The following is a 487,587-nucleotide window of genomic DNA, read 5'->3' as shown; positions in this document are numbered from 1 at the left end:
CGAGGTGGAGGCAGCTGCTTTTGCTTCAGTGCTACTTTCCTGCCGCAGCAGCTTTTGCATGGTGCAAGGCTATGCTGCACGAGCCTTGTGAGTGCTGTGACTTCCCCCTTGAACCCAAATAGCATACCGCCTAACCCCACTGCCACGCAACAAACCACCAGCTGGACTCAGACACCCCCTCATAGCTATCATTCAGCAGCTGGTTCAGTTGTTTGCTACCTCATCCCCATGCAAAAGTAACCAGCTAGCTTAGACTAGTGACCAGATAGCAAATGTGAAAAAATCAGGACAGGGAGTGGAGGGTAATAGGTGCCTATATAAGAAAGTCCCCAATATTGGGACTATCCCAATAAAATAGGGACATCTAGTCACCCTAGCTTAGACTAGTGTGGGGCATCTAACCAAGCAGCCCCCGAACAATCCTGGGTGGAGCCCATGACTCTCACATGCCTGACCAACAGGCAGCCGGCGCAGAGCGCTCAGCTGAACTCTCTCTTTTGTATGGGTAGGAGGCGGGCTGGGCTCCGTCACGGCCTCTAACACAGGAGACTGTGAGTATCTGCGGCCTCAGCTTTCCCCCGAGGCCCTGCAGCGCGCCCGGAGCTCCAGGAGAGGGCGGCAGGAGTCGGCTCTGTAGGGGAGGGAGCGGGTCTGCCGTCCGGAGGGTCCGAGCCACGTTTGCCGAGTCACCGTGAGAGGCAAAGACTCGGCTCAGACCACGCCCGCCTCCGTGCCCCGCGGAACTGCGTGGTAGCTCAGCTGTCCCCTCAGCCGCGTTGCCTGGCATGAGCGGAGAGTCGGGGACGCTGGCTGCGGTTCCTCCATCGCCCTCCCGGCTCTGCAGTGGTGCGAGGAGGGGGTAAGTGGAGCAGGCAGGCGCTGGAGCCAGCCCTTGCTCTGCACGCCAGGGCTCCAGCGGGCGCTGGCCCGTGTCCTCGTTGTGCTTTCTTTGGCTCCCCCGAGGGATTGTGCTGGGTCCCGCAGTTCGGTTTCACATTGAATTCAGTGCTAGCCGAGCAGTGCCTTATACGATGTACTCTGCGGAGAAGTGGAAGGAAATGTTTTGTTTAAAAAAAAAAGTTTCCTCCAACTCCTAAAAGTGTGCGGACCCCGGACCCCTACATGCTGAATGGAGGTGCAGATCCCTTGGAAACTTTAGACATAGTCTGAGGCCCCCCAGGAGTCTGCAGAGCACTGGTTGAAAACCATTGACAGAGACAGGAAACAGGAAGTGCTCTTCTAGGACAGTGGTTCTGAACCAGGGGTCTGGAGCCCCCCCGGGGGGGGCACGAGCAGGTTTCAGGGGGTCCACCAAGCATTGCCTGTGCTAGACTTGCTAGGACCCAGGGCAGAAAGCCAAAGCCCTGCCGCAGAGGATTGCAGCCCTGGGACCCCCAAGCCCCACCACCCAGGGCTAAAGCCGAAGCTTGAGCAACTTAGCTTAGCAATGCCCACTGTGGCATAGGACCCTGCGCAATTGCTCTGCTTGCTACCCTCTAACGCCAGTTGTTGTGGCACTGCTGGGCCGTGGAGTTTTTATGTCATGTTGAGGGGGCCTCCGAAAGAAAAAGGTTGAGAACCCCTATTGTAGGAGATATTGGTACATTCAATTAAAATATTTTCTTACAAGCATATTATCCTTCTCAAAACAGATTTCTGTTGACAACAAATCTCTAGCATGTAGGGCCGATTCCCCTCTGCCTTTTCACAAGGTGCAGAGTGATCACTTTTTGGAGGAAGAATAAAACTTGTATCTCAAGCAAGTATTCCTGTTGCTTAAAATTTCGGTGATGCTGTTTCCACTGCATGTTCTTTGCTGCAGTCCTGTCAGCTATCTGGGGGGCAAGAGATGGTCTGTAAGAAGATGAGCTGTACAAGTGCCTGTTTCAAACTGTTCTGAAAGTTCGTCGTCAGACCATACATATTCTGGCTTCTGTTTTACTCATTGTTAGTACTTTGAGTACATGATTTGTCTCAGTGATTTCAATGGGACTATTTAAGCCTTTGCAGGATCAAGTCCTTATTTTTTACAGGTAAGGAGCTTTTGTGACACCCTTATTGTTTCCCTTGTTCTTAGTGTGGTGGGTGTTTTTTCCCGAAGAAGCAGCTCTGCTATCTAGGATGGGATCCAAGCTCTCAGTGGATGACTCAGTGCGTGTTGTGATCATTGGAGGAGGTTTCGGGGGAATCAAAGCTGCCAGACAACTGAAGTCCTGGGGAATCCCTTTTGTTCTTGTGGACATGAGAGATGCATTCCACCACAATGTGGGTGCTCTCCGGGCCTCTGTAGAGAGTGGTAACTTTGCTTTTTCCTAAAGTCTGTGGACCATCTCTGGTCCTTGAAATATGTTTACCCTACTGGGATATGTGGAGCTTCTTTCTGAAAGATGAACTGCGCAGGTTTAAAAAACTCTTGTAAGATTCCAAAATAGAAAAATATCTCTAGCTGTGGTTAAACTAAGTTATTTCTATATTCTGATAAAACTTGAGACTACTACTGCTTTCTGAGAAACCTGAGCTGCGGACTTGTGATTCACTTGCACAGTGACAGCACAAATGAAGTTGTTCCCACTAATGGTTATCTGCAAAGGCAAATTTGTAGAGTTATGCCAGCTGCGAGTTTGCACAGGCATTTGTGAAGATTTAAAGATACCATAAACAAGACCGTGAAAGATGACTGCTACTCTAAATTGCTATCTTAAGCCTCTTTGATACTTAGAATGTTACTCCAACAGCGGGGGCATGAGCCCTGTTGCTGAGATTCCTCAGGATCTTAGGGCTCATCTGCACTGGGGTTTTAGTGACATGGTTTTGCTGAGGGCCTTGCAATATTAGGCTTTTTCCTTTAGAGCCCCAGCTCCAGTAGTAATGGAATTACTTGAGAATCTCAGTTTAATTACATTGAGTTTTAGTCCTTAAGGTTGGAGAGAGGCGTGACAATGTGACACCGAAAGCTCAACATCCCGAAGGCAAATAAGAACTTTCAGCTTAACTTCTAAAAAAAGCAAATGATTTTAGAGCCATTCATCTTTAGTTGTTTTTTTGGTGGCGGGAGGAAGGACAGGGTAGGGTAGGGTAGGGTGTCAGCTGACTTATGTAGCTTTGTGTGAGTGAGTGTGAGAGAATGCTTGGGGCTGGCAATACTGGTGTAGCTATGCCAGTTCAATCACCCTACTGAAGACATGCTGTCTGGGTGTAAAATATGACTGGTAATGTACTGACTTTCTCTTCTCAATAGTGATCAGTTAGTTTAAAAAACAAAAATCCCTTCCTCTCAGCCTGCCTCAGTGTTCCAGTACATATCCTGGTCCTGGACTTAATGTAAAAAGTCATAAAAGAAATGCTGTCAAATAGCATGAGACCAAATGTAGATCTACAGTAAAATGGTATGCCTCCCAACAGCTAACGTCTTTGTCTAATACATTACTCTGCAGCTGAGACAGTTTAAGGAAAAATAGCTCCTGTTGTGGCCCATGATTACCCTGCAAGGAATAGCATGGTTGTTCTCCAACTCTTTCATTCTAAATTTGACTGCACACCTTGAGAGAGACTTTCAGGGGCCTACCTCCCCTCCAGCCCCATAACCCTCCAGTGGTCTGGTGTCAATATTCATTCTGTGGTTCACTGTATAGGGTTCTACTAGAGGTCCATGGACCATAGTAGGAAAATTGCTGAACTATCCCAAAAGTTAAGATGGCTTTGCCTTGTTGGCTTGAGTTGTGGTTTTCTTATGAAATACTTCTTCCCTCAGTCACTTGATTCCAAAGGAGATTTCTGGCTTGGCTACATGAGGACTTTCAGGAAAACTAATGCAAATTAAGTAAAGGTGTGAATTTGAAGTGGATTAGTTAAATAGCAGTAAACCTCTGTGTGAACATTGTCATTGAGGCTAGGTCTACACTACAGACCTATATCGATTATAAAATGGATGAAAAATCCACATCTGAGCAACATAGTTATACCGACTGAACTTCCCTGTATAGACAGCTTTATGTCAATGGGAGAGCTTCTCCTGTGAATGTAGCTACCGTCTCTTAGGGAGGTGGATTAACTATGGGAGAAGCTCTCCTGTCAGCAGGGGCATCTTCACATACAGAGTTACAGCTGAACCAGTGCAATTGCACCACTGTACATGAAAATAAGCCCTCTGAATTAAAGTGGTCTTAATTCCTTTTAGTTTAATTAACTTTCAAAGTGAATTAAACTAAATTAAAGGTACTTTAATAAAAGCATGCACACAGGGATTTAATGAAGTTTAACTAATCCACTTCAAATTCACACTTTACTTAATTTGATTAGTTTTCCAGGATGTCGCTGTGTAGAGACACCCTTAATTGTATGCCTGCCTTTTTCAGTTCTTGTCAACTGAAGCAAAAACTTTCTGGGTTCTACTGTGTGGCAGAGAGACTAGATGTCAGGACACTAGTGCCATGGAGCAGGCCTTTATTTTGTGTAACAAGAAAGCAAATTCTTATAACCAAAGGAGGGCCATTTGAATAGGACTTCTGGAAACATAGTGGAAAATGGGGTTTCTAGTCCCCCTACTTTCCTTTTTTCTTAACCAGTATATAGGTGGCATTATCCTCCTTTCATTGCAGGATTTGCCAAGAAAACCTTCATCTCTTACTCTGTGACCTTTGAGGAGAGCTTCCGACAAGCCAAGGTGGTTGGAATAGACCTACTGAGGCAGAAAGTCTTGCTGAATGATGATGAGGTGAGTGCATTGGGGACAGACTGACTAAATGACCTCCAATGAATAATTTTACTCTGCAAATGCAGCAGTGAGCAGATGATTTTCTTCTCACTCTCATGTTCAGATTTACTGTTTCTTTACAGGGTTTATCTCTTTGGACTGATTGCAAACTACTAGCTGAGGGAATACCACCTGAAATTCAAGTGGTGTTGAAGTTCCAACTCTTTTGAATTTCAGACGTATCACCTGGATAATTGGGGTTTGCCTATGTACCCATGTGTGGTGCAAATACTCACATAGGTGCTGACTTACCAAGTTGCCAGGGGTATGTGCTCAAACCCTGCTCCGCCCCAGGCCCTACCCCCGCTCCACCCCTTTTCCTCCAAGCCCCGCCCCTGCCTCTTCCCGCTCCGCCTGTGCTCCACCCCTTTTCCTCCAAGCCCCCACCCTGCCTCTTCCTGCCCTGCTGTGCCCCAAGCCTCACCCCTGCTCCACCCCTTTTCCTCCAAGCCCTCAAGCTCCGCCCACCCCTCCCAACCCCGGCTTGGTGTCCAGCCGCCTGACCACATCCCTCTCCTACTGGTGCTATGTGCTGCTGCCCTGGTCTTCGGCCCCAGCGCTAGCCCCGCTCCCACCTGCCCCCACGAGGCACACTCAATGCACCTGGGGCCGGAGACTGGGGCAGCAGCGCCAGCAGGAGAGGAATATAGCCAGGTGGATGGACACCAAGTCAGGGTCAGGAGTTACAGCCTGTGGATTCGGCAGGCTCCGGCCCCGATTTGGGTGGGCCTAGTTGGATGCTAAGTGGGTGGGCTGCGGCCCACTTGTGGTTATGCCCCCCCACCTCTTTCCACCCCCGCTGCTCCTCCTCTTCCCCAGTGCCTCCTACACGCTGCGGAACAGCTGTTCTGTGGCAGGTGGGAGTCGGGGGGAGGTGCTGACCTGTGGGGCTGCCAGTGGATGCTGAGCACCCACTGTTTGTTTTTTTTTCTATGGGTGCTCCAGCCCCAGAGCATCCATGGAGTCAGCGCCTATGAGTACTCAGATGTTCAAGCTAAAAACTCACTTTATGTGAGCCTCTGCAAATAACTCCCTTGTTGTACAAAGTGACTATACAAAAGAGGGCAGGGCATGACCCAAGCAAACTCACTTTAAAGCTCAAGCCAATGATTACAGAAGAGTTCAGAGTAGTTGCCCATCTTTAATTGTAGTGTTTCACCAGGGAGACATCTGCATCCCTTTGTTCCCAAAACACGCCTAATGTGGCAGCTTCCTACTTATCAAAGCGACAGGGTGTAAGGTTGAGCTGGGAAGCGGAGCACAGCAACTACGCAGTAAGTTTGGACCTGTGGTGCAGCATTCAATCCTGTCAGGCCCTCAGGCAAGCTGTTCCCTTCCTTGTTGCTGGTAAGAAATGCTGAATTAACAGCGCAGAAGTCTTTCAATCACAGGATAAACGTATGGACAGCATAAGTGTAAGCTTTGCAGGACTGCCCTGCCAAAGCATTTTAACCCTGTTCTGGAGGGACCACCCTTAAAAGGAGAGAGTAGCTATGTCTGCACCATTTCCATATGTCTGCACCATTTCCATTCAATGTCTAGACCAGGGGTCAGCAACCTTTCAGAAGTGGTGTGCCGAGTCTTCATTTATTCACTCTAATTTAAGGTTTTGTGTGCTAGTAATACATTTTAACGTTTTTAGAAGGTCTCTTTCTATAAGTCTATAATATATAACTAAACTATTGTTGTATGTAAAGTAAATAAGGTTTTTAAAATGTTTAAGAAGCTTCATTTAAAATTAAATGAAAATGCAGAGCCCCCCGGCCCAGTGGCCAGGACCCGGGCAGTGTGAGTGCCACTGAAAATCAGCTCGCGTGCCGTCTTCGGCACGCGTGCTATAGGTTGCCTATCCCTGGTCTAGACTCTGCAGAGATGGCCAGTAAGAGGGCCAGCTCTGCTGGTAACTTGTCATGTACATATTTGTCTGTCACAACTTGGACTGAAGCCACAATACCCATTTTGCATAGTGATTGCCCCTAGAAAAGAGGCTGTGATATCCCATTACAAACTCAGACTCACCCAGTCCCCATTAATATCCTCAGATTGAATACAGGTAAACAATTATATGAATCATTTAGTTCTGCAAAAGATGTTTGTTTTTGAACTGAGTGTTGCTATTTAGCCCCAGGGCAGGGGGAGGTGTCGGAGCACCACCTGCAAAGCGACTCCAGTGTTCGGTATCCTTTATCTTGGACTTATCAAAGTGATGTCTGATCCCACTCTCTCCCCTTGTAGGAGCTTTTCTACTCTCACCTCATCCTTGCTACAGGCAGTGATGGGCCTTTCCCTGGGAAGTTTAACCAGATCGTTGACATGGAAACTGCCATTCAGACTTATGAAGACACGGTCCAGGAGGTGAGATTGAAAACCATCAGTGGAAAAAGTGATGGGTGGCTCTGTCCCTTTTGAGAAAGATATAAGAAATTATAGTTATGGTCAGAGCTCTTATTGGTATTCAGATGAGGGAGGATGAAACTAATGAGTGCTGGCAACATCCAAATTTGGAGTTCAGGGGTGAGTGGGGTGTTATAATGCAGTGGTGCTTGGATCAGAGAGCGGGCTAGCAAAATGGATACATTTTATTTAAATCAGATTGAAGTTTTTTTTCTTTTTAAAAATGAAACTTTAATTATTATTTTAGACCTTAACACATTTTGTATTAATTTCAAAACTTTTAAATAAATACTGAATCCATGATCCTCCATCAAAAGTTGAGTTAAAAGCTGCTTTTTAGAGAGAACTAGGGGAAAAACATTCTACCTTTTGAGATCAAACTTTATAAATATGGCACAATGGTCCATGTAGTGTATTAAGGGATCGATCTTGTGAGGGACCCTGTGGCTGTGCTGATGGGTGTGAGAAACTGGTAAAGTCATCACAGGTGTTGGGACGTAGCCTCACTCACTCTCTCCAGGAGTCACCATCGTGTATCTCATCAGGATCATCCGTTGAGCCCACCTGGGTGATCTTCTACTCTTATTTATAGTGTCTCCCTACCTGAGTGCTGATAAGCTCCGATCTCAAATTAGGAATACGTATGACTCCACCCGCCATCAACACTTTCCAGCTCATGGAAAACATGGATCTGCCCAGTAACTACCAGCCCTTGCTTCTGGTTGGTTCTGGGCACTTCAAGTAAATGGCGTTGTCCAGTCTCCTTGCTTATATATGCAGACAGATATAAATCCATTAATTTCTCAACTGCCTTCTTCTGTCTCTAAACAAATAAAATATTGGAGTGCAAAAGAGATTTGGGTTACACAAGCAGAAGTCTTGGATTGTAAATATTTTTGGTTTGTGTGGGGATGGGGCCGGGGTGTAGCAGAATGCACCCCTGAATGCACACCCTACACACTATTGTAGTAACCTTTGTACAAAATATGCCTTCTGAGTATCATCTGAACTAACTCACTAAACTTCGGTAATATCATGATGAAAAGTGTGTAGTAACAAATCGAAATTAGATTTGAAATGTATTTATCAGACAAGTCTGGGTAAACCAGTTTCTCAAAGACAAAGGACAAGCTGATGCCTCTAGATGGGTGTCAAAGTTCATGTGCAATCTCGTGTCAAGTGGCCATTATATGGCAAGAAAGGGTAAAGCAGGAACAAACAGATCTGCATCTTAGAAAACATGAAACCTTTCACCACAAGACTCCATAACTCCAGCCTCACAGCAGTAATGAACTTTATCTAGGGGTAAACCTCAGGAAAATGCATTTTAGAGGGGGACAGGACTACAAAGTGAGGGGCAAAACACTCGAAGATACCTTTTCCTATAAATCTTTTTTTTACTTCAGATAACAAAAGGAACAGCCTTTGGGAGCAGATCCAGGCCTGAGAATTTGGTCAGCAATGTTACTGGGAACATGTGTAAGGGACTTCACCTTGAATCAAGCCTAGTTTAAGTTTTAGTACTAGGAAGTGTTTTACCTTATAACCATTTGAGTTTGATCCCTTATACTTGTATTTAAAACTTATCTCATTGTAGTTAAACTTGTTTTATTTTTTAATTAAACTAATCCAGTGTTGTCTAAACTGAATTGTGTGGGTAACACCATTTATGGTAGCAAATTGTTTAATATTGATCCCTTTAGGGGGGCAACAGATCTAGTATCTGGGCTGTTCAGGAGAGCACTAGACAGGGCAGAACATACATTTTAGAGAAAAATCCAGGACTGGGATTGTGCTGGGGTCACTCTGGAAGTGGGAACCACAGCTGGAGGAAGCCAGAGTGTGACTGGTGTGTGGCTGACAGGCTGCAACTACACACAGACACTTGGGGTGTAACCTGCATACTAGAAGGCTGTTTGTGAGTGGCTCAGGTGGGAGTGCTACAGCAGCAGAGCACTGTGAGGCATCCAGGTTTGCAGGGCAGGGGTGACACAGCCCCTCACTGGTCTGGAGTGTACCCTGGAATGTCATAAGGGGAGTCTATAACAAGGGAGCAGGAGCAGAGTGTGCAACCAGAAAGGAGCAACACTGGTGTCAAAACAGGATGGTGGGAGGAAGGGATAGCATTCTTCAGAGTGCAGTTTCTAGTGTTGATTTCAACACCTGAGAATTGTGGGGGTGGGGAGAATAGGGAAGGCCTGCCATGGTTGCGGATCATAAAGAGATCCCTATCTGGGAAAATTTTCAAGAAATTCCTGTACCTCTGAGTAAAAAGGAACATGTGCCAAATGTATACAGAGCTGCAAGGCCTGATTGTCAGAACAAGACACTGTGAAAAATGCTCTTCAGAAGACAGTGACTTTGTTTAGCATGTCTACATCAATCTGGATCAATTGGTTAGCAAACTTTATTTTTGCCCCAATTTTATGGACTGTCCACCATGTCTTACTATGCTAGTAAACAATTTAGATGGTCATAAGCTTACCTTTTGAATGGATTGCTTATGTATTTCAAAATGTTAGCATTCAAAATATAATTGGTATGCTAGTTTTTTGTGGGAATATATTAATTTCAATTTTACTGTTACTGCTGGACTTCTGAAATGATCTCTCATTGCTCAGTATAATCCAACATCCTAGTTTAACTATTCCTGTTTAAAGTTTTATTAGGCATTTATGAATTTAAACCTTTAAACTCAAGATGTTTTATGTTGCTAGGGTTAAGGGTTTAAATAGACAGATAATCCTTTATTTAATTTCCCTATAAAACTGGGTTTAGACTAAATCATCATTTAAACAGTGATACACACAGCTGCAGTAGGAGGGAATCTCAGGTTTTTTTAAAGCTGTGCATTGAGTAATACTCAGTGACTGACTTTGCCATTTTGTTTCAGGGCCTAGCTTAGATATACAGTAAGAGGTTATGAATTTCCATCATCTGCTGGTATCACTAGTAGTGCTGCAATTAAACATAAAGTCAGTTTCTTGTACCAGAGACTTTCTTCATCCAATAAACCCATGGTAATCAGGACCAGCAAATTCCAGCAAGACTATATAAGTGAAAAGATTACTTGATTCACTTATGCAACAAGTCTCCTTTTCATCTAGTTCAGAACAAACATGTCATTAGCCTGGTCCATAATGATTGAATCATGTCATTGTCCACCCAGCAAGCAGACGTTGCTAGAAGACTTCTGGATACAGTGTATGAGAAGGAAAACTGAACAGTGTGCAAAAAATTGACAGGAAGCTTGTTAATCTGAGTCTTGATGGGTGGAACGGTGTATACAATGGTCCAGTAATATTTGCTTGAGACAACCTTATTTTCTGTTGTCAAACTTACAGAAACAATTAGACACTGCCCATACAGCAGAATACTTACAAGTAGCAGTAAAAACAATAACAAACTGAACAAAAATTCAAGTGTCAAGTATATAGTTTTGTCACAGATAATACTGCAAATGTAACACAGATGAAAAGAAATCTAGAAGATAATGAAGGGACCCTGAAACTTATAACGTGTGCAGTACTCATTTGATGCACCTTTTAACCAAAGACTAAAGTACAACTCCAGGAATTAAGGAAAATTTTGAAATTGCAAAATACTTCCCATAATCACTTTGCTTCAGCTTCACTGAAGAGAGCAGGAAGATCCAAACTAATTCTTCAAAATGTACAATGGAATTCAGTGGTTGGCTGTTTTGAGCTACTTATTATGAACTGGCCTATTCTGATAACTTGTGAAGAATCATGGCAAAATAGATGGAGCCACAGTAGTCTACATTGGACTAAAGAGAAATGTAGAGGATATGCTGAATATACTGAAACTTCTTTTGATAACCTTGGACAAACTCTAAATATCAACCGTATCAGCAGTCTTTCTGTAAAGAATTTCAAGAGACATTGAAGAAATACCCAACAACAGTTAGATTGCCAGCAGTGAAGAAATGGGATGGATGGGATCAATCACTTACTCCACCTTGTTTTCAGGCCAACATTCTCTACCCAAAGAACCAGGGTAGATGCCTAACTGCAGAAGAAGATGGTGCTATGACATGGGTATCTTATCACCCATCAATCATATCCAACCAGAACAAATTTCAGGACTGGAGATGAACCATTCAAGCAATATGTTTGATCTTTTAAAAGTCGCAGCTGAACTGAAAGTCACTAGCTAAGCACCTGGAACCAGAACTGAATATGCAAAACTAGCTCTTGACAGCAGTAGCCTCTTCTGCAGGCACAGAGGATACTTTCTGAATTTGGACTAATTCATTTAAAGTTGAGAAATTGGGAGTTGAAAAAGCAGGAATACTTGTCTCTTCCGGTCTGTGAACAAAAATGAGGAAGACGTTGAGAGCTACTTATTGCAAAAGTTTGAAGGACAGCCTAAGTAACTGTCTCATTTTCAAAAGACTTAAGCAGTAAGGAACTTTCACTTAAGCATATTTGAATTTTTTTCCAGGCTGACTTGAAATCTGTTTAGTTCCATCACTATATAGTTAATGCCTTTTGTTTAATAAATCATTTAGTTGTAAATGTGAAATGTGTTTTGATCAAGTCTATATCTAAAACATTTAAGATGCCTTTTTTTACTAAACATTGTGCTGTTGCGTGATGGATTAAATTCCAGTTACCATCCTACTGCACCTTGACATAAAATGGTGAATGATATTGCTTATTTACTAGATAACCTTGTTTGTGCTCATCTGTTAGACTGAATGTACAATTAAGGATTTGAAATTATTAAGCTATATAATTGCTTAAATGTATATAGTTAATGCATCAAATCTCGAGTAAATGCTCTATTTAGTTGTAAATCAACCAGTAAAACATGTTTTAATCTCAATCACTGAGAGAGCGGTTTTCTTTAGAAAAGTACAAATGGAGAATCAGTTTAAATCAAGGCTTTCTACATGGTGATTAAATCAACAGTGGAGTCTGGACCAAGGGATGAGGGCTAATAGGGAATATTTCCAGTAGCATCCTGCATACCACAACTGAAGAATTGTGGGTTGGGACTCCGATGCCTGTATCAGTAGTGAAATAGGCCTCCTTGTAATATAGGCTATGGGTGGGGATGGTGACCATACAAAGCTATGGGCAGATTAGACCATTAGACCTTGTAACAGGGCAGCTGCCAACAGCACAGTCCCTCATGGCCAGTGGTCATGCTTCAGCACCATCCCTGTTTCCTTCTCTTCAGGGACCTCTTTAAGAACTGTACACACCGTCTGCCCTTCCAGGCCCTATGCCAGTTCAGTGTATTCTTCCATCCACCCCCTCTCCTCAGAGCTATTGAGTCACTACTCCCAGGCTTTACTTAGCTGGAGCTCAGCTTTCAGGCTCTGACTGCCAAACTCCCCTATCAGGGTCTCGCTCCTGCCTTAGCAGGACCCCTTAACCATAGTTGGTTGGCACCAGGCCTTCCAACGCTAATGGGCAAGCCACACTGCTAAACACCTCTTTGGTGATATCACAGTCAGGCATCAGCCCAGGCTGCACTGTTGGGATCTCATCCTGAAAGAAGAAAATTCTTCTACCCATTATATTAAAAAGGTGCGATGATTTTTAAAGCAGGACATGTAAAATGCTAGACCCACCGGATCCCATAGCAGCCATTTCCCTTTTGACTATTAATTGATCATCCTCCAAGTACTATTTTTCATAGTGGAAAGACATATTGCACAACGCTCCTGCACTCCTCCTTCCCCCTGCCCCCCAACTTATTTTTCTTTTTAGATCTAAATGAATGGGCCTTGCATTCTGATGGTAGTAAAACTGTGCATTAATAGGTGATCGGTGCACTTCTTAGTTAGATGAAGGCACATCATCTCATGCCTCATAACAGGCTGCAGTGCTGCCCTACTAATGACCATCTTGGAGTGGCTTATTGTTATAGTAAAAATTCACCTGAAATCTGGTAAACAAGCTGCATTTGATGGTTGCCAGCCCTTCCCTAGGACTCAGGTATCCTAATCAATGCTTCCTGTTGAAATACAAGATTTTTTTTTTTTTTTTTTTTTTTGAGGGCCAAAACTGCCAAGGGTGTTTCAAGGTTAGGATGGGATTTAGAAGGTGCTTTTGGTGGGACAACTCCACCTCTCGTTCCAGAGGGTAGAAGATAAAGGGTGTTCTATTGATAATTTCTGTGTGGACACCACTTTAATAAGAAGGTCTTCCTACATGTTGGGAAGGTGCACGGCTGGTGCTGCCAGAATGAGTGTTCTGGCTGAATGCCTCATTCTAGGTTACTTTATGTATGAAATAGTGCAACAAGGAGATATGATTTTGTTTGTTTTTTGTTTTTGCAAGCTCCAGAAATCTCCACGTATCGTGATAGTAGGCGGTGGTGCTGCTGGAGTGGAGATGGCTGCAGAGATCAAAACAGAATATCCAGCCAAAGAGGTACAAGAAACAACTTGCACAATAATTAATGCTCCACCAGCTGCTTCCTTCATCTGGTGACTTAAATGTGTTTTTCCACAATGCCCCTGCTAGAGCAGTTTGGGATTGCCGTAGCTAAACTCCCTCACAACCATTTTCCATAGAGCCTCATATTCAGCAAGGTTGGAAGTGGAGCAACTGTGAGCGCCCTCGCAGCCAGCATTCCTGCAGTGCGTCCTGGTGCTGGGGTTGGCTGGAAGCAGAATAGCTTAGTGTTCTTCCCGAGATCCTCCACTCACCCATCCACCCTACTCTGCTTTTCTTGCCAAGAAATGCATGCTGAAAGCCAGAAGCCTAAGCCTTGGCTATTGCTTTTGCCTGCTTGCTGGGACAGCAGTCAGACGCAATCCTGTTTAAATAATATTTGTTCCTGGCTGACTCGGATTTGTTTTTGTTTTCTTATATGTTTTTCCCCAGTTGGCTGTAGTTATTTTGCATTTGTCCGCAGGTCACCCTCATTCATTCAAAAATTGCACTGGCTGATGTGGAGCTTCTACCAAGTGTCCGGCAGATGGTGAAAGAGATTCTTCTCAAGAAAGAAGTGCGTCTCTTGTTAAGTATGTTCTTAACCAATTTCATTTAATATTTCTCTAACTCAGATTGAGTCTCTAAAAATCCTCAAAGCTTCCTCCCCTACTCCCCCATCTCTAACTACTTCTCCTGTAAGGAACCGTTGTCTCTGATGCTTGTTTTTGGTGAGGAAGACTGAACAGGGCTCTCATAGATTCATAGACTTTAAGGTCAGAAGGGACCATTATGATCATCTAGTCTGACCTCCTGCACAACGCAGGCCACAGAATCTCACCCACCCACTCCTGTAACAAATCCCTACCCTATATCTGAGTTATTGAAGTTCTCAAATTGTGGTTTAAAGACCTCAAGGTGCAGAGAATCCTCCAGCAAGTGACCCATGCCCCACGCTGCAGAGGAAGGCGAAAAACCTCCAGGGCCTCTGCCAATCTGCCCTGGAGGAAAATTCCTTCTCGACCCCAAATATGGTGATCAGCTAAACCCTGAGCATGTGGGCAAGACTCACCAGCCAGCACCCAGGAAAGAATTCTCTGTAGTAACTTAGATCCCACCCCATCTAACATCTCATCACAGGCCATTGGGCATATTTCCTGCTAATAATCAAAGATCAATTAATTGCCAAAATTAGGCTATCCCATCATCCCATCCCCTCCATAAACTTATCAAGCTTAGTCTTGACCCCACTACTCCCCTTGGAAGGCTGTTCCAGAACTTCACTCCTCTAATGGTTAGAAACCTTCATCTAATTTCAAGTCTAAACTTCCTAATGTCCAGTTTATATCCACTTGTTCTTATGTCCACATTGGTACTGAGCTTAAATAATTCCTCTCCCTCCCTGATATTTATCCTTCTGATATATTTATAAAGAGCATTCATATCTCCCCTCAGCCTTCTTTTGGTTAGGCTAAACAAGCCAAGCTCTTTGAGTCTCCTTTCATAAGACAGGAGATCCATTCTTCGGATCATCCTAGTAGCCCTTCTCTGTACCTGTTCCAGTTTGAATTCATCCTTCTTAAACATGGGAGACCAGAACTGCACACAATATTCCAGATGAGGTCTCACCAGTGCCTTGTACAGTATAATGGTACTAACACCTCCTCATCTTTACTGGAAATACCTCGCCTGATGCATCCCAAGACCGCATTAGCTTTTGTAACGGCCATATCACATTGGCGGCGCATAGTCATCCTGTGATCAACCAATATGCCGAGGTCCTTCTCCTCCTCTGTTAATGCCAACTGAAGCGTCCCCAATTTATAACAAAAATTCTTGTTATTAATCCCTAAATGCATGACCTTGCACTTTTCACTATTAAATTTTATCCTATTACTATTACTCCAGTTTATAAGGTCATCCAGATCTTCCTGTATGATATCCCGGTCCTTCTCTGTATTAACAATACCTCCCAGCTTTGTGTCATCCGCAAACTTTGTTAGCACATTCCCACTTTTTGTGCCAAGGTCAGTAATAAAAAGATTAAACAAGATTGGTCCCAAAATCGATCCCTGAGGAACTCCACTAGTAATCTCCTTCCAGCCTGACAGTTCACCTTTCAATATGACCCATTGTAGTCTCCCCTTTAACCAGTTCCTTATCCACCTTTCAATTTTCATATTGATCCCCATCTTTTCCAATTTAGCTAATTATTCCCCATGTGGAACCGTATCGAATGCCTTACTGAAATCGAGGTAAATTAGATCCACTGCGTTTCCTTTGTCTAAAAAATCTGTTACCTTCTCAAAGGTTGGTTTGGCACGATCTACCTTTTGTAAAACCATGTTGTATTTTGTTCCAATTACCATTGACCTCCATGTTCTTAACTACTTTCTCCTTCAAATTTTTTTCCAAGACCTTGCATACTACAGATGTCAAACTAACAGGCCTATAGCTACCCGGATCACTTTTTTTTCCTTTCTTAAAAATAGGAACTATGTTAGCAATTCTTCAGTCATACGGTACAACACCTGAGTTTACAGATTCATTAAAAATTCTTGTTAATGGGCTTGCAATTTCATGTGCCAGTTCCTTTTAATATTCTTGGATGAAGATTATCTGGGCCCCCCGATTTAGTTCCATTAAGCTGTTCGAATTTGGCTTCTACCTTGGATGTGGTAATATCTACCTCCATATCCTCATTCCCATTTGTCATCCTACCATTATCCCTAAGCTCCTCATTAAAGACTGAGGCTACGTATTTGTTTAGATATTGGGCCATGCCTAGGTTATCCTTAACCTCCACTCCATCCTCAGTGTTTAGCGGTCCCACTTCTTCTTTCTTTGTTTTCTTCTTATTTATATGGCTATAGAACCTTTTACTATTGGTTTTAATTCCCTCTGCAAGGTCCAATTCTACATGGCTTTTGGCCTTTCTCTCTTTATCTCTACATTTTCTGACCTCAATAAGGTAGCTTTCCTTGCTAATCCCCCCCATCTTCCACTCCTTGTAGGCTTTCTGCTTTTTCTTAATCATCTCTCTGAGATGCTTGCTCATCCAGCTTGGTCTACAACTCCTGCTTATGAATTTTTTCCCCTTTCTTGGGGTGCAAACTTCTGATAGTTTCTGCAACTTTGACACTAATTAATTCCAGGCCTCCTCCGCCTTTAGATCCATGAGTTCTTCAGTCCAATCCACTTCCCTAACTAATTTCCTTAATTCTTTAAAGTTAGCCCTTTTGAAATAAAAAACCCTAGTCACAGATCTATTTTTGTTTATCCTTCCATCTAGTTTGAACTGAATTTGCTCATGATCTCTTGAACCAAGGTTGTCCCCTACAACCATTTCTTCTATGAGGTCCTCACTACTCACCAAAACCAAATCTAAAATGGCATCCCCTCTTGTTGGTTCAGCAACTACTTGGTGAAGTAATCCATCAGCTATTGCATCCAGGAAATTCTGAGCCCTATTATTATTATTAGCACTTGTCCTCCAGTCTATATCTGGGAAGTTTAAAGTCTCCCATGATCACACAATTCCCATTAGTGTTTACTTCATTAAAAACATTAAAGAGGTCTCTATCCATATCCAGATCGGATCCCGGTGGTCTGTAGCATACCCCAAGCACTATCTCAGGGGAGGCTCTAGTAGCTTTCTTCCCCAATGTGATTTTTGCCCAGACACTCTGTCTTATCCATTTCCATCAGTTTGTATTTCTTTACAGTCTACCTCATCATTGATATACAATGCTACTCCACCACCTTTGCCTTTATTTCTGTCTTTCCTAAACAGCACATACCCTTCAGTACTCCAGTCATGACTACTATTCCACCACGTTTCTGTTATCCCTATAATATCTGGTTTCACTTCCTGCACCAGTAGCTCTAGTTCTTCCATTTTGTTACCTAGGCTTCTTGCATTAGTGTACAAGCATCATAATTTTTGCCGTTTGTCTTCACTGACATTCTTTACCCGATTAGGCACAGACATTCTACCACCAGTATCACCTATTAGACTGGTATCTACACTACCCTTTCTCCTTATGTCCATTCTCATACCCACGGCTGTATCCTTTCTTACTTCGTTTTCTTCCCTCTCAATGTTAAATTCCGGCGTGGAGATTACCTGGACATCTCCCCCAAATTCCTAGTTTAAAGCTTTCTTAATCAGTTGTGCCAGCCTCCATCCTAGAAGTCTGTTTCCCTCCTTACTTGGGTGAAATCCATCCTGAGAGAACAGTCCTCTGTCCATGAATGTGTCCCAGTGGCCATACATCCCAAAGCCCTCCTTATAGCATCACTGCCTGAGCCATCTGTTGATCGCTATAATCTTGTCACACCTTTGTTGCCCTTCTCTAGGAACAGGCAGAATCCCACTGAAGCCTGAGCCTAAGCTCATCTTATGCCAATTAACTCTCACCCTGTCCCTGCTTGCGCTTCTGCAGCCTTAGCACCTCTTTCTGAGCTCCAGGCCTATCATTTCAGTGTCTCCATCTCAACTGAGCTCGCTCTGCCAGACCAACTCAGTGCCTCCCTCTCACCCTAAACCTTGTTCCTGCTTGTGCCACATCAGCCCTGCCCTCTCACCCCACGTCCTAGTTCCACTTGTGCCACCTCAGCATCTCCCTGGCACTTTCCTTTATAAAGAAAATTAATATTAATATAATATTCAAATGAATAAGGAACTAAATCTGAATGGCTGGGACCAAATTTTGAGACTCTGTGATTTCTTGGGTCACCCCCACAGTGACCCAACCATGCAAATGTTATATGTTGTGAAGTAGATGTGACATGCTATTCTCTAACCCAAAGGTTTTATTTCTACATAATATGCTGCTACATACCACGTATCCCTCCACACCTTCTATTTTACAAAAAGCACTTGTTGGGTGTGTTTACACTTGGAGCTGAGGGTGTGATTTCTTGCTTGCTTAAACATAGTTGTACTAGCTATCTTTGAGCTAGCCCTCTACATATAGCAGTGTAGCTGCGGTAGCATGGGTAGCAGTGAGCAGCAGCGTAGGCTGTGCCAAGTACAAATCCACCTGAACCCCCTGGGCATGTAGTCAGCGTGCCTATCCCATCCTGCTGTTCACCAGGACTCTCACTACCCTGGCTACACTAATATTTTTTTAGTGCAGGGGTCGGCAGCCTTTCAGAAGTGGTGTGCTGAGTCTTGATTTATTCACTCTGATTTAAGGTTTCACGTGCCAGTAATACATTTTAACGTTTTAGAAGGTCTCTTTCTATAAGTCTATAATATATAACTAAACTATTGTTGTATGTAAAGTAAATAAGGTTTTTAAAATGTTTAAAATTAAATTAAAATGCAGAGCCCCCAGACTGGTGGCCAGGACCCGGGCAGTGTGAGTGCCACTGAAAATCAGCTCGTGTGCCGCAGGTTGCCTACCCCTGTTTTAGTGCACTAACTCGATGGGATTATTTAGTCTGCAGAAGAGAAAAATGAGGGGGGATTTGATAGCTGCTTTCAACTACCTGAAAGGGGGTTCCAAAGACGATGGAGCTCGGCTGTTCTCAGTGGTACCAGATGACAGAACAAGGAGCAGTGTGGGAGGTTTAGGTTGGATATTAGGAAAAACTTTTTCACTAGGAGGGTGGTGAAGCATTGGAATGGGTTACCTAGGGAGGTGGTGGAATCTCCTTCCTTAGAGGTTTTTAAAGTCAGGCTTGACAAAGCCCTGGCTGGGATGATTTAGTTGGGGATTGGCCCTGATTTGAGCAGGGGGTTGGACTAGATGACCTCCTGAGGTCCCTTCCAACCCTGACATTAAAAAACAAAAACAAAACAAGAAACAAAATGTAGAGATGAAGTGCATGTGCCTCAGCCTACAGTCTTGGGGGTGAGAAGCAGCTAAGGTGGGGATAAACCCCTCCAAAATACTGGAGAGATCTTATGTTGGAAAAAGGAGTTGTTGCCACAGGCAGTGCAGGAGAGAACCATTTTTGCATTGGCAGAGCTGGTCCTGTGAGCCATGCATGCCTTCGCCATTTCTCATCTCTCTGCATTCAAATCAGCTGCTTCCTCCTCCTTTTCCTTTCTGCCTGGGCTCTAGCAGAAGAATTGAGAGCACAGGAGGGACAGTCTCCTTGCTCAGTTTCCGTCTGGCACCACAGTATCCCATGACTGCTGGGAGGAGCAATTACAGGAGAGTCCTGCTCAGCCCCTAAAGGTTTGAAATGGAGCATGCCCAGAGCAGATGCATATGAGAATTTAGCTGACACACTCTTAAGGCTCTACTGAGTATATGCAAACTGAGTTTTTCAGAGGTTTATAAGCTGGATACATTTTGATGGCTGGTCACAGGAATGGCAAAAGGCATGTCTCTGACAAAAAGCCAGCCCTCCTGGCTAATTTCATGTCTTTGCTCCAAAGCATGGAGGGTCTAGAGTGTCTCAACAAAACAGAATGATGATTTTGTTTTTAACACTGACAAAACAATGTCGTCCCCCCCCCAACCCCCGAGTCTTATCTTCTGAAATTGTATGAACAATTTTAGCTGAAGCTTTGGGGAGGGGGGAAAAAAATCAGTTTGATGGAGGCACCCAGCATGGAAAATTTCAGCCTAATAGTTTGGCAAAGCTATATATAAGCAATTGAAAAGAGGGTCTTAAAACAGTGTCAGGCTACCAGCTCTGCCTATAATCGTATATATTGGCCAACGTTTTTAAATGTTAGGTCCTAAAGTTAGGTTCTGAAATTCACATTTCAACACCAAAGTGATTTTCAAAGTTGCTGAGCATTGGCAGCTTTCGTTGACTTCAATGGAAAGGAAGGGCACTCAGCATCACCCAAGATCCAGCATCACCCACAGGATCCGCGTGCTACAGGATCAGGCTTTTCTGGGTAATGGAAAAGTGACTGGACTATCTGCAGAGACCAGAGGCTTTGCCATTGGATGTGGAGGCATTTCACAGAAGATAAAAGGGACAGTGGGAATTCAGGATGAAAACGCGATAAACTCCAGGAAAGGAACAAATGGAGGAAACTAAATATGATTCTCTGAAATGAAACTTTGGGAGATATTTTAGTATGCCTTGCGTAGAACAGATATTGTAATCTGTGTTCTAAATGTACAATCTTTATAAAAGTATTTTTGTTAAAAATGGCACACTTTGGACTCCTTAGGCTTTGGTGCCCCAGGAAGCAGCTTACGCTGCTTAGAGCAGTGGTTCTCAACCAGGGGTACACATACCCCTTGGGTACGCAGAGGCCTTCCGAGGAGTACATCAACTTATCTAGATATTTGCCTAGTTTTACAACAAGCTACGTAAAAAGCACTAGCTAAGTCAGTACAAACTAAAATTTCATGCAGACAATGACTTGTTTATTCTGCTCTATATACTATACACTGAAATGTAAGTACAATATTTATATTCCAATTGATTTATAATTATATGGTAAAAATGAGACAGTAAGCAATTTTTCAGTAATAGTGTGCTGTGACACTTTTGTATTTATGTCTGATTTTGTAAGCAAGTAGTTTTTAAGTGAGGTGAAACTTGGGGATACACAAGACAAATCAGATTCCTGAAAGAAGTAAAAGGTTGAGTCACTGGTTTAGAGGGGTAGCAGCATCCCTGCTAATTATCACAAAGACCTATATGCTGCTTCTTATGACAGGTGACAGAGTCAGCAACCTGCATATGCTGACTTTAAACCGATTCCAAGAGAATATGGCAGTCAAGACAGAAAAGGGCACAGAGGTTGCTGCTGACATGGTGATTCTCTGCACTGGTATAAAGATCAATTCATCAGCATACAGCAGTGCATTTGGTAAGTTAAAACCATAGGACAGGGTGGGGCTAAGATTCTTCAGCACGGGTAATAAAATGTTTTAAACTTGATCTCAATTCCATATTTTAGAGACCGTATGCAAGTGGTATTGAAATTTAACTTGTTATAGTTAGAGTACATTTAATCTCTCTGGTTAAAGCTTACACTTCAAAAAAGAAAGTGGCCCTTTGGTGGAAGTTTGTGGAAGAGGATGTATATTTATGTACTAAGTGGTTTGTATTATTTCTTCACCTTCCCCAACCATTAACTTTAGCTAGACACCCAATATATCCTACTATTGTGGTCCTGGGTGAAATCCTGGCCTCACTGAAGTCAACGGCAAAACTCCCACTGACTTCAGTGAGGCCAGGGTTTCACTCCTGCTGCTAAACTCATCTGTCAGTGCACTACGGTCTTGAGCCCCACTACCCGTTGTTCCAGTCCTGGAGCTCTCCTGTATAGAGAATGCTAAATGTGCTAAATTGTGATTGGTAGCGTAAGAACAAATATTCTCCATGAGTGCAATGAATCCATCAATGTGCTGGTAATACTGTGCTCTAGAGACACAGCATTTGGCGGTGAATGGGGGAAATTAGGATGGAACTTTAGTAGCTGGTGCACTTAGCAGTGGGCCTATAACACTTGTAGGACTCTCCACCTAAATGTGAAGGGTTAACCCCTACTAAAATGCCTGGGTGCAGATCTTCAGCTGTTATAACACTGTCACTGAAGTCTGGAGCTATGACATTTTACGCCATTTAAGGATCTGTACCCTGGTGTTCAGCTAATCCTACTTGGTGAATTATTTAAAAACCCATGCAACAAAATATTTCCAAGGGTATTATGTTTCAATTAAAGTATTTTACATTTTAAAATTAAAAGCCAATTGTATTGTATTGTAAATATCACTCATCTGTCTTCCGTGTTTTCAAGGGGAAGACAAATAAAATGTGAGAATTAGTGTGAGTTAACAAGTGCACATCTAATTCAAATTTTAATGCCCTTAACCCACTCTTCCTTTAGACAGCATTAGAAAGGACGTAGGAATTTTATATTGTACCAGTTGCACATTCAAGTGTTCACCTTCTGATAGAAATGGTAAAGGGGATTTGAGGGGAGCAAATGCTGCCTATTGTGCAAGGAGGATCCAGAATAGTTTGGCTCAAACTGTATTACAGTTGTGTATCTGGAGAATTGTATCCTAGGTGGCCAAAATAGAAACCAGTGTTCTGTACACATACAATGAACAACTTTCAAAGGAAATTCTTTCAAGCAGCTGAAAGGCACTAGTCCTCAGAGGATGAAACCCATGCATTATCTACTGTTTTAAAGGGGTAATTGAGTCATCCATGTGGAAAAAAGTTCAGATGCTTTATTTTTTTTAAAAAACCAGTGAAAATCACCCTTTGTTCATGGAAAAGCTATTAAAATTTCCACTGAGAAAATTCATAAAAAAAATTTCAAGTCCGAAGTGTAACTTATCACCTAAAAAATATATAGGTGCCTGAAAATCGGAGCAGGGATATGTGTCTGTGTTAGAATTAATGTGCTATAATATAGATTTGAAATTCTGTAATTCTCACTAGAAAGACTTGTTATCATTTGGCAAAACTAGGAGTGTTGTTGTTCCTCAACAACCAAATTTATTCAGGCCACCCTTTGACTCTAGTCCTGAAAGTCAATTCAGAGAGCCTGATACTAAAGTTAGCATTTTCAGATCAGATTCTTGACTTGTGTAAATTTTCATAGCTCCACTGACTTCAATTGAGTTATGACTATTTACAGTAGCTGAAGACTTGGCCCATTCTTTTCCTGGTTTGCATACACTGTTGGCTCTCGGGTGATATTACCCGCTGAAGTATCAATTAAACATGATTTATCATGCATCATATAGGAGTGACTTCTTACATGGCGAGTGTCATTCTCTTGCTGTGGCAAATATAAGTTACACAACTACTTTACTGAATAGTTAATGATCTAGCTTTTGGTAGTGATTCACCTGTATGCGCTGTGTCACTGGATATGCATTGTTTTTCAACTCCTCAGGCCGTAAGGTGATGCACTTCTTTTTTTTTAAACAGGGGACAAGCTGGCGAGTAATGGTGCTTTAAAGGTCAACCAGTACCTCCAGGTGGAAGGGTATGATAACATCTATGCTATTGGTGATTGTGCTGATGTGAAGGAACCGAAGATGGCATACCATGCTGGGCTCCATGCCAATATTGTGGTGACAAACATCATCAACAGTCTGACACAGAAACCTCTTAAAACCTACCAGCCAGGTAAAACTGGGCTCTGCTCATAACAAGTCTTAGCTGATGAGATTCTTTCTTCATCTCTATATAGAATTACTTTGTAAGAAATCCATAACTTGCACAGGACTGTATTTAGAGTTGAAGGAAATCATTTGGATTTGAATATTATATCACTGATATTATTCTTACTTTCTTCCTCTTAAAAAATATTCTTGCCAACTCTTCAGCAATTCTTTTGACACAGAAACAAAACAAGCACACTGTTTGATTATTCTGTACTTTGAAATGTTCTTCCCCTTCGCTGCTGATTGATTACTGTTATATTGGTGGGAGGATATGGTGGTTACAGTTTATAAAGGAAACCATTATCTTAATGAGTTGTTTATCAAACTATGACATTAAGTCCTTGGAACAGCAAAATATCATGACTTAACTCTTATGACCCAAACCTGCAAAATCTTAATCACATGCGTAGTCTTTTATTATGCAATTAGTCCCATTTAAGTCAGTGGCATTTCTTGTGTAAATATTTACCAGTAGCCTTCCTTGCTAGTTGCTGTAGCAGTGGGATAATAGGACATCCAGAGTCCATTGCCCACTTGCCTTGATGCCCGTCTGTGTACATATTCTCTGGAATCGCTTTCCAGATCTTCTTCAATTACATTTCAGGGGCTTGGATGGACCCACTCTAATGCCAAGGCTTAGGACAAGAGGTGCATACATGTCACGATGCCATGTGCCTAATTTTCCTCTGATTTATATTACTCTAAATCATGAATAATTCCATTGAATTCATGGAGGTACAGCAGCGTAAAAGATAAGAAACAGTCCTCTATAAATGGAAACATCTGTTACCTGAAGGTTAACTCTGGTTTAGGAGAGAGGGAGAAAACAAGGTTCTCTTGTTTCATCTCCCACCCTTATTTCCAAATTATAAGAATAAAGGATATAGCTGTGCAAAAGCATCATCAGTGTCTTGTGTATTCTATGGTTCCTTGGCATTTGCAGCAGAATTTGCCCTTTGTTGGAGAACTAGGCTCCAGAATCTCAGCTTTCATAATAATAATAATTAAGAATTACTAATTACAATAAAAAAGGTGTCTACCCCTGTGGTTGCAAAAACATTAAAAATGTGAATCGAGTGCAACTGATGCCCATTTAAGTCTGAAAGGAGCCTGAGACTCTGATTGTGAGGTTGTGAATTGACCAATTTAGCTAGTGCAGGGCCCCATGGACTTTGTGATTCCACAGCTGTGGAATTTAGCATTTGTCCAAGATACTATAGAATTAATTCATTTTGCTGCAGCCTGGTACCAAACATTTTGTTTTCTCACTCGTGGCCGTGAAGGACCTGTGTGGAAGTCCTCCTTGCTCTGTACAAGGGGGAAGTAACTGGATAGCAGTGCATGCTTCCTTCATTGTTATGTAGAACCAGCCAGCGTGGGGTCTGGGAGCCAGAAGTGCTGGCTGGACAGCTAGACTACCTGGCGAACAGAGCAGTGGCTGAAGTCCATGGAGATGAGAAAATGAATTGTTGAAACTGACAAGCTTCCTACTTCCCTGGCATACAGGGAGGAGATTCTAAGCCAGGCTGCCCAGAAAACCCTATGACTGAATCCCCTAGAGCTGGGCATTCTAGAGAATCAGCAAAAAAAATCTTTTATTTCTTGCCATGTAATTTGGTTCTATTGTGCTATGAAGCACACGGGTGCTGATCATGCTGTTTGATCTCATTTTGCAACTTTTTGACGGCTAACTGTGTATGTTTCTCACTTCTAGGATCACTAACCTTCCTGCTCTCGATGGGCCGGAATGATGGGGTAGGCCAGATTAATGGATGCTACGTGGGACGTCTTTTGGTGACTATTGCCAAGAGCCGGGACCTTTTTGTTTCTAAGAGCTGGAAGACTATGGGACAGACTATGCCCTGCTAGATAGAAAGGACAATGATGAAGTAGCAAGAGAATACATGTGTCAACTGGCATGAACAAAGCTGGAAAAGAGTAAAAGGTGCATAATTACCAAAATGACACAAGCTATATGGCTATTTGACTGATATCAATACTGCACCAAAACATCATGTATTACGAATGCCATTCTTTAGCATGGTGCATAACAACAACACAAAGCCCTCTTTTTAAAGTGGCTCTCGGTTATGTTAAGTGGATCTGCACAGAAACTGTATTTCTTGCTGAAACTTTTTCAAAACACAATTCATGCTAAGATGGAGCTGAGAAAGGAATCCAGTTTAAATGTATTTTAAATTAAAATAAGTAGCAGAATAAGATGTTTTCAAAAGTCCATTCATTTTTGTCTACCAGTCCTCTCTTTGAGTGAAATGTGTGATATGTTGTCTCTGCAAGTCCACTACCCTCATTTGCTATTTTTGCTCAGTTTGGTTCAACAGCAAATCCTATCTCTTCACAACATAGAGAGCTGCTTTTGCAGAATTTATAGTCCAAGTGAAGGCCTTGGATTGCTTAAGTCTTCAAGACAATAATACTCTGAGTCTGGCCCTGAGACACACTCAGAACAGATGGCTGCCATTCTGAATTGATGCACAGCATTGCACCCATTACCTGGCAAAAATTCCACACAGGGTTTAATTCAGTGTCTTTTATATGGAAGTATTTTGTGGCCACAGATTTGGTACTATCTGTACACTAAGTATTCACATGTCAAATATTTCCACACACTGGAGGTATTGTTGACTTTCATTTTAAGGCAAAAGTGTCTGCAGTTAGGGTACGGTTTATAATAAATACTCTTGACACATATTTTCTTTTCTTTTTTCTTATAAAACAAAAAACAAGATGAAATATTCTCAGTAATTACAGAGATTATTATGGGGTAAAACAAAATAGAAGGTCCTAGTACATCTTTAAAATTCTCTCTCCAACATGGAATGTAGACAAAAAAAATTAACATTTTGCCATCCACCCTCAAAAAAAGAAAGGGGAGCAAAGAATTGTGTGTGTAAAATTCAAAGCTACAAATCTAAAATGAGTCCTAAACTAAAAAAGCAAGACACATTTAAACAAACTTTTGAAGAAAGCTGGCAAATTAACTACTCAAGATTTCTTTAAGGTGATATAAAATGGTAGGGGGTATCTATAGCAAGAATTAATCACAGACTAAACCCTCTCCTCCATAGCAAAGCTCTCCATTAAGTCACAAAACATCAAACTACTAACATATTCCCCCTCTTCACCACATTTTAAAAATAAAACCCACCTCTAATTCTTTAATGCTACTCAAATTTATGTTGAAAAATAAAGCTTCATTTGGCTGCCATAGCTACTTGGTGTCTAGCTTGGCCATTTCTTGCACGTAGATTCCGATGCTCTCACTGTCAAAGAGCAGAAAGTAAATGTTCTTCAAGGAGGAAGAACTAGTGTCATCAAAATGGGTGGAAATGGCTTTGAGAGTCACCTGGGCTGCGGTCTGTTTTGGGAAGCAGTTTCTATGCAGCAGAAGAAAAGGAAAAGAGGAAGTTAGTCTCAAAATCAGTCATTCTAATTGTGCATGGAAACACTGTACTCATGACACTGAAAAGAACAAAATGCATTTTCAAAATGAGTGTATATACTATTACATGAGAAATCCTGCATTAAGGCAACACTAATTGCAAGTATAAAACACAAAAGTCAAGAAATAAAACTCTAGTTTTTCATAGCAACATGAACTCAATGACACTGTATTATACTCACCAGCAGCAGTTACTATAAGGTTACAAAACAGTTTCAATTATCATTTGTTTTCACACATCTTTCTGAAATGTTCATTTTTAGGGTTGACCTTTTCCATCAATGGTCTATGCCTACATTTGCCCCCTTCCCCCCCAGGCATAGAAGTTCAAGCAACTTCCCACTCAAAGGGGAGTGGAAAAAATATTTTCTCGGTGTAAAACAAACCGCCCCCCCCCTTAAAAAAAAATACCAGCAAAAATCCCTAACATTCTTTTGAACAAAACTACAACAAAAATGTTTGAGATCTGAAACTTGGTATGGATATAATTCTCAGGACTAGTTCCTTTGCTTGTTTAGCAGGATGTATTCTCAAATTTTAAGTGTAAGTGAAAGTAAAAGTTACTTACCTTTTTCAGTAACTGAAGTTCATTTGAGATGGTTTGTCCATATATATTCCACTCTTGGTGTGCATGCTCCCTATGCAGGTGAGATTGGTGTCTTGGCCAGCAGTGTCTGTGGGGGCTGCGCCTGTGCCCTGCATGTTCTCATGCTCCCATACGGAGGACATAAAGGATGGTGTGGGCCCAATCGTCACTCAGATCCTTCGCCACTGAGTTCCTTCACCACTGCAGAATCCCAGTGCAATAGGACTCCATAGTAGTGGGAAAGGAGGGTGGGTCAGGCAATATACATATGAATAATACATCTTGAACTCCAGTTACCTGTAAAGGTAAGTAACTTTTCTTCTTCGAATGCTTGTCCATGTATATTCCATTCTTGTTGACTTCCAAGTAGTGATCTGATGCGTGGAGGTGGGTGCTCAGAGTCCATTTAAATAAAGATTGCAGCACAGCTCTGCCAAAGGAAGCATGAGACCTCAATGCTTCCACTATGAAGTAATGCTTGGTAAAATTATGCACTAAATCCCAAGTAGCTGCCTTAAAGATGTCCAAAGTGAGAATGCTTTACAAGGAAGCAACAGAGGCTGGCTGTGCCCTTGTAGAGTGAGCTCTAATATAACTGGGGGTTCTAAACTAATTAACTCATAACAAAGCTTAAAACACCCTGAAACCCATACACTGGCCTGAAATCACTTGACCTTTTCATTCTTTCAGCTAATTCTATAAATGATATTGGGAAAGCTCTGAAGGGCTTGGTCCTTTGAAAGCAAAACGCTGAGGCCATGCAAACGTGTAAAGTGTGCAACCTAGATCCTCCTTGATTAGAATGCCATTTGGGAAAGAATACTGGCAGACAGAACATTTGATTCAAATGGAAGTCTGAAACTACCTTGGGTGGGAACTCAGGAACTCTTTTCTCTTGGCACCAGGTGTATGAACCCTAAGACAGTGAAGTGTGATTTGGGAATCTTTCCACGTGTGGAGCATATTGGCAGTCTTAAAGCTAAGACGGTTTGAGCCCTCAGAAAGAAGATTCTCCACAGTTGTCTGCCAGAACTTTGGAGCCAGGGTGCCCATCCCATAATTTCTGGTGCTGTGGATTATAAAGCAGGGTCAGAAGCGCCTAGAGGTACCTGTAAGGATGTTCTAGCTAATAGGTCTCCTTTTGTAACTAAAGATTTAAATTCCTCTGTGCTTTTCTGAGGTAGTTTATCAGTAAAATCCAAAAATTTGTTTTAGTTCAAAAAACCATAACCAGCAATGCTTGATAATTCAAATTTCTGAATTGTAAGATGGTAGAGAAACACTCATGACCAAATAAGTCAAGGAATTTTGGGTCCTTTTCACTTGGAGCAATTCTTGGTTGACATTCGGTGCTCAAGTAACCTCTGATGCTCTAGTCTGAGTACCTGAGGCAGCTAACTTTGGGTTGCCATACAATACCAAAGTCTCACACCATTCTCCCTCTAAGCTCCCACTGTACCCAATTTGGGCCATGGAGCCTCTTCTGAATTGGAGCAGTACGTAGACTTAGACATCTTTTTAGAAGTTCCCGGAGAGGATCTATCTTTCACTTTAGCAAAGCAGCAATGCTCCTTTTCCTCTGAGGACTTAATAATCATCCTACTGGAATCTGAAGATGGAACCTCGAATCTAGTGGATCCATAATTCACTGGAGCACTTCTGGATTATGGTGGAACTTGTCCAGCTGTGCCCAGATCAGAGGCTGGTCCCATGGAGCAGTCTAATAAAAACATTTTTAGATTTGCCTCCCTAGATTTTAAAGTCCTTTTAGAAAAGGATTTGCACACCAAGCATTTAGTGGAGATATGGGATTCCCCAAATAAAAAAGAGAGAGACAGGAATTGTTGCCTCATGAACGAGGCAATATTTAAAATCATGTGCTTTAGGATGAGACATCCCTAGGTGCCACTAACAGGAAAAAGATCTCAGGGAGGAAAATAATAATGAAGGAACATAAAAACTTCCTAAACTACCAACAAAAGAAAGCCTATTCAGAATGTTCCAACAGGTAATTATCCAACTAACCCTACCTATCCTAATGAACACTAATAAATACCTTTTACTTTTAGAGATTATGAAAGAAGTGATACATTGAGAGGGAGACACAGGGGGCTCCATCTCACCGCCATGGATGGTGAGAAGTGGCAGTTGGGCCCTTCCGCCCCTTATGTCTTTAGGACAGAAGCACCAGGACAGTTGGCACATGTGCAGCCCCAATAGACACTACTGGCCAAAAACTCCAATCTCGAGTGCATGGGGTGCGGGTGCACCAAGCATGGAATATATATGAACAAGCACTCTAAAGAAGAGGGTCACAGTGGAGATTACACTAATTTGAAAACTAGAAATCAAATTTATTTTAAAAGCTACAATTTAATAATAAAAAGAGAGAACACTATTGACCTATCAAACCTGACTGACTAAAACACAGTCAAACCAAGGACGGAAACAGTGAATGAAACAACACATGCATTAAATTATACTCCATTTCCATTTACACTTATATCCGGATCCCTTAAAAATATGATCCTAGTTTGAAAAGTGATTATGTAAAAATAGCATATTACTTATCAGATCAGCTCTTTCTGTGCATTCAGCGACACCTGCTCATTTTAGGAGTAAAAATAAGGGTTTTTTTAACCTTTTTTATTCCTATTAACACAGTAGAGCCAACACCATGAGAAAGAGTAAGATAGCATCTACTCCTTCTTGTAAGTAACCAACAAAATCGTTTACTTTGGTCCAATCATTTAAATCTCTACAAACTCAAACATAAAAGATTGAGCAAGTGTAACTAAGAGCATCTGCTGCACCCAGCAGGGTTGCATAAATGTAAATGAAGGCTTAAATTGGCTTGCATAAGCTTTGTTACTGACAGAGTCCAAAGTGGGTTAGTGGGCAGGCAGTTAAAAAAATAGCAAAACAGTTTTTTACTTGTCAACCAAGCACATTTGATCTGCTAATTATTGGGAGACAAACCTGCAATCCCACAATGATTTTTACAGTTGCTTTTCAGAGCAGAATCACACTCTAAAAACAAAACAATTTTTATCTAAAAGAAAAGATTTTGAACAACTATCTTGTTTAATGGGTGTTCTTGGGAAAACCTATATAAACAAACCAAAATTTACCTTCTTCTATCAAACTGCTCAGGCATAGACTAGGCACTTGGTTCACTATTATTTATATCCAATTTTATGCTGGCATTGAAGCTAACAGAGTTTTATAGTGAGAAACATCATTGTGAGATTAGGTAGCATAAAACTGAAGTAACGCAGTCGTAAATTAGGCCCAGAGACTAAGAGAATTATTCACCAACAACACAAAACATAGTTGGTAGGCCCAATTTTTGATCTACCAGATTTGGATCTCCTTTTTATTAGATTATGTTCTACATAATTTATTATAAAGTTTTTTTTATTGATAACTTCATGCAAAAATGACACTTCATACCATTTTACTCGAGAAGAGCACTTTGTGCCTGAATCTGCACCACTGAAGTCAACTGGAGTTTTGCCATTGACTTCAATGGAAGTAGAATCTGGCCTCTATAATAATCCCCCTTCCTGCCACAGATGCCCCTTACAATAGTCAATTTGCAATAATATATCAGCCTCTTCTGGGTAAAGACTCATACCTGCCACTGGGGAGAGGTGGAAAAGCCACGGACTTCAACTTTTTGTCTTCTGCAGCTGTTAAGCAATTCTTAATAGTTTCCTCAAGTTGCTCTTCACATTTGTCTGAACCCCACTGTGGGATGTGACAATGGATCACAAACTTTGCTGCTAGTCCACTGGACTGGCTGAGGGCAGCTAATACATAAAGAAAAAGTGATGATTAGTTTCTAATATAATCATTTTACAATTACCACACCTTCCATCCCAAAGCACTTCACTCACAACACTAATTATTGTTCACTCCAGAAAACTGTTACAAGAACATTAAGGCTGCAAAATCAAGCACTCAAAAATTAGGGTATGTTCCAGAATTAAGGTTGCACTTGCAACTTTAATTGCCCCCCTTGTGCTATATGTTAAGATACAGTTGTTTAATTACATGATCAGATACTTGTCTTTATCCTCATGCAGTGTGAGGTCTCAGGCCTTATTTAACACACATCATGCAAACTCTGTATTGAATACAGTATTACTAATTTTCTGATGGGCATTTCTATGGTATTCTCTCAATTATATCTGAAAGCTTCATAGATTTTTAATGAATTTATCTTCACAGCACCCCTCTGAGATTAGATAGTCTCATTATTCCCATTTTACATATGGGAAATAGAGGCACAAAGAGATTAAGACCAAATTCTCCAAAAGTTTTGAATGTCCAGCTTGAGGCACCTAGGTGGTGATTTTTCAGAGTACTTAATATTTTGATAGCACTTTATATGTTGAAAGTACAGTTCCAATCAACCTCAGTTGCAGTTATGAGTGCGTAGCACTTCTTCAAATCTGTCACCAGATGTCTCACATTGGCCACCCAGAAAACGAGGAACATACAATTAGTGCCCAACTATGAAAAGTATGGTTTAAATGACCCGCCCACGATCACATAGGAACTTGGTGGCAGGGGCTGGAATAGAATCCAATTCTCCGGGGTCCCACTCAACTTCAAGGAAATGGATAAAGTTTGGCAAAGTTGTAAACAACTGAAAACAGGGTCTTATTTGTAGATTAGAAGGCCAGATGAAACCATTGTTATCATCTAGTCTGATCTTCTTTATAGCATAGGCTATAAAACTTTCGCAAAATAATTCCTTGACTATATTTTAGAAAAACATCCAATCTGGATTTAAAAATCGCCAGTAATGGAGAATCCACCAGGACCCTTGGTAAGATGTTCCAATGGTTAGTTACTCTCACTGTTAAAAATGTACACCTTATTTCCAGTCTGAATTTGTACAGCTTCAGCTTCAAGCCATTGAATTGTGTTATACCTTTCTCTGCTAGATTCGAGATCCCATTATTAAATATTTGTTCCCCATGCAGGTACTTATACACTGTAATCAAGTCACCCCCTAAGCTTCTCTAAATACATTGAGCTCCTTGGACGTATCAGTATAAGGCACATTTGCTAATCTTTTAATTATTCTCGTGGCTCTTCTCTAAACCCTCCAATTTATCAACATCCTTGAATTGCAGACACCAGAACTAGACACAGTATTCACAACAAAGCCAAAAACATAGTAAAATAACATCTCTACTCCTTACTCATATTATAATGGAAATTGTTAAGAAACCTTACCTATAAGTGGTGCTGCTTAAAAAATACACAAGAATTTTTTGCTCTATCACTTTAACATACAGTCAGTCACCTTTGGGACGGAGCACAGTATTTACAGGAGAGCTCCAGCCATTTAAAAAACTTTTAGTATCATACCTTAGCCTCTAAAATAATGAAAGTGGCAATTTTAAAAATACCGACATAGCATGTGACAACACAAATGGAAAATACATTCATTTCATTGGGGTTGTTATCTTCCCTGGCAACAGGTTACCTGAATGAAGACCATTTATTTGGGACTTTTAAAACTACGCTATTTATTTGGGGAATTTTTAAAATGAGACTATTTACGACATCCAGTCTCTGGTTTTGAGACACTAGATTGGACAATGTATTAGAAAATGTATTGTACGGAACATTGGATATAATCTTTTTTCCATCTTCAACCCCTATAAATCAGATAATTTTGTTCACAAGTAAGATGCAACCTCCACAAAGTAAGCTCAGAGCTATACATTGCCACAGATATTTTAAAATTTCCACAAGTATTTCTTTCATAATTATATTTTTGATAATATAGCTGTTGTGGAGAATAGCAATTTAAGGAAAAAGATAATCACAAGATTTACATCTATATTTATATTCAAACAATTAAAGTACAGTTAGGGAAAACTTCTGCTTTGATTATTAGTCCTAATAAAATTGGTTTAATACAAGGTAACTTATGAATACTGCTCTTTTTATACTGAATATATTATACTGTGAGCTAGATCCTGACCTATGGCTGAGGAACACAGAATGTGCAAGTCTGGGGGTGGAGGATAGGTCAAAGGTCATAAAGCTCACCTTTGCATTCCCCCAATCTTGGGGCTGCCATGGGCAGAAATGGTCCCCTGGTGTAAGCTAAGGCAGCCTAACTACTACCATGGGGCTAAAAAACAAAGCCATGTGATGGGCACAGAACAGGGGGATCCTAGTCCCCTCCGTGTCATCTAGGTATATCCCCTATAACAGCACCAGTTAGGAGGAAGGCACAAGAGCCTCTACATCACCAAAGAGATTTTTAAAAAAATATTTCCTAGTGTAGACAAAGCTCTAGATTAACCCAAGAACAGATCAGAGTGGCAGGAGAAAGGAATGAGTATTTGGGAGGAGGAAAAGCTGATATATTCAAAAAGATAATATAGCACCCTTTTTACCTTCAGCAACTTCCAAAGGTCCTTGTGATTTGCGGAGCTCCTTTACTGTTTCTAAAAATTCTTTCCCTCCAGCCTTTTCCAAGGCCTTGCCTGCAAGGAAACAAAGCAAAAGGCTTTTATTTGAAACAAACAAAACAAACTGTATTTCTTTTTAAAAGGAAATACAACTGCAAATTGTTTCAAGAACAAAAATTATACATGTATTATCTTGACCCACTCTTATTCACCAGGATTTATTTATCAATCCTAAACTGCCTGTTGTTATTAGTATTTATTTTTATTAACATTTATGCATTTTACAAGAGCCAAATGAATAAATGTTTAACATGTGTGAACTAAAAATGTACAAAATAAACATTGTATGTTTAAACCATGTGGAATGATCACGTATTCTTTACCTTGAACAAACAAAAAAATTCCCTCTTTCCTACTTCACTCAGCAAAAAGGTTAGTATATAAACAACCAAGAGGAAATAATGTTGTATTTAACTTTTTAAAAATGCATTTTTTTAAGTGAAGCCTGTTCAGTTCTCCGGATATATCGTAAAAATGAGATTCTGACATCACAAACAGAAAGCCACCTCTATTTTTTTTTCCTGATATTATGATAATGAAAAAGTGAGAGGATATACGTGAATGGGAAATTTAAAAGGTTTAAATGTGCTAAATTTTTCTAAATGCCAGTTACATTTGACCATCATTGTTCTTAATATGCATAATTAAATTAAGTCATCTCCCGATAATATGAGATACCAGCAGAATGACCTTATTGTTAAAAGCTTGAAGTTAAGGTATGCTTTTTTGTATTGTCCAACACGTCTGCTTATTATTTGAGTTCTTGAAAATAACACAGCATGTTTTTACTGGTTTTGGTACAGTGAGTTAGTATTTCATTATTTGAAGTACCTGAACTTTAGTTCTCTATAAAATATGCCACCTTTTTTGTAATAAAGGTTTAAAGAAAAGTGTATTGTAGGGTTTGCAGTACTTGCTCCTCAGATAGCTCTGAGAAGGATGAAAGCATGGGAACCAGATATCTCATACTAGAAACTGTCATAAATAAGATGTGCACAGTATATGAAAAAATTCTAATCAAAATACAAAATGTGCCTTGCAAGAATTTTCCAAGAATACCCCAAAACTGCTAACCTAAAAGCCAGGTTCAGCAATTTAGAAGATGATACAATGCTTATTGGCAGAGATATCGCTACTCTGCAACTTCACTTCAGTTCTCTGGTGGAGAAAGGGAACAATCGGGAGAATTGTGCCAGCAGAAATTGTATTTTATTGGACTTCCAGAATCAACTGAGGTAACGCATCCAATTGTTTTTCTGCAATCATTCATAAAATAAACAAACAGTTGAGATACCAGTGGGGATGAAATCCTTACTGAATGATTGTATAAAGCCCTGACCCTATGCCTATTTCTGGGATCCTGACTGCAACTGATCTTGGGCAAGTAACTTCACTGCCCTGTGCCTCGGATTCCCCACTTATTAAATGGGGATAATGGTACTTCCTTATCTCACAGGAGTGGTGTTAGGCTTACAACACTGATATTTACAAAGCATGTGAGATCTACAGCGAAAGACATGATAAAAGACGGTTACTCACTGTTGTAACTGTTGTTCTTCGAGATGTGTTGCTCATATCCATTCCATTAGGTGTGCGCGCGCCGCGTGCACGATCGTCGGAAAATTTTCTACCCTAGCAACACCGGCGGGTCGGCTGTGGAGCCCCCTAGAGTGGCGCCTTCATGGCGCTGAATATATACCCCAGCCGACCCGGCGCCCCCTCAGTTCCTTCTTGCCGGCTACTCCGACAGTGGGGACGGGGGGCGGGTTTGGAATGGATATGAGCAACACATCTCGAAGAACAACAGTTACAACGGTGAGTAACCGTCTTTTCTTCTTCGAGTGCTTGCTCATATCCATTCCATTAGGTGACTCCCAAGCCCAACTTAGGTGGTGGGGTCGGAGTGAGACATTGCTGTGTGCAAAACCGCTGATCCGAAAGCAGCATCGTCCCTGGACTGCTGCACTAGTGCATAGTGAGCTGTAAATGTGTGGACTGATGACCAAACCGCCGCTCTACAAATGTCCTGGATCGGAACTTGCGCCAGGAAAGCCGTCGAGGAAGCTTGGGCCCTCGTGGAGTGAGCGGTGAGGTGCGGTGCTGAGACACCTGCCAGGTCATAGCAAGTCCGGATGCAAGACGTAATCCAGGAGGATAGGCGTTGTGAGGAGACCGGTGAGCCTTTCATTCGGTCGGCCACTGCAACAAAGAGTTGCGTCGTCTTTCTAAAGTGCCTTGTGCGGTCAATATAGAAGGCCAGGGCCCTGCGTACGTCCAGAGAATGCAAACGTTGATCCTGGCGAGTGGCATGTGGTTTAGGATGAAAGACCGGGAGAAATATATCCTGGTTGATATGAAAAGGAGAAACCACCTTAGGGAGAAAGGCAGGATGTGGACGAAGCTGCACTTTATCCTTATGGAAAACTGTGTAAGGGGGCTCGGATGTAAGCGCCCTGAGTTCAGAAACGCGCCTTGCTGAGGTGATGGCTACGAGGAAGGCTGTCTTCCAGGATAGGTACAGAAGTGAACAGGTGGCCAGTGGCTCGAATGGAGGACCTGTGAGCTTGGAGAGAACCAGGTTGAGGTCCCACGTCGGAACGGGCTGACGTTGTTGTGGGTACATCCGGTCTAAGCCCTTGAGGAATCTAACGACCATCGGGTTAGAGAATACCGAAGACGCGAGTTCCCCTGGGTGAAAGGCCGATATAGCGGCCAGGTGAACTCTAATTGAAGATATCGCCAACCCTTGCTGTTTTAGGGAGAGGAGATATTCCAATATGAGAGGAATAGGTGCCTGTAACGGGGACGTGGCTCGTTGTTCGCACCAACAGGAGAACCGCTTCCACTTGGCCAAGTATGTGGTCCGTGTTGAGGGCTTCCTACTGCTCAGCAGAATCTGTTGGACAGAGTGCGAGCACTGCTGCTCTGCCTGGGTGAACCATGGAGCAGCCACGCCGTGAGGTGGAGTGATTGCAGGTCGGGGTGACGCAGGCGGCCGTGGTCCTGAGAGATGAGATCCGGGCATAATGGAAGTGGGATCGGTGTCTGAACCGAGAGCTCCAACAGCGTGGTGTACCAATGTTGTCTCGGCCACGCTGGGGCGATCAGAATCACCTGTGCCTGGTCTCTGCGCAATTTGAGCAGTACCTTGTGGACCAGAGGAAACGGAGGGAAGGCATAAAACAGGTGGTCTTTCCAGGGAAGGAGAAACGCATCCGAGAGGGAGCCCGGAGCTCGACCTTGCAGGGAGCAGAACACGTGGCACTTCCTGTTGTCTCGAGATGCAAACAGGTCTATCTGGGGAAACCCCCACTTCTGGAAAACGGAATGTATGATGTCCGGACGGGTAGACCACTCGTGCGTCTGAAAGGACCTGCTGAGTCTGTCCGCTAAAGTGTTCTGGACTCCAGGGAGGAACGATGCCGTGAGATGGATTGAGTGGGCGATGCAGAAGTCCCACAGGCGAATGGCCTCTTGGCATAGAATTGACGAGCGAGCTCCTCCTTGCTTGTTGATGTAAAACATGGCCGTGGTGTTGTCGATAAGAACTAACACACAGCGGCCACGTAGGGGGTTGAGAAATGCCTGGCACGCCAGGCGCACCGCCATCAGTTCCCGAACATTGATGTGCAGAGCTATCTGGGGTGCAGTCCACAGGCCCTGGGTATGGTGTTCGTTGAGATGGGCGCCCCAACCCAGAGATGAAGCGTCTGTGACCAGGTGCAGAGAGGGTTGTGGGGCGTGAAATGGCATCCCCTCGCAAACCACATTGCGATCTAGCCACCAGGTGAGGGAGGTCAGGACCGAGTTCGGGACCGTGACCACCATGTTCAGGCTGTCCCGATGTGGGCGGTATATTGATGACACCCAGGTTTGAAGTGGGCGAAGCCGAAGTCTGGCATGCCTGGTTACGTACGTGCAGGAAGCCATGTGACCCAGCAGGGTAAGGCACGACCTCACCGTGGTAGTTGGGAAGGCCTTGAGTCCTTGAATGAGGCTCGTGATGGTGCAAAAGCGGTTGTCTGGCAGGATGGCTTGTGCACGTCTGGAGTCTAGAACTGCGCCGATGAATTCTATTCTCTGGGTAGGTTCTAGAGTGGATTTGTCCTTGTTGAGTAGGATGCCCAACTTGTTGAATGTGTGCACTATTATGTGGACGTGAGCTCGAACTTGCTCTTTGGTGCGACCGCGTACCAGCCAGTCGTCTAGGTACGGGAACACCTGTATCCCTTGCCGACGAAGGTACGCTGCCACGACAGCCATACATTTCGTGAACACTCTTGGGGCCGAGGATAGGCCGAAGGGAAGGACTGCAAATTGGTAGTGCACCTTGCTTACCACGAACCGCAGGAAGCGTCTGTGAGGCGGGTAAATTGCGATGTGAAAGTATGCGTCTTTCATGTCGAGGGCGGCGAACCAGTCTCCAGGATCGAGGGAAGGGATAATGGTCCCCAAAGAGACCATGCGGAACTTCAACTTTACTACGAATTTGTTGAGTCCGCGCAAGTCCAAGATGGGTCGCAGACCTCCTTTGGACTTGGGAATGAGGAAGTAACGGGAATAGAATCCCCTGCCCCTTAACTCCACTGGAACCTCCTCTATGGCCCCCATAGCAAGGAGCGTGGAAACTTCCTGTATAAGAAGTTGCTTGTGAGAAGGGTCCCTGAAGAGGGACGGGGAAGGGGGGGAGGAGGGGGGGATTGAAGAAAACTGGATAGCGTATCCCCTGTCCACCGTGCGAAGGACCCAACGGTCCGAAGTTATAAGGGACCAGGCACAGTGGCGATCCCGAAAGGAGGGGGCTGGATCCTGGGGGATGACTGGGGCGCCGTCCTCGACCGCACCTTCAAAAGTTCTGCCTGGGGCCTGAAGGTGGTCTAGGTGGCCCCTGGTTCTGACCGGGTTGAGGGCCGGTCCACCTTCTTCTACCACCTCGCCCTCGCCTCCGGGCCGAGTCCTGTCTCTGATGAGGCGGGGGGGGGGGTAGAAGCGCTGAGGCTGCGGCCTAAATGGCCTGCGCTGAGGGCCCGCAACATGCATCCCCAGGGAACGCATGATTGTCCTGGAGTCCTTGAGGCTCTGCAGGCGAGAGTCCGTCTTTTCTGAAAACAACCCCTGTCCTTCGAAGGGCAGATCCTGCAGGGTTTGCTGCAGTTCCTGAGGCAAACCCGAAACCTGGAGCCAGGAGATCCTCCGCATAGCGATACCTGAGGCCAGGGTTCTCGCAGCAGAGTCCGCTATGTCTAAGGAGGCCTGTAAGGAGGTCCGAGCCACCTTCTTACCCTCCTCTACCAGGGCTCCAAACTCCTCCCTGGACTCTTGGGGAACCAACTCCTTGAACTTCCCCATAGAGTTCCAGGAGTTAAAGTTGTAGCGGCTCAAGAGCGCCTGCTGGTTAGCCGCTCTAAGTTGCAGCCCTCCGGCTGAGTAAACCTTACGGCCAAACAAATCGAGGCGCTTAGCCTCCTTCGATTTGGGCGCTGCGGCCTGCTGACCGTGGCGCTCCCTTGCGTTCACTGATGCCACCACCAGTGAACACGGCTGGGGGTGGGTATACAAGTACCCGTAGTCCTTGGACGGAACAAAGTATTTCCTTTCCACCCCTCTCGCTGTGGGTGGGATAGAGGCAGGAGTTTGCCATATCGTAGTTGCATTCGCTTGTATCGTGCGGATCAGGGGTAACGCCACCCTCGATGGGGCATCCGCTGCGAGGATATTCACGATGGGGTCCTGCACCTCCACTATCTCCTCCGCCTGCAGGTCCATGTTATGGGCCACCCTACGCAGGAGATCCTGGTGAGCCCGAAGATCTATTGGAGGTGGACCTGTGCACGATGTGCCCGCCACTGCCTCATCCGGAGAGGAAGAGGAAGATGCCTCCGGTGGTACCGGATCCAAGGGAGGGTCCTGGTCTCCCTGCTCCTGGGCCGGAGCATCACTTGCGCTTGGGTCCAGGGCGTCAGGTGGTGCGGACACGGAAGCCTCCATGCCCCCTGGCGGAGGCCGAGAGATGGTGGACTCCGGGGCCCTTCTAACGGAGTGACCCGAGCGAGAGGTCGAAGCTATTGGAGCCCCTTGCGCCTGATGGTACGCCCACGGGGTCCAGAACGACCAGTGAGATGGGCCATGAGATTGGTCCTCTGTTATCTCCTGCCAATGGCCCAAGTCCTGTTCCTCGGCTTGCCCCTGAGGGGGGTATGCCGATCTCGATAGGTCCTCAGAGGAGCGAGACACCGATCTCGATGGCCATGGTGGTGCCGAGAGCGTCGAGACGATTCCCGTGGGCTGCGGTGCCGCACGGTGCCGGTCCGGAGATGATCTATCTCTACGCGGTGCCGGCGATCGGTGCCGGGACCGCGACCGGTGCCGATGACCTCGTCGGTGCCGGGAGTCGGATCTGGACCTCGACGAGGACCTGGAGTATGCCCGGTGCCGGGAGCGGCCTCTCGACGTCGAGCGTCGACCGTAGCGGTGCCGACAACTACGTCTCGACGTTGATCGGTGCCGACGATCATAGCGGTGCCGAGACGTAGAGCGGTGCCGCGACGAAGATCTTGGCCGCGAGTACGACCGGTGCCGAGGTGATATTCGGCGCCGGGACTGCGAGCGGCGTGGGGACCTGCTTCGGGACCTGGACCGGTGCCGTGGTTCCAGCCCTTGCGATGGAGGGCGCATCAAGGCAGGTTTCCCCCTAGACTGGACCGGACGAGTCAACGGTGCCTGCGGTGCCGGTGGTTGCGGTGCCGGCTCCGTGAGAGCTATTAAGTCTCTCGCCGCCGCGAAGGTCTCTGGAGTCGACGGGAGGCACTGTATCACTGCCGGCCTCGGTGGAGACGCTATCTGCACCGGACTCAACGGCTTCGGCGCCGGAGTCGACGGTGCTGGAGGCACCTGTTTCCGGTGCTCCACAGGCGGACGCGGCTCTACCCCCGGCACTGGGGGAGCCGGCGTCTTCGGCACGGAGGTCCCCGTCTTATGGGCTTTTTTATGCCCCGGGGATAATGACCGGCGCCGAGGCACTTGTTGTGCTTGCGGTGCCGACGAGGTCCGGTGCCGGGGAGGCTTGTCCGACGCCACTCGCGTGGTCGGCATGGCCGGTGCCGCCGGGGCACTGCGCACCGAGGCGCTAGGTGCCGGGGCCTGACTCGTTGATGGAGCGTCCGGACTAAGTGCCGCCTCCATAAGGAGTTGCCGGAGCCGAAAGTCCCGCTCCTTCTTGGTCCTTGGTCTGAAGGCCTTACAGATCTTGCACTTATCTGTTTGATGGGACTCTCCCAGGCACTTCAGACAGGAGTCGTGCGGGTCGCTCGTGGGCATAGGCTTAGCGCAGGAGGCGCACTGCTTGAAGCCGGGAGCGTTGGGCATGAGCCCGGCCCCGCGGCCGGGGGAGAAAGGGGGAGACGACCCCCTTAATCCCCTGAACTACTATAACAACTAGAACAACTTTTAAAAACTATTTAACTATTTAACTATAAACAACTATAACTATAACTATAACTATAACTGTGAATAACTAACTAAGCTAGGGAGAGTGGAGAACAGCTATGCCGCGCTCCACAGTTCCAACGACCGTCAGGGGCGGTAAGAAGGAACTGAGGGGGCGCCGGGTCGGCTGGGGTATATATTCAGCGCCATGAAGGCGCCACTCTAGGGGGCTCCACAGCCGACCCGCCGGTGTTGCTAGGGTAGAAAATTTTCCGACGATCGTGCACGCGGCGCGCGCACACCTAATGGAATGGATATGAGCAAGCACTCGAAGAAGAAGTAGTATTATGAATACATTTCATTTCCTTCTGAGCTTTTTCAAATGCAAATACAAAATAATTGTAATACAGAAAGGGATATATGAAGAGATTACTCACTTTGTGCAGTAACTGCAGTTCTTCGAGATGTGTGTCCCTATGGGTGTTCCACTTCAGGTGCGCATGTGCCTCTCAAGCCCTTGATTGGAGATTTTTACTTAACAGCATCTGTTCAGCATGCATATGCACCCAATGCCTCCTCATGCTGAACACCAAGGCTATATAGGAGTTCAGGCAAACCACACTGAGTTCCTTCTCCACCCAAACATCCCTTAAGGAACAGTCTGAAGCCGAGGGGGAGGAGGGCAGTCAGTGGAGCATCCATAGGGGGACACATCTTCAAGAACCAGTTACTGCACAAGGTGGGTAACCTCTTCCTCAAGTAATGTCCCTATCGGTACTCCACTTCTGAGCAGTATCCCCAAATGGAGGAGGGAATTTCAGAATAGAATCCAGAACTGAAGACAGTACTGCAGAACCAAGTGCTATATGGAATCTAACAGCTTGGATCAGGGCCTAATGTTTCAAAATGTATGTATTGAAGCATGTGTAGTGGCTCTACATATTTCAGATATTTGTACATTCTTCAGTAGTGCCATAGAAGTTGCTTGTGATCTGGTTGAAAGTGCTATAACCCTCTGGGGGGATGAACACCTGCAACCTTATAACACAGCAATAATACATCCAGAAATCCACTTCAATAGTTCTTGACTAGAAATTGAGGATTCCTTGGATCTATCTCCAAAGGAAATGGTGACTTTCTAAATTGCTTGGTCCTATCTAAGTAAAACATCAATGCCCTTCTAACGTCCAGGTATGTAAGCAGGATTCCTATAGGGAACTATGTGGCTTCGGGAACTCCAGTAGAACTTCAGGCAAGAATATACAGACATTAAGAGACCTTGTCCTTAAAGAATGCCGTGAGATGGCAGGGGGCCTGCCATCAAAGCTCCAATCTCCCTGACCCTTCGGGCCAACGTGATGGCTACTAAGAAGACTGTCTTCATAGACAAATGCAAGAGCGAACAGGTTGCCATAGGTTCAAATGGAGATCTCATAAGGTATTTAAGCACCAGGTTGAGGTCCCACATTGGCATGGGGTCCCTAATCCGGGAATAGAAATTCCCCAGACCCTTACAAACCTAGATGACACAGTGTGAGCAAATATGGAGCATCTTTCTACTGGAGGTTAAAAAGCTGATATTAAGGCCAAATGGTCCTCAATTGAGCTAACTGATAACCCTGATTTCTTTAGATCCAACTGGTAATCCAGGATGACTGAAACTGACACAGATTCAAGCAGAAGGCAGCGACAACACAAATGGAAGAGTCTCTTCCATTTCTGCAGGTAAGTAGTACAGATTGATGTCTTTCTACTATTCAGTAATACCTGCTGTACTTCCGAAGAGCAGAAGGATTATAACCCTGTGAACCATTGAGGAACCACGCTCTGAGGCAGAGAACTGCTAGGTTGGGAAGAAGCATGCGACCCACATCCTGTGATAGGAGATGAGGAATGGTTGGGAGCTTGAATGATGGTTTGGCACATGGGTGAAGCAGGTAAGAGTACCAATCTTGTCTCAGCCAGGTCAGCACTGTAAGGATAACTCTGTTCAGATAACTGTCTGATCTTGTTCATCACCCTTAGTTTAAGTGGCATTGGAGGGAATGCATAGAACAGTCCCCTCCTCCAGGATAGAAGAAAAACATCTCCAAAGGAGTGGTGGCCTCATCCAGGGACAAGGATGAAATATATATTTGAGGGGTAACCTCTTTACTCACCTTAGCCTCTTGTTCCTCAATTGTCTCCTCCTGTGGGGGGGACAGGTTGGGGATGGGAGAGTTGAACAACTCTGGCCTCCCTATGAGATGGTACCAGTGGTCTGGCAAATTGCTTTTAATAGGCAGCCCAATATGCCCCATTGCGGGGCCCATATAGAAGTGGGTGTGGCACGCAGGATTGGTTCCACCACCCTTGATAGCAAGTGCGATCCTCCCTATATCTATCAGACAGAGGCTTCCTGGAGAGACATGTCTGAGAATCCTGAACAGAAATAGAAGAGACCAACTGAAAGTCTTCCTCATCTTCCTCCATCAAGTCCAATGGGGTAACACCCACAGAAAACGGTGGAAAGTCCTGCAGTACCAGAGGCGGTAATCCAGAGATCAGGGTCTCAGCACCTACAGATGGTCAGTACCCAAGAGGAGTGGGGATTCTTGCTCATCCGTTATTGAGAGGTCCCTTGTATACCTAAACTCCTGCGATCCTGAGTAAGAGATCAGTACCGATGCAGTAGCTGCATTGACAGAGTTGCTGATGGTACCACTGGTGGGCGTACAAAAGTTGATGCCAATAATACCTGGCACTGTTACATGCTTGGTGCCAAAGGTGCCAAATGCATAGGTACCGATGGCTGGGTAGAATACACAGGTAACAGCTGGGATGAACGCAAAGGTACCAATGGCTGGGCCAAACCCAATGGTTCCCATCCCAAGTGTCTATGCTCACCCTCCTTGCTCCAAGATGGTAATGAAGTTTTATCAGAGCAATGTCTCTGGGACTCCACGGACCCGCCGGTACCAGAGGAGGAGTCCTTCAAGTCATTGGTACTAAGCCAAGAAGTTGAGGCTTCAGAGACTGTAGATCTCTCCAGAGACCTGGTCATTTTTGGAGCTGGCTCCTTAAGGTGAGAGTCTGTGCTCCTGTTTTTGGAAGCTTTCCCTGACACTTCCAATGTCTCCCCTTTCTTAGGAGAAGGTTGTGTTAAGATAGAAGAGGTGCTGGATCTCTCCTGAGATAGATGAATGGGGGTGGGTGCAGAGGGAGAGGGGTTGGGAGTCTCCTGACCTGGCTCAGACGATGGTTGAAGGGAGCGTTCCAGGATTAATCTGATCTTAATCTCCCTGTTCTTCCTCGCCCTGGGTTTGAGGGCTAGATGGAAGTTGCACTTCTTGGTGATATAGGACTCCCCCAAGCAATGGAAGTATTTAGAGGGGCTGTCGCTCACCAGTATGGTCTCTAAGCAGGAAAGGCAGCGTTGAAGCCTGGAGAAGTCAGGCATGCCCTGCCAGGAGGAAACAAGTCCCCTAGACGGAAAGAAAGGAGAAATGATCCTCTCCCTACTTAACTGTACTAACTAACTATAACAACGCTGAAACTAACAACTAACTACACCAAGTATTCTAAGAAAGATAAAGTGAGGCATGCTCAAGGGGGACACATCAAGGCTCCGTCTCAGACCAAGGCAGTTGAGAAGGAACTGAGGGCAGTTCATCCGCACACTCCTTTATAGCCTCAGTGTCAACACAAGGAGGGATAGGGTGCGTGGACTAACAGGCACTGCTAACTGAAAATCTCTGATCCAGGGCTACAGAGGTGCATGCGCACCTGAAGTGGAGCACCCACAGGGAAAATACTTGAACAATTGATTATTTAACTGCGTTAGCACCCATGGATTCTAAAAAGATGAAAACTTTTAAAAGGCAGTAATAAAAGATCAACTAGGTCCACAATTAGGCTGTCTATACTACAGCCTATGTTGGCATAACTTATGTCGCTCAGGGGTGTAAATATTCCACCCCCTTAAGCGACATAAGTTACACCAGCATAAGCATTCATGTGCACAGCCCTATGCTGGTGGAAGAGCTTCTCCTGACAATGTAGCTTATATCACTCGCAGAGGTGGGTTTTTTATGCCAACGGTAGAGCTCTCTCCCGTCAGCATAGAGCGTCTTCACCAGATGCACTGCAGCAGCGCGGCTATATTGGTACAGCTGCGCCGCTGCAGCACTGTACGTATAGACATACCCTTAGTCTTAATACTATGGACCACAGAAGATTTAACAAGTCTTGACTTGGAAGGGAGAATGATAAGATATCAAACCTATCCTATTTTGATCATGGCATTTGTCATCTCATCTGTATGTTGGCTATTATTAGCAAGTCACTGATTAGCTGCAAATATCTGGAGCCTGCCATCCCTGCTCAATTCCAGCCTGGTTTTCCGGACAGAAATGAAAGAGTATTACATTTTAGCAGTCAGCCAGTAGACCAGATATCAGTCCAATGCTAGATTTGCCTTTGCTGCTTCCAACAGAGCCTTACCTATTTCCTCCTTGAGGTCTATTTCAGCAGTTGTTGGGTGAACAATGCCTTCTACTTTCATGGAGCCAATATGGCTGACGTCACTTTGTGTCAGAGAAAGCTGCAAGATGAGAATGAGAATGTAGAAAGAATTAAACTAATAATTTTAATTGTGAAACCATTTTCATACCAAATTACTACAAGAGAAGACAGATGGACCCCACTTTCATGGGTCATTCATTTTACTGTAGTCAAGTTGTCTGATTCCAACTTTTAAACTTTACTTTTACTACTCTTAGAGTAGACCAGACCTAATTCCCCACCCACACATCAATCACAGAACTGGAAACAACCAATAATTGAAGCCTTAATGAGAGTTCAAAAAGCTATTCTACAGACTCTACAGTCTCATTTCTCTCTTTGTTCAATCTCAACAACAACAAAAAGGACAGAAATATTGAGATTATCACACAAAAAATGACATCACAGCTCTATAAGCTTTGGAAACTCACCATTTGCACGTTAAGTAGAGTTTGCTGGAGATTTGCTCTTAAATTCTGTGAGTACTTCATTTGCAGTGAGCATGCTCCCTAACCTCACTGAGTCTACCTACTTCATTCTGAAGCAGAAATTCAGACCTGAACTTCTGGATGATACACAATTGAATCTTCTGCTGCTGAAAATGCCCTTTGGTCTGGAGAAGATATGTGGGGCTGGTAGCCAGAAAACAATGAGTTTTACCAATTCCACTGAGTGGAATTCTGTGCACTTCATTATTGAGCAAGGCCTAATAACTCTACTCTAGGAGTAGGGTAAATATCAGCCCTCCCCATTTTATAGAAGTAAATGGGAGGCTGCACAAAGTCACATCTGGTGGAATTGGGAACAGGACCCAAATCTCAAACAGAGCAGACCCAACACTCATCCACTTAGCTACACTATTGCTCCAAAAGAACCTGCCAGATTTATGTGCTGTGGTATGCAATCTGTAAATTGGGGCTACTCCTTCATATGCTAAAGCACTGGCTTAGCAGGGGCTGAAGAACCAGAAGGAGTGGGGGCCAACATGTCCAGTTTCTGGTGAATCAAACCAAATTCACACTGGAGTACTGAAACCTGGGAGAGGTGCTGTTGACTTGGTGCACAAGCCTACATGGTCCTTGTGCCTAAGGGACCCAGGCCAACAGCCGTGGGTGCTGATTTCAAATGGAGCCAGTGCCAAAGAGGGCCTGATAAAACATACATATGGCTCCAATTATTGAGTATTTTTAAAAGGTTCTGAGATTCATAAGGCAGGGCATGTATCAGAGGGGTAGCCGTGTTAGTCTGAATCTGTAAAAAGCAACAGAGGGTCCTGTGGCACCTTTGAGACTAACAGAAGTATTGGGAGCATAAGCTTTCGTGGGTAAGAACCTCACTTCTTCAGATGCACGGCAGGGCATGCAACTCCTACGGGGGGATTTTCAGAAGAAATTTCATGAAATATATTTTTCTTTGAAAGATCCTACCCTTTAAAATGAAAAAGCTTGAATGATATCTCCATAGTTAAGTCTGTAAGAAATTATGCAGTATCTTTCAAATAGAATGATAATAAGAGGTTAAGGAAGCTAAAAAAAATCCTGACCTCCATGCAAAAAAAAAAAAAGAGGAAGGAGAGAGTTTTGTTAAACAGTTTAGCTGGACAATGTGGAAATGGCAAAATCCTGTTAGAAACATTTTAGAATTCTGGCCAGCCAAACTGTTAGAAATCATTTTAGCTGGAAGATTAAAACGTGGTTTGTTAACATAACGAGAAACAGCATAGTTAGGCCTTAACTAAAACAGCCCCCTCCTCTCCTATAGCTATACTGGGAGACCCAAATCATCATTTCACTGTCACCAGGAAGAAATAATATCCAGTTTTGATCTTGTAAACCTTCAGTCTGCAGACAAATCTTATAAGGGCCTAATCCAAAACCGACTGACTTCAATGGGGTTTGGATCCATCTTTAAATCCCAAACAACTGAGCCAGAATGCTGGGGGAGAGCTTGTGTTCATGCATGATGGGAAATATTCTTTTGCTGATGTTAGACTCCGTGATGTGATCATATTTTACTATATAACATCTGTTCTCTGACATATATTACCTTCTGTCCTGGAACGAGGCTCTTAGAAGACAGGATGGTGAATCCATCCCCAGGTCCATCCTCAGATGTTGAATTTGAGGCTCCCTCTTTTTCATTCTCCTTCTGCTTGCTCTATTGGGGGAAAGAAAGCAAAATGAAGCAATAACAGTCAGGAAAAAGAAGTCTGTGATTATAATCTTTCAAAAGATAAAAGCAATAGCCTTTTCATCTAAACTTCATAGAATGACAACCAAACCACAGCTTTTTACTACCCCAAAGTTATGTATTAGAAGACTTTTCTACTATTTACTAAACATAGGAAAAGTAAAGATGGAGCACAGTGGAGGTTTCTGGTACTGTAAGATTTAGTAATACATACATATGTCTGCAGCTTATTGAGGATTTTTGTTTTTGTAATTTTACTTGTGCTGCATTAATTTATGAGTATTCAAACTAAATAACAGCCAAATGCTCTAATTTATAAGGAAAAACAAACTGGGAGCAGCCACTAGAACTTGAAAATAAATCATAATCCAGTGGCGCCTTTATCACATAATTACCCATCACACAACCACTCAGAAGACCTAGATAAAAAGTAACTCACCAGAAACTACAATGAGGAGTCCTTGTGGCACCTTGGAGACTAACACATTTATTTGGGCATAAGCTTTTGTGGGCTATAACCCACTTCATAAGGTGCATGGAGTGAAAAAAAGTAGGCAGGTATAAATATACAGCACATAACACATCTTTTCAGGTGCTGTATATTTGAACTTGCCTATTTTTTTTCACTCCATGCACCTTATGAAGTGGGTTATAGCCCACAAAAGCTTATGCCCAAATAAATTTGTTAGTCTCTTAGCCCTGGTCTACACTACGAGTTTAGGTCGAATTTAGCAGCATTAGATCGATTTAACCCTGCACCCGTAGCTTATACAGACGAACATGGCTACCCCTCTGAAACCTGTCACCAGTAACTGTAGTTTTTCAAGAGTGTTGCATCTGCAAATTCACACCTGTGGGATGCACCCCTTGGTGCAGCCTAGCTTAAAGGAGTCTTCTAGGAAAAAAAACATGCCCCTCACAGCTCTGAACATTCAGACCAAAGGATGTAAGAGGCCAAGTAGAGCAACACCTCAGCTCCTCCTGCTAAACCCCAGAATTTTGAGAACGTAGAATTCAGAATAAGAGGGGAAGATGGCTAGTGATGTGAATATGTAGAGGTATTATTCTCAGGGTACGTCTATACCCAGCCGCTAGTTCGGCGGCTGGCAATCGAACTTCTGGGTTCGACTTATCGCGTCTTGTCTGGACGCGATAAGTCGAACCCGGAAGTGCTCGCCGTCGACTGCGGTACTCCAGCTAGACGAGAGGAGTACCGCGGAGTCAACGGGGGAGCCTGCCTGCCGCGTGTGGACCGAGGTAAGATCGAACTAAGGTACTTTGAACTTCAGCTACGTTATTCACGTAGCTGAAGTTGCGTACCTTAGTTCGATTTGGGGGGTTAGTGTAGACCAAGCCTTAGATACCTACAGTTATTGTTAAGTAATTCTACTTTCTTTTTAGAGGTGGTCTCTGCATTTTCCCAGCTCTGGCAGAATGGCAAGCAGTGCAAACCCAGAAAGACAGGCTGAGCAACCCTAATTAGGCAACGATTGCAAAGTAAGTATTGTATCTAAGTGCCAAGTCAAGAACATAGTACTGCATAAAGGTGTAAATAGAGTAGTTTTCTATGATGAAAACATTATAGAAGGATGAACTGATACCACTGTAGCCTTTGTAGAGGGAGCCCTAAAGTGCTCAGGTACTCTAGCTAAGATGTAAGTGCATAATCTCATCCATTTCAATGGATGATGTACGGAAATGGCATTATCTTTACATTTATCCCCCAACGCTTCAAAAAATCTAGGTGATGACCTAAATGACTTAGTCCTATCCAAACAAAATCTCATAGACCTTTTAACATGCAGAGTATGTAGTCTCATTAGGTTTTGGAAAGAAAAACCAAATGAGACTACAAGAGTAATGTTTTGAGTTAGGTGGAACTCAGAACCTCCTTCAACTTCTAGCAATGGGGAAAAAAACACAATTAGATACGTGCTCCACTTGAGGGGTGATTGACTGATGGCCTCCTGCTAGACAGGGACAGAGGTAGGTGATGAGCCATTAGATACCTGGATCTTATAAGCAGACTAAGGAAGCTCAATAGGGAGAGACTGCAGAGAAGGCAGGACTCTCCAGCAGGACATACAGGGAGCAGGGTAGGCTCCTGTGGTGGAAAGCCTTAAACTAGGGCCTGCAAGTAGCAGGGGTGGCTCTATGTATTTTGCCACCTCAAGCACGGCAGTCAGGCAGCCTTCGGCGGCATGCCTGCGGGAGGTCCACCGGTCCCGTGCCTTCAGCGTATCCGCCGCCGAATTGTCGCCGAAGCCGCGGGACCGGTGGACCCCCCGCAGGCATGCCGCCGAAGGCTGCCTGACTCCTGCCCTCACGGCGACCGTCAGGCTGTCCCCCGCGGCTTGCTGCCCCAGGCACGCGCTTGGTGCGCTCGTGCCTGGAGCTGCCCCTGTCCCTAAGGGGAGCAACTAGAGTCCCCAGAGAGAGGAGTCAGTGAAGGGAAAAACTTGCTAGACAAGAAACAACAGAGAAAGAACTCTGCAGAAGCAGGTTAGGGTCCTGTGTGGAAGACCCTGAGATAGGTCCAGTAAAAGCACTTCAGTGGACCCTTAGGGGGCGGAAAAGTAATAAGTTTAAAGATTTACTTGGCCTTTGTTGCACCTTTTTGCTACCCTGGAATGGGTTTTAAACTTCTAAGTGACTTGACTAGAGGACTAAGCCAAAGAAGACCCTAGAGGTGACCAGTGTGCAAAGACTAGTGGTTTGCAAGGAGTGCTAGAGATAAGGATCTCTGGCAGCACTGCACTCTAACACAAGGGGGTACACTCACGGTGAGTATGTTTACTACTTTTGGTTAAAAACTTTGGGTGGGGACACAGGACAGCTTTGTCCCCATGGCCTAGAGAGTGAAGGAAAGTTTAGCAGTCAAAACCTCCCATTCATTCTTCTCACAGATGTAATTGCAATTAAAAATATATATATTTTAAAAGCATTGAAATCATGTCTCCAGCAAGAGACCAAAAGGTAAGAGGAGAAGATGGAGACTGATGTGAATATGCAGAGACATTACTCTGAGAGAATTACAAAAGGCTGATATAATGCATCCTTTTCAGCACCAAATATATATCCCATGCCAGGACAAGTTCTCTGACCACTGGAAATCTTAACCAGAAATCCTGTCATAGTAGTGTGGCTGAAAACTTTACAGTTGTTAGCTAGAAGGTGGTGATGGTCTGTTGCTTTGTTGTTGGACTTCTTGGGAAGGAGGGTGGAAAAAATAAGGGTGGGTGATGAGGAAGTGTGTTTTATATGCTAGAGCATCCTTTCCACAAAGATGTTGCAGGATCCTAGTGACAATATGGGTTTTCGTAAAGGTACCATAGAAGGTAATGTGAATGTACTTGAAAAGTATCCTCTAAACAGTGATTGCCACGATTCTGGAAGCTCATTACAGAAATAATCTGATGGCTCATTTCTCCACTACCTTCTACTATTTTGAGAGAAAATCCTGGACCATGTACTTCTCACTCATTATCAACCCCTACCTCCCACTTCCAGTTGTCACAAACACGATACCAATCAAATAATAAGCAATGGGAAGGCACCCATCTAATTTCTCCTATTCCCCTGTATCATTCTTCATTCAATCAGTCTCTCCCACTTCCCAAAACACCAAACCTAGTTTTTGCTTACCTTTTTGGGTGCCCGGGCTTTGGTAGCCTTTGCTTTCTTTCCACTCTTCTTGCTCACCAAGGATTTCCTCCCTCTCTTTTCAGGAGACGGGGAAAGGATAGTTTCAGATTTGCCTTTGGCACCTCGTTTTTTGGCAAGAAGCTCTGGTTGAATTCTGGGCAGGACCCCTCCACTTGCAATGGTCACTCCTTTTAGCAACTGCAGGGAGAGGCAGTGTAAAGAAGCATGACTTATCTGATTAAAATCCCTCATTCTTGACTAGAACTGTCCTCATAGACTACACTGCACTATACACAAGTAGGGTATACAATATTTAAAACACTCATTTTATTCTATTTGTGGCATTTGTACTGTAATGCTCATACAAAAGTAACAATGCACTTCACAATAATTATTTAATAGCAAAGGTAAACAGCTTGAAATTAAAGGATGCTGGCTAGGGATACAGAATTATAGACATAAAAGCAATTAAGGAATTCTCCATCTGCCAAGCCTAGTATAAAAAATAACTCAGCTATGGATCAGATTAATAAACTAGAGATAGAGTACTGCTGAAACTCTAAGTGACAATGATAGATTCTGGCATTATTTATGGGAGCACTGAAGGAATGGGGTCCTGATGTACACACAATAAAATCTCTCCCACAAAGTGAACTTACGCATTCATATATTACTGGCAAATCACTTGACAGAACATGCAGGTGGCCATTTAAGACATAAAGAACAAGGGATTACCTACAGTTTCCTTTTCCATTCCTTACACAAATAAGAGTCCATGGCATAAAAGTCGTTTTTGTTCTTATGTTGGCGGGCAGATTCTTGTTTCATTTTCTGTTGTGGGAACCATCTTGGACTCATCTGAATACCACACTGGACTGTTTCTAAACTTTAAGTATGGCATCTGTACTTGAGCAACAGTGTACAGACAACCATACACTAAATTTCTGAAAGCATACCTGGTTCAGTTCCTCATCATTGGCAACTGCCAGGAGGATGTGTCTGGGGGCAATTCTTCCCTTTTTGTTGTCTCTTGCTGCATTCCCTGCTAGCTCTAGTATTTCAGCTGCAAACACATTGGGGGCAAAAATCAGCAACAGAAAAGCAACAAATCTAACAAAATTGGAGTGCAGGCTTTCTTCAGGGAATAATCAAGCATCTTGTTCCCCACTCCAGAATCTGATGTGCAGTATCACAGCATCTTTCTGACCAACTTCTGTAAGGTATCATTTCCAGATGGGGGGGGGGTTGGCTTTAAAGGGACAATAGCAAATAACTGAAATCCCAGGTTTGATCTACTTAGAAATTATCCTATTTTGGTGGCAAATGTTCTCAAGATAAGAACAGCCTGACTTTCATTTACACTAATGCCACTTTATATCGCCAAAGCAGTGTAAAGTGGCTTTAGTGTAAAGGAAAATCAGGCTAAAAATCTTTTTATTACAAATCTACCACTCCTTACTGAAAAACATAGAAACAAAACAATAGTCAATGTTTATGTAAGATTACAAAAAATATTTTATGATCCTTTCCTACTTTTCTAAACAGACACTGTAAAAAGCTAGGGTGCTAAAAATTGGTTCGTGTAATTCTATATTGCTTTCTTCAAATCTCAAGTTAAAATGCTCTTTCAAAAAATGTCAGCAGCCCAAAATTCACAAGTAATCCTACAACAATAAAACAGTGTGAGCATCCAAGGGAAAAAACAAAAATCTAGTAGAGAGTCTTGATGGTGAGGATTCTTAGGACTAGACAAGTAAAAGTGCTGCTGGCAAGGAGTGAGGTGCATTGATAGAATTGTGGTGAAGGCCAGTAGAATAGAACAGAAAGGAAATGCTACAGGTCTAGATTGAGGGGCACTGACAAAGCTGTGTGAAGATTCATTTTACAGAAGGAAGAGTTTTGGTTTGGATGCAAGTAGGTAACTTGCTACCCAGATTCTGACTGCATGAACTGTTAGTTGTGATCCCTTCCAGAAATTTCAGGGATTGATGGTCATGCCATAGTTCATGTGAAAAGTAGTTTCTCTAGATTTGCAATAAGGTTTCAGCTGTGACCTACCACCTCAGTTACCTTTTTTGTGATTTATCTAGATGTAACACACAGGCCGATGTGATTTTTCTTTATTTGCTACATTTTTTTTTAAACGATGTTCAACTCTATCAGTGGAACTCATTAACTTCTCAAATTTAACCTTGTATATAGTGAAAAACAGGAAGAACCTGTTCCTTGGTTCCTTGTACCTCTACTAGTATATTAATGGGGGGCGGGGGTTGTTTGGTTGGGTATCATTTTGCATTAAGCAAGCATAAAAATAATATTGGAGCACTGATTCATTTTAAGAATGTCCAATGTCCCGTTCTTCTCTTGCTTTTTAAAATTTTGTTAACTGGGGTTCAAGTCACAATTGCATCAGTCCTTCATTGGTGATATTGTACTTTTTTCTCATAGAAAAAAAAAATAACTGCAAGAGGTATAAATACAAAAATCTCCAAGGAAAACTCACTGGAAATCTATAGAAAACTACTTGGCTTATCATCCAGGGACAACAGCAGAAAGCACAGATGCTGGAACTAGGGGTGCTGCCACACCTCCTGGCTTGAAGTAGTTTCCATCATATACTGGTTTACTATTTTGTTGAATGGCTCTCAGCACCCCACTATAAACATTATTCCAGTACCCCTAACAGGAGGTTTAACTCCACAGGAGGAAAAGAGGTCTTCAATACTGCAAACCTGTCCTCCCGTTTTTACTACTTCTTAGTGTACAAAATAAACCCTAAACAGCAAAATATGAATGTTAAAGCTGTAAAAGTTGTTTGGAATTATTAGTAATTAGTTATGTAAAAAACTATTAGCAGCTGTTTAATATATAAACTATTAAACACTACCTATGTTAAAAGAACATTATTAAAGTTGCAAAATCAAGCACTCAAGAATTAGATGCTAGAATTAAGACTGCCTGTGTGACCTTAATCTGACTCCCTTGTACATATACATTCATCCCAGTGCAGGTTCATCCTGTGCACTGAAGGAGGCAGGGGATCTGTGGAACATTTAGTTTGCACAGGCAACCTTCATTTTGGTGTTTCCTAAGTTCTGATTGCTTGATTTTGCAACTTTAATAATGTTCTTTTAAACATTGGCTGCCAGTCTTTCTCACCGGGCGCCTCATCCAATCCCAATCTCCCCCCTGGCTCCTTGTCCCAGTAGCTCTGCCCAGCCAGTCTTATCTTCCCCCCAATACTCCATCTCCTTGTCAGATCTGTCTCTCCCCCCTAGCTGTCCATTCTTCCTGATTAGTTCCTAGCCCCAGTCTCCTTGTCCAGCTAGTTCCAGTTTCTTCTGTCCAATCTCAATGCTCCTTCCTCCCCTGCCAAATGGCTCCTAGTCCCAAACTGCCTTCCATGACTTCCAGTTCATCTCCTAGCTCAAGCAGTCCAAACCTCCCTTCCCCCAACTTCCAATCCCAATCTTTTTGCCCAGCTATTCCCAGTCTGCCTTCACTCCCCCGGCTCCTAGTCTCCTATCCTAACCAGTCCCAATCTCTCCCCACCCCTCCAATCTCAATCTCACCAGATTGCTTGTCCCAATATACAGCAGAACCCGTTTATCTGACCTTCCATTATCCAGTTCTCCTTATTAATTGAACAACCAGCACACACAGGTCCAGAAGTGGGCGATCTCTCCTGTGGCTGGTAGTCAGTGCTGCAGCCTCGCACTTTCCCATTCTCTGGATTATCTGAATTTTTGATCTGGCTCTGGTACCAATTGGATCAGATAAACAGGGTTCTGCTGTACTTCTTCCCCCTCCTTCCTTCAGTCCAGCTTTTCTCCCTTCTGTATTCAGCTCAGATGACTTCCTCCTCCACACAGACTGGGTACCAGCAGAGGGATCATTGTGAGCACAGGAGAGACAGGCTCCTTGTTCTCAGTTCCAGTACCCAGCTTCACCCTAGTCCGGAGCAGTAATTACAGGGAAAGTCCTTCTGAGCCCCTGTAGCCCTGGGCAGTAGAAGGCTCAGGGCCAGTGTGGGCATGGTGAATGCATAGTGCAGTCACATGTAGGAGCTGTGAGGCTGGAGCACGCTACAAGGATTTTAACTGTTAAAAATCAAAGACCTTTCTACTGAGTATATACAAACTGCAGCTTTTTCAAAGGCTTACAACTTGGCCAAATTTGGACAGAAGTCCCAAGACAGCTGCTAGGAAGGGAGGAGAGATTGGAGGATCCATGTAACAATGGATCCTCTTGGCCTCACTCTTCCCAATCTCCCTCTCAGCTATGCAAGTATCCCCTTACAGCCGTGCTCCATGCCACAGAGGGCTAAGGACGCTCTGCAAGGTCTTCCCAAATCATGCCCCTGCCCTTGTATAGCATAACTTCACCATATCCTTCTAAGAGGGATTTTGGTGCCTACAATGGTCAGGGAAACAATGTTTCTTTAATATATAAAATAGGACTGTGTAAATATGGGTTTATTTACGTATGCACACTTGAGATTTTGGAACAAACAACTTAATTGATAATATATTAGAAAATGAAAGAGAGGAAGGCACAACCACCATTTCAGACTTTGAGTCTGTTTCTCTGGAGGTTGGATCTTTTTCCTGTGGCATTTCATTCTTAACTTATTTTTTGGATTTATTATTTCTTGCAGTTGGATGAGCTATAGGTGGACAGAAATGCTTTATTTAAACTTAACTGTATTTGTACCATATAAACAATATTTTTCTTTTTAACTTCAAAACCAGTGTTAGATAAAGGTGAATTCTGATTCCAGAATTGCTTTATGGCGAATATGAAAGTGTCACCAGCATTTTGCTCCCTCCTGTTAGACATAATCAAAAGCCTGAAAACTAGACTTGCTTATTTCTTCAATGTCTCAAAATAAGCCTTCTGTATTATGCATATGAAAAGGAAACTTATTCCTTATTATTTTTTTGACAAGGAGAGGAGTTATAACGGAGGCTGCATCAAATATGTGTAAAAGGGACTAGATAGCAATTGCTACAGACACATATGCTGTTACGTGGGCAGGCAGGCTCCATGCAAGTTTCCCCCATGCAGCTCTTGCAATGAACTGTAATTGTGAATTGCAGCACATTCAACTAGTCCAGGCCTCAAACTCCTCACAGTTCTCCTAATACACCTCAGTCTTCAACTGTGACATCCCTGTAATTCCAGCCTGAGCCTTCCCTCCAACAGGTACAATGACATTATGCTAAGGGGCTATTTTGTGATGTGGACAAATTTATATTATGGTGAAACTGAAGCTTAATTCTTCTAGATCTAAATAAGAATATGAACTTGAATGTCTTCATAGGGGAAAACCTAGTGCAGCAACAGCAACCTGTGTCACCTCCCCCACCCTCATCCTTGGTGCATTATGTTCAATTTCATGGCACCACATAAAGCTTAGGTATTTACTAAAGTTAAAACACATTCTCTAACATCATTAAAGGTAGGTGTGTGTGTGGGGCGGGGGGGGGAAGAGGGGGGTTGGGTTTTTGTTTGTTTTCTGGACATGTAAGCAAGCAGAAACGGTTTCATAACAAAGCTGAACCACAACCACATTTCACAGCCACTTTAACAAGTTTTGGTTTTTTTGTTTTGGGTTTTGTTTGTGGGCTTTTTTTTGGTAAGGGTAGATGCGGTTAAAGAGAATGTAGTTTAATTTAACTAGAACATGCTATTAGAGTAATGTGAATTCTCCTTTTTTCTCGTCTGTTATACTCATCCAACTCTCTCAAAGTCCTACATTGGTCTCTCTTTTGTGAAAAAAGTACTCAATGCAACACCCTTTATGGCCCATCACACTTTTAAATCAGGCAAAGAGATCATTGCAGAACAGTAACACGATCCTTCCACATAGAGATCAAGCATGCTGCCCCTGCTGCTCCAATATGTGAAGGAATCCACCTCAACCCATTAAATGCATTTTGGTATATTCTTTACTCTTTTAGAGCTTGTTCCCCCGCCCCCCCGCCAGTGTGCATAGCCCATGGACTTCACTTGGCTCTGTACATGATCAGCACTTCTAAAATGAGGCTCTTAATTTACCTGCTAGGTATTCTATGACAGCTGCCATGTAGACTGGCGCTCCAACACCTATCCGGTACTTGTATGTTCCTTTCCTCAAGTAGCGCATCATCCTCCCCACAGGGAAAATAACACCTGCCCTGCTTGAGCGTGACATTTTGGACATTTTCTTTTTCCCACTTCGGGCAGACATCTTGCTGCTATATTCCTTTCAATTTGCTGACAGAAAGTTTTTATTTACTTGCACCTACACAAAGCTGCAAGGGAAAAGAGATGGATTGATGGTGAGTATAGCATAGTTCTACAGAACAGTATCAATATAGACTTGCTTGTGCTTTCTCACAGAGACATTGATCTGGCCACAATAAATACAGATATTAAAGCAGAAGCATCACTTATCAAACAGCATACAATCTGAGCACTCAGAACACTATAATCTGTGTTCTTTTGCGTACTGTATATTAAGACAGAAATAGATCAGGAAGAGCAGTTTGGGGAATACAAGAAAATTGAATGCACATTAACTGATTATAATATAGAAAAAAACTGCTGCTATTCAATATATCTGTAAACATCTCTTTGTTGTGTATAGCAGTGATGATGCATCTGCAGTGGAAGGATTTAATTCTTGCTAAATGCCTTAAAATCAGTTTACAAAGTGAGGGGAATATTTTCAGCATACCATGGTGGGAGATAGGCATGTAGCACTCATCATTATTTAATGAAGTTTCATTTGGTTCTGTTTGTTACGGTAAATAAAACTACATAAAATAAACTACATTAAAAGAATGTTACGGTAAAACACTCAAAAATTAGGGAATACCAGAAGTGAGGTTGCCCATGCAACCTTAAGTCAGCTGCCTTATGTGGATGCATTCTTATGCAGTCTTGCATTAAATGGCCACATACTTTTATTTATTTTTTCCTTTAGGGCCCCGTCTCATTAGTACACAAAAAAAGGCAATGCTTATTGAATGGGTAGCTATTAATATTTCTTTTTATCCTCACCATTTAGTGTGTGGCTACATGCTTTAATTACTGTATACCATTCAAAACCTGTGTATGGGCTTTTTTATGGCACTCATCATTGCATCTGAGTGATTTACAAACATTAATGAATTTCTTTATAACACACATATCAGATGGGGTGGCATTATTACCATTGAATAGATGGGGAACTGAGAGATTAAGGCCTATGTTGTCAAATACGTCCACTAATTTTGCTGCCCAAATTTAGATGCTTAAAATCTGATTTTTCAGAGTAGTTGGTATTTTTATAGTACTTCAGATGTTCAAAGCATAGCTCGCATTAACTTCATTTGCAGTTGTGAGAGCTCAACATTTTTGCAAATGAGGCTCCCAATGTCTCAATCAAGCTGGGCACTCAGATAGGGAGGAACACACAAGTGGCCACCTGTGGAAAATTTTGATTTTAGTGACCTGCCCAGCATTCCATTGGAACTCTGGCAGATGCAGATAAAATCCAGTTCTCAAAAGTGGCATTCAACTATCTTAACCATGAAACCATCCTTCCTCCTCTTGCAATTCCATGCCTCATTTACTAAACACTTTCCCACTATAACAACAAATGTGGTCAGGGGTCCTACAGACAACAGCCTAATTCACTACTCAACCCTGATTCATTCCTTGAACTCCATCTACCTTGTGCACTAAACGAGGCAGGGTTTGGTCAAAGTTGGGTGGATTTTCAAAGGTCTCCTGGCACCATAGCGATCCTCCTGTCACACCTCAAATCATGGAGGAACTGGAGTTTCTCAATTAAAAGGCTGTAAGAATTTTTTTAACATGGGCAAAGCAACATATTTCTCCCCAACCTCATTCTCTAAAATGGCTGAACCATTTGTTAAAAACCCAGCCTGAGGGCTTGGCTACACTTGCAAGTTAGAGTGCATTAAAGCAGCCCTGGGCGCCCTAGCTCACTACCTGTCCACACTGGCAAGGCACGTAGAGCGCTCTGACTCCAGGGCTAGAGTGCTCCTGGTACTCCACCTCGGCGAGAAGATTAACACTTGGTGCACATTGGCTGAAACGCCCAGGCGTTGGTGTGAACAAGGTGTTGCATTACTGTGCTCTGATCAGCTTCCGGAAACATCCCATAATCCCCTTAAATCAAGTGGCCACTCTTGTCATTGTTTTGGAATCGCTGCAGGAATGTGGATATGCCCTTTGAAAGCTCCGTTTCTGACAGCCGGCATGCTTATCTGCTCCGAGACAAAGCAACCATTCACTGTGGAATGCTGTGTGTGAGAGAGAGAGGCGGGGGGGAGGAGGGGGTCTGTTGCTGTCTGAACTTACAAGACAGCATGCGGACATGCTCTCAGCCCCCCAAAAACCCACTCTCTCCTCCCACATACACACAACATACTCCTTGTCACACTCCACCCCACCCCCCTCATTTGAAAAGCACGTTGCAGCCACTTGCATGCTGGGATAGCTACCACAATGCACTGCTCTCTGTGGCTGTTTCAAGAGCTGCTAATGTGGCCAGGCCAGTGCGCTTGCAGCTGTCAGTGTGGACAGATTGCAGTGCTTTCCGTACTGCGCTCTACGAAGGCCAATTTAACTCAAAGCGCTCTACATCTGCAAGTGTAGCGATGCCCTGAGGTAGACACCAGCATGGAAAATTGCAGCCCCAATGATTAAGTTTGGCAGTTATAAGCAATCAAAAGCAGGGTGTTAGGGTGGAAGGCAAGCTAAACTACCTGTAGTTCACTGTCTGTTCACTGTTCACAGTAGTTCACTGTCGGTTCTGCGTATAATAACTACAGGGAGCTGGATCATCCCTTGTGAATGTGTACATAGTTAAATTTGGAAGGATTAGATGTTTATCGGTGAATGTTGGCAAACGTTGATTTCAACATACACACGCAAACCAATGAAAAATATTTCTATCCATAATTTACAGATAGGCAAAGTAAGAAATATGCTGCTGAGAACATAGTTTCATTTAAGGATATTTACCTTGTATATTTTGACATGTGATATTGACAATTTGTCTTTTAACAGTTATACAGCTATAACCTTTTGAATCTCAACGTCTACTGTCACTTCATAATTTTTATCTGACCCTCCCATAATTTCCAGCAATTGTGAAAATTTAAATTGATAAAAATAAGTTATAAATAAGCATCGATTTTTATCCACTGAAATTATATTTAAAAAAAAAACCCTCTAATTCTGCCAAGGCTATATTTAGCGTTCCTCCGTTCCATGTGGCAGAGAGTGAAAGCCACCTCTGTAATACTCCTTCTTGCTGTGTCTTATGTGAATGGAGGTCCATTAAGTTCAGGAGGTAGAACTGAGCTGAGATAGGGAGAAACAGGGAACAGGCTGTACTCCACAAAACCACCCCTCTTTGTTCTGCTCCTGCTTTTTCAGCTGGAACTCTGGGAGGCAAATTATATGGGTCAGAGGTGTATTAACACCCTCCTCTGGGTCGCCTTCACAGCTGCTACTGGGCAGCCACAGGAGCCAACCTCCATGGAGCTGGGAGGAGGTCCCTCATCTCTTGCCCTAAAGGGAATGATTACCAGTTTTTCTGCCCCTCTGGCTTCCTCCTGTAGAAGTTTTCCATGGGAAGAGACAATCTAGGCTAGGCTTAAGGAGCAAAGAAAATAAAATCTAGCTCCCTCCTTGCTTCTTCCTGTTTTGTGGAAACAATAAACAAGTTTCCCGGGTAAATGTTATGACGACTCTGGAATCAGCCATTTTACTTAAACAGTATAAAAGGCTTTTAGCTACAGATACAGCTTCAGCTATTAGTCAAGTAATTGCTACATTTTAATTTTGTAAAGATAGCTGTCCACCTTAATGCCTAATTCTGATCCCAGTTACTCCACAGTAAGTCCTTTGCCACTCTACTGAAGAATATGAAGAATTTGGCTGCAGCACCTGATGCTTCTGCTGATGAAGACATATGTATAGAATTTCTCTCATATGCATTCACAGCAAAGGAACAAGAAAAAAGGAAAAGGTTAAGTTGAAAAGGATTGTGGTGACATGAAGTGAGGCACTGTGGGAAATCTATTCTATGGCTGTAGATAAGGGCATTTCTGAGTTCCAGAGCATGATGAAGGCACAACACAGAACTCTCTTCCCACTCCATTCAAATCTTTTTATTTTTTAACACCCACATTTTTCAGCCTGCTTTCAGTTTTTATGCCCTAAAACGGGGGTTGCCACAGAGAACCTGATCTTTTCCAATTTTACATGTGTAATTTCAAGGTCCTACATTGTCACGACCAAACTTTCTGAAGGGGGCTGCATGTGAAACCTCTTGAATTGAGGCGAGGGCACTGCTTTGTGACATGTGTTGTTCACTCATTGCAGGCGCTAAGCTTGTTGCCTCAACAGCTCTTGCAATCCCTGATAGATTGGGAGTGAAGGACAAAACTATAACCGGGAATAACAACATAATATAGTGTGCTTCTGTGATCAGGATCTTAACAGCCTTTGATATTACTGCATCACAAAGACACATTCAAAATCCATTTGAGAACACTGAAATCCAGGTCTAGTTCTTCTGTTTATTCTAAGGGAGTGACTATATGAAAAGGCCCACCTGTCCAATACTAGTTTAGATGTTCTAAATTGCTCATCTTTAACAGCCATCAGGAAATCAAGGACACTTTCTTTGGGAATCTAAATTGAATTCTAGCTACACTTATGCCACATTTAAGAAAGAAAAACACCAGAGAGTCAACAGTGGTCTAAAATACCCCCGGTTTGTCCTTATCCACCATGCTGCTGATTTTCCTTTCTGAATGTGTTTATTAATAGGTATAGTAACGAAAACTAAGGGAGAATAAACTAATAACCTTGTAGACAGACATACTAAGAATTCAAGATACACGTGACCTCATTATGAATTCCTAAATAATTACCAATTTTGAATCAAGTGCTGTTATGTTATATTATGGGAACTAATAAAATTGCCATTTGATCTAAAATCTAATTACTGGATAAATATTTGCTCTAAAATGTCAATAGTGGGACTACTGAATGAAAAATAAAAAAATCCCACAACAATGCTATTTTATGATGTCATTAGCTGATCCCCCCTCCCCCCCCCCCCCTCTGCCCCCTTTTTAATTCTGTGGCTGATTTTAACACTCTGGCAGCAAAGGATGAATTGCATTAGGGATATCATGGTAATGGATGCAATACTGTGATAAACACTATGCCAGGCTTCAGGAAACAGCCATACACTGCCACACAACTGTGCCAATGCACCTCAATCCTGAACTTTAGCAGTGCTGCACAACGGTTTGCAATTTTATTTCACAACATTTTAACAGAATTTCCCCTTGGTAACTGTTCTGTGTTTTCAGGCCCAGTGACTGTTCAATAAACTTTTGCTTTTTACAAAATAATGATGAAAGCAAGTTCTCCGACAAGATGGATGGAGTATTACATAAACTACTTTACAAATTATGTTGACCAAAAGAGGACATGAGATAGCATACTGCAATAAAAACCAAAATGAAACTGCCAAATTTATTTAATTTGTCACAAGCCAGTCTTAAACTCAGCACTTTATCTTATAACATTGAATAATCTCACTAACACATCCTTTTTAGTTCTTATAATTGTCATTCAAATGGCTATCAAGTATCTATCTAGCTCAAACTCACACTAAATTAATCTCTCTTCCATTGTTTTTGAAGGACAAAATCCTGCTTCTTTCTAAGTCAATGACAAAACTACAATAGGAGGAGGATTTGGCCCATCAGAAATGTTGTGGTTGCATTCAGCATCTGTGTTAAAAAAATCAAAGCACATTGGTAGAGCTGTGGATATGAAAAAGTACTCAACTACAAAGTAATGAGAGAAATTATTACATTATATATGTTCTCTCATTGTGCAATTAAATCATTTTCCTGACTCCCTCGTCCCTCACTGTGTCTAATTTTCCATCCTCTCCCTTTACCTGATCATTATTTTTCCTAATAGTCCCACAACTGTCACACACTTCTGTGCAACTGTTCCTTGCACTTCTCCCCAACTGCTGTTTCCCAACTGTCAAGGAACCGTTGGATTACACACTCTTTCCTTCTTATTCTAAAGAATTTTTTTTATGAGCTTCAGGTCAGGGCTGAGATACCTTAACAGAACCTTGTGAGAACCTGAACATGCAAGTGGTGTTAGAATAGGTCAGGATTGAGGTGCATTGGCCAAATGGAGTAAAGAAAGCTTAAACATATGTACCATGTCTGGCTCTAGCTAATGATCTTACCCCTCAACAGCATGATCACTAAAACAAATCAACCTGATTTGCATGCGTATGCACATATGTTTGTGGGACCAAAGCTTCAGCTATGAAAGTAACAAGGAGTCCGGTGGCACCTTAAAGACTAACAGATTCATTTGGGCTTAAGCTTTCGTGGGTAAAAAACCCACTTCTTCAGATGCATGGAGTGAAAATTACAACATGCATCTGAAGAAGTGGGTTTTTTACCCACAAAAGCTTATGCCCAAATAAATCTGTTAGTCTTTAAGGTGCCACCGGACTCCTGGTTGTTTTTGTGGATACAGACTAATACGGCTACACCTCTGACACTTAGTAGTTATGAAATAGGACTTCCCTTTATTTCATCCAGTCCCAAAGTATGCTAATTTAAGTGAGCTCTGAGTTTCTGTTTCTCAAGCTGTTTTGCCAGCATGAGCTGAGTTTATAGGACTCTTACCCCTGACTGACATAAGTTTCACTGACCAAAGTGCCAGTGTGGACAGCGCTGTCAGTGGGAGACGCTCTCATGCCGACATAGCTACCGCCACTCGTTGGGGGTGGTTTAATTATGCCGACGAGAGAGCTCTCTCCTGTTGGCATGGAGTGGCTATATGAAAGACCTTTACAGTGGCGCAGCTGCAGTGGTACAGCTGTGCTGCTGTAACGTATGTAGTGTAGACATAGCCTTAGACTACACTGCAGTCTACAAAATTTGTGCTGAAACTCGTAGGCTTCTAAACTTGCACAGTATCTATATTTTTCAGGGTAAAAGTTCCCTTGACACCTAAGTTTCTGCTTTTGAGCATCCACAATGTTACCTCACTCTAGGCCTTTGGACTCCTATCTTCCACCTAAGCACCAGAGCAATCTACAGGCCCAGGGAAGATAGACATTCATCTGCCTAACTTACATGCAGGACTCAATTCGGTAGGTGTGTTCAGAAGCTGCCTGCCAGATTTGGTCCCATTTAAAATGTACTGGTAGTGGCTACTGCCACCGCCATTATAATTTTTATTCTAGTGGTTAAAGTGGGGAAGGGGACAAGTTCAAAATGTATCTTGAATGGCGGGGGTGGTGGTGTTTGCAGTGCATTCTACAACGGACAAGAAACCTGTTAAAATTTAACAGAAAGGGAAGATATTTTCCTTTTTATAGGCACCAGCAAGAAAAAAAAGTTGTTGCATGTACAGGAAGGGGGCTTGGAAAACTAGGACAACTAAAACCATTATTTGTCTGAAAAAATGTTTGCCTACTACTGCTTCACATAACATTAAGATTACCATGTCTAAAAGTGATTCAAAAATATTGTTTTCATTTTGCTTAATTTGTGTACTTGGTAATATATTGTTTGTGTTTATCCTATTACTGAATTATTTCCCCTTTTTGTTTAGGTATGCTTTTCACACAGCAACAACAGTGATAGAAACTTGTAAACAAATAAGATTATAAATCCACACAAATCAGCAGTGGTATACAGAGGCAGATATAGTAACTGCAATTATTTCTAACTCAATTTTTAAAACTAACTGGATTTCAAGTTGTGTGCCGTGTTTTAGCTGTATCAATCCCAGGATATTAGAGAGGAAAGGTGGGTAAGGTAATATCTTTTATTGGACCAACTTCTGTTGGTAAGACAAACAAGCTTCTAAGCATACACAGAGCAAAACTTCAGGTTTGGGAAACATACTCACTATCACAGCTAATACAAGATCTGAACAGATTGTTTAGCTTAAGTAGTTACTACACATTTCAAGGGACTATTCAGGGTGAATCACCTTGAACGGGACACTTCACCCTGAATAGTCCCTTGAAATATGTCCAGTTATGTGCAGTACATTTCACAGACCTGTGTATGATCAAAAGCTTGTCTCCGGCTGTCTACACTACAGACCTTGCAGTGGAGAGAGCTCTCCTGCCAGCATAATTAAACCACCCCCAATGAGCGATGTTAGCTATGTCAGCAGGAGAGCCTCTCTTGCCAACATAGAGCAGTTGACACCAGCACTTTTGGCGGTGAAAGTTATGTCCGTCAGGGGGTGGGGGGTGTTTTTATTGGACAGAAGTTCGTCCAGTAAAAGATATTACCTCACCCACCTTGTCTCTGGATTTAAAGTTAACAGTATCCCTTTAAACAGGCCCTAAAGGAAGGCCACTGGCCAAAAATGAGAATAATCATAAGAAAATATGGAGTTAGTAGGAGCTTCAGCACAAGAGTAACTGAGATAACTGTGAATGTTTGAGATGTTTTGAAGTTGGTGGCAGGCAAATTTCTGACCCCAATGATGGAGATGAAGTGAAATGTGGGAGTTGAGGAAGAGATATAGGAGTTGATGAATATGGCTGACCAGAGGGTAGATAATCAGCAGCCCCCTTTCCCCAGGTGAGTTTGTAGGAGGCTGGCAGCAGTGTGCAGCACCAGCGTGCCTAATGGCACGTGACATGCTAAAAAAGACATTAGACAAGAGAGAGCAGCCGCCGCAGCTCTGCCACAAAGGGAAACTGAGTCTGTACTAAGGGGACGGGGGTCATTTTCAGCCCACGCGGGCGCCTCACACGCTGCCCTGGTGGAAAGGGCAGCCCAGGGCGGGCGGGCGGCTCCGAACGTGCCTGGGCACAAGATATGTTTCCGTTGCTACCCCGCGCTCAGCCCCCGCAGGGTCCGAGCTCAGCGGAGGCTCAGTGGTGCGGGGCGGGCGGCGCTCTAGCCCAGCGAACGAGAACAGGCTCTGCCGTCTCCCCGCAGCAGTGTCGGGCTGCGATTGTTTTGTTTTCCCCGCGGTAGCCTCTGCGGCGCTTGTCTATTTAAGGGGCCGGGCTTCTAGTCCAACAGCAGCCTTTTGTCAAATCTGAACCCGCCTTTTTTTTCAAATGCAAACTGCCAAGGCCCCTTCCCCGGCACCTCCTGCGCGACTCGGCTGTCTGCGCTCTTCGCCAGACAACAGACCCGCCCCCCAACGCATGGTGCGCGCGCTCATTGGCCGAGCCAGAGATTAAAGCACCGGCGCGCACAGCGGGAGAACTAGGGGGGCGTGAAGTGATTGGCCGAAGGGCTGGATACTCGGACATGCGAAGGACATCTTCTCTGACGTGGGTGGTGAAAGTCGCGCGCCGACTAGGGCATAAGGGGGCCCTGGGTACGAGGCGCGCTCCGAACGGCTCGGGGCTATACGAGCGACTCACTGGGGCGCGCGCGCCAGAGGAGAGGGGGCTGTTAGAGGGCGTGCGCCCGCCGGAGGGAAGGGATCTTCCCGCGCAAACCCCAAAGATCGAGTCTCAGGTGCCGGTGGGCTGCCAGCCCCGCCCCCAGAGCACGGCTCCGGGGGGGCTGTAGGCTTAGCTCGATGGAGGCTGCCATTAACCGGGCTCCGACCGAAAGGGCGTCCCGGAAAGGGAAGCGGAGGGGGAGTGCCCTCGCCTCGCCCCACTCCCCCGGGGAGAGTCACACAGGGAGGGAGAGAGAGCGCACACCCCCTCCGGACCGGGCCGCTGGGAATCGCTGCTGGCGCCGCACAGCGCAGCCTACAGAGCACCGGCTCCGCATCCCCGGGGTCCGGTCACCACCCTGCGCCCAGACCTCCCACAGCTGGGGCCCGCCTCGGCCCTACGTGCCCCCGGCCAGGCCTTTCCCTGGGGTCAGCCCGCGCCTAGCGCCGGCCCGCCCCCATCCCTCGGAGGATTCTTTCACCCCGGGCTAGCGGGTTGGGGCAGCCGCCCTGCCTCAGCCGCGGGTGAAGAGCCTGGGCAGACAGAGCGTCCGATCTTCGCTTTCCTCGCCCGGCCCCCCCAATGCTCCGCACCCGCCGGGCCTCTCTCCTCACCTGCCCGGAGGTCGCCGCCGCCTTCCCCGCCTCGGGAGGCTCCTGCTGCCGCTGACTCCCCTGGGCTGCTCTCGCCTGCCGCTAGCTTTCTCTTGTATTGTATGTTTCAATGGCGGCGGCAGCTCTGGAGGGGGACGGAGAGGGGGGGCTCCTTCTTCTCCACATACCGCCTCTAGGAGGAGTCACTGCAGCTTGCCTGCAACAGCCCCTGCCGCCCGCACACAGCGCGCTGCCTCTCCCTGGCCAGGCCCGCTGGCTCCTGTCTTCCCAAACCGACCCGCTGACGATGAAAGGGCTCCCCGGCCTTGGCTGCGGGGGTGCCGTGGGTCAGTGCATAAATAAAAGCAGGCTTTCCTGAGTGCAGGGATAGTCTGGCCTGCCGGGGGGGGGGCAGATAGAGTTGGCGCCATTGTGAGGTTTAGGGGTCCTTTAAATGACATGGTTGATGGGACACTAAATAATATCCAGGGCTGGTTCATAGCGTCCAGGGTTTGGTGCCCCAATTGGTATTAAGGGAGCCACTCATCCCAAAATGTGGGGGGGAGTGATCTGCCAGCCAGTAGAATATTTTGGGCATTGCGTGAGGTCAGTATGCAGTATTGTCAACCCTAAATGTTCAAATATCACAAAATCGGCTTTAAAATCATGAGGGTTTTTAAAAATAACATATTTGGGGTTCTTTTTATTTGTCATATGGTGTTGGAAGTGTTTAGGAATTAGTATTTTCAAGCTTGTTGCCATAACCACAAAAGCTACAGACTTGCCTTTTTTCAAAATGAAAGCTGAGCTGTTCAGTCACACCAATTGAGGAGTTGGGGTTTTGAAAAAGCAACAAATATTGTGAGACCTGTGATGCAGTCACAAGAGTTGGCAACATTGCTTAACCATAATACAATACACACCTTTTGTAAATAAACAAGAAGGGTCATAAAATACTATTTTGAGACAAGAAAATAGGAAACGTTTTGAAATGTTGTTATAACTGCTCTAGATTAACATCAGGCAGGTTCTATGCAGTAACAATGGAAAAAAGGGGGGGAGAAACTGGAACAGAAAAATAAATCTAGGTCTCCTATGTAGCACCAAAAACTTCTGTCATTAGGCTGAGCCATTTTATTTGTATCAATAAATAATTTTCTCTACCTTATTTTGTTTATATACATATTTTTGTATTTTGGATTATGTACAAAATATAGATGCAGTGTATGCTATCACAAAATGCCATTCAAATGGATTATATAAAACAAATCGTGCTGGATTGCAGTTATAATTATTAGTGTTTGTCTTTGCATGAATATGGAGTCACCAAATACTTATAGTATTTCCATATATAAGTTTTAAAGGAGCATAATTGGGGATAATTGAACAAACTATTTTTGAGTTAAAGGGTTGTGGAAACTCAATACTTTTCTGACCTCAAGAAACTGCTTGTTCTGTCATGGCGTTCTTCATGAGAACAAGGGCACAGGGTTTTATTGAGTTTGAGAAATTGTCATTAAATTTTCAATTGCTTAATTAATGTTTGAACAGCAGTGTGAATATTTAAAGCATCATATAAGAAGTAATGGTGAAATTATGATCCTACTGAAGTAAATAACACTCCCATTAACTTCAGTAGGGCCAGAATTTCACCCAAAGAGTTATCTCCTATGTGTGAATTGGGGATAGCAGAGATTACAGTCTGTGTAAGGCATTTATGAATGTTACATATCTAGAAGCCGTTTCCAAGCTCCTCTGGCATCAACTAACAAATGTTACAGCAGAAACCTGGAATAAAATAATATAATATTTGCAATTGTCTTTTGAGAAGAGCTGGCAACCTCTATGGGAAGCCTGGTTCTGCCCTTTCTATAAGAAGGGATAATGCAAGCCCTAGCATAGTATAGGAATCTGGTGAGGGTATGAAATTGAAGAGCTTTACAGTGTGCTCCTGGTATTATTGAACTTGTCCTAGGTGTGGAAATCTTAATTGAGAATTCCTTGCCTTTTTAGTGTTTAAATTATCGACTACCACACTGTAGTAAGTTTAGATGTGTAGATAGAACACATTCTCATCCTTAAATGTGCATTAACAAAGTTACCGGTATTACATTTCTGGAAGGCATTCAGATATTACAGTGATGAGGGTGGTATAAAAACATGAATAGAATAGAGTGACGAGCAAAGTTATTAATGGATAAAGAATGTGTTTGCACTGAGTTAAAAGCAAACTGCATTTCATTATACATCAGCAATAGGAAAAATGACATTTGATGGCTTATTGGTATTATTTGGTGATGGATTGCTCTAGGCAATGATCCTGGAGTCTTGGCATATATTTTCACATTTGCTATTATGCAGAGTGTTATCAAGCATCCAGGGTTTTCATGACACAACAGCTATAGTACAAGGAAAAGAGGCAGACAAAAACACAACATTTGGCTCTCCACCCAAACAAATGTTCCTTGTCAGTTATCTCTATCTTAGGGAAAGATGGTATTACTGTTTAGCAATCTTTTAAGATTAAAATTTACAAATTTTGGATAATAGAAATGTATTCACACAAATGGAGTCTGTCCCTGTTTATTTCTACAAAGACCATCTGCCAGTTGACTTCCTAGTACAAAACAGATTTGTTTCTTTGTAAAAATAAGTAACATCTATTGAAGGGGGGTTTATGAATTGCTGATTGCCTAACTCCTAAGCTATTGGAGTCACAGTGTTTGTATATGGCACACTTACTGGTGAATAGAAATTGTTACTCCTAAAGAATTGTAATGACTATTTCATAACTTCAGAATCTTATTAACAGTATTAAAATTACTTCATTATTATGAGATGTTTTTTTCTTTTAAAATTCAATACATTTTTTTGTAGACTTTAAAATAGTAGTTGAAGATTTTTCAATTAAACTACAATTTTGACCATCACAGTGGATTTATGATAACTCGGTGCACTGTTATGCAGGAAATGCAAGTTGGGATCTGAATTTGGTGACTTAGGCCCAGATCCTCAAAGGTAGTTAAGTGCCTAACTCCCATTGAAATCAGTGGGAGTTAGGGGCTTAAATACCATTGAGGATCTGGATCTTTCTCCTTTATGTGGGAGGGAGCACCATACATGACTTGAATGACACTGTTGAGCTATTCCAAGGGTACTGTTAACGCTCTCCTGAGGGAATTCTCTTATAGCCTTTCTCAACCAAAAGGATAGGTGGATTTTATGCTTGACCTTATAAGGTAAAGAATAAAAGAGGCAAATGAAATATAGCTTACCAAAAAAAAATACTCCAATATATTCAGGCTAAAAATCAGACTACCTTGGAGATCTGACCTGAAGTTTTAATCTTTTTTTTTTTTTTCTCTTTAATTTGTGGCAATAATAGAAATAACAAAGGGAGGGCAGAATGGGGTAGTACATCTGTACCATACTTTGTGTGTACATCTGGTTTTTGTATTTTTCAGTATAATCAAATCTCTATCAGCACACATGAATGATCTAGATCCAGACATAATGTAGGCAAGTGCTGTGTTATTAATATATTCAACAAAAGTATAGTGCACTTAAGTTCTTGTCTCCTTTTCTTTTCCCAGGACTTTCCTGAGCACAGACTGCCAGCTTTTGGATGAGGCCCAGTTTTAGTTTTCTGTTGAGGCCAAAATACTAATTTTGTTCCCTGCTCTGATCAAGACAAGGAATTCAGAGGAGTCTTATCTTCCATCCTCCTATTCCTCATGGTCAGCTGGCTTTCCCACGTTCCTACTGTCTGCATCTGATATTGGGTTCATTTCTTGGGGAAGGTTGAGTTAACGGAGTGGTCAAGACAAGGGACTGTTTTCTTCCCAACTGCCTCTCATAAGTGGTCCTAACAACACATACTGCAGTCAGGGGCACCAGAACAGGGGAGACCAGGAGCCATAGCCCTCCCACTTCTTACAGGTTGTAAGGGTGAGTGACTGGGGCAGGGGTTGGAGAGGAGCAAGCAAGGGGCAGGGCCTCAGGGAAGAGGTGGCATGGGACTGGGGGGTGGGGCCACTGTTTGGGCAATTCTCCCCCCCCCCCCACACACACACTTTTCGGCTGCTTCCACCTCTCCTGACTGCAGTGACCTTACCTCAAAGCAACCTAAGACTCAAATGGTCTACTTAAAAAATAGAATTTATTAGGAATAGCACGTTCAGATTAAAACAAAATAAATGATTTGTATAAAATATCTAGTCCATAAACTATAAGAGCTCAACTAAATAGGTACAGGAGGGCTAGCTGAAGTAAAGAAACAAAAGCCTTATGTTTCTAGAGAATATATTCTCTTTCCCCCAGCTGGTTATAGGAAATCCCATATTGGATTTGGATTAGACCAGTGGTCCATCTAGTCCAGTTCTGTCTGTAACAGTGGCTAGTACCAGATAGTTCAGAGAAAGTTGTAAGAAACCCTGCAGTAGGCAGTAATTCCATAACTTTCCTGTGTTTCCTAACAACCAGTAGTTAGAGCCCTGAAGCATGAGTGGTTATATCTTTTCCAAAAGTTGTTAGTTTTTTGTTTTGTTTTTAGTATTATTCATGTACATATCTAATTTTTTGAATCCTACTAAGATACTGGCTACAATGATATATTGTGGCAATGAATTCCATAGGTTAATTATAGATTATGCAAAAAAGGTATTTCCTTTTATCAGTTTAAATTTTAATCCTTTTCTTCCCTGATTCTTTTTGCACTAAGCATATAAAAGACACACCTTTCAGTGTATCCCTCTACCCTCTGATCCAGCTTATAGCACTGTTATACTTTTCATGTTTCTTTGACGTTCCTAGCTTATTAATTTACCAGCATCCCCACGTGTTTTTGTAAAGGGCCGTACTAGTTTGCTTCACATGCTTTTATCAAAGTCATTCATCATTGTTTGTTAACATGAAAATTACAATGTAGGATCCTCTTTTTCTGTACAAATTCCATAACTGAAAATGTTCCTTGAAGGTACATAAGAGTTGTTTCCCAGTCCACCTTTGCATCTTTTTACCTTTTTCACCCCCTCCAAGGACTATCTGCACTTTGTCTCATTTTGCAAGTTTTGGTTTTGGTTGTAAATGTCAACGTGAAGCTGAGGCCTTACCTATGCTTGGGTCAGCGGCACCACAGCAAGTCATAGTTTACACTGGCATGGTGTGTTTATATGAGGGGTTTGCACTGGTGCACCTACATCAGTATAACTACATCTGTGCAACGCTTTCATCTGCCCACAGTGTTTACAAGGTCTGTTTGTTTTTAAAGATACAGTAATGGGTTTATATAATTCTGATGATTAATCTGAAGCACTTAGAGGAGAGGAAAGTGATCGGGAACAGTTAGCATGGATTCACCAAGGGCAAGTCATGCCTGACTAACCTAATTGCCTTCTATGACGAGATAACTGGCTCTATGGATGAGGGGAAAGCAGTGGACGTGTTATTCCTTGACTTTAGCAAAGCTTTTGATACGGTCTCCCACAGTGTTCTTGCCAGCAAGTTAAAGAAGTATAGGCTGGATGAATGGACTATAAGGTGGATAGAAAGCTGGCTAGATTGTCGGGCTCAACGGGTAGCGATCAATGGCTCCATGTCTAGTTGGCAGCCGGTATCAAGCGGAATGTCCCAAGAGTCAGTCCTGGGGTCGGTTTTGTTCAATATCTTCTGGAGGGTGCCGTGGACTGCACCCTCAGCAAGTTTGCAGATGACATTAAACTGGGAGGAGTGGTAGATACGCTGGAGGGTAGGGATACGATACAGAGGGACCTAGACAAATTAGAGGACTGAGCCAAAAGAAATCTGATGAGGTTCAACAAGGACAAGTGCAGAGTCCTGCACTTAGGACGGAAGAATCCCATGCACTGCTACAGACTAGGGACCGAATGGCTAGGCAGCAGTTCTGCAGAGAAGGACCTAGGGGTTACAGTGCATAAGAAGCTGGATATGAGTCGACAGTGTGCCCTTGTTGCCAAGAAGACTAATGGCATTTTGGGCTGTATAGGTAGGGGTATTGCCAGCAGATCAAGGGACGTGATCATTCCCCTCTATTCGACATTGGTGAGGACTCATCTGGAGTACTGTGTCCAGTTTTGGGCCCCACTCTACAAGAAGGATGTGGAAAAATTGGAAAGAGTCCAGAGGAGTGCAACAAAAATGATTAGGGGGCTGGAGCACATGACTTATGAGGAGAGGCTGAGGGAACTGGGATTGTTTAGTCTGCAGAAGAGAAGAATGAGGGGGGTTTGATAGCTGCTTTCAACTACCTGAAAGGGGGTTCCAAAGAGGATGGATCTAGACTGTTCTTAGTGGTATCCGATGACAGAACAAGGAGTAATGGTCTCAGTTGCAGTGGGGAAGGTTTAGGTTGGATATTAGGAAAAACTTTTTCACTAGGAGGGTGGTGAAGCACTGGAATGGATTACCTAGGGAGGTGGTGGAATCTCCTTCCTTAGAGGCTTTTAAGGTCAGGTTTGATAAAGCCCTGGCTGGGATGATTTAGTTGGGGATTGGTCCTGCTTTGAGCAGGGGGTTGGACTAGATGACCTCCTGAGGTCCAACCCTGATATTCTATGATTCTAAGTGATGCCATAATTGGTTCCTGTGGCTTGTTGCCCTATGCTGCTGCAAAAGGAGTTCCGAGTCTGCAATAAAAACATGATATAAATTGTGGATTAAAAAACTGAATAAAAAACCATGCATCCCTAATGGAAGGACAGGCTGGCTCAAGCAAAGTTAATTGGACAAAATGGCTAATTTGTGAGTGGTGCATGTGATCACACGGATTAGGTGAACAGCCATTGCCACTCAAAGAGGCAGAGGGCTAGATCTACAAAAGTACTTAGGTGCCTAAGTTTCAGGTTTAGACACTAAGTCCCAGTTTTGGCTCCACTGTGATCAACAAAACTCTCACTTGAACCAAAGTGATTGGAGCAGGGTGTTGGACCCAGGGTCTCCCATTTCCCAGGTGGTACCCTAACCGTTGGATACAGAGTCATATTCTTTCTTTCATTGGCCCAATGTCAGATCCACTGTGGATAAATACTTAAATAGTCACTGACACAGAATGACTAATCCAGTCCACCTGCTCCAACTACTCATTATTTATTCACCATGGAATGGCTTCAACAGGAAAGACTGAGGGAGCCCCACCTCAGAATGTCCCATATATCAGTGGTTCGAGCACTCTGGAGAGGATTTCATCAGCAGTCTCCCCTCTGTCAGAGATGGGGAATTGAACCTGTGTGTTCCACATCCCAGGTAAGAGAGCTAACCCCTGGGTTAAAAGGGGGTGGGCACTTCCTCCTTTTGGCCATTTTGTGTAGAATGAGACAGGCACCTAACTCATTCCTGCAAGAAATTACTTAGGTGCCTAAGCCACCTGACTCCAGGAGATGGGTTCCCATTCATGGATTGCTAAACAGAGTTAGGTGCCTTCTGTAGCCTGGTCGTAGGAGCATATCTACGAGAGGGGCAGGGCTTAGAACATAACCCTCTTGTTGGCATCTCCCATTAGCTAGCTTAGATGCCTCTGGACCGGCCATGCTGGCTTTGTGGATCATATTTGAAGGTTCCTGTTGTTCCCCATTCATTGTATAGGGACCTAGGTCTCTAACTCAAGTCTTTGTGGCTCATAGTGAGTTTGTGTGACTTTTCTAGTTGCTAAAAGTTAGGTGCAGTGACATGATATTCAGCATTTCAGCATCTACATCCCTGTGTGGAGCTGTGCCAAAGAATCCAACCAACCATTTCTCAACAAGGTAGCTGAGCCTGCCCTTCTGCTGGGCAACTCTAGGTGTTTTCAGTATAGATTGGAGAGCATATGGGGAGTGATGCAGAGTCCTGCACATCCAAACTATGTCTGGTCTAAACTAAAAAGTTAGACTCGTCTATGTCACTCAGGTGTGAAAAATCCACACCCCTGAGTGATGTAGTTAAGCAGACCTATGTCCCCATGTAGATAGCGCTAGGTTGATGGAAAAAATTCTTCCATCGACCTAGCTACTGCCTGTCAGGGAGGTGAATAACCTACACTTATCGGAGAACCCCTCCTGTTGGTGTAGGTAGTATCCACATTGAATCTCTACAGTGCCTTTGTAGCATTTCAAGTGTAGACGAGTCCATAGCATGAGTGGTACTGGTTGCACTCACTTCCTGTGAAGCTATATTTTAATTTTCTTGCATTTTTTTTCTTCTTGGTAAAGTCTGCATGGTGTTAAAATTATTTGACAGTTACTCTCTGTAGTTGCGCTGTTTGTTATATTCTGGTACTGCTGATGCAGTGATGTTTTTTCTCTCTGATGAAATTTACAGGCACATTATCTTGCCTGAAAGGAACAGTGTGCCATAAAGATTTCCTGCAGAGAAACTTTGCAGTATAATGTGTTGACCACTCTGATTTTCCAGCTATAATAATTACACCATCCCTGTGATACACAATTACTAATTAATCAAATAGCCTGTATTAAAATCCATGAAGGCTTTATTTCAGAGAAATAATTGTGATCTTTAAATAAATCAAGGAACAATCAGATAATGCATACTGCTGATCTCATTAATTTGTGGTAGCATCCACCGATGCTAGATGTTCGCCAAACACTTTTCCCTTTATGCCCAGTGCACAAATGCAAACATTTTTTGAGAATAGGGGAGATGCTCAGTTCTTGACAGATGTGTTTCTCCTCAATTGGAGAATAGATTGGATGTATGCTTTCCTACTTTTTCTGTTAATATTGAAGGCTGTAAAGAAAATCAGGCAGGACGCTGCCAAAAGTTGCTCCAGCATGGCACAGGCAGCAAGAGTACCCAGGACTTGCTTCTCTTCTCCAAGGGGAAATTCAAGCTGTGACTGAGGTCCCAGGGAGCCACACTGACATTACTTAATTAGGGCAAACTGCAAGGAATGGGGCAGACAATCCCCAAAGCTGGTGCTCATTCCAATACTTAGATCCACCAAGCTAGCCACAAAATAGCTTCTATAATACCTTACTGGTTACCCAGGAGCTAAAACACAGTTCCCTTAAAGCAGCCCAGCCTTGGGCTTCCACCCAGATAACCCAGTCAAATGTGACAAGGATTACTGAAAATCTTGTTCATCATATAAAAAACTCCTACCAATGCCAAAGGATTGGACACATTACCTCCCAGGTTAATGAATATTTCAGATCTTACCCGAATACACATTTCCAGCCAATTTTTATTAAACTGAAATTTATTACAAAAAAGAAAAGAGAATTGGTTAAAAGATGATTATACATACAGACATGAATACAGTTTGGAGGTCAGTTTCATAGTGGAGATGGTGAGCTTTCATGTTGCAAAGAGTTCTTGGATCAGAGTTGAAGCAGTGATGGCACAAACTGTTAACTGGTTAAGTCTCTGGTTGCTCCCAATTAATTGGAAGGTCCTCAGTCCCTTGGTTAGAATGCTCCTATTAATATAAGTTCATAGTCCAGAGATCAGAGCAGGAAAGAGGCAAAATGGAGATGTTTCCAGGGCCTTTTATAGCTTCTGTCCTGTGGAGGGAAACCCATTGTTCCAACCAAAGCCCTCAGCCCAGTTTATGGAATAATACAGGTAACAAGATGGAGTTTAGGGTCACATGTCCTTGCATGCTTTGTTAAGTTATAGCAGAGACCATTACCCATACTCTAGTTAAAACATTCACATGAAAGTCCATCAGATGTGGATAAGCCTCTTCTATAGTCCATTGTGAGTTAAGTGTTCTTTGATGAGCCGTTCAGATTGAATAGTCCCTTCACAATGTGCTGGCCAGACTGAATGCAAATTACCCTCGGGGTGATACCACAGGAGCAAACACATTTGAAATACAGGTACATAGCAATATTCATAACTTCAGATAAAAAACAATATATGCCTAAAAATAGGATAATCCTATTCAGCAGACCGTAACTTTTCCAGTGACACCTTACTTGACACGCTTTGTACAAGATTTTTTGTGATTATATAACTGGTACCAATAATGATCTACATGGTCATATTTTAATCATATAACATCACACAAGTGCTTACTTGTATCAACAGATCTACTATCATAACAAGGGGAATGAATGTATCATCCAGACTCTCATTCGCTGCACCTTATGGCATGAGCGGATGGACTCTCAGATTTTGAGAACTCTTTTTCTCTTGAAATGCAGCATGTATTGATTAATTCTATAAAACAATCTACTAGAAAATACTGATTAAAAATGGAGGCGATTTCTACTGTGGGTATCAGATAAGGGTTTTGATCCAGTATCCACTCCTATGCAAGTGTTTTTAGAGTACTTGCTGTTTCTAAAGAATAAGAGATTCTGTTTGATTCCTTACAGCACATATAGCTGCAAGGGAGGCTTTTCATAGTCCTGTGGAGGATGTCATGGGGTCCCATGAGAGTCTTTTCCAGCCTCTGTAACTGACCACCAAAACACCAGGTGTTCTTAACCACCACACTTTATTATATCACTTCAGGAGGCCACAGCTATTATTTACTGTCAGTATCCAGCTTTCCCCACATGTTTCTGGGGAAGGATACAGTAATAGAAGCCACCAGTCCTGTCAATTCTTCCCTTCCTTCAGGTTCCTTACTCTCCTCCCTAGCACTTCCTTCCTGTCTGCTTATATAATACCAGCTGCTGGGGGGTTACTTCTACTCAGTTAGCCCCTCACTTGTATCTCCATTCAGTTAATAGGCAACTTCTGCCCACTGCCTGTCTTTTAATCAGGTCCCAATTAATATATACTGGTGGGAATTTGAGTGACAAGGCCCCGAGTCAGCTCCTGACTCAGCAAACCCTATTCAAAGGGGAAATCTTTTTTCTCTCATTATATTGTAGAAAGGTTTTTAAGAGGTCTGTTGAACCGCTGCTTGTCCGTAAGGGACCCAGTTTCTCTGTGAGACTTAAACGTAGTATTAACACAACTCATGTCTCTGCCATTCAAACTTTTATTAACTAGCTCTTTATTTCATCCTTCTGTTAAAACAGCTTTTATTATAGCAATTACATCAGCTAGAAGGATTAGCAAACTGCATGCTTTACTGGCAGATCCTCCATTTATATTCTTTTATAAATACAAAATAGTGCTCTCGCTGCACCCTTAGTTTTTACCAATAGTAATTTCTGGTTTTCATGTTAATCAATGTACCAACTTAACCTTCCAATATTCTTTCCAAAACTTCATACTCAAGAGTGAATCAAAGCTACATTGTTTGGATACTAAAAGAGTTTTATCTTATTACTTAGATCAGGGGTCTCAAACTCAAATGACCACGAGGGCCACATGAGGACTAGTGCATTGGCCCGAGGGCCGCATCACTGACACACACACTCCTCACTGCCCCCGGCCCTGCCCCCACTCCACCCCTTCCATGAGCCCCCCCCGCCCCACCTCTTCTCCACCTCCTCCCCTGAGCGTGCGGCTCCCTGCTCTTCCTCCCTCCCTCCTGCAAAGTGCTAAGCGCCACCAACAGTAATGCACCTCACTCAAAGGACAAAACATGCACTTAGTTAGATTTACTTCTGTTAAAGCCCCCCACTGCACTGGGTGCACCACCACTCCACCCCTGCTCTGCCTCTTCCAGGGGTGTCAGGTTTGTAGAAATTTTGGTGGTGCCCAGAACCTGCCCCCCTCCCCAAACTCCACCCCCACCTGCCTAAGGCTCTGGGAGGGAATTTGGGTGGGGGAGGGAGTCTGGGGTGCAGACTCTGGGATGGAGTTTGGGTGCTGGGTGCAGGCTCCGGGCTGGGGCAGCGGGTGGGGGTGCAGGCTCTGGGATGGAGTTTGGGGATAGGAGGGGGTGCAGGTGTGAGGGCTGTGGGGCTGGGGAGCAGCGAGCAGGGAGCTTAACTGCCACATAAAATAACTCGGGGGTGGGGGGCGGGGAGCTTGGTGGACCCCAGGGAAGAGCTCCGCGGACCGCATGTGGCCCACGGGCCGTGTGTTTGAGACCCCTGACTTAGATCTGAAATATTCAAGACCTCACATGAACTGTTTGTTTCCTATGCAGATAATTGTAAGGAAAAGCTGTTTCTGCTCAGACTTTATCGGAGATGGGTCAGAGAGTGCATAGAAGAGAGAGATAAGAATGTTTCAAACAATCCTCCTCTTGCATTAAAACACATTCTACCAGGACAGTTGGGACTTCAGCAGCATGCTTTGGACATGTTCCATTAACTGAAATCTAAAACAACCACATGGAGCTCGATACATACAGGGCCATCCTTAGGATTTATGGGGCTCTACACAGTATTATTAAACTGGTGCCCCTATGCCCGGCTGGCTCTTAGCAACACAAACATAAGCTAACAGTATTGGAAAACTTGCCACATGCACTTTATTAAAAACAGTTTAATTGTGCCGCCTTCACCCCAACCTCTGCACAGTGCCGCCTTCACTCCTAACCCCTGTACTTCCCTCCCACCTGCGCCCCCACCCCAGCCCTGTGCTGCCAGAGTGCCCCACCACACTGCCCCCCCTACCCAGTGGCCCCTCACCCAGAGATCTCCACCACATCCCTATGCCCAGCGATCTCCCCCCCCACAGTCCCGCCCAGTGCCCCTCTCACAGCCCCCCCAACTGCCCAGCACCCCATATTCCTGAGAGAATTCAGCACCAAAAAAATAAATTCTGTGCCCAATATTTTAAAATTCTGCAAATTTTGTCAATAAATAAATGTGGAGGCCCCAGCATGGCAGTGGCAAGCATAGGCCACTGGCTGCATGGAGGTGGGAGATCACCCTGCAGCCTTCCCTTCCCCACCCCTCCCCTGCTAGGAGAGGGACTTGGCAGTCAGATATCTCTGTGTGCATGTCAAAAGGCCACAGGGAAGTGTTTTACATGATGGCTGGGATGTCAGCCATGACCCAAAATCCATTTAAATGACAAAAAGGAAATAGCTGCTACCAATGGCTGAGTCCAGCCCTCATCAGGGCCCTTGCCTGCCACCGCTCTGGGCCATCAACTCCCAAATAGCCTTTCATTCTCCCTGAAATAGAGCATTTCCCTCAAATCCTGAAAAGTAAAGGGGTGCTTGGGATGTGCAGTTTAATAAGAAAAGGAATTATATTCAGGCATCAGTCTTTTTTTCTGCCCTGATTTACGTTCCTGGTTGCCACACATGGCTCAGTGGGATTGAACTGGGTATAACTCAGCACGCAATTTCAACATTGGGGCTGGAGCCATAACCAGCCAAGTCTCATTTGAACAGTGGCTCTTGTTTTGGATTATTTAAGGCAGTTTTTAAAGGTCTTTCCCACAGGGGAGGAAGAAGGTGCTGCATTCTTGAAGGGACCTTTAAAATCCCACTCAACTCTGCACTGTTTAGAACTCTCCCAAAATCAAAATGGTACCAGCTCGAGAGACAGCCCTGGAGATACTTGGCTCCACAAGAAAAAAAATGACGTCCCTTTCCCCTAAATAAAAGTTTTCAGCTACTCCAGCCTTGTCAAGTGCGAGTCCATCTTCCTCCCCAGCTAAGAGGTCGCTCCCTCCCTTGCATTCTGCAGCCCTGATTGCTGCTTTTCTGCTCCTGGTACATCCCCCCTCCTCCTTTTGTTTTAGTGTCAGTTTCCTCCTGTTGAGACCAGGATATTGTGAATGCAAACGCCACCTTCTTTTAACTTTCCCTCCTCCCCAGCCAGGTTGTGTGCGTGCCTCTCCCTCCTCCCAGCCTGCATCTACTGCTGATCCTGGCTGGGGAAGGGAGGAGAGGAAAAGGTGACGGTCCAAAAGGGCTCCTCGGCATCTGGGCTTAAACTTCAGAGGAGAGGGCGGTGAAGTGAAAAGGAGAGTAGGGCCTGGTCTACACTTGGGGGGAGGGAGGGGATCAATCTAAGTTATGCAACTTCAGCTACGTGAATAATGTAGCTGAAGTCGACGTACTTAGATTGACTTACCATGGTGTCTTCACCATGGTGAGTCGACTGCTGCCACTCCCCCGTCGACTCCACCTGCGCCTTTTGCGGCGGTGGAGTACAGGAGTCGACGGGAGAGCGCTCGGCGGTCGATTTATCGCATCTAGACTAGATGCGATAAATTGACCTCCGCTGGATCGATCGCTGCCCACTGATCTGGCGGGTAGTGTAGACATACCTAGGAGAGATTGCAGGGCATTGCTGGCGGGGCAGAGCATGTGGGCAGAAGAGGGGAAAGGTGCAGGTACAGTGTGGGGCTGCTCGGAACAGCTGCTCTCCTGTGGGGCCACGATCCTGCTCCCCAGGAGGCCCTAGCATGTTTGCTGCTCGCTCACTGAGCCAGACAAATAACCCCCTCTTCTCTTTTCCCTTCCCAGCCCAGCTCCCCCAAGCCATTGCCAGCTCAGTTCCTCCTCTGTCCCCCCCCGCTCCCCAAAGTCCCGTGCCCAGTTCTACCCCCCGAGCTTGGCTCCTCCCCTCTCTTCCCAGCCTCCAGGTATCCTCCCGGCTCTGTTCTCAGCCTTGCCCGGCTCCCCCCTGCTCACTCACATGCAAATTTTCATTCCTGGCCCCGTGAGGCCCCGCCCGAGCTGGAGCCCTTAACCAGCCGCCTGAGGAGTGAGTGGGTGGAGGGGAGGGGTCAGGGCGTCTGGTCGGGGAGAAGCCTGCTGGCCCCGTGCGGGGGAGGGCCGGAGAGGAGAGGAGTCCGCACCACAGCCAGTGAGGATGGTGTCCCAAATTTTCGGGTGCCCTACACAGCTGTGTATGCTGCATATGCCTAAGGATGGCCCTGGATACATACTTTTACTAAAGATCATGCATTAGACACAGCTACTAGGTCTAATGCACAGTTTGGCAGGGCTGTTCTCCAGTATCTGTTTAATTACGGTACCATGTCAGTATATGGTTGACCAAACTATCGCAAGAGTGGAAATATGCAGAGGACACTCAAAGAAGAAGGTTACTTCGAGATTGACTCTGCATATTCACGCTCCCAACCTGCCTTCCCCACTTCTGCAGAGTCCTAATTAAGCAAGGCTCCGCATTAGTGGTGGAAGGAACTGAGGCGGTACTGACACACCCTCTGAATGTGCTGGAATGCTGAGGGGAGGGGCAGGAAGGGGCACTCGAGTACTAAGGCACTGCTTACAGCGCACTGCTTACAGCGGTTCCACCGTTCAGCTGCACCAGTCAGTACATATCCCAAGAGATTGAACATGCTCAGTCCATCTTGAAGAACCTCAGTTACAAGAAAGTAACCTTCATTTCACTCAGTTAGAATGCACCTCTCATCCCTTCATAGGTTCAACAAAATCATTTTCCTGATAGCAGTCCCAGGATGCTGACTCTCGCAATATATAAGCTGAGAAAAGAGGGCATGTCATTCTTTCTCCAAGCACAGACGGAAAGCAAGGAAAGCCCACATGAAGCTGTTCCTCCTCAGGAGACCAAGCAAGCCTCCTCTCATACAGACAGGAAGGCTGTAGCCAGGCCTCAACCCTCTGCTCAGTCTCTCTCTCTATTAGTGCGCCAGTGAGTCATGATTCCACCCCAAGCTTCTGAGGCACATTTATTCAAAGGCCCCATTTGCCTGCCACTACTGTAACCCTTCTGCCCATCTAAGTTGGCAGCAACAAGGGCCGGGTTCTGTATCTAGGGGTTCCGTTTCAATAACGCAATGCAAAACCAGCTCGAGCCCCCACCCAGCGACCTGGGACAATTACATACCACCCCCTGGGTGCCTCTAAGAAGCAATACTTCCCCTCTTGCAAGCACGGAGTCTGAGTGTAGCAGAAAATGTTTAATAACATGAGGTAAACGACATCAGCATTAAATTGGAAAAACACCACAAACAGGATTCATAACACAAACCATGAGCAAAAGACCCACCCCAGCAAATTGGGCTGTGTCCTTTCCCTTTGGTTCTTGAATCCAGCAACCCAAAAATCACCCAGAGTCCCCAAAGTCCAATACCCCCAAAGTTTCTTGAGTCCAGCAATCACCCAAAGTCCCAAAAGTCCAACAACCCCCAAAGTCTCTGTCCCTGGTCAGTGCAGCCCCAGAGTAAAAGGGGGGCACGCAGGGTGTTAAGGGGCACCTTACGTGATCCGAGGCCGGCCGGCCGTCTCTCTGTGGGGTTCTGCCGCAGCCTTTACCACGAGCCAGTCCACTTCCTGCCGTCCCACGAACTGCTCTGCTCTACGAGCTGCTCCGCTCCGCTCACCGACCTGTGAGCCACTCCAGCCGTCCCCGCAAACTGCTCCGCTCGCCGTTCCTTGGGCCGCTCCAACCGTCCCCGCAAGGCTCCGCGCCGCTCGCTGCTCCTCCAGTCATCCCCCCAAATTGCTCCGCCAGCTGCTTAGCAACATAGCTTCAGGCTCCCCCACTAGTTAACACAGCACTCAGTAATCTCAGCTCTTAATAACTTTAGCTCTTTTGTGACTTCAGCTCATAGTAGGGGAACCCTAGTGCTGGTGCACCATTGGCCCAAAGTGAATTCAGCTCAGCAGCCTTAACTAGACTCCTAATGGAACCAAAGTTAGCTCTGACATTTAACAATGGAGAGAGGAGATAGTGCAATTGGTGTTTCAAGCCCTTAAAGGGGGGGCTCATACTATCAGGTACAAATACCTGTTCCCATGCTCTTTCAATTTACTGGGTTTTGTAACCCATGCCCCTTGTCAAGCAAGTGCTACTTAGGTAATGGTGAGTCCTTCTGTCATACAACAGTTCCACTGGCCTTGATTCACAGAATCAGGGTAACAAAACTTTATTCTTCCTGCCCCAATAACAGAGAAACTGGGGATCCCACACCAGCCAAAGTAACCACTTTCAGTTGCTGTTGTTTCATGCCAGGCGGGTGGGGGTGCCTATGCAAACAAGATCAGCCCCTGGAGTTCTTTTCCACACTCGCCTTAATTCATCACCAGATGTCAGGGTAGAGCTCATCCTGACTCTGCTTACACTACATTGGTGCTGACTTCTTCTGACAGGGGCAGAAAGGCACACTTGGTGTAGTCCTAAACCTGAAGGTACCAGAACGCCACTGACTAAAAGGGGCAGAAAGCAGGGGATGAGGCTGGGGGCGGGGACAGAGAAGAAGGGGAGATTATACATCAGGGGCATAGAGAGTAAAGCGTGGGCCTGCCTAGGGCTCAGGCTACCAGAATCTGGTGCAGGGGGCTAAGGGCCAGGGCAGAGCTGGGAGGTGGGGAGCAGGTACAGTTAGTTCGGGCTGGTCCAGGTCATGTCTCCCCAGGGAGTTTACCCAGCGTGATTCAGAATCCTGGGGAAGTTTCTCCTGTTTGCCCCAGGGAAGTGCTGTCTCCAGCTCCTGGCTCCAATTTCAGCTGGTGTCCAGAGAGACTTCCCCTACATTCGGTTGGTAGAACAACTCAGCAAGCAGTTCTCAGACAACCACAAAATGGTCTGTCAAAGACCCGGTCCTACCCAGTCTATTGCAAGTAGGAATTCTCAGAAATAGATCTGTCATAGGCCAGAACAAGAAGTGTTGGACATGTTGCTCCAGAGGGTTTCCACTCAGACTTCCCGACAGATGTCTTTCTCCTTCCCTGGACACCAGGACTGATGTATGTCTTTCGACCAATTCCCATGATACTGAGGAAACTGAGTCAAGATGTAGGACTGGTAATTATCATAGCCCCAGCATGGGCCAGACAATTCTGATGGATCACTCAGCCCCCCCATCACCCTACTGACCCTGCCTGACATAGTCTGATCGAAAAATGGTCAGATTCAACACCCAGACCAAGCTTTGTTACATGTAACAGCCTGGATGATGTACACCAAACAAAGCTGTTCAGTTGAGGTTCAGACATTCCGTTCTAAAGCAGGAAATCTTTAGCCAGACTGACTTAAAAGGCTAAATTGAAGAGATTTCCTATTTGGGCATCTCAGCACCAACTTTCTCCCTGGTGTAAGCATGAATGGGGTGGGGGAGTGTCAATTATTATGCATTTGCTGAGGTGCCAGTTAGATTTTAAAGCTGAAATCTAACAAACTAGGTTTGCCAATTGAATAAGTGTTTATAGCCAATATAGAATGGAATCTAATAGGATAATCCCTTTTATTGAGTTCAGGGAGCATTGCTTACTAATTCTAACTCTGGGTTCTTTTCAGGTCAACTTTTATCTTGAACAGTATATCTCAAATCAGGACACTTTCTTATTCTTAACCAATCAACAATTTATGAATTCAGCCAGACCCACATTAGTATACAACAGGGGTTGTCAACCTATGGCACGCGTGCCAAAGACGGCACGCAAGCTGATTTTTAATGGCACGCTGCTGCCTGCTGGAGCAGCGTGCCATTAAAAATATGGCCTGGCCCCGGGTAGGGGGCAGAAGCATAGGCATGTGCACGGGGTGTGCCCAGGCACACCCTGATGCAGGGGTGGACAAATGGTCCCACTCTTCCGGCGCGGCAAGCCGTGGGGTCCGCGCTCCCAGGCCGGAGCGCCCAGCCGAGCGCAGCAAGCCACCTGCGCCTTCCCCTCTCCCCTGGAGCCATGCTGCCACGTGTGCAGCGCTCTGGGGGGCGGGGCAGTGTGTCTGGCTCTGTGTGGAGCAGAACATGCTGCTAGGAGCCTCATGGTAAGGGGGCCGGGGGGTTGGATAAGGGGTGGCGGCAGGCAGGGGGCAGGGAGCAGGGTGGGTTGGATAGGGGGTGGGATGCCGGGTGGGGTGGTTAGCGGCGGGGGGTCTCTGGAGGGGGCAGTCAGGGAGCCGGGGGGTTTGGATGGGGCATGGGAGTCCCGGGGTCTGCAGAGAAGAAGCGGGGGCAGGGCTTTGGGGAAGGGTGGGTGGAATAGGGGCACACACACCCCAACCCCCTGCCCTGACCCCCACACACACCCCAGCCCTCTGCTCTGAGCCCTGACCCCCCCTCACATACATCCAGCCCTCTGCCCTGAGCCCCACAGCCCCGCACACACACCCAGGCCTGTGCCCTGAGCCCTGTGCCCCGCACACACTCCAGGCCCCTGCCCTGAGGCCTGTACCCCCCTCATACACACCCAGCCTTCTGCTTGATTCCTTCACCCCCCCACAACAACAGCCCTGACTCTGGCACCCCCACACATACCCAGCCCCCCCAGCCCTGACACCTGCACCCCCCTCACATGCCCCCAGCCCACTGCCCTGACTCTGGCACCCCCCCCACATACCCTGTCCCCCTACACCTCATGCATTCCCTCACATCCTGATGCTTGCACCCCCCACTTCCCCACTCCCACCCTGAGCACCAAATGGGAGCTCCTGCACACACCCCCACATTCCCACCTGCACCCCTCGCACCAAATGGGAGCTGCCCAGGTAAGTGTCCCACACCCAAACCTCCTGCCCCAACCCGGAGCCCTCTCCCTCATTCTAGCTCCTGGTCAGACCCTTCACCCCAAGCCCTGTGCTCAGTGCACTCCCACCCTCAGCTCAGAGCAGAGAGAGGAAGAGAATGGGCCAGAACCAGGGAGAAGGTAGGTACCCACTGTATGTGGGCAGGGCCGGGACCCCAGAGCGGCAGCGGGCTGAGCGGGTCCGGCAGCCGGGATCCCGGCTGGCAGGAGCCGGCAGATGGAACCCCTGAGCGGCAGTGGGCTGAGCCACTCAGCCCGCTGCCGGTCTGGGGTCCCAGCCACCGGCCCCGCACAGCCTGCTGCTGGTCTGGGGTTCTGGCTGCTGGACCCTTGCCAGCCAGGGTCCCGGCCACAGGCCCCACTCAGCCCGCTGCCAGCCTAGGTGAACAGAAACCCAGACCAGCAGCTGGCTGAGCGGGCCGGCGGCATAAGATCGTTTTAATTTAATTTTAAATGAAACTTCTTAAACATTTTGAAAACCTTGTTTATTTTACAATACAACACTAGTTTAGTTATATAATACATAGACTTATAGAGAGAGACTGTCTAAAAAACATTAAATTGTATTACCGGCACGCAAAACCTTAAATTAAAGTGAATAAATGAAGACTCGACACACCACTTCTGAAAGGCTGCCGACCCCTGACCTATAGTTATTTGTATTAAAGAACAGAAGGGGAAATACAATATTTGAAATGAAATCTCACCACTCCTTATCCTCTTAACCCTGGGTTGGGGGAGAGTCCTTTCCACATGGATAGTCTGGGTGATGGTCACACTTAGGATTCTTGAGCTGGTTTCTGAATTCAGTCAGCTCTTAAGTTGCACGTGGTTATCTCAGTTTTATCTCAGGGCTTATTGCAGGGGACCGCTCTCTGATTTCTATAGGACGCTTGCCAAGTGACTGCTCACTTTTCAGCTCAGTTTCTCTGCTGCTTCCATTGGTATCCAGAAGATGGCGCTGGTGTATAACCAATTTCTTCAATCCTTTTCTTATCGGAGGCTTTTTATGTTTGATTCATTTCAAGGATTACATTTCATTATTGATCCCTACTAGCAAACTGGATCCCCCTTGCTAAGCAATTTCACTTATTCCAAAGTTATATGCTGGTTTATATCTTTCAATATTCCTTTTTTCTTGTGCCAGACACTTCCTATTATTTCCGGAGTGCAACAATTATTTACAATGAAAACCAACAAACTGACTTATATCTTTTAAATTTGGCAGACATATGCCATACAGTTTTTGATTGTACATAAGCATTTCACATTATTTGGGACTTACAATAGAACAAGAGACATTATCCATATATAGAAGGATGTAGAACTGACTCACAAGGCAAAGAAATGGCAGCTTCTCATTTGGGGTGAAAGACATATTATCCTTGGTATATTTGGTTTACACAAAAACAATATATAGTTAATAATTTGGGGGTGAAAACATGTGACTTGGATTTCTTGGGGTAGCAAGTACTTTGCCCAATTTGACCTTCAATTTTAAGCCAGTCATTTCAAGTTTGCTTAACTTGCCCACTCATCAGGAGCGGCGGAAGCTCCCCAAAACTAGAGGGGCCATTGGCACCCAAACCATGCCCCCCATACTGCCCCTTCTCCCCAAGCCCCCGCCTTTGCCCTGCCTCTTGTCCCCATGCCCCTGCCTTTGCACTGCCTCTTTCCCGCAAGACCCTACTCGCTCCTCTCCACCCCTTCTCCCCCATCGCTTGCCCTTATGGACAGTAAAAAGTGATTGGGCCATGGCCCTCTGCCTCTCCCCCCCCCATTTTGGTGTCCCTGCCACCCATCCCTCAATCCACTCAGAATGTGCAATGGGCCACTGTATAGGAAAGCAGGATGTCACCCTTGCTTGGTAACTTGGAGTTCTTTTTAGTTAAGTTGGGAGGGAAAAAGAGGTGTTATCTATATGCACATTCTGAGAGATTCTTGCCTAAGTGATTAACAATGCTCTCATTTAGCCATTTTAATTTTTATTCTTGGGGATAGGGACTCCAATCTTGGCTGATTTGTGGGTCCTTAGCATAGCTGCTGACTCCGTGGATACTCTGGGGCTGGAGCACCCCTGGAAAAAAAATAGTGGGTGCTCAGCACCTATCAGCAGCCCTGTGCATCAGCTCCTCCCTCTCCCTCCCCAGGGGACCCTGCCAAGCAGCTTCTCCCCCTCCTTCCCAGCACCTCCCGCCCACCACGATCAGCTGTTCAGCAGCATTCAGGAGGCGCTGGGAGAGGGGCACGCTCAGGGGAGGGGGCTTGGGGGAAAGGGTGGAGTGGGGGCAGGGCCTGGAGCGGGGGAGGGGGGGTCAAGGACCCCCTGGCAAATCACAAAGTCGGTGTCTCTGGTCCTTAGACAAAGTGTCTCACATGATGTGAATGTTTTCTTATTGTCTTTACTTCCTAGGTGTATCTTATTTTGGGATAAACAGACGTGGATAGCTTTTCTCATTGTGAGGGCCAGAAGGAATCACTAGTTATTAATCATTTTAAGGCATATCTCTTCTATATATCTCTTACACTTGTCATCATCACCAATTTCAGCAATACTGGAATATTTGCTAACCCTGAAAGAATCTAGGCTTTCCATCAATTCCATAAGGGTCAATTTAGCACTGATATCTGTGCAAAGCCATACTGTTTTTTCCCACTCTAGAGTGGCAAAATTCCTTTAGGGCCTCATTCTTGGGTCTTCCCTTGGTTCCAGAGCCCCTTCCCTTTGGAAACTCCATTGGGTTGATGGATCCTGCCTCTTTGAGCCCTTAGCAACCTGTACCCTATATCCTACCTTCTCCATACCACTGATCAGGGAAGTCTGCCTTTTTAATATCTATTACATCAGCTTGAAGGATAGGGGAGATTTAGGCCCTCATGGCAGGTCCCCCTTAAACAGTGTTTAATACGGAGAGGGTCACTCTCAGACCTCACCCCAAGTTTGTGCCCAAGGTTGTCTTAGAATTCTGTATAAATCAAAGCATTCACCTCCTGTTTTCTTTCCTAAGCCGTACTCAATCCTTCGGGAAGCTGAACTTCTCACACTTATTGCAGTAAGGTTACCATCTTTTTACATCAACAGGAAACAGTCATTCAAGAACATGCCCAGGCTATTTGTGGCCTTTGCGGACAGAGTTAAGGGGCAAGCCATATCCTCACAGAGGTTATCTAAGTGGGTCTCCAATTGTATAAGGACATATTATGAGTTAGTCAGGTTAGATTCACCTAGCCGCATTAGAGCTCATTCTACTAGAGCTCGGCCTCTGCGGCCCATTTAAAGAATGTCACTATACCTGAAATTTGTAGGGCAGTTATGTGGCGCTTTACAAGACACTATTCTTTAATAGAGGCTTCCAGACTGGGTGCCTGTTTTGGTAGGGCTGTCCTGCAGTCATTGTTTAAGTAGGGCTCCTTGTACCTGCCTCCAAGCAAATAGGCAACTGCAGAGTAGAGTGGAATCCATGTGGACAATCACTTGAAGAAAAGAGAATGGTCACTTACCCTGCAGTAACTGTTGTTCTGTGAGATGTGCTCACACGGATTCCATGACCCACCTTCCTTCTCTGTTACTACAGAGTTCTACCCTACTGGGGTTCTGTATTGATAAAGGAACTTGGGGACAGTTATGTCCCTTTGCCCTTTATACTGTCAGATATGGGGGACAGGAGGACAGTTAGGGCACAAGTGTGGCCAAAAGAACCGGATCTTGCATGCACAGGGAACATGTGCACCAAGAGTGGAATTCGTGTGGATAACACATCTCAAAGAACCACAGTTACTGTAGGGTAAGTAACTGGTCTTTATTTTACCTATTTGTTTTTAATGAAGTTGAAATTAAAATGGTCCTGTAAGAGGGCGTTATAGATCTTCTGTGGAGCCATGCAGGTATTGGAACTCTGTTGAGAGATACTAATCAAGTCCTGCTGATTCACTAGGGCATGTGTGGTTTGTTAAACTCCACCCTGGATATAACAGAGTTGGGAGTTGTCCTCTGGACAGAGGAATGTAGGGTCTGGAGCAGAGAAGTCAGAAGGGAGGAATCCTAGGAACACCCAAAGGGAGACAAAATTTATTTATTAAAGCCAGAGCCCAGGAAAAAGTGAGTTTTGACTCTGGACAATGTGTACTGCCTTTGTTTTGGAGCAGAATGGGAACATGATTTATGGCTTTTTGTTTTTTTTACTTGCTATTTCTGCATCAGCTTCCCCAATTATATAAGCACAACTTGGGCAAGTGTTAGTTACCTGAACTTCTGCGGATGAGACAGCAGTAGACAATCATGTGATTTATTTATTTGTTTCTTGCAAAATGGTTTATTTTAAAAAATTTCTTGGATTGTTGAATTTAATTTTTTTTTTAAACTTAGTTATTTACAAAATAGAGAGCATTTCCCACAATCTCATAACATTTGTAAGGCATGCCAGTGAAATTTGGGTCCTTAGCTACTTGAAAGTCCTTCTAAACAACATATAATAATTACATAATTTAAAAAGTAATTACAAAGAAAAACTTGTCCCAAAATTGAAACAAGACATGTAAATGGTTTTATGATTTATTAGTTAGATCAGCTGCTGTTTACAAATTATACGAAAAAATATAAGTAAACATTTACTTTACAAAAGGAAAAAGGAAAGTATTTACAACATATGTAACAAACAGAAATAGTACAGGAATACATACAGCACACTAATTGAAATGGAAATCCTCACTGCTGCTCTGACACTGAGGAGTAAAGTTTCAGCATGATGCATGGGAATTAATTGGACTTTTCCAGTTATGAAGTCATAGTCATGGCTCCATATTTAAGGCTGAGTCCAACAATCCATTCTAAGTCCTGTTTTTGACACCTTGTACTGAAAATTTTCAGAAAAATCTCCTTTGTCCTAGAAATTCTCATATTTATTCTTAAAATTAAGTGAAATGGCTAAGCCATTTATAATAATAATAATAATATATAGCTCTTATATAGTGCTTTTCATTCATAGCTCTCATAGCATCTTACAAGGAGGTAAGTACCATTATCCCCACTTCATGGATGGAAGTCCTTTGACTACATTTTTATTCCCCCATACATGCTGAATATTTAAACCTTTAGTCTCTAATTTTTACTATACATCATATAGTAGATATGGCACTGGATTGTGACTCTAGGTTCTTTTCCTGACTAGGTTACTGACTCTGTTAAATGTGAATCGGTAAAAAACGTATCTATTTATTAAAAAACAAACAAACCCTGTCTTACATATCGATACTTAAATATACTGGGAGATTTTAAAAATACAATATTTCAAATTCCATGGCCAAGGTCAACTCCTAGAGATGTAGTTCAGGGTCTACTCCTTCAAAATGTCATCTGTACCAGTCTAGAAAGCCCTCTTAAAAATGTTCAGACTGGCATAATAATAATTCTGAATAATGTTCTGAATCATTGAGATTAAAAGCAAAACATAAATCAGTGCTCTTACATCATCAAGAAGAAAAACAAAGGCTTGATTTGGCTGAAAAAGCATATAATAAGGTAGTAAAGGATATAGAAAAAAATAAACTTTTGCTCTCCTCCTACTAGCTATTATTTAAGTAAAGAATCGGTATTAAAGCTTAGACATTTCTAGCTATCTGAACTAATTCAAAAGGAGCGAAAATCACCTCTCTAAGTCCTCATAATTATAATAAAGATTATTATTAATAAAAAGTATATTACAGCACTTACAATGCCAGTGTATTCCAGCATCTAACATACAAGCTGAAAACTTCAGCGTACCAAATGTAAAAAGTATATAAAGATTTAAATGTCTTAGAAATCAATTGATGTCTACAAGAAATGTGTAGAAACAATGCCCCATCACAACATATCCATAATTCATCATTTTAATACAGGTACATTTAAATATTGTACATTCTATTAAAAAAAGGTGAAACATCTCTTGTAAGAGTCAAGAAAACTAGATATATAACAACAAATTGCTTCAATAAATAATTCTCCTGCACAGATTAATTCCATAATTAACATTTGACTGACATTAGTGGGTTGAAAAGGAAATCACTGGCTTTTAACTGCAAGAGACCCAAATTAGACGAATTTGGAGCCCAAAAGATGTAGAAATAATAAACTGCAGCAATGTAAATGATGTGACTATAATTTATACTACTGAAAAATATAATGATATTTTTTCTATTGCTTCTGGGACTGTAAAGACTAAAGTATGTCATTAGGTGGATGAGACCTTAAAAACCAAGGCCCTGTCCGTTCTGCATGGGCATTAAAGATTCCATGTCAGGTGGAACTTCCCCATTTTTCTTGGCCAAAATATCCCCTCCTTACACTATTGTGCAGAGTCTGGTCTACCCGTTGCCAATTTGGGGGTTTATCCTGCACCATTGAAGTCAATGAGAATTTTGCTGGGTTGGGCCACTGGTTCCTATTCTCCATCACAGAGGTGGCTGCATGATTTCTTTGTCTATAGGACAAAGATCTCTTAACTTACCCTGTTTAAACATGGCAATTTAAATTCAAAGTAAATGGTGGGACAAGATGAAATAACATCCTATTTGGCTAGACAAATGAGAAGGATGACAGAAAGAATCTGTCGTTCTGTAACACATGTTAATGAGGGCTCAATCCTGCAAGGTGTTGAGCACTCTGGGGCACTTTGGATCCAGTCCATAGTTATCTTTAAGCATGTGCTTAGTTCTTTGATGGAATGGGGCCAGAATGCTCAGCACCTTGAAGGACTGAGCTCCAAATGTTTCTCAAATTTTCATCTTCATTGATTTAGCATTGCTACATACTAGTTCCGAAGGTACATAATATTATGGCATGGATGTACTCCAAAAGGAGTCAAATGTGACTGAGAGACCAGGGGCGAAATTCTCACGCCCACTCCAGCACCTTTACACAGGATAAACTGGCCAGAGTGGCATAAAAGAGCTCTAAAAGCCCTGCAGTCTTCTGAGGACCCTCTCACAAGCCTTGGCATAGGGGTATGCCGGGGTCGGGCTGACGCAGGAGGGGGGAGGCTGTAGAGCTACAAGCTGGGCAAAAGGGTGCAAAGGTGGCCGAAAATCACCATAACCACTCCCCCCACAGGCCTCAAGTTCTGTGATGCACCTGTTAGACATGAAGCACAGACTCTTACCCTGTTATCAGTGACTGGGATAGCAGAAGTACATTCTATTTGTGGTCTCAGGATCATTGTCATAGTAAGACTAGTATCAGAGGGGAGCCGTGTTAGTCTGGATCTGTAAAAAGCAACTTTTTATAGTAAGACTAGACACTTGTCCCATACTGAAGATAGGGAGGCAATAGATAGTCTAGCAATTGCAGTAAGGGCTATGGATTTTAAGTAAAAATGTGCTTTGTTTTGAAAGTCTCATCACATGAGAAGGATACACTGCTCTGTTATTGCTCTGTCCATTATGTGTTACAGCAGGGAAAACATGAGCATTTGCAGGAGAGTGGAGGGGAGGATTTATTGAAGCAGTTGTTGAGATGTTACTGTGAGAAAACAATGGAATTATCACAAAATGGAATTCCACACTCCCCAGCATGCCCCAAGCCAGGGACACTGTATTTGCACACAGAGCCATGCAAAAGAAAGGAAAAATCCAATATAATTTCTAGAAGTTTCACCACCAAGTCGTCACACATACCACCACCATCTGACCTACTGAAATCTCAAAATGACATAAATTAAAAAATACAATGATCTGTGGTGAAAGTACTTTTCAAATGACATTTTAAATGATTCTAAGCAAGTCTGTTTCACAAAGAACCAAATTTGTACAATTATTTAATTGTGACCAACAACAATAAAAATCATAAACTAGTTGTAAAACTAAACTGGTCTTTGTTTTCTAGTATTTTAAACACTAAATAAAAAAACCCTATAAAAACTGTACCATCTTTATTGATGTTTTGGTTTGATACTTTCATCAGATCAAAATATCTGATTATAGAGAGGTAAAGGTTGGAAAACAATGTAGCAGAAAGGATAAGGTAATAAGGGGGGGGAAATAAAACAAGGAACAAGATGTTGCAAGAAGAGATGATATGAAAAATGAAATGGAAAGAAAGAAGCAAAGAAAGAAAATCACGAGAGACAAACAGAATGAAACAGTAAGGGACATTATAGGAAAATGATTCAGAAAACAAAGAAATAGAAAGGAGACAGAGTCCCCGATCCAGCAAAGCATGTAACCATGTGTTTGACTTTAAACACGTGAGTAGACCCACTGGATTAAAGTTAAGCATCAATTTATGTGCTTTGCTTTATTGGGGCCAGGGAGAACAAAGGGAGAAAACAGGATAATTTTAGAAGGTGACTACCAACATCCTACTGTTTTCAAGTCATAACTGAAAATTTGTTTCTTTTTAATCAGCATTTCAGATATTTCTAATGAGTCTGAGATTCCATAGAACACTAGCAAAAATAACACAGAGAAACTTTCAAGACCACCTTCTTTAAGATAGACCACCTGGTATGAGAGGAGACCACTTTTTGTCATCTGGTCCCTAATATATTCTTGTTTTTATTTTTGAAAATGTAAATACAGTGTTTTAGAGAGACCATTTGTATGAGAGGTCACTGTTACCTGGTCCCCATGGGTGGCCTGTGTGGATATATTTCTTTGCACTGAAAATTAACATGTCAGTAAAAAGCACCAGTTTGCTAATGAACTGGGGAAAAACAGGGCAAAAACGTCCTTAGGAACTTTGGGGTGGGGAGTATTTATAATCCTTATATTCCAAAGTCCCATGGAAAGAACTCCTAAAAGAAATCACAATGAAATAAAAAAGAGCAAATGTATTGCCATAATAATATTAATAACAGAAAGAAAAGTGATATTAACATTATCAAACTATAAATATAATTTTTTTCATTAAAAAACAAAAGGCACACCGCCTGCAGTTCTGGTCAGGTTCTTACACCCCAAAAAGTAAAAACTACAAATAAAAGAAATTAACCCCTTCATTAACCTGAAGATATTTCTCTCCTTTGCTAATACATTTATTGCATAATCTGTGTGACTGATATACTTCTTAAAGAAATTTTGCATCACATATTCTTTAAATGAAGATATTTCCTGTCCCCTTCATCCTTGAATTATTTTGGAAGTAGAATTGCTCTGAAAAGGTTCTGTATAAGGATGAGAAGAGGTGGATACTGTATAAGGTCTCATAGTCAATATGACCTATCATCTGTTTAAAACGTTTGCTGCCTGATAAAGGCTCTTCATCAGGGTGGGTTTAATGCACTGGGAGTGCCTAGAGGCAAATTAGAATAATCACAACTGTGCCTTTCCTGTGGGCATTCCAGTATTCCATACAATTTCCCCTACAATGACAAACTTTGACAGGTTTGTGTTTTCATTTGTTATTTCAGGGCCTGCTCTCTGTTCAGACTAATATTGCCATACTTGGTACATCCCTGTTTATGAAGCTATCCTGATACATAGCAGTTAGAGTTAGGACCAAAGTGGGAAGAGTCTTCTTCTGCCCTTCAAATTACAAGTAAGTCTTCTGTATTCCCCTTGTTGAAAAAGCACTGGAACGTTGCTTTCAAAATATCTTGGATCATTTAGTACAGGGGTTCTCAAACTGGGGGTTGAAACCCCTCAAGGGGTCACAAGGTCATTACATGAGGGGGTTGCGAGCTGTCAGTGTCCACCCCAAACCCCGCTTGCCCCCAGCATTTATAATGGTGTTAAATATATTAAACAGTGTATTTAATTTATTAAGGGGATCGCATTCAGAGGCTTGCGATGTGAAAGGGGTTGCCAGTAAAAACGTTGAGACCCACTGATTTAGAAACTTGAGTCTCAGCAACTCCAAAATGCTGTGCTGCCATGTTTGTAAAAATAGTGCCACTAGATCATTGGTTATAGAACTCTGAAGTGGGCTTTTTAACACTAATCATGATTCTTAAACCTGTGTAATGGGATCATTAATTTTCCTGGTGAGTTACCGTCCACCACATCTCTCAACTTCAGATCTTAGCAGCCAATCACAAGCTTGTTCATGGAGACAGATGATAACAAAAGGTGCTTTTTAGCTGAAAAGCAGTTAGTAAAACACTGATAAAAAACAAATAAACCCCAAAGTAGGCATGGTAGTGCCAGCTGAAGTGAGAGATGCTTGATATGGGTATATATAAAAGTATCTTATTTCTGGGATTTATTCTGATAAAAAATAAATCACATTGGATTTGATTTCTGAAGATAAACCCTCCTAGCTGAACTACAACATGAATTGCTAACCCATTAGCCAAATCAGCCTGATTTCTCTAGTGATTAAAATAATGTAATGCATTTAGCAAAGCACTTAAGAACATGCTTAACTTTAAGCATATGAGTAATCCCATTGACTTTAATTGGACTACTCATATGTAAATGCTTTACTGAATTGGGGCATTAGTGCACTCAATGCAATAGTTGTACTTATTTTATAAATTGTAGCTGCATTGTTTTATTGCAGGAACTCTATAGTAGAGATACTCAATACAAATATATATGATTAGAGTTTCTTTCACTCTCAGTAATAGGAATAAAATAGGGGATGCCGTATTTGTGTGTTACATGTTGTGAGGCAGTTGAGGTTCCGGTGTTGTACACTCAGAATTTCATATGAAGGGGGAAATGTACTATGTGACATTTAACTCCTTGCCTAATCTTTTCTTCCCTCTAGTAAATCTGTGTAAAGCCCCTTAATATCTTGTAACTGTTAGAAATTACACCACTGTGATCCTTCCTTTCAATCTTGGAATACTTCTGTTGGAATGTACCCACAGAAAAGTTTACTTAAGCACTTTATCAAGACATCAGAAACATTTCTGGAGATCTAAAGACATCATTAACATTATTTTGTTCTGGTGTGTAGTGCCAACTAATACTTCCAATTTGTATCATGAAAGACTGAAATTGAATGGAACTCCAGTATCCAAAGCAACTGCTAATGAAAACAGACTTTCATCAAACAGCAGAATTTTTGTCTATTATGTCAGGATATAATATGACTGTACAAACTGGATAGAAGTTTTGTTTGTGTATGTGCAAAAAATTCATTCATGTATAGCTTGTGGGGAGAATAAAAGGTTATGAAAGGATTAAAGATGGAATCATCAAAGGGAATAGATGGAAGTTTGTCATCTTGTAACCAGGAAAGGTAGCAAAGCTTTTACCATGTCCTCTTGGAGCTGCTCTCCAAAATGAATATACAAGTTTTTCTTTAAAGAGATGATTATTCAAGAGAGAGAGTTTCCTTCTTGTACTGAGAGAGTCCCACAGAATTATTGTCTGTATCTATGTTACACTTACTTTACATATTGGCTGCTGGAAAACAAACCTAATTCTTCATGCGAAGAGTCTGATGACAAAAATAGAATTTGGGAAAATGACCAAAAAAAAAAAAAAAGTAATTTTCTAGCTCTGCTGCTGGCCTCTGGAAGGAGGGGACAAAAAAACAAAGCAAAAACTGTTGGTATGCCCATCTCCAGTAGCCACACCACGCATGTTGGTCAAGGACAATACTCTGGTGTGCGTGACTGAAGAATTCCTTCAAACTCCTGGACGGTAATTTGCAAACATCTTCAGCAAATCTTCAGGAAGGATGTTCTTCTCCTTTCATTGTTGCAGTCATCCCCCAACCTTGTCTCACTTTTTGGCTATCAACCAAGGAGTTTGACCCTTAAAGTGGTAGACAAATGATTTAATATGAAAATGGCCTATCAAAGGTAATACCTAATACTAGCACTGCTTTTTATTGCTCTAGGTTTTAGTAGAAATAGACCAAAATCTGAACCTGGAATCCAAACCTTCAAATTTCAAGGTGGTTCAAATTTGATTCCACTGGTGACAAAATGCCTCTATGATCTGAGTTCTAGTTCTAATCCAAAACTGTAAGGGTCTGGAATCTTGTGAGAATAGCTGTTCAACCAAAATTTTAGACTAAAATGGTGGAAATATCATGTACTTGATATCTCATGCAGCACTAATAAAGCAGGACTAGATCGTGGCTGGCCCTGTGTTGGTGCACAAGGAGGGCACAGGAAGTGGACCACAATACCAGTTTCTGCAATTCCTGAATGCAAAAGCAGCAGGAGTGTTCGTGCTGCCAGCAATGTGAAGTACTCTGAACGGAGTTAGGCCATGCTCTGTGCCCTTCCATCAGCTGCTAGCCACCCAAGAGGAAGGAGGCCTAGGAACTGAGAGAAGGCATGTTCAGGAACTTCCAGTAGTGAAGTGTGGCCCTTTGAATCTTCCCCTCATCACCAGCATAGCTTTATTTTGTGAAGCCACAATAGAATTTTTAAGTTTCTGTTGACTGGCCAAAATTTTTCTAGGGTAACCAAAGGAGCAAATTCAATATTTTTACCTTCGCAGAAGTCAATTCCCCTTTTTACTTTGTGAATTGCCTGCTATCTAGGTATCATTGCCTCCTCCTCTTGAAAAGAACACTCACTTCTCACACTCTCAGATTTGTGTATACCTTGTAACACTCTTCTACTTTGCTTCTTTGTTGTTAACTCTGTCAGATTCTCAGGGACAGATTTTCAAAGGTGTTATGGTTCCTTAAAGAACCTAAGCGAGTTAGGTGCCAAACTTCCTTAAAATAAGTATTTAGTATTTAAGAGCCAAGTTTTCTTTTAAACTGAAGTCTACAGATCCCCTTTGCCTTGAAGTATTTGCTATTTTTCAGGTAAGGATAAAAATAAAACTAATTTGTAAAGTCGGTGGAATCTACTCAGAGCAAAACCAGGCCCGGTCTACACTACAGAATTACTTTGGTATAAATACATTGCTCAGGGGTGTGAAAAATCCCCACCCCGAGCAACGTAGTTATACCAACCTAAGCACCAATGTAGACAGCGTTGTGTCACCGGGAGAGCTTCTGTTGGCATAGAGCGTCTTCACTAAAGCACTACAGCGGTGCAGTTGCATTGGTGCAGCTGCACCAAAGAAGCATTTTAAGCGTAGACCTGCCCTCAGTCTTGAAAAATACATGCTTTTAGATTTAAAATGCTTGGGCCTGAACCTAAGCTTTCAGAGGGTGATTATGTGTTGCAGGGGGAATGTTGTGGGGAAGAAGGAACATTCGACTATACCAGGGAGTAGAGGACTGAACTAAGGAGTTCCTGATATGGAAGAGGAGCACACCAAGTTAATTTCCAACTGGGCAGGGAAGGAAGGTTAAAGGTGGTGCAGATCAGTAGAAAAAAACAGAAACCCCAAACCGCTCTCTGCATAGGGCTAGAGGCGTTACTAAACATAATCTTTTTTATTTATTTTTTATTTAGGGGGAGACTAATTGTTACTATTGGAAAATAATTATTTTGGGGGACCCCTTCAGTGCATGGGACCTGGATGTGCTGATCTCTTTGATATTTTACCCCATCACTGCCACTGAGGATGGGTGCGGGTCAAACTGCAACACAAAAACTGCAGTGACATTTTTAAAATGTGCAGTGACTTCTTTAGGAAACCACAGAGGGAATGTTAAACAAACCTGAAAGGCCTAAGATCTCATATCCAGACTCAGTAATTCACAGCCTAGTGATATCTTGGAAATTATTTAGAGAACAGGCCAACCCAAAGCTCTGAATGGAATTGTTGGAAGAAAAGCTGAACAAAGAAGTGGGGAGAGGAGCATGAGCTGACAGTTGCTGGGTGTGTGTACTTGCACATTGCTGACTAAAAGGAAGTGGGTTCGAGCTGCAGCAATTGGTCTTTGATTCGCCCTTCATTTACCCTGGTGTAAAGCAGTAACAACTCTACTGAAGCCACTGGAGTTACACTGGTGCAATAAAGGAGTAAGTGACAGGAACATCAAGCCCATGTTGTCTATTGCTCCCAAAACCTCTCTCTTTTTTCTGTAGGGTTGCCAGGTGTCCAGTTTTCGACCAGAACACCCAGTCAAAAAGGGACCCTGGCGGCTTCAGTCAGCACTGCTGATCAGGCCGTTAAAAGTCCGGTCGGTGGCGCAGCGGGGCTAAGGCAGGCTCCCTGCCTGCCATGGCTCTGCACGGCTCCCAGAAGCAGCAGCATGTTCCCCCTCCGGCTCCTATGCATGGGGCAGCCGGGGGGCTCCGCATGATGCTCCCGCCCCAAACCCCAGCTCTGCAGCTCCTATTGGTGGGGAACTACGGCCAATAGGAGCTGAGGGGGTGGTGCCTGCGGATGGGGCAGCACCTGCGGATGGGGCTTCCTCCGCATAGGATCCGGAGGGGGGACATGCTGCTGCTTCCGGGAGCTTCTTGAGGTAAGCGCTGCTTGGAGCCTGCACCCCTGACCTCCTGCCCCAGCCCTGATCCCCCTCCAAACTCCTCGATCCCAGCCTGGAGCACCCTCCTGCAACCCAAACCTCTCATTCCCAGCCCCGCCCCAGAGCCTGCACCCCCAGCCAGAGCCCTCACACCCCCAGTACCTCAACTACTGCCCCAACCCAGAGGCCCCTTCCACACTCTGAACCCTTCAGCCCCAGCCTGGAGCCCCCTTCTGCATCCTAAATCCCTCATTCCTGGCCCCACACCAGAGCCTGCACCCCCAGCCGGAGCCCTCACCCCCTTCCACACCCCAACCCCCTGCCTCAGCATGGAGCCCCCTCCTGCACCTCAACCCCTGAGCCAGCCCGGTGAAAATGACCTAGTGAATGAGGGCGGGGAAAGCGAGCAACAGGGAGAGAGGGGATGGAGTGAACGGGGGGCTGGGCCTTGGAGAAGGGGTAGGGTGGGGGTGGGGCCTCAGAGGAGTGGCCGGGCAGGGCAAGGGTGTTTTGGTTTTGTGCGAGTAGAAAGTTGGCAACCCTATTTTACTGTCATGATTTAGCAGCTTCCAAGAGCTCTGGCAATTTCATTTCAAGGTCCCTGATGCCTCAGACAATGGCTTCCTTCCCCATAAATTTATCAGCTGAAAAACACCCTGAGAAATAATAAACAAATATCATACTCCTCTGAGCGCATGAATTAACTTTCAGTTGCCATGTAAAACAATGTTACCGTTGTAAGTTTTGTTTTCTTGTAGATAAAAAAAAAATCTTGCCGTGACAAATTCATGCCATGCAACAAAGAAGAACACATTCAGAAAACAGGAAAGGGACAGACAAAAAGCAGACAGTTGTGAATTTTCTTAGGAGTTTGTCAATGCCAGCTGTTTAAGTACAGCCACCATTTTTAGAAAGGGTTGGAATGATTCATCTTGGTTGTTTCTTGGTACAAGGTTAGCAAAGGAATTCCTCTCTAACGCCGTAACAACCCCACAAGGACTCAGTAACAGGGTTACTATTAGGACAGGGTTTTATTTTGACTTTTGTACTGGCTGACTTTTTTGTGTCTGATCCAATTATAAGACTAGAATTGGGTAGTATCAGTTCGTGTTCAGATAACTGCTGCCCGTGCCAGCCACACTCCACAACCTTGTAACAGGTAGCTGGATTTGATATCAATGTTTTTATGAAAAAATAGTGCTATACAGTTGTTAGTTCTCATGCTATATCGTTTCAAATAAAGAGTCTTAACCCAGGGCAATGACAGTTCTGTTTATATTGTAGCAACAAAGACGAATCTGTTGGCTAAGATAACAAATTGGGAGTCCTCTGGATATGATACGTACTGTATACCGGGGCTTTTTTAACTTGCAGTTTCTCAAACCAGGTGTTCACCCTCCTTATACTGCATAGATAAGGGATTCTTTTTATGTAAGACTGATACATACAGTACTGCAGGTACTTTGGAGGGAATATATAGCAAAATTGTGAGAGACCTGCAGTATTGCATTAAACAGCTTGATTTCAACACCTCTGTTTAGTTCAATTGATGGAGTACACTTTGTTCATCTCCACTGTGATTTTTTTGACACTATTAGCTTCCCTTCTATCCCCCAATTGCAAACTTTATTCCTAGTGTTTCACCTTTCAGACCTGGGCTACAAAAGGTGCACAAGTTTTAGGAATTAAACATCATCCCTTTCGTTCCAATACATAACACACACAGTGGGCAAAATTCAACCAAGGCATAAATGGATTTATTTTAGTGGGAACTGCACTTATGTCATGACTGAATTCGGTCCGTTGTGTACAATGTGAAATGCACAAGCACGAATGGAGTTTCTATGTTATTAGAATCACAGTTTGGCTTGTGCATAATTATATCAAATTGAGATTTATGATTTAGCAATCTCTTTCAAGTGGTCTTTATATATGGAGGTCAGTTGCTACACTAGTGTGGCACCCATTGTGTTCTTTTACTGCTTCTGTAACATACACTGTGATGTTCTCTTTAACCTACTAACATAGTGTTATCTGAGTGGGCACCTTGGAATTGAGACATTAATATAGGTAAGCCAAGAAGAGTATTTAAGATGTGCATATGCAAATTACGATTATTTTCTTCTGCAAATGTGCATGAAACCCTATGATTGACACTAAATGTCCGGTGGCACCTTAAAGACTAACAGATTTATTTGGGCATAAGCTTTCGTGGGTAAAAAACCTCACTTCTTCGGATGCATCTGAAGAAGTGAGGTTTTTTACCCACGAAAGCTTATGCCCAAATAAATTTGTTAGTCTTTAAGGTACCACCGGACTCCTTGTTGTTTTTGTGGATACAGACTAACACAGCTACCCCCTGATACTTGACACTAAATGTGTATTTGTATGTACAGTAAGTATTCATTTAGGTCTCTATTCATCAAGGCATTCAAGCGACTACTTAATGTTAAGAATGTGCATAGTTCCATTGACTTTAAGGGGACTATTTGTGCTTAAAATTAGACAGGTACTTGAGTACCTTGCTGGACTGGTGCCATAATCACAAATGCTGGTGGCTAACTGGTAATGTGAGACATACCATCTTAACTAGTTACAAGAGTTTAAGACAGATTCTGTATGTTTGTACATGTTTTGCTGCCTAAACATCCTCACTGATGAATGGGCACCTTTGTTAAAATAGCACCAGTAGTGTCCTCTAGTGGTGGTTTGGTTGCACTAGGATATGGCAAACTGAGTAAGAAAGCCCTTATGCTCTAAATTGATGTAATAAATAGAAGATAGAAGTCCCTCATTTTAATAGCACTGCTGGCTGCCCCAGGCTTTCCCCAGCAACACCATAGTTTATTCACAAAAAGGTAACATTGTCATATTTCATTTTAATAATAAAATCCATAACACTTCAAATATTCTTTAATTCTCCCGATTTGGCAAGGGAAATGACCTTCAGATCTATATAGGGCAGTTCCTTTTGGCACCTGAATGCAATAATTTATTAAGTTCCAATACTTATCAAGTGTGCACAAATATCATGCAAATATTACAGCTGGACTCCACAACAATATAAGCATAATATAGACACAGAATTATATAAAGGATTGACAAACAGAAAAAGGGCAATTTAGTATTTTCTGTACAAAATATATGTAGCTTTTGATAATTTGTAAAATGTATAACTTCTTGGCATTTCAGAAAAGAACATTGTATAAAAATAAATATTCTATGTACAAAACACACACAGGCCAGTCCATGGTTAGAACCATCACTGCAAAAGAAAACATAAACCTGTGTTAGTTTCACAATTCAAACAGCTGCAAGGATTTCTTAATGGAGGGAAACACAGCTGAGGGGACCTTGTTATCTGAGCATGCTCCAGAACACACAGCAGTTGAGGAAGCAATCAAGAACCTCAGGAATGACCATTTTCATTTGTCTGGTTGGGAAGGAGGGGGTACAATGTTGGATGACTCTCCACCCGCCTCAGCCCCACCTTACCTATTGAAATTGCTGTTTGTGGAGCTGCTTTCTGCACTAATGTAAACAACAGGTAATACTAATAATAATGACCCAGAACCTGAAGAGTGGCACTGATGGATGCATAAGCCTGAAATGGCTATAGGGCATCAAGAACTCCTATGCAGCTGAACTGCAGAAAATGAAGGGAAAAGAAGGGACCTGAATAGGTTTCTATGCTGTCTTTCTTTAAAGAAAACATGTTATTACAAGGTTTGTGTAAGTGCATGTCTGAGAGTCGATCATTGATTGGAATCTTCAGGTCAGGGAGCCCCTATATTTCCATCTGATATTTCCATTTCGAAGATGTAAATTTCTTCTTGCATAGCTGTCAGCCTGCTTGGGGGAGAGGGGGTCATACCTATTCCTCTTGCATGGTCTCAGTGCCTCCTTTGATGTCCTCCTCAAGGACTTGGTTGGGGGGAGTATCCCTGGGATGGGATAGGTTTTGGGCAGCCTTGTAAGGGCTCTGAGTTGCCTCAGGTAGCGTGTCCTTTCAGAATTAGCACAAACTGTCATGACTGCAAAGCTCAGGCAGACCATAGAGTTTGAGCGCTTTCCATCCTGGATACACTCGGGCCAGGATTTGGCATAGTAATTCTATTTTTCACTTAAACAGCAACCTTTATCCAAAGAGCTCAAAGCACTTTACAAATCAGTTAATTAATTGATCTTCAAAGTGCCCTGTGAGGTAGATAATACACCCCCTTTTTTCATGAACACACTGAAGTTAAGACCTAAATGATCAGAAAAGGACTTAGAATCCTTCAATTGTGGATGTCTTAATTTAGAAACCAAGGGCCTAAATTTTAGTGGTGCCAAACACCTACAATTGCAAGTGAAATGCATGAGAGTTGCAGGTGCTCAGCAGCACTGAAAAATCAGGCCTGAGATGTCTAAAGTTGGGCACCCAAAGTTAGAGGCAGGTTTTGAATATTAGGTCCCATGTGACTTGTCCAAGGCTACAGAGTATTTCAGTTGAACATAGATCCATAGATTCCAAGGCTAGAAGGGACATTGTGATCATTTGGTCTGACCTCCTGTATAGCACAGGCCATAGAACTTCCCCAACATAATTCCTAGAGCAGATCCTTGAGAAAAACATCCAATCGTGATTTTAAAAGTTTCAGTGATGGAGAATCCACCACACCCCCTGGTAAATTGTACCAATGTTTAATTACTCTCACCGTTTAAAATGTATGCCTTGTTTCCAGTCTGAATTTGTCTAGCGTCAACTTCCAGCCACTGAATCATGTTACACCTTATACAGCCAGGACTAAAACCTGAAATTCCCAGTCAATATTATAAACAGCATTAGAGCTGATCACAGCACTAGAGCTTGAATTATCATTATATCTTTAGATTGGAATTTCCAAAGGGGACTAAGGGAGTTAAGTACCCAATTCCTACTGAAAGTCAATGGGAGTTATATGTCTGACTCCTTTAGGCTCTGTGAAAATCCCAGCTGTACTGTTCCCTTCAGAGCTTTTAAAACCTCCTCAGTTGTAAAACATAAAGTACTGTATGCTAATTATAACCCAGGCAGAAGGTTATTGGAAGGAAATTTGGAGCTTTAGTTTATTTGTCTTGTTTTTTATCTTAGCATGCTGGATTGGCTGTAATAACAATTTAAAACAACAACCCAACCACATATAAGAGATTTCTGTTTCAATTTACACCAGTAACTCCAGATTAACTCAGTTTACATCTACTAGATCTGCAGGTGTTTAGAACCTCTGAAAATCAGATCAATTACCTTTATTTGGGTGCCTAAAATGGATTCAGGTGCTTAATATTAGGCACTCCACTTTCAAAATGTTGGCTTTTTATGTGCCTCAGTTTCCCCCCAAATGGGGATAACTGTGCTTACCCATCTTTGCAAAGTACTTTGAGATCTATGGATAAAAGGATTATTTACTAATAATATATTGATATGTAGGAATATAACACAGCTAATGAGTTTTGATTCTGTGCCACTATAAGATATTTTTTAAGCCTGGAATATTCAGGGTTGCCAATAGAATTCCATCATTTTTAACCTATTTTATTTGTGTATTATTGGATAAATCAAATGGACAGTTTTGGTCCTTGCTTGCCATGAGCATTGGCACTGAAAATCCACTGCATGCTTTTCACATCTGTTTTGTTATTAGAAAGACTCACAGAAAAGCTTCTGCAAAATGCATCAACACCTTTAATTCAGCACAGTCATAGAAGTTCCAAGATTATTTTACCTTGTTCCAGCAGCCCTGAACTGGCAAGCCATCTTCCCCCTACAACAAAGAAGGAAACAAACACAGTTTAGGATCAGGAGACAAAGCCAAACGGAAGGAAGGAAAGGGTTAACTAATATAGCTGCAACAAACATTTTAAGTCTGAGTTGGGCTGAGATGAATGTCCTAATATATATAATTTCCCCCCTTCTGTTTTGGGTGACCCATTTTTCTGGCTGAAAGACCTGGTTAGGGTTCAATCCGAAACCAGAGATTCAAGAGGGAAATTTGTCTGTGTTGTGCAGGGAACACACACAGGCTTCCTGTTGATGGGTATTAGGCTGCAGGGTTATGAATATATGCTCTAGTTCTGCTCAGAAAATGTGTTTGGCCCTGTTTTCCTTGAAGAGGGAAACATAAAAGCTGCAATTCAGGAGTAAAACGTATCAGGATGTTGGCAGTGGGAGACATGAACTTGCTGGTTATGTTGTCATGCGTGATTCCATGTCATAATTTGTAGGTGACGTGCCATTCCTGACAACATACAGCAAAGCGGATCACAAACGCTGCACTAACATCTGGACTTGCAGGAATGTCTAGAAAATATTTTCATTTATCTGGGCTGGCTTTAGCATTGAGTGAAGAATGGTCACTTTGTCCACTTGAGCAAATTTCATTGGGAGTTACGCTTTCTTATGTCTTGGCTGTATGGTCCTTATTTCTAAATGTCAAGAAATCCCTTGTGTCAAATCTGCTGAGACATCAGAAATCTCTGTGTTGCACTGCTTGACACTTTTATTCTATTTGTAGATATTCTTCAATAGCAAGGAAGGAGATACAAATAGGGGCACTGGCAAACCCTATACAGCATATAGGGCACAAAGAAAAAGGTGTGGCAGTCGCAGATTTGTTAGAACACCAGTTCAGGATATGGTTTGGTACTTTAAACAATTTTGAAGATTCTAGATTGCAAGGTGTTCATAGTGGGGACTGCCTCTTTATCCGTGTTTGGGCATACTAGAGTGGGATGTTTGGGCACTACCATAATATAAATTTTATTACTATAATAACAGGACAGATACAGTAACTCCTCACTTAGTCGTCCCGGTTAACGTTGTTACGTTGCTGATCAATTAGGGAACATGCTCATTTAAAGTTTGTGCAATGCTCCCTTCTAACATCATTTGACAGCTGCCTGATTTGTCCACTGTTTGCAGGAAGTGCTATCAGGGTGTCCCTCTCCCCCCTGCTCCTGCACCCCGCTTACCCCATCTTCCATAGAGCAGGTGACACACACAACAGGGCTCAGGATGGAGGGAGCTTGCTGGCAGCAGCTGCAGTCTCAGCAAGCTGATCTAATTAACAAGGCAGCGTACTTAAGAGTAGGGTCAGCATACTTAAAGGGGAAATGCGCATCTCTCTCTCTCACACGGTGTCTCCCCTCCCTCCATTCCTGCTGCTTTGTAGAGTGTGAGAGTTAACCATTGAGGGCTCAGCCAATTGCTAGTTCATCATTTAGCAGTAAGGCATTCCGTGGGAAATATCCCACCCTCTGACTCCTCCACCTCAACCAAGCTTCACAATCATCATGACTGTAGCAGTATTAAATTGTTTGTTTAAAACTTATACTCTGTGTGTGTGTGTGTGTGTGTGTATATATATATACACACACACACACACATACACCGGTGAAAAAAATTTCCCTGGAACCTAACCCCCTCATTTACATTAATGCTTATGGGGAAATTGGATTCGCTTAACATCATTTCGCTTAAAGTCGCATTTTTCAGGAACATAACTACAATGTTAAGTGAGGAGTTACTGTACAGATAATCTTGGCCCAATTGGCCCATTTTTAAAGTGTTTTCACTCCCCACAAAAAGCACAGCGTAGTGTGGGATTGAGGCATTTTCAGTGCTGGTTTGAAATGGATGCAAAGTGTTTTTCTGGTGCGGCTGGCTAATCCCTTAGTGTTGGGGTGAAGCCCAGAATCAATGCCATCCAGATGGAGGCTCTGAGAATATATTAAAAGAAATTACTGCCTCCATTTTGCTCAATTTCTATAGTGGTGGCATGGGACACTGATTTGGGAGAATGGATTATAAAACTGATTTCACCCTGCTTTGAAAGCTTATTTCACTGTCACAACAGGAACTTAACTGTTTAATAATGAAGCAAAATATTTCATATCTAAATGCAAAAGTTTGTTTTTAATGTTAACTATAACATCTATAAATTTGATTGAAAATGTATTTGGTCTTTGACATCAGACTCCCTTACTTCTGCTGTCACTTTTCATCAAGATGGCTGCTGCCATGCTCAACCTAATTAAAATCCTAATTATTTTAAATGCTTACTACCAGGTGGTAGTTAGAGCTCTGGACTGAGGAAAATGGGTGCACTTTTCTTTAAAAGGGCTGTTTTCCACTATCTTTCTTTCTTACCTACCCCTAATCCTGGGTACAACCAGGACCAATTCAACCCCTGGGATAACCTAGAGCAGCCTCAGGTACTCTTAATTGTGCTGGCTGGCAATAGCTTACTTGGGGCCATTATGTTTGTAGGGATTGCTGGAATGCAGACCACTCCAGTCACATTCCTTCTGCCCCAACATGTTCCTACACTGAGAGAGTCTGGGAGGTGGAGTAGTAGAGTTGGCTTCACACCAGATAAGGATTCCTCTACCATGAAGGAATCTTTAGCTGCCCCTTTAAGACAGCTTTACAACCCCTTTGTGGCATCCTGAATAGCTGGCCATATAGGCATTTTGCCTCAACAAAATGGATGGGATTAGGCCTGTATTCTCACATGGCCCAAACCTTCAAGCCTTTCTTGTGCAGAATTCCTTTTGAAGTTGGCAGGATCCTGCACTAAAGGATTGCAGGATCAGACATCCCTATATAGGTTTAGAGCGTTTTTATTTTGAAAAAGTTTTGTATCCTGTAAACATTTGGATACTGAAAGTAAACAAACAGGGTGACCTTTGTCTTGGTAACTGGTAGATGAATTTTCGTGAATTGTTATCGTTAATTCTACTCAGATCAGCACTAACCAGCCTTGTTAAACAGGCAATAGAGGATGGTGGGGAGATATTACTGGGATAATAAACAGGTAAACAGCCTAACCTAACAAGTTAGGCCATTGATAGTTAGACAGTTCAATCAAATCCTTATAGAAGATGCCTACAACTGCTCTAACAGTTCAAGCTATTGGGTCATATACACTCCTGATGTAACTCTACTGCAGTCAGTGAAATTATACAAAGGATGAATTGGACCCATTTTCTTCAATCAAATTAGTTTATTCTTAGCTTCTTAACTATTGTAGGAGACGTTTCCACAGCTTACCATCTCATTTTTTAAAAAGAAAAGAAAAAACAAAGAGAAGAAAATGAACAAGGTTATAATGAGAGAGAAGCTAGTTAACTGAAGTACATGGATAAGCAACTTTGATGGATCAAATATCACTGGGTGATGACAGAAAGTCCTTTCTCTTAATGTAGCCTCCCAGCAATGCTCCCTCCCCCAGGCTGCAGGACTGTGGAAATAAATGATTATGGATCCTTTACTGGGGAAGAAGTGCATTCCCATTGGTAGGCTGGTGGTGGGGGGGAATGAATTGTGTAGTGGATTGCAGGAGGAAATGGAAAGTTAGGTGTGTAAAGGAACAGGAGGCTGGAGAGTTATGGTTTAGGGATCAAAGGAAGAACAGGGTCACAAGGAAGTGTTTGTTGCAGGCTAGTTTGCAGAGGGAGGGAGGTGGGACATGCTTATTAGTAATGAGTCATTAGATTCCCATATTTCAGATTTGCATTAGTTCAGACTCCATACATTTGTGCAGATCCTGCATGGAAGTAAGTTGTGTCAACAGAATGCCAGGCAGAAGTAAGTGTTAACAGTTTTGGGTCAACAAACATGCTTATTTAATGTCTCAAACAGGCTTGGATGCCAGAATACTGTATATTGTTGGCATTTTCATTTCACCAGATTTCCTGGCGTGTCTCCCATAACAAAAATAGTCATGAAATAGACATACATTATGTTGCTGCCCTGCAGTGCAATTTGCAGTTGGAAGGAGTAGTGCCAGAGAAGATAAACTAGTCTTCCAGGGTAGTGGAAGAATCCTTTTATTTAGAGATGCTCTCAGAGTGTTTTATACAATTTAGGAATGTTCAGTATAGAAGTGACTAGCAGTTGCAGGAGGTGAACTAGTTGACTGAACAGTTCTTTTGCATTTTAAGCTTCTGAGATCACATGTGTGAATGAGGGCAGAATTTGTTTATTTACCCAGTATTCACAGAATAGGAGTTTCCATTAAAATCTTTACAGTTTGGCCTTTGAAGATGGCTATTATTACAGAAGTATACAATTATTCACTATGCAAAGAAAATTGAAGTGCAAACTGCAGGGAATACTTGGAGTGACAGTAACATTAGCTACTTGCAAAGGCAAAATTGTAAAGATTTTAATGGCAACCACTGTATTTATCTACTCAGGAAAAACTCAGTTCAGATGCAGCAACTGTATCTCAGTAAAGTCCACCCCCCCCCTTTTTTTTTAAACATAATTTTCCATTAGTTTGTCTATGGTCCAAGAAGGTCAAATGAGCTGATTATGGTCATACCTTTTGCAAATGTGGTTGTGCATGTGTAACACCGAGTAGGACTTGGCGCTAACATTCTTGGGGTATTTCTAGCCTGCAACTAAAGGTGTGACTGAAGCATATGTAGCTGTGCTAGCTTTGGTCTAGCTAGCTTGAATAACAGCAGTAAAGCCAAGGCAACACAGGCTAGCTGCTCAAATCCATACCCTGGCTCCCAGGTGGGCTTGTACAACCCATGCTGTCACAGCTGTTCCCAGACTTGTCAAATTAGAAATGGAAACTAGGAGGATCATGAGTTTTAATCCACTGACTGTCCTTTAGTAAATCCTTAGACCTTACAGACTCTCAGTAGCTCTGCTTGAACTAGCAGGATAAAAACAGCAGTGTGGACATTGTGGCACAGGCAGTTGCTTGGGTGGCTTGGACTTAGGTGGCTAGCCTGAGCTGCCACCTGTGTGTCCACACTGCTGTTTTCAGCACACTAGCTCAGTTGGTGCTATTGTAACCCACACACCTCCTGGGTGTGGTGTTCTGTCCCATCTAGTGGCACTGAGACCACTTAGAGAGAGAGATTAATGAGTCTGCTTAACAGGCAGTTGGCTTTTAGCTCATGTGGTAGAGGCTCCTGCACTAAACTCCAGAGGTCCCTGGTTCAATCCCGCCTGCTGACAACTGGGTCGGTTGACGTTACACTATCATAAGCCCTACCCATGCTCCCAGACATACCCTAAGGAACAGATACTGCATTAGAGCTGAGTTTTTTTTTTTTTTTTTGAGTAAATGAATAAACTGATGCTTTTTAGTGTGATGGCAAGAACAGCTTTGTCATATTTGGGTTAGATACAGTATTTAGGAAGGGGCATTAAAATGATAATATCCCTTTAACAGCCAAGTAAGATGGATGTCAGGAAATGTACTAGGCAGCCTTCAAGTCAAGAGTAACCTTCTCTGAGACACTAAAGAACAACAGAAAGGAGAAATGTTGGGCCTGCTGCCAAAGCTGAGGCCAGAAGAGGAGTTTGAGCTGGCACTCCCTTATCACAAGAGAGAAGGAGCTGCTGGCACGGGATTCTCCATGAAGGTCCTTCAGTTCTGAAAGATTCTTCCATTAGAGCCCAAATTTGTTTACATTCTGAATGCACTGCAAAATCCATAATTTCCCTCCAGACATTTATGTTGCTCATAAGCGATTGAAAGATGACTTAGGTGAGGTCTTTTGTTAAGTCATGACATAAGAGTGGAGTGCTTCAGTCTTTTCGGGACACTCTTATAATTAGAAATTAGTTATTGGAAACTTGATGACTTGAAATACTGTACTGGTATGTTTCTCAGGGATTGTTTGAGAGTTATGTCTGCATTCTGATAGGTTGTTTTGAAATGTGGGAGGTGCATAGGCGGTGTGGAGGAGAGTCAGACTTTACTTTCAAGTATTCACACTTGGCCAGCAGAGTTAATGGAGGATTTAAGCATTTCAAATGATCAAATAGAGAGTTGAGGTATTGGAGGGTCAGCTTTCGAAGCATTGGTCCAGCAGGGGTTCTGAAGGAAATCTTACAGGAAGAAATGAAGCAGTTATGAACAATACTCTGTTAATACTCTGTAATGTGGTAGAACATCATTTCTCCCCACACTACAAAGGGATGGCTGTAGCAGCTGTGACTCACTGCAAAGGGTGTTATGGGTCATATTGTGAAGCAAGCCGTGTGAGGGAAGGTAGGATGGAGATTGGTAAGGATGGCACCACTGCTGTAGTTTTACAATTCATGCTACTATTTGGAAGTATCATAAAATAACAATCAAGAACGAAAAGCAAACAGAAGCATGCAGGAAAGGGAAGGTAACACCATACCAATGGGCAAGGGGCATCCAGCCCGTCCAGCCCAGGTAACCCCGGCTCACCCTTCTCGCCTTTAAAACCTCGGAGTCCCTGTTCATGAAATCAACCACTATAATTATTCCAGTCAATGCCATCCCCTCCATGCCATGGGAGGAGAGGCCCAGTCCCGCACTGGTATAATCAAAGGGCACTCAAGCTACATACCCAGTACATAAATAATCGGTGTTTGAATCTCTAGTACATAACCGGTAGGAAAGGTTGCCATGCCGGTTCTATATTCTGTGTGAGTCTGAAGATGCTTTTCTGATTTTGTTAAATCTGGGAGGATTCTATTGGTTGGGGGAGAGTGGGAAGAGGATCTCTGTTTTTAGAAATCCTCTTCAGTTGCTGTCCCCACTTTGAAACAAAAGAGAATAACTTCTGTGCAGGATCCGTCTGGGCATATACACTGCACTTATTACTGTGGTACACAAGTGACTCTTCAGCTTGAGCAAATAATATACCTGGGGGGTGAACTATAAAGATCAATGATAACATTTTAGACACACAGAGCTTCCTTAATAGCTAGGGTATGATTGATATATATAAAATAATCCTTGCTGCCATATATCATTATGTTTTTCCATTAGTATTTTAGAAAATAATTTGGATAATTCTTGCTACTTTTTAAATGTAAAGAGGCTTCCAATGAAGTGAGGTAATGTCATGTTGAATGACATGGCCATCTTGATCATTTTTTGTACCTCCCATCAGATTTCGCACCAATTTGTTTTCCCACTGGGTATCCTAACCTGGGTGCCCTGTGTCATTATCAAGGAGTGACTCCCTTACAAACACATCAGATGGACACTGCTCAGAGGCAAAAAAGAAGGCATTTTAGATTTCATCGCTGCTTAAGGGTGATGATATTAAACATTGCCAAAGAACAACAACCCGCAAGTGGGGGCATGGGAGTTCCAAGGTTCTCCTTTCATAGTAAAACCCCTTTGCTCTCAGCCTCCTGCCATTTCACCCATTCCTTTTTGAGCTCCTGAAAAGAAAGGGCCAAAGCCAAAGTCACTCTATAGCCCAATTGCTCTTTAAGGGTCTGTTCCTGCCTCACACTGAAGAAAACAGCTTTGCCATAGACTCCAGTTGGAGCAGCGCAGGACCTTATTTAAGCAATGTGACTTTTGTTATAGCAGGGTGCTCTTTATGTCCATCATTTACTTTAAGTTTTCCTTCTTTCTTCCTCATTGACAAATCTTAAAATAAAACATTTTATAAAACAGAACATACCAATGGACAGGGTGCATCTAATCCAGGCGCTCCTTGGTCTCCCTTATCCCCTTTAGGCCCTCTAGAGCCTTTCTTGCCCCTCTCCCCCTGTAAATAATAGTTTAGTCCAAGAAAAAAATACACAAAAGCTTTAGGATCATCCATTTCAAATAAATGTCAGAGAGTTAAAAAAATAAATAAATAAACGTCTACAAAAATATTGTAAAAAAGGAAATTCCTTCAGTTAAGTTGCTCTTATAGGAAAGCCTTTTGTGGATTTATTGATATTTTTTATTTGCATGTATTGCACTTCAGCAATTGTCTTGATAAGGATTCTGACCCCACCGTTGTATTAAATGAACTGTCACGCCCTGAACTTTGTAGATGGGATTGCACTGGGGAGTCCTCCAGCCAGGAGAGTGACACTTAATACCACTCCGCTAGGGTGACCAGACAGCTAGTGTGAAAAATCAGGACAGGGGGTGGGGGGTAATAGGAGCCCATAGAAGAAAAAGACCCAAAAATCGGGACTGTCCCTATAAAATCGGGACATCTGGTCACCCTACACTCCGCAGACTGGCTAGGACAGGGGTGGCCAACCTGTGACTCCGGAGCCACATGAGGCTCTTTAGAAGTTAATATGCGGCTCCTTGTATAGGCACCGACTCCAGGGCTGGAGCTACAGGTGCCAAATTTCCAATGTGCCGGGGGGAGCTCATTGCTCAAACCCCTGGCTCTGCCACAGGCCCTGCCCCCACTCCACCCCTTCCCGCCCCCTCCCCTGAGCCTGCTGTACCCTCGTTCCTCCTCCTTTGCCCCCAGAGCCTCCTGCATGCCAGGAAACAGCTGATCGAGAGGTACGGGGAGGGAGGAGGAGGCACTGATCGGCGGGGCTGCTGGTCACTGGGAGCGGCGGGGGTGGGGAGAGGGAGCTGATGGGGGGGCTGCTGATGTATTATTGTGGCTCTTTGGCAATGTACATTGGTAAATTCTGGCTCCTTCTCAGGCTCAGGTTGGCCCCCCCAGGCTAGGAGATGTTTGAACACTGAGTGGTCCTAAGCCTGGCTCAGGAGCCCAAGTGTGTCACTTCTTAGCTCCATTGATCCAAGGAACAAGATACTGGCCGCTTGATTCCAAATCTGGCTCTCCTGTTTTGTCACATCCTTGGACCTAATTACCAATTAATTAGTTTTACACTTGTTTTTCTTTATACTTCTCCTTGTCCTTCCCCCAAAAGTATTTCTGGTTTATAATAACATAACAAGTAATTTTCTAATGCATTCTCCTAAATGATTTTTAAAATACCATATGTTTTACGTAAGCATTTTCCACTGCTTTATTTAAATGCTGTACTTTTAAAAAAATCTCTCTTTCTTGATTAACAAAGGTAGGTCTGTATCGGTCACAGCTTTAATTTTAGCAAATGAATTAGCCTGATATTGCCGTTGTTTTGTGCAGAGAGGGTCTGAGTTTTCTCTGGTATAAAATTGGTTTAAGTCAGTGTCACTCCACTGACTTCAGTGGAGTTACTCCTGATTTACATTGGGGTCCGTGAGAAAAGAATCACACCCACAGAATGAAATGCATCCCTGTGCAGAGGGCCAGCATAAAGCCTGTGTAAAAACAGGGCATAAGTGGATCTTAAATAGTGAGCAGGTCTCCCGCTGGCCCTCTGCACAGGGTAAATTTCACCCTCAGTTCACACTGAATTAAATAAAAATTCTAAGCGCAGGTCAACATCAGGATAGGCCTTGATATTTACAAGAAAATATATTTACAAAATATCTTCATATTAATTATATTTTAAAAAGAGCAGAACTTTTCAAAGCTGCTGAGGATACAATGTAAGTGGGATGGCTGAAGAGGGAATTTTCTTTAGTGTCTAGATGGTAAGGATTAGAAGGGGCAATAAAATCAGGCAGCACAGGTATAGATTTAAAAAAAGAAAAGTAAAAGGTTTTAGACAAAATAAATTACAAGCTGACAAAAGAAATGGATGGGATAGAGGTAACTAGGAGAAATCACCCAGGATCAAACACTGGAACAGAGAGAGGATAATCCAGGAGAAAACGTGGAATGGGTTGTAGTGGAGGGAGGAGGAAGGACCCAGGAAAAAAGGCAGAAGAGGAGGAAGGGATAAAGGGGACAAAGGTGGACCTGTAGAAGCAAGGAATACATACGAACACACAGACAGGAGAAGGAAAAAAATAGATATTATAAAAAAAGTGAAGAATTTAGCTTTAATGCACACTTTCAGCATTTATACTTTTTCAGTTGGGTTATCCACAAGGCTGTCATGTTCCAGGAACATTTCAGTTGTTACATCGCACACTATTTTCATGACTGCACCGGATCTTGAAGGCTATTATTATACATCCTACAGTGACATAAGAACAAAGGGCTGTGCTCCACAGAAAAGATCCAGCGCATAAAAAGGCAGGGTTCTGTCTTTTGCAACTGAAAGGCCTGTGAAGGGGATTTTTGTCGAATTACTGCAGGGAATGGGGTGGGCACTTCAGAACCAATTTTCAATGTGTTAATCACAATGTATGGGTATACATCTTATTAATAGCCCATGGCTATTACTAGTACCTACTATTAAAAAGATTTTTAAATAACAGCTTCTCTTCCAGCAAGAAAATGTGTCAAACTCAAGGCAGGTGTTTGAATTCAGTTGTTAAAGCTCTCTGTTCCAGGTCTCCTGTCAGAGGGAGTCCATCTCAGAGGATCAAAATAAAAAACATTTGTGCCTGAAGAAGTCCATGTCCTTTCATTACTGTGGCATGTCTCCCATAAATGGGTATGAAAGTGCCATAGCCTATGGTCAAGCCTGGGCTATGGGAAAGGAGAGCAAACTTCTGGTGACTAAACAGTTTGGCTAATGAGAGAGACCATTTGGTGGCCTGACAATGAATTTGAGCACACAGAAGTCTCCAGATTTCTGTATAATGGAGCTTGTGAGATATCTGTAAGAATGTCAATTAGACTGGGGCATCGGACAAAGCCGTTTGCTATGGGAAGTTTAAAATTTTTAAGGTAAAATTGACTCTAATTCCTCAGTTACTCTAATAAGTGGCCCACTTAATAATTTGTTAAAAGGACTGTGGGCTGAGGAGGAGCCCTTAATTAAATTGTTAGTGATAAAATATGTATTTGGTGGATCAGACCTGAAAAGCTACAGTATTTGCCCATTCACAAACTCAGTTTACGCAAACATTTTTGTTTCAAAACATTTGTTGCATTTCAGCCAAATATTTATTTCAAGGGAACTGTGACATTCCCCTCTCATCATCTATGAAAGTTGCTGTTCTTCCCACTCGTCAGTTATTTTTATGTGAGGGAGAACAATGAAGCCACGTTAACCCAAACTGATTCCTACTGAGCCAACAAAAGACCCATCCTCTAAATACATTATCCAGATTTAAAGCCAACTGAAAAAGTCTAAATAAAGATCTTGTTAAGCTTATGTCTTATTCAGAAAAAAAAACCTTAATAAAATAAAGAGGAGGTTAAAGAGCAAAACCAGAAGTGGAATGATTAAAAGGTAGCAGCACCTTGGAGCTGCCATGAATTTCAAGAAATTTGGAATAGTCTCTCCTTGTTTAAGATGCTGACTGGCAGTGCATTTTTCAAAATTGTTAGTCTGTCCAACATAGAATCAGAGGAGCACTCCAGCTGATAAGGAAGGAGAGACAGCACTCGCCCGATGTTATCAGCAAATATATTTATCTCATACAATTACTGCTTTGGCACATATTCCATCACAGCTTTAGTCTATTTCTGAAATGCTTGCATATGGCATCAGAGCCTTATAAAGAGAATCTATATCTATCAAGTGAATAAACTATTCTCAACTGTGTATCTCTTTATTGTTTTTATCAAAGGATTCAGATCACTAATAATCCTAATATAAAAAAATCTTATAAATATGTACACTTTGGTATAGTTTATTTCTTTATAACACAGGCACATGATGTAAAAAAGATTGTCAGCAATTAACATAATCTATTGCTTTTCTTAGGACCTGGCTCTGCAGTCTTATACCAATTCAAGTCAAAGCCTGAGTATGGAGTCTAAGACTGCATGATTGGGTTCTTTAATATAGTCATATTTAATTTCTTCTCCAGATTTCCATGTTTGGTTGAAAAAATGATGTAATTCTGGAAATTTTGGAAAACATTTTGCTGCAATAAAGTGGCTGACATTCTTTTTCGCATCAAGGGGAATTTGAGTACCATGTGACAAGATTTAGCTATACCGCCGTTATTACCACTAGTGGGAATTGTCTGGTTTACATCCCTGCACATCTCACTAAGCATATTAAGGTAGGATTTTCAAAAGCACTCTGCATTGGCCTCATTCAATGAGAACAGAGAGAGGCCACCACTGAGCGCTTCTGAAAATACAGCGGGTATGCTTTAGTGTTTGAATGATGATGTCTTTGGTTATGGTGCATTGTATAAACTACAGCCATCACACTGTAAATTACACAACTGTAAGTTGCTTTATAAGGGTTTAACATGTAGGAATTCATCTGTTTTTTTTTTCCAGGTAATTCAGAAATTAACCATTCCACCACCACATAAAGACATTAGTAACCAAATGCAGGAAGTTTGGTTCCTGACTTACCCGGTTTCCTTTGTCACCAGATGGGCCTTGTAAACCCTAAAATAGATCAGTAAGAAGAAAAAAAATGTCAGCCAAACTGGTCCCTTTGTTTACTCAGTCAAAATAATTCTTCAGACAAAAACTCAGCAAATAAACTAACCTCTTCATTTCCATTTTCAAATAAAGATAGTGTGTGATCATCTAAAGCTACAGCTCCAATCCTACACCCGCTAAGCACATGAATAAACCCTGATCATGTGAATAGTCCCATTGAAGGGCTACTTGCGTGACTAGGGTTCCAAAACAGGGCCCCAATTCTGTCTTGTCAGCCTTTGGAAGGCTGGTGTTCAGTTCAGAAAAGTAAACACTTGGAATGGATATGTTCAGTAATAGCACCTTAGTATAACACATGAATAGTCTAAGCATGGCTTACTTTACCCAGTAAATTCAGGATCTACACTGTTACATATTTTATTCTTTATATTGTTCTGCTGGCTAGACTAATTATTTTTCTATTATTTGTTTTAAAGTATTTGAATTATTTAAATAATATCACTGAGGGCGCTGGGACTGGGACTCTTACTTTGAAAAATAAAACCAGGGTTTCCATGTACCATTATTTGTACAAATTCCTCAGCTACACTTTGGCATTAATATGTCAGTGAGAGAACATTTTCTCCCACTGCAGCAGAGTATGCTGCTGTTGGAAGGTGAAAGCTTCATGGATAGCAGACAATTTAGAGACTTCAATACTTACAGGAAGCCCAGCTAGCCCCATTGGTCCTGCATTTCCAGGGTCACCTTTACTGCCCTAAAATAGAGACGAAAGAGAAATTTTTTTCTATTTTTGTATACAGTATGGGGTACAAATACACTTTGATCTGGAGGTTCAACTCACAAGAGTGTAGCTGCAGTGGTACGAGCAGAAGGAGGTCCCAGCTGCCCAAGTATGTATATAGCATCTTGGAGGGTAAATGCTTGGAGTAGCTAGCCCCTCCTGCCACTTGTGCCACCATGGCTACACTCTACTTCTAGTGGCTAGCTCGATCAGAGCTAGCCTGGGTATGTCTCCCCATGTTGTAATCCATACTTCCAGCTTGAAGTATAGACATATCCATTAACAGGCTGGGCACAGATGGATAAATGAACACTTCTGAAAATAATGCAGAGGGCACCCATTTCAGGACCTCTAGTTGCCGTACAGAAAAAAGCCAAAATATAAAATGCTTAAAAGTCACAAAGAGCCAAGTCCCAACTTCTGGAAGGAGCTGCAATTACTGTACTTCAGAAACAGTAGCAGCTGGCACCGTCCATAAAACTTTGAAGAAGTTGGGGAGAGGGGTGTGTGTGTCTTTTAAAGCTAACTTACCCTTTCCCCTTTTGGTCCTGCTGGTCCTGGAGCTCCAATTGGTCCTGGAGTACCCTGCAATTTTAGAGAGAAAAACACATAAACCATTTTCTTCATGATCAGGCTTCTTCACAACTGAGAAACAGCATGGTCCTTGAGGAAAAAGCAGAGCTGAGAAGGAGATTCAATTATGTAAGGAGTCATTTGAATTACTACAGCTTTCAGGGTTGATGAGGACAGGTTCTCTTAACAACTCTCACATGCAATTATAGGACAATAGAAATTGCCATACAAGATCAGTATATTTTTACAAAGCCTTGTTTTTATTTGGGGGGTGGCTTTCTTGAAAAATAGCATTGACAGACACCCCTTTATTTGCTAGGTGACTGTAGTTTTACCCATGAGTTTGCATCCCCAGCAAAGCTGAAACCTGTAGTAGCAGAAAGGCGATGTAGACATTTTAAGCTTTTTTCCAAATGAGTTCAGTTGAGCAAAAATGAAATAGAATTTGCATTATTTTTTGGTAGGCAGATCATCATGCAGTTTGAAAGGTCACCATGCCGCATGGACTAATGCAGATGCACGCATACACAAAGGCAAACACGAGAGAGTACCCATTCAATCCTAAATCCTCTGTCCACCCTTTCACCATTTAGATCACTCCAACAAGTTCTAGGTCATGGTAAAGGAAAAATCCAGTCTCTGTGCTCAGTCTTTGGCCCAGAATCAATCTCCCTTTTTCATACCAACATTTTCAGCCACATTGAAGCTTGCTTGGACATTGGTAAGTTAATTAGTCAACCCAATCAATTCTTATCTTTTTGCATTAACAATACAGTAGGAGGCAATAGCCCTTTTGGCCATGAGAAATGGTATCATTCTTGAAGTCAACACAACTAAGTCAGATTTTCTGTGGAAATCCTTATGATTTACACTCATTTGAATCTGGATTCAGCCTTTTGTGGACTCCTATACCACATGTCATAACTAGGGTTGCCAATTTGGTTGGACATATTCCTGGAGGTTTCGCCGCATGACATAAGAATTAATCTTTAATTAAAGATTAATTCCTGGAGACTCCAGGAAAGTCCTGGAGGGTTGGCAACCTTAGGTCATATGAGTGTTCTCTGCCACAGTATCTAACATTCTCCAGGCTGCCATTTTAAAATCTAAGTAAAGGATTAGGAGATTTCAAAGCACTTTCTTAAACAGAACATATTTATGCATTTACCTTTTTAACTCTATGCCAAATCAGATCATATTATGTTGGACTAGTGAAAAACTAGCTATCCATCCAAGTTCCAATATTTTAATTCTTTCATGAACTGCTAGAAAGGAAAACAACCTCTGTCAGGAATGTAAAAGGGAGACCTTCTGGACCTTTTACAGTAGCTTATCCTTTTAATTGAAGGAAAAGGAAGTGGAAGTTTAATCATGAGAGGTTGGATCCTGCAATCCTTACTCACAACAGGAGTCCCACTGACTTCTGTAGGATGACTCGTGTGAGTAAGAAGGACTATTTGTACCTGTAAGAATTTGCAGGAACTGCCTGGAGAAGTAATTCATCATGACACACACACACCACTTCAGTGTAAAGGAGGGAAAAAAATCATTCCCTGGACTCATGCAGGGACCGTAAGTGCACCATGGGAATTTTAACTACCTATACATTTTCTCCATTTTAAATATACAATTTCTTGAAACAAATATGCAAATTAGAAGTTGTCATTCAATTTCTGTTTTGGGGGAGTTATGGGGCAATGAAATTACGGTAATTCCTGTTCCACTGAAAAAGGGGAAATCAAAGTACCTCTGAAAAAAGTCAAATCTGACTGTATTTGGAGGCTATATAGCATCCTATGAAGAAATAATAATACTTTGCCCTTAGTAATTTTCATCCAAGGATCAAAAGTGCTTTATAAAATTGGGTTAGCATCATTATTTTTGTTCTAATTTTACAACTTAGGAAAACTTAGGCACAGAGAGGTTATCTGACTTGCCCCAGGACTCACAGTGAGTTAATGACAGAGTGAGGGATAGAACCTAGCAGTCTTGGTTCTCAGCCTCCTGCTCAGCCACTAGACATCACTGCCTCCCAGATGAATAAAATTCAAGTTAAAACTTCCATCAATGGTTTTTGAGACTTGAGAAAAGCATTTATGAAGTTGCTGAAGCTCAGAAAATTGTGTGGTGTGTTGGTGCTCACAAAGGGGTGGCTCGTGCTGTTTTTCAGAAGGTTTCTCACATGCCTCTCCTCCTACTGGAGAGGTGCATTTAAGGTTATAATAAGAGCTGCGCATGCAACCCATTGCAATGCAGTCCTAAATGGTATGTGTGAAAACAGTACACAGTGAGGTGTTACTATGTCTAAGACAAGTCTGAGGAGATGCTGTTGCACAATGCTGTAAGCAAGGCTACCACGGGGAAAGACAAGACAGAGACAGTTCACAATATGAGGACAGAAGTACATGGCATAATGGGTTCATGCTGAGGCATCATTTAATATAATCCTGATAATAATAATAAATAATAAAGTAAAAAATGTTTAAAAGGATGTGATTAAGGCTAAAACCCCTAGTCCCAAATGGAATTACATTACTGAGAGTGACAAGAGGGCGATCTTTCACCTCTCAGTAACAATATCTAAATTTAGCATTTTGACATTCTCTCCATCTTCAGGGAGAAGAAAGCTACTCATAATGTAAATGAGGGCATAGTGCGATGGACAAGACACATCACAGTACCAGGGAAGAGGAATGTAGGGTAATGGAGAAATGGAACTCACCGGTGGTCCAGGCCTGCCGTCTAAACCTGAAGCACCCTGAACAGATGGGAAAGGGTTTACAAAAAAGGCAGGAAGGAGTGGGAGGTGAGGGGAGAAAAAGGAAAGGGGGAGGGAAGAGGTGAGTGAAGCAGTGACTCGAGACAAACATATGCTCGCAATAAACAAAAACAAAAAATAAGAACTCAAGGACAGGTGATGGTACTTACATGGAAACCAGTGAAAACATAGACACACTGAATGCACGTAATACTGGCTAGTGCCTTTAAGATACCTTTGAAAATGCAACATTCCCTCTTACTCTGTACCAAAGTACCACTCAGTGATCACCCTAGGGAGAAGCTGCTTTGTGCTGTTCTAGGCAAGGAGAAGGGCATTGTGACAGTGGAGCTGCAGACCCTTGTAATGACAGTGTCAGGCTGGCCATTGCAGCATTGAATTATCGGTGAAATGAAATACAGCACTGGTACTAGAGTGGAATCGAGGTGCCTGGAACCCACCCAGATATTGATAGGTTCTGGAGAGCCATCCACTGTTCAGGGAGTTCCCAGCTAGAAGTGTGTATCAGTTAAGTGGGGATGTGCGTTCCATTTTCAAAACTGCTCATGCCTCACATAGAGATAGCTGCATGGTCTACCAGTCAGATAAGGGAGTAAAGCCAGCTGTTGGGAGTGGCTGAAAATCAGATTTATATCGGGAATCTTGCTTTACCTTCAACTTTGGAAGGGTCACTGCTGATCCTTAATTTAAATGATAGCTTTCTCTGCCTGCCTCTTACACTGAAGTATACACCTGGGTTTATTACTTAGGTGTCCAGATACAATGGTGATGAGGATGGTCTAAATGCCTACATTGGTAGACAGTTGGGTTTATAGGATCACTGTGTAGTCATTGGTATTATTCTAACATATGTTTAATATTAGGTGGTCATTAAATTATCAGACAGGAACAGCGGGTTAATGATCAAGGAGAACTTTTGCACACACATATGATATCTTGTAATCAAAAGTGTAGGACATGTACATGATAGTGTGACACAATATTTCTCAATTTTGATCTCATTCACCTGATTGCAGTGTGAATGCTTTAATTTGTAATACTGTCTAGAGTAGCTGTTTTTTAAATATCTAAGGCCCAGTTCCATAAAGGTACTTAGGTGCCTTAGACCCATTTTTAGGCTCCACTGTGGTCTGCAAAACTTCTGCTTAGCTGCCACCTAAACTCACTTGGCGCCTATGTTTTTGTCTCTGGGTATGTGCACTGCTGTCTCAGTCTAGCTGGCTGAACACCTGTGTCCCACCCAAGCCCCCGTGCAATCCACAAAGCAGGGGAAGACAAGCAGAGGAGCCAATCTCACTCATGGGGCCCTATCCGGTGGGTATGCTCAGAGGCTGCCTACCAGATTGGGTCCCATTCAAAATTAGTATTATTAGTGGTGGTGACCTTACAATATTTAGCCAGTGGTCAGAGCACTGACCTGGGTTGTGAGAGATCCAGGTTCAATTGCCCTTTCTGCCTGAGTGGGAGAAATGGTTGGAGACCCCCGGTCAAATCCTAGGCGCCAACTTTCTCCGGCGCTGGTGGGTGCTCGCGCTGTCCCGCCCCCATTCCAACCCCTTCCCCAAAGTCCCCGCCCCAAGTCCGCCCCCTCCCTGCCCCTATTGGATCCCTTCCCCAAATCCCCGCCCCAGCCCTGCCTCTTCCCCCTGCGCACCACATTCCTCCTCCTCCCCCCCACCCCACGAAACAGCTGTTTCACGGCGCAAGTTCTGGGGGGGGGGGGGGGGGAGAAGCAGGACGCAGCTGTGCGCTCGCGGAGGAGGCAGGGGTGGGGGCGGAGGTGAGCTGGAGCAGGGGGGCAGGGCCACAGGGAGCTGCTGGTGGGTGCTCAGCACCCACTAATTTTTCTCTGTGGGTGCTCCAGCCCCGGAGCACCCACGGAGTCGGCACCTATTTCTCCAACCTCTCAGGAGAGTGTGCTAATCACTGAACTAAGGGATATTCTGATGCGGGACTCCTGCAGTCTCTCCTATTGAACCTGTTCCTCTGTGAATAAATAATTAAAGGGTCATTGGAACAAGGGGACTGGGCCCTCAGTGTTTCACCTCCCGAGTGGCTGCCCTAACCACAAGGCATTCTCACTCACTCTCTCTCTGGATCCCTTTGTGGGTCTGGGTCTAAATGTTTAGTCGGTGGGCCAAATTCTGGTCCAATTTTTTGCCCTTATTTGAGCTCGGTGGGATTGTGCTGCTTTAACAATTGATTTCTAACACATTATCTACAGTCTATCTCTGTCACGATAAATGCTAATTAGATGATTAATTATTTCAACCACATTTAGGGGTCTACATTCTGAAAACTTGCAGGATCAGGCCATTTATATCTTAACAAGAGAGTATTTATATGTCCTGACTATATAGCTTATTTCCTCTGAATATGGCAAATAAAATCCATCTACATCTCAATAAATATTTTGCTAATTGTCAATGGCTGCATAGCTCAATAATTAAGTTTTATGTGGTTCATTTACTAGCCAGTTATATTTTTGAGGGTGAATGTGATATTGGGAGGGTTTCTGCTTTCCAGCTTTCTTATAACTCCCCTGAGAGCAAGTTTGTTTCTTGATTTATTGCCACTTGCATTGCATTATAAGGAACTGTAGATGGGGGAGCCGACAAGGCAATGTGTGAGCCAGCCCATCTGTGCAACATGCTTCCCAACCAAGTTTCATATGTCATATCCTCATTTTTGAAGTCACTTAGCACATCACTGCTTTAAACATCTTGGCACCATTGTTATAAACAAAGACATGCAATTTTCAGCCAAAACTATCTGGACAAGGGAGCTGGGTGATAACACAAAGGCCAATAACAACAAATCACACAGGTGCGCACAACAAGCTCTTTGCAGTGAATGTTTCCAGGCAGTGTGAGGTTCAGCAAAGGTGTACTTTGGTGCTTTCACTTCAGTGCTTTTTTCTGAATAGGTAAAACTCTGTGCCTTTTCTTTACAAAATCCTTGGTTTTGATATAAAGCGATCACACTCTGATTCTTAACTCTACTGAAATGCATTAGCGCTTCCTTGATAACATGTAACTGAGCACCACAGTAACACTGGTTTAAACATGAATATGTTGAAATAGAATATCCTTACTACATATACAAGAAAAGAATGAAACTTAATTGGATATTTACTGCTTCTGGGAAGGCATCAAGTTTTATTGCAAAAATGACAGGGATAAATTAACTGGATTGGATAAATTAAAAAGACCCCAAAGCTTGAACAAAATCTTTTTTTCAGTTTAAAAACAGCTCAGCAAACTGTTTTCTTTTCATTTTTGCACATCTCAGCATTTCAAGGCCAGGACCAAAACCAGAAGTGCCAAAAGACCAGAAGAAAAGCTGTTCATACAGTATTTTCAGCCAGGAAAGCAGAAGGAACTTGAGGGAACCTGTTCTAATGAGATTCCTAGTCCAATTTTACAGATCCAAGGGATAAGCTTCTCCAGTTTCAGATGCTGATCCCAACCAACTGCCCAAAACAGTTGAGGCTTGTCCATCACTAAAACCCAATAGGCACGGCTGCTCATAGGCCAGCTTTTTGTCCCTAACTCTAATTTTAGATAATCAAATCTTTATCTGTCTCTCTTATTTTGGGATCTTTCTAAGACTGGACTATGTATGGCTTCCCAAGTTCTCCTTGCTTCCTGGAGACTTACGGGCAATCCCAGTGGACCTCGGTCTCCTTTCTCACCCTGGACACCCTTCTCTCCTTTCATTCCATCAATCCCTGCTTCCCCCTGAAGGAAGAATGGATCAGAAAATAAACCCATCATGGCACCACTTCTAAAACAAACATTTCTCCATTCCAAAGGCATAGCTGCACCAAAGATAGCGTAGTAGAGGCCAAAGAAACCTTGGACAGTGTGGACCTGGTTTTCCTCTCATACTGGAGAACAACACTGTAACTCAATTGACTTCAGTAGGGTTACTCCTGATTTACACCAGTGCAGGAAAGACAAGAATCACGGCCAATGTCTCATTACAGAATTTATAGGGAACAGAGCTCATATATTACCCTCCTTCTGGTGTTCAGAAATTAGTGAGAAAGTAGATCTATGACAAGCAGGTAGAAGGTAAGTGTATATAATAGAACTGGTCAGAAATTTTCTGGCAGACATGTTTCATGGAAATGTGTTGCCTTTGATGAAGATTCATCTTGAAATTAAAATTGAACTAAAGTGATATTCTACGTTGAACTTTTTGGAATGGAACATTTTGGCTTTCTGCTTCTAAATGATGGATCTTTTTTTAATTTCATACTATAAAATATCAAATGAAAGAAGTTGTAATCAGAATGAAATGTTTCAATGTTGTAAAAAAATGTTTTGATCAACCAGAAACAATTTTTAATGTGAATTTTGGTTCACAGGAAATTTTGCAATTTTTTTGTTTTCATTCCTTTCTGGACCGGAAGAAATTTCAAAATTGCAAAACTCTCATAGAAATGCAAATTCCAGTTCTTGCACAGCTCTAGTATGTATATATAACACATACTTGCCACCTTTCCCTTAATCATGAGAAAGCATTTCTTTTTTGGTAAAAATTGATATCATTGCCCATTCTCCCAGAAACAGATCTATTTGGCTTAGTGTATGTACTTGGAAGAGACTTCCTACCTCTAACATGTGCTTCCAAAGGGTAGCCAATTCTCTTCCCGGTTACTACAAACTTGCCATAGGACTGAAGGTGCTATAAGGAATCAGGGAGCTTAAGTGGATGGAATATAAGACTCCATACCTAATTTTTTCTGGACTTGTTTCTTTTGGGACCAGGCCAATAGGTATCAGAGCAATTTGAGGAGGGTCATGTGTGGTCCTTCCTCCCTCACCTCTAACCAAAACTTCAGGAATTTCTTTGGTCTGGGTCTTTTTGGTATATATCCACACAAACTTCCAGGCCTGGGTCTTTCAAAGGTTTTTCAGATAAGTGGTAGCAGTGGTTAGTGGTTTATTGAGCAACTGACATTTCTATATTTGTATGTGTACCCAAAACTTGGGGAAAATAGGAATGAACATCTCTAGTTTTTACAGAATGTACCAATTCTGAAAGCCAATTGGTATGCAATGTGAGGACATCTGTCCCAAAAGTGCTGTGTCCTGTAAAAGCGCCATTCCAATTGGCACCATGAATGTATTAGGACGGTAAGCTCAGGTAGCCAAACACCTGGACTACTCAGGAGAAGTGGGTACTTCCATGTTTAGATCAACATCTTACAACCTTCACTGAGAGGTCATTTAAACCACCTAACTGGATCAAAGCTAAAATGTAGAGCTGGGCAGAACATTTCTGATAAAATGTTTTTTAGTTGAAATATGCTGTCTTGTCAAAGCCAAAATGTCTTGCAGAGACATATTTAGTTTGGTGAAGTTTTCATCAGGAAGGTTTCTGCAGTCCAAGATTGCCTCTCAGGTCACAGAGTGAGACCTGAATTGAAAACTTGACCTTTTCAATCCTTAAATGGATGTTTCTGACACAATTCTATTTTGCAAAAATGTCTGAATGTTTTATCTTCATTCCAGTGCAGAACAAAAACAAATTTTTAAACCTCAAAATTTGTCGTTAAATGGAACTGTCATTCTCCAGCCAGCTCAAGTAAAATATCAATACTTAACAGCTTATAGCCTTACCTTCGGTCCTGGAAGACCTTGAAGACCCTACAGTTGAGATAAGAAATGGTAATATTTTGTTACTATGATTTTAAATCCCAGTATCCTGGTTTCAGGTGCAGTGTGATAACTTGCTTTTCTGACAAAGTGGATGAGGTAATATCTTTTATTGGACCAACTTCTGTTGGTGAGAGAGACAAGCTTTTGAGCTTACACAGAGCTGATCCAATAAAAGATATTACCTCACCCACCTTTTCTCTCTAATATCCTGGGACCAACATAGTTACAACAATACTGCATACAACCTTTCTCTTCTGGCATACTGAGCTCATATATACTTAATGTGACATTGTCAACTACATGCATACATAGTGTTTTGGAAGGTATCATTTTTTACACTAGGATATACTTCATGTACTCTGGTTTGGTAATGAAGAGAGTCTATCAAAAAACAATCCGGCAGTGGTGCATGCCAGCTGCTAAGATTTTCCTGGTTCATCACTCTGATTACATTTCTCTAGTGGTTCCCGGTTCACCTTTGCATCAAACACAAGCGCTTTCCTTTAACTTTAAGGCCCATCACAACATAGGGTATGGCTATCTTGCTAAATTAGTAACCTTCTGCTGTGTCAGTTCCTCTCTTTACGCTGCCGTTATTTCCAACCTTTACTGCCAACCTGTGAGCTTCACCCTCAGATACCTCTATCTCCCACACCACTTCTTATACACGAGAAAAGCTCCATCAAAAATCTATACAGCCATTACACTAGCTTCATTCAAATATTTCCTTAAGTCTCATCCCCCAAAGTAATCAATCAGAACTTACTGCAACACCTGGTGGGCCTTGGGGCCCGGGTGGCCCCGATACCTAAAACCAAGGTAAAAAAGTAATTGTCATAATAAATGCTTCTGCGAAAGTACAAGGCACAGTCTCCAGAAAACAAGGTATTTGAGAGCAGTGGAAGGCTGGTTATTAAATCACATGGAAAATGGCATTTGCCACTCCAAGAAGCTCATGAAGGCTATGAGAATGCTGTCGTGTCAGTGATAAGGTGGCTGGTGTGAGACCTGCAGAGTTTCAAGAAGCACTGGTGACAAGATGCAACTGTACATCTTCTGATAGTACAGAAAAAAGTGAAGAGAGACACTTACTGAGTCCCCTGGATCTCCTTTTTCCCCATCCTCACCAGGTTCTCCTTTCTCTCCCTGTAAACACAACAATATAACTATGTAAATAGATTTCAGAGTGGTAGCCGTGTTAGTCTGTATCAGCAAAAAGAACGAGGCATAATTGTGGCACCTTAGAGACTAACAAATGTATTTGAGCATAAGCTTTTGTGGGCTAAACCCCACTTCATCAGATGCATGCAGTGGAAAATACAGTGGGAAGCTATATATACACAGAGAACATGAAAAAATGGGTGTTGCCATACAACTCTAATGACACTAATTGATTAAGGTGGGCTATTAGCAGCAGCAGAAAAAAAACTTTTGTAGTGGTAATCAGGATGGCCCATTTCAAATAGTTGACAAGAAGGTGTGAGTAACAGTAGGGGGAAAATTAACATGGGGAAATAGTTTTTAGTTTACTAACACCTTCTTGTCAACTGTTTGAAATGGGCCATCCTGATTATCACTACAAAAGTTTTTTTTCTCCTGCTGATAATAGCCCACCGTAATCAATTACACCAATTTTTTCATGTTCTCTGTATGTATGTATGTATGTGTGTGTGTGTGTATGTATATGTGTATATATATACAATCTTCCTACTGTATTTCCCACTGCATGCATCTGATGAAGTGTGCTTTAGCCCACGAAAGCTTATACTCAAATAAATTTGTTAGTCTCTAAGGTGCCACAATTACTCCTTGTTCTTTTTATGTAAATGGAAGCACCAGTGAGAGTCTAGCTCCACCAACAGCCAGCTATGAAACAGCCACAAGTTTAGAAATAGCAATCCCTTCAAGGAGGAAAGAGAACTTAGCATTTATTTACAAACATGGTTCATCTGCATCCCTTTCTGCTTCCCTGAACACCTGTGCCAATATTATACAGCGTGTGAAGGTTCAGGTCCCTGAAAGTGGTGTCCCAGGATGGATTTTCAGTTTAGGGATTATTCCCTTAAATCCTAGAGTTGCGGTATGAAGAGTATAGCTAGGATCTACTATTATTTCACCAGTATGCAGGGTAAATTTTTCAAAAGTGCAAAGCAATTTAGGGGTAAAGTCCTATCAACTCTCATTGAGATTTAGGATCCTATATCCCTAAGTCACTTTTGAAAATGGATCTAAGGCTCCTAAATTATGTAAACCCTTTTGAACATGTTACCCTCAGAGTTTTGGTGCTTGCTCTGTCCTCTGCTTAACCCAACTTGAAAATTCATTCTTTCTTTTGCACTCTTACTGTCAATCCTGGAAGTCCAATTAGACCCGGTAATCCTGAAGGTCCTGGTATCCCTTGGTCACCTTGTTCTCCTTTCTCTCCAGTTGGGCCATCAAGACCCTACAGATCAAGAAAGACTTTTGTTTCTTGCAATAGTAAATCATGCAAATAAAAGATAGACATAACATTAAACTGAAATTTGAAAAATTCCTTGAGCAGCATGGGTGATGTTAATGTTCTCCACTTCACTCCACTTGAAATCAGAGAGTTACTTGTGCGTGAAAACATGCACATGTTTAAATGTTTTGCTGCCTGGTTTTGCAGTTGTGAAGTGCTTCATTGCTCCATGTGAAGTCCGTGGGAATACCCACATGCTTAAAGTTATGCTCATGCTTAGGTTGTTCCTGGATTAGTGCCAAAATCTCGTCCTAACAACTAATTCTTATGGGACTGAGAGCAATAGTCAATTATTAACAACCTTGTGGAAATACATAAGAGACACAGTGTCTTTTATTCTGTAAAGCGTGATTAATCCACTATTACTTTATTCAGAGAAACAATTAGGATGCGTCACTCAGAGAGCAGCCAGGGATTTCAACACTGAAAGACTGATGTGATTACTTCTACATGTACATGCACTGTACACTAAGGAGGGTCCCTGTTCCTAAAGTTCACTTTCAAGGCCCTCAGCATCTGGGAGTATTTGCACCCAGGCTTTTGGTTCATGTCCATCTTTGCCGTGACAGTTTGCAAACACAACTCACTGCTATGATGTGTGGTATTTACTCACCGGAGAGCCAGCTTCTCCTGCCTCCCCCTTTTCCCCCTTTGCTCCCGGGGTCCCGGTAAGTCCAGTCTCTCCCTTCACTCCTGGAGGTCCCTCCTTTCCTGGGGGCCCTTGGGGACCAGGAGGACCCACCTCTCCTGATTTACCTCGTGGCCCCTAAAAAGATATCCACACGATTTAAAAATAATACTTCTACAGTTAGGGAAAGAAATCAAAGTATGGGGCTTAGTTCACTCGAGTCTCTGGGCCTGACTCTCATTCACGACGCTCCGTTACACCGCTCAGGCAGTGTAACGGAGCCTTACAGTGAGTGTAAGCGAATGTAAATCACAGAGGAATATGGGGGCGGGAGGCTCAGTGTAGATGAGATTTAGTCCCTCTCGCTCTATTACAAGATACAGCATGGTGGTTTACATAGAGGTAGTGCTTAGCACATGAGTAGATGTCATTAGACAATATTCTCCTCTTGTCCATGGACAAGTAATGTGAAATTTGCAGTTTTCCTTTATCAACATTTTTGGGGTGAAAGAACATTGTATGAAGTAGTGAATAAAAGTCCAAAATTATAAGCAGTATCTTCAAATCTGCTGATTTTATTTTAATATTGGGTATTGCATGGTCTTCTTATAACCATCAGATGAATTTTGCTGTCACATTCCTGAATTTTTTTCTTTAAATTTTCGTTTTTGCAGAGTGAAAATGATTGTTGTTGTTGGTTTTTAGTGTAAACACTCAATCAATCACGGGGAAAACATCTACACATGGCATCCCTCATCTTACCTTCTCGCCATCGTGTCCAGGAGGACCCGGTAATCCAATTTCACCCTAAAGTGCAAAATCATCGTAGATCATTTTTTTAAATTGTTATTTTGCCTATTTTTACATGGGGCTTGTGCTATGGAAACAGTCAACAGCAATGATTCTCTCTGGGAGAGCTAGTTACTCATTACCAATAACCACAAAACGAAAGGCTGCAAATGCTTAAGAGACAGGGCTCAAAACAATGTCAGAATTTTAAGGGTGATTAACTCCACTATAGTTGTTCATGCTGATTGGCAGTTCATGGCCTGGACTACACTGTAACCATGCACTGAGATTAACTCTAATATGCAGTTGTTTGAAGGACAGTGGGAGTAAGAAAGCATTCTCCTTCCTTGAGCCAAGGTCATGCCTGGTCATTGTGGGAGGAATGCGAGATATGGAGAAGGCAAAGAAATGATAACAGAGCATGTGCAAAGTGAAAGGAGGAGGATTGCAGAATGTCATGGGTGATGCAGGTGGACAAAGAGCATAATAGCATCAGTATTCCAGCCTTTGATTCTCATGCATTTCCAGTTATCTTTTCATGAATGACAAAAGGAAAGTGATACCTTCTGGCCTGGTAGCCCTGGGGGCCCAGCTACTCCTGGAAGTCCAGGAGGTCCCTAAATAAGAAAAATACGCAAATGACTTTTTTTTTCAAAACCTCCTCATATTGGAGGGAACGCAGAATTGTATTTTCTTTACATTTTTGCACTGGCAATCCTGAAATATATTAACTTGGAAAATGAATAACTAACAGTGGGCTACTGAATAACCAACAGTAGCAATTCAAAGTCAAATATGACCATAGATTTATTTCTCCACTTGATGAACGAAAAATAATTACCATGAAAATGGCATTATTGATTATCTGCTTCTGATAATGAAGTGAATTTAAATAATTATTTGCTATTGATAATAAATACATTCTGCTTGTAGAAATCTGGTATCCAAATAGAGAACACAGATAGCAGGAAAATTCTATATTTCTGAGTTCTCCAGTGTAGGTTAAATTTAATTAAGTGACAAAGTATCACAAATTTAGCAATGGTAGAAATGATTTATTTACCTGTAATTTTCAAAACTGCCTCAATTTTCGGTACCCAGCTTAAGACATGCATGTTGTCATAAAGGTGGGCACTCAAAAATGGAAGCCCCCAAAATAAGAAGTCACTCTTGGAAACATTGGCTGATATGCAAGTTCCTAATGTGCACATCATCATAGTATCTGTTTGCTACATATTAAAGGTCACCGATATGTGTCTGATAATGGACCTAGTTCTTCATCCCATTTTAAATTGCTCCCTCAAGTGGGATTAATATTGATGGCTATCTCCCAGAGAAACAATGCTGGGCTATCATACATCGCTGGTATTAGGGAAGGACATGCTTAAGAGAGGAGACTTTCATTGGCCATGAAAACAGCACTACTTAGGCCCATCCTGACCTGCACTGGGCTTTCCTTACTTTGATCCTCTCTGCTGTCTGAGCGCCTGAACAGCAGCATAACCTTTAAAAAGCAGGTAAACAAATAGTACTAATAATATAAGAGCCTCAGGAGTATAACACAAGAAGTGTCCTTCTTTTAGCTGTCAATGCTGCTTTTTAGTGTCAGCACATAACTGTAAAGGTCAGGCATTCTTATGGCATGCAATTCAAAGTTTGTCAGTCTGTATCACTGCCTACTTTCCTCTAGCTGTTACTAAAATCCAGTTACTTCTTCAAAAAAAAAAAAAAATGCACAGCGAGAAGAGTAAGAACTCACCATCAGGGCCAAGGTTCGTATTTCCTAAAAATTAAAATAAATAAATAAATAAATACAAATAAAAGTCCCACTTGAAATTAAACTATTTCTGACCACAGTGTTTGTGGTTTTTTTTTTTCTCTTTTAACACTATACTGGTTAAGACGGGCAGGGAGTATATTACAGGCATGAAATTAAAATAAGCAGAAAAGAAGCCCCAGCTCCCTTTGTAATAGTATTCCAGAAATGTACTCCTCCTGTGCTGGGAGCACTGAGGGGCTGCCGGGAAGGCTGGATGGTAGAAGTTGTGGGTAATCTTCCACTGGTAGGTGCATGACTAGTCTAGAGTGAAAGACATTTCCCTGCATGGTTTATGGCCTTTTTCTAAACAATCTAATATGTATGTTCTGGGCTAGTCTTATGAGGTTGTTCAGATGAACTCTGGGTCTTTCTTTATTAAGAATGTGTCCTGTGTCATTGTAAAGGACTTGCACTGTGTAAGTAATAAGCATTATTCATTGCTATTAGTATGGAAGAAGAAGTATGTTGGGCTGGACTGACATGCTTAGTTTTATCCATCCAAAATGAAATGTGAGATCAACGTTCTTAAATTTTCTGTCTTTCCAAGGGGACATTCTCGTCCCCTGGCCCCACCCTTCTTCCATCACCTAGGCTACTAAAAGTGTAGTCCTGGGGATCTCTCTGTCACTACAAAGCAAAGGGAGAATGAACCAATCTGACTGAGAGAAAGCTTCACATGGAAAACAACCAAACAATCCACTCCAGAAGTCACTGAACATGGCTCCTGAGCCGTGTAGGCTAGTTTCTCACCTGTAGAGCTTCGTTGATGTTACCATCATAATCCACCATTTCATCCTTTCCTGGCTCCCCTTTGGGACCCTATAAAATGAACCAGATCTCCAGTCAGGACTTGGTGTTCCCATGCAAAATTGAGTTGTCTGAATTCTTCTAAGTTAAAACCATTCAAGGAGCGATTGATAAATACAGCTGTGGGGAAGTGCTTATGGTGGGAAGACTCCAGCATGTAGTACAAAGAGTGTTGCTAAACTGGTTGCTCTTAGGTTCTGTGGGTCAGATGCATCAGTATGCGCTAGCTGCTTTTCCCTGCTATGGCAATACAAACCAGCTATAAACCCAGTTAATCGTGCTAAAGGAGTTTGGTAAGACACTAGCAAAACAGTCTGGAAGCCATTTAAATGGGACAAGTAGTCTTCTGCTCTTTCTAAAATTTCTTATATTTTCATGAATGAAGCCCCTTTATTAGTCAGTGAAGTAGCACCTACCCTTGGACCAACAGGCCCCTGTTCTCCGGGTGCTCCAGGTTCTCCCTGTAACAATACATTGCATTATCAAAGGTCTGGAGTTTTTTGCTGCAACTTTGACATGATTTAGGGCTAGATTGTGCAATATACTGACCCTGTGTAAGGGGCAGTGCATAGCTGTGTCACCCCAGAATTACCCTGCAAAAGGATTTCTCTTTCCCTGCTCTTTCCTTGCCCCAGTGGGGGATAGTAATTTGCTACAGACCTGTACCAGTAGCAAATTACTGCCCCCACACCTCATGCTGGCCAGCGCATTCAAGAATGACAGAGCCGAATCTCTGCTCCCTCTCCACCTCTTCCTACCCACTTGCTTGAGGAGAGAGTAGCAGGTGCTCAGCTGCCACTTGCCTCTGAGCCCAAGGTCCAGGGCAGGCACTCAGACACGTGGGGATGGGGCACTCCTACTGCCACTTAGGCCCCTAGCCTAGGCCCCTAGCCTAGGCCCCAGTCTGCGTCTTAGTATATTGACTTTGACATTCCCTCTTCCATTGCTGATGGAATGTACTGCACAGACTAAAATGATAGTTCTGTGATCAGGAGTGCGGCTCTGAGACGTGACTATGTTCAGTCACAAAAAAAGAAGAGCAAAACGGGAAATTGATTATGGTTACCAGTACTCAGGGCACGTCTTCACTACCCGCCGGATCGGCGGGTAGCAATCGATCTATTGGGGATCGACTTATCGCGTCTAGTGAAGACGCGATAAAATCGATCCCTGATCTCTCTGCCGTCAACTCCGAAAATCCACCGCGGCAAGAGGCGGAAGTGGAGTCGACGGCGGCGCGGCAGCGGTCGACTCGCTGCTGTCCTCACAGCCAGGTAAGTCGACCTAAAATACGCAACTTTAGCTACGCTATTCATGTAGCTGAAGTTGCATAGCTTAGGTCGACACTCCCGCCCCCCCCCCCCCCCCCGGGTAGTGTAGACCTAGCCTCAGAATGGTCACAATACAGGGACCTTGGGTACAGCCTGTTGAGATGACAGGGGGAATGGTAAAACAATCTAATGTTCGGGGGCACTTGAAATCAGAATGTGAAAAACACACCAGGAGAGGTGGTTCAAGCAGGTAGTACACATTAATGAAAGCAAAGACTAGAAATGCCTTTATTGTTCAATAACATTACCAGGGATATTTGTCAGCTTTTCCTGTCTAACATATCTCCCACCACCAAATAGCAATCCAAACTAGCAGTGTTTAAAATTCTCTGTATTGAGAAGTTTGATACTAGACAAAGCTGATTGTTTCAGGTCAAGGAGATGAACATGGAGAGGCCAGCTAGTATTTTGTTGGTGATGAATAACACTAAAGTCTTTGATCCTCCTACAAATTTCATTCTTTATCCTTAGACATCCTATCCCATTGGAGCCCTGATTTACAGCCAGAGTGATGCTCTGTGCTTCAGCTGCCTTAACAGGATTTTCATGGACAATTCCCATTGTGTATGTGGCCTTTTGTAATATTCTTTTAAGAGAAGCATTCTTCAATACTATGACGTAGACACTACATACAAGTGCCTTGTACATGATAAGCTGACATCTTGTTTGAACTTCAAATGAGACTGTAAAGCTCACATTTCAGGAGCGACCATTAAACAGAGTCACAAGTGCTACATCATTATGTTAGGAGGTAAAGCAAACAAGGATTAACTGATTAATGAAGATACAGCTTTCCAATCGAAGAGACCCTTCTCGCCTCAATACGTATAACCCCCATTTCTTTTTCTTATTTCAGGATGTTCAGCCAAAAACACTTATTGTTGTAATTACAGCTGCTTTTTGTACTTGCAGTGTACAACCTGGAGTGACTTTAAAGAAGTAGTTACTATTTCAGCATACTAGAGGGATCTGGAAAAACATATTTTTGAGCTAAGTTTATGCCCTACTATCACCATTCCACAACACTGTCTAGCATATTCTTTATTCAGCACATTCCCCCAGAAGCTGCTTGTTTGAAAAGATTGTTCAAAGGACTAGGTCAGCCAAGGGAGACCCTATAAGCCTTAAAATGTTGTACATCTTCTCCTATTTTCCTAACCCTTTAGTCCCAGTTCTTGATACACCTCTTTTGAAAGAAGCACTTCCGCTGTGCTGCAGTGGTACTGAACAACATGTTCAAATGGATTTCAGGAAGCACCCTGCCCTCCTGCTAGTCCCATCAAGGTCCCCCCTGCTCTGACCCACTAGACCCCTCCCCTTTCCTCCCAGATCCCAGGAGCCCTGCCTTTCAGCCCTCCTTGTCTCACTAGCATAGTGGCCAACATTTTCAAACTACTTTCAGGGAGCATCCTGCCCCTCCACTCCCCTAGTCCCACCAAATACCCCCACTGCATCCTTCCACCCCCCCTCCACATCCCCCAAGCCTCACTGCCCCTGCTCCAGCCCCACCAACACCCGCACTGCCACGCTCTTGCTCCCCCACTCATACCTTCATTCATTCTCCCTGTCCCCCCGCCCAGAGCCTTGTACTCTGGAGCATACACAGTGAGGCAAACAGAATTACAGGACCCTGCCCTGGCCAGGCTATAATGAACTCAGCTGTAGCAGCCTTTGGGAAGACAGGCCCACAGTTACACCTGGGGAAGTGGAGACAAGACATTCACTCTTGTCAGGGTATTTGCAGCAGAACAGAACCATGCAGCCACCCCCCCCTCCCCGCTGTGCCCAGTCCTGGGTCTGGAAGGGGTGTTAGCCCTCCTCTTCCACCCAAAGGCCTGGGGAGAATGGGGCATGATCCCTTCCCCCCCACCTAAACTACAACCCCCCTGCTGTGCTGAGTCCCAGGTTGAGTGGGAATGTTCCCCTCTCTGAACCCCTCATTCACCCCCTCTCTGCTGCAGCCAAGGCCTTGGGAAAATGGGGCATGAACCCCTCCTTGATATAATGTCCAGCCACCACTTTGCACTGCTTCAGCTCTGCATCACCATCACACCAAATCTACCTCCCTGCCCTGCCATTGGCTGCCAAACCCAGCCAACCCCGCCCCTCTTGCACTCCCAGTGCCGGAAGCAGAGCAGAAGTCAGCCTTATTACCCAGAATCTTGTGCATCAGGTGCACATGTGCCTCAGCCTCTCTTGCTGACTCAGGGAGAGAAAGACTGATGTGTGTGTGTGGCTAACGCACAAGATTCTGGGCAATGTAGTTTTATGGGGGCGATAATGTTATTCAATCGAGAGTCGGGAGTTTTGGGTTCAAATGGGAGTCTCCCTGACATATTGGGAGAGTCAGTCAGTCTGGCTACAACCATTTCTTTTCCCAGAGCCTTCTCCTTTCTAGCTCCACACTTCCTATCCTGGGTTTGTTTCCTTCTCTCCATCCCACCAATCCACAGCTATGGATGACCAGCATGATGTCATTGCTCCTGTATTACATAACTGCAGTTGCTAGGTGTGGGCTGGTTGGCCAATCCTCAGAGTCTCCCTGCCTGCTCGGGCATTCCCACTGCAGCTTGTTTGCCTTCTTCCTGCAAATACGGTTGCACCTCAGACCCAGGCTTGTGTGGGCCTGTTGATTAATACTGCTCTGATTGCTTTGGATGTGCAGATCCTGCAGAAAATGTTGTGTGTACTTGAGAAAGTTATTGTTTCTTTTAATGACTGGCTGTGGCCATCAGGTATAGTTTAAGGGAGGTTTTTTGTATTGTGAAACAATTTTCCTATTGCCGCACTGTAACTGAGCTCCCTGGCCTGGAATCCTCTGCTAAGCTATAATTCCCTATTGTGCTTTCCTCCTCCTCTGTACCTTTTCCCCCTGCGGTCCTGCAATGCCACTCTGGCCAATGTCACCAGCTTCCCCCTAGGAAAAAAGAGAAAAGCAACAGATTCATATAAATGAGCAGAAAGGAGCGATTCTAGCAATTGCTGTGCTGGGATCAGCGGTTAGACCTGACAGCACTTCAGACAGGAAGCATTCCACTAGCTCAGGTAGACCTGTCATATCCAGATTTCTTTTAGGAGTTTCAGAGCACTGAGGTGACTTCCCATTTCTACACTACCCATGGGCTAAGGGGCTACAAAGTGAATGGGTGGTATGAACTGGGACCAATGGGTCATCTCTTAACTGCACTGTGAATGGAACTAGTCCTGAGTGTCCTAAACATCCTCTGTTATCAGGTATGGTTTGAGGGCTGCTAATTCTCTAGGCAGGAATACAACAGGAGAGGAGGTTCCAAGTCCTGATCACAATGTTCACCCTGTCCCAGCTGCCATCTATGGCACCAGATGCTGGCAGTGATTCTGAGGGACTGTTTGCTTACAGACCCTATAGGGAAATCATTTGAACACAGGTAGTTTTTTTTCCCCAGGAAATGCAGTTCATAAATTTTCTGACCTTCAGCATTTAAAATCACAAACTAAAGAACTCTGCAGGAGCTGGCTAGCTTATGAAATCTCCACAGTGCATAATTACAGCCAGTGCAGACAAATGCAAACTTCGACCCCTTCCTAAATACCCTGAGCTAGGTACATTCTCATGCAAAAAGGAAACACAGACTTCATTGGAGGAAAGAGACGCACCTTTGGTCCTGGAGGCCCAGGTAGTCCCGGGTGTCCGGGTTCCCCTTTACCTCCCCCGAGTGCATTGCCAGCATCTCCCTTCTCTCCCTGGTTCAAGGAGGAATAATCCACTGTCAGTTAAATCAATTTCTCATTCTGTAACTTCACGAGCCAGGTTGTGGTTTTGGGATCGGGGGAATCAGGACAAGGTTAATACTGAAGAACCTGGCTGCATTTTACTTAGTTGTTTACTGGTGAATTTTAAAGCTGAGAACTGGAGACTGATAAAGCTGGCTAGAGAGGGGTTCTCCCCATGCCACTGCATCTGGAGTTGTAGCCCCTCTTGTTACTGGACTTCTGTGCCTGTACACAGTTCTGCCAATGCAGTTCATGCCTGACTCCCCACGTGAGGAGACATACTCACACTGGCTCTCATCGATATAGAAGGTAGCCATGGAAGCATGAGCAGCGGGAGGAGCTAAGCTCCCTGAGTACCCACCTACTATCTGATGGGCACACACCCAGGGAGGCTAGCCCCTCCCAACACTTGTGATGCCAAGGCTACACTATGTGAGCTCGTGAAATCGGACCCCCAGCTCCAAGTGTAGACACACCCTCAGTCAGCAGCGTGTTGGCAACATTGAAACAAGGGGCTCCCTCAAAAATTCTCCACCTCAGTCAGTGACACATGTGACATGGCTTGAAAAACACCCCCAATCCTCCCATCATCATGCACAAAATCCATTCATTCCATACTCTTCCTCTGGCCCCAATCCATCAGTCCTTTCAGCCCCACCCCTTTTGACCTGCTGGCACCTCTCCATCAACTCATCTGACAGCTTTGGAGACTGAAATCCTTTCTGTAGTCACAAAACAGATACAGCATTGGCAGTACTAGCACAGGCTTCCCCACATTGCTCTGCCACTGTGTTTCTATAATGGCCATTCTAATAGTGCAATAGGTCGGCCCATTCAGTCCGTTGGCTCTCTGCTGAAGAGTTAGTGCCAGTTGTAATTGCATTTGGGGGCGTGTGTGTGACATGCACTGGGGGCTGTACAGAAACCACCCTCTTGTTTTATATACAGCATCAAATAGCCATTGGATGGTAAGGAGCATTTTATTCGTCACCGATCTGGACTCGATTTGTGATCCAGTATCCTAAAGATAAAAGGATTTGTATTCTCCTGTCAATCCCCTAAACCACTCATTCCTCCGTTTCTGTAGACCAAATTTATCACTGTCACAGGCAGCTGTGTCTCCAGTGCCATCAATGGAGTTGCACCCAGTTAGACCAGCAATATGTTTGACCCGAAATGTTTTATTTCCGGTTGGATCCCAGTGTTTTGTTTGGGTTGAAATAAATCAAATTTTCACGCTAGGTAGCTGGGTATTTTTTTAAAAAGCTACATAACAAAATGAAAATAACGCTATTAATCTAAATCAAATTGGATCCAGCTGCTCTTGGGACTGGCCTTGAAACTGCCAGCTTGCAGGGATTGAAGAGGGGGGTACCATAAAGGTAGGGTGAGAAATGTGCTGTGTTCTTCCTGTCGACATGGAACTGGCCATGGAATCAGGTTCATATTATCTGCAGAGCCTGCCCCTCTCTCATCTCTAGGATAGTATTCAGTGTATTTTTGTGTGTGTGCATATATCTGTGTAAGCGTGTATGCAAGCACATGTGCATACAGTTTAGGTAGTTGTGTACACGTGAGTGCAAGCTTCTTTGTTAGGGGAAGGAAAATGGGATGAAAAGTGTGGCAAAAGTCAGAGAACATTACAAACCTTCTGTCCTAGGAATCCAGGAAGTCCGGGATCACCAGCTCTTCCCTTCTCCCCCTGTTGGTGAAAGACAGAAATGGTCAGGGGGTGGCTTTAAGGGCTTCCATTACTTGTGGGATCAGTGAAAGTGCTACTGAATCCATAGAGCTCATCTGATACAATACAGCAAACATTCCTAAAACTCTTCTTTTCCCTCTGGGACACCCTTTTAAGAGGCAGCCAAGGTTTTCTCCCTGCCTTCAGTACCTGCTCAACTGTGTCATCATTTTCTCTTATCTCTGACATCTTTTCACCTTATGTTTTAGAAAGCCAGTACGTGCTACTGTCTGACCCTTTCTATGAAACTTTTAGCATTTAAAGGCCACTGTACAATGGTCCCCTACTAAGTTAAAGGTCATTTTGAACTTTAAAAACTGCACTTTGATTATGTATTGTCCTCCTTGTTCTAACAGCCAAAACTCAACAAACTCATTGCAGATGGGCAGTGCTTGGTGTTGTTAATTCACACATGCTCCTTCTGTAGAACACATGAGTTGTTGCTAGTCCCTTTCATGCAGCAAATGAATGTTTGAAAGTGAATGCAAGATACAAATGGTCGCATGGAATCAAGTAAGAGAGACATTTTCACACAAGATGCTATTGGGGTAACTCCGTGGCTGGTGTCAATTGTCAGAGGGAAAATTACAAGGTCAGAAGAGGACTAGACAGGCCATCCTTGTCGTGACCCCTAAGCTGTCAAGACCCCAGCAAGAGGAGTAGTCTGACTGAACTGAGTTGTGAGAGGTATAATCAGATTCTGGATAAATTCCACACTGAAATGAGTAAAGGACAGACACAGACCACCCCATGGCTGTTTTTGTGAAGTGACTTTGTTTAGCTTGCAGTCATATCTTTTGTGTGCCTGAAGCCACCGGTACAAGGCACATCTCTTTGAATTTTTGTGCCACAATTGGCTCACTTACTGCCTTTTAAGTTCTGATTAAGATCCTGTAATAATCTGTCCACAGGATGCAAACTGTAAACCAAACCCTTATCTCCAGCATTTCCATACGTGATGAGCTGCTTGTACAACAGGCGCTATTTAAACAGCTGACAGGGTTTTGGTTGCTGTAGTTTACAATCATTTTAGTCTCTAGAGAATGTCTCTAGTACAATAACACTTACCACTAAAGAAAAGGTATTTTCTTTCCAATTGTTAGTTCACCAAAGTTAGTAATTTTTATAGATGATGATGATGCCTATGATTTTTTTACTATGTTTTTTACTATGATTAGTCCCCATTTCCCTAACCTTTTCCCCCAATAGCATTGGATAATACTTGGTTTTAGATTTATTTAAACTCTTTAATTTGTCAAAGAGTAACTCACACACGAACAGTTACTTGACTGTATTTCTCAATAGCATACAGGTACATGGAATCTCTTTTAAGGTGGGTTAACTCAGAAGTTTGGTCTATAGACCCTTTCAAAGTATTTATACAGGACTTTAGCCTACAAGCATGGCTCTATTACAACAACAAAATCGAAAGAAAAATTAGAGATAAGGAATTTATTTTTCCTTGCATGCATGGCTGATATATTTTAATCTTATAGAAAGACAAGTATATGAATTTCAACAGAGTTCAAAGACTGACATCTAACATGCAAGGTACCTGCAAAAGTGTTCTGAGAAGGGGCATGCACTATATGGCTCTACAGGAATTAATTAAAAGAAAACTATCCTTGTTCTAGCCAACTCTGCATCCCACCTAAGACAGCACAGTTACCCATTTTACAAGACTCTCTGACCTCCGGCTTAGTATAAGTGCTCTGTAGCCTTTCATCCTTGTTAGAACATGTACCTTGCAACCACAAGCTAATGATTTTCTCCTTGGAAAAGCGAGAAGGGCCCAATGTGCTGGATTTTGTTTCCTAAGGAAAAGTTTAAATTATTGGCCATCTCTAGGATGTCAGAATATTATGATCTCCAGCCATGTCACTGTTCATATTAATCCACTGAGTCAAAGTGGAACACCCCAGTAAAAGGAAGCTGCTCTTATGGATGCAGACACATTATACCGTGTGGTGAAAAAGAACCTAAAGAGCAGACAACAGAAGTCAATAATTTAAAAAAACGGAATGCTCATTAGAAACAGCCATGGGTAACACCCCAATTCAAAGAGGAATGAACATACTCTCGGTCCCTTCCTATTTAAGGGACACATTTTCAATCCTTTTCATGGGCATGATTTGCACCTGCAAAATTTGTACTCCTAATTCAGTCGTGAGTGCAAATGGGGTACTTCCACTAATACTTACCAGACTGCAATCACAAAGCAGGTGTTTAGAAGTGCAGATGCTCTGATTTCTACCTGCAATTTATTTGGCATCTGTACAACAGAAGGTGAGCCTTGGTCCATCTGGATATATTCATTACCCACAAAATCAGGCAGTTGGTCTTGTTAAATAATTGCATTTGTTTGGGTAGCAAGGGGCTTTTATGCTTCTTTGGCAGAAGGAATACTAATTGGATGTAAGGATTTTATTTCCTTTTCAGGATTATCAAAATAACACTTTCTCCTGAATAATCCAGTGCCCAAGACTCCTCTGACTCCAGCACTCTGCTCCTGTTATGTGTTCAGCATATCTGCTTTTCATTGTACTCCAAGAATCAGAATCAGCATTCATGTGCTGTAGTGAGAGGAGGACCCAGACAGAGGAACTTACAGAGAACATTCTGAGGTGCATACATGTTCATTAAGACATCCTTCCTGATTCTGGGTATTCAGATTCCCCATCATTTATTATTGCTGTAATCAAAAGCTACAAAATCTTTCTCAAGAGAATGTTAATGCTCAGTACTTCATTCCCTTCCCAGAACGCCCTCATTCTCCCTTTGGGTTGGTCTTTCTATTTTTTGCAAGGAGGAACATACAAAGCACACTTCATCAATTAGATGAGAGCATCGGCAATGGTGTAAGATCATTCCACCACAAGCATGGAACTATACTGCAAAGCAGTCCCACTTTAGCCTTGGCTATAGGGGAGGAGCAGGCCAGTACAGCAGTGCTAAGAAATCACATCCAAACACACATTGTCCTACCCTCTGTCCCCTTTTCCCTGGCAAACCTGGGGGGCCCATCATCCCTGCAACTCCAGGTTCTCCCTTGTTGGTAAGAAAAGAGACAGAGAATACATCTGTTATATGGCTGGTGGTCTCCACACTCTACAATATAACACTACAAACCTAGTCAAAGCTAAAACAAGAGGAGCCAGCTGCTCAGTTGTCTGAATTTGCTGCCAAGTGAAAGAAATTCAGGGGTATTTTTGTACCATTTTTACTATTTTACACATATTGATAGGAGGGGGCATGAAACATCGGACCAATTTATACAGCATCTGCCAAAAGTGCAGGAGTGCGTCCCCAGCAGTTCCCTCTGCAGCACTAGCATGTCCCTGGAAGGAGGCACAAGTGCTGGTGGGGAGAGGCAGCCAAGGGGAACAGGGAGAGAATATACTCTCTAGGAATAGCAGGTTGTCATATAGCCTAAGAGCCAAAGAAGAAAAGAAAGAGAATAGCAGGGGAATATCCCCCCCAGACACGAGCACTGAGTGACTAGGGAGGGAAGGGGACAGAAGATAGTCTAATTACAATATGGAAATCTCTCTCAGACATGTCTCTCTTCTGTTAGGGAGAAATGCAACTCTGCTTTTCTGAAGCAGAGATGGCATTTTACAGAGGACACCAGGAAACTCCTTATAATTATAAGCTCCTGTAAACAAAATCCAGGAAATGCAGATTTCCAATTATTATTCCTTTAAAAGCAATATTTTTCTCGTGGATTTCCTGGCTTGCCCTGCATGGGGAAAAGATGGAAAAATACACAGTGAGAAAGAAAGAGAAGAGAGGGGGCAGCCAACCCACTTCTAGATTAAAAAAAGAGAAGGATCATTTAAGAAGGCATCAAGCCAAAGCTGTGCTTTAGTTTGATTTCAATTTGAATTTAGATTTGTGGAAATAAGGGTATAAGGTCAAATTTAAAGGCATACTACAGACTTGGTTTTTCTTTTCTCATGGTTATTCTTGTACATGGATATTGTTGTTTTTATCCTAATTTTGAAGACATATGGTACAGCCCATAGGCTGAAAATGCCATTAATAAAAGGGAGGTAAGTGACCATTTTGAATTGTTTCCTAAGGCTAGGTCTATACTACCCGCCTGAATCAGCGGGTAGAAATCGACCTCTCGGGGATCGATTTATCGCGTCCCGTTGGGACGCGACAATCGATCCCCGAATCGGCGCTCTAACTCCACCAGAGGAGGTGGTAGTAAGCGCCGCCGACAAAAAGCCGCAGAAGTCGATTTTGCCGCCGTCCTCACAACGGGGTAAGTCGGCTGCGATACGTCGAATTCAGCTACGCTATTCACGTAGCTGAATTTGCGTATCTTAAATCGACTCCCCCCTGTAGTGTAGATGTACCCTAAGAAATGGTTTCCCAGACCTGCCTGTTTAAAGGGTATGTCCCGGGGTCCTAGCAAGAAGTGTGGAATAGTCCCACCAGGTCTCTCACAATTTCAGAAAGCTTCTAGTGGTGAGTCACGTTGTTCCTGAGCTACAACTTGTACAGCTGTCATTGGCTCTAGGGGATTCTGCGGCTATTGTTATTACTAATTATTTGTATTACGGTAGCATCCAGAAGCACTAATCACAATTGGTGCCCTGTTGTGCTAGGCCTTGGACAGTCATGGAATCTTGGTGGTGACACAGTTATACCAGCCAAGGGGAGTGGGAGAGAGAGCCTTCACCAGCAGTCGAGGACAGTGCTTGTTGCTTCCAAGGTTTTTCATAGGCTGCTGAAGTTAGGCCCATGGATAGAGCATTCCATTGTTCCTTGGTATCGGTCAATGGGTTTTGGAACTCATCTGGGCTGTTTCAAGCCGGCTAATCTGGCTATACCTATCTTTCTAGGTTTTTATAAGGTTGCCTGTCACCGTGAAATCTGAGCACTGAGCATATATGCAGAAATATATCTGGTTCCAATGCAGTGGAGAAACAGAGATATTGGTTGAAAAGGTGGGATATAATAATAATAATAATAATTTTGTTTATTAGGAAATAAACGGAAGCTATGGAAATAGGGAGGTTCAAGTACTGTTAAGAATGGGGTTTGAGAGGAGCTGAAACCAAGAGAGGACCATTGTCTCACAGAAAGTGAACTGAGGGACTAAGAAAACCGAAATCTTCTTACAGTCTTAGGGTTGGAACAAGTATAGTTTAGCTGACCAGGGAAGGGATCAGTCATTCTCCCACTGGAGTTAGCATTTAGCTATAACATAGACAGGCCCTAGCCTCTCCCCGATAAAAGGGATAGCCATTTTCTATATCTGCTTTAGCTTGAGTTTTCCCCTTTCTGAATTGGCAGGAGAATGAATGTATGTCTCCATTTTCTTTTAATCCATGGCTTTCCTACCATGAACTAATGGCCATCAGTCTAAGGCTGGAGGTTTCATCTCCTCTCATGGCCCTTGTCCTCTTTATTATCCATGACCTGTCCTAAGAGGCTGCATTTTAATGTAAAACTGACCTTCATCCCTGCAACAGCCATTCCAGGAGCCCCCTATCAGAGAGAGAGGAAAGATGAGAACACTTGGTTTGAAATGAAGTAAATATAAATATATATTCTTTAAAACAAAATCATCCAAGTAGGAACTTTAAATAACCTATGTCTTTCCTTTTCCAAAGCTCAGAAGAGACATTGTAACACAGTAGCTACCACACACATCCATCCTGGTTCCCCAAGCTGGGAGCATCATTAAAATTACTTTCCCTATAGTAGTGCCTATGCTATCCAGAATAGCAAGGAGGCTGTGCCACCAAAGAAAGACATCACAGGCTCAACTCGCACAGAGGAAACAATGTATCCCTTCCCCCAGATTTAGGTGTGTTAATCTAGTGAAGTTGAACCCATGACCCCATAGGAGTAGTGTTGAGAAACTGATGAAGGAGACAATGTGAGGACCAAATACCTAGTTAAATGTTTGAATCCAGACTCTTATTAAAAAACAGTCCCCGAAAAAAATGTCCAATGACAACAGAAAGAGAAAATGTTCTTGGTCTTGTTAACCAGCATCATTCTGTTTTACCACAGAAGACATAAACTCGAGTATCAGATTTACAGAGGAAATCTGTGAAGCCAGCTATCACCGGCAAAAAGACTCTCAAGCACTCAGATTCTTGTGTCATTCTGCACGGCAGAGCAAAACACCACCAACAAATTATGGACTCTAATCCCACCCCGGAAACTGAGATGGTTGTTTATTGGACCTTTGGGGCAGGTGCTCCTGTGGGTACGATTATATTTCCCTCAGTGACAATGGTGCAAAAGCAAAACTTCGGCATCACTCCCTTGCTCAGACTAGATATTTTTGTATTCTAAGTGTTAGTGCTAGTTAGATCCTTGTGAAAATGTTCAGTTATGAAAGCAAACATGATGAGTAATGACAATCTAGGAAAGGAGGTGGGGGAGAATGAGATGAAGCAGGGTTAGAAAGTAGGGTTACCATATCTAATAAATAAAAAAAGAGGACCCTCCACGGGCCCTGGCCCCACCCATTTCCCCACCCCTAGTCCCGCCCTAACTCCGCCCCCTTCTCCCTCCCACTCCCAGCCACGGGGAAAGGGCTGCCCCAGCGCTACCGGCTTCAGGGTTTGCCAGACAGCCCCCAGACCCTGCGCCCCCAGCCGGCGCTTCCCCAGCGCAGCTGGAGCCCGGGAGGGGAAGCGCCCAGCCGGGGGCGCAGGGTCTGGAGGCTGCCCAGCAAACCGTGAAGCCGGTAGCGCTCGGGCTTTGGGCAGCCCCTATGTCTCCGGACCCTGCGCCCCCAGCCGGGCACTTCCCCTCCCGGGCTCCGGCGGCGCAGGGTCCGGAGGCATGGGGGCTGCCCGAAGCCGGTAGCGCTCGGGCAGCCCAGCTCTTAAACAGAGCCGAAGAGTCGGGGAGGAGCAGAGCCGCCATTTTCCCGGACATGTTCGGCTTTTTGGCAATTCCCCCTGGACGGGGGTTTGACTGCCGAAAAGCTGGACATGTCCGGGAAAAAGAGGACGTATGGTAACCCTATTAGAAAGTAGCTAACAGGAGGGTTTGGGGAACTTAATGTAGCAGATGAGAGGCAAAAAGAAGGAAGAGAATGAGTTCATAACTGGGAAGAGCTTGGAAAAATTCAAACAAGGAGAAGTGTGAAGCAGGGGAAGGGCAGGATCATACCTCTCAACTTTCTGAAACAGAAATCAGGGACAAAGCTAAAAAACACAAGGACAGAAGATGGAAATCAGGGATTCTATGTAATAAAAGGGGGAAAAGCATTCAGAAATGTATCAGAGGTGAGTAGTTTTTAGTAAATATGGGCCCGAGTCATGAAAGGGATCATGTACAGATCATGTTTTGGGGGTTAGATTTTACTGAATTGATGCGATTCCCATTCCTTATTTTTCTACTTTAAAATTGTAATGAATAAGTCTAGTGATCTTTTCCAATATTAATTTCAAACCTGTAACACATACACACACTGGCTCCGATTCACCACTGCATTCTCCATTTTTATATTGGTGTAACTTCACTGATTTCCATGGAATAACACATACCTAAAACTGGAGTTGGCAGGGGTAAATTGGGCCCACTAGATACATGTTCACAGTTTATAAAGTGGTGATATCTTACCAATACTAATTAGTGGTACTTCTCACTAGAATAAAGTATTACAGGTCTGATCCTGGGAGGTGCTGATCTCAGTGGAATAAAGGACATTCAGCATCTTGCAGGATTAGACCTCAAAATGGGAAGTAGCATTGGGAATAGGCATGTCATTTCTTCAGTAAAACTTTTCTCCCTTATTATCCCTTTGATAAATTAGGCCCTTTGCTTTGCATTTTAGAAGCGGAAAGAAAATGATAGAGAAAGTGAGAAAAATCATTGTAGAAACCAAATCGGGGCCATCCCTGAAAGTCAGGGACAGTTGAGAGGTATGGGCAGGGTCAGGTGGACAAGCTCACTCCATTCCTTGCAGGGTACCTTAGCTCCATGTTTTCCTGGCAGCCCTGGCATGCCCCTCTCCCCCTGGAAATGGAATGAGAAACAAAGTTGAGAGGGACAAGCATGAGATGAGTCTTCAGGAGGGTCTGTGTTAGTGATCTCTAAAGCAGTGGTGGACATTATATTTCACAAGATGTCAAGAAGTTCTTGTTAGGGAGGCCAGAACCCCCTTACCCCGACTCCTGCTTTTATTTTCAACAAGACAGTTTCTCTTAGTCAGAGCTTCTCTTGTTGGGTACCTCCTAGCACCTGGATGGAACCAGGAGGACTGCATTGCCATGTTCTGTCTCAAAATGTTACTCCTATTACGGTGGTAGGACAATGTGAGCCAAATTGTTTTGTTACATCAGTGATATAAATGAGAGCAGAACAATGAGAGCCTTATGTTTAAACCTTGCATCTGCTGCCCTGAAGAGCTTTCTAACACCCAGTGCCAGCTCCTGCGCAGTACATGGGTATGGAAACCATTTCTTTATTTCCATTGTAGGATCGGTACTGTGTACACATCACAATATCTTTGGGCAGAAAATTCAGAATGCGATATACACAATACACTGATCAGTATCCCTATAATTATATAGATTTACCCCAGGACAAAGATAAACCTAAAGCCTATAATCACCATGTCAGGCAAAAGCTGGGGCAGACAAAAATGCCTTAGCCATACCCAGTAGGTCAACAGACTTGGGCTTTGTCAGATCAAAATGCATTGATGGGTGCTTCTTTCTACTTTTGCAAGTGTGAATTTTTGCTCTTCATGTTGTCAACCCAGTACTAAAAATCCTAAAGTAAAGGAAGAGAGTATGTTCCTAGCTTTAGCTTTTTTAAAAAATAGGCAGCAGGTTTAAAACAAACAAAAGGAAGTATTTCTTCACACAGTGCACAGCCAACCTGTGGAACTCTTTGCCAGAGGATATTGTGAAGGTCAAGACTATAAAAGGGTTCAAAAAAGAACTAGATAAGTTCATGGAGAATAGGTCCATCAATGGCTATTAGCCAGGATGGGCAGGGATGGTGTCCCTAGTCTCTGTTTGCCAGAAGCTGGGAATGAGCGACGGGGAATGGATCACTTGATGATTACCTGTTCTGTTCATTCCCTCTGGGACACCTGGAATTGGCCACTGTCAGAAGACAGGTTACTGCGGTAGATGGACTTTTGGTCTGACCCAGTATGGCCGTTCTTATGTTCTTCTTCCTAACTCCTTAGTTTATCCTGCCAGTTTGCAGTGCTGAGTCTTGTAGATGCCTTTTTGTGGCCTAATGTGTCCATATTTAATTTACGTGGCTCTTTGTCAAATTAATTGCTGAGAGGTTAGAATTACATTGCATCGTGCCTGTGCAGGCAAAGCAATCAGGGGACTTCTTCAGGAGCTGCTGAGGTTGTAAATCTGTTTTTAAAAAGTGCAGGCTTGTCTACATGAACATTTAGGTTGCAGCAAGCTGGGGTGTGACTCTACCCCACACTACCCTGCCACAGACTAACTGCCCATGTGGACCCTGCTGATGCACATAAACACTTCATTAATGCACTTTGATCTAGTCCTTTTTGAATGGGACTAGATCAAAGCACATTAACGAATTGTTAATGTGGGTCAACATGGTCCACGGGGACAGTTATCTGTGGCATAGTCACACTCCCACTTGCCATTAACTAAATGTTCATGTAGACAAGTCCTGCATCTCAGTGCTAAACAGACAGAGCTGGCAAGTCTGCTCTGTCTGAGGTAGACTCTCTGGGATGTCAAGTAGTACAAGGTCCTCAGGCCCAGATTTTTAACGGTATTTATGTGCTCAGGCAGACTTATATTGGTATAACTGCATTGCTCAGGGGTGTGAAAAATTGCACACCCCTGAGCGACATAGTTATACTGACCTAACCCCTGGTGTAGACAGCACTGTATCAATAGGAAAGCTTCTCCCGTCGACATAGCTACCACCTTTCGGGGAGGTGAATTAACTATGCTGACGGGAGATGCTCTCCTGCAGTTGTAGTAGTGTCTTCACTAAAACACTACAGTAGCGCAGCTGCACCACTGTATGTGAAGACAGGCCCTCAGTGTTGCAAGATCTAAGTGACTTAGGAGCCTAAGGTCACGTCTACACTATCCTTTATGTTGGCAAAACGTATGTCACTCGGGTGTGAAAAAAACACCCTCCTGAGCAACATAAGTGTCGCTGGCATAAGTGGTAGTGTGCAAAGCACTATGTCAGCGGGAGAGCTTCTCCGGCCAACATAGCTACTGCCGCTTCTTAGAGGTGGTTTAATTATGTCGCTGGCAGAGCTCCCTCCTGTCGGCACAGAGCAGCTACACAAGCAATCTTACAGTGAAGCAGCTGCATCAGTACAGCTGTGCCGCTGTAAGGTCTCTAGTGTAGACATAACCATGGTCTCTTTTTCAAAAATGATGTAGGCACTTACAACCCTAAATGTCAACGACTTTCAATAAGACTTAGGCTCTTAAGAGCCAGATTATTAAAGGTATTTAGGCACCTAACTCCCACTGATTTCTAAGAGAATAAGGCACATATATACATTTAAAAATATGGCCCTTAAGAGCTTGTCACGTCTGAAAATGAGACCTAGGTTCCTAAGTCACTAAGGCCTTGCAGCACTGAGTGGAGCAATGCCTAAATGCCTTCAAAAATCTGGGCCTCAGCCTGACTTTCATGCTGCCACGTACATGCTAGCATTTTCACTGCCTTAAAGCGCCCTCTATCTAAAAAGATAAGAAAGACAAAGGGTGGGAGGGAAAATAGGCATGAAGGTAAAGTAACTTGCCCAAGGTCACCCAGCTGGTCATGGGGAGAGCCAGGAATAGTACCGACGACATCTCTTGAATTGTACCTCAGTGGTCTATCCATTAGCTCACACTGCCTCTTAACAGCCTGGGTGGGAATTGTGAAATTCAGCCCACACTTCTGCATCCCAGACATCAAGACAGTCTATGTAGCTTTAATGTTCACTACATAGCTGATATTGTTTGCGATACATGAGACACACACTGGCTATGGATATTAGCACTCCCACCCCCAAGACAAAAACTGGAAGAAAGTGAGTTTGCAATCACTGACACAGGATTCATGTATGGTCTATGGGTCACAAGTGACGTAGCAAGGTGTCCACAGCCAGCAGAAGGCTCATGAAATTAAAGCTTTAATTTAAACAATGCCATTTTCATATGCAACTAACAGTTAATACAGGAAAGGAAATGGCTTTCATGACATAAGCTTTTGGAATAGCATGCTGAGCAAAATGGAGGAGAGGCAGATTTGTTTCAAAGATAAATTTGGAAAAGTTACTGTTTCTTCAGATGTAATCTGGATTGGAAGAACTGCACTGACACCAGACTTCTCTTAACACCCCAGCAGAGGGCAGTGCAAGACCTCAGTCTAAGAACCAGAATTTCCAATAATGTGTTTTAGTCCCATCCACTAGCAATCCCTCCTCCTGCCCTCCTCACCCATCTTCAGGCCCCAAGTTGTATGGAGCTTCAATGTTTCTAACGGTGAAATCTGAAACCTCCCTCAGATCAGTAGCGGATCGGAAATCCCAGATTAGGAAGCTGCCTATTGCTGGTGTTTAATGAGCCGACCACATTCACAGACAGTGGTGAAGCTCTTATTTAACTCTCTCAGTATCTCCCTCAAAAGTACTATGTGATGTTTTATTCAGCAGAATGTTCAGTGTTGCATTAACTTATTGGTATAGCTGGAAATTTCCAGGTGGGCCCAAGCATTTATAATATACTGATCAGTATTAGTATTGCTTGCACCTATGGGTATGTCTACACTGCAATTAAAAACCCATGGGTGGCCAATACCAGCCAGAGGTGAAAGTGGGCCTGTATGGGCCAGTACAGTGTACTAGTAAGAAGTGGTCGCCGGTACGGGCCCATACATAGCCCACGTTAAAGCGCTGCTGCCCCTTAATGCGCTACCCCTTTTGCCCCCTCCAGGGCTGTCGGGGAGGGGGGCAAAAGGGGCAGCTGCCCCAGGGCCCAGCAATTTAAATGGACCAGGGGCTCCCAGCCGCTGCAGCAGTGGTGGCAATGGCTGGAGCTCTGGGCCCTTTGAATTGCCGCCTCACTCCCTTCTGGCGGAGGCCCTGCCCCTTCTGCCTGAGGCTCCGCCCCTTCCGGGGCCCCGGAGCCGGGCCCCCATACCGGTCAGACTTTTAAGTTACTTTCACCCCTTGGGCTCATGGGGCTCAGGCTAAGGGGCTGTTTAATTGTGGTGTAGATGTGAGGTGGGAGGGTCCCGGAGCTTGGGCTGCAGCCGGACCCCGAATGTCTACACTGCAGTTAAAGAGTCCCTTAGCCAAACCCCATGAGCCAGAGTCAGTTGGCATGGGTCAGCCATGAATGTCTAATTGCAATGTAGATACCCCCTATGTGTCAGCGCTGAATTGGCTGTACCCATTATCCAAATGGGCCTCTTTAAGTAGCTTGCATGCCATTCTTGAGCATATTAACCTCAAACTTCTGCATATTAACTCAAGGAGGGACTCTGGGGAACTGAAGACAGCTATAAAATCAAGGAAAGAGGAAATTCATAAAAGCAGAAAAATAATTTTTTTACCATCCTCTTTTCATTTCCTTACTGCTCATCTGTCATTTTAGTTTCCCGATTCAACACTTGATATTTAATTAAGCCACCACAAGAAACTAGTGTGATATGGGGCCAAGTTCCAGAAAAGTATAAAGCAGTGGGTGTTCAGTGTGAATAAAATACTCTGCTATAGACTAGACCCTCCACACCCACTCTTTTGAAACAGAGAGATCACAGTGGAAATAACTACCAACCCTCTAAAGTGCAATACACGTGAATGGTAATATATAACGATGCAAGAAACTTTACTGATGCAATAATAAGGATGCACAGTTAAATTAAAAATAGTCAGGATATGTAAACATTTAAGTTTCTTCAGCAACACTAACATGGTCACCTTGCTCATATAAATATTTTCTGTTCCTGTTTTTGTGGATAAATAAGACATTTAGTAATAACACTTAGCTCTTATGTAGTGCTTTTTATCCATAGAGCAGGGATCAGCAACCTTTGGCATGTGGCCCGCCTGCGTAAGCACCCTGGTGGGCTGGGCCAGTTTGTTTACCTGCCATGTCTGCAGGTTCGGCCGATCGCGGCTCCCACTGGCCGCGGTTCGCTGCTGCAGGCCAATGGGGGCTGCAGGAAGCGGCGCGGACCCAGAGATGTGCTGGCCACCCTTCCCGCAGCTCCCATTTGTCTGGAGCGGCAAACCGCGGCCAGTGGGAGCTGCGACTGGCCGAACCTGTGGACACGGCAGGTAAACAAACTGGCCCAGCCCGCCAGGGTGCTTACCCTGGTGAGCCATGTGCCAAAGGTTGCCGATCCCTGCCATAGAGCTCAAAGTACTTTACAAAGGAAGTAAGTTTCATTATCCCCACTTTGGGGATGAGGAAACTACAGCACAGAGAGATGAGGTGACTTGCCAAAGGTCACACAGCAGATAAGTGGCAGTGCTGGGAACAGAGAACAGGTCTCTTAATGCTAAATCTCATGCTCTGTCTACTGGGCAACAATGCCTCCCTGTATTTTTTATATCATACTGTATATCCTATAAAATAAACTGGATGTGCAATGTGGCAGCAAGAACCTTAACTTTTGCATTTCCTGAATTAAAAAAATGTTAACTATGTAATGTTAACATTGCACTAGCCTGTGCACATTTGTTCCCTTTGTGTATTCAGTCAGCTCTGCCAACTGATGTGGCAAAAATAAGATTCTTTCCTGCTGTCAGCCCTGCAAAACCAACCCAGCTCTGGGAGAGTGAACTGGATTCTTTTCTGGCTTGCTCATCACCAACAGAATTGTTAACTGAGCTCCAACTGCAGGGCTACCTGGGCAAACCCACCGTGTTCAAATTATGCCCTCACTTATACCTGAAGGCAATAGGGTCATGCAGGTATAACTAAGGGTTTAATTAAAGAGGAATGAAGTTATACAGGTGCGCCTAAGAGCAACATTGGCCTGCAGAATCTTTATGACTGGGAATGGTGCCCAGGTCAGAAATAACCCAGTTCACTTTCAGATCCCAGGTTTGCAAGGCTGGTAGTTAGAATTTTTATTTATTTATGTGTGTGTGTGTGTGTGTGTGTGTGTGTGTGTGTGTGTGCGCGTGTAAACTGAGCACACTTGATCTGGAAGCCACTGAAATGTGATAAATATGGAAGCCCACAATACCATTTTACAATTCCTCAAATGGCACTTGTCTCATATAAATGTGGCATTAGGTGCCATGAAAGACAGGACATTCTTCACAGCCAGAGTTTAAAGAAATGGATTGCAGCTTTTCTCATGGGCACAGAAAGTACTTGCCAGTTTCCCTCTTTTGGCAGCTCTACCCTTCCTTCCCTTGCCTTTCATGTTATCAGCCTAAACACACTGAGGGTATCCCTAATAACAGAGAGTGCCACATTCTGATTAGCTCTCTGGCAGTGTTGGGTTGTAATAATGAACCCCTAATTAAAACAAAGAAAACACTTCAAGCTTGGATCCTTGTTCAGGAGACAGAAAATTATGTGGTTATTGGCTTCCTTGCCTGTAGCCAGTTGCTTCCTACTCTTCCTATTCTCCTGCCTCTGGGAATGAGGAATAACCATTTAAAATAATTATAAGAAACTTCCTAAAATAGATTATTTAAGTTAAACAGAATTTGACAGGAAAATATATATGCAAAGGGCCAAATCCTGGTCTTATCAGTACCACTGATAAAACTTGTATTGACTTTCATGGGGCTAAGATTTAGTTCAATGCCATGGAGGCCCAAGGGGGAAGAAGCAAAGTGAGACACCCAGATTCTGCAACAAACATTGTAAGTTGTGGGAATGTAAAGTGAGAGAAGGTAAAATGTAATAAGGAACAAATGCTCAGTATGCAACCAGCTACAAAAAGGGAGCCTAAATGGTAATTTTAAAGAGTTGACGAATTAACAATATCCTGGGCAAATTCTGATAACTGGAGTCCAACTGTGACCCAAGCTACTTCTGCACAAACCTGTCACCATTAATGAGGTTGCACATGTTTAACTCAGAGCAGAATGGTTTGAAGGGGAAAACAGCAAGGGCCTTCCCAAGCCCCATATAATCTTCTTTTGTAAAGAAAATACCTAGAAAGAAGCTACTCCAGGAGAACAAACACATGCACTGTCTGAACATACATGCTGATTTACTGCTAGTTCGGGATCTCATGCTCTGCTGTTATTCTTATTCTTCTGAGTGGGGAAATAAGAGAACCCAGAACAAAGTGAGAATGGCAGTAACAAATGGAAGAGTCTTAATAAACAGGGATAAATTGCACTTGGGATGGGAAGGTGGCCCTTTAGAACATGTATTGATGATCCCATTCCAAAATGTGTTGCTGGAGGGTCGGGGGGTGGGGTGGGGTTTGCTCAAACCTCAGGAACCTGGGTTGAATAAGGATCATAAGAGCAAGGATACATTTCCTGGGTCACAATTATCCGTCGCTTTCCAATGTAAAATGTGGAGATTGCATCTGTGAATGTGTGTGTGAGTAACTGACTAAGAGAGATCACTGGAGAGGTTTGAAGAAGCTTTTCTTTTTATGGCACAAAAGAAGATAACATATTGGCTTGCTGAAATATGTAAATGACTAGAGAGAAAGGTTACCACATTTCTCTCTCCATTCCATGCAGTCTGCCTCAGACTAGCAGCTACCACTCCCAGTCCCCCTCCTTGTCTCTATTGCTGTCCGAGAGACATCAGGAAATGGGAAGGAGAGTTTGTGATAAGCTCCTAGGATCACAATACAAGACAGGCAAGCGATCAATGCAATTAAAGTTGACAAAGGGGATTAGAATGTTTGAGAGGCCGTCTCAGATTTGTCATCTGTTATTGAGGGGTTATTTTAGTCTGGAGTTGGGACCAGGCAATTTTGGTTTTGGTTCTAGAAACTGAATCAAAGGCCTATTAATCCATGTACTTAGAGTGCATGAGGAACAGGTGAGTGATAGCAGTGACACAAGTGAATAAAAACAGGCTTGGGACCTGAATTCTACTTATAGCATTTTTCCTCATTTAGGACCATATACTTCCCTCGGTCATCCACAACTCATTCTACCTATTAGTTTAAAGAGAAAGCATACAGTTGTTCAGAACCCAGTAATTTCATAGCTCTTAAAACCCATCTTCTATTGGTCTGATTCTGCTCTCATTTACATAAGTGCAAATCAGGACTAAGTCCATCAAAGTCAATGAAATTACACCAGTGTAAGAATGGATGTGTGGAAGGATCTTGGATTACATGCAGATGTTGTTTATGAGTAGGATCTGCATAAAGCAATGATTTAGGAGATCTATTTGGTGTTGCTCTAGTTGATCTTAAAAGGAAGATCATTTGTTAATGTAATATACAGCTATTAAATGGAGACCCCAGATCCCTCAAGAAGACCTCGTTAAACTCATTCTAACACACGAGAGTATAGTTGAAAGGAACCTTTAGTGCATTAGAATGATAATCCCCCCGCAAAGGGAAAATTTATGTGGGTGCATTTGTTACATGATAAATAAAATGTATTTCACATAATAAATATTTTAAATATATATGTCAGAGTTAATGTATGTAAAATATTATAAAACAGGCCTCTTTTCATTATATTTAAAATATATGGTATGACACAATATGCTTTGACTGTCATGAAAACGGCCAATGTTGTAAAGTTTTAAAGTCTGTATTGAGTAATATATTTTAAATATGTAGATGCAATAAATCTTAATAAAATAGATAACATATGGGCAGAAAACCATGTTAGCCTATAAAAAGAGCTGTCCAGCCTAGAAACAGAGGGAGACTGAAAGAATAGTGCCAAACCTCAGCCTCAGAGTTGCAGAGCTTGAGTAGATTTGATGTGTCAGCTAACCAGACTTTATGAGGAAACCCCAGCCCATCCCTTCAAATACAGAGATGTAACAAATCATTAGTAAACTTCATAGTCAGAGAAATTCTTTGGTAAGAATCAAATTCCACCAAGTGGCTAAAGACAGCTTGTATTGCATGTGCATAAAAGAGCCAGGACATGGCGTGTCTGCTTGTGATTAATCACAGCTCATATGTGTATTCCATTAAATATCCAACAGGTATCTCTCAGGCCCAGCTCCCGATTACAATACAGTGTTCTGAATAGTAACTTGTCTCTTAAAATATGGTAGAAAACCATGTTTCCCAAGCCTACCTTCATGCCAGTGTCCCCCTTTTCACCCTGTGCAAGGAGAACAGAGATAGAGCGGAAACGTAGATAGACATATTGAACAAAAAGAGAAAAACAGTATAATGTTAATAGCAATGACAATAGAAAGTAATTGATAGAGCTTAGCTTATGAGACATGCATGCTGTAGCTGCCAAGAAATGACCGAAGGATAAAGCACAATGACTGTAGCATCTCGAGGGCTGACTTCAGTTCATCCTTGCATACCGATGCGAGACAACGTATAGAGGAGAAATGGGTGCATGAGAACGTTCTATACACACATAGGTGATCAGTGTCTATAACATTCATCACTATCCATTGGAGGCATTGACTGGGATTTTTAAAAGAGCCAAAGGGAGTTAGGTACCTACATCCAACTAACTTTTAATGGGAGTTGGGCGCCTTGCTACCTGAGATCCCTTTGAAAATCCAAGGCATTTTCACTCAATCACCTCCAGTATCCAAAGCTAGAGGTTATATAAAGGAGCAGCTCCACTAACTGCCAGATCTGTCATGTTCCAGCAGAAGATAATGGTCTGTGCACATACAAGTAATTACATTACAACATCTACAAGTGACAGAGCACATTGGAGCCTGGCCCTGGTTCCAGAGAGCAAGGAAGCATTCTTGCCTTGAGGCCAGTGGCTGACAATTGTCCAGGCCCCATCTACAATAGGATCTTGTATGTCATCTAGACAGATTGTGCAAAGAATCTATTGAGTCTATCTAGACATTTATATCACATTGCTTACCACATTATCTGAGACTGTATCACACCCCTGTATACTTGCATTTCTGTAAAAGGGGCACATGTCTGGGTGGCAATAAGTTGCATTAAGCAGATGGAGGTACTGACTAGCTAAGAATTGTTAGTTTAATGGTTACCTTGGGGCCAATAGATCCAGGAAGGCCAGGTGCACCTGGTAGGCCAGCCTCACCCACCTCACCCTGAGAAGAGAAGCAAGGAAATGGAGGAAGAGGCAAACACAGTCAGAAGGAAGAAAAGGGGCCTTCAATATACCAAGAAATATTAACAAAGATGTGGGGGAGGGAAGGACAGAGAACAGTCCCATAATACATGTGGCAACATAGCCTTCTTACCCTGCCCTGAAAGAGATGTTGCTTAGCAAGAAGCAAAGAAAGATGGAACACTGAGACAGTTCCTCACAAGTAGCCTGATTCCATCAATATTTAGGTGCTAGGAACACGTATTCCAATCCCTCATACAGTACATTTTATCCATGGCTGAAGTGACCATATATCCACGTGTCCAGGTTTTTCACAACTTAGTGTCCCAGGAACTTCTTTTGGGTTGCCTGAAAAGTCCTGGTTTTTCATTTCATCAGTCATCATGTTGGGTTGCTGGTTTTTAATAACTAGAAAATATTTGTTCAGGCTGTATTGCTACATTGAGTAGAATTTCCCAAGCGTTTCCCAAGAACAAGCAATCTAGTGGTGCAAGTATTCAATGTGATGAAGTGTTTGTAGTGAAGATAATGACTGCATGACTGTAGAGAGTATCAAAGCTGTTCTTTTTGCTCAAAGTAAATGTTAATGACACTGGTTTGATGTTCAATTATAAACTCATTGAGAATGGTGAGTTACTGGAAAAAAATCCTCCATTCTGAGAAACACACCTGAAAAAATCTTGAAAAAATATATTTTTTTGCCTTTTGCCTAGGTATTTTATGACCTAAAACATGTTGCCACAAAAGTATCCTGGTTTTTAAATGTGAAGATATGGTCACCACATCCCTGGTGTCACAAGACTACCTTCAATACAAAAAATCAAAATGGAGGGAGAGATTTCTCCAAATCCTGAGTCTGCCCATTAGATAAGGGCAGTATAGAAGTTTCTCTTTCCTTTCATTGTCAACTCAGTGGGGAGGACTTTCTCCTCTGTGTTCATTCAATCCTGTGTTTCCTGCACACTTCCCCATTAATGGATCCCAGACCTGGGATCACCCTTCTCATAGTATGAAAGGAATTCAGACCCCTTGCTTGAGAAATAAATCAACCAGGTTAACTGCCGTCCATAGAAAAAGATCCAGGTACAAAAACCCACTAATATGCCGTATCAGTGACATCCTCAGCACATTCAAAGGTTAAGAAGCCTCCTGAATGTCGCAAAGAGAAGGATGGATGGTTAATGAGAAAACTGACAGTTTGCTGAAAGAAGAAGCAGTAAATTTTGTGTGTGTCTGCAGGAATGGACTGTGGTCCACAGGGGCTATAATTTTCATTTCCTGACATAACAAAAACTTCTCAGTTTATGCAGAACTAATTAAAAAGCTCTCAGGTCTTGCCACTTCACTCACAGAGCACCCATAAAACAACGTATAGATAACACAGTATATACAACTGCCGGCTGTTGGGAATACTCACTTTCCTCTTCTCACTCCCTCATCCTCCTTGTCAATATTTCTCCCCCATGATCCTCTTTCATTTCATTCTCCCCCCTCTCTGTCTGTCCTTTAAACTCTCTGGGAGGATTTAGCGCAGCTGGGGCAGGGCTAGCCACATCTTAGGATGGGATTTAACCTCAGGGGAAGGCAGACAGCGTTTCCCCAGGAGAGTATCTTTAATGCACTGTTGGAGTTTCATCTGAATCCAGCTGCCTGGGAATGACTTGAATGAGCATATTCCCCTGGCACCCTGGCTATGCTCCTCTCTGCCCAGCACCATCTCATTTTAGGGCTGCTCTGGCCACCTCTGTGCCCCATAAAATATAGGGAGTGCAAGTGCCTTGTACTGGGACAACTACCCTTTGGGCAGACCTTTCAATGCTAGAGATCCACAGCCCTGGGTAATACCAGCGTCTGCCTGGTAACCTGTGGCTGAATCAAACCTTCCCTCATTTAGTCTGGAGAAAGATACATACCAGGGGGAATGTAAATGCCATAGCTTGTTCCAACGCCATTCAGACTGGGTGGGTGGAGAGGGAGGATGTCCGCGCATGGGTGCACAAAATAAATTTCAGCCAGGAAGAAGTGACTCTATAGGGGAGCTTACAGCTTTTCCTGCCTCAGCCCCTCCAGAAGAAATTGCTGCAGGGAAGTAGGTAGGCGTAGTGGCTATTGGGGATTTGCAACTATCTTCAGTACTCGGCTCTCTTAGCAGGAGTCACTGCAAGGAACGGTAGAGGAATGCCGGCTATGGGGGAGGTCAGGGTTCCTCCATACCCAGCCTCTGCCAGCAAGTCACTCATTGCAGGAAATGATGGAAGAGCTCTGGCTGTGTGTGTGTGAATGTGTGTAGTAAGGATGGCATTTCTTTGCTATTACACTTCCACCAGACTCTGGTTCACCATAATGCATTTTAAGATACTTGATCATCCTGTTGCTATGCGTGCCTCAGAAGTTTACCTCCCCCTCTTACCTTCCTCCCATGGTATCCTTGAATTCCAGGGTCTCCCTGCAAAAATCAAAATGAAGACAAGCCGATGATGCTAGGCTGAAAAGGAAAAATCCATGTCCGTTCCTCTGTGCAGATGCAGGAAGAAAAATAGGACACTGAGTGTGAAATTCACCCTTGTGCTAGAACCATAATGAGGCCTAGACACCATTTAATTCCCCCTGGAGCTTTCAAAACAGGGCTTATATCCTGTCTGAGTCCAATGGACAGGAGCGAGTTTTACTCTGCGTGAATTACAACATAATAGGAAAGCTGCACCACACACTGCAAGGCACAGTATTTGGTTTTGCTTTCAATTTACACAGTTAATCTGTCCTAACACTGCTTAATCTTACAACTCTGTCTGAAGTATCTCAAGGAAAGCAAATTGGGGATTTTTGCAGGCAAAAGAAATCTCACATTTTGTCAATGACATTTCACAAGTTTGGCAAGTAAAAATGGAAAATTTGGCAAAATTAGCAACATGGCTACAAAATAAATTCACAAAATGTGGTAAATGTTCTATGGTAAAGTCCAGCAAAGACATGGCTTGCAATTTTTTTTCTCAATATTTTCTGATGATGACCACCTCCCTCAGACAAAACTTCCATTGAAAACAATAAGCCAGGAGTCTGGGATTGGGCCCTTAGTAAGATGTTTCAGTCTGGTTATGAACTTTTTCAGAGGTATTATGAAACAACCCTCTTTTCTCCCTCCTCCCCCACCTCTCCACAATGATCATGCCCAGCTTTGCTCACATCTATGCTAAGGGTTTTAAACTTCTTATCCTTGTTTTTGTTTACAGATGATGAAAAATGTCTCACCTTTGGTCCAGGGGATCCAGGTAAACCCTGTAGATAAAATAAGAACACACACTGAGGTAGGGAAAACTGCAAATATCTAGAGAAGTGGGGTGGCGGTAATTAATTTTCTACTGGGACATCAATCGCTGCCTAGTTTGATTTTAAAGAGTTCATCACTTTAGAATGTCACTGCAAAAATGATTCTCATTGTCGAATAGATAAACTCTACGGTTCCCCATTTCAGTAAATACCAGCCAAGCCTCCCTCCCACAAGTACTATCCCAAACCACCAGTCTTTGTCTCAGTAAATTTGAAAATCAAGCTACTTTGCCCAACGTGTCATGGTTCCAGAATATGATCTGGTTTATTTTTCTTGTCTATCTTTAGCTCATTCCCAGCTCACTGTCTATACGCACTGGAGAAACAAAACCATCAAAACTGGAAACTGGTAGTATTCAATAAATGGGTAGTCTCTTCCTTACCCAACTAGGTGATCTCAAAGGTGTTAAGGGAGGGAGAGAGTTGATATGGACTACCTGTACTTTAGAATACACTGTTGAATAACAGAAAGATCCTTTCTTCATGGTGGAATGTGCTACTATCAGATTTCAAATAGAGCTGTTCTTTTCTTCATTAAAAAGGAAATCTACCTGTGTGGCATGCTACACATCTGAAAGTACTCTTTAGGGGCAAGAAGCATGGATTTTACTGAACATGGTTTTCTTTTACTTGCCTAGTAGTGGCAATATGTTAATAAGACTTTCAGAAGAAAGAGACACCAGTAGTTGTGCTAAATTAGAAATAGCCATTCAATCTGCACACATATCAAGCATGAGGTACTATACATAGCATATAAATATTAATATCTAAAATTTCCATATGGCAGCTGCCCTTGTGATGTAAATGGTCCAAATGAGAAAGATGGAACAGATACCCCACATGTGTTCTACAGCCTGAATTTACAGTATTTTTGCCTGTTTATGGCCATTTAGACAGCTACTTCGGGTTAAAAGATCAAAAGTGGGGATTTTCCAAGTCTTGAGTCTTCTGCCTGTAGATAACATGCACAAAGAAGCTTCTCTTTCCTCTGTTGACTGCATGTCCCTTTTCTGCAAGCAGGTTTGAAACAGCTATTATACAAATTTGGGAATGAAAGTATCTTTATTTCCTAACTACTAGATGTCTGGCACACCAGCATGCCATGCTCCTCATTGTTAGACCCAGGAATTGAGTAGTTGTTTCGTGTGCTACTAAGGAAATAGCAGGTGATAGGCTGTACGTCTTCAACCATTACTGAGGCTTCCTGTATCTTGTTGCATGCGAACAGCACTAACCAAAAGTTAGGCATCAGCATAAGCAAGCCCTAATTTTGCTGTTCTTGTCCTGGTGATTTTTTATCACAGATCCTTATGACCTTTCTCCATTCCTCCATCCCTAACTTATTATCAGCATCTCTTCTCAATTACTCAGTCTCTAGACACTGTTATCATTCTAGGCTACATAAAAATGTATTAACACAGAGGTGAAGTGAGGGGCTCACAGGGTAATGATCTGAAGAGCCTTTCACAGATAGGTTACTAGTTCCAATCCATCTTAGATTGGCAAAGACCAATTAGTTCATGCCTAACTAATGGTTGTTTGGTGGCCTATATGAAATGACTTGGTGGTTTCACTCAGTTCCTAGTGGACAGATGGATAGATGTCAGCAGTTGTAAAACCTCATAACTGGTATTTTCTTTGGCAGAGAGACCAAGGACTGAAAGTCTATGGAGACTAAATTACCTGTCACCCCCAGGAGAGTCCATATCAGGTTTGAGGCTCATTGATGGGTGGGTCAGTTTAGGAAAAGCTAGCATTGGCAATAGCCATACTGTATATATTCTTTTCTGGACAGAAGACTTCAATGTGAAGTGCTTCAGATCATGTTTATCATGGAAAAATATGCTAAGATGCCTCTCCATAGTCCCTGAGCAAGGAACTTGGTGCACCCTGAGAGCAGAGCCAGCATAGGTAACCCCCAGTGAATGAAACAGACAGCAATGGAGACATTAAGTGCAGCCACCCAGTTTGCTGAACACTTGGTTCAGCCCTGCAGGCATGTTCCCCATCCTCAGGCATTAAGGAGCTGGCTGCATTCATGCAACGAATGCTGCATGCAGAAGAGAGAGGAGTGAGGCAGCTCTACTGTACCTACCTTTCCATCCTTGCCTGCCTTTCCAGGCTCCCCTACTTTGCCCTGTTGTGAGAGGGAAAGGAACATTAGTGACAGTATTTTCACCTTCCTAGGCGGCTAGCTGTCAGCCTGGGAATAGAACAAGGAGCAGAACATCAAAGAGATTTCAAGGGCTTTTTTTAGTCTGGTTTCTGCTGAGAGCAGGCTAATTACAGCCGGAGTGTTACTTCCTCCCCGTGGCATAGGCTGGAGAGGAGGAAATGGCACTGGTGTCATCGTCTCACACATGTGTGTGCTGATAGGGATAGCTGGAGGCATAGAACTCCTCCCTCCCTGCCTGGGAACTCTTTCCTCCAGCCATGCCCTGGGAAATGGCTTTTGGTCAGTGCACCCAGCTCAGAGGAGACAATAAAAGGCAAAGGAAATTGCATGCATGTCAGGGGAGAGGAAGGATAAATGCTGCTTGTTTGGTTTCTTTTAAACTTACAGGTGGCCCAACTGGGCCAGGTTGTCCTGGATTTCCTGCTGGTCCAGATGGTCCAGTTGGCCCTGGTGGACCAGGTGGCCCTGGCGGACCTTGAATCCCCGCCTGTCCTTGTTCACCCTGAGGTTCATTAAAACAAGGATTACCATAAGGCAGGGTTAACTCATAGCCCAGCATCCAGAGTGTGTGACATACAGCAGCTCAGCCAGAGCAAATGAAAGAGAGAGAAGCCAAGCAAGTTACAGTTAGCGGCAGGAGAGGTTTCCAAAACTCAGGCAAAGGTCCCCTTCTGATGGTCTTTCTGGGTGGAAGATGGGAGCCATTTCTCTGTAGTTTGCAACTACATTTTAAAGCTCCTAATCAGAGCTCACTTAGAGGAAATGTGAAAACTGGATCAGATACTAAAATAGTGCCAGGAGCAACCCAAATACAAAGTAAACTGGTTTTTGAAGTTTAAAAAAGTGTGATTCATTTTATATAATAATACTGAGAATCCCCCAAGAATCTTTGAGCGCTTTCCATGTGAGGATCTTAAAGCACTGTACAGTCAGTGATCACTGAAACCTCACAGTGCCTTCTGAAATAGGGGACTACTCTCATTCCCATTTCAGAGAAATCAAGCCAGGGTCACTCTGTCACTTACTGGCAGAGCCATAAATCCTCAGTGTAATTTTTCCTCATACTCTAACCATTAGACAACACTCTCTCAGTTTTGGCATGTGTCTGCTCTTTCTTAATTTCTTTTAATTTGGAGCCTGCCAGAAACAGGAAGACCTAGGATTCTCATGAGAAAGCCTATTCTTGTGAGACTTAAAATCCATTTGATTTGGATAAGGTGCACAAAAGCATCCAAACTTTTGGGTGCTTATCTGAACTAAGCCTTTTGTAGCTGGCCCATCACATGCCACCTCAACAGCCAGTGTCTTGGATTCCCTAACATTCTAAAGCATTCATACATGGCATTTGCCTCAGTTGTCCCAGGGTGGAGGAATCAAGAGTCATAACTGGCTGGTGGTGAGAAGGTAATGATTTAGAAGGATCCCATTTAAATACCAGACCGCTGAGCTATAAATGATTAATCCAGTAAATTCCTAGGGGACCATGACACTCAAGTTAAGCTCCCTGCTTTCTCGTTTTTTATCATTCCCTCTCCTTAGACACAGTATCACAAAGTCCTAATATCAGTGTCAGGATTTAAGTTCAACAAACTTCTCTTTGTGATCTCACTAGAAGGCCTGAAATACAACATAGTAATTTATTCAAAATGAATATATGGGCTTGGGGCTATATCACAGGAGATAAAGAGCATTGCCTCCGCTGAACTTGTACTGCGCAGAAGATGAAGTTGTTGGATACAATGTGGTTCCACTCACATGCAGTCATTATCCACATGTGTGTACAATGCATGTAATACATATCCCATGCATGTAGTACCAATCCTACATCTATGCTATAGGTATGTGTTCTTGTAAGTCAGTTATGTGTTCCCTCTTAAGTTTATAAGCTAACAACAAGCATTACATAAAAATAGGCTTGTTCAAGGTGCCCAAGGAATGGCCACAGTTATTACTTCATTAGCCATAGTGAATTCCCCTAGAACTAGTAAGGAACAACACTGACCAGCAGAAAAGGACTGCTTTATAATAATGGAGTCGCTAACACTGTAATGGGTGAGGATTTAACCTGAATGAAGGAGGGTTTGGTAGCTGGTGGCAAGTCAGTATAAGGGCACTACCATTAGAGGGCACCAGTCACATTAGCAGCAGACCTGGTCGAAAAATTTTCGACAAAACAGTTTCATTGGAAAATGCAGTTTAATCGAAATCCACAAAATGTTTTTTTCAACAAGTTTTTTGATGGGAAGAAGGCAAAACAAATTGTTTTGAATTTCATTTTGTTTTGATAATGTCAAAACATTTTGTTTTAACTTTATCATTTTGATCCATTTTCTGTTGATTTTTATATTAAATATGGTATATTCTATTTGTATATTATAGTTAATATTTTATATAATATAAAAGTTGAAACTATATGAATCAAAATGAGAAAGTTGAAATGAAACATTTCAAGCCCATTAGTGACCCGGCCTCCCCTCTGTAATATCCCTCCGTATCCAATCAGAATAGCTGGTAGTTCACCCTGCCCACACTACGGCCTAGGGAAAAAGAGCTTTATCTTTCCCCCTTTTTTTTAAGCAGTTTCCTAGCACATCTTGGGGTCTTTCCATAGAGATACATGAGCATCCTTGAGCTGAATGTATTTTCTATAGCCAGTGTCATTAAAGGACTATCAGCCATACACCTTTACATATTTTTTTTTTGAGTGAATTTGGTTCTGATAAAAACATGAGGCAAATAGCCTTGGATAGAGTTGGGCAGCGGCACACTACAAAATTGCCAGAGACCTCCTTGCTATTGCCTCTCATTCCTGACTTATACTGCTAGCCCTGGCACACATCTCCTGAGCACACCCTACTCACTGTTCCAAGCATGGATGAGACTACCTTTATTTTCACTTCTGACCCGACAAGGATCTGAAGTTAAGCCAGGCGGATGGGGAATACATTAACCCTGCTGAGCTATCAAGGCTTTGGATTTGGCATAGTTTTAAAAAAAACACATTTTAAAAACCTTATGAATATGAAAACAAACTATTAGTTGCATACTAAGGTGATAAAGTTCACCTCTTTGTATTTTAGCTTTCGCTGGTACTTTCAGTTGCTAACCCTATGTCTTACTGAGACAAGGGGGAATCCTATTTGCCTGCTCCGTCTCCCACTACTCAGACTGTCAGTAACTGGTATGGGCCCTCTGTTGGATGTGGCTATCCACTTCTTGTAATGACCGGGGCACAGAAGGTGCTAATGTGTGTATATATGTTAAACCCAGTTGCCTTGATGGAAATTCGCGCTGGCAGCTGGCAAGCTTTCAGAAAGACACAGGCAACCTTCTTTGGTGGGATGCCTGAGCAAAGCATATGCCGTCACTGCAGTGTCCTTGCTTTTTTGCAGGGGACTTTGTTTAAGCAACTGCTCCATATAGACAGACTCCTAGACACATAAAGCTTAGTTACTACATAATTATATTCCTATTAGTACTTTCAGCCTGGAAAGACCCTTTAGGATTTAACTGGAATGTAACTGAGTAGATAGAGTAAGTTGGAGATCAGATATCATACTTATCAGATGTCATTTAATATTTTTAGCCATTAATTGGTGCTATTTTTCAGTTTTGTTAAACACCAATTAGTTGCCTAGATATTCCTTGTGGATTCAATGTTCTCTTCTCCCTCTAACAGGGTTTGCAGCTAACCGCTGCTCCCCACACAACAAATTCTCTGTTATAACACTCTTGTTGACATAGTGTAAAGCAGCAGCAGTTTTTCTTCCAGCTACTGGTGGTCATATTTGTTTTACAGCTTCAGCTCTTTCTAGCATTCCAAATGTTTGGCTCCCAGGGTTCATATGACTTACTATTCTGCTGTGGGGAGGCAGGATTTGTCAGAGGGGCTTACATTTTCTGCTGCTTACAGAGTGAATTTCACAGAAGCTAAATGAATCATATACTTCAAATTCACATTTTTTTTTGTAATGCTTATGAGATCTACAGTCCTGGAGAATGACGCCAGGTATAGAATGGAGTGCAGCAGCGCAAGCTTCCCTACCTGGCCCAGGAAATGAACTTTGGTTTAAAAAATCTTTCTATCTTTGCTTCTCTTTTGAGACTACCAGCTAGGGGGACAACCAATGCCAGCTGTGGTGGTTTGTGTGATGTAAACAGGGCCGGCTCCAGGCACCAGCCTAGCAAGCAGGTGCCTGGGGCGGCCAATGAAGACGGGGCGACACGTCCGGCCCTTTCGGCGGCAATTTGGCGGCGGGGCCGTCACTCCCTTTGGGAGCAAAGGACCTGACGCCAAATTGCTGCCGTAGAATGAAGCGGCGGTAGAGCTGCCGCTGCGATCACAGCTTTTTTTTTTTTTTGCGCTGCTTGGGGCAGCAAAAATGCTAGAGCCGGCCCTTGATGTAAACACCTGGGCTGACACCACCAGTTCATTTCACATGGCTGAAAAAACACCAGATGATTACTCTAGGTAAGTGGTAAACTGTACTGGGCATAGACCAGTAGCCTGGAAATGAAAGGCTGTATAGGGAATACCCATCCCTTGAGACATCCTGCTTTCTATATCTCATACACAGTGAAAACTGTTTGAAGTGACTGTGCAAAGGAATGACAAAAATCAGCTGATAACATGAGGTGGCTCAGTATGTTTTAAAACAGGAGTTTGCCTAGTAAGCATGGCTTCTTGCACCAGTTTTAGAGCACTTACTAAATTTCAAAAAGGGATCTCTGACCAGCCATTGACGTTGTTGCTGTGCATGCAGGAACTGGCTCCTTAAGGTAGCAGTTAGGCTTATCTACCTCCTTTTTTACCGCATTTTTCTTCGAGTCATATGTTTCATATTTAATTTGTTTTATTTTAAAAATCTGGATTCACTATGTTTCTGTTTAGACACATTTTCCCACCAAATATATGCTCCATTCTAAAGAGAGCCCCCTGGCTCTGCCAAAGTCTTTTTGAAACCCCTTCTCAAAGGAAGGAAAGAAGCTAATTAGTCTTATGATTTGGAGTAGGCTTAAAACAGGCAAAGAGGAAAAAGTGGCTACCTGGAAAGTGCGTCTCTTTATGACCGGGGGTGGAGCCAGCCGCACTGAATTGAGGAGAGGCAACAGCTGAAGAAGAAGACCGAACCCGAAGGTCACAGGGCAAAGGTCACAAGGCAAAGGAGTCAGTAGGACATCAAGAGAGAGCAGCCAATGAAGAAAATGAAAAGATAGGGAAAAAGAAAGACTGTAATGAGAATAAACCACAGGTGAGAGATAGTTGTGAATGGCACAGGGAGGGATACTTGTCATCGGGTACCGCTTGGCAAACCTCTGAGCTCTTCTGTATTGTACTTTAAACACAGGAAGGAATACCTCTGTGCTGGGCCTTCGAAGGCCCTGGTTTTCCTTGAAGGGACTATAATTTTGCTACCCCCTTTGGTCTTTCACACCCAACCATTCTATCAGTTCTTTCTTGCTTTCTATCTCGGCTCAGAAAGGAAACTTACCAGGAGATTTCTTGTGCCAGCTTCTGCTGCACTCCTCAGATAATATTTATTGTATCAAAACATAAATATTCTTCTCCCCAGCTCCCCAGAGTTCCCTTGGGACAGTGCTGTTTCTCTCAATTGGTCCCTATTAGATCTGGGGCACTTATTAAGACAGCAGTTTGCTCTATGTTTTTAAAGCTCCTCTTGTCACCTGAGCTCTTTGGCAATTGCGGCTCCATATTTCTGTGACCCTCATTACAAGAAATATATTTTTTCTCTGGACATCATCCTGTTACTAGATAAATCTGCAATTAATTCTCTACAAATTACAAAGACTGGTGACTATACAGTTATCCTCGCTACAGTTCACAGTTATCCCCTTTTCTTCCCTTACCCCAAGATTGTCCTCCATGTTCCTTTAAAAGCCCTAATAATCTTGCCATTTTCCTCCTCGTTAGACCTGCTCCTTCAGCTATTGTGGGATTCCACCATTTAACTGGTTGGAGGGGTCAATGCACAACAGTGAAGGAGTCCCTCCCAAGCAGAGACAAAGTTCATCACCTATTCATCAACCTCACATTTCCTGCCAGGGACAGCAGTGAGAGAATGAGACCAGTTTGTGAACTTATACCCTTTTATAGCAAAGCAGAATTCTATTAGGAGCCGTCTCACTTGTTCAAGATCCTTCATTTTCTTTTGCTTCACAAAGACACTCCGTATCATCATGACCCAACTCGCGAGTGAATTGAGATGTCCCCTGATCACCAGAGGGGATGAACTTTTGCCTCACAATATGCTGAGCCTGCACTTTGTGTCTCCTTGTTTAACAGTAACAATGGCTTGTGATCCGTTTTGGACAAGAATCCTCTCTAAAGCTGATCCTCACAAATCAAAACCATGTACTAAAGTTCTGGGTCTTCTGTTCACCCTTCTACTGTATCTAATTTCCACTTCCAAACATGCTCCTGTCTGCCTGTGCACTCAGGAAGCTGCTTTGAACCACAGCACATGGGTGTTGACAGCACCGATTCAAACACCAGGAATGCTCATATTAGGCCTGATTCTCTTTCCCGTTTACCTAACTCCATTGAAGTCACTCTTGATTCATAGCAGTGTAAGTGAGGGGAGCAGCAAGTCCTCCATGTGTGCACACACAGTACTCCTCTCTGTGGGTTTTCCCTGTCTGAACTGTGAACTCGAGGCTGAGAGGTGTTGCCCGCAGGTCTCCCATGACAGTGATGATGTGCATCTAAGCAGCACACTCTGCTCCCCCTAAACATGGGTGTTTGTGTTTTACTGAAAGCTCAGACCCAGTCTTGTTGCAAAGTGAAATGTCATCACAATATTGCAGCCTTACAGTCCTGCCCACTGGGCAGTTTATATAAACAGTAAATACATACTTGAGGTAAACCAGTGGCGAGAGCCTCTGACTCAGAGGACCATAATTAACAGCAGATTTACAGACCACATTAGGGCGCACTGAATCTCAGAAGAATTAAATATGATAATTTCAGCTTTTGAGGTGAAGCTATATGATCAACTGAGCCTTTGAAAAATTGCAGTATCCGTGCAGTCAGCATACGTGGCATCTGGGAGGGAGTAAGCAGCCATGTTTTCAGTGCCAGGGCTCTGGAGACCAGTCAGTCTCTCAGAGGCAGTCTGCACTGATGGACTTTTTAATGTTATCTTGTCCCCTAATCTAACACAAGAAAGCATAAGCTATCAAGAAGTATAATATGGCCCTAGAAAATTGACCAGGCCACTTTTGATAGGAGCAGGTTCTCCTCTGCCAAAAAGCAAACCTTTGTGAAGAGTGGGGTGAAGAACAGAGAAAGGAAGGGCTGAAGTGGGATGGGTGGGATTTTGACCAGAGCTCTCATGGTACTAATTAGGTTGTTCAGCGCCATGTGTGCATTGTGTGGAATATGGCCAACACCACTCAACATGATGCTGTATCACAATGGCTGGAAAATACAGAGATATTCTAGAATTTTCTTCAGCTTGGTTTGATGAATGGATATTTCCTTTGGGGCATTATCAGGACAACGTCAGGGAGCAAGGTAATATAAGAGACCAGCCTGGTGGTTCAGTGGAGCATTCTGGATTGGTTGCCTGTGTAGTGGGGGCTGGAAAAACTGTTACCTTTCAGGTGGGCAAAGGATCCATTTAGCATCTCCTTGTAGTAACTCGAGTGAATGATCTGGGAGTCACCAAGATGGGATTTGTGTGTGTGTGTGTGTGGGGGGGGGAACACTGTTGTATCTCATGTAACTCTATTGACTCGAAGAAGTAGTGGCTGAAATGTGCTGGCTGGAAGGAAGGGAGTGGGAGGGGCTATTCAAAATGGGTAAGGAAAAAAACAGCATGGAAACTCAGGAGCCTATTTAGTTTCCCTTCTTCAAAACTGACCATAGGTGAGAAGGGACCTGGCTATGAATTTAAGGACATAGAGAGCAAGCATATGAGGTGTGGGTAAGAAATGTATTTCAAGCCTCTTTCTTCTGTCCCCAGATTTGCATCCCCAAAGTCCCAATGGCAAGTTCTTTTCAACACAGAGCATGCAATATTGTATCCACATCCTTGTTTCTTTTGCATCAGAACTGGGTCCAGTTAGACCATTACCCACAAACCTTTAGTGTAAGGATCTGATTAGAGCGCAGGGCTGCAAGTGTTGTACTTAGGTATTCCTAGGGGATAGTGAAGACACAGTGACACAGAACTGGGTCAATTAGATACACCACATCATCAAGAGAAAAAAGAACTTTACTGGCCTGACTATTCTGAGACTAGGTTCCATTCCCAGCCCTAGACTGGCCATTGTGATTTTGTAACATGCTCTGATGATCCAGTCTGTCTTTAAGGATTAGACCGTGTAACCTCCTAGTATGGTCTCTTTACCCATGGGAATGTATGTCCTGTTTGCTCATGGGTTACACAATAGACTGATGGTTTAAAAAATGGGCCAAGGCAGGTTAAGAGGGAGCCCAGACTTCAAATTCCCTCTCTTTAAAAAAACCAAAAACCTGTCCCTGTTGTTATCATATTTCTAATTCATTGTCCTGCCCATGGCATCTGATGATGGTAACTGCTGCTTGTGTGAACCAGACAAATTCTAAGTTAGCTAAAAAAGTGCGTAAAACTATTTAAAAAGGGACTTTTCTTAATGTTCATTTCCCTTTTTTTCCCCTTATAATGAGGAAGAGAGGGATATCTGTGCATAGGCTGGTCCACATCTACTATTCCCTTCCCCCTAGAGCCCTCTGTCTCACAGGTATATTCAACACAGGAAACTGGTCTGAGGGCAGTTGTCACACACACATCAGAAGCTCTGACTCAGACAGGTTAAGCACTTCCATACCACTTTTTAAAAGATTGGATATGGTGCTCCTATAGTCCTGGATAGAGCCAAGCAGGGCACAGGCAGGCTTCCCTTGCCTAGCTTCGCCAGTGTGCGTCATAACTCTAACCTGTAGCACCTCCTGTGTTACAGTCCTGGGCCTTTTTTAAGTGGAGACTGCCAACTATTGATTGGGTAGTGGTGGAATTTAAATGTGGACCAACATCCAGCAATGACTATGAACTGAGACCACTTGTGACCTCAGTCAGGTATAAACTGAGGTTATTTCTCTTAATTTGTAATCAATTTCTCCATTTCCTAATTGTGTTGAGTCCCTGCCCCCGCTTTTCACTTTGAACAATGTGGACAGTCTGGAGCCAAGGGCTGTAATGGAACCCAGGACACTGCTTAAGTGAACATTGTTGTTAGCTTTTTTTTTTTTAACATAACAATCTAGTGAGATGGCTTGTCTAAATAAACACAGCTGACCTTCTATTATTGTATCGGGGCCGGAACACACGACCACCCTCCTCCCCCCAACACCCAGATGCCTGACAGGTTTGCTATCTACATGCAGTCTTCATACCAGAGTCTTGGACCACCCCTAACCCCACTTCTCTCTGGGCCCAGGGCCAGCACCCGATCCAATTGTCCAGAGGCTTTTGAAAAAATAAATAGAAAGCTTTTAAGCCTGTCTCCCTGTGCACAGTGGTTAAAAGTTTCAATCCTCTCATATGATGTCCTTCCAGTGCATTTCCAATGGCTTTTCAGAGCTAGAGTTGTTTTTAGTTTTGTTTATGCTTGGTTAAATTCTATCCCTATAATCCCCTAAACCCGATGATATACTCCCATCTCTCTTGAAAGGGCAGGATGGGGAAGCAAGTGGGGCTACTTCCTGGGCTTAATAAGATTATTACCAAAATAAATAAGTGTCCCTCCCCTTTTCCAAGCAGTGATGTGCAAAAAGCCAGGCGGCATCTACAGGATTACAGGGAATTCACTGGGAACTGTGACAGAACTGGATGTCTAACTCTAAATGTAGACCATAGGCATTATTTACTGGGTAAAGAATTTCTACCCCGCCTCCCTCAAAAAACTTCCCGCCCCTCAGTGAATACATGGACTTTAAGTGTTCTAACTATAAATACATAGGCTTTCCAGGCACACGGCCAGTTTTACCCATTGCCTTTCACTGATTTGCTCTTGAAGCCTACATTTCTGCAGCCCTTTATGGGCCAGATTGTGCCCTCTGGATCTGCACATGGAGGGGGCACCCATGGAAGTTTCAGCCAACTCTGCAGCACCATCCCTCCCTTTGGGCTCTATAGAAGGCTCTCCACATGGTCCAGGGCCTGTGCTGGAAGAGGAGAGGGTAGAGAGCAGAGTGGCTGGGAAGGGAGAAGTGGCCAGGACAGTGCAGAATCAGGGCAGGAGATGCCCCTTGTGCCCTGACTTGGCCTTATGCAAATTAGGTGAAAAAGATAACAGAGCCCTTAGCTATATGACATTTTCCCTGAGGCCCCCCCAGATGTCCTAGCCATGCTGCCAGCAAGGGCACTTACTAGGGTCCAGAGATGGTATGGAGGCACAAAGCCTCTGAATGACCCTGGATTCCTACAGATCCCTAGGGATCCACCAGGTTTAGGGGTGCAGCCCACATCCTTTTCCTCATGAGGCAAAGCCCACCTCCTGACAGGATGATGTTGGGGGGGGGGGGGGGTTCTCCATGAGGGGATGGTATGGGTATATATCTGGAGGACTGTCCTATTTTAAAGGAATGAAATAAAGTTGTAAATCCCTCCTAGAAAATTCTTCCAACAACACATGTCAGTCAGTAAAATGACACTTGTGGGACACATATGATGGACCTCATTAATGAAATATCCTACATTCCCATATAAAAGTCATTCAAATAAACTAGGATTAATGTGCAGCAAGCCATGGGACAGTTAATAACAAATACTGCTTACCCTGTGTGGGTAGTCTCCACATTGGCCCTGTGAAAGGAGGGGATTAAAAGAAAATAGTTTACATTGTGAATGCAGTGAACTAAAGTAGGCATATGGGGTCAGAGCCACAGCAGGTAGAAATCAGCATGGCTACACTACAGCTATGCCAATTTATACCAACTGAGCATCCAGTGTATTATCCACTACCCCTTTTCTCCCCAGTGTCATCATTTGTCTTTTGGCCAGAGATCCACAGAAAGCGATGGACAGACAGACTCTCTCTCTCTCTCTCTCTCTCTCTCTCATTTTGAAATGTACCCAAACTACCATTTTATAGGATTTCCCAGCATATAACCCATCGGATTTTCATTGCGGCTGCTGGGTCTTCACAGTTGGGATAAGATTTAAAAAAAAATAGGATCCTAAATTCATATTTAGGCACCTAAATAAATGGTGATTTTCAAAACTCTTGAGCCAACATAACTCAGCACTTTTGAAAATCAGACCTCTTATTTAGAGGCCTACATATGGATTTAGGAGACATGCTTTTGACTTCTGGTTTTGGAAACACTGTATTTTGTTATTAGTGTCAGGGTCTTTTTCTTAAAACAATTTAGGAAAAAATAAACAAAACCTCATCAAAGCACCTAGGTCTCATGTTGCTCTTTATCCATTGCTGCTTTTAACTCTCCTTCATGCTTTAAAATGCTTCTGTTCTGATTACAATGTGACCATGTGGAAAACATTTTAGCCTCAGTTAAAATTATGAGTCTGGTCAAAAAAGGCACTTTGGTATAGGTCACATTGGTACATTTGGTATAGCTCTATTCTGAGTCAGAGCTGCATAATTTAGTGAAGAAAATAAGTTTGTACCGTAAACTCTTTAGCTATAGAAGAGCAGGCTGTATTCCATTCAGCCTCAGGCATTATCAACAGCATTTCTAGAGGAGTTCTCAGTCCATAATCTTTGGCATTGGTCATGACAGGAGTTGATGTATGAAGCAGGGGGATCACAGCTTGATTTTCAGATGTCCACAGGATGAGCCCACAACTAGAAAAATCTTGTCTGTTTTGTGAACTGACCTAATTTGCTCTGAAAGCCATAGCTGAAGGCTATGGAACACCAAGATGAATCACTCAATCATTTCCCTGCCTTTTAAATGTCATTATAAACCCAGCTCCCATTAAAATTACCTTTTCTCCTTTTTGTCCTGGAGGTCCCTGTGAAAGGAAAACAATTAAAAAATTAATTAAAGAGCACTGTGCCTATTAGGGGGAAAGTGCCAAAAGAAGGTAGATTTACAAGAAGGTGATAAGTTCAGCACTTACCGGCTGTCCCTTGGGACCAGCAACACCCTTTAAAAAAATACATTGTTGTGAGTTATATATATGCTTATACATTCAATGACAGGAACATTAAACATCTCAGCATGTGGCGTGTACTCAGATGGAAAAGTGGCTTTTTAAAAAGTCTTTAGCCAAAAATTTCTATGGTAGATCTCAGTTCCCCTTGCAGTGTTTCTTAAACTAGAGGAGCGAAGATGCACAAGTCCTGCAGCTTTACTGAATGGGGATGCCAACAGGAGAGTGAAAAATTAAGTAGTTATATGACAGCCGACCTCTTGGCTGACACACTGGGGACTGAAGCAGGGACCTCCAGAACCAAAAGCATGAGTTGATACTGGAGCAACTTATATTCTCTGTGGATCAGCACAAAGGGGCACCAGTAATACAGACGCACCGGAGGGTTACATATTTAATCTGCTCAAAGGATGCTCATCCTCAGCATCTGAGGCTCCCCAAATGAGCCCCCACTTATTTGATGGCCGCCATCTTGGCTGACACAGCAGGGATTGAACCAGGGGCCTCAGAACTAAAAGCATGTGCTGCTAAAACTCTCTAAGGAGGGGTTGTAACAATAGCCTCTGTGGCATGGCATGGCCCAGCAGGGGAGCTCTAACACACGCTCACCAGCGGGTTCAGCTTCACCTACAGCGTTTCTTTTTTAAGGCCTAATTCTAGCTATGTGTTGGGCACCCTCTGTTCATTTCCATAGGAACTGAGGTTGGTTAGTGTCTCTCTGCAGTTGCTCGGCACCTTGCAGCTTCACTCCTGAATAAATTAAAAGCCAAAGTCTGTGCTTGAATTCCCTCATACAATTTTCATTTGCTTAATTGAGAATCACATGTGTGCCCTCAAAGGGCAGCATTTAGTCCTACAGAAGGATGGGCTCTAACTACAGAAGCCAATGGGAGCATCCTGTGTAGGTCAGGCCCATTTTAACTCTCTATTTCCTCAGTGTGATGTTTAGGAATACTCCGGAAGCATCCTTCATGACTGGATATAGATTTATTGATTCTAATGGATTATATTAAATACAATATATTTAGCACCTTGAGCAGTCAGTTTCTGTCTGGTGCAAACAACGATATGCCCTGTGCATGCAGTATATTAATGAAAGCTACTTGAACAGTAAGGGGACACAGAAAGCAATTAATTTGCAAAGTAGTGTTAAATCAGTAATTGCTGGCCTTTGTGTCAGGTCAAGCAGGAGCTTGGTAAGGCTCTGGCTTGCCCTATTTTGACAGATTCTAGGGAGAAAAGGAAGGGAGAGATATATGTTTTACTTTAGCTTCAAGTGGAGAGTAAGAGAGAACACCTGCATTGCTTTAGTTCTCTGTCTTGCATATCAACACATGGACTTTCCTGGAATAAGCACACATAGGCAGAATAGCAGTACAGTTAACAAAATGGATATTTTTTGGAAGAACAAAAACAATAAAAACTGAGTAACCCAAAGTGCGTCCAGTTACCTATATGTAGCTGATATGGTTGCTGGCTGCAGGGATATTACTAATTGCTGGCTTTCCAAATTACTCATTTGAATAACCTTGTGAATAGTGAACTCCCTGAACCATGTGAAAATTAGAGCTGGCCAAAAAAAAAAATCGAAATTTGAAATTTTGATGAAATGAAGGAAACTAATACAGCTACATATTAGTTTTAAACATCTATATCATTGTGATTTCACAACTAAAGTTCTTCAGATATCTCAAAGTCACAAGGCCTTGTTTAGGACACCATAAAGTACATACCAAGTTGGTAGCATTAGAATGAAGCCATTTTGGATTTATCAAGAAAAATCTGAAAAATCATCTTAATAAGTGACAAATGTGCTTTTTGTTGTAGTTCAGAAAACCCAAAATCTGCTAAATGGGTTTTTATGAAACTTTCCATAAACATTCACTTCTGAGATGAGTCCAACCATGAAACATTTCAGTTCCCAAAGTATTTTTAAAGAACATACTTAGTAACCAAACATAAAGCTTAATAATGGAAATGACATTCCCATGTATAACTATAGAGTTGCTATTGTGACATGATGATACAGGTACTCATCATGTAAAAATTATAGCTAAACCTCCCAGCTTCTGCTATCATGATTTTATTATATTAGCTAGAAAGTTAGTATGTTAGCAGGAATTTGGGTGGTTAGTATGCAGAGATTACTCATTTTATTTGAGTCAAACTCTAGTTAATGCCCCCGAGGAGAACCAATACAACCCCAAACCAACCCACTGCTCCCTGAAGATACACATGTAATTTTTACCATCTCCCCCTTCTGTCCAGGATGGCCCTGAAAAGGTAAAAGAGTGTGTGTTATCATTATAGAATCAGGCCTAAACACTGCATTTACACATCCCCTTGCTGTGGCTGGTCATTTCATTTTGCTTATTCTTAGTACCAAAGAAGACATAATGTTGTACCCATGTAGCCTCACAGCAAGTGGATCATCACTCCTGATCATTCAGGTGCAAAGCACAGAAAATAAAGCTTTGCTGATGAAGAGCATGGACATGTGGTGAGGTATTTAGACCCTCCCTAGAGGTTGACAAGAAGGGGTTAATGCTCTCCTTTGGACTAGAGGAAAGAGCACAGCTGTCTGCCCTGAGTGCAGTGATGTGCAGGGTAGCAGTGCTCTGATTGATTAATTATCCCCAGCAGAGTATTAAAGGGATGCTTCTGAGAGCTGCTGAGGGATGTTTCTGGCAGTGAGATAGGATCCTTAGTATGCAGTTTGGTGCTAGGAGGAGCACTGGGTGGGGGATTGTGGTTTCTTTTTCTTTCTGAAACTTGGTTGCAGTGAACTACAGTTTAGACTTTTCTTTTGGATATGCCTGAAACAAATCATGCCATGTTTCTTGACTGTGGTTGGGAGAAACTCTGCAGTATCTGTGTTTCCCTTTTAAAGGGGCAGGACATTATTTACATTTGTTTGTCTGTTTTACAACAAAGCCCACCACAAAAGGGGCTTGAGTGCCACAAAGGTCTTCAGAATCCTTTGCTGTGCTGGCTGACCTGTTGCAATGTGGGGGAGGAATAAACCATAATGTTCAATTAATAGCTAGTCTAGGCTGCAGTGAGATGATATATGAAGCTTAGGAAACTCATTCTATTTGTCTCTCTCTCTAGCTGTAACTGCTGGAGGTGGGAACTCAATTGCTTAGTTAAGTTTAAAGGGCAGCTTCAGGGATAAGTGCTAGTTCATAGGTGAAGCAATAGGGTAACCAGAAGAGCAACAACAGTAGGGCACCTTCCATGATTTACTGATGCTCTGAAGCCTCTCCAGGGGAATTTGGTGGTGGTGTTCTCCTGCCCACAATCTTTCATATGCAAATTTGCATGCACACACTTTGCAAAATAATTCTATACAAATTAACCTATTAACAGCCTGGCTCAGAGGACAGGGGAAGTACTAGACAAAGGGAAATAAACAGGGAGAGAGAAGCTGTGAGGGAGATGTTTCACTTACTGGTTTGCCATCCAAACCAATCGGGCCCTGAAAGAAAAAAGAGAGAGCTGATGGGGAAACTAGTTCATTGGTGGTTTATGCATTTGCCCCACAAATCTGGGTGGGGACTCAGTAGGATACAGCTGGATTATACAGGATATGGCAGAAAGAACAGTGAAGGAATGATGTGGCTGTGACTTTAAACAATGAATCACTTGAGATGCAGAACATAGGAGAAAGAAAGCAAATTGATTAACCCAGTGGAGTGCTGCTATGTGAGAGATTTCTTATCCTGGTCTCTCACTGGGGGTGTGTGCTGCAGAGCCAATGTACCCATCGCTCAGTCCCATGAGGGAATTTCTTGCCTCAGTCACTAGTGGCCTCTGGCTAATTAAGGAACTATCTTGATGGGCTCTGAATGGCCCTTGCAGTTCTCCTTGGCTAGAAGGATGCTGGCTGTGATGCAAGGGCTCAAGTGTGAGGGGCTGTGTAGGAAAAATGGGGGGTCCTCAGGACTCTGGCAGGATTACTGAGAAGTCGTGGAGAGGGGCAGAAGTGAGGGGAGAGGAAAGGATAAAATGGGAAGATGGGAGTCATGCACCAAAACACCTTTGAAAGTCTGGGCCCTGGTTTGTTTTTATTTTAACTTGATCTGGGCTTGTTTGCTCTCCTTATGCTTGGACATCAAAGTGTGGAGAGATCTGCTTCTCCTCAGTGCCTTGCTCCTACTAAAGTGAGGGTAGTTTGCAATTATTGGCCACTTTTCAGAGAGGCAGGGCAGAGAGTCCAGTGCTCAGTGAGCATGGAGACTGCAGATTCCTCATTTTTTTTGTCTCCCCCCATCCCAGTCCAAGGCAATTGCTCGCAGATCTGTGATTATACGCAGCAAATCCTTGAATAAAAACTACCAAGCCCTCAGCTGAACTGAGCAGGCTGGCAGAGGGGTGTGTGTGTGACAAAGATAGTTCAGTTATCAGAATAAATTAACAGAAAATACATAATGAATACAGTTTTGGAACAGAATAGATGCTGTGGACGGTGCTGCAGGACCAACCTGCCAGCAAGTGTGGGGCTGAAATGGGAATTTCTTCATCTTCAGAATCTGTTTTTCACGTCATGGCCCACTCAGGTTATATCTGTAACTTACAGTGCTGCAAAAGAAATTCCAGCCATGCTTTTACTCTCTTCCCCTCCTGTTGCCTGGGCTTTCGTCTAGCAAAGTCAATAGCTGAGCCACTCTGCACAGAGCCGGATGAATCTCAGGGGCTCTTTGTTATTACAATATCACATTGGAGTTCATTAAGGATGGAATTTCACTTACCTGGGGTTTATTTTCTTTCTTTTGGTTGTTTTGGGGTGTTTTTTACAGCACAGACCTGGCGTCAACCATGGTATTTTAACATTAGGGTTTTTAAAACATTTAATTTCCTTTAGTGTTGTATCTTTGTTTTTTAAGGCATCATTAAAAAGAAAAGAAAATAGAAATGAAACAGAAAAAAAACTTTTCAATTACATTATATTGGGTCCATGGTTTTGGATGGAAATGCTGAAAGGCACTTAGCTTTAGTGACATGAGCTGGCAATATTATACACTTGTACCTCATAGATTAACAGTTCCACTTACCGGAAATCCAGGAAAACCTCTCGTTCCAGGCTGTCCCTGAGAAGAATAAAATGGAGACAGAGAGGTTTAAAGAAATCTGAGAGCAGTGCAACATGTCTTCCTAAAATTGCTCTGTAGGGCCTCAGGGTTTGTTATTTTCCCCAACCTGATCTCTGTGTAATATCACTGCAGTTCTCAGTATAGTCACCCAAGACTCAAGTGTGTTTTAAGAAAGCAGGCTACTGGGGAGCCAGGGGAAGTCTCCAATCGCAGCTTCGTTTTGTACGGAGCCAGGACAGTGTTGGAGATGGTCCAATTTGGACTCCGAGTACTTTGTCTGAAGTTTCTAAAGTAATTAAATGGGCGTTCCTTGCTCACACGCTGGCCTTCTGGAGCATTTTCCAGCGCCTAAGCTCTCTTTATGGAAATTCCTTGAATAGCCACATGCATGGCCATAAAATGAGGTCTTTAATACTGAGTGATGTGTACTGTAATGTGCAAACCCTTGCAGCTCACCAAGTCTATATCATCAAGACAAACTCTATGCTATTGCCCCAATTCATTAATTTTACTCACAAAGAAAATTTTGTAGCAAAGATTCTGAAAAATAAAAAGGGATTGTATGTAAAGTGAATGGGTGATGTAAACACGCCCCTTCCCCTCTCTTCTTTTCCAATAAGTCAGTTTCTGATTGTCAATGCAAGATCTGAATCAAACAAAATGCAGCAAGTATTGGCAGATCACACAATGGAGTGACTGTCAGACTATTTGTCATTGATTCAACCACATGCAGACAATTAGAGGGTGAAAGCCTCATGGCTGCTAGCTTGCAAAACACTAAGTGCCAGAGCATAGATATCCTATAAGTCCTATTTATTTAAGGGTATCTGAATCCTGATTTAGCTAGCGATGTGTCAGCCATCTTGGAAAGAATATCAACAAATTTCAGTCCGATCCTGAAATTAAGCCGTTCAGATTAAAATAATTGAATGAAGTAAATTCTGTGCCTCTCTCTTCTTCTCTGACCCCTGAAATCCATTTTGAAATTTCAATAGGTCTAGTTCTCTCTGCTGGTCTAACTATTCTCTTCAGACCTTGTGCATTCTGGGACTTCCCCGCTGGGTGAGGTGGGGAAGGGAAATACCTTCTAGGGCACTTTTAACCTAGGGAAGTCTCTAAGCATATAAGATTTGAATGAAACCACGGCTGGGACTGAACATAGAGTATGACCAGACCTTTGATCCTCACAGTGGAGTATCAGTGAAGGTTCAGGGCTGTTTAGCAGTTGAGGCGAATGGCTTGGGAGCCAGAGGCATATTCAGAACGAGAGAGAAGAAGTTGGGAGGTCAGGTGAAGGATCTGGCTGGGTTGGGAGAAAAAGGGGGTGCAGGGAGCAGTGGATAAGGAACCGTTCATGATTTTGGTGGGGCTCTTTGGAAATTGTGAGCCTGAGTCCTTTTTTAATTCCTCCATCATTGTAGTTAACAGTCCTATGCAGTAGCAAGGGATTGGCTCAATAGACAGTGTGCAGCATTGTGGAATTAAGCCCAATAGACTATAGAAGCAGGGAATAGTCAGAGCACATCAATGCCCAGCCTTGCCTCTTCCCTCCTTTGGCTCCCCCGACATGTGCTGGGGACTGGGAAAAGGGCCAGATTAGAGCCCCTTTGGCAGTAGAAGGAGCCTTTACCTCGGGGTATTCCACAGAGAATATTTCCACCCCTTTACAGGCCCTTACGCCTCTGGAGTGACATAATGGGGCCTTGGCACAATGTAGAGTTGGGCCCAAAATCTTTTTTGCAGAGCTCTAGAGAACTACAGCTACTATAAAATGTCTCAAATTGCACCAAACAGTAATGTTGTTATTCAGAATGCTAGCATGACTGAATCATTCACATTGTTTTTTTAAAGCTTTACTAAGTTGAATTTGGTCATAGTTGCTTTGCAGGATACATATAAAACCACCTGGATCCGCTGGCTTGTGACCAGAGGAGAAGATACGCTATAAATTTAAGGATCTGCCCAATGCTGATTTCCAAAAGGGTGAGAACTGAGAGGATCTCATTAATAAATCATTAATTTTTGGACTACTCCCATAGACAAGAAGTGCTAAGAAAAGAATCAAGGTGGAAACCCGGAAATGGTGCAATTTGGCCTCTGCTACCTTTCTTGTAAACTATAAACTGCTTCCTTTTACTCCTTGGCTAAAGTCTGATGTGTACAATAACAGGCCACAGCAAAAGTTGACCAACTAACGATTCCAAGAAACATTTTTTCCTTCTCTTGTTCAAACGTTGTTCATATCAAGTATATAGTCCTGGGAATTGCCAAATCATAGAGATTGTCTGTTTCTGCCACTGTCAGCACAATGCTTCTTTCTGGCCAAAATGCCTGAAGAGAAGTTAAGTGGCAGAAAACTCTGGAAGTGAAAACTTGAACCTCCTCTTTCCTCTAAAAGAAAATCTGGAAACTATTTGTCATCCCACCTCTTTCCAAAATGGCCCCAACCTCCAGCATTTGCTTATTTATCTTGGGCATTAGGTAATCCTTTATACTTATCACCAACTCTTCATGAAATTAAATCATCTTTTCAACAGACTTTGGGGGTGGAAGAAGTGAATTTTGCCAGTACGGGCTTGTGAAGTTCTGGGGTACAATCCAAACCAGTAAGGGGCTGTGTCTCATAGACTTTAAGATTAGAAGGGACCATCATGATCTTCTAGTCTGACCTCCTGCACATTGCAGACCACAGAACCTCACTCACCCACTCCTGTAATAGACCGATAACTTCTGCCTGAGTTACTGAAGTCCTCAAATCATGATTTAAAGACTTTGAGTTACAGAGAATTCACCATTTACACTAGTTTAAACCTGCAAGTGACCCATGCCCCATGCTACAGAGTAAGGTGAAAAACCTCCAGCATCTCTGCCAATCTGACCCAGGGGAAAATTCCTTCCCAACCGCAAATATGGCAATCAGACCCTGAGCATGTGGGCAAGACCTACCAAGCAGATACCTGGGAAAGAATTCTCTGTAATAACTCAGAGCCCTCCCCATTTAGTGTCGAGTCTCTGGCCATTGGGAATTTTTGCTAATGCCAGTTGCCGATGGGCTACATGCCATTGTAGGCAGTCCTATCATACCACCCCTTCCATAAATGTATCAAGCTCAGTCTTGAAGCCACTTAGGTTTTTTGCCCCCCTCCCGCTCCCCTTAGAAAGCTGTTCCAGAACTTCACTCCTCTGATGTTTAGAAACCTTCACCTAATTTCAAGCCTAAACTTGTTGATGGCCAGTTTAAATCCATTTGTTTTTGTGCCCACATTGGCGCTTAACTTAAATAACTCCTCTCCCTCCCTGGTATTAATCCCTTTGATGTATTTATACAGAGCAATCATATCTCCCCTCAGCCTTCTTTTGGTTAGGCTAAACAAGCCAAGCTCTTTGAGTCTCTTCTCATAAGATAGGTTTTCCATTCCTTGGATCATCCTAGTAGCCCTTTTCTGCACCTGTTCCAGTTTGAATTAATCTTTCTTAAACATGGGAGACCAGGATTGCACACAGTATTCCAGATGAGATCTCACCAGTGCCTTATATAATGGTATTAACACTTCCCTGTCTCTACTGGAAATACCTCACCCAATGCATCCTAGGACTGCATTAGCCTTTTTCATGGCCAAATCACACTGACAGCTCATAGTCATTCTGTGATCAGGCAATACACCCAGGTCTTTCTCCTCCTCTGTCTCCTCCAACTGGTAAGTCCCCATCTTATAGCAAAATTCTTGTTGTTAGTCTCTAAATGCATGACTTTGCACTATTAAATTCCATCCCATTTCTATTACTTGAGTTTAAAAGGTCATCCAGATCTTCTTGTATGATATTCCAGTCCTCCTCTGTATTGGCAATACCTTCCAACTTTCTCTCACCTCCTGCCCCACAACCTTAGATGCCTCACTATGGCTTACTGTTGTAGCTCTCAACCTGGGCCACTCACACACAGCCTACCAGCATGCAAATCCCACCCTGAATGTCTGTGTATAGCTACCGTCCTGGTCCAGCAACTCTGACCCCAGCAGCCTGTCAGCAACAGGCCAGCCACACTCTAACTTTCACCAGCCTTGGTTATGACTTGCAGGGTGACCCCAACACACTCCCAGTCCTGATTTTTCTCAAAAACGTGTGTTCTGCACTGTCCAGCCCCTCCTGGGCAGTTCAGATATAAAAAGTCCGTTGCGCCTGTAAAGGGTCAATATTCAACCGTTTGCGACTTTAACTGGAGTTACCAAACAGATCAGTTTAAACACAACACTGGATTAGTTTAGATTAAAAATAAAGCACATTTATTTAACTACAAAGAGAGAGATTTTAAGTGGGTACAAGTACAAGATATTAAAGTCAGAAAAGGTTACAAGAGAAATAAAGATAAAACTCTTTCTAGTCGCTGAAACTTAATAAGCTAGACTTGGTTCAAGGTAATATCCCAGCAACAGAGCTGACCAAATTCTTTGATCAGGATCTCCCCACAAAGTCAAAGGGCTGGTTCCTTTGTCGTCTTAGGTGGAGAGAGAGAGAACCTGGTGTGTTTTTGCCCCTCACTTTTATAGTCCTGTCCCCCTCTGAAATACATTTTCCTGAGGGTTACCCCTAGATAAAGTTCATTCCAGCTGTGAAGAAAGAAACAGGGAGTCTCGTGGTAAAAGAGGTTCCATATTGTTGTTTGCTAAAATGCAGATCGATTTGTTGCCCCGCTTTGTTGCCAAAGAATGGCCATTTGACAAGTGATTGCCAGTCAACTTGATGACACCTGGCTAGAGGTATCAGCTTATCCTTTGTCTTTGAGAAATCGGTTTACCCACTCCCCAGACTAATCTGGTAAGCACATTTGTAGTCATAATTTCAGTTTATGTTCATAACTCCTAATAAGTATTTCGCACATACATTACACAAGAATATTGATGATCAATGTGTCACTAGCTTTTAAGTGATACCTCACAAGGCATATTTTGCACAAAGATTATTACACTAATGTGTAGGATGTTTATACAGGGGTGCTTTCGGTCATAGTTCTTCTAAGAGCTTTGGCTGTGATAGACAAAAATCCATTTTAAATATTGTTGTTACTTGGGTGAACCCTTTGTATGGGTTGAGTTAAAACCCCAGTGAGACTAGCAGATGTGAACTTGCCCTCCCGTTAACATAATTGTAAGCATAAGCCTCACTTAAGACAAAATGTGTGTGTGTGTGTCTGTGTCTGTCTGTGTCTGTGTATACCTACCCAGGAGTTTTTGTTGAGTGTTGTTTTGGATAGTGTGTGAGTGCGAGAGAGAGATCACAGAACTGAGGTCACATAAGAACAGATGGAGTGAGAGAGGCAGCTTGAAGGAGCAGCTAAAAGCATGAGGCTGACCCTGGAACTGTTGGTAGATCTATCCAATTACAACTCTCAGGACATCTGCATCACTCTTGAGGCCAATTATTAGCTAAGAGCTGCAGTTTATGACAAAGGGGGAAAGGGACAAGCCTGTTATTCTTATATTTCATTGTGTGGTTAATTCAGTGCTCAGAAAATGAAAGGACTGATCCACTCTGAGCCCAGCCTAGTGCAGGCAGAACAAGCATTGTCAATGCACCCTGACCTGTAACACCCCTTGCTATTCTATTCCTGGATCACAACACAACTCTTCTGAAACACCTCAGTCCTGAACAACAACCTCTTTTCATCTGTCTCTGCTATTCTAAGTCTGGGAGACTTATAATATACTTCCTAGAAGGGCTTATGCTGAGCCTTTCTCATTGAAAATCAAAAGCGTGCACATAAACTCAATAAAGAGATGTGATTAATGTTTTGCTAGGAACAGCAGGACACCCTGTTGTTGGCTAAAAGGATCAGGACAATAAGATATCTTTTCCCGTGCCAGAGTGAAGCTCCTGTTCCTAGACTCTGCAGAGAGTGAACAATGTGTTTCACCCTGGGGTAGTGGGGAGGGACATTTTGTCTATTAGGTCTTCTTTCCCAATCCACTTGGTGTACTATTGTCCTTCCTTATTGCTAGGGCCCTACCAAATTCATGACCAAAAAAACGCATCACAGACCATGAACTCTGATCTCCTCCCATGAAATCTGGTCTTTTGTGTGCTTTTACCCTACACTATACAGATTTCACGAGGGAGACCAGCGTTTCTCAAATTTGGGGTCCTGACCCAAAAGGGAATTGCAGAGGTCACAAGGTTATTTTAGGGGTGGTCACGGTCAGTGTTCCCTCTAATTTTTCCCACCCATGTGCAGAATGAATTTGTTATGTGCACCAATATGGAGGTGATGTGTGACACATCACTTTCAAATTTGTGCACATAACAAAATTCATGTGGTGGAGGTGGGGTGGAGGGGTTTGGAGTGTGGGTGGGGGCTCAGAAGGCTGGGGCAGAGGGTTAGATTGGGGGGAGGGCTCCAGCTGGGGGTGTGGGCTCTGGGGTGGGGCTGGGGATGAAGGGTTTGGGGTGCAGGAGGGTGCTCTGGGGCTACCAGGCCTCTCCCCCACAGCTCTCTCCCCACAGCAGCACCTGGGCTGGGGGGAGAGGCACCTCTCCCCGCCATGGACGCTCCGAGGCTGGGGCTGCAGGATAGGCGCCCCTAGCCCAGCTCTCGGCCCCCGCAGGTCCGGGCCACCCAAGGTCGGGTCCAAGCCGGACTGCCATGGTTAGGTCTGAGCCTGGCGGGGCGGGCTGAGCCGGGCCGGGCTGGGCTGTGCCGCCCCATGGCTGGGCTGCACTGCTCTGCACCACCGTGGCCACAGCTGGGGCTGGGCTGCACCGCGCCACCCCGGCTGGGTTCAGGCTAGGGTAGGGGTGCCCCAGCCGTGGCAGGTCCGGGATGCAGCATAGTTGGAGTCCGGGGGCCGCCCCGACCATTGCAGGTTGGGGGCTGGGCTAGGTTGTGGCCGAGGCAAGGGCGCCCCTTCCCCAGCCATGGCAGATCCGTGGATGGGTTCCCTGAGCGCCTGCGCAGCGCTAAATAGGCTGCTGCATGGCAGCGCAGCTTACAGGGAACTTAGGTCACAGTATTCCCACCCTTACTTATGCACTGCCTTCAGAGCTGGGTGGCTGTAGAGTGGCGGCTGTTGGCCGGGTGCCCAGCTCTGAAGGCAGTGCCCTGGCAGCAGCAGTGCTAGGGCTACCATATGTCCAGATTTCCCCGGACATGTCCGGCTTTTCAGTCTATAAATAGCCGTCCGGGGGGGATTTTTAAAAATCTAAAAATGTCCGGGATTTCCCCCCGGTCGGCTATTGATAGATAGAAAAGCAGCGGCCAAGCGCCGCTCGGCAGCCAAAGCCCCTTCCCGGCTTCCCCCATCCCCTACAGCCTTACCACGCTGTCTGGCCCGCAGCTGTCTTCCCCCTCCTTCCCTGCCCTGAACGCTCCGCCCACCTGCTCCTCCCCCTCCCCTGCTTCCCGCCAATCAGATCTTCGCGAGAAGTCTGAAAAGAAGCAGGGGCAAGCGGGAGGCAGCAGCAGGTAAGCTGGGGCGGTGGGGGGGGCGCGAGGAGGAGAGCTCCGGGGAGGCGCAGCCCTGGCCGAGCGGCGCCCGGCGGCCCCAGCGGCTCCGGCCCAGCTCGGGCCCCAGCACTCCCAGCCCCAGCCCGGCTCGGGCCCCAGCAGCACCGGCCCGGCTCGGGCCCCAGCAGCGCCAGCCCGGCTCGGGTCCCAGCACCCCCGGCCTGGACCCGGCCCAGCTCAGGCCCCAGCAGCGCTGGCCCGGCTCGGGCCCCAGCACCCCCAGCCCGGCTCGGGCCCCAGCACCCCCGGCTCGGGCCCCAGCAGTGCCGGCCAAGCACCTCCGGCCCGGCCCCAAGCCCCGCAACCCCGGCTCTTTAAAGCTGGCCCTGGTCAGGGGACAAGGAGGGGGGGTTGGATGGGTCGGGAGTTTGAGGGGGGGCTGTCAGGGGGGCAGGGGTGTGGAGAGGGGTTGGGACAGTCAGGGACAGGGAGCAGGGGGGGTTAGATGGGTCTGGGGTTCTGAGGGGGAGTTGTCAGGGGGCAGGGGTGTGGAGAGGCGTCGAGGCAGGCAGGTAGCAGAGGGGGTTGGATGGGTCAGGAGTTCTGGGGGTACTGTCAGGGGCCGTGGAGCAGTTGGATAGGGCATGGGAGTCCCTGGGGGTCTGTCTGCAGGCGGGGGTGTGAATATGGGGTGGGGGTGTGGATAAGGGTCAGGGCAGTCAGGGGACAGGTAGGGTCGTAGGGCATTCTCAGGAGGGGGCAGTCAGGGGACAAGGAGCGGGGGGGTTGGGGGTTCTGAGGGAGCAATCAGGGGGTGGGAAGTGGGAGGGAGTGGATGGGGGTGGGGCAGGGGCGGGGCTAGAGCGGGGCTCCTCCCCCCCAGTGTCCTCTTTTTTGCTTGTAGAAATATGGTAACCCTAAGCAGTGCAGAAGTAAGGTTGGCAATACCATACCATGCCATCCTTACTTCTGCGTTGCTGTTGGTGGTGGCTTTCCCCCCGTCAGCAACCGCCGCTTTCCAGCTGCCCTGCTCTGAAGGCAGCACCGCTGCCAGCAGCCGTGCAGAAGTAAGGGTAGCAGTACTGCAACCCCCGCTACAATACCCTTATGCCCCCCTCCCCGCAAACCTTATGCCCCCCTCCCCGCAACTCCTTTTTGGGTCAGGACCCCGACAATTACAACACTGTGAAGTTTCAGTTTTAAACAGCTGAAATCCTGAAGTTTGCAATTTTTAAAATCCTATGACCGTGAAATTGACCAAAATGGACCATGACTTTGGTAGAGGCCTACTTATTGCTGCTAATAGCAGTCTAACAGGAACATCTTGGCTGAAACAACTTCTGCAGTTTAGCACAAGACCCTAAAAGGCTATCTGCCATTCAGAAAACTGCAGCGGTCAAAATAAAAGTCACTGTCTTCTGAAAAGCCCAAGAATCTGCATTTGTTTCCTGGTTTGGTTTTGCCATTTATCAACCTCACAGTGGCGGACAGGTGGCACTGGGAGCAGACTAAGCTGTTTCCTATTAGGAGCACTTACCATGGGACTTATGGAAGGATAATTGGAAAGCCAGATGTAGCCGACTGTCCAGGCTGCTGAGGTCTCTTTCTCTTGACCTCAACCGATTAGCTGTGAAACAAGGGCATATGTCCTCCATCCTCTCTCTAGGTCAAGGATGCTACTCCTCACAAAGCTAATCAAAAAAGGAAGTTACCGGGGCAGGTGGGCGGCAAGGGGGATTGAATCTTTTTCTGTCACACTGCAGTGGAAATCAATGGTATCTCAGAATGGATGGAACTGAGAGAGAGTGAAAATGCTTGCCTGAAAGAGAATGGTAATAACCTATTTGGGCAATAAGCTGTAAAGCAGTGAAAACATGGGCTAATATTTGTCATGTAGAATATCAGGGGTGGAAGGGACCTCAGGAGGTCATCTAGTCCACCCCCCTGCTCAAAGCAGGGCCAATCCCCAAATGGCCCCCTCAAGGATTGAATTTACAATGCTGGGTTTAGCAGGCCAATGCTCAAACCACTGAGCTATCCCTACCTAATACACAGTGTCTAAACTCATTGTCTCCTTATGGAACTTACATTCATATTTAATTTCATTCTGTGAGAAAGGTACCTTTCTAAAGTGCCACTGGAGGGGCAGCCATGTTTAGGTCCTGAAGGATGGGAAGAAATGTGCTTCAACTTTTTCCATGGAATGAAGAACCCCAGCAAATTTAATACCATTAATACAAATCTAAACTCTAGTCAATAACCACTGGAAATGTACTGGAAAACTGGAGTTTCTATAGCGATACAAAGACCTAACAGAAATTTGGACAACACTGTGCATTTACTGTGTTAGGGAAAGCTAGAAATATGAACTTCAATTCAAGGAGGACCTAGAATTTGGGATGCATGAAAGCTCTAAGCCTGTATTCTTTCTAGGACACTAAGGCTCTAGTTCTCTTAGGAGCTTCATGTGGGTGGATCTCTGCACCTGCGTGGAACTCCTTGCAGGATCAGGGCCTAATACTGTACTTCTCCAGCCCAGCATACCTCTCTAAGTGCCTCTTCTCTGCTCCCTAATTAAAACAAGCCTTTATTAAAACAAGCCATCAAGATAGCAGCAGAGGAAGGGTTCACTGAACTCTTCAGAGAGAAATCTCAGCTCTCTGTTAATTGACAGTACCATTCTTGTCATTGATGAACCTGGCTGAGCAACAAAAACTTTGGGTCTTAGGATAAGAAATTGAATTTTTCAAGCAAGTTCCTAAATTACCCATTTTTGTTATCTCCAGCAGCCATTTGCCCAGCCTTAATCCCAGACATGTTGCACTATAAAGATGGAGCAATGCCATCTGCCAATTAGACTTATTGCAAAGAGCACTCAGCCAAAGAAGACATGCTTCGCCCAAAGCGAAGGGCGTACTCACAGCAAGGCATCAGTGCTGCTGCCAAGAGGTGGAACTATTTCTCTTCCTTTTAAACACAGGAGAAAAAAACCACTGGAAAAACCTATATGGTTTCCTTGCTAAGGACTAGGTGCTCACTAATTCTAGCAATATGGGCTGTAATTTAATTATCTATAGTAAAGAATATTTGTATAAAAACAAGACTGGCCAAAAAGGAAAACCACATCAGATAGTGTTATTGCTTCTCTGGAAATGCTGCTGCTGACTTGGTACCCCTCCTTAGTCTTTTTCCAGTAACTCACCCACAGCCTGCATCATACAAAAATAGAGAGAAAGTCACTTACGGGAGGGCCTCGGGGACCGATGATGGACATGCCTGCTTCTCCGGGGGTTCCCTGCAGAGAGAGACAGAGGCAAAAAAGGTGTGAGAAAAGGAAGATTAAAAAGGAAAAAACTGGAAGGCAAGGAAGCAGAAGAAGGAAAGAGAAAGAGGAAGAGAGAGATGTGAAAGCGTCAGTGAGAAGACAAAAGAGAGCAAAAAGTGAGATGAAGAAAAGAACAAGGGTGAATCAGTAGAGGAGAGAGAGGTGATTGCATGAGATAATGAGGAGGAGGAAGAAAGACAGTTAAGGAAAAGAGATCAAAATAATCAATATTCACATTATCTATAGAGACCATGATTAAATTGTGATTGATTAGAGCCCTTCCCACCTGAGATAAAAAACCTCCTTGGCCTTTCTTGCTCATGAGAGGAGGCCATTTTGAAGTGTTCCATTCCCCTTAAGAGATGGTACCACTATGAGTCCCTTTGGTGATGAACATGAGACCTCATCTCATGCCTGCATACTCCCCATGCCCTGAGAGCACACATTTGCCTCCCCTCTATTTGATCACTCTTGTTCAGCCTGAAGCTTCACCCGCCCTAGTCTAGGGATTGAATAATGCAGAGAGGCATAACTAGGAGTAAAGCTGTGCTGTATAAGGGGAAAATGAGATGTTCAGCAAGGAAAATTATAGACACATAAAATACTTTTTGGATAAAATGCAACACAGAGGCCCTGACCTCTTGTGATTATTAAAGATCCTGTGACACTTTTAGTAAGTGCTGTTACTCTCAAGCCCTGGGTAAACTCTAATTCAGGTCATGACATTTTGCCTCCCTAAATTTCCTTTGTGAAATTGAATTGATGATAGTGATGTTCATTTCCTTTTCCAGTCTATTGCTGTATGCTTTTTAAACAGATTTCACATCTCACCCCAGATGCATCTGCATTTCAATGGCAGCTCTATACCCAAAATGTACACACTTTATCAAGTTTATGAAGCGGTCAGGGTGCCTTTGGAGTGAAAGGTACAATGTAACAGTAAGACATAAGATCACTATTAGGGTGGAATAGTCTCCTGAGGTCAGTTGTGAAAGCACCATGGAGATATTAAAATACTGTCTGGTTAACCCAGCTCTGAATATACACGGGAGGCCACATTGTATATCACAGGGTAGGGCAAGGACAGCGAGACAGATTGCATAAACCACAAGGTCTTTTTCAACTCTAGTACTTATGATTTTATGAATGGATCAAATGAGATTTAGTGATCAGATTGGAATTTGAAAGTTTAGGTCTAAAGTAAACTAAATAAATCCATGTGGAAGCAGCTTAATGTACTGTACCCAGAAATAAGTGGCTTGGTCAAACCTGTTTCGAAAATAAGTAGGGACTGACATGGAGACAAAATGTTCTTATGACTTAATCATGTATTGTATGCAATGATAGACATTTATGGTACGTCTATACTGAGCTAAGAGACCCGAGGCACAACTGCAGCTGGCCTGAGTCAGCTGACTTGGGCTCACAGGGCTTGGGCTGTGGGGTTATAAAACTGCAGTGTAGACCTTTGGGTTCAGGCTGAAACACGGCCACAGGGACAGTTCTGCCAGCCAAAAACCACTGGAGTGCAGTGTAATCTGGCCATGCCCCTCCCCAATGCCCTGGGTTCACCCCAGTAAATATCTTTACCATTCCTTCTCTCTGGTCACTCACTGCAGAGGAGGGATGTGCTGCTATGGAAACTTTTCCACTGCACAAGACACCTTCTGTGTTCAAATGCAGGGATAGGCCTAAGCGTCAATGGCCTCATCCAGATTTAAGCAGCAGCTTTCCCTGAGTTGAGATGTTCAGATCTAAGGTTCTACTTTGGTAGATTAATAGTGTTAAAGAGCGACATTAATTACTGAAGAAAGATTAGCATACTTAGTCCATGGCTGTAAAGAAGTTACTTTCTCTTTAAAGAGAGTAAACTTTATTCACTGGACTTGGAAACAGGATTTTAAGTCACAGAAAGACAAGTGTTCAAGAGAAGAATGATCTGGCTGCAAAAAGGAGGGACAGCCTCTCAGTTTTCCTCAGTTAAAAGTGAAAGAAGAGTAGCAGTGATTTGGGGAAGAATGTTCTAACTACCTAAAGAAAAGAAGAGAGAAACTGAGTGAAGAAAGCAAAAGTAAAAATGGGGAACTTTGGGCAACTCAGAGGCAGCTGTGACCTGCCATGACCTGGGGAGTGGAAAAGTCCTGTTTGTAGCTATTTATAAAAGGCATTCATTTTGGATTAAGAAAAAAACAGTAAAGTTCTTCCTGGAAAAATAGAAGCCATCAAAGATTCACGGCAAACCCAGGTCATATGACTGGCAGACTATCTCAATGTGTTTTATAATACACAATACATGACTGATAGTCACAGATGATAGATTTCAAGGTCAGAAGTGACCATTATGATTATCTAGTCTGACCTCCTGCATAACATAGCCCATCAAACTTACCCCAAAATATTTACTAGAGCAGATCTTTCAGAAAAATATCCAATCTTGATTTACCCGGAGATGGGGAATCCACCACAACCCTGGGTTAGTTGTTTCAATGGTTAATTACTCTCACTGATTAAATGTACCCCTTATTTCCAGTCTAAATTTGTCTAGCTTCAACACTGGATCACGTTATATCTTTCCCTACTAGACTGAAGATTCATTATTAACTATTTGTTCCTCGTATAGGTACATTTAGACTGCAATCAAATCACCCTTTAACCTTCTCTTTTTTAAGCTTAATAGTCGAGCTCCTTAAGTCGATCGCTATAAGGCAGGTTTTCTAATCCTTTAATCATTCTCATGGCTCGGCTCTGAACCCTTTCCAAGTTATCAACCAAGTTCTTGAATTGTGGACACCAGAACTGGATACAATATTCCAGTTACGGCTGCACTAATGCCAAATGCAGAGGTAAAATAATCTTTTTACTCCTACTTGAGATTCACCTATATATGCATCCCAGGATTTTCATTAGCCGTTTTGGTCACAGCATCACACTGGGAGTTCATGTTCAGCTGATCACCACAACCTCCAAATCTTTTTCAGAGTCACTGCTTCCAAAATTCCCCATTATGTAAGTACGGCCAAAATGGATACTGTTTTCTTGTGCCCAGTTTACCAGGCAATCCAGATTACTCTGTATCGGTGACCTGTCCTCTTTGTTATTTACCACTCCCCCAATTTTTGTATCATCTGCAAAATTTATCAGTGATGATTTGATGTTTCTTCCAGGTAATTAATAAAAATGTTAAATAGCATTGTGCCAAGAACTGATCCCTGCAGGACCCCACTAGAAATATATCCATTCAATGCTGATTTCCTATTTACAATTACATTTTGAGACCTACCAGTTAGACAACTTTTAATCCACTTAATGAGTGCTATGTTAATTTTATATTGCTCTAGTTTTTTAATCAAAATGTCATGTGGTACCAAGTGAAATGTCTTACAGAGGTTTAAGTATATTATGTCAACTCTATTACCTTTAACAGACAACTTGTTATCTCACCAAAAAAGATATCAAATTAGCTTGACAGGATCTATTTTCCATAAAGTCGATTGGCATTAATTATATTATCCTTGCTTAATTCTTTATTAATCAAATCCCATATCAGCTGCTCCATTATCTTGCCCAGGACTGATGTGAGATTGACAGGCCTATAATTACCTACGTTATCCCGTTTACGCTTGTTAAATATTGGCACAACATTAGCTTTCTTCCACTCTTCTGCAACAGCGCCCCCATCTTCTAAGACTTATTGAATAATCAATATTAATGGTCCAGTGATCTCCTCAGCCAGCTCTTTTAAAACTCTTGGATGCAACTTATCTGGAGCTGCTGATTTTAAAATGTTCATCTTTAGTAGCTGCTGTTTAACTTCCTCTTGAGATACTAGTGGAATGGAAAGAGTGTTATTATGTGATACAACTACATCATCTACCAAGGGGGCTTTGGCATCTTGGATGATTTGATAATGCTGATTGGCTACCAGGAGAATCCAAACAGGGGACAAAAGGGAGTGACCTGAAGAAGAAAAGGAAGGAGAAGAAGAAGAAGAACCAGATTTTCATCCTGCCTTGCCCTTTCTTCCTATGGTATGTCACTGTTTTGCTCCCTATCTTTTTCACCGAGATCTGAACAGGTTTGCCAATACCATACTCTTTACAGATGTTTCCTCAAACAATGGGGTGAACAGCTAGACATTTCCTAATTTCTGCACATTTTGCTGTTCATTTTCCAGTTAATTAGATGCTGCCTGAATCGATCCAAGGCACTTCTGTCCCTCTCCTATCTTTCCCTTTTGAGTGTATGATGTAGTGGCATCTGAAGACATAAAGTGTTGACTGACGTTGAATATTTCATGACATTTGTGTCACCAATGTGACATATTAGTGGCTTTGTAAACTACCAGCTCTATGTAGGGACAAAAAACTCATTCAATACTTTTCAAATAGTTTAGGCAACTGCTCAGAGAGACAGGAAGTACTGCAGGGTCTTTTTTCTTTAAATGGAGAAGATATGATTGAAGTAAAAAAGTATATTTGTGTGTGGGGTCGTGGCCATATCTTTCCTGTTTCCCGCCATATTTTTTCACTATGCGACTAACCCTGGAATGAAGGTGATGAGCCATGGTCTGTGACCAGAGGAATGGTGAATAGGAGAAGCCTAGCACATAGGAACTGGATGGGCCATTAGGACATAGCTGTTATATCTTATCACATTTGCATATGCACATTTCCTGGACTTACCAGGCACAGCTGTCAGCAGTGAAGAAGCTAATGGTTAAAAAACCACAAAGGCCCAGCTGGAAATATTGAGTGTGCCCATCCACCTCTGGAAGTCAGCCCTTACAATGTTAGTAAGTTATAGTAAACAAAAAATTCAACATCCTCAGATGCTGTGTGGGCTGGAAGGAATTCAAGAGATGAGCTCACATTGTGAGAGGAGAGGGGTGGGGCAGTTCAGATCCATGTGTGGTTTAAACACACGGAGGGCTTTAAAGGCACAGCTCTTCAATTGTTGTGATTTGAAGTGAAGGGATTTCAGGCGGCTGAGAGAGGTCAGGGTATGACATGATGAGCTGGAAAGAGCTGACTCACCTTCTCTCCGGGTTGCCCCTTTAGTCCCTGGGTCAATTACACCAGTCGCAGCCGCATGCAAAAGGGTGAAGGGGAGAGAGAAAGAGACACAAACACAGGAATCAGTGTTAATGGCACACTAAACCCAAACACAAAACAACACAAAACAGGTCACAGACACTGACGCATGCTCTGTTTAAGGTTCACACACAAGCACAATGACCTTTGCTTTTCCCCCTTCCACTGCCATCAAGATCAGCTGTCCTGGCAATGTCTCAGAGGAAGGGCAGCTGAGAGAGGTGGCAGCTGAAATTGGGTTTTCAGCCAGCGTGAGAAAATCAATTCTTGATTTTAACAAGTGGTGGTGGTGGTGGGGAAACTGAAGCTGTGTGTTAGTGATAAGCTCGCCATAGTTAGCAAGGCTGGCTCAGAGTTCAGAGACATCAGCTCACAAGTAAGTGAGGCAGCAGCAACAGACCTGACAAGGAACCTTGGCACAGCCGCCACCAGGAATGATAGTCCTTGGGTGGGATTAGCCATGGTGGTCAGAACAGTAGCTGAAGATGGACTTGGCTAACAGTCAGTCCACACTGGCCAAGTGGCAGGAGTTCCTGGCCAGCCTTTCAGTGTGTGAGACAGGAGGGTCATTGAGGAAAGGCAGAGGAGGATAAACGGATGAATGTGCTGGGAAGACGGTATCTGACTGAATGGCAGGGTGGGGCATGGGAAATATATTTAATTGACAGTCTTCATTACTGAAACAGTAGTAAAATATTGATTTTTTTTCTCTTCTTTCTCTTCTGCCTGGCTCAAAGAGGGGGAATTAGATATAATATATGGTCTGGCTGTGTGAAATCTGTGGGGTAAATGTGCAAAATACATTTAAGTCTTACATACTGAAATATGTTTAATATATTAAGTCACTCAACGTAGGTTAATTACAATTAAAACAGGCCTGTTTTATGGTAGGACCTTATTCTACCACCCTTATTCACACCGAGGAGTAACCTGCTACATGTGGAGTCTCACTGATTTCAGTGGAACTACTCACAGGGTAAGTCTTCACTTAGTATAAGAACGGCAAAGCTGAGTTTTTAATGAACAGAGTGTGTAGGCTTTAAACAGGGGCTCATCTGGAAGTGTTGTGATCTATGTTACCCACCAAAAGTCTCAGGTTTGATTACTAGCTCATCTTTCACTACTCCGGCGGTTGGCAGGGGCTGGCATTTCTGCAGAGCCAGCTTCCTCTGAGAGGCCTCCCAGCAGGGTCTAAGGGCAGTTTTACTCAGTTCCCCTCTTCTAGCACATACAAATAAGCAGAAAATGAGAGACACGATATAGATTTCTGTCTGTTTTCCATCTCTGTCTAGAGCAGTGATCCTCAGAAACTGCGCTACCTTGCGTTATATCCTGTTGTGTCACATTACTGAAAGCAGCAGTTACTTCCAAAGTAATGCTGTCATGGCAACACAACATCAAACCAGAAGGGCATCATGAACATGTACTAGCATTGCTTGAATCACCCTGAGTCTGGCAATACAGTAATACTGAAGAGCTTACCCCCTCAGGCATGCCAGGCTCCAATACCAATGAGGCATTGGGAGGAGACATTACTGGAGAGAGAAAGTTACCCAGAGGTATCGCTAAGGAAGTCCTCAACATAGTACATAAAATATAATGGAGCCATAAAACCCTCCCATACTTTGGGGGCTTGGATTAATTGGGGCTCAAATCTGAATTACCCTGGCTCATGAGGTTTGTAAAAAACCAAGCCACCCAGGGTTATGCCCACCCTACCTGTGGAATTCGCTGACCCTTTTTCTATATTTTTTCCATCACTGCTGATGGCAGTGAGTAGCTGATTATGTCATTAATGTTTATAAATACGTTGAAGATGTAAAGAGTTATTTAATACCAAGAGTTGTTAATTGTTAATAATATTTGTTGTATTTGTATGTAAAAAGAGAACTTCTCTTCACTAATCAGCCTCCATAACAAACACTGTGGGCCAGTTCCTGGTGTAAATTCATATAGCTCCATTGGCTTCAATGGAATTGCACTGATTTACACCAGCTGAGAATCTGGCCCTGGATGTGTAATCTCTTATGGCATGACCACTTTAGCCACTCTATATTACAGCTGCCTGTGAAATTGCAGGCCTCAAACCCAGACACATCTCACTCATCCACACACAGCCTTCCCAAAAGATGTTTAAAGGTGTAAAATGTTTTGGGGGAAGATATCCAAACGGTAACTCAGGCGAGCTTAGCTGTGGCAAGCTGAACAGCTGGGAACTGGCAAGGAGTGAAGATAACACAGTTTCCATTCTCTGTCTGAAATGGGGGGTGGTCATAGGGCAGGTGCCTCAGCCAGAGAAAAGCATAACGATTCAGGACCTATCCACAATTCAGAGTGAACTTAGTGGAATGTCACCTCACCCCTGAGGCTGTTATGTTGTCCTCTTTGGAAAGACATCAACATGTATGGGGAATAAAGAGAATAACTCCAGGAAGGGGGAACACAGGGAACAGAAGGCAGAGCCGCACAATGCAAAGGTGTTTGGGGTGCTGATGTGATGCTGTATGACACGTGCTGCCCAGCCCTTCTTCAAAGTGTCACTGTTATTTTAAATAGGTACTGTATGATTGGAGGGCCAAATTAGAGCCAATCTGCTGGGCAGACATTGTACATTCATAGGCTGAGAAAAGGCTACAAATGTTTATTTGATCTATATCATTTTTTTCAACACACAGATCCGCAGGGGGAGCTTGCCTCTTCTCTACCTTCAGAGGCACATAGGCAAGTACATTGCAGGCAGCAAGAAACCATCGGCAGCACACTGCTTGGCACCACTAGAACACATGGTTCTGCAGGGAGCATTCTCAGAATGTAGCCAGGGCCTCCTTCTCAAGAGTCCCATTTAGATTTGGTTTCTGTATGGAAATGTCTCAGACTTACCAAGGATTCATGCCTCCGTTTTCGGGGTGGAGTCTGGTTACATCACAAATGATAGAACCTGCAGCCTAGAATTTCTAAACCTGGAAGCAGATCTGAGTAGCAGTTTATTCAGCTTTATTCATGAGGGAAGCTGCTGCTTTTTCCCTTGTTGTACCCAAACCAGACCTTAAAATGGAGCATGGAGCTGGGGGAATCATTTCCCTGAAATAATGCAAGTATCACCCCAAACGACCCACAGGCATCCCAGCTTTCGGAAAAATGTGTGTCAGTCAGGTCAGGCAGATGCAAGAGGTTGTAACTCACCGGTCTTCCAGGGATTCCCATGGCGCCTTTGTCTCCCTAACAATTAATGCAAAATCAGACGGCAGTTGGAAACTGACCATAAGCAAGACTACAAAATGACACAAATTAGATGTCACATATGTGTGTATCTTTGATTATTAATTGACTGAGGTGTGTGTGTGTAGGTGCACATATGTTTACACATGAGATATACATATATTTAAAGCATGTTCATATGTTTGTATGTATCTTTGAACATATGTGTAAGCATGTGGGTATGGATGTGTATGTAAGTCATCAGAATAACTCCTTGCTATATAGGCACAAGGAACCAACAAAGCACAACCATTTAGAAAGGAAAAAAAGGCAAGAGTTTGTGATCCAACTATGAATCTAATCATAATTTCAACACTTTCTATAATCCAGCTGCTGGGAAACTGCTCCCTTCAGTACCTAATTATCACATTTTTCTCTTTCTTTCCAAGGAAATCTGAATGGTAGCTATTTATTTACAGAGCTGTTATGACTTAAGATAGAACTCTCAGAGACCATGAACAGGTCCACATTTTCCAGTAGTCCAGAAAAGGGAAAGTTATACTAATGTGGATAACAAGCTAACACAGGAAATGGCGTGTCTAGCGCAATGTATATTAATGGCTGTGTTCTGTGTCTCTTAACTGTAGAGAATGCTGCCCAGTGCATCTTTAGGGTGTGAAAATCATTAAGTGAGGTTGCATGAATGTGCCTGCTTAAGAATGTATGAGACGATACTTGAACTGAATGGCAAAGACACATGGACACAAAGCCATTGGCTTATTCTTAGCCATTTATATAGATTTTAGTTCTGAATCTTAAAGAATATTTTTATTATTTAACTATAGAATTAAAAAAAACTCTGTATTTTTGGTCACAAAAAGTGAATGGCTATGCAGACTTAAAGAGCAGTATGCTGATGCTGAGAGGATACAGAACTATTTATGGTGTCTGTTGTTTTGTGGATTTTGCTGCACAATTTGCAAAAATGACATTGTAAAATCTCTCGGTATTGTTTCTGATCATCAATTTGGTTTTTTCCTAAGTTTCACTATGAAAAAAAAAACAATGTTTCTGTTATACCTTCTCATATATTTTCACCATAATACTGTTTTCTGAGAAGATTGATTTCTGCAGCACCTGACAAGAACATAGACAATGTAGGAGGCTGCCTCAAGGATGAGGGGAAAACAACGCTAACTGTGTCACCTACATGAAATCGTTGAGCCTCTTCTGTCATTATCGCTTTAATCATGGCAATGAGCCAGAACCTTAGTTCGGTGTCTATTAGTGATCAATACAAGTTAGGGATACATACTGATTACACAGGTAACTCTGCTGAGGAAAATAATCTTTGATGTTGGTAAATGTTCAGAAATTCTTTTTTCCCCAGCAGTGTCTGTAATCAAATGAGAATATAAAATAATACTGATGGTCATTTTTCTACTGTGACCTGCCAATTCGCTCTGCTATCCAGTGATGGAACTGCAAAAAGCTGTGTGGAGAAAAAGCAAAATGGAGAAGACTGTCTTGAAATCTGGGGAGTGGGCAGATTATTTCTCGCCATTCAAGGAATGCACTTTGCTGCCACTGTTGCTCAGTAACCTTTCTTTGCTCCCTGTCTGATGTACATAATAATACTGTAGATTAATATTCTAAATACACTTCAATATGCACAAGATTTAAATGTAATGGAGTAAAAAGTATTTAGAGGTTTAACAACTCCATAGTTATAGACAAGTACCATTCCATAATCAATGGGCATTTCTTTCACATACGTGTTTTGATAAATCAAAAAGCCATATCTCTGCTGCAGCAGTTATACTTCAGGTGATTTACACAAGCAGTTTGATTAAATTTACATAGATGGTATGTGACTGCAAAGTAAAAGGAGACAATATCTATTCTATTTCATCCCATTCTGATTTTCATACTGCACCCATCAACATGCTATTAGAGAGAGAGAGAGAGAGATCAATCTATCTCTGTGTCTAGGTGCTGTACATTGTTTATTCAGAAAACAATGGAATTTCTCCATAAGGGACAGGAAATTCATTGCCTTGCTCTTTGATTTCTTGGCTTCTGCTTGGGAGCTTGCTGCTGAGTTTTCTTGTTCTTTAATTTGGACATTGCTTTCCTCTACAGCTGAGCTTGGCGACTTGTTATGAAGATGACAAGGGTCAAACTCTCATGATCTGTAGTGGAAGGGTGTTCCAGACTTTTGGATCTGTTGTTGAGAAATTCTTTCTGGCTGTGCTGTGACTGGTATCTGACCATATAATGACTGATACTGTGTAGGACAGACAGAGCTGTGTCTGATATTAGTCTGCACAGTGATTGGTACAGTACCTGATGTCAAATTGCCAAGTACCTCATCATGAAATGATGTATGAGTGCACTGTGTCTGGTATTTGACTACACAGTACTTAGGGTCTTCTAAACAATACTAGCAGGGGGGAAATGGTCCCAGTAGTATAGCAAATAAAGGCCAGATGTTTATGAGATAGAGTTGCTTATGATGTGAAGCCAGGAAATACACTCTGTTGTGGATAATACTTATGTCCTGCACTGTATGCTAGCATTGTATTCATAGCCCCACTGCCTGCCTGCCTGCCTGCTGTCTTTCTAAAGTGGCTATTGTTTTAGTATCCAAGCACCAAACAATAGTTATGAAGAAGGCTTGAGTGGTCTTAAAAGATGTTTTACTCTCTCCTTCCCTCAGGCAATGGGTGGATTTTTGTTTTTGTTTTGTGGAAGTCATTGCTGAGGAGACTTCATCCAAAGGTGGTACATGTTGGGATCAGAGTATGGTCAGGCTGTGGCTTGGTCTGATCTCCTCTGGCCAAGGGGTTCATATCTGTTGCTGAGAATGCTCTGCTCCCTGAGCCTGAAAGACTTATCCTGAGTCTCTCCAGTACAGGAGCCCAGCTGGCTTGGATAGTCTCTGACAGTAAGGCTACTCTGAAGTAATCTAACCCCGGATTGTAAGAGCCTTGTAAATTAGAGACAAACCATGAATTTGGGCCTTAGATGAAGGGGGAGCCAGCAGTTTCACACAGCACTTTGCATCAGCTTTTACTACTTGTGAGGAGGGACACTCTGCTCAGCAATTGCAGCCTTCATGTGACAATTACATTCAGCCCCAGGTAGCATGAATAGAATAATCTAACCTGAAGGCAATGAAAACATGGACTATGGTGGTCAAAACCTTGTCTAAAAAGAGAGGGAACAGCCTCCTGACCCACCAAAAATGTAACAAAGGAATTCCTTTCTACTGTGGCAATTAGTATGTCCACAAGTCGTGATGAGTCCACCACAGCCCAAGGATCTGCACTGCTTTGATGATAAGTGGCCTGCCCTCAGATGAGGTGAGATTAGAGTATTTTCTTCTTTCTGCTAATATTACTTCTGTGTCTCAATATTTGAGTTTGAGCGAACTACTTTTCATCCATCTATTGATTTCTCCCCTGGAGATGGCTCAGGCTGCCACAGTGGAGAAAATATATTGATCCTAGCATCTAAATTCCTTATCATGATTTATCTCAGAAACAGACCATTGCTAATACTTCATTTTCATTTGGATTAAAGTTAGTAATGGATTTACAACTCCCTGAGAAGTTGGCAGGCACCATGTTGATTTAATTTTAACCAGTGATAATGGGACTGTTCATGAAAACAAGCTTATGGGGGCAAAAAAACAAACTGTTGAGAAATTTAGGTTACAGATTGGCTTTTCTGTTTGAGGGGTGCTGAGAGGGGAGAGTGGAGCGATGGCCATCGAGAAGAGGTTCCCTTCTGCTTGCACTGGTAGGCAAAGGGGAGCTGGAGACTGGACAACACACCAAATCACTGTCTGTGCGCCCTTGGAAATGAGAAGCACATCTGGGCACAGTACCCAGGTTGCCTGCCTTACACTCAAAGTGCTAGGTCACCATTCTGCCTGGCCCCTGGTGTGGGGGGGAGGGAGGGCAAGAGGCCCCTGAGATCTCTTCCCTGCCCAGAACACCTGCAAAAGGTGACGCACGTAGCCCTCAGTGAAACTCAGAAGCCAGTTTGACAATGTAACAAAGTTTCCCCTTCACTAGGAATACATTAAGAAACAGGTGGAGTGACTGGCCATACACTGGCTCTACTGTGGCCATGAGAAGGGATGGCTTGGTGTCCATTTGGTGTCTGAATTTCACTTCTCCGTGGCCTGACCTCTAGATATCCCTCTCACCTCTACTTCCTGTATCATGGATTAAATGGATGCTTCCTGCATCCCCCAAGCTCCTCCAGAGTTAAAATAAACAATCCAAATCACTGCAATATCCATCCTGGTATCTGCTCGAAATGAACCTCCAGTCTTTCCTGGAAAGCCTGAAGAAGCTCAGATTCCTATCAGTGAGAGTACAATACAAATGTAGTTCTTAAATGGGGAAGGTGATTCATATTTGAAGGGTGATCTTAAAAGGCTACATGTTTCCCAAACACAAAAGGATCCTATAAAAAATGTGTTTCTTGGAACATTGTCCTGCCAAGGTCCTGTTCCTATCCTATTGGGATCCATATCTCATTTACAACGTGCTCTTCATCTAATTTAGTTCCACCACTGGAGACCACTACCACCTCCCAATTTACACAGCCTTGAGGCCTGCCTTTCAAACTACTGCCAGAGAGAGAAAGAGAGTGAACAAAAAGTAAATAACATGATAGAAAAAAGCTATTTACCGGAAGCCCTGGTCTTCCTGTAGGGCCCTGAAATAAAACAGAAAAGGCAACATTGGCACAAAAACTGGGGTAGGAGGTAGGGAAAGCACTGATTAAAAAGAAGAAATCCAGTATAAACAATGAGAAAACAGAATTGTTAAGTCATCAGAACATCTCTCATACTAACCCGAGCTGATTGTTCCATTTTCCCAACCCATCTTTAAAGCTTTATTTCTATTTGGTATGTGTCTTTCACAGAGATTCCCAAACTGGGGTCTGTGGGTAACTGGTAGCCCGTGGAGAGCTAGCTAGTCATATGCTTCTGAGTCTTCTCCTTGTTTCCATCTGATGAATATTAATTGTTCATGTACAGAATTTCTGGAGTTGCCATAGACATATAGTATAATCATGACTGGGAGGGAAGGTATCGAAGATGTGGTTCACACTATGAAAAAGTTTGAGAACCTCCAGATTAACTTTCTTTCTTTCTTTCCAATTACACATCTACAGGTTGCTGGCTTTCAAATTACCCTATCTACATCAAAATTGGTAGAGAAATGACAGAATCTGCCACTGGAAATTCAGAGTCTAGGACCATTCTAATTCAACGTGTAATTTTAAGTCCCTTCAGTTGATCTGACAGTATATGCCCAAGAACGAGTATAACTAGGGAGTGTTTTAATCTTTTCTGTTTCTCATTTTTTGGAATTCAGCCTTGCCAATCCTATCCACCACTGTCATGTATCAGAAACAGCCCTGCAAAAACATAGCCCCTCAGTTTGGCCCTAAATGGTACAAGATAAGAGCTGCTCCCATTTTGTTCAGCTCAGAAGTCTGAAACTTCACATTTACATGCTGTGAAATGTATAATAAACTGAGATTTTTGGTGTCTCAGCATTTCTGAGTTGTTGGCTGGACTAACATATGTGAAACCAGCAGCGTGGGAATCTGTTCCACACATCATAAACTAGTTCCCATCCATTTTAATCAGAAAAAACACTGGCGAAAACCTTCAGCATGTAAACACCAAGTGCTTTGCTTAAATATTTAACAGTGAAGTTATGCTTGTGATTTTTGAACTGCTAGCACTTGCAGTCCCTTAAAATCTCTCTCTTCTTAGTGAGAATAGGGTGTGATAAGCCTGAGAGCCCAGGAAATATTCCACTTTGGTTAATTAAATGCAGTCCGCCTAATTTCATCTTGTTATTTCAATTGGCTACAGTATTCTCACTTCCTGTCCTAAACAGTTGTTTATACAGACAGGTTCGAGGGTCAGAATAAGCTGGTATACAGTAGCACATTGTGTCATCGCTTCTCTGGTGGTCCCATTTGTTTTTGCAGGATTTAAGCTTTCATTAGAATATTAAGTTTCTAGCCCTTATTGTTGCAAAGAAAACCTGTGAACTGATGCAGTGCTGTCTTCCTCTGCCTATAGAGACTGCTTGAAAGTTTTGCATTTGAGGGTTTGCAGAATCAATATCTCAAAGGGAATGCAATCTGTTCTGTAGCAACTAGTTCTCCTTACAGGGCCGGCTCCAGGGTTTTTGCCGCCCCAAGCGGCGCAAAAAAAAAAAAAAAAGCCGCGATCGCGATCTGCGGCAGCAATTTGGCGGGAGGTCCTTCGCTCCGAGCGGGAGTGAGGGACCGTCTGCCGAATTGCCACCGAATAGCTGGACGTGCCGCCCCTCTCCGGAGTGGCCGCCCCAAGCACCTGCTTGGCAAGCTGGTGCCGGCCCTGTCTCCTTAAAATGTCCCCTGTAAATTGTTTTATAAGCCTTAATGCTTAAGTCATAACAGAAAATGCAATTTTTACACTTACAGACAAAAGATGACTACTGGATGTCTAACTGTCCAAGTCCCGTTGCAGAGATCCAGTATGATTATTATGTTATACATTAATATAAAACAAGTTCCTTTATAAGGTCCAAAATGCAATAGTTACTGTATTCCTTTGTATCAATTAATGTTTGTGGGGATATTCCTTCAGTCCTTACAAGGCTTTTTCTGATTCATACCCTTCAAGGTCTCTTAGCAGCAATAATGAGTAACTAGAAACATTCTGGCAGTAGTTGGGACATTTTTCTGAAGTCTAAGTTGTCTGAGTTGAGTTTTTGCGTTTGGCTAACATTTGGAAAGGAAGCTGTCTACACAATTTTTCTTCAAAACTGATAATTGCACATCTAGGCCCAAACATTCAGCACCACTGGCTGAGTGGCAGAGAACAAGTTGCACAGATATATTTGCATCCATTTTTTAAAAGTATGTTGAATTCAGCGTATGGCATCCTCTGCATGCAAATTGCACACTGTTATCCTCATTTTTGTACATGAAAATAGTTGGGAGTATTTCTAGCCCTTCATATTCACTGTTTCTACCCTGTGAGCTTTCTCAATCCCATGCTGTGAGATTTCAGAATTGTGCAGAGTTATATGGGTGTGTCTGTGAAATCCCACTAAGGATCTATGCACTATGACTGAATACAAAGGATATTTGGTGTTTGAGAGATTCTGGGAGATTTTAAAGGCAAACTTGGGTATAACATGGCATATGGAAGAAAATTGTTACTGCCAATTTCCCCTCAAGCCCTCTTCGCCCCATTACCATCAGGTGCACACTTCGCAAACGCACTGGAACTTTGGTACTTACAGGAGGCCCTGAAAGAAAAGAAGAAGGAAAATAAACAGGTATTAGTGCTGTTATATAATCCTGAAGACAAAGTTTAGATGACCACTCCTTACATTGCACTCACTCTCGTTCACTCTGTGGACTGGATTCTGATCTCACTTATTCTTGTTCTACACCCAGGTAACTCCATTGTTGTCAGTGAATTCATCCTGATTTACACCACTGAAAACAAGATCAGAATCAGACCCCAAATTTCTCTCCTTCTCTCTGTCTTCTGCCTGTCTGTTACTCATTTTCATTTCAGGTTAATTGAAATCACTTTGCTGCCAAGAGCAACGAATTTACAAATTTGTGAAATTTGATTTTTAAAACCTTTGAGGGTAAATATGATGAAATAAAATCAGGATGCTGCATCATTTACAGATAAGTTTAAAGACAGCTGAGTGTAGTGTGTCTGGTCAGTCTCTCTTCTGATCAGACAATCAATATCTCCTTTTACCATAATTAAATAAGTAATCCTTATATTTATTTTTGCTGATCACTTTAATCCAGGCTGTGGGTAAAATCCAGAAGTGATATGTTAGGTGGTGGGAGAGGGGCCTTACTTACACTAATTTATGCTCAATTAAACTCCCTGGAACCTCCTCACACTCTGCCAACATGTGAGGGAGGCTAAATTTGTTTAGCTTCCACAAGAAAAAGTTGTAAGAAGATATAAGAAGGGGTAAACCAAAGTAGCTGCCATTCTGCTTGGACGTATGCCTTCTGGGTCTTCATCATTTAGAATCCCTTGCACATGAATAGAAGGTTTAAGGGAGTCTGAGTGTTAGGTGTGTAATATATACCACCTTAGCCATCACTGTCTTCTGTTGTCAGTCTCTTCTAATTTCTTTTAAAGGAGGAATTTCTGATTTAATGCTCTCGTCTCCTCCAGACGGTCAAGTTTAAAATCAAAAGGTAAAGTGGAGGGACTCTACAGAAATGGCCTTCTCATGGTCCATTGGACATACAGTATATGGGTGACCTTACGTAGAGATGATCTCACTTGGGGAGAGAAGACAGAGAAGGGCCTGTGGTTTATTACAAATGTGCTCTAAAATAAAGCCTGTCAGACTTTCTCAGATTCCAGGTGCATATTTGTTGTGGGATGAATTCTGCCATTCGTTAATACACTAAGCTCCCACTGATGTCCTCAGGCATTGCACTCATAACCTACGGCAGAATTTGTCCCTATAAGTTTACACTATGGCTTGAATGCTGTCTCAGTCCTGTATTGCAGAGGCTTGGGTTTTATTTAGAAGCATGCTTGCCAAAATCATGCTATAGACTAACTCTCAAGCTTGTCCATACCATGTGTTTTTTTCTTTTATCATGGCTGCACCACAGTTGGCAGCTGCAAAGTATTGATGCTAATCATGACGAGCCTATGCCAGCTATTAGCTATTGAGCTGATCCTGCAGCCCTCACTCATGTTGCTTGTCCTTACTCGTGCAATTTATTCCAATGGGATGTCTCACCTAAGTAAGGTTTACAGCGTCTGCACCCTTTTTCAATCACAGGGACAAACCATCATATGGAAAGAACTTAAATCCATTTATTCACTGCCAAGTGCACCCCTTTTTAACGAGTTTTGTGCCTTTCTGGGCAACAGCCTGACCTTTTGGAATATGTTGCATTTGAGAAAATAATAATAAAATCCAACTGCCCAGCAAATGCCACCAAATAGCAACTGTCTTCAATCTAATCAAAAACAGACTCCAAGGAGAGACTGCTGAGCTGGAATTGATATGCAAACTAGATACAATCAACTCAGGATTGAATAAGGACTGGGAATGGCTGAGCCATTACAAACATTGAATCTATCTCCCCTTGTAAGTATTCTCACACTTCTTATCAAACTGTCTGTACTGGGCTATCTTGATTATCACTTCAAAAGTTTTTTTCTCTTACTTAATTGGCCTCTCAGAGTTGGTAAGACAACCCCCACCTGTTCATGCTCTCTGTATGTGTGTATATATATCTCCTCAATATATGTTTCACTCTATATGCATCTGAAGAAGTGGGCTGTAGTCCACGAAAGCTTATGCTCTAATAAATTTGTTAGTCTCTAAGGTGCCACAAGTACTCCTGTTCTTTTTGCGGATACAGACTAACACGGCTGCTACTCTGAAACCTGTCTTCAATCTAGAAATTGTACCTAATTTATGCTCCCCATTTCTGTTAAAAGCTTTAACCAATTTGTCCTTTTCAACACAAAAAATTAACAAAAAAATCCAGTCTCTCTCTCTCTCTCTCTCTCTCTCTCAAGTTTCCTTCTCAAGTCAGCCACTGGTATTTTGGAGATGTTTGTGGCCTAGTAGAATGTTGTCTATTTTTGTGAGGAAAATGGAGACAGACATCCACTGTGATGTCATCACTTGTTACCGTGACCATTTGTATTATATCACAGAATATTTTCGGCTGCCATTCAGCAACCTCATCTGCATCTCTTACTGAAATCATGGGCTGCTTGACACCTTGGCAGCTGATGTGATCAGATTGCAGTGAAGCATGCCAGACCTCTGTCAGCAGCAGCAGCAGCATGGTCTGCCGGTGCACTATATTTCACAACATACACTCTGCCCTGCTCCCTTGCTCCCTTCCTCTCCCACCCCCCTCTGCCACTGCTCCATCCCACCTTTCTTTTATCACAGCGCAGTGGGCCATGTAGATCTCATTGTCTGAGAAATATCTCTTCACTCATTCTGTCACATAATAGGGAATGCCCATTCAGAAACCGGCATGGTGACTATATGTCTAAGCAGATGTGACACCATATGCAGCCAGCTTACGTTGGTCGATCCTTTATTCTAACCTAGCTGTATTCAGCACAAGACTGGAGCAAGGGATCAAAAGTGGTTTTAAACCATATTTATTTCCCCCTGATTCCATCTGGCAGGGACCATTTCACAAGTTAGAGTAGGTTCAGACTCTTCTAACTGATACCTGGCTGCCTGCAGACAAGGGACTGGTCCAGCAGCAGCCAGGGACTGATGGGGCATAAGGATGCTGCAGCCACACCCTCTTTCCCTTGGACACACCCCAATGTCAGGGGAATTCTCACGGATGAGATCCTCTAGCTTTACAGCTGCTTTGTGTCGCCAGAGTGACATAAATCAGTGGAGTAGAGGACAGCTGAAGCCCATGCTAGTTCCTGGTGTAAGTTAAAGCAGCCTCAGGGCTGCTCTTACACACAGCTGTCTGTGGCCTTGAGGGGTCATTCTGGCAGTGGGGCTTGCTCGGGCATAGAGATGCCCTGGCCTTGCCCACTTCCCCTTGGCCAGGCCCCCTACATTGGAAAGGGAGAGTGGAGTAGGCGATAGTACACTGGCTGTATGCCACCCACGGATTCTATTATCCTAGGGTATCTCCATTAACCAGTTAAGCCTTCATTATGGCTGCTTTATGACACCAGATGCAGTGCAAAGCAGCCATAAGGAGGCTGAGGACTGGGCCCGGTGTATTTAGTCAGCAGTCCTAAGCTGCCTCCCATGCCTCATTTGTTGCTGAAAGCCCAAACTCCCCACACTTAACTTCCAAATTTTCCAGCTTCTCTCACAGTTATGTGTTGTCAGTACAAACATGTGTAGCATACCGAAAGTACACTGAACTGAATTTGAAGCTAAACACCACCAGATGCTACTGTGCTGACTGTATGATTCCTTTTCAATGGAATGGAACAAAACCTTCCACTTTTTAACTGGAATGAAGCTGCCACAGAAAGTCAAAGGGCCTTTCTTGACCACAATACACAAGGCCTTGACTACTCAGGCCTAATCCAGTCACTGTCCCACTGAGTGGTGGCAATTGGATGGGTCCAGCTCACCTTCAGATCACCCCAGGTCCATATTAACAGAGGCAAAACTATGGCAGAGTCCCTCTGGCTGTATGTAGAGAACTTCAAAATATCTGGCTTGCCATGCTTGCATTTCCCAATCTGACAAGCCATACTGCCCGCTGCTCTCTGACATGGGCAATAATTTGATGATGGTTGGTTGGTTAAGGAGGAGACACTTGTTTATTATTTATATGAATTGACCCACTGCCATTAACCTGGTGCTTCAACAGCCTTTGTTGATAAACCTTGTGCTGAGTGATTGCCCCTAGCACCAATTCTCACTCCCTCCACATTCAACACCATCTGACAAACAAAAAGGAAATGTGCTATGGTTGGTATTAACAAATATTTAACTTTTACACAGCAAGTTGTGTTGTAGATTATCTACACATCTGAGGAGAGATGGCAGACTGTGCACAACTGTCCAGAGGTACATGCTGGAAACAGCAAAAACAGGAAAAACTCTGACTAGAGGTGGGGAAGCAACCTCCTTCCCCTCTGTGGTTGAGATTTCAGGAGACAACCCTTTCATAATATAGCAAAATTGGGAATCCTGTGAAGTTCTCTACCTAACAATGGACACTTGGGGGATACGGGGCAGAAGGATACATAGTGGAGACAGACTCCCCTTTGGATTCGGACAGAGAGAAGACGGTGGGTGAAAACAGCCCACCTAATCAGAGACAGATGTGGCACTCTCCAAATCAGTGAAAGAGGGGAACTGTGGGGGTTAGACATGAGGAATGTTCTACCTAATGAGGTGGATGACCTTAAAAGGTGTAACCATAACTTTGGCAGCACACGGAGAAGATGTAAAAAACATCCATTCTCTGTTTTCTCTGCTGCACCCACATCCTTCCACATACCCCTGTTTTTCAGAAATGCTCCTGGCATGAGCGTGCTCAACCAAAATAACTTTCAAACTGCCCTTTAACCTCCTTTCCAAAGAACAGCAGCTGAGAGTGTCAAAGCAGACAAAGCTGACGCTTACAACAACCAGAAAAAGAAAGCTGTGGGTAAAGAAAGAGCTAGGCTATAATAGCTCCTGCATTGCAATAGCTACCGTGTTTGTCTCTTTAGTCCCAAATTACTCTGCTCATAGATATAGATTTCCACCCTGCCAAGCGCTACTGCTGCTGCTGGAAGCCAAAGAGTGGGAAATCTAGTCTTTAGTATTGAAACCAAACATTGAACTTAAATAACAATTGGAAACACGAAAGAAACAGACAATGGGCCCAATCCTGCAAACTAAGATATGAGTAATTCTACATAAGTGCGCAGCCCCATTAAATTCCTCATGTGAGTAAAGTTACTCAAGTGGATTTTGAGGATCAGGACTTATATTTGTAACCACCCTCATGCCAAATAAACCCCTTAGAATTTAAAACAGTCCAGTAGACATAAGGGAGGTAAAATCCTCCTGACTTGTATAATGGTTTATTACAAGCACCAGAGACCTTCCTGTTGGAGGGAACACAATAGCAAGGAAAGGGTAATGAACGAATTACAGCTATCAAATACATTGGATACCTTTTTCTTTTACTATATGCTAATTTCCATATTTTATTTCTGTCTCTGTTCCCCTGGGAGCTAATCTATCCTCCAGGAAGATGTTTCCTTAATACTTTGGTTTCTTTTCTTTTGAAAAGCCTTTGTAAGCTGCCAATATGCAGAACTGAAGAGTCCATGTACATAAAACTTTGACTAAATACCAGTAAATATCTGGGGCTTAATCTGACAAGTTTCTTTCATCGGGTTCCCAAATTTTCCTGCAAAATTCTGTGGATATTGCTTGTGAAAGGGAACATTTGGATTCATTTTTTGCGGTTTCCTCTCAGTGGGGAAAGTGGAATACACAATACAACTGTCAATGTTTTCTGTGTTTTCCATATTTTTTAGACATTCTTGTAAAAGAAAAGTGCCCAGAAACTGGGCTAACTGATAAGATGGAGTAGCTGACAGCAGGCTCACCCGTTAGCATTGGATGTGGCTCTGTAGATGCCTGTGGAGTACTTGTTCATCTTCAAAAAATGTTCTTGTCTAAACTCCAGTAAATAGAATTGGTGACCTTAGATTATCTCAGTTTTTCCACACTAGATGTCTCGCACCCAACATGATTACCTCATGGGAGAAATTAAGATCAGTTAAAAAAATTGTTTGACTCTTGAACTTTGGTGATCTATGATAGCCATGTCAAATTTAATTCCCCTCCCCTGTGATCATCAGACCATGGTGAATGAATGAATGCATCAATTTTCAGGATTGTAGCTCAAAGGGGCACTTCAGATGTAAAATCCATTAAAAGAGACTGATGACCTTATGGTGACCTTTGATCAAGGTTCAAATTTGGGATTTCTCTCCTTGTACTCAAGTGCCCCTAATGAACAAGTATATCAAGACTCTAGCTCAATGGGAACATGGAAATTAAGTCAGTCAGTCAGTTAATCACTCCATTATAAGCATCTGTATTATATTAGATGTCAGAACTGGAGATGAGTCAAAACCATAAACTTCATTCAGAACCCCTTGGCATTTTTGTGGGGCTGGTCCAATTCACATTCATGAATCCCAGGTGAGCTCTGTGAGTTTGGCCGCTGGTTTTATCCAAAACTGGAAGGAAAACCGGTTCTGGTTTGGATGATGCTGAAATCTTGGAAAAAAAAACATTTGTGTGAGATTTGGTTTCCGAATAGCGGAAATCTCACAAGATCAGTTGTTCTCTTTAGATTTCCAGTATCTAGAGCCAAAAATCTCATAAAATCAACTTGCAAAATTTTGGCACCATCCATTTGAACCTGCAGCCTCGCCTTAAATCTAATGTGGATCCAGATCCAGATGCCATCTCACCTCTACACAGTACAATCTTTCTGTCATAGAGAAACCAGATTGTATTAGGAGATGTTACACAATAAGCCAGTAAAAACAGTGGAATATTCATCTACAATTAACCAATGAATCTCCAAACTATGCAATGTTTTAAAACCATGGGCAAATTTACAAACATCAGTCCAGATAACTAAACTTTATACTGGAATACCAGACTCCCCTTCTTTCTGAGTAAGATGAGATCACCTGACCTTGTTTGCACTGCATTAAGTTAATAGCTCAGCCAATGGGATAGATACATTTAGTATTTCTCCCTATTAGTACATCACATTTCAACAAACCATGGAATAATCTTTTATTGTATGTGCTTATTATTTATGTAATGTTGCAACTGTAACAACAAAAACGTAAAAAAATAATAATTAAATATCCCTGCACTTCCAGACCAATTGAGACTTGACATTGGGATGTCATGGAATGATCTTGCAGTTCCACTGAACGAAAATATAAGCCTTTGTCTGCTCCAAGAGATAAACTCAGCAATGCTGTTATATCCTGAACAACATAGTAAATCCAGTGATGCCTGCGGCTCTTTGCTGATTAGTATGTGCACCACAAACAGATCAAAGGCAGGAGACATAGCTGAGGTCCATCCTCTTTATACTCCCTCTATAAAATTAATAGTCACAGAGAGGGAGCATCATCGTCATATATAAATAAACTCAAACTAGTGAGCTGAACATTCCTGTAAGAATACACTAAGCCTGCAATAACTTTACACGTAGAGGCCTTCTGGGGCTGGGCTTTGAAAGCAGGACCTCTTAGTATCAGCACAAAGAAAGCTAGAGTCCTCAGATGCAGCAGACTTTTGTAATACTGTGTTCTTCCACCACTGGAGAAAGAGGGGATAATAGTGCCTATGGGAGCCATGCAACCCAGGATTATCTATTGTGATTCCCTGTAGAGCTTTACTATAGCAAAACAGTAATTCAGCAGAGGGTATAGAGGCACCTACTGAAGATATATGAAAATGAGACGTTTCCCAGTCCTTTTATTTAAGTGCTTGCAGCACATGCCGAGAATGAAAAGCAAATGGACACGACATGCTAGGTCATCTAATGTCACTGTCCCTCCCCTGAGTATCATCCCTCTTTTCTGAACAGGGACACATCCCCGCTTCTCTTCTGGATGTGCAGGTGAATGAGCCCTTGATGGTGTGGCTGATGTGGTCCCACAAAGCACCCAGAGATCAAGCTGAGATGATGCAAGCTGCTGCTGCTGCAATTGATACTAAGGTTCAGGACTTCGTGCACATAAATCTGTTTTGCCCTTTTCCATGTCTGTCTTTTACCTCCCTTCCCCACTAAGCCCTCACTCACCCTGGTCCATAGACGTTTATCATTTCAAGTTGCATAGTCATGGATATATATATTTTTTTTGGTAGCATCTTTCTTACTGGTGCCATGTTATAGGTTGAGAATTATGTTTATAAGAAATCGTCAATGAGGTAGGAAAAACGTAGACTAAGAACAAACAAAGAAGCCTGTCTCTAAGCCACATGAAAGCTATACTGGGTACATAGGCCACTTTCAGATAAACACCTGGGGCCTGACCCAGCAGGGACATGGAAGGGAATGCACTGAGCAGCAGCAGACGACAGCAAGCAGGTCGAGGTGCTGATATGGTTCAATACCTCACAGCCTGTTGATCCACACTGTGCACTCAGGGTTTACTCCTGGGACTGAGCAGGAGTAGTGAAATACCCCCAAAATGTCTGCCACCGACCTCATTAGTGCTCAATGGGTTGTGTTTAGGAATGCATCACTTGGCCAGCCTGCCCACCCGTGGCCACATCCCTTTATGCTCTCTGTCATGTGTGCAGGGTCTAGAGAGTGGGGCTGGGCACTCTGAAGAAGGCTTTCTGCTCTGTGGAGGAGTGCTGCTGCAAGAGTGAGCTAATCACAAGCCCTGAACTAACTGTCACCCACCACTCTGCTCTATGTAGGTTTTTGGATCAAGCCCTTGGAAAGATTCTCTTCTTAATACTCGTTGTCATGCTGAAAACTTGGGGTAGAGGCTGGCTCATTGGTCTGGCCATAGTGAAACATGCTACCATCTCCAGTGCTGCCATTCTCTGCTAGGTTCTAGAAATACTGTGGAGCCATCTCCCTCATGCCTCCACATTGTCACCAGCGTATTCGTTGGCTAGAAGGCTGTCACGAAGATATCGGGCTCTGAGGGTGTGGAAGGAGGAGGAGGGTTAAACACAGTCAGTGTTCTGACATGGACAAAAGTTTGGAAGCTTTGTTTTCTTCCCCATTGATGTTTTTGAACTGTATGCCATAGGGACAATTTCTATCCAGCCATTCTTTTATCTAGATGTGAAGAAGCCAGTTGCACTATTTATGATGCATAAGACTTACCCAAATCAGTTGAAAGCATAAGGGCAAGAGTCTGCAAAAACCATTTTGTGCTGGGAGGAACTGTTGACAATAATATACATTAACAGAAAAACCAGTGTGCTTCACTACATTTTCTGAGGAGGACAGCATGACCTACAGGTTCAAAGTAAGAATTGCCACCTTTAACACATTGTCTAGCAGAGCAAACACCATGCGCCACTTTGCCACATCGCAAAAGCCCAATACTGATGCAATGCGGCATTACCACAATGTGATGTTTTGGAATGTAACAATGGGAAATCTGGGCAATCCTGTAACACTTGTCATGGGTAGTAAATCTACAGTATGTTCTCACAGGTATTTTAGGTTTCTGCAGTCCTGGTGAAACTGAGGCACTAGCTCAGAAGAAAAGATTAGATTTACTCCTTGATGGACCATATCTCACTGGGCCTGGATTCCTGAGGAGCAAAGCCAACAGTAAACTGCACAAAACTCTCTCAGAATTGAAACTCTCAAACCAGTGTAGGTGCAAATGAAGCCAATCATTTTTTCCATCTCATATTTTCACAGTAGGCTATTTGTGTGAGCCAGAGAAGGTGCTTCAGAAGACAAATTAAATTCAGTCCCTATAGACAAATAGCAAACGAGGAAGAAATCCATGACTAGCAGGAGGTGGGAGGTGAAGGTGAGAGATCACTCAAACAGACAATCACACGTTCATAACAATTAAACCCAGTTAGAATGAAGTACAAAGAGCTCCCTGACGAGGACCGCCTGCTGCTGGGACAGTTGGTCAGTTTGACCGCGTGCTTGATTGCTTGCTTGTTTGTTTGAAAAGTGTGAATTGGGAGTGCTTTGTTCCAGGTGGGCCTTGAGTGGGCCTGACTGGTATATAAGGGCAGTCAGCAGCGAACCAGCTGAGCGGCTAACAGCAGAGGCTAACAGCGGGAGTTTGCCTGGGAGTTCACTTGGGGAGAGCTCACTGAGGCTTACATCTGCAGGTTTCCCTGAGTAGTTCCTGCAACAGTCGAGGAAGCTCCTAAGAGGACGGTGATATGGAAGGTGAGCGATCAGCTGTTGTAACCTGCACAGGTTGTGCCATGTTTGTCTTTCTTCCACAGGACAGAAGCGACTTTGTCTGTACAAAGTGCAAGCTGGTCTCCATATTGGAAGAGAAGGTTCGAGGCCTGGAGAAACGAGTATCGACTCTGCGTTGCATAAGGGAAAATGAAGATTTCCTGGACAGACGTCAGGAGATGCTTCTATGGCCACAATGTTCTGAAGATTCAGAGCAGGCGCAGCAGGGACAGAAGGATTGTGAAGAGGTTTGGCAGCATGTGACCTCCAGAAGGAGAAAGAGGAGTGTCCATGCACCAGCAATGGAGATACAGGTGAGCAATCGTTTCCATGTTCTCTCTACAGGTACTAATGCGGAGAGTGGACTAGATGACCCATCTGAGGGAAGGGAGCAGAAGGAGACTCCACCAATTGGAAGGCAAAAGATGCACTGTCCTAGGGATGGGGGTTCCACGACCACCACTCCCAAGAGGAGGAGGAGGGTGGTGGTGGTCGGAGACTCCCTCCTCAGGGGGACTGAGTCATCTATCTGCCGCCCCGACCGGGAAAACCGAGAGGTCTGCTGCTTGCCAGGAGCTAGGATACACGATGTGACGGAGAGACTGCCGAGACTCATCAAGCCCTCGGATCGCTACCCCTTCCTGCTTCTCCACGTGGGCACCAATGATACTGCCAAGAATGACCTTGAGCGGATCACTGCAGACTACGTGGCTCTGGGAAGAAGGATAAAGGAGTTTGAGGCGCAAGTGGTGTTCTCGTCCATCCTCCCTGTGCAAGGAAAAGGCCGGGGTAGAGACCGTCGAATCGTGGAAGTCAACGAATGGCTACGCAGGTGGTGTCGGAGAGAAGGCTTTGGATTCTTTGACCATGGGATGGTGTTCCAAGAAGGAGGAGTGCTAGGCAGAGACAGGCTCCACCTAACGAAGAGAGGGAAGAGCATCTTCGCCAGCAGGCTAGCTAACCTAGTGAGGAGGGCTTTAAACTAGGTTCACCAGGGGAAGGATACCAAAGCCCTGAGGTAAGTGGGGAAATGGGATCCTGGGAGGAAGCACAAGCAGGAGAGCGCAAGGGGGGAGGACTCCTGTCTCATGCTGAGAAAGAGGGACGATCGATGAGTTATCTCAAGTGCCTATACACAAATGCAAGAAGCCTGGGAAACAAGCAGGGAGAACTGGAAGTCCTGGCACAGTCAGGGAACTATGATGTGATTGGAATAACAGAGACTTGGTGGGATAACTCACATGACTGGAGTACTGTCATGGATGGATATAAACTGTTCAGGAAGGACAGGCAGGGCAGAAAAGGTGGGGGAGTTGCGTTGTATGTAAGAGAGGAGTATGACTGCTCAGAGCTCCGGTATGAAACTGCAGAAAAACCTGAGAGTCTCTGGATAAAGTTGAGAAGTGTGAGCAACAAGGGTGATGTCGTGGTTGGAGTCTGCTATAGACCACCAGACCAGGGGGATGAGGTGGACGAGGCTTTCTTCTGGCAACTAGCAGAAGTTGCTAGATTGCAGGCCCTGGTTCTCATGGGAGACTTTAATCACCCTGATATATGCTGGGAGAGCAATACAGCGGTGCACAGACAATCCAGGAAATTTTTGGAAAGTGTAGGGGACAATTTCCTGGTGCAAGTGCTGGAGGAACCAACTAGGGGCAGAGCTTTTCTTGACCTGCTACTCACAAACAGGGAAGAATTAGTAGGGGAAGCAAAAGTGGATGGGAACCTGGGAGGCAGTGACCATGAGATGGTCGAGTTCAGGATCCTGACACAAGGAAGAAAGGAGAGCAGCAGAATACGGACCCTGGACTTCAGAAAAGCAGACTTTGACTCCCTCAGGGAACAGATGGGCAGGATCCCCTGGGAGAATAACATGAAGGGCAAAGGGGTCCAGGAGAGCTGGCTGTATTTTAAAGAATCCTTATTGAGGTTGCAGGAACAAACCATCCCGATGTGTAGAAAGAATAGTAAATATGGCAGGCGACCAGCTTGGCTAAACAGTGAAATCCTTGCTGATCTTAAATGCAAAAAAGAAGCTTACAAGAAGTGGAAGATTGGACAAATGACCAGGGAGGAGTATAAAAATATTGCTCAGGCGTGCAGGAGTGAAATCAGGAAGGCCAAATCACACTTGGAGTTGCAGTTAGCAAGAGATGTTAAGAGTAACAAGAAGGGTTTCTACAGGTATGTTAGCAAGAAGAAGAAAATCAAGGAAAGTGTGGGAGGAAACCTAGTGACCGAGGATGTGGAAAAAGCTAATGTACTCAATGATTTTTTTGCCTCTGTCTTCACGCACAAGATTGCTGCACTGGGCAGTACAGCATGGGGAGAAGGTGACCAGCCCTCTGTGGAGAAAGAAGTGGTTCGGGACTATTTAGAAAAACTGGACGTGCACAAGTCCATGGGGCCGGATGCGCTGCATCCGAGGGTGCTAAAGGAGTTGGCGGGTGAGATTGCAGAGCAATTAGCCATTATTTTTGAAAACTCATGGCGATCGGGGGAGGTCCCAGATGACTGGAAAAAGGCTAATGTAGTGCCCATCATTAAAAAAGGGAAGAAGGAGGATCCGGGGAACTACAGGCCAGTCAGCCTCACCTCAGTCCCTGGAAAAATCATGGAGCAGGTCCTCAAGGAATCAATTATGAAACATTTAGAGGAGAGGAAAGTGATCAGGAACAGTCAGCATGGATTCACGAAGGGGAAGTCGTGGCTGACTAACCTAATTGCCTTCTATGATGAGATAACTGGCTCTGTGGATGAGGGGAAAGCAGTGGATGTGTTATTCCTTGACTTTAGCAAAGCTTTTGATACGGTCTCCCACAGTATTCTTGCCGCCAAGTTAAAGAAGTATGGGCTGGATGAATGGACTGTAAGGTGGATAGAAAGCTGGCTAGATCGTCGGGCTCAACGGGTAGTGATCAATGGCTCCATGTCTAGTTGGCAGCCGGTTTCAAGCGGAGTGCCCCAAGGGTCGGTCCTGGGGCCGGTTTTGTTTAATATCTTTATTAATGATCTGGAGGATGGTGTGGACTGCACTCTCAGCAAGTTTGCAGATGACACTAAACTAGGAGGCGTGGTAGATACACTAGAGGGTAGGGATCGGATACAGAGGGACCTAGACAAATTAGAGGATTGGGCCGAAAAAAACCTGATGAGGTTCAACAAGGACAAGTGCAGAGTCCTGCACTTAGGACGGAAGAATCCCATGCACTGCTACAGACTAGGGACCGAATGGCTAGGTAGCAGTTCTGCAGAAAAGGACCTAGGGGTCACAGTGGACGAGAAGCTGGATATGAGTCAACAGTGTGCTCTTGTTGCCAAGAAGGCTAATGGCATTTTGGGCTGTATAAGTAGGGGCATTGCCAGCAGATCGAGGAACGTGATCGTTCCCCTTTATTCGACATTGGTGAGGCCTCATCTGGAATACTCTGTCCAGTTTTGGTCCCCACACTACAAGAAGGATGTGGAAAAATTGGAAAGAGTCCAGTGGAGGGCAACAAAAATGATTAGGGGTCTGGAGCACATGACTTATGAGGAGAGGCTGAGGGAACTGGGATTGTTTAGTCTCCAGAAGAGAAGAATGAGGGGGGATTTGATAGCAGCCTTCAACTACCTGAAGGGGGGTTCCAAAGAGGATGGAGCTCGGCTGTTCTCAGTGGTGGCAGATGACAGAACAAGGAGCAATGGTCTCAAATTGCAGTGGGGGAGGTCCAGGTTGGAGATCAGGAAAAACTATTTCACTAGGAGGGTGGTGAAACACTGGAATGCGTTACCTAGGGAGGTGGTGGAGTCTCCTTCCTTGGAGGTTTTTAAGGCCCGGCTTGACAAAGCCCTGGCTGGGATGATTTAGCTGGGAATTGGTCCTGCTTTGAGCAGGGGCTTGGACTAGATGACCTCTTGAGGTCCCTTCCAACTCTGATATTCTATGATTCTATGATTCTAAGCTTGTGCCTCTGTCTCTTCATAGCAGGGGCCCTATAGTTATTACCTCCCTGAGTTCCTTTCTTTTGAGTTGAATCCCCTTGTTTGCTTTTATTGATTTTCACTTTAAATGGATGTTTTGCTTGTACTGTATTTGAATGTCACTTTATTATGGTGTATGAGGCCTGAGTGACTTGGTGTGTGGTGCTGAGGGGCACTTCCTTGTTGCCAGCAGCCCTCCATGCTGCTCCAGGCAGTGACAGGACTGCTTTGGAAGCACCTCTTCTATTCAGCACTTTTGCTGCAAGGTGCTGTAGAAATGTAAGTTATTGCCATTGCTGTTATCCAGCGGCAGTGCTTGCAGCGTGGGGAACGGGGGGTGATTAGAACAAACATTTCAGGGGCGGATCAGGGGAATGATGCAGCAATTCCCAACAAAGATGAGACTGCAAATCGCTTTTTAAAATAATGAACTTTGAAAAAACAGAGTCATTATAGGTAGCCTATGGTCTTCTAAGGCACATGTGACATGTCAATTACCTCACCTGCCTCTACTCTTCCCAACAGCCTTAATTCTTACACAGATAGAAGCTGCCCTCAGAGGAGCTTTCTCTCTCTCTCTATTTGTATATGTGGTGGTGACATCCATGTGATGAACTGCAGAAACCTGCTATAAATGTTCTGATTTTGTACAGCACAATGCACATTTATGGTGCTATATGATGATAATTTAAAAAATATTGAATTCCTCATAAACCTTTGACGGCTTCCCCTGCTCTGTGCTCACTAATCTGTCTCCACTGGGACCACTCCTAACATTCCAAATTTCTCAGCATCTTCAAATGCCTTTTTAAAAATGAAACAGACAAACGGCACTGTATTCTCCTCTCCCCCCAAAAAGATAAAGTGTCCCCCCCAAAATTACAGCGTCAGGACAGGCAGTATTCAACTCTGTCCCAGTGAATGCTCAAAGGTCCAATATGTTGTGATGCATCAGGGTTAGAAACAAGAGCTTTATATCATTAGGAAGAGGAAACCCTAATTTTATAACAGGATATGCCAGTACCGCACTTCTTTCTAGCCTGGAAGGCCCCAAATCCCAAGATATCAGCTCTTAAAAACTTGGCATTATTACAGTGAATTCCAATGGTCTGAAATATTCTACTGGTACCAAAAATATTCCCTGTCTTTAGAAATGGAAAGTTTGTCAGAATTGTGTTTAAACAGTCTTTTAAACCAGTGGAACCTTTTAAGGGTCCCCACTGATGTATGGAGAAGAAGCAATTTTTAAAGGTGTCTAAAATGTTATCCCTTATAGTTTTTCTCTCCCACTGAGGTCTGGATAGCTGGACTAAGGCAGACTAGCCTTAGTTAACATAAAAAAGAGGGGGAGGGGAATACATTTTTAAAACTTTCTCAAATGTTTTTGTACTACGTTTTTTCTGTAATTGACGTGGCATACCCAGAATACATGACTGTGATGGGTAGCATAAAGTCTTTATAGTCACTCTTTTGGATTAACCTTCATGAGCTCTTCAAAAAGATGAGAGCAGTAAATGTGTAATGACATCCCTGTGAGGAAATCCAGTCATTTCACAGACCCAGAAGGCAGCCTTAGCAAGTTAGAGACATACAATTACTTCCTGACATTCAGGTCTATGTTAATTGATAACAAGATAGCGGTGTCAAGGCAATTAGTTATGAAATGCTGATTAAAATGTCAGCAGCCCAAAGCTGACCTTGCTCAGTATGGCAGGTGGCTGCTTGTGTGCTGCTTTGCAGTAGTTTAGATTAGAGCTGGGCTCAGTCTGCAGAATTCAGATCCAAATCTGGATTTCAAACACTCCAGAATTTGAGGTTGTTTTGTATCCAGGTGGATTTGGCCTATGTTAAAGATAGTGGCCATTTGCAGAATCCAGTTTGGAATGTAGGTCCAAATTTAGATCAGCTCTTTGCAGGTGCTCCAACTGGTGGAGTCGTTTTGGTCCACTCCTTGTTTCAGGTGGTCCCTTGAATAGGCTTCGCTGTTATTATAACACTGGGTGCTCCTATGCTCATTTCAGGGCTGGTTCATTCATACAGTTTCACCATATTGCAATTTCCACTGCTACTTATATAACAGAATCACAGCACAAAGCAGTCATCTGCCTACATAGTCAAACTCCCCGCACCTTCAGCAGGGGACAAACTCTGAGCAGAGACTCAGGGGCTCCATCTAGTATAGGAGAATGTGTATTTGGGGGGTGGTGGGAGGAGGTCACCAAATAAATCAGTATTGCATTGTTCTCTTTCTGATCATGAAAGATGCAGCCTTCTCCCGAGATACACATACTCATTTACACTTCCATTCCCCCTCTGACATGGCTGAACCGTCTGTGTTACAGAATACGAGACACTTAGAACTGAGTTATGTTTGTTTTTGCACAAGCAAAACCTGTAGTCCCGCTTCGTGTACCATAACTGTTCCATGTGTTTAAAGAAAGGCCCAAAACATATCCCTTGTTAGGTATTAACTGAATAAGTGGCACAGCGTGAGGTCTAGCACCAGAATGTCATCACACCTTGCACTTGGCTTATAGACCATTGACTTAAATCTCCATTGACATTTTCTGGCATATAAAGCTCTCCTCTACCTTGCTGCCATCTCTATCTAAATCCCTGCCTTTTTCCTGAGTTTAGTCAGGTGCATTCAGCTTATGGGCACTTGAAATAGCAAACCAAAACCCAGACTCAAGCTGGCAGGAGAAAGCAGTGCTTTAAGTTTGGATCAGACAGGGGCTAAATGTGCTGGTGACAGGCTTGTTCCTGCCTAGACTGGTAGATGATTCACTACAAAAAAGATTTAAGGTGCAGGCATAAATGGCTTGTTTTTATAAATGAATAGAATTGCAACCTGAACATAACATCTTATCAAAGTTCTTACAGGATATCCAACATGTGAACTAGGAATGGTTAATTATAAGAGTCAGCGACTTAGAATTTGTACTCATTAAGGCTCAAAGGAGTTAGACAGTCAATCATATTGAATTTCAGAGGGAGTTGGGCACCTAACTCCCATAGGCCTCTTTGAAAATCCCAGCCTAAATCCCTTTGTCTCCCCTATGCTGTCCCTAACATAAAAAACAAGTTGCTGTTCAAACAAGACATCGGTCCAAGGAACAGATCCTGTGAAGAATATTGGGTAGTATCTATTAAGCTTCACACTGTAGTTTATCTAACATAACATATTCTGCTCCAGGAGTTTAAATGATGCTCATTCAAAATTCTGGAACTGCATCTGGCCATTTACTTAGAAAATCCATGAAATTCTTCTTCTGGGGAGCTAGATATTATCCTTAGCCTCCAGCCATGCACTGCACAACTCCATAGAATCAGTAACAAACTACAGGAAACTTGGCTAACACACACACAAGTAAATCATGTCCAGGTGAACTAAAAAAAAAAAAATTGTACTTGTCTATGGCTGCAAGTTATGATATCTCTCTCTTGTAGGGCAGTTGTCCAGGTGCAGTAGATAGTTGGAGACTACTGTAGTTAATAATTATATAAAAACGTCTGATGATATGTCCAACTTTCTAAATTTACAACTTTCTAGTGACCTTTTGCTCACATGCCAAGTTACATAAATTCATTCCTGCTTTTCTGTCTTCCATTATCTTAATTACCAATGTGCAACTCTTTGAATATTTACTTTCACACATTAATTTTTAGCCACTTTCTTTTCTAATTCTTGTTGCTTTCTTATCTCACTTTTTAATCTATACGCTACCTTCTTTTCATCCTTCCCAATATATTTTGCATTTTATTTTTCTAACCACAGATCCTGTCACCTAAGCTGGGAGGAGCAAATGAGAGTTGTGTATCCCTGGTCTTTCCTCTCACATCACTGGGTACTTGAGTTGTCTCCCAAACACTGTCTCACATCCCTTGTGGATATTAAAATGTATGGGATGGTCTTTCCTTTAACTGAGCTCATGTCTGGCCACCAGACAGAGCAGAGCTGAAATTGCAGCTCTCTTGTCAATTTTCTTGTGAGGACACCTGTGATGGCGCTTCTGTTTGGTCACTGTATCTTCAGAACCGGCAAGGCCACATTCAGGCATAGACACTATAGGCCTTTGCCTAAGGCCCCAGCTCCTGGAATCACATGATGAAATTAGAATCTTAGCTTTCATTTTCAAACGGCAGGTTTCTAGTCCTCATCGGATGTAAAGAAAGCTTGAAAATGGGACCCTGGGAGCTACCTCTCAGGGCAGAAGTACTGCCTGGTCTCCCACAGTCATTACACTTGCTGTGGTTTCTAGGAACCTTCCTTGACCCATGCACACTCCTTCTATGGAGTCGCCTGCTCATCTGAAGTTTATTACCTTCCATTCGTTTATTGGCCATATGCCTCAGTTTCTTGAAGAAACTTTAGGGTGCCTGTATAACAAATTTGATTAAAAGATTAAGTGCACAATATTGATTAATTATTCTAAACCTAAATCATTCATCAATAAGTTTTGAATCTCTGGGTTCCATTGTCCTGCTATACATACTTTGGCTAGCCATTGGTGCACCTGTGTAAGCCCTTTATCCAAGAGAAACTGGCCTATGCATATGGTAACAAACCCTGGAAGTGACTGATTGGAAAAGAGGAATTTGTAGTTTTCTTTACCTAGATCAAATTGTGGATATTCATTGAACACTCTGCTTGAACACTGCAGCTCCCACACCAGACTCACCAGGTGTTGCATTTTACAGAGAGAGTACGAATGCTATAGGAAACTGAAAGGCAAAACCAAAATTAAAAGAACAGCCATTTCTGCATTTAACTTGGCCTTGGAAACACCAGTGTTTCCTCCTAGTCTCAGTCACACTGTTGCATCTTTGAACAAATCCATGGTATTAGCCAAGCTCCATTAAAGTCTTCATGATTTATCCATTTTCTTAATAGCCAGGAAGCTGGGCAAATCTATAAAGGCCTTGGCTTTGTGTTAGGCCAAAGGGTGTTTCTTAAGTCCCAAGAGGTTCTTTGTTAATCTAAGAAATAAGGGAGAGCAACGAAGATGTAAGAGGGTGGGATGTTTCTTTCTTTTTTCTTTTCTTTTTCTTTTTTTGCGGTTGGGGAAAATTTAGGAGAAAATCAACACAGAGAGCTACTCTCCTCATTTCATACACAGCAAAACAAACGGGGAAGAGTTCCCAAAGGAGGAGAGGGACATTAAGGTTAAAAGGAAACTTCCCCCAAGTCATGAGGAAAAAAATAAGTGTAAATCTCAGAAATCCCTCCAACAAACACACAATAAAAGGATGCCATGAATATTTTCCATAATGCCATACTTCCAAGACCCACGGCTTTTACAAATGAGAGCAGTAACAAATAGAGACAAAGGGGGTGTCTCTCCAAGAAAAGTAGAGTGCTCTGTCAGAATACAGTGCGATATATCTATGGAGGGATTTACAATAGCTTGGGAAGGAGATGGGGGAGACATATTAGCTTTTAGCTCAGAGTCTCTTTTGTAAAGATTCCAGGCTTAGGTCTATAGGGATGGAAAATGTATTAAATGTGTCAAATGCACAAGTATGTGTGTGCACTTCTCCGAAAAGAAAGCAATTGCCTGTAGTGGGAGGGAAAGGAGAGCTCCTTGGAGGAAGTGATAATCCAGCACTCAGACAAACTTTTAAAAAACAAAATTACACCGTATACTGAGCATGGACATTCAGCAGGCCAAATGACATATTACATGGCGTTAGGTGGTAAGCCCCCGGGTGCAAAGGTTGTTCCTAACTCTCTGCCTCGTGCAGCACTGGGCACATGCTCAATAAATATAAGAATCAGTACAAATAAAAATAATAATAATGAAATAATAAATCAGGGAAGAGATTTTCAGATGATGCCTTGCACAAGATGGCAGTCACTTAGTGATGCTCCCCACGTGAGGGCACTGAAAGTGTCCTGTATGCTCTTTTTTTAATGTTCTAATGTCGCAGTAGCAGAACCTGAACCTGTGGGAAGAACTGGTCCAACTGATGATGCCAGCAGAAGATAGAAACAGAATCTAATAAGTGCAGGGGTTGGGGTGGGGGCGGGGGGGAAAGGTTACAGGTTTGAAAGGCAGCATGCTCGTGAGTCAGTCACTCATCCTGCATTCCTCAGGGAGCAGGTAATTGCAGCAGTAGCTAACATTAGACTCCATTGGGATTTCCATTTCCTTTAGGATTCATATATAAATTCCAAGACACTATATTTTCTTCAAGTTAAAGAAAGTGAAAAAATCCTTAAAGACATGGGGGCTCTGTTGGACACAGCACTCCCTCACTAGCTGAAACCCAGGCTGGGAATGCTGGTAGCAAGGGTGGTCTAGTGGGTAAGGCACTGCAGTGGCTTCAAGAGACCTGGATTTACTTCTTGGCTCAGCCACAGACTTTCTCTGTAACCTTGGGCAAGTCCCTTAATCTAATCAGTTCCCCATTTGTACAGGTGCGGTTAGTATTTCCCTTCCTCACTGGTGTGCTGTGATGAAAAATCCATTATTGCGTGTGGAGTGCTAAGCTATTATGGTGATGAGGGCCATAAAAAAAAATTAGAGAGACAGAGTAAGTCATTATCTCTTTTTAAAGTAGGAAGAAGATGGGAGGAGTGTAAGCGTCAGGAGCCTTTTATGGGAGGAGGGGAGACTGACTCTGGCATACATTCTCCCCCTTAGCAATTATCACAATTCCCATACAAATATGCAAGACTGCCCTTGGCACAGAGAAATGTGTCTGCGGGAGAATTCCTGCCTGGTGACAGATTCACAGAGGTGTATTCTGTAATCACTGGTGAGTGTGTGCAGTGCTACAGTGAATCTTGGTTTTAGAGGAAGTACCAGGGAGGATAAAGGTGAAGAGAGAAAAGAGGTAGGAGAGAAGATGTCCAGAGGAAATCAGTACACTTTTATATTATGTTGGTTGAGAACCCTACCTGTCTGCCAGTGCTGATCCAATATCACAAGACTATTACAAGTATTACATAGCACTTTGCATGTTCAAAGCACTCTACAAACACTTAGGTGTCTGAAGCTAGGCACCAAGAATCAGTGGCCATATTTGAAAAATGTTGCATAATCCTGACAATTCCTATATGAGGTCAGTATTATTATCTCTAGGGAACAGAATTTGTGTATTTCACACAAGGCCACACTGTGAGGAAGCAGCAGAGTTGAGATTAGAACTCAGCACTTCCTGTCTTTCAATATTGGGTTTATTTCCCTAGATCACAAGAAACTATGCACCAGCATCAACAAAACTACTGAAAAGGTGAGTCTATAACACAGAAATAAATGCTTAAAACAAGAATAACCTTGTCCCCCTACATCTCTGCTCCGAGTTTCCTCCCACTCTTCGTACTCTTCCCAGTCCTTTCACCTAACATCTTCTTAATGCTAATTCAGTGCCCACACATGCAGTATTGCTATCTGATCATGGTCTGCACCAACCACTACAAGCCCTGCATGCTCCCACTCCTGTTAGGGAAGCTCTTGTGGAGGGACACTATTTGCTGGCCATGTTGTGGTACCAAAGCTTGGCGTGCCAACTGCAGGAGCAGCCACAAAGGAGATGGAAGTGAGGTGGAAAAGTAGAACTGGTCCAAAAAACCATTAATTATTTTTTTTTATTTAAAATACCTTTTTGACCACAAGGAAATTTTCTTTTGAAAATTTCCATTTTTGTCTAAAATTTTCAGGTTTTCTCAACCCCCCCCCCAAATGTGGAAACGGAATGTTTCCATTTTCAACAGAGAAAAGCAGAAAACTTTTCAGTTTCCAGTTTTTTTATGATAACTTAAAAAAATAAAACTGTGGAAAAGTTTGCAGAAAATAAACATTCCTTACTTTCATTGAAATTTTTCCTGGAAAATAAAATCCATTTCCTAACCAGCTATAAAATTTAAAAAAAGCAAAGAGGAGGAGGGAGTGAGGGAGAGGAGCTGAGGCAATTTGCTGGGTATTTTATTTCTGCACAGAAAATGCATGAGGAAACTCCTATGGTAAAAGAGCTCACAGACTAGCAAGGGAGCAGTCCTAATACCCAGTGCCTGTGACCACACTTCATGCAAGGAGTCTGATGCTATTGGCTTCAGTTCTGAACAGAACTGAGAACCACTCCCCACTATTATCTGAAAAAGATCAAAGCTTGTCAAGAAATCCAGAAACCTCAATGGATTGACAGTAAGTTAAGTGCATTAACACAGAGGACATGGAAAAGCAATCCAGAATTCGCTCTGAAAATTGGGGACAGGGGAAGCCACAAAGGGAATGCCCCATACCCCCCACCCCTCCTTCTCTTTCTCCTTCAGTATGTTCAATACAACAACAAAGGTTGTGTCTGAACAATAGGTTACCACACATAGGTTTAAATGAACAAGGAAGTGCATATTAGCTGATAATCAATTGTGAAATATTAGGCTGCTTATGAAATATTATGCTTATGAAGCAGCTGGTAACATCACATACTTTCAAACACATTCTCTCTCTCTCTCTTTCTCTCTCTCTCTGTTTTTGCATCTTTCTACTTTACTGTGTTTTAAAATTGTCTCTTGCACACATGAAATTGTTTTTACAATAGCCCTGTTTTAACACCCAGATACTCAGCCAAAGCATCCTGATTGTGTCTATGGCATCAGTGTATTCAGACTGTTACTTTGTCAGTTCTAAAGGGGTGGGATTAGGAACTGGATAGGTGAGTGCTCTGAAACCAAGGAACCAGCTGAACTGGTGTGACACCAGGGAACAATCCAGATGGAGTGGATCTTCTGGAGTCAGCAGATCCCCTCATAGTTTGTTCTCGGAACACCTATTAGCAGAGCATGAAGTGGTAGAAAAAGAGTGGAATGCTTCCATGCTCACCCAGCCCCCAGACCTGACTGACTGCAAAATGACTGAATTGCAGTGGTCATATGAATTGGGGAGGGGGGAGACGAACAGAGTCTGCCCTTAGTGACAACCAATGCACTCCTCTGAGTTCACCTCATGGGAATATGTCACTTTTTTGTGACTTCACTGAGGTTACTCAGGGGTAAGTCAAAGCAGAATGTATCCCTGAGACCTAGCTTTCACCATTGCCCCCATTTTTGGAATGCATGCTCCATGATAGGACCAAAATGTTTCCCAGCCATCTATGAGAAACACTGAATTCCCAAACAGGGGGTCTGTTTGGACCCTTTGGATTTTTTTCATGGGGTTATTTCTCCCCAGTGAACATACAATCTGTTCATAAAGGTGTGGCAATGCGTATCCCTCCCCTTACACGGGTGCAGATAGTCTGAAAAGCCTTGGTGTGCTTCAACAGCACAAAGAAGAGAATGCACCGGTTTGTGAGCGATTTATAAAATAGAGGACACAGATAAACCTGAATGAAAACCCGTGGAAGCCATGTATCAATGTTATTGATGGGCCCACAATTAACATATGAAAATAAACAATACTATGGGCCCGAGTTTAATACCCTTACTCATGCTAGGTAACACCTTGCTACCCAAAAACTCCCTTTCACTTGGGTGGAACTATTTCTAGCATAAACACTGCTCAGGTGAGTAAGGGCATCCAAATCTGGCCCTAGAGTTGTTGCAAGGGTTGTGATATTCCTGCTTTACATGGACATTCCACCTTCGCACCGCCCATCTTTGTTTCTTTAGTTTTGTTTTTGCTCTTGTTCTGCCTGTTGTTGCCTCTTGTTCTTTGTGCCTGGCATGGTTTGCTTTTATTCTCTGAGAAGTTTCAGGGATGAGCTATTAATTAGGCAGTGACTATCTTGAGGAGAGGGACAGTAGCTCCTGCCTATTGTTAAAATCCCTTAATCAAGAGCTAGTATTAAAATAATACCCACAATGTGCCTCAGAGTCCATTAGAGACAAGGCTAGGGTACAGTTCTCAGCAGTTGTTACCACCCCAAGGAAAATATCCACTACATCAGAAGGCACTGACTGATTTTACTAAAGAGGGGAAACCAGGGAGTACACATGTGACTCTGGCCCATTCTGTTCTGTGCTAGGTCCCTGTATGCGATACTGCACCAGGCATCCCATATGTTACCTAACCTTTCTGATTGCAAGTTATTCCTGCATCCCACGTCACTTTCCTACCTGCTCCTCTCTGACCCGCACAGCTGTAATGCTTGGGGGAAGGAGAAGTTTGTGATGCCTCAGAGAAGATTACTGGGTGGTCTCTCCTGTAATACACATGCTGCCTGAAGCTATATCAAACCATAATAAACAAGTCCCTCACACAACCCCCCATCAGTTCATATTCCAGTTAGGCTGATATAATCTTCATTTTCTCTTTGAAAGGGAAAAAAAAGACATCCTAAGGGAGGGAGAAGAGGCAGACAATTTATTGATATTACCCTTCTGCCAATGTGGTCTCAAACCATGTGTGTAAAATGTGCTGTTAATCAGCCTCCCCTCCATTCACCCTACACACCCCGTGGGAATACACTGATTTAATTACATTGTCCTGAGTGAGCTGAGTGATGGTGATGCCGCTCACCAATGACATCATAAAAGAAGAGGGCAGCCCTCAGGCTTTGTGGCCTTATTAGAAAGAGTATTAAAACCAGATCAGACTAGAGCAGGAAATACTGAGAGATGCCACAGAAAAGTGGAAGCCCAACCAAATTCAGAGAACAGAAGGACACATATGGAAAGAACATAGTTGCCCAAACATCTAGCACATGTGAGTTACATAACACATGTGAGAGAGATTTAAAATACAACACTGCACATTGCCATAGCACCATTTGTAGAAATATGTTTGTAGAAGATTATAATGTAGAGACACTCCATCAAAAGGGACAGTATTATGAGCATAGGGATTTGGCGATGTGCCGTGGAGGCGGGGGTTGGGAACACCACATGGCTTTGTGCATCAGTTCCCCAGAGACGCTCTACAGTTTGTTTTATTCCTTTCTCATTCACTGGTTTGTTATTTAATTAACTTCAAATTCATTACACGATTCATCCCCAAAAGATCCAAAAGGACTTTAAAAATCCAAAGTGTTACAGGGATTGCTTCACCCACCTCTGAAATGCAGCCAGCTTGTGTGGAATGTGGCAATGATACTGCATCTGTAACACTAAACAACAGTGTTTTCAGGAGGGAAATGCAAAAAAACAAAAAACAAAAAACCCAACTGTATCCAAGTGAAATTACAGGGATGAATTAGGCTGGTAGAATTTAATAACTTGACATCATTTAGCTGAGTTACCAGGGCTCATTCTTGTAATAAGTGCTGTGGAGTCTTTAATGATCACAGAGGGTCAAGGATTTCTAATATATCTCAGCAAAAAGATAGTCTTTCCACTAGCACAGTATTCCTTAGCATCCTGTCAAGAACTCATTTGAAAGTGACAGAAAGAGTGTCATCTACCACCATCATTATTTCAAATACATATTTAAAAAAGATACAAGTTTGATTAATACATTTCTGTTAAAAAATATTGATTTTCATGCCATAGGAATTTCATGATGCCAAGTCAGGTCCATTTTGTCTATGTCCCCAAATGTGTGTGTATTAATTTTGGATTTTATGTAAGAAAGTGCTTGGGGCTGTAAAACTACTGGGACAAACATAAAAACTAAGTTGAAGCTCCAGAAAATCTGGTGCACGAGAGAAAACCAAACTATTGAATTAACTGCTGACTTCATTAATTAATTTTATCTGGTTTCCAGGGCATGGGGAAACCGACCCAAACTCTGGAAATGCTGCACCTGCCTTACACCTATTGTTTATTTTCATCCCCACACAATGCCAGGCACCAGTGGGTACAGAAGTACAGAGCACAGGAAACCTGTCTGAAAATCTGAAGAGAGGGAGAAGTTCTAACAAATTACATTCTCACATATATTCTTATGCCATTCTTGATCCAGTTGTTAATCCTCCCGCATTTAAACTTCCCCAGCCTTTCATGAGCTGAGAAGCTGCAGAGCAGAAGATTTGTATACAGAGTGGTTATTTATCTGGACTAGATACAGGCCCAGTGCTTGGGGTCAGGGCAGATTCAGGCAGACACACAAGCCTAGTTCTGGTTGTTTTCATCCACATTACAAGTGAGTGGACAGTCTGAGAAAGTCTTCTGTCTGTCTGATACTGCTTCAGACTGTGTTAGTTCAATTTCCGGCCCCTGGGACTGAATGGCAGGTAAATCTCAAATTGAATGTCTGCTCTTGTCAGAAACCCATAGCCCAGGACAATTTAGAGATGTACCAAGATAAACAAAGAAATAACAACTGCAGCTAAGTGGTGGTAGGTCTGATTGCTGCTTTCCATCCAGTGAGATTTGGAAAGTGGATTCAGAATTATTAATGGATCTCTACTGTGTCTACCTGAGGGTTAACATAAGAGTTTAATAATTAATTGTTATAACCTTTACTTTGAAACCAAACCATACCTAAAAAGCGTTGCTGTGTCTTTAATGACAGTCTGTGATGGGAAACTCATTGCCGTGTGTATTTGGAGGGGAAGAAGGTTAAGATGATTAACTGGTGCTAACAAGTTTAGGATGTGGAAGAAGTATTTTCTTGGACATCCATCAAAGAGAGGATTGAATGTGTTCCTAAGCAGGGGGGAGGAAAGGAGGAGGTTGGGGAGAGTGTTATGTGTTTACCAGATGATGTTTCTCTCTGTACCAGCTCTGTCTTCTAAGCTGTCCTACCCAGCAGGCAGTGCAACATTTTCTCTCCCTCCCCCCCAAACGTACAGACCCCAGTTAAGGATATGGCCTGGCAGCTGGGCTGAAAAGTGATACTGGAGGAAGAAGACAACGTCACTGCTCTTCCTGTTGATCAGTGCATTAAGGACACCCGTTAGATACCAGCCGCAGCAGATCCTCAGGCTTCTCGGTCTCAAGGGCTGGGTTAAGAGATAGGGCAGAGACTGATCAGAGCAACTGAAACTGAATCTAACTCCATCCAGAAACAAAAGTACATTTGAGAGGTGGGGAGCAGTTTCAGGCTGGTGAAAGGTGCCAGACTGAGAGTCCTGGATTTCAAAATCCTTTGTCTGTCAACAACAGGTACTAGGGTGACCAGATGTCCCGATTTTATAGGGACAGTCCCGATATTTGAGGCTTTTTCCTATATAGAAGCCTATTACCCCCCACCCCCCTGTCCTGATTTTTCACACTTGCTGTCTGGTCACCCTAACAGGTACTGAGTGGGCAGTGGTAGCTCAGCCTTCCCACAAGCCTGCCTCAATCCTGACCGCAAGGCAGGGTTAAAGTACGGGAAGTCAGAGGGAGTACATTCCCCCCCCCCCCGCTAAGAGCTATAGAGAGCTTCCACTCTGGCCCTCTCCCTGGCTGGGTGAGCTCAGTTCCCCCCTCCTCCTTTACTTGTGAAGTGAAAATTCATCAGGCAAGGGACTTTGAAATGGGAGTAATGGGAAGAGCTGGTGTCCGGCTGATGAGTTTCTTGGGCTCCCAGTCTTTCCTGTTAGTGGTTGGAGCAGCAGAAGCACACGATGATGTAGTGGAAGAGACATACTACTGAAGAGTTCCCCGCTCTGTCTCCTTTCCTCTAGGGGAAGAACTGCTCTCTCTCTCTCTCTCTCACTAACATTTCCTTCCCTCCACTGCCACCTCCATCTCCTCTCTGTTAGTAAAGACAGATAATTAACGATCTTCTGAAAGGCTTTAACATCTCCCACAAAGCAGGAAACTCCACTGACAGCTTCAGTCATTTCTAAGGAAGAAGGCCCTGTTTTTATTTGCTTTTACATCACTGCAGATTATGCATCCTGGCCAAGTATAAGTGACAGTATTTAAAAGGATGGACGTAGGGGAGCACCAGGGATGTTCCTCTTCAGAACTCTGCATACTGCATGACCATATATGCACATGCATGTGCACACTTGGCTGACTGTGAGCCTGCTTGGGGACATCAACTCCTTTCAAACCTCATTCTCATTCTCTTCCCTTTGCTGCATCCCATCCCCTCTGCCCACAGTAGAGTCTTCTCAGCAGAACAGATGAGGTTCTGTTCAGTAGCTATGTAATCTCCAGGACTGTACAACTGGGATTTTTTTGCCTTGCTTTGTCAAGGCATTGATGGATGCACATGTGTATCATATACATTATAAGCACAGCCATGCACTTGATGTAAATACTCTTGAGAAACCTCTGTAAACAAACCCAACAAATACACACCCACACACACAGCATTTTTTCTGCTGCAGCCATCACCATGTATTTCAAACTTTCCATTAGGAGATACCTGAGTATCTATTTTCCTTGAGCAGACAAAACCAAAAAATGGATCATTATATCAATTGCTTCAGGAAAATAAATGACTGAAGTCCTTAACAAACATTACATCCACCACAATCTCTCCACCACTGAGAGGATAGCTGTACAGTCGTTGAAATCCAACCACGAGATACTGATCAAACCAGCAGACAGAGGGGGCGCCATTGTAGTCCTCAATTGTGATGAACATCAATGAGGGCAGCTGATAACTCTCTGATGCCAGCTATTATAAAAAGAAGAACAGGAGTACTTGTGGCACCTTAGAGACTAACAAATTTATTAGAGCATAAGCTTTCGTGGACTACAGCCCACGAAAGCTTATGCTCTAATAAATTTGTTAGTCTCTAAGGTGCCACAAGTACTCCTGTTCTTCTTTTTGCGGATACAGACTAACACGGCTGTTACTCTGAAACCAGCTATTATAAAGAACTCAAAGAAAACCCTACACCACCACAGTTCATACAGGAAATTAAGAATATCATCAAATTGTTCCCCACACAACTGCAAGAGAAACTCTATAACTTCATCCCCCACTAAACCACCCCAGAGACCTTCTGCATGCTTCCCAAGATACACAAACAAAGCAGTCCAGGCAGGCCCATCCTATCTGGCCACAAATTCTTTCTTACTGAAGGAATATCAGGACTCATAGAAAGCATCCTCAAACCACTCACCACACAAAGAGCCAATTTCCTCCAGTACACAACTGACTTCCTCCAGAAACTTTGCAACATTAACAACTTCCCTCATAACACCATGCTTGCCACCATGGATGTCATCTTTTTATACACCAATATACCTCACCATGATGGCATTGCTGCCTTCCTCAAGTATCTACAAGACAATGGACGATGCTCAGAAATCCACCCCAAACACATCACCAAATGCCTCCATTTCATCCTCACCAAACAACTTCACATTTAACAACAAACACTTTGCCCAAATCATGAGAACAGCCATGGGTACTAGGAGGGCTCCTTAATAGGCCAACCTCTTCATGGGCCACCTTGAAGAAGAATTTCTGGAAAAATGCATAACAAAACCAATGATATGTTCGTCTTCTGGAGAGAGGACCTAAATTCCTCATAGATTTCCACCACAACTTCAACAACTACCATCCATCCCTCAAACACCATCTAGAACACTCCCACACCATCATCAGCTTCCTGGACACCATGGTCAGCTTCAATAATGGAACCCTACAGACAACTATATACAAGAAACCCACAGATTGCCACACTTACCTCTACAAATCCAGTAACCACCCCAGACACACCAAGAAATCTGTTATTTACAGCCAGACACTCAGATACCACAGAATATGCTCAGAAGAGAAATTTTGGGATACACACTTTAATACACTTAAAACTACCTTCACTAAATAACACAGAGAAGTAGATGACATCATGGAATATGGTACTGAAATATCACAGGAGAACTTGCTTCAATACAGAAAAAACCCTACCAGCATCACATCTGTAGTTGTCACCTACCACCCACATTATAATCCATACAGGGATCAAACAATTACAACCCATATTCAATGGAGACCACATTCTGAAAGAAATCTTTCCCACCCCTTCTTCTAGGCCTAAACCAACTCCCCAGTCTCACCTGATCATCATCAGAAGCAAGCTCCCACAGACCAGGATGCACCAATTCAAAGTGGCACCAGACCCTGCTTGGACAACAGAAGCAAAACCATCTCCATTGCTATGATGATCAGTACTCCCACCACACACCTTTCAAGTTCCATAGATCCTACACATGCCTATTACAACACTTGGTGTACCTCTTCCAATGTATCAACTGTCCCAACATCTCTGTGGGTGAAACCAGACAATCACTATGCTCTTGAATGAACGCACACAGAAAAATGATCAAAGACAAAAACCCATCACCCATGAATGAACATTTTCACAAAGTGGTCACGCCATATCTGACCTCTCAGTCCTGGTCTTCAAAGGAAACCTGCACAACACCTGCAAAAGACAAGTGTGGGCTTGTCTATACTTAAAATGCTGCAGAGACACAGCTTCACCATTGTAGCACTTTAGTGAAGACACTACCTATGCCGATGGGAGGGTTCTCCCATCAGTCTAGGTAATCTATCTCCCCGAGAGATGGTAGCTAGATCAATGGGAGAATTCTTCAGTCAACCTAGCGCTATCCTCACAGTGGGGATTAGGTCAGTTTAACTGCGTTGTTCAGGGGTGTGGATTTTTCACACCCCTGAGCAATGTAGTTATACAGACCTAATTTCCTAGTGTAGACCAGTCCTGTGGGAACTTAAATTCATAACTCCATGACTTAAGAGACACTGGTTTTATGGATACACTGGTTTTATGCATGCATCTGATGAAGTGGGTTTTAGCCCACGAAAGTTTATGCCCAAATAAATTTGTTAGTCTCTAAGGTGCCACGAGTACTCCTCCTTCTTTTTACTGGTTTTATGGCCCATTTTCAAATTGTAACACACCCTGTTGCCTACTAGCATTTCATTGAGCTATGACTGCAGATGTGTTGATTGCCTACTTCATTTTAAGTGGTCTCTTACAACATATGTGAACCACTGATGCTTAACAATCTGTCCCACCTTGTATTAAGCTTGGAAATTCTAGTTTCCTTTACCAGACTGTGAAGTTTGAAAGCTCATCCCTTCCACCAACAGAAGTTGGTCCAGTAAAATATATTACCTCTCCCACATTGTGTCTCTACTTGTTTGGAGTCATTTTATAAATTGACATGATCTTTGGATTCAGTCTTGCTGGAAATGGAAAAGATCAGGGCCAGATCACTAGTTGGTATAAATCAACATAGCTCCAATGACTTCAGTGGAGCCATCCTGATTAACACCAGCTGAGGAATTGGCCCCAGGAGTTCAGGCACAGAGGCTTCTTCCAGCTGCTGCAGATCAGGAGGAATTCCACATACATGGCACAAAGCTCATACATACAAATACGCCTCCCCAGATCACTGCGTAACATGTGTACTACACAGTAAAATAGATTATATCCACATTTTGCTACTCATGTTGCTCAGACTCACTGAAATGACTTCACATGTACTAAACCACTATCTTAATCTTATTCCTCCTTATGAAATTAGAAATTATTAGAGATATGAGTGTGGACAGGGAAACATTTCTAGACAATAAGTGATGGGAAGAATTAGAGAAGAGTCAAAGGAGATACCTAGTGGGATTTTCAAAATTACACGGCATTGGCCTAACTTTGTTCCCACTGAATTCAGTGGTAAAACTCCCATTGAATTCAATGAGAACAGAATTAGGCTAACACTCAGTGCTTTTGAAAATCCCATCCATAATCTAGATGTTTTAAAATAAAGAAGGCTGATCAAGTCCTATTTATTGCCTCCAATAATATAAGAAATTGAGGGTAGCTCAATTTAATTAAAATACAAATACTAAAATGGCTAAAAGGAAATGCACAATGCAATGCTCAGATTATGAGCATACAACTAGCTTAGATAAATAAACACAAATATCCCCAGTGCCTAGAAGTTTTCAGATCCAGCGTTTTGAATCTCATCTATGTCTGCTTATAATATTTAACTGATTTAATTCTAATTTAAAAGCAGGAGGTTCAGAATTGGACTCACCTTCATTTCTTCATAATCAGAGCTGGGCAAATAGTGGGGAAAACATTTACCAGCATGTTCGCAACTTCAAAGTAGAATTTCACTTTGACTGTTTTGCAGCCTGTCAACTCACTTTTCACAAATATTCATGAGATGGGAAAAGTTTAGAGAATCAGTGGAAAGCAAGTTTTGACCTGAGATTTTTTAATTATGAACTAATTTATTTTATGGTGAAACGAAATTCTTTTTTGGACATGATCTAAAGCCAACTGAAGTCAACAGAGAGTCCCATTGAATTCAATGTATTTTGGTTTGAGTTGAAGATATTTACAGAGGTTTGGCCAACCACTCAGAAACAGAAACAATAACATGATTTGGCTGACCAATCGCACAGTTTAAGTATTGAATTCTGGATATCAAATCCTTGAAGGAATAATCACAATAAGCAATAGGCTGAAATTTGTTCATTTACTCATCAAACAGTTCTGAATATTGACTAAGCTGCAGTCTGTTAATTCACTAACAGAAAAGGGGTTAAATTACTAAATAAATAGTTCTTTGTAAATTGTTCACTCACATCTACTCATTTGCAGAGTCCATGGAATTCATTGTGTGTTTATATTTTCAAAACAAATGATTCAACAGTATTTCTAAACCAAACAATCCCCAACCTATTTATAATACTGTCAGCAGCCCAGTGTGCATGAAAAACCCCACAGACCAGAGTGTGTGGATAAAATGGAGGGCAAAAAATGTTGATAAGAAAACAGATTTAAATTTGAATGAATCATATAATAATTTCCAAGCAGAGTTATTATATAGTAAAGTAAGGAAAAAATATGTAAACAATTACTGTGCTATAACTTTCCAGATGTGTTGCACCCGCTAATCAGCTTTTCTGATGCTGCTAAGTCATTTTTAAAGTGTGGCACTTTCCAGGAATGGCAAGAACCAGTGGTGTCTACTGGTCTGACCAGGAACTGCTGAGTTCTAAACTGGGCTATGCCATAATTCACTGACTCATCCTGGAAAGTCATTTAACCTCTCTGAGGCACAGTTTCCCCATCTGTAAGTACTTATACACAGAGCTGATTGGGATTTTTTTCGATGAAACATTTTTTCATCAGAAAATGCCAATTGTCAAAACCAAAACTTTTTGGGAGAAAGAAGTGGTTTGACGAATTTCCGAGTTTGAAAAAAAATTGAAAAAAGTTTCAAAATTGATTACATGGAAGTTTCATTTTTCAGTTTGAAATAACTTTTCATTTCAATATTTGTTCATTTATCATTTAAAAAAATGTAAAAATAAAAGGCTTGAAATCAGAGTGGAAACATTTGAATTGACCTGATCCAAGATTTTTTAATTGCAAACATTCAAGATTTTAATTTTTCGTCCCAATTTGGGACAGAATTTTTTTTTTGAAATCTTGAAAATTCTTGCAGGATGAGAAAACTGTTTCCTGCCTCATTCGACTTCCCTACTGCCCAGGCGTGCTGTGTGATTGGTTAACATTTGTGTTGTTCTTTGAAGATGAAAACAGCCATAGTAGTCTATGTGCCTCACAAAGAGCAACGTTAAAACCAGCAAATATTAAAACATACAACAGATGAAAGGTGACAACGTAATCACATAATCAATTAAAACTTCGTTATTGTGACGTGTTGAAAACATTGTCAAATAATCCTCCGACCTGTCTGAAAGCTAAATCTACAGCCCTTCTCAGTACAGCCTTACACATTGCTGGTATTGCAAGCGTACAGCTTCTATCCCAGCAAGTGTTCAGGACCAAAGACCCCATTCCCTTTGATCTCAGAGAGTGGTGGAGCACAGTTAGGAGCACAGGCCTGCAGACCCACAAACACACCCAGCCCCCTGCCATTGGTGCAGGAGCTCTCCTCTCTCCATCTGTGCTTGGATGAGCCCAGAGAGCTGTGTCTGTGAGGCAGGTATGGCTGTAGGAACTGCAGGGGATGGCATATCTAGTTACAAACCCTGCTAGCACTTCTCAGTGGCCCCGAGCCAGACAAACTGACAAATCACACTTCCTCTCAACAGAGCCCCTGCATTTAAATAGTCAGAGCATTCCTTTTCATCTCCCCCACCTCCAAGAATCTCAAAACTTTTCTACACCCCCGTGCCCTACAAGCCAAACCCAGGAGTTCAGCTGGTTTCCAGGCCTTTAATCTCACAAGCCGCTCAGGAGCACTAGTATCTGTCATGCTGTGCCCGAGCCAGTTCTCCTAACAGGACAAAAAAGGACAGAGTTAAAAACAACAACAATAAATAACCCCCCCAAACATTTCAAAGGGTCCTGGCAGGTGAGGGGAGGGATGGAGACTGACTCCAATATAGATCCACTGAGTAAAGCTCTAGAAACTGCTGACACTGGCGTGACTCCCAGCACTCATGGAGGGAGGGAGGGAGCACTTTGCGTCAGGCCTAAATCATGTGACCTGGGCCAGTGGATGGAAAAGAATGGAGTGAAGGGTCTCCATGCTGACTTGGCATTACACCGCTGGAACACTTATCCTGTGTAAAAGGAGTAGGACTAGATTCCTCCCACTTCCCTGCCATTGTGACAGGCGTATAGGGTTCTGTGAAGGACGCTGACCTCCAAAGTGTATTTTTCTTTGGCTGTAACTTAGATCAGTGTGTTATAGCATTATCAAGGGCAATGAGAAAGAGCCTTGCAGAGTCCCACATCTTCTGCTGCTACCCTCCCCTCCCCCCCCATCCCCCTACTGGCTTCCAAATGCTAAAGTCCTTTCACGGAGCTAGATTGTGGCATTTAGTTCAAGCCCTTTGGGAGGGCTAGGGAAGAGCTGTGCTGCCCCAGCAGGAGCATCGGTTAGCATAAGGGTACAACTGACACGAGTAGGGGGCAGAATTCCATGGACATCACCAGGAATTTTGCTGAAGTAAAAAGGGAGGGGGAAATGGTGGTCTCGGCTTAGACAGCCACACAGCGTACATGGGGGAAGGAGTAAAGAGCCTCCCTTTGTTTGGACCATAAAAGAGCCAGCCAGAATTGTAGCCCCTGTGTTTGGGCAAGTACTGGGGCTGCTATTGAGTTGCTTCCCCCCTCACACACACACCACACACCCATAAAGCACCTTGCCAGAAAAGGGAGGGGGGAGGAGCAGATGGTAGGTGGAGCCATATCTTGTCCTCACCACTTTCCACCACATCTTGCCCCTGCAAGTGAGCTTCTACCTGCTGCACCTCTTACAGGGGTGTCATGGTCTGATTTCCACCAGAGCAACCAAGGAGCTCCAGGAAGCATTCTGCCTCAGTTTCCTTCCCTCTCTTTAACATTCTTTGGGTTTAGGGCAGAGCCTTTCAAGGAATCCAGGTTCCTTCTTCTCTCCCTTTCCCTCCTACACATGGACTCTTTTCCAGAACATTGTGTCCTCTCACTCCTTCAGACAGCTTTTTGCTTTTTCTCCTTTCTCTCACTGTCTCTAAAGTAGCAATGAGACACGCTCTCTTTTATAATCTCCAGTCCTCTTTGTCAGGTGACCCCTGATCAGCATTATGAGGTGATCAAAATCCCCCACTAGGTGATCTGTTGCCAGGGCCGGCTCCAGGCACCCGCAGAGCAAGCTCATGCTTGGGGTGGCAGATTCTATGGGGCGGCATTCCACCCAATCCTAGGGTGCACGGCCACTTTTTGTTTTGTTTTGTTTTGTTCGCCGATCCGGCTGCCCTGTAGGAGGCGGCGGCATGGAAGAGGGGAGCGCCCTGCTGGGAGTGAGCTGCGCGCTCCGTCTGCCCCAGCCAGTGTAGGTCTGTAGCAAGCCCGGCAGGGCAGCCCGCGTCCTTCCCTCCCTGCCAACTGGAGCGGCGCGGAGCCCTTACGGCAGGCGGCGCGGTGGTTGGGGCTGCGTGGCGAGCGCCCCGCTGAAGCCCTGGCCACCCCCCTTCTTTCTCTCCCCCTGCTCCCTCCCCCTCCCCCCCGCTAGCCAGGGCACGTCTGCAGCACAGGGAGTCCCCCTGCACCCTGGCTCCGGCCACCCCGCAGGCTTTTTTTCCCCCCTGCTTTGCCACTCTGGTTTGTTTTGTTTGTTTGTTTTTGCTTTGCCGGCTGCCCGTTTTTTTTTTGCTTGGGGCAGCAAAAAAGCCAGAGCCAGCCCTGTCTGTTGCTTAGTCACCTCCCGCCCAGAATTCAGACTTGAAAACTTGATTGCCTCAGGCAGTACCCATCTCTTTTTCCAAGGCTTGCTCCATTTGAATGGATGATCATCAATATTTAATGACCTTCCAATGTTAGCCCTGGACCAAGTGAAAGAGTTTCTCTTGTGGGTTTTAGATCAATATAGAGGCAAAACACATCAGAGAAGGCAAGCGAGCCCCATGTTCAAAATGGAGTTTGCCTTGTAACATAGAAACACATAGAAAGTCCCCAATACCAAACAGAATTCACAAGCTGTTCAAAGACAAATTCCCCATATTGCTACAGCTTCCCTTTAGTGAAGGGTTCCTGGGGGAAGTATATACCGCAACCCACTACTGGGTGCAGCTTGCTTTCCCCTTCATGCTGGCTCAGCCCTGCTCACCAGCATGTTATGGGGGTCTAGCCAAGGTTCAATCATCAACTCACCCTTTTGCTTGGGGAGGGGTAGTACCAGATCTTCAGCCTCTGCTCTCCTCCCCTTTGTGCCTGGAGCCATGATGAGGAGAGGGCTAATGTGACTAAGCAGGGAGTGGTTTTACTCTCCCTTGCTCTCCTGCATAGTCATGCAGTATGAAGAAATGCAAAGTTCTGTACTTAGAAAAACCTGATATCCCCTCCTCTGTACTGCTGTCAGGCAAGGAAAAAGAACAGGAGTGGGGAGATAGAGGGAAATGGGAAATCCTGTTGCTTTCTGCCAGTTGGCTTGCACCAGTGCTGGGTGACATATTCTGGACTGCACCCTGTGGCCTGGATAAATCCAATGAGATTCCTTTCTATCCTCCTTAAGTTAAGAGGATCCCAGCTGCAGCCATGCCAAGAGACGTGGGCCTAGAGGAGAGAAGTCGCTATAGGTAGGGGAAGGAGAGTGAAGAGAGGCCCAGTATGTCACCTGCCATACCACTTTCCCAAAGGCATTACAGGGGTCTCATCCTGATTCCGTCCTGGAAAGTGGAGCTTCTGGACTAAATCCTACTGTCCCCACTAGCTCAGTGTGCTGTGAGTTTGGAGAGAGGCAGAACCCCCTGTCTAGCTTTGCCATCACTGACTACAATGCAAGAAGACAAATATTAACAGCAATTCAGGGCTCTGGTGGCCCCTGTCAGTAAGTGTGAAATCTGAAAGAAGGAGGCACATTATCTTCCTTTCTTGTAGTCTTCCTGAGGGGCTATGGCTGTGCAAGGACTTTCATGAGAACTGAGGAAGAAATTACGTTAGAGAATTCCCAGGACTCAAAGGGTCCAGAAGACATTTCTCACAGGAGCTCTTTCATTTGACAGATGGTGAAATCATTTTATCAGGCTGTGCCAACGCCTGGCTCATGTAACTGACAGCAGGGTGGTGTCAGGTTGCTGCAGTCGGACACAGATTATGCAACCCTCCTCTGGAGTCAGAAGTGTGAGTACTCTCTATTACTATAGAGTTCTTCCTAAAGTCAGGTCACAGTCCTAAACTTTCCACCATTACTAACTGGTCCATCAGCTTTCACATTCAATATCCCCACAAACAAACAAAACCAACCCTACCTCCTTATTACTTGTGATCGCTACTTGTAACAATTGACTCTTACCTTGTGTCCCCTTCCTCGCTATCTCTGCCTTGTAGCCACCTGTTGTCCCCGGTCAGCTATATAACAAGATTCCAGGAATGTCATTCTGAAGCCTAAAGTGTCTGAAGAGTCAGTGTGAAGCAATGGAAGCAGATACTAGCATGGTTCAAAGCTCTTTTTGTTCAGACTTATCACCAGGCTGAATCATCACTAGGTTTTGTGGTCTCTTATTGCCGAATTTTTAAGTTCTCAGCCATTTTGACTTTACAAATTGCACCTGTGCCAAAGGAAGGCATGTATCTATGCCATGCCAAGAGTCCTTTGATATCAGAGGAAACTCAACTAATCATCACCTTTACTCTACATGAGGGAGACTGCACACACAGATCATGATTACTTGTCCCAACTGCCACAGTTCTTCAAAACCACCCACACAACAACACAGCCAGCATACACAATAACCCCAAACATCACACTGAAACCTAAAATGTCTTGTTGAGTCAGTGTAGAGCAATGGAAATATCTACAAGCACGGCTGAGAGCTCTTTTTGTTCAGAATATTACTAGGTTCAGTCATCACTGGGATTCACAGTCTGTTGCCATCAAATTTTTACATTTTCAGACTTTTTCAGCTTTTTTATACACCTGACTTTACATATTACATCCATGAGGCAGCCCGAACTTTTAACTACTGATAGACTGGCAGGCAGGGACCAGCTTTTCAGTATATGCATGTACAGTGCCTAGCACAATGAGATCCTAATCTCGGTTTAGAGCAATATAAATAATAATAATCTGCTACTTAGAGTGATGGAAAACTCAGCTTTGCCTTATTTTGAACCCACTCATGTTCTCAAAAGTTTGATAAAACTAAAATATTTTGAACTGGGATTCTGCTTGAAGACAAATCTTGTAAGAAAATGAGCAAAGAAAATATCCAATAAAAATTATGTTGAAAACTGAAGCAGAGAGCCAGCAGAACATAAAACAAATATAAAGGAATAGTGAAAATAGGAGCAGAAGAGAAGAAAATAAAAAAATTATAATAAAAATGATAAAAATAAATGACATATGTGAGATATACAGGCCAGCCACTTGTGCCAACCTGCTCTTTTGGGGGAGAGCAGGGGGGTTCTTGGCTGTGTTTCCATCACTCAGAGCTCCTTGAATCCAAGCACTGAGATTCAGGATTGAGGTACAGTAGATGGGATGGTCTAAGGAGACAAGTTTCAAATCTGGATCATGCTGAGGTTAGATTAGGAGGGTTTACATTTGCATTCAGTGATACAGCAATCTAACAAGTTGTTCTCATGGCAGTGTGGTACCAAATGGCAGGAGCCTGGGGAAATCAGCTGTCCTTGAGAGACTTTGGTCATCTCAAGCAGTCCGCAAGAGATTTCAGCCACATCCAAATCACTGCTGGAAAATAAGCCCTAGCCAGTTTTGTATCTGACCACACTGTAGTCAGGTTCATACTTAGGGATCAAATCCATGGGCAATCCAAATTCAAATGAGTTTGGATTTGAGGTTCTGGTTGTGGCTCTCTTCTAATAACCATGAACTTTATTTAACATCTCTGGAGCTTTGTTAGGACAGTGCACATGCAGAGCAAAGTCTTGCCCAGCAAGCAATGGCCTCAGATCAAAACCTGGGATGGATCTTTGACTATGGTCTGTTCTTTAGATGATCCAAAATCCTGCTCAGAAATCTGAAGGGGGCTTTCTCAAGACATGGCGTCACTTCCACGCCCGAGAAATGAACACGGGCATCTGCTGATACGATGCGGTCACTAAGCAAATCCTTGGACTTTAGTTTGTTGAATATTCTGGGATGGTATAGTCCGGAAGAGAACAGCTCATCTCAGCTAAGGTAGGGTTAGGGTAGATGTAGTCCTGAATGTGAGGGTATTCCTCACTTTTTCAGAAGGAGGTTAGGATAAGAGATCTCTGTAGCATCTTAAGGAGAGAGATATGGCAGGTGACCTTGTGTGGCTCTCTTGAGTGTATGATAGTCCTTGTTATTTTGATGGCCTGGTATGTGTCAGTATGACAGGGCATGGATAAAGAAGAACATATAATGCATCCGAAGAAGTGGGCTGTAGTCCATGAAAGCTTATGCTCTAATAAATTTGTTAGTCTCTAAGGTGCCACAAGTACTCCTGTTCTTCTTTTTGCGGATACAGACTAACACGGCTGCTACTCTGAAACAGGGCATGGATAGTTTGTTTGTCTATTCTTGAGTGTCGCATCACCAGCAATCTTTGCTCTTCTGGGCTGGTCAGTAAATTCTTCATTTTTCCTTTCGGTACTGAGTTGTGGTTCCTTAAAGAGCCTATACTCTGAGCTCTTTGTGGCAGGAACTTAGTCTTAATATACGCGTAGAAAATGTCAGGCACATCGTAAACTCTACCGTAATTCAATTAATCTATGTCATCATCATTACCACAATTCGTAGGCTATACATGCTCAGCTGCCAGCCGAACTAGTCTGATACTTGCACAGATATTGTTTTCATTCTAGTTTCATATAAACACCAGTTGTGGTAATATGTGGGGTTTTCTTCAAAGTCCACCTGAAGCATTCAATGTTTGCCTGCCCATCCATTTTTAAACATCATATCTCCTTTGAAAAATCATTGGTTTAAATTACAGGAAAAAATAATTCAAATACCTGAGGTAGTTTTGCAAACCCAGAAATAGTTCCCAAGGTTTGTTCATCCCTAATGGTTAAGGTTTGTAGTGGGAAGAGCCCAACAGACTCAAGTATCCACAAAACATATGGTAGCTATCTCAGGATATACAGTAAATCTGTTTCAGGCAGTCTGGTACCAGAGAAGCCTGGCAGATTACAGGAACATGAAAGGGCTCATGGGATATTAATCTCATCCAAGGAATCTAGTTCGAAATAACCAAAGTTCGTGCTGTTAACCTGAATGCACATGCCTTGAGCACTAAGAGACTTGCTATTATGTCCTACAATCTTTAAAAACACATCTGAAGACATGGTTTTTTTACCCACGAAAGCTTATGCCCAAATAAATCTGTTAGTCTTTAAAGTGCCACCGGACTCCTTGTTTTTTTAAAAACACAGTGACCCAGCAATGACACTCCGTTCATAGGTGGTCACACCCAAACAAAGCATGAATGATTTGAAGTATCAACTTCCCAGTTTTAGGAAACATATATTTCCTTATTGTTTTCTATATATAAAACCAAAAAAAACCTTGTTGTTTTCCTGACCGTGCTATTCTTGTTATTCTTATCATGAATACCCAGATAACTGAGACAGTTACACACTTATACATCCTCTCTGCTTCCCTACTCTCCGCCTTCAAATTGTTTAAGTTCACAAACAAACCTCTCGTGCCCTAGAGCTGTGGACCCCTCCTACTGTATGTGTGACCCTTCTCTGACTGTCCAGGACCTTTATATCCTGTACTGAGAAGTTCAGCAAATGGATTTGATTTCCTTTTCCCTTCTGTACCATGCAACAAGTTGGACTCGGAATTGTGGTTATACTCAAATGTCACTTTTGATAAACATTTATTTTCAGCAAGGGAGATTATGTGTGCTTGTTTACAGGCCTTGGAATGGGCTGGCTGGAGAGGAAGGGGCTTATACCGAGTGCTTGCAACATATTGATTCTCTTCCATGCTTGTGATAGCCTCAGACTCCCCATAAGAGTCACACTGTTTAGGACTCCAGATTGTGTCTAGCCCTCAGACATCTCAGGCATCAGAAAAAAATGTCAAGGGTGAAATGATTTCCAAGGTCTCCACCCGGATTATGGACCACACTGAAGCAGCACATATGCCCAGGTTGGCGTCAACCAAGGCTCCGCCAGCTGTGCCATCTGTTTTGAAACATGGCTACATTTCACCCATTGAATCAGGAGGCTGATTGAAGGGAATTTTGCAAAGAGCATCTGTGCCTTTGGACAGAGCGGTGCAACGTGCAATGAGAAATCATCATCCCCACCTTCAATTAAGGTCTAAGGTCTAAGAAATATTCATCTCTCCTTGGAATCAAGGCTATCTTTTCAGAAGACACTGAGAACTGCATGGAATGAGTAGCCACCCAAATCCTATGACAAGCCTGCCATTGTTGCTGTCACCACTTCACAAGGGTCTTAGCTACCTTCAGCTGACCTCATGGACTTGAGGCAGGAATTCCTGGGTGACATTCTATGACATGTGTTATACAGGAGGTCAGAGTAGTTGATCATAATGATCCATTCTGGCCTAATAATGTATTAATCTATTTTTTTTCTACTCTGAACTCAAATTCCAAGGTCCCTGCTTTCGGCTGCTCCAGAAATATCATAAGAAAATTCTTTCTTGTGGTATTTCAGCTCTTATATGTCAAGTCATGGCAATAACGTGGGGGTGGAGCAGTGCATGAAGTTGTAGGCTAATGACAGGAAAAATTAGTGGAACTTTTTTGAAACTCAACAATGGTTCAACTAAGTTTTAATTTGAGTTTTGGAAAGAGATTTAGGCTGAGGGATTCCTATTTGATTTGAACTGCTTCACCCATCTCTGCTATACAGCGTAGATAAAGAGAGATAATGACAAGTCCATCTAATTTATGTTTAATTTGAATTGTCTTTTAAACTAAACATAAATTGAACCTGTTGTACCATTGTGGAAAAGGGCCTGGTCTGTAATAAAGTTCCAAAGTTCAGGAGTGTTTGGACACTGGGTTTTGGTTCATTCCCATCACAGACCAGTGCTATTGTTCTTTAAAAATAAAACAACCCCCACCTCTCTATTTCCTCTGTACTTAGTATACTTTATTATAAGATGACAAAGAAGACTGCATGACTCATGATGATGGAATAAAATTCAGCTCATGAATGGGTTTTCCATAATTTTTTTCACCTATTGTATTAAAACTACATCAGAGGAAGTATTTACACGATCCTTTGGAATTGGAAACAAGCATGACTGAACAAAGCCATAAAATATAGACTTATTTCTATACGTCAAGGGTTGTAATTTTACAAGATGCCTCAGCTACCTGTATAATTCCGTGGGTCTTAAAGGTCACTGTCTCAGAGGCATGCAGACAGACAGCGTAAGAACACACTTGGTTGTCTATTTTATTGCACACATTGGGTGTGTGGATATTGGTGTTCTCATGAGTTTCTGTCATACAGAGATTTATTATTTATATAATGAATAAGTAACCAAACCTGTATATATGTACTTATACATTCCATATGCAGGTTTATTATATTATATGTATCATTATAACCCAATACTGCAGTACATTAGGAAAGCTTTCAAGGTGAGATGGGATAAATAAGAGCTCGTTAGTCATTCTAAGGTACCAAGGCCTCTGAGATCCCTACCTGCCGGGCAGTTACACCTCTGGTGGGTATCTCGAACTTCTCGATGTCTTGGCAAGTTGAACTTTAATTTCTGTAAAGTAAATGGGGAAAAAAGCATCAATAACAGGGATGAAACCCAAACCTTAGCATGTCTGAAAAGTAGGGTGGGAGGAAGCTAATCAATGAGAAAGAGATGCCTGGTGCTGTATTGAAGGCAGGTAATTAGTCCACAACCTTAAACTTTATACCACATGTCTCTTGATTGAAAGCAGGCAGATAAAACTTCATAATAACCTTCAAGAGTGACCCTTTGGCAAAAAGCCACAATGATGAATTAAGAGGTGACTATGTGCCCATGTGAAGACTGTAATGCTCACAAACCCAACAGAAAACTCTAAGTAGCAGATGAAAAATAGAGACAGGTCCTGCTCTCCCAAAGAGCCAGCTGCTTGGCCTGCTGGTAATTTTTGTCCAAAGAGATGATCCTAGAGAAGACAGCAACTTTGAAACATTCCATATAGAGCTGGTTGGGCAACGACAAATCTATTTAATAAAAACTTCTGGGGTTTTGAAATGTGTTTCACCTATTGTATTCACCTATTCCATTCCATTGGAACAAAAAGAAAACCATTTGACAATGTCTGAAACAGAGCTGTGTTGAAATGCCCATTTTGGATCAAACATGTCAGGCTTTTGATTTAAGTCTTTCTCTCTCTGGGAATTGACAAGACAGTCCACTCTGGATCTCAGAAATCTGTCTATCAACATCAATACATTTCTGTGAAATGCTAGTTTCTACAAAACACCATTTTCTGAAAATGAAAACTCATTTTGTCAAAAATGTTCTGACCAGCTTTAATTGTATACTCATGAGTGTATTATTAATACACCTATCATGATTTAGAAGAGAAAAAATGAATTCATCTAGGTTGGTTATACATTACTGAGATGCTGGGTGAGCCACACAGGGTCTCTGTTCAGAAGTAGTTTATGACTTACCCCTTTGCTATCTGCATCTTGTTCATGACTGGAGCTGTGGGTCTGTTGATAATTTGAGAAGACTATCCATTAAATAGAGAACTATCTATCTGAATTTTAGGGCAACACTCCCCACTAATCACAGCTAACTTTTAAGAATCATTGTGTATCATATTCACCTGCTCTTGTTATCCACATCTCTGAGAACTTGGGCCAATGTTTCAAAGATAAGTGCCTGACTTTAGGCTGTTATATCCATATTTAGGCTCCTAAATAGGTGACATGATTTTCAAAAGGGCTGAGCACCCAGCAGCTCTTACTGACCTTACAGAGAAGTCAACAGGAACTGATCGCTGATCAGTACTTTTGACAATCATGTCACCTATTTAGCAGCCTAAATATGGACTCAGAAGCCTAACTTTAGGCTGCTATTTTTGAAAATCTTGGTCTAGGAAACTAGAATATATCATCCGAGCCTTTTCCTCTCAACATTGATAACTGTCCAAAAATAGGTACTGTATATGTCATATAACTATGTAGTGCTGGTCAAAAACATTCTGATGGAACATTTCATCGAAATAAAAATTTTCCATGGGAATATGCTGATTCTGACATAATTTAATTTAAAAAAAGAAAACTGAAACAAAGTGTTTAGATAAAGTCAAAATGGAACTACTTTTCATTTCAAAATTTATCATATAAGGTAATGCAATATAATTAATTAAAAGTCAAAATCAGAAGGAAACATTTCAATTGACCCAAAATGAATTTTTTCCTAAAATTTCATTTCATGGGAAATTCCTAGATTTTTTGTTTTCATTCTGATTCAGAATGAAAACAAATGTCAAAATCATGGAATTTCCCCCAAAATGGAAATTCTGGTTCCCTCATATATAACATGTATACCCTCCAGAGCTAAAAACCTAGCTCTGAATGCCTCTGTACTTTGGGAATGTTGAGATCTGGATCCTAATCTAAATGTTGTGGCTCAGACCCATCTGCAATTAAAGTTCACAGCTGTAGTTTGGTTTTTAATACTCTGAGCTAAATTTCAAACATGGGCACAAATAGGAGATTCATATGCTTTATATGGAATCTTAAATTGGAACAAATGGACATGTATGTTCCCCTTTTCATCCAAGTGCCACTTTAAACATCCAAACACAAAATTTCAACATTTCAGTAAGGTTCCCACATTTGGAAATTGGGCCCTGCATGTCATTTATCTTTGTGAGTTAAGGGATGATGTCACAGTGCATGATTTGCATGGACAGGAGTGTTTTGTGACAAGTCATTCTCTAACTAGTGAAGATTAATGCTCTGCCTGGAACTCGGCTCTTTGATGTACTATTTATAGAACAGAAATATTAAAAATGTAAAAAGGATCTGTCACTCAAAATTGCAGAGGACATCCAGGCTGTCAAAAGAAATTGACAGTGACACACAACTAGTGGAAATAAACATTTATTTAATCAGCAATTTACTTTGCTACTGTAGAAATTTGTGCAGAAAAAGTGATGACCCACCAGACTCTGGAAACAGAAATACAGAACTCACCAGAGCCTTATTCACTGAGTGTGAAGAGTGGAATGTACCTAATGTACAGTACTGTTTAAATCATCTATAAGATCACTGTGATAGCACCATATGTTCCCCTGGAGTTTAAAAACAAAATTACAAACAGATAGTTAGAAATGGCTGGGAGAGCTTAAAATCTAAGAATTTATAAAGGGCGCTGATAGAAGGCTTGTCCCTTTTCTCCCAGAGGAAAGCTCTACAAAGTTCCCATTGTGGAGTTTCCTTCAAATTCTCCCACTGTGGTTTGATCCGCCGGAGTGCGCAGCTCCGCCCCCCCAGAGCACTGCTTTGCCGCGTTATATCCGAATTCGTGTTATATTGGGTCGCGTTATATCGGGGTAGAGGTGTAATTGGTTACAAACTTGTCCTGAGTTTCTGGAATTGCAGTTCTCATGCTCTGGTTAGTGCCCTGTGTGTTTGCAGCTACAGGCTACAAGTTCTACTCTTGGTCCTGTTTGTCTGTGGTTATCTGGCAACTACTGTGCTTATAGTTATGGAACCACCCATCACTATGTGCCACGGGAGCTGTGAGCAGAAGGCAAGATGTAGTGTCTGGGAGTGGGCAAATAGAACAAAAAAGTCTATCTGAAATACATGTTGGAAATAGCAAATGAAGCTGGCAGTGAGTTTCCTTGAAGGTGATAATAGATGGCAGCTTACTGCTAACTAACTTATAGGGCCTTATCCAAATCCAGTTGAAGTTAATAGGAGTCTTCCATTCTTCCTTTCCAAGTGAGTGCTTGGTTGGGATGTGTCCTAGCTTAGGGGAAACAGGGAGTGGTACTTGGGAGGGGGTAAACTAGAGCAGTGTTTCCCAAACAGTGGGTCCCGACCTACAAGTGAGTTGCGGAAAGGGTCTAGATGGGCCGTCATGTACAGGGCTGGATTAACCCATCACTGGGCTCTGGTCTAGGCAAACATATTTCTACTGCCCCAGTGCTGAGAGAAGGCCCTGGGAAGGGTATGGAGGGTTGGAGAGTGAGCCCACTACACAGCGGACTCCTGTCCCATAGGGCTGGGCCTAGCTCACTGTTCCAGGCATTGTGACCTGGCACACAGGGCTGCAGCACCCCTCAGGGTTGGCCCAGCTGTCACTCCAGGAGGGGTGGCTGGACCATACCTTAGAGGTGCTGCACCCTCATGCGCCAGGTCAGAATGCCACACACTCAAATTTGGCCTCTCCTCTCCTCTGTCATGAGTGAGTGAGTACAGGTAAGGGCAGGGCAGACTCACTGTCCAACCCCATGCCATGCCCCTGGGCGTCCCCTCCACACTGGCCAAATGCAGCTGATGCGTCACCTTAGTCAAACATTTGGGAAGCACTGGATTAGAGGTCTTGAGCAGCTACAGTTGTTTTGGTTCAGGAGGAGGGTAAAATCATTTCCTGCTCCATCCCCAACTTCTAAAGGAAACAGATTCTAGAGAATTGTAGCCAATCAGAAGAGTTCAAAGACTAGTAGCATCGCTAATAGCTCGTGTGATTTTATCTCAAGTCTCATGGTATTTGGTGTTCTTATAGCCCCACCTCCTGGAGCATGTTACCTGAGCATGTGAGACTCTCACATTAATTTTTTTTAAACGTGTCTAGCCCCCTTGGTTGCAAAGAAATGCCTTCAATAGTGAGCTCTACAAACTCAAGAACCAAAAGGCAAATAAGTAGAAACCAAAACTTATTTTGTAAAATTTCATGATTTTAAGGCAATCTCATGATTTTGGGACCTTTCTCATGATTTTTGAATGTAGGGGATTGGCAATGCTGAGATGGAGAGCCAGGGGAAGGTAGCACATAGTACTAAAGGCACCGCAGCTTGGCACTCGCTGACCATTAGATAGCAAGAATCAGGAGGTTTAGTTCCCTGAACCACTTAAATGAAATGAGAGAAAATCTTCAGATGGGAACAGAGAAGGAAAATATACCAGGAGTTCCACTGCTAGGCACCTTCCCCAAGGCTGAGAAAATCAGAAGTCTATACCGACACATAGAAAAGAGCACTGATCCATTCTCCGCTCCTCCATCTCTTTTAAAAGGTGACAAATGGACTCCGTGACATTGGATACATGGCTGAGTTGTATTTTGTACAGGTACAGAGTGGCAGTAAAGTCAACTCTCTGTTTCCTGGGAGTTTTCAGGATGATGATTGTTTTTAATTTATGCAAAAAAGATGAATTCCCAACTCTGGAAATTCACCACTTCTTCATGTATTGTGAGCAGGTAGCCCTGAGAACACCCTGTGTTCCATCCTACTGAGCTTTTGGCAAGAAGAGACAAGGCCACATGTTCACCAGCATGGGGAAATTCTTCGTTTGCCTCTTTTCAAATCACTGCCTCGGCTTTCAGTGCCAACTGTACAGTTTATTTGCACTTTTTATTTGATTTTTCTCATGCACCATAAATACAGAGGAATTCTAGCCTGCAGCCAAAGTTTTCTCAGAAACATCCATATCAGTCCTAGTCAGCGCAGACTTTTTCAGGGAAAGACATAGAACCCATTCCTGGCTGACAGAAAATTCCAGCCCAGTATTTACTACACATGACCATAGTGAGAAGTTTTGACAGTAGCTAATGAAGTCTGCACTAGTCAGACTGGCTCTGTAGAGGACTGCCCACCAGTCTGTTAATTCTATTGGATGGAAGGAAGGAATAGCAGTGTAGCCAACACTAAGTATGAGAGTTAGGTTAAAAAAAAATCATGAGATTTGATTAAAAAACACGAGATTTTAAAAAATGATAAGTTTTGATTTCTTTTTATTTGCCTTCTGGTTCCTGAGTCTCTCGAGCTTTTCTCTGCAACTATGACAGCTAGAAACTTACATTAAAAAATCATGAAAGCTGAGATTCTCATGTAATGCCCTGACCCCAGGAGCTGTGGCTTTAGAAAGACAACAAATATCACAAGATTTAGGATAGAAATGTGAGAGTGGGCAGCACTGGAACAACCTGAACTGGAGGTAGATGCTCACGTGGAATAGCTTGTGGATACAGCTCCTGGGAAGAAGAGGAAATTGAAATGGATGAGAGTGGCTTTCTGTTGTCCTGAATGTGTTTCTCCAGGTGATTCCTCACTCTCCATGGGATGCAGGAACGGGCCCTTCACCTGGGTGTAAGCGGCACAAATGTTCTCTGTGTGAGTGAGAATCTTGCTAGATCACTTATGTATTTAGGCACCAATTCTCTGTTGCTCCATTCCTGCTCTTCACGGAGGAACGGGGTGTGGATGGGGGGACATGTGGCTACCAACCTCCTTCACATCCCCATGTTTTCAGGGAAGCTGGGACTCTTTCATGCCCTTGGTGCAAGCTAGAACTTACAATATGACTGCACTGGCTGCCCCCAGGCAAGAACACCTGGACCAGCTCCAGGTAAGAGCAGCCAGAGTCCAGCATGGTCCAACCACACCCTCGCCTTTTGTTTTTCCCTGCCTGCCCTGGCACACCTCTTACTCCTTGTGGGGATGGCAGTGTGGAGCCATTCTGGCAGATATAAGCTAGCTGAGAAACCTGCTTACAAAGGACTAGTCCCAGAGTGCCATTGGTATCCCCTTTATGCCACCAGAGCACAGGTGAGAACTGAGCCCTTAGTCTTCCCAATGTGCTTCCCCCATAAAGGTATGTGGTGGTAACTCAGCTTGAACATGCACAGTGAAACATAAAATGACACACAATCACAATCCACTCTCAAGCATACGCTCACCCATATAAACACCTCACCACACGTCCATTTACAACACACTTGCATACATGCACCACACAAACTACACATTCACAATAAACACACAAACACATGCCGTAACAGTTCTCATACATACATCGACTTTACATCCACACACAGAGAACACACAGCCACATGCATGTGAATCCAAGCCCAATACATGTACATACACACTCACAAAATCCCCAGTCCACAAATACAGGTGTCCCCCCAGCCTCACCCCCTGACACAATTGAAAGGAGGATGCCGGGCTGCTTCACTCCATGTTCTTCTCCTTACCCCAGCAGTTCCCCCCTCCCCCAATTAGGACGGATTCCATAGCTTTGGAAGTCTGGGGATTTTTTTAAAAACATTATTTTGTGCTGAATTCTATGAAATTGGCAGCTGTATAACTCATTAAGGTCAAAACATCGAGGGAGAGTGTAGTTTGTCCAGGAGGATGTGGCCGTAAGAGGCCTGATGCTCTGAAAGAAAAGGGGATGAATATGCTTCCTTGCTCACCCTTCCTCTAAAGTGATCTCCCAGACTCTCATATTCCACCAGTTTCTGTCTCCATCTCTTGCTTTTCCCATTCCTGTTCTCCCTCCCTTTCAATCTCCTTTCTCAGTCTCCCTTTCTACTCTCCTTTATTTGTCTCCTCTATGCTTTTGCTCTGTCTCTTTCCTTCTTATCTCTTGACATCCTTCCTGGGGACTTGTGTCGCTAAAGTGTTGAACTAGCTATTAGAAGAGAAAACATATAGTTTACTGGGTTTGATTCTCCTCTCACGGACACGGGTGTAAATCAGGAATAACTCCATTGAAGTAGATGCAGTCACAACAGTGTAAATCTGGTGTAACAGGAGAATCAGACTCATTTTCAACTAACTTCTTTCATTGAGTTCTGTTATAATTTTGAAGCTTTCACAGGGCAATGTCCTAGCAGTGCTGTCTGGTGCACCAGCTTCCTTACACCAGTGTCCTGTCAATACCAGCAGGGACTTCAGCGATAGGGACTTCCTTCATATTCCCATTCTTCCAGGGTCAGCTGGGAATTGAACAGTGTGTGAGCCTCTTCATGGCAGTGCCCCACATAGGTCAGTAGGATTTTAGCAATGTGATCCACTTCACAGAAGTGCATTACTAGGACTCCAGCAGTGTGGGCTTGTAGCGTTGTGCCCTGCCAATCCCAGCTAGGAGTTCAACGGTGTGAGCTTCCTCACAGCAGTGCCATATCAAAGTTAGCTATTAAAGAGCTCATCTGCAAGCTAATCAAGCTGTCAAAGAATCATCCACAGATATCAAGCACTCAGAGTCATTACATGCAGTACAGCGATATTTTATCCAGGGGGGGATAATAACCCCCCATTATTTTAACCTGTGCCAAAAATCCTCTCTCAGAGTATGATGAGACAATGGCAGAGTCACGGTGCTGCTCTTATTCATTGTTTGCTGGTGTTCCAAGGGAATGCAGCTCTCAATGGTTTTATTACTTTGTTCCTTGACTAGTTTCCTAATATTGCAATATGTGAATGAAATAATGGAGCACAGTGGGCTGCAAAAACTAGCTCCATTTTTATAAGCTAATGGGTCTGACACCAGTCCTTTCCATACCCCACATTTATACGAATCTGTGATACTTCTGACCTGAGCAAAACCTGGAGTGGTTTGCACAGTGAAAGAGAAAAAAAAGACCTAGCATGCTCCCTCCTTCTCCTCCCCACCCTCCTTGGATCTCTCTGGGTATCACAGAATATCCTCCCTGATCGTTTGAGTCAGTGCATACCAAAGTTGGGCATCTTTGACCGGTTTGGACAAGTGAGCACCCATCTAACTTCTAGCACTTGTCAGAACCACAGCAAAACCCACAAGCTGTACAGGATTTTAAAAGTTGGCCATCAACAACAATTGAGAAGAACAAATGCATTGTATTAACAGGAGTGTCCTATGTAAGACTAACTGTCACGCTCTACTGGGCACTGGTGAGGCCTCAGCTGGAGTACTGTGTCCAGTTCTTGGCACCACACTATAGGAAAGATGTAGACATATTAGAAAGAGTCCAGAGGAGAGCTACAAACATGATAAAAGGCTTAGAAAACCTGAGCTATGAAGGTTAAAAAAACTTGGCATGTTTAGTCATGAGAAAAGAAGACTGAAGGAGGACCTGATAACAGTCATATACATTAAGGGCTGCTTTAAAGAGGACAGTGATATATTATACTGTATGTCCACCACAGGTAGGAAAAGAAGTAATGGGCTTAATCTGCAACAAAGGAGATTGAAGATAGATATTAGGAAAAACGTTCTTACTATAGGGATTGTTAAACTCTGGAATTGGCTTCCAAGGGAGGTTGTGGAATCTCTGTCACTGGAGGTTTTTAAGAACCTGTTGGACAAACACCTGTCAGGAGTGGTCTAGGTAGACTTGGTCCTGCCTCAGTGCAGGGGGCTGGATTAGATGACTCTCGAGGTCCCTTCCAGCCCTACATATCTATAATTGTATGATTAGAAACATGAAGTGGGTACATGACAATGATGAAATGGGAGATCTTTCAGGGTTGGGGGGTTTATCTCTGAGCTTTCAGATGCACAATATGACTCATTAATCTATTGGTCTGTCTGGCTAAGAGTTTTTGACAGGAGCTATCACGGTAGTATCTAAGAATCTGATCCACAGCCCAATGGACTCCACAGACAGACTCGCATTGACTCTAGTAGTGTTTGGATCAGGCCCTAAGTGCTGAAGCCAGAGAAGAGCTCGGGGGGTATGAACTTCTGTTAATACCTAGAAGGACTCTAGCAATATTTGTCTTTTTATTTTCCAAACTACTGTAAAAGTAGTTTGGATTGAAATAAAGGGGAATTTCTTCCAAACTGCTTTGAAACAAAGCATCTAGGAATCAGCTCATCATCATATTTACCTGTCTCTGCCTGCTGCTTTTCCCAGTTTCCCTGTCACAGTATGGGTACCTTTGCTACTATCACCAGGCTGTTCCCAGGCATGTTCAGTTCAGCTGGTGATGAATTTTTCTATTTGTTTTAAACTGTTAGTGTGATGTTTAAATCTGGTCTCTGAATTGCACCCTGTGTACCTATCCCTACTGGTATCCTGTCATCTCATGTGAATCGAAACCCCCTCATTACCAGACTGAAGCTAAAAACTGATGCTATAAAGGGGCCCTTTCTTGGGGAAAAGAAACAAAACCCTCTAATTTTAAAACCGTGGAAGCTCAGACAAATCATAGACTTTGTCAGACAGAAGCAAAATCTGAGCTGCTTATAAAGAAGGAGGGCTAAAGGGGAGCGATCTGAGGGGATTCACATCTTAATGAGTTAACTGGCACTCGGCTGTATCATTTGCTTAGAAAATTCTTTAAGCAAAATAGAAAAAGCTAAAATATATATTTATATGAAAATGAAAGCACACAGACCTCATCAAGCAGTTGGTCAACTCTTCCCAAAATAGCTGTCTCCATTTGGTCTGCAGAGAGCCAGGCAGGGAGCTGAGTGCATCTGTCTGCTTCCAAATGTGAAACCCTGGATTGCAGGTCTGATGTCCTAAAGTATAGCAGGAGGCTCAGCACCAGAGAAATCAAAGACACCCCAGGAAGCCCAGAGCCCAGCAGTAGAGGAAACCTGCAGCATCTTTCTCCATCCCCTGTCCTGGGGGGAGCAATGCACCCCCTGTCAAAGGCACTATTGCTAGCACCTTTCCAGCCCTTCTCCTCCAACATTCCCTCCCTCTCCTGAGAAACAATAAATAAATAAATAGAATAAATAAAGTTTCAATCCCACTCCAAGAAGAACAATCCAGAATTCATGGAAGAGCAGCGTCCGAGGGAATCCCAATGCCACTGAATAATAGAAATGATAACAACAACAACAACAAAATTGTACGGATAAAAAGGGGAAAAAAGTGATTTAAAAAAAGAAAGGATCCAACTCCAGAAAAGTTTTGGGGAAAATAATCAGATCAGTTTGTGTCTTTCAGTCTTTTTTGTTTGTTGTTCTTTTCCTCTCCCTCTAGGTTTGTCAGTTTCAGTTCCTTAGCAGAGTGGTTAAGAGATTGCACATGAAAGTCCCCATTAGAGAGAGGTAATTCTCAACTGCTTTGGAGTTGCACTGTGGCTGATCCTGGCTTCTCTGTAACATGACACACTCTCTCTGAACTACACGGATCGGATGAGCAAGCTGTACTGCTTCCCAAAGTAACCTCCTCTGCTCTCCCTCTCTCTCTTTCTCTGTGCAATGATTTATTTATTTATGCAAAGTTTCTGGGTGGGATCAGACCCTGCGACGCCCCCATCCCCATCAGTCCCCAAAGCACCTCTCATCAGCTACCCCTTCCCTTTGAAGTGACACTCACTGCAGTTATTTATAGCAGCAGGAAAGAGATTGTAAAGCAGAGGCAGGACTCACACTTCTTTCCTTGTCTCACACCATGGTGTTGTTTTAACTTCCTTCATAGGGGACTTTATGATACTGCCACAAATGGGTCCTGGTTTCTGGACAGATCTGGTGTTTTGAACTTGTCTGGGATGGAAGTAACTGAGAGCAGAACTTCACCCTGCTTTCAGGTTGTTCTGCAGTGAATCTTCCACTGGCTTCTTTCTTGGTGTGGAGACATGTAGGTTAATTTGGCGCAGGTGTTTCAGAAGAGGAGCTCGCTGATGTGGGACAGGAGGGAAATAGCCAAAACTCTGAACAAGGTCCACAAAAGCCACATGGGATCTAACTTTCAGCATGCAGCTGAACTGAATGGGGTCTGTCCTTTCAGCATAGAAATTGAATATAGATCCCAGATATCTTCAATCAAACCTATGTTATGGCTCAAAATGGAGGAGCTAGAGAATGTGTTGGGAGGGAAGGGGATTACTGCTTGGAGGGCTCAGACTGTCTCTTAAATGCTCAGATTTCAGTCTGCAGGCAGCGTACCTTGTTTTCTGATCATGTTAGGTCTATAACCTAACCGTGATTGGCCACGGTCAGTTGTTGGACAGGACGCCTCCCATGACACACTCTGGTGGTGCAGGAAGTGAGGCTGATGATTCAGTATGTATTGTTCTCCTCTCCAAGCATAGGGTTAGGGGGCACCAGGCTGCTCGAAGTACTATTTTTTCAACCAGATGTAAAAAATGAGGCTCTTATCACTTGCAGTCATTACAGATCCTGTGTCACTTTCTGTTAAAGTAAAAATATGGGTCCTGGCCAAATTCCAGCTGAGGTAATTACGTTCTGTCTGCCTATGTTCCCTTTGCAATTCAAACTGGGTTCTGTATTATTCATTTTGTTATCTAAAATATAATATAATTTATTATTATTATTAATAATAATATTAATTATTGTTATTATTATACTCTATTAATTACATACCATGTTGCTTAGGATCCCCAGTCAAGGACCAGGACCCCATTGTGATATGTGTTGTACTAACACAGAACAAAAGATGGCCCTTGCCCCGAGGAGCTTACAATTTAAGTATAAGACAAGAGACAACAGATGGATACAGACAGACAGGGAAGGGAAAGGAAACAATGGCCAGCATGATGGGCAGTGGTCTTGGTGCACCAGCAGCCTGCATTGTTATACAGGTGCTATGTTCCACTGGGGAGATGGCTGCATTTCAGTGGTGGGTGAATTGGTCTCAGTATCTCTCAATTAACTCACATGGGTTTTAATTAACAGCCAGGTCTATATCAGATTTTGCTGGCACAGAGTGTAGCAGAAGTCTGTGGGGACAGCAACTCTGCTAAGGGAGGAGGTTACAGTGGAAAGTGGCCACAAACTTCCTTGCACTGGGGGAACAGGCAGGGGAATGTAGAAGGCCAGTGTAGCCCCAATGTAGGCTGTGCTAGCTGGTGAAAAGGGGTGTCCAGGCAGCCTGGTAGTACTGAACACCCCTTTGCAATGATTCCTGCTCACAGGATTCCCATGGAGCACCCACTGGGAGCAAAGAAGGATCCCTTCCATAGCAAGCATCCCCAAGAGGGCCCTACTAGTGGAGACACCATCAGCTCTCCATTAGAATTTATTCCCCATGAAGTGCAAAGAGGGTCATTAGTGCTGGACCATCTTGAGTGCTTTGAGATCATGGATTGAAAAGGGGCTATCGATAGACACGCCAAGTACCTCAATCAGTGCAGGCTCTCCTTTGCACTAAGCATTCCAGGAAACAGGATTTCAGCTTCTTGGTTCCCCTTCCCCACGCACCTCTCCGTGTTTGGAGAAGATTTACAGAATGGTTACTTTGTCAGGAGAAGGGATGAGAGCTGTGTAGTGAGCTGGGTAACAGGAATAAAAAGTGGTTCTTTTAACTGCTCTTGCACCCACAGGACTCTGATTAGTTCCACAGAGCTAAATGAACAGCCACTCTGCCCACTCAGGAACATCCCCAAGTCCTGGATAAAGCTCTAAGGGTGAGCACAGACAGGTGAAGGATACCTGAGAAGGTGAGAAAGGCCTTGCAGGCTCATCTGGCATTTCAGGGCATCCTACAGCAACCACCATTTCACCTCTCTCAGAGGCATTGTTTCAGATTATCTGATGACTTAAGAAGACAGCACTGGATCTGTTTATATTTAGTTCCTGTTTTCAAGGTTATCTTCCCAACTAGGAGGGCTTGAAATGTAACTTTTTTATAAAGTGAAAAGTTAGCTTTGAGCACAGTTCTGCAGTCAGGGTGTCCTGTAGAGCTAGCTTCCCGCAAAGTACATGTGGCTTTGACAGTAATGCCACAGATATGCTATAAAGAGTGTGCATCACCCCTGGGGCTGAAATAATGACCTATTTCTGCTTTTCAGAGCACTGAATAAGGGACTCCTAGCTTTGCCATGTTCTGCACATTGAAGAAAATAAATCGCATTCAATATCTCACCCCAAGGGGTAGTGTGTCCCCTCTGTCTCTCATCTGCCCAGCAGTCTGTCCTTTGGTCTGTCTGTTTCTGTCTCTCACTCACACACAGCAACAAAGCAATCTGAGGCTACAGTGATGTGTGATCATTAAATCACAAGCTGTGAACCGACCTCTTAAGTCAAGTTCCCCTGTGACTATTTCCCTGTCATTTACACATTTTAAATGAACATTTTGCATGCAGACTATGCTTGGAATTACTGGCAGAGAAAACTCATATTCATCTCCAGCCTGATCTCTGTTTCGGAGAGTTTGAAGAAATAGACCTGTGGGATCAGGTTAAAGAGAGAGAGAACTGTTCCCCCTCAGTCAAACAAACCCTCTGAGGGCCCAGTAGCACACGGTGTTTATTCTTTGAATAGCCACATCCCTTTCACAGCCACTTATTTTCCAAAATGAGATTGTAGCGTCTGCTAGGCAGGAAATCCTTTTTTAAAAATTTCTTTTAACAGGTTTCTTGTCTTTTAACAGCTCAAATTAATGTTGTTTCTTTGGATAAATGGAAAACATTCTCCGTCTGCTGATGGTTATAGTCTTTCAACAGTTTCTCATATAAAAGAGTTGGTGCTGCATAATCTGAGAGTTTGGTACACAGCAAAAGTGTGTACGTTTTAGGAGAGCATTCTGTGGGCTTCCATTGAATTTCCTGAAGCTTTTGATTTCCCCCTATTCTGGGGGTCTCTTGGTTACACAGTGCTTTAAAGCATGTTTCTTTGTAAAGAAAAAGGACTCTTGGGCCAGGTTATTTACAGTCATGCTAGTTCTCAACTATTTCAGGGAACTGCACCAGTTAACTAGGTTAAGAACTTGGTTGTACCAGCCGCTTATATTCAGTGATGCATGGGGTTTGCAGCAGCACAAGATTCATTGTAGGTTTTAATATAGGCAGAGGAAAGGGACTCAAGCTGCACATACACTGTGGACCAGCACCGAAGTACCAATCACAAAAGCCTGAAGTGCCTGCATTGTCACATGAACACTGTGCTAACTGCCTAACCCTCCCTATTTGGTGGTTTGGATGTTATCCACCTCTTGGGACAAGCCGGAATTTAGGAGTTATAAAACATGCCCTGTTCATGGTCTTATATGGCAGTGTCACACTATTTGCAATAAATACTTTTCTTTCTACAATTCTTTCCTATCTATTCTTGATCTGCTTTCCCTCTGCATTTAAATCCCCATTGATACCAAATATCAAGATACCAAGCATATCTAGATATCATTCCAATAGGGCACAAAAATTATAGCCCTGGCTTCTCCCTGATGGTTGTATCCAGAGTCTATTGAAGGAATCGTTCTCTGTCCTGTTAAAATCTACTGTGTACATTTCAACATAGCCAGTCCAAACCATTTTGGGTGAGTTTTGGCCTGGTCAGCCACAAAAGAGGCTATATCCCAAACAGAGTCTCCCATTTACTGCTGCAGATGAAGGATGCGGGGACATCCTGAGGAAGGGAAATTGGTGATGGAGGAGCAGATAGTCAGCAGGCAAGGAATGGTGAAAAGACAGGAAGGCTTCCTGGTTTTCTGCAGGTTTATCAAGGAGGATGACCTAGTTGCTCAGACAATTTCCTGTGCCTCTTGGCTTAAGTAATGACTCTGAGGCATTTGAAGAGGCTGGATGTCTCCTCCAATCAGGAGCCATGTAGGAGGTACCACTGGTGAGCTAGGGTCCACCAGCTCATACTCCCTGCTGGTCCCAGCAAGCTGCTGGGTGGTGTCTGCAGTCTGAGGACTGCCTATGGATGTGGGTTTGTTACCCATCATTCCTTCACAATTTTCTCTTCTCTGTTTCAGTTTCTCTCCAGTTGCTATGTGACTTTGATTTCATATACGTGTCTGGTGTATGTGAAGCAAAGAATGACTGGGTGCATGTTGAATATTCTACATCTCCTCATAACTGAGTTTATTGACAAGTATGTTGAACTTTGGAAAGATTAACACATTTGTGCCCATTTACTTAGGGACAGGTCAGCAACAAACCCCTAGATCTAAAACCCTTGAGCTTGGAAAGCGTTCAGATCCAGATCTGACCTTTTATCTGCCCATTTCTACATGACTTTCCAGGAGATCAACATCACTGTGTCACCCTGAAGTCAGGGAGAAGAGACCTGAAGGGTTTTTTCCCAACTCCCAGTTAATACCCACAATACCATGTGAAAGAAACATGTCCAGTTCCCAATCCTGGCTAGCAGGAGTAGCTTTGGAGCTAGCATATTAAACTTCTAGAATGGGAAAGAAATTGTCACTCAACAGGCAGTTCTATGACCCATTTCAAATTGGTGTTGATAATTCTAAGGAGACACCCATGCAGACCTTCTTGGTTGAGAGTATGTTAGCTGCAAGACAAAGGTATGTTGGTGAGGGAGTTAAAAGAGTGAAAAAATAGTATATAGAAGATCCTACAAGCAAATCTGGGAAGAAAGAGAAATGTCTAAGTTCATTGCCCTATTTTCAATTCTGCTGACGATTCTGTTCTGTAGGTCGGTAAGATTTGATGGAGAAATATGAAGAAATAGTAGCACATTGGCACCTAGATGATAGTATTTAGATACTATCGTGATGGACACCCTACAAATACGACAGATAGAAGATAATGTTTTCACCCCTCAGCTCATAGAGAGCCGAGAAGCGATGTCATTTGTTCTTTCTGTATTAAACAGACAATAGGTTTGAAAATTCATCTCCCTCCCCCTTTCTCAAGTTTGTACTGCTGATGAAAGGTGGCCCATTTGTCAGCCCTGTTGACCAGCATCTATTTAAAAGGATGGATTTTAGGCTAAGTGCAATGGCAGAGTTTTCCAGGAGTTAATGCACTAACCTTTTATAGCTGAAGGCTATAGGTCTCACCAGCTTCTGAATAACGTGAAGCTCTATCCTGGCCCCTCTATTTACATCAGTCTGGGAAAGGGGAAAAGTGCCAGATGAGTGGACCAATGGGGTTATAGTGAAGATACCAAAGAAAGGAACTCTCAGTCATTGTAATAACTGGCTTGGTATCACACTTTTATCTGTGCCAAGCAACGTATTGTGTAAGATCATAGTCCAGGGTATATCAGAGGCAGTTGATAGCATTCTCAGAAAAGAGCAAGACAGTTTTCGGAAAGGGCATAGATGCACAGACCAGATCCTCACTCTACGAAACATAATAGAACAGTGCTTAGAATGGCAACAGCAACGCTACATAAACTTCATAGACTTCGAGAAGGCTTTTGATAGCATTCACAGGACCAGCCTATGGCACATTCTGCGGGCATATGGAATCCCTCTCCATATAATCAACATCATCAAAAGCTTTTATTCAACTTTACATGCAGTGCTGATCACAGTGAGCTCAGTTTTGAAGTCAAAACAGGTGTACATTAGGGGTGTGTCATGTCTGCAATCCTCTTCAACATTGCCATTGACTGGGTAATGCAGCGTACAACAGAAGACATGCCAAGAAGCATTAAATGGACACCATTCTCATCCCTTGAAGACCTGGATTTCGCAGATGATCTTGCTCTCCTATCGCATAACCAACACCATATATAAGATAATGCTCCCATCCAAGTCGCTAGTGGGTGACTGCCTATATCACAAACCCACTATACTCGGCCAGGCTTAGTTCTCTCTTCTCGGTTGGGCATCAGGCTTGTAATAAAGGGTGTGTGGTAGGACAGGTTTGAAGTGAGATATGTCTGGTGGCTTGGGCTGAGATAAAGAATTTCTCAGATTAGAACAGAGAAATGGGGATGGCTAGAGGGATAGAATAGCAAAGGGTGTTGCAGGACAGTACTGAGGTGAATTGAAAAAAACTGTTGAGATGGGGAGGTCCATGACCGCAATAATGATGCTGATGACCACGATGGAAGTACAGGGGCAGAGCTATATGGGGGCCAGCGACTGAAATACCAGGGATGGAAGAATTAGGACTGAGCAGTATTGGTAATGCTATGAGTGGCCAGCATTTAGAATAGCAAAGGGTCTGGAAGATCATGATTGAGGAGAACTGGCAGAAACTTGTGCAGCGCCTGCCTGTATTATGCCTAACTCCTGCTAAGGCCATCAGTCTGTCTCACTTGTACCAGTATGAGCACTAAAATTCACCAAATCCATCCTTAACATTTAGAAGGACACATGCTGTGTGTATATAATTCAAATCCCAGAGCTAGCTGGAGAGAGTTCCCCACTCCTCAGATCTGATTTGTGATATAGATCCTGCAGTCCAGACACAAGAATCGGTTGAGTGACTTTATAAATGCCTTTTCCTGCCTCTAAGCCAGTGCCTCCTCTTCTGATCAGTTCATTTACTGTAATAACTGCTACAAGCTGGGGAGCTGCAACGCAGCAGAGTTTAGTGGTTGAGGAGTTTTGGCTGCAGATGTGCAAGGAGGGTAATTTTTTTATCCATGAGGAATTAAGGAGTCTTATAATCCTGTGCCAATATAAACTGACTAATTTAGCTATGGACCATATCCAACTGTGTAAGCTGAGTGAGTGGTGCTGCTCTGTTAATAAGGTGCCTCCAGAGACTGTCCCCAGCAATTAGAATCACCTCAGGTCTCTTGATATGGGTGCAGAATTCTTTACTGGTCTTTTGTAGTCCTCCAGGGCGGGGTGTGTGTATGTGTGTGAGTGTGTCTGTGTCCCTATTTCTGAAACACACCCAGAACTTGCTGTGACTCTCAAAGCTGGGGACATTTAACCAGATGCTCAAACACTACCAGTGGTGTGGTTTCATTGACCCAGTACACTCAGGTGACTTTTCCTAGTTGGACTTGCCCCAAAATTCCAACATTCAGGTTATAGCACTCTCTTTGCTTTGGAAGTTTTATATAATTCCATAAAAGGACAATAAGCACAGACATTCATGGTTTGTAACTGGTCCATTGGGGGCGGTAAGACTATTATAAACATGCAATGAAACGTATGGTAAATATATTAAAATGTGTACTTCCCTAAGCAGAAAGGAGACGTGAACCTGTCTCTGTGACTACAGGTGCTATTTTGTTTTTAGTACGTGCCTGATACTTTTGGTTAATTTACATGTTTGTTCATTGTTTTCTATACACCTCTATGTACATTGATTTATAACTGATGCTAGTATTTTGCTTTTCTTTAGTTCCTTTCATCTGAGGATCTCAAAGTTCTCTACAAACCTTAAACAATTAAGCTTCACAATATCCCTCTAAAGTAGGAAAGTAAACATCATTTCCCTATTTTACAGGTGGGGAAACTGAGTCACAGGGAAGTTCTTTTTTTATGGGCCTGATTGTGAGAGAACTGCCGTGCCCCTGCAATTCTCTGCTTTCAGGTGGCATTTGCATTCCTCACCTCTCAGGTTCAGGACTCAGGGGTCATATAGGAGGAAGTCACTGGCAAAGCTGGGAATGGAACCCAGGTCCTCTTATTTCTTTGTCCCATTGTAGCCATATGCTGCTATGTGTTTTAACCAAGCTTATAACAAATCTATGGCAAATTTCTATTTGGACTCTAAGGGCTGGGTGACAGCACCAAGCAGTGTCAATTTTCCTCTGCGGAAAGTTGAACTCTTAACAAACAGCTCGTTCCTGTCAGTAGCTGGGCACGCCAGCCAGCTGTCTCAGTAACTGCCCACAGTATTGATCCTGTAAATCTGGGGTGTTTTCTAAGAAGCTGTTCCCCTTTTAAGGTCATGTCTTAAATGGAAAAAATCCACACTATTTCTTTTTCCTTCCCCCCCCCCCCCTCGTCAGGAAATGAGGGGGTCTTGTTGTGCTCAGGTGATCCATTGCTGACATTAACTAGCAGCCGACATCTTGAGCCATTGTAAATATATTAACTCAAGCCTTTTGTTGCATTTATTAGACTTGAGAACAACATCTGGAAACAGATGTTTTCTGAGACAGAGCAAAGGGATGGGGGGGGGGAGAAGAGAGAAAAACAGCACATTGGAGTGGTGGAAATGTATGGAGCAGCCGAATGGGGTCTGTCAGTGAATGGCCCCTGCTGTTCACAAGGGGCACGTTTGCAAGGAGCCAGAGTCTGCTAGTGGCAAATTAACCAGCCTATAAAGGAAAAGTCTGAAGCTGCTGCTGTTATTTTGCCGCTTAACTATCATGAGAGTGTCATTCTTACAGGTATTGTAAAAAGACAGTTAAGCAACCGAAATCTCTGTCCACACACAATAAGTTATAGATACTTCCAATGTCCTCGATGGCATTATTTTTACTGATGTTGCATAAACTGAGATCAGACTTGTTTTGCCTAGGGATGGATCTGTACAGAAATACTAGTTAAAAACACTCTTGAACTGGGGAAGGCTCAGATGCAGACTGAAACTTTGTGGCTGACTCCTGTCTTAATAATGAGCCTAACAGCAACACTAGATCGCTACTACACCTGGGGCTTGGGGGGAGTTTAGTTCTCACTCTGGATCTGAACTTTGTGGCTCAGGTCCAGTTCCACTTGTTGCTATGCTTAGAAATCCCTATGACAGCGGAGATGGCCTACCGGCCTAAGAAGTTATGGGCTCTCCCAGTGTTTGCCACAAGCCTTTCCTAGTAATTCCACAGAGAATGCCTTGCATTTGTCTCAAGATCTACCTTTTCAGTGTAATTCAACCATCCATTGCTTTCTTAGTAAGCAGTCCTTGCACCACCTCCAGTTTTAAAAAATGCTGTTACCTATTCTCTGCACTTCCCCAACCTTTCACTCACTTTGTGCACTGCAAATTATAGCACATTGTGTTCCTTGAAGGAAAACTTCTCAGCAGCCTTATGCTTTTTTCATATGATTTGAAAGATCTTTCACCTATGCATATCTAGCTTTAAATTCTGGAGGGCAGAGTGGAAATGAATTTGGTGGTCTCGTCTGTTTCTCCATCTGTGCACCATCTCACAATGTGCCATGGTCAGCAGTTTCTATTAAGGGAAGCACAGAACCGGAATGTCAGATGAGGATGAATATATAGGACCATAGCTGCAAGGGCGTGCCCAGGACTTGAATAATGAGGGAGGTCATAGATCAGGTTTAAGGGATATTTAGAGAATTGTGTGAGGTTACTCAGGGAAAAAAAAGCTAGGGTGGGTGCAGGTCAGGGCTGAGATTGCTCCCTCCTTTACAAATGTATCCCTCTGGGTTATTGGTAAAACTCCATCCTTAAATGGCTACATTATAACTGGGTATGACATGGGTCGGGTGACCAGTGCTTGATTACATTTCTTTTGAAGTTATGGAATATGATGTGCACTGTAAATATGCAGTTACAGGCTTCTTATGGTACAGATTTTCTGCTCAGTAACCCCAGTCTCACCTCCCTTGTCTCCCACTCCTTTTCTCCCCAGACACGCAAATATGCATACCATGCTGGTCAGGTCAGGAGTATTGGGTACTAACTACCTAATTTGGCAATTGTTTATAGTAAGTATTAAGTAGCCTGTGGAGCTGAACAGTTCTTCCCTTAAGAGCTGCTCCAGCCCATTGTGGAATTACGAAATTGAGGCACATGCTATCCATTGGGAAAAGAGTTATGAAAATAAATGGAAAAAAGGTATTTTTCATGAGTAGTAAGGCTTTACATGCTGCAATATCATGGCTGTTTTCAATCACTTGGGTTTCTAAAACACAAAAGGGCTCAGTGCACACTGTGAATCAGATTTGGCAAACGTCAAGGGCACAAAACAAGATGTGGAACTGGTAACATCTAGTTTTGGCTTTGTCATTTTATAACCCTAATATGGCCAAACTATTTTCTTTTCTTTTTAATTGAGGTTAAGTCAGCTTCATATGTCTGACAACAAGGGCTGGCTTCTGCAGCTCTGCAGAACTTTCACACAAAACCACGCAAATTCTTTGTGTTCCGTAACAAAGCCCAAACTCATCGTAGGTGCGCAACAATCCTGGGCCGAATACTAAGCAAACCTAAGCTGAGTTATGGTTTCAGAAGGAAACCATGTGGGACTTGGTGGCTTCTTATGGTTTCAGTATCACACCAGGCAAACTTGGTGATTTCAGCTGCATTTCACTTAGAGAGTGAGCCCAGATGAACCAACCCCCTAGTGTTATACAGTTCTGTTATGGCATATTCAGTAAGTTGGATAGAAGTCAGCATAGGGAGATTAGCTCTCTCCTCCCTAATAAAGGAAATCCAAAACAACTAGGTTAAAATTACATTAAAGCTGAGATACAAACAGATAGAATCCAGAATATTCAGAGTTAAGCTTCCTTTTTTGCAACTTTGTTTGTGTTTTCAATCAATCTTTTGTTTTGAGGTGGATGAGTGGAGGAGCAGTGCCCTGAAAAACTCATTTTCTGACGTTCTTAGGGAGTTGCTCCACACAGAAACACTAGACAGAAACACTATAGGCATGGAAGGGAGAGTTCAGCTTCTCACAGGCAGTCACTTCTCTTTCTCTTGTTCTGGTGTCTGGATTTGATTTCACATGGACTTTGCCCTGTGCAGTGGGAGTCAAAGAGATGGCCATCTACTTCAGCTTGATCTGCACAATTATCTCACTTCCGGCACAGCGTGGGTGGCAGGACTTCTAGGGGAAATAAGGTAATGAATAGAATATTTATTCAATGATAACTTGAAGAACACCAGCTGATCCCGGTAGAAAAAGATGCACACACCCAGACCAACACAATATATGGGAACTGTATGGGTATGTTTATTGCCCATGTGTCAAACATATGGGACAGTTAAAGAGAACAGAGGTAAGAGCTTTACAGAGGAGCAGGGAGCATCCTCCCCTGGAAAACTGTTTTTGAAAACACCAGCCATTTGGTGCACTATGATCTGTCCAATTAAGCCATCTCTGTGGATCCTTTGCACAGCCGGAGCAATGCAAAGGGATTGTACTGGACCCAAAGATCTATTCCTTTACATTTAAAGTGAAAGCACATGCTTTGGTTTTGGGGTATGGAAACACCAGCAGACAGATTCCCAGCTTTTGCTTTCTAAAATTTGTGCCATTCAGCAAGCGGAGGAATCCCCAAGGGATATAGAGTTGGCTGAGTCGGCTCGTGTTCCCCTTTCCTGCAGCCCCCAGTGCAGGGAGAGGGAAGGGGTGGTGGATGGCAGTAACCAGAGCACAATATACTCCAGAGATCCCTTTAGATGGTGGTCTGTTGGGGGTCATTGCCAGAGGCAGAAGGTTCATGCAGCCCCCAAGGTGACTCAGGCAGAGTATCAGGGAGCCATAACTATCTCCTTGTTGTTCCCCTGCAGGTGTTATGACAACTGGATAGAAACTGGTTTATGACACTGGGCTCACTCCTCCCACGCTGTCGCTCTCTCAATTTTCAGCAGCATGACAGACCAGAGAGGTTCAGAAAGCAAGGAAGCAGCACAAGGAGGGAGAAACTACATTAGCTCAGGCATGGGAATATCAGAGCAGGGGAGAAAGGGAAAACAAAATGAGATCAGGGCAGGATCACGGGAAGGCAAGGGTTTGTGAGCTGATCTCAGGGCATGAGGGGGGTAGAGTGAATCTGTTTTCTCATTAGTTATACTTTGGAGGTCAAAGCCAATGCCCCTTGATTGCCATCTTTAAAGTCATTTTGGTCGTTATACCTGGTATCTTTAATAAGGACACAATGTATTCTTCATGTTGAGGAGCTATGAAATGTAGAGTTTTCTGAAGGAATAGGTGGCAAAGGTTTCCCTTAGAGACTGAGTGTCACATATCATGGTGTGCAATTTATGGTTACTTGCAGACAGCACTTGGCAGGATTATTGCTATCCTATTGGTGATGTGACCAACCCAATCTTGATTCCACAGAAAGCAGTGGGAGTTTTGCCATTGATTTTAATGGGAGCAGGAGCAGATCCCGTGTGTAAAGTAGTTTGTCTGCCATTAGTTTAGGGGCATACAACAGGAAGAGGAGGTAGTGAGCAACAGATCAGCCACTGCATGTACCACATTTGCATGCTAACCACATTAAAGTAAATATAGATTTCACCCATCCATTCATTCTTAATGTCTATAATTACCAGGATGCTGCCTGCATTCCAAACCCTGAGTAAGCCCCAAGTGAGGCACGTATTGTCAAAGAGTTAGACCCCGGGGTGGGGATTCAGACCGAATGCATGTTGTAGAATTTGTTATCCCAACCAGATACGTAGAGTAATTAGTCTTATGTATCCTTGACTCAAAGTGTGTCCAGAAACCCCAAACATTTGTTTACCTAAACACTTCAAAGAATTACAAAGCAGCACAGAAAACAAGTACTGTCTTCTGTAGGTTGATGCTTTATTTTGCTGGGTGGTCTAACTCCCCGATTGATGTGCCTGCTTCTGCAAATATGGTAGATGATTTACCCACATTCCGGGACAAGCTTTGCAAAGGCTGAGTGATTCAGGTCTCACAGCAATCTCTAATAATGGGGACAAATTCATCTCTGGCGTAATTCAGTTGAAGGCAAAGAATTTACACTGGGGGTGGCCCATTGCCTTAAGTTGGCCTCTTTTAGAGGGGCAGGTTAAACTGGAAGAACTACAGAGTGGGAGAGGGGTGGGAAAGGGATCATTGTCAGGATAGTTTCTGGTTTTCCCAGGGTGGGGAGGGTCAAGGGTCTGAAGGCGCCTCCATTATTTCCCATGAAGTTTAAAATCACAGAATCAGAAAGTGTACAAAGACCCAAGACTCTTCTGAGCAGGAAAATGAGTGGCAAAAGGTGTATCCTGCACTAGGGCTCAGTTAGAGGGAAAAAATGTATCATTTGTGTGGTGTTCTTTGGCAGAGAGTGTTCTGATCTGAAGCAGAACTATCTGAAAAGCTGATGTTTATGGCTAGAGAACATGCTGATCTGAAGCTCCCTCGGAAGAAGGATTGATTATCAGTAACCCGGTGTACACTGCCAAAGAATGCCACAATCTAGAGCTTCTTTGGACAGCAAAGATTCTCCACCTCGTGTGGTTATTTACAGTGAAGTGATATAGAGGTAAAACATTACTACTCTCATTTGGTAACGTTCTGCACGCATCCACTGATGCAAATGGCCACACAAGGTGCCAGGGAATGGAGAATCAGGCCCTGAGGATTTTAGAAGAAAGCAGAAGTACTTCAGCCTTCACTCCAGAAAGTAACTCTTCTGTCATCTGCTCTTTCCACAACAATAACAATATGAACCACAGGGGTACAGCTGAGTTCCAAAAACCCATGTTTATTAAACACGAACAAACCCAGCCTAGCTACATAAATACTGCTGCTCAGACTGGTTTCTGGCTGCCTCTGAAACATAGAACATGCTGAGGGCCACTAGAGAGCTCAAATATATTTAAAAGGACACTACTGTATTCCTACACAATCCGGTGACAGACTTTTTCTCGCTTCCTCTTTTCCCTTTTCTTCTCCTTACTATCTCTGTATTGTCCATCTCTCTGGTAGTCCATAAAACAAACACAGATTTTGAATATTGTAACCTATGCTGGTTTTATTTTTGACAATAATTCACATCAAAGTGAGGGGAAAGAATGAAATAAAACTAAATTTAGGGGGAGGAAAAGGAGAACTTTGTCCCCTCCTGATATTCTCAACTGTCAGGAAATGCCCTGAGCTGGGGTGTCCTGGGTAGTGGAAATCCTGGTGTCACACCTTTTTTGAGTTTTCTGTGAAATACCACCTGGCTCCCTCTTTCTCTTTTTTGTTTCCTTTCCCATCTCACTCAGGCTCTCTCACACCTCTCTGTCAGTGACTGATGTCAGATCACTAGCTCTTCTGTGCTCTAGTTTCCATTGGTCGGGAATGCTTCCAATGATGGAAGTCTAAAATGATTGGCCTTAGTGTAATTATTAATCTGTAGCTCCTCTCCATGTCTAGAGTCACTTCATGTCTCCAGTTTGGTGACAGTTTAGTGGAAGCACAGCCTTCCTGTAAGAAAGTTTCTTGCTCTTTGCATTGGGAGTGTCACTGAAGTCATTCCAGCTACAGCTGCATGACATGGATGAGGCAACAGCTGCTGCTGCTTATAGGGCTCATGTTATACTCAGCTCTTATTGTAACATGCTTCTCTCTCTGTCATTGCTTTTGCAATGTCTGATGTAAATCTTCCTGTCACAGGGGTTAACCTGTCTTATTAAAGTCATCTCTCTCAAAAAAACCCAGCCATTTGTGAGGCTTCTTCCAACTTGTCATGTCTTTTAGCTGCCATACGAATGAAGGTGTTTTTTTAGCAGCACAGCTAGACAACTGCAGTATATCATTCTGCATCTTTTGGGGTATTCTGGTGCTGGCCACTAAGAATTTCTGATCCTCTTGAAGCACCTCCTGAAGACTTTCTTCCTTTTTTCACAATCGGCATTGCTAGGCTAGTGCATGATTCCCTGACTGAACGATTAGTCATCCTTAACAAACACATGTTTCTGTACCACATGAGCATTCATTTCAAAAGGCACCACAAAACAGTTGGGGTCACTGATATGACTGATTTTAAAGACAAAAGGGACTGATTCACCTTGAATTTGAAACTTGATCAGAAGCTCATTGGTCTTTCCATTGACTTCAGTAGGCTTTGAATCAAGCCCTGGTGTTAGGGGGAGTCGATTTAAGATACGCAAATTCAGCTACGTGAATAGCGTAGCTGAATTCGACATATTGCAGCCGACTTACCCCGTTGTGAGGACGGCGGCAAAATCGACTTCTGCCACTTTTTGTCGGCGGCGCTTACTACCACCTCCGCTGGTGGAGTTAGAGCGCCGATTCGGGGATCGATTGTCGCGTCCCAACGGGACGCGATAAATCGATCCCCGAGAGGTCGATTTCTACCCGCCGATTCAGGCGGGTAGTATAGACCAGACCTTATACTAGGTTGACTTGTCTGTAGTTACTTCAGATTTACATGAGTGTAAGCGAGAGAGGACTCAACTGCAAAATTCCATCTGGAGACAGAGGGACAGCACCTCAGGTTGTCATCAGAAGTCAGTGGAACTATGCTGATTTAACCTACCTTTTTATAATGTCTGTTTGCAAAATCCTTGTGATTCTTTATGTGTTGCCTTTCAAAACAACTGATCTTTTTTCTATATAAAATCAGTGCCAGCAGCTAAATACTCATAAGTGATACAATGAAATAATTGCAGTCATGATGCAAGGAACACTTTTGAAATGCAAAGACAAATTTCAGTAAGGAACAGGGTCGGCATTAGGGGGTAGCAAGCAGGGCAATTGCCTGTGGCCCCACATCACAGGGGGCCCCGCGAAGCTAAGTTCCCCCAGGCTTTGGCTTCAGCCCCATGTGGCAGGGCTTGGACTTCAGCCCTGGACAGCAGGGCTCGGGCCAGGAGTGCCGCCAGCTTTTCTGCCGCCCTAGGCGGCGGAAGGTCCCGCCGCTGAAATACCGCTGCGGTCGCCACCCCCCAAATTGTAGTGCCCTAGGCGACCACCTAGGTCGCCTAATGGGTTGCGCTGGCCCTGGCTCAGGCTTCAGCTTCAGTCCCAGGCAGCGGGGCACGGGCTTCAGATTTCTGCCTTGAGATCCAGCGAGTCTAACGCCAGCCCTGGTAAGGAAACAAGTATCAGTTTCAAATGCCTTATTCTGATCATAAACGGCTATGAGTAAAAATAAAATATTAAAAAGTATTAAAACCACCTTTAAAATTTTCACTTTAAAAATGTTAGTCTGATTCTAAATATCATTTTTTTAACCAACATGTCGCTATTGAGAAATTACGTAAACCCAATAGCCACTATTTTGAGGGGCAAACAGGAAAACAATGTGAGCGCCACTTGCAGGCTCTGGAGCAGCAGTAGCTAGCTGGCAAATGTAATCCCAGAGACAAGTCGGTTCTGGGGTGTCGGGAGCTGTGCTTTTAGGGGGAAGCTTTCCAGACAGGGAGTCTGGGTGGGTCACTCTGAAGCTCTTGCTGCTGTTATGCACAGCCAGGTGGAATGCACGGGCAGAAGTTCTCTTGCAAGCTCATAAGCAATCTGTGATCACTGAACACCACACTGCTGACTTTATCAATAACGCTTCTGGTGTACAAAAATAAAACAGAGCAAAGTAACCATGGTGTGCCGTCTCCATTGGCAACGTGATAAAACAGTTTCCAAAGTGGCCTTGAATTTTGGGTGCCTGAAATTTTGGGTGCTTGCTTTGAGATGTTTGGTCTGATTCACAAAATGGCTGAGCACTCATAGTTTCAAGTGGCATTAATGGATTGTAAGATTAGCAATTTTTTTTGCAGTGCAGTTTTCTAGAGTAACCTGGTGTGATTCCTTTGATGAAATCTGCGTGTACAGTAAGAAACACAATTATGTATCTCGTGCAGGCACTAAGCATAACTCTCAGTCTCAGAGAACTAACACAGGGAAGCTGGTTCTTTCAACTATAGGGGAGATTACTACAATGAAGCAAGTGGAAAAACACTGGTGACACTGAAAAAGTGAGAACTAAAATTTGGGTGGATGCCAGAAAAGTATGTCCTGTAACTTTCAAAAAGAAAAGCAAATCAATAAATGGGAGCCTCCTGGGGAAATAATGAAGCATGTTAGTTTTAAGATTCCTCTTTCTGATAAGTATATCTGGTTAGATGTGGTGGTACCGGACCTAATTTAAATAAACTAAATCAGTTCTAGTGCTCATTGTCCACTGTTCTCAGTGGTTATTCAGGCACCTAAAATAGGATAGTTGTGAGTTTTCTTCAGTGAAATTGACAATGAGGATAAGTGATAAACCCTTGAGAAAGAGCATCCTCATCAAAATGGACTAACTTGTGATTAATTATCTACTATTTCAAGTAAATTATCATGTGGTAAGTCAGCCCCATGGGGATCCTTCATAAACAACTAATTTAATTAATCAATCCATCATTTCTGATCAGGAGGTCAGACTAGATGATCATAATGGTCCCTTCTGACCTTAAAGTCTATGAGAAGATGATGACCAAGCTTTGGAGCTAAATGTGGTGAAACACTTAGACTACAGCTAACCTAAAGCCAACACTTTTGACCAAAAATACTGAGTACTAAGGGGCTCTTTAATCTAGCAGAGAAAGCCCTAAAAGAACCAATGAGTGGAAGCTGAAGCCAGACAAATTCAAATTGAAAATAAATAATATTTTTTTAATAGTGGCAACAATTAATCATTGGAACAAATTACTAAGGGAAGTGGTGGATTCTCCATCTCTAGATGTCTTTCTAGAAGATACGCTTTAGTCATACACAAGTAATTGGGCTCATTATGGGGATAACTGGGTGATATTTAAGGACCAGATATACAGGGGGTCAGACTAGATCAGCGCCTCTCAAACTTCATTGCACTGTGACCCCCTTCTGACAACAAAAATTACTACACGACCCCAGGAGGGGGGACTGGAGCCCGAACCTGCCCTCAGCCCCGCCTGGACTGGAGGCCAAAGCTGAAGCCCAAGGGCTTCAGCCTCAGCCCTGGGCCCCAGCAAGTCTAACACCAGCCCTGGCGACCCCATTCAAATGGGATCATGAGCCACTTTGGGGTCCCAAGCCACAGTTTGAGAACCCCTGGACTAGAGGATCTAATGGTTCCATTTGGCCTGAAACTGTATGAAGCTATGAATTTCTGATGAGTTAGCCATGACCAACTGCCACAGATAAGGCAGAATCTAAGTATGATTTACCCTCATTGTTAAGATTTGTGATTGATTGGTGCAAAACTCTGTTTTGCCGTAAACCATCTGGGCCAACGGAGACACTGTGGTTTATCTTTCTCAGGGGGAAAGGGAATTCATTGTCCAGGCATGTCTGTAGAGAAAGGAATGCCTCTTCCTAGTGTCTCTTCCTAAACATAAGGCAAATTGTGATTCTATGTATGCACAAGTGTCTTTAAATATTTGGAGTGCATGGGTTAGCAGAGACTGAAATATCATGCCTATCAGGGGGGCCACATGAGAGAAAATAGCAAAGGATCTGATAGCAGGTTCCTTTCAAGATGTACAGGAATAGCAGCACACATCTCTGTGGGATCATATGGATGAAATTCTTTGGGCCTGAATCCCATTGCGAGTCTTCAAATTTCTCAGCAAACAGCTTTTTGCGGGGACCACTAAATTGCTAGAACAGTTTGTTATGTAATCCCTTACATCTCCCCCAAGCCTTAGTGTTTTAGAGAGCGAGCCTCCGAAAACTCCTCACCGCTCATTTGCATTTAAAACTGACTTCTGGTGCCAGATAATTTTACGTTCCAAATTAATACAGAATTTGCGCTTGTTACTGGGTCTTGTGCTGCTGCACTGGCCCTGAATCTTCACCCTTTCATCCTCGATCCCACCATTAAAGGGCTCCATAATCATGTATCTACCTGATAAGAGGTGTTCCTTTTTTCCTTACTGACTTCTCAAATGAGATCCACGATGGTGTTTGTCGTCATAATTTCTGACTAATCGGTGTAACTTGATAGTGTCCATATCAGTTCTAGCCTCAGATCTGGCCGTTGTCCAATTTTATTTCTAAGAGCCTAAAAGAAGTTCCTATTCTACGGTGTCTGGAGAAACTTTAGAACTGCAAATTTCTGTATTCGTACTGCTTGGAAGTTGTACATATGATACCTGTTTTACTTGTGATGTTTTTCCAACACACACATGTGCACGAACTATATATGTAGTAATACCTGAATATAACTATATTAAAGTAGTATTTTGTGTTGTTATTAATTTGTACTTGAAAGATTTTGGTTGTATTTTCTTTCGTCTTCTCATGCCATCAGTACAGAGACAGAGTTAAGTTGTGTGCATGTTGGTTTCTAATTTCTAGGAGTTTCCAGGGGTCAGTTCAGCCCTGTCATCCTCTAAGTATGGCCCTCCAAGGGCTACTGTGCTAGTCAGGGATTGCTGGACCTCAAGGATGTTCTGGCCATGCTCCTTTCTCTCAGTCATGTCCTTGTCACACCTCATAAACAGGAGCCTGCGAGAGCAGATGGCATAGAAATGGCTATGCCAGCTCTTTCCCTCCTAGGGATTCCCATACCCAAATAAATCTGTTAGTCTTTAAGGTGCCACCAGACTCCTTGTTGTTTTTGTAGATACAGACTAACACGGCTACCCCCTGATACTTGACACCATGCAAGGCACTAAATTTAGCCGTATGGAGTGGAAATCCATCAACCTCAACAAAAAACTTGCACAGATACAGACAGACATCATCTTCCATACCCCAGGGAATCTCCAAATAGCTATATCCACCAGATGTCTAGATGCAGCAAAGAGGTAGGGAGATGAAGATCTGTCCCAGTATTTAATCCTTTAAAAACAAATTTTATTCAGTGTTTAGCCTCTAGAATATTCAGCACAGTGAATTTCACAGATTGATTATTGATTGTGTATTTCCTTTTATCCACTTAAGACTTGCCATATTTTAACACAATTGAGTTACTCTCTACTTCTTGTATTAGTATGATACTAGTCAGGCCTTCCTATTTACCATCTCTTCTATCAGGATTATGGGTGGGATTTTCAAAAGCACTGAGTGTTGGCATAACTCTGTTCTCACTGAATTTGTTGGGATTTTTTCCACTGAATTTGGTAGGAGCAAAGTTAGGCCAAGTTAGGGTTTTGAAAATCCCACGCTATATCCCCTCTGACCTTCTCATTGCTGACTGTTTAGAAATGTTCCCTTCACTGCACTCAAATCGCCAATAATTTCTGTTGACCTCCTCTGGAGCTTTTCTGCCTGAGACTGACATCCCTTAAGAAGCTCACATTATTAAATATTACTTTTTGAGCAATGCTTTTGAGAAAGAGAGAGCGAGAATGGACCAGTGGTTTGGGCACTAGTCTAGGACTTGGGAGAGCTGCCTTCAAGTCCCTGCTCTGTCACAGACTTCCTGTGTGACACTGAGCACATCACTTAGCCTCTCTGTGCCTTACTTTCTCATCTGTAAGATGGAGATAATGACACTTCCCTATCTCCCAGGAGTGTTATCGGGATAAATACATTAAAGATTGGGATGTGCTCAGATACTATGGTAAAGGGGGCCAAATAAGTACCTAACTTAGATAGACATTTCTGAATGATGATGGCTCTCTAACAGTGTCAGCATTTTGCAGAGCATTGGTGAGTATCACCAGGAGACGGATGAATTGTGTGACAGGGAAATTGAATCTGGCTGGGCTGATATCCCTTATGGGTCAGAACCCAGAGAAGCTCATTGTACACACACATTTCTGCCAGTTTCTTCAGCAGGAATTTGATTTATTTATTGAGCTGGTGAATGAACAAAGGGAAATCTTTAAACAGCTCCAGACTGTGTGTGGCTGATTTTGGGATTGCATGAGAACAAGACTCCTGTCTGGGCTATAGAAATCTTTTTGCACAGGCAGTTGGAATGCCTATAGCTAGTTATTTGCTTTTATTAATGTTCAAGGAAATGTGGTTGGAAGCGGTCCATTGTCTGAACCATAGACCGGGTTTGGAAAAGTTCACAAGAAGCAGTAATCAAACAGTGGGTCTGTGGCTTCCTCGTAGCAGCTGTAGTTTAACAAAGACTGAGATTTTCAACCTTTTCAGCCATATTCTGCCAAATTTAAAGATCATTCCTAGTTGCTTTTATAAAAGATGGTTGGTGTTCAATCAGGTACTGCCAAGGTGCTTCCAAGTCCAGTACAAGCTATTGTATAAGTACATAAGAATTAAAGCCAAACCATGAGATGGAACCTGCAGTGTATGTGAATATACCACACCCCTCCATTGAGAAATTCATGGTCCTGGAGTTTCATTTATAAACCAGTGAACATTCTCCTTGCACCTCAAAAGGAAATGCGTAATGTATTGTCTGCAGAAAGTGCAGTGATCTGTACAGAGGAGAAACCATAAGGTATTGAGGAGACTGTTTGGTTAAGAGATGTTCGGAAATACAATCCCAGCACTTCTACCTCATCACCTGCAACTAAAAGCAAATTCATCATTAGACCTGTTGGGCCTGCGACTCTCCTGGGATAAAGATTCCAGATGGAGAAGCTAAATGTTCCCTGACCATTAACATTACCGACCTGTCTGATGTTGGTATAAAAGGAACGCCATCCTATAACAAACACATTCAATGTTTCCTTACACGTGTTTCTACACATTTTCAGTGTAAGTGCTCTCTGTTTAATAATGTGCACTGTAGTGAAATTAACTTTGCGGGGACAGCTTTAGTACAAGCTTGGACATGAGCCACCTTTGTACAGTACACCAGAGGCTGTCAGTAATACAATAAAACACTGGAGGGTTGAAGAACATTGTCAGTACTTCAGACTGTACAAACCTTGGAAACAATATTCCCTGCTAAAGTGACTGACTCCATTTGTTTTGTTTTGTTTTTCCCCTTTGTGTTTCTAGTAGAACAGGATGAAAGACATGCTAAGCACCCTTAACTCCCTTTGACTTCAATGGAAGACATACCCTAAGGCTGACTTAAGGACATGCTTAAAGTTAAATATGTGCTTAAGGGCTGTGCTAAATCAGACCACAATACTGTAAAGGTCTGGGTGTGCAACCAATGTATGTGGGAGACCAGAGATGACACATGGGGGTGGGGAAGAATGCGGGGTCATGTGCTCCTCCCGCCCCCGATTTGCTGCTTGGCTTGTATTGAGCATCCTCAAATGGACTCGCATGCTCAGTAACATGGCTGAAGCCAGCAACCCTGACTCTGCTCCCCCTCCCCCACTATTGGCAGTCCCGAGTTGTCTCTGGTGGAGAGGGGTAGATGTTCTGTGTGCATACTGGACTGGTCTTCTGGTGTATTATGGCAGCTTTTGGTCTAAAGATATGTGGGCCTGATTCTCCACTTTGCTGCACCTTGTGTAGTTATTTACATCTTTGCAAAAATGAATATCAAAACTACCAAACAGAACAGGGGCATTTTACATCCTCCTTGCACTCAGATCACAACAATTGCAATGGGGATTAGGCCCATAAGTAATTTTTTTTAAAAGTAAATTTTACTTGACAGTGTCCCTTTAAAATATTCCATTGCTCTGAACATTTAAAACCAGAGTGGACAAAGACAAGACAATAGATCTACATTGCTAGGGAAATGGACCTAATAGGGCTTTCACTTCTCTAATTTCTGTGATTCTAGGATTAAGTCCTTGTAATATACTGTGGAGTAAGTTGAAGTGCATATGAAAAAAGGGACAATGTTTTCTAAAAAATTGGCCTAGCCTATAGATAATCTCACCCATACTAACACAGCATATGCTAATTCACCTCCATTCACAAAACCAGGAGACCCAGCAGTAGTTACTAGGTCAGGGGTTGGCAAACTTTGGCATGTGGCCCATCAGGATAATCCGCTGGTGGGTCGCAAGATATTTTGTTTACATTGACCGTCTGCAGACATGACCCCCCCGTAGCTCCCAGTGGCCGCGGTTCACTGTTCTTGGCCAACAGGAGCTGCGGGAAGCAGCGTGCCAACCCCTATACTACGCAGAGCTGCTTGAAAAATTGAGAAAATGATATTTTGGGAATAAACATTCAAAATTTCAAAGTTGTTTTCCTTTTGAAGGATTCAAAGTGGATCCATTTGTTGTTTATTTTTTAATCCAAAAAAAGTTGATAATGTGAGAATTTTTTCTTTAAAAACATTAATAATTTCAACAGTGTCAACTTCTTTGGTGACAAATGTTGATTTTTAATTAAGGCCATATTCTGATGAAAAAATGTTGACCAGCTCTATTGCTGTATTGTCTAAAATAGACATGTTCATAGTTTAACATTACCCTGCAGTGGCACGATGCAGTGTCAAACTTACATTGAATTGCACTATTTTTTGTGACACCACCACTATCAGAGATAACATACCCAGGAAAAATCATGCACAGACATGGCAAACATAAGACTTTTGTTCCTGATCTGTCCTATGCAGCTTAAGGCTGTAGGCCCCAAAACCAGGACACTGGTGTGGGTAAATAGACAGGAGATGTGGCGATCCCCAAATGGAAATCATTAGTCTTCTTCCCCAGGCAGAGGCGGACTGATACTGGATAGCATTGACATTCCCTTCCAACTACCACCTGATATTGCCAAGCTGTAGGCCTCAGGATGTGAGTACACCCAGCTTAGAATAGGTCCCCTATTATTTGTTTGGAACACAGGAAATTAAAAAACAAAAATCCTAAGGGCTGGCAGTTTCCCTTGCTTTACCTTATACAAGCACTTTCTCTGCTCATATAATGATTCCAAGCTGTTCCAAGATGGAAAGCTTTTGCTACACCAGAAATCTGCCTGAAGGCCATATGGTAGCCACTATCCTCACCTGACACCTGCACAATGTACAGAAGTCACTGTAAGACTAGGGAAGTCTGTGTGGGCTGACAGAGATCGATGGCCAACCACAGCCTCGTTACATTACTGTACATTAAAAAGACTTCCACAAGGAGTGTTTCCAATCTACCAAGAGTTTAGTCTGTCTCATTTATTAGTAATGCGTGTTAACATATTTATTTACTGGCATTGCTCTCCTTGTCATAGGTTGGAAGCATATTGTAGGGAAGTGTTACGTATGAGATCTTATAAACCTATCATTATGTCCTGTACTCTTTATTCTGCTTACAGCAAAAGACATTGCAACAGATAAGTATCAAAACAAATTAATTAAGTGGCACTATTGGCGGCCAAAAAAGATACCAGATCCTCAGCTGGTGTAGATCAGTGCAGCTCCGTTGATTTACATCAGCTAAAGATCCTGCCCCAGATTTCTAAGTATAAATTGCCACCAATAATAATGTGTAATAGTAATATAGCAATAATAATAATTAATAATTTAATGGTTCTCTGAATACTGTGTGCATGCCTCAGTTTCCCCTATGCCTTTCTTAAGTATCTAGGTGGTGGGATAAGGGTGTGTGATTGTTGCAGAGCCCTAGAGGGCCAGTGTGATGCTGTCTGCACAGAGAATGGCCGACACCCTGTCTCCTGGCCCCTCCTCCTCTGCAAGGTGCCAACTGAAGGTGTTGGAGAACAAAGAGATCAGGTGGTCTCCTGGCCCGGGAAAGAGACAAAGGCCAGAGGAAGGGCTGGAGGGCGTTTCAGTTTAGAGCTGGCTGGGGAAATGGAGGGAGGCCCAGAACCGGATTCTGGGCTCCCTAACCCCACCCCAGATGGACCTTACTGAGGGGTCCTGTTCTCTATACCTACAAGCTCTGTTTTAGATCGTGTTCCTGTCGTCTAATAAACCTTCTGTTTTACTGGCTGGCTGAGAGTCACGTCTGACTGCGGAGTTGGGGTGCAGGGCCCTCTGCCTTCCCCAGGAACCCCGCCTGTGCGGACTCGCTGTGGGAAGCGCACAGTGTGAAAAGGGGATGCTGAATGCTCCGAGGTCAGACCCAGGAAAGTCGAAGCTGTGTAAGCTTCTTGCCCTGAAGATAGTATGCTCACAGAGAGGAGGCATGCTCCCCCCCAGAGTCCTGACTGGCTTCGTATGGAGTAGTTCCAGAGCATAAATTAATAATTAATACAGTACTTGGCTCTTGTATTACATGTTTCATTCGTGGATCTCAAAGTGCTTTACAAAGAAGGATAAGTATCATTATCACCATTTTACATGTGCAAAAACCAAGGCACACAGAATTTAAGTGACTTGCCAACGTCACATAGCAGGTGACTTAAAGAACTAAGAACAGAACTCAGGTATCCTGGCCCCTCCTGGACCACACTGCCTTGTGACCTAACAGGCTTAATTAAAATGAACCTTGATTACATTATACCTGTAGAGCTGATTATTCATACTAAAAATTATTAAACGCATCTATGTAGGACTAAAACTGCACATTAAAGAGAATTAAACATAGGGATGGGCTGAAGCTTCAAATTTTGTGTCTGGGTTTTTTTTAAACCCCTCCAAAGTTTAAGGATTTTGGATCTAGGTTTTTGGTTTGAGCCCATTTGTATTTCAGGATTGTTTTATTTTAAATTGTGTAGAATTACTAGAGCTCCAAAGTGCATTTTGTACAGATCTGACTTTTTAAATATGTCTTACAATTTACAAAATCATATCCATGTTAAAACCACACAAATTAATAACGTAAGAAATAGGACAAGATGCCAGCATAGAGAGAATTCAAAAATACTACTCAAGCGGCAAAAGAAACTCAAACTCCTTAAACTCCATCCTCAGGCAAAGGCCTCATTTAATTTATAGGCTCTGTTATAGACCAGGGAGCAGAATTCATACGAGGGGGGACAGGTAATATTATGTCCCCCTAAAAGTGATGGTATGCTCCAATGCTTTCATTAGTATTACAGTGGTATTTAGAGCACCCATTGCACTAGTCACTGTACAAACAAATAGCAAGAGATAATCCCTGCCTCAAAGAGCTTACAACCAACCAGACTGATGGAAGCCCCAGAGCCAGAAGACATATAGGGCTGGAACTCTGCTCCCTCTATAGGGGAGAAAGGAGAAAGCCAGCTCTGGCCAGCTTCATTTACATGAATTCTAATTTTGTTTACCAATAATTCCAGCAACTGAATGTTGTTGCTTTGGTTGGAATTTGTTTATTTTGATCTGTAAATATGATAATAGTTCAATAGTATTATTGTACTAATGAAAGGGCACAGGAATTTTCTGGATATCCTCTGGCATGAGTAGGGCACCCTGAATATTATAACTATCAGGCTTTTTCTTAGTAACAAAACTCAGACTCAGCAGGGGAATGAGGCTCAATTCTAGAGAACTGCAGCACTAATTCACGGAGCAGGGGCTATGTGCAAGTGTCCTGTTTTATTGTGGGTTCCCCACTTGGAGAGTCTGTGTTCTGTGAGGAGTGAATTTGTGGAACTGGACAAGTGGTGGCAGTGAACTGGATCTGTCCTCACTGGGAGGCATGACCTAGTGGGCACAGAGGAGGCTTTTAAGCACCCTGATAACCAGGGCAGCACTGAGTTAATTTCACAATGCCCCAGGCCAGCAGAAGCAGAGCTGGTATCACAGAACTGGATCAAATAGCTGCATAACAGAGTGGGACCTGATAGGGTGGTCTGGACTGGAATAAATTGGTAGAGGAGAGGCCAGCCTCTGCCTTCTCACCCCTCCCCTCTCCCGACTACTATGAGTCTCTTTGGACTCATGAGTGTGGTTTTAGGTGGATGGGGGTTGTCGTGGGACTAAGAGTTCTGGAACTCCATGAGTTGGACAATTATTACTTGGAATTATGGGTTGACTAAACTCCTCATGCAATGTTTTGTGTTGCTTATTTTCTTATAGGTAAATATATATGCTGGGTTTTCATATTTCTTTTGATTGTTTTTCCCTTTTCCCCCAATTAAAAGATGCTTATATGTACAATTTGAGAGAACTCCTTTCATGTTTTCCATTTTAAACAAACAAAGAGAAAAAGGCTCTTACCATTGTAGGGAGAAAACACAATAGAAAGAGACTGTGAATAAAGAACACAAGCAAGAGAAATGGGAAGAGAGACAACGCACAATTGGTTTTAACTCCCTCACCTCACTCCTTATACAAAAAGCATGCAATGGAGGGGTATTTCTACTTGATTTCATCTGTGTGACATATAGAATGGGACTTTTAAGCAGGGCTACAGGTTTATTTGGGGGTTACCAAAAGTTTGTGGCACTTGGCCTCATCATGTAGGCTTTGATGGAGAGGTCTTCAGGAGTGCAGTCAACTAGCACTGAAGCTACATGTTGGGTAAGAACCTCATGGAAAATTCAATTCATACATTTGAATTGCCATTAAAAGGCCTTTTCTCTCAGTTGAGAGCAAAGGCCTAGTACAGCATAGCCATCAGCCCCTCAACTCTCAGACACAATGCCACCAAGCTGCACTAAGAAAAAGGTCACCCTTGCTCACTTTTTAAATTTAATTAAGTTTTTGGCCAAACTTGCTAAAAATTTCCAATCACAAGTTTATTGGTGACATTTTTCACATGGCTCCACTTAAGAGAAACCCTCTTTTTCAGTGCAGCTCCCCAGGGTCATTCACTGTAGTGCCCAGGAAACCTGGATACACTTGATTTAGACCAACAAAAACATAGGGAGGTGCTGTATGGTAGGAGCAAATGGCTGGCCTGATGCTGAAATCCAGGAGGATGGACGTTAACGGGAGCTGCATAATGCGTTTACTGTGACACAAAGTACTGTATGTTGGGAGTCCTCCAGAGATCACCAACAATTGTGTGCTTGACATAATGAAACTTTCTAGCCTGACACATTTCCAGGTCTAACGTGGACATTAGGAAACAAAGACCTAAGACCAATCAGGAATGATCTAATCAAAACCAGCTCTTGTTTAAGCCTTTAAGCAGAAAGGCAGATATGGAGCAGGGGACACAATTGTCCAGTCTGCTTAACATACTAGAGGTTTGCTTTTGGATGGTGGGGGGGATCCTTTAGTATACTCAATATCCAATCGCACAGATTTCTACTGCTCCTGTGGGGAATGAAATGAGGCTGCAGCGCTCCTCCCCAGCTGACCTATATCCATGGGGAAGGCAATGATTAGATCAGCTGTGCCAGTCTCTGACCAGATGTCGAGCAGACATCTTTATTGGGAACAATGAGAAACATATGAGAAGGATTAGGGCTGTTCCAATTCTAGGACAACCCTCCTTATGATCTGAGTCAACAGAATGGCAATAACCCCCCTGGCAGAGAGCATGAGGAACTGTTGTGGTGAAGTGAACTAAAGAGTTAATAAGTGGGATGCAGAAAGGCAGCTTCAAAGTGAAGGGGAGGAGAGGAGTGATCACCCCTTCGGGGATCCACTTCAGGATGGAAACCAACCCAACAGGCTCAGCTTATCTGTGAGGCACAGGCTTCCAATCTACTTTGTCTTTTTTTTTTTCTTTCAATAAGTTACTGGCCAACAGCAGCTTTTCCAACTCATGAAGTGAGCTCAGGAAATAAAAGCTGCCGTAGGCTTTGGCAGAACATTTCTGTAGCATCTTTATCTAAAGTGAATCCCCCTAAGTTCCAGCTCTGAGTCCCACAGAGCAGTGAGGGCCATGTGCATAACTCCTGTTATCAGTAATGGTAATCACCAAGTGGACATGCTAGAAATCTCAGGAGCCTATTCTTGACAGGTTTTGCAGACTCAGTGGCTGGCAAAATGGCTAGGGCCATTCCTGTGCCCTTGCATATGTAACATGGTGTGTCTCACCCCTGGAAGGTGATAGTATGGTGTACTTATTCTTAGTTGATTGCTGGAGGTAGGCAGTGACCTGTGATCCCAGAAGGGATTGGTGACTTCCTTGTGGTTCTCCAAGTCCCATCAGAGTCTCAGGGCAGGGGCTGTCTGAGCATGCGGAAGGCTGCTTGTACTCTATCTGCATGTTCCTCAACAAAGTTCAGACATCATTCATTTTAATGCCTGTCTCTGCTAGTTATTGATAGACCCTGTTCAGGAGGTCTGGCCAGAACATAACAAACAAATCTGGCAAAAATGTGTGAATGAGTGAAAGTCCTCACAGAAAAATCAGTGGAAGTTTTCCAAGTCAAACAAGAAACACAATAGCTGCAAATGCTCAAGGCCTCTTTCTACCCTTAGGTAGCTGGAAGAATTTTGGCCCAATTCTGCAATCCTTACTCCCACTTAGTAGCACTGTTATTAGGGGTTGCAGAATCAGAACTCTTGTAAAGCAACTTGCAGATGCTTAAAAAGGAGCAGAAGGGAAAGTTGCATACACTCTGTACCTGGCTAGCTCTGAAAGTCAAGAAGTATTTGACTGGAAGTAGAACGTGTATGTTTCTGTCAGAAAGTATCGCCATGAAATCCTGGGAGCCCTGTAACAGGGTTCTGTGTATAACAGTTAGTAGCACCAGGACAGAACTGTTGAGACTATACTTAAAATGTAGTGGGTCTTAGCAGATGGAATCCTTAAGTTACTGTTATGACCCAGAGAGAGAAAAAGAGAAATAATTTTTCAAAAGGTTCTACACATTCTAGACTTTCAAATGGGTTTGCAATTCTTCAGACATTTCCTAGTTTCCCCAAGTTCCAATACAAGTCAAATGAAGTGATTTGAAATGATTTGTTGCGGGTGAGGGTTAGCTCTCTATTCTATTCACCCCAGGAATTCTCAATGAAGCCAGCTAGGAAAAAGGAAAGCAAGGTTTTTTTTTGTTTGTTTGTTTTGTTTTTTAAAGGATGAAGTGATTAACATAAGAACATAAGAAATCTCTCTCCTGCCATCCATCTCCGCCCTCTGACAAACAGAGGCTAGGGACACCCTTCCTTACCCATACTGGCCAATATCCATTAATGGACTTAACCTCCATGAATTTATCCAGTTCTCTTTTAAACGCTGTTATAATCCTAGCCTTCACAACCTCCTCAGGCAAGGAGTTCCATAAGTTGACTGTGTGCTGTGTGAAGAAGAACTTCCTTTTATTTGTTTTAAACCTCCTGCCCATTCATTTCATTTGGTGGCCCCTAGTTCTTGAATTAATTAATTGATTGATTAATTAATTAATTTATTTATTACAATAGGGTCAAATGGCCCCAGTCAAGATTGAGTTCCTATTGTGCTAGGCCCTGTACATATACATGGTTAGAGACAGTCACAGCCTCAAAGAGCTGACAAAGGTGGGATTTTTAAAAGCACCTGATTGAGTTAGGGACACCAGTCACATTAATGTTCAGTGAGACTTGTGCTCCTAATTCAGGTGCATTTGAAAATCCCATCCTAAAATAGACAAGACAGACAAAGTGAGAATGTGTTATAACATCACCCCCAGTTTTAGTCTTGGTAACATTAATCTGGCTGGGATCATGTTTCTCTGAATTAACAATAAAAGGAAACATCTAATCTTTTTAAAAAAATAGTGTAGCATTACAGCCAAAAATACAGGGTGAGCTATTGCATGTTGTAAGTTACTGTGCAAGAGCACATGCACACGTGTGTGCACACACACATGCACACACGACTGTGTGCTTGATTCAAAGATCTCCCCAGCACTATCCAAGTTTCTATAGATGACAGTAATTAAATAGCAAATGTAGGATTTTTTTCCTCCATGTGTTTTCACTTCAGTCTTACAGCAGAAATATTTCCTGGCATCTGTGTTCAATTAAGGGCAGAGACAAATGTAGGTTGTTGGGGACAGGGAACAAAATGGGGAGCATATTCTCTGCTCCCACCCCTCTCGGACAAGGAATGAATCAGAAAAGGTGGCATTGTTCTATTTTTCATTTTAGATAATGCTTGGGAATAAACATCATGGGGACTCAGATAGCAAGGCCTTTGGTGTGTGACCCAGATAGTGTGGATAATTGTGGTTTAAAAAACAAAACAAAAACCATCAGGTGAGTTCAGACTGCTGGACCTGGTCTATGCTGGGCTTGGCTGGACTGGCCAGGAATGAAGGGAAATCTGTAGTGATGGATACTGGTTCCTGACTGTTCTATCGGCGCCTGGGAGTTTAAAGGGTGAACAAAGCTCCCTAAAACAATCCCATCTCTGCACCAAGCCCTGGGGATTGGGACAGCTTCTCAAAATATAAAACCATTCCTTGGTTCCCCTTGACAAGGTGGCAAAGTTGAGGTGTGGCTCAGTAAAGGACAGCAGTCACTGGACAGTGAATATAGTACCAGTACTGCTCAGTGACATTTCAGGGGGTCTGCCAAGCATGGCTGGCATTAGACTCGCTAGGGCCCAAGGCAGAAAGCCAAAGTCCTGCCATGTGGGACTGGAGCCCAGGGCCCTGAGTCCCCCACCTGGGGCTAAAGCCGAAGCCTGAGAAACGTAGCTTCATGTTGCCCCCTATGGTGTGCGGCCCCGTGCAATTGCCCTCCTTGATACCCCCTAACACCAGCCCTGGCTTTTATATGCTGAAAAATAGTTGTGGCACAGCTGGACCGTGGAGCTTTTATAGTATGTTGCGGGGGGGGGGGGGGAGCTCAGAAAGAAAAACTTTGGGAACCCCTGCATTAGAGGACCCAGGCCTCAGGGCTGTTCTACATAAAACAATTGCACAGGTTTAACTGAAGGTGTGATTTTAAGCCAGTTTAGTTAAACTGGTGCAAAAGCATGTCTGGACACTCTTATTTCACTTTAAACCAGGTGTATTTCACTTTAGCTTAAGTCTATTAGGAACCACTGACTGGACCCGCTCTTAAACTGAAAAAGGAAAGTCCACGCAGGTGTTTGCATCATTTTAACTAAATTGGTTTAAAAACTGATTTAACTAAATTGGTTCAACTTCCTTGTGAATATAAAGCCTAACATTTTGCTGAGGCTGTTTTTTTATTGGGGGGGTGGGGAGAGGGAAAAACAATACACTCAGTAAAGAGGGTGTCGATCACTTGAGTTCACATTGCATACAGTGTTGTTAATAAAGAAATATTAATAAAAACTATCATTTCCAGCTGTGCTTCAGGTGCTCTCTTGTAAAATCAAACTGGCCGAGCTAATCCAAGAGCCACATTCTTTTGGATCTCCGTTATGGAGTGAGCAGACCAGTGTTGCTTGCACGCCACTACTCACGCTCAGTCTGCAAGGTTCACAGCGAAGCACACATATGTATCAGAAATCAGAAGGGGCTCATAAAAGAGCCAGAGTGGAGCAACCTTAACTAAACTGCTGGAGCAAAGACTGAGAAAGAAATGCCTCAAAGATACCTGCTATAACTATGAAAAAATAAACAGTCACTTTCAATCCCAATTCGGTAAACACTTACCCAATGCTGTAGGTGTGCTTATCAGTGATGACATTGGCTGTTGTCGTAGGGTGACCAGATGTCCCGATTTTTGGGTCTTTTTCTTATATAGGCTCCTATTACCCCCCACCCCCTGTCCTGATTTTTCACATTTGCTGTCTGGTCACTCTAGCTGTGGGGGAAACACAGCATCCTAATCTCAGGTCTTGGCAGGTCTGTCAAGAAGGAGGTGATTTTTTCAAACACTTTGCTTAAATGGAGTCCACACACATTTTCTGCTACTTTGTTGGGAGGTTTTCACTGTTTTTAGTTTACAAAAGTTTTTAGTTCACCTTTACTGCTTTGAAAATTAGCCCTTTATTGGCTCCGTGCATGCAGAGTTTCAGTTGTGGGTGTATTCTTCTGCTTTACAGGTAAAATGGGACAGAAGAGAAGAAATAGGACCCTGGAGAGGAGCTGAAGGTGAATGAAATAGCAGTTTAAGGCCCATTACTGCTTAATTTCCAAACCCAAAAGATGACTAATCTGTAGGAGTCACCATAAATATGACCATTAAAGACTCTTTGGCCCAGTGTCACTGTCTGATTTTTGAACTGGACACTAACTGCTACAGCTATAGAAGGGCACAAGTTGCCTTGTGTAAACAAGCCACTTGCAGATGTGCTGTGTGTTTGTAAAGTCTGTCAGCACACTGACCGTACGCAACACATTACAGACCAGCATGGGGCTGACACTCTTGCTTTTCACTCGTTCACTGGGAATTTGGTTACATTTAATTTTACCAAATATTCTGCATGCCAAATCCTAACCAGCTTTCAATTCATATTACAAATATATACCCAAAAAAGTAATTCTCAATCTTTGTTTTTTGTCTTTTCTTTTAGTGTGGGTGAGCAGCCTTCACCTGTGCTGAATAGTCAGAACATGGCATACCGAAAGTACAACTCTTTTGTGTAATGAGCTGAAAGTCACTGGGTCTCAGTCTCTGTGGGCCTACATCTTCTGTAGACATTTACACCGTTCTGATTTAGCAGCAGTTTAAACTCCCATTGTGCTGGTGTGAATGGCTACGTAAGGTGAAGGGCAATGAGAGATCAGAACCTTTCCATCTGCATGTTAATTTTTTAACACACATTTGCTTCTTCTGACACTTCACCCTCCCCAGAGTGAGACTGAACTGATATTTGACAGTAGATCTTTTGACATCTTTAGGAAAGATGTGGACAAATTGGAGAAAGTCCAGAGAAGAGCAACCAAAATGATTAAAGGTCAGGAAAACATGACCTATGGGTGAAGATTGAAAAAATTGGGTTTGTTTAGTCTGGAAAAGAGAAGACTGAGAGGAGACATGATAACAGTTTTAAAGTATGTAAAATGTTGTTACAAGGAAGAGGGAGAAAAATTGTTCTTCTTAACCTCTGAGGATAGGCCAAGAAGCAATGGACTTAAATTACAGCAAGGGTGGTTTAGGTTGGACATTAGGAAAAACTTCCTGTCAGAGTGGTTAAGCACTGGAATAAATTGCCTAGGGAGGTTGTAGAACCTCCATCATTGGGGATTTTAAAGAGCAGGTTGGAAATACACCTGCCAGGGATGACATAGATAATACTTAGTCCTGACTTGAGTGCAAGGAACTGGACTAGATGACCACTCTAGGTCCCTTCCAGTTTTATGATTCTATGATTCTATGAAAGGATGTATCTTTATTGTTTCATTAATATTTTCTGTCTCAGTCTCTCTGCAGAACTGGAATCTTCACTTCACTTCAGTTCACTTCACTTTTCGAGCTGGTGAAAACCTTTCTTTTCTTGACTATCAAATTTTCTTGACTGAAATCATACAAGCAAAATCTCCCTGGAATTAACAGACCAAATATCAGCAAGAGACCAAGCAAGTATCCAAACAGGGAGCAATTACTGTGTTAATGAGCTCTGTGGCTGACCTCAGCTAGACATCCCTGCATGTGAAAGTAGGATAACTGGGTCAAAACTGCTGCGCAGTATTACGCAACAGAGGGTCCTGTGGCACCTTTAAGACTAACAGAAGTATTGGGAGCATAAACTCAGTATTGTATCACTCCAGATCACCGACACTTACTAAGAAAGTTGGTGTAATGGAAACCAGGATTACAAACACACACATGCACAAAACAAAGAGAAGGAAAAAGGAGCCCTGGAGTTAGAGAGAAAGTTGAAGATTGGAGGTAGGCCTGAGTCAGAAAATTGAGAGCTGGATCCAAAGTTCAGGGAGTATTTAGACATGGGTTCTGGAATGAATTTAAAATAAAAACAAACACAAAATCCTAGAATTGCATTTCTCCCCAATATTCTGCACGCACGCGCACACACACACACACACACACACACACACACACACACACACACACACACACACTATCTTCCTCTCCTTTCCATTGTGTGCCTTTTGCAGAACGTCAGGTTTTCTCTTCAGTATAATAACCCCTGCCACAGAGCTGCTCGTTTTTTTTCATGTCCTTGTTGGGACCTATTAAAAAAAATTGCTCAGTGCAAAGCTGTTTTCCATGGCATATCCTCCAGGCCATTGTGCATTGCTCTTCCCATCATCCTTATCTCTCTCCCATATCCACATTGTATCAAAAAAACAGTGTCTATTTACATTTGGGGAGGTTCATGCTGTGTCATGGGCTCTTTGTTAACTCAGAGGAATAATAGCATTTTTTAAAGCATCTGCCAGTTCCAATGGGAATTTCAGGTAGTTGACTGCTATTAAAGTCCCAGGACTTCTACATGTGTTAACCTTGAGCTGAGCCTTTTACAAACAGACAAAAAGTAGATGAAATAACAGAAACATCTGTGCCAGACATGAGCTTCAAAGATCACAGAGATTTAGGCCATCACCAGACTGTCACCAGAACAATTCTCAGTACTTGATAAATCGAGCAAATAAGGAGAACTCTGGGTAGAACTGAAAAAGGAATTGATATTGCCCCATGATTCCCTATCCTTAGCTGCTTTGACAAAAGCATTTTAAACCATTTAATAGAATGGACCTTTCTTTTAAAGCAACCAAACAAAACTCCCACAAATAAAAAAAACAAAACAAAACAAAATATGGACATACCTGCCACATGTTGAGAAATGTCCTTTGAAGGATGCATCTTTTCCATTGGATTGAGTTGGAGGTAAGGCAGCGAAGGAGGTCTGGTCTACAAAGTATATTCCACCCCATGTGTTAGTTATGCCCCTACTATTTTGCTTGTATTTTGTTTGTGTTTTTCTTTTAGAAAGAGGGTTCCATTCTGTTCCCAGATAAGTAATATTGGGCAGATGTTCCCTTGGACATGGACTTCCCTCTCTTTGGCTCCCAAAGTCTGGTCAAGTTTCTTAACAGAAAAGATTCAAACTTTGGTGCCATATAATGGCTGTACATTACCTTCGATAAACATGAGCCACAGACTGGTTTAAATGGCTTGACACATTTTTGCTAAAGCAGCAAAAGGAAGAACTTTGTCATTTCCTTAATTTGTTTTCATCAAATTCAGTGGGACAATGGATGTGAGCTAAATGACTCACATCAATAAATGTTTGTAGGATTGAGTCCCCATGTGTCAACAAAAAGTCCGCATTAAAAGTTGCTTGGATTGTAGAACAAATTAACTTCTGACTTGTGACAGCCTCTTTCGTGAGATATTAGGAAAGGGGCTTGTTGGGTTGTTTGAACTTCCTTCATAAACCTATAAAAGACTTGAAAAAGCAGATGAGTACAAAGTGTAGTTTGAGCTCATTTTAAATGTACTCCTTCATCTCTCAGAGATGAAGACAATGAGAAGGATACCTTATAAACAGAATAATTAGCAATGTAAAGTCTGATTGTCCTCTCACACTGGTGTAAAAACAACGAGGAATCCTTATGGCACCTTAGAGACTAACAAATTTATCTGGGCATAATTTGTTAGTCTCTAAGGTGCCACAAGGATTCCTCGTGGTTTTTGCTGATACAGACTAACACGGCTACCCCTCTGAAACTGGTGTAAAAAAAATTCACTGAAGCCAGTGGAGTTACACAAGGGTAAAACTGGAGTGAGAGCAGACTCAGACTGTGGCAAGCCTGACCAATCCCTCCAGAGGTAGCTGCACTGTAACTTTTTACCTGATTTTGCTGAAGTTCACAAATTCACCGTCATTTTATGTATTTTGCAGTTGCTATATTTTGAATTTTTAGGTTTTTATTTGTGCTAAAAACTCATGAATCAAGACACTGCCCTGCTGAAAAAAGATAGGCATCACACCTATATCGTTTCCACTAAATCAGCAACTCCCACCCTCAATTCTCCATTATCGTTTGATGGGTGAAATCTTTCATCCAGCGTTACAGTATGTCTGTCTACCTTTCAGGTTCATTGAGGTTATTATTTGTGTGGAGACAGCAGCAAGACTTAACTTTTCAATGCAAATGGTGTTATTGAGGACAACACCCTGATGAGATCGGTAACACCAGAGCTACTGTCACACTTCCAGGTGGTCCCAATTAATTCCAAAGAGTCAGAGTTCAGCATGTAATCAGGAGTTTGCTTGCATGCAGTCAGCAAGTGGAAGTCACAGACTTCATCTATTTATCTGTAAATCAAAGTGAAGTTAACCAGCTCCGTGGATTCTGACAGCACTGGTGTGTCTCCTGTAGTGCATTACAAATAATTTTAATGACATATTATGTGACTTTCTGTGTTAGACAGACTGTTTAATCAACAGTTTCTGCAGAAAGCATGATTGTCTGTAGGGAACTGGATGAATTCAGGAGAAAACACCAACATGGTATTTCCTGTCCATCAAAAACCATCTTGCTGTTTAAAGAACCAGGAAGCATTTAGCTAGTGGAAGACTTTTCAAAGCTTTACTTTTTCTGCATAAAATACCACTTACAATTTCTCGTTGCCTTCTTTGGACAGTAACCATATAACCTGTGGTCAGATGCCGTTCTCAGATACATGCATGCAGGAGCCATTGAAATTTGTGGCTAGTTTGTGTGCATATCTAAGGAAAGAATTTGTCTCTATGTGCAAAATTATCAGAATGGCCTCTGAGTATGGGTGCTTCAATATATAGGTGCCTGACTTGAGACATCGTGAGTCTAATTTTCAAAGGTGCCAAATCTTTACTCATGCAGTGAAAGCAATGGAAACTACAGGACTCAGAACCTCTGAAAGTGATATCTTGAGTTGGGCATCCAGCAATGGAATGATCATTCTGAACATTTGGACCTATATATTTTACTTAAGGAAACAGTAGTTTCCTTGAGAGTCTTTTCTGGCTACTAAATGATTGAGAATAATCATGTGATTAGCCAGTAAATTCTGCCTTTCATTTGCCCTTAAATTTTGCCTTCTCTGTCAGGTCAATACAAAGACTTATTGCTCATGTCTGACATTGAATGCCACCTCCTATCTTCCACCTGAAAATATGATGGAATATGTAATCATGTCATGGTTAATAGCTGTTGCTGACACTCAGTCATGCGTTACATGCACTATATGACTTTCAGGTTTGGATTCAAAATAGATATAGACCATTATATCCTGCCCTGTTTTGCAGAAAACAGTTTGTAATTTCTGCCCAGCTCTAATTGTTATGAATTAACCTGTAAGAACTGATTTTAACTATAATGCTACTCTGTACTACATTTACTATTATTTTTGGGCAGTAACATGGTTGTGTACAAAATATGCATTGTGAGTAGAGTAACGGGGAAATTCTTGTCTTGAAACAACTTCAACTGTTTGGTAAAGTACCCTTTGGATGATCTCGACCTTCCATTTCCAAGCCATTAATGCTGATTTGCCTGTGAATTTTGGTCAAGGATTTTGTCTTGGTTTGGAGTTGGTTTGTGTGGCCATATTTAACAGTACTTGTGAACACCGGTTCCAGTGCGATCATCCTTTCAGAGATTTATGGTCATGGGCCCTGATTCTGATCTCACACAGATTTTATACCTGTGGGTGGATAATGCCGTTGACTCAGTGGAGTAATTCCTGATTTATACTGATGTAACTGAGAGCAAAATCCGCTTCATGGTCCGTTGATCCTTTTTTTTTTTTGTAGCATTAAATTAGTTGGGGAAGAAAAAGACTGTGGATTCCAAGGGAAAGGGAGTCCATCCACAGTCCATGCTGTCAGCGAGTTTGTCCTGGATCAGAATGTGGGAAGTTTGTAAATGTCATCTGAGAGCAGTCAATCTGCATCTGGTGCTCCCTTTCCTCAGTTACAAACTTCAAGCCTTCCTGATATAATCCCAACTCCTTTGAAAAGTGTTTCACACTATGGGGCCAGTCTGCCTGGGGAGTCAGTCTCTCTTGGGATAGGAATTACATATAATGGATGTTGGATCCTCTTTGGCTCACGCAGAGGAAGATATTGGTTGCTTTCTGGTAGAGTGAAGATAGTCTTCATCCTTCCTGGCTTTTTGATACGCACAGCTGCTGTTCTATCATCCATCCTCACTTGCACTGATTTCTCAGCATGTGGTGAGCTAATCTTTGTGGGGCTGCTTTGAGTGCCAGGAAGTCTACAGATTTTGATCAATTGTTGTCTGTCCCTGTTGCTGGATGATTTCTCCAACTCTCAGGCTGATGTTTGCAGGGATGATCAGGAACACTGAGTCCCAAAAGGGCTATTTTTATGGAATTTGCAAACTAAAATAAGAACAAGAACTGATGCCCCAAACTCAGGCTGAACCAAACCTTTTCTTCATGTCCAAAAAGTCCAATAATTTTTATAAAAAATGTACATCTACCCTTCATGATTTTGGTAAAAAGAAATTATGGGGAAATCTACTTTCATATGTCTGACCCTGCCAAAACCTAGACGTGATCGGTCTCTAAAGAAAGCCTGTACTTGAAATTTCTAGCCCATTACTTTTCCTGGTGTGTGTGTGTGTGTGTGTGTGTGTGTATTTGCCATTATGATGAAAATGTGGCAAAGTGATGTTGGTGGTCACTGTATCGCTTAAAAAAAAGTGAGGAGTCCTTGTGGCACCTTAGAGACTAACAAATTTATTTGGGCATAAGCTTTCGTGGGTTATAACCCACTTCATCAGATGCACAGAGTGAAAAATACAGTAGGCAAGTATAATTATACAGCACATAAAAAGATGGGAGTTGGGGGCCAGTGCTAACAAGGCCAATTCAATCAGGGTGGATGTGGCCCATTTCCAACAGTTGACAAGAAGGGGTGAATATCAACGGAGGGAAAATTCCTTTTTGTAGTGACCCAGCCACTCCCAGTCTTTATTCAGGTCTAATCTGACAGTGTCAAGTTAGCAAATTAATTCCAGTTCTGCAGTTTCTTGTTGAAGTCTGTTTTTGAAGGTTTTTTTGTTGAAGAATTGCCACTTTTAAGTCTGTTATTGAATGTCTAGGGAGATTGAAGTGCTCTCCTATTGGTTTTTGAATGTTACAATTCTTGATGTCTGATTTGTGTCCATTTATGCTATCATATCTATTCAAGAGACACCATCATAGAACCTAACCACATCAGCCATACCATCATTCACCTGTACATCTACCAATGTGATATATGCCATCATGTGCCAGCAATGCCCCTCTGCCATGTACATTGGCCAAACTGGACAGTCTCTATGCAAAAGAATAAATGGAAACTGTATTCCCAGCCCTGTACACATGTCAACAAGCCCACACAGACCTTGGAGATTGACTGTTCCATCTCTCAGGCGACCAAAGCCCTTAATGTAAATATGAATCAAGCCAAAAATAGAGTAGAAATCTCCCATGTTAGCAGGTCACGTTGAAGGTGAATGAGGTGACCTTTGTAAACCTGTGTACAGACACTACAATGTCAATGGGAGTTGTAGCTGCTTAGCACCTCTCTGGCTCAGGCCCTGACACCCTTGTTTCTGAGACATTCATTAGTCTCCTCACTAGGGTTGGACAAAGACCGCACAATATTTCCCACAAATGTTCATTGAAATTGTAACCATTTGTCCTGCTGAAATTACTTGTCTGTGTTGAATAGGACCCAATTCTATGAATAATCCCATTGACATCAATGCTTGTGACCCTAGGCACCCCTGTGTTTTTTGACTGCCTTTTTTGACTGCCACTGCACATTGAGCGGGTGTTTTCGGAGAACTATCCATGATGACTCCAAAGCTCACTCTCGCTGAGGCAGAGAGGTAATCGTGACTCGCAGCTCTGGGGATCCCTAACAGCATGTTAAGTGCTACCCACAGAACCTGACTCGAGATACTTCATATGTAATGTTAGTTTTCAGTTTAGTCTGTCAGCCCCCGCATAAAATATTCCTAATCCTGAAACATTAAAGCATCCCAATGATTATTTTTCTGAGCTGAACCTGTTCAGTTGGGATCTAAGCAACCAGAGTTGTTGATATGTAGTCCAGTGAGGATGGTAACCAGATGGCTAGTATGAAACAGTAAAATCCCAGCCCCATGGAAGTCAATTGCAAAACTCCTATAGACTTGAATGGGGCCAGGATTTCACCCACTGAAGTGATTCCAGAGGCAGCTTCACCTAGAAACTGAGATGTACCAGGATGCTAAATGGATTTTCACTGCTGGAAATCATCTTGCTTTTGATGTTTTTTGTATAAAGGATTAAAGATTAGCCAACCTGTTTTGCAAATTCCTGGAACTTCCACATATTGAAGTATCTGTCTACCCAAAGTGGACCTGCTTAACAGATCAGATGAGTCCTGTTTGAGTCATATAGATATGTAGCTCACTTTTAAAAACTGCTTGAATGAATGAATGAATGAATGAATGAATGAATAAACATGTATCTAATGGCAGAACCATTCCAGTGTATTGGCTGCATAATACAAATGTTAAAACTGACTAAAATATGCTTGGGTCTGTATTGACCCTAGAGACTAGGCTGGTTTTTGATGATAAAGTTCACGACATAACTTCTTTCTTCCATCCTCACCATAAAAGCCAGGAAATTCCATACTATGCCAGTTACAGTGCTCATCCTTAACTCTCACGTTATGCCTGAATTACTTGTATTTGACAAGGTGAATTAAAGACAGTGTGGCAGCCTTTAATTCCATATTTCCTGCTATTGACTGACTGAAATCAGAGATCTAATGTTATTAGTATCAAGCTGTCTAGAGATTTCCCTATACCCCCACCCCTCAAACTCCCCCATCCCTCCCCCCAGTGGTCAACTAGTTACATGCTGTGTTTCCAATTTAGTCATTTTCCAACAAACACACACACCCTGTAAATTCAAACACCCCCTCTAATTTCAGTTCCTGGGGAAAACATTGCTGGAGTGGCTCACAACCATGAGTATCAACCTCAGGGCAGACTTTCAAAAAGTAGGGCACAAACCTCAAACTGGTTGTGAATTCTATACTTAGATTTCACCAACCGAGTAACTAGTATTTCACACTGAATAATACTTCTCTCCTGACTTTGGGGGTTTTATAATTTTTTTATAGTTACAGAGCAAACATTTAAACGTTACCTTATAACATGAGATATAAATATTGTAAGTAGGATTAATACATGCAGCATGCTGCAAGCATTCCACGAAGTCTAAACACGAAACACATTCTTATAACGCTAATATCTATTGTAACAATACTAGCAACACGTGAACCAGACTGGTTTCCAGCTATGCATTTGTCAGTGTTTAGTGAGGCCCTGTGGCCTTGGTGTGAGCTGGCACCTGGTCTGCCAATGTCACAATTAGTACCATATTTTCTTCTGTATGCATCTTACCAGTGATGTTAACTACTTACTGCGATTTCCTACAGTAGCTGGGAACAAGAAATCATCCCTTAAGAGGACTGAGTTACCTCCCCCTTGTCTAATGTTAGCAACTCAGTGTGGATGAGGCTCTGTGAAGATATTGCTGCCTCTAAAAACAGGAGCCTCTGTAAGAGTGGAGTGCAAACCTTCAAAGAGGAGAAAATAGTAGTAAGGAGCAGCGCCAACTGGAAAAGTGCCAGATGGAATAGTGAGTGGGCTGCAAGCAAGAGAGGAGGGACAGTCAACACTTAATATGGCTAAATAAAAAAGTGATACTCATGCTGCTTCTGTCTCATCATCTGAACAAAGGGGATTTTATTCCTTTATATCACTGCTATAGGGAGCTAAATGCATCAGGGTTTTGTACTGCTACCCATCACATCTGCACTCAATATGATGGTTCTCAGGGCACCCAGGACTGTGAGTCACCTTGTTACTCTTTGCCTCCAGCGTGAAGGAATCGTGCCTTTGCCTGGCACCCTAACACCACCAGCCTTCCAGCCACTCAAGCACTCTCCTCTGGGCTATGCCAGCCCTGTCTTCATCTTGCAAGTTAACAGTAGGTACATCCCAGTCCCTGAGTCCCTTTGAATTGTTCCCCCGTGATACCCAGCCCCTGGCACTGGCTACTCACAAATCCCAGATCCTGTGCCCCCAAAGGTGCAGTGTGCCCCAGTTTACTAGTTTTGCTGTAAACCACCACTCCTATAAACCACACAGCACCTGTGAGCACTTCTAATCAAACAAAAGTAGGGTTATATAAGAGAGGATAAAGATTTAACTAGAAATGAGAAAAATTGATGGAAACAAATGGTTACAATATGAAACAAAATAATAAAATGCAAACCTGTCTTTATACTTATCAGTAGTTACCTTTGCTATCTAATAAAATAGGTTTCCCTTTCCCCAACAAAATTCAGTCTGTTGCAGAGCTGACTAGATTCAAAAGAACTAGGATCCAAACGTTCATGAAAACATCTCTGCTCCACAAGGGGTTTCCTCAGCAAATGGATCCAGAGGACCTCTCCCTCCTCTATGTTATACTGAAACAGGTTTTGTTCCTATTCATACAGGAGAGAAACACTTTCTTGTTGTCACGTTACTTTTTTACCTTTACGTGGTTTCGATTGTTTGCAGTTGCCTCTGATGGTTTTCCATCAAAAGTCTTAGTACTGCATAAGGCCAAACAATTAAGTCTTGCATTGCATCACCAGCTAAACTGGATGATGCAACAACTCCCACCAAACCAAATAGGTCATCAACAAGGCTGCATTATCCCCTGGTGACTAATTCTTATTCCCAGTCCATAAAGCATACTTTCAATATAAATGCATTAGTCCTTAAATATTACTCATACATACAACCTCACAATGATTTTGAATCTTGACAAATTACAAGCTTTCTGTAGATAACTTCACATTACTTTTACGCATAAATATCCTGTAAGATATGTTTGGTGTAGTGAGTTTGTCAGGGCTGAGTTGAGAGATGTTTGCAAAGAACAGGGGATCCTTTGCTAAGGAGCCTCTGTGCAGGGCCGGCTCCAGGCACCGGGCAACCAAGCACATGCTTGGGGCGGCACCTGGAAAGGGGCGGCCAATTTTGGGGTGGCGGGGGGACAGCGCGGCGCAGCATTCCACGGGGGGGGGGGCGCTCCGGTGGCGCGGCGCTTGGTGGGGGGGGCGGGCTCTGGCGGCGCAGCACTTGGCGGGGGGGCGGCGCGGGGCGCAGCGCTGGGGGGAGGGTTCCGGCGGCGCGGCGCTCGGTGGGGGGGGGGTGGCGCTTTTTTTTGCTGCTTGGGGCAGCAAAAAAGTTAGAGCCGGCCCTGCCTCAGTGTCACACTCAAGAACTGCAGTGAAATAGGATCTGCACATCAGTGTAATCTTGCCTGGGTTGAACTTTACAGCTTCTGATTGCAGTAGAGACAACTCATTCTGCCAGTGCACAAGTCTTGGGATACTATACTACCATGGGCTGCTTGATTTCATGTCTCTGGTTACTGTACATGTTCCAAGCAAGCCAGAGAATTGTTATGGACACTGTCTTACTTTGGCTCCTTTTCATGAATGTTTGTGGAAAGACAATAAGCCATTAGATCCTAAATCTGAATCTGAGGCAAACTGGAATGGGGAGAAATACCACAAGTCAGTGATTTTCTCTCACATGGTAAATATGACACAGCCTACCTTTCCAATTTTTTCTTCAGTAAAGTGAAGTAAATCTGAATCCTGAAGGCTTTGAATGCATATAGCTGAGCAGGAAAAGGTTTGCCACTTTTCATGCTATTTTCAGTGCAGGTTATTGCCTGTTCCAAATCCCACTGAAGTCAATGAGAATCTTTCCATTGATCCCCGTGAGCTTTAGATCAGGGCTTGGGGAGCAAGAGGATTTTAGAATCATGTTGGAATGGATGGAGACCAGAAGGATTCAGCAAGGACTGCATAGGGAGGGGCTGAGAGTATAGAGATTGAAGTGCAAGTTGGGTGACCAGATAGCAAGTGTGAAAAATCAGGACTTTTTTGGGGGGTGGGGAGGTAGGAAGGGGTATAGGCCCGATCATATCAGAACATCTGGTCACCCTAAATGCAAGACACTCTGCAATCGCAGTGCTGCCACAAACTTCATAGCAAAACTTCCTAACTGTAAGAACAGTAGGACAATGGAAGAGACTGCCTTGGGAGGTTGTGGAAGCTCACTGGAGGTTTTCAAAAGGAGGCTGGATAGCTACCTGTCTTGGATGGTTATACATAACAGATCCTGCATCTTGGCAGGGGGTTAGACTAGATGACCCTTGTGGTCCCTTCCAACCCTATGATTCTATGGCAGATCTACCAAGCTGACTGAAAGTAAACATAAGAATACAAGAACATAAGAACAGCCATACTGGATCAGACCAATGGTCCATCTAGCCCAGTATCCTGTCTTCCAACATTGGCTGGTGCCAGATGCTTCAGAGGGAATGAACAGAACAGGGCACTTTACTGAGTGATCCACCCCCTGTTGTCCAGCCCCAGCTTCTAGCAGTCAGAGGTTTAGGGATACCCAGAGCATGGGGTTGGGTCCCTGACCCAATTGGTTAACAGCCATTGAAGAAACTATCCTCCATGAACTTAGCTAATTCCTTTTTGAACCCATTTATACTTTTGGCTTTCACAACATCTCCTGGCAATGAGTTCCACAGGTTGACTGTGTGTTGAGTGAAGAAATACTGCCTTTTGTTAGTTTTAAGCTGCTGCCTATTAATTTCATTGGGGGAACCCTGGTTCTTGTGTTGTGTGAAGGGGTAAATACCAGTTCCTTATTCACTTTCTCCATACCCTTTGTGATTTTATAGAGTCCAAGGCCTGAGTGGATGGGACCACATAGGTTTCCACAGTCAAAAAAGAGAAGAGTTTTGGGGTTGTTCTGTTGGCTGGCAAATCATTACCACAATAGGATTGTTACCTTTCTGCCAGTGATGAGAGAAGGGGGACGTTTTAGTGCCCCCCCGCCCATGCATTGGCATTGCCTCCCAGCTATGGTCTGTTTCATAAAAAGAAGGCACCAAAGGAGATGGCAGAAAGGCAGGGGAAGAAAATAAGGAAAATAAGCTGGGACAAAACCAAAAATTGAAAAAAGTTGGTGTGTGGGTTGGTGGGGGGAGGGGTTTACAGGAAAATAAAATAACATGAGGAGAGGGAAATGAAGTAGCCATCAGGAAACCAAGTCTAAGAGGAGTGAGGTGTAATGAAGAGAAAACACCAGTCCATGGAGCTCTCCACAGGGGCAATCTCAGGCATACTGTAGCCATCCTACAAATATTGTTTTTCGTACAGCAACACCTCAAGCTCAATTTATTACAAAGTGGAGGGAGCTGTTAAACAGGGAGAAGTCCCTTCATCCACTTCTGCTTCTTGGGGACCACATGAGGTTAGTTCAGTTTACACCTTTTATCACCCCTGTGAACATTTCATTGGCTTGCAGGAACATTCTCCCCACGGCAATAAAACCAAAATTACTGCAGAAAGCAGACCATGAAATAGTCCTACTGGAACTAGAAGGAGCTTCATTAGTGCAATAGTGGCCACAAAAAGACCATTGGACGCTGAGCTTGCTATTTAATGCTAAAGGTCTGACAGCCTGCAGGCCTGGGACTGGGCAGTGTAGCCTAGGAAGGTGCTAAATAATGCCTTTTGCATCACAGTGTGTCATGGTTTCCACTTTCCAAGATAGGATGATTTTCATGACCCAAAGTGGTGGGATCATTATTATCAAGATATTGCTGAATTTTAGAAGCACATCCCTGCCCATCTTTGGAGCACATGCCACATCCTCTAACAAATAAGCAAAAGATTGTATATATATTGCATGCACCAGTAGAAACATGTGCCTTAGAGTTATACTTGTGGGAGTATAGAGAATCTGAATAATCTAAATTATGAGAGAAGTCAGGAAAACAGATCACTTTTAAACATTTGAATCCACCACTAAGTATTAGCACACATAAACTATCGGATTTCATATGAAATCCCCCTCCTCCACCCTCTGCATGAAGCCTGGAGCTCAGCAGTAGAAGGGTTAGGTTTTCCAGTTGGCTAGTAAAAAGGGCCAAAAAAAACTAACCTGTTGGGAAGAGCAGCAGATTTGGCAGCTCTGTAATATTCTTGGTGCTGCAGATTTCCACCTAGCCTTATCCAGTTCCACTAACTCGCCATTGTCTTGAAAATGTCATAGTCAGATACCTTTGGTTGATAACATATATCAAAGCCTAGTTGCTAAACTGCAACAGCAGAAAGCTTAGTTTTCAAAATGAAGGCAAGAATTTGTACATGTGAGGAAAGGGCTAGTTTCCTGAAGACCAACTGCAGCATTTCCACCCACCACAAACATGCTCCATTCTAAAATCCTCCAGCTTGCTTTTTTCATTGTCCAGATAGCATTTCCTCCAAACATCACACATGATGGGAGGCAGGAGAGTGTGACGAACCAATGGGCCAGCTGTGCTCCAAGACACATGTGCCAGGCAAAGCATTTGTATTGGCCCTGGAAAGAGATACAACTACTCTTGCTTGCCTCAGCATCCATAGTTTGTGTCTGAGGATGCCTCAGTGATGTAGATATTCTGCGGGTAATTGGCATAGTGGTGACTTTTGATACTGTTGACTCCTCTTTATCCCAAACCAAGCAGAACATGAGAAATGACAGGCTGCGTCTAGGGTAAAATGAATTTATTACACAGTCAGAAAACCCTTATTTTGCCTGTATAAAGTACTCCAGGCAAAGGGATCTCTGTGTGATCCCTCTATAGATATTTTAGAAGCATGCTATTCAATGACAGTCAGGTTAGTCTTATTTCCTTCCTAATTTACGCTTCCTTATGACAAATGGGCCAAATTCTGTTTTCTGTTACACTGAGGTACCCCCACTGACTTTAGTGTCATTGAGTGTGAAATTTGCCCCTATAAATTTAAGCAAAATATATGTTTATTCTTTCTAGCATTTAACATCTACAGCAACATGGCCTGATAGGACAGAAGTGGAATGACTGTACACATATTCACAGAGGGAATGTACTTGCTATGTGGATAAGCATGGGAAAAATACATTCATTATCACTTATTTTTAAAATGCATAAAGATCCGATCTAAGCTTTATTTCTTGTATAAAGTACTACAAGCATACTCAGTCTTTCAAATGATCCTGGGTGTCTGCCGGAATAGTTTAGTCAAACAGGCAGCTCCGACCTTTTTTCTCATGTAAGTGAAATCCAGTTGGAGCTGTATCAAGGAATCCAACACCCTTTTAAGGGTTTCCAAGTCATCCCAGCTCTTCCTCTACCAGCACATGAGTTACACCGGCATGGTCAAGTGTCCAGCTTTCCGGGCAGAGGATACACTGGCTCAGTCTGATGTCCAGTTCTCAACTTGCTCTGGGTTGATTAAGTTAGAAAAAAAAGTCATTTAAAATATTATTTTCTGTTCCCCTTGTGGTGATGCAAAGTCACCTTTGTGGGTTTGACTGCACCTGCTAAAGCTCTCTGCATCACAGCACTGTCTTGGAATCCAGGCGGGTTTGTTTTCCTTTGTTTAGCACTACACAATTATTCTGGGTTGATAAACTGCTGTGCATCTTTATCTGTAACTCATGCGGTTTCCATGTGCTAGACACCCCTCTCTGACACACAACCCAGGCTGCTTTGAGCTTTGCCTTCTGATAAAATTGAGCTATGTTTCAAGCAAACCTGGGCTGTGTTTCAAGTGAACCTGAGCCAATTTTTAATTTTGATTTCAGTTTATTGATTGGGGTAGAAACCATAACAAACTCAGAGGCTTCCCTTAGTTTTATTTCACCCTGAAACTAGGCAAATCTCAGACATTTTGGCTGATTTTCACTTGCAGTGTTTACCTTAATTCAAAATGTAAAGGAGAACTCAGGGGGAGGTAAGGGGGTTAAAACGCCATGAACCAAAACTTAGGGAAGGGTGAACCCCTGTGAACTCAAGTCAACCCCTGTGAACCTCTGTGAACTCAAGTCATCTGAGTTTCACATGGCTAGTTATGTTTCAGGGTCAGACTTATGAAATATGACTATTTAAGAGTAAAGAACCCAACATAGGGTCAGATTCTGATTCCCATAATCAAACTGAGTAGCACCTTGCTTCAATGGGGCTACTGCTCATGAAGTAAAGAACTGATCTACATGAGTACGGTTGTCAATATCAGACCTATAATGTTTCTAACCAACAGAACTGCAATCTGTTAACGACCTAAAGTCCAATTATCTTACCTCTGATCTCATATTCCCTGCACCTAACTATAAGCTATTTACATAGCAGTTTAGTTTGCAAGCACTCTGAATGCAGAATTCCCATTGACTTTAATAGGATTTCCCTTTTACAGAGAGTTTATGGGATTAGCTACACAAGCCAGATATAGGTGTCTGGCTTTAATACCAATTTTCATGTTGTTTTTTTTTTTTACGTATTTGAAGGGCATCACAAAATTTTAATAAGGAAAACATGTATTTTTAATTAAAATCATATGCAGATCTCCCACTGGTTTGAACCCTTCTGAGTATTTATTGAGGAAAATACCTAACTTTCCAACCTCTAATTGTAGGTGTCAAAACTTCCAGGTGAGCAGATTACTGCCAGTAATGGAACTCACTGTGACCCTGGTGGCTAAAGGACATAAAAGCATTGGATCCAGGATGGGAGATTATAATGGGTTGAAATAGGCAATTATACTCAGAGAAAATTAGTTCTCAGTTTGAGACATGATACCAGCTGGAGTGGAAGTGCAGCAGCCATTCTTCACCAACAGCATTACACAATACTGCCTACAGGAAAAAAAAGGAAGCGGGAAGTGGCCAACAGAAAGTGCAGGGAAATGTATGGAGACACTATGCATCTGAGCTGAAATTTGGGCATGATCCAGGAACTAGGACCCCACAGCATCTTTCAGAGGAGGTTCATTGGGGCAGGGATTTGGAGCAATCAAATTTTTGAATTGCTCTGCTCCAGCTCCGCTCCAGCTCCGGGCATAAAATCTACTGGTCCATGCTCCAGCTCCGGGCTCCGCTCCAAAGCCCTGCGTCGGGGTGAAGCTTCCTTCATAGTAAAGCTGCAAGCAGTGCTTCCCACGCAACTTCAGCTGCAGGTCCCTGCTCTGACTGCTCCCTCCTACCATGTCCTAGCCCCTACTAGCTACCAACAGTGGGCAGGGAGAGCTAAAGTTGCCTGAGCTACATAGCTAGGAGCTCATCAATAGAGGACACTTCTGGTGATGCTCCTGTGGATCACTGCATTCAATAAACCTTAGGAAAGTCATCAGAAAGGGACTCCCACCCTGAAGGCTTAAGACATTAGATGGAAGATTGAGAACAGAGGCATAGCTATCATCTGTACCATCATTAGCATTGCCCTTTTCACTCCATTCCCTTTCATTGCAGCACAGGCCCCTTTAAAAAATCCTGCCTTTGACTGAGAGTCAGTTCTAGCATCACCTTTTGGAAGTGGAGGTCAGAATTCATTATATCAGACCCTGGGGGAACTGAGAATCATTTTACAATCCCTTAAGGACCTTCAGCAAGATGAATGCTCTGGCCCTGGTTCTGAAGTAATCAAATTGCAAATGCCATAATGGAACCACTTTCTAAGCAGGGTAGACTATGTACTTTTTTTTCTTTTAAATACAAACATCCCCTCTCCTTCTTACTGTCCTGCCAATGACCTTGTCCCTCTCCTGCAGGCAGACTGGAATTCACAGGTTCACACCTCAGACTTGTTCAGGCCTGGGACTCTAATAATGAGCAAGTGGCTGCCAGATTTTGGACCAGTTTGAAGACAGGATCACTGTGCACGGCCATAGTGTCAGACCAAACTCAGCACTCACGACTCCCGCAATGGGCTAGACCTACCAATCCTGAGGTGAATGGACAAAGTTTTACATTCCCAGCTCCTTGTATGGTGGCTGAGCTCACTAGCACCTTTTTACCACTGCCTGAGATGCTGTTAACAAAACATACAACAGAACAGAGGGAAAGACCTGTTTTATGTAAACTATTTGCAATGCAGACTCTACTGCAAGAACACGTGGGACCTGACCAAGCAGTTTCTCTTAGGACCTGGTGATGCAGAGAATTAGTGAAACGGCCTGTCTCCTCTGGAGACCTCTGTTCAAATCCAATTTAATTCACAAGTGGAAAAAATTTGTCATGCTTGGGCTCGTGTTTGTCTGCATCACAAAACCAATACAGAATGCCATTTGACTGGCAGTCTCTGCCCAAAAGAGACCTTGGAATAACAGGAAGCTGCAGGTCAGCACTGAAAGTATGAGACAGAACTAAGTGGGGTACTAAGACTGGAATAGTGAGAGACATTCCAAGTTCAAATTGGGAAGTGATGTCTGAAATGTGTGTAGGAAACTTGACTAGCGTCTGCACTGAGTTAACTAGAATCTGTGCTAAGACTGTTTTAATTCAGGAATACCTATCATAAGAACAAAAATTCACAAACAAATGTATATAATTGATCTATTGACTGCATCAACAAGAGACAAGAAAGCCAAAGTCTCCACAAGTGAGCACTGTGCCTGTGTCTCCTCTCTCGTAGGCTGCAGCAGCTCTAAAGACAAAATGGCCAAACACAGGAAGGTGCTTAGATATTGAAAGATGCAGTGCCTACAAAAATAAACTGCATCCTCCACTGCAAATTTTGCTTTATTTTATTATAAAATTTAAGCTTGTTGGAAGTCTGCATTTATATTGTGGAGAAAGAATTTCTCCCACATTCAAGACCAGTAACTTAAACAACATCCTCAGCTCACCTGTACTCAGAAAACATATCACACAGTGTCTCAAAAGCCCTGGCAGCAGAGTCTTTTTCGTGTATATGATTTCTGGCCATCAGGAACAAGCATTAATCACAGCTAAGTAGATTTGTTCATTCTTAACTGCAAAATCAGCGTGCAACCAATGCCAACAGAGTGGCTCACTACCACTTATGCCAGGGAACCGTTTCTGCCAAGTTTGGGTGGCTTCTCCATGAAGAAGTAGTAAAACAAAAACCAGAAGGCCTCACACTACCATCATGAACCCTGGATGATGCTCTGAGTTTTGCAGACTGAGATGTTGGTTATAGAACAAATGTCAATGTTTTAAATTCCTTATTCTGTTTTTTTTTTATTTGAGGCCAGATTCCACCCCTTTACTCATGTTGATGAACCTTCCTCATAAAGGAGGCCTTAGTGAAGACAATATGATTACTTGTATGAGTAAGTGCTCCCCAGCATGATTAAAGGTGGAAGAATTTACCCTTCCATAGCCTTTTCCCCCATTGACCCAAACAATCAGTTTTGTGGACATATTATAAAAACTAAAAGCAATAATCCATAAGCAATAATCCAGACACATCAAAATGGCATTAGAAAAAATAGACCTCCTAAAAATTTCTTTCCTATCACCACCAGCTCATCCCAGCCCATCCATAAGTCTATCTCTTAATTCCAGAAAAAACCTGGAAAAATAGGTGAGCCTTGAAGCATCTCATATAGATCCCCAAATCTGGGCACCAGGCCAGATCTTCAACTGGTGTAGTTCCACTGATTTCAGTGGAACGACGCACACCGGCTGAGTGAGGATTTATATGACTTTATGTGCAAACCTCAGAGATAACTCCACACTTTTAAGAGCTGTCTATCTCCTTACATTTTTTTGTCCCCATATTGTTTCCAATTATGGGTGATAGTGAGCCAGTGTGACATGATATGGAAAGTATAACGTCCTTACACTATGGAATGTCATCAGGAAGATAAGAAAGTACTGCCTGTTGGAAGTTAATGGTTCTAGGATAGTCAGAGGATTGAGGGCAAGACTGGGAGCTAGGATTACAGCTCACTTGTGGCTTGGTCTAGAGTAGAACTGGGACCAGATCATAGGTGTGGACTAGAGAAAATATTGACACTGACTATGGCAGGGTTGCTATTAAGGAAATTAATTGGTCCTGTCTACAGTTAAGTTTAAGTACAGTTTTTTGGGCTCAGGCTAGTGATGTACTGGAGTGGGCTCTCAAGGACTCCTGGAAACCACTCATTAAACTGCAACAAATTGAATAGGAGGCTAGTATGATTTCCCTCCTTCTGATGCAGTTACCTTCAGTCTGGATGCAAAACATCATTGCCAGAGATTATTTGTCCTTAGAGATCATAGAAATACATTTGCCCAACACATTTTTGGTTTTGGAAGGGACCAGATTTCACTAAATTGCAGGTGTTTTTAAATATGTGTCAGGAAGGACCCTTGCCTCCACCTTGATTTCCCAGAAGTTCTTCATCCCAGCGCCTAGCACCTTCTTCAAATCGCACCAGCTGAACACAGTACTATCCTATGTGTATATGTTCTGTCTTTCAGGAACATAATATAATCATCTCCAGCAAACACAGTTTAAAGAAAGTTTGACCAAGGAAGAAGGCAAAGCCGCTGAGCAAACCAGGGTCTGAGAAAACATTTCTGTTTAAAGTGTGTAGATCCCCTAGTCCCTGGCCCACAGGCACTCCTGCTATACAGAAGGGGGAATTTTGAGTGAAATGGTTATTTAAAATATTGGCAGCACATCACTGGGAAGAGGGAATGAAGAACAGAGAAAACAAGGGAAGAGGCAATGTAGTGTAAGAATAGGATAGAGTATCCCTTTAACTAGTCAGTGAGCCCTCTAGTGGTGCTCACAATGTTCTATATTTTAGAAGCTGCCAGAAACTAGTGAGAGCAGCATTCTGTAGGAAGGTAGGCCTTACGTATTTGTGTATATTTACTCACGACATACGTACCTAGCAATGAGAGACAAGAACTGGGGGGAGGAGCAAGAGAGAAAGTAACACAACAGGTGGGACAGACCACATAGGTAAAAGCAGATTCCTAGTGGGTCAAGCACCACTCCTCCCACCCCCCAGATTTAACTGTTTCACCTTCTCTTGCCAACTGGGTTGTCTCCCTACTCCTCCCCTTAACCAATCCATGTATCTCTCCCCATACAAGACCATGCTGGACAATTGGTTTCCTAATGATAATTGTTTCATGTACCATATGTTGGGTAGTAACATAAGAGGACTCCATATATGTAAAACTAAACTGATTCTTTATTAGGAGATCTATTTACAGAGGCACTGCAACTGCATCTAGCAGTCAACTCCTTTGCATACAGACCAACTTCCTGGTGCCTCTTCCAAACTTTCCCTCTTGCAACCTCTGCTCCTCCCTCCAAGTTCCATGCAGGTTGTTCCACTTTCCTTACAAGAATTTTTGTTATTGTTCTGTCTTTTGTACAAGCATTTGCTTAGTTACTGGGGCCAGAGGTTACCAGTACATAGTCCACTCTAGGGATATGGCCTTTACTGCCAGCCAGTTGTCTGCCCTGTAGTTTTTCATGTATCCTGATCTTCTTCTAAACAATCTCCTAGTTGTGTTATTGCTGTTGGAAGGGAATTGTTTCCACCTGCTGCAGCCTTCAGTATGTTAGGGGTCATCCTGTTTTGTCCTCTGTATTGTTTGTATACGTTGTTTCTGACTCTCCTATGTCAGGCCAGCTGATGACTCATTCTAGGCCTTCCTGGTCCTGGCCTTGGCCCATCTGTCTAGGTGTGCTGGTTGTCTGCCACTCCTCAGCAGTTGTGTTCAGTTTCATCTCCGCCACTGTCCTGAGTCTGTAGCCACCTCATGTGACATTCAGCTTGGACTTCTGCCTTTCACCATTGCTTTGTGTGGCTGTTTGATGGTTGGATCCAGACCTGCTCACCTGAGCACAGTGACTTCAGGTCCGTGGCTCCTTTGTTGTGAAGGGCTGCCAGCTTAGCTTGGCATTCTCTTAACTGCTTCTCTTTCTTGTCTATCATTCCTCCGCTGGGCTGCAGCAGACTGCCCCACATAGGAAGCAGAGTCTTGATTCTCCAACACATCAGTCCCTGTGCTGAGGCCCTATCTAGTCCCTGGGTGGATGTATTGTGATGGTCCAACATTGCTAGATCTTCCTGTCTGTTTTGCTTTTGCCATCAGTCTCTTGGCAGTCTGTAATGCTGACTCTGGCATTGCTTTGTGGGTCTGACACTCCCAACAGGGGTGCAACAGCATGAGTACCAACCTCAGGGCAGACTGTTAAAAAGCCCCAGGCACAAACCCCAAATTGGCTGTGAGTTCTAAACTTAGATTTCACCAACCACCCGCGCCACTCCTCAGGCACGTTAACAACCTTAAACAGAGTCAGAGATGGTCCTCTTGGATACTCTGGCCTGTCTTACCATCCAGGTGTGCATATCTCTGTGATAGATGGCCCTTAAACCAAGAATCACAGCAATATTCAGGTTACTCCTAGTCCCAAAGGACCAGTCACTTATCACAGGTCAATTGCACCTTAGATCTCACACTAAGGACAACAATTGTGACCAATCTATAATAAACTATATGAAGATTTATTAAATAAGAAAAGGAAACTAGAGAGTTATTTACAAGGTTAATGAAAGCAAACATATACACACAAATGAGTTACAGTCTTGAGTTTTAAAAGATAATAGAGGCGTCTATAATCAGTAAGCGCTATTTGTCCTTTTTAACCCAGGCTAAGCAGCTGGGGGATCTCTTGCTTATGCCAAGGAAATGGCTTGCCCCTCCAAGGTCCTGGCAATATAGAGATCCTTAGTTTCTTTTGTTTGGGGTTTTAGCCTTCTCCTGCCATGTGCTCTCTGCTGCAAACTCAGCTGGTGGGAGGAGTCCATTCGCATGACTAATCTTCATTGGAAGGAAAGCAAAACAAAAATAAGTGTCTTTCATCCTTTTGTTGACAATTCCTCAATCCAGATGTTAAGGATTTTGCAGTTGTAAGTTCCAACCATAGTCTGTATCAATAGGTCTTCTCTTTTAGGGTGTGTGTAACAATTTCTATAGAGGAGCAGCTCTTCACTGTCCTCTCCTGTATGGTGATTCTTACAGTCACAGCTCACACTGCATCCACACAAATATCACATTACAATATGGAATACCGATATTACAAGAAAGATTCAGGCATACAGTGACTCATTAGCATTCAGTAGAGCCCACACACCAGACACTTTCTTATAATTCTAATACCTGTGCTACCAATGTTAACCCACAAGTGAGCCAGACAGATTTCAGTGTCTGTCAGTGTTCAGTTAAGACATGGGGACCTTGGCATGAGCTAGTGCTTGGTCTGCCAGAGACATAGTGGATACCCAGGGGAAGATGTCTTGTGTTCAAATTCCCATTTGGAACTGAACTGTTTGAATTCTGCTGCAGTATACTGTGGCCCACTGTCTGAAAATAGCATATCAAAAATTCCCTAACTTGCGAAATGCACCTTCCGTTTCCAGATAATAGTTTTTTCTTAAGTGTCCTCCAGATAGTCCACCTCCCAGAAACTGGAGCAGTCACCAGCTGTGACCATGTAGTTCCTGTCATTAGAAATGAACACGTCTGTTCTGACCTTTTCCCAGGGTCGGGTTGGGATTTCATGAGGCTGTAGAGTCTCCTTCTGTTGTTGATCATTGTATTCTTTGCACACCCCACGCTGTTCTGTGTACATTCTCAACTGGACATTCATACATGTGCAGTAGATACACTCCCTGGCTGAACTCAGGTATGCTTCAATGCTTGGTTGAGTTTATACTGGAAGCCCTCTGGGGTTGGGCTGATTCCCATTGGCATTCATACCCAGCAGTACTTGCCAAAAAGGTGTGGCAAAGATTGTCAGGGGGATGGCTTGCTCATCTATCTCAATATACTAGAACCCATTGTTGACATCACAAGCAGTGAACACTTTTGGCCTAGATAGATTGGGTAGTATGTCCTCACTCATTGAGAATGGGTAGTGACTTATTTTCAATGTTCTATTAAGAGGTTATTGATCAATACAGATCCTCAGTTTCCTTGAAGGTTTTCTCACCTCTACTAGACTACTGTTCCACACTGAGCTAGTTTTGATGGATGTAATGTGCCCCTTCTTTTCAGGCTTGACAGTTCCTTCTTCAATGGCTCCATCAGGACTAATGGAATTCTATGTTTTGGGAGTCTCAGGGGCTCCATGTGGGATTTTATTTCTAACTTCAGCTTGTCCTCTAAGTGTCCATCTCCTTAAAATATGTCCTTAAATTCTGTTAGAATACTGGGTGGAGTCCATGGTAACTGTTTCCCCTTTTCTCTCACATTGAGGCTACTGTGCTGTTGTACTGCAATCGGCGTGAGAGAGAAGGGAGAACAACTGACAGCTTTCTTGTGCAGTGTGTGTACATTGAGAGTCTTTGGATCTACTAAAATCACACTGCAGACATCCTCCTCCTCGCTGGAAGCTTCTGTGTCCTCAATGACTGTATGTAGTGTTGTAGATGCAGTTTGGGGACATAGGGTGGTTCTTTCCCCCACATTTCTGGCACTATTACCCATAGGCTGGGCATCTTTCTTTCATGCTGCTTTCCACAGTACATATGCTGGAACATGATGCCTGCATTATCAGTCTCTGCCCTGCCTTCTGGGTTCCTTTAGCCTGAGTGTATGTACTTGTTCTGTACTAGTGACTGTCATCATTTTGATCCTTTCCTAGGACAATTCAGCTGCCATAGTTATTTGGAGGCATTTCTCTAGGTTTAGATCTGTTTCTCTCAGTAGTCTCTCCTGTAAACTGACTCACATATCCCACAAGTGATCCCCCCTCTAATTAATGAGTCTTTTATGTCTACAAAGTTACATGTAGCTGCTAGAGTTCTCAGCTCTATAATGAATCTATTCCCTCTTCTGGGGTTTTTGTTTTTTGTTTTGTTTGTTTTGGGTTAAAAAATGGTAAAATTAAACTGGCCCTTTATTAAGAGAATTATTTACTGAGATGCTGCAACTGCAGCTGGCATTCTAGTCATGTGCCTACAGACTGACTTACTAGTGCCTCCTGTAAATTTTTCCCTCCTGCAACTGTGGTTCTTCCTTCAAGTTCCACGCAGGTTGCTACAGTCATATACATGTATAAAATACATGTACTTATCTACACAGGAAAATGCGTACTTGAATAGGAATACGCTCAAATACTTGTGCATATAACCAAAAATGTCTGCACACACTATTATACATAAACACAAACACCTATTCACATATGAACATCCACAGACATATATGCACACTGGTATTAACATGCATATGCTCAGATATGCACTCATGCAGGTGCTAAAGTAAACACATGTGTACAAACACACGAGTATCCATGCACAGATCCCATTAGTTAGCACACTCTCTCTTTTAGTATTGCCATAACTTAGTATTGAGGGTGTGGGATCTGCGTGCCTAAAAATAGGCAGCAGGCTGACAGCTGATCTCAGCACAAAAGAAACTCCATATATCAGGAATTTCAATGGTTGACAGGCGGTGGATCAGTCCTGCTTTGTGCTCCCTCCATGCCCCCCAGTTTCCCTCCCCCCCCACCCAATGTCTGACGCCTTCAGCATCCTCCCAGCAGAGTTTTCTGGAACCTACACAAACAAAGCAAGCACCCCTCGGATGTATTTCACAGGAATTCTCTGCATTGGACTTGCACATGAGTGGCGAGAAAGAATTTTAACAGGCAAAGCTCATATGAGTTAATCTCAGGAGACTGGACATTCCATCACTCACTGATGGGCCAGGGGGAATTTAGGCCTTTATTGGGGGAATTGAATTCAGGTGCATTGGCAGAGACTGTAAGACTGAAATAGCAGGGGGTACTACAGTTCATGCAGCGGTTCATTAGCAGAGGTTTGCGGGGCACTCAGGACTAGAATAGCAGCTGGTGCTGCAGATCAGGATCAAGGTGCCTTGGCAGAGCCGTGTAGGGAAGCTTGCATAATGATAAAAACTCCCCATGACTGGTTGCTCTGACTCTATTCCGGCCTTTAAATTTCCTAAGGTTTAAAAACTCTCTTGAGTATTTGGATTCTTTGATCTGCATAGAATCAATGTTTATTTTTTTCCTTATAAAATACAAGTTTAGCTGGTGATATTATTGGGGAGTCAATTGCAGGCAGCTCTCACTCTGATATACAGGCAAGTGTTTCAGGGTGAGGTGGGGGCAAAGTGAGGGTGGGTCACATTTGAGTGATCTGCATTTCAGGGAGGATTCTCTGAGGCTAATGCTGCCTTTGCTGAGGAGGGCAGCAGGTTTTGTGGTGGGAAAAGTCGGCAGATCTCATCTGCAGAAACTTTCCATACTTTTATTTTTCTTGGCCTAAATGCACATTTTTTCCTTCACCTTTTCCATGTTGCTCTGATTTTCTGGAGGTGGCGTTACAGATGTGGTACAAATTGCACTGTAAGATATATGCCCGTCCAGGGAATTGAAACATGATGTTTCTCTCTCACTGAGTCCAGAGGCGATCCCTATGAAATAAACCCAGACGTCACTTCTTGATAAAGTATGGATCTGTCTGACAGGCTTGGGCAAAGTGCTGAGCCCTGGAACTGTTAGTTGTTATGAAAACTATGGAGTTTCTGAACATATGCAGAAATCTTTCAAAGGAATCATTTCCCATTAATGCTGCACTTCATGCCTCTTAAAATAGAGCTTTTGGCTCCTATATCTTTGCTGTTTGGTTCTTGTAATGGCAGAACAACTTGCTGGTGATGCTGGTGAATAACTGGCTTGCTTGCATCCATCCTGTAGCCTGTCACTACCATGACATTGTCGTAAGTGATGTTAGCGCTGGTGGAAGGGGGCAGATTGACAGTCCTAGAGAGTGATATTTTCTTTTTATCTGTAGCACAGGTAATAGCAATGTAAGCTTCCCTGTACCACTTAGCTCAAGTCACCTCTAAGGGAGAGGATACTTCATTCCCCATGTGCACACAATCTTGGGCCTGTCTACTTAGGCAGCAAATGAGGGTGCTACATATGGCAGTTTTTTTATGATGTATGCACCTGTCTGCTACAAAATGGAGTGAGGCTACTAACTTATTTCTCATAGACCAATTAAACAGCTATCAGATGTTCAAGACTTTAAGTCACTACTGACTTGAGGAACATCAGAACAATTGCTCTAGGAGAGAAAGGTAATGTGCTCTGTTACCCTCTGCTTGAATTATCCAGTTCTTATTGGGACACCTCTAATTTAAACCTATATTAAAAGGGGATGGTTTACTACTGTAACACTAATAATGGAGCAGAAGCTAAAAGCTAGATAGTGAACTATGAGAAAATTAGCTCTGGGAAAACTTCAGCATGTCTGCCTATTTCTAGGAGACAGAACTGATCTGTATCTCAGAGAGGCAGGAGAGCAAACAGATTGGTTAGAGAGAAAATTATAGAAAAAGCCAGCTTGAAGAAAGCGAACAAGCTAAAGGGCTGGCCATGTTGCAAGAGCAGAGATTGAAGCGAGATTAGTATGGAATGGAGACCAACATACGGCAGGTGTAGCAATAAATTACCAGTGATGTAGATGGGGAGACTAACTGGGGACCATTTTAGGAGCTTTAGGATCTCAAGTAGGACAGGGATTCTTAGTGCTGGAATGGTAGAACCAAAGTGAGCCTTTACAGAAGGTTACTAGAGATTTGTTAATATTCAAATAAATGCAAGTGGGTCTTGCGAAAGCAAACCACAGCCACATAAAGAAAGGTTGACTGATAAAGAGGCTGGCACAATTCCTGAGAGTGCTTCCACGATTAATCTGCACAAGAATGGAATTTCTGTCTCTGCCATTGCTGTCTGGTATTCATAACTGATGCCATCAAGTGTAAGCAAAGAGCTGTGATTCCAGTGCCTGAGAAAGCTGTGACCATGTCAAATACCTTCATATGGAGAGAGAAACAAAATCACCAACAGGCAGCCACAAACACACCTCAGCACATCCAGCCCTGTCATAGACCAGGAGATCAGACCTAGTCATCAGAGCAGTGGTGTTCAGGAGCCAGGAACCAGAGTCAGGGGTCAAAGAAGGAGACAGATTCAGGAGTCAAGCCAAGGGTCAGAGCCAGAGTCAGTAGCTGGGGTGGGAATAGGAGCAGGGATTTGGAACAAGGCAGGAGGGCAGGAATCAGGAACAGGACAGGAAGGCAGGAATCAGGAACAAGGCAGAGCTCAGGAGTCATGCGAGAAGGCAGGTTCCTACAGTGGCAAGTAGACCATCTGTGACTTCTAGCAGAAAATATCCGCAACAACTGGTGATGGGACACTAGATGGGGAGGGGTCTGAGTTACTGCAGAGTATTCTTTCCCAGGGGTCTGGTTGGTGGGTCTTGCCGAAATGCATAGGATCCAACTGACTACCATATTTGGGGTCATGAAGGAAGTTATCTCTGGGTCAGATTGGCAGAGATTCTGGGGGCTTGTCACCTTCTTTTGGATCACAGGTCACTTGAAGGTTTGAACTAGAGTAAATGGTGGATTCTCTGTAACTTGAAGTCTTTAAATCATACTTTCAGGACTTCAGTAACTCAGCTAGAGGTTATGGGTCTATTACAGGAGAGAGTGGGTGAGGTTCTCTGGCCTACAATGTGCAGGAGGTCAGACTAGCTGAGCATGATGGTCCCTTCTGGCCTTAAATTCTATGAGTCTGAGTCCAACGTAGCAGCCAGCCAAGGATTCACATAGTTGCTCAGACAACTTCCTGTTCCTCCTCCTGGCTTAAATAGTGAGGCTTAGCCAATTGGAGAGGCTGGACATCTCTTTCAATTAGGACCTTCATGGGCAGTGCCTATGGTGAGCTAGTATCCACCAGCCCACACTCCATGCTGGTACTAGTAAGCTGCTGGCTGGTGGCTGCAGTCTGTGTACTTCCTGAGGACCCACAGAGCTGGATTCAAGACACATGATCCCTCACATCACCCTTCCCAGGGCATCCTCTGGGAGTCAGTGAGCTGGGTTTTCCAGGTTGGTTCTTTTGGAAGCTCTTTACCAGGTCAGGGGTGTGGAGATTTTCTATGGGCTTCCATGAACATTCTTTGAGAGGGTTGTAGTCTGAATCAAATACCAGAGTTTACCACATCTCATTCTGGCATCAAGGATCTCATGGAGGACTTCTTTGTTGTGACCTTGAATATGTATCGGGAGCCCGGGGAGCAGCTGGGAGTGATGAGGAAACATCCTGTGTTAGGAGCTTTAGAAGTGATATGTGAAACACCAGGTGGAATCAGAGGGATTGGCGCAGGAGGAGTTCAAAGATAACCAGATTGATTAGGCGCCAAATTCAGTAGGGGCCCAGGAACTGGTAATCCAGTTTATGAGAGGGCCTGTCTGTGTGCAGATATATAGTTGAAAGTCACAACATCTGATCTCCAGAAAAAATGGACCCTTCTTGTCATTGTTGTTCTGCATTTTGCTTGTTGCTTCTCTTAGCAACCTGTAGGTGGGTTTTAAGGTCACATTGGGGCTGATGGACCTGTCGCACCCAGTCTAAGGCTGTGGGCTGGGGGAGGCCATAAATAGTTCCGGATAAAATCAAAGGTGGACCGCATAGTTTGATGAAAAGGGTTTTTGTCATGTAGAGGCATGTTCCATGTTATTGTATGCAAACTCTGCATGGGGTAGTAGGCAAGGACCAGTCGTCCTGGTGGTAGTTCATATAGCACCATAGGTACTGTTCCAGAATTTGGTTTGTTTTCTCTAACTGACCGTTTGACTGGGAGTGATAGGAAGAGGAGAGACAGGAGCAAATGCCCAACATCCAGAGGACTTCACACCAGAAGCGGGAGATAAGTTGTGCACTGCAATCAAAGATGATATGTTCCAGGAGGCCAACAACTTGATCCACCCAGAGCCAGGCAGTTTCCTACTTATCCCTAGTTCTAATACATGCTAGGGTATATGACCCACGAAGGTCTAATTTTGTGTATATCCAGGCAGCCTCTACATAGTCCAATAGTTCAGGGATTAGAAGTAGGGGGTACAGTTCCTAAGGCTGATCTGATTCAACACTGAGTAGTCCATGAAAAATCAGAGGCTTCAATCTTTCTTTTAAAACAAAGAGGACCTGCGCCCCAGCAGGCAAGATGGATTTGCAAATAAAACCCTTGGCCAGGTTCTCCTGCAGGTAGGTGTGCAGGGTGGCCAAATTGGGTTCAGACATGGTGTAAATGCAACCAAATGGAATTTTCTCTCTTGGCGGAAGTTCAGGTGAGCAGTCAAAATTCCTATATGGGGGTAGGATGTCCACATTCTTTTTTTCAAATACATCGGCAAAGTATGTTCGGTGGAAGTTGAGGCTCCGCATTAGCGGGCGAGTCTGTTGGACCAGCTACCCTGGCTTGTGACTGTCAGGGCTCTGCTGGGCACTCTCTACTTCCTGGGATCAAGTAGTGCTGCCGGCAGTATTCCGAAGAGAAGTTGACCTTTAGTTTGTGCCAATGAATGAGAGGGTTATGGAAAGTCAGCCAAGAAATATCCAGGATCAGAGGAAAATGTAGGGAAAAGGCACTGAACTGCAGCATCTCTCAGTGTCCTTGGATGGTGACCTCCAGGGGCATGGCCTGGAGGAAAACAGGGGCCCATCAATTTCTCTCGATAAAATTCTCTGCTGCACCCGAGTCAATGAGGGCCTGCTGCAGAGGGATTGGAAAGGAGTGCTCTGGAGCACCTCAACTAGTAATTGCAAACACAATGTTGGATGACGGTGTTCGGCATGCATTCCAGATAGGACCAGGATTTGAGACTTAGGGAAACATTTTGTCAAGGTGCTCATGCCAGGTCCCTTTACCGGGCTGGGCTGGCTCATTTTCCTGGTCTTTTCAGTCTGGGTTCCCCATGTGGCAATCAGAGATAATGTGACCCAGTTCACTTCAGTACGACAGGTTAAAACATTGCCGGTGCTCCCTTTGCTGGGGGTGAGTGGCCAGCAGGCCAAGTCGACTGCATTAGACTCATAGACTCATAGACTCATAGACTTTAAGGTCAGAAGGGACCATTATGATCATCTGGTCTGACCCCCTGCATGCCGCAGGCCACAAAACCCTTCCCTGGACTCTGCCGTTGAAGTCCCCAATCCTGTGTTTCAGTGACTTCAATCGGCAGAGACCCTCCTGCTAGTGATCCCTGCCCCATGCTGCGGAGGAAGGCGAAAAACCTCCAGAGGCTCAGCCAATCTACCCTGGAGGAAAATTCCTTCCCGACCCCAAATATGGCGATCAGTAAGACCCCGAGCATGTAGGCAAGAGTCTCTAGCCTGACCCCTGTTGGCCATTGTACTATTTACTTACCATTGCTTGGTTTTCCTTGGCTACTATGTTTTACCATTAAACCATTCCCTCCATAAACTTATCTAACTTAATCTTAAAACCAGACAGGTCCCTCGCCCCCACCGTTTCCCTCGGAAGGCCGTTCCAATATTTCACCCCTCTGACGGTCAGAAACCTTCGTCTAATTTCAAGCCTGAACTTCCCCACGGCCAGTTTATATCCATTCGTTCTCGTGTCCACATTAGTACTAAGCTGGAATAATTCCTCTCCCTCCCTTGTATTTATCCCTCTGATATATTTAAAGATAGCAATCATATCCCCCCTCAACCTTCGCTTTGTCAGACTAAACAACCCAAGCTCCTCTAGTCTCCTTTCATACGACAGGTTTTCCATTCCTCTGATCATCCTAGTAGCCCTTCTCTGCACTCGTTCCAGTTTAAATTCATCTTTTTTAAACATGGGAGACCAGAACTGCACACAGTATTCCAAATGAGGTCTCACCAGCGCCTTATACAACGGAAGCAGGACCTCCTTATCCCTACTAGATATACCTCGCCTAATGCATCCCAAGACCGCATTGGCTTTTTTCACCGCCACATCACATTGTCGACTCATAGTCATCCTGCGGTCTACAAGGACCCCTAGGTCCTTCTCCTCTTCCGTTACTTCTAACCAATGCATCCCCATCTTGTAACTAAAATTGTTATTAGTCATCCCCAAGTGCATTACCTTACACTTTTCACTATTAAATTTCATTCTATTTCTGATACTCCAATTCACAAGCTCATTCAAGTCTCCCTGCAGAATATCCCTATCCTCCTCCGAATTTGCAACGCCTCCCACCTTCGTATCATCCGCAAACTTTATCAGCCCACTCCTGCAATCAGTTCCGAGGTCAGTTATAAATAGATTAAATAAAATGGGTCCCAAAACCGAACCTTGAGGCACTCCACTAGTAACCTCCCTCCAACCTGACAGTTCACCCTTTAATATCACCCGCTGCATTCTCCCCAGTAACCAATTCCTTATCCACCTCTGGATTTTCATATCGATCCCCATGTTTTCCAGTTTAACCAATAATTCCTCATGGGGTACAGTATCAAACGCTTTACTGAAATCCAGGTATATTAGGTCCACCGCATTTCCCTTATCTAATAAGTCTGTTACTTTCTCAAAGAAGGAGATCAGATTCGTTTGGCACGATCTGCCCTTGCAGAACAGAAACCAATGGGGGAATGGCTGTGGTGCCGCCCATCATTCTGTCTGTCATTCACGCAGTCGGTTGTCAATCCAGATGACAAGATCCATAGAGGTGCCCAAATCCATCAGGATCTCAACTCTAGCCAGCTCATCCATGATCTCATCCTGCAGTCCCCATCAGAACTGGAACTGCTGGGCTGCCACATTCCACTCTGTCTGATGTGAGATGGCAGAAGTGTGCTGCATAGGAGGCAGCTGTTTCTGACCCATCGGAGTTTCTGCAAGGCGGTCTCAGCAAAGCGAGCATGGTTGGCATCACTAAAGATGGTTGATATTGCCAGGTGGAAAGTGTTTCAGCTAGATAGCACCGGACAGCTGGCTTCCAGCATAGGGAGGCCTAGTCCAAGGCCTCCCCAGTCAGCAGGCTGACTATTAGGCCTACCTTGGTCTGGTCGGATGAGTATGGTTGAGGGCAAAGCAAAAACAAGAAGTGGCACTGGATCATGAAACCTCGAAATTTGAAATGATCCTCACTGAAGAGCTCCAGGATAGGGGTGACAGGTTCTGGGTCATGGGCCTGGAGCACACTGTTCTCTGCACAGAGTTGATGGACTTGCCCCTGCAATAACCAGCTGTGTGATCCACACCCACACAGCTTGGTTGTCCATCTGGACGCAGGTCACCTGCTCCTGGAGTGTCAGGATTCCTTGGGGGTAGGGAGAGTTCCACTGGGTTTATACCAGGTTGAGCCCACTCAGATGGGTTAGTGGTTCAAGCAAACTGTCCTTTACTGGCATGTAGGTAGTCAGACCTAGTGGTCAGAGCTCTGGGGGTCAGGAGCCAAGAACCAGAGCCAGGGGTTAAAGATGGAGACAGAGTCAAGAGTCAAGCGAAAGGTCAGAGCCGGAGTTAGTAGCCAGGGGTGGGGCATAGGAGCAGGGTTTTGCAACAGGACAGGAAGGCAGGAGTCAGGCAAAAAGGCAGGGTCCAATGTAGCAGCCAGCTAGGGATTCACTTAGTTATTCAGAAAACTTCTTGTGCCTTCTGGCTTGAATAGTGAGTCTGAGCCAATTGGAGATGCCAGACATCTCCTCCAATTGGGACCTTCAGGGATGGTGCCTCCGGTGACCTAGGGTCCACCCAGGAGCAGATTTACCATGAAACAAACTGTGTGGTGGCAGGAGGTCCCCAACAACAAGGGGGCCTCCAAAATGCAGGACAAATATCTGACAACCTGACCCCAAGTCTGGGCCAGCAGCACAGCAGGGCTCAGGCAGGCAGGCCGCCTGCATGCCCTGGCCAGTGGCCCCACGCCACTCCCAGAAGCAGCCAGCTGCTGGCACATCTCTGCACACCCCTGGCAGAGGAGGGAGGTAGCTCCCCGCACTGCCCCCGACCCAGGCAGTGCACGGAGACCAACTGTCTTCTTCCCCCCAAGGGGCGCACAGAGATGTGCCAGCAGCAGGGCTAGGGCAGCTCCCTGCCTGCTCTGCTCCCTCCCTCCATACCGCTTCGCTCCTGGAAGTGGCTGGTATGTCCCTGTGGCCCGGGGCGGGGGGGTCTCCACGCACTGCTCCCGCCCCAAGCGCTGACTCTGCAGCTCCCATTGGCTGGGAACTGTGGCCAATGGGAGCTGTGGGGGCAGCACCTGCAGTCAGCGGCATAAGGAGACTCTCTGCCCCCCCACCTAGGAGCTGCTGCTGGAGGGGTGTGTGTGCCGTTCACACACGAGCCACACCGCCCACGGTAAGCGCCGCCCCCCTCCTGCACCCCAAGTCCCTTCCCTAGTCCAGAGCCTGCCCCCCGCACCCCTCCTGCGCCGCAACCACCTGCCCCAATCAAGGTACCTCACTTTATTTTCATTTACTTCCCATTACTTATAATATAGGAGGAGGAGGAAGAAAAAAAAGAATGAAAAATGGGGCAGGGAGGTAAGAGAGAATGTTCTTTTTCTTGGCTGGATCCTGAGAGGGAGTGCGAAAATGAAGCTGCGCACAGGGCCCCACTAACTCTAAATCCACCACTGGGTCCACCAGCCCACACATCTTACTGGTGTCAGCAAGCTACTGTGTGGTGGACCTGCAAGGCCAGGTTTGAGACTAATGATCTCTCACCCCTGGCTGACAGAAGAAAGTCCCTCAGACTTGTTAACACCCTCTGATTTCTGGAATGGACAGAATAGCCTTTCTCAGTCTGCCAGCTGTTATGCTTTAGCAGTGCTTTTCCTGATCAGATCACCATTTATCCAATCTAATGGAACTCCTCTGTTCCAGACAATAGGAGCCCAGAAACTGCAGACTTGAATTGTCAGAAAGGGGACATGGACCCAAGTTTGAGTCAGCTCTATAATCAAAATGAGGAACGATTTTCCCTGAGTAGTTATGGCAGTCAATGTCTACAAGTGGTTCAAATTGTTCCTCCCAATGTGCGTTAATTTGAATTTGTCTACACTGAATTTCATCTGCCTAGTTTGATATCAACTTGCCTGGCATTGTTAGGTCCTGCTGAAGATCCTCACAGCCCTCTCTAGATGTGACTAGCCTAAATAATGTTGTCATCTCGAATTTTGCCATTTCAAAATTTACTCCTTCTTCCAGGCCATTAATTAATCTATTAAATAACACCAGTCCTAGATAGTATAGTAAGATACACCAGTATAGTACAGCACCTTGTTCCCAGACTCTGACCATCGTCAGGCACCAAACTAATCCTGCATGTCCTAAAGGACATGCATGTCCCGTGTATGGTATTGGGAATCAGCTGGATAGGAGGGGCTTGGTATCTAACATTATACTGCTATATCTCAAGAGGCACTCCTAACTGTGTACAGTAATTTAGAATAAGATACAAAGAGGTGGACTACACGCCCCCACATGGGTACTGGAAAATCTCAACTTGCCCGACGCATGGACACTACAAATAAAAAGCCCATGTACGTGAGCAAAGAAAAGAAGCACTATGTGGGATAACAGGTGGGATTGCACGGTACACTCTAGCGCTCCTTGGCTATGTTCTCTCCTTCTTATGTTATCCATAAAGTTTAATTCCAGAAGCAAATTTCTCTTCTCTTCATATCAACCCCAATGGCCCCTCCCAAACACTGCCAGTATCTTCTGTTTCCCAGGTTTACTGTGCTCCACTTTGTGCTTCCTGGGTTCTTAGGATGCATGAAGCAGGGCTTTGGTGAGTGGGGTGAGGAGATGAGGAAAGTGCTATATTGAAAATGAAACCCTTTGCTGTCTATTTATATCATGCCCTCCAGGAGAGGTCTCACTATCATTTATCACTTGGTACCTTATCTCTTCTTACTTTGTAAACTGTCTCCTTCCTTCTGTGCATTTCCCCAACACCCCTGTCTGGCTATCACCAGCTGGAAGGCTGTCTCGTTTTGTGCCCTAATGTGAGGACTCAAAAAAAGGTGTATAGCAGCTAAAGGAAAGCTTCAGGGATCTATTTACTGCTGCCTTAGGTGACTCCAGGAAAACTTGTGCTAGGAGAATAAGTTATAACTGCAAATGTTTCACAGTCTCCCTTGATGTGACCTGAGCAGCTGTGAAATCCCTGGGGGCTGCCACTTTAATTATAACTCAAGCAGGATCTGTAGTGTGATGACATGTATCAAGCCAGGTAGAACCCAGAGGCACAAGGAGCAGTAATTTTCCACAGCTCTTTGTGAAGAGCAATGTGCGTCTGACAGGGAAATACACACTAAGCAAAACAAACAACAAAAAAGAAAATACAGAACTTATCCTGAAAGAGGTGTGCACATCTGCTGCCGTTCCTTGTGTGACCAGAGGCAGCTCTGACTTTCCTGTCTTATTACATGTCCCAAGGCTGATAATTCATCCGCTTCCTACTTTGTTTTTTCAGGTATAGTTTTGCACCATGTAGAGAATGTTAAAGAAATAATTATTAGTGATTCATGGCCCAGTATCACAAACACACATGAATATCTTTATCCATGTGAGTCTGTATGTGGGCTAGTGTAAAAGAGCAGCATTTGGCCCAGGGACTCGCTCTACAGATTCATTCAGAAAGTTTATTCTCTTACCATGTATAAAAATACAAAAGAGTCTCTTGTGGAGTAAGATGATGCTATCTATCTAATTGCATTTATAATGTTTCCAGACATTCCCTTTCATGTTGCTGGTTGTTGCTTCTTAAGGGTTTTTGAGACAGGCTTTAATTTACTCACTTTACTCTAATGGGCACACTGAAGGTCAAATGCTTAAGGAGGGAAGGATATTTGTTGGAATGAATGGCCCAGCAGCCTCCAGAGCTCTTGGAAGGCTAAAGGAGAGACATCAGTCACTCGTCACCAACCCCTTCTTTCTCAGGGCCTGGTCATGCAGGAAGAGCAATCTCTCTTCTCTAATCAGTAACTAGAGAGAAGAGCAACAGAGGGTCCTGTGGCACCTTTAAGACTAACAGAAGTATTGGGAGCATAAGCTTTCGTGGGTAAGAACCTCACTTCTTCAGATGCAAGACATCTTGCATCTGAAGAAGTGAGGTTCTTACCCATGAAAGCTTATGCTCCCAATACTTCTGTTAGTCTTAAAGGTGCCACAGGACCCTCTGTTGCTTTTTACAGATTCAGACTAACACGGCTACCCCCCTGATACTTGACACCATGCAAGGCACTGCATTTAGCCGTATGGAATGGAAATCTATCAACCTCATGAAGAAACTTGCACAAATACAGACTTGCATCTGAAGAAGTGAGGTTCTTACCCACGAAAGCTTATGCTCCCAATACTTCTGTTAGTCTTAAAGGTGCCACAGGACCCTCTGTTGCTTTTTACAGATGCAGACTAACACGGCTACCCCCCTGATACTTAGAGAGAAGAGGAAAGTTTCACATGGAATTGGGGGGAGGGGGCTTCTTCCCCATTTCTGCTGTGAGTGAAAATGGAAGCCTACCTCATTTTGTGAAAATAGTTGGAAAGCTGTGCATTATCTTGTGATCTTTTGCTCTGGCGGTAACCTCTGTTCTCCTATGCCCGTTCCCACACTTTTTGCTTGTTGTCCTCCCTGGCTACATTATGTCAAATTTCAGTGACAATCCTCCATCCTTTCAATTCAATAGGAATTTTGCCATGGATTTCAACTGGGGTAGCATCCGTAGTTCATGACTCGGTGGGGCAGGCAACTGTCAATTTCAGGTGAATGAAATGCTATGGTGCAGTATCAATAATCCTGGATGGTCATTCATTTTGTTCATGTTCCAGAAAATGTCAGGCTCCCCCCTAAAATTTCAAAAAGTGAAACCCTAAGGTTTTGCCATCTCCCTCTGTATCCAGAGTCCTTCTTGCTCACAGGACTACACAACTTCCATCATGGCTACTACAGCATTTCCAGACCTGCATGGCACTGTTAAATGCTATCCTGGCCACTAAAATGTAGCAGAATAGCATAGGACCGAGAATAACACCTTTGGGGATCAGAAAAACCATGCCAGATTTCATGACTAAACTGAATGGGAGAGGCATGTCATTCACTATATTTCACTTGTCAGTTCTACAGCAATTGGCACCATCTATATTAGTTGCCATGTGTTTGAGGAATTACAAAATACCCAAACTGGATCCAGGAGACTGATTAGGGAAAGATACCTTTGTAAATGGGCTGGGTTCTTCCTATTCTGTCATTCCCATCCAAGCTATAGGGACCTGCCAGTGTCCTCAGAAGTAGACTGGAACCTCAATTCCCAGGCATCAGCAGCAAGACATTATTATAGTAGAATAAAAAGAACCACCTGAGAAAGTTCATTCAGGACAGGGCTGACTAAACCCAATGTAAGGAGAACCCTCAAGACCAGAAAGCAAAGCTGGGGTTCATATGAAGTCACCTCCATCCAGGGGCGTCTCTTTTATTTATTTATTTGGCCGCCCCAAGCACAGCAGGCAGGCTGCCTTCGGCGGCTTGCCTGCAGGAGGTCCACCGGTCCCGTGTCTTCAGCATACCCACAGCTGAATTGCCGCCGAAGCCGCAGGACCGGCGGACCTCCCACAGGCAAGCCGCCGAAGGCAGCCTGACTGCCGCCCTCACAGGGACCGGCAGGGTGCCCCCTGTGGCTTGCCTCCCCAGGCATGTGCTTGGAGCGTTGGTGCCTGGAGCCGCTGCTGCCTCCATCTTTTCTGGTTATGGGAGGTCAGTAACCCCCAGACCTGCCAAATCAAGTAGTGGCTCAAACTGGCTTTAGCACATGCCAATACCTGTTCTTTAAAACTCAGTGTTTTAAATAGTAATGGCCAGAGTAGGGTTGGTGGGAGCTGTGAAGGTGTATCTGAGGGCAGAATTTGGCTCAGATGTCTCTTCCCCCCTCGTACCTTTTCATAGGCATAATGATGTAGCAAAGTGATTTCAGATCACAGGAGTCATGAAAGGAGATTTATGCATCAGCATGAGACCTACCATCCGGAATTCTTGATTGTGTCAATTTCATATAGGAAGTTGATTTTCCTGCCAGGGAAGCTTTTTCTTTACCCCGAGAGAGCCTAGGCTACCAAGTGACAGGTGCAGACTCCCTTTCCTTTGACTTCTCCACCCTACCCATTTTGTCCCCATCCCATAACTACAGTCTAGGTTCCATATATACAAGGGAGGCTGCTCTCTGAGGTGTATTTATGAACAATGATAAGGGGGGTCCTGCATATTTTTGTGCAACCGAGAGAGACTTCCAGCTGTCCTTTGGAGCTTTTCACAAAGCTCTCAGATCACCAGATGTCAACTGGAGTGGAACTGATGCTGCTCCACGACTCCCTCCTCCTCCTGTCTTCACACTGCAAAGAGTCAAGTGGCTTGGGAGAAGGAGAAGGAGGAGGAGGTGTGGGGAGAGAAGCAGGCTGTCAGGGCAAAGAGAGTAATAGCAGATGTCCTTCTTGACGTGTTTATTGGGCTGCTAGTTATAATGACAAGCAGGGTGGAGAGACAGGGACAGAGAGGGAGGAATGGGGAGACAGAAGGGGTCAGAGGTAAAGAGTTGGAGGAAGACAACAGAGAGGAGTCAATAAGGGCCAGGGGAGCAGAAAAGGGAGAAACACATGGAGTGGAAGGGATAGAGAGAAGAGGAGAGACCTTTTAGAGATGAAGCTGACGAAAGGCAGAAAGAGTAAAAGAAAAGGAGAGGGGGGAGAGAGAAGAAATGAGATAGAATGAAGTAGAGACTGGGTGTGGAGAGGTGGCAGAGAAGGCAAGTGTGACTGTCATCCCAAGCTGTCACTCCTGCTGTGCTGCTACCTGCTCCAGACAGGACACCTTTCCTCACCTTCTCTTCCAAACAAAGCCTGGTTAAAAAGGCTGCAAAAAAATTACCAGCTTCTTCAAATCACTTGCTCAAAAGGCCAAAGAGTTAGGCAGAGGATTCTGGGGCAATCAGAAGTAAATCCCAGAGTAAAAGCTTCTGGCCCGACAGGTTTGCTTGTCAACCATGATCAAAATCTTCTCCCTCAAACCAGTGGCATAGCCAGGTTCTATGAGCAGAGTGAGCAAACTTAAAAAAGGCGCACCCCTTGGCTCCTCCTCTGGCCATGCCCCCCTTGGCTCCTCCTCCGGTCACTCTGCGCTCCCCCCCCTTGGCTCCTCCTCTGGCCACGCCCCCCCGGTTCCTCCTCCGGTCGCTCCGCGCCCCCCGCCTTGGCTCCTCCAGCCCCGCTGCAGCCATGCTGCGCCCCCCCTCGCTCCTCCGGCCATGCCGCCTCCCCCTTGGAGTCTTGGACCCACCCCCCGGAGCAGCGCTCGGCAGCATCCCGGGCCCCTCACCCTCCCAAGGGGCTTCTGAACCACTTGTGGCGACTGGCAGCTCCGTCTGCCTCGCCCCCCAGCTCATTGCTGGCTTGCAAAGACTTCTGTGCACGCCACCCCCTGCCACCTCCCCCTGGTCTCTGGGGCGATTGACTTGCAGAGAAAAGGCAGCCCCTAAGGAAACGCGGAGGGGGAGCTCTCACCTGACCAACGCCAGCCTGAGCATGGGAGATGCCGGGCAGGCTTCAGCAGCACTTCGGAGCCAGAGAAGCGGGCTGTATCCTGAAATAACCCTGCAACTAGGGCAGCGGGGGGCAGGGGGGAGCACAGGCAGCGGGGGGGGAAGTAATGCTAAGCACGGGCTGAGAGAGGAGAGCGGGAGCGAGCCCGGGCTCTGTTTCTCTTTTTGTTCCCCGGGCCATCCTAGTTGGCTCCTCCAGCTGTGCCGTGCCGCCCCCACAGCCCCAGCCCCCCCCCCATGGCTCCTCCGGCCATGCCGCCCCCCTCCCATGGCTCCTCCGGCCGCGCTACGGCCATGCTGCACACACCCCCCACTCCTCCGGCCACGCCCGCCACCCCCCTCCATGGCTCCTCCGGCAGTGCTGCCCCCCCTTGCCTGCAGGAGCCCAGCGCCGGCCCAGCAGCCAAGCTTCAGAGCGGAGCATGGGCCCTGCCCGCTGGCGCCATGGTAACCCCTAACTATGGCGCCACTTTTGGAAAATGTGCTGAGGGGAAGCAGCTGCTTCCCCTGCACTCCCTTAGCTACGCTACTGCCTCACACGAGAAGCTCACTCTTTTTATGGCTGCTTTTATTGTTCTACATCTGAGACGGCAATAGCCATTGAATCCCACTTACATACGGACACTGAACGTGGTCCTTCCTCTTCTCATCGCCCTGAAACCCCCTCTGAAGAACTGAGGAGAAATAGGGGGAAACTTCTGCCTTGGTGACTGTTGTGTGGCTGAGGGTATAATCACCTGTGTGCTCTGCCTTTAAGGGCTGACTAAGTATGTGACTGCTCACAGAATATCTCCCAGGGGTGGCTGACACTTTTCAACATAACTCACCTTGGGCTCCCACAGGGTGGCTGAGACCTCATACAGTGTGGCATTGACAAAGTTTCCCCTTGTAAAGGAGCCTCAGTTTGTAATTTGAGCTGGGCCAAAATTGGATCCCCCAATCTGAACCTCTCCAAACTTTTAGGGAGTTTGAAACATAGAACTACACTGTGACCCAGATTTCAGGATCAGGGCTTTTCTCAATAATACCCTGAACTGGAATCCACTTCCCCAATAGCTAATCCCTTCGATACCGTGATGATAGGCACACTGTATATAAAAGCATAGGTGGATCAGCATTCCCTGCCAATGACCATCAAAGAATAACAAAAATTCCTCTTTCTAGACCTAACATCCTTCCTATTTGCTCTCCTGCTGTGATTTAGGAGGAGGTAGGTGTCCCATCACAGTAACAATGAGGGCCGAATTCAGAAATGGTATGAGTCAGACCCACTTACACTGAGTTAAACTATTACAACTACTCACAACCATTCTGTCCATATGTGAGGGAGTCTAAGTAGGTGTGACTTAGGCCAAGGAGTTGGGGAAGAGTCAACACAGCTTTTGTGAAGGGAAATCATGCCTTACCAATCTATTAGAATTCTCTGATGGTGTCAACAGGCATGGGGACAAAGGTGATCCAGTTGAGAGAGTGCACTTGAACTTTTAGAAAGCCTTTGACAAGGCCCACACCAAACGCTTTTAAGCAAACTAAGTAGTCATGGGATAAGAGGGAAGGTCTTCTCATGGGTCAGTAACTGGTTAAAAGACAGGAAACAAAGGGTAGGAATAAATGGTCTGCTCTCACAAAGCAAAGAGGCAAATACCGGGGTTAACCCCCAAGGCTCTGGATGTTGTGAAAGCCAAAACTTTAACAGGGTTCAAAAAAGAATTAGGTAGGTTCATGGAGGATAGGTCCATCAATAACTATTAGCCAGGATGGTCAGGGATGCAACTCTGTGCTCTGGGTGGCCTTAGCCTCTGACTGCCAGAAGCTGGGAGTGGATGAAAGGGGATGAATCACTTGATGACTGTCTGTTCTGTTCACTCCCTCTGAAGCACATGGCATTGGCCACTGTTAGAAGACAGGATACTGGGCTAGAGGGATAGATAATAAGACAGAAAATATCATAATGCCACTTTATAAATCCATGATATGCCAACACCTTGAATACTGTATGCAGTTCTGGTTACCCCATCTCCAAAAAGGTATATTAGAATTGGAGACGTTACAGAGAAGGGCAACAAAAAATTATTAGAGGTATGGAACAGCTTCCTTACCAGGAGAGATTAAAAAGACTGGGACTGTTCAGTTTAGAAAAGAGATGACTAAGAGGGGATATGATAGAGGTCTATAAAATAATAAATCATGTCGAAAAAGTGAATAGGGAAGTGTTATTTACCCCTTCACATAACCTAAGATCTGGGGGTCAATGAAATTAATAGGTAGCAGGTTTAAAACTAACCTAAGGAAGTACTTCTTCACACAACGTGCATGGTCAACCTTTGGAATTCATTTCCAGGGAATGTAAAGACCAAAAGAATTACCAGATTCAAAAAAGAATTAGATATGTTCATGGAGAATAGGTCCATGAATGACTATTAGTCAAGATGGTCAGGGATACAACCCCATGATTTGGGTGTCCCTAAACCGCTGACTGCTAGAAGCTGGGACTGAACAACATGGGATGGATCACTCAATAATTGCTCTGTTCTGTTTGTTCCCTCTGAAGCATCTGGCACAAGCCACCGTTAGGAGATAGGATACTGGGCTAGATTGACCATTGGTCTGACCTAGTATAGCTGTTCTTATGTTCTTATGAGCAAGTGTAAGAAAGGCACAAATTCAAGTAGAGTGGGGCTCCTTTAATTCACATCTTCTTCTAGCTCCTTTTTATGTAAGTCACACCTACTTAGGGCCCAATCCAAAGGCCATTGAAGTGAATGGAAAGATTCCCGTTGGGTATAAGTAGTTTTAAAATATTCTAACCGAGATGAAGGGAGTCTGAATTAGTGGATATCATCTCTGAATATGGCCAAAAGTTCTGTCTCCTTGGAGGATAAGGTTGTCATCCCAAGGGAAAGGAGCAATAAGCTTCATGTAGGGAAAAATTACTAGGGAGTGATAAATTCTGAGTTGGTGAGGAAGGAAAGGCAGCAAAAGGCCAGCTTTACACGTAGACAAGTGACAGTCTTCATCCTTTTCTCTTGACAAATCTGCCAAATTTTACCGTCTGTCCCTACCACTGGAGACTGATGCACGAAACCCACAAGACCAGGGCTTCAACAACCAGCTTTGTTTGAGTTTATCCAACTCCTTTCCAAATGTTTCAAGTCTGACCTGCATTACTTAATGTAGCAAAATATTCCACAGTCCCCTGCCTTCCTGTTTGAAGCCCTACAGTAATGTGAAACATCTGTGAAAAGGGAGGAAAAGCAGAGTTGCCTACAAGGCAAATGAAACGGGGGCAGCAGTTCACTACTCAAAGCAATCTGGCAGGCTAGTCCAGTTGGGATTTCGGTAACTGATTCTTCAGGAGAGCAGGAAGGACACAGCCAGAGAAGGGTTTCAGGGACCTGCTTGTAAAAGAAGAGAGATGAATAAAAACACAGCAGAAGCAATAAAGCAAAAGAAGTGATGAGGCGGAAAACGGACAAAGCAAAGCCAGGGATCTCCAGCTTTGGCTCGGGCCATGAAGGGCAGTATTGCTACTGAGATTCACCTTCTAAAAAGCAGGGGGAGGGAGAAATCCTGGTATTAAAGGCAAGTTAACTATAGACCACTTTTATAGGCCCACACTGAGCCACCTTTAGTCACACTGAGTACTACCTTACTCTACAAGTATTCCCACTGAAACCATTGGGATTGCTTGCAGTGTAAGACACCCCTCCACATGAGTAAGGGTGACAGAATCTGGCCCCTAGTGTTTCATTTTTGTATACTCCCTCTTATTTGCAACACTGTCTTAGACACATGAAAATAGGTTAGTTCCCTGCCACTCTTGTCCTTTTTTGTTTTCTTTCCCTGCTTCCTCAACCAGAGCTGAACTTAAAAAAAAGATGCTTCCGATCTCATTGGGCTAGATTCTACCTCTGCATGGGCTATGCAGACATAGGGGCCTGGTGTGCAGGGGTAAATAGGTGCTGTGCACCCACTATGCTCCCTCCCTAGAATAGGTGGGCAGGAAGTGGCTGAGCAGGGTGGGGGAATAGGCAGAACCTGAGCCAGAATGGAGTGGGTAATACTGAGTTATAGGAATGGACCAACAGCATATTCCTTCCATCCCTGGAGCATGGGGGGAACAGAGAAGAAATCATGCCACTCTGTGCGTGATTCCCTGACTCCACTGCTCCTGGTACCAGCACATCAATGCACTGCCCAATACGCAGGACTTGACAAAGCATCCAATTAAAAACTTTTTTTTTTAAAGTCAATAGTGCGACTCTTCTGAGCGAAGCTCCAACAAACTAGTGTGTGCACTGAGTGAATGGCAAAAATAGCTAAATGTAACACCTTCTGCATTCCAGCTTCCAATGAAAACAGGAGCAAGAGAAATGCGTGCGGTTTTTTTGAATTACACAAAGCACCTTGAAAGTGTCCTTTCGACATGAATATTTTCTTTACTTCTTTAGTTGTGCATTCAGCATCATCAATCAAGCCAGCAGAAATATATGTGGGAACAGTACTTGGTAATTAATTACAGTTTTAGAGTCAGAGCCAGCAGGCATAAGCACATAACAAAATAGCAGAAAACAATTGTAGAGATCCTATAAAAATAATGGCTTTTTAAAAAATACTGCCTCAGCTATGGTGGAGTGAGATGTTGTTTTTAAGGAGAGAGAGTTAGGGCTGATTCTGAGATTTAGACTTGTGTAACTTCATTGACTTCAGTGGAGTTACTCCTGATTTACAAACAGTGTGAGTTAGATCAAAATCTGACTATTGGAGACTTTAAGATATCTCTGTCTAGATTACAACAATTTTAAGGTGGAACAAATATTGGCTCTAAATCTAGGCAATATCCCTTTAAGATTTATGTTCTATTATAAGACTTTTCAGACCACTCACCACCCCTAAACACAGTTCAGTGTTCAACTCTGTGTGAGAGCTCCTTATTTAGCAAAGCAAGCCTTCCTCCCAGAGAGAAGGAAATTCCTAGCACCAGAAGGAATCTGATGACAGAAAATTCAAATAAATATTAACAATTTCAAAAGTGTGCGGAAAGGACTGAGAATTCAGTGAAAAGCATGTGGTGTGTTTCTGCATCCCTGGGGGCTTACTGGATATGGCTTGCCATATCCTGCTGGTCCCCAAACCACTTAGCTTCATGGTGCTCAGACCTTCGGAACACATGCGAAGGCTCTCAGTTGCTTTTTTTACTTAAAATAAATGTAGTGCTGGTGCAAGATGCCAGACTGAAAACAGCATTGGAGAGACTGAAGTCTTCTGTTTACCCACAGAACTGGTAAAGCACAGGCGGCCGCAATGCACTCTTCTCCATGCTGCCCTGCCAGTGTACCTCAACCCTGATCTGGCGGCGCTATCTCTAGGGATCATAGGGGAGTTCGGTTTCTATGCACAGGCAACAATTGAGCCTTCTATTTGAGATTGCTAATAAGGGTGCCAAGTCGTACCGGCTGTGATGGTGGTTTTTAGGGATACGGTCACATGTTCGCTACCAGGAATTGGACTGAGATTACCAACTAATTTCACATTAGGTCACCACGCAGCTGTCAGATCGTAACTATTTGTGGCCACTATAGACTAGGTCCCTGATCTTGCAAGTGACTGCATGCAGGCACACCCCTACTGGAGTCTCTGGGGCTCCACACAGGCGAATGTGCACCCACAGTTAATTGCAGGATTGGGATCCGAGGCTATATTTTAATCAGTGAGTTGGTGAAAGACATTCAACAGAGAGACATGGCAGTATAATTCTCTATATATACACACACACAAACACACTGTATATTAGAACCCTGACCTAGAGCACCAAAAAACTCTGGAGCCTTTTAGAACAATTTTTGTGTGTTAAAAATATAGTTTGTCAAGGATCAGAATGATAAATTAATCAGAATGCGACAATACTTTTTTTTCCCTATGGAAACAGATTGCTTAAAATCTTAGGGATATAAAAATAAATGCAGCTATGAAAAACAGTTGGGTCTTTTTGAGGCCATAAATTTTCTTTTATTTTTCCTGAAATGTCAGAGCTGCTTGTGTCTTGCTGAAAGACACTCAGTAAAGCAGAAACTTCAAAAATTTGGCTCTGATCTGCATCCCAGTTGTCCTAAATCTTGGTTCACTGCGCTCCCATAAAAACCACATGGCAATTGCAGCCCTTGACAGGACTACAACCTGTCTGCATCTCTTGTCTGTAGCACTGCTGGGAGCAATGCCTAGGCAGAGCTCAAGGACTGGGTCCTGTAGGCTTTCTGATGTGTGAACAAGATCTTGCTGATTTTTTCACTTTGATGGGAAATTGTAACCACCTTCCCCACTTTATAGCAGCATGGTCAGACTGACCAGATGCTAAAGAGAGTGGTATATATTCAGCTCCTTACCAATAGCTTTTCACTCATAGAGGGAAAGGACTCATAGAATAGACACCTTTTGATGGGATTTATGCAAGGAAGAAAACCCCTCGCTTGTCACTAGAGGCCAGGTTTTAAAGCCATTTAGATGCCTAAAGATGTAGATAGGTGCCTTAACAAAATTGAGCTGACATCTAGATGTTACCACAAAATGTTTCACTTTTGACAAATTGGCATTTTCCTGTGGGAAAACGTTCTGTCAGAAAATCTCCAAACTTGCCCCAGTTAATAAAACTTCACTGAATGTAACAAGATTCTTATCTTCAAGCACAAAACACTCCAGGCACTAAAATACTAACCCAGGATCATCCCCAAGTATTAGGTGTAACTGTTCATATGGGGTAAGAGATCCACCCACAAGTTCCATTACCCAAGATGTAAGATAATATACCTGTGCAAGTGATATGTGCCCCCCCTTTCTCTCTCTCTCATGCATGCATGCACACAAACACACATATACACACTGCATGAAAGCTAATAGAATAAACTTGTTTTGCTCTGTTTGAAGACAGTGTAACAAAGAGCTTTAGTGAGAGTTTGACCTGGCATTTTGGCAATGTGAATTTTTCTGTGGATATTGAAAGGAGACTCCATTTGTTGTGAGTTGAGATTTGACAGTCCCCACTCAGTTTTAATGCTGGTTTAATTATCAGAAACAGGATCATACTCTTTAACATTAAAATAGTCTGGTTAATGCTTGAACAGAAAAACTCCCCCCTCCTCCTCCCCCCCGATTGTTAAATCAGTATTCCACTGGAAGGAAACTGGTTTACGATCTCTGTCTTTGGGCCTCTCCTACTTCTGATACCATAGATGATGTCACCTTCTATTAAGATGGTCACTGCTGACAGGAGGTAGGGAATTATCAGTGTAATTGTAAAGCTTTCATTTTAAAGACAACTCAGAGTTTCTACTATGTTATTGGCTAAAATATACCTAGTAATCTTGGGAGAATCTGCACTGGGGTTTTGTATAATCTCATAAACTCCTCACTGGTTTTCAGTGGCAGACTTGCACACATTTTTAAATGTAAACAGATATATAATACCCTTTCTTTTTAAATTAGGGTTCTAAGGACCACAGATCTCTCAAATAAAACAAAAAACTCTGGGCCAGAGGAGTTACACCAGGGATGGATCTGAGTCCCTTTTTTTTACTACCTAAAAATGTGTTTGATGGCAACAAAATAGTTCAAGATCACTATTTGTTATGTAAATATTTAGGTAGAATTGCAAAATCTTTACCATCTGAGTTGTGGAGGATCTCCCAGTATAGGACCCAAAGACCCACTTGCTTGTGATAGTCTGGATGATACCAAAAGGGCCCAGTGACAGGGTTTTGAGAAGCTTGCAAGAGGACAGCTGATGGTTCTCATTACAGATTGCACACACTGCCGTCCGTAGTGGATTGTGTAAGCTAGCGTGTGTGTGTCACTGCATTATTTATATCCCTTTATTATGCTTTAGACTCCCATGGTGCCGTTGTGGAGAAACAGGTGCAGAGCCGACTGCGAAACAGTGACCAAGAATGTTCCCCCTGAGCCAAGAGCTGAGCAGGGTTGATCAGAGAGAGAGAGACAGAGACGCAGCTATCTGGAGTGACAGGTACTGATGGGACTGGAACAGGCGAAAGTTTCACAGAATGGCAGGGACAAGATGACTTGCTAGTGGGTTTGGGCAGTCAGGGGTGGAGGTGGGAGGGGGTGGAGGCAGAAGCAGCAGGAATTTTGCAGTAAGTACATAATCTAAGTACTTAGATAGATAGATTAGATTAGATGTTACACACGCATGCATGGGGTGGCCCAATTTTTTATAATATTGGGAAAGGACAAATGTAGCTTCTAACAAAATATAGGGTGTCTAATTCCTGAATAAAATCCTGGGCAGGATAAGGGGACACATACTCCCGTGTTCCTCCTATGCCTGTGTGACTGATGGTGCCTACATAGCAACACATGGAATCGACCCTCCTGTGCAGTTTCCCCATTGAGGTTGTGCTGTATTAGAAGAACAAACTATCTGATCTGGGTTTGTTCCTTTTACTTAAAAAGCATATGTACAATATGCAAGAAAAGCAAACTGTACCCTGTTAAAGGACAGATCTGCTTCGGTCCCTGACCCTTGTTCTATGGGGCAGCTGGGGAAGAGAAGGGAAAACTTTGCATCACTCAGCAACAACAATCTGTTTTAAGAATAAAGTAGAAAGGTCCAAAGGGAAACTGGTCCTTGGGTGGCAGACTTGCAGCCAAGAGATGAGATTTGGGGTGAGAGTAGATTATTTAAATGAGGTGAAAATGGTGAAACACTTTGTGAAGTTCCATAGTAACTCAGAATGACTGATTCAGGGGTGTTGATAACAGATCTTGAGGGGGATTCGTGGCCATACTTCATAGGTACAAGTCAGAGCTTCAAAAGAGAAAGGGCAGAGGAGGGGGGAAAGGTGAGAGAATATCAGAAATCCCTGTGCCAAGGATCCCACATAGGGTGGCAGGGGGGAATTAGATCAGGGAATTAGGGTGGGATTTTCCAAAACGTTCAGTATTGGCCTATCTCTGCTCCCTTTAAAATCAGCAGCAATTTCATCATTCTTTTCAGTGAGACCAACACTGTGCACATTTGAGAATCCACCCGCCCCCCATTAAAGCCCTCTCTCATGCCAGTAAGGACTCTTCTTTGTCCAAATATCTGCACTTCATGGAAGTGCTTTTGAATATATAATCAAGTGCCTACCCAGGGCACCGCCTACCTGACATACCTAGTTGAGTTCTTTAACTACAGGTCAAACAGAACTGGTCACCTAATAGTAGGCTTGCAGAGCTGTATTTGCCTGCACACCTTGTATGAGTTTTCTGTGAGATTTTTCTTTGGGAGAGGGCTGGTCTGGAGGCAAGTACTGGTAAGTAAAATACCATTATTATTTCCATCCTCAATCATCATGGTAAAAGGCTGATCAGTAGATTTGTGCTTGAGCATGTGAATTTCTATAACAGTTTTGCAAAGCTTCCTTAAAGTGGTCCTTTAAGAAAGGGGGACAGCCTACTGGAGATGATCCTTATTGTAGGCTCCACTGGCCAACGTTTAAGGAGGGCTGGGTTGCACAGGGTCACAGGCTGTCATGGCCAAACCAAAGAGAAGGCTCTGCCTAGGGAGCATTATGAATGCATAGGAAGAAGCTGATTCCTAAAATATTATTCCAAGTGAATAAAAACCCCTCACTGATCAATGACACACCTGGCAGTTCTTGGATTACGACCTTCTTAACTGCTCCCCAAGTTTTCTTGCATATCCTTTGTTAGAGGGCAAGAAGGAGTAGCTCCAACATTACACAGGACTACACTGCATCATGATGACATCATCAAAGGGTGGAAAATACCAGGCAGGATGGAGTTTGTTATATCACCACTAATATATAAAGAGTCCTGGAAAACCAGAAGCAGGAGATCTACTCATGCTGTTTGCACAGTGGAGCCAATAACCATCTGAACACTGAGTAACCGCTTCTGCAAAGTGAAACCAATCATGCAAAACAGTGGGGACAGAGAACCCTGTTGGGCTACTTCGGCAAATAAATCATTGTTACCACTCATCTGCCACTTAATGGAACAGGGTATTAAGTAAAGCTAACTTCCTGATCCCGTTCTGAGTGGGGACATGGTCTCTAAACTGGCTCAGGATTACAAGCTGTTACAGTATTTACAAGTCTAGAGAAAGAGTTTCATTTTACAAAATGTTTTCAGATTTTGCCTCCTGCCCTGTTCCCCAGCTTTCGTCCTCGGGCATCATTTGCTGAGATGCATACGTCAATTGTATAAAACTGGAGAGGCTGGCTATAGACAGGGAGAAGGGTCTACTCAAAACAGAGATCTGTTTCTTTCTCACTCAAAGTCACTTGAACACTCCCCACTTTCCTTGAATGAAGGCAGCTTGGATCCAGTTGGTTTGTGACTTATGGGAGGGAAGTTTTAGCTAGGAACTCTCCTTTTACAAACTGAAGTGCAGCTTTCTCCAGAGACTGGAGGCCCTCATGTCTTGGAGAAGTGTTGCCTTGGAGTGGACATTTCACGATCCCACCACCATGCAGTGTATCATACTGGAGATTGCCACACTGTTGTGATCAGCTGATATTCAGCCAGCCATGCTGCTGTTAGCTATTTCATTCACAGTCTAATTTCAAGCTGATGTAAGAGGTGGAGGAGAGGCAACGGAGGAGTATTTTATAACCCAGTAATTGTTACGGCACAGTGACAGCATTCCCAGAATATAGTGCCACCTCAGGAAGTGACACTTGCAGTAGAGGTCTCAGAATGAGTCCTGCAGATGACATACCTGTGTTATTTACAGTATAGTACCCATGTGATGTTATTCCCAGACATAGTCAGCCAAATTCATGGCCGGTGTAAGTCAACAGAAGTCAGTTAACCAGGAATAAATTTGACTTACAATTCCCTCAAACAAGGGTCTTTGGGTATGACAGGGAGAAACTGTTAGCTAATGAAATGTCCAAAAAGGTGTCAGAATAAAACAACCTTTCCACAGTGGAATAATTTCTAACAGTGTTTGGTGCATTTCTTTTCCAAATATATATAACTGCGGATTTGTAACAAGGTGGGAGACTCTAAGGCCCTGTATAGAAATGGAAGGCTCTTCTGTTGAGTCACCATACATTCATGCATTAAAATCCTGCATTACAAGTCTGAGTAATTACTGCTGAGTCATACTGTCAGGTGGGTCCAATTAGCTCCATCAGCCTATACAAGTGGTGGGCCTAGTTCTTTGTGTGGGGTGTTTTTATTTACTAGAAAGTCCAGCTTCTGAAAGGAAGAGAGAAGCCTGAACACTAGATCAGAAGCTGAGTATTCTGCTGAGGAAGTGGTAGGAGGTTAGCCCTTTCATTCAGTTATTGGTGAGTGAGCTGGAAACCATTATTAAATGTAAATGTATAAACTTTAAAGAGAGAACTGAATATGGGCAAATGCCCCACAAAGAAGTTGGCATTCTCTACCTTCCCGAAGACGTTCTGAACTCTTTGCTGGAGTTCTTGTGAGAAATAGCCTGGAGGTTTTGTGAAATTCTTGGCTAATGGGTAGTTCTTTGCTGTGAATAGTCAGGGTATTTCTGCTTGCAGCTTTTCCATCTCCAAAACTTTCCCAGGTACAAGTCAAATCCACCCCAGTTCTAGGAACTAAAAGGGCATTTTGGCCATGTAAATGGTTTTCCATCCAGACTCCTGTAATGATTCCAGAGCTGAGTAACAATGCTCCAGGATGGATCTCTGGTACCAGTCATAACTGGAGGTTACTGGCAGGATTCAGTAACAGTGAGTACCCTTATTCCTGGCAAATTCTGGCACTTTAATTACTTGATAGCTCTTTTTTTAAGGATACATGTTAAAGTCACTTGTCCTCCTTTTCTGTTTCCTCTGAGTTACACACTATGGAGAGTGGCTCAGAGGCACCCCAAGAAATTTTTCACTTGGTGCACATAACTGAAACACTCTTACTTTAGTTTAGCAGGTTGTCTACACATACAATTTTTTATCTTACACTAAGCAAACTCCCCTTGTGTCCACTCCCCAGAACCCCCCACTTCCCTTTCTCCACCAGCTCACTTGTGTGTGGGCACTCACCGTGGCTCCCTGTACTTCTAACAGGACTTGAGGCTGTCACTGAGCAAGTCCTGCTGGCAGAGCAGAGGGACACAGGCTTCTCGAAGCAGGAAAAGGCTGCAGGGGAGCCCTGGTGCAGGAGCCAATCCCAAAATGTGCCACCCCACTGCCCATTCAGATTTGGCCCTGTGGCCCTCTATCATGATGGAGGGGTTGGCAGGGCCAAAACTGAGTGAATGGCATTGCATCCTGGCAGGTTTGCATGGCCCTCCGTGATGAAGCACATGGGTCACAGTGCTGCTCAGGTTGGGCCCACAGCCCCTTCAAGGGGCAAAATCCGAGCATCACTGTGACCCCTGTGTGCCATGTTGCAATGACACTCACTCAGTTCTGGCTGCACTGACCTGCTATGATGGAGGAGCTGCAGAAACAAACCTGAATGGCAGTGGGGAGGTCAGAGTTGCTGCTCCTCACTGCTGCTTCTCAGTACTGCCGCTGGGCTAGCTTCTGCACCAGTACCTGAACCAGACCAGCCAGAGCTCAGATTGGGCCCTCCCACAAATTGGATCCTAACCATGTGTCTAGGTAGCCTATGCCTTAATCCAGCCCTGCCAATGGTACACACCATGTGTAACATGGACACTACTGGAGCGACTCAAGCCAAGTCTGAAAAACAAGAATGTAATTAACTCTATTTGAGACTGAACTCAATCAGGAATCTGGAGTGTTGCTCTGGCAATACCAAGTATTGCAAAATAATGAGGTTTCTTTGTTTCTGAGATTTATTTTTGCACAGACTTACTTTAACATCATATACAAACATTGCCTTACTATATGTGCATTAGATGTGGGGAAAGTCCTCTGTTTTCTTCATTAAAGAAGTTAAATGCACAGGGTCAAACCCTGCAGCCATTACTCAGTCATATCTCAAAAACAACAAGGAGTCTGGTGGCACCTTAAAGACTAACAGATTTATTTGGGCATAAGCTTTCGTGAGTAAAAACCTCACTTCTTCGGATGCAACATATCTCAGTTTTGAATAAGAGCTACAGGTTATGGCCACAGTAAACCATATCTGATTTACATGGAATTTAGTGTTCACACATAGATCTCGGTGTGAGCTGAAGAAATTGCTTTCCTTGAATCCAGTAATAGCTCGTCTAACTTTTTATTTAATGGTAATTCTCAGTGTATCAACTGCACTACAGAAACCGTCCTATGGTTATCATGGCTCCACATCAAAAGTGTGTGAAGCTTAGTGCAGTGGCTCTCAACTTTTCCAGCCTACTGTACCCCTTTCAGGAGGCTGATTTGTCTTGAGTACCCTTAAGTTTCATCTCACTTAAAAACTACTTGCTTACAAAATCAGATATAAAAATACAAAAGGGTCATAGCACACTATGACTGAGAAATGGCTGACTCTCATTTTTACCATATAATTATAAAACAAATCAATTGAAATATAAATACTGTACTTACATTTCAGTGTATCGTATATAGAGCAGTATAAACAAGTCATTGTCTGTATGAAATTTTAGTTTGTACTGACTTCACTCGTGCTTTTTATGTAGCCTGTTGTAAAACTAGGCTAATATCTAGGTGAGTTGATGTACCCCTGGCAAGATGTGTACCCCTGGTTGAGAACCACTGGCTTAGTGGATAAAGTGTCTCTGTTGTGTTGCAAAAATAACTACTACTTTACTGCTTCTATTAAAATTCCCACTAATTTTTCTCTCTTAGTGGGATTATAGATTAATTATCCAGGCCACTTTTCTAAAATAAATTAGCCCTGATCCAAAACATTACATATGTTTAAAAAAAACACATTAGGAAAAATAAATGTTCCCCTCACACCCCAAATAAAAACGTGGGGCCTGATTTACAGCTGCATGCCTATAATTGTACATGGATATAACTCCATAGAATTATACCAGCATAAAAATGAGAGCCACAGACTGGGGAGAGAGGCAATCAAGTTAGGTATAACTGTGCCTTGTTTAATGGGGACCCCTTGTGTGGCTAACCCCTTGCCAACATGGTTATCTTGCTTAGACACTGCACTTCAAAGATGCTGAGTTGTTTGAGTTTTTCTCTTGCATGCTAAATGTGCTGATTGGACATTTCTATATCCTTCTTAACCAAGAACAGAATAAAGGCAGGTAGCACTGTGGCAACTAGTATTCAAAAGCAGAACCAAAGGTGACCAGCAATTCAGAAGGGATATAAACTGATACTTCATTTAAAGGCAATGAACCTCAAACACAGTCTTTTATTGAAAGAGTTCCTTCTTTTTCTTCCCTTTCTTCCTCAGCAGTCATGTAACAGAAGCAATTAACATTTGGCAGTGTCCCCTGGAGTGGAACACCTCATAAATCTCCCGCTACGAAAGCTGAGACAACACGAGTCTCTTACTCCGTGCTGCTCCGTGGGAAAGAAAGTGGGCATTGTTCAGCATCCAGGCTCAGGTATACAATGTCCCATCTGGAGCATCTGTATTGAAACCTGAAATTGTGTGTTTTGGGAGAGGCCAGTGTGACGGAGGTGGGAGAGACAGGGTGATAAAAAAAAAAAAGGAAGAGAGGTTTCCTCTCTGCCAGATTTTAGAGAGGAATGCTTCCAATTCTACATTTCCTGCCCTGAAGAATAACGATACACTTAATAAAGTATGAAATTGAAATAACTAGGTTTAGGCCACCTCATCTGTTTTTCCTGACTGGATTCTTCTCTCCTGCCCTCAGTTGTATCCTGTGCCGTTTGTCATGTCTTTGGAGAGATGACCATTAAGTGACAGCATCAGGAAGTCATTGAGTCAGATTTCAAAGCTGGGTTATTTTAGGACAATTGTTTATCCTAACTCAGGAATGGTAACCAAATCTTATGCTTCAGGGAGTGAATTGATTCCTGCAGGAGTCATGAAGGAAGCTTCAGCTTTGCCCAGTTGGTTAGGTGCATAGTGAAGTTTGCCTCTTCACCTGAAACAAAGTATTGTCCATTGCTGGAGGATAGCTACAGAACAAGATAGGACTGGCCATGGCAGATGAGACTTGTCTGTCAGACAAAAAACATCTTTCCTACAAAGAGAAAGTGGCTGATATACACACACATGAGCAGGCACCTGGATTCAGGAGCACTATCTTGTCCTCAAGGGAAAGGTTTTCTGGTTTGATATCTCTGATTGTAAAACTCACCTAACTCCTCTCTTGAATAAAGATGCATTATGGACTACAGGTGTGTGGATGCACTAAAGTAAGGTGCAACAACAGGGAAGCAGAATGAGTGGAGATTGTGACATTGTCAGGACACAGACTGCCTTTTACTCTAGGTTTGTGCAGTGTCCAGTAAAATGGGGCCTTGATCTTGGTTGGGGCCTCTAGTTGCCATGGGAGTACAGATAATCAAGAGGACAATTCATTCTGGGTGTAATTCCATTGAGCTCAATAAGTAGAACTGTACCCTTTGGGAGGAGAAAAAAATGATTGTGGAGACTTACACAGCAAGGCCAACTTGTGTTTCATGAGTAAAAATTCTACATGGAAACAATGTTTTTGGTAACTCCTGTCCCTGTTCTATTCAGCTTCTTATCCAAGATATCAACAGTACAGACCCTGAGTTTCCTGGCCATCATAGATATAAGGTTTATAGCACCACTCTGTCACAGTAGCATTTCATTCCTGGCATCCCCATAGAATAAGGTGAAAAGTCACCTTTCTGGCTATTACATTTCTGACAGCTAAATATATTCTGAAGCACAGTCCCTACTGTCTCTTCCCTTTTCCAGGGGAGGAATGTTTACTCCTGGCCTTGACCCCCAGCTTCTGAGGTGGGCCTTGTGCTGCTTTCTCATCCTTTACCTGCAAGACAAAATGGTCTTTCCTAGCACTCCTCTTGTTTGCCTGACTTGACTCTTCATGTTACAAAGGATGGGAGAGTGGGGGCCTGGGTGATCATTTTCCCCATGAATGAGCTCTGATATCACCGAGTATAGGAGCCATGACCCTGTGCTTGACTTCTCTCCCGCTCTATTATCCCAATGTATGCAACAGTAGGCAGTGACAATGGAGCCTCTTCTACTGAGATGCTGATGCAGAATACAAGTGCCCTTGCTCCTCCCCCTTGAGTTCAGTAGTGAAATCCCATTCTGGGTCTCATTGCTCTCATAAGCAAAAGGGAAAGGCACAGCAGGTCACTTTAGTGCAGTCAGAGTATAGTGCAAGTTCCATATATAGCTCTGTGAACTAGACACTGCACAAATTTCATAATATATTTCAATCTTGGATTCCTAAAATCATAATGGGTTCCCCTCCTACCACAGTCCCTCTGTGTCCCTCTTCCCTTCCCCTCTTCCCCCAGTGCACACAAGGCAAGGTTTAGCTGGTGGAGTTCTGTCTCCTCTTTTCCCTTTACCATCTTCAGTGGTCCAGAGCAAAGTCATAGGGAGGAGCCTTTGTATCTAAATCTGATTTGAGCATCCTCCATGTTCAGGGCTGTGAGCAAGTAGGAATGCAAAGAGAAGGAGGGCAATGAACAGGAGGTACAGTAACAGTTCATGAGAGACTTTCTTTATCCATCCTCTCTTTCTATTTACATGGCCTTCATGAGAGTGGTATCTGAGCATCTCCTGGTATTTGTGGATTTATGCTCCCCTCTAATACTGTAAGACATATTATCCCTAATTTACAGATGGTGAACTCAGGAATAGAGAGAGTGTGACTGGTACAAGGTCACACAGGAAATATGTGGCAGAATAGGGAGTTGAACCCAGATCACCTGGCTCAAAGTCTAGTGCCTTAACCACAAAAGCATCTTTCCCCAGCCTGTGCTGCTTTCTCTCCCTTTCTTTCTATGTCTCTTTCTGCCTTTCTCCTAACCCTGCCTAGATCATTCATTCATCCTCCTTTTTCTGTCCTGCTGTGTGACCACCTGCCTGTCTCTGGTTGTCTTTCTATTTGGCCTCTCTCTGTAGCATCTATGTCTTGCTCATTACATGAGAACTCAGCTTGTCAAGTGCTGAGACTGTGCAACAGCTACTGCTACCCCCTAGCAACCATAACTGTGACTTCCAGTCCACAGCATGATGAGGAACAAAGGCAGAGGGTAGGAAAGAGGAGCAAAATACACTCAGTGGGTGGCAGAGTATGGAGGATGCTGGTTGACTGAATGTGTCAAGTAATGAACAATATTATGCAGAGATAGAGACCCTGACAGCAGACTGTACTGACATGCTTCATAAGTGACAGCCATAAACCACAAAAGACTTGACCACTGTCCTGCATAGTTTTCAAAAGAGTAGGCCTTACAACAGCACACAAGTTGCAGTATGCATCCAAGTGAACAGTGCATCAGAGAATTCACTTCCTGGCAACCATATGGTTGGAGACCTTGCCCATTATCCATGTGCTTCCCCATATCTTTTCCTCATCTCTGGAGTGCATTCCTCTCTAGCCACAGTCCATCACACTAGGATAAATGGCTCTTATTTGGTATGGTTTACTGCCAGTTCTACTAAGGTCCAGCAGGATATTTCCCTAGCACGTCTGTTGCTGCTGTCTTGGTGAGGAAACAGAAGAGTATTCCTGACAGCTCTATGTTGTCCTTGCACAGTCTCCCAAAATGTGTTTGAGTAGGGGAGAATGCGGAGCAGCATTTCCTCCTCTGACAATTACTCTTCCCTTGGCTGTGTCCACTGAGCGGTGCACAACACGTGCGTACGGCTGCTGTGCTAGGCCATGCCCTCACACGTGGGCAGAGTAATTGCGATCCCCACAGATGGGATGGTCAGGGCCACTGACTTATTGGCAGATACTAAGTCTCACTCTCCATAGCTGGCCTGGAATTAAAGAAGTTGAAGACAAATGAAGACAGCGCAGGCCTCACATGACCCCTGAAAGTTTCCAAAATGCAGGCAGAGTTAACAAGAAGAGCTTGGCAAATAATTCCTAATGAATTACTTACTTAACATTTTTTCTATTTATGGACAAGTTGCATAATTCTCAGATGTATTTGTTAATATTTTCAAATTTCTTTAGTAATTAATTATCAGCCCGCAGAGTATTTTGCAAAGAGTTCATTGTGAATATTCACCATTTGCACTTTGGCAGTTGGCTATAGCAGCCATATGGTATTGATTCTGTTCCCTGATTGGATGACTTATGTAGCTCATCATTAGCTAAGCAAATTTCAAATTACACATTCACTGTTCAGATCATGGACGTTCACTGCTCAGTTCAAAGTCAAATCTGACCACTACTCAGGCTGACCGCTTGCTTACTGTGCATATTCATTCTAGCAAATCTCCTCTGTACAGTTCTGGGGGAATGTGAGTGCACAGGGCCACAACACAATCAAAGTCAATTCCTTGAAATGCTCAAGCGAATACTCCCAGTACCATTTTTGCATTATTCACCCAAGTCTTGCAGCAGTCTTTTCTGGAGTGTATTTGGGACAGGTGCACAGTGCCATGTTTGCTAGCAAATAGAAAAGGGGTATTGGTTCCACTTTCTGCCTGGTCACCACTTTTTCCTTCAGGTGTTGGTTTATTGAGTGGTAGTTGATGGGGAGATTAATTTTTTCCCCTTTGCTGAGCCTAGCACTCAAGTCCCTGACCTCACAGACAGACTCCAAACATTCAATTGAGTACACTGGAAAAATGTAGTGCAGAAAGTAATTATTTCCAATGAGTCCTTTATCCACTGTAAGAGGATTGTGAGTATACCCCACTCACAGTGCATTTGTTAGTGTCTGGCAGGCAGCACTGTACTGCTGAAAAAAATTATGTCATTTTTGGCTCCAGCCATTTGGAAGCCCAGCCTCGGAGAGAGTGAACCAGTTTCAATACTGGTTTGAAAATTGAGAGAAGGACTGTAACAATTACGCAGAGAACATTAACAATCTGTTAAACAGCAGTGGTTATTCTGATGTGCAAACCAGTATTAAGCTTCAGCTGGTAGCTGTTAATATCACTTTTCAGCAGCATGAGAGGAGGAGAGGCTATGCAATGCCAATTTTTAATTTATCTTTGCATCTAAAATTCAGAGTTCCTATGTTGGGTGTTAGGGGGAGATTCTTTGCATGCTGGGAAATCTCAGAACACTGCTCTCTGCGGAATGGAGAGCAAATAGCTTCATTTCAAGAACTTTTGTAACTGGGTCTTAATATCTCAGCTGCTGCCCAGGCTAGAAAGCAGGGCATGGCACTGGTGCCACCCACAGGAAATATCCTCTCTTGGGAGAGAGATATGGCCTATAGCATCTCTCTGTCCAGTTAAAGAGCAGGGAGTGGTTCTGGTGCCACCTACAGGAAGTATCCCCTTAATGGAAGAACAGGGACTTGCCATTTCTGTCACCATCCAAATGAGAGAGCAATGCACTCTGCTGGTGTCCCCTTGAGAAAATACCCCCCCCGGGGGGGGAACTGAGCCTTAGCACTTCCACAGCAGATGTGTACTGTTGGTTAGGGGACAAAGGAGAACTGTGTTAGGATCCTATTTCTAACTATTTCTCTTAGTGTTTGAAATTTGAAAAGTTAACTGAATCCACATGAAGTTTCCACTGCTCCTCCCATATTCCCCCATCTAACTCTGCTGTGCCCACATGGCACACCTGACAACCCCTCCCCACACCAACCTGGTGGAAGAAACCCCTGCTTGGTGCCCTGCATTTCTCTCATAGCTACTGCTGTTAGGCTGTACGTTCCTCTGGTAATGCCCCCTGCAACACTAATTATTTATCTTCTCCCAACTACCCTGCACTTCCTGGCTGAAAGAGTCTCTGTCACATGAGTGTGGTAGATCACCAGATGCCTCTCTGAAATCAATTACTTTTTGGTTTTCTGCCTGAGACACCTTGGAAAGCAAGTACATCTGCCTCTTGCCTCCCCTATGGGCTTAGTGAGGATGAGTGCTAAGTGGAGTCCTCTACAGGGTCCAACATTTATCCTGTACTGAACCCCAAACCAAACTTGAACTCAGCTCAGAATCAATCCCTGAGCCAACACTCAGATCAAGGTGGTGTGTTGGATAGCACTGAACCTGAGCTGTCTTGTGTTTTACCTTTGGTGATCATTCTCCCATCCTAATCTGGATGCCTCCTCATACCCAGACTCAACCCCCAACCTTCTATGGGACTGGTTCTTTTGAAATGGAAAATCTGTCCTTCACAAAAAGAAGGACTTTGCTTTCCAATCCTTTAGTTAACCCTTACTCCAGCCCTACTTTCTCATCAAAGCTGTGCCTTTCTAACTAGAATATCCTTTTCTTCAGTGGAAGGATTTGGGCAAATTTTATAATTGACAGCACAGGTTTGTGTATCTATATAACATCTGGTTTGACAAGGGGAGACCTCCGTCCTACATGTCACTGCCACAGGAAAAATGCTTCCTTTCCCTCCATGTGGATCCCCAGGGAAACCAAAGGTCGGGGGGCTGGATGGAGATTTATGAGCTTCTCCCACTAAAAGACTTCTGCAGCTGGTTCTCTTGCGTTAGATTTTTTTTCCAGGTGAAGGGATAAAAGAGGGGAAAGGGGGAGGTTGAAACCATAGGTCACATTTTTCTTCTTACTGCAACTATGTCAAACCAAAGAATCGGCAGGGTGGTCTCATGCCCAAGTTGTTCCTCACATGCCCTTGGCAGATTTCATGGAAGCTCCATCATAGCAGTGTGCTTTGAGCTGGGGGAAACCCCTCTAAATGGGAGGCTAGCTCAGTCTATACTCTAAACTCAAGCCTGACCCACTCTGGGACCGCAAGCTTTGCACTGGACCTCCTGTCTGTATGGTACCACGCTGGGGTCACCACACTCATTTCATGGCTTTCCTCTGGGCAGGGACTATCTTCATATTTGTGCCTTGTACAGCTTTGAGCACGTTGTCAGTGCTTAGCAAATAGTAACTGCAATCAACAACGCTGCTAAATAAATCCTTTCGCCTTATCACTCACCCGGGTCCCCTACACACCAATTCAATGCTATGTTAGTCTCAAACCCTAACCTATCTCCTACTACCTGCCCAGACATATGCACACAGGCACTATGGGCTAGATCCTTAAACTGGAATGTCTTCATTCAAGTCAGGGGGGCTATGAAAATTTACATGAGCTGAGGGTCTGGACCAGGATCTGCTGTGTTCCTGAATATTAGATCCCATGAAAACAACTTCTCAAAAGCAACACGTTGTGTCTGCTTGTTCTTCTCCCTGGACGATCTGGGCCCTTCCTGCATCTCCTCTCTCATGATATGTTCCTCCATGGTCTAGCATTTAAAATATTGCAAATGCATCTTTGAGTCTTTACCAGCATTAAAAGTAAATTGGATCCGTGTATTTGTAAAGATGCAAACTGGTGATTCTATCATTGCCAGAGATTTCCCCCCATAAAGGGAGCTAGCTTCACTGATATTGGTGCATTCCAGTGTACCGCATCCAAAAGTCAGCCACGAAGCTTCTGATGATTAGAACTGACAGCTCCAGACGGTGCTGGGAATAGCAGCTTTAAAAATATTCAAGGATCTAGTGAGAAAAGCATCACAAGTACTGTCCAGTGAGCCACCCCTCACGGTCCAAATCCTCACCCACTCTGCATTTGGGTAAATGGAATTACTGGGCCGCTGTCTTCTCAATATTCACAGACCCCACCCCAAATCCTGAGGATATTTTTCACTATATAAAAAAAAAAAACAGGGAATCTCATGGATTTCCGAGCAAATGGAATGAGGCTACCCTGCCCTTGGCATCCCCAGCTGATAGCCCGTCATGTGACATGAACCCAAATCAATCATATCATAAAACTGATGGCTGGGGTATGAAGAGCCACAGAAAATGAAATTGTTTGAAAATCTAGGAAGACAAAGAGAAGAGGAAACTGCAACCTAAACCAAAAGTCCCTAATCATTTGGCAACTTATTCTGGCAGCTCTTTTACCTGTGCTTTAAAATAAATTGTGTGTATTTGTGGCAGCTGGTCACCAATTTCCATTCATAAATATTTCCATACGTCTGGGGTGGAGATTCTACTCACTTGCAATTTAGTTTCCTTCGCATGCAATAGTATATTTCCAAGTCGTGGATGCACATCTAACAAAAAGCCTATTAGACATCTCACTGAATATATTTAAAGTATTCCCCAAGTGGCCTGTGCTATTTGAAGCTCCTGACACAGTACAACATGCTTTAAATTATTTGTTTAGCTTCAGACAGGTTCTAAGAGCAAGCAGAGCAGGAGATGTGATTAATTAGAGAATATCTGTAAAGTGCTTTGAAGATGGAAAGGGCTCCATTAGTGCTAATTGCTAACAGTAATAACATGAATAATTAATCCTAATTAACCAGGGAGACACTGTTTTATTTCTGGAAGTTAGAGATGAACAAAAAGGCAAGGAGGTGACACCTGCGTTGTATGCAAGCCACCTGATGGCCTGGGTTTGATGCGTTAGGGTAGAGCGCCCTGTACGTACTCACCATATCATCTGACAGGAAGAGGAAATGCCAAACATTTTCCAGCCACTTGTACCTGAGCCAAGTCTAAATGCCAACCCTAAAAATACAGCATGGAAGCTGAGGCATGTTAACAACCCTCCTCTGTACAGCTCCCTCCCCCGCCCCAACACACACACACACACACACCCTGCCATCACCACCAGTTTATTTTTGAATGAGGACACATTGCCTGAGAGTAACTTGAAGCTGCTGAGGAAGCCTGAGCCCTTTTCTTTTATGTCTTCTTTTATTCAGGTTGTCTAGCTCCATGGAAAGGGGTCTTGCTGTGTGGAAGGATCAGTGTCACCTGTTCAAAGGCAGAGGTAAAATATGGACCTTTGAAGTGAGAAGGGGGAGAGAGGTCAGATGTCTTCCACTGGAGAGAGAGACTAGATACCAGGGCTGGGGAGGTTAATGAGACACTTACATGATGCAGTACTATTCTTCAGTGATGGCACTAGATGCTGCAGTTGCATTACTGCAAGATGCAGTGTTTGGTAGAATGTTACTGTAGAAGAATGTTTACACAGGAATAAAGGGATGTTCTGACCTGGGAGGGAAGCTGCCGCTCAGCCAGTAGAGGTAACTAGCCAATGATCTCTCTGAACCAACCTTACCCTCTCCCGACCAAAAAAACAGCAAACCTGTCTCAAAACAATCCTTCTCTACAGCCGTCCTTCCGTTCCCAAGGCAAATTGCCTTTTATTCTTACAAAAAGGTACGCTTCCACCACCAGAGGGCACCCTACACCTCCAAACATGGGCAGCCGGCCAGAGCAGATGGGTTTCCTGGGAGAAGCTGGAGGTGGGTTTCTGGCATTCTCAGATGGATGTGCTGCCAAATGGCCTAATGAAGCAAGATTGCAATAATTTGGCCAAAACCTCCCTCCTTCCCCTGAAGATGGGAATAATCTGAAGTGATGCAGCCCCAGCCAGTCCACTTGCTCTTAACTCTCTTGACAGAATGTTTCTAATGACTCCTACAGCATTTTTAACTCCATTAATGCTGCTGCTCCAGGTAGCCCAGCAGATGTTCTCTGGCACTGCTTACACAGCAAGCAGGACAGGCGGCTGATGTGCAGTCATAAATATACAGCCTGACACATTCATAGGCTGAGAGCCCTTGGCTAGGATCAATAATGATAATGTCATATAAAATGAAGGTGGCTCCAGCACACAGAGGGGATTCATCCAAACTAGATCAACCAGGGGGTGCAGGGAGCCAGCAGAGCCAGGGGAATCAAATGGATTCTTTCTTTTCACTATATCTGTGAAGAACTTGGACTTCAGTGGCCCTTTCCTTTTCAATGTATTGCTGAAGAGCGGCCTCTCAATTCCCTCCTTTTGGATAGAAGAGAAGTTGAAATCAAGCCTTGTGGCAGCCAGCAGCAGCATCCCTCACCTCCCACCCCGCTGTGTGAAGAAGTGAGGAGGGTTTTGGTCTCTTAGGCTCCCTGCTCCCAGCCCCAACAGTAGCAGGTGGATTTCGGAGCAGCTGTCACTGGCACCAGCAGCAGCGGGATTCCTGAGGAAGGGGGACTCGCTCTCTCTTTCAGGCTTCCGACTCTCCTCAGCTGTGATGGGGCAGCTCATGTAACTACCTCAGGGGAGGCATTCTCTTCCTTTAAAATCCCTCTGAGCCTATCCTTTCCTAGGGTGACCAGATTCCCGATTTTATAGGGACAGTTCCGATCTTTGGGTCTTTTTCTTATATAGGCTCCTATTACCCCCACCCCACCCCCTGTCCCAATTTTTCACATTTTTTGCTGTCTGGTCAACCTATCCTTTCCTCCTGCACACAATCTCTCCCCCCCCCCCCAGACCTACCCACCTTGTCCCCTCATTTCTCTCACACACTCATTTTCTTTTATTATTGGCTTTGAACTTCTAGTCTTTCCATTCAGCCAAATGAGAGCTCCTGTTCAGAGTTAATGTATTTCCTCAACCATCATTGTCCCCACCCATTCCCTTGGAAAAGGAGAGGCAGCCATTACTTTTCAAGAGGTCCTTGCTCACTAACCTTGTCATACACATTAATAGGCTTGACTCCAGGGTATTGCATTATGCTAACATAGGGTTGCCAACCCTCCCAGTTTGGCCGGGAGTCTCCTGGAATCGGACTCGATCTCCTGGAGGCTACTGAAGCCAAACCCGGAGATTTTAGGATGCTAAAAGTCCAGTGGCGCAGCAGGGCTGAGGCAGGCTCCCTACCTGCCCTGGCTCCCGAAAGTGGCCAGCATGTCCGGCAGCAGCTCCTAGGCACAGAGGTGGCCAGGGGATCTCTGCACACTGCCCCTACCCTGAGCGCTGACTCCACAGCTCCCATTGGCCGGGAACAGGGAACCATGGCCAATGGGAGCTGAGGGGGCGTTGTCTGCAGGCAGGGGCAGCACACAGAGCCACCTGGCTGCCCCTGAGCCTAGGAGCCGCTGCCGAACATGCCACTGCTTCTGGGAGCCACCCGAGGTAAGCACCGCCCGGCCAGAGCCTGCACCCAGAACCCCTCCTGCACCCCAACCCCAGCCCCCTCCCGCACCCAAATTCCCTCCCAAAGCTCGCACTCCAAACCCCCTCCTGCACCCTACCCCCTTTTCCCAGCTCTGAGCCCTCTCCCACACCCAAACTCCCTCCCAGAGCCGGCACCCCGAACCCCAACCCCCTGCCCCAGGCTCAGCCCAGAGCCCCCTCCTGCACTCTGAACCTCTCGGCCCCACCCTCCAGCACCTCCTGCACCCCAACCCCCTGCCCCAGCCTGGTGAAAGTGAATGAGGGTGGGGGAGATTAAGCAACAGAGGTAGCGGGACTGTAGTGAACAGGGGGCTGGGCCTCAGAGAAGGGGTGGGACAGGGGAGCGGGGCAAGGATGTTTGGGTTTGTGCGATTAGACAGTTGGCAACCCTATGCTACCAGCAAGGCCAGTGAGATGGGTTTTGCAATCCCTGTTTATTAAATGAATTAAAAATCAAAATAATTGTTTCCCCACTGTCCTCATCCTGGCCAGTGAGTCTCACCTTCAGTCCCTGTCTGAGTAAGACGGTGTTCAAGGGGCGACAGAGGAACAACACACTCATTGTATATATACTGTTCCTATGTAGAGTAGACATTTTTTTATAAGGACATGGATGGTGGTTGCAAAAGTCAAAAGGCCTTGCTCCATATTGAGACTCATGGTTCTGGAACTGCTCAGTAATAGGGTTACCATACGTCCGGATTTTCCCGGACATGTCCGGCTTTTTGGGCCTCAAATCCCCGTCCAGGGGGAAATCCCAAAAAGCCAGACATGTCCGGGAAAATAGGGAGGGAGGGCCCGGCGGTGCTCGGCCGGGGCCGCTGGGGCTGGGGCCAGCGGTGCAGGGCCGGCGCAGTGCTCGGCAGGGGCTGGGGCCGGGGGTGCGGGGCCGGCGCGGTGCTCGGCAGGGGCTGGGCCTGGGGGTGCGGGGCCGGCACGGTGCTGGGCCGGGGGCGCGGGCACTTGGCCGGAGGCCAGGGGCACAGTGCTCGGCCGGGGCCGGGGCCGGCGCAGTGCTCGGCCGGAGCTGGAGCTGGGGGCGCGGGCACTTGTCCGGGGGCCGGGGGCGTGGTGCTCGGCCGGGGGCCGGTGCGGTGCTTGGCCGGGGTCTGGGGCTGGCGCGGGACGTGGGCACTTGGCCGGGGGCTCGGTGCTCGGCCGGGGGCCGGGGGCGTGGTGCTCGGCCGGAGCCGGGGCCGGGGGCGCAGGCACTTGCCTGGGGGTCGGCCGGGGGCGCGGTGCTCGGCCGGGACCGGGGCTGGCGCAGTGCTCGGCCGGAGCCGGGGCCGGGAATGCGGGCACTTGGCCCAAGCTGGGCGGGAGATGCCAGGGCCAGAGCCTCTTGGCCTGGGCCGGCCAGCCGCCGGAGGGAGCCACTCGGCCAGGGGGGACGGACTGGGCCACGCCGCACCCCACGCCAGCTTACCTGCTGCCTCCCTGTTTCAGGCTTCCCACAAACATTTGATTCGCGGGAAGCGGGGGGGGGGGTGCAGGGGGCGGAGCGTTCAGGGGAGGGGGCAGAGTTGGGGCGGGGAAGGGGCGGGGAAGGGGTGGAGTTGGGGCGGGGCCAGGGCCCCATGGAGTGTCCTCCTTTTTAAAAATTAAAATATGGTAACCCTACTCAGTAAAGCAGTGAGCTGCAGCCTGCCTAGTTTATGTAGATGCACTGCTTGGTTGCTCAGGTACTCAGTCTTTTGACTGGTTTTTGAGTGGGAGAACACTTTAACCTGTCTGGTCATTCAGTGACAGACCTGCGGGTGGCTATATTACAACAGAAAAACTTCAAAAACAGACTCCAACGAGAAACTGCTGAGCTAGAATTGATATGCAAACTAGACACAATCAACTCCGGTTTGAATAAGGACTGGGAATGGCTGAGCCATTACAGACATTGAATCTGTCTCCCCTTGTAAGTATTCTCACACTTGTTATCTAACTGTCTGTCTGTACTGGGCTAGCTTGATTATCACTTCAAAAGTTTTTTTTCTCTTAATTAATTGGCCTCTCAGAGGTGGTAAGACAACTCCCACCTGTTTATGCTCTCTGTATGTGTGTATATATATCTCCTCAATATATGTTCCATTCTATATGCATCCGAAGAAGTGGGCTGTAGTCCACGAAAGCTTATGCTCTAATAAATTTGTTAGTCTCTAAGGTGCCACAAGTCCTCCTGTTCTTCTTTTTGAGGGTCTGGTAAGGCAGCAAAGCAGGATCAGATGGGTCAGCAGGACAGAGTCAGGTGAAGCAGCAAGGGAGGATCAAGCAGGGTCTGAGTAGCAACTAGCAGGCAGTGGCTCGTTGCTCAGACAAGGGCAAAAACAAAGCGGGAATTTTATATATCATCACCAACTAATCAGGGTCAAGGTCATGTGGCTAATCAGGAAGCAGGTTGCAGAAGCTGACCCATCCAAGTCTGAGAATTCCCTGATAATTGGATGAGTTGGTGTGGTGCGATGGCCAAGAACCCAGTGGGCCTGGGTTCAAAACTGGCATTTGAGATCAGGTTCTGACATCACGCCCCCCCTTGAGGTTACCTCGGGGTGCAGGAGATCTGGGTATCTCCTTTGGAAAGAGTTGACTTTCAGGGGTGTGTACATGGTGAGCTGGTTCCCAGGTCCACTCCTCAGGCCTGTATCCTTCCCCATCGACGGGGGACCACAACTTCCCTCTGGGAATCTGGGATCTCATGGACAAGATACTCTTCTTGTCCCTGAATGTGAACTGGTGGTGGGGCTGGGGAGTTTGTTTTGGTTAGGGAAGGGATTGTCTGAGAAGGGTTTCAGGAGGAAAGCATGAAATACAGGATGCACTTTGAGGTACTCCAGATTTTTGTAATTGGTATATACATGCATGGGGCATCTCACCCCTTCCATGTGGTGCCTCCAGATTTTGAAAGCTGCCTTGATGGCAAGTAGCTCCTTATCTGAAATCTCAGAGTTATGTTCAGCAGGGGAGAGCTTTCAAGAGAAATGTGCGCAGAATGGAGCTCTTGATCAAGACTCTTTGGGACAATACCACCCCATTAGCAACAATGGAAGCATCAGTTTCCAGGATGAATGGCTGATTTGGATCAGGGCACACGAGGATGGGCACAGTGGTGAATCTCTCCTTCAGGTGATAAAAAACATGTTGGACTTCCAACGTCCAGAAGAATTTGGCAGATTTTCAAAGCCAAGGAAGTTATTGGAGCCAGAATTTGACAGTAACTCTGTATACAGCATCTATGAAAATTTGCAAACCTGATTCGGCATTGGATTTTCCAAATGCTTCAGGGTATTACTCAGTCATGGATCACTTCTACCTTATGGGGATCCATGTGGACCCCTTTGGGAGGCAGTGTATATCCGAGAAACTCTACAGTAGGTTACTCAAAGATACATTTTTCCAGCTTTGCATAGAGTCCATGCTGGCAGAGCCTTCCCAATATGTTGTGCACATGGTGCTCATACATGGGTTAATCCTCAGAATAAATTAAAATGTCATCTAGGCAGGTGACCACATAGTGGTCAAACATGTCTTGCAAAATATCATTGATCAGGTGCTGAAAGGTGGCAGGCACATTGGTAAAGCCAAAAGATATCACCTGGTATTTGAAGTGGCCATATTGTGTGGTCTTCCATTCATTCCCTGGCTGGATCCTAACTACATTATAGCCCCCTCACCCCCCGCTGAGACTGAGTTCATTTTTTTATCTTATCACTCAAGCCCATTCAAAATTGATGGAGCTAGGATGGCTCATTCGAAGCCGTATCTGCTGCCAGGCGTCAGGAGCAGCCCACATACAACACTGCTGATCCTAGGGCCTGACAAAGCCTACATAAGGCCACCTCCATGGTGCAGGCCCAATGTGGATCATTGAAAATTGTTGCAAAAGCCCCCAGGAAGGAATCCCAACTAGCCAACCCAGGATGATCTTGCTCTAACAGGGGAGATACCCACTCTAGGGCTTTGTTGGTGAGAAGGCTAATGACTAGGCCTAGTCAGGGCCACAACATAAATAGGAGCCTGCACTGATTTACAAAATCACAAAACTTACCCTGGGTAAGCAATCATAATACTCTGGTAAAGGCACCATGGGCTTGGACACTGAGGTAGCTGTGGGCCATGGAGCTAGGGAAGACGTTCCCATTTGCAGCCCTGTAATCCATTCCTGCAAAATGTGGGTTTCCACCTGGAGCTAGTCCACCATCACCTGTAGGGCTTAGTTTTCTGCTTGAAAGAAGGCGATCCACTCCTGGAGATTTGATGTTCTGGAGGGCGCCAATGACACTGCCACTGCAGATTCCATGCACACTTTCCTTGTAGAAGGGGCAAGACCAGAGGAGACAGAAGAAGGGTCTGAGCAAACTGTAATGCCCATAGGTCAGGCAGGTCACAGGGCAGTCCAGATTAGTGGTCAGCATTTATGCAAGAGGCCCGATAGCCAGAAGATCCATTTCAAGGAGAATGTACAGCGAAGTAGCTGGTGAGGCAAGGCAGAATCGGATGGGTCAGCAAGACAGGTTCAAGTAGCAACTAGCAGGTAATGGCTTGTTGCTCAGACAAGGGCAGAAAGGAAATTTATATGTGATTACCAACCAATCAGGGTCAAGATTGTGTGGCCAATCAGGAAGCAAGTCACAGAACCCTGGAAGTTGGTCCACCCAAGTCTGTGAATTCTCTAGTAATTTTGTGAGTTGACATAGTGCGATGGCCATGGCTGCTTCCCAAGAACACAGTGTGCTTAAGTTCAAAATCAGCATCTGACCAGGTCCTGACATCCTTCCCACAGACCAAGAGTGATCTCCCCACTGAGGGAGAGGGCAAGGGGAGAGGACATGTAGTTGTCTGCGATGTGAAGGAGTGGGTATGGGAGAGGTGAAAAGGAGGTTCACATTGCATCCCCCACCAGCCCTGCAGAACTTTCAAATGAAAGATATTAGCCTGGGCTGTGCACCAGAGATCCCAACAAACAGGAGTCAGCCAGAGCCAGTGGTAGCCCCTAATAGTACAGCTCCCTTGAAGTCATGCTAGTGGGGGTGTGGAGCACCAGGGACACAGGGCCTCCATGTGAATCTTATGCTGCTTTTATGTGGATGTATTTCCATTATCTTCAAGACCCAGCCTCACAAATATAATGATGTAGGTGAATTTCCATGAAGAATATTTCACAGAGATTTCCTTGCCCATAGCAATTAGTGAGGGAAGACCTGCTGGGCCATCCTGACCATAGCTTCTAAGGCCAGGCACTCTTGGCTCTAGCCTCTGGAGTAATTGACCTCATTTTGAAAATATTTCCTGATCTGAGACCTGATTTTCCTCTTGTTTGCAACTTGGTATATCAGGATTAATCCACCAATTTGCCAAGTTTCAGTAAAGCTGGCAGATCTGGCTGCCTTAGAATTACCCCTTATGGGGGAATTTCCAGGTAGTGTAGGGCTGGTACAGGGTCTCCTATGCTACCTGCCTCCCTGCCTCCAGCATAAAAGGTGTGGATGGAGAGACTGGGGCAGGGTATCCTTATGCCTGGTGAGCTACAGCTATTAGAGGGACACCTACAGGCAGTGAGGCACCAGTGCAGATTAGAGCAGCCTTCAGAACTGAGGAACATAATGGCAATTTAAAGCCACCTTCTCACAGAGCTGAGGTGCAAAAGTGCTGGCCCAATGGAATTACTTCAGTGTAAATCCACTATGAGATCAGAATCAGCTAATTCCACCTAAAATGGCCTGTGCTCAGTTTCATCTCATCACTCTCTCAGACAGCCCTAACTAAACAATTCCTCTCCCTCCTGAGTATTTTTATCTCCAAGAACTGGTACTGTAGACAATTCTCATATTCCCTACCTTAAGCATTGTTTAACCAAGCTTAACAATGTTCCTTTAATCTTGCCTCAGAAATCAACCTCTCCAGCTACTTAAACAGTTTTGTTGCTATTCCTGAGTTCTCTCCTATTTATTGACATCTTTCTGAGTCTGACATGGCTAGTACTATATTCAGTATTGCTCCAACTCACCAAAGTGTTTAAGAATGCACATAAATCTCATTGAAGTCAATGGGACTTAAACATGTGTGTGATGAGACTAAATCCCACCATCTGTAAAGCAAGCGAGAAGATCTAATTAGTGATGCTCCACACCTAGGAGTGGATTAACTGATTGAGGTGGGGCTAGGTGGTATAAGGATCTGAGAGAGCTCAGTTTAGGAGGAGACCCAAGAGACAGGAGGTGGGAATGGGTCTGGAGGAAGGTGCGACAGTTTGGGAGTAACTGCAGTTAGGGGTACAGCTACAAGAGTGGGGTTGACTTAACTCTTATGGTGGGGATCCTAGAGCAAGGGGAGAGCCCTGAGCTAGATTTTGAAGCCTAGAGAAGGGAGGTTGAAGCCTCTGAGGGTGGAAAGTTAGGTTAAAGGACAGTAGACTCCCAGCGGGCAATAGCACTCGGCTGCGTGCATGCGTTCCCTCTGTGTGCTGCCCCAGCTCTGCGCAGACAGCTGACACAGCAGACCCGAAGAGAACCCCCAATAACCACAGAGTCTAGTAAGATGCAAAGTCACGTCGACTAGGTTTATTGCGACCTTGGACACAATTGCAGTTCCCCGTAGATTACTTAGTCTACCGTGCATACTACTAATAGATGCCTCTTGGCAATGGACCCGGCTCAGTGGCGGGACTTTCCACTGCCCCCTTGGCCGGACAAAGCCACCACCCCAGGGATACATTCTTATACACAGGTACAAACAAGTTACACATCACTCCTGACGTATTGAGGTGCAACCCCTCTACGTAGCAAGGTACCACCTCTCACCTTGTACATGTTGGTTCGATCAAAACAACTCTATCCATCATTTTACCTTTTTGCCCCTGTCATTGGGATGGGTCGGCCTGTTCCATGTTATCTGTGGAATGTTCCAGTATAGTGTATGTTCTGATATCTGGTGTCCAGTACTTTTTAGGTATGTCTCTTTTTGCAGCATCAGCCTTTTCCTTGACAGCTTCTGTGAGCAGGGCCTGCCTCTGGCTCACAGTTTAACTTTGCTTTATGTTAGCAAAGTCTTGACCATTTCTTTAGTTTGGGCCTTAGGCCTCATACCAGGCCTCTGATACCAAGGTTTATATCTCAGGGCCTCCTCTTACTACACCTGGGTGGCTAGCATCCTGACAAAGGGAGAAGAATTGGAGTCAAGCCCATAGGTCTGGGAAGAGCCTTGAGGAAGCTCCAGTAGCTGGTTGGGAAGAAGTTGTATGAGGTGACAGAACTCCAGAGCATGAGGAGCAGAGTCTGCAGCCCTGGCTGTGAGGGACACTGACAAATAGGGAAATGGAAGGAGGAGCAGCCCAGGGAAGTAGTGAGGGATTGGAAGGTTCTTGAGCTGGAACCAAGAGGAGAGGGTGAGCCTCAGTTTCCCTACCTCTCCCTCAGCAACAGAGAAAGTTCAAGCATTAGGATTTAAAGACCCAAAGACAGATTTGTTCCAGATGGAGGCTGAAGGCCCAGAATAAAGACCACTAGACTTTGGGCTTTGTTTGTACTTTTTCTGTTATCCCAGAAGGGGCCTGAACTGAAGGGCCAGGCCAGGAAACTGCAGATTCTACAACACTACAATGACAGATGACAGGGTCTGGTAGAGTGGAAGAACCCCTATATGCCACAATCTGGCACAAAGGGGTGCTCTGGTAGTGAGTTTGCTTCATGACACCATTTAACCTTCAGTAACATATATCCAAGAACATTATGAGTATGTAGAAATGTGATGTGAGTGCCCAGTGAAGGAGAAGGAAACTAGAAATGTTTTGCAGATAGTGATTCCTCACATGTCTGCCACCTAAAATATATGTACAGATGCATCAAATACATAGTTGTCATTACCAAAGTGGTCACAGTTTAGCCTTTTAAAACATCACACATCGCAAGTGTGTGACTGTGTTCCAGGGCCTTTTGCTTACAGTACATTTTGGAGAAGGTTACTCTGGGGACAGCATGGAGTTGCACCACCCTGTGCGGACTTCAGGAAGACACAGCATCTCATGAAGCCCAATCCCTCCCAAGCTCTTTGGCACATGGAGGAGGGGAAACCTGCACATTGCACCATTTCTTGGAATGAGAGTCTCCCCCCACCCTATTGCCAGCACACCCAGCCACTTGTGTGGGCTGATGCAGGGGGGCAGAGGAAGAGAGGCAGGACTGAGACCTATTCGAGGTAATTTATGCTTTTGGGGTGCTAGAATGGAGAGATCCCTGTGCTTCTCCAAATGCAGGGACTGCCCATGTCTGGTCACTGCATATTGGGTGCAACCAGGGGGTGCTTCTTGCTTGTATGGTCTTTCTCTCTCTTTCCCCCTCTCTCCACCAAACACAGCAGGTACATTCTGACCCAAAGCAAGCATTAGGAAAATCCAGGAGCTGCCTTCCTGCGCAGGGGTCAAACTGCCTTCTCATTGGATTTGGTCTATTAATGGGAACCATGGAGGGACTTTATTAATTTTCCCAGAATGCCCATGTCCTGTCACTACTCCAGGACCCAATTCCTGTCAAAGGCCAGGACTCTGGCATTCTGCTGCTCCCTGTGCCTGCAGCAACTTCTTTCCACCTGCCATTTTATAGTGCTGAGAAATACAGAATGGAAAGTAATTCTGAAAGCAGATAACTTCCAAACAGCTGTTTTGTTGCTTGCTGCAGCTCATTAGAGAGCCCAAACCTTTGTGTAGGGAAGCTGTGGTTCAGAAAGTACAGCTCTCCGGCCAAGAGGAGTCTCTTTCAAAGGCCAGCACATCCTTTGGAATGTTCACTGAAGGAAAATGTAGCTCCTCTCATTGCGTGGAATCGACTGGTATTAAAATGGAGTTACTTTCATTAAGATGGACATTTCTGTGCCTCCTGCTGATAGGCAGCTGCTAAAAAGTGACACTCTTTGTTTCAGGAAGCATCATTCAATGGGTTTAAATTCAGATATTGTTGAGAGTTTCCATCCAGCAATTACGCTGGTAATGACGCAAAGAAGCATTTTACCACTAAGTGTGAAATCCTGACACACACACACACACACCCCAGCCATTGAACTCAGTAAAGCTCAGGGTTTCACTTACATTGAAATGAGTCTGCCAAATCCACTGCCACTCTACAGCATGTAGGTCTGAGTGTGTGTCTGAGTTCCATGCCTCAAGTTCATCTCAAATTTAAACACAAAATATTTACCTGAGTGCCCCAGATTAACTATTAATAAGTCCTGCAGTAGCAGCCAGGGGCTTCACTCAGGATCAGAGGCTCACTATTCTGGATGTTCTGCAATCAGACAATAAAAGGTTCATCTGGTTGTAGTTGAGGCAAGTTATTCCCAATTAATTCCCTCACTTGCCTTGGTGACCCTTGGCAGTCCTGGTCCCAAGGCAGATTTAGTAAGAGTTTTTAGAAATTCCTATACACAGAGGCATCCTGTGATTGCCTGATACATACATGATGTACTAAGTCACTGCACAACATTATATTTGTAGTCTTTGTGCTCCTTTCTGCCTACCCCATCCATCATTTATTATTGTCACTTGTTGTATCCTGTCTTATACAAGCTCTTCAGATCAGGCAGGATGTCCTCTTATCTATTTGTTAGGCACCTAGTGCACCTTTGGGTGCCTGGATAATAACCATTTTGTGTTCAATACATAGACATTACATATTCATTGGGGTTTAAGAAATGTCTTTTTTTTTCTTGTCCTTAAATTATGTACTGTTGCTGTGTGCTGTTAAACAGCTACTATGTTCCACCGCAGCAGTGGCTGCATTTAGGATTGAATGAGATGTCTCTGTATTTATGTATCTGCATGCACACACAGTACAGAGAGAGAAAGAGCAAGTTATTAAAGCTCTTTGGGATCTCTTCCACAAAAAAATATACTGGTCCTGATTTTGCAACCCTTGTGCAAGTCATCCCAGTGAAGGCAATGGGACTACTCAGATAAATGTTAGTTAGCCTGGGTAAAGGTTATAGAGTCAATCTCTAGCTAAATATAAGATATGCAGACATAACTATTACTTCTCTGTCAATCTTTTACATCATTTTCTTAAACCAGGTTTGTTGAGGAGGACTATGCCGTAGTGTAAAATAACTGAGTTTAAGAGAAGATCCCTAAACACTTTATTAAATAAAGTCTGTTCCAACCCCTATCTGGGGGTCTGGACAGTGCAGATCCAGCTCGGAGCACCACCTGATGCCTGCAAGAAGAACAAAATAATGGGCTTCTGTGAATGAGTTTAACGTATGGTGTGGGAGCTTGGGGGCCACCAGCAGCACATGTACAGCGGCTGGGTCCAAAGAGAAGACCAGAAGCTGAGGAAAAATTAATGATGATGAGGGGACTCCATCACTCTGCACACTGGGCCAGCAGATTAATGCCTCCTAGATGAGAAGAGCATAATGGATAAGTTCAGGCTGAGATGGTAATAAGCTGAAAAGGAAGAGCCATAAATAAACCAGCAAAAGTAAAAAGAAAGAAGGCTGGCGGGGAAAAATAAATACCTGCTCTCAGACAGTGACACAGACTGGCCTGGGGGAGGAGCGGGGGAGTCAGATGGGCTGCAGTCTGGGAGCAGGCTTATACTACATGGAATGCATACTGGAGGATTGGGAATTTTGCCAGAGATGGGAAGAGTGATGGTAAAAAGAAAGTGGCAGTAGGTCATGGATCAGTGCAGCACATGTGCCCTCTGGGGAAGTCAGGCAAATGGAGTGAAGAAGGATAACCTTGGGAAGCTGGCACTCAGCACAGATACCAGCCTGCTTCTGAGGGTGAGTGGTAGGGTGACCAGATATCCCAATTATATAGGGACAGTCCCGATATTTGGGGCTTTCTTTTATATGGGCTCCTAATACCCCCCCCACCCCCTGTGCTGATTTTTCACACTTGCTGTCTGGTCACCCTAGTGAGTGGCAATGATCATTTTGGTACATTTGTATTAGTAACCGAGAGAATCATGCCTCCTAGGATAGGCTTCAGTTGAACCTGCAGTGCTTATTGGATCGGAAACAGCTACCTATTGCTTGTGGCCTGACAAACCCATGCTACTGTCTGAGGCCAGCTGTCACTCCTTTAAAGTTCCTTTCTGTTTATTCCCCCCCCCCCCCCCCGCCACACACACACACACACCTCGCCCCTCCCACCTCCCATCCCCCGGGCATAGGTCTTGAATTGTTGAAGCATGTACCAGAGTCTGAGCTAACGCTGGAGATGGATGAAGCTTTAAAAGTTTGGATAAGCTCCCAAAAGTTCATATGCTTCTCTGAACCTTTGCCAACCTATCAGACTCCTGGAATTGCAAAACTAGGCTGGAAATCTTACAAGAGAGCGCATCCTCATGAGATTTCTGGTGCTTCCTGCCTCTGGTTGGGCTGGAAATTCCATAAAAGTAGGAGCCCTTCCCTCCCAAAAAATATCACCAAGGCTGCTGCTCCTGCTCTCCCTTCCTCAAAGATCAATATTCCTTCGTGTCTTGTTACTTAAATTGTCTCTCTGAGCATGTGATCAAATAAATGGCCAAGGGCAAAAAGTCTTGAAAGCTTGTCTGAGAGTTAAAAACTTGGGGTGTAGGTGAGTAGGGAGGTCTGAGGTGCAGGGAGCCCTTCCCCCCACACCCAAGCAGCCATCCATTTGGTGCTAGCCATCAATCTGGCTTCCAGGGCTGAGGGTGCAAAGGGGGTGACTGGTTGATGCTGCCAACAGTGCTAGTGGCCCCAGAAAATAGGTTTCTAAGGCCTGGTCTACACTAGGAGATTATGTCGAATTTAGCAGCGTTAAATCAAATTAACCCTGCACCCGTCCACACAACGAAGCTATTTAGTTCGACATAGAGGTCTCTTTAAATCGATTTCTGTACTCCTCCCTGACAAGGGGAGTAGCGCTAAATTCGACATGGCCATGTCAAATTATGGTAGGTGTGGATGGAATTTGACGCTAATAGCTCCGGGAGCTATCCCACAGTGCACCACGCTGTTGACGCTCTGGACAGCAGTCCAAGCTTGGATGCTCTGACCAGCCACACAGGAAAAGCCCCGGGGAAAATTTGAATTCCTTTTCCTGTCTGGCCAGTTTGAATCTCATTTCCTGTTTGGACATCGTGGCGAGCTCAGCAGCACTGGCAACGATGCAGAGCTCTCCAGCAGAGGTGACCATGCAATCGCAGAATAGAAAGAGGGCCCCAGCATGGACTGATCGGGAAGTCTTGGATCTGATCACTGTGTGGGGCGATGAGTCCGTGCTTTCAGAGCTGCGATCGAAAAAACGGAATGCGAAGATCTACGAGAAGATCTCCAAAGTCATGATGGAGAGAGGATACAGCCGGGATGCAATGCAGTGCCGTATGAAAATCAAGGATCTGAGACAAGGCTACCAGAAGACCAAAGCGGCAAACGGACGCTCCGGATCCCAGCCCCAGACATGCCATTTCTATGAGGCACTGCATTCCATTCTAGGTGCGGCTGCCACCACTACCCCACCACTGACCGGGGACTCTGACGATGGGGTATTGTCAATGGCCACTTCCTCGAAGATGTTCGTGGACGGGGAAGATGAGGAAGGAGATGAGGAGGACGAGGCAGTCGACAGCGCATACAATGCTGATTTCCACGACAGCCAGGATCTCTTCATCACCCTCACAGAGATCCCTTACCAACCCTCCCAAGGCATTAATCCTGACCCTGAATCAGGGGAAGGATCAGTCGGTAAGTGTTTTAAACATGTAAACATTTATTTTGATCAGAACAGGAATGGAGTATTAACAATGGGTTTTTCATGATTACTTTGCCCTAGGCGCTTTACTTTTTAGTCCTTGCCAGTGCAACTACTGCAAAAGTATCTCAAAATGTCCGGTTTTGCATGATTACTTTGCCCTAGGCGCTCTACTTTTTAGTCCTTGCCAGTGAAGCTACTGGAAAATTCTGTCAATATGTCCGGGGATAGAGCAGAAATCCTCCTGGGACATCTCCACGAAGCTCTCCTGGAGGTAATTTGAAAGCCTTTGCATTAGATTCCTGGGGAGAGCGGCCTTATTGCGTCCTCCATGGTAGGAAACTTTTCCGCGCCAGGCTAGCAGCAAGTACTCCGGGATCAGTGCCTTGCACAGCATGGCCGCATACAGCCCTGGTTTTTCCTGGCATTCACGCAGCATGCGGTCTTTCTCTGTGTCCAAAATCCTCATCAGAGTGAAATCACTCATGGTGACCTACTTTAAATTAGGGGAATGTTAGTATTGGGACTGATTGCCTGTTCCTTTACATAACTGTAACCGGCGGTTTACAGCCACGCGGTGGAGGTGGGACAGGGGCAGCATACAGGGATCTTTCCCGGGGACAGCCGCGAGGGGGGTGGGACAGAGGCAGAGTTCATGCTGGCCAGATTGCCAGCAGCAGGAACTGGCCAACGCTAGGGGCATGGCTTTGAACATGAAAGGAGGGCACTGCTATAAATTAAGCTTTCAGCAGCCAAAAGTCTACGGCTTACCATGTCCGCCTGCTACCCGAATTCCGCTGTCCTGCCCCGCTTGTGTGATCTGTACTCCAAGACCCCAGGCACTGAATGGGAAAACCGAAAATTCGACTTTGTCCTGAGTGTGCATGTGATAGGTGCTGTGCATGGTCTTGTTCACAGAGAAAGACTATGTTCATTGTTCACAAAAATGTATCTTTGTGAGGAATTCACTCCCTTTTTCCCATCCCACAGCTACGAGTGTCTCCCGACCTACCCCAGCATCCCTCTCCCAGAGGCTGGCGCAGATTAGGTGCCGAAAGAGAAGGACACGGGATGAGATGTGCTCCGAACTTATGGGTTGCTCCCGAGCAGAGGCGGCCCAGCAGACCCAGTGGAGAGGGAACATGTCGCAATACCAGCGATCACACAGCGAACAGGAGGACAGGTGGCGGCAGGAAGACCAGCAGGTGACTCAAACGCTGCTTGGACTAATGAGGGAGCAAACGGACACGCTCCAGCACCTTGTAGATGTTCTGCAGGACCGGAGGCAGGAGGACAGAGCCCCGCTGCATTCTATCTCTAACCGCCCTCCCCCGCCACAAAGTCCCATCCCCCCCTCACCCAAAGTCCCAAGAAGGAGGGGCGGCAGGGGCCGTGAAAACAGTCACTCCACCCCTGCAGACTGCTCACGTAGCAGAAGGCTCTCATTCCCAAAGTTTTGATAAGTCCTTTCCTTCACTCCAAAAGCACCTCACCCAAGCCCCCGTCCCAGTGTCATCCCCTGTGTAGTTATTAATAAAAAATACGTTTCTGTTAATTACTGTTTCCGTCAGGTTCTTTTAGAGGAGAGTGTGTTTGAAGGGGGAAAAAGGGGTTGGTAATTGGAGAGGACAGTCACCTTTACCAGGGTACAGACACGGGGGCAGGTTCAGCAGCAGGTCACACACACATTGCAGTCACTAGGCACCCTGGTCAGTCTGGGAGGTGGTTTTCATGTTCTGTGTGGGGGGGCTATGTGAGTTTGTGGCGGGGGAGGGCGGTTACAGATCTTATGCAGTGGTCCTTAGCCTGGATGACAGAGCCACGCAGCAGGGATCTGTAACCGTCCTCCCCCGCCACAAAGTCACATAGCCCCCACACACAGAGTCCCGAAAAGGAGGGGTGGCAGGCTCCGTTGAAACAACCAGTCCACCACTGAGGACCGCTCTAGGAGCAGGAGCCTGTCATTCCTCGAGTTTAGAAGCGTCCTTTCCATCACTACACCCGCTCCCCACCACAGTCTGCGTCCCAGTTTCAACCCTTTACCACGAAACCCTTAATAAAGAAAACGGTGTTAATGAACAAAGTTCCATTTATTTTATTTTTAAACGTGTGTTGGAAGGGGGGCAACGGGATGAAGGGGATATGTAACTGGAGAGGATAGTCAACATTAAGTGGGTAAAGAAACGGGGGCAGGTTCAGCTTCTCTTTAAACAAACTTAATAGTCACAGGTTACCCTGCTCACTGTGGAACCTAGCTTTCAAAGCCTCCCGGATGCACAGCGTGTCCCGCTGGGCTCTTCTAATCGCACGTATGTCTGGCTGGGTGTAATCAGCAGCCAGGCTATTTGCCTCAACCTCCCACCCCGCCATAAAGGTCTCCCCCTTGCTCTCACAGAGATTGTGGAGCACACAGCAAGCTGCAATAACAACGGGGCTATTGGTTTCGCTGAGATCAGAGCGAGTCAGTAAGCTTCTCCATCTCCCCTTCAGACGTCCAAAAGCACACTCCACCACCATTCTGCACTTGCTCAGCCAGTAGTTGAAGAGTTCTTTTTCACTGTCCAGGACGCCTGTATAGGACTTCATGAGCCAGGGCATTAGCGGGTAGGCTGGGTCCCTGAGGATCACTATAGGCATCTCCACATCCCCAACAGTTATTTTCTGGTCCGGGAAGTAAATACCTTCCTGCAGCCGTCTAAACAGACCAGAGTTCCTGAAAACACAAGCGTCATGAACCTTGCCCGGCCATCCGACATTGATGTTGGTAAAACGTCCCCTATGGTCCACCAGTGCTTGCAGCACCATTGAAAAGTAGCCCTTTCTGTTAATGTACTGGCTGGCCTGGTGCTCTGGTCCCAGGATAGGGATGTGAGTTCCATCTATAGCCCCACCGCAGTTTGGGAATCCCATCGCGGCGAAGCCATCTATGGTGACCTGCACGTTTCCCAGGGTCACTACCTTTGACAGCAGTAGCTCAACTATTAAGTTGGCTACTTGCATCACAGCAACCCCCACGGTAGATTTGCCCACACCAAAGTGGTTTGCGACTGACCGGTAGCTGTCTGGCGTTGCAAGCTTCCAGAGGGCTATGGCCACTCGCTTCTGGACAGTCAGGGCTGCTCGCATCCAGGTGTCCTTGCGCTTCAGGGCAGGGGACAGCAACTCACAAAGTTCCAGGAAAGTTCCCTTATGCATCCTAAAGTTTCGCAGCCACTGTGATTCATCCCAGACCTGCAGCACTATGCGGTCCCACCAGTCCGTGCTTGTTTCCCGGGCCCAGAATCACCGTTCCACAGCATCAACATGACCCATTGCCACCATGATGTCCACAGCGCGGGGTCCTGTGCTTTGCGAGAGGTCTGTGCCACTCTCAGACTTAATGTCCTCACCGCGCTGCCGTAGCCTCCTCGCCCGATTTCTCAGCATCTGCCTCTTAAAAAGGTGGATGATAAGGTGCGAGGTGTTGCCAACGGCCATAACTGCAGCGATGGTCGCAGCGGGCTCCATGCTCACAGTGCTGCGGTGTCCACGCTGTCACTCACCAGAAAAGTATGCGAACTGATTGCCCGCCGGCACTTTCACGGAGGGAGGGCGGGAGTGACGGTTGAATGACGACAGTTACCCAAAACCACACTCAACACATTTTTTTCCCCAGCAGGCATTGGGGGCTCGACCCAGAATTCCAATGGGCAGCGGGGACTGCGGGAACTGTGGGATAGCTGCCCACAGTGCACCACTTCCAATGTCGACATTTGCCCCGTTAGTGTGGACTCACAAAGTTGAATTACTGTTCTTAGTGTGGATACACATGCTCGACAGGGCCGGCTCCAGGCACCAGCTTCTCAAGCAGGTGCTTGGGGCGGCCGTTCCGGACAGGGGCGGCAGTTCCAGGTATTCGGTGGCAATTAGGCGGACGGTCCCTCACTCCGCCTGGGAGTGAAGGACCTCCCGCCGAATTGCCGCCGCAGATCGCGATCGTGGCTTTTTTTAGATCGCGATCGAGGCTTTTTTTTTTTTTTTGGTTTTGGCTGCTTGGGGCGGCCAAAACCCTGGAGCCGGCCCTGATGTTCGACTTTGTAATATTGGTTCCACTAATTCAATTTAAGTAAAATCGAACTACTCTCGTAGTGTAGACATACCCTAAGTGGGATGGGAATGAAGCCATGGCCCTGTCCCCACCCCCATACTAGGATGGTTGCAATGGGAGTGAGCGAGTTACAGATGTAAGTGAAGCACAGGTGTCCCTTCCCTGACCTCTAGAGGTACCACATCTCTTGAAGACATGTTCCTTCTAGGTGCTGCTTCTCAGGAAATGCCCATCCTTTCTCAGTTAGGCTCAGGCTCATAAGATCTGGGTCTGTAGTGTCTCTGCCATGATTAGCTCACTTCACCCAGCCATCAAACCAGGACATAGTGTTCACAAGGGGCAAAGGCTTGATTCCACATTATTCACTTCACTTGTAAGACAGGGATGTTCCCAAGTCTCCTGAGGTACAGAGCCAGTGCAATATCTGCCTGTGACTCCTGGCCCCACTGCTGTAGGCGTTTCAGATGAGAACTAGTTGATAAAAAGAGGCCAAAGCGATCTAGGGCCACGTTTCCTCCTGGTGAAATCTGGTACAGCTCCCATTCACTGAATGTCTCTCATAGGGACTGTCATGGAGCATTCACTTTGCCTTCCAAAGGGAAGACGTTTGAAGTTTAATCTTAATTTCATCGTCTACAGCATTTGATCTCTTCAGCAGCTGGCCGAGTGGTCCTGGCCCAAAGCTTTGGTGCTCCGCCCCTCATGATGTCTTAAGGAAAGATATGAGGCCAAATCCAACCATGTGAGCAGACACAAGCCCATTGAAGCCAGTAGAGTTTCACCTGCTTACACCATGGCTGAATTGATCCCTTTTTTCTTCAAATCCATATATAGGTATTCTTGGTATCCACTATCCTGTTGCTCTCATCGCCCCCTAAAATGTGAACATCAAAAGCTGACCCCATTGCAGTCAATGGCAAAACTCCCACTGATTCCAGGAAGGCCAGGATTTCACCCTGAATGTTTTTAAAAGGGATAGACAGAAGAGAACTATGACTGTTGTGGTTTTGTTTGTATTCAACAATAGTGCACGAGAGACTCCACTTTGGCTGTGTGGATGGTGTTCAACATCCAAGCTATTTTTCCCCCCATAACTTACATTTTCTCTCTGGAAACTTGGTCTGAAGCTGCAGCTACTGTTAGGGCTTCAGACTAAATGGACCATATCACATCTCTTTCCCCAACGCATCCCGGCGGGAAGATGGTAAATGCAGAGAATGTTTGTTTTTTTTCCAGTCAAGATTATACAATTATTGCAGCATCACCCCCAAGCTGATACTTTTTCACTAGGTCCTTTAGATTTCAGCAAGTTACTCCATGAAATATCCAAACTGTCTCTATTTTTTTCCACATCTCCTCCAGTCATAAAGAAATACAAATCTTAAGCCTTTTCCTAAATGTTTGAGCTATTGGGCACTATGGATAATAGATTTCCTGCAGTATCTTTCCCTCTCCATTGTCTCCCATCTGTCTCTGCTTTCAGTCTAGTTAGTCCTCTTTGGGTTAAATAAGCCATTTGTAGTTTTGTTGTGGGTTCCTCTCTTTCTTTGGCTGTTTTGTCATGAAAAACATCCCCAAAGAGTCTCTGTGATTTACTGCAGTGTTAACAAATGTCAGAGCTTGGGAGCATTGCAGGAATGGTGCGCTGGCAGTCTGCCTGGACAAACACACTAAAAGTCAGTCCTGGCTTGGATACTTGAGGAATTAGTGTCCGTACAAAGATGCATTAAATACAGAGAGAAAGATGTAGATTTTTACAAGTGAGGCTTGAAAGGTTCCTCGGGGCCATTTAACATATGTCGCCTGTGCTGTTGAATTCAACACTGCACCTGCCTTTCCTGTTCATTGGAAGCCAAGCTCCTGCTTAGAAGGGCTCTTCTCCTTCCCTTGCCTCCCATTTTGGGAGACACACAGAACTGTTGTCTGAACTGAATTTGGAGACCGTGAGGTTGCAAGTCAGCTTTCAGCCAGCTGAAAATGAAATAGTACCACCTCCTCATGTCTGCACCCACTACCACTGTGTACTGTGACCTCACAATCAGTTCAGGCTCTGCCATCCACGGTTTGTCTCTACTGGTGAGAAAATGACTTTGACTTAAACTTGGTAGCTGAAGAGTTAGTCCCCCTGTGCCTCTCATGATGGGAGTTGAGAATAAATGGGAGTGAGCAGATGAATCCAAACACTGTTTATCTCAGGCTTGACCAACACATTCCCTGACAGCAATTTTGATTAAATGTATCTGTGTCCACACCTTACATGCTGTTGTAATAATCTTTGTACAAAGTATGCCTTGTGAGGTAGCATCTGAAAACTCATAATTTGCTGGTCAATATCGTCCTAATAAAAGATGTGTGGCAACGTTGTATATGAAGTTACAAGATTTCCCTGTAGGATGTTGTTGACACATGTTCCAAACCACAGCAGAAGATGGCAAACAAGTCTTTCTCAAACAAAGGAATGTGTACTCTGCTTCATTTGCATTTAAGCAGTAAATGGAGTCATCAAGCAGGAAAGGAAAGAAAGACACTCCAAAAGGTAAGGAAAAGCAGCGGGGAAGATCCTTTCCTGTAGACCCTGTCTCCAGAATCTCAGCTGAAAATGTTTTCCAAAGGGGAGACTGATCCTATAAAAAGGGGGACAAACCCCACAAGGCACCCCCTCCTCTCTCTCTCTCTCTCTCTCCATCGATTCACCTCATGAGAAGGGACAAAGGAAGCAGCCATTAAACAGAAGAAGGGGTCCTGGCCTAAGAAACTGGGATAGTAAGATTGTTGAAAGCATGTGGTGAGAGAAACTTTACTTTGAATTTAGGTTTGAATATAGTTTGTCAGGCACTAGTTGCATTTTATCTTTCTTGTAACAATTTCTGGCATTTATGCTTCATTACTTGTGTTCACTTAAAATCTATCTCTTGGTAATTAATAAATTTGTTTTACTATTTTATCTAATCCAGTGTGTTTAAATTGAAGTGTCTGGGCAACTCCATTTGGGGTAACAAAGTGTTCATATTTCTATTAAAGAAATAGACTTTATATGAACTTGTATTGCCCAAGAGAGAGCTGGGCAGTACCAGACATACATTTCTAGGGGGAAATCTAGAACTAAGGGTGAGTTGGGGTCATCCTGCAATATAACCCAGGCTGGCAAGAGCCAAGGTATGGCTGGCTGCAACACACACACAGACATAGCTGGGAGTGGCTTGCATGCTGGAGGCAGTTTGTGAGCAGTCCAGACTGGAGCTACAGCAGCAAAGCATTGTAAAGGACACCCCAGGTTAGAGGGCAGCTACTCATTTGTCTAGATTGTACCCTGGGTATGTCACTGCAATAGCCCCCAACTAAACACTGTAGTAGTTCCCTAGACTGAATTCTAAGATGGGGTCTATGCTCCATGTAACGGGGCGGCAAGATCTGGTGCAGAGGTGCAGGGCTCTTCCATTGCTATCAGCAGGACTTTTAGAATCCTGTATAAATCTGCTGAGCAAGTGCTGCTCACTCACTGTGGTAAATGCATCTTGTTCACTACAGAGATATATAAGTTGGGTGTTTAGTGTCTAGTCAGAGAAACCTAGGGGCCACAGCAGGCAAGTCCTACAGTAAATCCTAGAAGCAGCTGAACTTAGTGAGAAAGCCTAGGCTGAGATTCATTATAATTTGAGATACCAACAAAGACAACCCCACAAAGGGGCTATGTTTTGACTTTATGCAGCATGTGCAGTACCTGGAGCAGGGTGGGAACAGCACTCACTCACCCCTACCATGGAGCATTGAGGCTTGAGTGTAGTCAGGTTCCCGTAGAATCACTGCTTCCTGTTTCTCAGGGTCACAAAGGGGTCAACCAAACACTGCTTCTGTGTGGGATTCAGCAGGTCAGGCGGTGAGCTACAGCTCTTCGAGTAGCAAGATTTGTGCTAGGGTGCCAAATGAGAAAAGCAGGAGGTGCTGTGGGTCAGGACTGAGGTGCACTGGCAGAGCTGCCTTTGGGGACATTTTATGCAAAAATGGCTCTGAACCTGCACAGCAGCAGCCCCTACAGAGACAGAGAAAGCAAACTAGAGAAATGTTGGTCTGTCTAATTAATTTTAAAAATGCACAGTATTTCCTCCTCTGCAGCCATCTTCTCCCTAGCCTTCATTACTGGAACACTTCTTCCATGCAGGACTAAACGTTTGTCCATCCTGCTGTTCTCCTCCATTCTGGTATTGTCATTTGCAGATATCCCAAATGCCAAATTATGAAACTGTATTTTGCGTGTGTGTTTTCAAAGGTTAATTTCTCCTCTGACAGTTTCTGCTGTACAGATTTCTCTGGTGTTGTCCACTCGGATGCACTGACAAGGGCTGTCCTGTGCCAAGCTTGGCATTCTCAGGCTGACAGAGAATGTCCAGCAATGTTCCCTCTCCATTGCCAGATAGTAATATTGAGCCCAAAGAGAGCCCTGGGGAACCTGATGAAGCAAAACTTCTTTCCAAAGCAGACAAGTTCCCATGAACACGCTAGGTTTAATATGAGGACAGTTCTAAAAGAAAGTCACAAACCCGAGAATTCTGGGTGCAGGTGATGCAAACTGATTCTATGTAAGTGCTGCTCATCGTGACAAGAGACTCTTAGCTGGTGTATTACAGTGCAACTTAATAAAATGATCAAGATTCTTATCAACCATCTTAGATATCATGTTACCTTAATGTACCTTTGTGTCTTCCTTGTAATGTACGTCTTCACATTTTTAGCATGTCGTGGGCTCCTCCATTGAAGGACTGAGGGGCATGGCTTCAGAGACCAAAGGTCATCTTCCATTTTAGAAGACAGGGTTGTGGACTGTAGGGGGCACATCAGACTGGTTGGTTGCAGCTTCCTGCAAGTTTTTATTGCTGTGTTATGTAATGTAAGTAAATAACTTAATGATTAAATACAAGCTGTTTGTGCCTTAAAGAATAATACTAGCTTCTTCCAGCAGGAATTGCTAAAAGCACAGCTCCAATGACATTACTTACATGAGACTCTTCAGTTGTTCTGTGTCTTTGTCTTTCCCTGGTATTAGAGAGACAAGGTGGGTGAAGTAATATCTTTTGTTGGACCAACTTCTGTTGGTGAGACAGACAAGCTTTCAAACCACGCAGAGCTCTTGTTAGTATCAGCCTTGGACTACAGGGCATTAGCACTTCCAAAGGATCTTTTTGTGTGGAGTGTTATTGTCCGGTGTTAGAAGAAAACACGAATATAGACAGTTTGCACTTGGCCAGACAACCTATCCACCTGCCTAGACGTAACAAGAGAACAGTTCACTGTAACCACATGGTTTTTGTACCCAGCAGGAATCATCTGTCTGTTTAATGTATTATCCACACAGACAAGGCAAACCTCAAGAAGTGAAAGTGCATTTGGGTACAATGAACAGAGCCGTGGTGCCGTAGAATCAGACTCAGGCAACAAGAAGCATTGTTTCTGTTTTTCTTAAGAAAAGGACTGGTGAGAAGGAAATGTATCTGCTCCAAACAAACACATAACGCCAGCTCCTCCAGTGTGATGCTGCTGCTTTGAACCATAGTGGCATGATCTGACCACAAAATTAGTTCAATCGACTCAAGGAGGATCATTCCAGTCTAAGAGCCCCAACATCAGCTCTACACCCCAAACACCCGCCCTGCTGCTCGCTTTGCAGAGGAAAGCGGTTGTGATAAGATGAAAAGGGGCCTGGTTAGGATTCCCCAGCACTACGCTGACATTCAGCAGCATTTTCAGATCCTTGTAGTCGGGGATAGTCAATAGGCAGACCAAATCCAGACCATCAGATGCTTTTGAACGTATCCCGAAATCTTTTTTATTTACTTTTTTCTCCCTCTGGTGTCTGGACCTTGACCAAAAAATGTGGACCATGACAAAAAAAATTGATCAGCCTGCTTGTAGCCTTTATAGTGCACTGTAAATTGGAGCACCACCAACTCTAACTATCCAATAGTCACCATTTGAAAAGAAAATAGTCAACTTATTGTTTTGAAATTGTTTAAAGTATTGATATTGTCACACAGACCTCTTCATAATAGCAATAGGGTACTATTGACTGGTTCATTTACAGTACATTCCCTCTTTCCTTAGGTTAGGTCCAAATATTGATTTATCTTTTTATAATCTGATGAGTAAAATCTTCCATATTATATTTATATCTGCTTAAAATACCCCATCAGCAAGAAATGTAAAATAGCATATCTTGTGCTTCCCTTAGTGGCTTCAGCAGGAAACTAACACTATTGCCCAGGCTGTGCTGACAGCTGTTACTAATGCCGGACTGTGAGCTCAAAGATGTTTGAGCCCCTGAGGTGCTCTACAAGGTGAAGTTGTTGTTCTAATTGGGTTCTAATTCTTGGTGAATTTTGTTGTCTAAGGTCCTGAAAATTGCTGAATTGGCAGCCAGAGAGAGTGAAATGGTTTAATTATGCTGATAACAAAGGCAGTGCAGGCAGGGGTCGTGCAAGCTTTCACACACAGTAAAGGCAAGTACATTCATTCCACATCTATTTGAAACATGAGGCAGAGTAAATATCTTGCCAAATGAAAAGGCCAAAAATCAGGCAGAAAGCTTATTTCCAAGCTTCTAAGAGCTACAAAGAATGGAGATTTCCGAATCTATTGTAAAAACATTTGATTAAGATATCTCTTTTATTATGGCAATATAAAAAATACCAACTGAGTCTGCTTTCTACATCTAAGCCAAAGAAGACACAGGAGATAAAGATAAATTGCCACTCCCTGCTACTACAGCACCAGTAGCAATACCTAGGGAATTTCTAATACAGTTCAGTTTACCAGCAAAGCCATAGAAAGGCTGGAGGGCTGACTACTGTTCTGTGATTCAGTCCAAGATTTTACATGTCCAATCCCCTGTCTCTGACAATCTGCTATTCCCACTAAGGCCGATAGCCCCGATATCCTGCTGTATTTAAGGTGGCCTAAAAATCTCAGGTCAGCTGTGCATCCTTGTAGTAAGTGATCAGAAAAGGCTGTAATGGGAATGATTCCAGAAGTGACCTTAGCAAAGAAGAAATTTCTATTAATCCAATGATTCCGCAATGGCTTCCCTCAGTGACAGGGCTCATGCCGTCCACAGCAACAGAAATAGACTTTGGAGATTGTCTTTGTGTATACAGGCAGGTGCCCTTTAAAAGAATCAGGGAACAAACCTGTTTGAAAAAAAACTACATTTTCCATCCATTAAACCAAAGTAGTGAAGCCCTTCCAATTATATAACGGGTAAATGAGTTAAGTACATAAACTTCCTGTGCACTTGAAAGGAAAATGTGACAGAAATATTGAGCTGATAAAAGAATCGTTCTGTTGAATATATATGTTTTTCAATACACAAAACCAAAGTATATTGCATAAAAACAGATGAGCCCCCTGGAACACAATGCTGGTTAACGGGAATGACCTGTCGAAAAGGGTTTCCAGGAAAAGTATTAGAGATAAGCAGCAGCATCCTGATATATGTAGGTTCTGGGAGGATCCCTCTCTGCTTTCCCGTTGGTACATAATTATGGATGATCTATCGGATCCTGGAGATGTTCTTCAGCTCAAAAGGCAGATCACTTGTTTGAGGAAAGCTTTGCTGACCCACAGGCTTGTCCCCCTCACCAGTACATTCTGCTTTGCATGTAATGAGGAATGTGGTGGTCTTGACACCTTAGAAACACTGTTACACCTGGTCAGTGCTCAGCACCCAGCAGCCCCGGCTCCCATTGTAAATAGAAGCTCTTGGATGCTGAGTACCTCTGAACACTTGGTCCAATGAGAAATCGATGATCCTTCTTCACCCCATCCCAGTTTCCATACATCAAAATGCAGAAATAACACATGGCCAAGTGTCTTCACCTGATGAACTGGAACCCCTCAGAGCCATGACCTGCGGTGAAATTCTGGCTCCATTAAAATCCTTGGCAAAACTCCCATTGACGTCAATCAGGCCAGGATTTCACCCCCAGTGAGCACAGACAGTCTGAGATATGTTAACATAGTACCATGCCTCTTTATGGTACAGGATCAATGCATATTCTTAGGGTTATCCTGATGCTGCTTGGCTGTGAGACAAAAAAGGCATTAATTTAACAAAATTTAATTATATGCTTTAGTGTCTTCAGCTGACTTACCAACATTCCAATTCCATGGGATGGGATGCTGACTGGCTGGCTGACAAGAACCGCTAGGTTTGAAAGATATCCTGTAAAATTCTTCTAATTTCAAATGGGCGAGTCTTCACAAAATTTATTTCATCCCTGGAGTTTTCCCTGCGCAGCACTAGTTATTATGATGTTTTATTCCCAATCATGAACTTTTCAAGAGTAGAAGGAGAAAAATAAGAATGTTCCTGTTTTTCCTGGAGAGACAGAGCTCCATGGTTTTTGTTAATTTCCCACATTTTAGACACAGGTGGGATTTTCCTTTTTGTTTTTTGTTTTTTTAAAAAGGGATTTCCCACTGAATTTCATTGGGAGTATCCTGTGTAGAAAAATTCTTTATCCCCTGTTTTGTCAAAATAGCACCGCCTTTGAAACAACCACCTGATTTTATAGATGCCTGACTTGGCTATTTTGATGTATTAATGGCTGCATCAGCAGCCTCAGCTTTGAATTCTGGAATAAAAGAACTGGGAACCCAACTTTTTCCTTTCTCAGGAGGAGGGTGGGGATGTAAGTCTGGTTAATGAGTCTTTAGTTGAATGGGCAGATAAGATTCAGCTGTACCAGGTAACTGCTATGTAGGTATTATCTGATTTTTCTGCAGTTAGGTAGAGGACCCCAGGTAAGGTCTCTGTAAACAACCAGTCTGTTTGATTACCTTGCAGTTAAGAAGACAATTGGTCACTCTTCCATCTGCCTCCTTCCCCCCCATTGCCAGGAAACACATTCTGTAGGTATCATGTATCAGGGGGTAGCTGTGTTAGTCTGTATCCACACAAACAACAAGGAGTCCGGTGGCACCTTAATGACTAACAGATCTATTTGGGCATAAGCTTTCATGGGTAAAAAACCCACTGGTTCTCCACTTGTGAGATAACTCACTTCTCTTCATGTGTCAGTATAATAATGCCTGCATCTGTAATTTTCACTCCATGCATCTGAAGAAGTGGGTTTTTTATCCACAAAAGCTTATGCCCAAATAGATCTGTTAGTCTTTAAGATGCCACAGGACTCCTTGTTGATTCTGTAAGTACACATCATTCCTCCGACACCGATTATTTCACACATATGGAATTTAAATGCTAAAAGGCAGCTCCGCCTTCAAGCTACTTGCTGACAATTCAGGAGGGCTTTTAATCTCTGAAACAGTCATGGTGGAGGAGGGGAGGGATCCATATGGAATAGAGTTTAGGAGCTGGGTCAGAGGCTGAATACACCTCTATACAAAGGGGAGCAAGAGAGCTCTTGGCTTCCTCACTATAGGTTGCAAAGTTTTCTAGCTGTCATGGAAAACAGTTTGGGAGAACAAGTATTTAAATACACATAGTAGAACAACAGATTGCAGGTTCTAGGCAGTAGCACTGGGAAATTCTTTTAAAAAGTCAGTGCAGCTTTTAATGCTTTCACTTCATCTCCATTTATCAGTCTACTTTCTAAGACTATGGGAAGAACTAATGCTATGAGTTAATTGTAGATATTCTCCAAATGTAGGAAATATACACATTTTGTATGTCTTGCATATGGAATAGCTGTCTAAAATCACATGATATTTATTGTCAGTTAAAATGCTAGATGGTATAATGTCACTTATGAGCTCTTCCTTCTCCCCTCATTCATGAAGATAAATTTCAAAACAGAGCTCAGCCAAAATGGATTCCCTTTATACAGCTCCTCTGAGGATGACTTCAGCAAAACAATGTTGAGATTTAACTGGCATCTCCCTTCTAACATGTATCGTTATGACTAAGAAGAGATGGAAGAATTCGTGAGTGGATTACCTGCACTGTACTTATTTGTATTACATTGACCTATACTGCCCTGTATTCTACTATGCTGTATCCCATATTGCACAGTACAGTCCTATACTGTACTTCTCTAGCCAGCATTCAACACAGCACTGGGTTGCACTGACTTAGTGTACATAACACTACTGATCAGTACTGAAAACACACAACTACTCCACACATATACAGAAATGCATGTGCACACAGGCTATGTCTACACTACCACGATAAGTCGATCTATGCTACGCAACTCCAGCTACGTGAATAATGTAGCTGGAGTCAACGTACCTGAGGTCGAATTACCGCGGGGTCTGCACTGTGGGGGGTTGACGGGAGAAAATCTCCCGTCAACTTACCTTACTCTTCTTGTTGGGGGTAGAGTACAGGGGTCGACTGGAGAGTGATCTGCAGTCGATTTGGTGGGTCTTTACTAGACCCGCAAAATCGATCACCAGTGGATCCATCTCAGATCATCAATCTCCGCTGTAGTGTAGACCTGCCAACAGCTGCATACACTAGATAGTGAAGGGTGAAATGGTTTGGGTAAATTAAAGACAGATCCAAATCTCAAGACAAAACCTTTTGGGGGAGGGGGATTGAAAAAGTTTCGTTAGCTTTCCTATTCATAGTTTTCAATTTACAAGCCCTGTTCTACCTGGTTCTAGCAAAGAGCAGGCACTGAAATCTCAAAATACAATAAAGAAGCTGTACTTATCAGAGAAATGTCAGGCTGGAAGGAACCTTGGGAGGTCATCTAGACCTGCCCCCCATGCTGAGGCAAAACCAAGTCCAGGTGTACAAGTACAAGTCTAATGTATACACGAGAACGAATGGATATAAACTGGCTGTGGGGAAGTTTAGGCTTGAAATTAGACAAAGGTTTCTAACCATCAGAGGGGTGAAATTTTGGAACAGCCTTCCAAGGGAAACAGTGGGGGCGAAAGACCTCTCTGGCTTTAAGATTAAGCTTGATAGGTTTATGGAGGGGATGGTTTGATGGGATAAAGTGATTTTAGTCAATAGGTCAATAACGTGCCATCGCTGGTAATTAGCAACAATCGTCAATGATGTGATATTAAAAGTTACTACAGAGAACTTTTTCCAGAGGGTCTGGCTAGAGAATCTTGCCCGCATGCTCGGGGTTCAGCTGATCGCCATATTTGGGGTCGGGAAGGAATTTTCCTCCAGGGTAGATTGGCAGAGGCCCTGGAGGTTTTTCGCCTTCCTCCACAGCATGGGGCAGGGGTCGCTTGCTGGAGGATTCTCAGCGATTTGAAGTCTTTAAATCATGATTTGGGGACTTCAACAGCTGAGTCAAGGGAGAGAGTTCTTCCAGGAGTGGGTGGATCAGCTTTTGTGGCCCGCATCATGCGGGAGGTCAGACTAGATGATCATAATGGTCCCTTCTGACCTTAGAGTCTATGAGTCTAAGTCCCTGACAGGTGTTTGTCTAACCTGTTGTTAAAAATCTCCAATGATAGGGATTACACAGCCTCCCTTGGTAACCTATTCCAATACTTACTTTCTAATTATAAGGATAGTTATTTCCTAATATTTAACCTAAATCTCTCTAGCTGTAAGGTAAGCCAATTCTTGTCCTACTTATTGTAAACATGGAGATCAATTGATCACTGTCCTCCTTATAAAAGTCTTCAAATACATTAGGGCTGTTATCAGGTTCCCCCCTAACCTTGTCTCTTACCCAATTTGTTTATCCTTTCCTTATGGGTCAGACTTTCTAAACCTTTTATCACTTTTTTTGTTGTTGCTCTTTTCTGGCCTTTCCAGTTTGTCTACATCTTTCTGAAAGTGTAGTACTCAAAACTGGACACGGTACTCCAGCTGAGGCCTCACCAGTGCTGAGTAGAGTGAAACAATTAACTCCATGACTTAGATACAACACTTTTGTTAAATCACCCCAAAATAATAGTCTTTTTTGCAACCCCATCATGTTGTCTCATATTCAATTTATGATTCACTATAAGCCCCTGCTCTTCTTCTGAACTACACTGCCTAACTAGTTATTTCCCATTTTACAGCTGTGCATTTAAGGTTTTTTCCTTTCATAAATGTTGTACTTTTCTCTAGTCTTTATTGAATTTCATCTTGTTAATTTTAGACCATTCTCCAAATTATCAAGGTCATTTTGAACTCTCATCCTGTATTCCAAAGTGCTTGCTGACCTTCCCAGCTTGGTGTCATCTGCAGATTTTATAAGCATGCTCTCCATCCCATTATTCAAGTCATTAATGAAAATATTGACTAGTAGCAGAGCCAGGACACAGTACTCAGGGATCCCACTAGACATGCCCTAGTTTGACAGTGAACCACTGATAACTACTCTTTGAGTACATTTTTTTCCAATGAATTGTGCACCCACTTCATAGCAATTTCATCAAAACTACATTTCCCAGTTTGGTTATGAGAATGTCATGTGGGACTGTGTCAAAAGCCTTACTAAAATTGAGATATCACGTCCACGGCTTCCCCCGTCCAGTAGGCCATTAACTATGAGAGAAGGAGATTACGTTTTTTTGACATGATTTGTTCTTGACAAATCCATGCTGACTATTCCTTATAACCCTATTATCCTCTAAGTGCTTACAAATTGATTGTTTAATAATTTGTTCTGTATCTTTCCTGGTACTGAAGTTAGGCTGATTGGTCCATAGTTCCCTGGGTCCTGTTTGTTCTCCTTTTAAAATATAAGTGTTAGTTTGCTCTTCTCCAGTGTTCTGGGATCTCACCCACCCTCCATGAGCTCTGAAAGATCATTGCTAATGTTGCTGAGATTTGCTTCAGCTAGTTCCTTGACTTGAAAAAGGGGACTAGCACAAAAATGAGGAAGCCAGTTAAATGGAAATTAAAAGGAACAGTCACAAGAGTAAAATGCCGGCAAACTGCCTGGAAAGTATTTAAATACACCATAATAGAGGTTCAAACTAAATATATATCCCTAATAAAAAAAGAACCAAAAATTCCACCATGATAACCAGCAAAATAAAAGAGTCTGTTAGAGGAAAACGGCATCTTTTAAAAATTGGAAGTCAAATACTACTGAGGAAAATAGAAAAGAGCATAAACTCTGGTAAGTGAAATGTAAAAGTGTAATTAGGTAGACCAAAAAAGAATTTGAAGAGCAACTAGCAAAGGACACAAAAATTAACACCATTTTTTTTAAAGTACATCAGAAGCAGGAAGCTTGTCAAACTATCAGTGGGACCATGGATGATCAAGGTGTTAAAGGAGCAGTCAAGGAAAACAAGGCCATTGCAGAGAAGCTAAATGAATTCTTTGCATTGGTCTTTACTGCAGAGGTTGTGAGGGAGGTTCCCACACCTGAGCCATACTTTTTAGGTGACAAATCTGAGGAACTGTCCCAGATTGAAGTGACAATAAAGGAGGTTTTGGAACAAATTGATAAACAATAATGAGTCACCAGGACCAGATGGTATTAACCCAAAAGTTCTGAAAGAACTCCAGATATGAAATTGCAGAACTACTAACTGTGGTATGTAATCTATTGCTTAAATCAGCCCCTGTACCAGAAGACTGGAGGATAGCTAATGTAAAAGCAATCTTTAAAAAAGGCTACAGAGGCGATCCTTGCAATTATAGGCTGGTAAGCCTAACTTCAATACCAAGCCAATTGGTTGAAACTATAGTAAAAACAGAATTATCAGACATATAGATGAGCATATGTTGGGGAAGAGTTAACACAGCTTTTGTGAAGGAAAATCATGCCTTACTAATCTATTAGAATTTTTGAGGATGTCAGCAAGCATGGGGACAAGGGTGATCCAGTTGAAAGAGTGCACTTGAACTTTCAGAAAGCCTTTGACAAGGGCCCACACCAAAGTCTCTTAAGCAAAGTAAACAGTGATGGAATAAGAGGAAAATTCCTCTCATGGATCAGTAACTGATTAAAAGACAGGAAGAAAAGGGTAGGAATAAATGGTCAGCTTTCACAATAGAAAGAGAAAAATAGCAGGGTCCCCAAAGGATCAGTACTGGGGCCTGTGCTGCCATTGAACATATGCATAAACGACCCGGAAAGGGGGGTGAACAGCAAGATAGCACAGTTTGCAGATGATATAAAATTACTCAATATCATTATGTCCAAAGCAGACTGTGAAGAATAATAAAGGGGTCTCACAAAGCTAGATTACTGGGCTACAAAATGGCAGATGAAATTCATTATTGATAAGTGGAAAACATAATTCCAATTGTACATACAAAATGATGGGGTCTAAATTAACTGTTACTACTCAAGAAAGAGATCTTGGAGTCATCATGGGTAGTTCTCTGAAAACATCTGCTCAATATACAGTGGAAGCCAAAAAAGCTAACAGAGTGTTAGAAACCATTAGGAAAGAGAGAAATAGTAAGACAGTGTGACCCAGAGGCCCAATGGTGGTTCATTAAACATGTCAGCAACTCTTGCCAGGCACGACATACTACTCTTAACGCACAGTTGTCATGATATCTACCCAAAAGGTATCATGTAATATATCATTGGAAAATTAATAACACACTAATCATTAATATGGTTGTATATAAATTATGTACAAAGAATTATACATATGTGCTAGAATTATGTTCTTAAAATGTGTTTGGCAAGCAATGCATAAGCACAATCTGCCTTAGACAAAGGAATGTGCATTTGTTTGTCTGACCAGCCTGGTTGTCAGGCAGAGACAATGAAGGTACGTTTACATAAAAAATAAACAAAGCCATCAAATTAATGTGGGGGAGATAGTCTCTTACATATAAAGACAACAGGTCTGAACCTCAAAAGCAATTGAATCAACTGATTTTATAATGTATACAAGTGAATTAAGTGAGGTCTCTTTATGAAAGCCTGTGACACATTGTGGGTTAATACCATTGTATAGTTTATGCATTAACACTGTATGAGGCATTATGGATACTCACTGATTTTATGCTTTAAAATCTGTGACCAAACATTTGGGAGAAAGCTTTATTCTCCCTAGCAGAAGGGAAGGCAGCTGTCTACCTGTCTCCAGTATAAATTAAGCGGTATGGAATCAAAACAATGGAAGCACTATTTACATAGGAATAGTAAGCCCATAGGAAGGGGAGAACAGCAGGAAGTCTTCCTGCTCTTGAAAGAGAGACAATGAAGTTATGGCTGATATAAGGGGGGGCAAAAAGATATTTGAGTGGCCCATCACTTGGGGGATTCAAGGGGCCAGAGCCCTTGAAATCACAGAACATTGGGTCTTTTAACCAAGGGGGCTGCAGTCTCTGGGAACTAAGTTTAGGCAAGAAACCAATTTAGACAAAGATGGTAATTTGCTGACATTAAGTTTTAGTCTTAGATTTGGGGGAGGGAGTTTTTCTTACTTTTGTAAATGACAGAGATTCCACAACTTCCCTAGGCAATTTGTTCCAGTTAGGAATTTTTGCCTAATGTCCAACCTAAATCTCCCTTGCTTCAATTTAAGCCCGTTGCTGCTTGTCCTGTCCTCAGTGGCTAAGGAAGCTGAGAGACCCCTTCTAAAAATTTGACCCTAACCTCTTTGTGTTTCAATTTCCTCCCCTATAAAATGGGGATCATAATACCTACTCCAAAGAGGTTTTGTGAGACTTCATTCATTCAGATTGGTAAACCCCACTGAGATCCTGGCTGGCTCTATTTAAAGTGTGTAGAATGATGTTTCCTGATGGCGAGACACCAGAGTGCGCAGCGTAATACCAACACAGAACATAAGTGACCTCTATAGCACTCCTGACTGGCTGCTTCTGTGATATTGGAAACCACTGTGTGAGAGGAATGTCAATCAAGTAATAAAGATGAAGCAAAGAGGTTTATTATTAAAGGTATTGCAGCCACTGACGTCAGCTGCGGGATTTGTCTGGTTAGAGGGCTCTGTTCAAGAGCTACAATTCTCAACTAAAGCCTCTGCAAGCCCCTCTCCTTCCCCCCTCCCAACCCTACCAAATCTCCCATTCCTTGAATTGAAATGGTTTAGCATTCCTGGTGGCTGAGGCAGTGGATAGTTCTCAGCAAAGCTAATTCCATTTTAAAACCCTCCTGTTTACACTGTGCCCTGGAAGGACAAGCAGCTTGGGTGCTTGGAGAATGGCAAATATTCACCTACATTCTTTCAGACTTAAGCCATCACAGGCCTTTTGTACTAATGATGAAATTTAATCCTTTACCTTGACCCTTTAAATGGCCACCTCACTTCTCGCACACTTCGAGTCCTCCAGGGATTTGGTTCTCCTAGAGCCCTCTATGAATGCCAAGTTTCTCCCCACTGTTCCACTCATTTAATATGCCCGCCATATGGACAAATCGCCCAATTGTGCTTTGCAAATTCATTCTCAGTTTTCATTTCATTCTGCATTTCCCCACATTGCTCTACTGATAGACATCGAACCTGACCTGAGATGAAAACTCAATCTCAGATTTTTTTCAGTCTCAGCTATGGCTCAGTCCCTGTTTTCTCTCCTTAGCTTGGACCTCCCATTTTCCTTTGGTGACATCCTTGACACTGAACTCTTCTTATCCTCCCAGTTCTTTCTTTTAGCTTTTAAAAAAAAATTGCAAAGCTTCCCATTTCTGTGCCCACATCTCACAATTCACCTGTAAACATCCGCCTCACTGATTCTCCATCTCATTTCAAACCTCAGCTCAAAACACTAGTTTTTCCTCTAGCCCATACAGCTACATTCTTCACTCCCTGTTCAGTGATTCATCATTTAACTCATTTCACGCCATAAAGTAGCGTTGATACAGTTTATATCAAAACAAAAATTCTGTGATTTGTCCCCATCCTTCGACGGCCCTTTCAAGGCCACTCACAGATGCTGTCCTTACACTACACATAGCACAGGGATGGCTCCCTTTGAGCCCTGACCCTGCCAAAACTTATTTACTTTCTTAACTTTACTGTGCATATGCAAATCAGTTGGCCTTAAGCATGTGCTTAAAGTTAAGTGCTTCAATGAATCAAGGCTCAAATCCTGATGAGCGATGAACACTTGTAATTTTCACTCATTTCACTCTGACTGTACCATAGAAGGATCCTCCTACTAAGTGAAATCCTGGCCCCACTGAAATCAATGGCAAAACTCCCACTGACCTCAATGGGATGAGGATTCCCCCCGTCATCTTCAGATTCCTGAAACAAAATGTATTCTACTGGATTACACTAAGGGCCTGTTCCTGTTCCTACTGAACTTTTGCCATTAACTTCAGGGTGAGTAGGAAGGGATCCAAAATTTAGATCCTTTGCTCTTCAGGTTGTCAAATGTTTGTCTGGTGACTTTATACGTGACATATGTTTGCAATACAACTGCATACAAAATTAATTTAAAGCAGAACAAAACCGGCTAATTTTCATGATAAATTTTGAAATTTAAAGGATGAAACATATCCCTGATGTAACTTCACTGAAATCAGTGGAGTTGCACCCGGACAGAATTTGCCCCAATGTCTTCTAAAATTACTGTATATACTGTATATTGTGTCTTATTTTTCATACCATGAAACTCAGTCCGTTTTGCAGTGTCTTAGATACAGCTACATATACCAATATTTTTATATAACAAGCTATGTAATGTATATATGGAAGGTTTCTCTATTTTTCCATATGACATTGCCCAGTTATGAATGGATTTCTGTTTTGCTGCTGTTATGAAATGAAGGAGACTGTTTCAAGCTCGATGGCACTTCATAACCTGAACTTTATTAGCCTCAGTTGCTAGGATTCTGAGAAACTTTAAAGAGAGATTTTGATTTTCAGTGTATGTTTTTCTTTTGGAATTAAAAGCCATGTTTCAATATTAATCATGGTAATAAAAAATTGCATCCTCTTTCAAGATTAACAATACAGGTTTCCTACTCTTCAGAGACATGTTGAAATACCTCCATATGGTCACAAGGTAGAAATTTCTCTGTGGGAGATTCCTCCTTAGATTTCTAGTCTGACCAAAGCGACAAAGTGTCCTGTGGTACCTTATAGACTAACAGACATATTGAAGCTCCAATACGTCTGTTAGTCTATAAGGTGCCACAGGACACTTTGTCGCTTTGGTCAGATCCAGACTAACACGGCTACCCCTCTGATACTAGTCTGACCAAGTGTAAGCTATTCAAACTTTGGATATTTGCTGTCAGAAAAAGGCAGTCAGTTTGTCAGTCTCTTTACAATTCTCTGAATTAGGGATGGATCAGCAAGGAAAGCTACCTCTTGGAGGTCAGAAAGTGTAGGGGGAAAATGAGAACTGCCAAAAGCCAAGCAGAGTTGGCCCTTGCAAGGGAAATTAAAACCAATAGTAAAAAGTTCTATAGCCATATAAATAAAAAGGAAACAAGGAAAGAAGAAGTGAGACCACTAAGTATTAAGAATGGGGTGGAAATTAAAGATAATCTAGGCATGGCCCAATACCTAAACAAATATTTTGCCTTAGTTTTTAGTAAGCGTAATGACAAGCTGAGGGGTAGTGGCACAGTGGCTAATAGAAATGAGGATATGAAAGTAGAAATTACCATCTCCGAGGTGAAAGTCTAACTCAGACAGTTTAATGGGACTAAATTGGGTGGCCCAGATAATCTCCACCCAAGAATATTAAAGGAACTGGCACATGAAATTGCAAGCTCAATAGCAAGGATTTGAATGAATCTGTAGATTCAGAGGTTGTACCCTGTCACTAGAGGATTGCTAATATAGCACCTATTTTTAAGAAAGGGGAAAAAAGTGATCCGGGAAACTACTGACCTGTTAGTTTAACCTCAATTGTTTGCAAGGCCTTGGAACAAATTTTGAAAGAGAAAGTAGTTAAGGACATAGAGGTAAACAGTAATTGGGATAAAATACAACGTGGTTGTACAAAAGTTATACTATACCAGACCAACTTGATCTCTTTCTTTGAGGAGATAACTGATTGTTTAGACAAAAGAAATGTAGTAGATCTAATCTACCTGGATTTCAGTAAGGCACTTAATACAGTTCCACATGGGAAATTATTAGTTAATAAGAAGATGGGGATTAATATGAGAATTGAAAGGTGGATAATAAGGAACTGGTTAAAGGGGAGACTACAACGGGTTGTACTGAAAGGTGAACTGTCAGGCTGAAAGTAGGTTATTAGTGGAGTTACTCAGCAATTGGTCTTGGGACCAGACTTATTTATCATTTTGATTAATGACCTTGGCACAAAAAGTGAGTGTGTGCTAATAAAATTTGAGGATGACACAAAATTGGAAGGTATTGTCAATATGGAGGAGGACCGGAATATCATACAAGAAGATCTAGATGACCTTAAGAACTGGAGTAATGGAAATAGGATGAAATTTAATAGTGTAAAGTGCAAGGTCATGCAATTTGGGACTAACAACAAGAATTTTTGCTATAAGATGGGAACTTATCAGTTGGAAATGACAGAGGAGAAAGACCTGGGTGTATTGGTTAATCACAGGATGTTTATGAGCTGCCAATGTTATGCAGCCGTGAAAAAGGCTAATGAGATCCTAGGATGCATCAGGCGAGGTATTTCCAGTAGAGACAGGGAAGTGTTAGTACCTTTATAAAAGGCACTGGTGAGACCTCATCTGAAATACCTGTGTGCAGTTCTGGTCTCCCATTATTAAGAAAGATGAATTCAAACAGGAACAAGTACAGAGAAGGGCTTCTAGGTTGATCGGAGGACTGGAAAACCTACCTTATGAGAGGAGACTCAAAGAGCTTGCCTTGCTTAGCCTAATCAAATGAAGGCTGAGGGGAGATATGATTGCTCTCTATAAATACACTAGAGGAATAAATACCAGGCAGGGAGAGGAATTATTTAAGTGCCAAACTTAACACAAGAACAAATGGCTATAAACTAGCCGTCAACAAGTTCAGGCTTGAAATTAGATGAAAGTTTCTAAACCATCAGAGGAGTGAAATTCTGAAACAGTCTTCCAAGGGGAGCAGTGGGGGCAAAAAACCTAACCAGCTTCAAGAGCTTGATAAGTTTATGGAGAGGATGGTATGATGAGTCTGCCTACAATGGCATGTGGCCCATCTGTGACTGCTAGTGCCAAATATCCCTGACCGGAGATGGGACACTAGATCGGGAGGGCTCTGAGTTACTACAGAAAATACTTCCCTGATGTCTGGCTGTTGGGTCTTGCTGACATACTCAGGATTCAACTGACTGCCATATTTTGGGTCGGGAAGGAATTTTCCCCAGAAAAGGAATTTTCCCCAGGGTCAGACCCTGGGGGTGGAGGGTTGCCTTCCTCTGCAGCATGGGGCATGGGTCACTTGCAGGTTTAAACTAGAGTAAATGGTGGATTCCTTATCATTTGAAATCTTTAAATCATGATTTGAGGACTTCAGTAGCACAGATAGAGGTTATTGGTCTATTACAGGAGTGGGTGAGTGAGGTTTTATGGCCTACATTGTGCAGGAGGTCAGATTAAAATCTGAGTCTAACTCACACAGAACAAAATCCATCCAGGTGGTTCCAGGTAGAAACATTTTGTTTCTGTTGAAAAGAGTAATGTAGGAATGTTGGCCAGAGTTAATAGAATAGAATGTTGCCGGCAAGTTAAAGAATTATGGGCTGGATGAATGGACTATAAGGTAGATAGAAAGCTGGCTAGATCGTTGGGCTCAACGGGTAGTGATCAATGGCTCCATGTCTAGTTGGCAGCCGGTATCAAGCGGAGTGCCCCAAGGATCGGTCCTGGGGCTGGTTTTGTTCAATATCTTCATTAATGATCTGGAGGATGGAGTGGACTGCACCCTCAGCAAGTTTGCAGATGACACTAAACTGGGAGGAGTGGTAGATATGCTGGAGGGTAGGGATAGGATTCAGAGGGACCTAGACAAATTAGAGGATTGGGCCAAAAGAAATCTGATGAGGTTCAACAAGGACAAGTGCAGAGTCCTGCACTTAGGAAGGAAGAATCCCATTTACTGCTACAGACTAGGGACTGAGTGGCTAGGCAGCAGTTCTGCAGAAAAGGACCTAGGGGTTACAGTGAACGAGAAGCTGGATATGAGTCAACAGTGTGCCCTTGTTGCCAAGAAGGCTAACGGCATTTTGGGCTGTATGAGTGGGAGCATTGCCAGTAGATTGAGGGACGTGATCATTCCCCTCTATTCGGCATTAGTGAGGCCTCATCTGGAGTACTGTGTCCAGTTTTGGGCCCCACACTACAAAAAGGATGTGGAAAAATTGGAAAGAGTCCAGCGGACGGCAACAAAAATGATTAGGGGGCTGGAGCACATGACTTATGAGGAGAGGCTGAGGGAACTGGGATTGTTTAGTCTGCAGAAGAGAAGAATGAGGGGGGATTTGATAGCTGCTTTCAACCTACCTGAAAGTGGGTTCCAAAGAAGATGGAGCTAGGCTGTTCTCAGTGGTACCAGATGATAGAACAAGGAGTAATGGTCTCAAGTTGCAGTGGGGGAGGTTTAGGTTGGATATTAGGAAAAACTTTTTCATTAGGAGAGTGGTGAAGCACTGGAATGGGTTACCTAAGGAGGTGGTGGAATCTCCTTCCTTCGAGGTTTTTAAGGTCAGGCTTGACGAAGGCCTGGCTGAAATGATTTAGTTGGGGATTGGTCCTGCTTTGAACAGGGGGTTGGACTAGATGACCTCCTGAGGTCCCTTCCAACCCTGATATTCTATTCTAATAAAATAAATTAATATAAGAAAGGGCTTTTTAATGACAATTTCAACACAGATACAATAGCTGAAGTTTGTTTCTTTGCATCATCATTTCAAGTATAAGCTATTTTCAGTTCCCCTCCCCCCCTCCAAAAACATTTAAAAAATCAAAATTTTAGGTCTATTAAACCCCAAATTATGGTATTTTAACAAAAAATGAAATTTCTCTTATAGGACCAGACTTTCAAAGGTATTATTTTTGTGTATGTAATTTTGAACGAATGGGCTGTGAGGATGCAAATTTTATTAGCAGTATGCTCCAGTAATAGTGCTTGAATATAGTAAGTGTGAGTTATTGCGGGAATAAAGCTGGGTTTGCATATATGGTTATGAAAATTTGACCCTGCTGTTTAAGACTGATTCACCCCACATATAACTCCCTGGCTGCCTGCTGGGGCTCTGGTTGTTGATCTGATTATGTTTGTGACAGACATCATCTGAGCATCACTAATCCCATCCTAGTCCAGTGCGGAGGAAGAAGCTCCCGGACTCACCCAAGATGCCATTTTGGGGGCGTGAGTAGAGACCAAGGGTTTCTGAGGATCCACAGAAGAGGCATAAAGCTGTTGAGCACTGGGGACAGTTAAGGTTCTCAGCCAAGGCAAGCAGACACACTTGCTGCTGGTTTGGGGCTCTGTAGAAAAGTGACAGCTCCTTCCATCCTAGCTCCTCCTTCAAAGGAGCACCTTGCTTCCACTGAGGGATTGGAGCTGACCTTGATGGGGACCTATAGGAACGCTTACAATTCTGTGATCCTTTTCTGTGGTAAACACTACAGAGCTGTCAAAACAGCACCATTAAGCCATAAATGTAAAAGGGTTTTTCTTTTAAAACTTAAATAAGCATTGTTGGTGGTTCTTCTACCACTGGCCTTGGGTCTGGAAAGGAGGCCAGGCTATTGATCTTATTAATTCTCTGCTTTGGACAAAACAATACAGCAGAAAAGTCTATAGCTGAGTCCTAAATTCCTCTGTTAAGTCTGATTTTTCTCTCTTGAATCTGAACCTAATTCATCAATTATTGAACCAGAGTTTATTGATCAGGATTACACTGTAGCAGTCTCCTCTTTATCCTGTAACCGTTTGTTTTTTTGGGATGGGAATTATAATCTATTAATCAACTATCATCTTCCACTATAAACCCTCCTCCACTTCATGTGCTGCAACTGGAGCTCCCTGTGGTTCAGGAGAAGCTGTGTTGCTAAGCAGGATTATCATGTCATAGAATCTTCTGTCTGAGAAACTTCTCAGATGAGAAATTCCTTCACTGGCTTTGGAAGACAGTTTATGGCTTCCACTTGTAATCCAAGAGACACTATAATTCTGTCAAATATAGTACAGGAATGTTTTTCCCACAAATTTTGTTCTGGCTTCTGGGCCATCATAATGATTTATCAGTCAATACACTGCGCGGTTACAAAGGAAGTCTGGGTTCAGTTGGTTCCTAGTGCTGGTCCCTCACTTCCAGGTCAAGAAGGGTCTGGGGGTGCTGGAGATGAGCACATTCAGCCCAAGAGGGAGAAGGCATCATGTTTTATCACCCAAAAGCAACCCCTCCAACTGGATAAGTAGTGGCACTGGTGAACTGTGCAGGCTAGGAGGAGAGAACTTCATTTACAGGTATGCAATGGTCAGAGCAGTGACATGAGAAAATAATGGGGAGGTCCCTATGGCTCTAACTACACTGGCCAGATCCTTTTAGTTGGAGTTTCTTTGTATATTTCACCTACATTTTACCCACAACGTGTATATTACATAGAGTAAATGTAACGCTGTATTAAGTTAGCCTGTCCTCAATGGGCAGCATCCAGCTCCAACCCAGAAATAAACAGATAACTCTCCACAGTCAAGCAAAAGCTTAATCAAAAAGGCAAGTGTCAGGGCTGTATCCCCACTTTGAACTTTAGGGTACAAATGTAGGGGCCTGCATGAAAACTTCTAAGCTTAACTACCAGCTTAGCTCTGGTCCGCTGCCACCATCCCCAGAATTCCCATGCCTGGGAAGCCTTGAGAAACCTTCACCAATTTCCTGGTGAATACAGATCCAACCCCCTTGGATCTTAAAACAAGGAGAAATTAACCATCCCCCCTCCTTCCTCCCACCAACTCCTGGTGAATCAAGATCCAAACCCCTTGGATCTTAAAACAAGGAAAAATCAATTAGGTTCGTAAAAAGAAGGCTTTTAATTAAAGAAAAAGGTAAAAATCATCTCTGTAAAATCAGTATGGAAATTAACCTTACAGGGTAATCAAACTTAAAGAGCTCAGAGGACTCCCCTCTAGTTTTAGGTTTAAAGTACAGCAAACAAAGATAAACACTCTAGTAAAAGGTACATTTACAAGTTGAGAAAACAAAGGAAAACGAACACGCCTTGCCTGGCTATTTCCTTACAAGTTTGAAATAGGAGAGACTTGTTTAGAAAGATGTGGAGAACCTGGATTGATGTCTGGTCCCTCTCAGTCCCGAGAGCGAACGCCCTCCCCAAAACAAAGAACACAAACAAAAGCCTTCCCCCCACCCCAAGATTTGAAAGTATTTTGTCCCCTTATTGGTCCTTTAGGTTAGATGCCAGCCAGGTTACCTGAGCTTTTTAACCCTTTACAGGGAAAAGGATTTTGGAGTCTTTGGCCAGGAGGGATTTTATAGTACTGTACACAGGACAGCTGTTACCCTTCCCTTTATAGTTATGACAGCAAGTCTCAGACTGCTCTACACTGCAGGGAGCCTCAGAGCCCACCTCACACTAAGGTGCTAAAAATTGCTTTGAAGACTGCTCATGTAGTGCAAAGCAGCTAGCCAGCTGCCCTAGCAGGACAGCTGTGGACTCCTTTGGTGTACAAGACTTCCCAGATGTTATAAACTGTTATAAACTTACATCAGTCGAAGATCTGGCCTTTGATTTTTAAAGCTGTCCTGCTCCAGTGACAGCCTGATGATGTGATGACTAATATATAATTTTGACTTGGCAGTGCCCTGCAGAAGCAACTATAGAGTGAATAATCCCCCTGACTTAGTAACATCTTCTCTTGCTCCTAGACTATGTGGTGTTTTGAAAACCATTCTGTCCTTTAATCATATTGATTTGCACATATGCCCTCCCCTCTTTGCACATTGGATGAGTTGGTTGGAAAGATATTGCGGCGATAACCAGTTCTTTGTTGGACAGGCTAAGTCAGACTGAGTGCCTATGGAAAGTCCTAAGGTCCAAAAATCTCTTCGGTAAGTGTGGAAATAAAGGAAGTTCATGTAAGTGGATGTTTCCCATTTTCAATCCAAAATAACTCTGCAGTTATTCCGAGCTCTGCTGACCACGGTGTTGAGTGCTTTCAACGTCAGTGGGAGTTGAGGTCACTCAGCACCTTGCAGGGGGTATTCAGAGTGAGGTCCTAACAGTTACAGTTCTGTCAGCCTGAAAATGAACATTACAATCAGGAAGAGGGATGGAGTCAAGTAAATTACTACCACCTAAGCCTTTTCTTTCTTTTCCTCTAGCTCGCCCGCTGGTGCTTCTCCAGCTTTTCATTTGTAGGCCAATCATGGGAATCGGTGAAGTAACCCAGGGAAGAAGTGTGGCAAGAGGTAAACCAGAACCAGTCAATAATCCAACAATAAATTCTGGGGTATCTGGGCCAAACTTTCAAACTGCAGAGCTATCCCACTTCAGGCTGAACATTTTTAATGGAGCTCTTCTCTCCAGCTTCTGTTAACGTTAGTTCCCACAGATGTTAGCTAATTTTTGTGAGCCTCATGGAGAAGTTATTCAAAGATCATAAACCAGTTTCCATTCAACTTTACTACTAATGTAACTATTGGTAAAAAAAATTAAATTGTTTAACACTGAGGAGTTTCTCCTATTGTTCACTCAGTATTAATGCTGGATGGTGGAAGTTTATTTATTATCTGCGACAATGAGCCCCTGTACTGCCAGGAACTGCAGATTATGTCACTTTCCAGAAGTAAATCTGATGCCAGCAGGAAGGGACCCCTAAGTCCTATTTCATTATTTAAAACACAGTTTAAAAAGCAATCAGCAATTTATAAATGTCAAGAAACCTTTTCGACTTATGAAATTGTATAGCGCTGCATGAACCAGCACATTGGGGTAACTTTTTTTTTACAGAGCACTTTTGATCAAAACGAAAGAAGCATGTTCCTGACCAAAAATAAACTTTACAAAGAATAGTTAAAGGTGCAATTAACTAATTACTTAAGGTGGGTAAAAAACCTTCTTAGAATATTTTAAGGTACAAAATAATCATTTAGTTAAGTGTCCACAAATAACCTTAACTCTGATCCTGTATATACCTGGGATTTACTTGCAGATGTACAGTGTAGAGTGGATTATTTGTTGTTTTTTATAGAGTACTATATAGTAGGTGTGCATAGAATTTAAGATGAATATGATAACTAAAGCTATTTTATAGTGTGGTGTGACCAGGTGTGACTCACCACTGTGGCGCCTCCTACTGGCTGTCCCAGGGATTAGCTCTGATAGCCAGTGCACCTTCTTCTGGTGATGTCTCACCGCCATCACTTCTGCTCTTGGACCCATATCATTCCAAGGACCACAATGTCCTCCACAGCTCTCTGGCTGTGCCAGACTCTGTGCTCCCCCCTTCCAGGCAAATGTACTGCAGTCTGACAGTCCAGCCACTTCCTCAGTATATTGGAATTGGAAAGGGTTCAGAAAAGGGCAACAAAAATGATTAGGGGTATTAAACGGCTTCCATATGAGGAGCGATTAACAAAACTGGGACTTTTCAGCTTGGAAAAGAGATGACTAAGGGGGGATATGAGTGAGGTCTATAAAATCATGACTGGTGTCATGAAAATAAATAAGGAAGTGCTATTTACTCCTTCTCATAACACAAGAACTATGGGTCATCAAATGAAATTAATAGGCAGCAGATTTAAAACAAACAAAAGGAAGTATTTCTTCACACAACATACATTCAACCTGTGGAGCTCTTTGCCAGAGGATGTTGTGAAGGCCAAGACTATAACAGGGTTCAAAAAAGAACTAGATAAATTCATGGAGGATAGATCCATCAATGGCTATTAGCCAGGATCGGCAGGGATGGTGTCCCTAGCCTCTGTTTGCCAGAAGCTGGGAATGGGTGACAGGGGATGGATCACTTGATGATTACCTGTTCTGTTCATTCCCTCTGGGGTACCTGGCACTGGCACTGTTGGAAGACAGGATACTAGGCTAGATAGACCTTTGGTCTGACCCAATATGGCCATTCTTATGTTCTTAAGTTGGGGTGACGGGGGGACCCTGGCCCGCCCACTACTCTGGATCCCGGCCCAGGGACCCTATAGATGGCAGCCATGTGCTGCATCCCCTCCAACCTCTCAGTACCTTTCCCTAGGCCACTTCCCCACAACCCTAGCACCCTTTACCTCAGGGCCTCAGCATGCAAGTCTTAGCAGCCAGCCAGGAGCTTGCTCTCACTCCCCTGATCCTGCCCAGCACTGCTCTGTCCAAAGTGCTAGCATTCTTCCTCCTGTGAGACAACCAGTTCCCCCTCCTCAAGTTCTAGGGAACAAACTGAAGCTGCTCTGCTCTGCAGCTCTTCTTATATGGGCCTACAAGGCCCTGATTGGCTGCTTCTCACAGCCCCTCTTCTCTTGGCTGCTTTCTGCGCAGCCTCCCTAGGGCTACATTAACCCCTTACAGGCCAGTGTGGGGCAGGTGCCCCATCACATGTGGTTTCTGGGTACTATCAAGAGGCAGATGACTGAATAATCTCTTATTGTTGACTATCTGCACCATATACGAAAGGTATTGTAGGGTACTACAACCACTATTCACATAGAACTTCTGGCTCATAGCAATATAGTGGATTTAAAATCTCTTCTGGAAAGTATTCAGGATAAGAAAAGAGATATCTGTCATTCTTCCTGTCAACGTGTGGGTGGTTGAAGTTAAGGAGGAACTACTTTTGGGTCAGTGTCCCATATGTAATGGATGGGAGGTGGCCTGTATATCTGGATTTGCAGTACAGTAAGTGAGAATTTGGTAAGGCCTAAGATTATCATTGTATGGCAGCATGGTGGCTGGCTTTAATGGGGGTGGGGGCTGTTATCAGGTAAAAAGACTGGTGTTGATACAGGCTCAGAATGCACAGGAACATAGGAATTGCTGCACCAGATCAGACCATTGTTCCATGAGGTCTGGTAGCCTGTCTCTGACTGCAGCCAGTACCAGCCCTGGGCTAGGGAAGGGGGAACATGTTGGGAGTGTGACGAGCCAAGGAGGAGGAGTGGCTGGAGCAAGCTGCACTCCAACTATTTCCAGCTGGTGTCCAACCTCTCGGGAACCATTGCCAGCTGATGTAGGTTGAGGCAGCCCAAAGGCTGCTCTAACTTACACCTGGGTCAGGGCCAGCACTGATAATCAGGGAGCCACAAGAGACTCCATTTAGCGCAGTATGAAGGGGCATCAGGGAAACTCAGGGAGGCAGAGAATTGGGGTCACAGTATAAGGCCGGTCGATTTTGTAAACTTGGCTCATTGGATTAACCCAAACTCAGACTGTTTTTGCCAAGCCCAAAAGTTAAGTGGTTCACCTTTCAGGTCATGTCATGCAGTTTGAAGTGCTGACCCACACTGGGGAGAAGCAGGAGCCCTCTCAACCATCGGCCCCTCAGTGTGATACTACTGACCTGCCTCTGCTGTTTGCTGGGGCTGCAGCACCACGATGGGGCAGAAGTGACAGATTAGAGTGACAATGCAAGTAAACAAGGAGATGTAAAGCCTCCAGGTTTTAGTTTTCTTGTGAAAGCCCCCTGCTAAAATGAAGGTCAAGATTTTCCAAGTGAGTTCAGAGGGCAAGAGGAGCGTCTCACTGTGAATGAACTGGGAAATAGATTTGTTTCGGAGCGCCCTGCGGGTTGTGGCCAGCTTGCTGAAAAGTGACATAACCTGTGAAAAGTAGCAATGAATAATAACCCCAGTGTGAAGAGACTGTATCTCACTTTCCAGCCTGCTTTAATGTTAGCAGGAAATTATACTATTTTTTATTTGACAGTGTCCCTTAAAATATTTCTGACCTGTGTAATAAAAAAACCTTTTTCCTTTTAAGAAAAAAAACTCTATTTTAATTGCATTCATTTTGTAACTCCTAATAATATTCGGTTTGGAGAATAGTTTTTGATTCTACAAAAATCTAAATGTTTGGCCTAAAACTAGCCAATGTGTCACTTTAAATGAAGCAATTCAGCAGAGATTTGCAAAGTTTGTTAAGGAATTTGGATGCCCAATTCTCATTTAAAATGAAGAGGAGATGAATGTCCAAGTTAGTGAGACAGCTCTGAAAATATCACTCTTCAGAGTAACGTCATTTCCCTGTAAGATGGTAGATGCCAGCAGGAGAATACCATTTTCAACTGACAACTTTGTTAAATTTTGTCTTCATACACATAGCTCTCATTGACTTCACTGGGAGTTCCAGGTTTCCATCCAAGGTCAGAATTTGGCTTTTTATTTAAAAATAAAATTCACAATGGCAAAAAGTTCCTAGCCCAGTGAAGTATGGGGTTGAGCTAAAGAAGTGCAGGTTTTTTTAATTCTCTGAAGCCCCTCTCTGTTTCTTTCCCACCACAATAAAAAGCTTAAAAGACTGAAACTCTTGAATCCTGCACAAAAAGAAGACACTATTATTTGCCGATAGGTTTAGATCGGGGTGGCCAACCTGCACCTGAGAAAGAGCCAGAATTTACCAATGTGCATTGCCAAAGAGTCAAAGTAACACGTCAGCAGCCCCCCGCCCCCTTCCCCAGTGTCTCCCACCCGCCAGCAGCACCGCCAATCAGCACCTAACCCTCCATCCCTGCACCTCCTGCCCGCCACAATCAGCTGTTTTGTGGTGTGCAGGAGGCGTGGAGCGGGGGTGGGGGAGCAAGGGCACAGCAGACTCAGGGGAAGGAGTGGAGTGGGGCCGGGCCCTGTGGCAGAGCCAGGGGTTGAGCAGTGAGCACCCCCCAGCACATTGGAAAGTTGGCGCCTGTAGCTCCAGCCCCAGAGTTGGCGCCTATACAAGGAGCCGCATATTAACCTCTGAAGCTCCAAAGCCACAGGTTGGCCACTCTTGGTTTAGATTAATATTTGCTGAGTGGTTTCTTAAAGGGTTTCCAAAGTGCTCGATTGTTGTGCGGGGAAATATACAAAGTAGGGAACTTTTGGGGAGGTTAGCTGGTGTTTTCTTTTGTTCTTATAGTATTTTCCCATCTGGAAATATTTGAGGTAAATTAGCATAACACCACTGACGTCCTAGGACAAGCAACTTGGGCAAGTGGATAGATCATTGGACTGGAGCTGGGCCTACACTAAGAGCCTTTTACCCTCATACCAGGATACGATATCAGCAAAGCTCTCTTAGCGTGGACACTGCTATACCAATAAAGCCATACTTCTGCTGTCGAGTAAAACCACACACCCCGAGCAAAACCAACTATACAGGTAACAGCTTTGCCAGTATAGCCGCATCTACAGTAGGGATTTCTGATGGTATTGCTATGTAGGACAGGGATCCAACCTTTTCACACCCTGATCAACATGGCTATGCTGGTAGAAGTAAGTAGTGTAGACATAGCCGGGATTTCACAAGACCTTTGTTCTATTTGTGGCTCTTAGGAAAATGATTTCATTTCTCCATGTCTCTTTTTCCATTCCTAATTCTGTCTGTCTCTTTAGATTGTAAGGTATTCAGGGCACAGACGGGGATGTGTAACATACTGACCAATTGGTTACACTTGTACAGTGCCTAGCACAATGGGCCCCTGCTTCTTAACTACTGATCCTATGGGTAATAACAAATAACCACCTGAGGATATGGTTTCTCATCTTTTTTTGACAGTTGCAAACTATTCCAGAAAGGAAAAGGTGGGTCATTCTAGGGGATCTGACTTTGCACAAAGAATATATATTTTACTGGTTTAGTCTTCAGTAACTATTAGTCAAATTGAGCTCCACTGCTCTTCTAGCACCAAACCTCAGTTATCTAGGGCCTCTAGTCAAAACTGCACATGCAGAGCAGAAATTACACATGCAAATAACTGTGCATACAGAATTACTATCCTCAAAATGAGACCAGGCTGGTACCAACTGAAAAGCTACCCCCTCATATATTCAGAGCAAACCTTCCCTTGTATTTCTAATTCTCCTTTTAAATTTCTATTTCCTCTCCCATTTTCCTACTTATTTTTCAATTATTCTTTTTCTTTTCTCCCTTACACTCTATTCTTTTATTTCTGTTGCTTAGTCCTGTCTCATATTACCTCTAAGTAGCACTCAGAGACCCTATCCTCTTCTCCAACACTCACCCCTACCCCTTCTGCCTTTTTTTATTCAGCAGCTGTTCTGAAACCTCTTGTGTCATTGAGCCTGCCTCTGAAATTGTCAGTAAGGGTAATATGAGCCATTAGAAGCCCAACCTCTCTGCCATGCTACTGCGGATGGGGGCTACAGAAAGAGCATCACTAGACACTAAAATGCTCCTTCCCCTGCCCAGGGGTTTCAAAAACATCAGCCTGTGGTTTTTCAAGACCTGGCTATTAAAATAAAATTCCTGGCTCTTCCAAAGCCCTAGGATGAAGCAGCTCACCTGTTACTGAAAGGCTTAGTTTGTGCTCAAGAAATTGAGGTGCCAAGGTGGGTACAGTAGTGGATGCGTCAGGATTCCAAGCCTTCCTCCTTCATGTTTTGTTCTAGTGAGCTTGCAAGGGGTGCTGCTTGCAAGACAGTTTGCTCCCAGAAGAATTTCCCTAACCAGACAGAGCCAATACCAGTCTGCTCCATTTTATCAGATTCACATTTTTCCATTGCTTTCTATGGTGAAGTGTCAAAACTTACCCCATGTGCTCAAACAATACGTTCATTCACATACACACACAGACGTGGCATTTTGATACATATGTGCACACATGCTCAATAGCAAATCAAATTCCATTTCCAACACTGGTTCCTTTTTGGCATCAGTTTTCCTTCCTATCTCTCAGCCTTGCTGTAGCCAGCTTAGTTTACTTGTTAGCTCCTTTAGTATGTCTCACTTTGTAGCTTTGAGTATTAACATTTCATTTTTATATTTTTGTTTTTTCATCAAGTTTTGCCAAACCAGGTATGAGATTTTTCTTTGGGTGTTAAAATAACAATAACCTGAAATCCACAGAATCCCTCCTCTACTTCCTATAGAGCCAAACTCACTATGAGTACTGCAGACGTGAAAAGAACAAGTCCTACAAAACCAACAAAATTAAGTGTTTTCTCTCTTTTTTCTTTACCTGACAATAATCAGCTATGACACACTGTATCTGCAAATGGAGAATGTTCAAATCATTCAAAGATTCTACGTTAATAACTGAATCCCGTTAGTGGACCTTATATTTGTGCATTTTTGATATGATGAAAATATAGATTAGAGAAAAATAACTGTCTAGATACTACAGTGTCAAGTGTATTAGTAACACATAGATAAATTTAGATAGAAAAAGCACAAGTGTCTTTACAAAGAGCTGCAAGAAATAAATGAGAAAAACACCTACTATTCATATAAGCTTATGTTCAAAGCATAGCAATATTTAACAATGAATGGCTATTGCCATAGCTAACAATTCTTTATAAAGGTCCCACAGCATTAATGGCATGTGGACAAAAACATCACAAGTGAAAAAAAGGTCAAGTTATTTCAAGAAAAAGACGTAATGAAAATGTTTTTCAGACCTTGGAATGTTGCTTTATTCTAAAAGCTGAACCACAATAACAGTGCAATTGGCTCTTTTTGCCTCCTTTTTTTGCTGGAAATATTATTTTGTAAGGATTTTGGAGAACATCCCTTCCTCTGGCTTCAATAAACCAGGTGCATTTAAAGACCAGAATGATAAAGTCACAGTGCTTCATTCGTACACCATTGTAAACCAGGAATAGATCCACTGAATCAGAGCCTTAGTCTTTTGGATGGGTTAGAAATGACCATCAGTATTATTCCTGGCTATTTGACTCCCAGTACTCTATGGATAATAAAATGACTTGTTCCTTAGTTGCTGGCGGCACCAGCCATTGCACCTCTCACCTTGAAGGCATGCCTGAGACATACATACATGGCATCAGAAATGTTCATCCTGTTATGTATTAGTGCAAGATGTAAGTGCTGGAGATGATAACACACAGGAGTGTGTGATCATTGCTAACATGCTTAAAATACTACGTTTGCCTTCCACTCTGACCTGCAACAAACACTACTATTTCAATTCTGAAATTGAAGTGAAATTCTGGCCCCACTGAAGTTAACTCCCTTTGACCAGAATTTTTCCCCAAGTCTCCACACAACTCTGCCAATTCACGTTAACTCTGATCTACAGCAAAGCCTTGTAGTCCATGCCTGAGCAGACACTGCTGGCACACCACATTGTGCAATCATTTTGTCCATGACGTGGAGTAGGCTGAGGCCAGCACTTCTGGCCAGAGGTGACAGGCTCATACATTTGCTTGACCCCACTGCACTAATGAGCTCCAAGGGGCTGTCTACACTGCAAAAAACACCTGGGGAGAGAGACACAGACCCCTGATCAAGGCTTGGGCTGGCACTATGGGGTATAAATAACTGTGTAAACATTCCTGCTTGGGCTGGAGCCTGGACTCTAAGATCCATCCCCCTTGCTGGATTTCAGAGCCAGGCTCCAGCTCAGGAGGGAATGTCTACACTGCTATTTTTAGCCCCGTAGTGTAAGCCTGAGTCAGCTGACCTGGGCTCTGAGATTTGCCGTCACAGGGTTTATTTTCTGATTTTGCAGAGTAGATGAACCCTAAAATGTTTGTGTATAACTATTTATACATGCACCTTCCTGAGACTGCATCCCTAGATTTCATCATTTCTCCTGTTTCCTGCCAGGTGAAATATTACAGGCTTCCCCAGGAGGCTTTTCAATTTTCCTTTGGCCAGCTTTTGTGGAAATGTTTTCGTTTCTTTTTTCTGTAGAGGGTTTGCTGGCTGTAATTCAGAACTACAGGCTGCTGGGAGTACGTCTACACTGCAATAAAAATCCGGGCTCAGGTTCAAGCCAAAACCACCTGCCATCTACATACATATCTATCCAACTTGGGCCAGTAGGCCCTCTGGACCGAGGCCCTAGAATCCAGCCAGAAGGGTGGGCCTGAGCCCATTCTTACAGTGCAACGGGGAACTCCCAGAGGTGCCACGTGCTACCTCCCACCAGGCATAGAGGGTATTCCTGGGCAGGCAGAGGCCAGGCCTGGGTCCTCCAGACTTGGGTTCTGACAGCCCCAATAATATTCCAAAATCCTGTGGGCCTGTGTTCATATCTTTTCTATCCCAAGACCAGCCAGTTGACTCCCAAGAAATGAGAGGAGCCCCCCTGGTTCAAATGCAGCTGTTCAGTGTTTAACCCTTCCATTTTGTTTGCTAAGTTGAAAGCAGAGTGAACTGTCTCTTGAATTTGCTATGGCCACCAACAAGAAGTTCATTGCCAAGCACACAGCTACCTGGTCACTTTGTGATTAGAGTCAGACTGTGATAAATCTGTGGTCGGAGGCGAGCAAGACATTCGACCACAGAAATGGTCCTGTGCACCAAGAAATAGCAGACAAGCTGGCAGCGTTGGGGATTCACCGGACCAGGGACCAGTGCAGGGAATGGATTGAGCGTGAGTGTATCTCTGTGATAGACGGTCCTTAAGACCAAGAATCACAGCTACATTCAGGTTACTCCTAATCCCAAAGGACCAGTCATTTCCCGGGTCAGTTGCACCTTAGATCTAACACCAAGGACAACACATGTAGTCAACAAATTATCTGAAGATTTGCTAAATGGGAAAAGGAAGCTAGAGAGCTATTTACAAGGTTAAAGCAACCAAATGTAGACACACAAATGAGTTACAGTCTTAGCCCTGGTCTACACTATGAGTTAGGTCGAATTTAGCAATGTTAGATCGATTTAACCCTGGACCTGTCCACACGACGAAGCCATTTTTGTCGACTTAAAGGGCTCTTAAAATTGATTTCTGTACTCCTCCCTGACAAGGAGATTACCGCTGAAATCGACATCATCGGGTCGAATTTGGGGTAGTGTGGACGCAATTTGACAGTATTGGCCTCCGGGAGCTATCCCAGAGTCCTCCATTGTGACCGCTCTGGACAGCACTCTCAACTCAGATGCACTGGCCAGGTACACAGGAAAAAGCCCTGGGAACTTTTGAATTTAATTTCCTGTTTGGCCAGCATGGCAAGCTGATCAGCACGGGTGATCATGCAGAGCTCATCAGGACAGGTGACCCTGCAGTCCCAGAATCACAAAAGAGCTCTAGCATGGACCGAATGGGAGGTACTGGATCTGAGCGCTGTTTGGGGAGATGAATCTGTGCTATCAGAACTCCGTTCCAAGAGATGAAATGCCAAAATATTTGAAAAAAATCTCTAATGGCATGATGGACAGAGGCTACAACAGGGACCCGCAGCAGTGCCACGTGAAAACTAAGGAGCTCAGGCAAGCCTACCAAAAAGCCAAAGAGGCAAATGGCCGCTCCGGGTCAGAGCCCCAGACATGCCGCTTCTACGATGAGCTGCATGCCATTCTAGGAGGGGGCCCCACCACTACCCCACCCCTGTCCGTGGACACCTGCAAGAGGGGAGTCTCACGCAACAGGGATGAGGATTTGGGGGATGAGGAAGATGAAGAGATGGAGGAGGAGGAGGATAGCACACAGCACGCAAGCGGAGAAACCATTCTCCTTGACAGCCAGGAACTGTTTATCACCCTGGGGCCAATACCCTCCCAACCCGGGCTCACGGACCATGAAGCTGGAGAAGGCACCTCTGGTGAGTGTACCTTTGTAAATATAATGCACGGTTTAAAAGCAAGCGTGTTTCATGATTAATTTGCCCTGAAGACTTGGGATGCATTGACGGCCAGTACAGCTCCTCCTTTTAAATGGCCACCCCAACGGGTGCTTGGTATAGGAAAGGAGGGTGCTGCTGTTTGAAACCATTCCCACATGTTATGAAGGTTGAAGAAGCCAAAAGACTGTGGCTTACCATGGCTGCCTGAAAAACGAATTCTGTTGCCTGGCCCTGCGTGTGTGACCTCTCACACCAAACGGGCAGGCCCTCAATATAAGAGGCAAAATGCAACCTTGTACCGAAAGCACATGTGCTATGTAATGTTACCAGCTTGGTTCACCGTGAAAGAGTCTACCCATTGTTCTCTAAAATGTGTCTTTTTAAATACTACTCTCCCTTTTTTTCCTCCCGCAGCTGCAAATGTTTCAATGCTCCCCCTATCATCTCCGTACCAGAGGATAGGGCAGATAAGAAGGCAAAAAAAATGCACTCGCGATGAAATGTTCTCTGAGCTCATGCAGTCCTCCTGCACAGAAAGAGCTCAGCAGAATGCCTGGAGGCAAACAATGGCAAAGTCCAGGAAAGCAGAAAATGAACGCGAGGACAGGAGAGACGAACAAGATGAGAGGTGGCGGGAGCAAGAAGAGAGGTGGCAGCAGCGCGATAAGAAGAGACAGGATGCAATGCTGAGGCTACTGGGGGATCAAACCAATATGCTCCAGCGTCTGGTGGAGCTGCAGGAAATGCAGCAGGAGCACAGACCACCGCTGCAGCCCCTGTGTAACTGCCTGCCCTCCTCAAGTTCCATAGCCTCCTCACCCAGATGCCCAAGAATGGGGTGGGGGAAGGGCTCCGGCCACCCAACCACTCCACCCCAGAGGACTGCCCAAGCAACAGAAGGCTGGCATTCAATAAGTTTTGAAGTGCAGTGTGGCCTTGTCCTTCCCTCCTATCCTCATCCACCACCCCACCCGGTGCTTCCCTCCTCACCCACCCCTCCCAGGCTACCTTGGCAGTTATCCCCCTATTTGTATGATGAATTAATAAAGAGTGCATGATTTTGAAACAATAATGACTTTATTGCCTCTGCAAGAGGTGATCGAAGGGGGGACAGCAGTTGGCTTACAGGGAAGTAGAATGAACCAAGGGGGTGGCTTTTCATCAAGGAGAAACAAACAGAACTGTCACACTGTAGCCCGGCCAGTCATGAAACTGGTTTTCAAAGTTTCTCTGATGCGCAGCGCACCCTGCTGTGCTCTTCTAATCACCCTGGTGTCTGGCTGCACGTAATCAGCGGCCAGGCAATTTGCCTCAACCTCCCACCCCGCCATAAACGTCTCCCCCTTACTCTCACAGATATTGTGGAGCACACAGCAAGCGGCAATAACTATTGGAATATTGGTTTCGCTGAGGTCTAACCGAGTCAGTAAACTGCGCCAGCGCGCTTTTAAACGTCCAAATGCACATTCTACCACCATTCTGCACTTGCTCAGCCTATAGTTGAACAGCTCCTTACTACTGTCCAGGGTGCCTGTGTATGGCTTCAGGAGCCATGGCATTAAGGGGTAGGCTGGGTCCCCAAGGATAATTTCAACATCCCCAACAGTTATTTTCTGGTCTGGGAAGTAAGTCCCTTCCGGCAGCTGTTCAAACAGACCAGAGTTCCTGAAGATGTGAACGTCATGTACCTTTCCCAGCCATCCCACGTTGATGTCGGTGAAACGTCCCTTGTGATCCACCAGTGCTTGCAGCACCATTGAAAAGTACCCCTTGCGGTTTATGTACAGGCTGCCAAGGTGGTCCGGTCCCAAGATAGGGATATGCGTTCTGTCTATCGCCCCACCACAGTTAGGAAATCCCATTGCAGCAAAGCCATCCACTATGAGCTGCACATTTCCCAGAGTCAGTACCCTTGATAGCAGCAGCTCAGTGATTGCGTTGGCTACTTGAATCACAGCAGCCCCCACAGTAGATTTACCCACTCCAAATTAATTACCGACTGACCAGTAGCTGTCTGGCATTGCAAGCTTCCACAGGGCTATCGCCACTCACTTCTCAACTGTGAGGGCTGCTCTCATCTTGGTATTCCTGCACTTCAGGGCAGGGGAAAGTAAATCACAAAGGTCCATGAAAGTGCCCTTACGCATGCGAAAGTTTCGCAGCCACTGGGAATCATCCCAGACCTGCAACACTATGTGGTCCCACCAGTCTGTGCTTGTTTCCCGGGCCCGGAATCGGCATTCCATGGCATGAACCTTCCCCATTACCACCATGATGTCCAAATTGCCAAGGCCTGTGCTTTGTCCTCATCACTATTGTGATCGTGCTGTCATCACCTCCTCGCCTGCTTCTGCACATACTGCAGGATACTGCGCAAGGTGTTTACAATGCTTACAACAGCAGCGGTGAGCTGAGCAGGCTCCATGCTTGCCGTGGTATGGCGTCTGAAGGAGAGCAGGAAAGCAGAGTTGCAGCGGAATCGGTGGATGATGATGGATGCCATGAGAATAGATATTTATACCGAACGACGAGAGGACCTGCGAGGTGGATTCATGGCACCAGCAGAGCAGGAGAGCAGAGTTGCAGTGGAAGTGGTGGAGGATGACAGTTAGCACTGCGCACATTTCCCGAGTACCCGGGAGCCCATGAGACAACATGGAGAAATTCGCTGTCAAGGCAATATCAGCAGAGCAGAGTTGCAGCGGAAGCGGTGTATGACGATGACGATGGTTTGCAGTCCTACCGCACCATCTGCTGCCAGCAGCACCCAGGACACAACAGCAGCGGGCTGCACGCTTGCTGTGGTATGGCGTCTGCATGGAAAAAAGGCACGAAACGATTGTCTGCCATTGCTTTCACGGAGGGAGGGGTGACTGACGACACGTACCCAAAACCACCCGCAACAATGTTTTTGCCCCATCAGGCACTGGGAGCTTAACCTAGAATTCCAATGGGCAGCAGAGACTGCTGGAACTGTGGGATAGCTACCCACAGTACACTGCTCCGTAAGTCGATGCTAGCCACGATAGTGAGGACACACTCCGCTGACTTAATGCGCTCAGTGTGGACATACGCTGTCGAGTGTATAAAATCGATTTCTAAAAATCGACTTCTATAAAATCGACCTAATTTCGTAGTGTAGACATACCCTTAGGTTTTAAATGGTAATATAGGCTTCTATAATCAGCAAGCTCTATTTCTCCTTTAGGGCTAACCCAGGCTAAACAGTTGGGGGAGCTCTTTCTTATCTAGGAAGCTTCTTGCACCTCCTGAGTCCCAGCAACATAGAGATCCTTAGTTCCTTTTGTTTGCGGTTTTTATCCCCCTCCCTCCTGCCATGTGCTCTCAGCTCAAACTCAGCTGGTGGGAGGAGTCCATTCACAGGGAGAAAAGCAGAACAACAGCAAGAGTCTTTAGTTCTTTTATTGACGATTCCTCAGTCTCGATACAGGGAGTTGCCAGATGTAAGATCCAAATGTTATAAGAAGCACACAGGGTTTTTTTTATAGAGGAGAAGGCAAAAACACCGCATTTATTGAGAATACAGCAGTTAGCATATGCTTGTCAGTCATACACATACACACACACACATACATACACACAGAGTCCTGCCAGTTGATGTTTATAGTTACCAGTTCAGAGTCTGGATCAATCTAGTGGCCAGCCAGATTGGTCGCAGAATGGAGCCGGGCTCTGTCGGTCACGATCCGATGCTCCTGAAGTGTGGCAAGATGAGCCCAAAGTCCCATGGCAAAGCACCCTGTTCTTATAGTCTTTTTTTCTCTGTTGAAGTCTATGGATTTTGTTGTGTCAGTCTCTGTTATCTTCTGATGTAAACATTCCAATACACCTCCGAGAGGGTCATCCTGTCCTGGTTTTGATTCAATTAATTTGTTTTGTGCTTAGGGGTGCCAGCCTTACCTCAGGGTCGTCAATCTGCCCTTCCTTCATTATGGATGTGCGTTGATGGTGTCGTTAAGTCTCTCCACTTCTTCCTTGACCATTTGGTTATAACAGTGGCCTTCACACCTTATCTTTTCCTGATGCATACATTCCTCATTCACACAAACAAACTTTTACAGTTAAAGGTATACAGCAGTTTTTATGCTGAGTAAGAAAAGGCATTGTAAATTAAGCCTTCCTAATTCTTATAATCAAAACAATTTACATTGGGGCCCAGGCTTTCAACGTTCCTCTAATCTCCTTAACACAGACACAATACAAGATCCTGTCTCTTACTTTCTAAACCTTAAAACAAAGAAATGTATATTTAACTAGAATGCCTAATTTGTAATACATATAGGAAACCATAGTAGACATTATAACTTATCCTAAAACAAAAGGGTGACTATAATCAGTCATAAGGATTGTTCTGGTCTGTCATTCCTTTCTGCTATTCAAAAAGGGTGGCTGGCAGGATGAAATCAAATCATTAATTCTCATAGTACAATTATAAAATCCTGCTCCTAGGCAAACACCCCGTTGGGTATTGATGGGGTCTCCTCTTTCAGGAGGGGCATAACAATTTCTGCAGAAGAGCAGCTCCTCACACTAATTAACGTCCCGCTCCTGTGTGCAAAGGCAGTGGAACATTTGTGGAAATGTGGTGAGGGGGGCACCTACACCCCACTTTTTAACATGGACATAGTCTGGGGGCAAAGGGTAGTGTTGCTAATGGTGATCAGTTCCCCTGCCGGCACCGCTCTGTGCCTACCCAAGGCTTGCAGTTTGGCAGGTGGCTCCCCAAACTATGCTCACGCTAAAAAGTGTGGGCTATGGCCCCTGTGGCGAGCAAGGCGCCCTGGTCCCCCGGGTCTGGCGCCGTTGCCTGTGTAGCAATTCATAGTCACAGAGGCTCACACTACATCCACTCATATATTATATTACAGCAGCAGCTCTAAACCTTTCCAGACTACTGGGTCCCTTTTGGGAGTCTGATTTGTCTTGTGTACCCCACGTTTCACCTCACTTAAAAACGATTTGCTTACAAAATCAGACATAGAAATACAGAAGTGTCACAGCACACTATTACTGAAAAACTGCTGACTTTCTCATTTTTACCATATAATTACAAACTAAATCAATTGGAATATAAATATTGTACTTACATTTCAGTGCATAGTATATAGAACAGTGTAAACAAGTCATTGTCTGTATGAAATTTTAGTTTGTACTGACTTTGCTAGTGCTTTTTATGTAGCCTGTTGTAAAACTAGGCAAATATCTAGATGAGTTGATGTACCCCCTAGAAGGCCTCTGTGTACCCCCAGGGGTACACGTACCTCTGGCTGAGAACCACTGCATTACTATATGGAACACAGATATTACACGTAACATTACTGCATGCAGCAACTCACAAGCATTCAATAGAGTCTAAACCCAAAACACTTTCTCATCATTCTAATACAGTAGAACCTCAGAGTTACGGACACCTCAGGAATGGAGATTGTTCATAACTCTGAAATGTTCGTAACTCTGAACAAGCCGTTATGGGATGCTCCTCAGGGCAGACTGCTCGGAGCGGGGACTCACAGCTCTGCAGTGGATGCCCGGCGAGTGGGGGCGGGGACAGGCAGCTAGTTCTAGCCCCTGGCTGCAAGGGTGATGAGTGAGGCACTGTGGGGTGCTGCAGTCTCAGTGGGCGCATGGTGCAGGCTGTGGCCCTTTAAAACTGAGCAGCTGCTCCAGAGCGCAGCATGCAGGCAGGAGCTCAGGCTCTGGCTCCAGCAGCTTACACTCCAGGCCAGGTTTCAGTAGCAGCTCGGGAGGTTTCTTTCCTAGGCTCTGAGCTTGCAAGCTTGTCCCCATCCCAGACAGAGGGGAGGGAGAGGGGGAAACAGGGTTCACCACCTGTAAGTGTCTGTCCTGCGCCATGGTGATTAGGGGGTAGGGATGGGGACAGGCAGCCCAGATGTGCCTACCTTTAAGATGCAAGACAGGCATAGTACAGTCTTTGCTTTTTTTTTTTTTTTGGTCTCTGCTGCTGTCTGATTGGTTACTTCTGCCTCCCCATGGTGTCCAGTTGACCAGTCAGTCCATAACGTTAGTGTTCGTATCCTTGAGGTTCTAATGTATCTATCTTATCAATATTAACCCACAAGTGAGCCAGACAGATTCCAGCTATGTATCCATCAGTGTTCATTTGTAGGGCCCTTCCATAGTCACGGTCCATTTTGGTCAATTTCACAGACATGGGGTTTTAAAAATCATAAATTTCATGATTTCAGCTATTTAAATCTGAAACTTCACCATGTTGTAATTGTAGGGGTCCTGACCCAAAAAGCAGTTGTGGGGGCAGGTTGCAAGATTATTGTAGAGGGGGTTGCGGTACTGCTACTCTTACTTCTGCGCTCCTGCTGGCGGTGGCACTGCCTACAGAGCTGGGCAGCTGGATAGGGGCAGCTGCTGGCCAGGATCCCAGCTCTGAAGGCAGTGCTGCTGCCAGCAGCAGTGCAGAAGTATGGATAGCATGGCATGGTACTGCCACCCTTACTTCTGCACTGCTGCCTGCAGAGCTGGGCCCTCAGTCATCAGCTGCCACTCTCTGGACGCCCAGCTCTGAAGGCAGCAGTGCAGAGTTAAGGGTGGCATGGTATGGTATTGCCACCCTTACTTCTGCACCGCTGCTGGCGGGGCGCTGCCTTCAGACCTGAGTGCCCAGTCAGCAGCTGCGGCTCCCCAGCCGCCCAGCTCTGAAGGCAGCGCAGAAGTAAGGGTGGCAATACTGTGACCCCCCTGCCTAAAATAACCTTGAAACCCCCTTGCAACTCCCTTTTGGGTCAGGACCCCCAATTTGAGAAACACTGGTCTCTCCCATGAAATCTGTATCGTATAGGGTAAAAGCACACAAAAGACCAGATTTCACAGGGAAGACCAGATTTCACAGCCCGTGATGCGTTTTTCATGGCCATTAATTTGGTAGGGCCCTATTCATTTGAAACATGGGGACCTTGCCATGAGCTGGCGCCTGGTCTGCGAGTGTCACAGCAGTACCTGCAGGGAAACAGCCTGGCCAGTCCTGGACATTGTCAAAGCTTAGTCACACATTGGCCTCCATCTTACTATGGCTTTGCAGGATTTCTACGACAGCGGAGAAGGGGAACAGGGAAATACTTTTTTCATCATTGCCAAGGGGAAGGGATGGGTCACTGGGAGAGGCTTAATAATTCCCAGCTGATCCATTTGGGATTCTAGGACGTCAGAAAATCCACGTTAAAATCTCTAACCCCAATTTTGGCCATCTTTTGGCAGAACAAATGCTTGATATAGAACTTGCATTGTTTTAGAGGGCAAGGAGCCATGTAACCAGACTAATTCATGTCTTTCCAGTTAGCTGTCTAACATTTTACCTTCCCTGTGATATATTTTTCCTTCTAAGGGCTTGTCTGAATCTATTGAATGTGGTTCTGCTTAGGGCTTATACTGCTGCCTTTGCTAGTGTCTGTTCTATATATTAACTGCCCTCTGTGTAAAGGGGTTTCTCTTAACTGAATGCCCTGAGTTCCAGGTTCTTTCTTAGATTCAGTTTGTGTTCTCTTGTAATTTATCATTACTCTGTCTAATAGAGGAGAGTTTAATGACTTAAACATTAGGTTTGAAATACCTAGACTCCCAGTAACTTCAGGATCAAATCCAGACAGGGCCTACTCAATCCTTGCTCCTTCCAAGGTACCTTAGTTCTATCTAGTTTTCCGTGGGTGTGGATCTTTCATAAAAGACTTTAGAAAATGAGATCCTGTCCCGCCTTGTATGTACAATAAAGATCAGTTAGCACTTTTTGTACAAGCAGAAGTTTGTCCTGGTTTCTTGGCCATAATTTCCCATCACTCTTTTTTGTTGCCCTCCACCCTGCTACATTTCAGTGGTAGGTGAAGTGATACCTATGTATGCAGTGTGGACTTTGCAAAGTGCTTTGGGATGAAATGTACAGTATCAAAGATATTTAATTGGTGAAATGGAAGAGTGCCTAATGCTTTTAGTCCTCTTTCAAGTGGCTGGTAACGTCAGGCTAAAAGCAATCCAATTGTTGCATGAACCTCTTGCAGGAAAAATCAAGCCACACCTTTCCTCACCTTGTTCCTGAGACAATAAACAGTTTTGGAATCAGAACCCTGGCTTAGTAGTTTAAAAACTTACTTAAATCATGGGCCAAATGCTCTGCTAGTGTCAGTGGTTGTAGCTGAATTGACTTCACTGGAGTGTTACCCCATATACACCAGCAGAGAACTTCTCCTGCTGTCACTTAGGCTATGGCTACACTGCAATTAAACAACCATGGCTGGCCCATGTCAGCTGACTCTGGCTCCTGGAGCTCAGGCTACAGGGCTGTTTAACTGCAGTGTAGCTATTCCGGCTCAGGTTGGACCCCCAGGCTCTGGGACCCCGGCTGCTAGGCCATGCTGCCCTGTGGCTGGGAAGCTGCGGTATGGACACTGGCCACTAGGCCATGCTGCCCTCTGCCTGGGGAGGGGGGGCACTCTATGCACTTCAGCTGCTAGGCCATGCTGCCCTCTATCTGGGGGCAGCTGTAGAGACACTGGCCACTAGCCCATGCTGCCCTGTGCCCGGGGGCTGCTGTATGGACTCCGGCCACTAGGCCATGCTGCCCTGTGCCCAGGGGTGGCTCTATGAACTCCAGCTGCTAAACCATCCTGCCCTGTGCCCGGGGACGCTGTATGGACTCCGGCCCCTAGGCCATGCTGCCCTGTGCCCGGGGGCTGCTGTATGGACTCCGGCCACTAGGCCATGCTGCCCTGTGCCCGGGGGCTGCTGTATGGACTCCGGCCACTAGGCCATGCTGCCCTGTGCCCGGGGGCTGCTGTATGGACTCCGGCCACTAGGCCATGCTGCCCTGTGCCTGGGGGATGCTGTATGGACTCCAGCAACTAGACTGCACTGCCCTGTGCCCGGGGGTGGCTCTATGGACTCCGGCTGCTAGACCATCCTGCCCTGTGCCCGGGGACGCTGTATGGACTCCGGCCCCTAGGCCATCCTGTCCTGTGCCCGGGGGTGCTGTATAGACTCTGGCCACTAGGCCATCCTGCCCTATGCCTGGGGGTGCTGTATGGACTCTGGCTGCTAGGCCATTCTGCCCTATGCCCGGCGGTGCTGTATAGACTCTGGCCACTAGGCCACGCTGCCCTGTGCTCAGGGCTGCTGTATGGACTCTGGCTGCGAGGCCATGCTGCCCTGTGCCTGGGGTGGGCGTTGTATGGATTCCGGCCACTAGGCCATGCTGGGGGCCGCTGTATGGACTCTGACTATTGGATCTCATTGTGGTGAGGCCCCAGACAGTCTGGTAGCCTGTAACCATGGTGTCAGCACACCCACTATCCACCCTGACAGGAGATGGGGTGTGCATACACCGCCACAAGCAGATAAAAGACTGGCCCTTGAATCCCAGGGAAATTAATTTGTGGTTTTCAGTCAGACTACTATTTATAAATACTTTTTCACAGTATGCACCCATCGCTACCGATGACATATATATTGGCTAAATACATGGAAAATACAGTACAGGGCATATCATAGTGAATGGTCTAGCTCAAAATTGTCAGGGATTTGTCACTATAATAAATATATGATGTACAGGAAGAAGGGGTTTCCAAGAGACCCATATGGGCAATGGGAAGAAAATAACATTATTTTTCATACGTAATTATCTCCTCCAAAGGTCAACTAATAATTAGGGTCTGATGGAAAAATATCATCTATACCAGGAGGAATTCCCCAAGAGCAACCCTACAACTCACTTACAAATGAAGTGAGGGTCCTGCGGCAACCTGCCCAGGCTGGGGACCTCCAAGCCAAAAGAGAGGCACCATTGTCATGGAAACCACATCAAAACAACAGCCTTCCTATATAAATCCCAATTAGTATCAGCAGATGTGGCGGGGATGAGGCATTTGGGAGAAACTCTCTGGCGTTCATTTATTGCAGGACTGTGCTGGGAAGAGGGTGGGTAACTGAAACAGTGTGTTTACCTTCTTGAAACAGCACTGATGGTTTGAGACGCTAAGAACAAAGGGCCGGTTGTGTCACTGAATTGCCCACTGAGACCCCACTTTATAGTTAGCTCCCCTTTCTCATTTCCTGGTATTACTTATTAACTATTACAAATAAAGCCTGCATCCTGCTGGGTAGACGGTATCACATGACCTCTGTCTTGTCATGCCAACATATACAACAGCCGTGGCTTGATCATTAAGAGTGAAAGGGGGGAGCAACCTCTACAAGTTACTGCCCATTAACAAAGTAGTCACACTTGTGCAGTGAAGATACAGTGAACCAGCTTCTCCCCTGGTTGACACCAGTTCTACTAGGTGTGACTCCCCTGACTTCAGGTGAGATACAGCGGATTTACACTGCCATAAGTAGGAGACTCCAGCCCTGTAGCTTTAATATCATATATCTGGCCAGCACCTCTGATGGAGCATAAACTGTTGGCTTGAGAAATGTGTGATTAGTACTGCATTCTGGATTGCTGTAATGGCCATTACTACAGATTGAACCTGATCCCACAAAAACTAAAAGCATCAGCTCTACAGTGTCTGCTAAAAGTATCCTTTAGATATCATTTGTGGAACAGCTATTAGATGTGGATACACAAACCGCATAGGTTATGCTGACAGCCTGTGACATGTAGCTCATAAATGGTCTAAGGAAACATTGGGAAGTGGTCCAGAATCATTCTTCCGGCAGTTTCATCATTCCATATCATGAGGCAAACAAAAATTTGTGTAGAATAAAGAAAAAAAGATTGTCATTGTCCCATCCAGAAGCAGCCCGCTAGGGGTGTTTTATGTCTCTCCCATACCATGGAGGGGTCAAGGAAAATTTGACTTGACCCTTAAGGATAGCCAGCTCATTTTTGTAGAATGTAAACTCTTCGGGGCAGACACTCCCGTCTTCATGTGTGTTTGCCTGGCCCAGTGCAGCTTTGATACTGACTAGTGCCTCTGGGTGCATCCATAATATAAGCAGGAAATAATAATGTTCAGAGTGATCTGGATGTTTGGATGACCATGGAGGAGAACAGCATCATCTGTTTTCCCAGATGATAGGGGAACTAAAGAAGGATTCCAAGTCCAATTGAATTATTTATTTCTTACTATCTATACTGCCTTGGCGTGCAGGATGCTGGAGAAAGAGAGTAAGACCTGTCTCTGATGCAGGGGGGTTGCACTCTATAGGTATGTCTACACAGCAGCTGGGAGCATCCTTCCCAGTGCAGATAGCTGGACATGCCTGTGCTCTGCTCAAGCTAGTGTGTTTCAAATAGTAGCATGGCTGCAGCAGCGGAGGCAGCGGCTCAGGCTAGCAGCCCAAGTAGAAGCCCTCACCCCCATCCCTGTGTGTATATTCGGGGGGCTAGCTTGAGACGCTGCACCCACACTGGTACTTTTAATGCAGCAGCTCCAGCAGCGCTACCACCTGGCTGTCTACTACACTGGGAAACACACTCCCAGCTGCAGTGTAGACCTACCCTCATTTATTTATGCTGCTCAGTTTGGTTCTCTTTTATCTCCTTTATTCTCCAAGTCTCATCCAGCTCCATCCTTCCTCTAAGTCTAACGAGTTTCTTTTACCTTCCCCAAGTCTATCCTTTGCTTCCCATTACCTTCTTCTCACCCTCTTAGCAGACCTTGCTGATAGTTCATTGAGGGAAAAAGGGGTGCAGGTCTTGCTGTCTCCCTGCTAGCCAATTGCTTTATGCAAATATCCAGTGTACTAGGGCTGTCCTGGACCAGAGGCACCCTGTAATTCATTGTCATGCCACCCCCAGCCTCACATGCAAGAATGATTTGAAGCCAACCCTGCAGAGTCAGCCAGACATGCTGAGACCTCCAGACAGATTTCACCAAAGGAGGCAAGGATCGGTGGGAGAGGAAGCCTTTTGAAACCTCCCATGAAAAGGCTCTGGGCCTGGGTTTGTTTCAGTTCAAGGTTTGGGCTGAGGCTCATGACCAGTCAATTGTGCCTAGTTTCCACCTCTGCTCACATGGAAATACCTTATGACATCTTCTACTGCCTCATCCCGGAAAACAAGGGAAATGGAAGAGAGCACAAGAAACACAGAAGAATGGATGTCAAGACAAGAGAGAAGAATGGAGAAAATCTTTGGCAAAGTTCAGACCTGCATGCTCAGGTCCGTCTGTATAATTCAACCTGTATCTTACTTTTCAGTGATAACTAGGTGGCTTAGCCCCTGCAGAATCGAGCCATTAACCTCGAGGTCCTCAACTACTTTCTCTTTCAGAATTTTCTCCAGCACCTTGCACACTACAGATGTTAAACTAACAGGCCTGTAGTTACCCGGATCACTTTTTTTCCCTTTCTTGAAAATAGGAACCACATTAGCTATCCTCCAGTCCAACGGAACCACCCCTGAGTTTAGATTCATTAAATATTATCGCTAATGGGCCTGCTATTTCCCACGCCAATTCCTTCAATATTCTCGGATGAAGATCGTCCGGTCCTCCCGACTTAGCCCCATCAAGGCGTTCGAGTTTTGTTTCTACCTTGGAAACGGTAATCCCCCATTCTGTTTGCCCCTTCTGACCTTAAAGTCTATGAGTCTATGAATCTCCCAAAAGTGCTGCATTTTGCAGCCATCATCCCTCATCACAGAGATCAGCAAGGTTAGTGTTGGGGCATTGCTCATACTCCAGTCAGAAGAAGAGGCTGAGGCTGCCACTCCTGGCTCAGCTCACACCCCTAGAGAGACGGTAGCATGTTACCCCTCTTTGCCTCAGTCCCACTCAGAGAGGCAGCTGGAAGGCATGTACTGAAGCTCCTCAGGGAGCCCAGGTCACAGAAACAAGCCAGCAGACGAACTTTATTCTTGCTTTACAGTGATCTTTTGATCACTAAACTGGTATTGAAGCAGGATGGAAGCTTCTTACAGTCTGACACTGGACCCCCATCCTGCTGGTGCCATAAACCATCACTTTTCAGCAGCAAAACCACAGCAAGAAGGAGGTTGACAAATTATTTTAATTGCTCACTGGACTGCAGGTTCCAAGGAGCCAAGGGAGGCTTATTCTGTGCAGGATTGTAAGATCGTAAAAGAGACCCATTTGTCACTCTGCTTCATTTATGAATGTCATCTCTGAAATTGCGCCTTCACTGAACAAACACAAGTCAGCAGCTGGGAGGCCAGCACCACCTATTGGTAGTAAATGGAAAATGCATGCTCATCTGCCCTCTTTACCTCACAATCTTTAATGTATTTATCCTCATAACACCCCTGTGAGTTAGGGCAGTGCTATTATCCCTATTTTACAGATAGGGAACTGAGGCACAGAGCTGCTAAGTGACTTGCCAAGAGTCACACTGGAAGTCTGTGGCAAAGCAGGGAATAAAACTCAGGTCTCACAACTCCTAGGCCAGTGTCCCAGCCAATGGACCATCACACATAGCTGCTAATACCTCATATCTGAGCCAGTAATGCAATCCTTTTTAGCAAGAGCATTCCAGAAAGGGGCAGGTGATATAAAAATAATCATACAATATCCACTGCTCGCTTCAACCAGTTCTCAGGAACAAGTCTGCAAGTGTAATAGTGCAGCGCTGAGGAGCATGTTTCAGGGTCACATATAGATGCCCGATAAAGACCAACAACTTAGAAAAGACTATCTCAGCAGTGTTTCTCCTGGGAAAATAAAATTCTTCCATTTAGTAAAAGAAATAGGAGTTGTGGAGGATAGGTGTCCTTTCTGGGCAGAGAATGTGCTTCTGTTCACTTTGTTCTTTGTGCCCAGCTAGCAGAGGGATGGGTGCATTAGAATTAGATTAGATTACAAACAGATGAAGAGATTACCGATAGACCACAATGTAAGAAATCACTCCCTGCCCTCCTTTGAAGGAAATGAATATATTCTATACATTCTAATATGGTATGTACGCTGCACAGCATTTCTGTGTAACAATGCAATAGGGCTCACTTTGAAGTGAAAGTCAGACTGCACGAGAGGTCGGCCCTAAATCCACAGCTGTGTCTCATATTCATCAACTATGTCATCAGAAAGATCCCAATGGGAAAAAGTGAGACCTCCTATATGCATATGACATAGCAATATGGCATCCTCAAAAGAAGGTGTAGAGGATTACCGACTAAATTGGAGTGGGTTGAAAGTGAGCATGACTAGGACTGAGGTCATGTGGGTCTGTAGAGGTGTCACAAGGAAAGTGAACATAGAGACTAATGAGTGAGACTAAACCAGACTGACCAGTTCAAGAGATTATGAGATACAATCCAGCTTGAAGCATGCTGAAAGACTGTGGAATAAGATCTCAGACAACATATGTCACTAAAAGTAGGGGGACCAGATGTCTCGATTTTATAGGGACAGTCCCGATATTTGGGGCTTTGTCTTATATAGGTGCCTATATCCCCCCCCCCCCCCATCCCAATTTTTCACACTTGCTGTCTGGTCACCCTAACTAAAAGCCAACTCTATAGAACAGTGGTGCTCCTTCTTTATGGAGCAGAAGCAGGGGTAATAGAGACAGCAGGCTCAAGGCCTATAGGTGTTTGAGATGTCTTTGTGCCATAATAGGAGATGCACTAAGAGACAGCTATCATAATAAAAGTATTAGGATGGAGGTCAAAGTCTAAGATGTGGCTGACAAAATCCATGAAACATAACTCCAGTGGTTCGGGTACCTGAAGATGACCTGGTGATGATAGCATGGCAGGAGAGGGTGACAGGAAAGAGACCTGAAGAAAACCAAGGAAGTGATGGATGGATTGCATCAAAGACGATGGTAAGGAAATGGACCATATTGCCACTTTGGATAGAGAAAGATGGCATATACTTGCACAAAAACTTGATCCCAGTTGATGGGATGAGAAGGAGATGCAGCTCTATATAAAACCTATTTTAAAGGGATGGAATAGTCGCATTTTTGCAACTATTTCATTCAAATTATACAACAAATGGCATAAAATGTACTGACATCTCCAGATCCACCAGATGGCACTCTGATTCAATGTTTCCTGCCAGCCATCCCATCACATTGAGTTCATCATGCTCCAAAGGACAGTGAATCAGAAATCAGTGGGAGTTCTGTTCTAGTATATATAGGTTCTTATATTGCGCTCATACAGGGTTGCCAAGTCCCATATTACAATGGACGTCCCTTATTTAAATAAAAAATTGCCTGTTCCATACTAAATCAGGGTGGGATGCCTTGTATCCCATATTCCAACCAAGAGTGTAGTGCTGCTGGAGCAGTCTGGGTAATCATGCTGGAGTCTGAAATCCAGGACAGAGCCGTGCTCTGGCACTTCACTTTGTAAAGCTGGCAATTTGACCTGGCACGCAGGATGGCAATGCCACTCAACTTTGGCCTGGCAGCCCCTCTGAAAGTTGCCCCTCCCATTGAAATCTTTAATGGTGCCCCTGGTGGTAGCAGTAAAGCCTCCTTCAATGCCTGTCTTCCTCCAGGCCACACCCCTTCTTTCAGCCCTGATCCTTGACAGTGCACAGCACTGCCACAGGCAGAGACCATCAACATCAGCCTCCGACTCAGCTCCCAGCACCCACACAGAACCTGAAAAGGCACCACAGGCCTGGGTTCTGAAGAGAGAGAGAACCCCTTGCAAGGAAAGGGGCAGAGAAAGGACTCTCCCCCAGAGGCTCAAGTCAAGACTGGGAACATCTGAGGTCTGCCCCATATTTCTGCTGGCAACCCTATCACCATAGTTGCTGAGTGCCTTCCAGAAGTATGCTAAGCAATGTGACTACACATCAGTAATGTGGTGTTTGTTCTCTCATCTTCTCCCCAGAGAGGTAGTTAGGCCCCTAAATCCCTTTGAAGATCTGGGCCTCAGTCCTTACTGTTCTGTTTCTCTTTCCCTGACTCTTGACCCACAAAGAAGAAATGACTCAGTAGTGCTCCTTTTCTCCCTGGTTACCAAAGTCACGTGACCACTCTGTGCCCATCTCCCATGGCCAGAATCAAGTCAGAACCAGATTTTTTCATTTTCTCTGCATTCCTTTCTGGCCTGGTGAGTGAGCAAGTGCAGTATTGATTTACAATCTGATACACCATGGGTAAAATTTTCAAAAGTGCGTAAGTGACTTAGGAGACTGAATCCTGTTTTCCAAAATTACTTGGGCACTTAGGGGTATAACTCTCACTGAAAGTCAATGGGACTAAGGCTTCTAAGTCACTTAGGAGCTTTTGAAAATTTTACCCTTTCTCAGGATTTTTGGAAAAAGAGGGTAGACTAGATCATTGAACAGGTCTTTTCCATCTGTAACTCATATTGCATTTCACATGGCACAGATTCAGAACTGATGCTAGGTATCAAAACACTAACCAAAAATTCACTGTTTGGTTTTATAGGAAGCATCTGAACTGGATCTGAATTGTGTAGTCAGCTCTGTCCCAAATCCAGAGAGAAGAATGCTGATTTCCCCATCTCTTCTCCACTCATATCCAGTTCTGGTTTCCACTCTCCTTCTACTAGGCTCAAGCCAAAGGTGTCCCCAATTCGACCATCCCTATGCATCCGGAAGGCCAATGATTTTAAAGAATTCTGTGGAAAATCCACATATCTCCAGTGATGTTTTAATATTCCTAATTTAATGTTTTTATTTATTTAATTTTAATATTTTAATTTAATGATGTTCAGGGGGAAATCATGAAATCCACACCCTACAGCAAATGGTTCTGTTTTGACAAAACCTCATTACGCCCCTCAGTAGGATTGGCAGTCTATGCTCAGGTTTACAATAGCAGAAGTCATTGCAGGTAAGGACTGAGATGCCTTGGCAAGAATTGAGGGCAGGGTAAGCTTGCACAATACCTACTGCACTAAGCTTTGTCCCTCACTTCTATGAGCAGCAAATTTTCCCTTTTTGTTATTAAAGAGAAAAAAATGCTTCTACCTAGGCGTGTTCGATCTGACATATCCTCATAGATTTTAAGGTCAGAAGGGACCATTGTGATCATCTACTCTGACCTCCTGCACATTGCAGGCCCCAAAACCTCCCCCTCCCCCCTCCCATTCCTGTAATAGACCCACAACCTCTGGCTGAGCTACTGAAATCCTCAACTCATGATCTAAAGACTTCAAGTTACTGAGAATTTACTCTACCATTTACTCTAGTTTAAACCTGCTAGTGACCTGTGCCCCATGTTGCAGAGGAAGGTAAAAGAAACACATAGGGTCTCTACCTGGGGGGAAATTCCTTCATGACCCCAATTATGGAGACCATGAGCATGTTGTCAAGACCCACCAGCCAGACACCTGGGAAAGAATTCACTGTAGTGACTCAGAGCCCTCCCAATTTAGTGCCCCATCACCAGCCATTGGGGATATTTGCTACTAGCAGTCGCATGTGGGCCACATGCCATTGTAGGCAGTCTCATCATACCATCCTCTCCATAAACTTATCAAGCTCAGTCTTGAAGCTAGTTAGGTTTTGTTGTCCCCATTGCTCCCCTTAGAAAGCTGTTCTAGAACTTCACTCCTCTGATGGTTAGAAACCTTCATCTAATTTCAAGCCTAAACTTGTTGATGACCAGTTTATATCCATTTGTTCTTGTGGTGCTTAACTTAAATAACTCCTCTCCCTGCCTGGTATTTATCCCTCTGATGTATGTATAGAGAGCAATCATGTCTACCCTCTGCCTTCATTTGGTCAGACTAAACAAGACAAGTTCTTTGAGTCTCCACTTGTAAGGTAGGCTTTCCATTTCTCTTATCATCCTAGTAGCCCTTCTCTACACCTTTTCCAGTTTGAATTCATCTTTCTTAAACATGGGAGACCAGAATTGCACATAGTATTCCAGATGGGGTCTCATCAGTGCGTTGTATAATGGTAATAACACTTCCCTATCTCTGCTGGAAATACTTCATCTGATGCACCTAGGACTGCATTAGCTTTTTTCACAGCCGCATCACATTGGCAGCTCATAGTCATCCTGTGGTCAACCAATACACCCAAGTCTTTCTCCTCCTCTGTCACTTCCAACTGATATGTCCCCAGCTCATAGAAAAATTCTTGTTTTTATCCTGGGACTTTACATACCAATCAACTTCCAAGATGCATGTAAAGTCTTTCATTACCTGTGGACAAAAGCAGGTTACAGGTGTTGCAATTAAGAGTCTTTGTGCAACAGCCAGACTTCCCCTCTCTCTCAAGTTGCATTCATCCTTTTATTTCAGTGACCTAGTACCAGGTATTTTTTACCTGCTAACAAAAACTGAATGAGGATTTATGGATTTTGTTGCAAGGTTGAGGAACAGTGGAGGAGGGGGAGTATATAAGAGGGTGATGGGTGCAGTATAACAACTCAAATAAAATAGCATAAATGAGAGATTCTCAGGGGGGAAAGACTGAAGGGGAAAAAGGGGGGAAAGGGTGAAGGAAGGAGAAGAAAGAAACAAAAGGCCAAATGCAACCATGGCATAAATAGATGCAGCTCCTTGGACTTCAGTTCAGTCCTGGCTGCTGACACCAGGACTCCAGTTGCTTGATTGAGACGGAGAAGGGAGGGAAGAAACTTAGGAGCAAAAGGAGGGGGGGAAGAGTTTTAGAGCCTGGATTCCTGAACCCCACATTTAAGGACTCACAAAACAGGGGTTAAAATGTAAACACACTTGCACGCACATGAACTGCTTGGTTGGAAAGGACACTCTAAACCCCTTCCCCGCTAAAGGCTGCTCACTCAATCTCTGTGTCTCTTGGACTTTCAAATGATGCTCTTTTAGTCCCACACACAAAAAGGTTGGGTGAGTGTTTCTCTCCCCCTGCTTTGTGTGGCTGATGGATGGCTTGCATGGCTTCCCTCTGCAACGGATTGTTGTGGCGCAGAAGCCTCTAGCCCCACCACACACACAGGCTGCATGGCCTATTAGGGAGCCCCTTTGTGATGTAATTGGATTTCTCCCTTTGTTAGCTTGCAATGAAAATGTCATCTATATTGGGGAGGCGCCCATTCATCTTGAATTAAATTCAGTCGTCTCTTCGGTGAGCTGTGAAACTATTCACACTGCAGCAGGCAGCTGCAACTGGAGGCTTCCCTGACAATACCCCACGCTGCTCTATAAGCGCAGCTCCCGTCCCACAGGGCTGGCTTGCTTCCTCTGTTACCCACATCCATTACGCTTCTCAGCCCATCCCTTAACCATCTGAGAAATAGCAACCCTCCAAACTACACAGAGTAGCTGGGAAGCTGAAAAGGAAGCTGAAGGCCATGGCTGAATGAATGTGTTTATAAAACACCCCAAAAGAGAAAGCTCAGCTAAAAGATCAGCAGAAAAGGAGCCCGTATGTGAGAAGGGTGCAAATTCCAAAATTCCAGTCAAAACCCTCCATCCCTCCCACCTCTCCCCTGAGTGTTTCAGGTCTACTTAGAGTTAAAGCTTAACAGAGTTCTGTTAATTAATCAACTAATTAATTGCATATTACTTATATTAATACGTTCGAAATTGGTGCCGAGAGCGCCAACATGAAGGCATATGTGTCTGGCCAGCACCAGCAGAGACATGCATGTCTGACATACATCCACATATGGGAAATAGCTGAGTGACCCTGCAGAAGACATGTAAAATTAGCACATATGAGGCATGCATGAATACAGTCCTGTAAAACAGGACACATACCCGGCGTGTGCTTAACACACATGCACAAATACACAGACACATTCCCCTGGCATGCACATTCACCATCATCCACTTACCTAGTCTTAGTTTTCCAGGATTTAAGACTGGCATGGCCAACAACCCCTTTGTTATTTTACTCTATACGAATCAAAATAAATCTCCAACATTGAAAGATCCTAAAAGATATTTCTCTACTGATTTTGTGCAAACGCAAGCCAATGCAAGTCATGGCCTTTTTCTTCTGTTGAAGGTGTTAAGAAGCTCTGACCTTGGTCTAGGAGCTTGCCTCTTATCTTTCACAAATGCTTGCCCATGTAAATTATCACAAAATTGTCACACTCAATCTGCCTGCTACAAGCCCAGTATCTCTTAAAACTGTGTTAACGTATAATATGGTTCATTAAACAACATCAGCTACATAATGTTTTGTAGCACGTGACTGAGACGTTGGAATGCAGAGAATAGCCTGGTTAAAACGGACAGTACCTCCACTAGCATAGTATCCCTTAACATAATTCTGGGATGCTGGGGAAGGATGTGTGTCCAGGTTACAAAACACAGCATCTTCAGCTGCAATGCAACCTTCAGCCTGTTGAGGTATAGGAGACAAATTACCTTATGTTAAAAATGACATAGCAGCCTAGTATTGTGAGAAGTTTAGGACTGGAGCTGGTATGGAACAGTAACAAAAGAACCAGGCTGGAGCAGGTATTAACAGGGTTTAATTCATTTCAATTAATCAGTTTTTAGGATACATTAAGTTCCTGCCTGAATGGAGTCTACTGCAGTAGCCCTCAAACTTACTCTGAGCATCCAGGCTTCAAATTCAACCTGACAGGGGAACACAGTCGTTTAGGAGATTAGGTCTGGTGATTAACACATCCCTTGTAGAAGCACCCAAATCCCTTATGCTCACCCTTATTGTTTCTTTTCACAAGGAGCTTCTCTTCTGTGGAAAGAGCAGGAATGATTTACTAACAGGATTAGTTCCGTCACTCCAGCTCACAATGGGGGGCCCCCAGCGTTGAAGTCCCATCTCTGTCAGAGTCCCTCTCAGATGCTCTGCCTCCCTGTGGAGGAAGAGCTGGTGATGCAGACAGGAAGAAACCCCACAGAAACCCATGGGATCAGTCCCCTATGCTGGTTTTCCACTGGGGAGATTGACTTGGGTTCGAGGGGGATACAGGAAGCCAGTCAGCCCCTGCCATCTCTACACAATGTAATGACTTGGCTTCCCCAGTTAACCCACTCTCCATGTAAACCCCGCACCCTAGCACTAACCTGCCAATATTCCTCAGGTTGTCTTTGGAGAGATTCCCTCCAGGGGTGCATGGTTCAGTCTCAGAATGCCATTCAGTCCTTGATCTCTATGCTGAAACTCTCAACATAAGTGCCATTTACTATGACGTTACACAGCTGTTCATCAGGAACTGAGCTGAGATCATCACATCATTTTATATAGGCCACCAAATGACCATCAGAAGTTAACAAATTTCAGTTAATGCCAAAGCTCTGCAGTTAAAGATGGCTTCAGTTTTAGAAGGGGTGACTGAGAACTTCAGCCTAAGTAAAGCAGCCTGCCAAAACATCAGCACAATGCAATACAACATGACGATAGGGCACCATCCCACAAAGCTAGCCTGGGTCACTGGGCAGTCTCAGTGAGATTCAGGCTCAGCTCTTTATCTGTGAGACTCTTAGACTCCATCTGAGTGACGGGCTTGCTATTTCCCCTGAGCTAGTCAGTTCGTTTGTAGGGTTGTATTTAATCAGTACACCAGTTAAAACCATAGTTGTGTCTTCCCAGACTTTCCAGTACTTGGGATTTGTGGGGGCCCTGCTTGGGGAGCTATCACTGACTTTCACTGGCTCTGGCATGCTCACCACAGGCCCAAGAACAGCAAGAAATTCAGAGAACAGGCAGTTTGGAAAGAGATTTATGTACTAGTATCACAGAACAATTTCAATTTTATAATAAAACGTCATGTTACAGGTTTTTTTCTCCTTGTTGTTTTAGCAGAAGGTTCTCGTTATCACAGGAACCAGAGGAGAATTTGAGGTGTTGCTCTTGGCATTTTTATACTCCACTGGGGAAGGCAAAAATTTACAGTCAATTTGTGATGCACAATTTCCTTCACTCAGTTTATTGAACAAAAACAAGAACCACTTTGTCCATGCATGCTACACAAGTGTTCAGTAAGGCTTCTCCACCCCACCACACGCACACACATATGCACACACACACTAAAGCTGATATAAGCCAATATGGTCCCAAGTCACAATTCAGATCTGTATTTGGACCTGAATCCAAACTTCCACAAATTTGTGGGGGAGGGGCAGGGTAATTTAAATTCTGTGGTCTGGTTTGGCCCACTATAGTGACAGGCCTGAAGTATGGATCCAGATCGGGATGTGAACTTCCCCCGAAGTCTGGATCTGCTGTTTTTGCTGAGGCCCAATCCTATTTATAAGACAGAGGAGAGATATTGCTCACTGATTCTCAGCTCATCAAGATGAAAGTTCTTATGTTTCTTGGCCTTAAAGAGGGATTGAAGAAAGCTTTAAAACACACCAGACCTAATACAACCCTGCTCTTACATGTTTTTAGCAGATATGTTTCATTTCCACTTCTGCAAATTATCAAGGACTGTATTGTTTAAAAATTGGTTCCTCCATCCACACATTTCCAAGCCCAACTTCCCCAGTTACTCAATGTTGGAATCATTCCCATTGCAGCAGGTATAAGGTATCACCCTCAGTGACAACGTCCCAGAGCAAGTTCTTGTTCAAACACAAATATCCCGGACAACCCAGGCAAGACAAAAACACAGGTGACATCACCTGTTTTACAGACACTTTTCTTCTTCCCTGTTTTAATCTTCTTCAAACTCCTTTCTGGTCTCCCCACTTTCTATTTTAATATCCCCCTTCAGCCCCTTATAATAGCCCTCCAATACTATATGTTTAAGATGTAGCATATACTGTGCTGTCAGTTCAAACCCGTCAATATCTCTTCTCCTTTTAATTTAAACTTCCCTTCCAATACACCTCTAAAATCTGATTGGAATTACAAAGCAAACCCTGCCTTCTCCAGGCCGTTTTCAAATTGTCTCACATTCATGCATGTTTGTTTTATTACTCCTCGGAGACCCCTACTGCCCTACACACCTGCAGATGTAAATTAAGCTCCCATTTCAGTTCCCCTCAGGTCTAGGCACTGTATCTGATAAGTGCTGGATGACACAACATGACATGCCAGACCCTTTCTATAGCTGCACCAAAGTTTGGGCTTCTGGCATGACCTCTCTAGCCGGTGGCTGAAGCTCCTGGGCAAGCCAAGCCTCACTTGGGCAACCCTCAGAAAGGAGCAACTTAATGTGAGAAAAAAATGCTACACCTGGGGATTGTGCCCTTGGGCATCCCAACTCCACACTTCAATTCCCCTTGAGCGCTACACACAGATACTTTCAGGATACACAGCTATGCACCTGCACACACACACACACACACTCTCTCTCTCTCTCTCTCTCTCTCAGTGGGAGGCACACTCACAAACATACCCACACCTGACAAGGAAACCTGGTCTTTCTTTCACCAAGCAGGAAGCAGTGGTGGCCAGTGTGAGGGCACGGTCACCGCTGGCTCAGGTGTGAGACCACGTAGATAAGGCCCACCAACAGAAGGCCACGCACGCCCACCATCATGAGGAGGAAAAGCAGCAGGATGGACATCACCGGCTCCACCACCTGGTTACCGAGGCTCCAGAGGGGGAATCCCATGTTCACTAGCTGCTGGTTCAGTTCCGAAAACGGAGAGCGCCCCCCCGGCCTGGCAGCCTGCTGCTGTGGTGGAGCACGGCCTGCATTAGGCACCTCATTGAAAAACTCCTGCAAACATAAGAGAGAGAAGAAATTCAGCCTGCTGAATCAGACTCACAGAAGGGGTGGGAGCTGAAGGAAAGAACAAGGCAAAAAATCTCAGAAACGGTCCTATTTATTTAATTCAGAGTAAAAGATCATCCCGCGGTCATAGAGAGAGACAATGTGGCAGAGAGCAGACACCACAACTGACTGCCCTGGCTCTCACAAACATTTCTTAGGAACTGCTTGGCTTTTACGCTCTAAACTGAAGTTGAAATTGTGAGGAGAGAGGAATGGAGAGTAGGGTACATTAGAACAATTACAGGGACAGCATCTTTTGGGCTACACCTCACAGTACACAATTTCACCCACCCACCCTGTATGTAAATCCCTTGGGGCCAGACGCACGCACCCACTTACATGACTGTAGGGGAACCCAGCCAAGTGGAAACAGCTGGGAATAGCAGCTCCTTCCCTGAGAACCTGAAGCCCTTCCAAACTCTGCATGGTCAGGGATTTATGGGACTGGAGGAGGGGGAGGTGTGCCAGGAGAGAAGGGGGTGGAGCCAAGGATCATGCTTCTCTAACTACTACCAGATTTCTGAAATCCAAGCTGGAGTCAACGCTGTTCAAACCAGCATTTGCTCCCCCAGCACATTACCAACTGCCGACAAAGGGACTTACAATGCACCACTTCAGTAGGACAGCTGATAGCAACAAGATTCCCCCACTGCCAGGCTGCCATGTTGCTGGTTCCAGGAAGGCTGGCAGAGGGACAACCAATGCAGGAATGGCCGTGGGAATTTTGTTGGCCAGGATGACAGACATTTTCTGCACTCCCAGAGCAGCCAAGCAAAACAAAAACAAACAGAAAAGAGCAGCACAGCAGTACTCTGCCCTCTGGAAGTTGGCGCCCAAGGCAACTGCCATGATCACCCACCCCTAGAACTGGCCCTGAACTGATGTCTGGGAATTAGAGAGCTTAAATGTTTTCTGCAGATCCCTGGCCTCAACAGTCATTCCATTCTCCAGCACAACATGCCCACCTTACAGAGCCCAGCAGCCACAGCGCACCATGATTTGCAGCATCTTTTCCCCTCCTGTGTGTTTTTCCTTGGTCAGGGGTGGGTTAGGCCCTTAATGTGAACTCAGATTCCTACCCACATTCTGCACCCACACCAGCACTTGTCATTTCCCCTGCCTACCCCAAAGATTCTTCCAGTATTTTGCAGTAAAATGTGGAATGCTGCTTCTCCCAACTCTGTCTTACCTAGCCCTCTGGACAGAACATTATGAGCAATGTTCCCTTTACATTTTCTTTGCTCTGAATGGGTTTCAAACTCCAGTGAGAGCTACATTTTTGTAGCAATCTGAGACTTTTAAAAAAAATCTTTTGACACTATATTGCATTGAACAGTGTAAGGCAGTGGTTCTCAAAGCCAGTCCACCGCTTATTCAGGGAAAGCCCCTGGCGGGCCAGGCCGGTTTGTTTACCTGCCGCATCCGCAGGTTTGGCCAAACTGCAGCTCCCACTGGCCATGGTTCGCCACTCCAGGCCAATGGGGGCTGTGGGAAGGGCGGCCAGCACATCCCTCGGCCCGCGCCGCTTCCCGCAGTCCCTATTGGCCTGGAGCGGCAAACCGCGGCCAGTGGGAGCTGCGATCAGCCGAACATGCGGACGCAGCAGGTAAACAAACCGGCCCACCAGGGGCTTTCCCTGAACAAACGGCAGATCGGTTTTGAGAACCACTGGTGTAAGGGATTTTTAAAACAACACGTTAGTAATACATATGCATCTGGGACACACAGGCATACACAGCAGTGGCTGAGTGCCCATTAACTTTCAAGAGTTTTAGAGTTAAAAAACGCACACAGTTAGGAAACCAGGAGCCCCTATCTTTCCTACCATAAGCTTCTAAACCCACCCCTTCCCAGGAGCCTCAGCCCTTGAGGGAGCCCCCTACCATACCCTGCCAAAAGATCCTGCCTCCCAAACCGGGGGGCCTGGGAGGGAGTTGCCATTGCAGCCCAGAGCAGGCAGGAGTACAGACCAGGCACAGCTTCCTGACAGGCCAGGCTCATTTCAGCACTGGTAGCCCTTGGAGGCTGCTCCCAGTGGCAGGGACCAGACTCTCCACAGCCGGCTCCATGAACAGCCACCCCCTTGCCCTACCTAAATGGCAACCATGGTTCCTGTCTACACACACACACACACACACACACACACTCCTTACCCATCCCTGCTGGCTTGAGGTTTGCCATGGCACAAAAGAGGAGCTGCTGCAGGTTCTGGAAGGAGGGCCCAGCTATTGGCCACGCTTCCAGCCACGTGAGGTGTGCTGTAGGTACCACACAGCTGTGCAGCCGCACATGCACACAGCTTAAAGGGAATGTTAATTAAGAAGCATCCATTGAAGATGTAAATCATGATGCACATCCATTTCCTTGAGCAAAAAATCTAAGCTATTACAAAAATACACTGCACTTTTTCACACTTTTTTGTTTCATTACCTGCCGGGAGGTGTTCTCCCTGTGCTGAGCATTTGCTCTCACCCGGGGGTCATCATCCTGTACAATATCTCCGTTGGCCAAAATCCGGACCATCCTTGGGGTCACGCAATATACCCACCCTGTCACACCTGTAGTAACACACAGGAGAAAGGACCTGTAGTTCCCCTCTGAGCATTATTAGCTACTTCATTCTGATCCAGGAGGGAAGAGAGGCTCAGGAGGAATCAGTTAAACATCTTGGGCCATATTTTGAGTGCAGTCAAGGAGGGACATGCAAGAAGTTTCCCCCACTCTTTGCACGACTGCATAAGGGCCTCCCACAAGAGGCCTCTGGGGAGTGTAGGAACTGTTCACTCCTGCTGCCTACCAGGGAGCAAAGACAGAAAACAAGGGGTTGGGAGGAGTAGGGAGCAGGTAGGGGGTCGTGGTGCAACCCACATTCTTCATCAGCCTGCAGAGGAGGGCCTGTGCAACAGGGGTGGAATCTGCTCCATCCTAAGGAATGTGCCCACAGAGAAGCCCAGAGACATCATGGCACCTTCTCCCCAGCATACATCCTGGTGTGACGCAGCTCCACATTACACCATACCAAAGATAGTGATGTAAATGCCACAATCTAGCCTCTTTGGGAATGGGAAGATGTGTGTGTATCTTTCTCTCTCATTTTATCTATCACTTACCCACACTATAAATGGTTTTGTTTTTTGTTTTTTTGGACACAGCAAAAATCCCACTGACAGAAAATGAAAAAGATACTTTTTCATGGCTATGAAATCCCCAGAGGATGATATTTTTGAAAAGCTGTCAAAAATTACTTTTGAAAGTGTCATATGAACATAGTTTTAGAAATTGCAATAAAGTCAGCTGTTTTACAAGTTAAAAAAGGTTCTAAAATAAGGTTTTCCCTCTTGTAATAGCAAATCTCTAAGAAGCAGAACCTTAGGAAAAACAGGCAGGAGGGCTCTGCACAGAAGAATATTTTGTGCTGTGATTTAACAAATATATGTTTCTGCTGGTAAGAATTAAAAACTGGTATGACCAGTCAAATCTATAACACAGCCAGGAAAACTGACCATCACACCACAGGGATCTAATTTCTAAAACTTGGCACTTATGGTTTCCAGGCTATTAGAACTACCAATGCTCAAAGCATGGGGTGAAAACTGGAATTGACCTTAACCCCTGCCTATAATGCAAACTGATGTTTTTTTCTTTTTTGTTTTTTTTAAGGGATGGCTAGAAACTTCCATCCAATCCCCGGGGATAAGCAAGATGCAACATGGCAGCTATGCCTTACCTATGCCCTATGCACAATGCATATGTCCCTTTCAAAGAGACAGCTAGCAGTGTGTTTCCCCTCTACGAGAGCTGGCTCAGAATGGCCTGTAACCCAGTTTGTCATATGAATCTGAAGGCCAGTTTCTCCCATTCCCAGGAGGGCTGACAGATGCACAGACACATGAACATGCTGATCATACCACATATGCTGGGCAAGTAGAGGCACAACACTAACAGATTCCTCTGGGTCAGGTACATGGCTTAAATTAGCCTGAGCAGGAACACTATACTATCCAAGCTGCCTGTGTTATTCTGCACGGTACTTAGAAACTCTTATTCTTTGCCACACATTTCTTGACATAATTTTGAAATTTTGCAAGAAGCCGATCTGAGGGTGGTGGGAGGAGAAGGGAAAGCAGAAGAGGCTGTACTGCTGCCTGAGCAGATTACCGATCCACTGTCAGAAATAGCATACTCACCTCGTTGAGTTTCTCTCTGTTTACTCCATTCAGTCTGACTGACTTGTACCCAAACTGCTACTTCCTCCAGGCTGACATCACCGGAAGTTAGTTGAGGGAGGTGAGTGAGCAGGCAGTTTCTCTTCTAGCCAAGGCTCTCCAGAGCTGAGCAAACCCCTCTTCAGGCTCCACAGTAAACTGCAGTTCTCTGGACTGGCTGTGAAGAGTTAGAGAGCGCTCGTTTGCAATCAGCCCCTCTCTCTCCACAGTATTTATGCTACACTCCTCTCCCTTGGCCTGCATGTTCATTCACACCATGACTCTGATCAACTCTAATAATCCTGATGCATCTGAAATCTAGGCATGGCGAGTGCCCCTGTCACAAAGAGAAGGGAATATGGGGCAATGCGCCCCAGGCACAGGCGTGGCGTGGAAACTAGGGGTGCGGGAGGTGCTGCAGCAGCACCGCCAGGTTTTACGCGGGGCTACTGGGCCAGCGCCCAGGCCTCCACGCCCGGAGCTTGAGTCCCGGCTGCCAGCCCTGCTCCCCGGCCGCTGGCCCCGTGCTTGCGGCTCCGCGCAAGGGCCCCGCTCCCGGGTCCGGGACTGCGCTCTCCGGCCCTGCGCGCGGGGCTCGGGTCCCGCCACTGGCCCCGCACCCTGGTCGCTAGCCCTGCGCCCGGGGCTCTGCTCTTGGGGTGCTGGCCCCTGGTCCCGTGCCCGGGGCCCTGCACCCAGCCCCCCCGCTCCTGGCCCCGTGCCCGCCCCCAGCCTTTGCCCCCTTACCTCTGTCCGACCTCCCCGAGACACGACACTGCTCCCGGCCCCAGCTGGGGTGGGAGGCGCAGATCGGGGCAAGGGAGCTGGCTTTCAGCACTCCCAATTTTAAAAGTGTTCCAGTGCCACTGCCCAGGCTACAGCCTGTCAGAAATCTGAAACACTGACCACTTGTCTCCAAACCTGTAGGACTGTCCTGACTTTCACAAAGCTATCCCACAAGCCAGGTTTGCCGGGCAGTTAAAGTGGCTCAAACTGGGACAAATTCATGGGCTGGAGATGGTATGGGATTGAATTTGGGGCCAATTGGGGACCAGCTTGTAGGCTTAAGCTAGGGTAGGGGTTGTGACTGGTTTAAAGTTGAGGGGGGTGCTCTGGTGAGTGTGAGATCTGGCACAAGTATCTGGGACCAAGCTACGGTTAACATTGGGACTAGTTTAGAGCCAATTTGTAGGCAATGGCAGGCTAGGATATGGTTTGGGGATGATTGTTAACCTAGGCTGGAGTAAAGTTTGGTAGCAGTTTGTGGGGGCAGGCTATGTTTAGCATAGGGACTGGTTTGTGAATCCTGGCTAGCAGTTGGCAGCAGTTCAGTTCATGGGTTCAGACTACGGTTAGACTGCTCTAGACTTGTAAATTCCAGGACTGTAACACAGTTTAGTAACATGGTTAGTTCTGTCTACACAGGAATATAATGCTTTATAACACCATGAGGGTATTACCAGGTTCTGACACAGTCAGGTCCCCTGACATAACAAATTTTGCTTTGTAGAAGCACTCCATTTCTCCTCAGTCCAAATTACCCTGTGTAGAGTTCACAGTAACCGTTCATTTTCTAGATCAGAAAGCTTTAAATGGGACATGTTTATTGACATAAGGATGGGTTATATTTTGTCAGTCTGGATCTAATTAGACCTTTGGCATCAGCTTAGTTGAAATCAACTGGCGGGACCGTGTGACATGGACAGAGAGACAGGGTGGTGACCCTGTTCATCTCCTCTGGTCTCCCTTTGCTTGCACCTCCACGGGGAAGCAAAGCATCCAAGATGGACACTCACAAAGATAGACCTTCTTCGTTGGGGGGTCCCCGTTGTGAGCTCGAGTGATGGAGCTAATCCTCTTAACAGATTGCTGCCTTCTTTTCTAATAGACAAAAAACAAAAGGGAAGTGGGGAAAGCTGGTTTGGAGTTTAGGACCACAACATTAATCCCCTTCCCCCACTCCTTCAGAAATAAAGAAATCCTTAAAGAGACACTGTCAAGCCCTTTAGCCCACACATTTCACTGAACTGAATGTTGCAGATGCCCTCTGACTCCTGGAAATCCCTTTGGGTTTGGCTTTAAAATCAATCTCTCCAGCTCCAGATATCTGAAGGATAAAGTGTGCAATGTCTGTTTGTGCTACAGGCCACACACATACCGCAGGTTCTGTCTATTTTAGCCAGATAAACCATGCTGGCAACTTTCTAGGAGTTTAATGTGATCATACTTAGTCCTGATCACAAGTGCTGAAAAATGTTCTGAGGGAGTTTTTACCAGTTTGTTCCATGTAAACCTGTTCAGTTTAGCCTTTTGTGAAATTGTGAGGACCCAAACACTTTTCACAATTTTAAGTACAAATATGGGGTCATGGACAGCTATTTGTCACAATTTTGGCTTGCAGAGAGATGACAAGGGAAGGCAGAGCAACACACAGATAACCACACATAGCATTTACAATATATTGTGTACACAAACAACAAAGCATTACTGAGTCCTATGACCTATGGTCTGCATATATACAGCAACAGGAGTGATAATGAGCTATAAAATTGGCATAATAAATTCAGGCACGGGATCAGCAGTAGCAGAGGTAGACAGGTTTTCCGTGATTTCCCAGTTAGAATCCTTCTCGCTGTTTAAAGTATTTAGGGAAAGCATTCCTGAATCTGACCTGTATATGCTTCACTAAACACACGCTTTGAATACATATTGGAGGGACAGGAGGCTTACACTTCTCTTAGTACTGGCAACAGTTTTCCACTACCCAGTTAACACTAAACTGAAATAATCATTTTCCTTTCCACTTTAAATTATTCTTACTCTGCTTCTATCATTACAAGAGAACTGAAATAAAAAATAAAATCTCAGACAGACTACATTTTAGCATGTAGTAGACTAGCCTCCACAGAACAAACCAAACAAACCAACCAGTAAAAAAGTACTCAGCAAACCAGCCTACCGATTGAAAAATGAGGAAATTTCAAGAGGTTCAGAATTTAGATGGTTAGCCAAACTATCCCACTAGACAGGTGTGTTGTATACCAATGCCATACTGGTTTGGGGCCCCACTTTTCCCTCAGTGTAGGGGAGAGAAAACTCCACAAGTTTCAACTAATAGAGATTCCTATTTATTCTTCCAGTTTCCCTCAACCCCATTAGTACTGAAATCCCCTAAAATCCAGCCATTTTGTTCAGTGTTGCTTTTTCATTGCAAATTCATCTTAGTAACTACAGTTTATCATATATTTGTCATATATATGTAAAGTTGTTTAGATATTTTTAATTGCTGAGTATTTTTGGAGGATAAAGATAATTAAATGTTAAAATTGTAGTGATCACTTGACAGTAAGAAAAAAAGCAACATATGGGCTCTTCAGTTAGCAGTTGGCCCCAATGGGATGTGAATTAAATAGCTTTGAAATTTGAAACAAACTTTCCCCAGTATTCAGTAAGTTAGTGTTGTTTGAAAAAGTATAGCCATTAACTTGGCCACCAGAGGGCAATCATATTGTATTTAGAATGCAATTCTAATCTATTGATATTGTTAATGATGAATAAAATGAATACAAAATTAATATGTCACAAATGTCAGACATTTTCCCCTAGTTCATACACAGATAAATCCATATGTACAATTTCATGAAAATCAGACACAATCTACTATATTTTGTCTATTCCAAAAGTTTAGCTGTGCGTGAGAGCACTTAATAAAAGATAGTTTGGCTCTTTGTTTCTCTGTAAATGGACCACATAACAAAAGGTAGTCTGATGGTGATGTTAGAGCAAGATATCTGAGCACAAATATGAAAACACTTCATGGCTTTGTATTATAAAGGCAATTTCCACTAATCCCTATCAAGTTCATTCCCCTACAGATTGTAATGGTAATGCTCTCCATCTAGTGTAGCTGGAAGTCACACTTCACTTAGAGCAGCCATGATATAAAATTCCCTAAAAGCCTAATAAAATTATGAATTATTAATCACAACATCTTGTATTCAGCCACCAACAGCCTTTAATTTTAAATGTATACTTCCCTCATTATAAACTAATCAATGCATTGTGGCTGATATTTTCAAAACTGGCTACTGAGTTTGGATCCTTTTCTTTTGGGGGCTCAAGTTGCCTCTTGTTGGACATGTAAAATCAGTAGCCATTTTTGAAACTGTAGATGCAGAACACCTCTAATCTCTCTCTGTTGTGTGTGTATACGTGTGTTTCCAGGATGAGGGTTTTTGGTAATAAATTTGGGGCGGACCTGCAGCTTTCAGGAAACAGAGTACTCCCCTGACTCACCCTATGGGAGCAAGCCAGCTCTACAGGACTGGGGAAGCTGCGCTCAGACAGCAGTGTGGGGTATTGTCAAGGAAGCCTCCAGTTGCAGCTGCCTGCTGCTGTGTGAATAGTTTCACAGCTCACCGAAGAGATGACTGAATTTAATTCGAGATGAATGAGCGCCTCCCCGATATAGATGACATTTTCATTGCAAACTAACAAGGGGAGAAATCCAATTACATCACAAAGGGGCTCCCTAATAGGCCATGCAACTTGAAGAGTGTGTGTGGGGAGCGAGAAGAGGTGGGGAAGCATTCTCCAAACCCAAGTCTAGGGAGGCGGGGGATCTGCAGTGTCCACATATCACAGATAGGAACAATGTGGGCAGCGTTCCGGCAGAGAGAAGAACAGGCCATAGTAAGGGACCGCCGGCTGCAGCAACACTGGATTAAGGCCAGACAGATGCCAGGGGTCACGCTTAAAAAAAAAAAAAAAGTCCCTATGAAAAATTCTCTTGCTATTGGGAACAAAATACTGGCCTCTGATACTGAGATTTCTAGGCCACTGTAGACTAATAACCAACATGACCATCCTGTCCCAAAATCAAGAATCTCAGCACTTTTTCACATAAACTTTCTGCTCATCATCGCTTGATTCCAAAAATATATTCTTTTTCTCTTGAAGGGGGAGGATCACTGTCTCACTGACCATGAGAAAAGTATTCATTAAGACCATGGCAATATCTGTTTCCAGTGTAGATCTTGACAATTTATGTTTCCAGCATGGATCATATCTGGGCACTTGGGTGCTGCACAATAATTCAATAAATATATAGAAGTGTCATAAAATTACTCTCATAAAACCAGATGTGACACACAGGAAAAAGGCAGAGAGGGCTGGATATAGATAAAAGGCTCACAAGAGTCTTAATGGGGGGGAAAGTCACAGTTTTAAGATGTCAAGTATCAGAGGGGTAGCCGTGTTAGTCTGAATCTGTAAAAAGCAACAGAGGGTCCTGTGGCACCTTTGAGACTAACAGAAGTACTGGGAGCATAAGCTTTTGTGGGTAAGAACCTCACTTCTTCAGATGCAAGTTTTAAGATGGTATGTAAAAGTGAATTGCACTCCCTGGGCCCACCTGCTAATGTGAGAGGAAACAGTGAGGGCCCTGAAAGGTAGGTGGCGTCAGTTCCCCTCACGACCAGGCTCAAAGAGGTCACAGATATAGGCTTACACCAGTAAGGGCTTTAAACAGCATCAAGGCCAATTTAAAATCAATCTGATTCTGCCACTTACAGGCAGCCAGTGTAATGAATGCAGGATGGGTGTAATATGATCACGTTTGCTCAGACCAGAGAACAAACACGTTGTTGCATTTTGAACAGGCTGCAAGCAACCAAGAAGCCCTGATAAAAGTGAATTTCCAAAATGTGTTGCTGTTGCAAGGTTGTTACACGATAAATAATAACACAGCCTGAGCAAATTGAGCAACTGAAAGAAACACCTTCCTGAATGAGAATTGTACAGTAAACAAAGCATCAAGAGAGCCATGGGCACTAGAATTCCAGTCAGAGGCACGTAACTTGAAATTAGTTTTCATTCAGACAAAACATCACGGCCTCAGTATCTATGCGGTGACTACATGGCCCAAACAATATGGAGAAGGCTGAAATGTACATGAATCCTATTTACTCCATCCTCTGCAAACTTCCTAGCCCACTTCCGAAAAAGGGCAACAGTTTGTGCTGCAAAGCCACGAAGATGGGTCTTTTTTTCCCCTCTAGTCAGCCCCTACTTATATTCATAACCTCTGGTGAAATATGCAATTGGTGCCCTGGGCAGTGTAACAAATCCCTAGGTTAACTGTTACAAAAATGATTTTAAAAAGCAGAAGCAAGCAAAGAAAGCCAGTGAAAGCAGATGCTGAACATGGGCTGGGTTTATATGTTCTCCAGCATTATTATTCTTGACATTTTTCTTCAAATCTTCTTTCTCTGTTCATCTTTTTGATGTTGCTGCCTTCTGCACCAAATTACAGAGGGGACCAGCCATCCTGCAGCTTGCCCAGGCTCTGCTGGCACACACAGGGTACCAACCAACTCAAAGGCAGATGTAATGTGACAGGTTCATTATTATGTCCTCTTGGGGGAGAAGATGGACTGTGAGGGAAGAAAAGCCCTTATTTAAGCACAAATATCTTTGAAAATGAGCCAAAGTACCAAACAAAATTAGAAATGTGTGAAGGTCTATAGATTTATGCTTACATGAGCGGTATCTAAAAATTTTCTTCAGCATATAAATTACTCATTAAAGCTCTAAGAAAGTTTAATTCCTTCTGTTAATTAGAGAATTAAGTGCTGTAAAAGAAAACAGAGAGGGAATCTAATTAGAACATGGGACTAGGAGCCAGGAGTTCTGGGTTCTACTCCTGGCTATATGACTTTGCTGTGTGTCACTTAACTTCATCTATAAAATGAGGGTAATAATACTCCCCCTCCAACCATAGGGGTGTTGTGAGGTTAATTAATTAGTACTGATAAAGTATCTGACACCCCCTGACTAAAGTTGCAGTGCAAAGTATTATTAAAATGTTGCTACCTGTCTGAGTGTGGGACAGATGCAACTAGCCCTGGGACGGCTCTAAATGCAAAGTCTTTTTTGAAAGGACCAAGAAGAACAAAAAAGCACTTCAGAGCAAATTCTCATTTTTGACCTGGGTAGAGAAGATTTGTTGGCCCAAAGAGAGACCAGGCCAAGTCCTAGTCCCACTTCAGTTGTTTTTCAACAGTCTGTTAGTGCAAAATAGCCAGAATCTAGCAGAACCAGCCCCAAGAGTGTTCTCCTTCCCCAGACTCAACCCAGAAGGCACATCCACGAGAAAGGGGGGATGGTCCAGGAATTCCAATACCCTGCCAATTCTCAGATGTCAGAACAGCTCTTTGGGGCCATGGGCAGCTGGGTACAAATTACAGCAACTTGTAGGCTGCTCTAATTTATATCGGTGACTGATCAGCCACCGGCAGACCTCAGAATCAGGAGAGTATAAAGGAGGATAAAGCCAAATTCAGCTTGGCCAGACCAGAGGCTCTGGACCACTCTCTCTATAGATCTTTGAGACAGAAATACCTTAAAATGGGACATTACCTAGGCCTGTGTGGCAGGAGTAGTATCAGTGCACACACTCATCAGTCACTGCTTTCTCTCCACTGCTTCTCTTGTTTGGCTGCAGACTGCTTCCCTTTCACCAGCACAGAGGAGTGAAAAGGAAAAAGGATTATATCTTTCATCAGTCACCCTAAATGAAGCTGGGACCAGACGGCAGGGAGAGAGAGGGGGAAGGGGAAAGAAAGTAATGAGATTCTGGGGTCTCCGTTCATACACACACAAGATATCCTTTCTAGTTGCTCTGTCAGATTCAGCCAGCCTGTTCAACCATCCACAGCCTGAGAGGAGAACACACACCCCTCCCCCGCCGCACCCCCCATCTACCCTCCCCCAGCCCCAGTGAGCTGCAGGTGAATTAGCATTCGTTTGGTTCTGCCCAGGGTGAGCAAATCACAGCTTCAAAGCCATCGCAGGCCTGGGTGAGGCCCACACATTGTGCCCCTTTGTGTCTTTCTTCTACTGACGATTGACTGAGCTAATTGAACTCCTCTCCCGAAATGACTGAATGGGGTTTCTCCGTGAAGGGCATGGGCTAGGGGGCGGGGATGGGATAGAAGAAAATGGGAGAAGGGGGGTAAAGATTCTTTTCCAATCCAATGAATGATCTTAGAGTCCCAAACAGCATCTCCAGGGTCAAAAGGTTAGAAACTAGCTATCCAAGTTAGTCCCTGTAGGGCGCTCCTCCCTTCCCAGGGGCTGAGATTCTCCTGCATCCCTTTCAGTTGCAATTAGCTGCCACACTCTATAGACATGTCCACATCATCCTGCAGGAAGCTGAGACAGCTCTCCAGAATGCACTGGTTCTGCACAGTGACCATTCTGTGCTCCTATTCCATAGCCAGCTGCACTTAGTTGTTTCTGAACTAGTTTCCTCTCTGACTTGGGTTTCTTCTTTGACTCCCTTCCAAAAAAAAAAAAAAATCCATGGCTGCATTATAGCTGAACATAGCCAAAGACCATGATTGGTGGGAAATGCTTGTGAGAGACAACAGCATTCCATATGGAACATATAGCGCCATGACTGGAAAGTGGAAAGCCCCAAAAGCAGGTGGCACAAAATGGAAAGGTGACATGGATAGACCAAGAGAGTACCCAAGGCTGCCCTTCCTCACAGAGAATCCCCCATAGGGAGCTCACTAACAGAAAAGCTTAAACTTTCATGTACCAGTACTGGCAAACTTGGGTTCTGGTGTTTAAAGGCAGATTGTTAGTATACAAGGACAACTGAAGTAACATATTTCCAAAGTAAAAATCTCTTTTAACATTGTAAAAGTGACCAAAAAATTATCTCCAATTACACTGTATTGGCTTCCAGTAGCTTTTTTATTTCACGTACCCATTGCAAAACTGCTTTGCTGTTGGAAATGTTTGAGGTTGCCAGGCTGGGAGTTTGTGGCTCAGTTTTGAGTCACAAGTGCCATGAACATGGTATCACTGACAGTTAGGGATGGAGGCAAGCCACAAAGGCTAGAGAGGAAACCCCTGTTGAAGGCAATCACAAAACTCCCATTGGCTTCAACAAAGCCAGGATTTCAGCCAGGACATTTATCTTAACTTCCCCACATTTCAGGATGTTTTTTATCCAGAGTTTTGGTTTGGACCCATCTCCACTGCAAACTTGACCCATTGGCTTTGTATTGCAAACCAGTAAATAAAATATAAAGAAACTAGAACCTTTAACCACAACTTTTAACAGAGTGGGTACCTAACAGACATGATTTCAAAGATGTTCACTTCCAAAATTAAAAAAGCACAGAGGGATACTTAATAAATGAGCATAGCAGGAAAAAAATAAGAGTACAGTTATTAGAGCTCTGCAAAATGTTTTGACTCAAAGCACTTAAAATCAGCCTTGGTTCCAGGTAGACCTGCATGCATTAACCTCAACCCATGCTCATGAAAGTTCAATGACCATGAGCCTAAGTTTCTCTCAAAACTATGAAGCTAGCAAACCTCCCTTCCCTATGCCATGCTCTGTTGCTCCAGCCTGACAGCCTTCCTAATAATAAGTTGCAGGACTCTCCTGAAGATGCTGAAGGTAAAGAAGTCCTAAGACTTGTTATAGGATGGAGGGAACAGTAAAGCTTAGGAGTGAGGAGTTCTTTCTATCTTGTACCTTCAAGTACCTCTACAGGAGTTGGTTTTCTTCCAATCCCTGTGAGCCTGCCATCAGGGTTCAGTTTGAAAATCATTTTGTGAATAAAATTCAGCATGGTTTACATGGGTCTTACAATTATGCCTTCCAGAGGATGAGGCATAATTGCGTATGTAGGAATTGCATGAAGTTAATACCATACTGTATAGTTCATCATTTGGCAAGAGGTGGATGCAGTGATGGTGCTTTTTGAACATGACACATACAGAAGGCTGTGCAACAAAAATAATACATTATTCTCTGTTTCAGGCCATGTCACTGGTAGTTCGGATGTATTAAAAGAGACTATATCAAGTCATGTAGGTGCCCATAACGACATAAGCATCTAATATTTTTGGTATTTATTTAAACTGAAACCCATACTTTTCATTAGTGTGAACCCAGCTCTAACTCAGTTGCAGCACAATTTAAAATATTGTTTAGTGTCTACAGTTCTCCAGGGTATCAAAATTTGCATGTGTGACCATCAGAATTCCATCTCTCTTAGGGAGAGCCATTTCAAAAGATGTTTCCTGATGCTTTGGAGGTTATGGATCAGCTTTATTATGGCCTGTGCTATGGATGAACTGGAGAGAGGCTGGGTAGACAGCTACTTACATATCGTAGCGAGAGGCTAGTGAGGAGGAGGAAAGGGGATAGGTACAATCTCAGAGAAATAACAAGAAAATATATATGCCAGTAGCAATAATGAAACAGTCGTCAGTCACCCAAGGGAAGGTGGGGGAGACCTCATATAACCAAAAGAAACGGGAGGGGGAAGTGTTTGGAAGTCACTGGTCAGAATGATGAAATACCAGAGCTTTAAGAAAGAGAGACAGAGGGAGAAAAAGAGAGGGAGAGGGGAGATAAATAATGGTTTATTTTTAAAGGAGTAGTGATAAATTTAAAGTCAGCAGTCCCTCTGGAATCATTAATGGGGAGGGAGGTTGAAACCTTGGCTTTGCCCAGTCTAGCTGAAGAGTAGGGCTATTGAGTGGAATTTGATCAATAGAATCAGCCAGCCACAGCAGATGGCTGAAGGGAGGCCAGGTGGGGGACCCTGAGGACAGAGACTGTGTCCGTGAGCTGAAGGTTTCCCCCTCTATTCCTCCCCCTTAGTTAGAGTGCTTGGCTGGAGTTGCACAGTGACAGGGAGCAAGAACCTCACTCCTGACAGGTTTACGAATGTCTCGTTCAGGGAGTTAAATCATTACCAGAGCCACAAGGTCAGACACCGAGCCGGCTGCCTCACATTAAGGTCTAAATCGACCTTTTCTTGGCTTGTTTGTATGAGGGTTTGGGGTTGGTTTCTTTAGCTTCTATAGAAATACTGTTAAGCATAGAGGCCTCCTGACATGCACACACTTTCAGACTGTCTGATGCAAAGGCCATTCTGGCACAGGGCTCCTGCACCCCGGTTCCAGTCTCCCTTAACTACCACACACACACATTCAAGCTTTCTACTGCTCTAACACAAATTGCTCCCCTGCCCTACTGGCTTTGGAGCAGAGGGCTCACAAGCTTACACAACAATTAGCGTAACACAATTCAAGATATGAGGCTATCCCAGGAAACAGGCATACAGCCACCATTGGCAACCCTTTTCCTCAGGTATTGTGCTGAACTGGGCTTGGCTGGACCCAATAATCTAGTCATGGGACTTCTATCAAGTTACTCTCTATCTAAAGTGATATAAGTGAGAGAAAAATCAGGCCTAACAAATTTTAAAATTCTGTCTTACCTTAAAATAGTTTTTCTATGAAGCCTGATAAAATTAATGCTGTATGTCCCATTGGAAAGCTAGAAATCTCCTCTTTCCAAAGATATAAAGTTCTCCAATTCTAGCCCTAAAGGCTCACAAGAAATTGGACTTGAATGTGTCACTGGTCTAGAAGAGTCTATTGGCCATGCCGTGCCTCAGGCTGGTGTAATTTGTTACATACATTGGAGGGGAGCGAAAACATTTATTTGGCTTTTTTCTTTTCTTTTTTTTTTCCCTGCTGCTGCTATTGTAACTGTTATAATGGCAACTATCTGAACCAGTTCCTCAGAATGGAATTCTATGATTAGACCTAGTGGAGATGGATTATTGACCAGAGCACAAATTACACCATCAGAGGTTCACAAAAAAATGCAATTTATCACATGGATGCCACCACCACATGCTGTGTGTGTGTATAATATCTATCTATCTATCTATCTATCTAACTATATTCTGGATAGAAAAGGGATGAGATGCAGTTGCAGGAAAGGTTTCACTCATAAAATCAGACTATGTAAACTGTGAAAGTCCTGTTTTGTCACAGTCTGTCTCAATCAGTGAAGCCATGATAAGGTTAACCACAATACTGACAGACTCTATTAGAAACTGAAATCTTGGCTACTAAAAAAAGAACTTAAGATGTTAGCTTCAGCCATGCTGCACAGAGACCTCAGTGAGCTAGATGCTTAGGCCTTTAAAAAAAATTACATTTCTCAAAGTGGCATTTTCTTCTCCTGGTTTCATTTTTATGTTGAAAATGTCTGCAGGCTAAAAAAGGGACAACACTTCCTCCATCTTCAAAGCAGTGACATGTGTGCACATTCAAATATACGCCCACCTCTCAGGGTACTCCCTTGGAGGCTAATATGTTAATGGATTACAAATCATCATTTTCAAAGGAGTCTAAAAAAATCATACACCCAACTCCCATTGAATGATAATGAGATTTAGAAGCCCAACTCTTTTAGGCTATTTTGAAAATCCTGACCTAAATAAATAATATAATATGTGGTTTCACAAAGATTAATTATTCTTCAATACCCCTGTGAGGTCGGTAGATTGCTAAAATACATGGTATAATGAAAATATTAACATGTAAGTATTTATTAATTTCAAGAGTCTCCAAATCCTTTTGCCGATTTGTCACTTTTAATGTGTGTCATTTCATACATCTCTCAGGTGGGAGAACAACTCAGCTACTTCATTTTCACACTTTCAATCTATAGGAAGAAACATTCAAAATAAAGAGAAAGAAGTACAGCTCACTGACAACTAAGAGGAAAAAGTGCACCAATTTTTCTTACCTTGCCACATGAATGATTGTGGTCACAGATGTAATGCACAGCTATAGTTCATTTATAGTATCTCTTTTAGGTGCTTGCTTGAGAAGATTTGGGAGGGAAGGATCGTAGCTCATGAAGTCAGCCCATCATATGAGTTCCCACTGGCTTTTCTACATATAAACACAAAGAGTCTCCATTAGTGTCCCTGCTGGCTTTACCAAACTACTGTGGTACTTCTCTAACTTACATACAGAGATCTACTCAGTCAAAACAGTGCCAGATTAGGATCCAACTGAAAAAATTCCATTAACATTTCAGTCACATCCTGCTTAAGAGGACTACTTTTTAGCTATCACATCACTCATTGACCTGCTGAGTGATGTTGGGCAAGTCACTTCACCTTCCTGCACCTCAGTTTCCCCATCTGTAAAAATGGGAATAATGATCCTGACCTCCTTTGAGATTGACTGATTAAAAGTGCTATATAAGCGATAGGTATTAAATAATTCATTAAATAATTAATTAAATGAACAGTTCCAGGCATGTTAAAGTTGAAGGTACTTTTGTTTTGTTGTATTTGTGTGTATGTGCATGAATGTGGTTCTCAAGAAAATGAGAAGCTGATAGTATGGTCAAGGCTCCAACCTTGCAAAGGGATCTGCAAGCAAGAACCTATATGGGCACATGAAGAGACAAGACCCGTTACAGTCAATGGGACTCTATGCAGACATAAGGATCTGTTCTTGAAGATCTCTTTCCAGGATCAGACCCTAAAGCAAGATGAAGGGACAGATTGTGGCCATCCTGTGCAGGTGCACAAGGGGAGCAGAAAGACAGTACAAGGAGCCATCTCACATCCTTAGGGTGACCAGACGTCCCGATTTTATCGGGACTGTCCCGATATTTCCTTGTTTGTCCCGCGTCCTGACTGATGTGCGGTTGGGACACTGGACAAATAAGGAAATGCTCCGGAGCCCGGAAGTGCTCGTGTCCCGTCCCCCCTCCGCCCCGACTCCGCCCCCTCCTCCCCCCATTGCCTCCCTCCCTGAATCCCTGCCTCTTCCCCAGGCTCACCATTCCTCCTCCCTCCACAAGCGCTGGAGGGAAGCCCCGGAGATGCAGGGGAAGCGCAGTGCCAGGGTGAGTGAGAATCCGGCCTGGCCCCCGTGCAGGCAGGACTCAGTCGGGCGGTAGGGAAAGTACGGGGTGGCCCGTGGGGCCAGGCGGTGGCTGTTCTCTCCCCCAGGCAGCGGAACTCGGGAGCAGCCACTGCTGCAGCTCCCACTGCCGCAGGGGGAGGAAGCGGCCGATGGCCAAGCTGCGGCTGCGGCTGCAGCTCTGACGCCCGGGCCTGAACCCCCCGAGTCCGGGCCTGCTGCGGGGACCCAACAGCGCACACGCTGCGCCCAGCCCAGCCCCTGGCCAGTCGCCTCTGGGCTGCTGCCCAGCTGGTGCAATCCTGCGGCGGCCCCAGGGCGGAGGCATCGGCAGCCCAGCCCCGTTCGTTCCCCTGTGGGACCCGAGCGGTACGGGGGGCTGGGGCCTGCTGCCCCCACTCCGGGGCCGCCGTGGGATAGCACCAGCTGGGCAGCAGCCCAGACGCGACTGGCCAGGGGCTGAGCGCAGCGTGTGCAATGCTGGGTCCCCACAGCAGGCCCCGGCTCGGGGGGTTCGGGCCCAGGCGCCAGAGCTGCAGCCGCCGAGCTTGACCATCAGCCGCTTCCTCCCCCCGCGACAGTGGGAGCTGCAGCAGCGGCTGCTCCCGAGTCCCACTGCCCGGGGGGGAGAACTGCCGCCCCCTGGCCCCATGAGTCGCCCCCCTACTCTCCCTACCGCCCGACTGAGTCCTGCCTGCTCGGGGCCAGGCCGGACTCTCACTCACCCTGGCCCTGCGTCTCCCGGGCCTCCCTCCAGCGCTTGTGGAGGAAGGGTGTTTTTTTGGTTTTTTTGCCCTGCCCCCCCCCGCCCCCCACGTCCCGATATTTCACTTGGGTGATCTGGTCACCCTACACATCTTTCACATCCCTGTGCAGGAGCCAGCCATAATCACAATGCACTGCTCTAGACTAGTGCTGCTGCCTATGTAGGAGGCACAGGCCGCCCCACCCCCAGCCCCCACCCCACTCCACACCAGTCAGCACAGACAGCTGGCCTAACTTATGGGGAGAATACATGCTGACTGCTACAATAGGGTGTAGGAGCTTTGTTCCAGCATGTGTCCTGTCCTCCTGGCAAAATGTGGCTGAGTCAGCTAGAAATCGTTTGGGGATTCCTGCTGTACAGCCTCTGATCACACCCCTCAAATGTGGCTAGTGGCTTAAAGCCAAAATCTGGTCACTGACGCATGGTCTACACTACAAACTTAGGATAAATACAAGGGAGGGAGAGGAATTATTCCAGCTTAGTACTAATGTGGACACGAGAACGAATGGATATAAACTGGCCATGGGGAAGTTCAGGCTTGAAATTAGACGAAGGTTTCTGACCGTCAGAGGGGTGAAATATTGGAAAGGCCTTCCGAGGGAAATGGTGGGGGCAAGGGACCTGTCTGGTTTTAAGATTAAGTTAGATAAGTTTATGGAGGGAATGGTTTAATGGTAAAACATATTAGCCAAGGAATACCAAGCAATGGTAGGTAAATAGTATAATGGCTAACAGGAGTCAGGCTGGAGACTCTTGCCTACATGCTCGGGGTCTTACTGATCGCCATATTTGGGGTCGGGAAGGAATTTTCCTCCAGGGTAGATTGGCTGAGCCTCTGGAGGTTTTTCGCCTTCCTCCGCAGCATGGGGCAGGGATCGCTAGCAGGAGGGTTCTCTGCCAATTGAAGTCACTAAAACACAGGATTTGGGGACTTCAACAGCAGAGTCAAGGGAAGGGGTAGGGATGGTTTTGTGGCCTGCAGCATGCAGGGGGTCAGACCAGATGATCATAATGGTCCCTTCTGACCTTAAAGTCTATGAGTCCACATAAGCCGCATTAAGTGAATCTAATAATGTGGGTGTCTACTCTACTGAGTCCCTTCCGCTGACCTAAGTGGCCTGTAAGCAGTTGTGATTACATTGTGGCTTGCAATGAAGTATATTGAGGGGTGTTTTTGTTATAAAGAAAAAATTAACCTTGCACCAGAAACAATGTATGCACTGTCAATACTACCCTTGTGCTCTGCATTCCTTGCAGCTGAAACCTTGTCCATTGGCACATCCTCCACACCAGGACAGAGACTTTCCGAGATTAGAAGGCGGAAAAAGAAGTCTCAGGAGGACATGTCCAATGAGTTAATGTGCATCTCCAAGAGTGACAAGGCAGAGCTCAGAGCATGGAGGATTACACTGTCTGAGAACCTGGACATGGACAGGGAGGACAGGACAGCATGCAGGGAACAAGAGTGTGCCATGCAGGAAGAGATGCTGCGGATTATGAAGGAGCAATCAGACATGTTGAGGCATCTGGTTGAGGTTCAAGAGAGGCAGCTGGATGCTAGAGTCTCCCTGCAGCCTATGCTGAACCTGCTGCCAGTATTGCTCAGTTCTACATCATCCTCCCCAAAACATTCTATGGGGGTGGGGGAAGGAAAGTTCAGTATCCATTGCACTCAACACCAGGGGAAGATACAAGGACCAGAAGGTGCCCATTCCCACACCTTTGATTGTTATTGCAGTGCATCTGTAAGCAAGCTTCCCTTGTTTCTCCCCCCACAGTGTTATCTTACTTTTCTTTCATAGAATCATAGAATATCAGGATTGGAAGAGACCTCAGGCGGTCATCTAGTCCAACCCCCTACTCAAAGCAGGACCAATTCCCAACTAAATCAATCTTTGCTGTCTCTGTGTGTTTGTGTGCATAATAACAGTTAACAGGTTGAGGAGAAAAGGCTCTTTAGTCATTCAACACACAGTAGTTGGTGAGGGCGACCAGGGCCGGCTCTGGCTTTTTTGCCGCCCTAGGCAAAAAAGCCTCCTGCTGCCCCCTGCCCCCCCGGCGGGGAGCGCAGCAGGGGAGGGCGCCGAGCCCGGCCGCGGTCCCACTCTCCCTGGCCGGCCAGAGCGCCGGGGGAGGGTGGAGAGCCCGGCCATGGCCCCGCTCTCCCCGGCCAGCCGGAGCGCCAGGGGAGGGCGGCTCCGCTCTCCCTGGCGGCCAGAGCGCTGGGAGGAGGGCGGCGAGCCCGGCCGGGGCCCCGCTCTCCCTGACCAGCCGGAGTGCCGGGAGGAGGGCGGCGAGCCCGGCCGCGGCCCCGCTCTCCCCAGCCGGCCGGAGCGCCGGGGGAGGACGGCAAGCCCAGCCGCGGCCCTGCTCTCCCCGGGTGAGTGCCACCCCCCTCCAGGTGCCGCCCCAAGCACATGCTTGGAGGGCTGGTGCCTGGAGCCGGCCCTGGGGGCGACACAAGTACTCCTGTTCTTTCTATTTACAGGGGAGAAAATTCAATGGCAGTGACAGTTTGGTAAGGAACAACACAGATAAGTGTCACATTACTCTGGCTCATTGCTGAAACTGGTTTTCCAATCCTCACTAAGACGCAGAGCCCCTCGATGTGCTCTTCTTATTGCCCTGGTGTCTGCCTGCTCAAAATTGGCTGCCAGGAGATCTGCCTCAACCTCCCACCCTGGTGGAAACTTTTCTCCCTTTGTTTCACAGATATTATGGAGCACACAACAGGCAGCAATAACAATGGGGATATTGCTTTCACTGAGGTCTAACCTAGTAAGCAAACAGTGCCAACGACCTTTTAAACATCCAAAGGCACGTCCACCTCCATTCTGCACTTGCTCAGCCTATAGTTGAACTGATCCTTACTGCTGTCCAGGCTGCCAGTGTACGGCTTCATGAGCCATGGGAGAAAGGGGTTGGTTGGGTCTCCCAGGATCACTATTGGCATTTCAACATCACCAATGATTATTTTGCAGTCTGGAAAGAAATTCCCTGCTTGCAGCTTTCTGAACAGACCTGTGTACCTAAAGATGCATGCGTCATGCACCTTTCATGACCATCCCACATTGATGTCGGTGAAATGGCCCATACGATCCACCAGCATTTGCAACACCATTGAGATGTACCCCTTTCAGTTTATGTACTCTTTGGCAAGGTGGACTAGTGCCAAGATGGGGATATGCATTCTGTCTATTGCCCCACCACAGTTAGGGCTTGTCTATACTTACCGCGCTGGTTCGGCGGCAGGCAATCGAACTTCTGGGTTCGATTTATCGCGTCTAGTCTGGACGCGATAAATTGAACTCAGAAGTGCTCCCCGTCGACTCCGGTAATCCTGCTCACCGCGAGGAGTACGCGGAGTCGACGGGGGAGCCTGCCTGCCGGGTCTGGACGGCGGTAAGTTCGAACTAAGGTACGTCGACTTCAGCTACGTTATTCACGTAGCTGAAGTTGCGTACCTTAGTTCGATTTGGGGGTTTAGTGTAGACCAAGCCTTAGGGAACCCCATTGCTGCAATCCATCCACTATGTCCTGCATGTTGCCCAGAGTGACTACCCTTCTTAGCAGAAGTCTGTTAATGGCCCTGCAAACTTGGATCACAACAGATCCCACGGTAGATTTACCCACTCCAAATTGATGTCCCACTGACCGGTAGCAGTCTGACGTTGCAAGTTCCACAGAGCTATTGCCACTCATGTCTCAACTGTCAGTTTAGTATTGCTGTGCTTCAGGGCTGGGGAAAGTTCTTCACACAGTTCCTGGCCTTACGCATTCGAAAGTTCTGCAGCCACTGCTCGTCATCCCATAGCTGCATAACGAAGCGGTCCCACCAGTCAGTGCTTGTTTCCTGGACCAGAAACAGTGCTCAACCATATCAAGGTGATGCATGACTGTCTCCAGCAATTGCGAATTGCTTCACTCTATGCTTCCAGCAGGGCTGTTTGCATGGCATCACATTGTTCTGCCTGGCGGCTCCTCTATCGGCTGTGTAAATACTGCAGGATAAGGTGTGAGGTGTTTGTAATGCTCAGAACACTGTACAGCTGAGCACGGTCCATGCTTATCGTGCTTATGGCATCTGCACAGGTAACCCAGGCTTACACAAAAAAGCATGAAAAAGGCTTGGTTTGTTTACCATTGATTTCAGGGAGGGAGGTAAGTGCATCATTGGAGGCTAACGCCATGTTCCCATAATCACCCAGGCCAATATTTTGGACCCATAAGGCATTTCAAGCCCAACCCAAAATTCCACTCGACTACCCAAATTTTCACTCGGCTACGTGCACTGTGAGATAGCTACCCACAGTGCAGTGCTCCGTGCGTCAAAGCAAGCCCTACTAGTGAGGATGCACTCCACCGACACAATGAGTATAGTGTAGACACACAAGAGTGACTTGCTTAAATCGGAGGCTCGAAGTCGACTTACATAAAGTCGACTTAACTTTGTAATGTAGACATGGCCTGAGTGGGCAAGCACTGCGTAAGCTTCACCCACACAGCTCCAGTCAATGCATCTCCTCCGTGACATGGAACACTCCAGCTATTTCAGTTCTGGGTTCCCATATCCTTCTCAGTTCTGACCTGCAGCACCCCCGGTGTCCCAGTCATTGATCCCTACACAGTACTGTGAAATCTCTTCAGTCCTGCTGCCCTCCCATGCTACTTGGTATTCAACTTCTGAGTCTCTCTTGAGGAGAAACTCACAATCATTTTAAATTGTGCCAAATTGTGGGGAGGTAGAGGGCGGGGAAGAAGTGTAATGCAGACAAAAGCTCAGTAGGCTTTATGCTGAGACCCAGATACTCACCTTCACCAGTGACCTGATCCAAGATTTCAGCTCAGTTCTCCAGAGTAGAGAGCACACTGATGCATTAGTCCACAAACCCGTCTCCACTACCCAGAAGAAAACATTGTTTTTCTTTTCTTTTACTCTATCTTCCTCTCATTCCTTCTTGTCTCATTGCACTGTGAACCTGAAAACTAGTCAGCTTCCTCAGGTAGAATCTATAATGCAGAACAAACAAATTAGTCCTTGCTCCTTCCCAAAGAAGAGCAAATCTTTTGTTTCCCTCTCTGCATGTTACTCATACCCAAGCACACACTCCAGGTGGATACAACAGTGGTTGTAACTAAGTATAGACATAGCCATATCTCAGTTAGAAACGTTATCAGCAAATTTTCCAGCTCTGGGCTTAAAGCACCTGTTTAATTAATCTTCTTCTGTCCCACATACATGAGGGCTCTGTATTTAAAACAAGCTGTTTGCTGACCAAGCAAAATCAGAGGTAGGGTCCCCATCTCACTCTACCTGCAGATGCTAACCAGATGGATTTGACACTCCTTGTTTTCTAAAGTATTTATGGGTGATGGATTGGTACCTGGCAGGTAAAGATTTTTTTTCTTCGGTTCCAGTCTGTTTCTTTTGGAAAGGAAAGGGGAAAGTTCATGACTGTGCAGATGTCTTTCTACCATACATGGAATGGTGTAAATATTTTAAATTAAAAGCCAAATGAGCAACAAAGATAATAAAGGGTCTCAAGGGTTGTAGTGTTGTGTAGAGAATAGGAAAGCTACATTTATATCCATTAGAAAAGACAGTAATTGATTGAGGTGTGTGGCATACTGACGAGTATAGGGAAGATAAATTCCATTGAACTATTTCATGGAAGGATGATGGGTTCAAACAGAAGGCATGATCTGAAGGTACAAAATAGAGTTAAAACAATAATGAGGAATTGCTTTACCCATACAGTAATTACAATGTGTAGATTGGATCAAACTGCCGATAACAGCAATAAAAGGTATAACCAAAAATAAATTAAAAAAACAGCTAGAGAGGCAGATAGAAAGCAAACTCTTTACAGAATATGATCACCTGACAAATGAGTGACTAGATCAAAGGGCAACATGGGGACAAATGTTCAAAGCCATGAGTAGTAGTTGGGTGCCCAGCTCCCCTTTGTGTTTTTGAAAATCTCCATTGTGATGTGTATGAACTACCATAGATGTGAGCTTCTTCTATCTAAAATCTTACCGTAAGATACAGAGACAGTAAAAATGTATTGTCATCTTTGACCCTTACCATTGAGATGGGGCTTTATCCTGAGCCACATTTGAATCCAGCTTCCCCAGAGTTTGGGGCTGCTCAGATCTGGGATATTTGCTCAGGCCTACCTCTGCTTATAATAGACTAGAGGAAAGCAAAGCAGCATGGTGATGGGGGAAAAGAAAAGGATACAAGGTGCTTTGCATCATAACAAGTGTTTTAACAGTATGAAGTTCTCCATTTCAGACTTCTAGAAGATGACCATTCTCTTCCCACTATAATTTTCCATTCAGTTCAATCAGTTGCCAGGATTTCCTGAGTGTTAGCTGCATCTTTAAATGACTGCTTCAAAACAGAGACATTGACCTGCACACTTTTGTAAATCTAGTGGAGTGTAGATTTCTTTCCTATTATACCATAGGCAGCCAAGCATCTGATTCAGATACCTTCACAGATCGTATTCTAGAAATCACAACAAAACATGAATTGTAGGACTTTTAAAAGCTATCATTGCTCCCATTGAAGTCAATGGGAAAAGAATTAGGCCAATGCTGAGTGCTTTTGAAAATCCCACTTTAAGACTCCAGTGTAAAGGAATGAAGTAAGAGGTCATGGCTATTACCATGTTTATCCTTCACAGAGTGGTGAGGTTTGGTCAAATGTCCACATGTTGGAAATAAAGTTCATATTCCCACCAAACATTGTCATTTTTTCCACACAGGCCCTGCTTAGATGTTCATTAAAAGGTTATAGTCAGATTCTCTACACCAAATACAAACCTGTGTTTTTCTGGTTCAATGCATCCACAACACTCAGGTGAACTGACTTCTCAACTTGTTCATTCTCTAATATGGACTATCAGCCATCATAAAGAAGAGTCATGTGGGATACCAAGAGGAATGCAAGTGATGATTTCATTGGGAAAGCAAGAACACTCATTACTCACAATACGCCCAAACATCCAATAACACCAAACTGAAAAGAAAATCCACCTTCTGAAAGATAAGATGGTTCCTTATTCTTTGCTGACAAGTGGAACAAAAAGAGACATGAGGCCAAAATGTGCTGTGATCCTTCCCAACAGGGAGCCCTTCAGTGCTGTTGCTGATACGAGCTAACCACACTCTCACTCTGCCTCCAGCACACTGGGGTGCTTTTACTCTTCCAGACACTTCCATTGAGCCTGCATTTCTGCCCTTGAAGAACCATGCTGTGTTTTCCTTAAAATGTCCTAAAACCTTCAAATTACACTTCCTTTCATACAAAAAGCCCCAATTCATGTTAACAGTGTGAGGCTTGATTCATATCCAAAGACCTAGTCATTCCTGGTCATAACTGTTCAGCTTTCAGGCACTGTGGCATGCAGCAGATCTATTTTCTTTTCTAAGTGCTATAGTGTGTAGAGTCCACTGGCCAGATAAAATGAAGTTTCTATCTTATACATACTTGTGATCTCTTTTCAGCTATTGCTTTTTGTATTGATTTTTAAAGGGGGCTCTGCAGCTTTAAAGAGATTTCCAGACTTCTTTTTGTGACTAGGGAAGAGGGTGGGGCTGTGAATGAGGTGGGGACCCAGAAGAATTAAATAAAAGGAGCCCAACAAAAAGAAGTTAAAAGTGTGAGTGACAAGTTCTGGGCAACAGGCTTCAGCTTGAACTGAACCCTGTGAGGTCGTTTGCACTAAGAATGGAAACAAATGAGCTGGATTTTCATGCTTGGTGGACAGTGAATGAATAAGCATCTTTTAAAACCCTATCAGGAACTCTTTGGATTGTCATTATAGCTGAAAAAAAAGAGAGACTTTTGAAATCTGCCCATGTGAAAGTATCCTGATTCTTAGCCTTTATAGCTATGGGCTTTAGACCTTTTCCTCACTGAGAAGGAAACCTTTCTCTTTAAGATGTAAGCGTATGAATTTGCAGATTATGCATGAAGGCTTCTCCTTAATTAATGATTCATAATTAAAGAGCCCCGCTAAATATTGGCTGGGGAGAAATACAAACATGAAGGAGACATATTTCACAGTGGTGGTATCTCAGATTAAATACAGAACTAGTTTATATAAGGAGGATGTACAGAAAATACAAGAGGGTTTGGCGTACTTGTGGAAATGATAGCTAATCTGTAATTAATTATATGAAGGGACTGGAGACTAGTTCACAAAATGTGATGCTTTCTATTGATGGGGACTGAACAGACATGCCAGATGTATACAGCATATGGGGGGAGGCACTTCCCTTACATCTACATTTAAGCAGAGACTGAAGGCCACAGGTCAAATAAATTGTCTTGGAAATATGGGAACCTAGATAAACTGTTTCTCAGTTATCTGACATGATTTGATCCAGCTACTTTCTCCTGGAGCAGGGATCAGCATAGAAAACTTTTTTGATGAAGTTTCTGATAGGAAAATAACCCCAACATTTCCACTAATCAGCTTTGTGCTCCCCTGTCATGAGCTCTTGCAAGGCCTTTTAATAATTAGCCTTGCTTATCATTTTACCCATGTAAATTATTTACCTTCTCTGTTTTCACTGTTCATTACTTTTACTGTCCTTTGGTCATCTTGATAGAAACATACATGAGCAATCTAATGTAAGAAACTCCAGCTACCAGCAATGAGCCAGGCCTGCTCTAATGCTGAATACTGTATGCAGCCTGAAAAATAAGACTGTGGTTCCTAAAAGCAAATCTTCTATGGCTAAAAACTAATATAAAAACCCAGAACAGGCCAAAAATGTATCCTATTAAGGAAAGAGGGTTTGGATTGGAGATGTTTAAAGCATCCCCGCCTTTATAATATATATCGTCTTGTCTTTACATAGCATGTTTCATCCCAAAGGATCCCTAAATGCTTTACAAAGCATAATCTATAAAGGATTACATTCTCCCACCACTGAAATGCAACCACCTCTGGTTTCCATCTGATCCTTTCATTGTTCAAATCCTTTTATCTAAACAGAAAGAGATTACCTAGAACTGTGTGTCTCAGGCACAAAAAATGTAAGTATGTTGCAAGGGGTTGGCTGTCTTCAAAAATAAAAGTCAGTCCTGCAAGTTTCTCAGCAACTAAAGTTTTTCAGCAATTAAATCTGGCAGAACACATGCTAAATAGTTTTCAAAATATTGTTTATATGAGCAGGAGATTCTGTAAATTTCTGTATCTCTGGAATGGGTGCATTTCAAATGGCCACCTGTTTATTGTAAATCCAAAAGTGCACAGGCCATTAAAGAAGCCTTGGTTATTATGGTGGGACACCAGATCTGGGACAGCCTAGTGAACAGAAATGAAACCATCATGCACTAAACACAGAAAAAAGATAAATGGAAAAGGAGTCTTTCAGTGTTTATTATCAAGTCTCCAAAGGTTTGCCAAAACCATAGCAACCAGTTCAAGCAATGATTAACCTAATAATGTGGAGGCAAAGAAAAAAGATGCATTCAAGACCCTAAAGCAGTCACTAGTTCTCCAGAGGTTGTAAATTTCCCTGCCAGTGCACAGAACCAAGGCTAAAAGAAGACCAGAGACGTCCTAAATCTGCAAAGAAAAGAGCTGCAATGCAGTAAAACCCACGAAAGTGAACTCTTTCTAGAAAAAACAACTAGTTTACAAAACAATTGCCCTCCAGGCCTCCTCTAATACCTGTGATTTGCTGCGTTGTAGGTCTCCTTCCCCTTCTGCCACTCATACAAACATGGAGCTTTATATCATGACTTTTGCAAAAGTGTGATTTTGATCAAGCCATTGTTTGAGTGTATAAGTGCTATAATTTCTTACCCTTCTTTTTCTGATCCTCATACCTAGAAAGGGCACTGGGATAGTCTAAGGCAAGGCGGATACCAGAGAGAAGCTGAACTGGGGGAGGAAGGGTCAAAAGACCCTTAGTATGGAAACTAAAATCCTAAGGAGCCAGAACTGGTGAAGGGGGAATGCTATTAGGCCTTTCACTAAGGGGGTGGGGGAAGGGTAGCATTCAGGAATATAACACCCCACTCCACACCTAGACACACACTTTCTCTCCTCTCCCCTTTACCAACCCCAATTACCTTCCAAGTGGCTTCCCGATCCACTGTGCAGGCAGGGGAGTGGACCAACACCACTGTTCTCCATAATGCCAATGAAAGAGGGAGATCGCAGGCTGCTCCCCGCCGTGTGGAGCCAGTAGAGGGAGTAGATGTTCAGGGGAACTCACAGAAAGAGGAAGGCCCCGGACCCATGCCTGGAGAGGGCCCCAATTCTGCAGTGGGACAGTGAGCAGCAAGCAGCAAAGCGCCTTGCTAATCGCTGCCCTGGCTACCAGCACCCTGGGTCCCTGGTGCCCTTTCAAGTCCTCAAACGCTAGCAGCGGCTGGGAGCTGTGTGCTACCCTGTTTCCCCCGAAAATAAGACAGTGTCTTATATTAATTTTTGCTCCCAAAGATGCGCTAGGTCTTATTTTCAGGGGATGTCTTATTTTTCAGAAATGAAAAATGCCTTATTATCGGTGGATGCCTTCTTATCAGGGAGGTCTTATTATCGGGAGGATGCCTTATATTACAACGAGAGGCAAAACTGTAAGTAGGCCTTATTTTCGGAGGATGTCTTATTTTCGGGGAAACAGGGTAGCAACCGGTGCCGGTCGGGGGGGTGGGAGGGGAGCTTTAGTAAGTGAAGGCGGATTGATGGTGCTTCCAGGTGCATATTCTCCTAAAACAGCTTCGGGTCACGGTGGGGAAGAGTTCATTTGCTGGGGCTGACTAGCTAGTTGAGGGGAGGTTGGGACCGATTTCCAGTCCCCCCCCCCTCCCACACACACACACAGTTCCTCACAACTTTTTCTGATCCGACCATGGGTCTAGCGTCACACTGCACTATCCCTCCCCGTGCGTGCCCAGGTCTCTAACACAGGGGCGGGGAAGCCCCACCAGAGCCAACTCCTTTCCGGCGCCGAGTTCAAAGCAAGTGACAGAAACTTTCTATAAACTCCTTTAAACAAACAACAACTCTTGAAAGGAAAGCGCAGCCCTGGCTTTGACTCTGGCCCGTGGCGCGTGTACATGGTGACTCATCTGGAAGCAGAAAGGAGAGAAGGATCCTGACGGGGGGCTGGCGGCTTAATCCCAAACCACCACCCCCTCCAGCCCCCACTGTCGGCACACCCGCTGCCCTGCCTGCTCCAGCCAGTCACGGGAACGGCTCCCTGCTTTCAGCACCATGGCCAGTGTCTTCCCCCCGTTTTGCTCCAAGCACCAGTCTTGACAGCGCAGGCAGCGCTGCACCGAGAGCCGCCCGTCTGCGCAACAGGCACCGCCGGGCAACGGCGAGCGGCCAGAGAATCCAGCGGAGAGCGAGGCTGCTCCGCGCCCCAAAGCCGGCAGCGAGGGCTGGACATGGCCTGGCTTCTCCCCCGGGGACCCTCCCGCCGAACTGTGCTGCGCCACGCCACGGTACGGAGCGGCGCTGCGCTGCGCTAGAGGCGGGAAGGGCATCGCGGGCCCCACGCAGTGCGTAGCCTTTGGAAGAGTTTGAAGGAAAGAGCTGGGAAGTGAAACAATAAACCAAAGGGGACCCGGCCGTACTGAGGACCAGCACAAGCCACATGCTGGCCAGGTCCTTGCAGCCTGGCCCTGCACCTGAGGCAGGTGCTCGATGAAGACCGCAGTCAATGCGAGGGACATTTCTGGCTGCTGTTAAATGAAACAGAAGATGCTAGTAGAGGCGCTCACCATGCCCATCTCCTGGCACGTACACACCCGCAACCCCGTCGCTTCCTCTCACCACATGCATGTACCCCACACTCCCCTTCCTCTCACACCTGGACTCACCCCCACAGCCCCCAGGCGTCACCTCTCATCACTCCAGTGCACCTCACAACAGCCCTGCACCGCCTATCATCACCCACGCCTCACACATAAATACACCCCCACACCCCTCATATATACACACCCTCACCGCCCCCACTCCTCTCCCCCTCACATCCCCATTCTCCCTCTCCTCACACCCTCACCACCCCCACTCTCCCTCCCCATACACCCACAGACCCCACTCTCCCTTTCCTCACACCCCCACAGCTCCACTCTCCCTCCCCCCACACCCCACTCTCCCTTCCCCATACACCCTCAGACTCCACTCTCCCTCTCCTCACACACCCCCAGCTCCACTCTCCCTCCTCACCTCCTCCCACTCTCCCGCCCCTCACCCCCATCCTACCACTCTCAGCGTCTCTCTCCTCCCTCTCTCACGCTCACCGCCCCCATTCTCCCTCCTCACCCACACGCGACCTTCCCTCTGGGGCTGACTGTGTGAGACAGGAGACGGCCCAACTCTTCATGAACTGCGAGCACTCACTAGCAGACCCAATTGGGGGGGAGGGCGGGCAGAGGCTGGTGCCTGGAGCAGGAGGTGGGGGAGAAAAGAGCGAGAAGAATTCAGGACAACCCGTTTTAAACGCTGAGCTACGGCCCTGCAAGGCCCAGGAGCGACAAGTGGGCAAGGGCCTTGTATGCCCCTTTCTCAACAGAGAACTCCCTTCCCGTGGACATCAGTGGCAAAGCTCCTCTTGATTTCAACTGGAGCCGAAGCCGGGGGCTCCCATAGCTACGCTGAGGGATTCTTGTGCGAGCTGGGCCATGGGAAGCCGCCCCCAGTTCTCAGAGCGGTGGCCAGCTCTAGAAACAGCCGCGGTAGAGTTAGCTCAGGCTCATGCAAGCCGCGGGGAGGAGAGGGGGGCTTAGCCAGCGAGGGCAGGGTTAGATCATGACTCGCTTGGGAAGAGGGGGCCTCCTGGGCTTCACCCTACAAATCAGTCTCTGCCCTAGGAATGGGTAGGGGGCTGCCTCGGCTCCTGACTTTCCAGGGGCCCATTTTCTCCCCACACGCTAAGTTAGGGGAGGAAGGGCAGTGTCCTTGCCCACCTTTAAGGACACTTCATTCCAACAGCCCCTGGGGCAGGCTCTATAGTGCATCAGTGAAGAACGAAAGTTGCTCTGATGGGCGGGGCCTCAGTGACAATATCTGAGAAGAGGCTCCCAGCCCGAGCTGTTATTTTTCACTGTTGCCTTTTTTGTGTGGGCTGTGAGTGAGTTTTTGTTCCCAATACCCAAATTTCTTTTGTTCTACAAATTGCCTCAATAGCGTCTCTTCGCTGCTTGCAAATCGGCTCAGCTGACAACAATTAGCATCACAATAGCCTTTTGGCCCAGCAGCACCTCTTTGTTTCTCGGCCGCATTGCAATGGGGCAGGGGGAGAATGCTTTCCGAGAGCGGCCATAAATCTACCAACTACAAATTGAGCCCCTGGAAGGGGGAAAATACAAGATTCATGTTTTCAGGCAGCATTTTATAACCAGTCTAAGCCCCAGACAAAACCCATGGGGATTTGGAGAAACTCTACACTGTAATTAGCAACTCGATTTTTTACAGTCGCTTGACTAAGCTAGGGTGCTTTCAATTACAAGAAATAGAAAACATGGCAGCTAACTGGAGTCTGGATCCTGCAAAATCCCCCGGGGCTCCGTCCCCGTGAGATTGTTTCAGATTTTATTATTTTGCACCGAGTTAATTTAAGAGACAAACTTTAAACCCGCCCACACTGATCCTTAGAGCTGCTTCCCTCCCTTCAGCGTTATTCAGTGCAGTGTCATTGCATTGGTCTGAGTGATGGGGATTCTTTGGGGCAAGGAACGAACTTTACACATGTTTTGTAAAGCGTTCTTTAAATACCTAGAGTGCTCTATCACTATAAGCATTAACTATGCTTTGCTACATTCATTGGCACACAACTCCTGAAAGTTACTTACATTTGTAGCATGGGATAGCAGCAATGAAAAGATGTTTTATTTCGTTTTTAACTGCTCAGCTAAACCAGTGATAACAACACCGGGGAAAGAGACCGTGTAATTCTGTAGAGCAGAAAGATGCTTAGAACAGGAGGCTGCTGCGTATAAATGCTGATGAGGTGCAGCTGCATTTGAAACTGCAATAATGAGGCCAAATTCTGCTCGCCTTATGCAAAGCTCCCACTGAAGTCAATGGTAGAGAGAGTAAAGGAAGCAGGGTGGGTCATGATTTCCAATCACTCCGCATCCAACAGGATAAAAGCCAGCGAGAAGTCCAACTGTGCTGCAGAAGGAAGAGAAGCTGCATTGTGGCTTTGGTTTTATCTAGGGAAATGTTACACAATGTACATTCCGACTGCCCACAAGGCCACAACAGTGTTTATACAATTCTCTACTTCTTATTCCATAATTTGTGGAACCTCTGTCCCAAGATGTGCATTGTGAGGAAACTGTGACCTATTGAATACTCACCACGTTCCACCCCAGAGTCAGCTGCATCTTAGTTAAGGATGAAGCGATTCCTAGGCCAAATCCTGCTACCCTTATTCACTAAATCATCCCATTGAAGTTAATGGAACTTCTAGTAAGGCAAGAAGCTTTGGCCCATAATGTATAAGTAACCTCAATCTCTTTTGGGGGATGAAATATGAAATATTCTTTTTTACAAATGCCTGAGTTGTGTTCAGACGAAGACTAGTTTAAGAATCTTTGTGCGTGAAAAGTGGGGGAAGTTCAACAACATCAAAAACATATTTAAATCATTGCATATTTAACTAAAGACCAGGAAATAATGATTTTATAGGGAAAGTACTCTAGAGGCAATGTTGCTAACAAAAAGAATCTACTCACTCATTCATGAAAATACCCCTCAAGTGTTGAAGCAGCTACACCAGAAAACCTGACTTTAAAAAAAAAAAAAAGTAGCAAAATATATTGCTGTCCTATAACCCTCCTTCCTGCTGTGAATGTCTCATTCAGCGGTACTATAACACTTTCAGCCTGAAGTTTCCAGGTGCACACTTTTCTCGTCCTGTAAACAACTGAATATTGCAATAAACCACCAATAACTCATTAATCTCGTGTTATTAGATTAAATCCCCAGGCATTAAACAACACCTTCCTTCATTCGTCTGTTTGCTGTTCCCCCCATCCGGGTTTTGATTAGTGCCATATATCTTCTCTCTGAATTCAAGTAGAAAACTTCAGCGGAAGTGAAATGGATTACTTGTGAAAAATGATAAGAAGAAAGAGATTAGACTGAGTTTTATATATAAATGGCGTATATGGTGGTGGCGTTAGTAAGTGCGAGAGTCTTATGGAGCTATTGTATTATCAAGATTTTCTTCTCTCATTTTTTTAGCAATTGTACTTGGTACTTTCAAAACTGTTCGCCGCACTGTGATGATTTACCCTGCAGAGAGGAATGTGCATACCAGCTGCATAACTCTTCCAGAATGTTTTCATAAGTGTTAACACAATAATGCACATGAAGGTGTTATTAAGCCTACAACAGCCAAGCAGCTAGGATTGTTACGTTTAGTCTCAGTTAAGTGAAACTTTGATTGTATGTGTTCTTAGTGGGCTAGGAGATCCGCTGAGATATGTCGGTAGGATGGGGCGCCTTCAGGACAGAATATCGGCCGCAATTTTTGAGACTACTAGGAGTTGGATGCAGGGATCAAAGGCATTATGTAAATCCCTATGTTTCGCTTTGTTTCTGCACTTAAAGTGGAGCCCGGGAGCAATATTCTACGGACAGTAGCATGCACAACTCCTTGGTGACTCATTGGTTGGTAGCCCCAAATGTGTGTGCTAAAAGTTCTTCTGAAAAGACAGTGTACTATAACAGCTCTAAAAGAGACAGGCTTTTTTTTCCCTTTTTTTTTTTGTTTTTGTTTTGTTTTTAATTAACACCACCAAACCTGTTTAGTACAATCATTTAAACCGGTGCCAAAAATAATCTTATGTACAAAATATATATTCGTTATGAAATATAATCAATAAATATCAACAGTGAAAAAATTAATATAATTTACCATTTCCAAGTACAAAAATTTGATTTTTAAAGACGTGCTACCATCTTACATCAAAAAGAACTTTGTCTGAAACTTACCAACGGTGAAATATTGATCACATACACCCAAACCGCCCATACGTGAGCGAGAGGTTCCCCAATTACAAAAAGAAAAAAAGTAACCCTCTCTAAACACTCAGAGTTCCTAGCGCACCCTACGTGCTCCGGCTCTAGCAGGAGCCCTGGAAAGTGCATATCCATTGGGTTGATCCCCATTAAGTTTTAAGGCAAAGCGGGAAAAGCTGCTTTCAGAGAGTCACTTCAAAGATCGTTCTCCTCTCCTGGGGCCTGGAGGCAGCGCGTGTCCAAAGAGGCTCATGGTTTGACCATCCGTGCATCGTTTTTGTGTTTGCAGCTGCAAACAAGTCAAGGGAAAGAAAGAGCGAAGGGGGGAAAGTCCCCAAAACACAGTCCTGGCCTCAGACAAACTCTGGGAAGGCATGAGGGCTGTGCCTGAGGCAGGCCGGGGCGTCCGCAGCCTGGTAAGAGCGCCCTTCCTCCAGGGAGTCAGTGGGGCTCAGGCTGCCAGTCTGGGAGACTGGAGAGTACAGCGAGTCCCATTCACAAGGCGAGATGCTGCCGGGACTGGTCAGCTCCAGCAGGCAGGCGGTGGTAGGGGGCTGCCGGAAAGGCTCCCTGGCCAGCTCCTGCTGCCCCACACTCAGGAGGCTGTGGTCGGCCATCCGCAGGGTTTCGGTCAGTGCCCAGATGTAGTTATGGGCAAACCTAAGCGTCTCAATCTTGGTGAGCTTGGCGTCGTCGGGGAAGGTGGGGAGGACGCTGCGAAGAGCATCCAGGGCGGAGTTGAGGTTGTGCATGCGGTTCCTCTCCCTGTCGTTGGCTTTCATCCTGCGGTTCCTCTTCTGCTTCGTCAGCACCACTTCGCTTTTGGCTTTTGTGCGTCCCCTTCTGGCCTTCTGTTTCTTCTGCGGGCACTCCGGAGAGGGCCCCTCGTCTGCAGGGCAGCCTCCTGCCTGCAGCCGAGTCAGGGAAGGGTTGGGAGAGGAAGGCAGGCTGCCAGTGCCAAGGGAGGAAGCGGAGCCTTCATCGTCAGACACACCGTAGTACTGCTCTCCCTCACTGTTCACCTGTGCACCAGGAGAGCAATCGGTCTTGGGAGACATCCTGCAGGGAAACCCAACGCACAGGGAATCGTCAGTTTCCATTCAGCTCCATGCACGCTACACAACAAAATCGGTTCACACGGACACTCTGGGGACTGATCCTGTGTATAATTCAGGGCAACAAGGCAGCTGTCCCCTGGGACTCCTGGATCTGCAGGCTATGGGCGGGGAGGGGGGAGAGCCCAGGTACTCGTAAAATACAGATTTCTAGATCCGAGTGGGCAATAACTCCCCGCTGCTATTGGCAGAGAGGGTGAAGGGGGCACTTACCTGGATCCCCTGGGGGTGAAGCTGGCGCTGAGGGAGTAGCACTGTTGCAAGAACCCAGCCAAATTGGTTCCCTTGTCTTCTGACCCCTTGGGGATGCGGAGCAGCCTCCTCTCAAGTGCAGCAGAGTGAAGGCTTTGCGTCAGGCACACGACCGCCTTTGAGCTCCTATATATACCGGCCTGAGACAATGGGGATTTCCTGATCAATACAGCGTGTGCCCCCTTGGCACGCTTTATCTTATCAGCCCGGTTTGGAGTGTGCCTGGCTCATTCCTGCCCGCCACTGACCAATCAGAGAGGCGGCTTGGGGCCGAGCCACGCGAGCCCCTCACTACTCCTCGCACAGCTGGAATCCCAACAAAGGCCAGCGTGGGGAGGAGGAGCAGAAAGAAGAGGGCAGGCTACAGCCCCATTCTCCCTCGGCGATAGTCCTGAAAGGATCGTTTTAGCAGCTTTCGGGTCACCAGAGAACACGCCCTTCAGCTGAGAAACTTTCCTTTGCAACTAGTTTTTTCTGCATCACTCCGCTCTGGCAGGACACGGCTGGTGCTCACCCTACACAGGATCGGTGCTCATTTAGCCCCTGAACTCAGTTGCTTCTCCTCGTCTTTAAGCCAGTTGCTATTTCACTATAACTGATTAACTGGCTTGCCCATACGAGGTGCTGCCCGCACCTGCTCCAGCCAGGAGAGATGATCCAAAGTAAATAACCCAACTAGCTACGCCAACTTCGCACAAGGTTACAGGTTATTCATTTCTTCCATTCTGGGGGTGGGGGGAAAGGGGTCCCCTTAGCCCTGCGGTCAAGCAAAATCCCTAGCAGTTCCCATGCACCCTAGTTCAGATTTCCGATTCCCTCTAGGCATCACCAACAATAAACCACTCCCAACAATCTTTCAAAGCTACACAAGAATGGCGCAAAATTCTTAAACACGCCTGATCCCTTGTTTTCAGATTTGGCAAGGGCAAAGCAGCTCTTGTTGGGCTCAACGCCTACCGAGAATTGGGCATCTGAATATCTGATCTGGTGTAGCCCAGTAACTACGAGGTTGGGGGGGAAAGAAATGGTGGGACGAACAACACACAACATCACTTCTTTTCTTTAATAAATCACTTCGGAACGTACTTTAAATGGTACAATTAGATGATCTCAGTGCCAACTTTTCTTTTTCCTGCAAGCCCACCTAATTTTAAGGATGGTGAAACATGATCTCAGAGATATTTAAGCAATAGCAGCCTTATACACACACATCCCCCAATAAGAAGCAACTTCACAATTCGTTTTGGGAGCAGACAGAGACACTGGAGGTTTCCACAAATGAATACTTGAAACCCACTTTTTAAAATTTAGATTTATACAAGAAATTGAGTTTCCAGGAAGAAAAAATATGTTGAGAAAAATGACAAAGTTCTATGCATCTCTTCTTTGCCTTTGCCTTGCCCTGTCAATCCAGGTTGGTGGTTCTTGTTCTTCATCACCAAGCGTTCTTGACACCAACCTTCTTCATGCCCTATTTCAGTGCCTTGAACCACCTTTTTCTAGGTCTGTCTCATGGTCTTTGTCCCCTGACTACAAGCTCTTGTATTCCCTGGCCAACATATACCACAGATAGGCATCTCCTATGACCCAGCCATCTCAGTTGATAGTCCTCAGCTTTTCTGTGATGGGGGAACCTGCATCATGCCTCATACTATTTAATTGCATAGCCTATCAGCTCTCATCTTGCCCAGCATCCACCGAGGCATTCTCATTTGGGCAGTGTGAAGTAGTTGTTGTTCTCTCTTCCTCATTGGCCAGCATTCTGACCCATACCTCATGGCTGGCCTAATCCTAATTTTATACACTTTGCTCTTTAGTTTAGTTGGCATATTCTTATCACAGAGAATCCCCATCAATTCCCTCCACTTGCACCAAGTGCACCACTTGCAGCTCCTAATATCCACATCCACATCATGGTTCAACACTGAATAGAGGTATTTAAATTGTTTAAATTTAAATTAAGTGCCTCTATGTATACATAGAATGAAGTGTAGGTGCCATATTAGCCAAATAAAACAAGGAGTCCTAACCCTGAGAAAATAGGCAATGAGCGACTTTAAAGGAAAATCATAGCTTGAAGCAGTAAGAATTCCTGCTGTTGCTCTTCTTGTACTGTCCAGGGAGCTTTGGGAAATATTTCTATAGATCAACTAACATTAAACTGCTTCAACTTAATTCTATGTGTGTAGGCTCAGACACTTTGGAGGACCCTTTCATCACTTGCATCCAGTACAGTCTTTTATATATCCTTTTTCTCTTTGGTGAATTCAGCACAAGGATCCTAAGAAGCCTACATGGGGCAGATGTAATGAACTGGGGTAATATGTTTAGCCTTGGCCAAGGTAAATAGAGTACTACTTAATAACTGCCTCAAGTTCACATCCCCTTGCCCATGAGACACTTGTCCCACTATGTAAGTTGACCTCCTAAAGCACATGCTCCCTTGGACCCCCTTTCCCCTCTCTCCACTGAACGAGAGGAAAGGACAGAAGCCACCTGTGAACTCCTTCACCATCACCTCCTCTATGCAGCAGAATGCAAAGCAGGAGGAGTCTCCCAGAGTCCGCTCGCCTACTCCCCATAAAGAAAAGCAAGATGGGGAGGCCTCTCCTAGGCCATTCCACACCCCCAAAGAAAGGCTCTGTGTCTATATCTAAGTGTTTATACAGGCCCCAAACTGTAGTATCTGAGCAGCTTGCCCAGCAATAATCAAGGAACCATCCTTCAGATTTGGTTCTGCCCTGCAGCCACCCCTGCCCCCACTACTGTACAACCAGATACTTGGGGGAAGAGGGCAGTCTCACTAGGTAGGCCTGCTGCCCCTCTCATTCAAGGAGCATCTGAGAGGGAAGGCCTCTCTGGCCAGGCTCTCACTCCCCTCCCTTATAAGAGCAGAATGGTTTTCGTGCCAGGCTGTGATCCTGGTTTCCAAAATGGCCCAATTAACTTGGAAAAATATATGGATATATGATGTGAATAAGGAAAAAATAAGTCAACACCTGTATTTAGTTTGAATGAACCACTAGTTCAGTAGGTGGAGGAACACCACTAGATGGTGAGGGCTTAATCTTATAAATAGCTGAGAGCACAACAAAAGCTCTGGATTAGAACCTTATGCAGGCTTCTAAAAATTAGGCAGGAGACCAAAATAATAGAAAACAGACCGGATCCACGCAGTGGGGATGGAAACCAATGGCATTTAGCTATTAGCCCAGTAGTGGGACAATTTCGTTTTCTTTACATTGTAGGAGGCTGGTGTTCCAGCCTGTGCGTGAGGAAAAAAACATTCCTCATTAAGATGAGTATAAGGTTTTGCTCTCAAGACTCAGCTGTACTGAACAAAGAGCTATTAGGCCCTTTGGCCAACAAAGATAACTTGTTTGGCTTTTGGGGGAGCCCAGTGAAAAGGAGCTCTGCTGGGAAACTTGTTCCCCGCAAGCCGCCCGGAAGAAGTGGGGAGGCGCCCGATAATCACAGCTAGATGCTTTCTTTCCCAAGGACGAAGTGGAGCTTTTCCCAGCACCCGCAGGGAATGGTTTGGAGCCTTGCTGCAGACCGAATCCCCGGGGAAAGCCGATGTCACCAATTTTGAGACCTAAACTCTTTTCCCCCCGGAAGAACTCGCTCAGAGCAAAGGATCAGGAGCAGTCACTTCGGTGCGCAAAACGTGCCAGGGGTTTTTGCGCAATAGCTATTCTGAGCAGCATGAATTGTCTCTGCGGGGGGCAAGTTTAGTTTCCCAGGGTTTCGATTTTAAAGGATATGACATTTCTAAATGTCCAGAAGCCACTCATCGACCAGAGGGGAGAAGAGACAAGAGTGCTTCTAAAGCACACACGGTATGGTTTGGAAGCCTTTAAAGGTTCACTTTCCTTCACCAAAACCACTCCTGACATCACTGGAGTTTGGTCGTGGGGATTCGGGCTGGGAGCTGTAACGGATATCTATGTGTAAAGCGGTGGTGCTGAAACAGCTCCTTCTCTAGGGCTGGAAACGTGTCCTCTGGCCCTTCACTGCTTGCCCACTTCAGCAGGGATCTTTGGGCTCCCCCCTCCCCAGCTTGGCACATGATGCCCCTTTGCGCACTGCAGTCTCCAGAAGCGCAGGAGAGAGGCAGGGTTAACGTGAGGCTCCCAAGGGCATGTGCATCTGGCGAGTGCCTGTGATTGCTTTAAAAAGGGAGGCTGCTTGGGGTTTGAAAGCCTTGTTCGTTCATTTTTCAGGGGGACTGGAAGGGGGGGCACTTTTCTTCCCTCTCGAATTTTGTGTGCCCTTTTAGATTTGCAACAAGGGAAAAATGAATAGCAAGGCCCTGGCAGATTTTTGTGCTTGTGCAAATGGTTGACAAAAATCTGGTGAGCGAGTTTCCAACCCTTAGACTGCCCACTTCAAACGTCCTTCAAACAAAAGCTGAAGAGGAAAAGAAAGCCCCACCTGGTACCACTGTTTGCTAAAATAATAATAAATAGATTTCGTTTAATAAATAATTACAAGAGATTGTAAAGTGGAGTGCTTTGGGAAACATTAATCATGGGGCTGGGGGCAGCCATCACCTGCTGGGAAACAAGGCAACTTTATTGTTAAATCACCTTCACACTGCCACTTTCTGATAACTCTCTCCTATTGCCACAATGACTGGTCGGTTCTGTTTACTCATAGTTAGCATAACAAGCACAATATTACCACAAACGTGATAAAAATCTAGGGGGGGACTGCATTAGGTTCCTACTCACACCTGTCTGGGCAACTTCAATACAGAGCTGGCATTAAATGGCCCTTCCAGGAGGGGCCCTTATGTCGTTTACATTGGACTATTTTATGCTACTTTATAACAGGTTTACTGCAATCCCTATCTCCCTGCCCTATTTGTCTTATTTTATTGAAAACATATGGTAACCAGTTGAGCTCCATCCCATCTTTCATCTGCCAGGCGTTGGGGATGTTTTGCAATCTGGGGCTTGCCTGCAGGCTGCTCTGACCAACTGGTGCTGTTTAATTTAAGGAAAGGAGTTGAGATAACACTTGGCCTGTTTTTGTCTCGCTCCCACACACAAACTTCAAATGTAAATACAATTTAATAAAATAAAATAAACGGTCTGCACAAGGGGCAGCCCCATGCGCTCTGGGAGCCTTTTTGGATAGGTGAGAGGGCCACCATATGCCATTTTACAGGCGATCCCAAGGCGCACTGGGAGCACTTGGGAGGGGAAACACACAAGAAGGGAGACAAGCGATGGGGCTCCCAAAGTGGCCAGAGCCTTTATTTACACGTCCCCGAGTCCCCCATTCAGCAAATGACAAACAAACTCTTGAGATCGTTTTAGCGGAAACTAAGGAGCTGGGCAGCACTGAATGCGTGAAAAGGTGCAGTGCGCACCGTAACACCTGTTGTGGGAGCGGAGGCGTCTCAGAGCCCCGCTTCTCTGCTTTCCCTTCCTCCCCCCTCCCACCCCAGCCAGGATGTGGAAGACTATTAAAAAGATACTGTGATTTGTGGTGACATATGTTTAGCGAATATGTGCATACTCTTCACAGACACAGAGAGAGCAGCTGCTCTGGCTAACATACCTACCCATAATATAATACCTGTGGCCGGCATCCTTGCGCCCTCTTTTGAGATGACAGACCCACTAATCTTACTGACAACGGCTCTATTTTGTGACTTTATTGTCAAGTTCAACAGATGTACGTTTCTCTCTACCCCCCCCCCCAACTCTCACCCACGCATACACAAATGTGTTGTTACGACACAAGGCCACATATGCCAGGCGCGAGGTGCACATATGCCCCCCTTTGTGAAAGACAGCTAATTCAAACAATATTTTTCCCGAGGAAAAAAACAAACCAAACTGCACCAAGTGGAGATCTGCACGTGCCAGGAACTATATCTTCCCTTCTGCGAGTATCAAGGGTGCGCACCCAGAGCTGAGCCAACAAGGGCAAGTTGGCTTGAAGGCTGGGACGCCTGATGAATGATTCTTAGCATTCACTCTAGGGGCCTGGCAGGTGTAACCGCACTAAAACAGGGGATTAAAGATGGTTCAGACAAAATCCTTACAAAGACCTCTCTGGTCTGGGCTCCGGGAAAATTTGAGTTTGTCCCAGCACCTCTATGCGCCCCCTTCTCCGACCTATCCAATGGGAAAACTGAGCCAAATCACTGGGAGAGCGGTAGGAAAAATATCCAGTATCTTTGGTCTCAGAGGCATCTTTTCCCCTTGGGCAGAGCTCTGGTCCGGCTTGACACGTAGGATAGAGAAGTTAGTGGGAAAGGAAGAGGTAGAGACCAAGGGGCCACAGACCTGGCCTTGCGTGCGAGTGGATGCCAATTGAAAAGGCTTTACTACAATGAATTTCTAGGAACAAGTTTTCGAGCCGGCTATGAAATTAAGCTGTAGGGGCTAGAGCGAGCCTGGGGGACTCTGATAATCAAACTGGACTCGTCTGTAAAATACTCTGCACAAGGGAAGAGGAAATGCTTCCTGGGAACCGTGCAAAGAAAGTCCTCCCCTTCCGAAACAAGGGGCTTCCCAAAGGCACCCCCACGCCGGGAGGTGCCCGCCACTGATTTCTTTCGCGGAAAAGGAAGGGCAGCGTCCGGAAGAAACCGGGGAAAGCCAGTTGTGCGGATTATTTGCTCAGGGCAGACCCATTCCTTGATCTTCCTGCCTTTTCAAAGTGGGTCCTGCGAATGTGAAGAACACAAAAGTTAGTAAGACTTTCCCTACACATACCAGTACAATCAAATACATACACACTCCGAATGACCATGTATTGTGGTTTAACGTATCGGGGAGGGGATAAAACATAAGAACCCAGATACTGGACCTCAGATATCCCGGGCCTTACTGTCAGTAGCTGGCGAATGGATTCTTTTGTCCTTTAAATGCACTTTCCTCGTTTCCTAATTAATCAACCCAGAGACTGTTCAGCCAGAGCGGTTTTATTTGTCTTTGGCTCTAAAGCCCAGTTCAGCGTCGGCCTTTAAAAGGCACTTCCAGGGAAGGATCTCTGGCCTTGAAATGTGTCATCCCCTCCCTCCAGAAAAAATGAAACACGCGAGGGCAGAGATCGGGGGGCAAGCGCCCCACAACCGGGCTACACATTTAATTGATCAGGAATGAGGAGGGAAAGGGGATCGTTCCCTTTCTCATCAGACCGCTGCAGAGTGGGCAATCAGGCTAAACAGTGTCCCACTGTGCCCTTTCCCCAGCGCTTCTCCAGCCCCCGGCGCGCACACACTGACCTAAAGACATCTCCCGGGGTCTTCCTGGGAAATAATTAATTACTCAGCTAACTTTAAAACCCTGTGCAGCAATCAGTCTCCAAGTCAGTGAATAGGAAAAGCAGCAAAGGATGTTTAAAAAGCCCCAGCAAGTTCCATTTAGCACAGTAAATCTTCTGCTGTTTAACTGTGTCTTTTGTGTGGCGAGTCCAAAAGGCAGCGCAAGAGAAAACAGCCCTGTCTACATAGAATAAGGTCTCTGGGGTCTGCCTGAGCAACTCGCACACATGCTTGTGGGTTAGCTAGCAACAGGCAGCCCGACCCCAGCTCCTGAGCCAGGGCTATTGAAAAGTCTCAGCTTGCCACCAAAGGTCCCAGTCCTGCACAGCCTTACTCCCGGAGCAATCATTACTCAGGGGAGTAACCCATTGGATGTCCACACGAGTAAGGACAACCTGCTTTAGGAAGGGTTTGCAGGACGGGGCTCAACAGTTGCGAAGTTATTGAAAATGGGCTGGATCCTGCAGTCACCACCAGGCAAAAACTCAAAGGAAGACACTGAGTGTGAAATGCAGGATCAGGCCCCAAGGACGCGAAACAGCACTTTCCCAACTGGTTGCAAAACGTGGCCATGCGTGAAGGAATATGGCATATGTGTGACATACTCGGCTGTCAGGTTAAAGGGTCCCATCTTTCTGCCACAGGAGTCAATGGGAGTCGGATGGCAGAGGATCCAATCCCAAATCAGAGAACATATTTTAATGAATAGATTTGTGGTAATGGGGGTATTGCTGTGTGAAAGCCCAGGCAAAGAGATGGGGTTCATATTTACTTTTCCCTTCTGGGTTTTCAAAGGGCTATGCTTTTAAATGGTAAGACACACTTCTAGCTTAATCTTGAAGAATTTACTAAAGCAAAACTCCTATTGAAAGGGCAGTTTTCAGTAAGTGAGGAACAGGCCCTTAGGCTCCAGTTCATCCAGGCACATAAGCATGTGCCTAACTTGAAGCCTGTCAGTGGTTCCATTTACTTGAAGTCACCTGCTTGAAGTTAATCATGTGCTTAAGTATCCTGCTGAATTGGGGCCTTAAAGAGCAATTGTAATTAAAAATGGCATATACAGATACAATTCAGGCAAAAGGAGCCTTTCACCAGGTGAACTCTCTGGCTGCCCCAGTTTCTTTTAGCAGCCTGGTGTGAAATACTGAATTTTGATATAAGCATAAATGTGGGCAAGCCCTCCTTTAGTCATTATTTCTAAATGATTGCTCTCTCTCTCTCTCTCTCTCTCTCTCTCTCTCTCTCTCTCTCTCTATATATATATATATATATGTATGTATATCTCAAACTATCAGCTTCCTAAACAAAATCTCCATCCTGGACAAAGCAATTTTTTCTAAGCATTTTGAGGTCCTAACAGGTCAATCAAGTTATAATTGGCTCCAACTGGTACTCCTATAAGCAGTTAAACTCTTCAGTGTCATTCAAAAAGATTTACAATTCTTTCTGGCCTCTGAAAATAATCAAAGAAATGGCTTCCACTCTAATATGAAAGCACCATTGATCACAGGTTAAACACACCAAAACACATGAGAATTGGCAAAGCATAGCGATGAATGATTACTAAAAAGCTGTAGTCTTTAAAACTGAATTTTTCTCTATAATAGTGAATACATAGATCTATGCAAGGATAATATCCTCTCCAAATCCCAGAGTAAAACACTGCCAGAAGATATATAGACAAAGTTGGAACTTTCTTTTGTGAATTATTACATAGTATCACGGGAATCTCTTAGGGTATGAAAGTGCCATTTCATAAGTCATAGAGGAAGAAGAGAAAGAGCCATGATGGGAAAATTAGCTGTGTTTTGGCACATCACACTTTATGTAAAATGAAGATGCTAAACACAAGTGCAGCTAGAAATACAAAAAGGTTGAGAATCTGATACAAATATAACATGCAGAAGAGTGAATAACATTTTTATAACCACACACAGAAAAAGTTATGTTCAAAGAACATTATTACAGCCACAAAGTCAAGCATCAAAAAGTTAGGAAATGACAGAATTAAAGTTACCTGTAGAACCTCAATTCCCCCTTTCCCCTTTGTGCATATGCAGTATCATGTAATCTTTAATTACATGATCACATGCCACTTTTTCCAGAGAAGCCTTGTCTGGAATGGGCGACAGGGGATGGATCACTTAATGATTACCAGTTCTGTTCATTCCCTCTGGGGCATCTGCCATTGGCCAGTGTCGGAAGACAGGATACTGGGCTAGATTGACCTTTCGTCTGACCCAGTATGGCTATTACTATGTTCCTATGTTGTCATTCTGCATCTGGATGGTGCTCACTTAATGAGCAGCTACTCAATATTTTGTTTTATCCCCACTGTTTGGTATATGGACCTCTGCCTTACTTCCTGCAAACTATTCAAATCCTGTTCTGAAGACAGAATTATTAATTTTGTCAAGGTCTTTTCAATGGCACTCACCACTGTAGCATCTGAGTGCTTCACAGCTATCAATGAATTTATTTTCACAACACCTCTGTGAGATGAAGGGGTGATATTATCCTTATTTTACAGATGTGGAACTGAGGCCCAGATAAGATTGGCAAAAGTATCCACTAATTCTGGAGGCCCAATTTGAAACCTGTAAGGCCTGCTTTTTCAGTGCACTTAGCATTATATAACACTTTAGACTGCCAAAGCACAGCTTCCATTGATTTCATTTGCAACTGTGAATGCTGAGCACTTTACAGAAGCATAGAAATGTAGAGCTGGAAGGGACCTCAAGAAGTCATCAAGTTCAGCCCTTGCTCTGAGGCAGGACCAAGTAAACCTAGATCATTCTTCACAGGTGTTTGTCCAACCGGTTCTTAAAATCCTTCCGCAACATCCTTTGGAGCCTAGTCCAGAGCTCGGCTACCCTTATAGTTAGAAAGTTTTTTTCCTAATAGCTAACCTAACTCACCCTTGCTGCAAATTAAGCCCATTACTTCTTGTCCTACCTTCAGTGGTAGTCTCAAGACTAAACATACCCAGGTTTTTTTAACCTTTCCTCACAGGTCAGGTTTTCTTAAACCTTGTAATATTTGTTTTACTCTTCTCTAGACTCTCTCTGATTTGTCCACATCTTTCCGAAACTGTGGCGCCCAGAATTGTACACAGTACTCCAGCTGAGGCCTCACCAGTGACAAGTTGGGTGGGACAATTACCTCCCATGTCTTAAATATGATACTCCTGTTAATACACCCCAGAATTATATTAGCCCTTTTCCACAATTGCATCACATTGTTGACTCATTCAATATGTGATCTGCTACAACCCCAAAGCCTTTTGAGCAGTACTACCACCCACCAGTTATTTCCCATCTTCTTTGATTTTTCCTTCCTAAGTGAAGTACTTTGCACTTATCTTCATCGAATTTCATCTTGTTGATTTCAGACCAATTCCCCAAATTGTAAAATTGGACCTTTGGTCTGACCCAGTATGGCCATTCTTATGTTCTTATATGTTCTTATGTTAATTAATCACGGTTGTTTTGAATTCTAACCCTGTCCTCCAAAGTGCTTGCAGCCCCTCCCAACTTGGTGTCTATGATGCTGGCAGACCAGCTGCCGGCTTCTGCCAAGGCCCCTAAGCCTTCCTGAACACTGACAAATGCACAGTTGGAAACCAGTCTGGCTCACCTGTGAGTTAGCATTGTTAAAACAGATGTTAAGTTGATAAGAATGTGTTTAGTTTTGATGAAATGCTTGGAGGATGCTGTATGTATTGATCTCACTTATAACATCCATAGCCCATGGTATAAAGTTATATTGAGTGTTTACATTATAAACCTCTGTAATTGTGTAACTCACCAAACAGGAAAGAAGCATTAATTAGTGCCAAATGCTGGTCCTGCACACAAGAAGGCCCATTGAAACTAAATGAACCATTGTGAAACATCAAAGGACAAAGACTTTGTTGATTGCTCCCCCCACACCCATGAAGAGAGGATCTATGTGTGAACTCATCCCATGAGCTTGAACTCTCGGGGAAGGCAATAAAAATGCCTGACAAAAAGGAACTGTATCATTATGCTGCTTGGAATTCGGAGAGAGCAATATTTCTAAGCATAAGCAAGGGATCCCCAAGCTGTTTAGTTTGGGTTTAGCCCTAAAGGACAAATAGAGCTTCCATATATAACAGCTACTATCACCTTTTGAAACCTAAAACTGTAACTCATTTGTGTATGTTTACCTGCTTTAACCTTGTAAATAACTCTCATTTCTTTTCGTAGGCTACGTCTACACTACCCGCCTGAATCAGTGGGTAGAAATCAATCTCTCGGTGATCGAATTATCGCGTCTCGTCGGGATGCAACATTCGATCCCGGAATCGGCGCTTGTACTCCACCAGGGCAGGTAGGAGTAAGTGCCGTCGACGGGGGAGCCGCGAAGGTCGATTTGCCACCATCCTCACAGCGAGGTAAGTCGGCTCCGATACGTCAAATTCAGCTACGCTATTCGCGTAGCTGAATTTGCGTATCTTAAATCGACCCCCCCCATAGTGAGGACGTAGCCTAATAAATCTTTAGTTTATTGCAAAATTAGCTAAAGTGTTGTCTTTGGTGAGACATCTGGGCTGCAATTGACCTGGGGTAAGTGCCTGGTCCTTTGGTTACTCCTGGGAGTAGCCTGAATATTGATGTAATTTTTGGTGTAAGGGGCATCTCTCACAAAGGCAAGCTTGTCTAAGTGGCAAGATAGACCACAGCACCCAAGAGGACTGTCTGTGACTCCATGATAAGGGCCTGAGGAGTTCACAGTTGATACTTGGTTGGTGAAATCTAAGCATAGAACTCACAGCCAGTTTGGAGTTTGTGCCCTGCTCCTTTACAGTCTGCCCTGAAGTTGGCACTCATGGTCGTGAGCCATTCTAGACAGTGGCGTCTTCACATTTTATAAGCATACTCTCCAATCCATTATACAAGTTATTAATGAAAATTTTGACTAGTATTGGACCCACGACTGACCTCTGTGGGGCCCCACTAAATATACCTGTGCAGTTTGACAGTGAATCATTAACTACTCTTTCAGCACAGTCTTTCAACTTCTACATATCAGACCACAGGGTCTCAAGTCAGGCACTCAGCAAATGAGAAACACACAATTAGTGACCACCTGTGAAAAGTATGGTTTAAGTGACGAGCTTGGCCTCACACTGGAAACTCTGGCACAGGCAAGGATAGAATCCAGTTCTCCAGGGCAGTATTCAACTCCTTCACCACACAACCCTGATTCACTCCATCCTGCGCACTGAATGAGGTCCTGGGGAAAAAACCATCATATATGATCATGTAATTAAAGACTGTATGATAATGCATATGCAAAGAGGGCCAAATTAAGGTTACATGAGCAACCTTAATTTGGCATTTCCTGACGTTGGAGTGCTTGATTTTGAAACCTTAATAATGTTCTCAACATATTTTTGTGGGTACTTTCCTAGTTTTTGTTTTGTTTTGTTTTTTTGTTAAGCCAACTAAGAAAAACAGAAAACATATTGATACCCACCTGGGTCATCAACAAAGTCAGAATTTTAGCTCCATCACACAGAACTCTGCCACTTGAGCTAATGAAGGAACTGATAGCAGTAGTAGGTTGTCATTCTCTGTCTGGACCAGCATTAGAGGGGGCTGAGCACTTTGTCAGTGGGTTTCACAGATATTTGCTCTCAACAGAAGAATTGTGAGACTCAGGAATCTTGATGTTCCACTCCTGGCTTTGGAAGGACTGTGCTCTGGGGGACACAGACCCTTCTATCCTTTCCCTGCAAGCATGAACCCTCCTGCCCCCGACCCTCCAACCTGTCCCACTTCTGTCTCTTCCCCCACCTGACTCCTCATCCCATTTCCATTTTCCTCACCTAGCCAGTCCCAGTCTCCACTCCTCAGGCTTCTCATCCCAGTCCCAGTCTCTTTGGTCAGCAAATCCTAGTCTCACCCCTCCAGACACGTCATCCTGTCTCACCCATTCCCAGTCCTCACATCTCCTGGCTTCTCATCTGATCTGCCTCTCCCTTCCAATCTTCCATTCCCCCTTTCTCCCAAACACACACACATTGACCATCCTCACCAGCTTCCAATTCCAAACTCCCTCCTCAGCCTCTCATACAATCTCAGTGTCATGCCCCCCACCTTTTCCATCTCTTTTCCTAGCCAGTCCCAGTTTTGCTTCCACACCTCTACTCCTTGTCTGATCTGTCTCCCCACCCCTCTCACTTGCCTTCCCAGTCCCACACCCCACTGATTATCAGTCCCAGTCTCCCCATCCACTCTCAGTTTCTCACCCACCAACTGGATCCCAGTGTCCCCTCCCCATTTCCCTCCTCAATTATCAGTCTCACTTTCCTTGCCCAGATATTCCCAGTCCTAGTCCCCACCTGGCTCCTAATTCCAATCTTTTCCCACCCCAACTCCCAGTCCCAGTTTCCCTCTTCCCCTTGTCTAGCCTGCAGTCTGTCTGTCCTCCCTTCCAAAGCTTCTTAACCCAATCTACTTCCCCTGCCCTCAACAAAGGTCTGGCTTTTGTCACCTCTGCATTCAAATCAGGCAGCTTCCTCCTCCACACAGCCTGGGCCCAGCAGGGGAATCATTGAGAGCACAGAAAAGACAGTCTCTTTGCTCTCAGGCCAGGTGCTTGGAAGTTGGATCGGACCAGCCCGCAGCAGCCCAGAGCTGCAATTGCAGGGAAAGTCCTCCTCAACCCCAGGCTGAGCATGCCCAGTGAAGCGAGAATCTTTGGGGAATTTTGCTGCTAAAATCTATGAAGTCACTATGAACAAGTGCACAATATGGCTATTTTTTAAAAAGTGTTTATAACATGCCCAAATTTAGACAGATTTTCAT

At 44.1% G+C, this 487,587-nt stretch overlaps 5 protein-coding genes and 1 long non-coding RNA gene across 51 annotated transcripts; 2 read left to right on the top strand and 4 right to left on the bottom strand.

Moving 5' to 3' along the window:
- The first annotated feature begins 259 nt into the window (after nt 1-259).
- On the top strand, nt 260-25,892 carry AIFM2 (apoptosis inducing factor mitochondria associated 2). Of its 8 annotated transcripts, none has more exons than XM_065551943.1 (10): nt 596-859; nt 2,078-2,296; nt 4,599-4,714; nt 5,916-6,027; nt 6,989-7,108; nt 13,462-13,554; nt 14,042-14,150; nt 21,200-21,352; nt 23,434-23,634; nt 25,387-25,892. In XM_065551943.1, the coding sequence occupies exons 3-10, from the start codon at nt 4,704-4,706 to the stop codon at nt 25,539-25,541; spliced, it is 954 nt and encodes a 317-aa protein (XP_065408015.1). In that variant the 5' UTR covers nt 596-859; nt 2,078-2,296; nt 4,599-4,703; the 3' UTR covers nt 25,542-25,892. The 8 variants fall into 8 exon arrangements, with proteins under 8 accessions (XP_005281943.2, XP_005281944.2, XP_065408012.1 ...); XM_065551944.1 differs by having other exon boundaries at nt 712-859; nt 13,468-13,554; XM_005281886.5 differs by lacking the exon at nt 5,916-6,027 and having other exon boundaries at nt 260-859.
- A 492-nt stretch (nt 25,893-26,384) lies between these two features.
- LOC101951171 (core histone macro-H2A.2) lies at nt 26,385-68,307 on the bottom strand. 5 transcript variants are annotated; one of them, XM_042856895.2, is made up of 11 exons: nt 68,134-68,306; nt 58,087-58,322; nt 52,983-53,089; nt 52,027-52,224; nt 48,238-48,348; nt 46,132-46,231; nt 34,150-34,239; nt 31,359-31,533; nt 28,587-28,790; nt 28,019-28,151; nt 26,385-27,070 (listed from the first exon to the last, which is right to left on the bottom strand). In XM_042856895.2, the coding sequence occupies exons 2-11, from the start codon at nt 58,256-58,258 to the stop codon at nt 27,008-27,010; spliced, it is 1,353 nt and encodes a 450-aa protein (XP_042712829.2). In that variant the 5' UTR covers nt 58,259-58,322; nt 68,134-68,306; the 3' UTR covers nt 26,385-27,007. The 5 variants fall into 5 exon arrangements, with proteins under 5 accessions (XP_042712829.2, XP_042712830.1, XP_065408011.1 ...); XM_042856896.2 differs by lacking the exon at nt 28,587-28,790 and adding an exon at nt 27,704-27,846; XM_042856894.2 differs by lacking the exon at nt 26,385-27,070 and adding an exon at nt 27,704-27,846.
- A 23,632-nt stretch (nt 68,308-91,939) lies between these two features.
- Nucleotides 91,940-263,715, bottom strand: COL13A1 (collagen type XIII alpha 1 chain). 34 transcript variants are annotated; one of them, XM_065551903.1, is made up of 44 exons: nt 262,873-263,713; nt 253,220-253,289; nt 210,158-210,210; nt 207,578-207,604; nt 202,856-202,891; nt 199,616-199,642; nt 194,502-194,552; nt 183,781-183,816; nt 182,178-182,204; nt 180,975-181,001; nt 178,694-178,720; nt 178,559-178,585; nt 177,386-177,412; nt 171,651-171,716; nt 166,990-167,106; nt 166,524-166,565; nt 164,351-164,377; nt 163,512-163,547; nt 161,019-161,081; nt 160,118-160,144; nt 150,868-150,912; nt 148,384-148,416; nt 145,900-145,962; nt 142,822-142,875; nt 141,057-141,143; nt 140,284-140,337; nt 136,506-136,550; nt 136,033-136,101; nt 135,223-135,246; nt 134,027-134,080; nt 133,437-133,481; nt 132,660-132,812; nt 131,891-131,989; nt 130,639-130,692; nt 130,313-130,354; nt 129,508-129,534; nt 127,537-127,617; nt 123,821-123,856; nt 121,057-121,110; nt 120,445-120,498; nt 119,709-119,744; nt 115,101-115,187; nt 107,405-107,443; nt 91,940-99,082 (listed from the first exon to the last, which is right to left on the bottom strand). In XM_065551903.1, exons 1-44 carry the CDS (start codon nt 263,173-263,175, stop codon nt 99,050-99,052), a joined length of 2,484 nt encoding a protein of 827 aa, XP_065407975.1. In that variant the 5' UTR covers nt 263,176-263,713; the 3' UTR covers nt 91,940-99,049. The 34 variants fall into 34 exon arrangements, with proteins under 34 accessions (XP_065407975.1, XP_042712833.2, XP_065407976.1 ...); XM_042856899.2 differs by having other exon boundaries at nt 210,203-210,210; nt 262,873-263,712; XM_065551904.1 differs by lacking the exon at nt 171,651-171,716 and adding an exon at nt 174,709-174,765 and having other exon boundaries at nt 262,873-263,709.
- An 80,672-nt stretch (nt 263,716-344,387) lies between these two features.
- On the top strand, nt 344,388-359,646 carry LOC101953650 (uncharacterized). Its single transcript, XR_254819.3, has 3 exons — nt 344,388-344,519; nt 350,831-350,984; nt 359,239-359,646. It is a non-coding gene; the product is annotated as an uncharacterized LOC101953650 (long non-coding RNA).
- A 75,676-nt stretch (nt 359,647-435,322) lies between these two features.
- Nucleotides 435,323-466,256, bottom strand: FAM241B (family with sequence similarity 241 member B). 2 transcript variants are annotated; one of them, XM_065551902.1, is made up of 8 exons: nt 466,189-466,256; nt 460,903-461,099; nt 454,188-454,336; nt 448,967-449,127; nt 443,344-443,428; nt 441,530-441,725; nt 439,773-439,900; nt 435,323-437,288 (listed from the first exon to the last, which is right to left on the bottom strand). In XM_065551902.1, the coding sequence occupies exons 7-8, from the start codon at nt 439,863-439,865 to the stop codon at nt 437,034-437,036; spliced, it is 348 nt and encodes a 115-aa protein (XP_065407974.1). In that variant the 5' UTR covers nt 439,866-439,900; nt 441,530-441,725; nt 443,344-443,428; nt 448,967-449,127; nt 454,188-454,336; nt 460,903-461,099; nt 466,189-466,256; the 3' UTR covers nt 435,323-437,033. The 2 variants fall into 2 exon arrangements, with proteins under 2 accessions (XP_065407974.1, XP_005281950.1); XM_005281893.4 differs by lacking the exons at nt 443,344-443,428; nt 448,967-449,127; nt 454,188-454,336; nt 460,903-461,099; nt 466,189-466,256 and adding an exon at nt 442,295-442,595.
- A 5,569-nt stretch (nt 466,257-471,825) lies between these two features.
- Nucleotides 471,826-473,557, bottom strand: NEUROG3 (neurogenin 3). The gene is made up of 2 exons (XM_005281901.4): nt 473,428-473,557; nt 471,826-473,158 (listed from the first exon to the last, which is right to left on the bottom strand). Exon 2 carries the CDS (start codon nt 473,155-473,157, stop codon nt 472,453-472,455), a length of 705 nt encoding a protein of 234 aa, XP_005281958.1. The 5' UTR covers nt 473,158; nt 473,428-473,557; the 3' UTR covers nt 471,826-472,452.
- Between the last annotated feature and the right edge of the window lie 14,030 nt (nt 473,558-487,587).

The sequence above is a fragment of the Chrysemys picta genome, chromosome 7 (genome assembly GCF_011386835.1).
Source record: "Chrysemys picta bellii isolate R12L10 chromosome 7, ASM1138683v2, whole genome shotgun sequence".
In the NCBI taxonomy this organism is placed as follows: Eukaryota; Metazoa; Chordata; order Testudines; family Emydidae; genus Chrysemys; species Chrysemys picta.
Note: the sequence above shows the minus strand (reverse complement) of the source record. Positions and strands in the feature narration are given on the sequence as shown.

Bases quoted from the DNA above. Each gene is read 5' to 3' on its own strand.
- AIFM2 (XM_005281886.5), top strand. From the start codon at position 2,122: ATGGGATCCAAGCTCTCAGTGGATGACTCAGTGCGTGTTGTGATCATT. The intron at 14,151-21,199 runs GTATGTTCTTAA...TTCTTATGACAG, and splicing joins AGAAGTGCGTCTCTTGTTAA to GTGACAGAGTCAGCAACCTG. The intron at 21,353-23,433 runs GTAAGTTAAAAC...TTTTTTAAACAG, and splicing joins AGCATACAGCAGTGCATTTG to GGGACAAGCTGGCGAGTAAT.
- LOC101951171 (XM_042856894.2), bottom strand. From the start codon at position 58,258: ATGTCTGCCCGAAGTGGGAAAAAGAAAATGTCCAAAATGTCACGCTCA. The intron at 48,349-52,026 runs GTAAGCAAAAAC...TTCCCCCAATAG, and splicing joins AAGCCCGGGCACCCAAAAAG to AGCAAGCAGAAGGAGAATGA. The intron at 27,847-28,018 runs GTAACTGGAGTT...TCCGTATGGGAG, and splicing joins AAAGTTACTTACCTTTACAG to CATGAGAACATGCAGGGCAC.
- COL13A1 (XM_065551903.1), bottom strand. From the start codon at position 263,175: ATGTTGGAGGAGAAGGGCTGGAAAGGTGCTAGCAATAGTGCCTTTGAC. The intron at 199,643-202,855 runs GTGAGTTACAAC...TAATTGACCCAG, and splicing joins TGGGAATCCCTGGAAGACCG to GGACTAAAGGGGCAACCCGG. The intron at 136,102-136,505 runs GTAGGTGCTACT...TTCATTTTATAG, and splicing joins AGGGGCCTGTTGGTCCAAGG to GGTCCCAAAGGGGAGCCAGG.
- FAM241B (XM_065551902.1), bottom strand. From the start codon at position 439,865: ATGGTCCGGATTTTGGCCAACGGAGATATTGTACAGGATGATGACCCC. The intron at 437,289-439,772 runs GTAATGAAACAA...TTATGTTTGCAG, and splicing joins GGGAGAACACCTCCCGGCAG to GAGTTTTTCAATGAGGTGCC.
- NEUROG3 (XM_005281901.4), bottom strand. From the start codon at position 473,157: ATGTCTCCCAAGACCGATTGCTCTCCTGGTGCACAGGTGAACAGTGAG.